The sequence below is a fragment of the Patagioenas fasciata genome, chromosome 7 (assembly GCF_037038585.1).
Source record: "Patagioenas fasciata isolate bPatFas1 chromosome 7, bPatFas1.hap1, whole genome shotgun sequence".
In the NCBI taxonomy this organism is placed as follows: Eukaryota; Metazoa; Chordata; class Aves; order Columbiformes; family Columbidae; genus Patagioenas; species Patagioenas fasciata.
In genome coordinates this window covers 21,424,220-21,922,902 of record NC_092526.1, presented here as the reverse complement: position 1 = coordinate 21,922,902, position 498,683 = coordinate 21,424,220, and the positions used below count along the sequence as shown (strand labels likewise).

The window sequence follows — 498,683 nt, the reverse complement described above, 5'->3', positions numbered from 1 at the left end:
TTCTTAAAAGTTGGAAGAGCTATAGTAACACTTATTATAATATTTATTAAATTCTTACTAATATAATCATAGGAATGGAAATTGGGTCCTTCTTTTTTGAAACACCTTGTATAACACTTCTTTTACATTCATAAATGCTGTAACATTTCTGCATTTACTGGAAGATCCTAAAATACTACATTGCTATCTAGTAAATGCTACGTGTGAAATAGAAGTGGCTGTTAGAGTAAGTTCTGTCCTTTTAATTATGATTTTGGTGCTACAGGTCATTGCAACCAGAGTTAATGCTGGGCTTTGTTGTTGCTGGAAAACAGCCATGTTTTAGCACAGTTCTATTTTGTTTATATTTGTACTGAAGTTTTTCAGATTTCACTATGGGAAGTTACTCACTCTTAACTTGGTCTGTACTGGTTGATAGATGCCATTTTCATGGGGGCTCATTGAGCAAACAGCTGCGTGGCTGGAGATGTTCAGGAGCCCACGGAGCCGCCAGCCCCTCGGTGCACGGGACCTACCGAGCCACAGCCGGGGCTGCTCTGCACCTGGGACCCTGCGCAGGAGCCGGGGCTGCTCGGGGGAGCCCAAACAGGTGACTGCATAAAGTGTGGTTTAAAATAAGCAAGCTTTGGAAAGGAAAACATGCCCTGGAATTTGAAGTATCCCAGGTGCTCCTGCTCCAGCTTTGTCTTCCCCAACATGAGGAGACCACAGGTGTGAGGCAGGACTGCCAGCCCAGCCAGGCATGTCTTCCCTGGCCTGCAGCAATCCCAGCTGGGCAGGACACCAAGCATCCAGTCTGGGGGTGCAGGTCCCCAGCAGTGCTGCTGCTGCAGTTTTGCTCTGGATTTCAGCTCTGTGGGGCCTGAAGCTTCTCCTGTGACAGCAGAGGAGCTGCAGCAGCAGTGGGGGGCCCTGCGCTGGGCCCCTTGGAATGGTGAGGGATGCTGCTGGGGGCGAGGGGTCTGCCAGGAAGGGTGAGAGGGGTATCTGGAATGTTTATTTCTCTTCAAGGAGCCCCCAGGGCTTGCTGGTCTTCTCTAAAGTGTTAGATTGGAGGGAGGGAGTCTGGCCCAGTGTGGAGGCCTGGGTGGGGTGTCAGGGCAAAATTTGAAGGCAGAGTGGTAAGAGATTCTCCTGATCTCAGTGTCAAAAACAATTGAGTCTTGCAATTGCTGTTGTATTTTTTTAACATATTTATATATCAACTGCTGTGAGAGGGAGGACCTTTGTTTCACTGGTGAGGGGTGCCTGACAGCACAGACTGAAGGTGTTTTGCTGTTGTGGCCTCTGTTGTGGCCTCTTTGTCCCTGCCAGCCTGCCATGGCCATCTTCTGCCACCTCACTGAGGCCAGAGCATGGCAATCCCACAGTCCCGGTGTGATCCTGCGTTGGGCTTTGGGTAGAAATACCTCTCCAGACGCCTGGATCGTACCCAGCCTCAGGAAGCCATGGATTGAAGAGTTGAGGACTGTATTGTGTTTGTAGGAAAGACTGCAAACCTATCTAGAAGGATGATGAATAATCCAGCAATTTCATGTGTCTATGACCACAGAGTCTAACGAAATAAAGAGGTTTCCCTGAGTGGCCAACCTGCAGGCCTGGCCTTACTTATCTGCCACCTGAGGCCAGTGTGTTTCCAGATGCTCTTTCCACAAACAAAACAGGTTTTACTTGGTCCTCAATGCTTATTAGGCAAGCACCCCTGAAAAATTCTCTAGTCTCTTCCAGTACCCAAATTTGGCTCAAGTTTGCTTTGTATCCTGACAGATTTGCCCATATTATTCTTAAAGATGCCTATCAGTGGAGGCTACATTATTTATCCAAGCAGTCCTCTCCAGTATTTCCTGGCATCCTGTCTTTCTTGCTGCTTATTAAGCCTCTTATTTCCAGTCCTATGCACTATGGCGTGAAGAACAGTGCCTTGTGTAGTGCACAAGCCTTGCTTTCTGTGCAGCCTCCATGTTACATTCTGAACTTCCTGCATGGTTCTTGAGTATCCTTTGGAGTTAACGTTATCCTCTGAACAAGTGAGGTTCTTGCATTATTTATTTCAGATATTCAACTCCTGACAGAATATTAGGAAAACTCTTGCTGTTAAAGAAATTATTTTTTTTCTTTTGCTCAAAGTAATTGAGTCACTTTGCAATCTTTTCACTGTGCTATGCTTCCCAAGCCAGTAAAATTCTGTGCATAAATCAAAGGAAAATGCTTTCCCTAGAAATCTCATTTTGTATCTAGTGTCTCTAGAGCTAATCAGGTATCATTAAGAAATTACATGATGTTTGAGTTTCAGAATCCCCTCGTGCAAATCTGTGGGTATCTTCTTCTGTGCGTTATTAAAACACGCACAGGGACTTTCTGTTTAAAAAGTGCTGGAGATCAAAACCACATTTGCTGTGTCTTCAGAGGATGTGCTACCATCAGACCAGCAGGCCTGCTAGCAAAGCAAAGTGTTTTCTTGCTTTGTTTGAAAGCTGTGCCATGGTATTTAGCAGAGCACAACCCTGCAGCCCAGCGAAACAAGTGTTTCCTGGGAAGAGAATGCCATGTCCTCAGCCCCGATCTCTGAGATCAGCGCTCTTTTCTGTAATGTGGCCATTGTGCTTTCAGTGTAAAAAAACATAAGCAGTCCCTTGTCGTTGCTGTTACTCTTGGGAAACCTGTTTACACATCCACAGGGTTTTAATCAGTTTTGCATGTGGCCTGGGGTTGTGGCTTCCTGTTATTTTTAGTATTGATGCACATGGGGGTTGTGTAATTGCTCCCTTCACCAAGACTGGAAGGACAGCAGTTTCCACTACAGGACTAGCAAGGACTTAAAGGATTCAAAGTAGTATTATAAAACGTGTTCCACCATGCTCCCAGATTTCTATTTCATCTGCCCTTGGGCTGAGCATAACAGAGGAACAAGACCTGCCAAATGGTCGCATACATGGAGCTGACTTAGCAAGTAGGTGCAGCTTCTTTCCTTCTCTTAGGTTTGTCCCTCTAAATAGCCATGTGAAGAGTTATTGCACAGCTTTGTACATTTGCATAATGGAAAACTTTCTTCATGATAAAAATAATCACCATAACTAGTGCAAAAATGGTTCTTTTCAGGCTTGCAGCTGTGGCTCAGTGGCAGCTGGCAGAGCTCTCATCACCAGTTCGAGTACTGCAATACCTTCTCTGCCTGTCCTTCTTTCACAAAGCCAGGTAAGTAACATATTAATTAGCAAACTACACATGAGCACTTGCCCATAGTGAAACAGGAGCATGCTATTCCATTGGCTAAATGTCTGTTCATGTGTATTTATATGATACCATGAAATCCTCATATTGCTTGTAAGGTTACATGAGGATGTATCAGATGCCGAGCCTGATCTCATAAATAGTCTTCTTAGAGCTATCAGATGTCAGGACAGTTTTATGACTGAGCCCAAACACATTCCAACCTAACAAATTAGCATAACATTAAGGTTATTGTCCTATTACCCCATTAACAAAACACATACAGATAAAATAGGAGAATTAGTCCTCTTTTATCATGCATTAGAATTCCTGTGTTTTTAATGAACGTCATCCTTTTCCACTTACATTAATGTCTTAATGTACTGGTAAAGTGTAGTAAACCTTGTAGGTTTAATAGGTAGGTAATATCTTAAACAAAACAAGGTCCTAATGGCGAAAACTGTAAAGATTGGGTGTTTTCCTCCTTATCTCAGACACCACTGAGAAGAATTCAGCGGAATTACATTGAGACAGCTTTTCTATTTTGGGGCATGCTTTGGTTTACTCTGCTAACATCAGGTGGTAATGGGAAGGCCTCTGTTTTTTATTCAGTGAGTCACGTCATGTTTTTCTCCTTCTGGGTTTTGCAAAGGATTTTGCTAGTTTTGTGCTAAGGAGCAATTCAGACAGGGCACAGAGATCATGGAGAAAAGCCAATATGAGCCAATCCTCTTTGAAATGGAGGAAAAGCAAGCAGGAGTCAGCTAGATGATGCTCCAGACGGATGGTGTGACTGAAATGACACTTCAACTGTGTGGCTGTAGGCAACTTGCTGTTTGTCCAGAACACTTTCAGACTCAGCCACCACACACTGTGGGTGGATACAAGGTGAATCACTGTAATAGCTTGTGGCAAAGTTTTACATTGTGTTTCATATTTGGATATACAGAAAGCAAGCCCAAGGCACAGGTAGACAAGTAGTGGTGCCTGAACCATCACAACTTTATAAGCAGCACTTTGCTGCTTATAAATTGGCCTCAGCCTAAAATCAGGGAGGCGCATTAAAACCCGGCTTGCCACTGGAGATCTGCGTCAGACACGCTTACGCACAGCCCAGGGGAGAAGGAAGCAGACGCTTTCCCAGAGCCCACTAGATGGCAAAGCACAGAGCTGTGTTCAGGCTGCTGAACATCTGTTTTACCTGTCTCCATCTCACACTGGCGTGACACAGAGCCTGGGTCTGGCAATGTCAGAGCAGCGGATACTTTGGCTGAGCCATCAGGGATATTGGGCCAGGGCTTCTCTGCCTCCTGCAGGCAGAGGATTTAAATACTAATGACATTAATTTTCCTAGAAATTGGGGTTGGGTGTCACTATTTGCTAGTGTTCAGCTCTATTTGGCTTTCTATGGATTCAACAAATACTAAGAGAAAACTCTTTTACAGCTAATGTAAAACAGGGAGGAATAGCTTGTACCAAAGGGTGGAAGAAAACTTCCTGGGTTATACAATCCATCTGACTTGGAACAAGGGTCATGAAATAAGAATCAAAGCTTCTGGAGTGAAGCTTGACTTCTGTTTGAGTTCAAGGCAGTGTTGACTAGTAATGTTTGGGAAAAGGATCTGTAAAAGAAGATAACTCTAACAATTCTGAACTTTGTCTCCTCAATTTTTGTGTTAAGTCCTAGCCTGTTATTAGGAAACTTTGGACCTCTAGGTGCTCAAATAGTATAATAATGAATCTATAAAATGCATTGATTGATATCTAATAGTTTGAAGCAAGATTCACAGAATGTATTTATAATTTAAAATGACTGGAAATACTGCGATTCAGCTCTTTCTCTGCTTTGGACTTTTTCTTATTACTGCCGTTCTTGCTATTTGAAATGATACAAACACAACTCAAAAGCCTTTTAAAGTATCATTTTATAATTTTTAAGTCATACATTTCTTTGTAATAGTCACTGCTTACGATTTCTATCATGTTATTCATAGGACGTTGTGCTGACAAAGGTGGATTAATGATAGGAGGTAGTTCTAAACTAACTTAAAATGTGGTGAAAGAAATAGTGATAGCTACTACAATATAGGATCTGTAAGAGAGTTTTTAACTTAAAAAAGTGTAATGTAGTAGTTACTAATCCTAATAGCATGGTGGTTGTGTTTTAAGGCAATTAAATATCCTTTTACCATGGAAGATTTAGTTATATTTTTGACCCAAGACAAATATTTAATGTGAAAATTGTCTGAGTGCTTCACAGAAGTTGATTCCATTAGGATATGATTGTACATTAGAATTTTCTATCTTAATACTTAAAAATACTGTTTTGCACTCATTTGTATGTCTGGGGGGAAAAATGCTGTGTTATGTCACGAAAGGTGTGAGAGCTATGTTGCTTTTAGTGTTGGTCCAGGGTTTAATACCACTCAGATTTACATTCCTAGCTGGAAACGTGTGTTTTGCCATTGATGTAAGCCAATGGGAGCCCTTTGCACCCAGGGACTCCCTTGCCTCCAGACCAATGACCATTCAGCTGTGTGCCAGGTCACATCAGCTGGCAGCCCTGGGTGAAAACATGGTGCTCTTTTTGGCTGGGCAAGACCTCAGACAGGACCAAGAGCTGACCCGAGGCCCCAGGCAGCTGCTGGGAGTGGCTGTGGGCATGGGGAGCAGAGGCAGAGACACTGCTGGAAATGGCAGCCTCTCAGCTTGGGGCAGGACAGGGCTTCAGTTTCATCTCAGGCTTCCTGGCTGTGCTCCCTGGAGGAAGAGGGGCTTCCCCAGAGGCAGGCTTACCCTCACAGCTCCTGCTTTTCCTCAGGAGGAGCACCTCTCTTAGAGGGGCAATCAGCTGGCTACGCTACCAGTATTCTCAAGTTTTCATTGTATGAACATCTTGCCAGAGATTTTCTCCTTCCCTCCATGGTTGCACAAATAACTTCCTTCTCCAGACATGATCCAACAGTGTGCTGTATCCAGCTGAAACGACAGGGGGAAATTCAGACACAATGCAATAAAGCAACTGGAATTTGTTTGTCATAAACCCCACGGGCATGTTCTCATTAAAGCCACGAGTTCTATCCAGCAGTTATGTTCTTTCATGTTTGCATTACACCCCTCTAAACTGCCAGAGATTAGAGGCTGCCTTCAGTGTTGTTTGTGGGTTTCTGCTCAGTTTGACAAAGAGGAAAGTTTCAGCCAGGGCTTGGAACAAAGAGCTCTCCTCCATACAACAGATATTAATCCTGCTCTCATGGGGGGCATACTAGCTTAATTCACTGACCAAAATTGGTCTTGTTAAGAGGAGGGCAAGGGAATGATGGACAGCAAACAGCAGAGATGTTCTGCAGCAGTTAGCAAAGTCACCACTAGATGTAGAAAACATCCCTCTGTGAGTCAACACCACCTTCTGCAGGGCCCTCAGGTAGCTGGTTAGTTCAGTGTTTCTTCAGTGCCAACACACAAATACTTGATGAAGCAAATGCTTTTATGGCATGTGAGAGAGACCTAGCACACAGCCCATGCTGGTCTGTGCTGTTTGCTGAGAGATTATGAAGAAACGAAATTTCCAAGAAACAACAACGATCACAGCAGCCACCACAGTGATCTGGGTGCTACCAGTATTTAAGCCCCCAGCACCATCTCTGCATAATAATCTCTAGAGAGCAGGAGCTACAAAAACTCACCATCTTTTTTAAGCATTCCCTGACTAAACTGCTGTGGGAAGAACATGGTGTTCTAATTATCTCATGGGTGCAAAACTGATTATTTCTGCATGAATTCAAGCATTTGAAGCTCATATCTAATACTATATCTACGTTCACTCTCCTTTGGACAATCAAAGCTGAGTCTACACTGAGCATCAGATGCCTTTGCACAACGTGACTAAGCAATTACATCTGTTCCTGACAGATACGTCCTAATCCAGGATGCAAATGTAAAATGTTTTCATAAGTGCAATAAACTTGCAATTTTGAGGGCAGTAAAATTCTCACCCAATCAATAGTAGATTAATTAATAGTATTTCTGAGTCAAACAAAACCACTGATAAAGGATTAGCAGAGACTGGTGAGTGTTTTCACTCACTCTGCTTTTAAAAATGCTGATGATGTTTTGGAAATCTTTGTCTTCTTGGACAGGTCATCTTAACACCGTGAATTTCGAACCAAGTTAGGAAGGGAAAAAGGATGTTTGCTTCTCTCATCCCTGCTGAACTGCCTAATTTCCTCCTTTTAGCATTGGCTGGTGTGGAAATGGTTGTTTAAATCCAGCCTTTTTGAAACCGGAGAGATTCCCTCAATGATGTTTTGAACAGATATGTTGTATATGATCTAAAGGTAGGCTTCCTCTTGGTGAGCAGAGAACTGGCTCTGGGGCATTTTCTCCAGGAAGTAAGGGAGTGGGTCCCCTCTCTTTCCCAGCTGAACCCCTTGATAGAAGACCCAGATGTAAGGGGGCTTTCTAGATTCCTCTAGAAATCTTAAGTGATCTGCTAGTAGCTGGACTGAGTCATGTAGTTAGAAATCATATTTGTTACCAGGTTTGTAGTGGTAAACTGGTAAAGAGGTTAAAATGAACCCCAAAGAGGGTCAAGTGCTTGACCAAGACTGAGGAGAAAAGATTCAAATTCCTGCAAACTGTGATGCTTTGCATTTAGATAGACAGATAGATAAATACATAGAGATATAGATAGACAAGCAGATAGAAAGACACATACATGCTTTAATACATGCACACATGCATATTGAAAATATTCTGCCTCTGCCTTGTTAAGAGTGTAGGACCCTGTAGCAGGGACTCTCTCCATGTGTTCACACAGACCCAGCACAGGAAGCTGAGAAATCAGCTGAGACCTCTGGACCCTCACAGCAATGCAAATATCAAACAACAGCCATTGCTTAACCAACATTTTTAATTTCTAAGGAGTGAAGTCTTGGCGTCTTTATTTATGACTCAAACAGACAAGTCCTTAAAACTGTTGATCTAATAGGAGAGAGAAGTATTAGATATGGAGAGGATTACAACAGTGGAAGCAAACACTCGCCCTTGTGAATTCTTATGAACTATATTTAGAATTTAAATCCAAGCATAATTAAACAGGGCTAATGAGACAGAGGGACTTATCTTCATTTGGCGTATAATTGGTATCACTGATTTCCTCATTCATTTTTTCCTAGTTTTAAAGCCTTCTTGTTCCAGTGAGATTTGATGCTGAAAGTTACCCTGCAGAGAGAAAGTATCTGGCCTGGAGCTTAAATTCAGCTGGAAGCCTTTTAAGGGATGCAGCTTTCTTGATAGCATCAATAACTGACAGCAAAGACACCTGTGAATGTGTAGCCAACAGTTAAGCAAGGCACTCTTTTTGCAGTGTACCCTTAAAAAAAAAGCCATTTCACACAATATTACAAAGACCATAAAGATGAAGAAATTCTTGCCCCTTACTGGCAATAAAGGAAACAAAACACAGTAGGAGTTTTAATAGTTGTAGGTATATGATCCACCACTATCAGCTGAGGTTTGACTTCCTTCTCAAAATATGCTTCAACCCATCCAGGAATGTGAACTTTAACATGAACTCTTGGTGGCATTTTGTGGTGGGCACACTGCAGCAGGTTGCATGGAAGATGGTGAGGATCTTGCCCAGCCTTAGTAGCTCTGAGCCCATAACTGGAGAAGTAGTTCTGCTACATCTCTGCTCCAATAGCTGATTTTACTGCTGAGCAAAGGACAGCAGCTACCTGCAGCAGCAGGGGACCAGATATTTTTTTTACGCAGTCAAAGCCGGTAGAGAAGTGGGTGCAGTAGGCAAAGCTGAGATTATCCAAGTCTCACTTGCTTTTCAGTGGTGTCTTTGGTTGAACTCAGGCTCCCTTTTAGTGTGTACTACTGACTCAAATGAATACGAATTTTTGGAGGCTTTAATCCACATCTGTTGCTGCAAACTGCAGTAAAGTCAGCTGTTTCCTAAGAGATGGCACAATAATGACTATGACTCTGTACATTTCAGTGCTGCTACGTGTGCCAGGGTGCTTGTGCTTATCTGCTGCCAAGGGTACTCAGAGGCATCATTCACTTAAGATTTCGTTGTGCGTCACATCCTAATGGGAGTGCTTGCAGCCAGCTGAAATCTGTTCTCAGTGACTGTCCTTAGACTAAAGATTCTACAAACCCCCCTCCCTCCAAAGTGACCACCGCTAACTAAATGCCCATCCACCCATTGAGCCAAACCAGTTCAAAGAGGAGCACTACAGTGTCTGTGAGCAGGCTCTGCTGGATACGAAGAGGGTAGAGCAAGATGAATCCCACAAAACAGCAAATGTTTTCCATCATGCTCCAGTATTTCAGCACAAGATTATTTTTTGGTTGCTGAACCCAAGACTTTGCTTTGTTCTCTTCTGGGAGGCAATTAGAACACTTCCCTGCTAAGACTGTTACGCAGATTATCCTGAGACACAGGAATAATTATTACAAGCATTTGGTCTAAAGTTGCCTTTGCTCAGTTCCACTGGGCCACTCTAACTATATCACCTGCAGTAAATACTCCTGCCTCTTTTTGAAGGTGCCTCTTTTGACCACTTAGGGCTCTGTTCTAGGAGGTGAGACTTGCAGCTGTCCTTCCTCTTCATCACTGTCTAGCTGAGCTATTCAGTCAGCCCACTGGCTACTCATTCATAGTCAATAATACTTGTTTTAACTTTACGGGGAAACAGGTGATCTTAGAAGTTGTTTTGCACCCCCAAAATTATCTTCATCTGTTTATATATTAAACAGAATGGCACGTCTGCTCATGCTGCATATTCACATTAATAGTCCCAGTTTTCAAGCACTTAACACTGCCTTATTGTCGAACACCAATGAGAAATACCATTGTCAACCAGAAGAACTCAGAGCAGCGGCAAGTACAGCTGCTCCGCTTGTGAGCAGTCCAGAGCCACAAGCACTTGTCCCTTGAGACCAGCTGAAAAGGCACCCTTTTTCACAAGCAAGCTTTCTCTCTGACTGAGCTGTGAAACAGAGATCCTGACTGGCTACAGCCACGAAAAATCCCATGGCTCTTCAAGTATCAGTGACTGAAGTATTACTAAATTTGAGAAGTCTATCACTGCCTGCTGCTGCCTTAAACATAATTTCCAATTATATTCCTTTTTAACCCATCTTAACCTAACTGCTAGAGAGTCCCACTGTCAGGATAAAACAGGTGTTTTATTTCCTGCCAAAGGTGGGTGAAATAATAATCACCAACTTTGCCTCATTGGCTGCCATGTGGTCTGGAAAGATGCCATATGACCAATGCTTGGAGACTGCTGCAGACAGGAGGCTGAGGGTATTATTTGTTATTTGCCTAATCAATTTAAACACTGTCTTTCTTTCAGAAAGCACATTACTGGCCTTTACAAGGAGATATGTACAAAACTGATCAAACACCCTCCTCTAGTGAAGTGCACTTGCTGTTTAAACAGCCAATATCCCCCTTGCACGACACCCAGGGCTGGAAGCAAAGCCCTTGCACTTGAAACTGCATTGTGCTCATGAGCTGGTCTCAGCATCACAGTCAATTGTAGAGGTTGTTCAAGTTCAGCCACATGTGACAACAACAGCTTTCTATCACTCTTCATCATTTTGAAGAGTTTTCCTTGAACAGGCAACAGCAGTGAATGCGAGCGAGCTGCTTGTTGCTAACCTGCCTCTTGGAAACTGCTGCTGTGCCTTCACAGTGATGGGCTGTGGTGTCTCAGGCCAATGTCTGCGGGCACTCTTTCCCACTGGCTGACTCGTGATCCTCCCTCAGACCAGCCTGCATCTTCCATTGAAACCACAGCACCACTAGGCAGTGAATGTGGGTGCCGACATCCACTCCTTTCTCGGGAGACCCAACAAGTATTTCAAAAAAGCACAGGCACTCCTTGTGGGAGGATGGCAAATGAGGAGTCATAGGTGAGAGGTGACAGCAGGATATCTCTGCTGTGCAGAATGCCAAAGGTAGTGATTAGCAAGGAGAAAGGCAGCTGATATATGTTGTTTAGCAGATCTCTTCCAGCATCTCTTCCTGTACACCACAAGAAATCTACCGGTGTTTTTAGCCACCCTTTCTAGCCATTCTGAATGATACTACAAGGCCCTATCTAAAAATGACATGGGGAGTAAGGCAAAAAAGAGAAAAAGGGGAGGAAGGTGACATAGTAGACAAGAATCTGAGATGCCTTCAGGCCTTATCCTGAAATATTGCCTCTGTAGCAGTAGATACGGCATCAGCCACAGAGGCAGCAAGTCCTTCAGAGAGGGGGTCAGTAATGCACTTACTGAGAGATGGCGTCACATTGTAGGAGGCAGAAGTTTGTAGGCTGACAGGTAGGCTTTGCAAGGACAGGAGTCGAGGCTGAAGCAAGTACTTTTGCAAGTTGATGCGAGACTCTGGAGCAGATTATGTGTACACTGAACTCCAGCAACATGAAGCTGCCAGGTAAGGATGCACGAGCATGTTTCTGTATGAGTGACGTATGACAGTTGCCAAGGAGCGTTTGAAAAATATTTTATTCAGTTCCTCGTAGTTCTCGATATTTCACCCAAATTCCTCAAAGTCTTGCTACTCCTTTACGATGTGTACTCTTAGGCTCAAAATATTCAGAAGCACAGAGCAATCCAGAAAATGTTATTTTTGTTACTTTTTTTGTAGTTAAGAATGAAAACAGTCAAGAAGTGGGTTGGGAACAGTAAGTTCCTTTTCATTGTTAAACAGTCAGTGCCCAGAGAGCAAGTGTGGAGGTTTTGTTTGTTTGTTGTTTTTGTTTGGTTTTGCGTTGTTGTTGTTTGCATTTTGTTGTTATTGTTGGTTGAGGGGGGCTTTTCTCTGAATAGGTGCTGCTGGTAAGATGTGTAAGAAATCTGTTTCAAATGTAACCTTGAAACAAAAGGTAATTGTTTTATAAATTCAACCATTTCCAGTACCCAGCATGTTATTTGGCAATACACAGACTTCCAGTTGGTTTCTATTTTCTTAGCAGTTGTTCTCTAAAAGGATTTTACCCACGTGCTGTTTATATGTACAAAACCATCTCCTATTGTCAGACTTCTGAGACTTACTAGTGTCACTGCCTGGGACCATGCTTGTCCTGTTCCCTTTTTCGTGTGAACACAAGCTCACCTGAGGGCATAAACAGTGTTGTGAAATAGCTTCTTATATATTTTCTTACAGTGTAATCTTTTAGTATCATAGTTGATAAAACTTGACTGATGCCTAGTAACCATTAATGCTGAGCTGCTGTTTATAAAAAAAATGCAACTTTTTTTTCTGAGTTCTAGTATTTCTTAAATAAGTTGCACTATTTTTCTGAGCTAGCTTCAGTTCCCAGGTTATTTCTTTAAATTCTTTAACCACTGTCTGATGGTATGTGCCAATCCAAGTACCTGATATGTGCACAACTGCAAACCCATACAATGGGTACTTAGAAATGCCAGGATGGGAGGTTTGAAATCCTCAGTTTGTCTTTAAAGATGACTGTTTTGAAGACTCAAAAATCAGAATTTCAGGAAAATCAGCTTGAAGGATAAGGGCAAGATAGCAACAGGATGGTCACTGCTAAGTCTTAGCAACTGAACTGTCTGTATCTTTGCTTAATCTCTCTCTCTCTCTCTCTCTCTCTCCCCCACCCAGTATGAAGAACTGGAAGCTATTTCTCTTACACCAGGTGAAAATGTAGTGGTGTTGGCTGAAGATTTGTTATTTGTGACTATCGTTCATTTAAGAGCAAGATCACTGAAATGACGCGTTTGTTCATGAAAGCTGCCAGCAGAGGATGTTGGCTGGTAAATTATGAGGGCTGGGAAGAGATGGCTTTAGGATGCGGGATCCGGGCAGTGCTATAATGTCCTTTCTGCACATCACAAGGTCCAGATGAGCTGACCCTCGGTGACCTCCATTACATCCAGCACTCCTTGTCAAATGTAAAGCTCATAGCTCTGCATTGCTTTTGCTAATATAATCTTCCATTGCAGGGTTTTCTTACATAACTAGCAAGCCTATGTCGCCCATAGGCTTTGCAACTTGAGTTCATCACTCATTTCCTTTTTTTTTAGCTTCTGTTGGGGTTTCATAGCTCACCTAAGCTGCAAGGACCATAAACAAGGTATGTGAATATGCAGCCACTTGCTGGCCGAGGAAACAGCTCTCAGACAAGGACTGTTATTAAAATCGATTGGTTGTTGGCAGAAGTGGCTTTCACTGTTGCCATGGGTTGCCCAAGGGGAGCCTGATCTCTGTGGTCTCTGAATATCTCTCTTTGTGGCGTGCTGAGCAATGTTGGAATGCAGTTTTTAAGACAGATTAACTGTGAACCTAACATGGGAAACTATTCAGAGAGTAAAAATACTACATTGCACAACTAAGGATGAAAGATACCTTTTGCTCACATAGGATAAAAGTTCAGAGGCTGAGAATGTGATTATTTGGTAGGCCATAGTCAACTTGTAATAATGTTTGCAGCCTTCTCTTAGGGCTAAGTTCTGCCTTTCCAGGTGTGAGGATGGGCAGTGGAGAGGCAGACATGCTGCTGATGGCTAGAGATGCTACTTTCCTGCTGTAAGGTAACAAAACTAGGCACCCCACCTAATCATTCTCAGCCAGAGCAGCTCTCCACATGGCAGATCTGTGGCCTTTGAACTCTTAAGTCTTGATGTCATTTCACATGCCAAGTATGTCATAGCACAAAACCAGCACTTTGGTACTAACTTGCAACTGAAATAATGTGCAAAGGCTGTTCCTAAGAAACAGCAGTCACCCACGTAAGTGACATTCTGATTTGCTAGCTTCACTCTGGCAACGTAATGTATTCAACAAGGCCTAAGGATAAACATGAATTGGGTTTCTGGAAAAGGACATGTTTGTTACTTGCTCAGCTTACAAGCTCTCTAACCACCGTCTGCAAATCTCTTAGATATTCTGTAGAAGGACAGGTTACTATGTTTTAATTCTTTGGCCACGGCTGCAGGAGCAGAACTGTTAAAGAGGCACCTGAGCTAAATTAAGTTTTCTGTTTGATCGGAGTTGTCGGTTGTTTGGTTTTCTATTTTGGAGATTGGTTCTTGCACCTTAAATATTTCACTTTAAAACTGTGCTATGGTAGGCCTTGCCTTCCCATTATACCATAGCTTTTAAAAAAGAAAAAAAACAGAAAGGAAAAAAAAAAAAACAGAAAAAGAAAGCCACACATTTCTACAGCCAAATCAATTTGAAGATTTTTTTGCTTTCTGAGCTAACATTACTACTAGAAGGTGCAGCACAGTGCAAGACACTGTGTGCTGGGCTGTGCAAATATATACTAAGCTACCAGCACTACCATGGAGAATGTACAGAGCAGGAGTACAAAGTGTGAGCTAGTAATGAACTACAAACACTTACAGATTAAAAAACACAGTCTGATTCTTGCCTACCGTTACAGGATTCAAATCTAAAATGAGACAGATTGTTGGTGTCCAAGTCCAAGTGATAAACCAAAGAATCTGAGCTCAGTGCCAGTGGGGCCTCCATCACAGGGAGTGATTGTGAACACATTTATTTGACTAGTACAGACAAAGCCTGTGTATAATTGAGGGAGACAGGGTGCTGTGATCAAACATCACTGATCCTTATCCTGCCCTCTTCAACTTAATTCCACAATCAGCACTTACATCTCTGAGAGGCTGGAAATATTACCCAGGCCTTTCCTTCAGCATTACAATTTCTCAAACGAGTCCCTGCCTGTAAGGCTGAGCTTTCTTCAAAACACATTTTCACCCTGCCCTGTGGTTAGCTTGGCTTAAGTCGGCAAACTGCCAGCAAAATTCTGGAATTTAGAACTAGCTTAAGCTCAGCCCATTTCTGCATTCACATGAGTTGGTTTTATAGTTATCCGTGATTCCTTTAAGTACTATCATTCAGCATCCAGCTGGCATCCATTTGACTCCAGTCGCTGCTGGGGGGGCGGGAACCAATCACCCAGTGCTGCGCCTGTTTCAGTGCATTCAACCAACAGAGACTGTCGCCCGCCATCTGGCGGCACAGTCAAGCCATTGCCCGGGAACAAGTGGCGCTCCGGTTGCGACAGGCGGGTTCATTGTTGGACAGGACTGATCTAACTGACGGCGGTGAGGGGCTCAGGGACAGCACGCTCTGTGACACCCTCCCCAGCTACGAAACGGTCGCCACTGACGCGTTGTCCACGTTCGTGCCTTGACCTTGCAGCCTGAGCAGCTGTTTCCCAGGGCAGCAGCAGAGCCTCAAGCTGCAAAAAATGCACCTCCTCAGCATGTGCTTGCGGTTTCTTGAGCAAAACTTTAGAGCCAGCCCAGCACTCACAACAAACACACGTACCACTGAACACCAGTGCCCCCAGCACAGCCTTTGGTGGAGCAGGAATACACCTTATTCCTTTTACAGTACGTCAGGCACATGTTAATCACTATTAAGTGTATGTAAGGCTGGGGATGTTCATGGTACATCTGTCTTCTTGTCTGCTGCCAGTACTTGTTAAAAAAATCTCAATGTGTCAATGTTTTAAATAAAGCTGATAGGCCTATTAATAACTGTTCATTAACAGTTGAATACATGAACTCATGCAAACAAGGTTACACTGGCTGGCAGGCCCTTGGTCTGTCTTCATTCCTTATCCCTCTTTACTCTCTTTTCGGGGAAAAGTAAGTCATTAAGAGATCCTTGCCAGAAGTGAGTATGATGCAATTTCATTACATCTAGTGAAGAGAAGCTACTAAATTAATGTATACTGTGATTAAGTTACAAAAGATGTACCCATCATTAACCAATTGACATAATAAATGCTTTCTAACCACCTGAAAAACCAGGGGACATTTTTTTGTTCTAGACCCTACTGCATGACAAGAGGGAGAAAGAAGATTAAGGCATTGTTTAAAAGCAGGGTACTTCGCTTATATTTGCCTAGTAATTAATAGATGTATCGTAAGTAAGAAACTAATCAATTTTAACTAACTTCATACTAATCTTATGATTATGCAGTTTTTTTCTTAGTATAGATGTATAGTATGTTAAAAATTTTAAAAAAACGTGAAGAATATGCAATAATTGTATGAATATAAGCAACACAAGAGCATCCAGTCGGGGCACTTATTGTGGATGATCCCAAGTGTTCCCCAGCACTTTCAATAAAGAATTACTTTGCTGTTAAGTTTATTTCTTCGTTTCAGTTGGTGGGCCAGGCAGAAGAACCAATCCTGTCTGGCTGCAGGACCTGTTAAGTCAGGGACTCTATCGGTGCACCCTGGAAATTTCTTTGGAGAGACTCCTCATCTCGGTCAGATGGCTGTGGGGACAGACAAGGACCTCTGGTAAGAAGGCATTCTTTTTTGAAATTTGAGACCAGTTGTTTTGGTTTGGGCTATCCATAAGTCATGATAGAGAATTCTTACACAGGATAGCGTACACTGGGTTGTTAGCACCTTGAAGGTATGCTTTGGCTACTTGGTTTTCTGGAATATGATGGCTTTGGTATTCTGTGGATTTTTTCGTGTGGCAACCTTCTGGTATTGATTATTTTATTATTTTGTTGTCATGTAAAGACAGCTTTGTATACAGCCATAAAGCATACTGTGATTTTGTTTAATTTTTGGATACACCTTGGTTTTGATTATGCACTTTAATGCCTAAAGCCACAGTAGAGGCTGCTGTGGTTTTAACTTGTGAGAAGTGCAGGTATTGCGAACCAATCTATGTTGTAAAATGTCCTAATTGTAGTGCTGAGCGTTATATAGATTTGAGCTTTTTGCCTGAATTGTTTTGTGTTAATTGTAAGTTTTGGAGAGGGTGGGATAAACTTGGAGTACAAATTGTGAGGATTGTATGAGGTGGGTAGTTTCTAGTATTATCTGTGAGGTATTGATATATGTAGTAATACTTATAGTTCGTATTTGTAATAAGATCAGCAGTGTTGTTCTGTATAAAGCATAATGGGAGGACAGCATAGTAGTGGTATTCTGAAAAGAGCCTGTTAGGGTGTATTGGGGAACCACCTGGTGATAATGTGAATAGAGAAACCTTGATGAAATATTATCATCAGTGGCTATTGTATGAATTAGATTATGATGAAAAGTGGCCTCTTAATGAAACTCTGAGTTATGGCACTTTGATGTTATTCTTGAAGAGAGAAGGAAAATGGAATCAAGATATATATGCTGATATATTTTTCACTTTGCGAAAACACCCAGAGTGGCAGAAAGAATGTGGTATTAACGTGCCACCACACGATCCATCTGTGTTTACATTAAAAAGGGAGCAGAATAAAGTGCAAGGGAGGCTGAAACCATGTTGTTCATTGTGTAGAAAAAGTAAGAAAACTCCCCTGATGAGAGAGGAGGATGAGACAGAAGAAGATGGGTCCCCATGACGGGACAGAATTGAAGATTATGTGCCTTTACCTTCCCAGGTGGCAGATGATGAAGCTTTGGAGAAAGAAGAGGAAAACAGGGAAAAGATGCTGAGCTGTTAGTTGATTCTGCAACATCTTCAGTTTTGAATCAGGATTTGACACCATTAGATAAAGATTTTGTAACTGTAGTGGGAGCTATTGGCCAACAAAAGAAGGATTTCTTTTATAGCCAATCAGATATAAATTGGGAAAACAAATTGGAATTCGTAAGTTCTTCTATATGCTTCGGTCTCCAAAATTCTTACTGAGAGAGATGAGACCTATTAAAACAATTGAAAGCAATAATAACATTCAAATGAGGTAGAGTGGAAAATGTAAGTCTTTCCTTTCAAGCCAAGAGATTAAATTTATGTTAAAGCTTTTTTCAGGTCAACCTTTAGAAGAGGAGTGGACTGTTCCAGGTGTCCTTTACTGCAATCAAGATTACGGGACAACCTGCCTGGATTTACTATTCGAGAGTGAAGAAAGTGCCAGATAAGAAACAGACACTGGAACTGGAACGGGTAGGACCTACTGCTTTACAGTTCTCCGAACATTGATCTTAGTGACTCTAAAAAGTATAACTGCAGTAACAAATGCTTTTACTCCCAGTAGCCTTTACACAAATCTTCAGTGAAAACTATTACAGCCTGAAATTAACTAAAAGGAATGTCTGGACAGGTTGAACCTGAAACTGCAAAATATCCCTTGTTGGCATTACTGGTGAGAACTGTAGTCTTGACAACAGTGAATTTTGGTTTTGTTACAAACTAAAGACTCTTACATGGTATTGAAATATGAGTGATTGCATATCATTTTGAGAATAAATTGAAGTATTACATAAAGTCACTAAAGATGATACTTCTTGAAGTAAGTAAGTTTTGACAAAATTTGTTATAACCTTACTTCATAGCTAACCCATTTGACCCAATTAAAGTAGTTGTTTATGTTTGTGACTCTAATTTTAATGCTAATAATTTTTACTTGCATTATGCTACAATGTTCTTTTTGGTACTGCTATTGGATAACAGATAGCTATGCTGTACTGCAACATGAGATTATGATATTTTGTAGATCTGTATTGCAAAAGAATTTGCAAGTATATTGAGAAGGGGGGAGTTGAAGAGAAGCTGCTAAATTAATGTATACTGCAATTAAGCTATAAAAGATGTACCTATCATTAACCAATTGATATGATAAATGCTTTCTAACCACCTGCGAAAACAGGGGATATTTTTTTAGATCCTACAAGAGGGAGACAGATTAACTAAGACATCGTTTAGAAGCAGAGTACTTAGCTTATATTCGACTAGTAATCAATAGATGTATTGCAAGTAAGAAACTAATCGATTTTAACTAACTTCATACTAACCTTACGATTATGTAATTTTTTGCTAGTATAGAAGTATGTAAACAATTTCCAAAAATTATAATGAATATGCAATAATTGTGTGAATATAAGCAACGCAAGAGCATCCAGTCATTGGAGCACTTATTGTGGATGATCCCCAGTGCTGTTAATAAATGCTTGCTTAACAGGATAATTGACTTTGTTGTTAAGTTTGTTTGTTTCACTAGTTAAGGGAATTAAAAAACAGGGATAGAGTGCAATAGTATGACTTGAAGGCTCTTGCTTTTAAGTGGTTTTTGACTTGTCCATGTTTATGACTTTATAGCTGTGAGATTAGAACTTAAATTCTGCACCACTGAATCATCTCCAAATTTGAAGTCACGTTATCTTTACCAGAACTGCTGATGGTTACAGTTAAACACTGCTTTACTTCTACTGCTTCTGTACCTATCAAAAGGCTGGATCTATAAAGTCAGCAACAGGGACCTAACAGAAGTGCATGGCTTCAGACTGCCTTATTTTTGTCTGCTCCTAGAGACAACTGACTGCACAACACCTACAAAAGTTTGCAGCTTGATGTTGGAAAGCACAAAAACCACACCAGCTAACTTCAGCTGTTACTCCAAGGGACACTGTGCTGTACTGTAAGAACCCAAAGAACTACCCAAGGATTCTAGTTCAAGGCACCGGATTACAGTCAGCAATTTCTCTACATTTGGTATGTGACAAAACTTCTCTTTCTGCTGCTCTTGGGTTAGAAAAGGAAAATAACAATGATGAGGACACTAGCTGTGAAAGCGTGTAAGGAAATTACAGGAAAGACTGTCAGACCTCTGAGGCTTTATGAGGCTCAATACTAACAGATTTTCTCTGTATACAGAGAAAAAGAAAGCAGGGAACATACTTCGTCTCATGGCAAGGTTTAATTCTGAGGTATGTGGCACTGGATTTACAAAGTTAAATCAAAAATACATTCTGAGAAACAGGGAGCCCCCTACTTAGCCATGCAGAGGGATTTCACACACCCAACAGCTGAAGAAAGAAACCACTCACAGTGTGAAAAAAAGTATTTGGTGTCTGTCTTTGACATGGGCTTTTGACACAAGCAGCAATGAGAAAATGTGCAGTAGTGGGGCAGAGGAAAGACAAACACTTAAGTGATAAATACGAGACAGGATGACAGGTATTAGCTAAGGCTTCCACCTGAACTAATTCTTTGAGACTTTATGATGAGCAGTTACATGCAATTACTGTTCCAAACACTAATCAGGCACACCGTATTTCCAAAAGGGATGATCTACCCATTTAGAGAGACTTTAGCTTCAGTCTGCTCATGACAGGGCTGAAGTTTGCATATGCTTGTAGAAAACGTGTATAACTGAAATCCCAGTAGCACAGAAGTACTGGAGTAGTACGGAAGCATTTTCCGCATGAGCTATACCTGAGAGCAGGAGTGAAGGCTATCACCTGGAGTACAGCACACACACCAGTTTATACAAGTGCATTGTCCACAATTAATCTATAATTTGAATCCTCAACATAAATTTTAAAAGCCAAGTATGACTCATACGCAGGCAGATTTTATGACTCATTGCTGCAACAGATTTAACTGCTAGTGCTGATCCTGCTTGCCATTCCAAAGTCTGGCATTCCCTCCTGGATCTGTTCCTCTGGAGGGGAGGCCCCTCATGGATCTGTGCTAGAGCAACCTAAGCTAAAAACAGTCAAATGAGGGTTCAAGCACTAAAAACAGAAATGTACTATTTTGTCACACACAGGATAAAATTCCAGGAATTTATTGCTGTATGTAATGCTTAATCATTAATTTGTCTTACAGTAGTCATGAAGTGCCACATTGTATGCTACATTTAACATTTCCTGTATTCCCTTCCAAATGCCATTTTACAGTGGGCATATGAAACAATGCAGCGGCAGTCACAAAACATGGCTTGAGCATCTCCCAAGAGCTTAAAAATAAAGATTTGTGTACAAGCTGAATAACAAGATGTCAGTTAACAGGTCACTCAGCAACTTCAATAGAAATATCTTTAGGTGGAAGTTTTGCAGTGTTAAAATTCACAACTTGGACTAAATATTCTCATCCCCACTGTAGTAACAAGATACTTGCAAAGAACAAGCACTATGATACGGAAATGTCACACCCAAGAACCGCTTCATTTCTATCAGAAGCAAAAATTGCTAATTATAAGCAAGGACAGGCCTAGCACACTAAGGCTGTCAGCCTATATTAAAAACATACACCTCCAAGTTTGGCAGTAGAGTTCTATTTACCACCTTGACATTTTGTTGTTTTTTGGTTTTTTTTGGTTACATACAAGTAGTCTTCCTCCCCTCCCACCACACTTTATAAACCCCCTTTTATTTTTATTATACCTCCATATTATTTACAGGATTCCTAAAGATTAAGTACAAACTAGTATGAAATTAACAATAGCTTGCTCTTCAAATACGTATCCCATGGCTAAATAAATACCAAGCCAACCCAACAGAGTGATCTGGAGTTATGATTCAGAAGCTTGTGTATCTGTGACTCCAGGTGTTTTCTCATTAACTGCAGAGGATTCACTTGACTGGTCAAAAATAGTTGCCTTAAAAGTTGGGGTAGCACTATCCAAGGTGAGTGTAGAGGTCTGTTCCGCATTTGCAGTAGTGCCAGGGTCAACAGAAAAGCTTCCAGCTTGAGTAATGGAGGGAAGCAAATCTGTAGGCACTGCAGATGCCTCTGTGACCAAAGGAAGCAGAGGAACACATTTGGGTGGCATTGACAAAGGTGTTATTCCCATTAGATTCAGAGGTGGCAAGGAGGGAAGGGGTGGCAGACCTAAGGAGACAAAAAAGATTAAAAGAGGCAGTGAGCTGCTGCACACCACAGACAGATCTGGAGAGACTCTCTACTTAACATGTCTACCTTCTCTAATCTCTTACTTACTCTTGAACTTAGTGTGAGTATGCTATACATACAGCACTGACTCAGCAGGCTAGTTTCAAGCCAGATTTCAGAACTGAAGAATCAGAACAAACTCAGGTTTGCTTTACCTCCCCTAGGTACAGTATTTAAGCATTAATACTGATCATTAGATTTTTCTGGCATTCACTCAAACTACCAGAAACAAGAAGCTAACATGAACCTTACTTCAAACCATAGATCTAGTATTAGTTCATACTTTCAGCATTCAATTGGGGTGCTTTGATCTCAACTAGCATACAAGGAAAGACCTCGTATTTTCTTCTACCAATAAAACTATTTACTTTCACTCTTGGCCCTACCTCTTTTGAGATCATAGATCAGATACTATAAGCTGAAACAACTAAATATAGACACAGGTTTAGAATTACCTTATCTGAAGATATATTCCTTTTCTACCTAATGTGGGCACTACCATCAACTCCCATGTCAGGCAAACACTCAATTTACCCTCTTCAGGATTCCACCAGATGGCTCTAAATGAGCGTGTTAAGGATTGTCACGGAGAGACCAGCTAGTACAGTGTTTCAGTTTGCAGAAGCACTTACCAGGCTGTGTGATTTCTGGAACAATGTGTGGTGCAGGTAAATTAAGTTTGGACAGATCAGGCAGGTTGGGAAGCCCTGCTGGTAATGGCATCAGACCTACAAAAAGAGTGAGAAAGTTACAGCTGCAAATTTAAAATTCTTGTTCGTTTTGTTGTCGGTTTGTTTGCTTTGGGGTTTGTTTGCTTGTTTTTCCTGTTTCTGAGATTTTACTGATCATATAAAGTTATTTTATATTGCTTTACATCTTCATTATCATTTTTACATATAAGAATGCAAATTCATCAGAGTTTCAGCTTTTAAGTTGCACAGTGAAAAAAGATACCTATTCACAGGAAGTCTGGACTAGCATATCCCAACCTCTCAGATTTTTCTGAGGAAAGTAGAATTTTATTTCAAGGAATTAGTAGGTTTGCATTCCAAGTTTAACAAAGGTAGTTATTTCACTGCAGCACTGTACCAGAAGCCCTCCTTTCCCCACTTGAATGGCAGAAGATAATAATAGGATGAAATACATCCTATTTCTGATCTCTGATAATGATTACTCTACTCTTTTTTACTTAGTTCATAACTAAACATAGAGATGTATAGAAAAGGCAAGACAAAATAACTTTCGAAGTCAGGAAGGACTTAAAATAGAAGAGAAAAGTATGATGAACACAACACGTGCTCTTTCATCATTGTTTGCTATGGAACATCTTTCCCCTCCCGAAATTTCTGTCTTAGAAGAGCTGCACTTCTGGGACAAGGATGCTATTCCTGCTTTGTGGTTAGCTTGGAGAAGGCTAATTCTGAAATAAACTGTTGATATTACAGTAATAAGATGGAGGGGATAAAAAGTCTTAAAGCAAAGCACAGGTTTTGATTCATAAATAGTCAACTTTACCTACCTGTGAATTCATTAGCCACAAAGGCTGGCATAATGAAAAAGTTGTCAGCTCAGCTACAAACCACTTTGGTTTGAATGTTTTTTTTTTAAATCTGAAAAATGCTGAACTTCACATAAATTCACTCAAATTTTAAACCTCTTGTATATTTAATACATTAGAATTTCACTAGTATGGCCAGGCAAATAGCAAGAAATATTCTAATGGCTTTCAAAAAAGCAATTATACTATTCAGAGAACAAGGTAAAGGGAAAATTAGTATTTGCAGATTTTGGGGAATGGGTGGATAGGGCGTTGGGGAAGAAGAGGACACTAACAGAAGTTGAACTTCTCAGTAGTTTGGTATTTTACCTAAGCAGTACAAAATTAAAGTTCTCTGCCCTGTATGCCCACAGTTAGCTCTACTACACATTTTTTCTATGTTAGAGAGCATACCTCCAAGCATTACCTAAAACTTTTGAACGCATCTTTACCTACTCGTTTCATAGCATACAAAACAAAATACAACTCCTTCAGTGTTTCGGAATGCACCATTGAGTCCTGTTCCAGAGCACCACTTACACAGTAAAACCCTACCCAATCCTGGTCTTGCCCACCACGAACAATTCTGGAATACTAGTGCTTGAAATGTTTGTTATTATCAGAAATAATGCACATCACTCTGTAGACAGACTCTTGTTATGCCAGTTTAAATTACTAAATAACTCAGTAACTGCAACATAGAGTTCTATATTCTTAGCCCTATATTTATACTGGGAAGACTGATCAAGCTGAGTATTAAAAAGGAGTTTCCTAAAATTGAGGTTTTATGGGTGAAAGGAATGCAGAAATAGGCAAATGTGCCTTCTCAGAAATTTCTTCTGTCATGAAGTCCCACTACAAAAGACAAACAAACTGAGAGGCTATTTGGAAAAGTATTTTGCAACATACAATTTATGAACTATGGAAAATAACAATATATCAACTCAAGAAATGTTGCAAATAACAAAGCTAATACCTTCCTGAGAAATGCTCAATGCTGCATCTATTGTGCAGGGGGCCCTAAGAGGTAAATGATTGTAAGCTTTGCTGCCAACTCAGTCCTCTGTGCTGCAGACATGCTGTGCAAATGCTCTAAAAAAAATTTCTGAACATTGTAGAAGTTGTACAGAGATCTTCAACATGAAATATATTAAGTTGTATGAAGTCATACCTTCCTGTGTCCCCCTCAAAAGCAGTAGAAAAGACAGCTTTCTTCCCTTGTTTCCTTATGGTTTCTGTCTCAGAAATGTTTTAATAAATTTTCCCTACTCACCTGGTAAGGCAGTTGCTGGGTTAACTGGTGGCACAGAGGTAAGGGACTGACTGACTTGAGGTGGTAATAATGGAACTGTTGGAACACCTGGTGGAGGATACAGGAAAACAATATTAATTTTAAGCATACAACACTTCAGCTCCCTTCCTCAAGAAGTACAAATAAATAGTTGGTTACATGAGAACTACTATTTGCCTTAACCATAAAATGCTGCTGAAGAAACAGTATTCTCAATAATACACATCATATTTCTGATAGAAGTTGTTTGCAATTATTTTGTGAGCAAGTAGGGCACAATTACAGTACTCTAGCTTTTGTTCTTGAGAAAAGTTTGGGGAATTGAAATTTTATTCTCTCTTCTGCCTTCTATTAAATTGATAGAAACACCTGTGAATGCAAAAGAGTTAGAAAACCCATGCATTTCAGAAGCCAGTTACTTCCACACTGACCTGTATTGAGAACGTTAGTGACAGTAGTTGAGGGTGAACTAATAGAAAGTCCTGAAAGACTCTGTTCAAGGCCTGCTGACCCCGGGGGTAACGTGGCTGAGGGATTAACTGATGACAACTGAACCTTATTGAAAGGGGAAAAAAAACAAGTTACATCATTAGGGTGTATTTCCACAAGAACCAACAGAAGCACAAAAAGCAATATAACATCCATTTTTACCAAGCCAAAGAAATGACTGTGACTTACCTCTGTGAAGCCATCTTTGAGAGGACTGAGTGATGCACTAGGCAACTGTCCTGGGAGAGAAATTTTCTTTCCCTCTTCAAATGGGCGTGTAGGTATCCTGTGCAAATATCCATAACCGATGCCACATCCTAGGCTTTTAAAATAAGATAATTTAAAAGTCAATGAAGCGACTTTACAACTACAGACTCCCATCCCACTGCAACATTTCATCTCCTTACCTGCCTTCTCCACCCCAGGCAGAATTTGGAGTAATCACCACTTCCCGACAGTTATCTGTGTCCGTGTTGTACACATAAAGTTTTAACGGTTTTGCTTCATGCGTTTCAATGAGGGAAAAGAGATCTTCAGACTGGAAAACAGTAAAAATTAATAAGGGCTTTATTGTATTGCTTTTATCATTTGACAATAGTATAATCATATTCCTAGCCCTAACTTTCTGTGACAGAACCTGGTAATTGCTCCGTGCTGCAGTTGTTGCAGTGCTGCTGTTTTACCACAAGGCCATCTGCAGTATATGTTTTGCTAGCACAACTCAGAAGACACATTGCACAAGCCAGACTTCAAATCTGCTATTTGAAATACTAATATTAGCATACAAAAAAGTTTCTATTTAAGAACAATTTTTACTTCCAGAATTGCATTTAAGCGCAAGGAAGCGCCCTGCCAGAGCTCCTCCCTCTTTGCATTAACTTCCATTAGCAGTGAACAAAGACAGGACTGGGGATGTTTCAAACTGCCCTGGTACAATTTTTTTAGTTAAAAAAACCTCAAAATCTTATTTTTATATACTTACCTCATTCATGACGGTATCTGCTCCAATGATATAGTCACTATGAGGTCTAAGTCCAGCTAATGCAGCAGGAGAATTTGGTTCCACTTCCTGGTTTTAAGAGGAAAAGTTACAAAACACTATGTAACTGTCAGGGTGTAACAGAACAGTTAGATGTGCCCTTCACGAAAGCTTTGAGTCAGACAGACAAACTGGTCAAGTTTTCAATGCAATTAGTAGAACGGTCACTGAACTAGTGAAACAATGGCTAGATGGGTCTTTTGATACTGTTCCAAGGAGCTCTAAGTATGGTACAAAACTATCAACTGAAATTTAAAATTTTATAATATACTCACAGACATACAGTTCTAGTTCAAAAGTCTTTCCAAACGCAAAATCAAGGGAAACAAATTCAATCTTACAACTTGTGTACCCCCTTGCAAGCTGCTTTTCAGTAAAAAGACAAAAGGTTTAAGAGTAAGAAAAATACTTGGAAGTCTGTACGCACCAAAACATGCCATACATTTTCATTGGCCCCATCAAAGCTGCAGAAACGAATGCTCACGCCCAGCAGCCCCTGTCCACCCCACATGTTGCTGGGGGTCACTGATGTTTCTCTCAGTTCCAGTGTTTTGCTGCTGTACACTAGCATTTTTACAGGTTTTTCCACATTTGCTTTCAACAGGTCCTTAAGAGTGTCATTGTCTTTATTCTGTGAATGTTCAAACAAGATTTTAGTGTTTAACACAGCAAGCATCCAGTTCTATAGCACAACTTGTGTATATCAAAGGCCCCATAAACACTGTGCATTATCAGAATATGTATCTACAGCTATTTTATAACAAGCTTCCCTTCACAATTCTACAATACAACTCTGGTGAAAACCTGGGGTATTACAATAACAGATCATGCTTTTCAAACCTGAAAGGACATGTCTTGTAGCTTTTCAGAGGCTTTTGTAAATCCAGCCGCACCAGTGGAAGAGCTTACCCATAGCTCTTCACCGCTAGGATGGTTTGCTGCCTCAATACAGCCCTGCTCAAAAACCTTCTCTGCAATTCCTGCCCAGCTGACAGCTTTGACAGCTCTTTCAACCAACCTCCAAGTTCTCACACAAGCAGTTTTACAAACAGACCACGGAGAGGGCACTAACACAACTACATGCTGGTACAGATGTCTGGAGGGAACACATCTGTCTGCATCCTTATTCTCCAGCTAAATTCTTGGTAGAATTATAACAACAGGGTGAAAGAAAGTAATATCTGATGCAGTTAGGTTCTCTCCTTTTAAACTAAGCAGAAATATTTTACATACATTTAAATTTAAAAAATGCATTCATTTGCCTATGAAAATAAGATTCTCAACATATTGTTTACATTCAAGATTCTAAGTAGCAACATACTTACCAATCTTGAACCATTAATGGACACAATGAAATCAAAGAATGGCTCCAATCCAGCTCTGTGCCCTGGTGAGTTTTCTTGTACCTAACAAAGTTAAACAAGAATTTAGCAACAGCGTACCAATGTAGATTCATAGATTACAACTCCATTTCTGTATTTCTACCATAGCTCTAGAAGCTACTGATATTTGTATATATGATCTTTAAATGTTCAAATGTCCCTTAAAAAAGAGAGAAACATTCTAAAATAATCAGGAATTTGTAAATTACTGAGGAATGACACAACAGTAGCCACCGCCTGGGACAAGCACTGCTTAACAGCTGCAGCAGCAGATAAATTTGAGATATTTACTTCAATAAAGGAGATTATGGTCAAAGGACAAGCTTACTGAATTCTGAAAAAGTTGGTTAAAAAGCAGTAATTTTCCACAGAAGTACCATCATTGAACCTTGCTTTTTATATCATGCTTATTAGCGGAAAAGGCGAATCACATCTGTGTAAGCATGTGTTGTTATCTCATGATTAAACATCACCTGTTGACAATCTTGAGACACAGAGGGTGTCTGTACGACCAAGGATTCATTAACTTATCAACAAGCTGCAGGAACAGGGACACATGCAATTTTGCAGCCATGGCAGATCAAATAATTCAACCACTCCACTCAGACAAGGTCTAAGTATTGGAAACACACTGCTACCAGACGGTTAAAGTATGATTTTCATTCAAAATGGAGTAACCGAGAGACATTTTGCCAGTGTTGGTTTTTCACTATTACATGAACTGCTGACAGACAAAAGTAATTCCAATACGGCTATCAGATTTTCCTACAGCCTTTGTAGCAAAGAATATCTTTCTTTATTTGTAAGCTGATTCATTTTACCCACTGGCTTTTTCTTTTATGTGCTACATTCATCTTCCAAAAATATCTGAAAAGCGTTACCCTTTACAGTGTGGTTTCTTACATTATGTGTTATTCCATCTGACAGCATTGGTACAAATCTGCCAGTTTGTTCAATACCGGTCTGATTCTGCAGGAATTGAGTTTTCTTAACATGACTCATCTAGAACAAAATATTCTAATATGGAAAAAAAAGCTTGATTACTACTGAAACTGTTCTCTTAGGGTCTATTTATCTCTGCCTGACAAATTCATGAAATCAGAGCTTGGAAAAAGACCTCAAATTACTTGTTGACAGCTTTCTGTACTGGACACCAGAAGCTTAGAACATTAACACATAACCTAAAGATTCATTAAAGAAAAAAATAATCTGGAATCAGTAGTTCCAGCGTCATATCACACACACTGATTGCTGTCCAAGACTTGTAAAACAAACAAAAAAAAAAGTATGAAACCAACATTATCCCAAAGTCATAAAAAACACTGAGGCAGCAATAACATCCTCAAACCCCACATTTATTATTTCTAACCAGAACTTGATGTGTATCTACAAAAGTGCCTCTTCAAGATGCCTGCATGTTCCTTGGAAATAATTTCCTACAGCAGGGGGTACAGATATTCTCCTCTGTATGGAACCACAGTTCTCAATCACCAAAGTAACTTGCAGTCCTGCTAACGAGATCCAAACCACTGCCTCTGTGTTACTTAATCTGTTTTCTCAAGATGCCTCTCAGCAAGGGTAACTAGAGATATGACAGCAAGCTGTGCACCAAGTAACACAGTAAAAGCCAATGCCAAGCTTCGTGTCTCAGGCCCTCTGACACCAACTGCACAGGAACTCCCAGGCACGTTGTGGATGTTGCTTTGACATTAGTGGTCTGTCCCTACAGCTCACTCTTAACTTCAGATATTAAAACTTGCAATAATGTAGAGCTACTTCAGAACAGTCTCCAGGAATAGCAGTTTTAGCTTATGAGAAAAGCCACAGAGAGGCTAAGATATACTGTATGAATTATTCTTCTCAAATGTAGCAAGTATTTACCTACTAAGCCGGGTACTCGAGGCCTTCCTGACAAAGAAAGGTTAAACGAACAGTTTCATGAAAGCAGAATTAGAGTACTCTGGTTTCCCACAGACATGCTCTATAACTGTATTCTCAGGCTTGAAGTTTCTCTAGTAATTAAGTCATTCAAAACACACTCTCCTCTGATGCGTTCTTTCCAGTAGCTAATGTAGGATGAGCTTCTACTGTTCACTGCTCTTCCCTCAGTTTAGGGAGTCGATATGAAAATACTTTGACAGCCTCTCTTTTTCATTCCACCGCCTATTGCATTTGACATATAAGAACTTAGATTTTGCGTTTTTAATGAGCCTGACATAAAGGCTTTATACCAAAATGAAATCAGCAGACGGTTTCAGAAGTTATTTTGAAAACCAGAATTCTAAAGACAGAATATATCTTTCTAAACCTCATCATTAAAAATCAGTAAACCCAGCAAACCAATATATTTATTCAGGTAACACATCAGATTGTTAGGACTGGATACATGTCATGGCCTTGATATTATGAAAAGCCAGACTTCTTTCAGGCAGTATTCAGATATTTCCCTCTATTTCCAAACCAAGGTCTTAAAAAAACCTAAACAACAAAACCTCTACATGCTGACACAAATCCCTCCCCCACAACCTCTGATAGATTACATTCTGAACACCACGAACCAGGGACCAGCACTCAATAAGCTAATCTTTTAAAATGAGAAGGAGCACCTACAATAAATGAGAATTACACGTGTTTAGCATCCATCAGCATCAAGCTTGCTGACACCTGTGAGGTATAGACTTGACATTCTAAGTACATTATTTATAGTCTGCCCCAATCTGGTGCACCAGGTCTGCCCCCAACTGGTGAAGACTGCAAGAGTTTCCAAGTTCTGAACAATTAGTTTGCACAAAGTATCTTCGGAAGTTGAACACCTTTCCCAAACCCATCACTAGCCTGAACATCTCTGCATGGTTTGTTTCTAAGTGGGCATGTAAAAATTGCCAGGAAGCTCTACCTAAAGAGATCAAGCTCTTATAGCTGCATCAATCATACACATACCTCAGAAGCATGTAGTGCATCCTTTCTGTCATCATACTTCCTCATGCTGCCATGCAGAGACTCAGTCACAAAAAGTCTCCTGTTTCCCTAGCTTGTTTGGGCCCACCACTGACAGAAAAGCATTTTTATGCCCGGCAGTCGCAGAAACACAAAACAGAAGTGCCGAGTTCATTCCATATGAAAAGTCTCCTCTTTAAAACAGCAACAATGACCCCATACAGTTTTTATGTCAAACCACCTTATTTTCAGCCAGTTACCCAATGCACAGCACGGCTCTCTGCTCAAAGCTCCATGGCCATGGTTCTCTTCCAGGAACTACAGCAGCAAAGGATAACTAGGGACCTTAGGATATAGATTCCATGTATACATACATAAACTCCAGGCATCCTGAACAATCTGGCTTTGTGCAGCTTTGCTGTATGCCCCAAGTAGGTATTCAGTAACTTGCCTTTGTAATCGAATAAGGACAGAAAAGTAATCAAGTAATACCATTTACAACAGATGCCAGTGCAGGCAAGACACAATCCTTGGCAGCTTTGGAAGCCTAATTCTCTCAAAGCCAGCTGTTATTTCAGACATGTCAGCTACAGACACTCATGGGTAAACACCGTGACTTTCTAAGAGTAGACAAAAACAGCGGAGCTGACTACCCAGAGAAGCTGTGGAACTGCCACCACCAGAGCTTTTTAAGAGTGAGCAAGGAAAACATCTGCCAAGAATACTGAGTGTCAGAAGGCAGGAAAGGGCTGTGTGACCCTTCCAGTCTCGCATGATGCTGCAGGACTGCAGCTCCTCACCGAGAGGACAGCACTCGGACAGCAGTGCTGCTGAGCACACAGATTACACACTAATTATTTCACTTTTAATTCACTGCCAAGAATTAAACAGGGAAAAGAATTCAAAGTCAAGACACTAATTTTAATCTGCATAACTAAAAAGACTTTTTTTATGGTAAACACAAAGTTCCCCTTTGCTGAACACTTTTCCCAACACTACCATTCTATGCCTACACAGTATGTTTTACATTACAGATCATAATAAGGCTGCTCAGCAACACAATGGTCACAAATTTAAGTCCTGAGCAAGTAGTACTACAGTAAATGGAATGTGGCACAGAAACCACAATTTCAGAGGCAGACGAAGGCACTAACCACTTTGGAAAGTCAGATAACTTATACTAGTATCCACTTAAACTTTCAGAAGCTTCAAGCATTAAACACACAACTTTCAAAGAGAAGCAGCTCTGAGGCTTTTTTTTTCTATACAAGAAATGCTTCCCGAGTAATATCTACTTTATTACCAACAAAATGCTGAAAGTAGTTTTTTTGTAGTTCTTCCACCCACTCAGTAATTGGTAATAAAATTTCATTATGTATCATTATATAAGTAATTCTGCTAGGTCTGATAAAATAGCTGACAGAAAAAAAAAAAAAGATTCTAACACATTATGTAGTATAACTGGATTGAATTTTCTTATTAAATATTCCATTTTCAAGAGAAAAAGCTTTATAAGCTTTTTTACAAGAAAAGAGATTCCCTATAGGTAGCATCAAATTTTATTTTTGCACAAAGAATTTAACTTGAGCTTTTAAAATGTGAGGCTCCTATTAAAAATAAGTCATCCCTTTATGGCAACATGTTTGTACCTCTACTACAACAGATTTTGGGCACTGCTGTTCAGTATCTTTTAGGGAGAACAGCACATAACACAGCAGCATCAAAATCCCCTGCAGATAAAAATTCTTACATCATCTATTACTTGAAGAAATTGTCAAGTCATTACAACAGCCTGAGCAAACTGTAGCAGTTTTGCATTGCTGAACAAGAAAGTTATTCAAAATCTTCCTTCACTCCATTTTGAAGAGCAGAAACAAATGCACATTGAGCAATAAACAGAGTCAGACAGTTGCTCTAATCAGCCACATAACATATGTTGGAAGAAATGTATGGAGGAGAAAAACAATTGATGGATAAAATTCCAAGAGGTAAATAGCATTGCACAGTACCAGTCTGGGAAGTACTACTTAAAAGGAAGATTTATGAGCACTTGACACAGATCAGTAAATGGAAGTCTAACAGCAAAAGCACATATGATTAATAAAAATCTATTCCAAAGAAATGCTTCCAACAAATGACTGATTATTAGGTCTAACTATAAAGAGAGTATGGCAACAAAACAGTGTGTAACTTTCTACCCTTCTTGGGGGGAAAAAAATAAAAAAAGCATTACATTTCAATATCTAGAAACCCCAACAGCGCAATGCACAGCAATGTTTCCTTTCAAGCATGCAGCTGATGAAATCACTTTCCTTCGACAGCTCTTCAGTTCTGGAGCATTCCTATTTCCTGTTACAAGTGCACAGATCATAAAGTTCACAATGAGAGCTGCCAAAAAGATTTAAGTAATCTGCAAAAATTACATCAGAAATTAACAATGGTGTTTGTTCACTTGCTGTATATATTTCTGCTCTTGTCTGAAGTGAGCAGGAAAAGAGACTTTGCTACCAGCTGTACAGGGAGGCAACGCGTGCAGGTTAAAAGCCTCACCGTAAGAAACCTGTAACTTGCAACTGTCTCACTTTGCTCATCCCCCTGGCAACTTCTACTTGGCTCCTGCGGTCATTCAGAACCACGTAACTAATTTGTTTCATGGCCTTTTAACAGGTATTTTTCATTTATCTGCCCTACCCAGACAAATTATTACAATAATTTAAAAGATTTTCCAATGTTTCTCTAGTTTTCCAACAACTTAATGAAATATATGTTATTTAAAGAAGTTTCGCATTATCAAATATATCTGATCTTATCTGAATCAGATCTGTAACAGAAAGAATACTGCCATTTTCTTTTTACCATTCTCATTTATCTGATTAAAATACTGAGCTCAGAAAGAAAGTCTACCTGAGAATAAATTAGAAGAAAATAGCAGTATTGCTCGACCCCAAGTTCCACCAAAGGTTCGTGCATGCAGATAGGCAGAGCATTTGTGTCGGGCTCCTCTAACACCAGGAGCAAAGACCATCATGACTTTCGCCTATATGCAGATTTTGACAGACAAATGTTTGGATTTGATCAAAGCATCAATGTTTGATTCTCAAAAGCATTATGCAGCATTTTTTAACACCTGAAAAATGATCTCTGTTCTTTTTTCATCATGGTATTGTCCATATAGTTGTAGCTCTCTACTAGCAAGGTGGACTGATGAAGTACTAATTCCTGTGAGTTGAGGTCTTGTGCTCTTTCACGTGCCCAAAGCGTGGGGCCAGCTCTAGACAGAGAGTTGACCTGCGAAGGTCCGATACCAGCAGCAAGGTAGCCCGGCAGGGTGCAGTCAGGGTACCCAGGCTGTAGCTACAGTGGCAAGAGGTTGTGCTGTGGGTATGGCTGTCAGTAGCTCCAGCAGAGTCACCGTATCACCCAGCGCGTCAGATCCAAGGACATAGCCCAGGTACCGCTGTGTTCAATCTCTAACATCTTGTGATTCTGTGCGAAACACACGCTAAAAAAAAGGACTTCCAAAAGGCTGCTCACAAGACCTTTAATGCAGCCTACCAAAATATTTTGTTGCACACAAACCCAAACTTTGAACAGAAACTATGTACCTATGAAAAACAGCAACACCACCTTCACTGTGAATGCAGTTCTGGCAGGTGTATCGCTTGTCATTTAAATGCCTCTGGAACTCCCGTCCAGGGCTGCAGCAGCTACCGTGCAAATCGCGATGCCACGATCAAGATAAAAGGCCCTACGTGTGACGGTAGCCAGACACCCAAAGGGCGCAGCTCTGAAACTGCAGTTTGAACGTGTACAAGCCAGCGTGCGAACAGCATTTGCTAGTGAGGAGAAGCAGCCCTGCCCTAAAAAGCTGTCCCAAAAGCAGCAGCACCTCCCACGCACCGCGCCTGCCCGCCGGTTCACCAGCCGAAGCACAGACGGCGTGACCCGACAGCACAGCCCGGCCACCAGGTCCCTCCAGCCGGGGAGAGGCGGCTCGGAGCTGCCGCGGCGGGCCGGGCCGGACGCAGGCCCCGGGCAGCTCCGCGCGGCTGAGGCGAAGCCCCGGGAGCGGCAGCGCGGAGCCGAGCCTGCTGGTGGGGTGCCGGGGAAGGGGCCATTCGCCTCCCCGGCCCGCCGCGAAGGGCAGCCGGCAGCGCGGGCCCGCCGCGCATTTACCCGCTGACGCGAGGCCCGGCCACTGGCGCAGGAAGTCCCGGCGCCTCCGCCCGGGAGCCTTCGGGCCGCTTGAGCGTGTACCCGCACCGGGAGAGGCCGCCGTACCAAGGGCCGCCGCCGGCCCAACAGTCACGCGACCGGCGCGCCCGCCTCCCCGCCGCCCTCACCCGCAGGACGTGGTAGCCCTCGGTGCCCCCGCCGGGTATCTCGACGCTCTGCGAGGCGCCCATGGCGGGCGGCGCTGCTCCGCACAAAGCCCCGGCGCAGGACGTGGCACTCGCCGCCCCGCCCCCTTCGCGGCTCGGCAGGGGCGCGCACAGGCGCGCGGGGCACGCCGGGAGGACGGGCCGCCGGCTCCGGCTGCAGCGCCGCCTGCCGAGAGGCGGTGGCGGCCGTACGGTGGCCGCGATGGACCACGCGACTCCCTCTCGTCTCTGGTGCGACGGCTCCACCTGGCGGCCAAGAACGGCGCTGCCAGGTGCGGGGCGGGAGAGCGTCCCTGGCGTCCGGGAGACGCCTGCGGTGCCAGGTAAGAATAGTTAATTAATGTACCTTAGCATTAATTGTATTAATAATGTACCGTAAATGGGTGCACAGAACATAGAGAGGGCAAGCTGGGACAGGCCGTACCTTCTGCTGGCGACTCTAGTCTCACCACTCCCTGTGCAGCCGATGAACGCCTGGAGCAGCAGCGAGCTCCGAGCGCTATTCCGGCCGCGGGACGGGGCCGACCGGGGCTTCAGAGTGACATGGAGGCACCGGGGCTGCCGGGTGCGCCTCGAACCTCCTGCGGGCATTTCGAATTAACCTGCTCCAGGGCGCACACCCCCTCGCAGACGTCAGCAAGATAACGACACAGATTCGTATCTCAGACGCACAGGATGTCCGGACACGCAGCAGACGGCGATCTCTCTCCAGCTTGTTTGTGCCGAGCGAGGTGGTGAGAGCTGCCAGGCAGCCAGCACTGAAATCCATCCCTGAGCCAACCTGATGCCGCAGCACAGCTGGAGGAGGCGGACGGTGGATTTTCGGGAGTATTGCGAATCTCAGAGTTGGACAGTCTCTTTTACTCTGAGAGTGTCTCTTGTGCCTGGAAGATCCCAGATGCAGCTTTTGCACAGCCCATGCAAACCAGGGCCTCCTGGGTCTGGTACTACAGATCTGGAGGTGACCTCTTCAAGGAGTCCTGCCCTCACCAGTCATTTGCAGTAACACAGAAACAGCATTTGATAGGCAACTGGAACACAGTATTGAAGATCCCCAACCAAGCACAGAAAGGAAATTTGGATAAGCATGATCAGAAACTTCTTTTGGACTCATTTCCCTCTGTATTATCATAGTGTTTTATGGGTTAGTAAGCCTCTCTGCACTGTGCTTTGATTTACCCCTGTGTTGCCTACAGAGATGACCCACCGCCTTCTCATCTTTGGCCACCTCGCTGTGCCCAGGTGTTTCCACCAGAGCAGCCAGCCTGTGTTTCTCCATGTGCTCTCATCAGGCATGGCCAGTTCTGGATTGTGTCGGCACGCTCGTTCAAGTATGCTTACATCCCTGCAGCATCTCACCTCATCATTACAAGAAGAAATCAACTCTAGTATGCCCAGAGGTGGCAGTACAAATCAAGAAGGCAAAGTGAATAATACATAAATAAACTATATCTTACAAGAATTTCTGTGTTCTTAATACAGTACAAGAAAACTGTTACAGTGAGCTGATAAAGTAGAAGTCACACAAACAAGGCTAAAAACTATACCAGCTTAAGCAAATCTTACACTTCCATGCACATACCATTTAGATTTGAGAGGAAAATCCCAGCTATATTCACTTCTTTCTTCCTACTAGAGGTTGACACTAGACAGCAGTATAACACAGTGTGATCCAGGGACAGCAGCTGTGGTCTACCGCTATTTATCCAAAGCTTCCTAAAGGATCCATAGTTGGTGACAACCTACCACCCACAGTGATTCTTTTAGTCCATTCTGGGTGAGTGGCTTCTGTATGGTGCCTTTCCTTATGCTGCTGGGTAGACACTGTTGACTATGTGGGTTGCTTGTAGATTTTCTGTGGCCATGACACAAATACTAGCCACATGTTGTTCTCCTTGGTGACTGGCTCTGTAATGCCAGCCCCTCCTTTGTTGAGAACAAACCCATGGGTGAAGACCTCCATCTGGCAAAGGCTTCTTCAGGGTATATTCAGTTTCATTACCTTGCCTTTGGACTGGAAGACCCTTGACTCACTTTTGCTGTGTCAAGAAAAAAACCAACAACTCAAGCAATGCTGCAATAGGTTGCTTCTCTCCCCAGGCAAAGCCCCATAAATTCCAGAGCATTTTTAGACCACATAGTAAATTTCAGTGACAATTCTGTTGCCCCAGAGAATGTGAAGAGGTCGGTGGCTCTGGAGCTGATAAACTTTTCATTAATGGCAGGCATTTCCTACTCAGAGTTTATGTTGGGTCGGATGTAATAATTGCTTGTGTGCTTCATTGAAGACACTAAATCTTCACTTCAGCATGTTGCATACCTCATCCTTAAAAAGTTCTCTCTCAGCAGAGGTTACTGTAACATGAGTACTACATCATAGTACTGTCGCATCAATAGTCAGTTTGTCTTACTCTCACAGAACCAAAGAAATTCTATTTCCCTCTTCCTCAGGAAATCTGTAAAAGTTTCATGCCTGCACGTGGTGAACCCAGAAATGGGCAGCCATATTCTGTTGTTCTTAATCACCCAAGTCATCCCCTTCAGATAAATATGAACCTGGCCCCTCTCTGGAAACATAAACTGCATGCATTGCTGCAAATCCCAAGAGCTTTTTCTTAGGAACTTCTGCCTTACCACAGCATCTCAGCTTTCCATCAAAATGTCAGCGCTCCTTTTGGGCTGGTTCTACTTCAATGAAGAAAGATGCTCTCTGCAGATGTCCATTGATTCCCATGAAGGGCTGAACTAAACCACCAGATTTATCTGAGGAAATATCTTTGAACTTGGTCCAGTGTTCTATTGCAAAAGGCTAGTCTGTAAAGAAAAATAAACATTTAGAACCCTCTTACGTGAAAAAGACACAAATCTTACCTGGGAAACAGGGAACAAAACTGCCTGAAAGTATCACTTAAGACCTAATGACAACACGTTCCATTTTCAGAAGTTAACTAATAAATGTAAGCTACCTGTTCCTTTCCATGTGTAACTCAGCAGCTGCATTTCAAAAGTAATTAAAGTTAATCAGCTATGCTTTGTGGTAGAATCATGAAAACTTAATTGGCATAATTAGTTGTGAGATAGCAAGTGCATCTTCCTTGATAACAACATGTCATCATTTGATAAGAATAATAATAAATTTAATAAATAAATCAGGGTCCTTCTAATAAGTTAGTAAAATAATGAAGTAGAAAGCACACATGTGCAAATGATGAATTATTAGTTTGGGGACTGCATACAATTGTCTGAGTAAGATGGATGGGGAAGTGGCTTCCTTGAAACTGTCAGCTTCGGCTGTTGGCTAAAATTCAGTTTGCAATAGATGGAACAGCCACGCTGCTCTTTGCAGAGCCCATGTTGCAAATGTTTTCAGCAGGGGCCAGAGTTCCTCTGCAGAGCAGGATGTGCAGCAGCTGAAGAAAAGCAGCTTTCCCACCCCACTCCTTAAACCCTCTGTGTTATCGGTGCTGGGCAAAAAGCAATAAAGATGGACAGAAATACGCAAGCATGTGTAGCAGGGAGGGAGCTACTGAAATACAGTGTACAAACCAGGCTGCTTGACCCAAATGATTTAGAGGCTAAGACAGGCAGAAAATTATGATTTATTGCAGAAATGACCTTAAGCTCAAACATAGACAAATACACCAGGACAAAAGCTTCTGAGGCATTATGAAGAATCAGTAAATAGAATAATTTTAATTTATAGGTGCCTTTAAAATTAAATTTAATGAATACTGCCAGAGTTATGGGAAGGCCTGCATCTCCAGTGGATAAAATAATAAAAGGGATTCTCCCAGTAAGCAAACACTGAGGGAGATAGTTTTAGGCAGAAATAGAGCGGCAGTGCCCAGCAACTGAGGATGGGTCATAAGATAGCTCTTGGTTGTAACGTCTTTTATCCCCTAACAATGTGTGACCCCATTTATTCCTGCTCTTAATGTATTGTACAAGATGAAGAGTTGCAGGTCAGAGTATGTACTTGTTGAGTCAGGTCCAGCAGCGCAGGACCGGGTTTGGAAGTAGCCATGATCTGATGTATGTCTAGGAACAAGTGATCTGTTAGCAGTGCCCAAGGAGATTTTTATCTCCTTTGCAAGCATATTGGGAACAAACCATGGCTCTTGGAAAGCATTCACCTGGCTGTGCACCCCCAATACTTAGACTTCATATCAGTAGAAGGTATAAAGCACAGATCCTTCAGCTCTACAAAAAAACCACACATGGCTCTAGCTTGCACAAATTGCTGGTAAAAGCCTGTGGACACAGAGAAGCCTTACACCCATCTGTTAAGCTGCAGAAATATTTACATACACTCCCCACAGTCTCCATTTAGGAGCAATAGATATTTTGGAACTGAGGTTATCTGATAAAAAAGTACAGTAGTGATGGTCAGCACATGTGTAAATGCGAGAGGTGCAAGCTGTTCTAGACCTGCTGCTGGGAACAGCTGTTAAAAGACCAAACTGTGTCTGAAATGTAAAGAGAAGTTAACAGTGAAGCACTTTGAATGTAAGCCACGCATTAGTGGGCCTCAGACCAAATAACCCCCTGAAACTAGGCAGGCTGTGATTAAATACTACAGTCTGATGCTCTAAAAGATAATTAATTACAGGAGTAAAGTGGGGCTTTTGTAAAGCTGTTTTCATGGCTATTAGTGTCTATGCAGCTGAAAAAGGAATAAAATGCAAGGCAGGAATGCACTAGCTGGACAGGTCGCTCTCAGACACAGTCTTCCCAGCGGAAAGCTGCAGGACTGGTTCTCCCCTTGTGCTCCACAAGGCACAGAAAGACCACTCTGACCTCAGAAATCCTAGTCTTGACTAAATGCTTTTTACCACTATAAAAATCCATTGATTTTCATTGCATTATCACTGATTCACACTAATGCACAGGGGAGGGGAAGCAGTTTCAGTAAGGTAATTCGGAGTGACTTGTGTCAAGCAAAGACCTGGAGCTAATAAAGCCTTCAGCCGAAAACTCTAATTCATGATATTGCAACATGCAGCAGTTTCCTTATATCAGTGGGAAGGGCCACAATGTCAGCAGGATCAGACCCAGCACATGGCACATCCATAAGGGGAACGCTCAAGCAGCAGACAGTTGGCAGAATTGCTCTCTGCTTTCCCCCCAGAGCTCCTGGCATGCACACGTATCAGAGATGTAGTCAGTGTTGTCATGCTCTGGTTATTATCAGGAACAGTTCCTCTGGCTCCTATAATTTGCATCAAGAACTGCAGATGCCATCAACAGACCAGAGGGAGAGGGATTGTGGAGGTAATCTACAGCCCTCTTCCCCAAGTGACCTGAGACCACAATCAAGGCTTTTATTACAGAAACCAGAAACTCAGCAAAACTAATTTGTGAAGGTGCTATTAATAGAACTCAGGAAATTAACTCAAGCTTTCATTACTTTACTTGTGGAAGTGATTGACTTGGCTGTAGGATGGGTTAACTCTGCCTGTCTTCCCAAAGCTGCTGACAATCCAGTTCTGTTTGAATTAGACACTGGTAAGTGGTTTTCAGACAAATCTGTAAGGGGCACAGGTTTGACAGTTAAAGGTATTACACTAGTGGGTTTCTGACAGAATGGCTTTTCATATGATCTTTACTTGCTTCCTATGGGCACAGTGGTTTCACCTGACACTCTTAAGACTGTAGATGGAACTCCAAAATAGACATCTTCTGCTCCTACAAAGCTTTGAAAACGTGTGCCTGAATATTGGAATGGGCTTAGGGAAATAAATGTTCTCACTCCTCTGCCTCCAGAAGTTGTTATTTTGAACTCACAATCCTTACTCTGGCTTGTTGTCTCATTTCAGATAGCCATCAGAACTTTGATTTCTGGGCTGAAGGATAGTGTTACGCATTTTTAAGCAGTGTATGACTAAAAACAGGCATAATAGAGGAGAATAACCTTTAAATACATGTATTCACAATAAAAGATGCATTGGTGAATGATTTAGCTAGTGCAGTTAATGAAAAATATCAGAATGTTTCGAAGATTCACTTGATTATTGACCAGGAAATAACACAATATACATGAAATCACAAACAATAGATTTGCTTCACTGTTAAAAATATAAAAGAAGCCCCTTTAAATTATACTAGGCTGAAAACAGGATTCATAATAGAAACACTGATAGAATCTTAATTATAGAAGCAATTGCACAGACTAAGGTTCTGGCCACCCAATTTAGGAATTAGAATGCAAGTATTTAAGAGGCTTAATAGGCCTGCTACTATTCAGCTGTAGATAGCAGCTGGCTTTGGGAGTACTGCAGCTAGGGATGCTGCAGAAAAAGGATTCATAATGGAACATAAATTAAGTAATTTTCAACCACTTCATTACATGATATTTGTTCGCATTGTCAGTCATTTTTGACCCAAGCAGTTAGCCTAAAATCTGTAGTTTTAGAAATTGCTTACAGTAAGAGATAATCAAGGTGATAATCAAGGATTCGCTACTGTAATCCTTTTTATTTACCAAGTACATATCAAATGTTGTTTTCTTAATAATAAATAATTATTTCATAATAAACCGAACAAGATAAATGTTTTGCTCACAGAATCCCTTTTGCAGTGTATCTTGAGTGTTCAGTACTTTGTACAGTGATACGTACTATCTCAGTTATAGTTCTGTAAGGTGCTTTAAATTCTCTTATTCTTTATCTTAAATTAAGAAGTCACCTACACTTTGCTTTACCTAGAGTTTTTCTAGAACCCCTTATCTAGAGTTCAGACCAAAACATATATGACATATGTCAGTATACATGAACAAAAAAAAAACCAAACCAAACCAAACCAAACCAATGGGCCTACTTCTGAGTTTCCCAAGTCAGATTTTATGCTTTAAGATAAAACAACAGTAAGACAGAAAAGCAAATACCTTGACTGGGTTATCAAACTGCCAGGTTCTGCTGAGGGATGTTTAGAACAGCTGTTGATGAAGACTATACTGGCAGAAAGCAATACTGGAAAAAAGGCTCATGCTAAAAAAGAGCTGTGTTTAAAAATGGATCGTATATTGAATTCTTCAGCATCCCATCCTGAATAATGCTCCATTTATTGTACCTGTACCTGCCACAAAGGTTGAAAACCTGGCCCTTTTTTGACAGAAAGTCTAGACCTTTTCTATAGACCTTACAGAGTTATTGCAAACACACCAAATATTAAGAAATTGCACTTGGCTTTACTGGCTTGACCAGGCCACAAATGCCAAATACAATTATTGAGTATCAGGGATAAAGGAAATGCCTGTTATGGTTTCATCCCCAATATTTAATTTTATAGCTTTGGCCTTTGTAGATCTGAATGTCAGAATACAGGAGCAGTTCTAAAATCCATAAGAAACTGGAACTGCACATGTACCAAGGCACAAATACCAGACAGCTGCCTCTCCTGGAAACCCTGATGTTTTCTTCTGTATTCCTAAATACGGAACAGTGACGTTCTGAAATTGGCCAGTCTCTAAATGCTGTTGTATGCTACAGATGTGCTATTACTGGGCTTCTACCAGTTTGTCTTGCCTGTGACAGGTGAACAGAGTGAGAGAAGAACATGTATAAAGGTCTTAGGTGGTCTCTCTTTACAGAAGGAAGGAACAAAATACATGTTATCGTGAGTAATTTGAGGTAAACAGGACAAATACTGCACTCAGATCCCAACACAGGGATGATTTGATCCCATAGGCTACACACTTTGTTCACAATACTTCTCTTCCCCACTCAAGGAGCTGCAGCTCTGACAGCTTTCCTATGTGTGCTCATTAGTCACAGAAGGGCATGTTCCTCCATCTTCTGGACAGCTACAAACTAAACACTATTAGCCTCTTTCCAGCCATGCTAGAAACAATACACCGCTAGCTGAGAGAAAGCAATCTGCTTTAGCCTCCAGAAAGGATCTTTTTAGTCTTTCTTATACTTTGAGTTGTTTTCATCCCTGACGTATTCTTTGAAGGCTTCACAACTGTGTATTTCTTAAGCTATTTTTAATCCCCCACTTCAGGAAAACAAACAAACAAACAAAACCTGCAAAACCCACAAAACCTAAACAAATGACACCACCACCACTCAACTCTCTGTCCTTCATCTTTTCCTTCCCTGAGAAGCCTTTTATGACTTATTTTTTCCTGCCCCAGTAGCTGATAACTTCTTTTCCCTCAGGGAAAAGGAAGTATTTTTTTTTTTGAGCAAGAGTAAGATCTAGGCTTTTGCTGTTACTTGTCACATCACTGAGATGGCAGGATGCCTCTGCTAGGGCCTTGTGATCGTACTTTATTTATTTTGAGATTAGATTTGGAAGTTTGAATGCAATCAAACAAACTGCTAACATAACATGATATATGCCCTGGGTGTGGCAATTCTCTATTCAGGCAGTCCTCAAATAACCACCTTGAAATCCTAGTAAGAAGCCACTGTGGTAAGTTGACCCTGGCTGGATGGCAGGTGCCCACCAAGGCCACTCTGTCATTCAGCTGTCTTCAGCTGGACAGAGAAAAATATAATGAAAGGCTTGTGGGTCAAGGTAAGGACAGAGAGATCACTCAGCAATTACCACCATGGGCAAAACAAACTCAGCTTGGAGAAAATTAATTTATTACCATGCAAATCAGAGCAGGATAGTAAGAAATAAAAAACTAAATCTTAAAACACCTCCCCCAAGCTGTCCCTTCTTCCTGGGCTTAACTTTACTCTCAAATTCTCTACCTCCTCTGCACCAAAGGTGCAGGGGGATGGGAATGGGGATTCTCGTCAGTTCATCATGCATTGTCTCTGCTGCTCCTTCCTCCTCATGGGGAGGACTCCTCACACTCTTCTCCTGCCCCAGCATGGGGTCCCTCCCACAGGAGACAGTCCTCCACAAACTTCTCCAATGTGGGTCCTTCCCATGGGCTGCAGTTTTTCATTAACTGCTCCAGCATGGGTCACTCCCATGGGGTGCAGTCGTTCAGGAACAGACTGCTCGAGTGTGGGTCCCCCACAGGGTCACAAGTCCTGCCAGCAAACCTGCTCCAGTGTGGGCTTCCCATGGGGTCACAGCCTCCTTCGGGCGTCCACCTGCCCCACCGTGGAGTCCTCCATGGGCTACAGGTGGGTATCTATCTGCTCCACTGTGGACCTCCATGGGCTGCAGGGGCACAGCCAGCCTCACCATGGGCTGCACCACGGGCTGCAGGGGAACCTCTGCTCTGGTGCATCTCCTCGCTCTCCTTCAATGACCCTGGTGTTTTCAGGGTTGTTTCCCTCACATATTCTCACTCCTCTCTCTCTGGCTGCAATTGCTGTTGCAAAGGGTTTTTTTCCCCACCTTCTTAATTATGTTATCACAGAGGCAATACCACCATTGCCAATGGGCTCAGTCTAGGCCAGTGGTGGGTGTCTCTTGGAGCCAGCTGGCATTGGCTCTATCAGGGGAAGCTTTCATCGGCTTTTCACTGAAGTCACCTCTGTAGCCCCCTGTTCCCAAAACCTGGCCAAGCAAGCCCAGAACAGCCACTTGGTAGCATTATGCTGTAGGTAGGGTTTGCTAAAGCCAGAGAACCTTTCTCTTAACCAGTTGTCACTGGAAGGAACAAACAAAATTTATTAAGAAGAGAGAGAAAGCCTGGGATATAATCAGATCCTATGAGCCTTAGCCATAAAGCAGAGCCATCCCAATGCAGTACCTCATCTTTCTCTCCAAAAACCTGACTTTGTGCCCTCTCACATGTACTAATGAGAACAGCTAGAGTCTGGAGCTGAAGGTAATCCTTCCTTTGCTGGCTGAGTGCTTTTGGCATCATTTCTAAAGAGGAGATGCTGCAGGACTTCCTGGGTAAATTAGCAAAACCAAAGAGTTTTAGAAAGAGAAAATATGTCAGAAATTACTTCCACAGCTACTGAGATATGTTAAACTGAATTAAAATGTATCTTATGATAAGGTGCAATGTCTATGGATAGGCATCTATTTCACATGGTTTTCCATTCCACTGCACCCAGATGGAACTCTCTCTACTTTCTGCAGTGTCTTGAAGGCAGTGGCAGAGGATGTCAACCATGTGTTGAGCTTAAGAATCAAATGAGCAGTTTGCCATCTGAAATCACTGCACTGAAAGCCAAATGACACAGAACAATAATGCTTTTCCATACTACTGACAAGAACGACTCAATAATCCTCGCTAATGCCACCTGCTTAAATGCTTTCCTCAGCAAGCACAAAGTTTGGGAGACAGGAGCTGGTGAGCCCAGCTGGGTCCCACTAGGATGTGCTGTAATACTTTTTATTTATTTTGAGATGAGATTTACAGATGTCAATGCAATCAACGGGACTGATGATTTAGTGTAATGTTTCTGTAGCTGCCCCTTTATTCCTGCTGTCACTGGCTGTCCTCTTTCTGTTCTGGGAATCAGAGTCAGGGGGCTTGAGTCCTTCAAGGACCAGAGTAGCTCTTTGAATGCAGCGACTGTCTTTTCTGTTATAACACACTGTGAAGAGTGTGGTGTTATTCATAATAATGATTCAGTCTTAACCATCAGAGACCTTCTGCTTTCCTACTTGTTGGGGTAGCATTTTACCATGTGTTAGAGAGAACTGATGAACAAAGTATTAATTAACTAGGACTTTCAAAGGTGTTTCTGGAAGATGTTTTATCTGTTTTCTGGAAGACAGACACCACCTACCAAGTGTATTTCTTTGAGTGTTTTGTCTTGATATGGCGTCATACCCAGTGAACTCTGGGATGTTCCACAGAGCTTTTGTCCTAAGCCAGGAACTGCTGGAACAAGAGTCTGGGCTGAGAGGCTGCTAAGATGTGGCAAAGCAACATCAATGATGGGAACAGTTAAATGGCTGAGAAAATTGAGTGCAGATGATAATTGGAGAAAATTTGAGACTTTTCCTACTTAAGTCAGCATGAAGGGGAAAAAGTGTGGTCACAATAAGAAACCGAAGAAACAGAAGCACAAAGGAAATTGCGGTGGCCAGGAAACGAGCAGGGGAAAGGCAGTTTACCCACTGGTTTTGATGGAAGCCACAGAACTGCTTAGAAAAGGAACAAAGAGTGCTGCAAGAGTCAGAAATTACAGGCACAGGTGTGCAGTCACAGGTCTACCTGGGAGCAATCCTCAGATCCAGGTCTCAATGTGAGCTCTGTCCTCCCCTGGACACCTCTGTGCACTATTTTCCTGCCCTGGCCTTCCCTCCAGCCACGTTCTCTCCATCTACTGCTTCTCTTCAGCGACTACTGAAAGCCCAGTAGGAAACACAAAGCCTACTGACTGGGGGCTGTAAGCAAACTTTGATATTGTATTTGGTTCATGTTAAAATATCAAAGGCAGTGGGACTATTTCTATTACAGATCTCCATTTTGTATAATTTTTAATCCTTGGAGATATTTAAAAGCAATGTGGACATTGTCCTGGGCAACCTGCCCTGGGCAGCCCTGTTTGAGCACGGGACATGGACAAGATGACCAGTTCATTTACAGAAGTACAGTGCCCATGGTTCTCATACCATTACATACAGCAGTACCACAGCAGCATAGTTGAACAAGTTAAAGTTGTTGGATGTTCAGCCATGAGGTATGAACCTAAAGCGTTAGCTGGAAACCCAGGTGCAGGCTGACATAAAGGATGTAGAGCATCTCCTGTGGTCACCCTGGCCCCATTCTCCCTCAAACCAAACTACTTCTTCTACTGTAGCCACATCCCTTGTACAATCAGAGCAGTGCACCTGGTTCTAGTCCATTAAATTTGGCCCTTATTTTCCTTCATGTAATTTCACTAAACTTCAATTTAATTCCACCAGGGTGAAGTCACCTTTTTTTTTTGTTTGTTTTAATGTTAGGTTCTAACTTCCTCATTTATGCTGTTACATCTTAATCTGTTAAAGAGAGCCACCAACAGATTATAACCTAACTGCATAAATTAGGAATGTAATTTGCTGATGGTTTCCTGTTCTGTTTGTTTTTTTTTTTTTTAACTAGCAATCCCACTAAATCGCAGGAATTACAGTCAACTGCAAAACAATTGCAATCATTACTGAACCAGCTAAAAGCAATTCAGCAGCTGCATCTTCTAAAATGTTACTAAGTCCAGAGACCTCCAAATAATACAGACTCATGATACTATCTGTTATACAATTATGATGTGGCTTACAGAGCGTGGATAACTATGAATTGCATGAGATATAACTTCAATTTATAAAGTCATTAAGAAGTTATTTGTAGTGTGTAGTGTGTAACAAAAGAAAGCAAAACCAAATGACTGCCAAAAATCTTTCTAACATTTTATATAATTTTATATGTATATGTTTTAGATCTATTATTTTATATTGTTTTCTTTGCTGCTTATAGAATAACTGATTAAGACACTGGGTATTATGCAGAGACATATATGTATACACACACAATCCCCCGTGGGAAGATTCTGCATAACTTGCTATATAAAAGGTATTCAAACAGTAATTGATATTGATATATTAAAAAAAAAAGTGGAATTGTGAGCATGACTTGGGTTTGGTGCACAAGAAGCTACCAGATCTCATCTCCCATTCACAACTAGGCATAAAAGCCCTATTACGTAATGTAATAGGGAAACAGCCCTCCATTTTTCTAAATTCTTGCTATTGTTTGGTTTAACTGCTGAACAGCTGCCCAGATTGTTGAATCTGAATTTCAGGGAGCACATTAGACTCAAAGCAAGTACAGACAGGATAATCATTGCTTGCTTCTACAAGTCACTCCAACAGTTTTCTACACAGTATATTTTCCACTGTTTTGCTTTGCCCTTTACCATTTCAAATCAGTTTAGTAATGAAACTTGTGTTATTTAGCCTAGGAAACCAACACACAGTTTGATAGACATCCACAGTATTAGAAAATTAACCTGATTTAAGATAGCTAAACATAAGAGAACAAAGTGGATTGAGGAAAGCTTTACCTCTATAAACAATTCCTCTTTGCACCCTTTGCTGAGTGATGTTGATGGTAAAAAGTGCTTCTAGTGCCTATGGATGTAATGAAAAAACATTACTGCTAGAAAAATCCTGTGCATTTAAAGTTACATAAGTAAGCAGTTAGGAACAGGTAGATATTCACATACATTTCAATGTCAAATCTATTTCTACGAAACAACATATTGTAAGCTAGTATCTATTTCAAACCATATGCAATGAGTGTCACTTAGTGTACATTCTGTTATCAAATTATTTCTTGGCTTCTTCTGGTTTTGCAGCTTTGTAAATTATTCACTCTGAAGTGTGTTGTATATTTGCTTTTTGCCTGCTGGGCAATTTTACTATTCTGAGATTGGACCCGTGTGACTCTTCTTCAGTATACCACCGCCCGTCATTTTATCTCTGTTTTCCCTTTCATTTATACCTAAAAGTCAGGGTGTCTGAATTGGTTTTGTTTTCTTGCATCAGGACAATAGCCCAATCTACTCTGGCATTCCAAGATAGGTGTAGAAGACAGATTTGGTAGCCTGGCAGAGCAGCTTCTCTTGTGTACTCTCTCTCCCTTACACACACATATTTGAAAGGATCTGTTGATCCATTCAGTGGAAGGATGAGCAAAATGCAATGCTGGGAAGAGGAATATACAAAGCATAACTTACTTCTAAAAATTTGTGAATGTCCTGTAAGTGAAGAACAATTTGATGTTGCAAGACTAGATATGTACAGCTGTATATTAATTATGCTCATTTAGAAATTATATAGGTAGGTAGACATGTTCACTATATAAACACCAAACTGAGGACATGGTCCCAAGTAGGGGCCATTTATTTGCTGAAGCTCTTTTAATTAATTGCTTTTGCTAAAAGGTGAGAGGGGAAGAGGCATTCCTATTGTAAATTCTGAGTATCCAACCAAGTGTCTATGGTGTAATCCAGCAATTTCAGTTCCTTCTTTTGATCACTTCACCAGCTTAATGGAAACAGCTCTGGACTAAGCTACAGAGGAAATGAGTCTCCAAATTCCCCTGAAACCCTCCATTCCACCTCTGGACTGATTCCAGTACACCAGTAATTATAGAATTATAGCAACATTATATACAGAAAATCTACATGAGTTCTGAAGTCATTCAACAACAGCTAAGCATAATTATTTACATTACAGTCACAGAATGTCTTGAGAAAAAAAAAAAAAAAAAACCAAAACCAAAAAAACCTAAACTCAAGAGTAAAATTAGACTTTTGGGGAAGGCAAATGGGAGCATTACTGGCCTGGTAGCTCTTTTCGAAGTACTGTTGACATATTCAAAAGGAAGACATTTTGCTGGGTTTTCTTTCAGCTGCAACACTGGCTCTGATGCTGCAATCAACATCTGTGTGTAGCCACCTAACAAAGCAGACGGAGCTGTCTGTTGGCACTTACAACTCTCACTGCTAGGGAGCCAGGTCACAAATTAACAATCTGTGCCTTCTCATCATGCCTTGCAAAAAGACAGGCCTTTTATCCTTGGGAAGACAAGAGAATACACATTGCATCACTCTGTAAGATGGAGCTTGTAGTTAATTTATACCTACAGAATAATTACATTTTGCCAAGTCCAACTAAATAAAAAAATACTGACTGATATGGGGTATTCACAGCAGGGAAACTAAACCTTGTTCTTTTGCAGTGGGGAAAATAAAACCTCTTCTTCAAAAATATGTAGAATAATCAAAGAGCTACGATGACGCAAAACAGTATAAAGAAATATAATAGCCCTGAAACATAACATAATCAGACACGAATAATAAACTTTTGAAAAGTGTGACTGAGATAAGTGAATGCACCAAATCATTGCAGCAGCATACGTATCGAGAAATTAAAACAATGGGCTATTAACAGTCATAGTTACAATGAATAAGTAAAAATCATATTTTCCACAAATAGGAAATTCTGCTGTAATCAAAAGAGTTCTTTGGTTCAGCGCTGTCAAACCCAGCATGTGGAGATCTTGCTCCCACTCGTGATATAGTTAAGGGCTATGCTCGTGTGTCCAGTGATTGCCAGGGCCTCATGTGTGGCCAAAGAGTGAGTTAGCTGAGTCAGCCAGCAATGGCTTTTCCTTCGAAGGATGCTCATAGCCAGACAAGGCAACAAGGAACCATAAAAAACTCAAAGCGATGGAAGTAAAGAGTTCATCACGTACAATCTAGTCGTCACTCTAGCCCTAGGCCCACAGGCACAAATGTCAGTCTTATCCTGCAGGCAGCCTTCCCCAAAGTAAAGAAAGAAGCTTAATTGAGTTTAATGGCAGTTGAACAGTGAACATAATTTATAATACGTGCAATCTTTAGAAGACATAAAACGTACTGACCAACATGACACTGCAGGAGAAATGTCTTATGCCTTTCTCACTTTGCTTTTTAGAGACACTATCACCTGTCCAGTTTAAAGTTAGCATTTAAGTTTTTATTTTTTTTGAAGGCAAATGTGCTTGCTTTATACATCAGTATTATCTGAACTCTCACTTAGGTCACACCAAGCCGATATGGCTTCAAATCAGCTTACACTGTGGTCACAGATGATAAGCTTCTGTAAATCTGAGCTAAAGTAATTGTACTTATATTTGTTGATTTTGCTTGTAGTGTCAGTTTTCTGGGCTTCCTTGAAATGTTAAATTTAGTTTTTCTCCATTTCCTATCACTTGTAATGATCTTACATACTTTTGCTCACACTGTTGTGGCACAACACTTTTCCATGTAAAACAAGGCCAAAAATTTTCACAGTTAATTCCTGCTTCAAACTGACTGTTATCAGATGAACTAGACTGGTATCCTGTTAAAAGGTATATGAATTCAAAAATTCAACATGATAAAGGTTTAATCATTCATATACATGCTGAACACACACACATGGCATGATACACTGGTTTGATGTTATACTTCAAGAATCTTTGCAGATGTCTTAAAGTCCTACAGAAAATGATCAACATCATGCAAGACTTCATTTTTTCTGGTACACTCTGAGTATGTACATGTGTGTGTCCTTGTGGTTTATATCAAGAAATGTAAATACACTCACAAATACACATATTAAGTATACTTAGGCTGTCTGAAATAATTACATTCAGATGCTGAATAGATTACCTAACAAATAGAAGAAATCAGTCAGGGTGTGTAATATTTTTATCTTCAGATTTTTCTGTTATCATTGCTAAACAATGCTCTACTTTTCCTCAGAAGACAGATCTATTAAAACAGAGAACCAGAATTTTTTTTCTTTCTTTACTAGGTCTACTGAAAAACTTCTGCTTGCATCTTATATTTTATTCTAACCATAGTTTTAATTCTGCTTTGTCCAGAGGTCTGATTCTTCCAAATACTCTAACAAACCCCAAATCCTCCCATCTTACACAGCCGTCCTTCCTTTTAACCTCTGCTTGCAGTCAATGCTTGTGTGTTCTCGTTTTCCTTGTTTCCTCTTCACTAGCTCAGTTCTTGAGTGAGCAGTGCTCTCGAGTCATGTATCATCACCCTAAACATAACTGTCACAATCTGCAAATTATAAAACAACTAAGGAAGAAAATCAGGCAGATGTAATTCTGTTGACCACAGTGAGCTGTACTAACTATAAACAGTCTCCGTGTGGTCCTAACATTTTATTGAACATTCTGTATGTAAGCTGAACATTCCTTAATACTCACACACGAGAAAATAATCTTCTGCCTTTGTTAGTGCTTTGCATTATGGTATTTACATGTTATACTTATGGACTTAATATGTTTCTTTGCAGCATATATTCTCCTCATGCCTAGTTTGCTGCATAAAATTCTCTAACCCAGAAAAAAAAATTAAGAAAACTCATCCTGTTTGAAGGATGCTCATCCTACCCCAAAGCAATCAAATTTATTACATACTGTTAAAATCAATGACACTTCTATGGATAATGCCTAAAGCAGTAATTAATCAGAATTTACCTATATAATGAAAGAAATAATTTACACTTTTATGAATTCAAAATGCACTCTTATTTTTCAATATATCTTGTATTAAAAAAAAATCCCATAATAGAATAGCAGGTTGCCTCAAAATACAGTCTAGAATCCAAAATTTCAATCACCTTTTTCATGTTATACACTGTATATATCTAATATATATCATGCATGGATAGCTAAAGACATATCGTGTGCCGAAAGTTTTGTCACAAAAGCTTTAATTCATACTATAATTACACAGGGAAAGACTTGTATGTTGTAATTGTTATGCTTCACTCAAGTCCAATTAGGAAGTAAAAAAAAATCTTTCCCTGAAATCATGGCATTCTTGTGAATTTTACATTGCGATTATTGCATGCTCAAACTCAGTTTCTGGTGTATTTTAAAATGTCTATGATTCTATATGAAATACATGGATTTTTTTTTTTTTTATGTTACTGCATTATGTATAGTCATTTTTTAGATAATTTAAGAATTTCAGTGTTTTTTGCCTACATCAGACTTAAGGTTTCATTCTGTTCTTTTATTAGGAAATAGTCTTTCATTTCTGAGAACGGGAAAGATTGGTTCACGCAATCAGCAACTATTCTCCCGTTGACTTGAGTGATGGCAACATTTAGACTTCCCTTGTACACCTTTACAAAATTATTCCCACAAAACATATTTACTCACAAAATAAAGTTGCCAATCTCGCTTATTTGTGTTTCAATGAAAACATTTTTAATATAAAAGACTCCGCATTATAATGCTTAATACAAAAGTGGCTGAACCCTCATTCAAAGAAACTCAGCTCTAACTGCAGTGTCTGACTGACTGTGATAAGAATACTCACAGATTTTCTGCTATGCAAACTTCAAATGGCTTCGCAATCAGGTATCCTGTGTCCTGTAGAACCAATTCCACAGTGCAATGTCATATGACTTCGAGGGCTCCTCTTGCCAGCTCTGTGTCATTTCTTGCCAGACAAGCACAGAAGTGCTGAAACATAACGCTATTCAAAATACCTTTAGGCCTGGTCCTGTCGTGCATTCTTCTACACGGAAAAGTACTTTTTTTTTCAGTCAAGTAGATTTTTGATTGCATAAAATATCCTAGTTTTGATGCTGTATAGATTTAATTGTGCTTAATAAACAAACACTGAGATTAACCAGCAGCATTGCAAAGTGTACAAAGTTAAGCATATATTAAAGTCTTCCTGACAGTAGGACCTACATTACAAGAAATAAGATTTATAAATAAATCCACTCATTAAATGGCAGGGCTTCTACCAGAAAGGCTTGATCTTACTCTTTTTACTCATTCCAGAGTTCCTGTTTATTTTCTTGGGTCCTCTGTGTAAGTTGCATGAGGATTTCAGAAATCACACAAAACACCACACAGAAAGATTTTTAGATTCTCTATTTTTTAGCATTTCTACACAGTACTAAAGTCCTGACAACTCTATTCAAACTGATCAAGGTTCAGAGCTTGGGGTTCTTCCTCAGACTGTGTTGGTACAAGCTCACTACCAATTCACAATTAAAACTAAACAGTAGCCTTAGCATTTCCCTTACTGTTTTTAATGTGAGGGATGACATTGTATGGCTTGTGTCTCATATTCTTAAGGAAACAAGAGAGCTCATAAAAATTATATGAGATGAATTAGACAGTTTTAAGACCGACTTTTATTGAAAAATTAAAACTGCATTGCATATCTTCTTTATAACTTCAACATTTCTTAAACCACAAAACAGAGATTCTGTTTAAAAAATCTCTTCATATTTGTAACCATTCAAAAACAGATTATGCACTTATTCAATGATTATTTTAAAATCCTAGGTTATTCCCAAGGCCCCTGGTTTCATCTGTCTGTCATGAATGGTATAATCTATCTTACCTAAAAAGTACCTTTAATAATACAATCAGAATTTTTATCATTCAAAATCAACGGCTGCTATTGATTTTTATCCAATGGTCAGTCTTTTCCGAATACATGACATCAGTTAATAAGCACTGCAGCTACATGTTCAGCTAATATCTTGCCTATTGTTAATTTGATCTGAATTCACCCACACAAAATTACAGCGATTGTCAGTGTGATTTTTAAAGTCAAAATTGCTACCTTAGAGTATATTTTAAACCTCAGAAAGACAAAGTTACTTACCTGGAATTGCAATGCTTTTAATTAGACAACACTTCTGTATATCCATACTTCCTGATCTCTCACGGTCAATAGCGTATGGATTAAAAAACAGGAAAATTCCAGGTAAGCTTTTGTCTGAGAAGTTGTAACATATTACTCAGATGAAAATTACCTACTGAGAAGAAAACACGGATGAGTTTTCTCACTGATGACTATAACTACTCTGTTAAAATCAGCTAACCAAGTAATAAACTAATGAACCCTGTGCCTGTGGAACCAGGTACATGTAACAGGGAAACATTGCAGAGCCTGATATTAGAATTAAAAGATTTGCAAAAATCCAATTGTGGTATCATCTGTGTCAAGACACAACACTGCAGAAAGGCAAAATAAAATGCAGAAGATAGGAAGATAAATTTAAAAGCCCTGTCTTTAGAGCAAACACCTCTGTGATAATTGCCTCACTTCTGAAATAGGCAGGAGGAGCTCCATTATTCCCATCTAGCTGCGAACCATCAATTGCGATAGAACCTCTGATGCTTCTGACCTCCAAAACACAGATAATCTATTAAATGAAGAAGCAGAAATTTTAGTGAGCAAAACACTGCATATGTGCTGAAGAGATCTAGATCTATTTCTGACTACATCACAAGACTGTCCAAGACTGGCTGTATGAAGGCCAGTAAGCTATATGATGGTCTTTCATATAGTTTCATGATCAGTCACATCAGGATGATTCTTTTTACCGAGTTTAGATGTTTCTAGGAGACATAATACTTCAAATACAATAAATTATTATTAGAGTATTGAATTATGATCTAGATATGAGATGCATGAGGTTAAAATATTAAGGTAGAGGATTACAGGTAAACTGGAATTTTTAGTAATACTGGTGTGCTGAAATATCTTGACTAGGGAAATGGAGGAAATCAAAGTCCCACCTAAGAACTGGTTGAAGAAGTGACAAGGAGCATGGTGCTGCTTGTGTGGAAGACATAAAATCGCCTTCTGAAGCTAGGTCAGCAGTTACACATCTTTGCATTGATTATAATAGTTCATATTATTTCTCATAAAGAACAAGGACTGAAGGAAATCCTTCGGTCTTCTGTAGCTGCCCTTTGAACAAAGTAAAACTGTGACAGAAACCAGATTTCAGGCAGAAGCATGTGAACCGAAATGTGACATGTATTTCCTCTTCAAGACAAACCTCTTTCTGTACTCCAAAACCAGCTTGCAATGAGAGGCCCTCTAGTCTCGATGAATGGCAGTTATCTATAAAGAATGGCATTTAATACTCTGGAAGTTGGTACTAAAGTCAATGTTCATGCTGACTACTACTGTATTTCAGGCCTCAGGTCACACAGTATGGATGTTTATATCAAGAAATGTTTAAGTATTGAAGACACGGTAAGATATCAGGGTTATAATTAAGGAAAACTGAGGTTCAAGATCAAGAAGGCAAGAAACCAACTACACCGTCTCGAGTAAAATAAGCTAAGGAAAGAAGTACTGTACTGGTTAGATCACCGAGGGGTTTCCTGACATAAAACTAACGATGTAGATAATATTTTGACAGTCATAGTCATTAATCTAAAGGACAGTGACAAATTTATAATAATTTTTAAGTTCAACTCAAATAAGTTCAAGAAAAAGTTTTACAGAAGTCTACAGAAGACAGATAAGCAATAGTCCTGTGAAAAGTTGTGCTATATGATATGGCATTTACCATGACAGCTTCTTCCTTCTGTCTGTCCTGACTCAGCCGAAGATGTGAGACAGCATCCTCAGAAGACAAAGAGTGGGACCTGCAGCATGGAAATCTTTCCTGGCTGTACCTGTCCTTCCACTGGACTGAAGGGGCCAGGGAGGCTGCAAAAACTGCATAACATTGCTGCATTTCACAGAATGTTTCTAAAATAATTTATTACTAATTTGGGGGAGGAAAAAAAAAATGAAAAAAACCCCAATTAATTACTGACTTTCATAGAAGACAGTCACAGAATCATGTATTAATAGATTTGAAATTAGCATGTTCCATTTATCACCATGACAGTAACTCAGCAGACACAGGATTATTGAATCTTCATTTTGTCCCACTACTCTGCTTCTAGTATGGAGTTTTCCACTCGGTGGTATTGATTATCTAATGATTAAAACTGAACAAGCTGCAGATGACTCCGGTGTCTATACTTGGAAAAGTCTAGCCAGTTTAAATTGTTGTGACAAGCCAGCTGCATTTAAAGATTCTGAGATTACTTTTGATTTTATTTTATAAGCTCCAAACACATTTCACTAAAAGAATTATGCTGGTTAAAACTCCCACAGAAATGCTATTGACCTCCAGAAATCTTCTCACAGAATTTAGTTATAATGGTCATAGAGATTAGTTCTGAAGTAAAACTCAAAAACAGGGGCCTCAGTTAGCAACCAATATTCACTAGAAAAGCATTCAGAACACTGAACAGACAGTCTGACACTACAATAAATACAACTGAAAATTCTAATAGACTAAAGGGATCTCATAATTTGACAGTTTATACACAATGTTAGAATTCCTTATATTCAGTAAAGTATTCTGTAAGTTATTATTTTAAGGGCACTGGGATTTAAATGAAAGTGTCAACTAATATTTTTTCTATTTTTTTCTTTGGCTCACAAAGACACTAAAATACCATTAACATTATATAGAACTTCAATAATATATAAATAGGATACATTACAAATGGAAGAAAATACAAGACAATTCTTCAGCATGGTAAATCTCTGCATATAAATAAGCAAATATTTCATAAACCTACAGTTCAACAGTTATCTTGCTGTAAAACTATTACATTTAAATCCTTTTACACAAAGTCATTTAACAATAATATACACAATCTACACAAATTAACCTCTAAAAATACAGCAATAATATACCTGTTACAATGACTTGGCTACTATTATCCCCTGATGTGACACTAAAGGGGAAATACAACTATTTTACTTGAAGGTGCTGTTAAGGGTTGCTGTTCTGTACGTGAGAGAAGCACCAACAATAAGATTTAATACTGTTATACATTTTCTTTAGCTCCTAAGAATCTACATATTAGAAATGTTTCTATATGTCTGTTTTTACCTGGCAGAAAAATCTGTAGCACATTATCCACATCATTAGTTGTTGAAGGAAAAGTTAATTCTCTTAAAGTGGAAAACATGCTGTGGCTTAGATCTAAGTTTATAACCACTTTTTATATATATATATATATATATGTATGTATATATATATATAATTATATATATTTATTTATACTGTACATATATACTGTGCAGAGTTCTTAATTTGCTATTTTAGTACTTATTAATTTCCTGCTGACTACAATAAACACGACCAATGTAAGGGTCAATAGTACTTCAACTTCAAGATAATACATTTTCCCTCGGTAATATGATCTACCAACACATATATGTTTCAGTAGCCTATAGCTGTTTTTTTTCAGGATGTCTTAGGAGACTGGAACTTACAGAAACAGAATTTCCTTAAAACACATTCTGCAGAACTGGGTTTAAAAAATAGCCAGTGCTGGGAAACAGTGAATTAGAGAAATAAATAATTCAACCACTGTACTACAGCTCCTGCCCCAACCTCTCTATCTCCTCAATGAGGAAGTCAATGTCAGACTTAGTTGCTGCTGGGTTTGAGATGACCATTCGGAAGAAGTTGACTTTATCGCCCTGAGGCTGATATCCAACCATGGTAGTACCTGACTCCATCATCAGTGCTTTGATTTTCGGTGCCACCTTTATCATTAAAAAAAAAAAAAAAAGACAGAGAGAAAAGTAATTAAAACATTTATCCTTTCTTTGTACGTCTCAACATTTCTTAATCTGGAAAAAATAAACGGACAGATCAGAAAGACACTATTTTTTATAAAAAAAGATCTGTAAGAAAAAAGGTTTGAAAAACTAAATACTTAGGATTGGATCCTTAAAGGAAAATTGACAATAATATATATCTTTTTTATTAAGAGACTGATAGCATCCTAGAGTATTCACTATGTAATAATTTTATATATTAAATGTACATGTCATTTCTCTGTGCTGAAGATTTTTGTCACAAATAAATGTTTTCTGTCTTTTTATGAAAACCTACTCCTGAACCACCTTTTTGAGGGTAATGGGTGTTTTCAAGGAGAATATTATGTATTGTCAAAGTAATTTTGGGGGGGGGAAGGGGAAATGATGGAAATTATTCAACAAGATCTATGTCATTAAGAATATTTTCTGTTAGCATAAGCCGTGGAAACTTTCCATTAGTTTTGCAGTACCGCGCATTTGCTTCTACCTCACTTCTCCGCTTTAATTTACAAGGAGTAGTGTCCTGACAAACTTAATATTTGGTATTGACTGAGCACAGTTTTGCAATTCAGAATTTTTTTTCCTGCTCTAGTCTCTGCTAGCCAAGGTCAGATATCTGGCTCTCTTACTGTTTTGTAGGATGCTTTATAATGTTCTCTGACATTTAATACGGTCAAATCAAACATTTCATCTTTCTTCCCAGTCTTATCTATCTTCCTCTTCTTCTTTTTTTTTTTTTTTTTTTGGCAATTTCTTTATCTAACACGCCACTGGGTCAGCCCAGGAATTTCTATTCTTTTCTTTTTCCTCAGTGATGCAGACAAAACCCTCTACAAAAACTCCAAATCTGCCCATTCTTCTCCCTTCCCAAACACAAAAAATTGTTATTCATTTTGACAACTACACAATCTTTTGTCTCCTGAATGTATTTCATTCTACTGCTGTCTGTCTAAAGTGCTACTACAAAATTAATGTATTTCACTTCCCTCAAGTCCTAAGTTGAGCAATACTTTTCCTGGTGGTGTCTCTATGATGTCTTCACTTCCCTCTGTCATTTCTTCAAATAAACATATCCTGAAGTCCTCCAAAAGGTATTCATTTTCACTGAAATGCATTAATGCATGGCTAACCAAGCACATTTAAAACCAAAATAAAGACCTGAGAAGTTACACGTTTTCATGTCCTATATCTCTCCCACCATTTTCAAATAACTACCCTTCTGTTTCTCTTGCTGATATGCTGTCCTGTTCAAACAGGACTGGGACATCTTTGTGCCTACCTGCTTTTTAAAGATTCATAACACTTTTTGGAGAATGAAAGTGGTACCAAACAAAGAATAACTGAATATTTTCTGCATCTGATTCCATGGGGGAAACATAACTTCAGCCTCAGTATAAATAGGAGACAAAGGTGAACAAATATTAATCTCAAGGTCATAATAAGAAACTGGAGAGCTGATGTCCTGGAATTTGCAACATGTGTCATCACACAGATATTTTTAATAAACAGAATACTTTGCGTTGAAAGAGTAGACTACGTTTTTGCATTTAACATAAGCCACGTACCCTGTGTAACTTTTCTCTTCTCTCATCACAGTCTGGCATACCCCTGAGACTTGGCGGAATATACCAAAAACAGACATTTGTATGCTCTGGCTGCAACAAGAACAAGACACGTACATCAATAAACAAAATAATATAGATCACTCACACACTAACGGCTAGTAAGTAGCATATTTTAGCACAGACATGGAAGACAAAATATAGTATCAACTTTTGTTGTTCTGCATGTTAAAACAAATGGATTACAGTATTGTTGGTTCAATCTGCTGTCTTAGATTCCCTACACACTGTCCCACTTGCAATGTTTTAGGGTGCTAATGAAGTGCAAATACTTTTCACCTCCATGCAGATGTACAAGGAACTGTTTCCCAGGATCACAGCAAGGGCAATTTTCTTCTTCTTAGTAAATGGAGAAACTAAGCATATTTGTTATCCTATCAACCAAGAGCTTATGCAGTGGCACTAGCAACAGAACATACAACAAAAATAGCATATTATTAGTTTTGTATGTTATAATGTGGAATCTCAGCATGAGTAGAGTGTATTAAGGTAGTCTTTATGCCCTAAACTGAGAAGTCCTCTGCAGAAGACAAGAAAAATCTGACACTTATGGCATAAAACCATGTGCGCTTGGCCAAAAAACTGCCCAGAAGCCAACAACCATGTAGTTCTTCAGAAAATAAGAGCAGTTTTGAATGGCTCGCTTGAAGAACTGGGTGAAGTGTGAAGACTGTCTTTGAAATTCCACACAGATTTGGTTCCTTCACACAGGTCAAATGAAAGAAAACTTACCTCGCCTTCAAAAACCATTTCGAATTCTTCTCTATTTTTTATTTTAGTGTAGAGGTATTCTGCCAGCTCCAGGCATTTGTTGATCTGATTTTCAAAACCTACTGTGCCCTGTTTTAAAAGAAAGTAAGTATTAATTATATGGTCATTTTTCTTCCTCTGATGCAATCATGTTTTCATATGGGCTTCACTCTTAAATGTTTTCAGTCAGAAAATATTTAGCAGTATTATTTCTTGTAATTTAAAAGTAAAGTAAATCAACACTACAAAGAGTGGTTAAATGTGGCCTAACTGTAATCATCACTTGGTTTTGGTCTTTTTTGAGACAATTTGTCATGATAATAACAAGGACTTTTGATATTTTTAATAGATAATTTTTAGTTCTTCTTTAAAATCAGTTTCCAAAAATATTATTAAGTCTAGGCTTCCCAGCTCTTGCTGAAAGGCTGGGAACATGGAATGTGAGCTCAGTTGAAAGGGTAAGAGTTGGGAAGTAATTTATTTTCTCTGAGCAGTTGGCTAGAAATTTGCATTTAAAAAAGTCAGCAAACAAAAGCTTGCAATATGTTATTGAAAAGTCATTTGCCTACCCACTGATCTTTTGTCATATCTGATTTGTTTTGAAAAATCATAATCCCAGAAAAATAGATGAATGTTAATCATAAATAAGAAAAAAAAAAAGTTGTGGGGTTTTGGTTAGTTGGTTGTTTTGTTTGTTTGGTTTTTGCTGTTTTTTGGTTGTTTGTTTTTTTTTTTTTAGGTACATTTTGTACATGGATGAAGAAGTAATAAAGACGAGTACATTCTTAAGTTATTGCATATTTGGGATACATTCTTTGTACTGAATAAAACAACTGAAGGTGAGGTCACAAGAATACTTCTGGATGTAGACCGTATACTTCTATTATGAGGACAAGAGTATGATGACTCACGGTGGCTAATGCTGAAGGAAATATTTCCACAGCTCCTAATATTTTCTTTTCTTAACATTTTTTGTAATATAATAGTGCAATTTGCTAGAATCAGGTTCTACTCAATACCTCAGATAACTCAGGTCCAAGAAATATGAATCTGTCTCAAGACCAAAGAAAAATCCAAACTAACTAATATCTGGATAAATTTAAATTCCAGATATACAGATCAACCTAGCAATTTTAGTCTATATTATTCTTAAGGAATTACCTCCAAAAATATCCTACTTTGGAATTTTAAATATGACCCATATCCATTTTGGTTCTCACTGCATTTTTTTTCTTTATTGCAAAATGCTCTACTTCTTCATTGAGTCAGTTTAACAGGTGAATACAACAGCAGAGGTAGAATCGGCATGCTAGTTTTAATAAAATGCATTTGGCTGGTGTTTAGAAAAACATTTGGTCCATAATTTAATGGTGTCTGCAGTCAGTATTTGGTAATTAAAATCAGAAAAAACACATTACAAAGTTCTTAGTCACAGTCCTATTCTAATGTGTCATAAGCAGTTTCATGTTACTGGGTTATGGTACCAAAATGATTTATTTTGGAGGAAGAACTGAATCTGAACTGAAATGTACTGGTAATCAAACCTATGATGGTTACTAAAGTAATTGTTATTAGTATCTTGTGTTGAAGTGTTGCATTTCTTTTCTGAAGTACTCTTTAAAACTAACAATGACAACTCTGCAGTCTGTTTAAAAGTAACTCTGCATCTGAAGTTCTGTTACTTTCTTCCCTCAAACCTCAATATTGAGGGAATCTGCAAGAAAACATCTTTTATCATTGCATGTTATTTACTATTGCTGTTTAACTCTCACCCAAACTGAACACTGTTTTATGATTTTACATTTTGCCATTAGACTTAATCTCAGTTTTATTAAAAAAATAGTAAACTGTGGACAGGTTACCCAACTGAATTGCCATTTTGTCAGCAGAGGAGCAAGAAGAATAGTAATAAGATGACTCCAGATAAAGAAATACAAATGAAATGTGTTTTCTTGACTACATGGATCCTCATCTTGTGAACACATAAGCCTGTACATAAACCCATGCTTAAATTCAGCCATCCAGGCATACCACAGTGGTGCCAGGGAATCGACTGTTAGATCATCAGTTGGGCAAAGCTTTTTAGGGAAAAGGCTTTATTTTCAAAGTTGCTTATATAACCTGTGCATTGAAACATGATGTTCAAAGGACCCTTGTAAATCATCAAGTCTATTCTGCTGCTACTGCAAGTAATCTGTCATAAAATACATATGTAAGTGCATAGAATCACAACAAAACACCATTTTGGTGTCTTGCCCTCACTGGACTCATCCTGTGACTTAAACCTTTCTTTTAATTTCCATTCAAATTTATTGATGCTAACACTGTTCTACAACTAAAATGGCTCTTTTCTGACTTAATACTCAGATACCTTTGTGTTTAGAGATTGTAATTACACAAACATTTATGTTTCAAAAAAGTGTTCCATTACATGAGACTTATAAATTAAATAAATACATTTCTGGTTTTTGAGGTGACCTTTCATTATTTACCTTTGCCTTCCACATCAACCAGAATTTGAAAATGTCCACATGTCGACCACACTGTATTGCCTTATCTCCGGTGTCGTAGGATACATCATACTGTTTGTCTTGTTGGAAGAGATAGCCTGCACACATTTGATTGCAGCCTTGAAGTATACCCTGTAATGAAAAAATGTACTTATTTGACTTATATGGCATATATGCATATGAAACTCTATGCATTAATAACATATAAAAAAAGTATTTCAAATATATATAGAAGAATTGTTCTTTAATGGGCCAAATTATAAAATATTGACCTTGTTTTATAAGCTAGGACCACAAGAATAATTTCATAACCTAAGGTGGTTCTCTTAAGAGTTTCTTGGTAGTCATATGGTCCTACAAACCCACATACCCATACCTGAAAAAACATTATCAGATTAATTTGGCTTCCTAGTTTTTGATACTAACTTTGTCCACCTCACCTGGTAAGGCTATGTTCTTAAGACTTAAATGTTTGATGTGTTAAATTACACATTAGAACTACACACTGTGGTCTCTCAGTGCAGCAGGTAAAAACAGAAAATGAAGAAAAAAAATGTAATTGAAGGTTTCAACTTTATGTATCATCCAGCTTTTTGACAGTTAACATGAGTGATAAGTGTAAGTACAAATGATCTAAACCAGACATTTTTGCTTACAGACCAACAGAAACCTACAGATCACTGGTAAACATCTTTGAGGAAAACACAGAGGAGCAAATTTCTGTATGTTACACAGAAGTCTTACACATGTGACATTTCTGAAGTTCTTTGCATCTCCTTTAGAGTTTATTAGTGGTTCTCTGAAGATGCTCAAAGACACTGAAATATCTGACAAATACAAAAACATTATCAAAGTTCTCATATAGAGAATAAAAAATGCTGCCAAAATCCTCCAATAGTTAGCATGATAAGTATGCATGCCACTAAATAACAGCTACTGCTTCCTTCCAATAGAAGTCAAAGTATTTTATAGAGGGAAATAAATGCTGCTGTCTTCAGTTTCGAGATGGGTCACCTGGAAGAGCAATGGCAGACCTAGGGCTGGCACCCACAACTCCTACATCCCAGTTCTATGTGCAGGGACCACTTCTTCAACCAACCTCTTCTAGTAGCAATTGACATGTCAGAAATTAGTAAACAATAGAATCAGTCCTATCCACAGATTACATGACATTTTTTTAAATCATGTAAGGAAAGTTCACTTGACTTAAAAGAATTAAGATGCTGGACTTGCTTTTATTGATAACAATGAAGACTCTAGAAGAAAGCCTAAAATACATAGGGAGTCATAATAAAAGCAGCATGGCTTCCTTTCAACAGAATTGAGAAACTTTTAAACCACTGTGTAAGGTAGAAACTTGCTTTATATTTAAGCAGTTCAGACTGCGACCAATTAATAAGACCAAGGGTGTACGTTCAGTATATCATAGAAACAAAGGGGCAGATGCTCAGTTGAAGTGAATTAGCATGACCCTAGTGTTGTTATTAGAATATGCAAAGATTCAACAGCTAAAGATCCAACCTGTAGTAAGTCTACAGCTTTCAAAAAAAAGACCCCAAAACAAACAAACAAAACCAGAAAACAACTTCCTTCTAGATCTACACAATTATTGCTTCCAAAAGAAGTTTTGAAATTGAATGGATTTTGCACTACCATCTTAAAAAGTAGGGCTTGATATTTATATATTTTTTTAACTGCTTGATTATTAAATATAAGGCAGACCTTCTCCCGGACAAGAATAGCAGAACATTGTAACAACACTCCCATCATCTTGTGTGGATTCCAGGTGACGGAGTTGGCTCTGAAAAAAAAATTACGCATTCACATAGATCTGCAAAATAGAAACTTAATCTGAAGCAGCCGCCTTTGTTTTCTGCTTTCGGCTGGAAATGTACGGAGTTTTGACCATGATGATTTCTCTGGAGATTAGTACTGTCTCAAAAGTTTCTTCTTTCCCACCTATATTGTCCAGGAAATTATCTTTTGTGCATTAACATTGCAGTATCAGACTTCTGATTAGTTTATATTATTACTAATACCAGCTCACTATTGTCAGATTATGCTGATTAGCTGATACAGTAACTTCATCCCCAGAAGACTCCACTTCTAGAAGTAGCACTAACAAAAACAGTTTGACAGGTTATATCAACTCAAGTTACTGACTGGGGGGAGGTGTCAGAGAATTAAAGGTATAATATGAATTCTGGGGCAATACAGTTCTTTATTGAGCAGCTGCTGGAAAAGACACTCCTTACGCTTACCTGCCTTTCCAGTTAGAGCCACAAGAGGCCTTTTCTGGACAAGCTTGCTAAGCCCATGGACTGTTAAGAGGCTATAAAACTACATCATAATCCTACTATTTTGTAAGTGAGCTTAAAACTTTTTATGTGTAAGCACAGGTAGCTGCATAAGATCACCTAATTTACTAGCTAAACAAATGAGATGTTCTGGGTTTTTAACATACTATCCTAGACAGGTTAATGACGATGTTAAAATAAATGTGCCAACCTTGCACATCCGTTGATCTCTTCACCCTAAGTAATTACTTACCAAGTGTCTCCTTGATTCACTGTGTGTTCCAGAGAAGGAAAGTGTATAATCATATTTCACAGACTATGCACATGTTCTTACAATGTGGCTGAAAGAAAATTCAAAGGTATTTCCTCCTCTTCTACACCCTGCTCTCAGAGGACAGACACACAATCACAGCTCCTCTGTTTTGAGCAACACAATGACTTCTCCACTCCAGTCTGAAGAACCACTAATTTAATAAAGATTCCATATATGATTCCAACCTCTGTCTGCACTAAGTAGACCATAGCACTGCTCAGCCAAAGGAACAGTGCAGCCTGTGCTGTTTCTGGGGAGCTCAGCATCCCTCTAAAATCTCCAGCTTAGGCAGTGCAAACCAGCAGGTATATAGCTCTGGCCTAGAAGGCAATTATGTTCTAAAAAAAAAATCACTGGTAGTTCAGATGGAGTAGTCAAGAAACAAGAATTATATAACAGCTCATTTCCTTTTGAGGGTGCTATAGTTTCAGTTTAGTACATTTATTTAACTTTCAGGGTTCCAAATAATGATAATTTCAAGTAGTTTCCACAAGGAGTATTTGGTTTATTTCAACATGAAGACATTGCTCTCCACCCTGCACAGCCAGCCAGAGCCTCTTCCACCCCAGGCGATGCCAGCTCAGCCCCACGGCAGCTGCCAGTCCCCACACACACCCACATCCCCGGGCAGGCCTGGCCCCAGCATTCACACCAGACCCCAGCTGGGGCCCGTGACAGGCAATCACGCAGCACACATGGGCTCCCTCCCATGTTTGAAGATCCATATAGCTGACTAGAAAATAAATAATATCATGCTTTGTGGCCTGCTGCTTTCTGTATTTGCTTAAGATTATGGTCTTAATTAGCACCTCTGGGTTGACCACAGGTCAAAAGACATGCGACAAACTACTGTGACCAAACCTCTGTAGCTTAAGGGAATTATTTTACAATGCTGACCTCAGATACGCTGCCATAACATGAGTGACTTGCAAATTGAATTGGGCGGAGGTTGCTGTGATTCTATCACTTCAGAGTACTCCTGCCACACCACACACTGCTGTCCCTGCAACAGAAGGGTCCACATGGTTTCCCTACCAGTCCTTCTGTACATTATTCTTTACCTTGTACATGTTCTTCATTTACTGTATGAGATGCCCACCACCAGGAAAGTTTGCATTCCCAAAGGAAGGGCATTGCTCACTGTTCTCATTTTATGCCTTTACACAATGCCCACTTTGAGCACAGTTGATTCAAGGAAGGAATTTGGTGCTAATTTGAGAGTTCATGGGTAGAGTTTGTTTCAAATCTTTTTTCCTTCCCTGTTGGCTGATATCTGCAGTGGTGGGAAAGATCCTGTGTTTCTGGGTCTTCATTGCTTTTCTGATTTCACTGACTTCACTCTGGCCTCCTCTAGAAGAGCTTCCTGCTTGTTTCATACAATCCCCCCATGGCACCAGCTCATATGCCCCTTTACCCTGAGAGGCGGTAACTGATTCTTTTCTGCCCTCCCTGTAAGTTCCCTCAGTCTCATCTGGCACCACAGAACTGTACCAGCCCTATGCTATCATAGTCCTTTCCAGTCTTATAGATACTGAAATTTGCCCCTAAAAATTGCTGGTAATTCAGTCTCTACCATGTGTTCCTCTCTTTGTTGTATACACATATGTATTTATGTGTGTGTGTACATATAAGCTATATAAAAGAAAAGATATATTTATAAACTTTCATTTACAGAACACTCATTTTCAGGCAGCACATATACTCCTCCTTTTCTGGAAATAACTGCACACGTCTTTCAGGAGGGAATCTCTACAAATTCCCACTATGTCATGGCTTCCCATCACAGGTATTCATGCTCAAACACCCTCTCTGGATTCCTTTTTTCTCTCACTGCTGTTCTCAAAGCCCTACATTTCAGAGACTGTCTAGCTCTCCTCAAATCCTCCTTTACCCATTCCCTGACTTATGGTCTCTTCGAATCTATACACAGAATAATTTCCCTTCCTTTTTACCAAGCAATATCCTTGTCTGCTTCAAATCTGCTGAAAACTTTTGTTTCACTCAGCTGTACATCACTGTTTTCTTCTTCTGTAATGCAGAAAATTCATCTTTTCATGAATTTGTGAAGTGTCGTGTGCCTTATGAAAGTACTTTAATAACAGTATTACAAATAAGCACTCTGTAGTACCTTTCTATTCCATTCAACTTATGACGATGCTTTCGGGACATTAAGAGCCCACCTCCCCAGGCAGCCTGGAAGAGACAGAAAAAGGAGAAGACTCATTGTTTTAGAAAACCTTAGCATGTTTTAATTTACTCAGGATCTAGTAATAAATCTTTTAATACAAGAAAAAATGTGTAAACAGAAATGTTCTTTTGCCTGAATAATTGCAATTAATTTAGTTACTCACATCTACATGGAGCCAGAGGTTGTATTTTTCACATATATCTGCAATCTCCTGTATTGGATCAAAGGCTCCATATACTGTTGTTCCTGCAGTTGCATTTACAAAGAGAGGAATGTACCCCTACAATAAAAATATAAATATTAAATACAAAATGTGAAAAACATTTTAGAAACATTGCTATCCCATTTTCCAGACTAAAAATGTTTTTCTTCTCATGTGAAAGGTACATACAAGCAACAACAGAAACTAACAAATCGTACATGTAATGTGAAATAACTCTGTTTCTACTGTACTCTAACTTCACAAGATCTACTAGTCAAAGGTAAAGAATATTATTTTGTCTAATCTCTTTCAGTGAGGAGATTCAAACATCCTCATATAAAACTGGCAATAGTCAAGTAACGTTGAGATGTTTACTTCAGTATAAAGGAAATTTAATTGAACGTGGTTTGTGATTTGAAGGCTTGAAGTTGTTCCTTTAGTCTTTATCTACTGATAAACAGAACAAAGCAATACCCAACAAAAGCAATAAATGTGGAACTATCAGACCAAAATGAGACATTTTTGAATTACATTAAATAAATGTGAAGCACAATTTCATAAAGTGGCCAAATGCAATGAAGTTACGAAATTTTTAAAATAATCTTCATTGCTCTAACTCTAGTGGTTTTATAAAAAATTAATGGATTTTTCATTGCATTGATTCAAGAAATAATAATGGATGACTCAAAAAATTACACTTACTGGCTGTATTTACTGACATTGAAGCCTTGAAATCTATGGGAATTTTTAGGACTAAACTTCAATGGAATTTTTGACGGTTTTGGCTAAACTTTGGTTGGGATAAAAGTATGTTTAGTTTCATGTTTTTCATATTTTTTCCACATATTTCCAAACAGAAAGTTATCTTTAAGTCTTAAAATACACATATGGTTCAAGAGTTTAAAATATTTTTTTTAAACAGTAAATGAAAAACTTAGCAAGGCATATAGATCATTCCCTAAACAACACACAAATGTATAATTAAGCAGCTAAAAATACTATTAAAAAATTTTATCATTATAATGTTATCTTTTAATGTTAACCTTCAGCTTTCGAAGGAAGAGCTAATTTTACTAAGCCAAGCATTTAAGCACTAATTTCTAAAAACACAAACCTTTTGTTTTGCTTCCAGAATTTTTGCCTCCAAATCAGCTGGTATTATTTTGCCTCTGCAATTATTGTAGAAATAGAAAGACAAAGAAAATTAAAGAGTGCACATGAAAATAGTAGCTACAGTTGAAATAATCTAATAGGATTTTCTCAACAGGCCATTAGCAACTTGACACACTGTACCGGACCAGTTCTTAAGCACAATACAACAAATTTAACAGCTGAACGCATTTAATATATCAAAACCTTAGCATTCATCCTACCTTTCATTGCATTTTATCAAAATCACATTGTCTGTTCCAAATCCAAGTGCAGCTCCAGCTTTCTTTATTGAGTAGTGACTCTGCAGCAAAACATATGCACATTTAATGGAGTGGTTGTTTAATGATGAAACATCTCCACAACTTACATCAATAAAATAAGAATTGGCAGCATATTAAGCTCACATGTTCCGAAGTAAAGAGAACCAGTTTAGGGACTGCAGCCATGCCTTTGGTTTTGACTTCAGGGAAGTACTTGTAGCGTGCAGCCATTATGCTGTACATGTTGGAGATAGCTCCTCCTGTAAATGAATAAATAAATGAATAATAAAATAGCAATATTGAGGAAAAAATGCTTATTAGACATACAAGTCTCATTTGTATTATGCCAGAGAAATTGGTAGTGAAAAAAATATATCTCTGAAATACATGGTCATCTGTCTAAACAGCATAGGGATAGGCCCTCTAGAAAGTCACACTGATGGTTAGAATTTCTATCCATCATCTCTTTCAATTGATAACATTTTGTAACACATTACTAAAAAGTTCAGCTTTTATCATGCTGCTTTTGGATGACAACTTTTTGTTAGAAAGAATAACAAGAACTTATCAAATTGTGAGACTGAAGAAAGGTCGCATACTGGATGGATTTATCCCATCTCATTGTAGATATAGAAGTAGATGCCTGAAAGGTAGATTTCTACTGCAGAGCTAGTTATTCTAAGCTTCCTTGTAGTCAGTTAATGGAAACAGGCACTTTTCAGGCTATGATTCAACTAATCTGTTTTGACACTTACTTTGGTAGAATGTGAGTTGAGGGAAAGCTCCTTTTTCACTTGGTTTACTGCTAAAAAGAGCCCAGGACAGTTAGCTCACTTCTACGATGCAGACCGCAAAATTTAGTAATTTGCATTTCATCTGCAAAGTCTAGGATAGCTTATTCCTCTACTATTTCTTCATCAACAACAACACTGAGAAAGATCTATATATTTCTAGATAGGCCTGGAGACCAAGAAAGTGTGCATTCCTGGATTGTATATGGGCTGCTCCAGAAGGAGGTGGAATTGTCCTTCACCCTCCAAAACTAGATGGTGTTCCCCACACCCCAAACCCAGAAATCTGGAGTTTTGCTGGACCCCCATGTTGTCTACACATGGGCCCAGGACTTCCACATGGTTTACCAGTCTTCTTTTTGTCACTGCTGACAGCCTTTATATCACCTTAGTGGGAAGACACTTCATCTTCAGAATCATACTTGTGAATCCAGTCAGATTACATCCCAAATAATAAATCCCAGAAAGTGACAGGCAACTGCCTTTTTGTGACTGTGAGCTCAAATCTTCACTGACCAAAAAAGTCAGTGTATGATTCTCAAGAGCTATCAGTCAACAGGAGTTGTGCTTGCTCAGCACTCCCAGAAATTAAGTGCAGAAATCGTCCCCAGCTATGTCCCGGAGCTCAGGTTTTAAACGTTAGTCATCCATGATACATAGCCATATTCAAAGATATTTTTTCGCCCAAATTCTTTGTGGGATGCTTAAACAAAGCACGTACTTCATGTGGGAAATTCCTCCTTCTAAATATCTGATGCATTGTGTTGCAGATATTGTGGAAATTCAGACGCAGTTTATGTTTATTATAACTTTTGAAGTTTCAGTCAAACCATCAAAACAGAGAAGACTGACTCACCAGGTGAGAATATTCCATCGCCATCTTTATTTGACCACCCAATAATCTCTCTCATCTTTCGAAGTGTTATTTGTTCCATGAGGACAAAAACAGGGGCAATTTCATAGGTAAACCTGCATGGATAAAGCAAACAAAACCAACCAAGATCAAATACAGATCCTAAAAACAAAATAAATTCCAAGTCTATGATTATTTGCAAAAATGCTTAATAATCCTAAAACTTTTTCTATAAACTGAGGTTCTGATATTGCAAACTTTACCCAAGCAACAATCCTCAGGAAGACAATATTGAAAATATTGGTCAATAAAAACTGCAGTATTAGCTCTTTTGCAAACACCATAAGACCCAATGCCCACCAGCATAATGCTGCTGACTGCTATACAAGATTGTACTGTAAAACATTTTTTTCCTGAAGTGCGAATTTCACACTTGTGAAATAACATATTGCCAAATCCTTATGAAAACAGTGAACTTCACTGCCCTAAACACAACCATAATTGGAAGTATTGAGCAAAGGCTTCAAAGTCTAAATGCAATTAATTATGTGGATTTATTCTGTTGATGATCTCCAAGGACAACTTATTCTACAATACCATGAGATCAATAACTGTCAAGAGTAATTATAAATGATGATTTTCTAATTACCAATTACAAAAAACAAGTCAGCAGTCAACTATTGTATCCAGTTAAAGAAAGCAAAACCATTGCATAGTCTGGAATGCCCTGATGTCACAGTCAAATATATGGATGAGAAGTGACAGCCATTCAACCATTTTTGGTGATCAAGGTACATGGATAAATTGCTACTGCTGTAAACAAACTGCTTGCTGTGTATGCAAAAAAAAAAAAAAAAAAAAAAAAAAAAGGCAGCAAGAAACTAAACAATCAACCTATGATTTCCAAAAGAATCTATAAGAATGACACCCTGACACTTTGGATCTGATGTCTTCCACTTGAATAATTTTGCCAAAATGTGTGTTGTCTCTCTAATACTAAAATGATATTTTGAGAATAGGTATGGCAAACTTTAAGGAGACGTGCACTATGAGAAAGGGAACATGTGTCTGAAAAGTTTGTCTTTTATTTACAGCTACACTGGTTAGTTAAAATATTAATTTTTTTATACAATCTTTATGTGTCCTTAGTCCATTGGAGAAACACCACAACTATTTTTGAAACATTCCTTTAAGATTAAACAGCATCTGTAATTTAACTGTTGTAATTGCTATTTCCAGAATCCAAAATACTGTTTATTTTGCTTTCCTTATCACTAGAACTGTCAGAGATAGACAGCTGACCATTGATCTGCAGTTTAGGTCCTGCCAATATCTACAGAGAGACAAAACTAACAAACCGCTTGGTGTCTGCTAACAGAGTTGAGGTGGGTTTTTTTTTCTAAGATATATTCCATTCTTTATTTAGGCAGAATGACAAACTGAATTCAACAGGAACTCAGCAGTGTATAAATCACTGTAGTCTACTACAGGGTATGTTTAAGTCAAAGTCATTTTCTTCCATCACTTTAAACACCTTTTGAATTTTGTCCTAAGACCTTGCACACTGATCTCTACATGGTACCCAGAAGACTTAAAGGCTTGTACAGAAAAAAACCAAAATATTAAGGAAGTTTTTTGTATATAAAATATCAAGTGTTCATGAAGTAAAACCAAAAGTAAAATAGCATTTATTTGTTTTATTATGTGTTTAATTTCTGAGTCTCCAAAGACTGACAAGTAAGACTGCAGATTATTATAAACTATAAGGCAAATGCAGATATATTAGATGATGATTATAATTTTCTTTTTTTTTTTTTTTAATCACATATTGCCAAAGTTCACTCCAACTTATTTGTTTTAAAGTTAAATGATTTTGAAAAATCCAGTTAAATGCAGGAAATGTGTATGGTTTGGAAGGAACTGTCTGACTTGAGAGTCAACCTGCTGATAAAAAAAAACCAATGCCAGTAAGATTTTTCATACAGTTACAACATTTACAGGTATTTTTTTGAACTAACTGAAACAGTCATGAGTCTCAACTCTTTACTAACAAAATAAATAAACAGGTTTTTTGGCAGTGACCAGTACTGGCTTAATTCTGCTCTCACTTAAATGCCAAATAATTTTATCAGGTCAAATCATTCTACCTACCTGTTCCCCTGCTTGCCAGTATGCAAAAAGCATTCCAAAAATAAACATAAAGCATGTTACATAATTTTTCCATGTTACATTTTCATACACATAAATGTGTAATACTGACAAGATCAATATAACTCTCTCATTTTGGCTAACAGCAGGCATAAAGAGAATTTCCAGATAATAAAACTGCTTTCTAACCTCAGCTGCCTGCTGCATGGTGAGCAAATGTCCCCCACTGCAGATCCCCAGAGCTGGACAAGTAATGGCAACTTCTGAAATTTCCATTCTGAAAGTCTTATGATTAGTGATTGAGCTATGAATAGCACGTGGAGACATTATTTCGTAGTCAATGTGGGAAGCTTATTAAGTTTAATTTAAGATATTATCTTCACAGTGACATTTAAGTAACATTCCCTGATGACAACTTAAAATTTTAAGAGTACAGATGTTTTGATCACTCAAAACTCATTTGTGAAAGAAAACATGTATTTTTAACTCTTCATAAAGCCTTTAAGTATTGTTTATAATTGGAAAAGAAAAAAATGGCGGAAGAAATAATTCCCTGCCACAATTCAGTGTTACTGTTGCTTGTGTGTTACATGTTTGTGTAGCTGAAATAGGTTAGAACAGTATCTGCTAAAGGTCAGAACCTGCTCTTCTGTGCTGGAACACCGCTCAAAACAAGTAATATGTTCTCCAGAGATGATTCGGTTATTTTTAATAACCTTTTCTGCCAGTTCTTTGAATCATATTTTACAAACATCTTGCTTTAACTTTACTTGCAATTACCGTGTTATTTGAAAGCATATCATATTGACCTTCGTTCTCTGAAAAAAAAAGGTAGCAATGTATTATTTTGCATTTGCTAAACCTCATACGAGCAAATAGATACTCAATTTACACGCTCGCAGAGAAATATTTTCAGGATATGTTGTTTAAAGCATAAATGGATCAGAAACTAGTTGTATAGAACTAGCTATTTAACAATTTACTTTAAAAACCAAAGGCAAAAGCAATCTCACTAAAAAAAAAGTTACTCTTTGGGAACTGAATGAGTGTGATGCTCTGAATAATGATACCAATATTTCATAATACTGCCACAGAGCTCAATTCTAGCATGTCCTGTCAGAGTTGTGCAATTTCACTGATTACAAAAGGATAACTAAGTCAAAAGAAAAGGTGCTTGCAAAAGTGACACTCTCTGAAATATCTTTTGTCACAGAAAAACAATATTTAAGCAAAGTTTCATTTTAGAAATGTAATCAGGTCTGTTTTCACTTTAAATTTTGGTGTGGGGGAAAAAAAATGAAGGCACTTCAAAGCGCTTTTCAATACCTGTTTTATGATTAAAATACATGTTGCTGGGTTTTCCTCCCAATCAGCTTTTAAATCTGAAAGTCTCGTACTATTTTAGCAAAGACAGAACTAATTGAGAAGAGAATGATTATGAAGAGCAGTCTGGTTTTGGCTGGAGCACCTTACGTATTTTTCTTTATTGCTAACGTCACAAAACAGGCACAGGTCATAATCTACGTAGAGCTACTAGTAATTAGCTATACTTAATGAACCATTTACTCATGGATAAGCCAGTGAAAATATTGTTCATTTCCAATCAGCAGATACATTTCCTGTGTTCTTCCAATTAGCAACAAACTACCCAAAACAGGTAACTTTAGAGTTAAAACACATCCAATTCAGGACTGAACCATATACATTTGTATATATGTATATGTGTGTGTATATATATATATATGTATGTATATATTTGGACTCCCTTCACATTTTTGAGCAAATACAGATCAATATATAAATAAAAACTAGCTAGAAGGGGTTTTTCTGTTCGGTGGGGCTTTTTTCATTAATTACACTCTGTTGCAAGAATTCAACATAGTACCTCACATTTACATCCAGTTTTCATTAAATGTAAGGTCAAGAAAAATCAGGAACAATGTCCTCATTAATACGTTCCAGATGTAAAGTTTTACTTTTTTATGCTTCCATTTGTTTATTTACACACAACTTTAATAAATCTAAGACTAATTTCTTCATTATCAAAATAATTTTCATTGTCACATTTTCAATCATTTTGAAGTCACTCAAAACCCACTTCTTTACCAGCACATGAAGAGGAGAAGGTGGTACCCCAAGCCTGCTACCTCTGAAGTCAACAGGAGAAAAGACAATGAAGCTTTACATATATTTTGTATTTTCTGTTAATATATAGGTAGCTGCACAATTATGCAATCTAGAGACAGAGCTTAAAAAAGAAAATTGGAAAAAATAAAGAAGATGGGTCCAAGAGAAGAAAAATCATTCCATGCTATTATATTAGAATCACCATGTTTTACTTACCATGTGCTCTGGGATATTTGCATTTCTATTAAACAGAAATGTAAAACTGTTCAGCTTTATGTAACTATTTTCATTGTATTACTGCCACGTTAGGAAAAATATGAGACACTGTTATTGAAGATGCAGCAATCGGTCTTTAAAGGAGAATATGATACACGTCTTTGACAACACGTCTACCATGATAGGTGGTAGCTCCTCTGAGCACCAGTCACAGATGCTGACAAGACACTGCTTACATGTTTGTGTTAGCAGTTGACGTCAGCCACTCCCCAGCCAAGCCAATGATGTCTAGTCCTGTAGACAGCTGATTGAAAAAGCGAGGGTGACCTGGAAAGAGAATTGAGAGCAACTTAGAACAACTCCATCGGTGTCTTTCAGGTTTCAGTTTTAAACTGTCCAACTATCCTGACAAAACCACAGTTTTACACTCAAAACACACTTGCAGCAAAGTTTCCAAAGCAAGTTCATGTGGAGACCGTCAACCAACATTCGCAGATGTCTTGTTAGAAACTGGGAAAATCGCTTTGGAGGCAGCTCCTCTGCGGAATCATTAAAGTTTATATTAAAAAAGAGAGCCTCAGAGCCGACCGAGCCTGTGCAACACCTCCGGAGCCTGTGCAAGGACTCGGAGCAGCCCATCACCCGAGGCGGTTCCCGCCGCTTCTCCCCGCTCCCTCCTTGACAGCACCGTGGAGGTCGGGGGGGGGGTGGGCAGGGGCGATACTTGGCAGCAACAACCTGCAGGTGCCGGGGTCATTTGTATTTGAATGGAGAAAGAGAGAAAGGCTCACCCGCTTGTCAGAAGGCTGCGGGCAGATGGGAGGGGTATGGGGGAGCCTGCGCGGCCACAGAGAGTCGCGTCGCGGGGTTTCGGCGGGAAACGTTCCCTCGCGGCTGAGAGCCCCCCAAGAGCCCGTCGGCACGGGCGTTTTCCCCATATGGTTTAAAAGCCAGGGTTCACCTCGCAAGCATAGGCTTTGCTATCAAACCGAAGTCGATCATAATCCTGTGTTTCAGCCCAACATTTATAAGCAATAAGCCCCGCTATTGGGGATCTACTTTTCCGGCATGAAGAGATTAAATTCCTAACAAACGATGACGGACTTTGAGGTCAAGGTGTCATGATTTAGCCCTTATCTCTGTTCTCTTGGGAAAGGACGCGCAGATAACAGGCTGGGCACAGCCCAGCCCGAGGTGGGGGGGCAGCGTTCGACGCCCGGAGGAACTCTGTCATGTCGCATTTAGCTCAACACAGGGAACATCAGCATCTTATGACATAAAGAAATAAATGTGATTCTGCTCCGAGCAATGTCAACGGGAACCTTTTGGAGTGGTGCACCCACGCCCTGAAGAGGAGGCTGCCGCGGAAATTGGGGGAATAGAGAGGCGAAGCGGCTCAGGGCTGTAGCCCAAAGCTATCACCATGGCTTAGCTATTTGCTTTGCAAATCGGCGTTTCTCTCCCTTGCCATACCACACAGTTTGGGAAGTTAATTTAAGAGACATTTCACTGGCCTCCTAAAGCTATTAGCAAGCCTTTGGACTTCTCAGGCTGAGCTCCAGATTCAGCCCCTCTGGCTTAAAAGGGAACGTCACCTGGAGAGAGAATGTGAGCCCTTGGAGCTCGGGAAGTCAGGGTGGGTGTCCTGGAGCGTCACACGGCCTGAGCAGCTCTTCTTTAAAGCTGCACCAAGTACTGCTTTGAACTGAGCTTGTGTCTGATCGGAGATCAGCATCTCAGCTCGCGGGGAAAGGTCCTGCCGGTCCCACAAAAGCTCCAACGGAGGTAGGGGTGAGCGGAAGAGAGTGCTCGAAATCCCGGAGTAATCAATAGCGGAATAACGGTATAAACACATCACCACAATGACTCCTGCTTTGCTGTTGACCACCTGTTCAACAGCCCACGGGTCTGGGCTTTAAATACGCTTCCCTTTGAATAAAGGCACAAAATCAAAATATTCTCCTGGCATTCTTGAACAAATCAAACCACCACGTAAATAGGAAAAGACAGGAAGCTAACCACCACATTTGCTGTCAAGATTTTGTTTCTTGAATGTGCTGCGCTGGGTTTTCACAGCTGCACAACTAAACAGTGGAGAAAGCAGCGCCCCGTCCTTCAGGAGCCACTGCCCGCAGTTGCCCAGCCAGGGGCTGTCGGATGAAGAGCCCAGCCGAAGCCGGCTGCTCGCTGGGCAGCGCTCTGCAGCGCTGGTACAGGACTGGGGAGAGCAGGCACGCTCCCTTATCGCTCCAGTTCCTGACCTGCTTGGGTACGGACAGCAATAACGGCTTATTGCCAGCCGAGCTTTCTGCTGATACAGATGCACAACACTTCAGGCCTAACAGTCCGAATGAGCACAGTGTCTCCTCTAGAGCCTGGGTACGGTTCACCCAATAAAAGTGATTATAAACGGGCGTTTCTATCTGATTCAGAAGGACCTGGACAGGAAGGGCTCCTGGGTAATGGGCTGAAATCCACAGGGTTCCTTTATTGATGATTCCTAGGATTTCAGTCTCTTTTTCATTAAACGTCTGGTGAACATAAAGAAGAAAAACTGCAAATTCAGTGTCATTTATGCCCTCATTTACCTAATGATATTGCTCCCTGGAGATACAGACAGCTCGCATTTCATCAAGTGAAAGAGATTACGTCTTAAAAACATGTTTCTGGGCTCCACAAACAGCACCGAACCTGCCCGCCAGGGACAGATGAAGCATCCATAACTGAAGTCTCTGAGCAGAGACATTTTCAGCGCCTGCAGACAGCCCTGGAGCGGAGCCTCCTGGGAGGCAGAGTCGAGGGTGTGGACTTACCTCTGTGGGCTCAAGCCTGCTCACTTCACCGTGGACCAGAAAAAAAGCCCCAGGAGGGACTCTTCAAGTAGTGTGTGAGTACCTTACCTGTCCTCACTCCGTATTTCAGCGTGTCCCGGCAGTCCACCAGGATCTGCTCCAGAGACTCGGGGTTGTCTGAGAGCTCCAGGTTAAAGCCCTCCATGCCCTCCAAGAGCTGGTGCGGGTGGTGGAAGTCCAGCACTTTAGTAGATCTGTCAAACGTTTTCCTCACGTAGTTGAGAAGGATGTCCACGACCTCCAGCAGGAACTGCATGGTCTGCTCCTCGCCATTCTTGGCAGGCAGCAAATCTGTGGGGCAAACCAGCCGTCAGCGCCTGCTTTGGGAGCGAGAGGCGGATATGAATCAACCCCGGCCACCTGCAGCAAGCCCCAGGACCCAGAAGCCGTGGTCCCGGCGCAGCCTGATTGTGGCGGGGCAGGCGCCCAGCCCCGGGCCACCCCGCTCGCTCCCCTCGCTCCCTGGCGAGTGATACTCGCCGCTACCCCCGGGGGTCCCGGCCCCTCTCGCCCGGTGAGGAAGGGCGAGCCCAGGTCGCCCACGGAAACAGAGAGGGCACCTCCGAGGCATCCCGGCCAAGAGCACCCACCTCTAACGCCGTGCGGGGCACCCACCTCCCGGGGACCAAGAGCACCCCAAACCCGCACCTGCCTCCCTGCAAATCTTCCGTGCCCCCACCCCGTGACGAGATTGATTTCCCTTTCCCAGTCTCATTGTCAATGGCCCTCTACCAGCAACCACGAACCGTTTCATTGCTATTTTACTGAGGAGGAAATTTTAAAAAAATTTGCTCTCCTCCCGGAGGCTGGATCTGGAGTCATCCCAGAAGTACCGCTGGACCTGAGCTGCAGAGGATCAACCCGAAGTACGCAAAATTGCATTTCGGGAAACTCGTACACATTACCAGTGCGGTTCTCAGCAAACACACACACAGAACTGCCTCCAAAAACAACCAAGCAAAAGCACGGTCTGAACGTGGCTGCACTTCCACGGGAGGCGAGGTCAGACTAGTAAAGGACGTGCCCGAGCTGGAGCAAGCAGAAGCTATAAAGAGCATTTACCTCTGGCATACAAATTGGAGAAGTCTGTCTCGGTGCGCCGGAACCTGGATTCCTTCTCGCTGTTCTCACATGCCAGCAGGTTCTTGGAGGACTGTCGTTCCTTCAGGGAGCTGACGATCCGGCCCTTGTCCTCCAAGCTGTTGGTCCTTTGCAGGAACCCTACATTGTTATTGCAAGGTGCACAGGTCAGAGTTTTCTCACTTGCCAACATGTTTAGAAATATCTAAAGCAGCTCTCTACACAACAGTTCAAAGTGGTGTTGGCTCTGGATCTGACTAATGGGGTCAGGAACAAGAGTATTTATGGGGATTATTTGCCTCCAGGAGGGAGAGCTCAAAACGCCATCAACTGCAAAAACCCAGTCATGCAAAAACTAAATTTTCGTCATTTAGTGCAGTGGTAAATTCTTATTAAGTCGATCAGACAGATTCCACTTCAGTAATCAGCCACTGGAAGAGAGTTCAGCATGAGTCAATGCTATTTCAGCCTGCAGGCGAAGTTTATGGACCCAGCAGACAGGGGCAATGATGTATGATTAAAATCAGGGCCACTTTTAGTTCTCCTCCTGGTGCTCTCACGCACAAAAGGCATGAGAACAAGCAGACATTCTGGAACAGCTGTCCTGAGAGCGCCAGAGCTCTAAAGACTCCGGTAGCACTCATCAACCCCACTTTCCTGTTATCAGTACGTACCGGCACGTGTCTAGGAGTCGCGGATTTTCCACCTGAAAAGATGCTTTGCTACTAACACTAATCAGCTCCGGGGTCTCCAGGAACACCGCTCTCACCAGAGACGCTGCCCTGGCGCCCAGGACCCGCTCACAACTGCTGTTGTTACCTGCAACGGCATTAATAAATTCCCTAACCCCAAGAATTAACGGCAGTGGGCGTCACGCGGGGCCCGTGGTGAGTAATGAGACCCATCTACTTTAACAAGGCTGGAGAAACAATTAATTTTCAGGATTTTATCCATTAAATTCATGCCCGCTAAAACAAGCGAAGTGTTGGGTTTGTCGTTATTAACCAAAGCAACGGATTTTGACCTCCCAGGCTGCAGCGAGGAGATGGTATGGCAGCGCCAACCTCCTTTTTCCTTTCTTTCTTTCCTTTTAAAACAAGTAACAATTGAAACCAAGGCTCGTCGCGGCTGGGGATATCCGCCAGAGAGGAGGACGTTGCAGGGAGGAAAACCAACGCTGTAACTTGCTCACCCACGTCCCTCGACGTCGCTTCCCTCCAGTGCCCTCAGCTTTCCGTCCATGCGTTCACGGTCTCTGGAGCCCCGCCGGCGAACCGGAACTGCGGGTTCCTCCTGCCGGGCCCCCCGCAGCATGGGCAGGACCAGGGGGCTGCAGTCCCCGTCCTGCAGCCCCTTCTGCATCAGTCGGGCACCCAAACGAGTCTCCAAGAAGTGCTGTTGGCAGACAGGTTTGTCAAGCCCATACTTCCGGTGAACACTTCGCGTTTTGTCTTTTAATACTGATCTTCTACTCATTATTTTCTTTCTATAATGCTTTTAGGAATACAAGTTATACGAGAAAAAAACAAAACAAAACAAAACAAACAACAACAAACCTACAAACTACTTAAGGGAAATCCTCTTTGTGCACAAGTCAAGAGTAGCTGTCCAGGATCGATGACTGATTTTTTTTTTCCCCCTGCTTTTAACGGTCCTTGCAGCCACCACTAGCTCCTCCAACAGCTAGGTGCTGTTTGCCTGTTCAGTAGGTGGAGCAGCGGATATCAAAGCAGGGACAGTCTAGACTGAACCCCGCAGCGGTCCTCTTTCCCCAGGTCCTGTGGCTTCGATTTGCTTTATTTTTCCACTCGTCTTTCTTCTAGGCTCTCGGTGGCGATGCTCAGTGGAAGAGCTACGTGAGAAGAAACGCCTGTAAGAACGGCAGCGCTTCGCCGGGAGCCATGCTCCCCGCCGCGTAACTGCTGCTCTTCTCGGTGAACAGACACAGGTTCCTCGGAAGCTCCGGTGGGAAAGAGGGGGCAGCGAATTAATAACCAAGAAAGGCTGCAATTGCCTCCGGTTCGGCCGGCATCGGGCTCAGAGAGGCCGAGGCTTCGCTGAAGTGTCTGTCCTAACCAGAGCCGCGCCAGGGGGGCGGCGGCAGTGACAGCACACCGGGGACACGAAGCTCAGTCCTTGCCCAAACGAGTTCGCGGCGGTTCTTCCCTGCGGAGGCTCCCTGGGCCCGTTATTATGTTCGGAAGCCGGCAGCGGGGAACAGCTGGGGCTCGAAGCGGCTTCGCCCGGGGTCTGTCAGCGAGGTGCCCGCAGGGCTGCGTGGCCGCGCGTCGGGCGGCTCGAGCGCGGAGATTCAAAAAACAAAACGGCAGGAACTTGCTGCCGCCCGGCATCAGGTCATCTGGCTGTACACAACGTGTCACTCGCCCAGGTCATGACAGCATCTCACGGACCTGGAGCATCTGGTGCGAGGGGGAGCCCCCTGCTTTGGAGTAGCCGAACCCTTTTGTCCTCCGAGCTCCCCTCCCGGGAGGGAGTGGAACAGTTCTCAGCGCCGACCCGCGTTCCGGGCTGCCGGGAAGCGCAGCACCCCGGCTTCGACGGCTCCTTCCACGCCTGGGGAAAGCGCATGATTACAGCAAACCTTTCATCTGTATCCTACTTTAAAAGTAAGGTCGGTGCACGAAAGATGCAGCAAGTAGCGGTGCATGAAATAGCGTCTGCGCTGCTTCTGTACCAGCGGAGAGCGCAGCCTTTCCCAGCAGCAGCAGCTCCTTCCTGCAGGTGCTCGACTGACAGGTGTTTTCGTTGATGCACTTTAAAAGACCGAGTTTTTAAAAGCCGAGTAAGACCAGACTGGCGAGGACTCTCTGTCCGCAACGTGACTACAAGTCCATCGTGATTTCACAGCAGGCCTCGCACCAGGCAGTCGTGTGAACGTACCTCGATCTCGCCGCCCTGCAGGGACCTCATCTTCCGAGGCAGGGACAGCCCGGCCGGCTCCCAGCCCACGCCGTGGCCGTCGGTCAGTGCCCGTCGCTGGCGGCTCCAGGAGATGCTGGTTCCCTCCATGGCCGGAGGATTCAGCACCGCCTGCGTGACTTGGCAACATAAATCCCTCTGACTCCGGAGGCCAGCTGAGTTTCTAACTTAAATGTCTGCTGTGGAAATCGCAGTCTCCCGCGTTGCTCGCTGGGCTGGGAATCCTCAGCTGGCTGGGGCCAGGACACACTTGAGCTATTTCACCATGTTGAGTATTTCCACTGGTGCCAAGGAAATGTTAGCAGGATCGTTCTGGGCAGCTATAATAAGTGCCGAGGTGGCAGTGAAAGGTGTAACATGCCACTCCAGACACAAGGGAAAATCTTCCCATACTTTGCCCGCCGTGACAGTTCGTTAAACAGATTTTTTTTTTAATTTTTTTTTTTTTTTTTTTAAGTGGATATGGGTAGAGAGGAAGAGCACGGGGGTGTGGCAGCGGCAGGGCTCTTTTCATGCGGTGGCTTTCAACCAGAAGGGAAAGAAACTAATCCTTAAATCGGTTAGTTGTTCGAGAAGAAATGATATACGTATTCGATACTTAATTACTGAAAATGTCAAACACATAATATACTGCACAGGTGGAAGAAACGACTCATTGTTCAAGATCTGCTTTCTCTCTGAGCTCCACCCTTATTTAAAGTTTTCATTCTAAATCAATCGGTATCTGTGGGAGACACGGAAAGAACAATTCCGAGGCGTCTGTTTTACTACACAGCGTAGTGACTGCGTAATATTTAGGGTCCAGAATGACGTCTTATGAAGGGTAAGGAGGAGCGGATATCATCTGTAATAGCCAAACGTCAGCTTGTTTAGCATGTTTAATTAGGATTCTTGGCAACCTTAATACTTCACATATTTACAAAGGCAGCCTTCCTTCTCTGTCTTCGTGAAAGTGTTAGATTCAAGTGGGCGGGCTTATACGAGCAAAAACAGTGGTCGCGATCGAATCCGATTATTGTGAATCACCGTCACTTTTCGGGGTATATTTTTCGTATAAAACAGAAAAAAAGCCAGAAAAGGAAAACCGAGCACCAAACCCCAGCCAAAAATACAACAGCCCTGCTTGTTTTGAACTTCCTTCACAAAACCTCTACTATACTCTTCTCAAACCCAAAATGGTGGGATATTGCATTTTCAGTGCATTTGATCGCATTGAGAAAAGCAGCGCTGTCCCTCTGTAACCCCGGTAGTCTAGCAACACGGAACAAGCCTAACGGTGCGTTACTTTATCAGTTCTGCTTGCCGGGCTAAATTAAAATGATGATGAAAAAGCCCATCGCTCCAGCCACTGAAGGGGCTGGTAGGGGAACGCTCCATTAAACCCAGATCAGGAGCTATTTATAGAACTAAGCGACTACTCGTTAATGTCGCCTGCGGGTACCAATGAAACCTCTAATAGACACAGGGCTAAACGTTCGTACCCTGATTCTTTTTCAGTCCAAAGTTCCAGGTAACAAAGTACTTAGCGAATGAGCTTTGACCAGGCAAGTAGGGCAAGAAGTTTAAATATATCCTTGTTTTGAAAAAAACGCCCGTTTCTCCCACGAAATAATTTCCCATCCCCTAAAAAAAAAAAAAAAAAAAGAAGAGAAAACCCAAACAGAAATAGCTGGAGAAAATGGGAAATAATTTTAATTCACAAGGGGCACGGGCTAGGCAGAACGACTCTCGCCATCGGAAAATTAAGATTTGATTGTTTGTCTCCGAAAGCGAAGGCCCTATTGAGAAACCTGGAGAAGGAAGACAGCTTGTTATCTGCAAATGAATCTCTTGCTATAACGTTGTGATCTGATTGTGCATTTGTTTCCCTTCTTGCATTCCATGTGCCTGCGTGCTGACTGGCTGCCAGCGCTATCTTACCAGCCCAGCAAGCTGACGAATTGCTCTTTAATAAAGCTCTCATTAATCTTTTTCCCCCAGGAGATCCGTATTTTCCAGTCAGATAAGGTTGAAAAATTTCAGACAGCGAGAGACGGCCAAACTCTCCGCTCGTTCCTCGCTGCCGGCCTTCCCGGCGGGCGCTGCGCTCCCTGCACCGGGGGCGGCCGGCGCCTGCACACCCCGGTTTATGTCAGGAGGGGCGGCGGGGACCGCAACCGTCCCTCCCGCGGCGGACAAGGCCCCGGCCAACGCAAATCGAAGGGAGGGCACCGGGGCCGATAGCAGCGGCGAGCCGGAGCGCGGAGCCGCCGTACGGCCGGCAGGGGGCGCCCAAGGCCGCGGTCCAGGGCTCGGGGCTCGGTCGGCGCTGCCCCGCAGCTGGTGGGACCCGCCGCGCGACTGCCCCGGACCCCGGCGGAGGTTGTGCGCGCCGCGAAGAGTGCGTGCGTTTGGGGTCGTACGGCGAGGGACGGGGGGACTTACCGCATATCTTCAGCCCGATCTTCCTGGTGCACCCGTGAGCCACGCCGCACCACGAGTCGTAAGCTAGAAGAGAGGGCAGAGTCGTTCCCTTGGGGCGGCGGGTCTCCCCGGCCGCTCTGCCGCCCCCTCGGTCCCCTGCACAGCCCCCCGCGGCCCCCTTGCCGGGAGAAACGGCTGCTTCCCGGTGGCGCCGCAGCGTGCCGGGTGCGGGGCAGCTGAGGCTCGGGTGACAGCGAGGTGACAGGCTGGCCCGTCGAGAGGAGAGGGAAAGGCACCTGGGACCCGAACATCTAATAATTTACTGGCAGGGCTCCAGGGAAGTGGCAGCTTAAAATAAAGTGGCATGAAATGGGGTCACATAAGAGATCAGGAATTAATTGGGTGAAAAATAGTATTTGACTAGATGATCGGACTTGCGTGACTAAGCCTCGGCCGGACTGGCGAGCCGCCAACGGTCGCACTAGGGACGCCCCCGGCCCGGTCACCCCCGCAACACCCCTGTGCGCCGCGGCCCCCTACATAGCGGTCCCTCATCCTCCGGCCTTGCACGCGTGAGGAAACATCTCCGAGAGACTCCTAAGCAGGGGCAGCGCCGGAGGCGCGACCGCACCGACGGAGGGGACAGGCTCCTTCCCAGTCCCGGTGAGCCGCGGTTCTGCCACGCCCCGGTCGGCTCCACTGAATTTGGGGGTGGCGGGGAATGAAGGCCGGGACTGAAGTGGAGGGGGAGTCGGCCTCTGCCCAGGGCACAGCCGAGCCTCTGAGGCCCCTCGTCCGTGGCCTCGGGGAAGGAGAAGCAGGGAAGGTGCCCCGGCGCTCCCGGCCGAGCGGAGGAGCCGTCTCGACGGGGGCGTTGCCTGTGTTTGCAGACGGGGAGCCCCGGGCGGGCAGGGCGGGTTGCTGCTGTCAGAGGTTATCTCAGTTTTAGCCGCGCTGCCAGTTAATTCGATTTCTGCGTGTGACACCTCAGGCGAAGGCAGCAGTGCCTGTCACCCCTGCCTAGAACAAGACCCGGTGCTACCTTTTTCCCCCTCCCCCGTTCCTTCCAGTTGCAGAATAATGACAATAATGACTCCGATGCTCGTGCCTCGTAGCCCTTTCAGGATAAAAGCGATTCCCCACTTTGCTGTGCCTGACAACCTTTCATTTCTTACTGTTGCCCGTTCTTTGTCTCTGGTGCTTTATAGCATCGAGACTCTTATTTATTTTCGGTAGGCGACCGTCTGAATTGCCTGGCAGGGCTATAAACTGATTCTCTATCCACCTGCAGCAGCCTCAGCTTCCCACTCACACCTCAATAACTCAAGGCGAATTTAGAGCAATTAGGACTACAAGGCTTTGAAAAGCTACAATTAGCATCCAAATTTCCCTTGATTACAGGCTTCAGCGTAGGCTGAAAGGAAGCTGCAGCATTAGCATTTATAAAATGTAAGCGGGGGGGAACACCCACTTTAAGCCACTGGTGTAACTTCGCCCTTTACCCGATTCATTTGCTCTACACCCGTTTCAACAACCCTTTTTTTTTTTTTGTTTTCCATCTGGGGTTTTAAGTTTATTGTCTAAATACCTCAAATGTGGCTGTAAGACAAAGGCAGCGCTGGCTGCTGAGGTGGGCTTTTCCTCCTAGCGTTTTATTCACCACAGACCCACCTCTCCCTCTCCCATTAGAATATGGTTTCTTTGTGTAGAGCACTTTCCGCACCTTGCTTAACGGCGCGGAACAGGGCTTCACGGATTTATGGTTTTGTTTCGAAATTGATCTTTCCAAGCCTAGGTGGAGAAAGCCTCCAAAATACTTTCAACGAGGAAAATATTAAAACCTACTTGTGGGTCGTAAATTAGTTGGGGTGGGGTCCGGAGCGTCGTTGGAGGACGAGGGAGCGGAGGCAGCCATCCCTTTAGTAAAGCCCCGGTCCTCAGAGCCTGGGTTTCTTCCAATATTCCTCTGGGGGGTAGGCAGGAAGGAATTTGCTGGAAGGAAGAAAAGGCGGCTTTAGTAGTCTGGTCTCCAGGAGAACCGCACGGGAGTCCCGTCAGGAGATCGGCAATGAGCCGCCCAGGTCCCGGGGCGGCGGCAGGACGGGCAGGGGCCGAGCGGGCAGGAGACGGCTGAGCCGGGGCCGCGGGGCTGGGCGCAAGCGGCGCGCCTGGAAAATGCCTCGACAGGCTGAAGAGCGAAATCGTCCCTTCGCTGGATGCCGAGGCGCTGCCCCCCGCGCCTGAATGACGGATTTAGCAGAGCATGAAGTCTATCGCAATTATATCGGTGGCCGCTGAGCAGGGCAATTATGTGGTTCGCGTTAAATGGAAACCATAGTGCAAAGGGGGCTTCGAAATTATCAGCCCAACTGACCTACAATCCCAAACAGAGCCCGTTTCTGTGTGTTATCATCCGATCCCCAAACACACGCCAGGCTACGCATTCAGGAAAGACTAACAGGCAAACCCCCACCATCACAAAGGTGCATTTTGCCCAGGTCGAATGACAGGCGCCACATACATGTGTATTTGCACACACATGTTTCAGCAAATCGGGACCAGTACGTGCTCCAGCACTCTCTCGTGCCTGCGCTCGCTTTAGCGGCACAAATGGCAGGAGAAGGGATGTCTGTCTGGGGGAAGGAAGGTGCTGGATCAGCCATCGCTCCTCGCCAGATGTTCAGCTCCTTCCTGGGTGACACGGCGCTCCGAAAACCAATACAAGGTTGCTGGTCGAGAATTGCCGGGTCAGTGCCCTGCTCGTCTCTTTGTCCCCACGGCCACCTGCGATTTCTTTTATTTCACTTGTAAAGAAAAAGAAGGTCACAGTAACGAACAACGTTTTCTTTGTTAGCGGCTTTTTTCAAGTCGGTAGCTACCGATTCATTTTCACTACTGGGCGGATTTACGCCCGCGTGTAAAAGCAACGGATCAATGATTTCATTCGAAAACAGGTATTTCACTGCTTTTAAGAGGAAAAAGAAAACAACCATAAAGCAGAAGAGATTCTTTAGACAATGCCTGGAAGTGAAGTAACAGGTTAACACAATGTCCAAGGCGCTGGCTGTGTCAAAATACCCGTTATCCCTCTATGGGTACGACAGCGATCAAAATCGATTTTAGGGTAAAAAAAAAAAAAAAAAGCAGCTTCAGATCCTGAAAGAGGTTCCCAAGGTTTCAAAAATAAAATACGGTTTAGGGCAGACTTACCGATGGGGTGAGAGGACCACTCTTCCTGCCGGAGTGCAGGCAGGCAGGGCGACTCCAGCCTGGGAGCGACCTGCCGCTTATAAACTCCGCCAGAAACGACGTCGGAATACCAATCGCGCCGCGGAATTTAATGCGAGATGACCTTTTTTTCCAGAAGTGCTCGGATTTGCTTTTTTAAAAGCGTGAATCGCCGGTTGATCTGCTTCGACGCAGGCATGAGTCACAGGACTGCCGCCACCCCCTCCGCGCAGCTCCGCACGGGGGCTGGGGACCGCCGGGCGGCCGGCTGGGGCGGGGAGGGCCGGCCCACCCAGCCCCGGTTGCCGCCACCGGTGCGCTTCGCCCCGGGGTGGCGGGGCTGGCTCCCGAGGCGGCTGGGGCTGCCCTGCAGCGGCGGGGCCGGCAACACAGACAGGGGTTTCTGCTTTGCGAGTTGAGTCCCTTGTGCGGGCAACGCTGGAGGCTTTCCCTAGATCACGCTGGCCTGACCCGAGGTGGCCGGCAGCGCTAACACGCGGCAGAGCACCGCACACAGCAGCGTGCGGGCAGAGCCGACCGGGCCGAACACCCGCTCGCACTGTCCCTGCGACCTCGGCAACTGCCCCGCGCAGGCTGCGGGCCACGAGTGGGTCCAGCGGGGTTGGTGTTAAAAGTAGCTTAGCAAAACCACGTCCGGTCGCTGTGCTGAGGTTCGGTGTGCCCGGCGGGCTTAGTTCGCCGTCCCCACCACCAGCAGGGACCAGCAGCGCCCTCCATCCTGCTCTCCGGCAGAGGGTGGCAGAGGCACAGGTACCACCGTGCTTTGTGCCTTCCCGGCCACAGGGAAACACCTGGATTTCTGTGACTTGCCCTCAGTGTTGCTGTTAGATTACGACTTCACATCAGACATCCTTTTGCTAAAACGAGAAATATTAAGACAACATTTTTTTTCTTTTGTACCACCACCAAACCCACATCCGTGTTTCTTCACCCCAAACATCGCAGACACTTTGCTGTGGTGAGCGTGGTGTTACATTTCGGCATGTCGTGGTAGCTACGCAGATGCCTAAACCAAACCCTTCTCACAAAGATAGCACGTAAGGCCCTGGGAGGAACCTGCAATGAGACGGGAGGAGGGGAAACCGATTGAGCCAGAGATTTTAACCGGCTGCAGGGGCTGCCGGCCAGCACAACGATAGGAGGGACATGTCCTTGGACTCGAGGGAAGAGCAAAAACTTACAAGCCCATTTTGGAAAGGAGATCGGCCGACTGACAGCATTAAGTACCCAAGACGATTGATTTGCCAAGCATGCCTACTATCTAGGAACCAGACACGTAACAAAAACATCGACAGCTCAAAAGCTAGCTTTTAAACAGATCTCCATAGGAATTAGCAGCCCTAGCTGACACGACCTTTCCCCATCTATTCCCCGCTATCGTTTTAAAGGTATTTTCAACCAATCGGACAAAATATTTGCCCAGTGCAGAGCATGAGAAATAATAATATAACTGTAGCTAATTGTATTTTTAAACGTAAACAAACATTCATATGAAATCGTAACAGGATTGAAGTGCAAAGAGACAGTGAAAGATCACGCAAAGATCTAAGCAATCAGCCGCTGCAGTGTGCCACCCGGTTGGGTCTGTGCCTGGCAGACACACTGAGTGTGCACTCATTCTTTCCCTTTTGACCTTCCAGAAATGCCTGTGTCTGGAGCAAATAGAAATGTTTTAACCTAAATATTTACGCATTCGGAGAAGTCGAGGCCCGGTACGGGAAGGAGCCAGACAATGAAGACCAGTGCGCTTCCCGCGGCACGCTGGAAATGAGTCGTTCCGGCACCCCGACGCCCCTGGTCCCGCTCAGCACCGCGGACAGTTCCCGCCTCGCACAGCCCCGCCCCGGCGGCCCGGCGAGCGCGCTGACCGGCAAGGTCAGCGGCAGGGCCAGGGAGGGGCGGAGGGGGCAGCAGCCCCGCACCAGCCCGGGCGGGTGTGCAACCCCGCTTTCTCCTGGACGGGCAGGAATATGTCGAAGCCGGACGCCACCGAGCCCGGCACCGCTCTCCCGGCCCTCCAGATGGCGCTGTATCTCAGCCCAGAGCCTCCGCAAGGCCGGCTTGCACAGAGCCCGGCTTGCACAGAGCCCACCCGGGAGCGGCTGCGGCTGCTCGGAGCCGCTGCTGACGGAGGTCTCCTTCTCCTGGCCCTGGCAGCGACAGAAGAAGCGGGAGGAAGCAAATTCTGAGGCTCCGCGGGTCCCCCCCTTCCTCCCCCTGCGCGGCTGTGCACCACTCAAGGACACACTTGATAACTCTTTTGCAACAGACACCCTTAAAACTCCGACCTAAACCCAAACCACTCCAGCTCTGGAGGCTTCATTCACTACCCGCCACACCAAGACCTTTGAAACAGCCTTGCCAGTTGTACGTGCACAGGCGAGGCCACCCGGAAAGGTACCGGTTTCATTGAGAGTTCCAAGCCTTCCCCTCCAGCTGTGCTGCCCGAGCTCTCTGCTCAGCCTCTTTGCTGTTCTCTTTGTCCGTGTGTCAGCCCGCTTTCTGTGGCTATTGCTCGAGTGCATTGTAAGCACAGGTTAGAGGATCTCTTTGCAGGCTGAAGCCCCATAAGATGTGGTTTTTGCTTTGAACCCAGACGTTTACCAATGTGAAACACGCAGGAAAAAACACTGACCCACAGTATCAGCAAGGCAGCAGGATGCAAATGTATAGTTCCCTTAGTTGAAGCTTGTAACAAGCACATCAGTTAGAACTCAAAGAAGCCAGACCATGGAGTATCTTAAGTTCACCTCCATCCACTAACTGGACATGCTAAAATATGAATCTTGAGTAACCCGGGTGGGCACAGAAACGAAAGTGACACAATAAACATCTTTGGCAACAAAGACCAGTCAATGATTATACAGTATTTGTAACTGCAGGCATATAAAAATGACTGTTGAGCAGAGGAAGATTGTGCTAGCTGCATACAACATTTTAAGAGACAGGAGCACCTTCTGCCTACACTGTAAGGAGTTCACAATGTAACTACAAGTAAATGGAAAAGCAAATAGGGGAAAGGCACTGTGCCATATTTTTCCTTGTTGCTTCATAGTCTGAACTATAGTCATGTTATACATGCAATTATCTGCAGGAGGGGAAGTAAATTTGCCTTCTGGTGATTATTATCATTGCCATTTTTACCTCCAGGAGAGTTATCTCTCTGTTGCCTTTTAATTTGCATTTTGTTCAGCTTCTGAATATTCTAGTTGGCTGGGCCCAGGCATGCTCTTTCCCTCAAAATGTATACGATAGTATGTATACTGTACATCTGTGATGTTCCTGAAATTGTGGTTTTGTATTTTTATCTTTGCAGCCTGTGATTCTTCTTATTTTTCTTTTTTTTTTTTTTCCCTTTAAATCACACAGTTATAATAATTTGTAATCCAGTATGCTATTACAAAATACATTATTTGTATCAGGTACCTGTTTCTTGTCCCACCATTCCTGGTACACAATTATGTCTCATTTACCTGTATCTTCGACAGAACGGCATAATTTAAATGGCAAATTTCCTTAACTCTTCACAAAGAAAAAATGGAAAACTGTTCAAAACTAAGTATATCAGAATTTTCCTGGCTATCATCTGCAGTGTTAAAAATATAGAAATAAACTACTATATATCTGGGGGAAAAAAAAAAAAAAAGAATGTGCCAAGAAAAAATAACATTTACTCTAATTATTTGGCCCTGTCCAGAAAATTCTACAAATGGAAATTCATTTAAGACTATGGATTTATACTCCTATTCTACAGATAACTTTTGCTGTTTTATGGGACTTGATAAAAATGTATGAAGGTAAGCGCTATGTTTGCTTTGGGTTTTATGATCAGTCACTGATGTACCCCACTGTCCCATATTTAAGGATCATGTCCATCACTCAGATTTCAAAGACAGCTCAAGATGAACTGCCAGCTAGAACATTTGGCACTGCTGTGATGAAGGGCATTTAGAAAAATCTAATCCAAAGCACATTGTTTTACATACTTTGTGACTTCTTGTTTCAGGGTGTCCCCTTCCTGATCCATGCTGACACATGTTGCTGTCCATTTTGATCTGGTTCATCTGAAAAATATCCCAAAGAACAGCCCACATCCTGAAACAACAGCAGCAGCAAATCCCAGCTCCCAATATTCCCAAGTAAACATGGAAGTAAGCAAAGAATCCCATTTACTTCCAAACTGTAACACAATAAAACCCAACAGAAAACCTTATTTATCTAAATGGATCAAATAAAACTACTTAAGTTGGAGAACTGTGATTTTAGCACCAAAAAATGATAACAATAGTGATAGTACACCCATCTAGTCTCTTCCAGTTTTAGAGAATTGCAATTGTTTACCTTGTGTTTGAAATAAATTTTATTTCCCACCTCCCCCAATAATCCTGTAGAGTCAAGACAGCTAATGCTTGGATTTTCCCCTTGTGATATGTTGTTACAATTGTTATGCCTCACTGAGTTATATCTTTTTATCCCATTGGAGGGCATCAGTTTGCAATGAGAATATTCAGTAATTTTAATAATTCTCAGGAGATAATGCAGTTTGGCTCTCCAGTCTCAGAATGAATTTGGAGAGCTGGACTCTGGGAATTTTTCATACATGATTTATTTAAATTAAGCATATTTCATAAAGAATCCTCGGAAACAAAGAAACATGGGCTTTTCTGCTACTTTTGAAAACACTTCTCAAATAATAACTCAGTCTCAGGTATAGGCTTTCCTAGGCCCCAGAAATTTTCAGGATCATTATAACTGTGAGCTTAACTCGGCTTTTAAAATTTTTTTCTTTTCCCTCTTTTCTCTGTGGTGGGTAAATCAGGTTTTGCCTTGATGAGTTCTACTATTTCACTAGTACTGATGACTAATCAGAGTGAAATGATGGTCTTCTGCAGCACCATACTGGAAATCCTTCACTCTTCTTATATGTTTTTAGCTACAATATTACAGATATCAAAATAAAAAAAACTTTCCCTGATTGAAATTAAAGTGGTTTAAGCAGAAAACCAATACCTAAATTTTGCAACAAGGTGCGAACATAGCACACAAACACAATCAGGATGATATGAACAGCTACAAAGACGGACAGTTGGCACACTGTACTCTCAGAATTCAGATACCAAGTTTGTCCACCAGAGAATACAGATGGGCAGGTAAGAAAAAACTGACTGATCTCTGGTTGACTGAGTAGTTTGTATTCCCTAATCTAAGCAGACTTCATTAGCACTCTCACAATAAACAGATTCCTGTTTTGAGGTAATGGACGAGTGCATGAGCTTTAAATTAAGTCATCAGCTGTTACACTTACATCTCTTTTCAGTATTAGCATGGAAGATTATGAAAGCATAGAGGGGCAATTTTAAGGAAAAAACACTTCTCCCAGATGAAGAGACTGATCAAGAGGTGATTCAAACTGAAGACATTGGCTCCCAAGCAGAAAAATCAGATTAGAATTTTCATGTTACAGATATATATTCAGATCTACTTATGTAATAAATTCCTGTTCTCCACTTTGGTCCTTCAAAAGTTCTCCGCAAGCCCACATTTACCTGACTTGTCTTGCTGGCATTTTGATAGCTGCACCAGAAGAAGATGATCACAGCGAAATGCAAAGCTGCTGTCATCTGGGGGGTTGTTAGCAACTCAGCGCTAGAAAAAGAGACACAATGTAGTCATGCTATCTTTAATGGGTCATATTCAGCCACGAAAAAGTTTTTTGAAGTTTATGCACATCAGATAAAGAGCAGCACTGCTCTGAACAATGAATCAAGCATAACCTCCCTCTACAGGACAGGTAACAAGGCTACCTGCACTCCTCTCTGACTACAATGAGAGAACATCAACCTGGGACTTCACTCCTCAGCATTCTTCTACCAGTCATCTTTTCAAAGATTAATAATAGCTTTAAACAGAAGTGTAAACTAAACTACACTGATGCTAAACTGAGCTAACAAAAATTCTGAAAGATTTGACAGATAGCCAGGTTCATGCTATTCGTGCCATACAGAAAAGTTTAAAGTCAGACATGTAGTTCCACTGGCCTCTTCCTTCAGAGAAAATTCTGTACAAAGGCTTTGGGGATATAAAGACTGCAAAAAGACCAACACATAGCTCTTCCAGGTTGTAAAAGAGTCTAGAATCTCCCCCTCTGGTATTTGAAATGTCAGACCTGGAATTTGGCTTATGTATTAGCATCAATCAGCCCTCAATGCCTTCAGAGATTAATGCATCCATTGCTTACTAGAGGCAGGCTACATAAAGAGCTGCAACAGATCGCAGTCTGCAATAAGAAAGACTGGCATAACTGCATTCTGATTACTGTTTTGTAACATGTTAAAGAAATTACTGTATTTATTTCCAAGCGAATAGTCTCTTCCTCAAGACGCATACAGCATGGAATCCAGGTTACTGAAGGACAACTGCCAAGAGGTATAAGAAATTCTTGTTCGAGTAAAGGCATTACAGATTGACCTGCTACTTTAAAAGGTTTGTTGGTAAACAACCAGTTTGAAAGTGCAAATTTTAAACCAAAAGGCCCGCAAAAGATGCAAAGTACGCAAAGAAACTATTCGACCAGTTTTAATCACTCAAAAGATCAAGAAACAAGTATTTAGTAACGGGGTTTAAAAAACCCACATTCAGCAGAGGGTGAAAACTAGTTTTATGTTTTACGGTTATAAATACAACTTCTGTTATTAGACATAAAAATGAGATTCAAGACATTTAATTAATACTTCAATTCCTTAAAAAGGTAGGTAAAGACAAACTAGATTTAGAAGAAGTCCACTTCCCAGACAGTCTTGAGAAGCCCTGAAAAGCATCATTAAAAGCCTTCAACACTTTCCGTTGAAGAGGTAAAAATCTCTTTACTATGCATTGCATATTCAGTTTTAGTTACTCAGAATAATATCTATCATTATCAGAGTCACTAGGCTGATCCTCTTTACAGGTTCCTAGTTTTGATTAACCAGATAGAATTAGTTTCAGTAAAACTTTGGAGCCCTTCAGAGACTCTCCATATTAGTCCCTCTGTCTTCACTCCTGCTTTTCTGTTCAATTCACCAGTAACAGTATATGAGCTTCTCCTAATCTCATTTATAGACACTGTATGAAGATAACAAAATAGCTACGGCACTCATTCAAACTTTACAGCACTTTGAGCACTCCCCATTGCCAGAGGGCCACTTTCTGAGTTCTGTGACATGTACATTGTTTTTTAAATAAGCATGGGACTGTGAAAGCAGATGACATGCCCATTTTGAAAATAATTTGAAAAAACCACCACCATTGTCCTTCTCTTTCACTTTGCAGTAATTCTCTACAAGAAACATGAAGAATAAGAACATGCTGGTAACGACAGAGACTCCAGGAACGATGACCTTTAGATGCCACTGAGATACAGAGGCATTGTACCTTGTAAAAAGATGAAGTACTGGAGAGCCGCAAAGGCACCTCTGCAACACAGGAAGATCTTTTCAAGTAAAATAAATTATCTCATCTCAAAGATCTGTGGTTTTATGTCCTTTGTGCTGTTCGAGTTTCATGTCCTTTAGGCTGTGGAGTTAAACAAAGAAACAGACATTGCAAAGCTAAGCCTTGTTAAGAGTCACAAGTATTTGATAAGCTTCTTCCCTGTCATATTTATCCCAACAGATCTGCATCAGGATTTACTGAAAGAAAAATAACACCGCACGAAGATACCACAGCAGATAAAGCCAAAAAGAAACCAATGGAAGTTTAAATATTTATATTAAAATTTCACATTTATATAAGCATGAGAATATTAACTGATTATCTCCCCAAGACTTATAAATAGTCTCATCACTACTTGAGCATTTATTTTTCCTATGAAAAAGAAAACACAAAGCATTTATTCAATATCATTTAGACACATCATTGGTACAGTTTTTTCTTACACTGAAGTAAAAGGAAAATATACCCTTAAATTTATAACAAATAGAAAAATATAACAAAAGGAAAATATAACCCTTAAATTATAACAAATATTAACAAAATGGTTAATATGTAGTCTTAAACATTAATATCAGTCCTTAGAATTTCTGTAGGAAAAAGCAACACTAAACTTCAATGTACTCATGTGTTTATTAAAATATGTTTATTGTATCTTTTCTTCTGTCTACCCCAGAACAGCATGTTCTAGCTATGTTTGGTTTTAATTAGTTACTTTACTGAATGTGATTACACTCAGGTTAATTCTCTATCCCCATACAACTATAGGTTTTGTACAATAAAATTCTTACTATTTAAAAAAAATAAACTGTAAGCACAGTTGGAGTTGGGTACAAGTCTTACTTGCAGTAGTATAGCTTAATCAAAGTATTTTTTCAGTATTTTAAGGCAAAAGAGTTGCACTACCCGTCAAGTTAGATACATACCTTTTTACAGGCATGCCAGCCAACTTACGTCCAAACTTTTAAGAACACTTATTATCTATTTCTTTCAGCATTGTAACATGGTTCACTTAGCTGTCACCATGTGGACACCAACTGATTTGAGGTAATACATATGGTAGACATCCCACATAGATGTCTCAATTTAAAATAGCAGAAGATATTAGCACAAAATGTAAACCATCTCGAGTTTATGTATATAATCTATTCTTGAGATGGTCTACTAAAAGGGGAATTTGACTTTCAAGAGCATATCTGAATAATTTTAAAGTTTTAATGCCAGTCCAGAAAAATCATCATATTTAAAAAGTAGGAAGAATGACTCCCAGTTTATGATTTTTCCCTGTTACTTTTAAGAGCATGAATATGAATTCATTTAGGTTTTGAGCAAGTTCTTGTCTCTTAGAAAAATCTCCAAATTAAAAAACAAGCAAGAGAAGCTGGATGATGTGGACACTAAAATTAATATTAGTAATTCAGGAATCACAGCCTCCCAGAAGTTGATAATTTTCATCCAATTTAAGTGAGAAAGGATGCGCTCCACGTCTCTCTGGAAAACAGTTGGCTTACTTATCTTTTATCCGTTTTGAGAAACTAGACTTTTGTTCTTTCTCCAGCCTAGCCGTGGCCAGAAAAACAGCTGAATAGCTGCAGAAAATTTATTGAAGATTCCAAATCCTATAATCTCTTCATGCAGACCAAACTCACAAGGAGTGTGAATTCAAACTTCTCCAGTTGAGTATGAATATTTTACACCACAGTGACACCTGCCATTGCTACCGTGATTCATGCCATCTCAGTCTATGACTTTTATAAATGATAACAATAAATGAATACCAAATTGGTACAAGTCACAGTCTTATCAGTTATGTAGATTTTTTTCTGAGCAATTTTGTAACTGGCACTTATTCAACATTGTTATGTGGTTTATCTCCAAATCTGGACAAGAGACTTTTGCTAAAGCTATACATTTTTATAGAGACCTCAGGTAAGGCTTTTTGGTTGAAATACTCTTAACAGCTATTTCGTTCATGTCAAGACTATAAAAATCACAACAACTTTCAGCAAGCAGGTTTTTTTTTTTTTGTTCTAAGGCAGTATTTCTGTCAATCAAAACTGCATTATTATTTTGCAGAATAGGGAGTTTCGCATAATCATGCTGGAAGATTCATTTTCCGCTGTTTAAGTGGTGCAAAGGAATACCACAAGACTAATAGTCTAAAATATTATGTTTTGCTCAGTTGACAATCTATATCACAGTTTCCATGTGACTTGCTGCTCCAGTGGGAAAATACTTCATCAATTATTTCTGTCTACATCAAGTTCGCAGGTGTCATCCAGTTACAGAACAACGTAATTTTTGCAGGTATATGTCTGAAAATACTAGAAGGACTACAAAAATTCTAAGATCCGATATTAATGTTAGTAAAGACTGCTAAAATTTGCAAGAAAAAATATGATTAATCAGTATACTTCAACATGTCTGTTGGAGAATCAAAATAATCAACTGAAATACTGTAGAATCTCCAAACTCATTTTCCTTGGAATGATCAGAACCTTTTCCATTTTCTTCATCATTGCTATTTGAACAGCTAGTACTCTTAGTGTCACTATCACTGCTTTTGTCACTTGTTTCTTCACCATCTTCCCTCTCCCCACTGGCAAGTTTCTGTGCTGCTTCTCCCATAAAAATGCGCCAGGTCATTCATTGCTGCACTGCATTTTATACTAAAAAGAAGCAAGCAGGGCAATTAGTTTTACATACTGATCAATCTTTTCTAGCAAGTGAAAAAAGCCTTGCAATACTTGTGTGGCAGACTGCAGAGTTGAAATTATGAAGCCAGTTCACATCCTGAAACGTGCTGTGACCACTTTGCTCTTGGAATTGGCTCAACATAGCTCTAAACCCAGCACAGCTGGTCACCAGAAACTCACTCATTTATGGGAGAATGCTCAGATGAATTAAGCCACTGTTTAATCTTCTTTGTTGCTCCTGTTTCCTGTAGCTTCACAGCAGCAAGAGAATGGAAGATACCCGCTCCCACTATACCCCCTGCCGTAGGTATTGGTATATCCCAACTGATACAAGACTAGTAAGTCTTTATCACAAATAAGTGATGTAAGCCAAAGTTAATATGCAAGAGAAGAAAATGTACATTGAAACCAGGCTAGGGAGTATCCAAAGATAAATTAAGCTCCCCTTCATAATTCTTTCCTCCTGATACTACAGAATTCAAGGGACTTCTTCTGGTTAACATCCTTCAACCTAATACCCATTTCATGACAAAGACAGCTTACATTTTGGTTCAGTTAAATTCTCTTGAAGAAGTAACGTCTCAGACTATCATCAGATGTCTTTTTGTGAATCTACCTGGGGTAGTTTAAAAATTGATTTCCTTTATTAATTTTTACATATTCTCTGCTGGAAGTTTCCCGCCCAAGTGCTACAAGAGTTTTCTGGAACGTTCCTCCTCCACTTCAGTGCAGGGTGAGCCAGATTAGTCTAAGGTCTTTATCAATGCTTTAGACTAAGCTAGTTGATATTATATTGAGACAGATGATGGGTGCTCACTTGATTCATTCTACGTGTTCTGAGTTTAGAAGACTGTTTCCGAATTTGTAAGATCTCTGACTCTTTTTTTCTCTCCTTTAATGTACTGCAAAATGAATACTTGCAGTTGAACATTAACGATTAGATGTTTACTCTGGCATTTTATAGACCAAGGCAGCCTATTTAAGATGTAGAAAATCCAGATGTAATAGAAGTATTTTCTCACTTACTGTTTTCTTTTAAACACAGATTCAGGTTCCTATTGGTACAATAATTCTCAGTGTTCATCTGTGAAAGGCAAGAATGCCTCTACAATAAATACTGTAGTTGTGATTTTCAAACTTACCCATCAACACTTTTTCTTCAAGAAGTGGAAAAAAATGCTTGGCCTTAGTATTTTCTGGTTCACAGATGAAAATTGCAATCTGATAACATATTATCTATGTGATGACAAAATAAACAGAAAAAAAATAGAAATAAATCTGCAATTTATGGTTCATGAAAGTGCAATTATACCAATGAAAAACTTTACATATACACATATCAAAAATAGATACTCATAACCTGAAGAATATCAAGTTTGCCACTACAACATGTGCTCTTGGGTAGTATCATCATTTTGAGTAAGTGTGATTCTAGAATCAGGATGGGAAGAAGATAAATGTCATTTAAGAGCAATAAGATCATAAACATCTTAAAATCTTAAAGATCATAATTGATATAATAATTGTATCATTGATAAGAATAACAAACACAGAAAATTCAGACACCAGGCTAAACTGGGAAGAAACCCAAAACCAGTAAGACATGAAAAAGCTTTAATATTATTTGTCATACCACATGCACACACACATACCATAAAGTGAGCAAATCCAATCAAATTCAAAAATGTCATGCAGAAGAATAATTTGGGGGTAAAAATTTCCCTAATTAAATCCCTCAAGATTCAGTTAGACAGTATTTGTGCAATCGTATTTTTTCAGAAGATAGTATAAAATTCACTGTTCTTGTTATAGCAAAGCGCCCAGTATTTTGGATTTTGCCATCCTGCCTCCCCTTATCAACCTTCCTTCTCTATTGCATTTTCTACAAAAAACAGTTAAATTAGTTGAAATGAAGGTTCCCTTCTCCATCCTCAAGAACAGCATGTGCTGGAGCTTATGACCAGCTAACGAACAGGGAGCCAGGAGAAATCAGCTGAGGTCACATGGAGACAACAATAGCAACAGAGATCCAAGAATAGAATAGTAAAGCCAACTACTTAATTAACTGAGGGCAAACAGGTAGGCAAGAGAAACAACTGTAACCCAACCAAGCATGTGTCTGGGACCTCCAAAGCCGCTCTGCTTGGCAAAGATAGATAAATATATAAATATATTTATCATCAGGAGCTGTTGCTGGGAAATCATGGTAATAACTGATACAATGTGTCATTTTCATCAATGAGTATTTTTCACTATAAGCTAAAATCACATGTAAATCTAAGTGTGGGAATGAAAGGCTGGCTAACTAGGTAATTAATACTGCTGACAAATCTTGACAAGAATTATGAAGTATTCACTGCAGATTGGTACCCCAGCTTACTCAAGTCCATAATACTTAGTCATGCTGTTAATTTGCTATTTTAATCAAGGAAAATTTACCTCTCACAACAATTCTTTTGGGGCAATAGGTTTTCTCCATTTTCACTTTGTTCATTGCTACTTTCTTCATCATCATCCAATATTTCTCATAGTTGCTCATCATTATTTTGATTTTTAACAGTATTTGGCTCAATTTCAACATGAAGTTCATTACTGGGGACTTTCTTAATGTTCCTAGATTCTTTTTCATCTGAATTTTAAAAGTAGAATAATCTATTAATGACAACAGTAGCAAACAACAGCACTTGCAGAGCAATTTATCTGTTCAGACTAACTCCTAAACTTTTATTCATTAATGCTAATCATTGATAAGGTATTTTTGTATATAGCTTAAAATATTTTCCATTTAATCATAATATCAAAAAGGTTCCTTTCAAGAATTTACTTAAAAGAGTTTGTGAACTTTAAATATATTAATATTATTCCTACAAAAAAAAGATAATAATTCTTACTGCGATAATGCAATGAGACTGAGATGGTATCTTCAACTAGTAAGAAGTCAACATGCTGGCTGTCTAAACCCCTCAGGTCTATACACCGATTCGATTTTAAATTCAGTCCTTCTGTTGACATTGAACAAAAGCCTGAATGAATGTGTTCATCAATGATAAAGTTCTATAGTTTAAAAGATCACCATTAGGCTACAAACAGAATCACATTACTGGGCTTGACTTCGTCTCAGCAATATTAATTTTAGCAACTTTGTCCCATAAGATTCAGTTGCAAAGAAGTTTTTGTAAAAGTAGATGTCAAATAATATAGTGGCATGGGAAAACAGAAGTAAAGAAAATTTTAAATTTTATACTATATAAAAAAAAGTCAGAGAACTGATGCAGACCAGAGCATCTTTATGGAAACATCAGGTGCAGTTCTAGTGTAACAAGTCACACAGATTAAAGGCGAGAACCGACATCTTTACTTTAGATGAAAAAAACCATACATTGTTCTCAAAAATTTTTTCTAATCATATAATTAATTTTCAGAACATGTAAAAATATATTGCCCACTTAAGATAACACTAAGTTGAAAACAGATCACAAGAAACCAACTATGCACTTCAGACTTTCTTAATTTCTAAAATATCAATGTATATTTTTTCAGATTGCTAGGATAGCTTGAATTCACTGCAATCTTATGGGAAAGTTAGTATTTCTTTTCAATAATTTATTTTGCTTGTTATTTTTCACAGTTAAGGCTTCTGTCTTTAGTAGAATGCATACAGTCAAATTTCTGCCTCTGAAATTGGTGCTTCTCTAGCCTGGCTCTCAATGGAAAGTCACAGGCTAAATACTGGCTTGTTTTCAAGAAAGTTTGTCCTCCATTGCTTGGAAACTATAGTGAGAAGGAGCATCTGCTTTCAATTTTTAAATAATGTCTCAGAAATTTCTCTGGATATTTTGCGGACCAACCCTTCACTCAAGATGATGTTTCAGGTAAGAAGAAACAAGCAAATTCAAGGCAAGGAGTCAGCACTATGTATGATAAATTTACCAAACTGGGAATGCAGTAGGAAAGAAATAACTAAAGGATGTGATTTTGTACAAGACTGTACATGTGTGTAGAGTACCATACAAGGAAAGGCATATAGGAATAAAGCAAATCAGAAGAGAGTGCATATCCTTAGAGAGGAGTATGCAAGAACAAGATTGGATGGAATTAGAATCTGATGTATTTTCCTTACGAGGTAACCATCTTCCTCCTCACATCCATGCCCTCAATTAATATCCTTTCTATTTGAAAAGTACCAACGATCTTTTCTCTTGCAGTCTAACCAATAATTTTCAATTTAAACTCAGACCACCTTAGTCTTAACTTACATTCAGCTTTCAAGTCTTCTGTTTCAATATTTGACCTGAAGAAGTGCTTCTGTGTCTAGTATTTATCAGCTTTTCCTCAGTTATGCAAACTGGTCCAACAAAAGACCTTACCTCTGTCCTCACACCTTGCCTATGTCTTTAGCTCATTACAAACATCAAAATGCTGTCACAGGAGTCACTCTCCTCACACTTCTTCTTTCCTTGCTGGCATGATGAATATTTAACTGTATCATGGAGAAAGGAATAATTTCAGCAAAAATGTATAACATAGCCCCTAAACGTAATGGCCTACAATTTGGTCATTTATTATTTGTTTTCCCTGAGGAGTGGGAATTGAGATTTAAACCTCTGCAAGCGAAAGGAACAGAGTTTCAAAAACTCTCAGAATGTACAACTACTCAGATTTTAAGGAAAGGGGAGAACAGCATTGTCATTCTATCTTTTTCTCTGTGCTAGGAGAAATGATGGGTACCTAACTCTTGGAAAAGGCCCAGGACGGTAATTCTCTGAGGAGACTTAAACTCCTTATTTACAATTTACTGGCTTAAGAGGCTTCTCAGCTCAGTATGTTGAATTACAGATGTCTCTCCTTGGGCATCTGACCCTTCTCCATAGTGGCTATTTATTTACCATTAATGCCAAAAAGGAAAACAAAAAAAAATTGAGAACAGAGGATTAAAAACAATTCAAAGTACACTTCATTTCAAACATTCCTGTCCTGCTTCCTTAATTTTTGATTTCTAGATATAAGTAACATAAATAAGATTTGAATAACCTCATTGCATTCCTTAAAAAAAAAAAAAAAAAAAAAAGTACTATATTCCTAGAGTCTGTTGAGATATAAAATTTTCACTGAATTCCTCTGTAGAATTTCCTTACAGTGGCCAAATCTTCTTGTCTGCCACACAAAGTTATTGATGCAATCAGAATTTCAGACTCCCCACCTTCCAAAAGTTCAAAGTTTATTTTGGAGCAACTATTCTGTAATTTGTCTGCCATCAGGTGTTAGTTCCATGTCAATCTAGCTAGAGGGCACCCACCATGTATTTGATGAACTCTGTAACACACGTTTTCTTTTTGTTACTACATAAAGGACTATTCTCTACAGAGCTATATTCAGGAGATAACAGAACTAGAAGACATAGTTCACATAGCCTGCAGTATGTTTACAGGCAAGTGCTTTACAGAGATACGCACTCATCTCACTGGTGAAAATTTGTTCATGAGGCCAGATAAAAACAGGTACCAAGACAGCACAGTCAGATGTGAAGGAAAAAAAATTCTTTCCCACAACTGAGCTGTGCAACTGCAAGTTGCTTATAACATCTACAATAAATCAACCCATCATAAGTGTCTTGGTTGAACAGTCACACCCAAAAACCACATGTAACTTCAAGTAAATACAAATTGCACCTGTATTTTCTTAAAATCTTGGGAAGAATGTGGGATGAATTCTTATTTTTTCATACTTTTGGATGAAACATCCCATATATATATGTATATTGCAATAAATTTTCCAGTACTGGGGAAAAATAAAGAGGGGGGGGGGAGGGAGGGAGGAAAAAAATAAAAAAAACCCCAGCATATAAATATGAAAAATACTAAATATTGTATCATTATTCACCCAACAGGTCTCCAACAAGGCTTTACAGCCACAGCAAAATAATATACCAATTTGTGATAACTCTATATTAAATATTAATTCTATATAGAAAAATGCATTGGTTGAAAAATGAATATATGTGAAAATGAAGCACAAAATAGTTCTAGACATAATATGATGTACTTTGGAACTCACTCCTGAAGCTGAAAATTCCTCACTTATAAAGTATCAGAAAGGACAAGTCATTTAGCTTGCTACCTTTCGCCTTTCCTGCTTTCCACAAAAAGAAATTTTATTTCACATTTTAACAAGCCTTCTATCCAAGTTTTTAAAGGAGTATGATGAATAATTAATTTTTTCTTTGGAATTCATTTCAAGGCAGCCCAGATCAAAGTTGGGTTCACTGACAAAAAATAAGGTTTTACAATAGCTCCAGATTTTAGATTATTTTTAAGTCATGTCCAGCAGAGAGACCCATGCAGCTCAAACCTTGTTTTCCCTAGCTGCCTGAGATGCTGTTTTTCTCCCCTCTGTGCTTGCCCTAGGCAATGGCTGATTGTGCTGACTGCAGCTGCCTCATCCGTGCCACTGGTTTATTTTGGACATCTACGGTGTATCAGAATGACAAGTTAGGACAGAAAATGTTCCTGGCACATGGTGCCAACCTGCAGCTCAAGACCATGGTGATGAACAGGTGAAGGGAGGAGCCACAGAGGTCAGTGTGGCAAGATTTCTTGCTGAGCAATTCCACCCAATGGCCACCAGCCACCTCCTGCTGACAGACCTCCCACTGACCAGCCATTAGAACTAGATACTACCTCAATTGTTCAGAGGATTTAACACGTATTTAAAAACCTTTCTGGTAATATTTACATAGCATTTAGTAATCAAAAGTACACAGATGGTTGAAATTAGATCTATTTTCAACAGATATTTTAGAGACTTGTTTTGCAGGGAAGACACCATGGCTTACCACTGTGGTCCAAATCCTAAACAGCCTTATACTAAGAATCAATTATTTTCCACACAGAGAAAATATGTCATCCTCTAGAATTATAATAATATTCTGATAAAAGTAGGGTATGACAAAGCTGACAAAGCTAGTGAGCTTCCAGTCTGTACCATGGCCAAAAAAGTTATGATCTGAACACAAGTCCCATGAAATGGTTCTTTTGCAAGTTTATTTTTCATTTAAATATAATTTGTGACACAGAAAGCTCCAACACAGTCAGTGCTCATCTGAGGTTGACAGCATAATTCTGTTATTTGATGCATATTAAATGATGACAATAGTGAAAATCATATTTATTGACTCTGCATCTCTCAGCAGTTCTGTTCACTTCTTCGAACTTTTTTGTTTACAACTCACAGATATTTGCCTCCTGTTTTTAATGGTTCTTAGAGAATGACAATAAAAACATTTAAACAACTGAAAGTGCTGCACACAATCAGTGTATGAACTATGTTATAGCATAAGAAAAGCTTATTTCTGCCTATGAACCTTCAAATCCCCTGAATTATTTGTCATTGGAGGTCTTATAAATAAATCACTATTTTCAGTAGTTTTCACAAATGCCACATCACCAACAACATGATCAAATCACACAGTGTTTATTTTGATGGTTACAAGGCTGGTGAAAACAGTACTCCAAGAAATAAAGCCAGAGACAGAAGATTAAAATGTGAAAGTTGACACTACAGCTACAAAATTCAGAGAGTATTTATCGAGTGTTCTACAAGGTTTCCCCTCATTTTCAAATCCAAACCAACAATTCTAGAAGTCCAATTCTAACAGTATAGGGACAAGACAGAAACAAGTTTCCTTGTAAACAGAGTTTAATAACCACCTTCAGAGTTTCTGCATAATGGTGCCCGCTCCAGACATGTACGCTGCTTCCAAATGCCACACACAAACAACTGGAACACCATTTATGTCCAGAAAACATGTTGCCTGAGTAGTTATCAGTCTCTTTCAGCACCATCTGCAGCCCCAAGCAGAGCTGGGAGCTGCTGCTACTTTTGCCTCCATATGGGAGAAAGCAGCAGCACTGGAGGTGTGCCTTCTCCTGGACATTGTCCTGGTGCTGCTTTGTTAGGTGTTTAATGACTTTCTTTAATGTGGTACTTAAGCTTGGGTACCCTTGAGCAGTGCAAGGCAACAGGGCTCATGAACCAAAAGGCAGCAGTCATAACGTGTCACAGCTTTAATAAACTGCACATCTTGTTTCATGTTACACTATAGGCAAAGTCTGTTTTTTTTTAGTCCAGAACAGGCATGTCTAGAGCAAGTATTCCTTTCAAGATAACTCACTTGGAAAGCCATGCAAATGTAAAAAGCAACACTAGGGAAATAGTCTTAAGAATGAATAACTTTAAACTTAGCAAAACCACAGAGGTAATGAAATAAACACTTAATGCTAGATTGTGTTAATTGAGTATACACATTCCAGTCAAGTAATCTTCCTGTACCTGAACTGAATTAAAAAGAAAACTTACTTTTATTTTACCTTTCTAGAGCTAATGTTCCTACTTTTTAATTAATTACGCCTGTACATACACAGAATTATGTGACTGTCTCTGCAGAAATAAAAGGCTTGCCTCCCTCTCCTTGCAGAAAGAAAAGGCTTCTCTGTAAGGTGTGGCAGAAAAGTCACATTTCTGTTTAGCCTTATAACACAATAAGTCTAGATGTACATGCCTGAAGTCCTTAGTGTTATCCGAAGTTTACATTAGCACAAACAAGTTGCCAGTCTGGCAACTCAAGATGAGTTTATAAATACAATCTATAAATGCAAAATGCAATTTTTTGGAGTCATAGACCAAGAAGGTGAAAAAATACCATTTGATTAGATATTTAGGTCAGATATCAGGTAAAAACCCACACAACTTCACTATGAGGGCAGTCAAACACAGTAATAGGCTGCTCAGTGAGGTTGTGAAATCTCCAACTTTGAGGATACTTGTTTCTTCACCGGATGAAGCCCTGAGCAACATAAGCTGGCCCTGCTCTGAGTAGGGCATTGGACCAGGTGACATCTAAAAGTCTCTTGCAACATATATTATTCCACAATTCATATACCTCTCTTCAAGAATGCAAAAATCTGAGTTAGCATTTGCTATGTGTACAAGTTCAGCAGAAATTAATTGTCATGAAGCATTATTCTGATGTACTGAAATAACAGGATATAATGACTTTAAGATTAGAAATATTAAAAAACCCACATAGGAACTGGCTTATTTTGGCATGCTCATAGCTTTCTTTTAGCCTTACAAGAACTTCAGCTGCAGTGATTAAGGTTTTCAAAGCTGTGAAGATATTATAGGGCAGAAGCCTGCATGCATTAATGCCCTTCATAAAGTTTCTGTTGATGTCTGGGCACAGAGTCGGCCCCAGAGAATCACGTTCACTTTTTTTTTTTCAGTTATTGTTTCTAATTGTAATGAACTTGCATATTCTATACAAAACAAAATCATGTAACATTTTTTTATCCATATGTTTACCTATAGTAATGATACAAATATTTTAAAAATTAAACTGCAAGTCACAGAACATGAAGATATTGAGTTCATATAATGGAGCTTACACAATACTAATTATATTTTTTAAATTTGATCTAGATATCAGTGGTGTCAAATGAACCACAGGTTAAAGAGTTCTTCCATGTATTTCCAGTCTTTCAAAATTAATTGGTTGACAAATGATTGCATTATCAAGCTCTAATTGCTTAAAAAAGCATGTAATAGATCAACTGCAAAACCAAAGACATCATCTCACCATGACACTGTTAGGACTGATTCAATAGCTGCTTCTGGAAAGCAACTACAAAACAGCTGTTACACATTTTGGTTCAACTGATGCAAATTTTGTTCCTCAGCTCTAAGACTTCTTTAACTTGAAGCTGTATGGTGATTTTTTAAAAGTTCTACTTCAAATATAAACTATCAAATTGCTCAGGCCCAGGCTTACTTAGATTTCACCGATAAAGTAACAAGTATTTTAAAGCAAGTATCTTTTTAAAATCAGTAATTGATAAATAACTTAGTTTTTGGCACCAAAATAATTTTTCATTTTATCTGTTTGCTCCCAAAATAGAAACAGGAACTTTAAAAAGCATTTATTTTCGGTTCATCACATGGTATTCCTAAATTCTTGAGGCAGTGAAAATTCTCAGCAATTTCAACACATTCACACAAAGATACAAACTGAAACTTTGGCATCATTTCATCTACTGCACGAATATTCACAGCAATGGAATTTAAAACATCATTTAACAGAATATCTAAATAAGAAATAAAACTAACCTATTGCCATGAAGAATGTGCATATTTAAGTTCTAGAGAAAGCTGACACCTTCTTGGTCTCTGTCCTTTTTAAACAATTGTACCTAGTAAGAATTTTTTGTAAAATAATTTTTTTAAAGTGTATTTTTTTTTAAAGTAGACTACCAGAATTTACCCAAATAGATATGCATGTCAAAACAAACATTTCTTTCATAATCTTGGGACAGCATGTTTTTACTTAGCTTCAGTTACCAAAGCAATTAATTCATATTGACTTAACATCTAACTCAAAATAAAGAAAACAACAAACAAAACAAAGAAAACCAAATGAGACTTTCCTATCGTTTTCTACAAGCTCTTGAGATGAGTTTCTCACCCAGGGTCTCCATCTCCATCAGAAATGGTTTACCAGCAAAGCACTGAGCCAGGTGCTCACACTCCACCCAATTATGTAAACAACTGCAGTTTGTTCTAATACCCTATTGAGATCACTGAAACCTAAATGTGTGCTCAGATGAATTTCTCTGTGGATTCCTTAGTAAGCAAACCACACAAATGCTGTCGTTATGATCTCTGGCATTTATGAAATGCTAGAATTTGTAATTATAATTTCTGATGCCCTTGATTTTTCACTGTTAGCAAACAATCAGTACAGATTGATTATGTAGTACTAGTGGATCATTACAATAAGCAATATATAACAAATGTATAAAGATGTAAAAAATGTGTCTCATGTAGACTCTTTGTCATTAGAGAAACAAAAAATTAAACTTCTATAGCTTTCACATATCTTATTCTAGAGCCATTTGAAGACCTTATTTACCACATCTTATGAAAATCATGTTGGAGCCTACACCAGTTATTTCACACCTCACATAAGACAGGTACCTTAGCCCCTCCCTTGGATAACAGCAATTTAAAACTTACCTTGGAGGGTACAGACAGGATGCAGCCCCCCCCCAATTCACTGAGCTACTGCTGGCATTCAAGGAGAGCAAGCAAGAACAAGGTGGCTCTAGAAACACTATAAAGCTGTGGGCCATGCAGTCTCTTTTCCTCTGTCTAGCAGAGCTCAAACCAGGTAACTGGGAAGGGTTGTTTGACATTTTATAACTGTAAAATGGTGAAATTCTTCAGCATGAGGAGCAACAGCACTATCTAAAGTAGTACAGCAAAGAGATACCCAGAAATTCCTGCAAATTCAAAATGAGAAAGATTTATTGCACTTTCACAAGTACCTAACCTAAAAAAGCCTCCAGTTGCTACAAAAAACCTGTATTTTTCCTCAAGTGTAGCTATGGAATCACTTACATAACTACATAATATCAAAATAAAAAATTTGAATGCAAAAGTTTAAGCAAACATTTATGAAAAAAAGCTTTAAATTTGATACATCACAAAAACAATGCCAAGCGAAGTAAGTACCATACTTAACCTACTTTGCCCTTCAGAATGTGCACTTTTTGTTATAATTCTAATTTGGTCCACTGGGTGGATTGCTCCTCTTTTATCCACTAGGCTTGATCAAATCAGTGCAATAGAAGAACTGCTGATGCATGAAATGATAGGTCAATGTAACCTTGTCATGCAGTAATATCCCTGCAAATCACAGTAAACAAATAAAACAATTCATTTTATATGCTCTAGGTATTAGGCATAAATTACCAAAGCCTAAAGTCGGAGCATTTTTACTTCAAATATAATACATTCCTGCATACTGATATAAATAAATAAATAAATATAAATAATTTAAATAACTTATTTACACACAAAAAAGGGGAAAAACATTTAGGTGGTTGTAGTGGCCATTACCAAATCCACCACCAGACTTTCCCAGATCAGTATAACTGATTTCTTCTTATGGACTTCATACAATTAAGCTTTCTAAAAACTTTTGGCATCAAGATGCACCTTTCTTTTTTTGCCTTGTCCATTACAGTTGTCTCTCAAGTTCATCTAAACCATAGGCACAGTACCTTTAGCACACTTTTTACATATAAAAGTTCTTTTATTGTTCCAATTTGTATTTTCTCATTTTTAATTAATTTACCACAAAGTTAGCATCATATTGTTAAAGTTTCCATGTACTTAAAAAGAGATTCGTCTTTGAGATAATTCATGATTATACAAGAAAATACTTTGTAAGATGTGTAAAGGTAATAAAAAAAAATGAATTACCACCCCAGATGCTAAGACATCATCCTTTAAAATACAGTGGAAATATGAATGTGTGATTTTAATCTTAACAGCATTAGATGCTCTCTAAAGATCTCTGTCGTGCATTGTTATTAATACAAAAATTTTTTTTTTAAGTTAGATTAAGCTACACGTTTGTTTGTGTGAGCATGTAAACACATTTCTACAGACTAGGGTGGGTAAACAGAACTTACAAAAGCTTACAAGGCTGGTGGTGTTTGATTCTGAGAGTATATGCTCACATTGCTTTTATGTAGCAACACTAAAATGTAATTTAAACAAAGTTTCAACTGTATTTCTAACTGGAGTCTCTAATCTTCAAAGGTTTGCTGTATGTGACAACTGTATAAAGGACAAATTATGTGGAGTAGTGAGGATCTGATGTATGATGAATTTCTGAGTTTGTTTGGGGTTTTTGTTTGTTTGGTGTTTTTTTTGTATGTGTGTTTTTTGTTTGTTGTTTTGTTTCGTTTGTTTTTCTTTCCTCAAATCTCCTTTGGTAGTTATAGAGATACTTTCTTAATTAAAAAATACTTAACTTTATAAACAAACACAGAGAAAATACAGGGTGCTTAAAAAAGATGGACCCAATTTCAAAGCAGTATATTTCACAATGGCAACATGTCACAATTACACAAAAAACTACAAACAGTTTAATGAGTTATCAAGTAACCTCTTCATAAATGCTCTATTTTCCTTCCACCTGCTGTGCAGACAACATCGAGAGAATAGCTGAATTCGTGGTTGCAGAGACAGTGATTTCAAATTCAGTCCATCTTTTTGAAACACCCCGTATTTTAAACTTTAGTGACCAGTGAATGGAAAAAACCTTACATGATTATTTTATGTTAGACAATAAATGTTTAAAATATACATGTTACACATAACTGCATGGTTTAACACGAAAAAATAGTGCAAAATAATTTTAAAGTCTGAAATATAGTGTTAATAGTTGTGCATTTAACATGGGAAAGAGATTTTGTAAACAGGTGTTGAAAAGATTTCTTTTCTAATTTGGGACATGAGAGGGAGCACACACGTGCTGTCATAATAGATATCTCAAGTCAGGTACTCTTGTCAGTGACTTTTCAGAAAGTGGACGTGTCAGCTACACAATAAATCCAAGAGACTATGCTACAATGCTACTATTAGTTTTAATCAGGGTCTGCCTGGCCACATGAAAGATACAAATACTAATAATATTTCTTAAAAAACTGAACAAAAAATTCAAAATATTAGATATTAAAATATGCTACTTATGTTCTCATAATTAGCTCAATAACAAACACACTTCCCAATCTTTTAAGAAAAGAATTGGAAATTAGATACTCTTCACTTTAAAAACCCTGTATGGTCTGTAGTCACAAATAGGTCACAGGAAGATACCTCTGGACTGATAACTTCTGGCATTCCAAAAACCTGAAAAATAAAATAAGACATAAAGAAATATTTTAAAAACAGGTTTGGTGACCATATCCACCATAAAATCTGTCAGAGCTATCTGAAGAGCTATAAACAGAAGCAGCTGTTTTTCCTTTAATCTTAGGCTAAAAGGGCCTACGACACAGTAGCCATATGCCAAAAATGTATTAAGAACATTCAACAAAATGATCTGCAACTTCTCTGGGTGAAAAATAAAGCTATCCACTTTGTGGACAGTCTTAACGATGCATACATTTACATATAGCATACAGATCAGAAGCTCAATAACATAAAGCAGAATTCTTTGACACACAGTAGTAGCGCATTCTTGAAAGCAACGTCTCTCTGCTCCCCTTGCCAGTCCTGGCATTTATAAACATTTTTCCCTTGCTGCTATCTCACTTTGAAGCAGCCAAAGCAAGCCGTATTTTGTTGCCGGGCTTTGGCCTCCCCTCACAGAAGGCACACAGCTGTGAGGGAAGCATGATGTTTTATGTTCAAATTCCATTGAAGGGCCAGACTGCTCCCTTAAAAATCAGATAAAGTTTTTCCTTTGACTTAATTAGGAGCAGAAAGAGGTCTTGAGGAACAAGTTTCTACAGTAACCTGTGTATTTCAATGGAATAAAGTGACAGGCAAAAAACAGTGCTACAACCTGAGGAGGTGGCCAGAATTCAGACATCTCATTGATACGTGAGATGTGATCCCACTTACTCTTCTAACAGTGGGTGGGAAAGGCGACTGAAGAAACCATGGCAGCACAGCACAGGTGATCAGCAGATTTCCCTGTGGGTGCCTGTAACTCTGCCCACACTTCTGAGTTGCTCCGCACACTGCAAGGCCTTTCTGCCTGCGATGACCACCCACAGCAGCGCAAGCACGTGCTGAACCTGGTGCCATAGAGTTGAATATTTCCCCCACATGCCAGCCCAGAGCCCCAGGAGCAGGCAGCACCACTGCACAGCTGCCACTCCTGCCCCTGCCTCATTCTCACCTGCTGTTAATGCCTTGTGCCCTGGGAACCATGAGACCCAATATTCCCTCCTGCTCTCCCAGGCAGGTTATTTTTCAGTTGACTCATACAAGCTGGATCTGGCTCAAAAACACTTTGCAGGGGCTGGTTCAAGAGTAGGAACAAACAGCTCAGGCAGAAAGAGGGAAGGGAAAAAAAAAAAAAAAGGAAAAAGAGACCAAGTAACTACCAAAACTGGCCAAAGCCATGCAGACTCCAAATGTTGAACCATGTCTCCTGCAACAAACATCTGTCACCTGAGGCAGACAGGAAACTCGCCAGATCTTGCACATTGTCTTGGGAATATATATATATAAGACCACAAAAATGTGTTAGGAAATTTATCCTGGGAGAAATAAAGTATCATAAGGCCTATCATCTTTCAGATGTCAATATAGCCATTTTCATATTTTTGTGTGATGCAATAAAAAGACAAGATAAAAGTCAGGGCTATCTGCTTGTGAGATCACATTTTACTCTCTAATTTAAATCAGCTTTCATGTCAGGTATATAAACAAGGCTCAGAGAGCAGTAAACCCATATCTTTTAACTCACTCCTTTAACTCCAAAGTTTTCCACCAAAGCTTCTCTGAACTTTGCTGATGGTGCTTTTTAGCCTGAGGTGGCATTGTCCAGTGAGGGACAAGTCCTGAGGAACACAGCTCTGAATGGAAATGCCAGTGCATGTCTGACCTTCAAAAACGCCAGCACCAGAGCTTACACCACGGCAGGGAAAGACGAACAGGCCACGGGACAGAAATAAAAGCTAGGAGTCTCGAGAACAAGTGACTTAAAGAAAAGAAAAAAAAAAATGGGGAGGGGAGGGACTTGAACCTACGTTTCTGCAGAATGAGCTTCGATTTGCCACCAAAAGGTCTGAAACACGCCTCACGCCCCCGCCACGCTCACTTACCCGGTTCCGGCCGCGAACCCCCTGCCCAGGGCAGCGGCCGCGCGCAGCACCGCTGAAGCCCACCTGAAGGAACGGCGCGCGCCAGCGCCTGCGCGAGCGCCACCCTCACACCGGCCGCGAGGCGCGCGCGTTGCGCCACCGCCAAACGCCGGGCGGGCGGTGCCTCCGGGTCCCGCCGCTCACCTGGGGCGGGCGCGGCCGCGACAGAGAGGCCCGGGCTGTGGCACCTGCCGCCGGCCCGCCGGGGCGGGGACCTCCCGCTGCGGGGGCAGATGGGTCGGGGGTCGGGGCGGTCCCGGAGCCATTGTAGCCCGCGGCCCGGCCTGGGCGCGGTACCGGTCTGTGCGGCCGGGAACGGGCTGGAGAGGGGAGAGGCACCGCTGTGTGCCTTTCTTCGGTGCTAAGGGACACCCAGGGGAAAAGGAAACAGGTATAAAGCCGTCGTGCTCTTTCTCTTCAGAGTGGATATAATCCAGACACACAAACAGCTATTGAAAGATATTGCAGACCCACAAAGCTTAAATCCAGTTGTAAAGGGATGAGACGAATCAGTGATGGATTGGCCTATCTGACTGTTAAACACAACAAACGAAATGTGATTCCAGCTCAGGAAGTTTCTGATGCACTGTTCCCCAGAAGCTGAGAGGCCATGCCAAGGGGAATATCTGTTTTATATATTCCTTGTTTTTAATCCACTTTCCTTAAGCATCTGTTACTGGAAAACAGGCTCCTAGGTTAAACAGACCTTTGGTCTGGCTCACGATACTTACGCATCTCCATTATGTTTACCATTTCCCCTGAGAAAACCATTCCAAGCTTCTCCATTCCTGCTTGCCAAAGGAAGCCATGCATAGCAGGGACTCTTTCTGCAGTCTGGGACTCTCTAGTGATTATTTGATTTGCTCCAAGGGCACATGCAGTTTTGCAGCTTCCTTAAGGTCTTAAACACACACAAAAGCACTGCAATTGTTTTAAACACATGTAGCTGGGATACTGTGAGGTCTTTCCTGAGAGCGTTGCAGTGGAGTGGGTAAAACACTCTGACCCTAGAGGCATCAATCAGAGTCTTCCTAAGAAGTTAGACAAAGCTGCATTTTGGTGGTAGAGGTATTATTATAATAAAACTCTAATCACTGAGGCCCAAGAGCTGAAGGCAGCAAGATCTGATCCTATTCACACAAAATTTACAGGCATTGGCTGTGTTAGCTCACATGTCACCTGTCCCTGGGCAGATCTTCAGGGCTGACCCAATCTTTTTGTGAACCTTTGCAGCTGAAGCATTGCTTATTGCAGTCCAGCTCAAAGTGACCTCCTAATGACTTATTTTAAATGAAAATAAGTTTGATGAATGTCAAAATGTGAGACAAATGTGAGTTTACACACACACACATTTCATTTGTAGAATTCAAATTGTAAAAATCCTTGGTATTAATGATCACTAATGTATCTCTAGATGCATCTCACACTAACAGGCATTAGTGATATATTCAGGTTACTTGGTTAGGATTAATAGAGGAATGACTTTCTGATCAGCAATTAAAAAAATGTCGAGCCTTTCTAAAAACAAGTATTCCTTTGTGTCAGCTGAGCTGCAGAAGACAAATATTTTCAAAAATTCTAATTTTGGTACCAGACTGTAATCTGTTCATAAGAAACTTCTATACATGGAAAAGAACAGAAAGTCAGGTCAGCCACTTGGTTTGACTGATGTAAGATTTCATGGCTTAACCAACAAGAAGGGCATCTCCTGCAGGCAGAAAATCAGATGAGACTATTTTATGCTTTTGATTTACCTTTTTGAATAAATGATGACAGATAAAAGTAATATCACTATAAAAAAGTCCTGTGGAATCAGCAGCAACTCAAGAGGTTTGGTTGCTTTGATTAAGGTTTTTCATGTGGCAGTGAGACGGTAGGAACTCAGTCATTTCTGCAGCAAGATTTCACGAGAGAGACTGCTCTTACTGCTTTTGAGGTGAAGAGCAAAACATTCAGGACATATTAAGGATAGTATATTATACAGTCTATTAGTTTTAAAGGGGTGAGGCATGCCTATAATTGGAGGTAATCTTGGTTGGATCATTTATCTTGATCTGTTTTATAATATGTGCTTTATTGTATACTGTGCTTTCCTCTTATATCTTTTAAATAGGAGGGATTGTTTTCTAAACTGAAGTAACAAATGATTAACACAAAATTCGCATATGCAACGGATAACTACAACAGCTCCCTTGAAGGGTAAAGCTGCTGTTGACAGAGTACCCAGCCAGCTCAGAGGAAACAGAGCCACGTCCCAGAGCATCCCACCTGCTCTGGGCTAGCTTATGTCCCTGTAGGGCACACAAGTACTGCAGCTCTTTCTGAACCTTGTGCAGGGAAGGTAAATTCTACATGCTCATACCCCACGCTGTCTGGCAGATTCGTACAAAAACCGTGGGGAATCTAAGCCTACATCATCCTTCTAATTGTTTTTACCAACATGTAAGTTTTACGTCTTTGATAGTGTGTGTATCTTAATTAGGAGCTGGTTCTCAAGTGTATTGAAAAGCAACCGAACAAACCAAATAATTGTATAATTCTAATACATCATTCTGAGCACTCAAAATATCTAATTGCTGTAGCTTATTAAAAACAGGCCTAAACTTACCCTCCTCCTTCCCCTTTCCTGAGCATGCTAAATAAATGGCAGAGGTTCTAACATCTAGATCAGAATCAAAATCTGAGTATTACAGCTGATACCTGACACCTATTTTAAATTAAGTCTAGGATGAATGAATGCATATTATAAAAAGACAAATGAGGTTCTAATGTAATTAGGCACTTTCTGAATAAGTATTTTAACGTACCATACTATTCTGCTTTACTGGCTGTTTAATATTTCTTAGCTGATTAAAACTCTGGTTCTAATGAGAAAAATAATTGAATGGTAAAACTAGAAGGTAATTCCCACATTTAAATCTTAGTGATTTCAGCACGCTGCAATCACTGTATCAGCCTAGAAAACTTTCTTCTTCATGTGTACTGAGGTATTTCAAAATAGCCTAATTGTGCACAATGATTTAATTTTTGAGGGCAGCAAGGGAGAAAGCAAACCCCATGAAGGCAACGCAACAGCTGCATACTGGAACATGCTACGGAGAACTTGGGGGCAGTACCACAAACCTGAGTTGTGTGGGGAAACTGCGGGGAGCGAAGCAGATAAAGGCTTCTAGAAATTCCTGGGTGTTGTCTCTCCCCTTTGCATTCAGGGGACAGAGAAGGGAACTAGGACTCTTTCTTCGTGTTGCTATTTGTGAACCTAAGCAAATGTGGCCCATGAAAAGGAAAGGTTCCCTGGCTGCTTTGTCTTCTGCCTCAACCTGCTGATTGATAGAAGAGTAATGATCTTCAGATCCATTAATCCCTTTTTTCCCTTGTAGGAAAACTTTTACAAGCCCTTCCTCCAATGAAGAAAAAACACTTCCCTGTAGACTGCCAGGATGCACTGAGTGTGTTCAGTGTTGTCATTCTTGGTATACTCAAGATCCCATCAGGGTAGCAGAGTTACAGTTCCAGTGTTTATGTGCACTAACTGAGCTGCTCTGGCCAATTCTAAATAGTGTTACAGAGAACCTGCCTCCCCTAACAAGTTTGCTCCCAGTTCTGGTGCCTCTAACTTAACTATTCAAGCACTGAACACAGCCTTGATCACAGTATTTTCCAAGTAGCTTCTCAGCGTCATTACAGAATTTATTCAAGCATTTTACTAAGAAGCTCAGACATAGCCTTAGGTCTCATGTAGGCACATAAGAAGATTTGGTTAATATTTTGGAAAATATAGAAGTGTAATCTTTGCCTGCTTAAAACTATTACTTTCAGTTCTTTCAGAGCAAATTAACAGAGAGAAGTCAGTGGAGCCACACTGCTGAGGGATCAGGTAATACTGAGAAGAATGGGCCTCCTATATTGGGCTCCTAAGGTGAATAAGCAACGTTTCAGAACGTGTAAAGTAAGCAGATGTCAAGTGTTTGGCTGTTCTTTGCAGGACTCAACAAAAGCAAAGCACTACAGCTATTCTTGGTCAGCAGGAAAGCACATTCTTTAGATGTGAAGGGAAGAAATGAAGCTGTTTCTGCGCTCCTTTGGGATTAACATACAGTAGCTGAGAACACCTGACATTCTCAGGCTGTGTTATCTTTCCCATCTAATCTTTAATGAGTGAATAGTGAACATTTTCCTTTTTCTTCTTCACATGTTCATCCTAGACTTGTGGAGAGCTGTCTAAAGTAAGGGGAAATGTGGTAGCATGACTGACATCTCCTTTCCATACAGATGGGAGATCTGCATGTGGAGATCACAGGCACGCCATCTGATCCTGAATAAAGCATGTGGGATATGACCTCAAGTGAAGACACAGGCTTTGGTCTAATAAAATGTCTTTTAACCTGCTGCGTAACTAAAGCCTACTTTGAAAGTGTGCTCTGTGATGGCTGGTTCATGGTAAAAAGGAAAATGAAAAAAAGTTTTTGAGTAGTATATGGGTTAATACTGAGAATTTGTTTAAACAGCTCAGTATTGCTACAATAACAGGGATTTATAGATAATAGGAATACATGGTTTTTGCAGACAACCCTACCTTTTCAAAATACAAAAACACAGGCAGAGACTGTTGTATAAGTATTTCCTAAAAAAAAAAAAAAGTGTTTTGCTTATTTTTCATTTCCCCCCTTGTGCTTCATCATTCCCCCATACTAAATACTATGGTGATGTAATACTCAGTTCAGGACACTTCAGTCATTGTCACGGTAAAAGTCCGAAAAGTCTGTGATTCAGTGGCAACAGGAAGTTACAAATGTAAAAAAGATTGCTTTTTATGATGTGACAGGTTGACATAAAGGGCAAGTTACAATGTTGCCTAAAGTGAGGTACTTGCTCAGTATTGGCATCAATGGACAGCAAAAGCCAGTGACTGATGGCTTAGAGAAGGGGGATTAAGATGAGTTAGATGGAGGTTCCTACCTTAAGGCAGAGGTTATATTATATTGTTAGGCTAGAGAAAACAAATCCGAAGCATAAAAAATGTGTGCTTGAGGACAAGGTAAACCAGGCTTTGACCATGTGCTGCTGCAGGCACAATTGTGCCAATCAAGGGGGAGAAAAAAATGTAACCCTTAACTGAGACATCTGCACCAGCAGAAGACTCTACTGTGGATGAGCAGGACAGAGAAGAAAGCACTTTTGCTGCTACAGTTTCTCTTTTACTCTGGAGGAGTGGAGCATGGGAGAGGAAGGGTCACTACAGTGATGCACACATTGAAATGGCTTCTAGTATACAATATTCCTACACCGGTAAACTGTTCCTTGCTTAGTCAGAACTAAAGGGGATCAGATGTCATAAACTGGATTGTTATTATTTCTTTGGTAGTTCAATTAGATGAAAGGAAATTCTAGCCTTACGACCACTAACAGAGAGATGTGAACCGATACAGCAGCTCTGTATAAGGCCTCTGCATCACTAAAGGCTTTGGGAGTAGCGGCTCAGTTCACACCTCAGTACTAACTCATCACTCCTTCAGGAGTTCTTGGCCACTGACTCCAGTACATCACAGCATGGGACTCACCGCACAGCCACCTGCAGATGAAATAGACTCCTGCTCTGTACCCAACCACACTTGAGTGGGACCTGTTCCCTTTCTCAGCACACAGGATTTGTACACAGCCTCAGGGTGGGCTCCTGCTAACAGAGCTCAGCAGTGGTGTAGTCACCAGAGCTGGGTCAGGGACTCGCTGGGGAGTTTTGTGTCCTTAAGTAAATGAGTAATGCAACAAAACTAAGAGATGATGAGGAGAAAAACAGGATTGATGGCCTTCAGGTTAAAGGCCAAATCTCACTGTCCAAGATCTCCCACTGACTTGTCACAGTCACAAGGTCAAAATACATGTTTTCTTTGCTTTTCATTATCCATAACAAAAGATCCATATGTCTTCAAGTCAGTTGGGAGTAAATATTGAGTTGGGAATAAAACCAGTAAACTTATTTAAAAGATCCTTTGAATTACACACACTTCTGCTGATTTTCCCTGATCAAGACTACTCATTCAGTCAGCCCCAGGCCTTGGATCCTTCTTCTCTGTGCCCCACCTTAACACTTACTTGACAATTGTGAGCCTTGCTGGTGGCCGAGCACTTCCAGATCCTGGGAGGCTTGGATGTTGTTTAAATGCAAAGTTATTGGAGATACCTGCTAGGCAATCCCTTTGGAAGAAAGCTTTGCTTTCAGGCACAGTAGTATTGAAGACTTAGGGAGCCTATCCGGTAAGTACTTAAAAAAAATTTGGCAGGAAAACCTAAGAGGTCTTTGAGTTGGCTCCATGTGCCAGAGCAGCAGACCCCACATATTTATCACAGAGTTCACAAGAATCTCATAAAAAATGTAAAATAATTGGAGAAACTTAAAAAAAAAAAATCTACAGCAAGCCATAGGATCTGACAATAAGCTAGGCTTTATACTTACATGGTGAATCCTGCAACCTTCTCCCACATTAAAGTCTTATTCAAGTCAATATGAAATCTTTGTTATAGTAAAGTCCCAAATTTGAATTACACAATTTGGCCCTTAACTAAAAACAATCTGATTAACAACATGTTAAATCACCAACGAACCTATCTAAGAACAATGCTGCTTGTGTTTTTTGTTTTGTTTTGTTTGTTTTGTTGTTTGTTTTTTTGTTTTTGTAATATGCTCTGCTTAAAAGTTTGTGCAAGTGTGGAAGTCACTTTTCAACACAGAAAACATGCCCAATCTCAAATTTTTTAACCATATCCTATTTTTTTGTAAAGATTAATTAATTTTAGTTAACTACAAAATGAATTAGTTTATATTATGTGTCTATTATACCAATGACATTTAAGATTTAAAATTCAGAAATGAATTGACCTTGAGCAGCATAGGTACTCAAAATGTATAATTAAAAAGAATATTAATCATTTAATTTCATAAAATGAACAGCTGTTCTAGTTGATTGGAAACAGCTAAAAGTGTAAAATGTATTTTGTGAATGCAAAATTAAAAGTTAATTTTATTATAGGGTGCAATTTGCCAACTAGAAATAAACTCTCGAGATGTAAGCAATATATTTTTGTAACACTCTACCCATACATCAGAAAGGTCACATGTATATTTAAATGCCATATTACTATAAAAGTTTAATTATTTCAGTTGAAAAGCTATCATATGATTTAGCTATTTAGAGATGCATATGAAGCAGCTATGATGGATATGCTCTCTTTTCCAATGAACTATTTAAAAGCTTTAGAGAGAAATAATGATTCATTAAATATTTTTATATTCTAAACTGTTAGTTTTACTTACCTTGTGTCATAAATTCCTCATTTTCTGTTTTTTTATTTTTTTTTTATTTTTTTTTTTTAAACTGTTCTCACAGATTAAGATTTTCATTAGCATTTGCTATCATGGGTTTTCACTTAAATACATCTCTTGATCATGGCAGGTATTTAACTAATTTTGATCGTACATATTTTAACTTGTGCACTTTCACGTTCTAAATGTAGTCATTGTGCAGATATTATACAAGGTGCACGGGATACAACATGCCACTGCCTTTTTTAATTTTTTTTTTTTTAATCAGAAATTGCCACCCCCTTATCATGGTGCTGGGACTGCCTGGGCTATGGTCTTTTACTTAAAACCTAGATTACTTGCAGGCTCACACTGAACTGAATGGTAGAACTTTCAGTATTTCAGTACAAGTTTTGTCTGAGGAAAGAGTTAGAACCCAAAACAGTGTGGCTAGACTAGACGATATACAGTCTGGGTAAATTCAGTTTGTCATCCAACTGCAGAAAAATCTTTCCAAAATGGTCCTGCTTAGAAATTATTATGTCTGTGACTGTGGGCTATTTTCTGCTAGTTACATCTTCTCTAATAGAACAGTGCTCTAGTTCTTAGGCTAAACTTGTGCCAGAAACCATCTAATACATTGCTTCAGCTCAGGTTAATACTTCATCTTGATCTTGGTACTTAGCAGTGAAAGGTGACATCCAAGTCCAGTATTCTATCCTGTAAGTGGATCTTTTGTACTCTGTGGTACTGTCGTTTCCCCTCTACTGCTACCAGCAAAAGCACTTTCCATTTCTGTCCATTTTAGGTATGTCTGATCCCAACATAGAATTGAAAGTCTATTTAGTGAAACAAACCCTCTTTTAAAATAGTCCCAAATTCTGTAACACTACATTCTTAATGCCACTTAATACCAAAGAAAGGAAGCAGGTTGCCACTGTATGCTATCAAACATTTTAAAAAGTAGAAACATTATGTTATTCCTGATGACATATTTAAATCCCTTCTCCGTGGTAAATGGGATGCGCTTTTGTCTCAAAGACCTTTTTGAGTAAGGACTTCTGGGTCAGGTCCATCAGTTATTTCCTTCATTGCTGTCGCTCATTCTGTAACAGTAAAGGCATCTTCTACTTAATATCCTTCAACAACATCCTTCTAGAGCCTAAGTCTTTGGCCAAAGAATGTAAACCAATAAAGCTAAATGGATTTCTCACAAGGCTTTCTGTAGTAAGACAGGTTATAGAAGATTCTTCAGTAGTAAAGATGATAACTGCTTGATTATTAATTTAATAAGTTGGCTCTAAGAATATGGTGTGGGAAATTAATTCAGAATCATAAACATTAAAATATTACTCAGGAACTGTACCATGGTAACTGTTCATTAACTTCTCATTATTTGAAATGTGAGGGTTTTGGTGGTGGTGTCTCATCTCATTATTTCCTGAGAGAATAGATTCTTCGCAGTATTTGTCTCACATACAAACACATCAGTTTTACATGTTCTGTCATTATAAACATTTATCAGGCTGCTGCTTTTCTTAATTCAGGAGCCCATGGCAAAGTGTATCTCTATCATTATGGTTGTGCCAAAGCGTGTTTGACAACTGCCACCAGAGGAACCCCTCTGAGGCTGAATGGTTCCAGATTAGTCCCAGAGAACTTCCGATGGCACTTTTTTATTTGGCTGTGTCATTAGATAACCAGAAAGCAAAGCTGACTTTGTAAAAAAATATAAGGAGCAAAGAACATATTATCTTCGTTAAAATGAAAAAGTTTGCAAATGACTAATGAGGTTCCTTGCTTGTTTGTTCTGTAAGAACTTCAGTTAAAAAAAAAAAAAAAGGAACTCGCTACAGTAAAAAAGTCATTATTTTAAAAGAAATTTGCCAAAATGAATGTATGCCTAAACCCATGTGACACCAAATGAGACACAAGAAACCCTAAAAGCTGTCACTGTCTACCAAGTACTTTTATACACAGTTTTGTGCCAAATATCTTTCCCTGTGCAGGAGCGCAACTGCCATTTCATCACACTGGGACGACAGCGACCGTCTCACCCTTGAATTCTGCAGTTTTACAGAAAGTTAACCCATGGAAAGTACATTTGGGCTGTGCCGTGCCACAGGCAACATCAGGCCAGGAATGGCTGGTTGTCGCAGGCCCTGTGGGCTGGACCCCTCTGGGAAGGGGCGTCATAGACTTTGACTGCTGCTCACCTCTGCCGAAATGCACATCCCGGCCTGGAGCGCTGGACCTGCACGTTCACCCCCGGTACCCGCACCGTGCGCTTCTCTTTCCTCTCGCGGCTTCGTGTGTAGGAAACAGAATAATAACGGCAATAACTTAAAAACCCCAACAAGCCAAAATCAGTCTGGAGAAGTTCAGGATTTTACAGGTGTTTACCATGAGCAGCTCCCCGGTCACCGTGCGCTGGGATCCGCTTGACCAGGGCGATGAGGCGGGACGCAGCCCGGCGCCCCAGCGCCCGCCGCCGCCTCGGCGGGAAATGGCGGGAAGGCGGCGGCCGTGCGCGGGCGGGCCCGGTCCTCGTGAGCGGGCGGGACGATGAAATGACACCGACGCGGCGGGACCTTTCGTGCGTGACCCCAGAGTTAACGGTTTATTTCACGCTGCAGCCGCGGGTCGCTTTACAGAAACATTCTCATGCTGGAGCCCCGCACGGGGCCGAGGACGAGGAGAGAAAACACTTGTATTCAAACAGAACTATTAAATAACCTGTACACAAAACTTCAGTCTCTTCCCCTGACAGCACCGAGGGCCGGGCCCCGGTGTGCCCGGACCGACGCTGCCGCCCCACCCCCGGCCTCTCGCAAGCCCCGATCCCCTGAGGCGGCGACTGGGGCGGCCCCTCTCCCGCCCTTTGTCGCGCCTCGGGACGGCAGGGACGGGGAGGGCGACTGTCCCGGGACGAGGGCAGACGGCGGCGGTCCCGGGGCCCCACGAGCGTCCAGTCCTGGGGCCCGAGGGTCCCCGCTCCTGCTGGTAACGCCCCCAACCGAGCCCCAGCTCGCCGGGCCCGACACGAGTCCGAGAACCGATCGCCTTCTCCCCCATCACCGCCCTGCCCCCGGCCGCGGGGCGCCCTAGGCCGGGTCACCGGCGCGGCACGGCTCGGCCCGCGGCGCGGGTGCGGCGACCGCCGCCGGGCTCGGGCCGGTCCTGCCCCGCCGCCCGGCGGTCACAGGTCGCGTCCGTCCTCCCGCTTGACGCCGTCCGCCGCCGCCTTCAGCTTCTTGTTCTGGTGGGTCTTGACGTGCTTGGCCAGGTGGTCGCTGCGCATGAAGCGCTTCCCGCATTCGGGGCAGACGAAGCGCTTCTCGCCCGTGTGAGTCCGCAGGTGCCGCTGCAGCTCGTCGGAGCGGGTGAAGCTCTTCCCGCAGAAAAGCCAGTTGCAGACGAAGGGCCGCTCGCCCGTGTGCCAGCGCAGGTGCGCCTTCAGGTGCGAGGTCTTGCCGTACACCTTGCCGCAGCCGGGGATGTGGCAGATGTGCTGCTTCTTTTTGCCCGGCTCCGCCTCTGGGGCGCTGCCCGCAGCCGACTGGCAGTTGGGGCAGCGGCAGCGGCGGCACCTCCTGGCCGTGGCCGCCAGGGGAGACTTGGTCTGCAGCAGGGCGGCGATTTGCGTCTGGTACTGGGCGAAGTCCGAGTGGCCCAGCACCAGGCTCCGCGGCAGCGCCGCGGCCGCGGGGAAGCGGTGGCCGCAGCCGCCCGGGGCGCCGGCCTGCTGGATGCTCCACCAGGGGATGTCCTCAGGCGGCGGGTTGGGCGAGAGCTGCCGGCAGGGCTGCGCGGGCGGCAGCAGGTTGGAGTAGCCGGGCGGTAGGGCGGCCTGGGCGGCGTAGGGGACGTAGGCGGGGGGGCAGCTGGACGGCAGGGTGGCCATGGAGGAGGGCAGCATCTTGACGGGAGAAAACTCGTAGGGGTAGGAGGGGTCCGCCGGGGGCGTGAGGGGCAGTTCGTGCGCCCCCCCGAAGGAGGGCTGCAGGTGGTTCTTCTGAGGGGTCAGCCCCAGGCTGGGGTGCGGCGGCGGTAGCCCCCCCGGGGAGTGTGCCGGCATCTCGCCGCTCCACGGGTGGAAGATCCTGGAGGGAGATCCCAGCGTCGGGTCGTAGGAAACCTGCAGGAAGTCCGAGGGCGCTGCGCCTGGCTGTCCGATGCGGCTACAGGTGGCGGCCAGAAGAGCCAGGGGCGAGTGCTTGGCCAAGTCTGGGGAAGCACTGGGGGTGCGGTCCTGCGCGGGAGCGGGAGGGAGGGAAGGAGGGAGGAGAGCGCGTTACTCGCCGCCCGCCGCCGCCGACCCGCGGGAAACTTTTGTGCGCCGCTGCCCGCGCCGCCTGGCCGTGAGCTGCCGGAGGCGTCTCCCGCTCCCCGCACGGCCGGCAAACTTTCCGAAAACAGTGCTCGCCAAGCGGGCAGAACGGGCCCGGCCCCCCGGTCCCGCCCGGAGATCGGTCCCGCCTCGCCTGCAGCCCTTGCCGTTGGCCCCGCCGCTTCTGCTGGTCCAGAGGCGCCGGGGAAGCGGCCGCTGCGAGCAGGGAGCAGCCCCCACCCCGGACTCCCCTGCCCCGGGACGTTGCCTGGAGTTACCGCCGGACTCCTGGCGGGAGAGGGCAGTTGCCGGCCCAAGGAGCTCGATCCCGACCCCTTCACCCCCGTGGGGGGACCCTACCTACCTCTCCCGGACCGCCGCGGGGCTGAAGCCCCGAGAGGAAGGCGGCAGGTCCCGGCTGCTCTGGCGCAACGCGGGTCACAACTGTGGGACGCGATGCCCTGCGAACATCCCCGGGCACAGGTACTGACCTGGAGGAAAGCCTGGAGGGAGTCGTTCCGGAGGACGGCCACTGCGGCCATGGCTACTGCGCCCGGGGCGAGGGGAAGGCGCCGGGGCACCGCCGAGGCATGGAGACGCCGAGGGGAAGACGAGGAGCTGCCCAGTTTCCCTCTCTCTCTCCTCTCTGATCTCTTCGCCTCTGTGCCTGTCCCACCCCCCCGCGCTGCGCGATCTCCGCGGACTGTCTGACTGCACCAGGATCACCTCCAAGAATTTGATAAGGACTTTGCTGGGCCGCCAGCCAGTCAGAGGGAAGATTTATGGCTTTGAAGTTTGCCGCTACCCAATCATCAAAGAATAGCGGCTCTTTCAGAAGCGAAAGCAAATCCTTTGAATCCACAAAGCTCCTATGGTGTGTTTGTTGGTCTGGATAAAAGAACTGATTATTAGGGGGGATGGGAAGGGAGGAGATAAAGGCGGGACAATTAATGAAGTAATCACTATGTGGGAAATGTATATACACAAATAATTGGATTTTCTTGATCAAAGGACCCCTTACCGCCTGGAGACCCTCGCACTAGATGTGCAAGACACTAGATTTCCCCCCCCCCCCCCTTTTTTTTTTCTTGCAATTAAGGATTTGTAGCAGAGCTCTAAAGTGACAATGTGTCTCTGTTATCTCCCGAGAAATCTGCCTCCAGATTCCGCTGATAGTGTTTGATGACTCGAAGTAACAGGAGCACAGCGAGTTCACCTGATCGGGGCTGGTCGATCCCAGTCGTAAAACTTCCTTGGAGTAATTGTCAGTGGTTCCTGCCCACTCCCTCCCTTCTCCCGCCCTTCCCCCGAGGCTGAGGGATATGCCCTCGATATGACTCCGCAAACAACCGCACATTTTCCCCTCTGGTAGCCGGGTTTGGTTTCGCTTCGCTCAGCCGGCGCTAAGCCCGTGTTATCTGCAGCCCCCGCCTGGCGCGGGGCCACGGCGAGCGCGCCCGGCCGGGCTCGGAGGAGGGGCGGCGGGTGCCACCGGCAGCGAGCGCTCCCGCAGACAGACACACCGACAAACCCTCCAGACAGAAACTGAAGGGGAAAGTTTCCTGTTCCCTAGCTGGAGCCGGGTGTAAAACACACAATTTCTTTAAATGGTGAAAGGAGTCTCCCTTGGTAGCGTCTCTGGAGGCGGGATGTGCTCCCGCGGCCGGCGAAATGCCCTCAGCGGCCTGGGCCGGGGGCGAGAACGGGTCCGGGGGGCTCCTCCGGAACACAGACGCTATTACCAGGCCTCTGCCGCCACCCTCTCGCCCACCTCCTGCCACAAAACCAAACTCGGCCCCGAGGGCTCTGCACCCTCAGCCCTCACCTTGCGGTCTGTGCACCTACATTATATATATACACACACGTGTGTGTCTATGAAGAACCTAAGCTGCTTTTCTTTCGACCATATGCGAGGCTATTTCGCCGGTAACCACTACCAGGCACATCTGGGTCACAGCTTAACGGCACCGCCCGCTGCTGCGCTCAGTGGTCGGCAGAGTTGGCGGGATCCCTCGCACTGCGTCGCCCAGCAAGCGGCAGGCAGGAACCCGCGCCCTTCCGCGCCCCTCCGCGGGCCCGCTCAGCACCGCGCTCCGCCGGGGGCCCTGGAAGCGCGCTCCTCTCTTCCCCGCTTTCCCATCTGCTCCGAGGTTATCGCAAACGTGTAAGCCGGCCTGTTTGGCCAAATACCAAACGAGGAGGTTCAGCTCTGTCTTGGGGAGGTGGGAGGGTGCCCTTTCGGGCAGATGCCGGCTGGCTCTGGTCCTCCGGTGTTGTTTGCGCAGGTAACTCGATCCTTCCCGCAGTCGCTGGGTTCAATTGTATTCACACAGCCACTGAAGTCTCTTTAAACGCCAGCACACAGAGATCTTTATCTGGCTTTCCTGTGGAAACACTCAGTGTCCGCTCAAAGACTTTCAAGAGTTGTAGGGCTTGAATTAGATCGGTTTCTTTGAAGGGATTAAAGTGCCAAGTCCTCTCCCACGGCTCCATATTGAGTCCTGGGGAGAAGTAAAAGCTCGACCTCGTGTAACACTGATACCCTACGCAGCAGCCACTTCAAGCTTTTCCCCTGTGCCAGGTAACCGCCTCACCAGGTCGGCAGCAGGGAGGTAAGAGCCTCGCACGCAGCGCTTTTACCACGTACCAACGCATCGAGGCAGGGCTGGCCGCTGCTGCAGGAGCCCTCGGCCCGGCAGCACCCCGGGCAAGGCGTGAGGCTGCTGGGCTCCCCATCAGCCTGCGAGGGTGCAGGGCTTGCGTGGTCCAACACCTCCGTCCACCTCACGCAAACACCCCTTCTCAGCATCGCCGGTGCGAGATCCAGCGGGGGCTGCGCCGCGTCCACACGGGACATGGCAGGAGACGGGGAAACGGCAGCTCTGCCGCAGGGCGCGCACACACTCGCGGACACTCGCCCTCAGCCGCCGGGTGCCCCGGGCTCACCTATCAAGCTCCAGTCGCGTCACTGGAGCCGCATTGGAGCAGGAGCGCACCCGCCTTCTCCTCCCGTCTGAGCTGCAGCCGGGGCAGTCGGAGCCGGGGGGTACCCCTGCGAGGGGACCCTGACCCGCACCTCTGGTCTCTGAGGGAGCAATAACCCGCCAGACAAGCGAAACAGTGGAGCTCGCACTTGCGTCGCCCCTAAACTTCCACATCCCCAAACCTGTGCCAACTCTGGACTCCTACCAGGTGCATGATTCAATTCCTACCTCGATTTCTGTTAATTCGTTTTATCAAACAATTGCCAGGCTAATAATCTGAACAATATTTATAAACGAAAGTCGATAGGTCGTTCAGGAGACACTGAACATCCCGAAGGCTTTCCCCAGCCTTTAAGGTACATTATTTCCTAAGGTATCTCGATGAACCAAAATGATTTATCACGTTACAAAAGAGTGGAAAGTTGGGCAACTTTCTATACAGATGTCACACTACAAATGCCTTGAATCTGCATGCAAGAAAGCACATTACTTAAAAGCTGAGAATAGTTTCTCATTTCTGGAAGAAACCAATGGGCTGAATAATGAAACGTTGCAGTCACAATTTTCTGCACAAATAATTAGTGTTCAAACTCAGAGCATTTCAGTCTCCTGAAATTTATTCTTAATGAAGTGCTGTCATTAAAAATGCAGGGCTGGAAGATCAAAGTACAATATTTATTTTAGAAATTTGTTTCAGTTATGAGTAGATACAGGTATCAAGGCCAAATGTCAATTCAGTTACACTAAAGCACTATTTCCCTGAGAAATGGGCTGCCGCTGCACCCTCCTGTAAAGCCAAGGGACACCGGAGATGGGGAGCAGCGCGGGAGGCGGCGCCCGGTGGACAGGGCTCCCGGCGGCACGGCCGGGGCCGAGGCCCGTTCGCGGAGCGGCGCTGACAAGCTCACCCCGGCGAGGAGCTCCCTGCCGCAGCCCCGCTTCGGCCCGCAGACGAAGGGGGACCGGCCCTGCCGGTGGGGCTGCAGGGCCGCAGCGGCCCTTGCGTCCCCAGGGGCCGCAGCGCCGTCGGGGCCGGGGCCAACGCGGTGCCGCGCCCCGGGGAGAGCCCAGCGGCCTGGATGCGAGAAGAGCTGGAGCCTGGAGACCTCCAGCCACAGGGCAGAGGCGCGACTGGGGCCCAGCTCCTCCAGCCCGGCTGCCTCCGGCCCCTGCCTGCTCCGGCGGGCAGGGAGACTGCTGCCTCATCCCCGGACACCTGCCCTGTACAGCCTCCGGGGCCAGAGTGGCTCAGGCTGCGCCAGGCTGGATGGTAACTGGTGATCTAAAGACAGTGGACATAAACATGATTCATCATCTTCATTGACAGGTGTCTTCAAAATGATGATTTTTCAGATTCAGGTATCTCAGAGTGACTGACCCACCAGGCAGGGTTCTTTTGGACCCTGGTATGAATGCAGGTAACAGAGAAAAAAATACCAGGGAGTAACAGCTGCCTGGGTGTCAGTGGTCCCCTGCACGGCCTCCACTATGCCTTTGCCTCTCAGGCCCCATGCACCCTGTCTCAGAGTCTGTCTCAGTGATGGCTCACACTGCCACAGCCTTCCACGAACTCCCCACCCATGTCCTCTCATGACACTCCCAGTCCCACCCAAGAACCTCATGGTTCTCTGCCATGAAACTCTTACTCCCTCCTATGACCTCCCAGTCCCTCAGCTTTTCCAGCACCACTATGAATGACGCTGGCAGCCTGGATAGGCTCTGGCCGGCTGCCTGCCCCCAGCTTGGGGACCTGGTATGCCTTAAACAAAATACTGTTCTAAAACAATTGTGACAAAGAATCAGAAACACGAGCATTTTCAAGTGAACAGCTGCACTAACATTCAGCCAAGCCTCGTAGTGAAGTTTTCGATGAGAGCGTGGCAGGCCTTAAACCTGAACAGGCTTTAAATAAGCTTACTCCATAAGGCAGTGTCTTCATATCATCTCATACTCAGACCGCAACTGTACTGTTTAAAGCCTTAGTAAAAGTAACTATCTATTCACAACAGCAAGAAGTTTCACCAGAAGTAAGGTAAATTAAGCTATGTATATAGCTACAAGCATGTGTGGATACATTGCCAACAGTTATGTGCCATTAATTATTATTATTTACTTCAGCATATTGACATTCGTATGCTAGGCAACATGATGGGCATAATAAGAGTAGTCATCAGTTCATATTTTTAACATGCTAGTGTATGTGGTTTGTTTATTTGCTTCAGATTACCAAAAACCAGTTGTAATACAATTTTATCTCCTAAGCTTTAAGAGAGTTTAATTTGAATATTTGTAGATGAAAAGAAAGATTAAAAACTGCTATGGCATCTTGTGCATTTTTCTGTGCATAAAAGAAAAATACAAAACAAGACAGCACATGTAAAGGCACCTTTCAGATTTAAAGGCTTGCCTTAACATTTCACAATCTAGGTGTGGATTTCATAAAGATTAATAGAGGATTTCCTAAACTTTTGAAAGCTGATCTGCCCTTTAAGGAAAGTAGAACAAATTTTATGCCTCACTACAGTTTTACTGCCTGTTGTTAAAGGCTTAAATATCTTACTGTGTTCATCTTCTGCTCCTTCCTTGGCTGGCCCTTTGTGACTCCTCCTCCTGGCTTAAGAAACATTGGTGAACATTTTTGGATATATTTAATCCCCTTGCATTTACCCTTTGAAAAGGAGTCAGACTCTTTAACTATCAATATTTAAAGTGTTATTCTTGGCTGCACTTGGAATGCCTGGGACACCTTTTGGTCCAAAACAATTGTTTCAAACTCTCTAGAAATGCCTTTCTGCCTCTGGCATACACAGCTGCATTTTCTTCCTCCCTCCAATAGCTAGAAACGGATTTCTAGAAAATGGAAAGCCAGCCAAGACTCTGGTAAGCAGCTGAAAAGGATCTGCCATGTGCACTCTGCTTGTCATCTTGTTTTGGGAAATATTAGGTAAAACAAGACTATGTATTTTTGGTGGAATGCATTTGCTTAGGGAAAACTGGATGGGAACCTATTATTTTATGAGCACAGATAGATATACCCACTCTTTTCTTGCTTTGAAATTATTCGGTTTGGAATGAAAAGGTAATTAAACTGTTATTTGCATCCTTCTAACTACAGAGAATATATTATCTAGAAACTGTGTCTCATGGTAATTAATTCTAGTTACTTACTATATTTATTGACAAATTAAACAGCTGTCTGTGTCTACATTGTGTTAAAACTGGAAACAGCACAAAGTTTAGACAGAAAGATCGTTGTTCAACCTACACATAAATATTGCATGATCATATGGCTGCCACATTGTTATCTATTTAGCTGAATGGATTAATCCAACACTGTAAAAATACACCTGTTACTTATTGACCTTGTGTTTTAATTTTAGAAAATTCTGGTACAGAAAAAAAAAGTATTTTCTAATGATAATATTTTTTCAATATTTCAATAATCACTTTTGAAATAACCCATTCTTCAAGGACTACTGAGACATGACTATGGGATTGAAGGCGGGTCAGGTAAGAGATCCTGTCTTCACACCAAAGGAAATAATCTAAAGGGCCTCTCTACAGACCCTCTATGTATAACACTTTTAAGGTAGCTTGTTCCAGGAATGCATACATATTAGTGAAAGGCAGTTGATGCTTCTTGTGCCTATCAACTACAACATAGTTAAGTGCATCTCAACATGGGGAGGGTTTTTGAGAGGGATCTAGAAAAGCCAAATTTCTAGATTAAGAGAGGATTTTTTTAAAAACATGCCAGTCTTCTTGGCTGCCACCACAGACCCAGGATCCCAAGGAAGATTAGGGAAAGTTTCAGTTACAGGTTTAAAATTGCTTATCTCTGCTTAGCTGAACACAAAGACTTAAAACAACTGCCCTTGTAGACTGACATAAAGGCCTCCTTAAGAATGCAGTGCATGGTATGTTTCCATGTCACTTCATACGTTGATGCCTTAAGTGATGCAGTATAATACATAAATAGGTATATGCATAAATTCTGTGATCCACTCAAAAATCAATTAGCCCTCCCCAATTCTGAAGATAAAAATATCATCTACAAAATTCTTTCAAATGTATGCAATACTTGTGTTATGGCTTCCATCCTTGTAGAGCTGTAGAGGTGTGAAGTCATTCTCACCACACTCTCATGCAGTAGAGTCAGCTTCCTTCCCCTTCCTTACAAAGGAAACAACCATGGCCATACAAACAACTGCTCCAGGCTTGGAAAGAGGAGCTCCTTGCCTCAGTCCTGCACAGAGATTACCAGACTGCTCCTCACTGAACAATTAAACAAATTACTCCAGCTCAGCTCAAACCTCAGAACCTCAAAGTGAAGCAGCAATGACCAGAGAGCCCCAGCTGAGGAAGGGATGTCCTGCTGGCTGGCTCGCCGTGCCAAACCAAAGCAAACAACCCTAATTTGGGAATAAAAGACATTTCACTTCACTTTTAAATCAGCCCTTATTGCTTAGGGACAAAGAGCTTGACCAGCTGCTTGAGAACCTAGGACAAGAAGAAGAGAAAGGATATTCCCCTCAAAGACAAGGATGTCAGCATGGCTGTGGCTCCTGCTCCAGTCTAATGAACGGCATCATTTTTCTCACACTTCTATAACCTCTGAGATAGAGGGCAAAAAGAAATGACCTTAAAATGGGTACACTTTTTGGCTTTCCTCTCTTTGTAAATCTCACATCCCTATTTTTCCCATTACATGCAGGGAGCCCCTGTATTCTACTAGAATTGAGCTGAGAGAGTCACACATTACATAGGGAAGAGAGAACAGTCCATGGTGAAGGACAGATAATGCAATAAAATGGAAATGTATTCTTAGTATAAATTACCTATTCCTTGTGCTGGGGAATGAGAGAGAGATTATAGTGCTGCAGTTGCTGTGACTCCAATGCCCAAATGATATCACATGAGCCACTTTTAAACCCAAGTAAGTGGATTCAGGAGAAATCTGATTGACAACCACTGACTGCTTCTCAGGAGGTCATACTAAACCACAAAGAACCATTTTCCAAATTTTTCATCTTAAAATAGGAAAGTCTGCAGAAAAAACAAGTGCAAAGCCATGCAATTTCTTCAGTGTTATCAGACTAACTTTATAAAATGCTGTAATCCCTATCAATACACTAGAGTATGGGGTTGAAAAAGAATATTATTTTTCTGACAAAATTCTTACAGAAGTCAACGGAATAGATGCTTATAAACACTGAACTGAGCTCATGATTTGCTACTTTTTTCACTTCCATCGCTACACATGGAGTGATTCAGAAAGAAGCTGCTCTGTAGTGCCAATGATTCTCTTTAATGCAATAGAGTTATCCGTTGATTTATGAATTTCTCCTGCCTGTTCTCATTTACTTAGCTCTAAATTAAGGATAAGATAATTTGCATTCTAGAAGTAAAGCAGTGTTTATAAGAGAACGGAGTAATAAAATCCCTCTTAAATCAAGTTTTAGAAATGTACAAGTGAGGTTAGAGGTAGTTCCAGCAATGTGCAAAGCCTTATTCATTAAACTCTACAGTAAAGACTCGAGAGAAAGTATTAAATTTCTAGTGTTATCTAGATTCCAGTATTAGTATAGCATTCTCTTATCTCAGGAATTTGGTGTAGGAAGAGACAAAAGGAACTTTCTGCCTCAGCTTTCTGATACCCTGATAACCTCCTCCTGGGAGATCCTATGCTCTCTCTTAATTTAGATACCATATGCCTCATTGGTCATCAATTCAGTGGCTGCTCTCCATTTTACAGCCCTCACAGGGATTTTGATCACACTATCTATAAAACTAATCACTTCCTCTGTTTACTGTTGTTCTACCAGTCAGACAGTATTTTCTTATAAGAATTTACAAATAGCACAATCTAGTCAGCTTTGTTCTTTCATTTGGTATATATTGCTCCACTATGTACATTATTTGCAGTGCTCAAAGTAAAATATCAGAAACTGGAAAGCAGCAGAGGAGGTATGCAGGAAAGAAGAAACAGAGCTACACAGCCTCTGAACTAACACTACTGGTCAGATGTCTGGAACCGAGTAGGAGTAGCCTGGAGATCAGGACTTCGGTTGGTTGGAGCAGAAATTTCTCTCTGCTGCCATGCCTGCAGTCCCTTGATTAACCAGGATCTGAGCTCCTATTTGTGTGTGTCATAGGCTGAATATTTTTTATTTCCTTTTCCTGTGCAAGCCAGCAGTTTGGGAGGGGTCAGAAGCAAAAGCTAACCCTCCAGGTGAAGAGGCTGAAAGGCAACCTCCAGGCAGGCACCACGTTAATGCTGAGACTGGCCAGAGAAACTAAGAATGAGTGTGGACTCACACACCTCAATGCTGGGGTCACTGGTAATGAGAATACCAAGATAAATTGAGCAGTTCACTTTGCTCTGAGTGATGGATTGAAGCTGTTTTCATCTCTGTGGGGTGTTCTTTTTTGGCTAAAATAACATTTTACTCCTAAGTTTCCTACATGGGCATATACAGCCTCCTCTGACACTCAACCCATATATGTATATATACAACTAGGTAAGAGGTGGAAACTTTGTGTCTCCACTTTCCTGATCTCTGCTGCCACCAGTCAGTAGTACAATTATTTTCCTCAGTTCATCTTTCTTCATCTTTTTGTAAACTTGCCAAGTTTACCAGTGACAGGGTATGTGAGGAAGGAGAATAGCATCCAGGTTTGTGGGGCATATTCAGGATATTTTTCTGAGTAACAGGAGTGCAGCTATGGAGCTGGGGGAATATATGGGAACTGGATCAACAAACAAAATCTTCTGACAGCCCTGAGTAAGGAGGTGGTCAAACCATACAGTGAGGGTATTAAGGGGAGCTTTAGCTAATACGAGCACATGGTGGTTACAGCATTTATCCTCATGACTCTTCTATAAAGAAGTAGTATGTTATTCCATTATTAGCAAAGGAAACACAGGGAAACCACATACCTTGTCCTATGTCACATATTAACCCTACTGAAGAGCAGGGAGCAGGACTGCGCAGCTCAACTGAAGAGCACAGGCACACGGCTTGGGACCATATCCTAAGATGTTCCACCTCATTCCCCTTAACAAAAACCAAACTATTTTCTAGATCCCTCCCACCCCCCTGATCTCATGTCAGTCTCTTCTGACTCTTGTACGCCGTCTTAGTAACTTTGAATTACGAGTAGATACTGATCTTTCCGTGGGAAAGACAGCTGAGGAGTAAAGCCCAGATGTCCTTGGGCAGGCAGAGAGGCAGCAATGGGACTGTGTGCAGGCAGGCAGGAGACAAACAGGCAGCCCATGCAAGTAGAGCAATAAGCCAACATGCTCACAACACATATATTTCTACTTGTTCTGGTGGTCAGTGATTAGAGCACATGATAAGTAATAAAACAGAGCCTAACACTTCTGTTTCATAAACACAAAATAGATACTAGGTGGGCTATGCTGAACACGCAAATGCGCCCCTGCAACTCATAATGAGTTGAGCAGAAATAATTAGATACTTGCTAACCTTTACAGCTCATCCTTTCTCTGCTTTAGCAAAGTCTTCACTACAGGATTCTGTCCAAGGCTCTAGTTTCACTTGCCAATCATCAAAACAACCACTCTCAGTGGTGACAACCTCCCCTGCAGAAAGACTTGCAAGCTTTGCTACTGCCGCCACAAATTCTGGAATTCAGTAACGCTACCGCCTATATTTCCTTGATCTCACACATGGGAGCAGTCAGAAGAGCTAATTTTCCTCCACCTCAAGTAGACCCTCTCTCTGTGCCATCTGCCTTCCCACCTTTGTCAGTGTTTCACAAGCCTTCTCCAGTAAATCCTTCTACCCCCACATGTAATGAAACACAGTGAATGTAAATAGACGGCACCTGGTTATCTCCAGCACCTACTGCTCGTTACAGAACAGCTGAGCTATGGTAGCATTGTAAGTAACACAAATCTCAGGTCCTGATTTAAAAAAATGGAATAGCTCTGTGCCTATCACTGTTTCCTGGCTACCAAGAATCTGATGGTCTGCAAATACATGAGGCACCAACACACAACCATACTGCTGTACCAGCCAAGCTTTGGGACACTGTTTTCTTCCTTACCACCTCCTTGTTGACCCATGTTTGGCTGGTTCCCCTTAAGTGTCTTACAGGCATTATTCATGAGGAAGCTAGCATGTTCACATCATAGAGGTCTGGAGAGTTTAAAAGAGGAACAGAAGTTTGGGGTACTTTTCATTCCTGGCCATTGAGAACAATTCAGAGAACACAGAAAATTGTTTATATCTAACCCTTCTTCTGTACCCTTCCTGCACGTCCCAGGTTTCAGTCCAGGTTTTGTTGTTGTTGTTGCGTACAGCTGTACATTGATATACAATGTACAGCTAAATGAAGATTCACAGAATATTGAGAACAAGCTTGTAATCCTGCCTCTCAGAGCATTATGTGAGCTATTGTTAAACACGATTTTCCAGCTACTGATTAATTATCTTGACAAAAACAAAACCAGTGTGATTTTAATGAAAATACCCAGATTTAGTCTGTCTGAGCAGATAGATTATGTATTTAATTGTAAATGGCCTGTAAACATCTGAGATCTCTAAGTATGGAGAAAATAATAGTATCTATATTTAGATATCTGAGGGAAACTTGGGCTTTTACAGGATTGAGCTGGAAAAATCAAAGTGATATATTTTGATCTCTTGGTATTTTTCTGATATCTCTTGATCAGCTTGATTTGAAAGTGAAAATGTAAACGGATGTTAGACATATCCAGAGATATCCATCTCTGTGCAATTTGTCTGAAAAAAACCAAATAATTTCTTGCAACACAATGAACCCCAGAAAAAATAAGGGGAAAGTAATTTTTTCTAGACCATGTCATTCATATAGAAGAAAACAATCCTGCTCAGGTGAAGGATTACAACTATTTTTGCTACAGTATGCTTATAAATATGAAGGATGAATCACAGCAAAACTATTTACATCAAACCATCTAACAGCATATTTATGGAGGTTTGTTTGGAGAAGTATTTGCTAATTAAATACACTATTTATCACTTACCTATGATTCTTGTCACCTACCCAGTAGGCTGTCTTTTCAGGATTCCAACTACTAAATTTCTTGCATATTGAACAATTAACATTTTTGAAAATTCATAGTTCCAGTATTTTTTTCCTATTCTTATGCTGGTATTTTCTGTAAACTTATGACAGGAAAGAGTATTTTCAAAACTTATAATAGATTTGTAAAAGATAATGGGTTTAATGGTTTAAAAACCTGAATCCTTGCAGTACTGCAGGCCTAGGAAAAAAATTCACTTTGAATCATAAAAAAGTGAAGATTTTTTGTGATTTTTGAAAGGGAACCAGCTCCTAAGATACCAATTTCAATATAATGGGTATTTCCTATTGTAGAAAAGCTAGGAATATTATACCTGATACATTTTATTTGTCTTTGGAATTCCAATTTTTAGTCCATTTATAATTTTATATGCTAAAAAATCTTAATTGGAGTCATGGTACCTATACCACTTGCCTTCTTGAGAAGCTTCCAAAGCATATCAAAGTGTTTTTCTACCACAGATGTTACATGCATCTTAAGATGCTCTGCAAGATGATTTAAGGCTTTGTTAAAGAACATGATCAGGATAATCTTCAAAATTTACTAAAGATTCCCTTTTCCACGAAGCCTAACGGTTCATGTCTTCTGTTTTTTTTTCTCTCTCAAGTAGCTTCTCTCTCTTCTTCTAAGTTTCTATCATCATAATTTTCTATTACATTGTCCCCAAGTCCATTAATTTTTCCCTTCATCAAACATCACACGGAGCCAGGCTCTTCTCGGTGACAACCAATGGTAAGACAAGGGGTAACGGGTGCAAACTGGAACACAGGAGGTTCCACTTAAATTTGAGAAGAAACTTCTTCTCATTGAGGGTGACAGAGCACTGGAACAGGCTGCCCAGGGGGGTTGTGGAGTCTCCTACTCTGCAGACATTCAAAACCCGCCTGGACACATTCCTGTGTAACCTCATCTGGGTGTTCCTGCTCTGGCAGGGGGATTGGACTAGATCATCTTTTGAGGTCCTTTCCAATCCCTAACATTCTGTGATTCTGTGAACAATAATACCTCTCTGTCTATGTCCATCTTACAAAATTCTTCTTCCAAGTGTCACCCAGAAGTTGGATACTGCAGGGTAAAACAATCAGGCTTTGCCCTCTCAGAAGTAAGAAATTATGTGCTCTCCATTTGGTTCTGCACAGCAGTTGGAAGAAGCAGTGAAGTTGGCACCTTGTCCCTGTAGCATGGCAGAGATGAGGAAGAATCCGCCTCTAACTCTTTTTGACACAACAGAAGTCAGTAGAGACAAAAACCCATGACCACCTTGATCTTCAGTTCCCCCTGCCTGTGAGGCAGGATGCCAGTGATGTTTCCTGCATGTTGTGGCTGAGCAGAAGAAAAGTTAGGGGTATCTGGAATACTGAACATTCCCAAGAAGATACCTAATAGTCCTCAGAGTATCACCCATAGCTCAACAATATCTTAAAAGAAAGAAAAGTAGCTTTTAACCCAGTCAAATCAATATCTGTCATAAACACTACATTTCCTTTGAAAGTTTATATCATTGTACTTGTAGTTTGTCAGCAACATTTCCAAGAGTACTTCTTTTATTATCAAAGCAAAGAAATATTTATATCCTCAGGACTTCCATCTGCAAATTAAAAAGAAAAAAGAATTTAAAAAATGTAAACTATAAATGAAAGAGTAACTGGAATTTATTTCTCAAAACACTGTATTGAGTTACTAACGACTTTCTAACAGAGATAGCTCTTTCAAATTACTTATACCTACTGGTTTAATGACAGGTACGCTCACCTTCTTGAATTCCACTGTTGCACAGGGAGTCCAGAGTGTTGCCTCGTTTGCACTTTACTTGCTATTTTCTTCATAATTTGCAGATGTTTTCTAAAAATCATTGGGAATTTCCAGCTTAACCGAAAAAAATGCAGATCTAAGTTCAACAAAGGTTTCTAACAATCTCTAGCAAACACAACACAGCTGACAGCTGAATGTTACAAATGGGGCCTCATAAATAGGGCTTAACAATTTTGTTTAAGATCAGAAGTTCCCAACCAACACTTGAGCCACAGAAGAATGTCCATTAGCTGCTATAAAAGCAAAATTGGTAGGGCTTTGTGATTCAGTGGAGGGCCTGAAAGGCACACACAAGCAGATATACACCAACACACTGGAGAGTAGTAGAAATTCTTCAATTTGAATAATTTCCACTCCTTTTTCTTTCTGTCATTAATACGAAGTAATGTTCTGTTTAAGTTAAAAACATTTTTTTCTGCTCTACATTTAGTCATGTTCACATTTCTTTCTGGTTTAGCTCTCACTAGTCTCTTCACATAGCATCCAGTATGACTTTATATTGTGAAGAAAAATTCTGTAGCGAGAGGAGTTTTGTCCCACTGTTGTTTTCTTTAATCTTTCGTTCGATGCATAGAAAGATGCGAACCTTTCTGTGTTATCTTAACCACAGTGATCTGGGAGCAAAGCAAATGAGATTTAGTAGATATGTTTCTGTTGTCATTATTATACTTCATATGCTTTGCTATGTAGGCAACGTGTTTTATTTCTCTTAACTTGAAAGAGGTTTCTGTCTTATTGTTGCAATTTATTAAGGGCAAACAATCTCAGGCTTATAATAGGCCTGTAGGCAGAACAAAGCCCTTGTCAAATGGAAGGGTTGGCTGCTCAGCTGGGTAGCATGTAAATGTGCAAAAAGAACTGTTCTGTTCAAAGACACTAGACATGCTTTTTAAATAAAACATCTCATATAATTGAGAGTTGCCATTTAAGTGTTGTGCTGGAAATGTTAATTTAAAAAAAATTAATTTAACTGAAGAAATAGAGTTATAGTGTATTTTTTGTAAACTCTCATAATAAGCAAAATCCCGCATATCACTAAGGTTTTCATTAGATCTTGAACATTAACTGTTTCTAAAATGGCAGTTTATTGTCATTTTATAACGCCGTGTTATGCAAGTCGGGATAAGTTCATCGCTGCTGTATTCACCTGGGCAGGCCATGTAAACCTAATCTTATCCGAGACATATTTTTGGGTTTGTTTTTAATATAAGAGGTCACTCTGCCTGTTACTTTGACATAGTATCATGTCTTAAAAAGTAAGGCGGTTTCTCATTCTGCAGCTCATTTAAAATTTCCCATTATATGCCTCCTTTGCAAGAGCTGAAATTAAAATGGCAGATAAAGATAACAACATAATAGGCATTTTTTTCATGCCCTGGTCCACTTGGGCACAGGCAGTTGTTTTTTTTTTCTCTTCTGTTGAAATGGATAATCAGGACAGTATCATCAATTAAATTTTTCACTTTAACTTTTCTAATGTTTCCAGACTTCACTATTTGGCAAAGACAATTGGGACAGATTTCTTTATTTTTTCCTCTGGCCTAAAACTCAAAACCCCCCACTTCCCAAACTGTTACCACCGAAGAGTTTATTAAATGGCTGAAAAAGACAGCTGGTCCCACCATCTGTTAAAAATTTTCAGGGGCCAAATGAAACAGGTTACACCTTTAGCCATGCCAAGTCTTCCAATACCCCCTCCCTCTCACAGCCTGTGGAGGGCTAATCTGAATTTCACGCTCTGATTTTGCTGTTGCTAATGTCTGAGCTTCTTATGTGTGCTTCTTGTAGTTGCTTATATTAGTTCTTTAGCAGTAACAAAAGCTCCCCTCTTCTTTCAACCTATCTCATTTACAATCAACGGAATCCTGGGTCTATAGCCTTCCTTTACAATAAGATACTGTACCTTGAAGGAAACCCACAGAGAACCTAATATCTGACTTTTTGGAGCAACAGAGAAAACCGGGAGTACGTTTCTGTTGTTTTGCAGCCACCTTTCTGTAAATGCTAATGGAAGTAATTCAGATGTGCCAACAAAGACAGAATCTGCAACACACTGCAGGTGTGAGGGGGCTGAAACAAAAGGGATGCTAACCCTAATGGTATCTCTTGTCATTAACAATTCTTTGATGTTCATACTCGAGGCTCTTTTATCTTGTAGTTTTTCAGCCATCTTTGTTAACATGCAGTGTAACTAAATCTTTTTTTCCCTAACCTTTAAAGACATCTGCAAAATGTTTATGCTAAGTTAGTTTCCATAGCATCTTTCTGCAACACACATTGAAGTAAAATGAGGTAAAGCTTGCAAGGTTATTATTAAAACATCAGTAAGTTTCTATCATTAAGGAGCAGATCAATAAAAAGAAGCTCTTAATGTTACTTTAATAAGGATGAGTTTCTTGTAACAAGACTGGGGATTAACTTCAGGGTAACAGAAGTGGTGTTTATAATATAGCAGTTCTGTTAATAAGAACCAGTTTGTTTTACTCATACTCATCTAAAAAAAATTACAAGTATCACTAAGTTCCAATATTAAAGAGACTTTCACAATATAATATATATAAGGGCATTCTAATTTTCCAGAAGGGATTTCTCTACCACTAAGTGGGCAATGGCATTCAGTCAAGGCACTGTAGGTGGAGTTTCTCCATATCCATCTGTCTTTCCACGACTTACAGATGGAAAAACGCTGTGTTTTTTAAAATACTCAGCCCAGTAGGATGACAGTAAAATGAAATGAACAATCAAAGCACAGGAGATGCCAATCTGAACTATTGCACAGCACTACCAGCAGACCCAGCGTTTTGCTCTCATCCCATCGGTCATGTCCTGTTAGATCACATCCCATTTTATCACAGTCTGTTGCATTATTGTTGTAGCATGTTGGAATGTTAAATGAGCAACATAATCAATCAATACCAATTTCCAATTGGAGTTCAGCTGTAAATCTGCACTGTGCTAAAAATGCTGAAGATTTTAATACAACTTATCAAAAGACACAGTTTTATGAAGCCTCCCATTTTGCTTTTCTTTCAAAACTTAATTTCTAACAGATCAGTTTAATCAAATAAATGAAGTCTGTGCCTGCATTAAGTACAGCACTTATCTTTGAATTTGGATGTAAACTAATTCTATGGAACAAGAACATAAAGAACAGTGGTTATTTTTTTTTCCTTTTACAGCTTACTTTCATCTTTAGGCATAAAGGCACACTAGGAACAGTGTAGTTAATATATTGCCTTGTCCCAAGTTTCAGCTGTATGGATTGATGGACTGAGCTGCTTCCCTTCTTTCATCTACAGTATTCAGCACTCTGAGAAATGTTTATGGGAACTGGGGATCTTAGATTATTGACAATTTTATCATATTAACAGGTTATTTTTAATCATTTTTCTTGTGACAGCACTGAGGAGTGCTCATTCCTGAGATGACAGAAAACTAGAAGTTTCTGTTTCAAAGATTTTTTTATTTCAGTAAGAGCCATTCTGGCATAGGAACCTTTACACAATCTCTCCCATTGCATTAAATGTGTTAATTTGTTGCTTATAGCAGGAAGCAGAAGCAAGCACAAAAAACAGTGAGTAATGCTCTCACACAACTTTGTGGAACTACCTCCTCTGCATTCCTCTCGCGCCGCTGACGGCTCCAGTGTCGCACTTCCACATGGTCACATCCTGGCTGCACAGCAATGCCACACGCCAGCCCTCACCTTGCACAGGACCCTTTCCACCAGAGCCACCAGACCCTGCCACCCCAGCCTGGCCTCACCTGTCCCCGCCAGCGCATCACACAGCATGGCACCCCAGTTCTGCTATTCCAGTTTTAGACAGGGCTTCATCAGAGACTTGTCACCATCAGGAGCATGACAATTTTTGGAAACCGCCCCGACAAGCCTCCCTCCCTCCCAGCGCTGTAGTCCTGCCCAATGGACGGCATCCAGTCTTTGTTGTGGCGATATAGCTTTCCCTGAGAGATCAAGACGACACTTTCAAGCCCACTTTTCACTGGTGATGGGTCAGAAATTCGGACCTGGGTCTTCTGCAGGAAAATGCAAACATGTTGATCTCCACTACCTGCCAACTATCTTATGAAATACTATTTAAATTATTGAAAAACAATATCTCTCTGCAATTCAGCTAAAAAAAATGGAACAAGGAATTTAATGTTACTGACCTGATATGTAATCTGGTTTCTGGAAACATTACTCCCAGATGTGTATTTCACTTAACTGCTCCTATGTCCTCTAGCATCACAACACATGAGTACTACAATAATACTCCCCTGATAACATAATTTATACATTTAGTGTTCTGACTGATACTGGATTTATACATGTAATAAAATAATTTCCAATAATTCTTGAGAAATCCATTAAGAGGAGCCACAACATCAGCCTGTGTTTAAAGACACAGTGCACTACTATTAGAATGATTTGTCAGCCTTCTCCCTGAGCAGCTCCAGTGCCAGCACGCAGGAGACATGAAGGCCCTCACAGAGTTCTGTAACCTTTAGCTCTGGCCCAGAGCTGCTCCCTGGCCTTTGGTATTCACAGCATCCTGGGCTACTTTTGTCACTCTGGGCGTCCTGCTTTGCTGTCAAACAGAAACATTTTCTGTTAAGTAAGCATTCTGCTACAACTCCTCCCAGGGTGAACAGCCTTAAAGAAAAGGCAGAGTAAATAAATGTAGTTCTAGTTTTAACAACAAAATTGGCATTATTTCTCATATTTCGTTGTCAGAATTAAAACCAGGATGGATAAGTTTATTACATGCCATGTCTTGTACATATATCGGTACTAAAACTACTTACCCGTTTCTTTTAGGATCATACTTTTGTGCCACACGGCTTTATTTTTAATTGTTTGTACTATGTGTATCTGGTTAACCAGAAGACATTTTTTAAAAGTCAGGGCTTTGTTGTATGTCAAAAATTCTCCTTTCATTTTGAGAAAAAAAAAAGGAATGAGAAATAAGAGTATGGTATACTTCAGTTACTTATCTCATTGATAACTATTTGACAATAAAAAAGCAATACCCCTATACAATTACAATTCTTACAAAAGGAGAGAACAAATTATTGAATTATAACTTCTTTTTTTTTTTTTTTAAGGTGAAATTTTTAGATTGGGACTTGAATCCCATTTTACACCAATTTAAATTTGTTGTAAAATGGCTAGTAGTATCACCTGGACATCTTGACCTCCAGCTGCCTGTTTCTTCCAACAAAACTGCCTTCTTAGTCCCTCTCCATGAATCATATAACTTTTTGCCAAATTATGTATTTCCTCATTCTCACTAAAGAAGAAACTTGTGAAGAAACTCTACGTACAGTGATGGACCTGAGTTCTAAACATGAGATTTGATAATTTGTCCTCATACACAAGAAATCAAGCAAAAATCAATGGATACTGAGATGAGACGATGTATATTAAAACTGCAGGCTTTAGGCATACGTGTATTGCACTACCAGAGACAATCACATGATGAAGTATATGAAATTCATCCTGTTTTCCTACTGTTTATAGAGGTCAACATAAAATACAGACCTAAACCCACTGCATATCTTCAGTTTTGTAATTATTTTTATTTTTCATATCTGCTATATTTTCAACCACACCTGCTTTTCATGATGATAGAAAATACAAATGAAAAAACATTCCTTCACAATAATGGATGTAGGTTATGACAACGAAGGTTAGAGTTTATCCAGTCAAGACTACCTTTAAATAAAGTATAGCAAAAATTGAAGGGATATAAATATAGAAAATAGTAACACTAGGAGATTCCTTACAAATCTTCATAGTGTGCAACCATTTATATTGAATGATAAGTTCATTGAGGGTACGTAAAAAGTATGCAGTTTGGTATAAAGAAAGTAAATTGGTAGCTCCCTTTTACCCTCTGACAGCACAAGTCAGAAGGTCTCCAACTCAACTAAAAAGGAATACGTTTAAATACATTTCTTTTGTTTAAAACTGAAACAAAAAAATCCACTTTGTGTTTGTGTGCATGTGTGTGCCCTGTGCAGCACTTAGAACCACAGTGTATCAAAAGTCAGGAACTTGGTGGAATTAAAACATGATGAGACAATTGCTTGGAAGTATAAACATACACAGTTAAATAAAATACAGAAAAATATCATATAAGTACATAATTATGAAAGCATTGTGTTTATATTGGCAACTATGCTAAATTACAGAAATAATCAGCAGTTGCCTACTATTAGGAAGAAATTTTCCTTCCAGGAAGGTGACTTTGTAATTGTCCAGCGTGGGTTACTTTCTGTACCTACCACTGAAAAATTTGGTTTTTATTATTACCACCAAAAGCAAAATCAGCTTTTGGCCTCATTGGACTTAGGACAGCCTTTAGCTTTACATTATTTATAGTCATATTTTGTAAGCTTCCAAGTAACAACAACTCCTTGGATGGCCTGATAGGAGCCATTTAAAAGACCTTCAGAGCACAAAAGCCCATTCCACCACTCTTACAGTGTATGGGAGAGGGAGGGAGGTCACAGTGGGGGCAAATTTAAGATGGCTGCAATTTACTTCTATTCTAAGGCCTCTTTATGTTACTAAAGTGATGTAAATGTTTAAGTGAGAAGCACGTTTAAAATTACCAAATGAAAGGGGCTAATCTCCAAAAGCTCCCTGTCCGATTTTTGTCGGCACAGAGAGAAGTTTTTAAGCTGCCATAACTGAAAGGCAGAAATTGTCCCCAGCAAGAACTGGTTTCTAGTGCCATCAAAGTCTATGGAAAAAATCTACTAAAATCCCTTGTTGAGCTTCACTCTTTTCTCTCTCATCTGCTGAAAACTGTGCAATACCTTACACACTAAGAATTTTTTCTTCGTCCTAACAGGATTTAAACTCTTTACTTTTATAAACTATTAAGAACAGGATGTTATTAAGTATTAAGCAAAATGCATTAATATTTTATAATAATAGATGTGAAAGGAAATAAATCAGAATAATGCTTCAATGGTACCAAAACCAAATGAGAAAATCTAAGTAATTCACACTGATGTGCTCCCACTGACCACAATCATCACACTGACATGTTTCCCTGACTCCTTTTCACACACAATTCAATCAGCCCACACAAACACATCTATCAATGTGGGAGCAGGAGTTTGGCTCTTTGGCCAGTTTTAATGCAAGTGCATGGCTCTACAGCAAGCTCAGGATATGGCCATTAATAATCCAAAGGCATGTATACGCTCTCAAATGAGGCTGAGAGAAGGCCACCTCACAGGAGTTATCTGCAAGGGTAAAGTGAATTATCAAAAACAAATGAGGAAAGGGGGATAAGTTATGAAATAATAAAACGCACAGACCGGCTTTGTGCTCAGTTTTAAGCCAAGAAGTAGCAAGAGTGAAAACACAATACTCAACTGTGGCTTTTAGATAGTAACTTTGGTATAAAAATATTAGTGACATTAAACTAATTTGACAAATTATAGCAGATGTAGATAGTGGCATTGCATAGAACAAGGAAAACACTGTATTTTACCCCTTCCATGCAATTAAAGACTGCTTAAAATCTCTTTGAAGTCTATTTCTGATGGTTGAGATTGATACAAGCTTAGCAAACGGGAAGAAGAAAAAAGAAGAAACTTAAGGAACGTACTCAGGGAGTGTTCAGATTTTGCTTGTGCTTTGCTATTTAATGTTCCAAAGCTGAACTTGTTAACTTGGGCCCCCATTCAGCAAAGCACTTAATCATGTGCTGAAATTTCATTGATTTCATTGGGATTTAGGCTTTGGCTTATGTGCTTCACGGAGTTATACGTTATTTTTTCACTTTCCCCTACTGCATGAAATTAATAGAACTAGTCAGAGTAATGTACTACTCAGTGTAAGGTAAATTGTTAGTTTTTAGACAGGTGACACAGTACCTAACTGAAAGCCTCACTACAATTTAACTGAAACAACTGATAAACTCTAACTATGCATAATAATTATGTGAAAATCACTAATAATGAAACTTTTCTCAAATAGTTTTCAAAAAGGAAGCATGGAACCAAAAAGCATCGCTATTGCTAGAACTCCATGTGATTGATGCCGATGTAAGAAGAGAGTTAAGCCATTTGACTAAAAAAAAAGTTTTCTGTCCAGATATGTTACAAATTAAAATGAGAATTTATACATTGCTTCAGAAAAGTTATATGTTGTATGTTATTTTTGATGAAGTATCATAACATATAGTCATTACTCATTACATTTTGACAAAATGTAAAGAAACTGATCTGCACACATGCATTCATATCAATTACCTTTCATATTTGCACTGCATTTTCTATAATCATATACATACAATTTTATATATTATATAATAATATCATTCATTCATTTGCAGCTACTCATCAACTCTCTGTTGTTAAAGGAGTCCCTAAATTTCAAAAGCTCTAAAGTCCACACCCAGATGTAGAGCAGAGGAGAACGAGGAGTGAACTGAAGGACTTCAATCTCTGGCAGGTTTTTAACATTTAGCTTCAACCATCTGTCACATTTTGGTGAAGAATGAGTGAAGGATTGCTCTTCCTGGAACAGCTGAACCCTTCTCTCATCCTCACTTGTCCTGCATGACTTAATTTCTGTGTTTATTAGGAGAGACAAAGCTTTTGCGGAACTACCTATTTGATCCTCTCAAACCCTATTCTGACTTATGGATGCCCTGACTGCACTTGGGTCTCATTTTCCATGCCATTTTTCCTTGTCCTGTGGTTAAAAAGATGGTGCCAGTGAACCCTGATAGTAAGAAATTCTGTAGCTCAAGGAACAGGTGTGAACTGCACCTGCTCAAGGAAGAAAGTTTGTTAGCACATATCAGGCTAAACCCATTGGAGGGGAGAGAAAAGCAAGCATCATAATTAGGTCTATATAATATATGGTCACATTTAATTAGCATGTTTTCTTTCTCAAAAAAAAAGCATCATTTAGAGCAAATTTATAAGGCAGTACAAATGTGAACATTTTATTTGCAAAAGTTTTTGACAAAAGCTTGTATGGAAAAGAAGCAAAGAATTGTCACAGATCAAAACTGTGGCTCAGAAACAGAAAGCAGAATAAGCTGAAATAGTCAGCTTCTGTCATGGAAATGGTTACCAGCAAAGCAGCTCAAGCTTACATAAAAAGTTATGTATTGTTCATTAAGAATTTGGAAAGTGAAAAGCAAAGAGAAAAATTTGCAGGTGACTTTTTTTTCCCTGCTACATACAAGCGGGCTGTGGAAATTTAGGAATCACTGGAGCCCAGAGATACAGGTTAGGAAAGAAATGAAACACTTGCTTGGATAACAAGAATAATGAGTCATAATGATGGTTTCAGTCGCAAGGACTATATGAAGCGGTGTGTGAAATGTTAACTTTTCTTTTGGAACCCTCATCATAAGAAATACATTGAGGTGCTGGAGAGAGTGCAGAGGAGGTGACGAAGCTGGTAAGGGGTTTGGAGCACAAGTCTGATGAGAAGTGGCTGAGGGAACTGGGGCTGTTTGGCCTGGAGAAAAGGAGGCTGAGGGGAGACCTTATCGCTGTCTACAACTACCTGAAAGAAGGCTGTAGCATGGAGGGGGTTGGTCTCCCAAGTAGCAAGTGACAGGACAAGGGGAAATGGCCTCAAGTTGTGCCAGGGGAGGTTTAGATTGGAAAAAATTCTTCACAGAAAGGGTTGTCAGGCATTGGAACAGGCTGCCCAGGGAAGTGGTGGTGTCACCATCCCTGCAAGTGTTTAAAAGGCGTTTAGATGAGGTTCTTCGGGACATGGTTTAGTACTAGAGTTAGGTCATGGTTGGACTCGATGATCCTGAGGGTTTCTTCCAACTTAAATGATTCTATGAAAACTGTTTTGCTTCTTATGTTTGAAATAATTCTTCAAGTTAAGCTTAAGGTAAACTAATACTTCATAAGAAAAATATTTACCAGTTAAATTGAGACACAATTATTTTAGATTATTTTACTCTGTACATTTCTGTAGAGTTAAAAGCCACACAGCATAGAAAGTTATGAAGGATGATGTTTAACACCAGTCTAATGAAATGCAAAACATTTTTACTATGACCCCAAATGAAGATTTCTAGTACAGAGTTCTTCTAATCCAGTTCAGTTCCTTGATCTTGTCTTTCACACAGCTCTACCAGCAGTTGTGCCAGCGCAACATAAGGGATGGCATGGGGCAGGAACAGCAGCCAGGGGGAGCAGGGAAGAAGGGGTCGGAACTGTATAAACTAACCTTGGTGCTAAAGAAATGTGTCTGTTGCCAACATCAACACACACAGGTAGTGCTGCTCCCCTTCACTGGAATTGCTTACATAAAATACAGTTAAACGGTACAATTTAAGTTGCAAAACCAGGTCTAAATTAATGAAAGAAAGACACTAGCTGAAATTATATTTTTAAATATATCATATAAACACAGACACACAAAGTTAATTTGAAGAGATTACCAGCAGGAAAATACTCTTACCAGTATTAGTCAACAGAGTAACGGAGGTTCAGCTTTGAGCAAAAGACACACCTCTTGAAGAGGGAGGAGATGGGGAACTGAGAAAGCTGTCATCTTCAGGGATAGATTCAGCCACTGACAATGATTGGTAATACTCATCCTCTCCGTCAAGCACTTTGATTTGGCTTGAAAGAAAACAAGCAACTCTTATTAAGTTAAAAAACGAATTCTGTCAATGTCTTCAGAAATAGAAACTTCTCTATGGATGTGAAAATGATAAATAAAACAAAAGGAATAAAAAAAGGATGGGATGATTTGATGAGACAGATATAGCTTTTATACATTTACTTTGCTATTACTTTTTTATTATTATGCTCTGAATGGTTCTGAGGGTTGGTGCAACACAATATAGTCTGTCAGTTTGGGTGTACAGGATGACAAAACAACTATTTGTACCAAATGGGCATTTCACTTGAACAACGTGGGGTTTTTGTCTGTATGTATTCCACAGGTAGGTATGATTTTGATCAAGTATTTCAGCTGATGTTTTGCTGTGAATAAGAACCAAAGACTATGTCACCAATTTTTGGGGAAAGCCCTATTAAGGGGCTTTCATTTTGCTGTGATGTATGATGAGTGTTGTAGTCGCGTACTGGTGTATTTATTCCCCGAACAGGAATATAGACTCTTTCCTAGGGGAGGGAGATAAAATAACTAAATCTTGTCCAGTTCTGCAAAATTTTGGGCTCTAACCTCGACTCAAAGACCTCCTATTCATACAATTATATTCAGAAGATTAATTAAAAACAGAGGAAATAATACAGAAAGTTATTGTATATTTTTGGAGTAGATGCATTTGCAAGACCAAACATCCATCAAGGTCTCTCTGGTTTATGTGACCAGTTAATGAAATATTTTGGCGATTGTATAGTAGCCAGCCTGCCTTTTGTAAATGGTTTTCAGTGGTTTCTACCTATCACCAGGTGAAAACTGCTCATGTGACAACGAGAACTGAATCAGTTCAACAGGGAAGGAGCAAATCCCTTTTGGGCAGAGGGGCCTCCCTGTCAGCTCTTAAAATGTGCTCCCCCAGGAGGGCTGAAGCCCATCATGAGTGTGTTGTTGCCGAGTTCGCAGGGCTTCTGTCCGTGTTCTCTGTCAGAGAACTTCAGTTTCAACACCCTTCATGTAGCACCTTTCACTAGTGCTAAACACACTTAAAAACAAGAAGAAAGCTAATTTTTTTGGTAGTAGTACTCAGGGAGAGCTGGGGAGCATATTTTGTAAGAATCAGTTCTAGTGTCTGCAGACAGCAGTACTCACAAGTTTTACATTTGCTTCTGCAGAAAATGTCCAATGTCAATGCACAGAATTATGTTAATTGTTTATTTTTAGAAACCTCTCTAGAAAGTTTTGCATATTCTGTAATATCACAAAGGACTTCTTCTGTTTACAGTTGCTTAGAACTAAGAAGACAGATATTTACCCAAGTTTTCTTGGCTTCCTCTTGCTCCCTTGATATTCTAGAGTTCCCTGTGGAGAGGGCCAAGAACACACAGTCAAAGCAAAGCAGCAAGTCGTTAATATTTAATTCAAAGTGATTTTGTGTTGAATGCAAGCAGATGCTGATAATATCAGAAGTCACAGCATAATTTTTTTGATCAAAGGGCTCAAGTGAGCCTGATGAAGCATGCATCTTGCTCGTCTTTGATAAACCACATCAATTATTCACCGTGAAGGCAGACATCCTGACATGAAAGCAACAGATAAAGAGCATAAGCACATGTTCAAGACGAGAGCAGAAGAACGTGGGGGTGGGGCTGGAGGGGCTGAAACAGGTATTAATAACAGAATTATTAACTGGAAACAAAGCCAGTAAAACAGCTTTATTGCCACTTTGAACTCACATTTAACTGGTTATAGTACATGTTGTCCTCAGGGCTATTCAGCATTTTGGGCTGCTGACATCGTCGACGAGGTGTTCTCAGCTTCTGTTCAAGACAGTTTTCTGAACCTACAATACGATAACACAATTTAGTTTTAAGCTGTGCCAGGTCCTGCAAATGTTTTTAGTGTATTTTAGTCTGTAAACAGTCTTTTTTCTGTCCTATTTGGTCTTGGATTTATTAGCAAGTCTGTCCTAACCAAAGTAAGAACAGAGAAACTTGCGGATCTTTGTTTTTCCTTTTGAAACTTAGTTCGAACACAGGTTTTTAAGCAGAAATTCATTTTTACTTTTATAACATTTTTTATTCTTCCATGTACCTATATCACACAGCTCCTTATTCCTTTCACACTTTATCTCAGTATCTTCTGTTATCTAAGCAGGAAATGAGGTATATTGTGACTAGCTAGGATGTATCGTTTAGCAGCAGCAAAACCATTTTTCTACAGTAGACGGTAATAAAGCTCTTTGACTGACAATACTTAGTCTATTATCATCATTTTTGCTATATGAAAAGCCTACCTTCTGACATGACTTTCTGTTTAATCAGAGTAATCGGACTGGTTTAGAATTATGGGTTCTTAATATAATTTGTAAAGTAACAGCTACTTAAAGTCATCTGGAAAGCAGAGTTTAAAGATGAAGGAAATATTTCAGAAGGGGTGGATTCTGAAAAGAACGAACAGCTTTTTTGTTCCTGTTTAATTTTTTTTTTTTTTCCATAGTAAGGAAAAAAGACATTATGGTGTGCTGTACTCTGTTTTACCAGGTGTTTTCTGTGGTATGTCCTCTAGATTACCAGAACAACTATTTTCAGCATAAATTAGAATCATTAGGTTACTAAAAGACACTGTGGGTGGTAAGGAAAGGTTATTTACTTTTCAAATAATTCTCTCAGTACCTTTGACTTTCCTGATGTATCCCTGTTTAAAATTTTTTCAGTCACAGTATGAATAAAAACAGGTTTTGGTGGCACTGAAGGAAAAGTATACATCTTATCACATTTGCATTCCATACTGCATGGGAAACTTGCTCCAATACAAAAGACTAGGACAAAGATCAAGTAGGACATGAGTTCCTTTAAACACTTTAAAACTGAAGTCAATACGGCTTGTGACGCTGCAGGGCTCTAATCTCACAAATCCATTTGTAAGATCTGGCCTTAAGGAGCAGATTATATTACAAAGGAGGTTTATTATACACCCAGGTTTACAGTCTGCAACTATTGTACTTTTCTACAACTCCTGGTGAGCTAGAGAAGGTGGTTGAACTTTGGCCTTTTCAGCCTGTTTCAGAACTGACTGTTCTGGGAGATTCTCTCTTTCAGTGTCTTTCTCCCTCTCAACAGTGAAATTTGAAAGACATTTGTTCCCTGTCCATGTGGGACAGCCCTGACTGTGTCGGAGGGGAACACTTGTGCCAACTGTCACGGTCCCTCACAACACCGGGGAGGGACAGCGGATGGAATGGCCACCAGGGAATGGACTACAGAACTGGGGCCGAAATTCAAAAACTATTTTATAGAGAAAGGTTACATTTGTCCGGTAATACAAAATAACAACTTCTAAATAATATGCTCATGCTGCTTGCAAATTTAATACCCAAAGCTTTAATGCTTTATACTTTAATGCTAAGCAAACCTTTATATCTTTCCTAAAGAGACTGTGACAGCTGAACCTGAACCATCGCTACTTACCTGTATTGTCTGCAACCAGACGAGGCAGAAGCTGTTCCATAAAATATTTCTGGACAAATTGGGTGCCCAAGTAATATCTGTGTCCTTGGGAAGTTTTTTCTCTGATATTTAGATCTGACATAGGTGGAATTTTGTTCTCTCTGAAGTCTCTGGAAGTTTTGCAGAAGATCTGCCATAATTACATTCTACTCTCTGCTCTGAAAGTTACTCAAATTTATCTTTGAGCTTTCTGTCTCAGGACAGCAAGGTCTGCAATTTTTGCAAGCAATGTTTTCAGTCCCAAGGCCGTATGAGTTCCTTTTTACAGCAATGTAGCTCTCGAATACTCTTCCACAACTATTTTTTTTTCGTCCTAGCAAGAGGCTGGTATGAATAAAGACTTATGTCCTCATAGTTCGGCATAATTTCATACACCTCTCTGCAGCTTGCCAGAAATAAAAACACAGCGCTCTAATGTTTAGAAATTTTCAAACAGTACAATAATATGATGAGGTACGGTCTTTGTTTAAAAAATACATTTTATTTATTAAGATTCTGAGACACCAATATTTTGCTCTAGTTTTTTATCCTGACACTTACTTATTTCTGTGTATTCTATGGGTGGTCTGCAGCTTGTGTCCTCCAGAGGAAATACCGTTTCAGTGGGCCCATTTGTCTTAGTGTTTAGTAGCATGCTACACAAACGCTACGAAATCTGGTAACATTTATAATAAACTACCATATCTGGAGAAAATGGTATTAACATGTGCTCAACACTCAGCAGTTGAATAGGCATTTTAAATGCTGTTCTAAAACATTTTGCTTTGATGACAAACTTAAAGCCACCAATAAGAAAAAAGCCACTTGTCATTTTAATAGCAGTAGCAGCAGCACTAGTATCAATAACAAGGTGTTGTCTACACTGCACTCAAATTGTACCAAGTTCCTCTGGCATGTCCAGGCTCCTGAGTTTGCTACAATTTTGGAGACCAGATGAGAGAGTAAGCACATGCACTTCCTTCAGATTGACCTTTAACACCATTTTTTAAGTAAGAGAGCTGTCCATTTTTTGTCTGGAAGAAAACTTCATAACTCTAAGAGCAGAAATTCCTTATGTTACAATTTCTTTATTGGTAAATTCCTTACTGCAGTGCAGAAATAACACAGAGCAGGCAAAATGCCATCTGCCAAGTGCACTATGTCAGCTGATGCAGCAGGCGCAGGGGAGCTGAGGTTCTGGGCATCCTCCTCCTTTCCTCACTCACACCCCAAGAGGCTGATACACATGGGCGAGCAGGCTCATGTGAATGCTTCCCTAAAGCTACCACAAAATTGGTGTTGCTTACAGTGAAGGGAATTAGAAACTGGCAAATGGGTAAATCTGTTGGAGTATAAAGTATTTATCAGTAAACAAACCAATGGGGTTTCTGCTCACTGCTCTGTTACCATTACTCGTTATCCTTTTTATTTCTTTGGCCCAAGCCAATAGGCCAGGACCTTGCAGAGCTCAGATTAAAAGGATGTGTGTTTTCAACTAAATGCAAAGTTAAACATTTGAGTTACGTTTTTCAGAACTGAGAATTGCATAGCTGGAAAGCAGTGTCTCCAAGAGAGATTTGGGAATCATCACGGGTATTCAGATGAATATGAAGCAGACTGGGTGCAAAGCAGAGGACTACTCAATAAAAACAGGAAAACAGTTTGATCATTGAGAGCAGAATTATTTTAAAGTGGGTGCTGTAAACTGCAGAGTGTTTTGAGAACAAGAACTACCTGAAATCTAAGAAATCCGTCATACTGTGAGAAGTTTTAAAAAACTGTTCTAGTTAATTTTGTTCAAAAGAAGGTTAAGAGGTGATATGAAACAAGTCTAAACCCCTGTATAGAAGGTGGAGGTTTTTTCACCTGTGGAAGCAGAAGTCTGAACTGTCTAACAGTCAGAAGTGGAAGAAAATTTCAGATCAGAAATACAGCATATAGTGAAAGTAAGCAGTCAGGAGAAAAACAATATTTAGCAGTATGATACAAACTCAGGTTGAGATTGGAAGCTTTTAGAAACAGTACATTTTAACTTAATCTAAAGTTAAAAACTATTCCAAGACATGACATAGGTTACTTCTAGCTTATATATGAATTAATTTCTCTAATGTGATTTTTATCCTGAGCCTCTCTCTGCAGAAGATTTTGCAGTGATCTTTGGATTTCTGGGATATACTTTCACCTCTGAATTTCCATGTGTTTCTTCTTCTTTGCTTTCTTATGGCTGAAATGGAAATATTTTTCTTCAATTAGCCATCACATCCATCATACTGACACTTTTTATGACATCTCTTGGCTTGGACATGATTAGCACATTTCTTATGCCATACCTTATTTAGACGATTTTTCCATTTAAAAATCCATCCTTTCTATAAACTGCAAAGGACTCTTTCAGAAATGCACAAACTGCCAAAAAATAAGATTTGTCTTTAAAATGCTCTTCCACACTGACACAAGGACTTTTGCATCTAGGATTTGGGCTTTGACCAATACTTTCAAATCAGGACCTGCAAAAATGTATTTTTCTAATGACTTCCCAGGAGGCAGATGACTTCACTTGATATGCAGTGAAGATCTCATATTAGATGTCCTGTTTGTCCTGCTTATCTTGGTATTGAAAACTTGTGGACAAGCACTGGGCACACTCATCAGAGGAACTGAGAATCATCAGATTTTGCTCTCTGAAATGAATGATTGAAGTCTTGCTTCAAAATCCCCTTGATGCTGATAACCTCGCCATACATTGCTAATTTTTGCTATATGGAGAATTCTGCAGAGCAAATGGTGATGAGGCAACTGCATTTGGAACTTGTAAAATCTACTGATGTGCATCAGATTGTTTAAAGATTGGTGCAGCACAGAGGGGGTTCTAAACTCTGATGACATCTTACTTAATGCACAGAAGGGATTTTTGCCACTGTGTCAGTGCCACAAAGCAGCCTGTGTCGCCGATTTGCTTGCTGAAGGGATTCTGTCCACTACAAGACATGTTGAAGGTGGAGCCAACTAATCTCAGTTTCCTTCTGAAGCCATTTTACCCCAAGCAGGTTTGTAAGGGATTAATCTTGTCTCTTTTTCTCTTACAGGTGAATACAAACCTAATACCACAGGAAGGGTAGTCTTTCTCTAGTTACTCATACGGGCAGATGCAGATTACAAGAGGGGCAGCCTACTAAAGGAAAGTTAATGGGGCCATTTAGGAGATCATATATATTATTAACAGAGCAAGCAAGTAATGTAGATAAATCAGTATGACCAAGAGAAATAGTAAGCATGTGGCTGATTTCCAATCTATAATATCAGATGAAACATGAAAGTGCAACCCTTAATTATAACCAAATATTAGCACAGACTCATGGGATCTCATCATAACATCTCAAGGTCTACATTCATGAAAATTTAAGCAATGTTTAAAATCATGTTAATTTGTTCTTTGTTTGTTTCTTTTCCTGCCAGTCTAATTTATTCCAAAAGACTTTGGTTCTCAAGCCTGGATATATTGATCATGCCTATGTAAAGCATTGTTATAGCCTGGGGAGAAGACTTTTGTGGAAAAACTTGTCTTTGTTCTCCTTTGATAATTTATATGTATTTTGATGTTTTCAGGCTTTCCCAGTTTTGAATCATTTTTCAAGGCAGCAAGTTAACTTCACTTTTCCTCTTGAAGTCTTGGGCAAATACAGAAATGATCTCGCAGACAATGATAATATACATCCTCCTCCTGGACTGGATGCTAAGTGGATAATTATGTGCAGCATGTTGATTTCAAGGAACAGCTACATTTCCTTCTGTGCCACACAAATCTGTTCAAGCAGGCGACTTCAGGGGTTAGTGATTCTGGTCCCACTCATATCACTGTCAAATGGGAGTAAATGAACGTCACTTATCCAGTAAAAAATGCTGTAAATGAACTCAGCTTTATGATTTTAATTATTTCAGCTTTATTCTAAAAAAGAGATATTTACAAAGGACACACAATGCTGTGAACCATGAGTGCTCAAACAAGCATGTTTTTCTCTCTTTCTCATTCCCATGATTTTCCACCATTTGCAGAAATTTGCATCACATCATAAGTGCAAAATGGGAGTGAAATGAAAAACTTGTCTGAGAAGCAGAGTGAATACTCAGGCAGCTCATCCCCACTGAGCTCCTGCTGCACCTGCCCACCATACTCAAGCCAGGTAACGCAGAACTACCTTGCACATCCCTGTACTAAACTGCAGTCAGTGTGACTTTAGTATGAGCACACATTAACAGGTACCAGGTCCACAGTATTGGTACACTGCCTGTTAAATGCTACCAATTATAAATGCATCAGAAAGAAGGAGAGGATAACAGCTGTAACAGGCTTCAGAGAACGAACCCTGTAGAATAATCCGTAGTTTCATTTGGGAGTAATGAAGTTATCAGGTCTATGCTGTATACTATAAATACAATTATATTATAGTAGTTCTGCAAAAATGCTGGAGGCTGATAGAAAATAAACACACTGCCTATGAAAGATTTTAATCTCAGTACAGGCAAAACCACACCAAGAGACAACAACCTAGTGTAGGAGAGAATAAAGAGCAAGACTAGTTGATGACTTAAGTAATGAGGTATGTCTCTAATATTTTCTTTTCCCTTCTGAGGTTAATGAGAGGGGAAAGAGCAAACTACAGGAAAGAGAAATGGACAGGAAAAAGACAAAAAATGAAAGAATCAAGTAAGATACTGAGAAATGAAGGAAGATAAGGGAATAAGCAACTATTAATGGTGCAGCAGTAGAACCTAAGTTCTGGCATCAGAAGATTTGATTAATCTAGTAACATCAGGAGCCCAGAGGCATACTGGCATATTTAATACTACTAACAGTTGTAATTCTCTCCAGGATGCTCCATGCTTACCTAGCAGTAGTTTCAGAGCTCTGCGAATGTTCAATAAGGCCAATCATTCTGTTGTTATAATGAGATGTAGTATGATGAGAACCATTCTTGCCACCAAATTCCCTCAGTCCCTTCCTCTAGACGAGAGCGTTCAGGAATATTTATAGGGGCTGGTGCTCTTCATGTTAGTGACAGGTAAGCATGGAAAGAACAATAAATCAGATGTTCTCTGAGGAGCTGCAAGGCCTCAGCCCTTGCTAACTCACAAAATATCTTACTGGAACTTCGCAGAAATGTTGCTAAGGGAAAAGATGTTAACTACTTTAAAAATATATATATTAGTGCTTAGGAAGAGTGACTAATCCTCTTACTTGGATTCAGCAGGCAAGAATAATAAGTTAGATCTAATTATTTTCAGTGTCAAGTACTTTCTAGTCTAAGTCTATAGCTCCAAATGTAGTTACCAGATTCACTGAAAACACAGAATCTGGAAGGGTAAAAAGTCCTATAATAGAAGGATTTAAGCCAAAACAAAATCAAGCCTCATGATCACCTCAGATCCCCCACACAACTGTGGTGAACTAGAATTCTGTTTATTCAGATGGAGTGTGCTCATAGTGCCAAGAGCCATATACTGCTAGGGAAATTAGTGTAGCCTCTTTGATGTCATGTGCATCCCAGAATCTGTAACACACTGCTAAAACTGTGAGCATAGCCTTTTGTTTATAACCCTAAACAGAACCATTTGAATACACACACTGAAAGAACTCATAACAGAAGCAATGCATTTTCTTCCACCCAGTGATTCATTACTTATGGCTTCATTTTGGATACTGCAGTTCTATGCAAAGCCATATGTTTCAGATTATAAAGCACACTAAGCAAATAATAAGTTTTTCAAGATGGTATGTAAAGGCTGTTTTTGCATCTGCTTGTTGCCAAAGACCCAGATGATACTGTAATTAGAACAACAAATATTTTATGTGAAATCAATCATTTAGCTGTCTCTGAACCCTGAGACAATGGCTTTTAGATACACTGTGTTGGGAAACGAGATCCATAAATGGTTAGAATCTTGGCTTTTGTTGTTTTTTTCCCTTCCAACACAATTCTGATTCTTCAGCGTTTGTCAATTCTTTTGGTTTCTATAGTGAGTGATTTAACTGTAGAAGGAAAAGGCAGAGATTAAACAAAGCGTACCGAAGAACTGAACTGTCAGTGATTAACACGGGTAAGATTCAAATCTGTCACCAAACAGAAAGCTTCTACAAGTACTGTCCTAAAGACACATCTTTCCCTACAAATTGAATACACACAACCCCTCATATGCCCTGCATGTAATAACATCTAATAGTGGGTTCCAGAGGTGTGTCAACTAGTCAACTACCAGTCAGAGCTCAAGAGGTTTACACAGTTACAACTTTAACTTCAAGAAAAAAAAAAAACAAAAATCTCCAAACCATCCTGAATGATAGAAACTACTTCTGGACAATAAAGAAAACTTAACTGATGATTATTTTTCTTCCCCTCCTTAAACTTCACCCAAGGCCATTGTGGAAGCTGCTCTTTGGTTAATTCTTGTGATCTTTTTAGAAGAGACAGTTACTGATAAAACCCAGGACATTTCAGGTATGCAGGAATTGCTACATATCACAGCATATTTCCTGGTTTTAGAAGGCCTACTTAATCCAATAGCCACCAGGTGATAAGAAATAGCTATCTTACATTATCATTTGAAGTAAGTGATGTCTCTCTTGCTGTTTGAGTGATGCTGTATAGTCAAGACAAGTGAATGAAAAATTTTGCAGGGGAAACACCTACTGAGAGCAATTAAATACAGAGAGATCACTTCCGGATCGGGAAATCCCTGAGCCACAAATCATGCTAGGCTGGAGACAGTTCTGGGGAAAAATCTCCACTTGCCCTACTTTTGTACTATACTCTGGGCTTTTGCTCTTGGTTACTGTCAGATAGAGGAAATGAGGCTAAGCAGACTTGGATTGGACTGGAAATGCGCTTGTTTGTTTTGTGTGGGTTTGCTTTCTTTTCTTTGTTTCAGTGAGGTTGTTTACATTCAAACGACCAGGAAAGATTCAAGCAGTCCAAATTCCCAGTAGACACCTGAACCAGAGCTTGAGGTAACTCCTCACAAGGTACCTATCAGTCTCTTCAATGCAAAGATCATTTCAAGGTCAACTTTAATACAGCCATCCTGTCACAAGCAGTTACACTTGTCTTTTTGTTAGCACTGCATTAGATCAGGCTGAGCTGCTGAAACGCAGAATTAGAAATGCCATGCAAAAAGGAATCCAAAGGAAAGTCATGCAATCTTCAGTTTTCTGGACGTGCCCCATCTTCCCTTCCCTGTAAGTGTTTAACGAAGGTACTAGTCTTGAAGTAGAAACTCTGGGACACCTACAGAGGCACTGTGCACCCAGAGGCTTGCCATGATGAACAAGCTTGTCCCATCAACCTTATGCCATGCTTGGGACTCAGTCTGTCGGTGCAGTTTATTTACTTGGTTAAGTTAAAGAAAATGGGATTAGAAAGAGCCTCAAGTAACTATTTTGTCCTTCCCTGTCTTCCAAAGCAAAACCACATCTCATGTTGGAGGTATGAAAAATTTTTAAAATTGCTCAGAAACAAAACATACCAAAAAAATCGTCACAAATATAGTATCGACAATAGAGCCACTCACAATTACTTCTGCACAATAAGACAACAGCTATTCCTTCAAAGAAGAATTTGGATGATGATGTAGCCAACTTGATTGATTAAATAGCTTTGGCAACTCAAAGTACGAATACTAAATATCATGACAATATCATCAATTTTAGAGAAATTCTCCAAAGTACATTTGGACCTGCTAATGCACAAGTTTTTAAACTGCAGATTGTGAATCTCGAGAGCTGCATATCATGTGCTAATATGCCTCAGAAAACTCACTGGACACTTGGCACTAGTTCATCTTGTGGATTCTATCTAAGAAAAGCAAAGCATATGGGGAAAAAGATGAAATAAACATAAAAAGTAAACACTGCGATTAACTTTTAAAAATAAAAAGTCAAAACATTCAGTGCATTAGAGAACAGTAACAAATCACAAATACCTTTCTAATACTGTGTCTCTACAGAGCCAAATACTGAAGCTGCCAAAAATGCATCACGCAAATGTGGGGAGTAAGTCTGTGCAATCAAAAGTAGGGCAGGAGCAATCTGTAAGTTCACACACAGTTAAGATGTGGTTCGTTACAGGCCTGTGTTTCAGAGTTGCTGTCCTAGCACGTAGTCTTGATGATTTAAAAGGTAATTTCTCACCTTCTTCCAAACTGTAATGATAGTGTTTTTATCCCATACCCTCAGAGATTAAGCCACTTGATTGACTTTGAATTCTGGACACACAGGAAATTTGTATTAATTTAGCATAATGATGAGGCGCAATAAAGGCTCTGTGGAACCACAACAGCATGGTCTCTAAGGTTTTGTTCGTTACAGAAACACAATTTGCATATCTAAAGGCTTGAAGCCATGGGTCCATATTGATACAACTAGTATCTCAAATTTGAGTGTAGCAGATTCAGCATATATTTCAAAGAATAAATGGTAGAAGCCCAAGATAAAACTCTCAGTAGATTTCTTCATTAAGAAAGAAGTTTTTTTCTGAATTCAAGGTAGTTGGCAGCAGTAACTTTTAAAGGAAGTATTAAAGAAAGCTTGACTGAAGCCCGCAAAAAGGTGACGAGTTAGATATTTGCTTCCCATTGTCGGTACAGTGATTTGGTCTGACAGTTGTAAATGCTGGAAGTAAAGAAGGTATCTTGGCTAGCTAAAGGCAACTAATGCTGCTGACCTACAGCTCCTTTAAGGGGCTGCTAATTGCTACTGGGACTCCTAACATTTGACCTACAATTACTGATGGTTCGCATGCGATCTACAAATCAAACTCAGGCCAGTGAGTTCTGAGGGAATATTTTGAAAGAGAAACTGAAGAAGCTTGAGCAAATACTCAGTCAATGGCAGAATTAGAAAAATAAGTAGGACTAGGAAAAAAACTCAGGATTTAAAGTTGTCTGTATCCTGTGAACAAGCACCCAGGTTTTTTTCCTCCTTCCAAATCACAAACCTTTTTCTGATACGCTATGAATCTCATGGTAGAATGCTAGACATGTATAAAAATAAGGCATCATTATTTCCAGACTTCAGAGCAGTGAGGTGTAGTTCATTAACTTCATCCTGTAAAGGCAGGTGGAAGCTTCCAGTAGTAGCACAGTGTATTCGGAAAATGTAGAAAATGTTTAAAGAAAACTGAGAGAGGTCTGCAAAGAATTTCAACACTGGTGTCTCAATTCTGATAAAGCAATTTTAGGCAATGTATTTCATGATACCTAGCCCTAGCCCCTGCAGTAAGAGTTTGGGGAGTACAAAGCACATAGAATATATGTACTTATAATCCAGTGCTTCCTAAAAGCATTTAAAGAAAAAATTGGCAAACCCTTCAGCTCACAGGAGCAGAGGAAGACATACTCTCATGTGCACATATATAGAGCTGACTTTCCAGTACTATAGTGACTTGCTTATGTGGAAATATGTTGCTTTGCTCTGAAACTCCCTTTCTTGACAGGGCACACTTGGCATTAGTACATCAGCTCACTCTATTATATTCTCCTCTGAACACAATCTTTGTACTTGAGTGTAACTTATTTTAAATTGGAAAATGCTATAGAATTAGTTGGGTTTTTTCTTTTTTCTCATAAATACGTGATGAATTCTAGTGACTTAGATGACATTTTATTCCTCAGAGCTCAATGAACACTATACCAAAGTGAGTGGTGATTTCAGGGCTCAAACTGAGGCACTAGGAGGGCTGATTTTTAAACCATTACATTCACCCCTCCTGGAAAATCAGGCTCCTTCATGGTATCTTATTGTAGGTACAAGGAATTTCTTGTTGCTTCAGAAAATACAGACTAAGTAATTTTAGACATTTTGGGGGGGAGTTGATTCGGACTTGTTTTCCACCTCTTAACTGCTACAGATCTTTGATTTTTTTTTTTTTTTCCCCAGCCCCTTTCTTACAGCTCTGTACTAGATTCTTGGCTGATAATTAAATAATATATCCCTATAGAATAGTTTGTGATACAGGAACACCAAGTTCTGTCTGTGCCCTGATTCTGTACTTAGGTCTGTGGCTATTGCAGAGCAGGCAAAATTGTGAATTAACACTTTATTAGCTACTGTGCCCTAATTCCTTGTGTGAATGACCTACAAAAGACCACACAGACTTACAACACGAATAAACCAGTGCATTGCAAGTGTACCTATTGCCGTGGAATGCCACTTCTGATTTATCTGTTTTGGACAGCCAAGAAGTATGGCCATATTAACATAACTCTCTTCTGTAACATATCCTGCTTCTCAGTAGGACTAATTAGCTTAGGCACGGCACTGCACTCACCCAGCTATACTGCCTCCGGGGTCTGATTCACATCTAGCCTGAGCAGCTTTGCAAAGCACTGGCGTGCGCTGAGGCACTATATCATAAATTTATATTATGGCTTATTCTATACTAACTTTCCCGTGGAGACAAAACCTAAAAATCAGCCTTACCGCTGTGAACAGATTCATCAAAGTCTTCTATTGAAGTAATGCCATAATAAGAATGACAATATCCTGTCTCCAGCAGAATGGCTCATATCATGAAAACGCTAACACTGATGCACACCTTCACCACTAGAATTAGTTCCTCTGAAGCCAACCCCAACACTATGAATGCAAGGGAAAAAAATGAACACAAGGGAAAAATGGAAAGTATCAGAAAACCATGTTGATATTAGCATGGGTCAGAGAAATATTATTAAAATGGAAATGTATAATAGAATTTTAAACTCCTTCCTTTGGAAAGTACTGTCTTAATTATTTTCATTATTAAAAGGCCCTATGAAGTAAAAGGCTAGGGGCAGAGAGAAATACACATTTCTTTTCATTTGCAGAAGACATAATAAATTTTAAAAAGCCCATCACTCACTCTGTCCACACAATACTTGAATTAACTCATGCAACAGTTTTAAGTCAGAGATAATTGAGAACCATACACTTTCTACGAACACACAATAACATATACGAGTACTTAAGCTAATCTTTGATGAAAAATCCTTATGTTAGGTTCTTCAATAAAATAAGCAGAAGAATAACTTTTGCTTTCATGGAAAGTATCAATTCCATATGTAGCTGCTCAGCATTGTCTAAATTAAATGAATATGAGACTGGTGGGTGGACAGAGGCAAACTGAAGATAATCAGCAAAATTTATGTTTTCAAATAATGTTCAAAACACATAAATTACTTCAAAGAGGCCCATAAAATTATAATTTTCAAAAAATATTAAATTATAACATAGTATAAAGCAAAGAAACGTGACTTGTGGACCATAAGTTACAGTTCATTGTTTGCTTTCACAAGCTAGAATGGCAGGAAATTATCTCCCTCTCGTCACGCATTTCATTTTTGATTAGGTGATTTTGCATTATTTGTAACTTCAAAAAGCAGCCACAGAAATATGAGGTGCTAAGGATATTTTTTCTTCTCTGAAGATGCAATTTTCTAGAAGAAAACTGTCTGTAACACCACATAGAGCAAAAGAAGATTTTCACTTTTTACTGCAAACACTCACTCATGCCAGCAATCTACCTGAAGTCAATGTGTTACGCTACTGCATAATGATACATCACGTAAGGCCTTGTAGGATGGGACCAATAGTCTTTAAAATATATGTAACTATTTAACGATTTATCCCTTTTGATGACTGTTAACCAATAGCATGTATTTATTCAAAACAAATTAGTTCTTTCATCATTATGTTGACATAACTTTGTTCAGAACAATCCATAGTACAAAAATGGCAACATTATTTACACAGAACCACAAATCGTTATTTTTACTTCTAAAACGCATAGTAGAAGTTAACTACAGTTATCAGACTTTTCTGCATTCTGCGTGAATCTCTGCCATTAGGAGTTGATCTGAAAAGTTTATGCAGAGATACAAAACATCTTTGGCAGCTGATTTGGCATATTAAGTCTTAGTTTTATCTGCTATGTGTACTTATTTTTTAGAGACGGAGGACCCTCGTTACCATGTTTCAACATAGACCCTTACAGGGGAGGATGTGAGCAGGCAGGCTACAGAGCTGCTGTGTGCCCTGTGACGAGGAGGTGCCTGTACCTCCAGGCAGTGCCAGCAAAGGACTGATGTCCTCATTACACTTGTCCTTCTCTCTCTTTCCCCTACAGCTGCAGACAGCCAGGAGTAGGATAACAGTCTAAACATACAGAGAATTTGCAACATTGGCCTTGTGAGGGATGAATCTCCCAGTCATCTCTGCTGAAGTGCTAAATTCAGATGTCTGATGATGACATTGTAAACATCAGCATTACTATTTCACTGGAGCTCAGCACACGCAAGGGAAGAGAGAGTCAATTATACTATGATGAGCTGCATGATTTATTTCTCCTCTTACACAAGAAACATCAGAAAATGTGCCACTATTCAAGAACAACCTCAGTCCGCAAACACTAGCTGTGAAGCTGGGCCCACATAAAGGAGGCTGAACCCATAAAGTTCATCCTCATAACGAAACACCGTGGTAAGATAGAATTCAAGGGGACCAAGGAACTGACAGAGCACAACTGATTACTTTTTCTAGTTTTATTTGTGGATTATGAACATAGAGGTAAATGTTTCATGTCCTGTCCTGTATTGCATCACTGAAGAGGATGCAAAGTTTGTACTTCATGTAGGACCAAGGAGACAAAACCATTAATGCTGCCTGCAACTGCACTTTTCTTATCCTTTTAAAGAACTTACAGTAAACCTGTGGATAAGAAGTGCCCTGCTGTTGCCAAGTGTAACTAACAAAGCATCCAGCCATATTTCTAACATCTAGTAAAACCAGAACTACAGCAATCTAACTTAGTATCCATCAGAAAAGTGTGCTTATTGTCCATACTCAATGGAAAATAAAAGAAGTCAATGACATCACAAGAAATGCCTCTGCTTTTTTCTTGATGGTATCAAAAAGTGTCCTCTAGATTGAACATGAGAAACTATTAAAGTAGTGCACAAAGTAAATAAAACATGTTAACTAGACTTGCCAACGTGCATAACAGGTTTTATCTTTAAAAATAGCCTAGTATTTAGTTGTATAAGCTCCAAATAACATTTAATGGGTGAAGGTGCTTAAGGACTTCTGAAAAGTGTTCCTACTTCTTGGCCATTAGCATGTCACACCAGGATAATATAAATATTTCGGTTCTGGGTACCTAAGATCACAGCCCTCCTTATTGCTAAAGGGGAGGGATTTCCACCTACGTGGAAGAGAAGCAGCCCAATAAAAACTATAAAGCACAGCCACTAATGGGCCCTCTTCAGCAAATACCATCACCAGACAACTGCAAGTGCACTTGAGTTAGAAGTTAGTCAGGTTTCTTTTTTATTCAATTTTTTTCTTCACTAATACTGCAATTCTAGGGCAACAGAAAGTTTTGGGGTTTTTTTTTTGTGAATTCAGGTCATATTAGCTAACAGTTTCAGCTGAAACAACATGAAAAAACTTCAGAGATGTTGAAACAATTCATTCTGGCATCTCAAAAACAAAACAGTTTGATTTTGTCACAAGGGGACTCCTTTCCCAAAACAGAGGAGGTAGTGCTGCCACCCCTGATATCCAAAAACTCAGTGATTAGACCATGTTCTGAGGTTGCAAAAGATGTAGCTTCAAACACATCCTTTAACTGATTTGGTACAGGGACTTGAACCCAAACATCATGCTTCTCAGGAGAGTAACCTAACTGCTGGGTTAGAAAATATTCTTAGGGAGGTTTCTCTCAGCCTCATTTGTTGAAAGTGTCCCACTTTGCATAAAGTAGTTAAATATTCATTGAAACAGAGATTGAAATCCAGGTGCTGGCCCCCTTTTCCTCTGACTGCTCAAATTACCAGGATCTCAAGTAATTCACACACTCTCTGTTTCTGTGGCCTACTTACTATTTAATGTACATTCCACTGATGGGAGAAAGGGGAGAAGGATAAAACGCCTTATTCTCTAAACTTCTGTATCTGCCTTGAGCACAACTCAGGCCAGTGAAAATGCGGGTCATTAAAAGTTTTGAGCCTTACCTTTGGAAGGACAGTAGTACGGAAGGTAAGAAATTACCACTTTCCAACATGTAGCGTAGTTAAAAATAAAGTAGTTTAATGACAAGAAATAGTATTATTTAAAGAAGAAAGAAGTGAGACATCTGCATCTATTTGTATCCAGCGTTTATCCCTATTGGCACAATTAATAAAAGCTATGCATAAATCACATGAAGTTCATTAAATCCACTGGCTCAGGCTGCTGACTAATTGGTAAATACACTCGGTAAAAATGTAAAATGTATGCCAACTCCACACTTTAAAACTGGTTTCTAGTTGAGATGTCTCTGCTTCCCAGTTGCTTTTCCAACACAGCTCTATTTTCATGGTTATTGGTCTTAGGGAAACAACAATGCTCAGAACAGTGCCAAAAAATCTTAGGACCTAGAGCAGGAAAACAAAAATCAGCTCTACCAAGCTTACAGAGTAAGGAGTTAGCTATCTTCTGTCTAGGGCAACTTTCTGATGTACCTGTGAATCTACAGTCTGCTGATGCCAGCTGTGTGCGTTTCCAGAGATTCTTTCATGCACTTCAACTTCATGAACACAGCCTTTAGAACTTCCTTCTGCAATGTTGCCATCAACTAGTCCAATGTGAAGGTACCATTGCTCAGCAAAACTTTGATCCAGTCAAATCTTGAAATTCTGATAAATTAAAGGTCCAGGAACTATGCAGACCTGTGCAAACAGTCTGACACTGCCAGAATTAGGAACAAATACAAGCTAACAATGAAAAGCATGATGAGTGTGACAGTGGCTGAGGCTGGAGCCATCTACCCCAGTACTTCTCTAGAGGTCACACAAGACCCATTTCCATCCATTCGGACAGGGTGAAACCTCTGTATTACCCAGCCCAACACACTCTCCTCTTCAGAGGAGGCCAGCACCAGGGCAGCCACAGATTTTTACAGATAGGGAGTTCTGCAAAAGTCTTCAATACTTCCAATGCTTTTTAACAAATCCATGGAAAGCCCATCTGAAGGGTCTGTCTTTGCCATCATCGCTGATGGCTCTAGTTGTGGAGGGCTATCCTGACATCAAACCATCCCAGATGCAGAGGTCTTGGGAGCTAGCCCAGTGCTTTGTCTGGGCCTGACCTCAAGTTTTCTGTATTTACATTTCTTCCAAAACATGATTTAGAACAGATGTTCCTGGACACCAGAGCTCTTCTCCAGGGATGGAGTAGAAAATCACAGCAAAAGAGGGAGATACAGAGCAGCTCGATTGACAGCACATGAGGATATTGATCTGCAGAGCAAGGAGAGGGCAGGATCCACTCATCTCCAATTTGAGTTCAATTAGACTTGTATGCAAACACCGGTGCTGGTTTCCTTCCTTAAGGCTCAAGTAAAATGCTTGGTTTGATTGTTAACGGCCTTATAACTAAGTGGAGCATTTTGGGTTAGGGATGGTTTAGGACCATCTCTGCTTGTATTCTCTATTTCTGCCATTGACAGTGCCTGAATAACACAATCAAAGCACTTGCCTCAAACCACACTTATGGTGTGCATGTTTGAAAGAAAGGATGAAATAATGTTGACAAACAGTATTACAAAATTGATATAGCTTTAATAGTGGCTTAATGAAAGAAATGGGAATATGAAACTCCCTTCTTCTCTAGACAATGTGTGGTGAAATGAGCTGTCCGCAATGGAGGGAAAAAGCTCAAAAAGAACATTTGGAAACAATACAATGACATATGGTCCCATATGTTTAATCTATAATGGTTCCTAATTCCTTCAGGGTAAAATTCACCCTTCTCCTGAACAAATTCCAAGTAGCTGGGATTTGCCTGTGAGGACTGAAGGAAGGAATGAAATCTGTCCTCCGTACACAGACAGGAGACATGGCTATGAAGCAGCTTCTCAGCAGTTGCCATTTTATCCCTGGACTGGAGCAGCACTGCTAACATATTTTGAACCTTTTCTGGGTATTTATAACTGCTGATCCACAGGCTCATCCTCATATCTTCTCCCTGGTCAAGTCTGCTCAGGGAATGCCTCTGTCATTGAAGTACAGCTCAATGGTCATTTTATAGGTATTTAACCTGTTTTGTAATTTGCTTATTTGTCACCATCTCTAGTTTGTTTCAGAAGCCAGTAATTAGTTTTATTCATTGATCTAATTTCTCTGTATATGAATAGTTTTGAAATTATGTGTTACTAAAAAGTTACTTACTTGAATTCTTGTTCATATTTTTTTTTAAAATTTGTGTTAAATACTATGCCCTCAGTAGCCTGTTTGTTAGGAAGAGGCACCTTTGTCTTTTGTAAATGGGTTATCTCTACAGCCCACTAGGAAAATCTTTACAGGTTCAGCCAAATTCAGCAGATTGTGTCCTCTGCTGCCGATTCTCTTCCTCCTGTTTTGACTAGATCATGCAAATGAGCTGGCTGATATATAACTCAGATTAAAAAAAAAACAAGGGTGATTTTATGCTTTACCCAGATGTGTTGGTAGAATGACCTGTGAACACCGGAGGGAGTAACACTGCAGTAACTGGTACCACCACTGAAAAATGACCTGTGAGATGATGTCTAGGTTCTTCAGCTCAGCTGAAGTCCATCAACAGGGACGTGGATTCAAAAGGTATGCTCACGACTGGTATCAGAGAAAGATAAAGTGTAGCAGATATGAAATAAGGTTAATCGACTCACTAAAAAAAAAAAAAAAATTAGCAGAAATCCTGCTGTGAAATGAGAATAAAGGCAGAAAAGTCTTTGTGCCCAGTTTAGTAAGTCAAGGGAACTAAGGCAATACATTGAAACCAAATCAAATTTTTAATTTTCCCTTCACTATGACTAAATAAAGCACAGGCTCATTATTTTCCTCATTCCTGAAAGATACCTTTGTTCTTCACTTTTTACATCAAAGTTTGCATCAAAAGAAGTTTCTGGGGAACTGGTGTTCTTAAGCATTTCATCCTCCGCAAACCAGTAAACCTAAACATACACAGTGGCATCTTGCAGTGCCCAGGCACAAGATGAGGAATCTGAAGAAGTTGCTGGTCTGGAAAGACCTCTCTCAGTATCAGAACACCAGCTACAACATCCTCTGCCTGTAGAATAGCACCTGAACATTAGGGGCCCTTCAAGACTTTGACATTCAAAAAACTCTTTTATGCTCACAGATTTGTGAAATGGCTTGCACACACTGACTTCTAAAAATGGTCAGTGATATCACACACATGCCTACCAGCTTGTTGTCACAGACTTCTGGAAGTTTGCTTTCTCAAAGGCAGAACATTTCAGATGTGCCTGTACTGAGTATCCTGGCTGCAGGAAAGGTGCAAAAATGGCCAATAAAAAGACAGCATGTGCTGCAAAAGATTTGGCTGAGTATAGACAAGACGGCTGTGTCAAGAACTGCTTTGAATGAGTTTTTGTTCTTGAATATTATCTGTCTTGACTCTCAGAGTCTGCTTTGCTACCTTAGCTGCCCAGCTGACTCAGCCCAACAGTGTTGTCCCAATTATGTTGATCTACAGCAAATACTGGAGCCCACCATGAAGACCTCTAAACACAAGGTGCTGCACAGCCCAGGCTTTCAGAAAGAACTTCTACTACACAGAGCTGCCTCTTTAGACAGAGTTGGAGCTGTGAGATAGATATGATGAGGATGAGGGCTTCAGATCTCCATTTCCTCAACTAAAAGTAGCAGAGATCTTTTAAGCCCACAGGTAGAAATTAAGAAGTACTTGATTTTGCTTCTCCAGCTGGAAGACAGGGACAAGTGCTATCCAGGCAAAAACTACAAAAGACAAGGAAGGATAAAAAAGAAAGCATTTAGGCCCAGAACCACAATAGACTCCCAGAATAAACTTCTGCCCAGCAAGTTTCTAGAAGGCGCTAAGCTAACCTTAATGCTGATCCAAGCTGAGTTTTATTATCATAGCCAGCAGTACAGCCTAAATATAGCCACACAGGTATTCTACATACTATGCTACAGGAACGAAATTCTTCCCTCTTTGGGAAATCATACTGTCTTGAAGGGAAAAGATAATAATACCCCTCTTCCAATCACCACCACTTGCTCTTCCCAGCTCTGAAAAGGGCAATGAAGGCTCTTCCATGGCTACCAGAAACCATTGCAAAAGCTAAACCAGGATGGGCTGAGGAAGCAATGGTATGGGGAGGGAAGGAATGATAACTCCTGTGTATTTATCTCCAAACCTACTATTTGTGTTAGCTATTTGCCTCTCTTTCATTCTTGTCTCTGTAGGTCAAAACATTTACTGACAGACACTATCTCTGTTTACTCGGTGTCTATGACACCTCTATCAGAACAAGAATCTGCATCAGCAGTGTGTCAGCCTGCGCTACTGATAAGGGTAATACCTGCCAGTCTCCCCCCCACTGTGGCATTTAACACTACTTTTTTGTTTTAAATAAATATGTGAACTTGACACTAGCTGCATTAGACCATCACCAATACTGGGAAAAATAATCTTTCTTCTCATTTAATATTTGGAAATACTTAAAGAGTTTGAGGAAAATATTTTCATGGAATGTTTGATGTAAAAAAGTGCTTAAGGCAGATTTTTTCAGTTAACATTTCAAAATTGTTTCAAGATTGGATGAAGGATCTGATGAAATACTTCTATGTTTTAATTTTCCAGCTGGAAAATGAAACCCTATTTAATATTTAAGAGGTCTTTTAGAAAATACACAGAACTATTTAAAACACTATCTGGGCTATTCTGCAATAAAGGGAACAGAAACAGGCTGGAATACAAAGCTCTGCAGCCACTCAGCAGTCCACAAAACAACTTTGGTGAGTGTAACCACATCCTTCCTTCCCAGGGAGGCTGTTCCCCACAGAAAGCACAGAATCAGTGCACTCTTGTCAGACATCTGAAATGACGACTGGGGAAAAAAAGCATCAGCTCACCCAGGACAAAGCTCAGCTTCTTCTAGATGGACTGGGGTTGGTACTTGTCTGAAATCATCCTTAGACTGACTGTAAAGAAGGACACAGTGTTCAATTACAGCATCTACCTAATATTTCCTGGAAGAGGACAAGAAGCAGATGGGTGTATATCCCCACTCGTCATCTGGCTGATCGACTAAATTGGCTTTACCTACATGCAGCTGGGAAAGTTTTATAGCACTCTCCTTCACATTCTTTCTCTGACTGCATTTTCCCTCTTACATCACATTTCCTCTTGCACTGATAGGGCAGCTCCTGGCTAACTTTGCTCTGTGTATGTGTAGAACAACTGGTACCTGTTTGATGTGTCTCTGCACTACTTGCTCTGGAATGGAGTAGCACTTTAAAAATGGATGGAAGGTCAAAGAAGAATTGTGATTTGTTGATCCCTTGTCAAAACAACTTTGTCCTGACCATTCTGATCTGGCAGAAGGGAATGCAGCAGCAACAGTGGAGGTTTATTCAATCTTCAGAGTGTTTTACTGCCTTCCTCAGTATAATCCCTTAACCTTAAGATGGAAGATGGTCCTCTGATCAGAGCTGTTTTCTTAACCCGCAGAGGGTAAGATTTGCTGTCTAGTGATGCCTACTTGCTGTAGTTACTACAGAAACACATACGAACCACAGACCTACAGAAAAGAATTAGAATTTGTGTAGTGCACAAGACTGAGCAACATACAACATTTTAGATTTTCCTCTCCACTATGGGGCCTCAGCTGTGTCTCAGACAGCTTTGGTGGATAAATACCCTTCAAGGCACAAATAAAGAAAAAACATTCTTTCTGTTATTCTCAGGTCTTTTTCAGCCTACTACATCAAATGGTGCAGTTTATTCTCTCACTTACAAGCCTCCGTGGTACCAGCAAAACTTGTTCTAAGCTCTCCCTGTTTATTTTTCTCATATTTCAAAGCTAATTCTTCCCTGCAAGCTCACTGCTCCTCTGCTAAAAGTGTGTCCTCTACCCTTTAATATTTATAACAAACTTAATGGAGAACCAAAGGTCTACAGTCTTAGAGATCATGATACTATAAATGCATCTCATATATCTTGTTAGGGCTAATTTGTCTGCATGGAGTGTTAGGTTGACACTGCACTAAAGCGTCTAGTTTCAGTGCATTTGGAGCCAGTTTTTCAAGTACTTGCTACCCTGCCAGAAGCACACATCCCAGAGTACTTTCACCTACCATTTCCATAACAGTGAAATACAGAGATCTAGTCTAGCCCAAAAACATAGCAAACTTGTAACTCCTCTTGACCACTCCTGTCTAAAGTTTTCTATGAAGCAGATGACAACATTTTCTTCACCAGCTGATCCAATCTGCATAATAGAAGAGTTGATCAAAATCCGACAGGGTTCCCATGAACTGATCTATTTTAGGGCCTAACACTGTTGCAGGCACGTATGCTTAGGCAAGTTGGAAACCATCTGTATTTCAGCTTATTAAATAATGAAAGGAAATTTCCATCTTAAGACCTGGTAGTAGAGTTGGTGGTAGTTTTCAGTTTTAGAGTAATCTGAGATACTTCAATAGAAAGGGATACTGCAGTGATATTGAAAAGTACCACAAAACCAGAATTTGGCCTAGCATATGAACTCAGTCTCACAGTTAGAATCTGTGGTTGAAAACTGTTAATTCTTAATTTCTTTAAGAATCAGATCTTAACTTTGCAATGACTTCTTTTTCATCTGCATGCAAGATTTTAAAAATAGGACTGGTGTTTCCTTTAATTAGTATTTGATACAGTATTAATATTCCTATTTATCTTCTACATGCCATATGGATTAAATTCTCATTACTTTTGATCTTAATACTTTTAAAATATGTAAATCAGCAGACAGACACCCTCTTTAAAGCAGTGTTTGCACACCACATCTATTATTGCCTTGGGCAATAGGAAAATATCTGCATTGCTAAAATTCCAGAATTGTGAGAAAATCTTGAAAAATCAGATATTAAACTGATCAATCTAGACAAATTATATAATGACCAACTAAAATGCAGTTCTTTAGATTCAGCTGTATGTACAAATGACATAAAAAGTGGCCAAAGACCATGTAGAAAACGTACCTGAAAGGGATCATCTAAGTTTTTGGAAGGAGAAGAACATTTTCACAGGTTGAGCTAATTTCAGATGCAATGTCTTAGAAGAATATAATACTTTTTGAAAAACCTACCTTTAATCTCAGACATTTAAAATATAATGATTTGGTTTTAAGTTTACAGAAGACACTGTTCATTAATCTCTTATTTTTCCAACACTATATCACACTGCTCACAAGTAGATTTGCATGGGCTTGTACTTCAGTTTATCTGAATGCTATGCTTAAGCAGAGAGAAGAAACTTATGGGACTCAGCAATACAAAGAACAGGCAAAGAGGATACATGGGACTGACCTTTACTGACCTTTCTGTTTACACTGTGAAGAATCTCCAGTGACATGGGTAGCATTTGGATTTGTTGTTGAAGGAAGACAGTTCATGAATGTGCTAGTCTAAAAAACAAAAGCCTATCCAATTGTTTTACATTTGATCTCTCATATGAAGACAAGCTGAGAGAGCTGGGATTGTTCAGCCTGAAGAAGGCTATGGGGAGATCTTCTAGCACCTTTCGGTACCTAAAGGAGACCTACAAGAAAGCTGGGGAAGGACTTTTTACATGGGTATGTAGTGCTAAGACAAGGAGTAATGGCTTTAAACTGAAAGAGGGTAGATTTAGATTAGATACAAGGAAGAAATTCTTCCCCTTGAGGATGGTGAGGCACTGGAACAGGCTGCCCAGAGAAGCTGTGGATGCCCCATCCCCAGAGTGTTCAAGGCCAGGCTGGATGGGGCTTTGAGCAACCTGGTCTAGTGGAAGGTGTCCCTGCCCATGGCAGAGGGGTTGGAACTAGATCATCTTTAAGGTCCCCTCCAACACAAACTGTTCTATGATTCTATAAATTATAAATATAATAACTTATTTGCAGGTAGGCCAGTTAGATCTTTTTGCTTACATTATACTGCTGGAGTGTATGCCTGAGAGTTTTCAGAAGAAATTAAGAAAATATAGCTGTGAAAAACACGGCTGATGCCTGCCATGCTCTGACTGAGAGGTGGAAAGAGGACACTGTGCAGCTGCAACCACATTACGTGCCCCAGAGTATGTGTGGCACCTGCATGGGGTATTCATTCCCTATCTCTCAGCCCTGGAAAATCTCTATCTGTTGAGAAATACCACATGAAAATTAATGTACTGGTTTAAAAAAAAACAATTTTAAAAATTGCTCTTCAGTATTAGAAAAGGCATTTTCAGGGAAATTGGGTACTGCTGAGTCCATTTAGTCCCTTTTATTTTAACTTTTTCTGATCTCATCCAAAATTGACTGAGTCCATGGGACCTTCTCTTCTGTCTTGACTAAGCTGAGTACAGGCCAGCTGCGTCAAAGCCTGATGTATTTATTTCTAGGACTTTGCTTTTATTTTGGTTATCTTAGGAACATACAGGACTAAAAATTGGTGTTTATTCAAATGTCATATAAGAGAAAAGAGCACTGCACATTCAATTTAATCACATAAGGCCACGTTTGGCAGAGTTCATACCAAATTAAAACCCAAGCCTGAGCTCTTTAATCCTATGGTACAATGGTCATGTATAGACCATGACTTCCTTGGGTGCACACCAAGCAGAAGGGCCACAGCTTGCTTCCTGAGAAGGCAAGGACTGTTTCCTAAGTAAAAGAAACAGAAATTTGGCCCTTGCTCTGAACAACAGTTTAGTTTAAGGCCTAGCCTACACCAGCAAAAGCTATAAATGCATTTATTCCTTACCATCATCTGGGTAGATAAAAGACCTTAGTTAGAAATACTGCTATTTTTTTGACCAGAACAATTCATTCCATCTGGCAAACTGCTTCAAGAGCTGCTTTACTGTGATGAGAAGCCTTTTCAGCAAGGAGATTCGCTGGCATACATCTTCAGTATAGTTACATTTTCAGTCTTCTAACTGCAGCTACAGTCTAACTGACCAGTTCTGTGTATTGTAGTTTCTCCAATAAGGAGACTGCTAACTCTGCTGAAGTAAAGCAGGCTTTTTTTCACATGCCCTCCTGCATAAGACTACACTAAAAATACAGCATTTCTTTCACAAAAATCTGCAGGCTGTAGTCAAACATGCGCATCAAAAAGAAGGCACATCAGTGTCCTTAAACTTCCAGGAAACTGATAAGCACCACAAATACTATTCTCAAATTTCTACGCAACTAAATTAAAATGTTTTCTCATAGTTATTTGCAAAGGCATCATTAGCAGGTTATTACATATCTAAACAGCAATTGTACATTCACAGTTGTGTTTAGAGTAAATACGTGGCAGAATGTCTCAGAGTAATTTAAATTTCCCCTTTAAGTGTCTTAATGACACTGTAGAAGACAATGAAGCACTTATTTATTGCAGTTTAAATGCTTTATGTACTTATATCACAATTATTGCTCATTACTGTTTCACAACACAGATATTATATATAATCTTCATCTTAAATGTGAAACATCAAATAGGAAAGTCTACTCACGGCCATGCAGTTGCCTATACTGTTCAACCCATTTACTTTTCAAGTTGTACTATAAACTTCTAATTCTAAGCAGTCATTTAGAATCACTGTTTCCTTTTTTTTTTTTTCTTTTTCACATTGAATGGTCTTACTTAAGCAATGATTGCTATGGACTTTAAACAAGATGTGTGGATAACCACTGCTACACCCTGAAGTATTGGGCCCTTTATCACCAACCTCTGCCTCCGACTGCTGCGTTTGTTGTATGCAGAAGGACGAGATGTTGCATACAAGTCTGTGAAACTATGTTAATAAATTAAGGATCTCTTGGCTACTGAACTCACAGCTCTGTTCTCTAGTTAGTTCACAAGTATTTCATATCAAAGGGATGCAAATGTGAAGGTTTAGAAATAAAGGAGTAGCTTTCAAATTTGAGGCTAAATAAAAAGCCCGACAAGCAATACCATTAATAGTTAGTATCACTTTTACCCAGTCTCCCTTCCTGAAACTTAAGCACACTACTCCACAGTGGGGCTCAACTTCACTTTCACCTCTGCTCCAAGTAGGAGATTTATTTTGTTCAATGATATAGCACCTACAGAAACTGCATTGCAGTATTTCATGAAAGTGATCTCATTAAAATAAATTCAAGCAGCTATTACAAGCCAAACTTTGCCTCACCTTCCGTTATTTCATCAGGAGGACGTGGAAACCTCCTGCCTCCTTCCCTGCAATCCCATGACACATGGCATATTCACATGAAAATAATCTTGGACTATCCCACTGAAAACAGCTTCGTAAGCACCTTTGCAAGTGCCAGCTGGAGGCTGCAGGCTTTGCGTGATGGTGGAGGCACGCTGAACAGCTGGGTGGGCCATAACTTATTCCAGACTCCCGTGGCTGGCCAGTTCTCCCAGTAGATGAGTGCTGCAGCCAACCACTTCCTCACCTCCCTCATAATGTTACAGACCCCCACTGAAGCAAACAGAGGGTACAGTGATGGAATATAGACCACTTTCATGGGCCATAAGAGAGAAAGGACAGTTCTCAAAAGCTCTCGTTCTCCTGACTCAGAAACACAAGTCACACATTCACATGAGAATAAGGCACAATCAGGATATTGCATTAAGAAAGTCTATTGTTCTCAAGCAGCTGAACTGTTTTAGATTAGTGATGACTGCTTGTCTTGTGCCTAGTGAAAAGGGGGACTGTGTTTCAGTTCTAGATCACTCCTGGCAAGTCAGCTGGGAACAAGCGGAACACGATGTACACCAGACCCCAGCACGCTGCTGCCTTCCTGCTCTGAGCTTTCTCATCAGCTTACATGAAAAGCAACACAGGCCCACCCCACCAAAACTTGTTTTGCTCAGTTTGTTTTTGTTTCAGAAGGTCCTTGAGAGGAAACAATCTGGTCAAAAATCCAGCCACAATTCAAATTGTTTATATAAAACACACTTGGGGCTCCAATCTCTGGGAGCAATATTTTTAAATGTTTTTGTTTTTCGTTTCTGATTTGTTGTTCTTACTCAATGTTCTGATGTTGGCACGAATAAAGCCAGACAAAAACCCAAGCACTAGTTTAACAAATGCAATCCAGATATAATGGGCTAAATTTACAGACCAGCAATGCTAACTCATGGCGTAGCATGAGGATGCATAACAAAGTCGAACTTAATAGGCCTGGTTTACAGTTGCCTGGAGGCCTCTTCAGGGAACACCCCTAGCATAGAAGGCCTGTTTGCTGCATGCAGAGCCAGCTCGGTGTCCTTTTTCCTACTTGTCCCAGGACAGGAATCATTCTAAGGCAGGGCAGCACAAACCTGAACAAAAGCCACCAGGCTTTTCCCTTCTCCCATATTCTCTCATTTTTCTCAGTTTCAGTTATTGATGTTGAACTGGAGAAACCTCTGCAGATAAGGGGACATCTTCTCCTGCTACACCTTTTCACAGGTTATGAGAGTCATTAGTTCTGCACCATTGCAGCACCTGCAACAGCTTACAAAGGAAATGGTGGACACAACCTCTTTTGTGGTTAGACTCGGCTCTCCTACAAACCATATATACTAGTGATAATTTTCAGAACTCAGCTACCTCTTGAGCATCAAACTTAGCAGCCAGGTTTCCAAGGCAAAATTCAAAACACTCACCAGGAAATTACAGTCTTTTAGGGAGTTACTGAATGCTTTGCAAACTGTAGTTCTATTTTTCCACCTGAAAATGACTTTTGGAACCTCTTATTAAGCTGATGCAAAGTTCTATTGAAAATGTACCCTGTATTGTTTGTTTATTACTTTGTTTGTAGTAATGTTCCTCAAATATACATGTCCTTACCTTAGAGTAAAAATTCAGTATTTCCATGTTGGAGAATCCCTCCAAATTTTCATTGGCTCAGTTTTATCCTTCTCATCACTTCTCTAAGCAAGTTTGCTGTTCTGAGTTTGGCCTTTTCTGACTACAGTAAACTGAACTGCAAATCCAAAGGCAGCCAATCATGTTCTTATTGCTGAGAATTCTTATTTGGAATATTTGACAATATTGAGGGAACACGCATGTCATCTGCCACTTGTTTAACAGAGCATAAGTAAGAACATGGTTTCTTTTGAAGTCTTCTAGTGTTATTTCTTCATTAGCTACAGGCTCTAACCAGAGATCAATCTGGGACACTTCCTCTTTCAGCAACAAAGGATAAAAGACCTGGATAACCTGCTGATAAAGGCTGGCCTTAAACAATGATCTTAAATAATTTCTCAACTCAAAGAATAAATCTGGACCTGGTTCTCAGAAGCACCTATCAATTCAGCTGATGGCTCTTCATTTTCAAAAATCATGTCCAGAAAGTAAGGCACCTCTTGCTCTGCTTCAGATGACCCTGCATAGTCATAGGGTTCAGGAAGAGATAACTAGTCACCACAAGAAGCTCTAGACACGTGTGAACTTGACTTAGAACTCCTGCCAATATTCCAGTACATTTGGAAAGGTAAACAGGATGCAGAAAGACATAGGTTAATGAACTCAGTCCTGACTCTAAACACCTCTGAATTAAAAAATGTTAAGTTCTTGCTTAGGTCCAACATTGAATAAGGAGGTGGACACAAACAGAGGAATACAAATAATATTAGGAAATAAAACTGAAAAATTCTTCAATCCTTTTCTGCAAAGACAAAAGCTGCCTGAGAGTGATTTATTTAAATCCTGATGAGATCAACATTTTTACAAATGTAACTTCCAAGAGGCAGAGGGCATTATAGTTGTACAGTTGCACTGGATGGGACAGTGAAGTACAGCATATAACACTGTAAGTGCCAGAAGTCCACTGGGGGTAATCTCAATTTCTCCTCAGTTAACTTCTGAAATGTTGTTCTAAAGCTGAGTGAATTGCTTAACTGACTGTGCTATTTAGAGTCTTCTGTTTTATCTTGTATCCTCCTGATGTGACATTATATATGGATGCACTTTAGTCCCCCCACCCCCTTTTTTTTTTGTTTTCAGTAGCCTCTAAAATTCATAAACAAGAAATAAAAAAAGGCCACTGAAGAAAAGGTTGTATTACACAAGAGGAAATTTTCCTTATTTCATTTGGTCTGTTCTTTATTTTCAAAGATTTTGGACCAATTAACACTCCACCCTTTTGGAAATACACACTTCTTAAGCATCATGAAAACCTATGTTGCGAATAATAATGTAAAGTGTTGTGAACTAACAATGCATTGATATGAGCACTACTGCAAAGGAAATAGTTTGGTAAGTATTGCTTACCCTTAAAAAAGATTTTGGTTTTCCAAACAGAGCATGAAGCATACCTCTCCTACAGCAATAAAGTGATGTAAACCTTGGAAATGCTCTAAAGCTAAAATTAACCTTTCCCCTGAAAAAATTCAGCACCTAGATAGGAGAAAAGCAATGTTACAGAAAGCAGCAGCACGTTTCACTGCTAAGGCTCCAAGCATCCTCTCATTGTTGAAACTAAACTTTTTTTTCATCACTTTTTCACCTCATCTTCTTCCTTTCTCTATCCTGCTTCTCTACATGGTTTTTCTTCTTTGATGGTATATTCCTTATCCACGCTACTTTTGGCTTCTTTTATATTCCATGTCATCTGTCCATGTCTCTCACCCATTTTCCCTATTTGTGAAGTTCTGCATGGTTTCATCTGTCACGGACAGTCTCCTCTGCCCTACTGATATGCTCCCTCTCCAAGGAACGGTTGGGTTGCTGCTTCTCTTCCTTTTTCCCCACATGCCTTTTTTGAAACAAGCAGTTAGAAGTAAGCTGAACAAGTCAATTGTCCATCTTTGCAAGTCACACCACAAGCCTCTACAATTCTACAAACAAGTTACAGAATTTAAGCTGCAAAGGGATTGACACTTCCTGCTTTTCTGACTGTGCATGTTTATTTTGTGGGTGGGAAGAGGGAGTTTTGCGATTTTACAGTTATTTTCTTCAATGTATGTATGTCAATGCTTAGATTGTGCCGTGTGGTATGACCAATGCAGGCAATCTTTGAATTGAAAGGTTTAAGGCTGCAAGTTGCTTATGATGATATGTGATAATGAAAATCCTACTTCATTTGCAATGCTCCAAGATGTCTCTGCCTATGGGTCTCTGTGATCATTATGTTCTTCCCAGGGAATGTTTTAAAATAGACTACTGTTTGCAAACAAAAATTTCCAGTCTACTCATGTAAAATTTCATTTTTTAAAGCAGTTAAGATCCTTTGGATATGAAGCTAAGGAATTCACCCTTCTTGGACCTTGAACTGATGATCAAAGGGCACAAAGCATGAACCTGGATACAACAGATAGAAAACTGATATATACTATAGACTCAACCTAACAGCTGTTCTGAATACCATTCCAAGGGACAAACCCTTACGAGATTAAGAGCAGTACCACTTAGAATTTATCACTTTCTTATGAATGAATAATCAATGGGAAGCATATGCACAACAACAGATGAAAGAAATTCGTATCACTTTGTCTCTAAGTCTGATGAGCAAAATATGAGGGGTGAGCCCAAACTGGAATCTGATACCTGTGCCCTTTAGGGACATTAGCAGAACTGAACTCCAGATACATATTTACCTGTTTCTGAAAGCAAATCAAAACTCAAAGATTTTTGTTACACAAATACCTCTTTTACTGATTTTTAACTATAGCAGCTGGTTATTCTGTATTTTTAAATTTATACCGATATATGCTGCTACTAAAATTAGCTCTTGAGTTTTTTCTAGAGATGCAGCAATTCCCACCCCCCCCTAAAAAAGCCTTTTAGAACCCACAAGCTTACTGGTATTCATTTGATAGTCATGCTCTTTATCGTAACTAAGAATATGCAGTAAAGAACAGCATTAAAAGAATGTAGAAAAAACAATTGCACCACTTTGCTAGAGGGCATTTTTGGTGTTTGCAAATCCTAGTACTACAAAAAGAGGCTGGGACAATGTAAGTTTTTTCCTTATTCTGAATGTGACTTTTGTGTGTGTGCATGAGGCAAACATTAACTCGTTAGTGAGAGGGAGTCCCAAGAACATCACAAAACTCACAAAGCCACAAAGAACCAAAGATGTACTCCTAGCCTATAGAGAAAACAACTCGCTGCAGCTGAAGGTAAAGAGCTGGTATAACTCTCCAGCCTAAACATCAGGCACTCACACATATTCTTTATATTTGATTCCTAACATAATGTAAGAGAGTCAAAGGAGGAAGGACATGGTAAAGGTGACTGAGTCTTCCATGGATATTCTTGATGCTGTTCAGCTTGTTAGCTCTCTCTGCATTCTCCTGGTTAGACTTAGCCCAGCTGTCAGGGCAGATCAACACAGCAACCAAGAGGTGACGCTTAGTAATTATATAGTTGTGTTTCCTGCTTTCTCACACTGTTGATTGCTTATGCTTCTACACAAAACACCAATTTGTACAAGGCAGGACAAACCTTAAAGATGAGTACTAAGATATTTTTAGGAAAACAAATATTAGAATTCATAAAACTGTTCTTCCATACACTTGGTGGTATGGCTAAGATACATTTGTTGCCTGCTTGAGAACACATGAAAAAGAAGTTTCTCTCTCCCATTGGCAGCAATAATGATACTTCCTGTGATTTTGGTACTATCTTCCCTTGGGGGAAAGGTGTTATACGAAGGGAAGGTGGGAGTGTGGCATTATTTTTCTGGTGCACTGCCAATGTTGGCCAACGCATGAGCACAACTGGCTCCCAGTAATTCTCTCCATATGCAGGGAAGATCCTCAACAAAGATTATTCCTGCCTGGGGACAGAAATGAGCTCTGCAAGCTCATAATTACTGCAACAAGCTAGTATTTGCTATTGCTGTATTCAACTTAACCATTTGAATCAACTGAGGTTATCCGTAAGAGAACTGAAATATGAAATACTTCTAGTGAGTAGAGAGAAGTAACGATGGAGAGCCAAGGAACACAATCATTGTCATGAGCAGAGCTAATGAATAACTGATATAAGGTAACTTCTTTCCACAGTCAGTTCATGTTGTACTGAATCGAATATCTATTTATCAAACTGCATCTATGAGTAACTTGTAGTATATAGATACAGTGTCTTCTAGAAAGAAAGAGATGAAATCCAGGTATTACCACTTAGCTGTGGGAAATTCAGCAGAGTGAACTCATGTTTTTTAATATCAGCAAAGAACCAGAAATTATATGGTAACATACAGCTAGCAGATGAAATCATAGCTCTATTAAAGCAAATGATTAACTGCCTTAGCCTTTTTCTTACAAAATAACCTAAAATAAAGAGACTATCTAAAGTTTCCTGATAGTGGTGAAAAATTTAAACATTCTGAATTGTCTCTTTCCTTGTAAAACACAAAATATAATTTATGAAAATATCATTACAGTTATTCTCTTAGAAGAGAACTTAGTATGCACCCTCAAAGTTCTGTACCTACTGTATTTATTCTAACAACATTTGCTTAGAATTGTGTGGCATTTTGGAAACAGAAGAGTAATGAATTAGGAACCACACTATTTGCCTGAGTAGATCAGTCATCTGAGATATGCTGCTGGTTCAGAGCACTAGTAACCGTGGCAAAATAATAAAAATACGTCTGCTAGAGAATACTTACAGAAATTTCAAGCAATTACAACATAATGGTGAAGTACTGTGTGATAAAAAGCTTAAATACCAACAAAGAAATGGCAAAAGAAGTGCTCAGAGAGACCCATATGTAATAGATAGAAAAGGAAGACAGAACAGGTGAACTGCATCTTGGATCAGAAAGACAGTGGTAGACATTACGTGTTAACAGGAGAAACTGAATCCCTATTAAAATTTGGGTTTTTTTTTGGTACAGCATTATAGTGTATATATTATTCAATTCTATTAAATTTCTCCTGTTTCTTACTATTATTTTTCTATATTTCAATGCAAGAGATCTGCAGTCTCTTTTTATGGCAATGCAGCCATTGTGAGCTAAATTTCAATCTGTTTTACATAGAACAAGTATCGAGCTGTCTCTGGAGAGCTTTACTGCAGTTTATCTGTGCAGTTTACTTGCATCTTATTTTATCTCTCACCTTTGATATTTATCAGTCATGGCTGCAGGTCAAATCTTCCTGCATTGGAAACAATCACAATAACCAATCCAGAAGTAAACCAGTCTATAATGAAATTCACTGCCTAGGGCTAAACATAGAGCTAACATGTGTTTAACAAATCAAAGCTTGTATTTATCACTTGTCACTGTTTGTGTCTTTGTCTGTTGAAGGGGAAAAACAATTAAGAAGCTGAGCAGTAAAGAAAAACTTAAGAACTGCCCAATTTATTTTCAGATTTGTTGGTCCGTTACTTTGGCAACATGCAATCTGCAAATCATGCCATCACAGAGTATCAAAAGGTTTAACAGAAAGCACGTAGGGGTGACCCAGTTCAGAATACAAATGTCACCAGTATAAGTCTTAGCTGAAAACTTCACGTAAGGCTGAGAGAAGTTCAACTGACTTCACTGATGTTTGCAGTCAGATTTGCTGAATCCACACTGGAACTATATGACGAAGAACTGAAATACTGAAACGGAGGTACTGTGTTTCTCACCCTACTTCTACTTATACAATTGTAATGCAAAATGAATGATTTGGAAACATGATTTCTGTTTACTAAGACCAGCATTTTTCCCAGGTGTGAAGAGATCAATAACCCAGTGATACTTTTGCAAGGAAAAAAATAAAAACAAGCTACTTCTTCTTGTACTCAGTCAAATTTTGGCTCAAAAGCCACAGAAAACTATGGCAGCAGTATTATTTCAATGGAAAGTCATTATACAACACAGCACATCAGCAACTTCCCTCCCTGAGGCTTCAGCTGCAACACAGCCAATAGTATTAATAATTTTTCCACTATAGTGTGGCATGTAGAATACACTGGAGATCCCACAGACCTTGCACATAGCTACAGCATGCTCAGTACATTCAGATGATGCTATGTAATACTACCTTGGCCTTCTCAGTGTTTCCTGAAACATTTAGACTGTCCCACGATCATGCTATTTTATTTGCATTTTACTTAAAAGAATGACCAACTCAAACCTCACCCACTCAAAAAGCCCTCACTTCAAATCCCCAAAAAACCCTAAACCCCAGATACATAGTGCATTTTTCATGTCAATTTTTTATAACCAAGAGACCCAGTTCTGCTCACTGTTACGATTTTACTGACTACAGTCAAGTTTTTCATGATTTACATTCCTTCAATGTAAAATTAGTCTCAGTGGGGGGCTTAAAAATGATGAAACGAAACTCCTGATTAAACAACCAAAAATAGTTCTAAATAGATTACAAATTCTTTCACTTAAAATCCTGAGTGACAGGATTCTGAAATTAATGGCATACATGTGTCAGTATCATCACGTCTGCCAATGACAACTAGTTGAAAGTCCACAGAGCATTTCACACTACATTATGTAGCAGCGGTTTTGTTTTCCATTTAGAAAGGAAGGTTTGTTATGATGGAATCAAACAGGAAGCTGAGTTACACAGAGAGAAACAGCTGAATGCCTTGGATTGATCTCTCTCACTTGCAGAAAGTGAAGTGGCGTCTTTGGTTACAAGACATCCAGATCTTGATACCACACCTTGTGTGAAATTCTGTTCGTTCTTTACCATAATATTTATTCCACTCATGCTGGAATATTGACTTTCGGTGAATGAAAAGATAAAAAGCGTCCCTATTTCCAAATTACCAATCATTATTGCTTTGCTGTAGCCATTATATATTTTTAAACAATATACAAATAGGAATTATATTAGATCAAAGTTAAAATTATGCTACGATGTGAAACCACCACGGAGAGTAAGATAGTTCCCTATATTTAAGCACCTTTCACTTGTAAGTGCAAGACATCGCATAGAGACTATACTCTAGGGCTGAGAGTGAGGCAGCTTAGAGTATTTTCAATAACCAAGTCTGACTCAAAGAAAACTCTACTCTGAAGCAAAGATCTAAGTATATTGTCTGCGGCTTAAGTGCTTTGACATGATTATGGTCCTGATAGCATTAAAGTTGGATCACTTCTTTAAAACTCCAGTTAAACCTTCACCATTAATAAAGTCACCATTAGTTCAGATTTCGTTTTTACGGTGATGAACCTCTAAGTATCATCTGTGTGACGACAACCACAGAGTAACTTTTTGGGAGTAATGTCTCCCATGCCCACAATGCCCCTTACTAAAACTTGTCGGCATTGCTGTCTGAGGTGGGCAGCAGCCTTCCTCTTCACCAAGAAGTAACTTAACACATTTCATTATCTACTTGCCCTCCATCAGCGCAAAAAAGTGATTACCTCTATGTGTTTCTCCAAACCCGACACAGCTACATTCACCAAATCACGTTTTTACGACTGGTTTACCAGAAAGAAAGAGAAAAATGAGTAACATAAAAATAAAACTACATATTACATGGAAAACATTCAACATGAGTCATTGACTAGTGAGAGTCCAGCTTGAAACAAACCAGGCCCTTATTTCCACCAGTTTTGGAAATATAAAAGATTAAGTAATCTAAAATCAAAGACTATATTGGAAATGGCCTATTGACTTTTACAATTATAGTACAAGTTCCATTACCTCAACCTCAGATTGTGGCTACAGACACTGCAGATTGTGTAATTCCAGATCTCTCAGAACCATGGCAAATTTCTCAGCCCCTCACAAAGTTTCAGGATTGCAGACAATCGTGTGAGGTGCAAGGCATAAATTGAACATAATCACGAGACATACACATTCTTCCACAAGAGAATGTTCATGGCCAGAGACTGTTTGAGCATTTTCTTACTTGTTCAAAATGTCTGTGTTAACTTAAAAATTATGTCATTCCCTGGTCAACGCAGAGATACTATTAGCTTTCCTTCCACAAACATATTTCCTTTGCACCTCCGAAAATCTGTCATATTTACTTCTGAGGCAAAGTTACACTGGTCAACTCCCTACGAGGCACTCACTTCTCATAATAATTTCAAACATTCTCACTATCTATCTCATCTAGGACATTACCAATACTTAGCCTCTGGAGATTGTATTATTATTTTAATTCTTCCCGTACTGCTTTATTCTGACTAGAGTAATTCATTTCTGGCTTAATTGTTACTATTGACTGGACTCTCCTCTCTGCCTCAACAATAAAGGACAATACCAGGCAGTGTGTCACAGCAGAGACACTGGAGAGAATCCTTGGCTTTGCTGCAAGCCGTGCCCCAGCAGGGTGCCAGAGCCCAGCGGAACACCTGGGCAGGCAGAGCCAGCCCTGCCAAGCTCTGCAACCAGAGCCCATGCACGCACTTCACCTGCACCGCACACAGTCTGCCCATGCTGCTCAGTCTTTCTGTGACACAGTGCAAAGGCTTACGAAGTGTAAAAGAGGGTTTTGTTTCTGCATTAATTACAGAGTAGAGTCTTCGCAGGATCTTTGTGGAAATTTCCTTCTCTATTTTTCCTTTGCCAATCTACTACTGAGAACAGGCAGCCTGTGCTTTGGACAGCTGGATAACATGATGTGAGTGAATAGTCTGCTTGATTAATACAAAAATATGTAAACCCATATCAAACAGTTTTTCCCTTTTGTGTTCTGTCCCACCTTGACTGCACTAGAGCCTCACCTGCCGAGGTCTCAAGACAAATAAGCAGCCTGTCCTTCCCTTTGGGCTCAAGCCGGGACACAGACTCCCTCCTCCAACAAATATCAACAGTGCTCTGTAACTGGGTCACAGACCAGTGCAGAAACCTGTCACATTCCCTTCCACAGTGGCGTCTGTGTTCCAGGTCCACAGCCCTACCACCAGGCTGATAGACTAGTTTTGCTTGTAATGTAACTTAAAGAGAATTCAACACCAATCTATAGCATCAGAGAATGATGTTTCACTATGAAAAATAAGTCTTCGTATTGTTTGGACCACCTGGTGGACAGCTTTTTTTGTGTGAATAACAGCTTATGTAGTATAGCCTCACATTATAAAATACGTGCATTTTATACATGAATTTTAAGTATCTATAGATATTATACAGATATTATATGGATATATATCTATAGATATTATAAAATACATGTATTTTATACATGCATTTTATCTGCATGTATTTTATACATGTGTTCCTATTGCAAAAATGTATTTGTTGTTTTACTTGGTTTTAACGATAGGTCTATACATACTCTCTTCTTAAAAGTATACTTCTCACAAGAAGACTGAGTACGGATTGAGCAGTGTGTGAAAGCATCTGAATTTCTGGATGCAAGCTATGTTTTTAAAAGCACCCAGGGAAGTTATTATTCTTAAGCAGGTTTACTTCCTCAATAGTTACTGATTGAAGCGTGATTTACATGATCATCTATCTGAACATTTTCAGGCTTAACTAGGAAATTCCTTACTTCTCTGTATTTGCATGCTTTTTCATTTACACGTACATGTTTCTTAAACGGTTCAGATCAATGTTGCCATTTATCTATTCTTCAAATTCCGTTCTATCACTTCACATTTTTTTGAAGTCTCTCTAAATTACTGGGTAATGGTTCTGAACCACATGCTTGCTAAGGGTGTAATTCTGACAGTTTTACTCGCTGTAATTGTTTTACCTCAGACACAATGTCTTTGATTTCAAGGAGACTAGCTGCAGGGTCATATACAATATCCAGTGAGAGTAAGGGTGACAGATTTGGGCCCTGACTGCTTTCCTCAAGAGGATTTGCTGCAATTAATATATTTCTGTTTGACAGGTTTATTGTTTAACATGTAATAATTTAAGATAGTAATGCACACATCCCCTGTAGTCCCATGCTATGGATTCAAAACCCATATGGACAGAAATATGTGAAGAGAGAATAATGGATTTCTCAACCTCCTGTGTTTACACACTATTCTGCTTTTAGCATGGAAAACACATTATGCCTGTGTAGAAGACTAAAAACATTGAATTTCATTATTTCCTGTAACACAAGGATCTCCATATAAATACCTCTCTTCTTACCTTTACATTGTAAATTGTTTAACTGAGCTCTGTAAAGTTTAAACACATAAATTGCAGGATTAAGGCTCAAGTATTCAGATAAATATTTGTAGACTTACAATAGGAAAGGTGTCTCATTAAATATATAAATAGAAATGTTAATGTATGGCACAAAATTATAAACAACTGATTTTCAGTAACAACCTGAAGATTAATGTAGTATCATTTATCATTCGGTTCTAGTTACAGATATCACACTATCAGCCTACCTGTGGAAGGTAATATATGATCCAGTATTAAAGTCTATTTTCATATATTTGTATCTGCAGGGACATGACTACAATAACAGAGAAAAGTATTCTGACAGGTAAGGATTTCCTAGAATATTCAGAGGTAAACCAGTTAAAACTCAAAAAAGTCATGATGTTCTACTTCAAGTTTTTAAACTGTTACTGACCGTGGCAAAAATAACATTTCAGCAAATAAAATAAACACCTTGCATAGATTATAGAATTATTGCAGAATTTCCCTGTGTTGCTGACTGAATTTTTGTGTGTGTGAACAAACGAGTTGTCTTTAATTCTGCCAAACATGAGAGATTTCAGTACTATCTTCTACTTTTCAGGCTGGAAGGCGAAGGAAAGCTGAAGCTCTTGAAAGCCAAGCTGATTTCATTAAAAGAGTGTTTTGAGATTATTAACCACATTTTTAGTAGGAATCATATTTTAAAAATATTTCTACTTCTGCCTATGTATTGAGGTACTTAAGGGCTTTTTTATATTTCCAGGTTGAAAATGTGTAGAAGAAAGTTAGTTCCTTTATGTTTCCTGCCTTCCAAGGGATTGTTAAAAGACTTCATCAATATATAAAGCAACTAAGACGCTGACAACATGTAGCTTATAAATAGTAAATGAAAGAGCTCTGTTACTTTACTATATTTCTTACCTCCTTTTTCATGGGATCTTGAGGGACTTGACAACTGATGGTCTGCAACTGACTGGGATTGGCTAATTGACGGTGAATCATTCACTTCGAACGAGTGTTTTAGAATAAATGGAGATGCAGAAATCTCATCCAAATCCTTCTGGAATAAAGAATGCTGGTTTAGGCACATATGAAATGTATTGATGCCACTCTGCAATTATAACTTATAGGTGTGATCTCACAGAGAGCAACTTCTGATTTTCTATGACTCTGTGAAACGATTAATGCAAGATTTAAGTTACACAAGATTCTTGTGGCTTTCAGCAACATCGACTTAGCACCCATGTCACAAACACTTGTTTACTTTTTCCATTTAACTTATTTATCCCCTTTCCTCATGCAGTTAAATCATAGCATGCACTGTATGCTGATTTCCTCTCATAGTTAATTTGTATCTTTGGAAAAAAGCTATAGGAAGGTATTAATCTGCTTAACATTTCTAAGTACATCATCCAAGGGATTTTGTTTTTTTAATCTTACATATGCTCAGCAGAGTTACTGGCAAAAACTGTACATTTTCTCCATTTCATCCTTTCAACATCAAATGGTAAGCAGCAAAAATTGGATCAGACTTCAAAGACTATGCTGTGCTCCAAGTCACAGAGCGACTCCTCCATTTCACATATTGAATTCGAGCAGGATATCAAAGTGCTACCAAAGAACCTCAGGTCCTTACTAAAAAAGAGGCTCTAACATCTGTAGAAAGTGAAGTGCACAGACAAATCACCTCAGGGAGCAGCTAGCATTTATTCTCAGCAGCAAATTTCCAGCCTTTTGATTCTCTTATTCACTGTACCTCCCTGTCTTTCTACAGAACTAAAGTTCTTAGCAAGCAGGCTTTTGTCTCAAAGACTTCAAAACATCACTAACGGTTTCATGTTCAGATGGATACGCCAAGCAGTCGTGAACACACTGCAGAACTGTGGACTCAGGAATTTGAAGTTATAATGGGGTGTTATTTTAGAATATAAACTTAGTATTACCTTTTTTGTTTGTTTGTCAAGGAATTCAGGCACCACCGGAGAATGCTGGCTACTGGTTTGCTGCCTAAAAGCAAAGACAAATAGAATATGTAGTTTAAATAGCGTAAACTCTTCATTCTTATAAAAGGTTTACTGGCATACACATTGTTTTGTTGGTTTTCCCTTTTCCCTCCTCCCCCAATTTCTAAATATGCACATACAATCAATTCAGAGAAAACACAGACCAGTCCCATTTCCTCTTATAAGGAAGTGCATGTTATTAAACACAGTAACAGGGTATGAGCAATGAATTTGTCATTAAAAATTTGTGGATATGTGCATATGTGTAAAATTAGTTTATGAGAATTCTATAAAACTGAAGTCATGTATTAAAATTAATTTGACAAGATTTTGCATGAAACTTTTTTTTTCAGAGCTGTGAAAAGCCATTTTCACAGAATTCAACCTTAGACACTTAAAATTTGACAGATGAGGAAGAAGTAAAACACATGGCTTTGTGTTCTCCTAAAGCCGTTTGGGTTAAGCACAGAGCAAGGAGTAAGAGTTCTTAGATTCTTTGTCTATATCTGTTATTATTTTAACATCACATTATGTCACCATACAAATATTAAAGGCCAACTCCTGCTCTCATTAATGCTAATTAAAGTATCATAAAAGCCTTCTGTGGGCCCTTATCCTTGTTGGCAGGCCTTTGAAGTCAATGGAACTCTTCAATAGTAAAGTCCACCCAGACAGAACTTGCTCAAGAATCTTTAGTTATAAAAAAAAAAAAAAAAGCTACCAATTTCATGTGATGGATAAAAAACCCTGATGTCCATAGATTTTATTTGATATGCTCATGGTCCTAAAACTGGGACTAAAAGCAAGATTTTTTGATTGTCAAAACACGTCTCAGCCATTGCATCATTACCCTCCAACTCCCTCACAATCTTTCTGAAAGTACAATTGAGGGTAGTTGTATACCTACTTACAGATGAAAACACACAAAATATAAATTTCTGTCATAGATTTTGGTTTAGACATATATATCATAGCTATTTTTCTCGCCCTGTCCTCTTGAGAAAGGGGAGTGACAGAGCAGCTTGGTGGGCACCTGGTGGTCAACCCACCCCACTGTCGAACTGGCAGGGAACGTGTCAGAAAACAGCATCAACTGGAGATGCTGGGCACCTTGAAATCAGTCTCTGAGCTATTCTGAAAATCTGGCTAGTATGCCATATGAAAAATGGAGTAGCAACGGGAGGGCGGCTCAGCAGTAGCGAGTTCATATGAACCTATCAGTGACGCTAGTGAATATTTTCATATGTGGCATCTGAGGCTGATTTTGACGTGTCCGGTATTTTCAGGTATCACTGAAAAAACTGCTGGTTCTCCAGTTTCTGAAAAATTTTATTTTCCACATTTGCAGGAAAGCAATGTTTGGGTCAGAGAGATGAGATCCAGTCAGTACACTTACCTGGGAAGGATGCAAATAATTGAGGTTCATGTGCCTGGTTTCAGGCAGGCAATGTAACAATTTGTTGCTGAATGTTCAGCTACTGAGCTATAACACACCTCAGCCTTCATACATGGACTGTCTATAAATCACTCAATTAACAGGAAACATTGACAAAAAGAGAAACATTGATTCTTAGGGTCTGTCTACACATCTGCATAGTGTACAGCCACAGTGTCCTTAGCACTGAAAACAGTCAAACCATAGCAGTGTAAAACTAGTAGTGCAGAATAACTCATGCTGGAGAAAAATAGCTAGTTTTAGAGTAATTCTGGCCATTGGGGGTGTAAGTCATGGAACTTAGACTTTCATCATTTAAATGCTTTTGAAAATGTTAGAAACACTCCTAGATATTCCACTAGCAAAAATACAGCTCATTTTGCAGAAATAATATATTCCTGAACAGGACAAATTTAATCCTTGCAGCATGGGTAGATGAAAAATTCCAAAGGGGCGGGGTGGAGGGGAAAAGAAGATGACACTGAAAAATTCTGCCCAAATTTCCATTTACAGCTTTATAAATAATGAGTAAGTATTTGAACTCATTAAATGTAAAGTAATTAGAAGCTCACATGACAGCAGAATCAGGCCCAATGGGTTCCACTGCATGCCACAGGAACTGCAGACTTCCTATTTCCATCATAACCAATAAACTTGATGTTTGCTATGATTCTAAATAGGAAAGTGAAGCAATTAAAGGAAAGCAGAATGTCTTTATATCAGCTTTTACTGTGGAAAGAAATGAAAATTCATAATCAAAAGATGACATACAAGAAATTACAGTGTGGTCTTGACAGAACTGACATTTTCCAAGGAGGAGATCATGGAGCAATGTGAGAAAGGTGTAAGCAATAAATCACCAGGACCTGATGGCATTCATCCAAAGGTTCTGAAAAAACTTAAGTTTAAAATATGGAGATGTGACCCTTTCAAGTAGCTATCCATGAAAAACGGAAGCACACTAACATAATGATGATTTTTTTCTTTTCCTTTTAATCAAAAGAATCCAAAGAAGGTTTTTATTTGACTGAGCGAACCTCACTTTAGCAAGAGACAAGCTGCAGATCAAGTCAAAGAAAGTATAGTAGAAGATAGAAGTGTTTTTATATGGAACAGTCCAATTCACATTAAGTCAGTTTCTGAACTGATCTGTGCTCATGTGACCGGAATAATATTTATTCTTCTCCCTCAGTGATACACAGATATTATGTTTACATGCTAACCCATCAGTATCCATGTAGGCGAATTGATACTGCATGCTATTTCAATGGGCCCTCAGTTGTTGCAGAACACTCAGAAATTCATATTGTTCATTTTTCAGGTTGCATGTAAAGCTGACCCAAGGAGAACTCCTCTAGAACAATTTTTATACTTACTCCCTACATTGATGCAGTAATGCCTGCCGGCACTAAGATGCTATAAAAGTGTCTGACTTGCAATGCCAAACTCACTGGCACAGAGATCCTACATTTCAAGAAGTCACTCTGTATTTATAAATCATAAAAACAACCTTGGCCAACCATCCAAGCCATCTCCATTTTCAGAGAAAAAAACAGCTACACATACTCAAATTGTTTTTGTCACGTTTGTCTAAGCTGATTTTTAAAATTTACAGTGACAGAGGTGTCAGAACTTCCCAAGGTAACCTACACAGGACTTAACTCAGTTGACCATCAGTGAGCTCTTCTTGCTATCTAACCTAGTTCTCCTGTGCTGCAATGCAAGCTCATTATCTCTCGCCTGATGCTCAATGGAGAACAGTTTGTTCCTTTCCTCTTTGCATCAGCCTTTCATGACTGGAGAAATGATACATGTACCCTCAGTTTTCTACATCCCTTAGAGATCTTCCCTTATCACGGTTTATAGAGAAGTGATAATCTTCATTGGTGAGGGACTCGCTCATTTTCTTGAGGTGCAGTGTCTAATATACTACACAAACTGAGGTCTTGACAGTGATGAGAAAATGTTATACTGCATGTATGAGGTAGTATACACGCTCATTGCAACTACCAAATGTAAACTTTGGAGCAGGGTGCGATTACTGACTGACAGTCATTTTGTGGTTCATTACAGTTTGTATATCTCTACTTCATAAGTCGTTAATAAGTAGAAATAGACCCATTTCTGGAACTTGACTTTCAGATACACACTTCCTGTAGAACTGAGAAACACTCATAGTTATTCTTTGTCTATAACTTTCCAACCACCTAAGATGGTATGCCTGAGTTGCTTTGTTCAGGCTTTGTTATCTGATCCTTTTTACCTAAGTCTTATGTGAATGTCAGGAGTTTTAATAAAATGGATGGGTTTTGACAGCCTATGCTGACCAAAGCATGAACATGATACTAACTAGCTAAAAAGAGAAAGATGTAAGGAGAAAAATCAAAATGAATTCATCTCAAGAGTGTAAACTGCTGTTCATGTCAGGAATTTTCTAACAAGCATCTTTAACACACAGAGCTCCATAAGGAAACAAAAGAGCAAGCGATACTGACACACAGTTATAGTTACAGACATAACTGATGTGTAACAAAATCACTATGTGGAAATGACACTTTCTGCTGTACTACATAGTGTAAGGCCACTCATCATGTACATATAGATAACTTATATTGTGATATTTAGCAGTCAGTGAGCTATGGTTTAGTGAGCTAGAGGAAAAAAAGAACAATACAGGAAGTATTTGCCAGGCTAAGTATCAGAGCAGTATTATTTATCACAATTTTCATTTTGGAGGGAAATGGATAAGAAGATGGTGGAACATGCAGGTTACAGATGCTTTGATGATATTCTAAAGGGATTTAAAGATACTTGAGGATGACAGCGCTGTCTGAACATGAACTATGTAGCGTAGATTAAGGTCCTTAGTCACTGAACTGTAGATTATCCTGCTAAGAACAAGAACATTTATCAAAAATATATTCACTAGAGATAAGTCAGTCTAATAAGTTAAAAATTACAGGATGTTTCAGAAAATCATTTCTCCCTTCTTCACAGATTATTCCTAATTAGCTCAAGAGATCTCTAATACTAACTTGACACTGTAGTTATACCATTTTAAGATACAGCATCTTGGATTTCATGCAATAATCAATTGTAAAATGGAGGCAGACAGGAGGTGAAGTTGATGTCCACACTGGCCTCGTGAGAGAAGGGACCCGGTCACACTTGTCCCTTCTCTGCTGCCTGTTGGGCTCTCTGCGGAAGGACAAATCTGCCATTCAGCAAGCTTATAAAAAGGGCTCTGAAGGTTTTTTGCTTTCCTCATTTGAATTTAGTCTTGATTATGTTTGGCTCTTTAAAGTCCTTCTAAAGTTTTGAACATGCTACTTTGGGAAAAGGTTTGATTGTGATCTGGTTCCTTCACGCCACACAGGCCTGCAGGCACCTCTCAGTGGCTGGTGATGTCGAAAAAAGGCCTGGCAAGTGTTGCATACACCGACTGGCTTTTGAGGGGGTAATCCAGCCCTAGCATCAGTCTCCCAGGTGCACATTAATCCCATGACCCTTTTATTTTTTTTGGTAAGATGAGTCACAGGCAACAACTCCACAGCCCCGTGGAACTGAACGGAAAAACATTTTTTCAGTGAGATAAAGCTATTTCGCTGGTAATTATTATGATATTTTCCTATACCTATTTCTATTCCTACCAGAGATATTTGCCAATTCTCAGCGTGTCTTTAGTTAGTTTAGTTAGTTTAGTTTAGTTTAGTTTGACCTGGAGTACCTTTAAGCTCAATGTTCATTTTCCAAATCTACCAGTTAAAAAAAGAAACAAAACAAAAATAAAATAAATTAAATGAAAAGAAATTAAACAAAAAAACCCATGCTATTATTCTATACTTCAGTCCCACAGTATGTGAAGCCACAGTGAGGCTGTCTTCTCTAGGGACAGATTACCAGCTACTGTGTTGAACATTTGCACTATTATCCAGCAGCTTTCCTGCTTCCTACAAGTTTCCTGTATGACTGAACAGCCATATGCTTAAAACACAACAGCCCAGTAACAGCTACATGTAGAAGTGAGGCTTGATTTACGGGAAGTTATCAGATTTAGTCCTAAGATTCTGAACCTCATCTGTGAAATGCTAAACATTTTCAAGTCTCACTGAAATCACTTGCCTCTGAGGCTACTGCTTATAAATTTATAGGACTGGGCAAATAATCTGCAATATTTGTTGGGGTTAAATTTGAGAACTGCCAGGAGTAAAGGCAGCTTCACAACTCCAGGCAAAAGAAGGTATGAATTAATTTATCTGTGCGATCGTGCATAGCAATCAGGACTGGGTGCAAGACCTGAATGGCCAATGTATTTTACATGGGCACCTTCAGGCCAGATACCTAAAGGCATTTAGACATTGATTTCAATAAAATTTCAGTGGCTGAATATCTTTAAAGGCCTGTATATTTGTGCTTCATAGAGCCCAAATTCACTGTTACTGAACCATGAAGTCTTTGTGAGCCTCAAGGGATGTACAATCAAGCAAGATGTACCTAATCCAGAAAAACACATTTGTTTGGAAGCTTATTTCCATTGTAAATAATTATAATTCGGGATGTCAAAGAAAACTGATGATAGTTTATTAACTCTTGATTTTAACCATCAGTGCAGACTGGAGAAAAAATGACCATGCAATCATCAACAGTTCTAAAGAGATCACAAGACACACACCCCTGAAGTACTTAACAAATAGAAGGAGCTGCATGCACATAAAGGGAATAATAAATTAAGAAACTCATTGCCCCAGTGAACAGTGAGTCAACCCAAAGGCAGAGCTATGATGGTAAACTGCAGTGGGCTCATTCTTTATCCTGAAAATCATTACAAAAAAACTAAAAAACTTTTTTATTATTTTTTTTTTATATTTAGTCCTTGTCCAATGGCCTGAACCCTTTCCTTGCTGAAAACAGAATACTGAAAGGGAGAGATTCTGATGCACTACTAACCTAGAGAATGCAGGTGGTTACACCTAGACAAAATCCTATAATCACAGAATCACAGAACGGTTGGGGTAGGAAGGGACCTCTGGAGGTCATCTAGTCCAACCCACCTGCTGAAGCAAGTACAGTAATACACCAGAGCACATAGCAGACCTTATTCAATCTCAATCAACCAAAGTTAGCATGGGAGTTAACATAACATCATGAGCATATACAGAGAAAGACATACCATTTTGGAGAAATTAACCATTAATGAAAAAAAACCACCAAAACCTTAATGGAATAACAGCATCTAGTTACATTCAAGCAAGTCGCTGATATTCTCAGAGAACTCTTAAGAGGTGTAACAGAACTTGCATTTACACTCTCTATAGGAAACTTATAAAATAACAGATATAAGAGCTAGAAGAAGCACTGAGATGTTCTTATGCCCATGCCACAGCAAGAGACCTCAAAACTCTTAGTCAATGGAACTTGCTAATCAAAGGGATTAATCCAGCAAATGCAGCCACCTCTCCTAGAACACTATTGGAGAGACAGACTTTGACAACAGCTAAAGACACGACAGATCCCTCCTGCCTCTCATACCCAAGGAAGTGTCAGGGGGACATTTGTCTGGAGTTACTCCATTGGTAAAAAGATTAAAACACCCTTCCTCTACAAAGAGGAGGGCACCACTATTGCGGTTTACGGTATTCCTAGGCTTTCTGCCAGTGACTTGTCCATCTGCTTTTTACAGCTCTTTTGTCTAGTTCATTGCTGGTCTGCATGGAGCTTTACAGACACAGAAGGATAACCCTCTACTCTTGAGATTGAATAACATGTGCCACAGTCAGTTCCAAAATGCTGAGCACCTGCAATGCTGTGCACAATCTATGGTATTCTGGGTACTTTTGAGAAGGGCATAGAAACAGGACAGCAACCCAGGACAAAAAGTACTGCACATAAATCTAATTCTACTAACTGGGAGAACACTGAGATGACTAAGTTGATGAGAGGACTAGTTAACCTACAGCTGCTCATCCCCAGAAAATGGCAGATTCCCTAAGAGCTGGTTGGATCATGATGCGCTTGCTCCTTTCAGATCTTATTGTGTGGAAAATGACTTCTGTTAGACAATAGACAGCAAAGGATTTGACTCACCAGTGCTCTTCACAGCCAAAATCAGAAGTAGAGCAGCTGCTTGTAAGCTGAGGATCTGCTACACAGCCAGTGCTGCTTTTCAATCTTCTGTAGTTTTTACGAACAATATATCCCCTGAAAGCTAAAAAACATAGTTGTGAATCAGAGAAAAATTCTGCAGAACCTGAAATGCAGACTGGTACCTGGCGCTGCAGTGCCCCAACTTCTACTGAGCCAGGGGACAGAAAGAACACTTAGCACCTCACAGGGGTGACTGCAATGTTCGCAATTTTTACAACAGCTGGAAATTATACAGTGCCTTACACTCTTACTGTTATAGTGACCACTTGGCATAGCCCAGGCAAGGAAAATTCCTCAAAATGAGGACACGCCTAATTTAAATAGAAATGTGTTAAAATACATATTAGAAATTCACTCCCAAAACATTTTCTTTAATAACAGCTCCGATGATTTGAATGAGTCAGAATTTTACAGAATCAGAAGTTTTACCTGCTTTTATTTTGGGGCATGGGAGTGAGGAGCCAGGGACAGATATATTCACTTAAAACTAGAAAAATTTCTAGTTTTCATAATAAAACATTTGAAATACTTCTCATAAAAATAATCAGGGAAAAAAAATCTACAGAGACTGCAACTTATGCCATTAATAGAAAAAAGAGTAGAACACAACAATCAATAGAAACACTAAATGAAGTAGCAAGCATGCAGTGAAACAAAATGGCAAAGAAAATGGCAATGAATAACATTTTGAAGGTATTTACACCCTTTATTTCCATGGATTGTCTCTCTGGATTTGAGCGCCTATAAGTAACTTAATTACTTCCATAATTTTATCTGATGTGAATTTGCTTGAATTCTTGACACCTGTGAAGAGGTCATAAGAAAACTCCAGCAAAAACCACAGAAAGCAATACATACTGCACTTGGACAAAAGACTAAAAAGTATCCTAATGTACACTTAAAACCCCAAATTTTCAAATTTTATTTCTTGTAGGGTTTATTTTGAGCATTATTATAAATAGAAATACCTTGATAAAAGGGGAGAAAGGGCTGAATAACGAAGCAAGTAAATACAGTATCAATGCCATAGTTGTGTACAACAAGCAGCTGCTGAATAACAATGGCTGAGGGTTCTGAGGGAAAGGAGCTGTTTATTAATCTAGCAGAACTGCAACTTAAACAGTAAGACAAAAAAGAAAATGGGAGCTAAGATCAGGAAATATTATGATTTTGAGGAAAAAAAATATCCCTGTCCAGGAAAAGCTTTCAAGCACACTAAACATGTGCAAAAGCAGAATCAGTCTGGGGACTGATTATCCAAAGGAGAAGAGGAGCCTTCTCCTTGGGGTTCCTAGAGTCCAGGGTTAAATATTACAGCAGGATGTTGGATTGGTGCAGAAATGGCATTTGGAGCAACCTTATATAGGATCAGGGTCAAGATAACATTGTAGATTACAAAGGGAAATCAGGAGGTAGAATAAATATAGAACATAGAATAAATTGACAACAGAAAATGATCCGAAGAATAACAAGTTTTCCCTGCATCTCGTGCCTCTGATTTTAGGAAAACACTAAAAGTAGGCACTACCTGCACAACAGAGCATAGAGACCCTGTAAAATTTGTAATCCCTCAATTATTACCAAGTTATGAGATAACTGATTGATTTCCCTTTTCTTCCATTTAATTACTCTTACAAATTTAGCTCCACATTCATGGTGTTTTTGCATAATGAAAAGATGGTGGAGGAAACAAAACAGAGCTACCTTGATTGCATCTGCTCTTTCCCTTAGGAAAGGGCTGTAACTAATCCCTTCATTTTTATTTTAATTCCTGTTTAGCATTAATGGTCTTCTTTTTAGTCACCTATCTCGACAAAAATACATAGAGTTGTACTTATTTGTCCTGTATAAGAAAATGAAAAACATTTGAACAGTTCAAGCTGTGGTATGCAATGCACCACAACAATCCAAGCATTTCAGTGCTACTGAGGTTTCCAGGGTACAAAGCAGCAAAAATTGCCTTTTAATGAGCAGTTACTAAAATAAATAACCATTCACTTCACAGAAAGCGCGACAGAAGTTGGGCCTGCTGAGGTGTTGTACTGAACACAGAGCTCAGGTATTGTGAGGCTGAGGAACTCTCCATCCTTAATAATCCCACTGGAAACGTCTGCCTGTCTGGCAGAGAAGAGGCGAACATTCACTTGCCCCATGCGATCAGGCTTCCAGTGCTTAACCATCCCCTACTGACCAGACAAGGAGCCTCCTCCACTGCCGGCAGCACAGCCAGCTGGCCAGCAGCCACCTCTCTGCAGCTGAAACATACTGACTATCAGTCAGCTGGTGGACTACTGTAAAGATAAAGAAGCACTGAAACAAATGAACTAATATGATAAACCTCAGTTTTATCCATAGTAGTTTCTCAACTTTTAGCAGTTCTTTGCATGTGTGTGTCCGTCTATAAAAATCAACCCTGAAACTTACTGTGATTTTATTTTTTAAAATTCTTTTTCCCAGAGACTCTTATTAATGTCAGTATAACCATTTTGGTATTTCCCTCATGCATGATACAGAACATGCTGTATCTGATATAATAAACAATGTTTTTTACCCTGTGTTTTAATTTCATACACATTTTCAAAATCAACTCCTCTTCAACTTAAGTTTTCCACAAACCAGTTGCTAACATTCTTCTAGAATATCTTGCATCTGACAGGTAAATGTGTGTATTTTTCCCACTTTCCCTTGGACTCCTGGGATAACTGAATTAGCAGGATAAACAAACTTGTGTCTCTCTCAAAAGCTTCATCAAGCATTAGTAGGACTGCACCTTTTCAACATTTATTAACTGGATCTATAATGTTTCAAAAGAAATGCATATGCAGAGAATTCTACTGGGGGAGCCTGAGAGGCTGGGAAGCTGCTCCATCACAGCAATTTGCATTACTGACTGGTGCTGGTTTTGACACTAAGCACTTGGCTCAAAGAGTGTGAAATTAGCAGACTCATGTTGCTACTGCTCCATGAACAATCACTGCATCATTGAAGAAGAATGATTACCAGCTGTCACCTCATTTTCACCTCATCCAGTCTATATTCCAAACTTTGCAGCAACAGTATCTTTAACCCTGATCTTTACATAGCCAAAGATGACATGATCTGAAGAGCAACATAGGAAGTGAACTTAATTTTAGCACTTCTGTTAGTAACTCAGTGTTAAATGTTTTATGTGCCACAATTTAGGGCATGAATTTTTACTTCTTGTACTGATCAATTCTCACACAAAGCAGGTTTTCTGTCACTGCAACACCTAGCAAACCAAGAATATATTTACCTCAGGGAGTCTGAAATTCGGTGTATTGCAGTCAAAACCCTTTATTTTAAGGTTTAAGTACCAAGGCATATACATTACACACAATGTTGCACAATTCCAGTTAGGAAAGGTCCAGGCATTTTTCCTCTGATTCCCATAGGAAATATATAGTTACAGAGCAAATTGTGAAGCACAATGTAGAAAGATCAAAGCTAAATAATCACAATTCTATATAAGCAGTATAAAGAAAGGAGACTATGTAGTATTTTAAAAAGCAGGATTCATTCTCAGTCATAAAAAATCACGTTAAGCAGATATTTTCTACACAGACACATTTTTAACCTACAATATAACCTAAAATAGCATATAATGGTAACTCAGAAATGAAAACTCACTCTTGCTGAAGAGAAGATACGGTAGTCTGTAATCAGAAGTTGATTTGCTACGAACGGGATATCACTTCCTTAGTTTGCCTAGTTAGAAGAGCATTTAGCAGTTTAACTAACAATATCTGAGAGGATTTGGAGCCCACAAATCTGATTTTTCACTCCATGCCAAGTTAATTCTCATGAACAGTAAAAGGGATGGAGAGTCACATCCTTTGCTGGGTCTCACGAATACCTCCCCTCTTTCACCTCTCACTCTGGATGAATACTGGGTGATGCCTGTTTAGCAGCAGAAAAAAACAATTCTTGTCTTCAGTTCTCCGGCAGAGGTATTAGGAGAAAGTAAGTCACAAGTTCTCACATACAAGCAGTAACTACCAGTAACAAGCAGTGATCATGAGTAAGATTCACCAAGGCTGTCATCAGGACTGGTGCCACTAATGCATATCGCCACTTGGACACAAAGTTTTTAATTACTACACATTATTACAGTCTCTGATCTTGAGACTTGGTCAAAGGGGAAAAAAAAAAAAAGTGAATATAACAGTGAAACTGTTTGTCAATACCAGCAAGTGAACGGAATAGATTTTCAAACATATTGTTGGACAATGCACATTGTTGTCCCTTCCTGATTTTAGCAAGGGCATGAAATCCAGTAAGTGTGGTCTCCTTTTCATCTGCTCAAATCCAGGGGGGAAAACGAAAAAGAAATGCAGACATATTCACATCAACAGAGCTTACCTAAGAGATGGGGATAGAATATAGGACCTCAAACTTGATAAGACCACCTCACTTTTTCTAACATGTTCCCTCCACATGAGCAGCAGGCTTTTAATAGTTACTAGAGACAGATGCTAAAAGTGAAGAATTACTGGACACCCTAAGCTAGTACAGAACACAAAGAGATGGAAGAATAAAGTTAACCAAAGCCGTGCAGCCTGTACAAACCAGTCTGGTTTACACTGAATGTGAAATCAAGGTCATATAATGAGTCAGTTCAGCTGCCGTTAAGAGAAACACATACATCTCTTCAATGGTTCTTGCACTGAAAATGTAGTTAAAAGGAAGAAAATTAACTATATAAAAAAGTAAAACAGGATCTGCTACCTAGTGGCTGTTATTTTCATGAAAATTTTAAAAATGTATATTTTTAGATATATTTATAGAGTACTTAGAAGGTTTTGGGACATTTTTGTCATCTAATGCTTAGATCTATACAACAGTATTAGCTGAATATGTGTACATAGGTATATAAATAGATGGATAAATATAGGGTTTTCAAGAAATACTTCCTTGTCTTCTATTGAAGCAACATCGTACCTTTGCTGTTGAAAATCGCCAAGGTAACACTTGTATTAAATGCTTACATTTATTATAAATGTAAAATAGTAAATTACAGCAGTTCTCAGGCCCTTTTTTATCAGAAGGGAGTGAGTTTTGCCAGAAGTAAGTTAGAGATATGTAAATAGTGAGCAACACTGCCTAGGCAGAAGTTGTAGATAGCAAGCAATTTACAAGAGGATGTTTCATCTGGTTTCCTTCTGTACATTTACCACTTTCTATTAAAAAAAAAAAAAAAAGAAAAAAAGAAAAAAAAGGCCTAAATTTTGAGTTCTTGATACAGAATTTTCCAATACAGTGTGACATATGGTGAGTGTGTGAGCACGTGTTGGAGGAGGAGATGGTGGCTCAATGGATTAGTCACTTGCCTTTCACCTCTGGAAGCATAGTTAAACTCAGTCCTGAGCAGAGCTGCACACTATATTCCAGATGGCTAAAGTGGGCCTAATTAAAATGAATTCAGTGATGTCACCTCGGATCTAAGTGAATCGCATGCACCACTCATTTGGCATTTTGGCAATGTCAGCTCACAAATGAAATAACCAGATTAAAATCCTCCCTTAAGTCTTTAGGGATAATGGTCACACTGCATGGAAATACATGCTATCATAACTAGAAAACACAACTGTATTATCTGTTTCTCTAAATTCTAATTAATGCATTATTCTAATACAAAGAAATATTAAATGAGACTTGCATGTGAAGTAAATCAGTGCACCAACATTTCAGTCAGATAATTCCTTGGATATACACACTGATTTAAACCAGCTGTGAATCTGGCAACATAATTTTAAAAAATTCTTTATTTTAGCAAAATATTTTTCCTTTTATGTAGATGTAAATCAAAACAACACAAATCACAACCACAAAGAAATACTCAGAAGTGTAAAGTATTGTTAACTCAAATACTTTACACAAAATCATTCTTTACAATTCATCTCTAAGCTAAAAATGAGGATTTTCTAACCTTCGCAGTTTGGGAAAGTGTGAATGGAAGAGTAGGAAAGACTGCCAGTACCCTGTGTACCATTTTAGCCATCAGTCTAATAACATTTATTTATTCTGAGAACCTGTGATGTAGATAGGCTGAAGTAGGGTAACTTCTTCTTCCTCGTCTAATTTAAATTCACAAATATTTTGTTTCCTAGCAAGGGTGTTTTCCTCCATTTGAAATAATGATTTTTGTGTGTGTGTGTGCGTGTAATATAATACACTCAGGAATTGTATCCTCATGTATATTGTGAGGGTTGTTTTTTTTCTAAGTTTGTTTTTTTCTTCCAACATTTCTTCAACGGATAGTGAACTGCTGGGCCCACAGAGATCTCCAGACCACCAGCTCATGTATTTGAAAGGCATCTGTTTATTTTTAAAATGCAAATGCAGCCTACCTCAAAGACTGACTTGCAAGAAATGAACAACCTGAACAAGTCAAGAGGTTTCCAATCAGGAGCTGTGTTCTTCCCTTATATCAGGCTATGATCACTTGCTGTCAAAACCACTTAAACAATATCCTGGAATCTGAATGAAGTCTCCCCACAATTAAAATGAGCAGGATAATCCTGCAAGAATTATTCAGGCAAATCATTTTTCACACAGTTTAAAGTAATGATAAGGTCATTTACAAAAGAAATCAGCGCCTTTGAAATGCTGACTTGTAGACAGAGGACTGCCTGGAGGAGGGCCATAGATAACAGTGAAGACTGGCCTCCTAACACTACCCTCGCAGTCTTTGGAACTGATTCTGATGAAGAGAAGGCCCAATAAGGTTAATACCCCTACTTTGATCTCTGTCAAAGCGTACCAGCAAGAATTAATTTACATTTCAGATGAAAAAGGTTGACAGCATGAAAAGGCATCTTGTTTCTGGTATGTGAATGTGCTGTAATAGATCGGGAATTCTGAAAGGAAGTTCTGAGGAAGCTAAAGGGATAAGCCGAGCGGCTGCTTTTATTGGGAAAGAGATGAAAGGAAAACAAATTTCAATATGCGCTGTTCTGTAGAAACATGTAAGCCAAATGCTTCCTAAATTTCAAGGCCTGCTTGAGTGGGGGGTGGAGGGGGAAAGGAAAGGGAAGTACATATATTTTAATTATATGGTTTTGCTAATGTCTGGATGACAAATGCAAACGATATATCCCATTGCCTGAAATGGCTCATTTTGAAAAATATACAAAGATGATCATACTCCATTTTACTGAAAAGCTGCCTTGAACTACATACTTGCATTATAAGATGTGCAGGGAAGGGAGAGATTTGGAGTTGCTTCTGTCTCCATGTCACCAGGCACTTGGACAGTGTAATGTAAACAACAGAAAGACTGTCAGTCAGTGTCCTTTAAAAGCTGGAAAATGGCCACCATTAGCAAGCATGAGCTTTGATTTGAGATACAGAATAATTAGCATATAGCGGAGAGAAAATGTGCACAAGAAGAATTTTCAAGTAAGAAGTCTTAGAAACAGGTTTCCAAAGGCAGACAGAAATGTGTTGCAGATTATTATTCTTATTCTTATTCTTATTCTTCTTCTTATTATTATTCTTCCGTTTTGAATGCAGTGCCAGGATAGGAGAAGCAGACAGCCTAATTAATACAAAGGTGCACTGTGTCACTCTTAACAGTATAGTCCTAATGCTTCTTTGCCCAGATTGATGGCTGAAATTGTTGATTGCCAGGTGACACAGGAAGAGGCTGTGTGTGCTGGTGGGAAAAGCACTACCAGCATTCCTCCAGCTTTAGGTCCAGAGGCTCAACAGACGTGTCCAAATTCAAGGGTACGTGTACACTCCCACCGCCCCTGCCCTACCATGTTCCACACGTCTCGGAGATGGCAGACAGCAGAATAGATCCGTTGCTTTCTCTAAAGAGCAAGTGATGAGCATGCATCTCCTACACAACTAAGAATTCTGGCTGGATAAAACTTTAAGGTAGAATGTCCCCTACAGTCTCCAAGTGATCCCGCTACACACCAGCTTCCTACCGAACCTGAGATAACTCTTGTCTTTAGGAATTCGCAACAGTGGGACAGTGACGGGTCAACTGTTTCACTTTCCTTTTTATGGCAAAAGGCTGTTGTAAAAGTCAGGAAATCAAAGTCCAAATATGGCCAAGTGTAAATGCAGCAAATACTTCAGGGTAGTTGGAGGGGTACTTTAAGATCTGCTCTCTGTGCTATCATGAAAACAATAGGAAATGACAACGCAAAGGAGAGGAAAAAGGGGAGAGAGTGCTTCTGCAGTATCCTAGTGCTTGTTGCATGGAGAGAAGAAAATTCCTCCTTAATAGTTCTCTATTTAATAGAATATTCTGCATTTGACCCCAGAACTATAGTTCATGATTCCACACAACAGTAGGCATACAAAGCTATCCATTTTATTATTTATCCTACTGATACTCCGTTCCTTTCTGTAACTAGATTGGTATTTGTTTTCTGATGAAAGTCACAAAGATGCTTAATTTCAGAGTAGCAAACTCAGACAAAAGAAAAACAAATTTATTTACTGGAAATGGTTTGAGAACAAACTAAAAGAATATTTAGAACACATCTTTTTCAGACTGACTTTACACTATATGATACAGAATAGAGAGGTGGTAAAACTCATGGAGTCATAGCACAGGAAGCTGGTAGAATAAAGATGGTACCTTGGTTTATCTGTAAATACATTTGCTACAACTCACTTTTGATCGGCTACAGCCTTTCAGCCTGGAGTTGGACAGGGAAGGTGCATTACACTGCATCACATGGAGGCTGCTTCACATTGGCAGCATCTGAAAACACCATCGAGTTCATGGCACTGGATCTTAGATTTCTGTGCCATATGGTACCCTGCTCTCTAGCAGAGACCTACACACCCCTATGGGCCTGTTCCTCCAATAATCTCTTTAAAGTTTATTCAAATTCATATTGATATGGCTGCATAGGAGTCTGGCAGAGAGTCAAAAGATCAGCCAAAGCTGGCAAACCCAGCAAGCAGTCAAAACAAAAACCTGGCAACCTGCCAAGATGAGGGCTGACACAAAGGCAGAGAAATCCATGTCCAGTGCCTCCCATCCACACTTCAGTCAAATCACTTCAGTGCTTCATACAGCTTTACATATAGTTGAATCATATCGACTGTGCTCAAAAGAATCTTAAAGAATTAACTCAACATCTTTTAAGCAGTATGTTTTGCTTCCAGAGAAGTACTTACAAAAAGCACAAAGTGCCTGATACCTGTCACTGGTGTAATTTGATACTGAAGCACAAACGATCAAAAGAAAAGTTTTCGATAGCTTTTGTTTGTACTGCGTGTATTTCTCTTAGCTACAAATACCGACACATGAAATCACCCACAGCAAAATAGGTGTTGGCAACTGAAATAATGTTTTAATTACCTGCTTGAATATGTATAGCGGCATCAGTTCTTCTGTTCTTTATTTCCTTGTACTTCCTGCGAGCTTCATATCCTCTCCAGGCTAAAAATACAAAACCATGTGCTGGAAATTACATTCATTTAAGGAAGTGTTACAGAGTCTACAGAGCCAGAGATGTGCTGAAACTTTCATCCCTCCTGCCATAACCACTCCAGCCCTCACCCCCAGTACCTCTCCCCCACCCACCCACATGTTGAACTCTGGGTTCACGACTGCAGGATTCACATCCCCACAACTTCAAACACTGCTTCACTCAGCCAAATTTTAATTGTCACCATGTGCTCACTGATGTCCTAATCCAAAAGGCAAAGGTACATGATCATGTCAGCACTAGAATTCCCCTCCTCACACAGCTCCCCAAATTCAATTTAAGGAAGCCTCCTACATTACTGACAATCAGCCACTCAGGCCCACCCCATGATGTATGTTAACTGGAATTCTGGTATGCATGGGGGTGGGGGGCACGTTACTGCATTTCATTTATGTGCTGCATGCTAGCACAGACATACCTAACAAAATTTTCATTTTGTGCACAGGCATCACATCCAAAATACTAAAATATTTAAATAAAGACATTATCAAATACTAAGGTGACACCTTAGAGTAAATCAATAATATTTGCATCAATTAGCTGGAGAGAAAAGCACCTCCAGTTATTTTGATTTCAAAATAAACTATTACGAATGAATAAATAATGTACATGCAATTTAACAGCTTGAAATGCAAAGACACTCAGTGAAATAGGGAATGTGAACATTTACCTGACTGTATGGTAACAGCACTATTTTCTCTTTTCTCTCTGACTTTCTTGTACCTCCTTGCTCCAAGCCATCCCTTGATATAGGCTTGCATGACCACCACTCTCCCTATAACTTCTCGCAGGAACAAATTTAACTGCTCTATATGGTAATACTTTAGAAAAACCTGAAATGGTACAACAAAAAAATCAGTATTACATGCAGGCAGTAACATAATCTCTTGTATTCTGCCTTTTCTTTAGTCTCCTATAAGCCTATTTTAGGGCACTGTTGCTGAGAAAACTAGTAAAGTACTGGTTGTTGATATCATAGCAATCTAGTGAATCAAATATTTGCTCTCAGTGTGCTTGTGGAACTTCATTATTCCACTGATTATAATCACCCCATCACAAAATAAACTACATATTTATCCCCTTCACAAAGTAAATTGGCCGGAGGATATTTCAGGTATCAACAATTTTGAAATATAACCTTTCTTGTCAGTGGGAAGATAAATCCTGAGTTAAATTTGGTTTTAGACATACTACTGTCTAACAGCATTCTGCTTCAGGAGGCAAATCCTACGGGTGCTTACACCTACTTTATCTAGGTCTTGAGCATGAAATTCTCCTTGTTTTTCCTTTGTGCACTGTAAAACAACCCAAGATATTCTATAACAACCTTTTTACACAAGTCATCCACTCCATTTGGAACCATGAACAAAGGCTCTTGACAGAGCCAGCAGGATCTCACCTGAAACTCCACAAACGGATAATGTACCAGCCAAACTCACAGGATGGGCCAGTGTGAAGTTTCAAGTCATGCCATGATTAAGAGAAGGAGGAACTTCTGGGAGGCACCACCACAGCAGGCACTGACAGATGTACAGCCTGTGCAAAGCATGCTTAGGAGGGGTACTCAGTGTACCCCTCCTCTTGCAGCACTAACTCAGCTGGCTTGGGAGGGCACCTCTGTCACCTGGGAGGCTAACTGGAGCAAATTTCTTGCTCTTTTGTTCATTTTTGCAGTGCTTTTCAAACCACTATTAGACACGTTTTGCTATTATAAAAGGATACTAAAGAAAATGTTAGCATCCTCTACCTTCGTTTTGCCCAGAATCCAGTTGTCTAGTTTAGATCTCTCCAAAATGGCAAGACAGTTTTCTCTGCTACCAAGGGGAGTCTCATGTGCCTTGAATGCTAGGTAGTAATACCTGCAAAACCAAATGACAGAAAAATAATTGACTTGACAATCAATATGCACTTTCATTGTTCTTCTCTAGCTCAGAGCTCCATCTCCAGAACTCACGGGTCAAATTTTCTGTTATCCTCAGTCCTCTTCATAAATCATGACACAGCTGTCATGAACAGATATTTGAGAATATATATATATATGACACAGGAAAATAAGAAGCATCATAGTGGTGACAAGAATCTGATGCATTCTAGAAATCCGCAGTTGGTGTAATAATCCATAAAGGTCTTTCAATAACCAGTGCAACTGAGAAAACACTTAAGGTTGCTCTGAATTTTTCAGACAAGTGAGTGAATGAATGACAGGGAGAAGAAGGAAAAGTGCTAGAAATCAGAGTAAAAGAAAGGAAGGCAAAAATAAAACTTTTTGCCTAACCTGTGTAAAATAATTATGCCATCTACAGAACTGCATAACATACTTCAGCACGGTTACATCTCACTGCAAGTCCGCAAATTCTGTTGAATAAGTGGGTGCTACCTGAGATGTTCAATGGACTTTTACAGATTTGAGAGGGAGAAAAGTCAAATACTAGCACCAAAGAAAGTGAAAAGCACCAAAAGTAAGCTATGCATGTTATTCCAGCAGAAAATGCAGAAGTCTGGAATATTTCAGTGCTCTTCTATGTTAAGCCACTACTTTTATTTCTATTTTTAAAAATAAAGTTTATAGTCCTTCATGTGTTGTCTCACAAACATGCACATATTCATGCAAATCCACGTTATTTTCTTAGGTTATCATTCTGCTTGAAAATGTCCTACACATAACACATATTAATCTACATGTTTCCTAAAAGGATTTGACCAATCACATTCTCAGTAGCAGTAAGGCTACATAAGAGAAAAGTGAGTTGCCCTAATTTCTCAGATGAAACTCTAGAATTGTATCTTTCTTAACCAGTGGTTCTTACACTGCACTATAACCTATCCTTCACAGAAACAAATTGTATTCCAGACAAAACAAACATTAAAATGGGATTAATTGTACTTAGTAGTCATTAGGCGCAAACCAACATATTTTAAAAGTTGAATTTATTCCCAGATCAACAATTGCAAAGCTAGGACATACAGTGTTAAAGTTGAACATTTAAATAAGTCCAGGTATGCTAACACATGGAAAACTTCAGAATGATGCTATGCATTAACTAGCTGATTATGGTGAAGGCATTTTAGTGTTGGTGGCTTTAGATTAGATTAACTGACTGTAAACAAATGGTTTAAGTTCTCTCCCCTCCTTAAACAGTGAACTGTGCAACTGGTCAATAAACAGCATTCAAACAGCACCATTAACTACTATGCCCATGCCTCTTTCTAAAATTCCCTTCACATTCCAGACTTAAAGGCAGCATCAGTTCTACACAATTTACTCAAAAAAGTAATGATTAACCCTTTTTTCTCTTCAAAACAAATCTTTGTACTAAAATATACTGGCCTGAGATGGAGAATAGACAATGATATGTGAAAAGCACGAGGTGCAAAAGGGCAAAATCCATTTCTTACCAGTCCCCCACCAATAGTAAGGAGATTCTCAACATTCCAAAAGATCTTTGCTCTTTCTCAGCCTTGGAGTTGAAAAGCATAAGACACTCATGTTTTTAGCACTGAAAGAGCTGTTAAATAACTTTCAAAAATTCCTAACTTGTATTCATTGCATCTCACCACTTTCCAAAACTTTCACATCTGAATTCATACAAATAATTACATTTGACTCTATGTCTGGAGTATGAATGAAGCAATGTAAATGAAAAATGAAAAAACATCTAAGATACTCTTGAAATGCAGTAGCAGATACCTAACATCTATGCTGTAAATCACCAGATGAACATAAAATCACAAAAATACTCTCTGAAAGACATCATTTGGTCCATTCTTCAGATATAATTCATAAGGGGTTATCAGACTTCTCATTTCTAGAGGTTTCATATCTTTTCCATTCTACAAACCTTTACCAGTATTCTGTGAATAACAAGAGTCTAGAAAGTACCCGTGGAAGGTACAGCAGTTTACCATTTTTTAAGTGTACAGGAACATTATGCAAAACTGAGGAAATCTTAAAGCCACTGAAACAAATAAACAGTTCCATGGATAACAGTAAAATCAAAATATGGGGGATGTTATAATTTTGTTTCCAGAAATCACTTCAGGACTTTGGTACAGTGCAGACTCAGTGTTAAAGTTTGCACTAAAAATACATCCTTTTAAAAGCAAGCATTTATTTTCTCTCTAGCAAACATGTTGACTTCTAATTTAGTTCTGTGCTTCCCTGATTCTGAATAATAAGTCTATCACCACTGTATTTTGGGGGTTAGAAGAAAGCATGCACTGAGGTAACGTGTTTTACAGGATTTTGCAATATTTGACCATTTTTTTCCTAGCTCCACTCAACGCAGAATGTGACTCATTAAGGTAATGAGAAGTTTAATACCGATGGTTTAGAGACTGTGTGTTCTAGGTGTACCAACAGTGATCTGATGCAAATTTGCACTGTCAGACTGAAAAAGCAGTACCAGCCTCACTGGGATCACTGTCACAGCAATAGCACTGGTATTGCCATGAACATATGATCTGAGTAACATCATCTGGCTGCTGTGGAGTGGGTAACGCTTATAGGAAAAGTGTATCCTGCATCCTAACGCAGTACAAAGAACCTTAATGCAGAACATAAATGGGCAGAGAAGAAAAAAGACAATCCTTAAATGAAACCTGTACAAAGCTTCTCAACGCATCCCTGTGTGTTTCTGAGGTGCTTCAAGCATGACAGTATTTGGCAGCATTAGACTCTCAAGACCCTTATTCTTCAACCCATGTACATTACATATCATATTCCACAAAAGGTGCCTACCGCTAGGGGGGTATGTGGCAAGGACATACCTGCATACCTCATCATGTCATGTGAAACTCCAAGGGCTTGGGCACTCAGACAAAGCACGAAGGGTCCCACCCAGTGTGACTTTCAGTGCAGGTCCCCATGAGAAGCACACACCTCCCACAGCTGCTGTGCAGCACATGGTGAAGACGCGGTGCCACAAGCTGGGCACACCTGCCTGCCTGGTCGGGTCAGTAACCTGTGCCTGAAACCCGGGACTCCAGCCTGAGAAATGGGCCACACTGCTTCACAGCAAACATGCAAGAGAGACACATGATGGCACACGGTGTGAGACAAGGCCAATGGAGACAAAGTGCCATGGACCTGATGGGTCTGCAGTGTTTATAGAGGCTGCAGATTACATTTTCCTACTTTAAGTAAAATAATATGTATATTTATTTACATAAACCAGATGCTTTTATTGTTGGTAAAAGAAACAATGTGTGAATGAGTGACAATTAAGTCCTCTCCTCACCATCTGTTTTTTAACCCAATAAACTATGTCCAGGTTTGCAACACTGAAATAATCTGTTCTACAAAAACCCAGAAGACAGTAAAGAGTAACATTAGACAGAGTTTTATCTTTTGTTTACCTCCCACCTGATAAACCCTGAATGGTTCTGTTCCCTGCCTTTGATTGTTTTGTCCTCATATTTCCTGCTAAGAGTTTACAAAACAGCATTATTGAACAGGCAGATAAGAAGCACACCTATTTGTTTAATAACATCAAGGGAGAAAAAGTGCTGGCTCATCCATTTTGTTGTTAAGTTGCTCGAAAGGATCAAAATACCAATTAACTTGCTGGCTTAGAAAATCTTTGATATCCTCACATTTACTGACATTCTGAAACTCTCGTTCATACTTGCCTAATGTCTTTTTGATTATGAACAAAGAAGTGCCAATCTGTTTAGCATTTGACCTGTTTTTTCAAACATTTTTATGTATTCAACTACTTAGTTCCTAAAAACACTTGACTAGTCATGGCTGTAAGTTGAAGAAAAATGTTTCTTGTTCCACTGATAGCTTTTTAAAGCGTTGTTCTTTTATTTCTTTGTTTTTGCTTTTTCCCAAGAGCAAAACAGGATAGAACTGATTTATAAATAAAGCATGAACTGAAAAAAAGAGCAAGAACATCCCCTCTCCCACCCCCCTGTTTATATTCTGAGCTCATGAAGTAGTCTATGCAGTTGGGCAAATTGCTAAATCTCCCCCCACTTCCCTTGTTGACTTGTTTTGACTTTCTTTCCTGAAAGAATTACATCAAGTTGGACTAAAAATTTGGGGAGTATCTGACAACATGTTTAACACAACTTGCCCTTATCTGTAGAAATGGAAAGCTACAGTCAGAACTGCTTTTTCTTACCATTACTTTTCAAAGTTGTACTCAAATTCAGTGCACTTCTGAATGAAAAGAATCTACTGATATGAGGTCTAATTTCTTCTCACTTTACACTTATTTTGGTGGAGTTGATCTTAGTTCACCTTTCTGTAAATTGGATAAAAGTTAAGGTTAATAATTCTGCCTTCAGCCTCTTCAGGATGTTGCACAGATGTGGTAGTGATCACAAAAATTAGTCTCTTTGTTAAACCTGCTTTTGAATGGTGACCTTACTAAAATCAGTCACGTAACTGTAACATGTGTAACACACAAAAAGGTCAGGGGTGAACCTATGTCTGAAAATTAAATTGCTGTGAAAGACAAATGAACATGTTGGTTATCATTTCTGGGATACACATACTTGAGTGTTTTCCTATTATGTATTCATTTGGTATATTAATATACTACAAACCAGAAAAAATTGTAATTACAGAATCACAGAATGTTAGGGATTGGAAGGGACCTCAAAAGATGATCTAGTTCGATCCCCCTGCCAGAGCAGGAGCACCCAAATGAGGCTACAAAGGAATGTGTCCAGGCGGGTTCTGAATGTCTCCAGAGACGGAGACTCCACAACCCCCCTGGGCAGCCTGTTCCAGTGCTCTGTCACCCTCACTGAGAAGTTGTTTCTTCTCAAATTCAAGTGGAACCTCCTGTGTTCCAGTTTCAACCCATTACCCCTTGTCTTATCATTGGTTGTCACCGAGAAGAGCCTGGCTCTGTCCTCATGACACTCACCCTTTATATATTTATAAACATTAATGAGGTCACCCCTCAGTCTCCTCCAAGCTAAAGAGCCCCAGCTCCCTCAGCCTTTCCTCACATGGGAGATGCTCCACTCCCTTAATCATCTTTGTTGCCCTGTGCTGGACTCTCTCCATCAGCTCCCTGTCCTTCTTGAACCGAGGGGCAATGAACTGATTAGGCTATGGTTTATCATTCAATATCTCTCAACGCAAGGACCACAGATTTCCAAGACCAAATGACTGATTTACAATCAAGTAAATTTACCCAGTCTCTGGGTTTTAGAAAGGCCTGTTAAACTGCTTATGTCTCTTCTTTCTCAGAAACATCAGCAGCTCCTTCCCTCTAGCATCATGTGAATGACTTGTGTTCAGTAGATTCATTAACTCCATATTCTCTGGCCGAGCAACATCCAGTTCAGAAAATAACGCTGAATGCTTGATACAGCCATTCACTACTTGTTCCTACAGCTGAGTAGTTGATTGCTTAATGGTAATGCTTCTGCTCCATTACTGAATGATCAATCCTACGATTGGAAAACAGTAAATACTACACAAAAACATAGAGGAAGCCATAATGATCATATAAACATACCATCATAAAGACAACAGCATATCCTGAATCAAATTTATAACTTTTTTCAGATTGAGAATTGTATTAAAGCTAGTAATAGTAGCCATGACAAGGGTTCAGGTGAACTGAGGTTATCACTCATGACACCTCAAATATAAAAGGCTACAAGGCTATGAAGCTATTATGATGATTATTTCTCAATCACATATCTTTCTTGCACATTAATGTTTTCTCCAGTTACACCAGTGCACTGCATGTCTTCATTTACTTGGCTTATGTCAATGTACAGGCACATGCTCTTGACCTTCTCCAGAGCACAAGTCGTTCTTTTCAGCTGATTTTGCATAATTTCTGAGGTAACAAAAAATGAGGCAAAGCTATGGGAAAGAGGTGAAAAGGGTGGAAGAAGAAGAAGTGTAATGGCAAAATAGGTCGGCAATGGCTTTTTTTTTTTTTTATGTGAAGATCCTCTACATGGAGAACTACACCAGTACAGCACCGCAGATATGAATTCACGTCTTAAATTTTTCCACTATGACTTCTCTACACACTAAAAGATGTAATAAGTCAAATTCGATACCTTATTCATAAAAATATTTTTAAACATTTTTTACATTGCATTATATCTGAAATTAATCAATGAAAATTTCCCTGGACTATTCCTAGTTTTCTGCCTAATCTAATTAAGGTTTTCAAGCTTGAAATTAACACTCTTCAGATATTTACTTCTTCTAAACAAACACAGCTTTATATTAGTTCACTCTTAAGCATGTACAAATTCTTCACACATTGGCTGAAGGTCACTGACCTTCCAAATCCTTGTATTAAGATGCAGAATTTCCACTTGTTGCTTCTAGTGAAGGAACCATGGGGACAGGCTAGCTACTGAATACAATGTGCTCACTGCTGGTCTCACATTGACATTTCTCCATTAGAGTTTAGCTATCCCTTTAGTCTTTATCTCTGATAGTCCCTGCTCTCAGTAAAGAATTAGATTATACAATGTTTGTAGAACTTTCTGTACTTAAACATAGAATATATTTTATTGAATGGAGTTTTAAAACAACAGCCATGTTAGAGAATTCTTACCTTTTCACAAACTCTTCAAAGAGGATGCGATGAGAATACCCTTTCTGACGTATTTTGACAGTTTCCAGAATGCCAGTGTATCGTAGCTGCAGTAGAACTCTCTCATGAGAAAACATCAGTGCTTCTCGATCATCATTAGGTTTAATGCAGCGGATGAAGTGAGGCTGTCCAACAACCATTTTGGATAAAAGATCCATGAGGGAATACTAGTAAGGAAAATTAAAAATTATGCACAGACTTGACAAAAACCAGTAATGTAACTACTTAAGCAGGAGATATGTAAACAGCATGTAATGCTTGAATACGTTTTAATCTGTAACGTTAATCTGCATTGACGTTTTATTTATTTTTTAAGCTTTAGGTTAAAAACCATAATATATTAAAAGTTTTCAATTGTAAAAAAAAATAAAATATACTATTTCTTATTCCTTACTTGTTACACCTTTCTCTTTATTTCTCCTCATACTACATTTCTGTAGTTGAAGAAGGTCCATATTAAAAAACCAAACAAATAAAAACCAACAACCCACATTGAAAAATATCCTAACTACAATTCTACTGTAGGCACATTTGACTAATCAAATATACCCAACAGAAGAACAAGCTCTTCTGTGAAACAAACAATCACAGAAAATCAGGGGGAAAGGGTTGCAAGAAGTCATCAGTTCAGTCCTCTGCCTATAGAGAACACTACATGTACCTGTACCACTTCAGGCACATCTCTGTTTAATGCATTTTTCAGGATCACTGAGGTTATAGAGTGCACAATCTCCCTGGACAAACTACTGAAGTGCTATGTTATCATGACTATTCATAACATTATCAACATTTAACCTAAATCTTCCTGCTGAAATATAGGACCATTACTTTTTCTTCTTTGTACCATAGACATGGAAAACAATTTATTCCATTGCATTTTACAATAAAATGAGAAAAGTGTGATCAGATCATGTAGATCTGCTTTTCCAATGACTCCTCTGGGTACTGATACTTCAGCTTCATCTTCACCTCATTATGCCACCGTATGATCAGTATTTGTTGCAAACACACTCAATCTCAAAATCATGTATAATTCCAAGCTGACTGTGGTCACTTTGCTGTAGGCTGCATCCATATTATGGTGTACTTTCACACTCATTCCCCCACTCCAGGTTTTGTTTTGGTTTGGGTATTTTTTACAGTTCCTGCACAGCTACATCTGTGTAGTTCTTTGCAAGACCTCTCTAAATCAATACTTGTATTAACAGACACAATGATGCCTCTAGGTTCCCAAGTTTGGATGTGTGCCCTTGTACCCTCCGCACTGGGGCAACATCTCAGTATTTATCAGCTTCCTCTATGCCTTTCCTTACACTATTTTGCACAGCACAGAAACAGGTATTCCTGCACAGCACGAAGCTTTGACCCACACTGGTGAGCATTCTGCATGGGACAAGTGCAGCTCAAAACTTTTTCACTCTGCAGTGACTGCAAGAGAAAGACATTAACCAACAGGCTTGGATTAGCATGTGGGTTTCCTGACTCCTAAAGCTTCCAGTTTCAATATTCTCAATGCCTTTTCCTTACCTGTTTGATTTAAACACACATGCAGAATATACATTACCTCCAGAGAGGATTACTACTGATAAAATGGCAATCCACATGATTTATAACAATACTTCCAAAAGACAGATTGTTTTTACTTACTATCACATATGACAAACCTTAAGCTTTAAAAATAGGTATGCCTAAGCTTGTGAAAAAATATGAAGGCTTTAGTAACAACAGCTATTTCATTTGCACAAAATCAGTTTTCTGTTCTAGACGTCTAGCATTTATAATGGAAATAAACTAGATTCTAAATCCTGTTATCAACATGCTCAGTGAACTTATGTACAGTAAATTAAGTACGAGGAAACAAGAAAAGGAGCAAAAGAAAATCTATAAGGCTACAAAGGTTGCACAACAGAATAAAAAAATTCTCTTATTATTCTCTTTGATCTCATAATCCCACAAATACTTTGGATATATCCATTGTTCTTATCACCAAAATGTTTGTGTACAGTTAACTTTTGTACCCTAAAATAGGAAGCCATAGTTTGCCGCTTCATGTTCGTTGTTTCCTCAGGGTGTCGCATAACCTCCATCGTATCAACCTGGAAGGCAAAACTCAGATGTTAGAGCTGTTCCAGGAACACTGCAGACTCATGCCACCTCACTCGTGAAAGCTGGGTTCAGGTTTTGGTACGGCCATTCCTTCAGGCATGAAGACTGCAGAGAACTTTATCAGAGATAGGAAGAGCAGCTTCTAACAGATGCAGGACACAAACTGATTTCAAAAAGATCTGCAAGTGTTCCAAAGGATTTCACACTTTTGTTATGAAAGTGTAACACCAGGCCAATGAAGCCGCTGTCAAGGCGCAATACCTTATGAACTGGTTTCTAAGAAGTGTTCTTCTTATCTCCACTACAATGAACTCCATTGGGTCTTACTTTCAATATAATAAGAGTTAAAATTTTTGTAATGTCCAGGAAGTAAATTAGCAAAGAGCTGCCTCATTTTGCTCATGTTTGGAAAAAACGTTGTTGTCGGATAACAAGTAGCCAAGTAGGTAATCTCAAATGCATAAGTCTTTTCCTTTCTGCTGTTGTGGTTACTATTAATTACTTTACACTGCCATTTTGATGCCAAGAATTTCAGCAATCTTACTCTGCTAAACTTCCATAGCTTCAAATATCACTTTTTCAGCATTTCAGAAGAGTTATTTTTAGAGGGTATACACGGACAGCAAACATATTGCTCCTTGTATATTTTAGTTATATTGTCAGTACAGCTGTTCTTATCAAAATGAAACCAGAATTTATGAACGAGTATAACCATGGCTACCAATCACAAGCAGATTGTGTTGCTGTATTTCAGCTCAACAAAATTAAAGAAAATCAACCAGCATCCTGTTTGCGTGGAGCATTAACAACATTTTAGCATTCACTTGCTTTGTGGCAGTTTACCATCTGCTCTGACCAGGTGGCATTTGTATAAACCAGATAATGCTGTTGTCAGCACCTGTGCGATACTTCCTGGACTTTGCTCCATACGATCATTTCCAGCACTCACTGACTTAAGACCACTCTTCTGAACACTAAAAGTAATTGCTGAAAGATTACAGTTCTCAATAAAGTAACTGTGTCTCTTACCTTCAGGAGATATTTTGGAGACTGCATGCAAAACAGAAAGGAAATGAAGCACTAAGTAGTAATAGATCAAGAAAATGGATTTTGTATTGAGGAAAAAATCGAAAAGAAACTTGTGAAGACAAGATTCAGAATACAGATGGTGCAAAGGGAGACAGATTTCCATAAGGGTGATCATAAAAACTTCAGTATGTTTTTGTAATCTCTGATGTTCTAGCCCAGAGTGGTGTTCATGCATTAGTATGCATCTCAAACTAACACAAGGTGGGGTGTGTGTCTGGAGAAAAGCAGTTTGATTTCTGTTTTAAGGATGTTAACAGAAAACTCTGTAATATATCGCAGGAAAAAAGCCTTATCAGCACAGATAACATCAAATATCTTAAGAGGTCACCTGACAAAGTAAACACCAATGACCCAACCAGCACAGCAGGCGTGGCCACGGGGAAGGATAGAAGGATATGGGAATATTTCAAAACTATCTTGGCAAGACAACTTCTTTTTGAGAATCAATATCTAAATCTCTAGTAAAGGTCAGGTGGAAGACAAAAGTCATATCAGTGAATACTGACAGGAAGGTCGAACACCAAGAGCAAAAGCAAATAGTTTGAGGACTGCACTGAAGCCCAAATGTCCATGAATTTAACTTTCTAAAGTGGATTCCTGTCTGTCTGGAAAAGCAGAGACTCTTAGTGATTTTGTTGGAGGTTCAGCACTCATAATCTCTCAGTCATATCTGGAATATCTGCTGGTCAATAAAGGGTGAGCTTATGCTCTACCTTTATGGCAGGAGGTTACTGTAAGCATCTCCTTTTCACAGCTGCTTATTTTCACCAAACCTGTAGAATCTTACGACCTTTGAGACGGCCACTCTGTCAAATACGGTTTGCTACAGCCTGCTGGGTTCAAAGGGTTTTGTTTTGGTTTGGGTTTTTTTAGGGGGAAGGGAACGAACACACAGAAAGACAGATGGTCAGGAACACAGAGGAGATGTAATACACTTTTCCTCAGAGAACCAGAGTAAAACCAGTATCGCGACATTCCTTTTTCTACGGATGGAGTTGTAAATTCAGATTTGTGCAATCTATAAGTACTAGGATCAATTTCCAAATCTTTTTGACAAGAAATATTTGAAGTTTCCATTTAAAAATTCTGTTAGATCCTGAAGTTAGGAAGATTTTCCTGTAAGAATTTTTAGAAGTTTGGCCTCTGGTTAATTTGTAACATTGTGTGTCTATGTAGCCATGCAGTTTTATGGTAGGGCAATAATCACATGTACAACAGGCAATAGGCTTTACCACAATTGGCTTGTCAAAAAACGACAGAACATAGTAAGAATGTCATGATATAGTCTTGCATTTTAAATCAGTAGCTACTCTTTTTAAACTAAAACAAAGAATATTTTAACTGTTAAGTCACATTTTTACATGACAGTAGTAGTTATGTACAACATACATTCATAGGATTACAACTAAAATGGAAAACAGCTTCACCTAGGGAAGACAAACTGTTCCATCACTAAAACAATTTCTTATGATAGTTTTGAAACAATATTAAAAGAAAGATTTAGGACATCATGTCACATTATGAAGTCACTGGAAATTATTACTTTCACAGATTGACCACATCTGCTGGTGGCATGGTATGCAATACTGTAAAACCAAAAAATATGTTAAGTAAAAAAGCTCATAAATCAAATAGTAAACGAAAATTTCCAAACAAAATTATTAAATCTGGATTTTTTTAACAATTTGTAAAATAGTAATTCAAAATTTTTTTTTACTGAAGTTGTTTAAATTAGAAGTTTGATGAAATTATAAGAAAAACATTTTTTTTTAGCTAAAAACTATTTCAAAGGGAACACTACCAACCTTGATACACCCAGCACTGAGCTGTGGAGGCAAAGACCTGGATGCTGCTGTCACTTTGGCTCTTGCCTGTGCCTGAATAGTGCTGCGCTTAGATGTGTCTTTTAGCTCCTTCTTTAAAAATTTGAAGGGTGACTAAATCCCACTTAAACACTACTTAGTATAACTGATTGTGTTTATTAAAGCTTTAAAAGAGCTCCTCCATTCCATTCCAGTTGTATCAATAAAATGCATGTTTAGAAAGCTCATGCTGAATATAGGTGGATGTGGAAGACAATGTATGTATAACACAAGAAAATTGGAAAGGCTGTTATCTGTCCTTCAGCACTGAATTTATACCAGAGAGGAAATAAATCTCTGAAATCCACATCTGTATTTGCAGGTACAGTGAAGGATATAGATGTCTGGGTGACATGAATTACTGTACCAACATTTGAGCACGAGTTCCTAATAACAAGAGAGAATAAAAAGAAATAGAAAAACCAGAACATAAAATTGCGTAGACTTTGGAACAGTTGCTGTTACCTCACTTGTTTTTTTAATATTATTTTTTGCTTTGGAAGCAAAAAAACCCACCCAAGCCCTTAACTAAGCTAACCCTTAACTAGTAGTACTCAGGAAGCAGGGAAGGGATGTACATTCTATCAGCTTGAGGCACTACAGTTTTCTTCACAAATAAAGTGTACTCAGTTGGCAACACATTCTATGAACCGCCATAAAATTATCCCATCCTTTTGCAATTATGCCGCATACTTTGTGGCAAAATCCAGCAGCGTTTAAATTCTACAGCTCTTCTTTTTAAATAATAGCGGCCTTGCTGGGTTGTTCTTTTCCAGTCATCTATCAGTCACAAATGTCCCCTGTTTTTTTACTTGCAAGTTGAATAAAAAAATGAATGGATAATTTTTTATTTTGCCTTTCATACTGTCAGACATACTATTCAAATTTTACCTAATTGAATCCCTTTCTAGGCCAAAATTGCCAGAGGAAAACCTCGAGCCCATTGAAATCAAAAGGCATGTGGCTATCAATATCAAGGTAACTGAGATTTCACTCCATTAAGATTAAAGATTAATCAGTAGTAAACTGATTCTTCACTGGTTCTACAATAGGGTCTTCACTAAAAATGGACACAGTGCTCCCAGCTGAGGTGCACACTTTCTGATATTAAGACAGACTCTCATTTGGGAAGAACCTCACTACACACCCACATCAGCTAAGCATCGTGTCCATATTCTTGCTGTAATTTTATAAGAACAATTGCCTGTCTTCAAAGGGAACACTACTAACCTTGATACGCCCAGCACTGAGCTGTGGAGGCAAAGACCTGGATGCTGCTGTCACTCTGGTTCTTGCCTGTGCCAAGTTACCTGTTCAAAAAGAAAGAAATATATACTGCAAAAACTGTTCAAGAAGCTTAGCAGGGAAAAAAATTATATGGTGGAAAATAAGCTTGTATAATGGTACTAAAAATAGCAGACACGACCACACTTCTTCCACACCCCACTCATTACCAATTGTGCCTGCAGTACATTCAGCACGGGCATGACAGAGTGCAGTGTTGATTTAAAAGGGAGGAAAAAGTCAGTGATAAGGTGGTATGTCACTGACCTTAGCTACTGAGCTGATGAAAACAAGGACAGCACAAAGGCATACAGCTCAATCACTACCAATGAATTTCTCTCTGACTCACTGAGAGATTTAAAAGAGAAGAAGACAGCAGAAACAATCTTGTTTCTATGAAATCATGCGGATCCTGAAGTGTTTGAACAACATCTTAAGCCCAAAACTAATGAAAGAGATGAGAAAATGATAAGACAGTATCTTTTTTTGACCTTTTGACATATAGGCCTGCTTAGTCCCCAATCTTATTGTCACTTCGCGTTTTTAAAGACTGACTCAATTCCTCAGGCAAAAACATATTGTGGTGTCTGAAAGACTGAAAGACAAGTGCCTTTTAAAAACGTACAGTATGACGTGTCCTAAACTTTTTCCTCTGTACTTGTAGAAAGCCAAAGTCATCACAAAATAGCTTTTAAAAAAAAAGGCTCGGAGAGGAAGTGATATGGGACCGTGCATATGCAAGACACTCTGTATATTTCAAAGTTTTAGCAAGTCTAGCACAAGATGTCCAAATGTTTTCTCTGGCTATATCTTCAGAGGCTAAACTGTGATTAATAGCATTGAAAGAACCCTTTGAAGCAGGATTGGTGACATCAAAGCCCTAATCCATGGGTGGCAGGATTTTTATAATGAGTGGGAAGCATTTTAACACATTTCAAAGGATTTACGGCATGAATAAACAATAGGCCTCTGCAGATGTACCACACACCTTTCAGAACCAGAACACATAAATAAGTGTCCATTTTAATTTAAATGTAAATAAAGTGTTAACACTTCTTTCAGATGCTAAGTGCCTTGTTTGCATCAATTCCAGTAAAGCTGTTTGCTTTACAGAAAGTCAGTAACTCTAAACAGTCTTCAGAGTTTTTCTAAACTATAGATTACATAACTAGTAAAGAGGCAGGATGGGAAAAACGAAAACCGAGAACACTAAATCGTTGGTAATTATTCTGTAAGGGAGCAGAGCAAACCCAGTGTCCACATAACACTGCAAGGAACTCTTGCTCTTACTTTTCTCCAAACGAGAAAAATATCAATCACCTGAAAACAGTCTGGGGGCCAGCACTCAAACACAGTCATGACTTTCTTTGGAGCAATTCAAACAGTCTGTATTAATTTTAAAAAGTATTTTTCTTTTAGGCTGCTGGCACTGGGATTGACACAATGCTGCAAAACTGGCATTTCACTTCCAGATGGAACAGCACGTGTTACCTGACAGTCTCAGTCACGGTGCAGAACACAAGGTATGTCCGCGTATCCAGAAACGGCTTTAGGCTGTAATGTGTACGTTAATGTGAACTTCAACTCTCTTTTCAAAATCTTGTGTCTCTATATACACACCTGGTACAAACAGTATATACATGTATATCTCTAAGGTTAAAAAGAGGATTTTAGTGAGCAAGTAGCTAGTGAATTTATTGTTTTCTTTGCTGCAATTTTGATATTTTTCTATGTTAGAAATTACTATTTTGTGCCTTTTTTGGATAAAGCAGACAACCTGGAAAGGTTGTTTTTAGCTAGGCTTCAAATCAGTAATTCTAAAGTGTGAAAGCCTTGTACAGGAGAACTGATGATAAAAGAGGAGAGTTGGGAGAAGGAAGAAATTTAAATCAGAATTTTAAAAATTACTAAAAATTTGTTGCATTTTATAAAAATTACAAAACTCTGATAACCAAATAAAAGTTAGAATGGTAAGATAGTTGCTCATGGTTCACCACACTCACTGCTGGCATTAGGTTTCTAGGATTCAAAATTAATATCCCTGACCTCTCCCTTAGTTCCTCATGCAAAACTGAAACTATAATTAACATCTCTGGTCTCGCAAACCAAGCAAATAAACAAACATTTTTATTAATCAAAAATCTTTATAAATACTTTGCAAACAAACAAACCAAAACAAAATAACCAGTGGTCAGATCCTACTTAAAAAAATTAAATACATACTGGGATGTTGTTCATTTGTTACTTCCTTCTAGAAATGAATTCTTATCAGTGCTTGTTTCATGTGTCAAGTGAATTCCTATGTAACTACTAGCTGCTGAATTGTAGCATCAGATGAAATCCATGCAAAATGTTGTTAAGATTTTCTTTTCCAGATCAAACACAAAATGATACTTCAATAAAAGTTCATGAATTGGTCATCTCAAGTAGTTCATGTTCAGGAGAATATCTACCTATCTTTAACATGTCTAAGCCATGAAAACTAATAAATAGAACAACCGTGGTCTAAAAACTAGTCTACATAATGTTTAATCCAGAGTTAGCATGGTGTTTATACTCAGTAAACATTTGGTACCTGTCCCTGCATTCAATTTTCATTTACAAGGTCATTTATTACTTTACACATGAAAAATAATTAAATGTTGTTCCACTTTGAGAAGAACATCAATATTTGAAGAACAAACGTTTTTAGATAATAACATAGCCAGTTAAAACTGCCATGGGTCCCTTGAAAGGTTAAACTGGTTAAAGGTTAAAAGATTGCACTGTGCCTTTCACAAGTCAAGCTTCATACCTATTATATGGTCAACACTTTAGAGAAAATGTAGACTTAAATAACACACTACCTATATTAAAATCCAACTCCATAGGAGATCTCGCATTTCTGCAAACATATTCTTCACTGATGTCTCATTTCAGCCAGGTGAGAAAGACCATACTGTCCAAGTACCTTATCTCTTCTACTATGCAAAGTCAAGCAGGAGACATTTTGAAACTATTTCAAGTATTTACACAGCTTAGAAAGAAGAACTGGGTTGTCTTTTTTTTCAGGCTGAAGTTTGGCAGTGGTCTCTAGATCTAAGAAAGGACTAGTCAGCATTCCTGCCTTCTCACTTGCATCCCTGACACTTACTCACTGCATTATCTGGTCACATTAATGACTTGTCCAGCCTTTGACTTCCCACACTCATTGGGAAAACTATACTCTGGCTGGATGTTCTGATGCTACTTATGGTTTGTCAGTCCTTCATTATTATTAGGTGATGGGTTCTATAAGTAGTATCAAGCAAATACTAGTAATATTAGCAATGTGTTTATAACCTCATTTTGGTTAAGACTGCAATAGATCACTCCTCCTAACGTAACAGCATGGCAGGCAAGAATGACATTAAGCTTTGATACAACGTTTAGTTTGTGAAGTGCAAATGACTTACAGGGAGTGAGCCTAATGACAATGTCACCTTACTGTACAAGCTGTACCAGGGATATTACTCTTATACAGAGGACAGAGTACAAGCTCTTATCCTCATATTTTTTATTAATTTCTTTCATGCTTCTGGTTCAGATAAAGATGGGTTACTTGAAACACCATGTAGATACAGTCTACACTGCATTCATAGTTCATTGACACCACTTCTAATCACAGCTAAGCACTCGCACCCCAGAAGAGGTACAGAATCAGACAATGTCTTTGACATACACAGATTCTTCTCCGTCTTGCCTTTCAGTACATTTTATCTAGCCTAAGGAAGTTGACTGCTTATCTCCATAATGCATTTTCATCTTTTGCTACTGTAAGACTAAGCTTTTCTTAGCTCAACTATAAATGAATAAATGTACTTTTTTTTTTATTGGGTACTAATTTGAATCTGGTCACTGAATATCAAAACTCTATTCTTTTGAGTCACTGAAGTCATTTAAGCTAATCTTGGGCACTAAAATCCTAAGAATCCAATTTTCTCATACACTACACATTTTACCCAAGAATACATTTACAAAAATACTGCCTGTAGAACACAACTATCAAAGCAGACACACTTCCACTGCTTCTTACTTTGAAAAGAGAATCACTTTACTTCCTATTCAGAATAAATAAATAAAAAATGAGAAATAGTATTTCCAAAAATCAGATCCATATTACAGAACAGAATCTGATAACCACGAAAACTTAGTAACAGTAATGCTCACCTGGGAATAACCTAATTACAAGCAATTGCCTCAGGAGCAAAAATTATGCACTTTCCGGCCCAGATTACTTGAAATGAAAAGTCTATGCCATAGTGAACTGAAAAATTCTGATCCTGATTCTCAATTAGAATAAAGGTTTCTTTAATCTTATTAGCATGAAGAAGACACATCGTATTTACAGATACTTGAAAGCTTTACATTGCTAGACTCGGATTGGAGAACCCAAGAGTAAATTCAGTGCTGCTAGGCCTTCTACTGCAGACATTGCAGATAACTTCAGTGGTCACTTCCCTCATTGGTAAGACACACTTGAAGTCAGTGCAAACACATAGGGTGAAGTTTACAGCAACAAATAAAACTTTGCTTACAAGCATCATCACTCCTATGTTTAAATATTGTTTTAACACAGTAGTTCAGTAGGTTTCTTGTAGAATGCAAGCATAGTAGAACACTGACAGTAGCATAGAGATGAAATGAAGGTCAACTTGCCTACTACATTCCAAAATGTATAAATGTATGATCTCAGTAAGAAAGGTCTTAACTTTTACCCTTATCTAGTAAAGAAGAGATTATAGTATATAATTAGTCAGTGGCAGTGCCCAAGATATTTTTAAAACACAACCTTGAGTATTAATGGCTACTTTAAGCAACGTGCCCAATTTTCTAGCTGAATTGAATCAGACGTGCAGCCATTTACTCAACTGGGACTGTGTTCATAGAAATTAAGACATTTTCTGAAACATTACAGGCAATTACAAGTTATAGTGTTAACAATGCTGGGGTTTTCTACTGCTTGAAGTTCATCGTTTTCTTCAGTCAAGTCTGCAGCCTGGCTAGCTGGAGATGTGACCGACTGGCTGGCAGCTGACTGACAGGCTGGCCACAGCCCGATCTGGTCAGTCTCCCAGCTGCTGCATTACGGAACAAAGTGGCTCAGCTTTTTATGATTTATGTGTTGTCAGAAGACATAAGTAATTTCTTTCAGATATGGTCCCTAGCAACTTCTATCCGCATCTTTGTTTTTGTACAATTTGATGCTGTTGTACGTAATCTGCTCAGGGCAACAAATCTTGGAATGTCTGGGCAACAGCAGATAGTACAGAACGCTGCAGTCTGTGTCGTTAGCAACGCACCTCACCGTCAGCCCAAAGTTTTCTGTTGCCCCAGCAGATGGCCCTGGTTCCCGTACCACATCTGTAACTGACATTAGAAGAAAACTAGAGAGGTGAATTTTCTGTGAAGATTTCATTGTTGAGGAATTCTCCATTAATTTTCAGCATTAACAAAAACTGCCTTATTCTGATTACCTCTGTTCAAGACAGACAACAAATTTATTTCTTCTTCCAGAGGTATGTGGAAGAATACTTCTAAAAACATACACAGGTTGAAAATACTGTTACCACGCACGCTGATTCAGTCCTGGCCTCCCTCATCGTTTTATGTAATTAACATCCTTTCTCTTGAATGTTATGTAAGATTCTGTCCCCTGCCCTCCCCGCCTCCCTGCCCCCCCACCCCCAGCCTTCATATATGCTTTATCTAGAAAAGAAAAAGTTTGATTATGAAGAACATGGTAGTTATCTTAGCATTTTATCTATGCACCCTCACCAACATGAACCAGGAGCAAGCGTTCTGGTAGCTCACACATCAGCATCTTGTTTCTGATGATCACAGGACTGTCCTCAACCACTAATTAAGCTTCACAGTACTCAGTTTAACCTGAGGCCAAAACAATTTTCTACAAGAACAGTGAATAAGCAGGAAACCCAGAACAAGTCAAGAACCATGATTTCCAGCCTACTGTTGGTATTTTCAAAGTATGTACCTCCTCCATACAATGTATAAAACATGCTCTGGTATATATTCCATCATTTAATACCTGGTGCTGAAGCTGTTCCCCACGTAAACAGTCTGACCAAAATCCTACTAAAGCTAGTGAAGATTCCCAATTAATTCCGTGGTAAAAATTCAGGTATAAAGATATCACTGGATATCACTGAAAGTACATAGAACAAAATGGAGGAACACTTTCTCTGACCTCACTATGACTATCAGTCTTATCAGTGTTTTCAGACCCTAAGCTAGACAGGATAAAAACAGTATCAAACCCAGGTTTTGACTCTTCAGGAGAAGACCTGTCTTTTTAAAGTCTTAATTTAGTATGAACCATCATTACAAAACTTCATGAAAGTCCAAGGCCTCTCCATGTTTGAAATCTAGGCATTAATGATGTTGACTACTAACTTAATCAAGTCTCAAAAGCTTCTTAGCTAAATGTTTGCTCCTCTGGATCTCAGCACTTCCATATGCTATCACAGACAGCACAAAAACTGTTACTTTTGTGCTAATTTAAAACATTATTCTTGTTTATATTTGTATCTCCACACTTACTGAAACAAATACCCATTCATACAAACATCCACAAATGCATTTTCTGTCTTTGACACACACTGTCACCTGCTGCCCAGGCAGTTCAGTTATAAGCTCTCCCATGACAATGCAAATCCAGTTGGCATAAGTAAGGCAAAGTCAAATAAAAAGAGAAAAGATAATGCTGGTTTACTAAAGTACTGACCTTTACAGTTCATGGTAGGGTGAAGGAATTTATAAAATGGATAAAACAAAGTACAAAATCATACTAAGACAGCACACACAGAGTACTAAATACTCTGAAACAAATACAGAGACTCCGAGGTTTGTTTTCCACCAACCACACTCATTTCTTAGATATGTTAACCCATAATGCAATTATTTTGCAAGAGCAGGAAATACAAGCATGTTCTTTGTAAAGGACACATCAAAAAACATTATAGATATTCAAATCAGCAAGGTTATCTGAATACTCAACAAATGAATCTGCTCTACAAACTTATTAGCAAATTTAAAAATAATTACTCTTCTAGGATTTGATCTTGAGAGCTGCTGAATGCTTCCAGTGATGCACCAAGCATCTTTGACACAATTTGACCTTACAGCACATGGTGCCTTTAGAAATTGTCTAGTAAACTACTCATTAAAACAACTACTGTATAATGTTCTCTAAATATTGCTCTACGTAAATTCTCTATATGCTGCACGGTGAGATCCCACAGTCTACTAGTTAATATTAAAACCAGTAACATATTCCGTGTAATACATCTTTTGCTTCTTCAATATCAACACATTTTGCATTTAATTAGTATACAATCAAGGGTGAAGATTAATTTTTGTTCTCTACTGTGAGATAATGTTCATTATAGAGTTGAGAAGTTAGGCTAGAAACATGAACATTGAAAAGGTATCTCAACTCTACTGAGAGAAAGGTCAAGAAAAATAAAACTCCAGATATGTTCTGTAGAGAATGGCCTATTATGAATCAAATCAGTAAGCTCATCAAGATCTGTTCCTAAGCCTGCCCACTTGTACTTCTTTTAGGATTCAATTTGCAAGCACTTGGAGACAAAAAAACCCCAAAACCTACGCCCTTTGTCCAGTTTCAGTACAATGTAGTCTGTGAAGTCACATATTAAAAACAGTGGACTTCTGCTTGGGCAACACCCCTCACCAAACACAAACATGATAAATCTAATGTGACCCTTCTCAGCTGTTGTGCTTACTGCCACGTGCAATTTCAGAGATTCACTGGCACTCTTTATTTATAGGGAGTTATTCTCAACTGTAAATAATTGTTATGTCTCATACAAAGCTTTAGCAGGACTGTGACCTTAACTTTGATCTGATAGATGGTTCTGTTTCTGGATGAGTTCCATTTCTAGGGCTATTTTAGGGCATGGTTTGTATCCTACTGCTAGCAAGCCTAGTGAGTATCTGTGTACTGCGTTTGTCCTATCATGCAAAATCTTACGATGTGAAGAAAAAGAAACACTGAACTGTAAAATGTTCAACTGAAAAACTAAATAAAAAGTAATCCAACATTCTACCTTTCAAACTCATTTAAGCTACATTTAATTTAGTTTACTGATGTCCCACATCTGCAACCCAGCAAAGTTCACAATTTTTACGCAGCACAGCTGTGGTTTAAAGCTGCTCTTTGCACACAACACACTGGCAGCAAAGCAAAAACTATTAACTTTTACATGCTTTTAACATATGGACCAGTTAGAAGTAGGAAAGCCTTGTGCCCTGAGTGAAAATATATAGCTTCCATTAAGTTGACCCAAATTCTTATAAAATATAAATTCTGATTCATCTTTAAGTAGAGAGATTATAATTATGCTCTTAGAGGTGAAAATACTAACACAAAAGTACCATTATAAAAATATTTTGTTGTAGGATAAATTAGTAAAATTAAGATGTATTTTGAGTCTTCTGCACTGTTGTGATGCGTGGAATTAAGAGAAAAAATCCACTAAGCCCGAATGGAAATATGTTACATTTCAGTGCATGACACACAGGAAGCCAAGAGACCCACCAGTGGTTGTTGCTTGAGGAAGGGCTTTTGCTCAGTATGAGTGTGCAGCAACAAACATGACAGGTCAAAACATGGTCCCACTGAAAACAATGTCAAAACACCTATGATTTCAACTCATCAAGATTTCATGCTGTGCCCAGTAGTATCTGTTCATGGGACTGAAATGCAAGAAAATCCATTTGTTTCCTTCAGTTTCTGAATGTTCCTGAGGAATCAGCTGCTATCAAAGTTAAAGACAAATTAATATTGAGATAGTACTCCGGTCACCAAGGAGTGGTGAAAAGCAGTTCTTTAAAGTGATTTTGCAAAAGGCCCTAGTTCTTCCGTTATTTAGTGGGCATAAAGAAGCCCTGAAGCATTTTTTCATATTCTCTTTCAGCACACGGTCCATCAGTTGTTTGTATTTTTTTCACATGAGGCATACATTCTTTAAAATGACTTTTTGTCTTATGGTTGTAAGTAGGGCTGAAGACTCAAAGCCACAAAGAGCACAGACTAAAAATCAATACTGAGGAGGGTAAATGATCTTTAAGCAGGCTAATTGTAATTAAAGTGGATTTGAACAAATTTTCCTCCTATTTTGAACAACAACAACAAAAGCCTTGTTCAAACATCACTATCTGAACTCTTCAGTGAAGGCACCATGAACAAGGAGTGTTTACTAGCAATGGATCATATACTACTATACACACACTGAATGTGTGAGCAATACGCAGTGCTACCAAAATTATTAGACAAGATGTTGCTGTAGCAGCAATGGTACCCAGCCCTGTGTTGATTCTATGCAGCCACGCCCAGCCCCTACAGACCTTCGGAGCTAGGACAGTGATGTTTCCACAGCCTCTCTGCTCTGGTGGTGGGAAGGCTGAAGGATTTCCCCTTCTTCTTCCCTTCAGGTGGCAACTCTCCCCTCTCTCTGCAGCAAGGACCTCAGGCAGAGCAGAGCAACCCTGACAAAAGCTCTAAAGGTCTGTGAGCTGTGGAAGGGGAAAAAAAGTCTGCAGAAGTTGTGTTTCAAGAGTAGAGAATCGTGCAGCTTTTCCGAGAAGATGAAGTCCCTCTGGCACACCTCTCTGTCCCACCAGCATGATCTGGTCAGCTAGGGAACATAAGGTGAGAGAGAGAAAAAGTGGAATAGGGAGCTGTGGTCTCAGCCCCAGTGGTGCTTTGCCCAAGCAACTTAAAGGTGATGCTGCAAAAATTCTTGAATATCAGGACAGTAAGTCAAATGGTCTGACTCCTCACTGAGGCCACTGGTGAATGTACCAAGACTCTCAATTTTTCCGATTAGAGCCATCTTCTCTTACAAGGGAGATCACATGATTCTTTTTCTCTCTGATGCTTTAGCTGTAACAGTGATAAACCAAAACTGGAGCCAATCAGGAATGTATTAGATCTGAATGTGCTACTTCTGTCTTGTATCCGGAGTAAGTTTAATCTTTAATTTGAGAATATACAAAATTCTCATCACAAGATGCTGTATCTATAGAAAACAAAATGTGACAAATACGGAAGTAATTGGGAGAACTGGTAGGCTAAACCAGTTTTGAGGTTAAAGGTCCCTAGAAAGTGCAGATTCCAAAATGTGCCAAACATGACAAGTTTCCACTAAAAGATGACAAAATGTGCTGTACACTCTACAAAATTAATGCCAGAACATTTAAGTTCTGGTGTCTCATATCAGTAATTGTGCACTCTCTTAACCGTAAATTACTATTACAAATGTATATTTAACGTCCTGCTCTTAATTTCTGGCCCTTTAAACTACACAGTCTGCTACTGTGAAATGGAAGCAATTGTTAAGAGCGGATAAGTATATTTGATAAATTACAGGGATTAGCATGTTCTTAAATTAGTAAAAGAATTTAGTCTTTTTAATATTTATTTTCTTGCTGCTGCTAAGTTTTTGACAGTGGAAGACATGACGGTTATATAAATATACTTCAAACAGAGGATCGTCTCAGGGTGGGAAAGGCAACTTTTTGTTCTTACTGGTATTTAAGAACTATGCTTTCAGCAACTGTCAGGCCCATGTTACAAGGCTCAAATTCCGTCTTGCTTCTGGGATAGCACCACCTAGCGACTGTTACACATATTGGAGATTGCTGCTTGGCAAAAACCTACGCTGCAAATTCCACAGCTAGTTGCAAGCAGATGTGAGAATGTGCTGTCACTCATCTTCAAACAAAACACCAGAGATACTGGCAGAAGGCTCATTTCAAGTCAGGGTTACCTGGAGAGATGCAATATGGCTTCCATGTAAATTATTAACTTTCACATCAGTCAGTAATCTACAAAAAACTGGAGAAAATTGTATCAAGATTATGAATCTTAATCTGTATTTTTTTATTTTGCTTTAGGAATGAAGCACATGTTGGATGGAAGGAAGAGGACTAAGAGGCAAGGACAGAGTATGATGGGACATTTACATAGTCACTATTCTTTTGTTTACAAAAGCCTCTTTGTAGAAAGTTAAAGAGAACAGCATTATCTTTCTTCACAGAGCAGAGCCAGCGATACCTTCTGTTCTCAGCCAAACCTTTCATTTATCTTGCAAGCTGCCAAAACTAAACCTGGCAACAATCTGATTTTAGAATACAGAGGCCTCAACACAGGATGTGAGTGCCAATTATATTAGACAGCTGGAAAAAATAGAGCAAAATCACAAAGACTTTTAAAAAATAAAAATGACATAAGAGTTTTAAGCCATTCTTGTAATACCATGCAGAGGAGCGTATGCATAACAAATTTTTTAACAGGATGTCCTGTACTGGCTCAACAGAAATGTAGACAACACTCAACTTGCTGTGTGCTCCTCATGGAATGATAAAAGTTCTACAATGGGAGGCGGAAAGCAGAAATTCATGTAAATACGAAACAAGGAAGGAGTGGAAGAGATAAAACTGAAAAGTGAAAATACAGCAACATGGTAACTATAAATTACTGCAATGAGTTGTATCTTCTTACTGAACCTTTTATGCATCTTGGGCAAAATACCCAAGTTCAGTGCTGCTGCCACTAAGTATATCTCTAAAAAGCCAGAAGAAGATGAGTTCACATGATTACATCAGCATGCTGTTTTTAAAATAGCAATAAAATCCAAAGTATAATATTTACGATAATTTGGACTAATAACTGTGACAATGTTTCACTTTGACAATAGCTCCAAATTATTAAACGGCCAGTAAAGAGGGGTGTGGAGGCACATTTGATCAGATGGGAGCTTTCTTTTTGGTTTTGCTTGATCCATCCAGCATGAGTAAAAGAGTCATTCTTACCACTTTAACACAGACTCAAATGTCAGAAGTAGATACAAAGATTCTTTGTTCCCCACTTGGGCACAAACCAACCCCACTCCATCTTAAAGTATATCCCCCTCCATCTAGGCCTGTCACAGCTGAAAGGAGAAGCAGATTCCTGATCGGGTCCTCACCTCTCAGGGACCTCTAAAATCATAGTTTGAAGAGGGGTAGTCCAGTAATAGGTAGCTGAAGGGGTTGCAAAGTTAGCAGAGCTCTGCAGAAAATACCTGTTTTTGTTAACGGGCTAGAAAACAGCTGCTGAAGAAGTTTGTTCTCTGAAGTTCGCAACACCACCACTATGTCAGCAGGAAGAGTGTCTCTGTTCTTCTCAAGAAATGCGCAGGCATCATATAATACCTAGCATGGGAAACAGCACAAGGAAAGTTGCCAAAAAGGGTTACTCAAAAACTGCTGTGTTCTTTAAAATGTCAATCGTCAAGATGACCAAGCAGGCCGTAAGTTTGGCTCTGATAAGCCAATGAATTATTTGCAAAGTACTTAAAAGTGTGCAGTTACAGCAGTGTCCTCAGAATGTGAACTGGCTATAAATAGCACTCATATTCACAGCATGTCACTGCACATCAAATTGGGTTAAATGGCTTAAATCATGCTGTATTATGCTTTGTCATGTCAAAATATGGTATGCATGATGCAATATAATAGAGATACCTCATTGAAGCTTAAGATGACAGTTTACATGTAAAATAAGAAATGGTTCTCCGGTGCTCATAATCTATTTGTTGTCTGCACTGAAATTATGATCTATAACTAGACTGTTGGAGGAACAGGAGTAAGTTGCACATCTGGGTACATTAAATGGGCTTCTCACTGCTTTGAAAATGATAGTAGGAAAACAAAACATTCACCTATTTCTATTATTCGAATTGTCTTTATTATAAATTAATGCCTGGCTATTTGTATTCATATAAGAATCAGTTAATTTTGCTTAACTTTTAATTTATTTTTAAATTGCAGTAATTTTTTAGACCTGCAATATTCTTCTCTAGTCTAATTCCACTGGAGTCCATTAGTTTACACAGAAACTGATTGTCTGCAACAGAGAACTGGCCAGTAGTGTTTTTATGACTTGGTAATTTGGGTACCAAGAATTTACAAAACCTGTGTGAAATTTTACAGTTATTCTTAACAAGCCAGAAAGCTGGACAAAGTTGGCTAGAATATATAATAAAATTCTGGAGTCTAATGATGAGCCAGAGATGAGACTTCATTGATAACTATATAAAACATGGCTATCTCATTTTGATTTTCTTTATAAACAAATATTTGGACTTGAAATCACAAGCAAAGCTCATGTTACGTGAAACAACTGGACTGTTATTCTCCATATAAAATAATATGTGAACTGCTGAGAACAGAAGAACTTAGGTGCCGGAGAGCACAAGAAAACATCTGTGCTCGCTAGCTCCAGACTTTCCAAGGCTCTCTATAGCATTTTAAGTTTAATGACAGATGTTAGTTTACATTGCATTTTATCTGTATACTTATATACAGCCACACACAGAACTACTGTGCCATTCACACAATGTTAACCATTGTGTAGCCTGCTCTGGATCCAGAGAGTTGCTCCTTTGAAATGATTGTAGAAAACGGTGTTTCTGGAGCCAGATTTCTCTCAGAATAAAATGTGGTTACTGTCTACACAATTTGTGAAAGAGCCCTAAGGATAGGTTCTAAAAAATGGACTACTACACATGAAAATTTTATTGTGGATTCAAGTGTCCATAAACTTTATAGTTTTTTTTTCTTAAAATGAAAAAAAAACACACCACTATACAGCAGAAGATTTGGATGAAATAAATAATGACCATATCGTTGTTATTTGACCTAACTAAAAATCACATGACTTTACCTTTCCAGCATAGTGTTGAATACCAAATGACAGTTCTACTCCTTTCGGTCTCCAGAAGTATTTGCATCGTAAGTTATCTTCAAATTTATCTAGACATTGAGAAGAGATATAGATATAAGCGACTTAAGAGTGACTAAGTAAAATCTTTATTCCATTTAGGGACAGTTTGCTGCTCAAGAAGGCAGAACTACTATAAACACATTTATTATCAGATTGCCCACAGAGTTGTGTGCCAGCGTCTCTGTGCTTTCTTCCAAGCTGCAGCTTCTGAATGGAACAGCTCATTCTAAACTAGCCCAGTACAACTTTCCAATCCCACTGTTTTCAGATAGCTTTGTGCACGGAAAACCATAAAATAACAGAGGCCAATGAGGAGGTATGACAAGTTCTCATATTTTGCTATGAACTTGCTTATATGTGTATGTAGGGTTTGGCATGGGTTTATTTCAACTGCATACATTCAAAGCTGTGCATATATCTCACTTGCTTAAATGCCTATTATTTGTATTTTCCCTGTTTTCCTTTCCCCATTCATTTAGCTTTGTGCATACTTTAAGTATATGCTAATGCCTTCAGGCTGGGACTATCTCTCATTTAACTTTGGACTTCTACAGAAAACAAGGTTTCTATCTAAAACATTTTCTAAAGAGGCTCTACCTCTAAAGAGCCAACAGAAAAAGAAACACCACTTTCTAAGAAAAATGTATTTTATGCCCTTTAATATCTCGTAATGAAATTAGTCCTGATACTGTAAAACTTACTATTATATTCCTTTATCTGAACAAGCACTGGAGACATAAGGCCAGAATCAATTGATTAAATTCTCTGCCATGTTTCTGGGTCAGAAAATATTATAAATTTTTGTTTTTCCAAAGTTAGAATCAACTAATATTTTTTATAAAGTTTTTCTTTCTATTAACATTTAATCAAGCTTGTATTTAAAGCAAAAAGAACAAAGTCTGGAATTTTGGTGGGGGGACGACAGGGGAGAAGGGTTGTGGAATTAATGATTGTCTGGCACACCTGTAGAGGACAAAATATCCCACTTTGCTGTCTCCTTGAGGGGTCCTGCTGTACTGTGTACAGATCAGTGGTAAGGCTGATCAGCACTGGACCAAGGAAAGTGCCTCTGTGAAAGTGTAAGTTCAATATTCAGTAATAACAGATTTATAGGACCCACAGGGAAGCACACAGCTTTTGTACACAAATGAAGACTGGAATGAAACCACAGCATTCATTCTATCTGTGAACTAAATTCAAGTTTCAACTTAGCAGAAGTGAAAAATCTTGTACATATATCACACAATTTAACAGGCAGCTGTTATTTCTCTCTGACTATCAGTTTGGGTCTCTGCTACACATTCCACTGAAAGAACTGGAACTCTCTGTCTCTTATTATGGGGGAAAATGTAGTAACTAACAGCAAGACAACACTTTTAAACATGGCATGCAATGCATGTTCTAAAGTTGGCACCAAGATTTGTTAAAATATACATAAAATATGCATGAAGTAAGGGAAATATTCAGCCAGATGGCACACCAGAAATAACATGCACTTTCTATTTATGATGAGATAATCTGGAGTGAAGCACTATTTTCTAATTGGATAAACATGGGCCTAGAAGCCTGGGAGATCTAAATTTTACTCTCAGCACTAATGTTGCTCACAAGGTGGTCCTAGACAGAAGATTCTACTATGTCTCCGTCTTTCCTTCAGTAAATGGGAATAAATGCTGCTTGACGTACCTCACATATAGAGACAAGCCACAGGCTATTTCCTTGTAACACTGGAAAGACAAAAAGCCCTTGACACCTGATATCTAAGATAATTTTTGCAATACAAAAGGAACAGGAAACAGAAAGCAGAGAAAAATTATGAAGCACAATGAAAAACATACTTAAAATGTCAAATGAAATGGCACTGCTTCAGCAGAACAACTAGGCTAGTAAAGATGTCATTCTGCTCTCTCAAAATCTATTTGTTATTTCCCAGAAATTTTGTTCACACATACCAACTAAAGTCAGACTTGTTGCCTGAGGAAATCGACTTTCTTCATCTAGCAGAGAAAGGAGACCCATGGGTTTCTGGAGGAACATATCTAGAAGTGGACGATTGTCCTCGTACTCCACTGTAATAGCATCAATTCCCTCACTTTGATATTCCATCTACAAAGTCAACACAGCACAATGTTAATACTGAATCAGTAAAAGCAACATCGCCATTAGGACTTTGAAGATGCACAGCAATACTCCATAGGCCGCAAGAACATTATTCATAAAACTTCAACTGAAAGATGTCATTATCTTGCATTTAAATTACATATTCATTTTATAGTTTATAAGATACTCCTGAATATGATCTATGGTTCAGGACGTCTGATTCAACTAGACCTCATCTGAGTTGAATTTACCTGCTCAAGTGCAAAGATATGTTGACTGAAATAAAACTGGATCTGTTCATTAGCAATATTTATGCACAGCTGTTCAAAGGAATTTCTTGCAAAGTTCTCAAATCCAAATATGTCTAGTATCCCAACATTCATCCCATTTTCAGCATTGCTGCATGTGAAAACAGAAACAAAATTCATCATGGGCAACACCAAGTTAAAAACAAAACGGTAACTAAGATTGCATAATTTATTCAATCTGCTGCAAAAACAGAGGAGAAAGTGTATTTGAATGTAAGGCAACTTGTGCATTTGTTCAGCACTATCAATGCTCTTGTTTTCGACTTGCTTCTTCCAAATTTCCATGAAGATGGCAGGAGAATCACAGGTACATAGTAACAGACACTTAGCAGCCACATTAAAACAAGAAGTTTCAATAGGCAGATGCCAAATATTGTCTGCTCCTCCTGACAGACAAATGGTGTCAAGGTTTTACAGTATGTTTTTGCTACAGTTAGTCAGAAGGGCAATTACCACAGCTGCTGCTGCTACAGGCTGGACTGTTAAGAGCCCATTTGCTGGCTACTCATGCCACAGTCACGACTAAAACTGCACATGTGGATGAGGACATATCTATATGATACAGTGAAAGGTCAAGTAGAGATCTCAGGTCAGAGGTGTTTTCATGTCACCTAAGGCAGGGATGTCAAACTCCGTTTCACCAGGGGGCCCCATCAGTCTCGCGGTTGCCTTCAAAGGGCCAAATGTAATTTTAGGACCGAATAAATGTAACTACTCCTACATTTATACAGTCCTGAAATTACATCTGGCCCTTTGAAGGCAACTGTGAGGCTGATGGGCCCCCCTGATGAAAATGTGTTTGACACCCCTGACCTAAGGTGTTCTCCTTTTTCTAAAAATCTCTACAGCTGCTTGAAAAGAGCAAAGCAGCCAGATCAGTACCTGACAATGAAATAATACTAATTCACACTGTGAATGCTTCTGTAATCATGAAAAATTAAAAAATCTTCACTTACATCTCAAGTAGAAGTACAATAATAATCCAAGATCTGTATTTATTACTAGCTTACAAAAGCAGAAGGACTGTAAAGACTGTGAATACATACTACAGTTTTTCAGTGTAGCCCAATTATTTATCAGCTTTTGGTATGATTTTAATGTTCACTGCATAAGAGGCACCTTTTTTAAGAATTGTACAGCACTTTAACTCCTCAATTTCCATTGACTTCAGTACCTAATTCCACTCGGCTCTTTGAAAATGTTGGGGTTAATGTCCTGGAAACAGAATTCAGTATCACAGCATGAAAGCCATTTTGAAGCCTTAGCCAAAATAAACACAGCACCCTTTCTGCAAATTCAAAAATATACAAATGGATAAACCCATCAAAGACATATGTACGGTAAATACACATGATTCAGTGATGTGTAACTTGCCATATATTTTTATCTGGCTGAAGCAGCGTATTAATACGATTTACGATCCAGCTGAAGAGCCGGCCATAAAGTGCTTTAGACATGGCATCTCGCACGTCAGCTGCTTTGTCCACAGTGTTTGTTCGGATAATAGTCTCCCCTCGTGTTACAACACAGTGGGAGGTTAGGGCCTCTTGAAGTTCTTCTGACCCAATACTTAGTAGTGCTGCAGCTAAAAGACAGTGGAAAAAAGATACAGGACTGTGATTATGCAGTGGAAAACACCAGCATTGCCCGACTGTTACCACACATTAGAGATTCTCACAAACCCAGTCAAATTGCATTTGGAGAACTGACAATGTTAAAATGTATTTACCATTATCTAAGGCTTCAGGATTGGGAATCTCACTTTTATCTGTTTGGTGTTGTGAAGAAATGGCAGCAAACTCAATATTTCCAGTATTTAAGATTCCAGTCAGAATTCTGTACACTGAGTACACTTCCTGTAAAAGACAACAAGAAGCAATTTTAAGGAATTCAATTAGATATACAGATCATATTTAAGCTATGAAACAAAAAGGTGGGCACTGGAGTGGCTATTAAAGATTGTAGCTTGCTCTGAGGCCAAGTTCTACAAATTGAAGTAAGCTCCCACTGACACAGAAAACAGTGTGATACAGAATTGTGAACAGACTTGCCTGAGCATCAATTGAAACCTCAGGCTGGTCTTGGCTTCTGAGTGTCTGGTTTTGCTTTCACAGTTCACTTCTGTCATAAGAGAGATTCTGTGGCACAGGTGTGTGTTCACAAAACCAAACAGCAACCTGTGCACAGGCAGCACTGGAGGTGATTTTTATAAAGAGGGTCAATAATGGTTTAGCAGCTGGATTTCTTACCTCGTCAGTGAATCCTATAATTCTAAAGCAATGCTGAATAGCTTCAAATTGTCTTCCGTAGGAATCTTTAGTAACAATATCATGCATTACTCTTCCAGTTTCATTATCAATATATCTAAATAGAGTGGGAAAAAGAAAGCACCACACTAGCAGATACGTCAGTACAACCTCCAGTGATTTCAATGCAAGTACCTCAGTAACCGGAAAGAACATTTATTTCAATATCTTCTAATTATATACTTTGGTGCCAATTCATAAGAAGTTTTTGTTTCTGTTGCACTAACTTTTCCTTACTCTGTGCTAAAATCTATTATAACATTACCAATATTTTACACACAGCCCCTCACTCAATAAAGATCAGATGCATCCAAAGTACAAACATCAACTAAAAAACAATTCCAAAGCATATTCCAGGTTCTTACTGAAGTATTACAGTAGGAAATCATAAGTTGATTGTCTTGATTTGGAAGTAAAACAGAATATCTACGTAACAAGAAGGTTGATTCTTACTCTTCCTCTTTAAATAGTTCAAATTTTCAAACAAATACAGTAATACCTTATTGTCCATCTCCTTCTTTCCTTGGGAGGATTAAAAAAGATCCTTAAGGGATGGAGAAGGATTAAGAGAGATTTGAAGGCATCATACTGAAAGCAAGAACTGATCAATAGCTAATTACAACGAGCAGTTAAAACAAGTGAGTGATAGTTACCTAGGAGGCTTTTTATCAGGAAGTCTATATTCAGAAAGTTTCTTCTGATGATAAAGGCCAGCATAAATGTAATAAAATATGTGGAAATTTTTCTCTCCCCTGGAAAAAAAAATAGTATCCTTTTAACGCACACGTGTTTATTCTTGTGGCATCTTGTACAATATAAAAGTAGAAATTCTTATCATGAGCTCAAGCAAGTAGGTAGCAAATCTCCCACTTGTTTTAATGGTGTAGGATCAGCAACAATGGAACACAGAAAACCATAATATTGATCCCAAGAATGGAGCAGCTCAGGTTTCTACTCCAAAAGAACCTAACTGACTATTCTTGTTGTCATAGCACTGTACAAAGGATCACTGCTTTAGCAGAAGACACAAAAGCACTTAAAATAAAGAATTTCTGGGAATTAAATAGAATATTAACATTATATAAATGTCAAAGGACAAATAATTAATATACCTACACAGCTTGTTTTATGACCCTTGATTTTTCAAGTAGATATTCGGAAATCTTTGCCCCCATTACAGCTCCTGTGGGTGTAAACATCATTTCCAGATATTTTCCAAAGCGACTTGAGTTGTCATTGATGGCAGTGCAGGCATTTCCAAATGCTTCAACCAGAGGATTTACCTGAAGAATTTTCTCACGCAAAGCCCGGTTATTGGCCTTGACAGAACAGATACAGATCAGAAGGATCATTAAAAAATGTATTGTTTACCCACAATCCAATTCTTGCTTTTAGAAGCATAGCATCCCTTTCTCATGCTTGTATAGACTTAGATACTGCATTAACTTCTTTACTTATACAACAACAGAGCCAACAAACCGATGACGAAGTCTCCCACAGGCAGGACAAAATACATTCTTCTTTCTCTGCAATTGTTCTGCCTCTGAGGTGTCACACAATTAGTTAGAGTATCAAAACAATTAAAAACTAAACGTGTCTACTTAAGGTTAACCTTACATCTGATTTTCCCATCATTTTGTATAATAACATTACTCATAACATGTAAATGTGTAAGACCTTCTAGGATTAGAGCCATAGAAAGATCTGTCATTCCTCATTGTATAAATGAACAACAGTATATGTGATAAACACTGTAAATAAACTACAGGGAGTGGGATCTAACACCTTCTCTTTAAAAAAATATTTAATGGTTTGGTGTGGGTCATACTCTAGTATCTTACTTCAATACACTCACGTGCATGATTACTTCATCCCTAACTCAACTGGGACAATTCACATGAACAGCATTAAGTATTAAAGATTAAATAAAGTGGAAATTGAGAGCGGGGTCGGGAGGATTTGTTCATAGTTTTACATGATTGGCTGAGAAATACCTTTCCTAAGAAGGTCAAATGTTGGACAATCAGATGGGCACTTTCTGTCTTTCCAGCACCACTTTCTCCACTGATGACAATGCACTGAACAAACAAAACAAAACAGTTAAGGGCACAGCTCTCCACACAGCCAATTGCAGCTATTACTGCTCCTATCTGTTATTTAATGTTTAGTACCAAAACAACAATATACTTTAAGATGTAACTCCTGCAACTTACTTCTGAAAGTAAAGATCAGCAAAGGCTCTGTATAATATTTTTTCCCTAGATTACTAAAATGCATTTCACAATGCCTGACAGCAATATGCACATGTGTGAAGGGCTAAGAGATATTAACAAGTGACCACGTCTAAAGGCGAACACATGCTATGCACATATGTGGCTTGTTTCAAATGCTTAAAACTCAGAAAATTGCCACAGCTCAGCTGAAGTGACATAACAGTAGATTTGAGAGCTCACTGCACTGACTTCATATGAATTAACATGAAACACAAGGTACAGCTGACCAAAAGTCTGCTCCTGGCTTTAAAAATCATCTTTAATAGTTGCTGCTGTGTAGAGAGGCTATTCTGTAGGTGATGATGATATTCAAGCTAGAACAGCAAACTGGTATCTAAACATTTGAGAATAATATGCATCTGTTCGTTGGATGATTCTGGGAGAACATATCCATCTTCTTTCTGAGTCAGCAGTACTTAACACGCGGTATTTTATAGGCTCTCCAAATGGCTTCAGACTTGAGGGTCAGCTAGAAAGGTCTAAATTACTTGGTGTCCTCGTCTCTGCTCCTATGTTTCATGGATGAGATGGAAGTAGAAGACCAGTACACCTTGACGGCCAGTTCACAGTTGAACATGGAAGCATGAACGCTTCGGGTCATAGCAAGTAAAAATTCTAACAGCATTTATTGTTTTCCTATTTTTTCATGTGTTCTATGGAGCACCAGTACAAATGTTAGTCTACTGAAGGTACAGTGTCAAATGACATATAATTAAACCATAGAGTCATGTGTTTTTTATGCAAACACTTGAATATTATTTGCATCATACTGTGAACATACAACATTTTTGGCTTGGAGAAGATACAAGTTCCTAAAATATTATACAAAGGAAGGCTCAATGGATAAAACAAACAGAATCAATACATTTTTGATCTGGCTGCAGTGTTTAGCTAATGCACCTTTACCTGAAGAACCAATATAACATTAGCCAGGTAATGGAGAGAAACATGCTCCTGTAACCCTTTGCAAACAGAAATCAAGCAACTGATTTAGATCTAAATGCAAATTACTTCTTAAAAGGCTATGAAATACATAATACTAAAGATGTACAAAGGTAGCCTGACGGGCTGATGTCAAAACCGATTTTCTTCCCCATATAACAAGTTCTCACATAACTTATTCTACGTGAGTACCATCAAAGTGCGTATAAGCCATTACAGAAGTACTCCCCATCTCTCAGGCCAGTGTACTTCCACATACTCAACAGAACTCCCTTTTTCATCTTCAATGGCCCTTTTATTTGTCATCTTTGCTTGGTATTTTCTGATTGCAGGTTTTTATTATTTTATTCTGTTTTTCTGATTTTAAAAAAGCATTTTACATGAATTATTGCGTGATGTGCAGGGTAAAATCAGGAGGATTTTAGAAATAAAAATAATTATTAGCCCTCAATATTAATGTACCTACAGTACATCAAATTAGAAAGTACAAAGTTACCATTTTAAGAATGTAATGAAAAGAAATTTAGCTTCTACAATATGTCATTTCTTTCTCATTAAAATGATTGCTACATAATTCGATTTGTGTCCTTATTACATTTATATTAGACCTACCCTTAATATATTTTACTAAATTAGTTAATAGTTCCTATGTTTTGTGATTTCTGTTTAAAGGAATTGATTATCCATTGCTTGACAGTGTCTTTAGGTAATTGAATAGCGGTTCAAACTCTGTTAATCAACTATGGCATTGACACCATCCTATATTACACAGGTGTAAATTATTACAATACCTAGTGCAAGACAGGCTGGAATCAGAACATGCAGCAACACTATACAGCTGGTGTGAACTACCAGGACTTCATGGGTGTCCAGGAAACGATATTGGCTGGGTAACCCTACTATCTTATTTGACCACTTTATATCACTGTGTCCTCTTCAGAACTCAGAAAACTATTATAGATTTCTGCTGAGCTTTTCCCGATGTAGGAATAAAAGGCTTAAAGAACAAAAACTCCCAAAATACAAAATAAGAGAATATTAGCCATAGCCACATAGAATAGTGGCAGTAAAATTAATATGAAATCTAAACCAACATGAACAGATTCTTACCTGATCTTTGCTGAACGTAACCATACTTTGGTAGGCAGCATCCGCAGAGGCAAATATGTGGGGGGGATTTGATGAACGCTTCACACCATGGTAAAGCTTGGAAAACTAGATTTAAAAAAAGAATGCACAATAGTCAAAATATGCAACTTAGCTACATAATTAAGAACCGAAAAGAGGGTAGTGACTGTCTTCTGCTTGTTCAAGAGAAGATAGTTGCCTGATTTACCAGCGAATTTCCTCTGAATCACGTGGAAGAAGAGTGGTAATTCTTTGCACTGCCCAACTTCCAGAATGCAAATTACAACCCCTAAAATGCCCTCTGATGTTTCCCATACAAGACAGTGAAGAAAACTGTACCAAAAGGAAAAGAATTTTAAACACAAGTATTCAATCAAGGAAATACCCGGCCTATACAAAAGAAACTTCAAAGATAACAGTTATTCTGAAATCTGGCCCCTCTACCTGTAACCCTAATTTAGGTACCTATGAAGACTAAGATTTATGGCTTTCCCTCCCTTCATATTTGTAAGGAATTAAGCTGCCTTTATCTTTACAGCATTTGAATCAGTTGTTTCTTTTAAGCAGCAACTGATGGCACAGGATGTGTAATAACCCAGTAGTCAGGGCAATTCATCAGGAAGCAACAGCCTCAGCATAAGGAGGTTCATATGACCATCTTCTGTTTCTCAGAAAAAAAGCCCTAAATGCCAGACAAGAGGCACAGCTGTGGCTGGGGCAAACTTCATTCCACCTGTGGACTTTGTGCTATCAGGCAGAAAGGAATGAAGTCAAATGAGACCATATTCACAGCTACACTTTTCTGGAAGAAGAAATGGCTGGGGTTTAGCCTGTGCTTCTAGCTTCCAACTTCACTTAGGTATTTTAGCCAGTGGTGTTAATATAAAATGTAAAGTGAGAACTGTCCACAGCTTGGAATCTCTCTTACCTGGGGAGAATAAATGCTGAGATTCTGGAAGGGGTTTAAGGCTATTAAAATGTCTCCAACGTAAGTATAAATTTGTAAGTCGGCATAGCGTTTCTGAAGCTGATGAATAATTGTATCCTGAGAAGATTACAAAAAGTTTGACAGTTAAACAGTATTTTACCAGTTAGGAAGATTTTTGTAAATATACTGAGAACACTGACTAAGAAATACTTATTGTAAGGTTTCATAATTATTTTTCAAATGCCAATACCACAAAACAAAACATATATTTTCAGAATTCTTGCTAATGCCATAAAAGAAAGTTAAATTGCAACTCTTATTCCCATATTAGTACGTATTTTGTTATACCAGCCTGAGAAGCAAACTTTCTGAAGAGAAAACGGCTGTGCACACTATTGCTGCACTTCATACTACATTTACATTTAATTTTTTATTTGACCATGAAACAAAGATAATAATTTTTCAAGGACTAAATTTGAAGTAGTAGTAAGAGACTGTTTTAAACAGGACACTAGCACAATTTAGTCTTGTCTTTTTTTCACTGGTATGCCATTTAAGGATCAACAAACCAAAATTTTACAGATACTCTGCATATAGGTGATACAGTGAAATATGCAACTCATATTATTTTATGACTTTTTATACAGGAGATGGAGAGACTGTATTACTCTATATAAAATCATCAATTTCAGGAAAAATCACTTGAATCCAGATCTTCATGACTAAATTTCACATTTTTGGAAATTCACAAAATAATTTAAACTAGCATCACTCATAATTAAATTCTTCCATGTAACAGGATTCACTGCTACTGCATTTATGTCACTATATAGGATATTAACAAGGTGATGACAGTAGGTCAGTCATGTGACAATTCCTTTGCAAGAAGGAACTCTTCTCATTCTGTTAAAAGAAGCCTAAAAAGCAGAAACAGACAAAATGTGAGGCACAATTTGTCAGAAATTGCTACTCAGACAGTACAGTACCTCATCTAGAACTTCTAGGTTTACCAGATCGTCATCTAGAGAGTACTTGTCAGCTGCATCCACATGGTAAGGTCTTCTAGTATGTATTCGTTCATGCCTAGAAGTTTGTTAGTAGAGCACCGGTATTATAAACTATATTGAAGACAGCAAACATTACAAGGCAATGCGAAGTCATGGGTGAGTTTTTTTGTCATGTGGAAAACATGGACATGCTCTCTGATATAAATATTTTTGCTTGAAATATCATTTTATAAAAGTAATAGGTCAGCTCACTGTTCTGTAAGCACTTACCTTTCACAATATATAACCCTATCTTTTTATCAGCACTCAGAGATGAAGGCTGATTTCAAGGTTTACTACTCCCTACTCACACAGTAAAGTGTTCAAAAATTCCCCCTCTTTTCTCTTCATTTCTTAATCTAAGTTAATAAACTACCACTCTGTTTAATTAAGTCTTCCCCCCCATGTACCCAGCCTATAGTATTGTCATCTAATGAAATTAAAAGGAGCAATAACTAGTATAAAATACTTCTGTTACCTTGGTGTATGCCAAAGCGCCTCCTCAGATGACCCTAGGTCTGGCCCAAAACAGCATTTTTGAAGCACAGTTGCCATTGGACTCTAACTTGTATAGATATTCAGTTAGATTGTCCTCAGAGATTTAAGCCTCACAGTAAGCAGCAGAGACAAACTGTCACATAACCCCTTTATAATCAGATTACACTGAAGGAATCTCTGAAAATGCTGTGTATATGTTTTTAAACAACACATCTTTTGAAATAAGGAAAAATCAAGGGGCTGTAGTATGTCTTCCACAGAGGGGGTGAAATATGAATGCTGTAAGCACAACTAGGCTTTTCTTTACAACAAACATAATCAAAGCATAGTAGGAGGACACCCACCGAGATACAGTCTGCATCCTGCTGAGTAACATTTAGCATTGATCCTCAATGACAGTCCCTGACAGATTGTTTCTGCATTGGTTGCCATGTACAAAGTAGGAATCACATGATCACACAACCCGAAACAACGCTCAATATTACGTCAAGCAGGAACAGAATGGTATTGTGACTTGGTAGGAAACACTGTTCATCTATAATGTCAGAGGTTAATCTGAAGATGTAGAAGGTCTATTTTTCTTTAATCGTATCTTCATATACCCATGGAATCCTGTTTAAAAAATAAGCATTGAGGATTTTGCTTTTTTCCCCTTTTATACACACCTCTCACTTGAATCTAGTCAGCTTTCACTCAGTAACAAGAATGTTTTCACATGTAAGAGCTATTATATCATCAGAAGAATTATTGCAAGGAAAGTCTCTAACGAAAAGGAAAGAGGAAAAGTGTTAGCTATGAATATAGCTTCACTGATAATCACAAATCACATTTAAAGATCCTAATTTTTTAATGTCTGTTTTTATTCATTTTCCTTATTTACTTTTGGCTACTTGATGAGTTCTGGAAACTATTCTGTAATGGTTTCTTTGAATTGTATCTAAGTAAAACTGTACAAACTTTTTTGTCAGCTAGGAAACAAAATTGCAGGAATGAGCAGGTTTTGCCAACAGTCCCACTTATGTTTTACATCCTACATTCCCAGAAATGATCATTTTCTTGATGCTGTACATATGAAGAAATGAAAGAAGGACAACACAAATAAGAAGCTATGACAGAAAAATTCTTACAGTGGATATTACTTCCAGTGGACAGCATGGGGATCATATGAATTTGTTCTAAGTTTCATTCAATTACATTTTTCATTTTCGGATCTTTGAATAAGTGGTGGCTTGTGGGTTCTTTTTGGCTTTTTTTAAGCAGTCACTACATTCAATAACATTACACTTTGCTGACAAGCCAGATTCTCAAAGGAGCAGGAATGCATGTAAGTGAGCCAATGTTTTTTCTAATTGTTTTTTCTATTTCAAACCAGAATTCAACCTCTTACTTCACAGCAAAGAAAAATGCTGTTTTAAATAATGTAAATCATTTCGAGATGGGAGCACCCCTCAGTCTACAAACGACGTAAATACGTTCACAATTGCTTTACTTCATCAAGATGTAACTAAAAAAGCGATAGCTAAACATTATAGCTAACTTAACTCATCTGTGAAGCTTTTTCTTTCTGGATCAAACCATCATAACCACAACATTAAACTGCAGCAAGCTGCAAGTATGAATGTATCTACCAGAGGTGCAGGGAGGAGGGGGAAGAGGGTACATTTAAACCTAAGCATCTCTAATTGCAGAATGGCTTTGTAAACTAATCTGTTATCTGATTGTGTATTAAACTCCTGCTGTTTGTTCTTCTTAAGTGATCAATTAATCAATCTTTTTACTGGAAAGTGTGGGGTTTTTTTAATACTATGAAAATAAATAACTAAGGAAATTGGTCTTAGTCAAATATAAGTAAAACATATATACCTTTGCACATAAGTTTTCTTGTGCTTAACTCATTTTCTTAAGTACATGATTAGGAAGAGGATATTAGGAGCATAACATCACATTAGCTTCAAATCTCCTGCTGGCCTCATCAGTTTTCTACTGACCCTATGTCCTCCAGGTACATTGACAGAGTGGGAAGGAAGAATACAGACAACAGCCTATAATTATTTCCACAATTTAAAATCAGAAATTCAATCTGCTTTAAAAAAATTGTTAAAACGCAGAAGGAAACACTCTTAATTGGGGAAATAATTCTTGTTGTATTTTTTGCATTAAAAGTCATTATCAACCATTTTTTCCATTACCCTTCCTTTCTGATAGCATATAAATGTACAAATTCTAAGCAAAAGGAAACCCAAGTGTGTTAGGTTATTTGCCTTAAGGTTCCAGCAATGTTCTGAATCATCCCCTGGAGTCTCTTCACTGACAAAAGAAGTGGTGTAAAGGACCAGTCACTCAAGGTACCCAACCTTATCAAACCTGAAAAGCAGCATTAGATTTATTCCAGAACTCCAGTAACCAGCACTGCCTGCTGAAAAAGGCTCTGTCCTCCCAAGCACCTTCCCTTTGTCTTTTTATCAGGCAGGATTAGCTGGAAGGGACAGAGGTTTCTTTGATTTTGGAGGAGGAGCAAAAGGCGAGGAGCATTTCTCGCTTAGGAGAACAGTTTCACAAAGAGAACGGGAAGCATTCATTTGTTCTACTTGTGGGGAAAAGATAGTTCGAAAGAAAATCACCTCTTTTTGTACGGGACACCAGTCACAGAAACAGAAGTACATTTCACGTAACTGTAAGCTCATATGACCTCGCTATCCAGCTGATGATGGGAAAGGACAAGCTAGATGGACAACATAGACCTCTAGATAGAAAAGTCATCTTGTTGGCAGGTTCAGCCTGAGGAAGAAAGCAGCATAGACCAAAAATTTTTATGTTCATTGGGAAGCTTCCTCTCTCCCCTCCAGCCCAACCATTTTTGAGTGCCTTTACCTTGGCCTCTTTGTGCAGTTAAGCATTTACATTTGACTATTTTTTTTCTAGGACTCACATAGAAAAACTGTTTCTGTACTTGTTATTCTTTACATTATTGTCAATTTCAAAATGGATTGAACCTAAACTGACATTTACAAGAAAAATACTCAACACAATGAGAAAGAAAAAAGAGTGGAGAGTGTCCTACTGCCACACAGAGAAACAGCCTATTCCCTGTGCATTACAAAGGGTGAATTTTGCTCCTGTATCTCCAGTTTCAGCCTGGAGTAATTTGTTGGAACAAGGTCATAACAGAAACACTGACAAAACCTTAATTACAATATAAACACTGCAGCTATAACAGAAATCTGCACAACCTCCAGTAAAAACACATACACTATAAGAAGACCAAGGATCACTTTTGGGGACTACAGTAGCTTTGTGATTTAAAAAAAAAGGTTTTAACCACTTGCGTAATATTCATATAGTTGAAGGCTAGAAGAATTGCATTAAATTACATTGTGTTTAGCATCAGAAGACTATTTCTGGCTCTGTTTCTCATATTATCTCAGAGTCCAAAGGAAATTACTGGCTGGATGCAATCAAGTTCCTTGCAGTTAATTGCTTTCAAAACTAAATGAGAGCTGGCAGAGAAGCTAGATATCTGGTTGTAAGAATTACTTCCTTGGATGGACTGCTGCTGTAAATCCAGCTGGCTAATAAGAAGCGGGAAGCTGCCAAGCCACCTTAGTCTCGTCCTAATATCTGACAAGGTAGCCTGAATACACCTGCCCTTCTCAAACTAGTAAACTCCTGGCTTTTATCTATTTTTTTTCCCCCCCAGGCTTCTTCAAGTTTGATTCCTCCTGATGTACAGATTTGCATTTTATTCTTCAAAATGCAAGGTTTCATAACTGTCTGTTCCCCATTACAGAAACAAACTTCTGAATGGTGACCAGCAGTAGCACACTGACCCAGCACGACCCAAAACAGTAAACCCTGAACTCTTCACTGTCTACGGTAAACTTGTTTAAAACCTTATCTATACAAATGCTGAAGTTCTTTCACTCTTTTAAAAACTGAAACGGGAGGTTAGTAAAAGAACTTCTCTGGCTGATTCCTATGAAGAAACCTATTCACAGATAGGAACATGAGCTACCCAGACTGTAGGAAAACACCCAAGAGAAGAATGAGTCACGTTTGCAGTTGGCCTCTTCGAAGCTGCTGGTAACTGGGAAACTGCCACTTTGAACCATATAACTAAAAACATTTGATACTTGATCAACATTAACTCTCAAACATCAAATCAACTATAGAATTTTCAGGCCTGGAGTTAATTAATCACTTGAGGGAATATAGAAAACCATGGTTTTGCTCAATGTCAGCTACTGTGACATTTGAAGAAAGGGCTAACAAAATAAATGTAGATGGCAATGGGTGATTATTAAATATTTTTGTTATCTTAAAATTATTATAGACTTACCTACTGTATTTCATATAGCTGTTCCACATTAACTCCCCCTAAAGAACAGTCAAATGCCACACATAGACCCACAGTATCTAAAATTTTGAAAGACAGCTTATAAGAATATTACCAAGGGTAGAATTTTTAGAATGCATTTGATGAAGACTCTTCTTCCCCATTTCCAATTCTTAGCTTTTAATCACATACTTTCCTCCTTGATGTTCTGCTCCTCCACCACAGCCAAAAGGCAGCTGACAGATCTGCTGCTACATTTGAATTTCTCCATCTCACATGCTGTTGTGACTTTGCTTTTTTAGATTTTCTCCTGCACGCTATGCTGGATAGAGAAACCCGTTATTTTAAGATTGTTCATAACTAGAAAATCTCTTGATTGTTGAACCTTCAAAGAGAGAAAAAACCCAGACCATTTTCATTTCATTCACTTTGATGATATTCAATACTTTCCAAACTTTCAGTTAAACATTAAAAATCCTCCAGTTTTCCATTACTTCTACTGACAAGCCACAAAAATATTTTATATTGGGGATTTTTTATGGAACAAAAACCAAGGACAAAAAAACCAGTTATAATATTTGATGCTTATAAACAAACTCCAGGGAACATGTCCACTTTTTGCAGTACATGTAGCCAATGAAGACGGTGTAAAGAGTCATTTAACATTTAGGAGTACTAGGATACAGACTAAATGTGGTCTGACTTCTTCCTTCAGCAGGCTGGCAGTCAGCCTGGATGTTGGAATCTCTTGTGCTATGAATCAAAAAAGCAACTGACCACACCAACGGGTTCAAGAAATCAAAAGGCATATTTGGACAGCAAGCAGCTCTCTCTTGTAATCTTGTAATCACTTTCAAACACTATTTAACAATTGGACTCAACGATCTTACAGGTCTTTTCCAACCAAAAGATTCTGTGAAGAATATAATCTACACAAACAGAGCAAATGTTTACTGTTAAGTGAGAATCAACAATATCCATAATATGTAATGTATCTTTACTTAGAGTCTTCTCAGACTCTAGGGCAGAAAGAATGGAAGAAAAAATGGGTAGGGATTCAGGCATTATGCACGTTTCTCTTTGTTAACAGGTTTATAGTGACCAAAGGTATAGTACTGTTTTATAGAACAAGTGAAAAACAAAGTTCTTGCCTCAGACAAACTGCTATTTATTTTTCATAGGTATAATGTATTAAGTAAAGCTATTAATAGCCATTTCATAAATGGAGGAACAGAGAAATACTGAGTGTGGTATAACAGAGCCTATACAGTAACTCAGAGAGAGAATGAGAAACAAAAGACAAACCTCTACCATGTTTTTGTATTATAATTCAGAGGGTGCCTAAACATTCTTGGTACTTTACTGACATGCAATTGCATGACTGTCTTGAAGAACTTATGCCTGAAATACAGCAAGACAACTATCTCTAAACCAGTAGTCCTGACTTTCTAATCTGCAGGCTTGCTCTTAGGAAGTATCACCTTAAGTGATCTCCCAAAACAGGCAAAACTGGCATGGCTCAATTGGAAAGAAAAACCTATCAAGAAAAACACAGGTGCCGAGTCAGTAAAGACTGAAAAGATGCAAATGCAAAGCATTGATGCTAGAAGACTTTCAAATGAGACAAAACCCAGATGCCTCCTGATCAGCTTTCATCACCAGTGACTCCCTGGGCTCCCTTACAGTAGAAGTGCTGGTAACACCAACATCCTGATGATTTGCCAGTTTCAGCCTCTGCTCTGAGAGTTCTATGGCAATATAAATGGGAGAACATTTTCTTTCACTCATCTTTTAAATGATGGATCTGTAGTGTTCCTGTACTCCTAAAACATGTTATCTACTTTTCTTTATCTCTGAACACCAGGGAATTAGTGCACATTTCATTGTACCTGTCATGGACACATCAATAAACAGAAAATGCATGCACATATGTACAATGATATAACAGAAAGGTTTTACTCAGCATGGGCTTTAATTGGCCTATTTACTTTGAAGCGGTGACTACACATTCAGGTGACTTCTACAGATCACCACAAATGAATGCCAGTAATTTTTTTACAGTATCATCTGTTCATATATTCTTTTGCATGTCAGATTCTGTATTGAAAATCATTTTATAAATGCATTACAGAGTTTTTAAAGGCTTTTAAGTGGTACCAATCTTCCTAGGGTTACTATCCCCTATTTCAGAGCCAAGCTCTTTACTATTATGAGACTATGTTTATGCCTCTGGGGAAAACTATAATTAGATGCTCCTGGTTGTTGGTTCTCTTATAATAATCTTACGTTTGTAGTCCAATACTAACTGTCTGGCCCACAGACTTGATATTTTGCAGGGATATGCTTTTGCAATCTCATTGAAGTTTATACCAATTTGATCAAGTTTCAAACCTTTGGAACAATATGTTGTAGATTTCAATGGTAAAAGATGACTAAATTTTTGACCTCGCTGTGCAAGCTCTCAGACCCGATCAAAGCGGGCTGGTGCTCCAAAACCAAATAAGGATACTATGGTATAAGCCTACAACCACCAGAAAGGTATTATTGAATAGCAGTTAGGTCCATTGGCTTCAAAGTGAAGGTAAAGATGACTATTTCTACAGCAGCCTAATCATGTCTCCCTTATTACTGTTCACCAGCAGAGGAAGAAGCCATCTAATTCAGAGGTATGGCTAAAGGCAAATCGAGAGTCCAGGGAAGAAAAAGATGGATGGAAAGGGTCTGGTGAGGAGAGTAGAGTAGAGGAGAAAGTATAACAGAGCTGAGGAGGTGAATTCAGTGATAAGAAAGAACAAGAGAGCCGCAAGCTACATTGTCAGGTGAAGAGGAACACCAAGAACAGAGAAATGGCTGTAAAAATAGAAGAACCTGGACTAGGATTTGCTGGAGAAGGTGGAGATTAGAAACAGAAGCTATTGGAGTAGAGGAAGAAGACACAAAAAGCTGACTAACAGGAGAATGAAGCCTTAAGGATAAAAAGAATGAACAGTGAATGGAGATTAATGGGAAAGATGGGTCAGATAATGACCTAGGATAGGGAACCTGAGACTAGTTGGCCAAGTAAATTTGGGGGCATCAAGGACAATAACAGAACTTAGACTGGTAGGGAGAATAAGATTAGGACAAAATCCACTGCTATAGAGTCCTCTTCACCACTGCAATCTGCAGGTGCTACTGTACACAAGCTGAAAATAACCACCCTTGGGTTATATGGTGACAGCGCAAAGGGTTAAATTCCATTAGGTAAGCACTGACTCATGCTAGGGGTGATGGAAAGTAAAATCATTCCTACATTCCAGTCACACGTAAGCAGAAGGTGCAGAAGCTTTTCTATCACAGCACTCCCAGTTGATACATGCAAAAGCTCAAGGAAAGAAATGCTGTCTTGGTCTTGATTCCTTCTCGCTTCACATTATGGAGATAGATCCCAGAAGAATGTACTGGAATACCATAAGGAATCCATTTCAGAGCTCTTCTTAGCACAAGGATCATTTCACTCTATCTTCTATTTGGCCAAAAGCTGGGAAAACTCAGGTACCTTTTGGGCCAGCCAACCCACAGCTGCAGGCAATCTAATCTGGGAGGTGTTACATAGGGAGGTCTCCTTAGGAGCACAGATAAAGCAGAAACTTCTACTGTAACACTGGCATAGCTTCCTCACCCACAGCAAACAGTTCCTCGTATATTTTTCCAGAAAATAATAATAAATAAAGAGCCTCAACAGAAGTCAGTTTCACCTTGAAACTGTATTACAGCTATTCCTGTATTTTAATGTGTACATTTTTGTTTGGCCTTCAGCATTTAAGCTAGGGAGTCTTACAGCATGCAACTATATACACGTTTATGACTTATGAATCATGACATTTAATTTTCTTCATCAACATTAGTAGGCGTTTGTTTATAATAATGGGCCAGAGCTTATCTCACTCTAGACAAATTTCACATTACAAAATCATTGCTGAGGTTGGGAAGGTGTGTTCATTTGCATTTAATTCTCTTCTGAAACAGTGAAATTCTGCCACCCTCTGGACAACAACTAAGCTAAGGCATATTTACAAGCAGCCTCGAAAGTAAAAAAATCCCACTGCCACTGATAAACATTCATTGCTCTTTAAGCACATTTTCAAATTAATTACTAGGCTGAATGAAAAATAGAAGTTACTATTAACCTACAGAAAAACAATTACTTTAAGTATTGAATAGCCTTCTAAGTATCTAACCAAACGGCAAACTTTAAAGGGTTCTGTTCTTAACCTTTTCAAGTACTCACTTTGTTCATAGTTGTATTTTTAAAGGTAGACTACCAAAATATGATATAATTTTTAATTACGCCAATATGTATTTCCACAAACTGGAACATTCTGGAATTCTTAGCATCTCCTTAACTGAGCCAAAAGTGAATACCTATGGAACAGAGTTCAGTGCGAGAAAGCAGGCTAAGGAGAAAGTCACATTATGGCAGATCAAATTAGCTTTAAAAAGTATCAATGAGAAAATATGTCCCTTGCATTCACATGGCATGCAGTACTTATTCCTAATAATATTGCTAGTCAATGTGTGCATCTGAAGTCTCAAACCGTGCTTCTAGGATTAGTGTGGGGAAGGAGGGCTGCAGCATCTCTGTTGTACAGTACCTGGTTTTGGCTATGGAGCCCAACTGCTGCTGTTCTCGGATGAGCTCAGCAAGCTGTTTTTGCAGAGCCATATCTTTACCATGTACTTGTTTAATAAACGGATGCTCCAAAAGGTGGGTGACTGAAGGACGCTCCTCAAAATCCTTGATAAGACACCTGTGACAGAGAAATAGTGATCTCAGGCAATGGTTTCAGCATGATTTGAGTTCGATTACTGTGCGGCTGTTATTGTACAGTAGTTTCTTTTTCCACAAATTTGAGTTCCTCAGTATACAAGACTTTTCCTCTACATTGGAATACACCTAGCATAAAATATTTAACTAAAAGAATACACTCTACAAGTATACTAGTATAAGGGCTATGAATTTGAGCTTATTTAATATCTCTTTTTAACTGTAACTAGCTTACTATGAAAAAACAGCATCATATCTTTTAAGTGTTGTACAGTTAAATTTACATTAAATATAACCCAAGATGAACAGACAATACTTAATTCACTTTAATTTTCTACCTATTCTCCAATGAGAGTTTTGATTAAGAACTGCAGGATATAGCCTAATAAAAAACACAAGCGAAACTTATGATACAACACTATTCAGAACAAATTGACACAGAGATTCTTTGATTCGCTTTTAAAATGAGTGTTTCAGGTAGATCTTCTATACTGCAATGATAAGCGTTAGCATAAGAATCACAGAAAATTCTGCAAGCCTACATAATTCAGACTGGAAGAGAAATGAATGAATCAGAATTAAATGCTGGCCATGGTATCAAAGTTCTGTCTGTGACAGGAACAGGTGATCTAGTAATGAGTAAAGAGATACATCCTATTAAATTAGTATAAAATAAAGTATCAGGCTGATTTATATAATCAAGATTCACAACTGAAGAAGCCATGATTAAAGTTGATTTCTTTTCTGTACACTAAGGCTGAAATAATGCAGTCCAAATAGAATAATGGTCTAATAGGACTAGACTGCTTTAAAGTACCCTGTAATTCTTTATATTACTCTGTTGACCTTGCTCAAAAATATTGAAATAATATCTCCCTTCTAGCACCCTTTTGGCAAATTATAGCCCGAGATGAGTTTATTTGATGAGATTCATTCATATTACATATTTCACAATTACATCTTGTATTTGCTGATATTAAGTGGTAACACCTAAAGTACTTCCTTAACAGGGTCAAATATCACAAATAAAGATTTTGGTTTTAGCCAGAAGTTCAATGACATTTTAACACCTTTTACAATAATTTATATTCTCGCAGTATCAATAACAATCTGCAAAATTTAAACTACATCTAAAAAAAAAAAGTCATACACGTTAATGAATTTAAAATACTACCAAACAGATCAGCAAATGATTAAAGTTTAGCCTCACCTCAAATACTTTACTGAAGCCTGGACTTAAAATGATCCTGAAATATTTTTCAACATAACTTTAATACTTTACGTTCCTGAAAACCATTTTCCCAACCTCTTCTTCATACATCTAGTCCAGAAAAGACAGTCTGTAAAATGTGCTATCAGCTTTATAACTATTTTGCTGAATTTTGGTATAGGCTAGAACTGCAGCCTCCTGATAGAAAGACTGAAGTGACAGAACCTGCTTTATCTCCATCCCTCTGAGTGCAAGGCTATAAATACCAGTCGTTCCCCCCCATGAAGAGATCCATCATTAGCCTTCAACAGGTTCTGACAACTCACTCCCCCTACATATCTCCTTTTGTGATCCATGTTTTTTAAAAGTCAATACACCCACACAGACAATATGGTCCATGTCAATCCTGGGTAAATTTATATGTTTCCTGAGAAAAAGGAAAAAAGCATTTGAAAAGAAAGATAACATTAATCAGGAAGGCAGAGGGAAAAACAAAATACAAACCCACCACAAACCAACAAGAACTATGCATTGTACAAAATCACAGATTGATGCAAAGTATCCCAAGTGGAGATTTCAGTCTGAAAAGCTCATACACTCATGTTATTTTTACCATTCTAACAATAATTACAGATTTATAATATTTGTATTTTATAATATGTTAATATATACATTTTCTTGCTAAATTTGATTACATGAGGATATTTTCAGTAATATAACTGAATCCAAGTGAAGCTATGTCATAGAATGATAGAATAGTTTGGATTGGAAGGGACCTTCAAAGTTCATCTAGTCCAGCCCCCCTGCAATGAGCAGGGACATTATCAACTGGATCAGGTTGCTCAGAGCCCTGTCCAGCTTGATCATGAGTGTCTCCAGGGATGAGGCATCTACTGCACATGTGGGCAATCTGTGCCAGTGTTTCACTGTCCTCATTGTAAAAATTTCTTCCTTATATCTAGTCTGAGTCTACTGTCTTCTAGTTTAAAACCATTACCCCTTGTCCTATTGCAACAGGCCCTAATGTCACAGCAGTTACTTTTTAGATAATAACAACATTAGAGTTTAAATGGATTATCTTCAAGAAATTGCACAGTTCCAAACAGAATATATTGTATTTATCAGAAGTGTGAAGAACAGACAAATATTTTACCTGGTGCTATGCAATTATAAATATGAATTCTACTCTGAGCTCTGGAACAATGCATCTCCAAAGACACTCTATGGACAAGATCCAGAAGATGCAAGAGAAATTTTTCTGTATGGATGACCCCTAGGTGAAACATCCAAATGTCCAGGATGCTGCAGTCATTAAGGAAGCCCAACAAGAAGAGACAGGAGGAAAACATTTTATGGAAAAAAGTTCTTAGTTTCTCTATTATGTGCCTGAAATGCCAGCCCTTCAGGTCCAGCAGGTATTTTGAGCCCAGGTAAGTTCTGTCAGGGAGGCAGTCTTGAAGACCACATTAGGATTACCTTTGTTTCTGTTGTGTACTCCTGCCAGTTTCCCAGTGACTATTCACTCTGCATGCATGCTACTCTTCTGCTTTGCAGCTATCAAAGTTTACGTATTGTTTCATCTATATGCAGCCTTCATTCTCTGGTAGTAGGATATTTTTGCAATCTGTGGCCACTTAGGATTTCACTTGAAACACAAGTAGAACTTCATGAATTCATAAGATGACCAAGCTAACAACACATGACACATCCACATGATTCTGTGATCAAAGTCTCTGTCCCAAGCTCAGGCAGAGCACACCTCCCGTTGTGCCAAGCTCCTGCCTACATAGAAGAACAGAGTCCTTTCAGAGCTTCAGAGGGTTAGTGAGACGCCACAACAAAGCAGAGGACTAGGAACCAACAGCTGTTTCAGGGCGGGGGACAACTGCTTATTCATGTCTGTAACTTCTTGTGTAAGGACTTCTACTCCAGTTCAGGGAAGAAACTGACAGGATAACGTACATCGCCACTGAAAGTGGTTTAGTCCATCAAGTTAAATGACAAGTTCCCACCACATTAGGAATGCAGTAGCAGAAAAACCAGGCAGGCCATAGGAAATCAAAGCGTGTACAGCATATACATTCTCCCTTTGCTCTGGAACAGCACAGAAGAAATTACTAGAAATGACTGCTTATTAAAGATCAAGTGCCAGTAGCTGGCTTGCAGCCTAGTCCCAGCAGGTACTGTGGGCACAGTTTGTACTCAGACACTCAGTGCCAATTTGGTGTCACCAGGCCTGCTGAGATGGTGCAGGATAGAGAGCTGTCACGGGACTCTGAAAGAATAGTCCTTATGTTTCTCTTCTTGGGGCATATCCCTTTGTCCTCATTCATCTCTATGTAGACAAGACCTGTTAATATTCTGAGGGATATTTACATGCTCTGCTTCTACACACTGTGATTTCAACTGTGTTGCCTTTAATGCCACACTGAATGGGTGATGCTGCTGTTCTTAGTCAACATTACCTGTAAAACAACAATTACCAGGCCACCACCTCTGTGCTAGTGAAAAAGGATGTATCGGACTGACAGTGTCACCGCACTACTGTTTCCTACACTGGAAGCAGTATTGATGCTATACTGCTGTTCAGAAAAAAAATCATTTCATATAGAATATCAGCTCTTACAGTGCTAAAGCCTGCATAAAGGTGAGCATTATCACAGTTTTCTACTGAGCTGCACCCTGAAATAGAAGTATAATGTGTGAAAAAAGTTAAATCATATGGGTGCCTGCATCCAAAGTTGTCAGTACATTCAGTCAGGAGACGTATTCCATGTAAAGGCCAGGAAAAAAAGAAATCAAGAAGTAATACACAAAAATCCAGTAATATTAACATTTGAAAGAAGAAGAGCACGGTAACAAAACAGCTTTTATAATGTCACTTATCAGAAAATATTCTTATTCAATGCAGCCAACAGTAATGAATGTGTACATTGTGCAAGTAAAAAACAATATTAAGAAGTAATTTCACTGAAGGATTTGCTTCTGAGAAAAGGAGAAAACTAAAATACATTCAGGTGCTCACCTGAGCATTCATTTAAGACCAATTTGGGCAGTTGGCTTAGGCACTGTCAAACATCAACCATGCTGCATTACATAAAAAAACAACAAATGTGCTGTGTCTGCAAATTAAGACAATTTGTTTGACCCATGGAAATTATATATTTAAAAAAAAAAAAGTGGTGAGACTTCCTTGCATTGTGCAAATTGACTAGCAAATCTACAAGTTTGGTTTCATATAAGCTATGATGAAAATATGATCATATCTGGACTGCTGTTTTATGGACTTAAAATAATATGAAGGCTAGGAAGAAACTGAAAAGGAAACAAACATTGTACATGTTCGCCTTGATAAAAGTCAATCCATCACCTACTTTGAAATTCTAGTATCTTCCATCATGCTTTCTTAGCTGAAAATTAATTCTCAGAATTCATTAGTGTCACTACATTAAAAATAGGTTGCAGCCATTTGCTGCAATCTCTCCGCCAGGCTGCTAAGCACCATTTCCATTCTGCCACAATTACAGGCAAAGATGAAGCATTTATTAGCAGGGGATCAGAGCAGACTCCCATACACACAGGACTGTCTGAGGGAGCCTCTAAAAATTCACTGGCTGCTTGCACTTGGGCGATAACATTGTTGGAATTGCTACACCTCAATAATGTAAACTGCCTTTTTGCACTCAGCAAATCAGATGATTGAAAAGGGGAGCTATTTATCAGCATTCATGAGCTAATATTTACTAGTGAATAAATGGAAAGAAATAGCTGTCTAAGTCTCCTATGTGTTCAGAAATAGAATACAATTACTAACATCATTCATTATCGCAGCTGATTCTAAGTAGGGCAGCAGCAGTTATTTCTTTCAAAAATTCTCTTTCATCAGATCTATTATGATCTCTTTGGTCACAAGTACTTTCTTTAAAAATTAAGAAACTAAGCAGTTCCGTCCCTTATAGCTTAGTTACATTATGATTTAGCTCCAGTATTTTCTTTTGTTCTATTATTACATTTTGTGAAGGCTGCGTTGTCTGATGATTTCTCATCTGCTGGCAGTGGATTGCTGGAACTTATTTTGTCTCATAAACCAAAGATCCAGCCAGACAACTAGTCACTGTTTATCATCTACCTGCACAAAAGATGCACAGATTATTATTTGGAAGAAATTATGATGGTATATCAGACTCTTAGAGCTGGGGAATCCTCACCACAGCCTCTGGGCAAGAGAGATATAAAGTCTCTGATCTGTTCAACAAATGGTTCGATAAAGTCCTCTCATTGATACTCCACTGGTCCCTATCTCTTGGTCACTCCCTGGCCCATCAGAGTGCTCTTCCCATCACTTGCTCCTCGCACAGCTCTACACCACCCTCCCTTGCCCTCCAAATACTTCACTGCTTGCACAAGTACCTGCTGCCTAGCAGTGAGGAATCTTTCTAGGACTCTTCTATTGGGATAGAGGAGATTTCCAGGGTCTTGAACAGGATTTCAGGTGCTGAGATCCTCTCCTCCCAATCCCAGAAAAAAAGGTAGAACTGGCTCAGCTGGGGATCTAGAATGGAGATTTCCCAGAGGGAGAGGAGAAGGAGTAAGGCCATATTCTCTTGATTGTCTCCCTAAGCAGGTAGAAGGAGGTCACTAGGTTCTGAGATTTTTATTTTTTATTCCCCATACCTTCCCAGCTATTTCTAACAGCAGGTTATTTCACCATGGAAGGTTAATGAAATCAAGAGCATGACCCCAACCATGCTGACCTCCCTGCTTAGAGAAATAGAAGGACAGACACTGACAAGCAAGATCATCTAAGACCAGGTACATCAGGTTGGAAACCTTCCAGTCAAGGAAAATAAGAGTCTCTGAGATTAGTTAACTATTAGTTAATACTTTCATTACATTAAAATGCCTTGTTCCTATCTGTCACTCTGACTACTCCTCCTAGCTCTGTACCACACATAGCTGTGGCAGATACTGGTCAGTGACAGGCAGCATGGAGGTGGAGAAGAAAAGGCATTTCATTAATTATGTTTGTAATAATGATGCTGGGATGTGCCTGCTTCCCTGAAGCCTCCCTGCTTCCCATTCCCAGGCCTGCCCATCCCTCGCTGCTGCAGGTCACTCGTTTGCAAAAATGGACTAAAAAACTGTGACAGCTTTGTCAACAGCATTTCTGTTTTCAGTCCTAATTCAATAGGACATATAGGACACAAATAACCTTATCTTCAATACTATATATAGCTGCCCCTTTGGAAAAAGCAAACACTGAGCACAAAGGGTATGTATATAGGTTAAATAGGCCTCCTGTCTTGAACCAGCATCCCATGATAAATAACAAGGATTTGACTGTTCCTTCTGCTACAATCAGATATCAGGATGAAAGACCGAATTTATGACAAAGTAGTCAATCATCACGTGCATAATATAAATTCTGATGGTCAGAACACATTTATATCTTTATTGATCTGCCTTTTGGTAGCAAATGCTCTAAATTACTAATATTCTCTAACAATGAGAGAAATACTCTAATACTGAAATGTCACCAGCACTTGTTTTATCAACAAATCTTCTTGCAGTTTAACATTTAACATCAAGCACCATATAGTGCAATTTAGAGCACAGATCTGAAGCCTACCAAAGGTTCACTCACATAGAAATTGTAAAATTATGTGTAGTAAGTAGCTTTACCTCTCCTAAAGCTTCAACAACTACAACAGGTTTCCCAGCCTCCTTTGGGCTTAGCAGACAGATCAATTTATTCTGGTTCATACACACGGTTTAGAGAACAAACAATGGAAACCCTATGGAGTGGCACCTCTTGCAGCTCTTAGAATGGGTCAGATTTGCTCATGTTGAAACCCTTACAATTTTAGCAGAGACAACAGAAATACAGTCAGAGCAATTCTAGGGAGCATCTCAGAAACCAAATACATTTATTTATTGTATTATTAAATTTGAGTACTTCTAGACTCTTACCAGGAATGGGTCTGCTCTGTTTCTTTGGCCTGTCCCTGAAGAACCAGGAACTCAAAGAGCCTTCAGAACCTTTTACAGCCGAAACTTTTCATTAGAAACCATATATTTCACATTTGTACCAAACATTCTCCCTTGAATATTGTCCTGGTTTCAGCTGGGATAAAGTTAATTTTCTTCCTAGTAACAGGTATGATGCTGTCTTTTGGATTTAGTGTAGGAAACAATCATCTTGTCAATATAATAGGCCCAGGCAGGATCTCTCAGCAAAGCACATTTTGATAATGATTTTGCAAGATCGGGTGTTCTACCTAGAGGTAGGCACACATAATAGAGAAAAAGTCCCTGCTTATATCCCCCCAAATCCCAGCTGCAATTTCCCTCCCCTGTTGCCCACTGGTTGGGTACTTCAGGCTACTTGGGTACTACCCAACACCTGCCTCAGTTTACATATTTCATTCATCTAATCCAAACAATGCCCTTCCCCTTATCAATCTATTTAAAATACGGGTTCCTGGCTGTTTGGCTACCATTCCCCCTAGATTTACTTGTAAATACAGGTATCAGTATGCATTCTGGGATTAGTTCGAAGAGACTTTGTTTTACATTAAGGATTCGTAGTCTCATGTCTCTTGGTCCTTCTTCCCCCTCTGCTGGGGTACTAGGCACCAGCTCCTTAGTTTTGTAAAAACAACATTCCTTCGTTAAGTGTTCCTTACATTAGTATGAGAATTAACATTGATTACACACTGATATTTTACTTGTTGCTAAGTAGTCAAGGTCTTTTCAACTTCTCATACTGGCCCGCCAACGAGAAGGTGGAGAGTGCACAAAAGTCTGGGAGGAGACACAACCAGGACAGCTGACCTGAAGTGACCCCAAGTGACCAAAGGGATATTCCTGTGAGAGGAAGAAGGTGGGGGGACATTTGGAGTGATGACATTTGTCTTCCTAAGTAATTGTTCCACATGATGGAGCCTGCCTTTCTTAAAGGTGGCTGAGCACCTGCCTGCCCATGGGAAGTAGTGAATGAATTCCTTGTTCTTCTTTGCTTGCATGCATGGCTTTTGCTTCATTTCTTAGACTGCCTTTATCTCAACAAGCTATGAGTTTTCTCACTTTTACTCTTCTGATTCTCTCCCCCATTCCACTAGGCGGAATGGGCAAGAGGTTGTGTGGGGCTTAAGTGCCGACTGGGCTGAAACCTCAACAGATATCCATCCCCCTTTGACACCAGAGCATGCAGCTGATCTGAGGCATCTGAAGCATAGAGAAGGTAGGAGATAAGGAAAGTATAGTCTGATGCTGACAGTTATTTCTTTTCCATCTTAAGTCATAGCTGGACAGGCAGTTACAGACAGAGAAATTTTTCTCTCCTCTGTTGTTTAGTGCATTCTTTCCTATCATTCAGTAAATAAGGATAGGCACTAAACTGGCAATTGTACATCCACTATGCCATAATCACAAAGCAGCTGGTAAAAGTGTCTCACTTATACATGATTAAGTTGACTATCTGATGCCATTTGCTGTGAAACCCCAAATCTAGCCACACTATGACATCTTCATTTGAAGTAATTCACAAACACCTGGGCGGATGAGATCAGGTTAGTCCTACTCATTAGGAGTCCACAGGCAATAACAACATTCTTCCCATTACTTTCATAGCATCAAAGATGCATTACAAACAAACCAAGATCATCTAGAACACATAATTTCTTTGAGAACTAGAATAATTTAACCACAAGTAATAAGTCCAGCCCTAAAAAGAAACTGCTACAAGATCAGCACAGATGTATTTAATTTCTCTTTGCTCCTGCCATCTTCTTTCCTTTCCATCCTGCACCTTAATGTTCAGGTCTACCTCATCTGTCTTGCTGTTCTCAGTCTTCCACCATGCTCACTCTTTACTTTTACCAAATATTATGGAAGTGAAAACCATGTACTAACAGATGGTAACATCCTGCTTTTACCTATCCTTTCAAGTAAAGCAGAGAGATGGCAAACATTAGCTTTTACAAAAGGCTTCCCTTCCAAATAATGGCAGTAACGTTAGAGCTCCAGAAGCACCTAAGCTTCAATTAAGCTTAAAAAGCATCTCAGTGAAAGTGTAGTAGGCGAAGAAACTGCAATACTGGCACTTACTAGGAGCGTAAGGAAACTTTGTACCATCAGACAGTTATTTCACATGCTCTCTCTGATACTATACTCTCTATGCAGCATACTATTCCTAGAATTGCTGTTTCCCAAACAGACTTGTCACTCCACCATGGGTACATATCTTTCTTAGGAACTCAGCAGTATACTTCACTGAATGAAAGATCTTGATAACTATGGCATTTGTGAGATCTAGCACAATTCTTTACAGGGTCAAGACTTCAAGCCTGCATGGAAGTTTCTCATGTCTACATAAAGGTGCAGTTTTTTACTACAACTGCTCACCAGAAAGCTAAATATAATAGTATCCATTATATATGCCCATTCATCTGTATAAAAATGTCTCCTGCAATACTAAAATGTGGTGGAGATCTTTTGTTAGGTATGACAATTTAGTATTTCAAATTCATCTGTGGACAGATTCTCAGAGTCTACATCAATGAATAAAATGCAAAAATGTACAGATTTGGCAGTAACCTTACACATCGCAATCTCTATCTTTCTGACATTTGCAATCCTGTTTGTCTTCTTAAACACTGAAATTAATGAGTTATATCAAGTACATATCATGTTCTCAGTGACAGACGTATAATGTGTAATATGAACAGAATGTCACCAAACAATTGCTTAAATTGTGAAAAAATTTGATCTGCATTCAGAGAAGTTAAATCTAAATGGAGCACTTAAAGCTTATATAATCTAGATGGACTACTAATTAAATAACTCTGGATGTAGACTCATCAATATGAAATCCAGCTTGAGAGTTTGTATTTAAATTGAGGCAAAAAAATAGTTTATCAAGACTAAAAATGATATTTGTATCACATTTGCAATGTCATTTCTAAAGCAGAAGTTACGTTCTGATGATAAATGGGATTATAAATCCTGTAATTTCACATTTTGACTTTAGTACTTCCCGAATTTCTTAATTCTTTAATTCCCCCAGCTCAAGAATGACTAATTAATTCAAAGAATCATAATAGCTAATCATTGGTTAAATAAATTTAAAAGGGGAATGTCTGTCCCTGGAGATACCATTGCTCATTTTAATTAAAATTACCATTTTGTGATGTAATGTAAATAAAGGTTATTATATCTTTCTGCTCCAAGAACATACTAACTTTTCTGTCTACCCCTAGAGATCAGTCAAGGTTTAAACTGCCAAGAAAATTATTTGTGGCATGTGAGATAATTCTAGTCAACAGAGTTCTTTTGTTTAACATATAGCCTGTATTATTTTATTAACGAATTCTGAAGCACTTCATGTCTAAAATGGTGGTGGACACAAATTGTTATCTTAAGACAGTGATGTAATTGATGCTGCAGCTATCAAAAAAAAGCTTCATGAACATTCATGGACAATGAATGGAGTGAACTCTTCAAAACTGATATATTATTTCAACACTGAAACAAACATAGGTTAAAAGTATATTATTTTTATGAGACAGTCCTCCAAGAAGTGATGCGGTTGTTTACATGGCCTATTAACATGTAGATAAAATAAACAGATAACCAATCCTTTCTCACTTTATGAGTGGAGCAGCCAAGTTCTCCATGGACAAGTACAGTAGTACAGATAAACAGACATAACTAGAATTGTATTGACCTTTTAAAAGTAGATAGGTGCTGCATGTATCTCAGTGCATACCAAGTATAAAATTGGGCGGCTGCCAGAGAAGACTTGGCTGAAATTATGTCATCTGTATATTTTCAAAATGAAATATCTAACTCAGATTGTAAAATTACTTATGTGGACAACACATTACAGTCTTCATCTTAAGTCAAGGTCAACAATGCTGGGAACAGAAACATAAATTAACCAAACTAAGAATGATCTTGACCTTCTCTCCATTCAGATTTTGTAAATAATGCATCTGACTTCAAAATGCTGCTGCAAAATCACATCTCTTGCGGCAGCGGAATCATAGCTAAAAATACATACTCCACTTCTGAAAAATATGTGCTTACTATTTTAACAGGGAAGAGACTTAGCAACAGAAGTCCATTGAAACTCCCAGCTCAGGCACGTTGTAAATCACTATAATATATGAGAGAACACATATAACAAAAATGCCTCTTGAGACAGTGGCATTTCAAGGGATAAAAATGGGAAGTGAAAAAAGCGACACTACAACTGACCAGGTTTGGCAATCTCGGCATAAATAAAATTGTGTAAACAGAACTGAAGTAAAAAGTATGCTTAGCCAAAGCTGCGTGCTTGTTTTTGACAGTACACAGGTCTGGCCCACAACTTGAACCAGATAAGCTTGTTATGCAAATGATGTTAGCCATCAGGAAGGAGGTAGATAATGAAATTATTCGAAAGCTAACCACTCATCACAAGGGTGACAGAAACATCAGGCAAGGTCCTAACATATGGATAAAAGGCAGTATGGAATTTATACAATCACTGCTCTTCATTTATCATAACTAAGCTGTCAGAAGGTGGGCAGCAACAAATGCATAACTAATGCATATAAATGACCCAATTATCAGTAATGGCTAAAAGGTTTGCAGCTGTATGATCCAATGTTTGATTATTTAATTTTTTTCTAGAAAAAACACTAATGTAAATCCAAGCCTCCACAAAAGCATCTTGTAAACTCTGCATCGTAACAACTTTACTAACACATCTCAGAATGAAGCAATGTCACAGAGAATTCAATTTCAGTGTTTTCTTAAAGGTAGCTATAATACCAGCGTATTTATTACAATCATCGTATTTCTCTATGTTAAGAGACTGCATTTGAACATACTTCCTTATTTCATTGTGTGTATTACTGCAAAAATAAAAACCAAAATTTGATAACCTGCAGATGTTGCTGGTGAGAAGCAGTAACTAAGCAAAAGTAATTTTTAAAAAATCAATGTAATTTTAAATATACAATTTGAAGGTATCAAAACCCCAAAGGACAAGATTAAAAACAAGTACAGCTATAAAGTACTAATGTCTGATTTCTTTTATGAACAGTGCATGCTGGCCTAAAGGACTGAACAAATGTTAAGAAATGTTAAGCTTATTTTTTTGTACTGTTCTCAAGCTCAGCAGGGACTTCTAAAAAGGAATGTACCAAGAAAAAAAAAACAAACAGTATAACAGTGCTGAAGGTTAATACACAATGTTTCTGAGAAAGGAATGCAATCTTAGCAGGTCGACTAACTCTCTAACGTGCAAGTGGAATATAACCCATCAGTGCTAGAGTCCCCTAGAATACAGGCTACAGTCCATAAATACTGTAAAAACAATGTTTGCCTGTAATAGAATGGAATTAATCCACTATCCTGTGACTTTTGTAACTGAACACTGGTTCCACCATAGATCGCATGTACACCGCTGTGTAAACAAGGACATGCATTATGGAGAAAAAGAATTTAGGTCAATCTGCTCTACAGGAATGTACTTCTACTGGAAGAGATTCTGAGTTACGTTGCAGTAATGCAGTGTTCAAAGCATTTGCTTATTTGAACAGTGCAAACTTCCCAAAGCTTTGATAATATCATTTTCCATGTGACATAGTTTAGGCTGTAATAGGTCACAATGAAATCCTAAAGAACCCTAAAAGTTGCTCTAAGATTTTTTTAATACAATGCTGGCAACTATTAAATTGTGGTTTCTTAGTTTCACTGTAAAAAGAAAAAAGTAAACCAAAAGCATATTTTAGCTCAGTGACAGCAGCATCCAGAAAGTTGGTACCATCTAGGTCACAGGTTACACTCTTGATACATCCGGTGTGCAATTACATATCTCAAGTACACAACCTACGGAGTATTAGTAAAGTGGAAAAAGTCAACTATTTTCTGTCTTGTTTTCCAAATTCTTATTTTAAATTGACCAGCAGTCATTTTCACTGACTCATTTTTCACCTTGACGCAAAATTTCACTGCAAAACCATTAAGGAAATCAGGTATATTTATAAACCTGTCCCAGGCTCATCAAAGTCAAGAAGCAAAGCAACTAACGCAGTTGCCTTCAAAAGGCTGAATGTAATTTTAGTGCAGTATAAAAATTACATTCGGCCCTTTGAAGGCAACCATGAAACTGATGTGGCCCCTGGTGAAAATGAGTTTGACACTCCTGAACTAAGGAGTTCAGAGAAGCTGTGAAGTAAATCACATGAGAAGATCAAATTGTCCTGTACAACTTTCAAAAAGTGAAGCATGATCTAGAGTCTATGAAATGATACTGAAGTTAAAAACCTGCAAAAGCAACTCCATAAAACAAATCCTGTTTTCAGACTGACACATACAAGCCTTGCTGAATTATCTGTTTTAGCAAGAAAATAAAACTCACTGTGAAATGAAATGGTTGAATCCTCTGCACCATTTTTCAGGGTGTAGCAAAGTAGGAGGAGGATTTCTGAAAAAAAAAATACAAAGTTTTGGGGTTTAAAATGTTAATGTTTACTGGAATTATCTGACAGTCAACAAGATGGTACTCATTCCACTAGGTAGAAAATGATCATCAAGAAAGTGATGCTCAAATGGTGTACGTGTCCCCTTCAGATGCCTGTTGGGTTTTTCTTGCTGCTGCTTATTCACTGAGAGTTGTTCTCTTTCAATGTCCTTCTCCTTTTCTGTCAATGCCTTTGAAGATATTAGTCAGTATAGCTCTCAGTGTTCACCCCAACGTTTCCCTTTCAATTCAGTCTAACTCAGGAAGTACCAACTGAAACTGGAATATTAACCTAGCCACCACACCACTTTAGTCCTTCACCCCAGATCACCGACTCTGACCAAAACTTTTTTAAGAACTACCAAACCGTCAACAATCTGTAGGATTTTCAGACTGGATTTCAATCTGTATACAGTTTGGATGACACTATGAACTCTAAAACTATTAAAAATAGATGCTATTTTGAAAGTTAGATTTAGCAGACAGTATTTTTACATTACATAGTAAGATGGTCTTCCATAAGAATAATCATTTAAACTCTAATGGGTTCCATATTAGTTGGCATATAATTACTTTCCTTTCCTGATTGTTGCTGTTACAGTCAAATTAGACAAACATGCAGCGCAAGGCCTGTAGGCCATATTAAGTGGACCAAACTTTAAGTGGCTCAACCTATTTCATGAAGCATTCATGAATCACATAGTATATTACACTATGTTACCTTCCAGAGGTTTCTTCTGCAACCTAAGATTGCTAAGTCCTGAAGTCTCTAACTTTTTAAGACTAAAGTTATGTTTTATTACATGAAACCTTAATTATTTGTCTCGCTGCATTTGAGAGTTCAATGCAAAAAATCACATAATAGTAAACTGGAAGAAAAAAAAATCACAATAAGACTTACTCTACAACAGAAATAATATTCTGGATGGTATCATGAATCACTTCATTTATACCAGGGTCACATTCCACAGCATGACACTGCTTGGAAAGATCTCACAAAGCAAAAAGGCAAACAGCATAACCAATGTAAACTAGTGCTGATTTGCTCAGTAGTCTTGAATTTTTAATGCATATTCGTTAAAAGTGTAGTTCCATTTAACAAAAATCCAAACAAAATGGGTAAAACAAACCAAAACAAACAATGAGTATGTGGCTTTGTAGTAGATGGACCATTTTTATTCATCTGTATCTATTCAAAACAAATGCAATCATCTAACTTCACTGCAGCCTGACATGCTTTCCGAGATGAATATGTTATTACTTTTCTCTTTTGCTACAGAAGTCTCAGGAAATAAAATTTTCTTCATGAAGTGAAGAATCCAGAATGTTTGAGATGTGCAACACTTATCAAATTTATCATCAGGAAAAACACATGCTAGGTTATTTTCAATGACAATAATGTTTCAGGGTTGTCTTCCATTCACCAGGCTCAGGTGTTTATGCACATCACAGAATCTGGTTTTTTACAAGCTTAAAAAACCCATAAAAAGTATTTCTAGAGTTACTCCCAGGAAAACAAAACAAATAAAACCCAAACCAAAAACAAAATAATGACACTCTCCCTCACCCCTCTCCCCTGCCCTCCCCCCCCCCCCAAAGAAAGCCCACCTCTGTCAAAGAAAGGTCAGCTTTAAAAATCTTTCTCTATAATTAAAACAGTTATCAGTCCACACACGCCACAGGCATGAACCGACAGCTGGGGTTGCTATATGTTTTTAGTCTTTACTTTGCAGGAATAGTAGTCTATCTGATAATTTGAATTTGGATAAGACCAGCTTTTATTGTACTGTGAAATACAGTGTATTTCATTTTAGAATGATACCAGCACTGTTTACTGAATATTTGCTGTGAAATACTGAATTTCACTGCAAAGTAATTAACTTTTTAAAAGCTCAGTTACTCTTCATGAAATATGTAGTTTCATGTTTTCTGTTCGCACTGGTCTTAAAATCTTTCCATGGTGGTAACCAAGCTGCTTACAAAGAGCATTTGGTTTGAAGGCTCTAATAATAATGTCACAATAAACTTTTTGAAAAGAGACACAGAGATATTTACATTAGTTACAGATGTTATGATGGAAACAGGTGGAATTTAATGGAAGAACAGACCAGCAGGGCAGATATCATTCAGGAAATACATTTAGTCATGTGCGGGTTAATGACCACTGAAGTCAGTCATGTTTTTAACCACACGGAACATGTTTTGTCCAGCAAATTATGAAACTACTATGCCCTCAGTGATAGCTACTCTCTTCGAGGTGGCTAAACATGCCATGTCTCAAAGCAACACAAACATGCGATCTGTAACCCTACAAGAGATTTTCTTGAGCTTGGTACTTTTGTATTTGTTGACAAGATACTATGTTATTCTTAGTGCCTTTGTAGTAAAAACACAGAACTAGGCTTCTCTGTACTTGAGTCACTAAATCGATGCTTCAGATACCCCACTATAAAATTGAGCTGATAGACACGACCAGATCCTTAATTAACTAGTATCTATAAAGTACATTGGTTCCCCTTGATGAAAGACATTACTTAACTACAAAGTACAACATCCGCTCACCCTCTTTTAACATCATGTCCATAAAGGATTCCAGAAAGATGCATGAGGGCCAGCTTCCCACCTCCACTTTGCCTAAGACACCACAAACTGTTTCACGGTGACAGCAGAAAACATCATTGCTTCCATGGCACCTCGAGAGGTGGATTTCTGCAGTACAGACTCAAACTCAAGCTCTAAGGTAACACAATAATCCAGATATGCAAGGGTAACTCACTTTAAGCTTTTTTGTGAGCACACCAAGTCTTCTGCAGTTTGAGGTTAAAAATCCAGTAAGATATCTGCAATTCATACCACATTAAAGAGAAGAGGTAAAAAAACTCGCATACGTTATCAGATACTAAACCACAGAGAAGCAATACTTGCCTTATCCCTTCAGCTCGAAGACCAAACCAGGGCCATTTGGGATTCCAGACTATATTAAACCCAGCATGCTCAGTACACTCGCATCAGCCAAGATCACTGCATTTCAACAACATCTGGTTCTTTCTGCAGCACTCAGAACACATTCATAGAAAAACTAAAAAGCTACCTCGTTAACAGAACATTCTACTCTTCTCCTATAGAATTAGAATGCTCTGCATGCAACCCTTCAATTACTCTTGCCACGTATAAAGAAGCTGAAGGACAATATAGCCTTATTTTCTACTATAAGTGGTGGAAATTGTGAGTAGATATGAATATTATTGCAAAAAGTGGGTATAATCTGGCTTGTCTTTTCAAAATGTCTTATTTTGATACAGATGACTAATCAACTATTTATTTCCCACTTACTTGTGTCTTTTTTCCTTTCGTTCTTACTATAACCCATAATCAGTCACAGAGGTACATGGTCTATTTCCTTAGGCAGATGCATTATTTGTTAGGCATTTTTCTACCCCTGTATTCAGTGCTTTCCATAGTCATACTGATGCTGTTTTTCACTGGAAGTTTTGCTTCAGTGAGGACTGCAGGACTGAGCCTGTACAAGACACCTCACACAGAAGCACAGCGTTCCTTAGAACATGAAGACATTAGCAGGCTTATCAAGCAAGAACTGCTGCTGAATTTTGAATCACACACACACACGGCTGTGTGCTGGAAATATTTTAATCTGTCGAGCTTTATGTGTTCCTTGTCATTCAGCCTGTCTCCAAAGTCACAGCTGGTAAAACAAAATCGGTCATTTTACCACAATCAGGCCTATGATGCAGCTCAGCGAGCACCATTTGTCCTTTATGTTAAGCTGTGAGCCTAATTACAGATCACAGATAATAGATACTTGTTGGCAATGAGAAAACAAATATTTAATATCTTAAAATAATTCTATGACAAATTTTTAAAAACTGAAAAGATATCTACTATTTTTAAAACTATTTCGGTAAACATAACCATATATGTTATAAACAGATCAAGACAGGGCCTCCGATGACCAAACTGCATCCTCAGCTTACCTCATTGTTTCTAATGAGAAATTAGCAGATGAACATCCAACACCTGTCACCATGAATAGGCTCAGGCAATCACAGCCCCATACACACATGTTGTGAATTATTTTTCTAGCAGACTGAGAAGACAATTGTCTGTTGACAGTTGCCTGGGTTTATACATAGACAGTTTCTACATGACATTAAACCACTCATGAATATTTCAAAAAATTAAGTGAAACAGTCGTAGAAAAAACATTCAACCATGCATAATAATGAGATTTCCCTACAAAAGTTTATGTAAAATAAATGGTTTCTATTGAAATGTGAATACTCATACAAGTTTAAGTTCTGTCACTCCAGAGCATGCCCACCTTGGGTAATCCTCCAAAAATAACCATGCAATTCTAGGCAGGGCTCAGAGGATTTCCTAATGCACAAGGCTTGTGGCCCATTCAAATCAGTAAGAGGTCACCGATCTGAATGAAACACTCTCCCATTCTTTTGTCTCCTAATAAAGGCTACTCAAGTTTGACTGACTTCCAGTAATATATTTCACCAAAATCCATTCAGCAGGAAGCAGGGTACTGTATTCAGCTCTGCAAGTTTAAGATAGAAACTGCTGAGGTGAGGTGCCTGTAGGAGTGGAGAATCAGCACAAAATCCTCCATGTATGGAGAGGAAGGCCTTTGAAGTTGCTTTTTAGGTCAATGGAAAGCTGTCATCCATCTGAATGCTGCTGCATGAAGCCTCCATGGTTGGGAACCACAGCAGCACATTGCCTCAAGAGACCAGAAGATGAGAAAGAATACAGGTTCTTCAACAAAACTGGAAGCAATATCAGAAGCACAGAATTGAGGCAAAATGGCTCCAGGTCTAAAGCAATTGTCTGCCCACTGAGTTCATCTAGGGGGCTCCAAAGGCAACTGAACATCCTTTTCTTAAAACACCTAGAATTGTGCAAGTCCTGGTCATACTGGATACCAATGTCCCTTAAGTCATCTTAACCAGATCTGTAAGCAAGACATTCCCTTGCCTATCCAGCCTCCAAGGCATAAACCATATGTGGGGACCCTGTCATGTACTGGTAAAGATAATGGCTGAAACATTGTGGCAAAACCAGTTTATCCAGCCAGAGGAGAAGACACATTCAGTATAGGGTGAATTGTGATTTACATATCAATGACAAGCTAACGAGCCACAGACCAGGCTGGCTGGCTGGCTGATACAGGAGGTGTGGTATGTGCTGAAGGGGACATAGCTCCACCTTCTGATACACTCAGCATAGCGCAAAGGGAAAAGCTGAGACCCTTCAACATGGCCCAAGACTTGTTGATCTTTTGCAATCACCCCTTCCCCCCAGACTTTCACAATGAGACCTCCACGAAAGACCAAAAGTTACGCAAGCAGACCACCCAGAGGGCTATAAAGGCCCGCTTTGTGCAAGCACTGGCGGTGCCCACCCACCATCCTGAGGACCACTCTGCCCACCAGTCTTGCCACATGAACTGAACAAGACACCAGAGGATGTTGCACATTGCTGGGTCCGAGACTGCAATCTCCATCACACATAAAACGGAGCCACAAGGATGGTGAAATCTTTCTCTTTCTTTTCGTTCTTTCCCATACTTCTACCTTTTTGCTTTCCCTTTTATAAGTAACATAGTAATATAAGATTTACAGCCCTGCATATGCCGCAAACTTTTCACGTCCACCAACTGAACTTACAATAATGTAAATCCTTCTGTCACCAAATCATATCCCATTTGGGCCAAGCTGCAAAAATAAAAGCTTTTTGTTTGCGATACTGTGTGTACTGTTTCCCAACCAAAGGGGACTCACGAACCTGAGTCACTTCTCTCCCCTACTCATTCCTGAGGGCGGGATGTGACAGATCGTATGTAACAAACCACAGCATGTGAGACAGCTGGAAAAGGCGGTAGCTCCTCACACCATCTTTAGCTTCTTAGGGCTCAGCACAGTTGCATAGATCTTTCTTGGGCAAAGGAACAGACTAATGCCAGGTCACAGCAGTCAAACTATACTATTGGGGGGATCAGCCATATTGCCTTATTCTGTGAGAACTAAGGGTACAGTACATCCCAGGAAAAGATTGAAGGGGAAATGGGAATATACTCCTGCCAAATTCATTCTTCAGACACCTTCTCACTGGCAACTGATTCATCTCTAGTTTCTCCTTTTTTACTCCCGCTCCCTTTTATCTGAAAGGACGGTTTTCCTTGTGTAAATCCCTAGTTCAAAACTGTTCACATACGACTTCAATATCTTCTTAAAGGCACATACCTATTCAAATAATGTATAAGTGTCTTAATTCTAACAAGTACATGCCACTTTAAACCAAGATAAAAACCTTCCAAGAGAAAATAATTGGTTGAAGAAGCAGAACACAAGACATTACTGCCTCATTGCTTAAACAAAAATATTCTCCTTGTTTAAGTATTTTACTACCTTTTAATTACAGAGTTATCTGATATTTTCCTCTCTACTCAAATGGATGCTCTTTATTTTCTATAGGCCGTATACAGTCACAGAAGTCTGGACTGAATCAAAAAGCATATGATAAATTTATGCTGAGTTGAAAGTTAAATGGAAAAATATAACTACAAGGCTGTAGGATCCCAATTTCTTGAAAGGGTAGAGGGTACCAATCTACTTTTTAAGCTTTTTTTTTTTTTTTTTCCCTGTAATACAGGGTCTTGATCTCAGAACAGAATGGTGGCTATATGTCTCCTAACAGATAGGTACAGATTTGTTTCATTTTTTTTGTAATTTTATGTGACTATTTGTTTTTCTGCCACTGAGTATGTGGCTTAGCAGATTAACAATGAGATATGGGCTCAGCTACAAAATATATGTAAAACCACAAAGGAATGAAATGTCAGCTATCTCTTTAAAAACACACTGAAATCGATATTTATTTGCAAGTCTCCAGCTTAGAATATTTCATTAGCCAGCATAATGATGAGAAAAAATAAATGGTAAAAGGTGGTCACTTTCAGAATTTCAACATCCACTTTATGCATCGCCAAAAGCAAAACACTTCACGAAGAATATAAAGAGGCTGTCGAAAGAAGCCTTCTAAGAAACCTCCTTCATATGAACAATCCTGTGTTTCAAAATGGTATGCATTTGAGGAACTAAAAGTCACCTTTAAAGTAATGAGTACGGACAGAAATAACGTGCTAAGCACTGAATTATTTTGAAGGTCAAATAATAACCTTCAAAAAATGTATTAAAACAAATCTCAATTATATAATTTTTTAGTTCATACAGACAGAAAGAAAATGAATGAAAAAGTATTGCAAAGTGTTCTGCTTGGGAACATCTGGATTATCTTTGACTTTTTCCCTTGAACACTGTAATTCACAGGCCACTGGTTTCAGTCAGATTTGGCAGCTGCAAGGTTTCATTAGCCTTTTTCAGGACTTGACAAGGCATCATTTATTTCTGTCATTTACCCTTCAGTTTCCAGTTTCAGTTGCTGGCTTCACTGAGACAGAAACAAGTATTTTATTTCAGAAATGTTTTTGGATGGGGGTGAAAATGTACAGCTTTGCATTCCCATGGTCAAGCTTCAACACAAAAATTTAGCATAACTGAATTATAGTTATGCTTTGTTGTCTCATTTATTCACAAAAGTTTCAGAGACCTAAAGAGACATTAGTAAATTAACAGTAATTGAAACAGAGGAAGAAATAATAGAGATTTTTATTTATAACCAGTTCACATCTTGACTGCTATGTAGCATTTTGCTTTTCTAATAAAACCATTGCTCTGTGAATTTGCAAAGCTGGAGAATGTCAGTTGCCAAGGAAATAAAAATGGGAGAGTAATACTTCCATGCCTGACTGAAATACATATGGTGTTGTCTAGACACTACACTTCTGTATCTGGAATATTAAAATGCTGCAATTACACCACATATTTGTAGAGTTGTACGGGAAAGTAAAATATATGTTAAAATTAGAAAGTGAAAATCCCACAGATAAATTTCTAAGGGCAAGTCCTGAATTATACGTGTTTCAAATTGTTACTGTACATCAGCCAGTTCAAGGGCCCCAAGGAGGACACCTGCCCCAGGGCCTGCCCAGTGGAGCAGATCCACTCTGGGAAAGCTAAAAGTTGGCTCAACAAGAGGAAGACTTAGAGAGATGCCACAAACTGCTTATTTTAATAAGCAGATGAAGATTGCCAAGGGAAGAACTAGAGAATTTGGAGTCTGACACAGAACTTGGTCCTACAGTTCTGTGCTCCTGCTGAGATCTGCCTCTGCCCAGCACATATCATGGTCAATCTGCCAACAGGCTGCATATTGTCCTGAACATACAAGATAATACAGGCCTACCTGTGGCTTTCCAACCGGTCGAGACAAGCTTTTTGGGGCACTTCTTTCCACCAAGAGTAAAATGTTTTCACTACATTACTCCCATGAAAAGGGTGACTTACTTAGAGAACCACAGAAGTGGTTTTAGCACTTGTGCTGCTTCTTTACCTCCATTTCTTTGTCTAATTTAGTTTTTATTTGCAAAGAGGAAGACATCTTCTAATCCTTCAATTTCATGGAAGCCTCTTCTTAGTTGAGGCTCTACAGACATACAAATAAACCTAACAGTAAACCCATAAAACAAGTCTATTACCATATGCTTGATATGGCTGGTACTGAACGTGGAATTCACTCATTACATTTGAGAAAAGCAAGCACTCAAACTCTGCATTTTCAACAGAAAACAAGGACTACTCCTTATTTGTATTTTTTATGACTCAAAACTTACTGCTTTCAGTATATTTTGGTTCATTGCATTGTAAGAACTGATATTATTCTGATAGCCTTACCAGTCTGGTTCAGAAATGAATACTTAAGAGAGGGAATATGTTAGCTAATGGTGGCATATTTCCAATGGATCATTAGGAGGATCATTATAAAAATTCAGAAGTAATAGACTGAATAAATGCTGAAATGTAAAGAGAAGTACAAGACGTGTAAGAGTACCATTTTTTAAAAAAAGAAATTATCATTTAAGGTAATATGCCTTCTGAACGTGAGCACTGCATGTGGAATGGAATTTGTGTCTTCTCCTATTCCATCCAATAAGCTTTATTTTAAAACACTTGAATTTTTGTCTGCTGTTTTTTAAAAAATGTATGATTTAGGAATCCTTGTAGGTAAGACTAATAAACACACTACGATAAACATGAATAATTTATTCATTATAAAAAGTCTCATGGCAGCAATTCAAATAAATCCTCTCTTATGTAGAACTAAATGACAATAATATTGATAATAATATTGGTAAAACAGTATCTCAATAAGCCTGCACGACACTAACTTAAATCTCATGCATTTCTTGAAACAACTGGGTAGGCTGGGTAGGGAATCCGGGAAAGGATGAAGGTAGTTAAAATAAATGTAATGGAAGAAATGCTAATGGTGCGAGTAATGTGTAACAAAGCAATTATTGATGCAAAGAGAGACAAAAACCAAAACATACACACACAAAAAGCAAACAAAACAAAAAAAAAAATCAACAACAACAACAAAACCACACAACCAAGAAGCTGGAATATTAAAACATGAAGAAATGTGAAAGTCAAGAAGGTTTAATTTCTTTTTTTAATGCAAGATTTAACCAACACCTCACGGTGAATATTCTAGGGTAAGCTTTGTAAAGAACCATCTCCTGGATAAGATAACAGGTCCAGTAAGAAAGAAGAGTTGAAAAGAGCCAGGGTAAATGACAGACATAGGACAAAGGAGTGTTCTGAATGTAAGAGACAACATTCTGGCAAAAGGAAAGGAAAGACAAGACAATGCCACGATTGGGAAAAATCTCAAAGAAGCACCGCAGTGAGAAGAACAAACAAGTAAAAATGAGAGACAAAAAGGAAGATTAAGACAAACAAACCAAAATCCCCAAAGGCCAAAATAGGGTATTCTATCAAAAAAACTCAAAACCCAAACTCACAAGCACCATTCACTAAACACTCAGAGAGGACCAAAGAGGAAAGAAGTGAGAAAGCAAGGTTAGTGGAGAGATAAAATATTTGACATAGAATAATAAGGAAACGTGGAAGAAAGAAAAAACCTGACATAAATAATTTTGGGTAAGAGCCTTGATATTTGGCATGGGGAGATGAAACAAGGAAATAATCAAGGATATCATCTAAGAAACTGAAATACAGTACAGACCTTTAAAAAAGGTATGTTTTGAAGACAGACTCTGTCTGCCACAGAAGACAGACTACCATGTGATAGTCTGCTTATCCAAGAATGGGTAAAAACTCATAAGTAGCTTGTGGTGGAGGAGTGAACAGAAGGAATACATTAAAATAAAGCAGCAGCTATGGGTAAAGCATGTTGTTAAACCAAAAGCAAAACTTCAGGTGAAAACTGAGTGCCCTGAAAATTATTAGATTCTTGCCAATGGGAAAATATTTCATCTTTTGTGGGCATAAATCAGAATCATGGCATAAATAATGTATAATATGCAATGGCAGTAAGTGTTGAGGATACACACATTTTTTTTTTCTGTAACAAATACTAACACACTGAATGAGAATCTGAATCATATAACTGTTTTACCTTTAAAACATAAATAACTGTCAGGTTAAAAATCAGATGCTATCAACAAGCAAGCACCCTATTTCCCCAAGAAATCTGGGGGAAAATGCATTTGTGTCTTTTTGGAAAGACTGAAATTTTCTGGCACCTAACAATAATAAAACTACATAGTCATGTCTTCTCTGCTTTTTCTAGAGTGCAGAGTTCTGACACAGCTCTACGAAGATCCTCTCAACTGAATAGACCAAGAAGTTACATGCTCATCAAAGGGAGCTCTCACAAAGAGGATTTGCTGTATGTTTGAGTTGGGTGGCCACTACCTGCATCTGAGTCTTTAAAACGTCATAAGAGATACTGCAAGACTTAAATATACAGTACACAAAGCAATTAAGTTAAACCAAACCAACCAAACAAAACCCACAAACCCAAAACCCAACCAAAACTTTAAAATAAACCAGCTTAGAAATAAAATTTATTTACATCAATAAAAATACCAGGTACTATATGGAACACAAGTCTTCCTTTCTGAATTTCCTCTCAGTAACTAATAATGAGGAACTAAGAGGTGATTATATTCGTGTTGACATGACAGACGCACTCAATTTTAAATCACACATAGAATGGCTAAACAGATTACACTTTCATCAAGTCAGATCTCTGAATTTGTGCCAACGTATTTTGTGTTATCTTTGTGTCCCCAGACAGTTGAAGCAGATGCTGCCAGTAAAAGTCTGATGTGTTTGCATGCTGGCAATAGATCATCAACTTGCCCAATAAAGCCATCTTATTGTAATCTGGAACATCCTTACCCAGCACTTACTCTAATACGTTAAGTCTGACAAGAGGGAATCTGATATAATCTATACTGTGAATTAAGAAACTTACAAGTTACATTTTGGCTACTTTAACCAAACTAAACTGTATGAAATCAAATCACTTTAGTCAGTCAGGTAGAAAGACAAAAGCTGTTACTACTATTTTTTTCCTAATGTTCTTGAAGACTGTGGTGCTGGATGCCAAAGCACAGACACCAACTCTCTCAAGAGGAGACACTTCCCTTTCCCCTGCCCCCACAAGCTACTGAAGCAGGGTTTGCAGAGAAGAAAAAACATAAGCACTCCCTTTCCAAAAGCACAAGAGTAGTTTTTGATGTCTTGCCTGGGAGTTTCTTCTTGGCCTCACAACAATGGTGAAAACTTGGAGAAACTCTTGAGAGAAGATGTAACACAACTGTAATCTAAATGGCTTTTCTTTATCATAAAATAAACCCACTGAAATTATTGTTAACTCCCTGAATACTGTATTTATAAAGATTTCTAACCAATGTCCACTCCAATAAGTAAAAATTTCTTTTAAATTTTTGCATGAGTTCTAACTCATGATTACACCTGTGATAGGAAAGACACTAATTGTTAATAGTAAATGTATGCCTAGTGCATTATTACTGCACTAATAATGAGTAATGATTAAATATACCACATAGAATTTTAAAATTATTCAAACTCGTAACTGTAACAAGCAAATCAATACCTTTCAAAGCACAGTTCCTTTTCACCAAATATGTTTGCAAATAGTGTGATTACTTGTTATGGAAATAGTCTTGCTAAAATGTGACTAGTATCTAAAAAGTTCGTATTTCTTTTTCTTCTGCTTCTATCAGTCACTGAATTAATTCATTTACAAATATGAACATTAATATTCCACTTCTGAGAAAGGCATCTATTTTTCAATTACATCCCATGAAAGTCTCTGAAATGTATGGTACCATGAAATGTATGAGATGCCTTATTCTCTCTGCAATACCAAACTATGCGAAGGGATTATCTTTTTAATGCAAAAATCTAATTTAATTTACTTGGTTCGATTCACTATCAGTGATGTGGGCTACTGAACCATAGGCTACAAAGGAGATTTTGGAAACCCACATGGCTAATGGCTTGAAATGCAGATACACTTCTTCAGGACTGCACTCCAAACAGGAAAAGAATTTTATTATTTATTTTTATTATTTTATTATTTATTTTTATTTTATTATTATCATGGCTCCAATCCCACCTAACTATCCTCTCACAGAGCAATTATGAAGGGGACTACAGATTCTCCCAGTGTGTAAGATGGCTTTAATTCAAACATTACCTTCTGCAAGACACGAGGGAGAGGAGAGAGAGAGAAGGGAGAGAGAGAAGGGAGAGAGAGAAGGGAGAGAGAGAAGGGAGAGAGAGAAGGGAGAGAGAGAAGGGAGAGAGAGAAGGGAGAGAGAGAAGGGAGAGAGAGAAGGGAGAGAGAGAAGGGAGAGAGAGAAGGGAGGAAAACTAAACCAAACCTCTCTGGATTGTGAAGATGATATCATGCTAGGCCATTCTTGACTGGCACAACCACAATGTGAGGCAGGCTGACTACCGATGTGTCACAGTCAGGAAGCCTCAGGGAATCACTCATCCAGTACACTCCTCAGGCAGCACTGACAGCAAGTCCCTTGTGGACATAGACTTCAATGCAAAGCTTCCCTCAAGGAAGTTAGATGTGGGACCATCATGTGTCCTCAACTGTGGTTGAGTCCCATCCCCAAAATCAATGCAGTGCAATTTGCAGTCTCTGTGTTCAGCTGCAATACCTGGTATTTGGGGCCAGCAAAAGGAATTAAATGAGAAATTAATTTTTCCTTCTTTCCAGTATTCAGCAAATTTAACACAGTAATTGAGGCTACATTTACCTGCAGCTATTTCAGAGAGAGAAAGGAAAAAGGAAATAAGAAAAACCACCCACGAGCTTAGACAATTTAAATCCTGAAGGACCATTTTAAAAAGGAAGCAGAATGCAATTTTAACAGATCCTAAATAGTCTGCTTCCTACATGCTCACTTAGTATCGAACCAAGATATTCTTAAAATTTCAAGCAGGGAAACCTGCTCTGGTTACCTTGGTGACAAGCTAAACACAAAAATTGCACATAATTGTTGCTGATGTCACTGCTCCCAATTGTTTCCAAGGTTACAGAGTACCTCAAATAATTGTGATGTTTCATTTCTAGACTGCATTGGAAGCCCAATTTCTGTTCTCTGTAAATTGTTTAGTGCTGCAGGTAATCTGTCTAAACCTTACGTAATAAGGCATCAGCAGCCTCTCAGCAACCTTTGGTAATGATATAGATTTATGTGTTGAAAACGCAGCTACCTAGTTCTTTACTGAGCAATTTGACTCCTAGATGATCTCAATTTTTTTATGCTAAGAATCTATTTCTATAACAAAGTATATTAATCAATCATACAAAAAATATCTGAACACTAAATATTTTACTGCAAAGCAATATTACATGTGAATTATCTACCTGGAAGGAAGCTTTTCTCTTGGCTGAACGGTGGAAAATTGGCTGTTAACTATTTATAAATGGTTGATTTTCCCACCATCTTCAAACTCATTTTAAATGCAGAACAAGTATTTTGCCGCACTACAAAACTTTATCCACGCTACATCTTCTCCACTGCAACCTCCAGTCTCCTGTGCACCATAGCATGAATCTCCTTATAAGTCAGTAACTACTATATGTAAGGAATACTCTGCTACCCTCACAGTATTAATGCCCCAGAACCACTTCAAACAATGCTGTTAACTACTGTAGCTCTGTGAAGAAGTGGGGAGCAGTTCTGAAAACATACTAAAATCAATGTGGTTTTAGTCCACAATAACAAAAGCACGACTCTGTAGCTCAGCTCTGTCTTCTAAATCTGTCTCAGCCACATTTCAAATCCTCACTTCTGAAGGAGACAACAGTTCATAGCTGTCCATCTACCACTTCTCCTCCTGCTAGATGTGCCTTTCATCACTTGACTGCTCTCAGACTGCAGGGCTTGACCTTGTCAGCAGGAAATTTTCCACTAGAGCAAAACAAAATGACACTTACTGTATCGTAGCAGTCTGTTACTACTTATGCAATGGATTTTGAAAAGTAATAATTTACTTTAGAAACTGGTTGACTAAAACAGTTTATGTGTGTTTAATGCATGAAATGAACTGAGTCAGTAAAAACATCTGTCAGGCATCTCAGCTTCTACCTAGATTTCAGAGAAAGCAGAGTTTGGCACAGAGAATAAAAGAGAATATCAGATGCAATTCTTTTTTCTTTGCTCAGAATATGGCTGAGAGCTGCACATGTTTATTGTCATGATTATTCATTTGAGTTTCCCAATGAATTAATTTCAGCTGCATACATTTTAGCTCTTCTGTGTGTAATTCGCATGAATGTTCTGGCAACAAACATACTGGCAGGAATGTTTGCTCAAATAGTCTGTTTAAATAAGCACTGAAGAATATACATATAAAACAATACTCTTTTACATGTAATTGCATGTCTTCATGAAGAAGCTAGTTGGAGGAGAAAAACTTAACAAATCAAAAACCAGCAACATACCATGCAGGCAAAGTCTTCCCTAATAGCCAAAACAGTAAATGCTTACAACAGACTATTCAACAAGAAGCCACAGAGAATGAACTACTGGCTGAAATTAGGCTATGAATACATCTGCACAAAGAATGCATCTGCAAAATCAAATTCTATCTGTAGGCAACTTCCAAAAAGGAACAGAAAGACAAGGTCAACAAGAAACAGTTCCGTAGTTGTATATAAGCTATGTGATAGGAAATAGAGAAAGGAAATTGCACCAAGATAATTTCAGGGCTGATTCTCTACTGTCTTATGTAGTATATAAAAATATGTATAATATTTTACCACTTTATCAAATATATTAAAATATTTTAAGGTAATGGGGAACAGACGCCATTTTGCTATGATATGTCTGCTAACTGCATACACTTGAGTTTTTTTATCTACTGCCACACTTAAAAGACTAGTTATCTATACGGATTTGGTACGGTCTTAGACACAAACAGCTCTCTGCTTTTCAGACACAGGTAATGTAACGAAGCTAACACTATCACTAGCCACTCACTACTCAGTTCAACCCTGGCACAAATCTGTTTAAGTCTGATATTTAAACCCTAGGATGCATTTGACTTTTACCAGTTCATATATCTGTTAGAAATGAATTAGCAATGAATAACTACTATACATCTATATAAGGGCAGAGTCACTACCCCAGTATGTTCTGACACTGTCACAAATCATGAGACAGTGTGATAGGAATAACATTAAAATATCTTGTCCTCATAGCACAACATACTTTCCCCATGGAATTAATACGTTTTATCGGATGATACAAACAAAATGCCAGGACATTAACCTTTTACTAGCAGTGTAGCCCAGGGGTCAGTACTGAGTCCTGTCCCATTCAGCATCTTTAATAACCTGGATGATGTAGTAGAGTGCACGCACAGCAAGTTTGCTCGTGTTCCAACGTGGGAAGAGCGGCTGCTGCACCAGAGGGTTGTGCTGCTGTCCAGAGGGATGGAAGCTCAGGAGGCTGGAGAAATGGGCTGGCAGGAACCTCATGAAGTTCAGCAAAGGGAAGTGCAAAGATCTGTACCAGTAGATGCTGGGGGCTGACCAGCTGGAAAGCAGTTTTGCACAGAAGAACCTGAGGATCCTGGTGGGCACCAAGGTGAACATGAGCCAGCAACATGGCCTTGCAGTAAAGAAGGCCTATGGTATCCTGGGCTGCAATAGGAGAGGTGTTGCCAGCAGGCTGAGGAAAGGGATCCTTAACCCTGCTCAGCACTCCACATGTGGAGTACCGTGTCCAGTTCTGGGCTCCCCAGTACCAGAGAGACGCAAAGCTGCTGGAAAGAGTCCAGTAAAGGGTCACTAAGGTTGATGAGGGGACTGAAGCACGTCTCACATGAGGAAAGGATGACTCAGGTGGGACTGTTTAGCATAAAGAAGAGAAAGCTCAGGACAGATATTATCAATATATATAAATATATTAAAGGAGAGCAGAAAGAAGACTGACCCAGGCTCTTTTCAGTAGTGCCTGATGACAAGATTAGAGGCAATGAGCACAAACTGAAACACAGGAGGTTCCATCTGAACATCAGGAAACACTTTTTCACTGTGAGGGTGACCAAGCTCTGGTACAGGCTGTGGAATCTCCATCCTTGGAGATACTCAGGAGCCATTTGGGCATGGTTCTGGGTAGCTTTCTACAGGTGACCCAGGATGAGCAGAGCAGTTGGACAGGATGACCTCCAGATTTCTCTTCCAACCTCAGCCATTCTGTGATTCCGTGGAAGAAGAGAGAGCCAAGCACACACACTTACTGACATTTCAAAAACACATCAGTGGTTCACTTTCTGGGAAATCAGTGATCCTGAACTCTTTGGAAAAATCAAACACAGAATGGAGATTAAAAGAATTTTAACAGAAATGAAACACAGAAGTGCTTCTTGGAAATTCACTAGCTATCTAACAACATATTTAGGGACCTAAATAATTTTGAAAGTCTAGTCATATTTGACTTGTTCAAGATTATATGAAAAGTCTGTAACCTGCTGAAGTGGTCTTGCCAATCCTCAGTCACAGATCTGTATGCTTTTCCACCTACAGATAGGCTCTATCCTTGAAGTGCTTTGACATGTTTATACCAACCAAGGAGGATCCCGAGGAGCTTAAATTTCTGCTCATCAGATATTTCCACAGTACTCTTAAATGTAACGTGTCACCTTACATTTTCAATATTTGGGATTTTCTATAAAAATACAATCACAAAGTAATGAAAGTCCAATGTATCAGACAATAAAATAACATGTAAAAATCAAATTATTCCTCAGACAAGCATACATAGCTTTTACAGAACTCATGATGCCGTACCTATAACCATAGGCAGAATCTGGTCTTTTGAAGTAGTTTAGTCAGTAAAACTGTATGCTACATGGTATATCAGTATCATGTCAGTATCAGTGCAGATGGCAAAATTACAAAAAAAAGGTGGTAAAGCCAGCTGCAGTATGAAAGGCCACATTACAAAATGTTAATATTTAAATGTTACTTCTAAAAAATAGCATCCCTGCAATGGCTCTTATCTGTTCAGATGGATGAAGCTACCTGTAGTACCCCAGGTGCTGCACACTGTATACACCAAGCAAAGTGTAACCAGCATTAAAGATGAAGTGCACAGAAAGTATAAAGATAATTATACTGCCTACTTGCAAACTACTAGGAAGCTGAAGTTGTAACAGAGTAGGAGGCGGAAACACCAGGTTTGATTCTACTAGGGCCAGGTCAGCTCCTGAAGCAGTCAAGCGTCACTAAACTCAAACTAATAAGCACTCCCAAGAGCTTCAGGTCTCAACACAGTACAACACAGGTGAAGAACTACACCATTTGATGAGAACTCACAGGCACAACTCCGTCCCACTCCTGGCTATTTAACAGGAATTAATGAAGCATAAAAATTTTTAATGAAATTTCTTTTAATACTCAGTTTTCATGGGTTAGAAAATGAAATAACCATTTCTTATCACCGATCAATTTTAATACAGGTGCCTTCTACTGCTTTCAGAAGAGCAACACTCGACTGATACGGACATGAGAGAAGAATTTGGTTCAGTTTCTGCTAGTGTCAGCTGTCAGCGTAACCTAGAAAATTGATTTTAATTTACCACCTTCCTGAAACACAGTATCTTTGCAAGATGACCCAAAGTCCTCATTTTACACTGGTATATACACCCACCCTTTCCAGACGATAATGTACAATCTTTATCTCTTCCACACTACTTTTCATAACCATTACTTTTCAAAATTTCAAATCACTGCTACTTTAAGAGATCGTACTGATCTGATGTAACACTTCTCACAAGGTAACATCATTTGAAGAATTTATGGACCTATTTCCCTTTACAAAGCTTGAGTGTAGTGGTATTTGAGAATCTTTTACTTTGTAATATTTTGCCCAAACAGACACTCCTAAGTAGTGGCAGCAGATGGAAGAGGTTAAAAGTATCAACTCCCAAATTACCAACTTTGCTAGACCACCTTCCCTTCTTAATTTAGACCCTTCTGTTGGAGATTTGAAAATATATTCTAGACAGATGACAAGTTAACAGAATCATTTCATGGTTCAGTGTCTTCGCAGTATGATTTATCTCTATCTCTAGGCATTGGAGGTCCCTTTTCAGAAGATTTATGAGTTAGATCCAAGAATTCATTTTGATGAGGAAGAATGTGTGCATCACTGCAAAACAGGACATAAACGTTTGGTTCCTTCTCATTGGCAGTTTTAAGAATATGGTCTCACATGTGTGGTATCACAACTGTTTCCAAGACACTGCACATTCGGATAATAAAATGTTCATGAATTACAGAGGTTTTTTAAAATTTGCAGTGGTCCATGAACATGTATCACTGCACATTCATTCAATAAAATGCTAATGAATGAAAAGAGGTTTTAAAAATTTGCGATCGTCCATGAACTTGCGGTCCCTTCCAAATCTACATAATACATACAGAAATAAGACCCAGAAGCCTAGTGCCTAATGAAACATTGACTCAAAATTTAATTGCCATTTTCTTCGTCACTTTTGCTATCAGATATTTGCTGCAGACACTACATTTTCTCTAGGACTAGAAAACCGGTTAACCACTGGAAGACGCTTAAGCATGTGGCCCATGGCTCAGGCTATATTATCAAAAGTTTGAAGTTAATACTTACACACCCTTTCCTAAATTGCTTGGCATCCATGATCCTGCTGTGGAACACTTGTCAGCTTCTCAGGGGAGTGCAGCACAGTGGGATCACCTATTTTTCATGCCCAACTTGAGACGTGTTGAATTCTGACAGTTCACTTGCCCTCTGGAAATCAGCTATTTTGTTGAGATAAATTCAAGCCTTAATCACATTTTATGTTGTTTGACTCAATGAAAGGAAACCTTTTTACTGTTCTGTTCAAACAGAGAATTCTGGTAGCTGCAAGACAGAATTCTAGATATGAGAAACAGTGTGTCTGATTCAGGATAAGGACCAACAATGTCAGATCACCACAGCACGTATGTAACCTACTTCACACCTCAGGCAGTTTGTAGTTACAGTTTAAAATACAATAAAAATGGAGGACGGGGAGCAACACACATGCTTGCAGTTTTTCAACTAATGCTTTTTATCTAACAGAAGCATTTATGGGCCTTTCACTAGAACCTTCATATTAAAATCCTTATGCTGAACAACATGGGGGAAGAGAATTGCTAAGAAGAAAGGATAGGTCATGTTCTTTATTTAGAAAGGCACAGAAATCAGACAAGACAGGTGCTGCTCATGTTAAGGAGGTGAAGGAGACAAAGAAAGAGACAAGATTAAGGCTTTGTTATCTAAAATGTCCTGTTAAGAACTATCTTCAAACAGAACACACACAGGATTCTGATTAAAGACAAAATTATTCGAATCTTCTTCCAGCAATGCTGAAAGGACAGAGATGTGAAAATCATGAAATAAAACCAGAAAAATACAGAGATAGGAACCTCAGAGCACTAATGGAGAATGCAAAAATCAAACATCTTAGCACAATCAGAACTTTCCCTATTATGACCTTCTGCCTTACAGACAAGGCTCTGATCTTTTTTGACAGTTCACAGGGCTATCACTACAAGTTAAGTCATTTCTATCTAAATTCTAGCTTGCACAGAGCAGTATGACTGGGAAAATCCTAATTTCAACAGTCTTCCAATGACATCTATGGCTAGGACGGGATAGAGAGAATGTTCATGGCAACTGGAATGTTTTATTGTGAGGTGTGTTGTTTTCTGTTTATGTCCTCCCAAGAGCGGAATGTAAAATATCTCAAATAGAAATTATGAAGATAGACCTGGATTTAAATGGGCTTCCTCTTCCAGAAATGTCACAGGATCCAAACATCGTGAGGTCCTATGATACATCCACAGACAGACTTCCTTTGAGACTGAGCTATTCAACCAGGAGCTTAGTCCATTTCTGGTTCAAGTTAAATAATTCAGATGTGGACCTGTATTAGTTGGAGGTGGCAAATTCAACAGAAGTCTTCAGTTTAGGAATGAAATTTTCATCCACCCAGAGAGTTTCCTGGGGACTGAAATCTTGACTATGCTTTGCTGAATATTTAATATTTTTAAGCAGTGTCACTCTAACCTTCCCTTCCATTGTTATAACTGCTGTACAGAAAGTATAGAGAAGCATAATTTCTTACCTACTGTAAGAATATTTAGACTCTGTAACTAGTATCATCTGAATTTAATACCTAATTTCCTTCTTGTTTAGAGAACCCAGTGTATGATGTTTGGCTACTCTTAGCTTTCCCCATTTTCCTGCTTACATTAGTACATAAAAGCAGTAAAAGTCTGTTCTTTGACTTGAGTTCTACACAAAACAACATCTCCAAAGATCTTGGGGGTATGTAACTGCTATGACTGTTAGTACAAAATCATTCCTTCAACGGTTGATTCAAACTCTATAAAGTCAAAGTAAACACTCACTGACTTCAATTACATTAATTTAAGACTAAGGCCTAGCTCCACAGCTCACTAAGTTGAAACTCAATGCCAAGGCTAACGGCACAATTACTGGCTGTCTCCAGAAAAAAGCCAATTACTAAACTGCCATAGAATCTTAACTACCTTGTTCCCTACTTGAGAATGGAAGAATTCTATGGAAAGACACAGAGATTTCTCTATCTAGCTTTGGCAATTTCCACATTACTAACATTTTTAAGTACAGTCATGAGAACAGATTATTCAGTGCTTGATAACAAAACTTGGAAACTACCGCAAAGTTTTCTGCTAATGTAAAGAAATCAGCAGCACACAGAACAGACTGGTCGAGCACACAGAAGGCAATAGAAATAGAAAGATATGGATCAACTTTACTAAAGAATGTAAGGGAACAAAGAAATAATTCCTGATGACTCTCTGCCTGAGTTACGTCCAAGTGCCAGTTACTGTGAATAGCAGTTTTACGTCTTCTTCAAATTAAAGCAAAACCAGCCCAGTCAACAAAAATTATCCTTGGAGAATACATACAGAAATCAGATATATGCATTAAATCAAGAGCCCGTTGCATTTATTGCTCATTATTTGCATTAGGCTTTTACACTTCCAGATAACTTGATTGTAGGGTACCACAAGCACACCATAATTATGCAACATGCTTTGGTGTCATTTGGTAGCAGTGCATTTAGTACATTTAAAAATAGCTGGAAGCTGATTTGTCAGTTTCACATCAAACCACAAGAAACTGCAGCTGAAAGAGCTGTTATCAATAAATTAAACTATGTATGTCTGTCAGAAATTAGAGTACAGGTACCTACACAAGGCTATCGTGGTTCCCAACCCAGGTCTTGAAACTCCAGAATCGGGAGTGAATAACTTAGCATTCATAGCTCCACTGTAGTCCAATATTAATGTGGCTTGAATGGCAAATTACAGTTGTGAGATAATTTCAGAAACTGTCAACCTCCTGCTAGTTTCCAGGTGAAAGCAAAACCTAGCTGAACAAGTTCTGTCTCGCTATACCCCTCTCAGTAGCAGAAAGCTGCAGACTTCACTTGAGAGCAGTGCTGTCACCATCCATGAACTGAGGGCAGTTAGCTGAGTGAGCCCTTCCTCCATCTCACCAGATGAACTGAATTACATCTTAATTTAAACGATGGGTGGAGCAGAGCCTGCTTGCAGGGAAAGCTCAGGCAGGTGGCCTCCTACAGAAAGCAGCAGGTGCTACTGGTTACCAACCCTCAGCTGAAACAAGAATTTGAGCTGCATGAATATGCTGCCTCTCATTCACTCCACCTTAACCTAAGCTGTTTGACTGCAGGTATCAGCAGAGCTATTTTAAGATGTGAAGATCCCTGTGCACAGCATGAATGAGAATGACCCTGGAGATGTGACAACGGCAGTCTCAGTTAAAAAACTTTTTGAGTCTAATTGTAGTCTTACTGAGCCAAAAACGAGGGCTGAGAACTTCGGCTCAACTGCATGGTGGATGCAGAGAAAGTCCTGGGCAAGAAACTGAGAAGAAATAGTGAAAAAGAAAGAAAAAGGCGGAAAAAAATCAGCAGCAGGGTTACTTTTCTTTTGATTGGACTTAAAATGACATTAAGTCATGTGGCGAAGTAAACCAGGTATTTACTGTACCTTTCCTCTTCTCATAAGGCAGCCAAGGATTACTGAAGAAGGCTAGCAAGTGGCACACAAAAGGAGAGAGTTCTTCCAACAAAATACAGCTACCCTGTAGGCTTGCTTGCTTCTAGATGTTATAGTAGCTGAGAATTTGTATTGGATAAATTCAGAGACGATAACCATGGATACTAACTACCCGAAAATGGCTTAACATTTGCATTTATAACTTCAAACACAGATATTATCATGAAAGCAGAAATTGTAAAGTTGCTAGATCCCTGAGCCCAGAGGATTTTGAAAATCAGAAGGTGAGGTGCAATGCTTCTCCACATCACCGCTTGAGCACTCAATAGCCAGTGCTTGGAAGAACCACTTTCAACCTTAAAAGAGCCCAGCCTCAACACTCACGTTGAAAGTGCTGTTTAAAATGTGTAAATTGCAGCACCAATATCAGTAACTGCACTAAGATTACTTCTAAACTGTTAAACTACTACAAGAGGGGAAGGCACTTTTTGGTCATATTTTCTACTCCTCTGAGTTGTCTTCAAACTAGTACCAGGAGAGAATCTCCGTCTCCTATATGCCAGGTCCTTGTGTCATCCAGCACTAATCATAGTCCATTTTATCTAATACGAATGTGCAATGACAAGCAGCAGAGTTATAGCTCAGAAAATGCAAAGGAGAGGGAAATCTCTTCACTTAAAAATTGCTACCGTTCTATTTAGCAAATGTGCCCATTATTTAATTAATCAGATAGATACTTCACTTTTGTTTTCCTACGTCATACAAAGACACAACAGCAAATAGGGAAAGACGTAAACTATAGATAGAAATCAAAGCCTCTACATGCTCTATTCTATGCATCTTCCTATACCTTGCTGTTACTTTTGGTATGATTTCTGTTCTTTTAAACTGTTTTGAGCGTTGATCAAATTTATTGATACTGCTTCAGTAGTCTGAAGCCTACCTTGATGCCTTAATTGTCAGGACCTGTTTTACACTTGTGCAAAGGCAACAAGACTAACCACTGTTTCGGTATGAATCATACTGGAAAGAGTGGTGGCAGCTCATGTCTGAGCTGGGTAGAAGGAGATAACTATATGACACAGAACTCAGGACAACTGTATCTGCATATAAATAGACTTCATCAGAAATGCAAATTGCAATCAGAGGAAATTTTAAAAGCCTATGATAACTGTGCAGATAACAAAAGGTCAAACATTTGTATTGCTGAAGGTTTTAAATTGTCATCAGTCAGTGGCAATTCTTTCCTTATGAGCAAAATGTGGAAAAGACAAGTATATGCCAGTCTAATCAATGACAGACAAATTCTTTCTGTATTTTTTCTACTATTACAACTGTTCTGTTGTTAAACTCTGTTTTATACTGTCAATCTCAACTTACTCGGGAAGACTCAACAAAATGAAACCAAAATGAAACTAAAAACCAACAGTAGGAAATAATACAGCTAATTTACATGACTATACATAGAGGGGATTTCTATCTCTTTTTCATATCCATGTATGACAATTCAAATATCTTAACATTTTAACATCCTCGAGTAAATGAAAAAATAAATTATTACTACAGATTGCTGAAATTGCCAGACTGCTTCATAGCATTGGCAAAATTGTGTTGTTTTCTTCCACAGTAAAACAAGCCTAAAACTGTAGAGGAATAACATTCAAAAATGTTATTCAGCAGTGACAAATGATGGCTTCTTCCTCTTTTGCAACAAATGTTTTCATCAATAGTACCTAAGAAAAGTACTTTTGAAGAGAGGTACCTTGATACTATATGATTTTATATTTTAAGACAAGAATAAAATAAATATATAAATCTTCATCGTTTCAAGGCACTCTAAATATAAATTACTGTAGAAGTCAAGCTGAAAAATAAAATTCTTTAACATTGCAGCTTTTTAATATATTTCCCTAAGAGAGATTCTTAGGATTTGAAGCACAAATGTTTACCAAATATTTCTTTCTCCTTTGACCAGTTTGTCTTTGAAGAAACCAGTGAGTGAAGAGAGCCATCTAGTGCCATACCTTGGAATTTTAAAAAGTGTTTTCACTGGATGCATGTCAAATAAAGGAGGGTCTCCATCCCCCAGTTCAATAGCTGTTATTCCCAAGGACCATACGTCACATCGAGCATCATACGAGTAGTCATACTGCTGTTCACAAGCAATGACCTATCAGAAAAAAGCAGAGAAAACAATGCTTTAGCCTAATGTACAATTCACACCATCCTAGCATGACATGCAAGTACTTTTTGAGTCGTGTCTAAAATCCTACATAGCTTTCAAATCCATATCTTTGCCTGTATATCCCAGTTAGGAAAAGGCCGACAAAAATGTAACAGCAAATTAGAACTTCTCACAGGTTTGTTTTTTTAAAAAAATTCTCCCTCTTTTTCTAAAATACATTAAGCTCCATGAAATGCTTCATATATCTATACAAAGGACATCACTCTGCTAAATTATTTTTTTAGAAATCACTTCTTACACAAACCTATTACCATAGCAGAGAACCCTGTTGATGTTATTCTTATTAACTGCTATGACTATTCATGAGGACAGACTGATTTGCACAGCTGTTTTTTAGATAAGAATATCCCATCAGTCATTTCTGCCCCCTTTTTTTTTTTCAGTTTGTCTCTACTAGATTTGAGTAGTTTTAAAAAAAATCTTAATTAACATTCCATGTACCTTGTCTAAGAAAAACTGAAGTTGGCAGGAATCTCTGCTGAGACATCAGCAGCGTTTTACATCACGAACTTGATGCACACTTCTGGCTAACCCACTGTTTGCATTCTAATCATAAGGTAACTATTCATCTAAGCTGGAAGCAATTCTGTACCTAAATGTGAGATGCAGACTAAAGTTTAAATTTAGCCATCACCTTTGCAAAGGGATGAGCAAAAAGTCACAGCTTAACTGTCTTTTACTCTATCATGATTTGGAATCCTGTTTCAATTTTGCCTTCCCGAATCTTATCGATTAGACCAACTGCTTTGAAAATTTGACAGATCTCGACATATTGCTAGTATCAGCTTCCATGATTTTTCTCCTAGTTTTAAGTATTGTTACTAATTCATAATTAAGATAAAGAGAACTTCTGACAGCATGTCCTAGGGTGGTTGTATTTATGTTCTAGACGATATTATTTTTTTTTTTTTTTTTACTTCTGTATTAGTTCTGAGTACTTGTGTTAGGGCTTCAGTTTGGGACAAGGCTTTGCAGAGGTACCCATGTGCAAGTCAGCATCCCAGGTATTTGCTGGCAGAGAGCCACTGGCAGCCTGCTGTAAGAAAAGCTTTCCCAGACAAGTTGCAGATTCCAGCTTAACCTCTTGGTTACTTTCTCCATAAGCTGCACCTAACAGAGGGGGTTCCTGTCTCTGGTAGAGATTCTGTCCAACACAGGCCTGTAGGACCTGTCCATCTCTTACTCTGGGACTCATGACTCCATCATACAGCACTCATCATTTACTTTGTCAGAAATCAGGGGTGTTGAACATACTAGTTAAAATAATACTGAAATGTTTGTTGGTTTGTTTTTTTTGGTTTGTTGGGGTTTTTTTTTTGGCAGTACAGTTGGACATCAGTTAATTACTTTGCTATATAGTAATAGTTCTTTTCCTAGAGCAAATCAGTTTAACAAGCTACACTAAAATTATACGAGCATCAAAGGGGTTTGCACTCAGAATGGATAGGGAAAAAAAGTATACTGCAACTGCTGTTTCAAAAAAGAGAAAAGTCTTTGAGATTTTCTCGGCTTCACAATGTATTACCTACCAAACAAAGAGAAAGGAATCTACAACGCATCTTAGTATGTCTTTGCTCCACAGCTAACAGCTACACCTCCAGTAAATACTGTACTATGGCAAAATACTTGTACTCTAATCAAGGGGAATTAAATACCATCAGATTCTCCTCGATTCTAATATCAAAGCCTGCAGCTATTCTTTTACAAAAAATACTCCCCTTAATCTGCATTCTCTTTGTTTACAAAAATTCAGCCAGTGGACCATGCAACCCAGTATATTTTGGACAGCTTGACTATAGTGAGATCAGCCTCATAGAAAACGTATTAATACAAAATGAACCGCTTTTCTGACACTGAGTATACAGCCATGTATATGAACTTATCTACCACTTAGAGAAACACATATGCCACTAATTTTATTTTTTAAAGCAAGAATCAGATATTCAGTGTCTTCTTCAAAGAAAGGTGCTCTTTGGCACTTTGCTTTTATATATTGGCTAGCAGACAACACTCTACCTTGAAATCTGAAGAATTCTCTGAAGTTCTCTCAGTCACAGTTTACAAACTGAGTCCTTAGGAGTGCCCTAGTCCTGCTTTGTATTGCAACTCCATGCAGAGCAAAAGTGTCTAAAAGCCAAATACAAAAAGGAAAGATGCCATTGACTTCTCTTTTATTATGCTCCTGTCTCTATCAGGAACTCAGAGACACTCATTTTTTGGAAACAGCTGTCTTTTTTGGTTGCACTTCTGGAGCTGACAGTGCCTCTCAGCACTGCTGATGCTTGCTCTGCCCAGCAGGGCATGAAGACAGAGAGCCCAGAAGAAATGATCTGAAACTGCAGAAAATGCTACTTCCTTTCTCTACCTTTTGCAACAACATCACCACATCTGTACTTATTTTATATTCAGCAAAATCTTTCCCTGCTTGTGCAAGCAAAAGAGAAGACACAGTTTGCTTTGCTGAAAACAGTATATTAATGCTAAAGCTTCAGGGGTGATGTAGTTAATCTTGAAATTTGCCAGCCAACACCAAGGGAATAAGTACCAAGTCTCTCACTTCAGCATAGACTGGTTACGTGCACACAGTGGCCCAGGTTGCTAAGGAGACAGGCTGTCACCTTCTGTATTAGTTGTAATTTCATCACAATTTCAAGCCCAGCCATACTGCCATGGGATGGAAAGCAACTAAACATCACACAGAAACAGACAACGTGATGCTAGTTGTCAACATTAACTGTGCTGAGGGTGACACTGGGACAGGGTGAGGATGGGGGGAATTCACTGGTCTAGCAAAGCCTGCACACAAACATATCAGTCACACTAACTGGAGGGAATTTAGAAAAGTCAGTCATCAGGCTCTCTGTGTGATTTATCACATCTACAGAAACACAAAACTTCACAGAGATACACAAGATGATTCACACCATGACAAGAAGACTTTATATTCAGGGATATAGTTCTACTTGTTCTGAAATCAATGCAAAGATTTCTTTGAACTTCAGCAAGACTGTAAGTAGAACACAGGTGGACTTACAAGAGGAAAAACAGGCAATATGGAGAAGTAGCTGCTACATGTACAGTGGTCGTACTGACTCGTGCGCAGAAAGGAAGGTATACATGTTTAGCTGAAGCAAAATACATCAAACCCTTTTAAGTCTACCCAAAATTATTGAAAGTGAAATTACTGTCATTTTGCCTGAGTATCTACAGTGCACGTACAAAGTATAGCTGCAAGCATAGGCAATACCGATAACAGCAGTACAGATGTGCTACCTGGAGACGACTGCTGCACAATTAGCGCTGGTGACCTGCCCGCAGAAAGGAGTCCGGAGGTAAAAAGGCTGATGCTCTTGAAGCCAGGCAGTGCTGTACTCGGCTGACGTAGCTAAGCAGCTTATGAGGTGTGCGAGCACAATGCTGAAAAGCACTACGTATGTGAAATGAATGTGGCACAGAATTGTTACCCTTGCTCCAAGGAGAACAAAATTGCTAGCTATGCAAGTCAAATGAAACAAACCAACTGAACTTCTGTGCTCCACCTGACACTATGTAATCCAACTTAATTTATCTACATAGGAAATATAAGATTAAATATTGTTCTAAGTCCTATGCACTGAAAAAAAAAATCATGATAGCATTTAGCAGCACTGGGGATACTGAATTATCGAGCCCAAAGTGATACCTTTCTATCTCTATCCCTCCCTCGCTTCCTCTTTCCCTCTCTGGCTCCCCTCAAGCACATTCACATAATTCTAAAAAGGGCAAATTTGTGATTGAAATTGGTTCCATATTCCCCCATTTTCTTATTTGGATTTCAGTTCCTTATTTATTATCATCATAGAAATTTTTCCACAGTGTATCAGAAAATAATTATATTGTTAGAAATGTTTCCAAAATACAAAGTAATGAATATTTTAAATAATTCTTATGAGTAATTATCACAATTAATGCTGATTGATTGAAAATTAATTATCTATCAAGTTGTCAATTGTGTTCTAACAGCTGTGAGTAATCAATTTTTATTTTTATTTTTTAACTCACACAAGTGAAATATTCCTGAGACCATTAGACTGCTACGGCAGCAGGCTACACTTTTAGGGAAACAGAATACCTTTTATTACACCAAATGATACAGTGAGGAAAAACAGATAAGCTTTTGAGTACACAAATGTATTTTGCTTTATACCACGAGATCATCACAGCTTCAACATTTCTAATACTAATGTCATTGACACATTTTGTTTCTGACCCACAGATTTACTCCTCAGCAGTAAGGATATACACTACACACCTCACATAGATTTGTAAATGGTGTTTCACAAATAAACTGAAAACTCAGAAGCAACTCCAGCTTCATTAGTAAACACACTTCATGTAGGGATCTCTACTGTTTTTTGTTGTTGTTGGCTTGTTTGGAGGCTTTTGGTTGGTTGTTGTTTTGTTTGTTCATTCATTCATTCGTTTATTTTGTCACCCTACATGGAAGTTTTACAACCCTTCCATAGCTACTGTTCAGGTTAGAACAAAACAGAAGCATCTGCAGCCCCTTCACATCCCTTCACAAGATTCTGGCCATGTTATCAAGGCACTGAGGTTCCCTCCAGCTGCAACCTCCTTTCCAGCCCCTCCTGCCATGCCAGCCCCTCCTGCCATGCCAGCCCATGCGGAGGGCAGGTCTCCTGCAGGCCAGGGAGGAGGTGGTGTGTTCTGCCAGAGCCAGCTCTGCAGGGAGAGCTCACTGCTGCTGTCCTGCTGTGCTCTCTGCCTCTCTTGTGTGCCTGCTGTTTCCTTCACAGAAACCCCTGTATTCCAATTCAGCTTTCTGAATTCCACTGGACTTTAAACAACTTCAGTGTAACTCCTTACTACTGCAGCTGCTTAAAGCTTGGGTGTGAGAACCATAGAAAATTAAGAAAGGGGGGAGGGAAAAAAAAAAAAAACAGGACAGAAAGTGCCATTGCTTTTATTTCTTTATTCAATTCCTAAAGATCTGTGTTCCCAAAAAAGATAACGTTGTTTAAATCATGCCATTGAACTCTCAGAAGGTGGCATCTCAGAGTCACAGGCATTTTAGTCATTCGTGTTTATTTAGAGACCTAATTCTATCCCACATTCTGCCCCTGACCTGGTTGTTTGTCTTTAAGCACGTCATTTCACCTCTGTCTCCCTCAGTTTTTCCACACAGTCTTGCCCTATCTCTTTAGAGCAACGGTTCCCACTCTCCTTCCTCCACCTTCCCATCCTTACTTTGGTAATTCCTCTCCAGCAACTCTGTACCTATTTCCCATCTGTACCACAGGACTGCACCAAACCCAGTGCTGTTTTTCGAAAGGACAGCTAATATTAAAAAAAAATAACTTCCAACCCACCATGGTGTCCCACTGCTTTAACCTCCTGAAAGCAGGGATGTCATTTCAAAATGTATGCCAAACAGACAATACCTTCGCAGACTAGGGGGCTAATATACTGTCATAAATATAGTAACGTTAAATGACAAGCAAATGTTCAAATCACAACATAACAAAAATCCGCGTTACGGATTATTTATTCCTATCATTCTTTATCTTTACCATTTATTGCATTTATTCTATTTACCCAATCAATGTGTGGGATTTTCAAGTATTTCACTATTAATTAATCATGATGCCAGACTCACACAAATTCTGTAAAAGCAGCAGAAGTTTTCTCGATTCCCATCTGTGAAGTTTCTTCCTAAGAACAATCAGTTATTTTTTGTAAATTCTGTTTTCAATATTATCTCATTTACTGTAATTCACATGGTAATAAAAAAAACCTGTAGTAAGAGCTAATTCAGTGGTCTATTTTATCATTAGCTGTAAGAGAATAGTTACTACACCTTAATAGAAGATGTTAGAAGGAAATATTTTCAAAATTTTCCTTATTAGAAAAGGTATGTAGTTCATTATGTTTCTTTATCACAAAATATGGACATTGTTTCACTGTACAACTGTTTTTAAATGGCTTTCAGGCAGAAAAATAAGTGTATATACATTCTTGAAATCTACATCCTGTTTATACTAAGTGGTGGATTCATAGTTCATTATAAAACAGCATTTACAAAATTCCATTCTTAGCTGGCATTTAAAAGCATAGTGAAAACGTGCATAGCAGAAGAGCTAATTTTAGCTAATAAGGAATTAAAGTGAGGAGACCTAGAGCTATTAACAGGATGCTGATGTCGAGTCCCATGATGTAAGCAAGGGGCTGGCAAATAAGCAAATGTGACAAAATGGGAATATATTCAATTGTTTCAAGGGAATGTATCACTGTACATGTTTAGAGTTACCTGAAAACATAAGCCCAGATTAGTGATGGGGTTATCTTTTCTATGCTTTTTCCAACTCAGTATTTAACTGTACATGAAATGTATTTACTGTTTAATGGATTTTTTGTACATTTTTCATGTCTTCTACAACAGAGAGTTAAATAAGAGAAATCAGCTCAATCTAACAAAAGGAGGATGTTTTTTTGACGAAATTCTAAGACCTGAATGCAGTCCTTACTGTAGTGAATATTGACTTCAGTGGAAAACCTGCTGTGAGTCTTTGCAAAATTAGATTTTTCCTTTTATATATTTTTAAACTATATTAATGCAAATGACTTTTTGGGGCGCCTTTTTTACCAGTTCAGTTGATTTTTCTTTACATTGTGCAGAGACACGCCTTTGTACTGAAACAATGCAAATATTATTCATTGTTTCAAGATCAGACTTATTGCACACACGTATGATCAAAGTTTAAAAAAATACAAAGAAATATTGGAAAAATAAAGACAATTTAAACTAGTCAACTATTTATTCTGATGCTCAGACGTGCTGAATTTTATCCCAGGAAGTACACCTGGATTCAGCAGTGGGAAGGAAAAAAATCTATTACCACTGGGGCAGTCTTACTGATCATTAATTACTTCGTCTTGGCAGGATGGTAACAAATATCTGAAATACAGAGTTCACACAGTTTTAAATATATTGTGACATATAAAATCCCTCTGAAATCAAGAACAAAGCAGAGACAAGATTCTACCTCTGGTTAACTCATTATTACAGAACTCATATGACACCTTTACCAATGCCTCAGCCTTTCCTACTGTCATGTGTCATACTTCAACATACGATTCTTCAAAGAATCAGCTATTTTTGAATTATGTTCCTTTTAAAACATAAATATCCATGCAGCATTGGTTTTTTTTAGCAGTTATCAGTAAAATATAACAGCATATTCCACGTGGTTTTAAATTACCTTCAGCATCTTTCCAGTTCTGACTTCAAGTATCTTTTTCTATTTCTGTTCTTTAAAACTAGATTTGGGCCAAAGAAAACATGTACCGATTCTAACTGAGCTTGTTTCAAGAGTCAAGTTTCCAGCTAGCTCATGATAATATAATTACATTTGGGAAAAAAAAAAACAAACTGCAATTCTATGTAAACTAGATTTTGTTCATTTCTGCACTGGAGGTTGAAAACAAGACATGTTAATTTTTAGAACTAGAGATATAAATGCAGTTCGGTTCAAAAGTTACAAATCTGATTCCTCCTGCTAACCTTCAACACAATTTGTTTCAGCATAGTAGAAGTGGATTTTCGGTAATGTAAGTGTTTGGCAGAAGGCAGCTTTAAACATCCACTATACTTAAACTATCCTGCCTTATTTCTCTTTTTTTGGTAGGACTGTATTCAGTGTTCCAGTTTCTGCATGTCTATATTTTTAAGTGTGAGACAATGCTAATTAGGTTAAATAGCAATGATTGACTTTCAGTGAGTTTGCTTTAAAGCTGCTCTCAAACTGACTCATCCTTACCAAGTTCCTCTGTTCCTTCCACATAGCCTAGTTTTTCCCTGTATTTTCATTTTTCAGCAAAATTTTTGTTAATCACATGCTCTGTTCAAAGCAAATACTCAAGGACAAATCTTGTTGATTTGTTCTGCTGCTGCTAAACAAGCCTCACAGTCATCACAAAAAAAAGAGCCCTCTAAGATATCTGAGTCACTCAAAAACTGTTAACCTACCGCTTTTCACGCTGCCAGTAAGAACACTGCGCTGAACAGAACACCTTACACCACTCTCAGTCACTGTTATTTTCCTATGAATTTTTGCTATCGCAAATACCAGGCCATATAAGCCCTTTGATACATTTTGCAAACTTCATCTTGGAATACGATGGATTTCCTCATTATACAGACTCATCCTGATGCAGGCTGATGTAGTGATTCTAGTTTACAGCATATTTGTCTCCCGCTTATATTCAGTTATTCCTGTCTGTCAGCTTGCATAATCTTACACCATTCTTCTCCAGGCTTTATTTTCCTGGGGTTTACCCTGGAAGGTATTCCCTGTCATCTTTATTTCATAAGGTTCATTTCTCCGAAACACTCCAGTTGTCTCTTCCTCCAAGGCAAGCTTTTTCATTCCCCCTCTCCACTTCCCCTTCAGATTAAATCCATCTTTCTCACCCTTAGATACGATGAGGTCCCATGATTGCCTTATGCATTGATTGAGGGTCCTATGTTTCACACATAGATAGTAAAAGTCCAATTAAAAATAAATAAATAAATTCATAGTCTTCATGACTTCTGTTTCTCTGATTAGCAACACTTCTGTCCAGTTACTTTATGGTATTTTGGGGTTTGACATAGATTCTACTCTATGACAAAACCTTTAGGCAGCAAGATTTTTGCAAGCTTTAGGTGCTTTTCTAGTTTTTACTGATCTCACCACAGTCTCACCTAGAAAACACTGTTCCTAATAAGCTGTTACCCAAGCAGAGTTTTTTGTCTTATTGAAGTCCTAATCTTCCATCTTTCACATAAAAAATTGTCTGCACATTTTAAAAATACCAGAAAGATCTTCCCAGAAGTGAGGTACATTGCACTTCACACATCAGTGGAAATATGTCATTTATATGAACACAAAGAAAGCAATTGCAGTGACTTGAGCACAAGTGTTATGCAACTTGTCATTGAAAAGCCATTTCAGCAACAGCATAACAGGTATGTGAACATCTTACAGCTGCTTTGCAGATTGGTGCAGCTATGAAGCCTGATCAGTGTGGCTCACACAGGCATGCAAATGTGATATGACTTATTATGCTTATGGTACTGGCTTTGACAAATCTTTTCAAAACAGGAAGCATTCAAAGCTACTTTTGTTCCTGTTTTGATGTGCTATGCACATAACATACCTTGGTTACATGTGTGTTGTACTGTCAGGTCAAAATCTTTCAGATCAAAATCTCTCCTTATTTCTTTGGCTTTTTACCTCAAGAATTAATATTTTCAAGCAGGATGAGAACACAAATTGGGTATGATTACTGCCTTTGATGGCAATTATTCAAGCAAAACGGTACCATAAAAATCACTCCTAATAATTTGAGTTCAAGAAAATACTTCACAATATATCCATTATGTCTAGAGGAATATTTTATAAAGGTTTCAGAATGTCTCCAACCAAGGTGATTCCATAAATAATGCTTGCACAATGGTTTCTAAGCTATCTTGTGTCTCCTTTGTGACGTAAACTGGTTGTTATGGAGATGGTAAAATATCAACTATTCTTTGTGAGACTGTGCAAGATCAATTTTGGATCCGTTACAGCAGCTTCTTTTCTCTGCTTAGCTATAATCAGCCTTCCTTAGCAACAGAAATAACATATTAAAAAAAAAAAGTATAAAATCTTTTAAACCACATTTACATAATTTTAACTGTTTGGCATACAGAAATAGACCTGTGTGCATTTGTAACAAATGCAAATTCCATCCTGAATTTCCCAAAATTCAAATAAGTCTAATGGCCTTCAACAAAAATGAGGCTACTACTGTTATGAAGGTTTAACAATTTACAAATAAACAGATCACTCCCTTTTCATTCTCTATTTTTTAACTTCATGATCTATACATTACAAAATTGGGTTTTGTTTCTTAAAGCAGAGAGGGCAAAGATTAACTTCTTTCACCCTAAATTTAGAGCAAGTACATAATGGACTTTTGTTCCAACAGTGTGTTAAAACTTTCTAGAGCTTCATGATATAGAAGGAAAAGGGTTATGTCTGCAGAATAGTATGTAAAAGTATGGTCTAAGATACTTGGCTAGGCTGCCTGTAGATTATTTTCCCCCATTTTTAATCCATGCAAATCCTTGTGTCTAAGTGCCCAGGTCCCCAGTCTATGATTAAGGCTAAAGAACACATAGCTGAGTCAGGGTTTTGCAAAGTCCTGTAGCAAGACTTTCTGTGGGAATTCCTCTTTCTCCTCCCAGTCTGTATTTAGAGGCACAGACAAACACATCAAAACATACAGTATTTGATTGGAAAGTCATAAAACTTTCAAGGATGCTCTCATTATATGCAGATTATCTGTACTTTTCTGGAAACACTACAGAAAATAAAGAAGATTGTTAGAAATAAATTTTGTATATTCTAATAGTACATTCATTTTTCTCAACAGGGACCTTGATGCAAAGTAGAACAACAGCCATAGGGCAGGGAAGAAAATACATCTTTTCTCCTGCTATGTGGAAGTGGCAACAAAGTGTGCTTGGCAATGAATGGAGACAACCCAGATAGGAATGTTTGCCTACCTCAGGTGCCATCCAAAAGGGCGTTCCCACTGAGGTGTTTCTACGCAGCCGTGTGCTGGTGAGCTGGGCTGAAACACCTGCAATGAAATAGATTCAAAAAACTTGGCTTCAAATTCATTCTGTCATTTCAGTCAGTTTATTTCAAGTATCTGGAAAACAAACCCCGAGCCTGCGAGTACAGCTGCAGAATGCCTGGCCAAAGTAGGTGCAGCATTTGTATTGAATTCTTTGTTTGATTAATTTCAGCTTGCTGTTTTCCTTCAGAATTGCTGAGAATTTTTTGTGTGTGTGTGAATGACTCTCAGTTTGAAGCACTTTCATTCAAAATAAAAAATTCAATTGGCACCTAAATATCACAGACGTCTTCCTGCTGTTTTCATGAGTATAAAAAGGAACTATTCAAATTACAACTTGACTTTAAAACTTCTCTTTCAGTAGTTTACTTCCTGAACACTGCTGACAGGAAGCTTCTTCGCTAGAGATTTTGCAGAGACTCCTGCTTAAATCTTTCCCTAATGAAAAAAGCACAGAAGCTCAAGCTCACACTGCAGCTTGTACTTAAGGAGTTAAGCACATGCTTAAAACAAAGCCTGTGCTTCAGTGCGTTCTGACTGGGGCTGGAATACTGACGCACAGCTGAAAAGAGGAAGAACTAGAAAGGTATCAAACAACATTAACAAATCAGAATGAACTTCTAACAACAAATCTTATTCTGTGCTTTGGTCAACAAATAATTGAACTGTAGAGTTCAGAAGCATTGCAGTAATTTGACACAAAACCAATATTGACTTAAAAACATATTTCACCTTAACATTGCTTAAAAACAAAAACCATAGTGGTCTGCTCCTATGGCATTACCCAGAGACAAAACCGAGCAGAAACATAATACACATTGCCTGATGCCAATAAATAAGACATTGGACTCATAATTCCTAAGTTAAATAATTTGATTGCTCCAAAACTCAATTCCATATTTATTTTTCAGTGTGATTGCAAGCCTTCAATGATTTCCTGAGTACCACTGTGAAACAGTTAATGGCAAGGAGCTACAGCAAGCCACTGTGCATTTAACCCTGATCTCTCTCCAGCTAGTTTAATTTGTAGCTGCTGTCTACGGATATTCCAAAACAGGGCAGAATACCAAAGAGCCGAGAGGGAGACAGCGGGAGAGCATGTGCATGAATGAATGATAAGTTGCAGACATTTTGGGTCAACTTACACTGTGACCAACATTTATTCAAATATATCATGCTGTCAAGAGCAGCTGAAGAAAGAAATGTGTGTTACATTGAAAAAGCAAGTTGTAAAATCATGTAATAAAGGCAAAAAAAAAGGCGCCTCAATTAAGGATATCTGTATAATCCTATCTGTGATCCAATATCCATATGTAGAGCCTTGAATATAAAGTTTTTGTTTTTTTTTTCTTCAAGATTCTGTCTCATTTTGTGGATATTTAATATATTTATTTATTTTATATTTAATATATTTATTTATTTTAAAATATTTAATATTTTTTTTTATCCCCATCAATCTGATTTCTAATTACTTATTTAGTATATCCAACCCTATGCTAAATTTAAAATTATTATTTTCTTTTTCTTTTGTCATGTTTCCTTCCCTCCTCATCAAGCAATAAATCTCCTTAACATTCCTGCAAAATGGGAGAGGATTATTAGTTCCAGGGATTAGCCTAAAAATATCCAAAGCCTCCACTCTTTTGGGGTGCTTAATTGGAGATCTTTCAGCTTTCAGGCACTTCACATGCCTCAAGTAGAGCTGTAATAGACCTCAGCTGCAGTTCAAGAACACACAGCTCTTCTGCAAAGGAGGACAAGATCATTCAGACTGGCTGTCAGGAAAATGAGGAAAAGAGTGGCCACTTCTAAAATGTTTGACGCAAATGACCTGCCAAGATCACAGAGAAACACTGACAAGAGTCATCTCAAATTTGATGTCATTTAACTGTCTCAACTGTGAGTTCTTTCTCTTCCTAAGCTCCTTGTGTTTTTCACTATATATCTTCCACTTTCTGCAACAAATAAGACAAATAGTTGTACGAACAATATGACCTGTGACTCAGTCCTAATTCGTTCCAAGGGTCCCTTCTGTGACTATGGTAGTGGGTTAGACGGGAAAAATAGCAACTTAATGAAAGCTGGGTGCTTGATGCTTCTTTAGTCAGGAAATCCATGCATATGTGGGCACTTCTTGGCATTTCCTAACTGTTAAGTGGTAGGAAACAGTCAAGATTTAACTCATTTCTATTTTGGAGATAGTAATATTTGTCATAAAATCCTAGTGTTACTCTTGTAACTGAAAAAGTACGAAAAAATCCCTAAAACCTAAATGTGGAATCACGGAGTCCCATGGGACACCAGATTCTCAGTTACTTTGCATTGGAGTTGCAGCACACAGATCTGCCTTTGGAAGCTCCAAGCTGAGCTCCTGCTGCAGCACAGGCCTTTGATACATCTGAGAAACATTTTCCTATGGGGAGAAATGCCAACTTTTCTCAGAATGGAGTAGTTACAAACAAAGATCATACTGCCAAAATTACCCCAAATAAGAAGGCAAATAAGAAGGGATCTTTCTCCTCTGTACTAGGTCAGGGACTCACTCCAAGTTTTCCTTCAGGCCATATGTTTCTCCCAGCACTATTTTAATCATTGGCTTTGCCATTCAACATAATGAATTTCTGTCCCTAGAAGACACTAAAGAGTTTCCCACCTTAGTTTAGCATCTTCAATAGATTTTTATGCTAATTTTATAATACCACAACAACATCACTATTACATTTTTTCCACTGCATACATTTAATGGTTTTAAGTTTTTTAAAAAATATTACTATTTTCAGATTTTTTTGGCACATCACGTTACACTACTCTCATTTTGTGAACATTTTTCTTTACCTTCATGCACTGCTAAACAAACATCTGTTATTCACACAACACTACTCTCTGTGGTGATTACCACAGGCATCATATAGTTTCATTAATAAATCACATTACTAATAATCTGTTTCTGTTACCTTTATTAAAATTGTCCATTCCATTGTATACAAATCTGAGGGACTAAGGCATTTCTCTATTTTTCTAAGTGCATGTTTAAAGGGGAAGAAAAAGTCCTGAAATTAGTTTAATTCTTTTGCCAAGTCCCCTTCTATCTACCTAGCAACCTATCAATCTATCTGTCTCTCTATCTCCCCTGTTTCTTATGATGTTTCCAGAGCAGTAATGCTCAAATCTAAAAGCAATAATCACAAATTAAATGGATGCTGGGTTTTGGACCCATGGGACCATTTAACCTTCTGCTCTAAGGGAAAAATTCGCTTAAGGCTAGCAAAAACGATTTCAGAGAGAAGAATGTTTCCTTTTCATATGCAAAAGTTCTCTAAATTTAAATGAGGAGAACAACTGCCTTGAAACTGACGTTGCTTGTGAAATGCAAAAGAGCTTTGTAAATAAAATGGTACCTTCAGAATTATTTTAAATTATTAAATTACTATGTTTAAGTTTCTAAGTCAAAAGTCTACTACTGATTTTTGTTAGAATTTTTATTCTTGCTCTATAAGGTTCCTCTTCCATTTTTTCTTGTTAAAATAATGAAATATCCTTCTGCAAAACTCTTTCACTATGGCACTCTGCATTCCCAGGGGAAAGCAAACAGATGCCTTTGGCTAAACTGCACACAATAAGAAAACAAATGGGAAGGGGTCATTACCAAAGTCAACGAGCTTGACTCCACCTTCTGTTGTCAGGAGAATGTTGTTCCCTTTCACATCACGATGAATGATCCGGTTATTGTGTAAATGCTGAAGGCCCTACATACCAGTAACAAAAATAAGTTTATTCCCTTAGTTAAAGACAATTACCCTATTATTAGGGAATGTAATGAAGACAATCTGCCCGTACTCTATAGAAACATCTGTCCACCGGATTACATGCTTGATACAAGCCCTGCTGCTAGAATAGCCCACATAATATTGTCAACATTACCATACTTCATAAATGGAAAATGTATGTATGAGATGAGTAAATTGCACCCTCTGCTGTCATTACAAGCCCAATGAATATCCTTACCAAGAGAGCACCATATAAGATGTATGAGATTATAGCTTCATCCAAGCGTTGGCCACACTTCAGCAGGCTTTTGACAAGCTCTGTGACAGAACCTCCATTGCACAGCTGGGAAGGGGGGAGTTGCAAGGGGGGAAAAAAAGCAAGACAAGTCCTCAGTTACTCAATATACTCGTTTATGCTGTAAACACCTACTGTGCAAAACTGCACTACAACACAAGACTGGGAACAACTAGATTTTTACCCTGCAATTACTTATGTTGTCATCCCACCTTAGAATATATTTTATTAGCAATGTTAATAATAAATCACAGCAGCTTGGGTGGGGGGGAAGGAAATGAAAACTGAAGATTAAGAATTATAATTTGTAAAATGTAGCTAAAAATAAAAATGTTATGAACAGGACTGTATTTTGTTGTTAAAAGAGGATTTATACATATAATTTACATTATTTGAGTATTTTCATGATAATACCTGCATTGTCTTTTTGGAAAACTGCTTTTGTGCAAAGAAAAGGCAAGACTGAAAAGATTGATGGTCTTGATAACTGGGAGGCAACAAATTATAGTCATTTTAAACTTTCACTCCATCAATGCTCCTGCTGGCAGGCAATATAAAGTAGACAGAAGCCATATCTCTATACTCAGATTTGATGGCATGTGCTGCCAACAACTGAGATGAAACATCCTGATCCAGAAAAGCAGCTTCTTGCAAGCATTTCCCATTAAGTTTTACAACTCTCAAATAGTTTTTACAAACTGTGTGTCAGTTCAATCACTAATTTCTGTGATATGTTGGTATTTTCCTACCCCTTGCATCAAAAAATTTTACTTGACTAAAAGTTTTAGTTCATGGAAAGGACAAGTCACATGATAAACAAGAAATCCTTTATGTAAATAAGTCTTTGAAGCAAAATTTCATAACTTAAAACATTTAAGTTCTGCAGGCATTTGACTTAACTTTTCCATTCCTTAGTAGGGATTTTTATATATATAAAAATATATATAAATATATAATTTTATATTTTTATATATATATTTATATATTTTTTTTTAAAAATCAGTTAGGTGGGAGCATTCAGCTCAATATCAGTCATCGAATGTACTTACAGGAGAACTTAATCATCTAGCAAGTGCATATTTTTCTTCCTATGTTTAACCATTTGCTGACAAGCCATTAAGTCAAAGATTTTTGTTTATTGCTTTAATTTCACAAAATGTTACCTTGAGACAGGCTGTACTAAACTTATCTCTAGCCTGCAAATAAAATATAGAAATGTATACCCTCACTTAAAAAAAAATCCCAAGATGGCTGTGACTGAAAAATTATACAGACTGAGAGCTGTTGGGTAGCATATGTTAAATGAATGACTGACTGAAAATAAAAATATCCCACAAAGACTATTGAAGTGCAGAAGTGAACTGAAGCACATTCAAATGGAAAAGGAGGGAAGCTTGCTTTACAATTGTCTATGTTACACCTATCCCAGAACTGCATCTTCCTAAAAATATTTACAGTGGCAACTTTTGCTACCCTTCTTTTTCCTAGGCATTTATCAAAGTAAGATCCTGCTTATAGGGAGTAAAATGGCAAAATTGGGCCTAAAGTAAAGAAAAAAATTCCACCTTTTTATTATAAATTTTGAAAGTCACCCATCCAATGAATATAATATTTCATCAAAGACTCAGGGATCAAAGTCTGAGTACTTTGTACATTCCCTTTTACTGAAAAAAATGTCATTCATTTATAATATAAAAAGTAACTGCAAAGCACACATAAATTGGCATGTAAATTCCAAGGGAAAAATAGTTTGCCTTGTCTGGTAAATTTATTCGTATAAGGAAAACACAATTTTTTAACATCAAATTTCTGCAAAACTTTGGCTAATGTGCACCAAAAAATACGCAAAAGAAACATACTTGATTGATAAGGTCTGTACAAACACCTAACTCTCTCTAATTCCATATTCTATTTTGCTACATAGAACATGTCACAATTTTGCTTCACAAAATTTTGTTACATGGCATACCACATGTGGTGCATCTGTTGGATATACATTTGTACTGAAAAAGAAACTACATGGGAAACCAAGCCCAAACTCAACACAAAGCCAACAGGCATACAATAAAGAACAATAGTAAACCAAAAATACTAAAGATCCTTTTTTTAATAGTTACTGAAATTTAAGATGAAACACATCCAAAAGTTTTCATTCAAGCTACATAATTCTGCAGCACACAGAACTCAGATTATTGTGGGGATTCCACAACTTAAAGCGGAAATAAAGACTCCCTATTCTGATTCCAGTTACCATTCAAGAACAGGGAGTGGAATTTCTAAAACAATCAGTAATTAAAAAGTGAATGCTAAGTTTTACCAGTCTAGTTAGAGAGAAAAGTTTGAATGGTCTGTTATTTCTTGGCCTATGCAAAGCTCTGTAACAATTAAGCCTAGAACACATCCAGAAGAAATCATCGTGCAACAATCCTTGGCAGCCACTTAACTGGAAACAAGACCACCATAATACAATTTTCATTGCAAGAATGCTGATTGCCACTGAACAAGAAGAGTTAATAGAAGGCATTTCTGTTGCTAGATTTTCAAAACAACCAGCCTCTAGTTTTAAATTACCACAAAATAGATTTTCCCATTACATTTTCTCTGTTCATTTTTGCAATAGGCAGCACATTCATTAACTGTCCTTCATGTTACTACTTCATCATCTTCTGCATTCCCCTCAAGTGCTTGAGCTCTCCAAAAGCTAAAAGAAATGTCTTGTCTAATGCTTCCTCCAACATGAAAAAAAATCAAGCTCGTTTTAGACAAACCATTCTCAACAAAAAGATTTGCTTGCTTTGGAGGTAGAATGGAGCAACTTGAACAGAAATAAAATGCAAGGACATTCCCTATTAATCAAAGTTTAAGTTTGGATGTGACTTTAAACAGTAGGCTACCATACATCATCTATCACTGGTCCTTTGATTAATGGCCCCAACCAGAGAATCATGAAAGCCTGTGACTCTTCTAGCAATAAAAAACAGCAACCTGACAACATTTTCTAGTTAAGATGTAAAGTTATTAAAACGTTTTTACCTCAAGAACTAGCCAGAGTTGTCCTCCCACATATTGATCTGCTTTGTAAAACATCCCATAAAATCTAACAACATTAGGATGATTGGGAAGAAACTGCAAAATATTATATTCTGCTTCAATTTCTTCATCTACATCCTAAATGAAAAACACAAAGACACAGAACATATAAACACAGGAAGTCCACACAAATCAAGAACAAACTCTCATGGATAAAAAGAACAATATTTTCAACTAGTTTGTACTTTTATATGGTTTTACTTTAATGCATGTGAAAGTACTCACCCGATACTGTAAATTTAATCCACACCAAATCATTCCACTTTTGCTTTTTTTTACATACAAAAATATGAACACTGTGTAAAGCAAGCAGTTGTCCTTCAAGGATTCTTTTGGTACATAATATACTTAATCAGGAAAGTAAAAATTATACTTAACTTTGCTCAGCTGTCTAAATAAGAAATCTGTTATTTCCTAACCTGTTTTTAAACCTGTATATTTTTTAATGTGTAGACAGAGGTAAATACATGAACCTTTGATTCATTCTTTTTTCTATAGTCATTAGATGTGTCCAAACAGAGAAAAATTTCATAAAATCTCAAAACAGACATCACTAAAAACATAGACATTCCTGTGAGGAAAAGACATACACCAGAAACAATTAAAGAGAGACAAAACAAAACCCATGAAACAAGCAAATGTTAGTATATATTTGTTAATGACAGAATTCTGTGACAATTACAAAATATTGTTTAATATCAGCACACAGGCCACAACTCAGAACAGTACTTAAGCACTGAAACTTTCATTGTTTCTGCATAGACTGTGGCTATTAAAAAATTTAAGCTCTTACATGAATTTGCCTTTTTTTTTTTTCATTTTGCTGAAAAGGGAATAATCTTATTTATTACCTTCCTCAGATTTATACAAAAGAAAACCAAGATGGACTTAAGTAGTAGTAGATGACAGAAATGTAACTTTTCCTAGTAAATATTTTAGCCCAAGTGTTGTGATCGAACTCCAGCTTGATCCAGCCTGAGCAGCTGCCCATTAAATCTTCCATTGAAAACTATGGCTTTAGTTCTTGAGGGAAGATAGACTTTTAATACCCGCTAAAACTTCAACTGGCACAGAACTACCTCTGAGAATTTGGGCTGTGCTCTTTGACCATTTTTATCTTAACTATTGCCTCACAGTATTATCCACTTATAAAATATAACTATAAAATAGCCTAAAGATCACAGTACTTCAGGGATGGAAAAAGAAATTATTTTACGGAGTACACAGAATAAAATAAGAACATTAAGATTAACAGCATCTTGTATTTTTCCTACTATAGCAAGCCCCCAAGAGGAATGCCTCTGTGCCTTCTTATCATTTGCACGCTCCAAGCACAGATGTCTAAATTTGTACCAGAAGAATTACATAGACCTAAAAAAGGAACTAGGCAAATGCTGCCTTCAAATAACATACAAGATGATGACACTGTAAGTTGCAGCTTTCAGATGCTGGTACCAAACTCCTTCTGCCAATGCATTCTGCCAAATTCTTCCTTTTGGGACACTTTCAATATCTTACACATTTGATTTACCTTTCAACCCTGTTTGAGATTTCTTTTAAATTAACAATGAAGTTACAGTTCAATATTTTTTACTTACACTGATAGGATCCAGAATCTTTACTGCTGCCAGACTCCCATCTTTCTTATTGGCAACCTTATAGACTTTACCATAAGTGCCTTTCCCAATAGTCTCTATAATTTCCCAGGTATCTGAGGGATCGGCTAATGATTCTAGTCCAATCATACTGGAATTACACTGAAATAAACCATACAACGGCTTCCTGGAAAACAAAGCAGATACATATACAGTGAGAAGTACCAAGTAACTGTACTAAAGAATTCGTCTTATGATAAAGAAACCAGAGTTTGCTGACAACACAAAGTTGTGTGGTGTGGTCAACATGCTGGAGGCATGGGATGCCATCCAGAGAGACCCTGACAGGCTAGAGAGGTGGGCCTGTGAACCTCATGAAGTTCAACAAGGCCAAGTCCTGCACATAGGTCAGGGCAATCCCAAGCACATATACAGGCTGGGCAGAGAATGGATTGAGAGCAGCCCTGAGGAGGACTTGGAGGTGTTGGTTCATAAGGAGCTCAACATGAGCCAGCAATATGTGCTTGCAATCTCAAAAGCCAACCATACCCTGGGCTCCATCAAATGAGGCATGAGCAGTAGGCTGAGTGAAACAACACCATATGTGACTGCAAAAACTTTTGATTTCTAGACATGGATCAACTAGCACCTCAAATGTACACTTGAATTTTAAGGTTTGAGCCCTTTTTTTCTAGGCATGTCTGATATCTGCAAACCTGTTTGAAACAATTTTTAAAACGTTTTGTCTTATTTATCTCTTCCCTATTTCAAGCATCAGTGACAACTACCTGGCATGAGAAATTTAGTCAGAAAGAAATGTAAGCTGGCTGGGGAAACTCATAAGTTAATAAGGAATTAAGTAGCAGCTCTTCAATCTGATTAAAGAAATAATGATGCTTTCTGTCAATGATAGAGAAAAAAATAGCCTGTGTGCAGATTCACATACAGCGCAGATTCAAAACGGAAGCAAAAACTCATTTACATGCTTCGTTCCTTTCTAAAAGAAATTTTAAAATTCCTTTAGACTCTAAGACAAAATGTTTACATGTTGTTAAAGCAATTTACCATATAGCATGCACAAAACATGGCTGCTACCAATGTCAGGTCAGAAGATGCATCATCTTTTTTTAAACAATGGCAGACCCATTTAGAGAAAACCTCTATTTCCCTCCTTGGTTAAAACTGTATTAGCACAAATGGTGCCAAATAATACACCAAATTGTTTTGGTGTCTTGACCAAAAAAGGCAAAGAAAATAAAGTAAAAGAAGAAGGGAAGGCAAAAAAAAAATCTAGTGTCAATGTCATGTATCTGTTATGGGTCAATAATGTAAGTTATTAGGACAGCTTCTTACTGCTTGGATCCAATACAGCACGCCACAAGAAGAGAACAGTATTCTGAACTCATACAGTTAGCACCTCAACAGAGAAGCAGGTCAGGTGAAAGACTTCCCTGAAATCAGCGAACAGATTGTACTACAACCACTGAGACAGCAGCCACAGACATGTAGCTCCTGATAAGCCAGACAGAAGAGCAAGGTTTACTTGTAAGAGGGAGGGGTGGTAGTGAATACAAACAAAAATTGGAACAGTTCCATTTCAGGTTAAAAAAAAAAAAAAAAAAAAAAAGGCACCAAATAACACAAACATATTGAACATGCGTGATTTTAATGTTTTAGGAGAAACGCTACATTCACATACAAAGCAGCAAAGAACAGATGGCAAACATCTCTGATGCAACCTTACCCCCTCAAAAAAAAAAGTGAGAGACTGATATTTATTTTGTGGTCACTATAACAACTGCCCTCAGACAGATTGCCCAAAAAATGATGCATAGCACTCTTTGTACTGATGTAATATTTATTATTCTGCCTTTCTGCAAGCAGCTGTTGTGGATAAATGTTTTTTCTTAAAATCAAACAAACAAAAACCCCCAAACAAACAAACAAAAATAACCAAAGCCACTTAGTGTCATTGCCCGCTTTTGTTCTGATTAATAAGTAACCATTGAAATGGTATCTTCAAATTTTTGAAATACATTAACATTTCTTCATACCAGAAGACAATGTTGACAAAATAAAATCTAATGCAAAATTGTTGCAGATGGAGTCCTGGTGGAGGAGTGAAGAAAAATTTTAGTCTGTGAGTACTTCTATGCATTGTGATAATAAGGCAGCATTTAGAGGTGGCATGTTTATGTATTGCATGGAATCAGATTTTCCAAATATGCACCATAAACCTCTTCTGCTTAAACTAAAACAGCATCTTCTTAAACAATACATATTTAAATGAGGTTCCGTATCTGCCAGAGGTGAAAGTGCCCATTGAATACAACATAGTAACCCTTACGACATTCCTATGAGAGATGTGAATGCATTACAATACAAAAAAACGAAAAGAACAGTATCTGCTATTATCTTCAATACTGTAAAATCTGGTGTTTGCAGGTGTTTGTGGGTTTTGTTTGTTTGTGGGTTTTTTGTTTTATTTTTAACATAAAATGTAAATGTTAAAGGAAAAAGCCAAAGTTGTAAAGTTAATTTGTGCTTTTCCTGATTTACTGAGCCTCAGAAAATGAGACACCCTTGTTTTAACAAGGACTGCCATTACTTTTTATTTCTACAGTGAAAAGTTACAGACGAATGCAGCCACTTTTACAACAACCCCACATTCAGAAGACCTCAACACTAAAATGCTGAAGCTGAAATTTCTCCTTTCATGCCCCACACCTCTCTGGGCTTTGAAATGATGCACAGAAAGTGGCTTCTAGCTGTGAAAAACTTAGCAATGCCCTCCCTGGAGGGAACCTCAACCTATTAGAGACCTACTGATTACCAGAATTTCATTATTTCTACCACCAGCTGGAGAAAATTTCTCCCTGGTTAAATCTGTTCCATGCAGGCAAGCAAAATAGCCCACACCAGATGCTGAAAAATTACACTTTGGCAATTAACTCTACTGGATGGAGAATATCTTACACAAAGCTATTTGGGACTGCACATACTTATGCTATTTGAGGAGTGACTATCTGCTATCAACAAGCCCACAGCACTCTACCAAACCCTGTTTTGCATAACTGGGAAGAGACAGAATGCAAAGCAAAAGTAAGGACAACTTGATAGAGTCTAGTCAAATGGCTCTCAAGCTGAAATAGGGGCAAATAGCATGATTCTTTTTAAAGCTGAGATAATATACTAACCTAAAATAAATCTTGTAAAAGTTGATGAACCAAGACAAACAATATGGTAAGGCCAAAAATTATTAACACACTTCAGCCATTGACAGGGTTTCTTTCATTTATCCATGAAAAGGGATACTCTTCATCAATAAAGTAAATTTAATGGTTTTCTTTGTAACACCTGGATTTTTCTATTTTGAGAATTTGTAACAGTCAGAACAAATTAAGTCAGACCAGGCATGACAGACTAACTTAGATGAAAGCCAGGCAAATGTGCAAATAACATTTATCTACATATAAAGAAAATATTTCTCTAAGATCAACATGAGAGTCAATGATTGCATATTATCACCACTTAACAGTATCCCTAAGACAAAGAGACTGCATGTCATGTTTGATATAAAAGATAACGTAAAAGAAATTATAGCAAATAACAAATAGCAATAACATACAATACTAGTGAAATAAAATCTAACATACTGTTTCCATAACATGAAATCATGCACAGGGCTAATTTTTGCAATGTTCTTATTAGTCTAACCCTTCTTCTCTCTCTTGTGAAACAGGTGTCATATTCAAACTGGAGGTATTTCACTATTCATAGGGAGCTCAATATTGCTTCCATACTAAATTAAAATCTCATAAATAGAAGAATTCAGAAGGCAAAGCTGACATTTTAAGCTACTGTTTCACCCAGCCATGACAGCCCCTATTCTCCTGCCTAGTAATGGTCACAACCCAGCTAGCTCTCTAAGAAACAACTGTTAGAGGAATTAATGAACCACCAAAAGGCACAAGAAAATCAATAGTGAGAACAGCTTCCTCTGCTAGTCTTCTCCTGCTGTTTCTCACTGGCTAGGTTAAAACAAAGCGGATGTCAATATCTTGAAATAAAGCATGCAAAAGAATCCATCAACACACCATGCTATAAATGTTCTCAGTTGGTCTCAGAAAGAGACTGCGGAACATGATGTGCGTAGTCCTTCCCGAGATAAAGGCTGGTGATGGAAGGAGATGAAGGAGAAGGATAAATGTTCAAAAGCTTTTACTGATCCTATACAACTTGTAAACAATTAGAAACATACTTTACTGATCACATTGTTTCACTAGGCCAACATAAGGGAAAAATAGGACAATCAGGATAGAACTGCTATTATTTATAGATGAAAGGTAGATCCCTGAAAACACTCCCGCTAAATTCAGTTCACAGAACAAGTTTCTGCTGAATATACAAACCATGAAATTGACACTGTGGGTGTTCAAATCGGAGGCAGAGAGGATGTAATTGGGAAACACGCTCCCCCTTTCCACATATTCCAACTTAAACTTTATTAACTTACATACACTCTCTTTCTCTATGTAAAGTCCTTTAAATTCAGGAATATCTTTGTTACTTCCTTCTGCTTCCTTTATATGGATGGACTGAGTAATCTAAGCTTTTAGATTTGTAAGAGCTGCCAGAGGGCCGAAACAGAGTGATAACCAGTGGCAATGGATTGTGTTCAAAAGCTACTTTTGAGCAAAGCATTGTGAATGTTTGCCCTCTTGTCTACGCTTCCAGTTCATCAAAGCATGAAACACAACCTCATTCCTAGGATCAGCCATAATAAACTGCCCACAGAACAGCTACTGACATCATGGCAGAGAAATCTAAGTGTCACCTCCTTCTCTAGAAATAAAATGAAAAAAACAACTTGATTTTTGAGCACTTTAATCAATTGGTGAAAATTTCACAACCCCACTCCTAAACCAGTTCTGAACCACTAGCATTTGTAAGATTATAATCTTAATTCAAATTCTTGGATCAAATGTTTAAGTCTAAACCAGAAAACTCTACACTAATATCCTGGGAAATACATGGTAGGAAAGATATATGTGCCTAGTCCAGACAATCCAGTTGCATGTTTTCATTTAGATTCATTGCATCATAATCTGTTGCATTACAAATGTTTATAAGTAAGCTCTTACTGCACTCTTGTATTCAAGAGTAAAGCACTGACCTTTGTCCAATAGTGATTGATCATTTCTGTTTTGTTCATATCAATCAAACAGAAGACTGCTCTGGATGGGCAAATACATCCTCACACTCAGTTTCACAGAGATCTGGGATGCACAGCTTGGTCCTGACCAGCTCCCCTGCAAATCTAAAGCTCTTCCTACTGGGTATGCATTTTCAATCTTTCCTGATGGCCTGTCAGATCAGGAGGCACTCCTGACTCTGTTGCTGGGTCACGAAGAAGTTATTCTACTTCAAAACTATTTAGCACCTCATCCTGGGACTCCCAGGCAAGTACCACAACACCCTTGATAAACTTCCGTCTTCCACAGAGTTCAGGCAACACGACTGGCATCTTGGGTCCTTCATCACTGCATCTGCCTCAAAAATCAGGTTTCTTCTGGTTCCCAGGAATTCATTCTGAAGTTGCTTCTCTCTTTCCACAGACCCATGGTTTAGTGTCATCTGCTGTCTACAACAGTCATAGCAGCTTGTGTCACCTCAAACCATTTTCTAGTTGAATGGGACTTGCAAACAGTGTAATATTTGCCTTAAAGAGATCTGCTTAGCATGCATAGAATGTGGCTATGCACTTTAAGTTTTTAATTAAACACTGCCTCAGTCTACTGCAGAATCAGAAACAGAACAAGCAAACACTGAGGTTTTCTAGAGCAGGAAGGTCTTGAAGATGATGGTGAACTCAAGCCACTCCATCTTTTTTAATAAAAATTATCACTAGTACTTCAGAAAGTTTCTTGGTGCTCTGATTGTTCTATCTGATCTTCACTGATAGCAATGGTATTATATTAGCAATCAAATTTATTTCAGTTAGAATCATTCAATCCCACTCATTTTCATTGGATTTCACAGATTCAATATGCTTTATTCTGGTTTACCATAGCTCAACTTCTCTAAATACACACAAAAGCTGAAATGTCACTAGAGTGGAAAGATTTGTAAACAGTAATTCACAAAACTAAGAAAGCCACTAAGAAGTTTGTTTCCTGAGCAATGAGCTAATTAACTGATAAATCTGCATCTTTTTAATTTCCGACCATATTGTCATTCTTTCTTTCTTTCCTGTGATACCCCCAAAAGACAACATCTGCTGTAGCTAAGCTGGAATTGTTAGCACATGGGTGGAACAACCAAAGCAGAATGTATCAAGGACAAAATTCAACCTGTATCCCCTCCTCAAAGGGGACACTGCTTACAGTTTATTCCTCTAGCCTGGCACAGATTTTTGTGAAAACAGTAGGATTTGGGGGATTTCTGCTTTTCTGTCAAATCTGGTTGCAGTCTTCATGAGGAAGGATTTTCTCACAAAGCTTCAAAAGACAGTTTCACTGAAGTTCGACATAAATAAACTAAGATCAGTGTTGACATTGGAAATTAAACAAAAATATGGTCAAGTCAAGGCATATAAAGATCACATATTTCTCAGAGGTGACTAGTCAAGCAAATCTGCACTTCCTCATTGATGTGCAAAAAATACATTTTTCTTTTGTTTTCACAAAATTAGCAAAATGTATTACTAATGGGGAAAAAAAGACACTTTCAAGGTTTCCGGGAGGTATTGTGCGTTTAAGAAAACCTATAATGGAAGCTGGGACCCACAGAGAAAATTGTATTCAGTAGTGAAAGACTGAATGCTTTGCTGAGATTCAAATTATTGAAAAAAATCACTTCCTGCACATGATAAACGAAGTATTTTTGCAGCATAGTCTTGTCCCATGAGGTAAAGGGTATCCTGCTACTAACATAGAAATCAATAGAAATGTCTAGTGAAGTTTTAAGTACCACTGAAAATAAAGCCCTTGATCATTCATGAGGAACTACAACACATTTTATTTGTTTGACTGCTAATTAATCAGTTCTATATCTACAATTCTGAGGACAAAATGTTGAATAAAATTATGCATCTAGTCAATTACCATTATACAGTTTGTAATTTTTACATTATAGATGTAACAATGAAAACCAGAAAGACCCAAAAAATATTAAGCAGAAATTATCATTCAAGAGCAGATCCAAATATCTGAAAGCCAGTTAAAATCAAGAACTTAAACAGGAAGTTCTGAGCAGTGGCATTTCTATTGCCAAAAATCCCATTTACATTAGCCTTCTAAATAGAATTCCAACAAGCAAAATACATTAAAGTGGTTACAAATGACTAACAGCTAACACATCATTTTCACCTCAGGCTGGGAACTCCATGCTAAAATGAAGTTTATACTCCCCTGAGCCAATTCAGTTATGAACTGCAGGTGGCAAATCAAGTGACTAAGAGCTACAGTCCCCATGTGTGAAAAATCAATACCTGAGAAGGTTTTCTCCACCTCCTTTGGCAGCAATTTAACAGGGCAAATAAAATGCATGTAAGGATGAAGTGCTGTAACAGAATGATGACCCTTAGACCAAAACCAGGCTCTTTGCTGCAGTCTAATCAAGAAAAGCCTGATACGCTTTTTGTACAAACGAAGAAAAATAAATTTTAGACAGATGTAGGATAAACTTGGGAAGAAAACCGCAAACTTACATTAGTGACCTGTTTTCTGAAACCAGCTTATCTTATATTGGATTTTTGTCCCACTAAGGATATTGGAATTCTTCAGGACTAAGACAGCTTCCTCACAGGGAGCACTTGTATCGGCCAGTGCTGCACAGAGCTGTGTGTTCTACCTACTGGATCCCGTGCCCAGGACTAGATGACAATGCAGTGCGTGTTAGCTTAAGATGTTGTCATGAGGGGCACAGATAAACTGGTTGAATCGTAGCAGCTTTGCTTCATTAATACTAAAGATCATTGTGACACTAATTGATCCTGAGCCTGATCTATTTACCAAGTCTTTTACATGCAGCAGCTAAAGAATTAAAGCCATTTAGTCATTCACAGAGAGTGAGCAACAACTGCTTAATTTTTTGAAGGGATCTTCCTATTGTTTCACAATATACCTTAATTATATAAAGTAATCAATCATAATACATCACTATAGTTCTCCAGTATTACTTTTACAGCAGTTTTATTCTAATGAGAATTTTTGATAAGAACACTCTCCTTTATCCATAAGAAAAAAAATAATTAACTGTTAACCATGATACAAAGAACATCTCTTAGTGCTGACAATGACTCTTGCTTAAGATGAAGTATTTTCATCAGTGAGCTAGTTGTTATGCATTACCAGCATGTGTGCAGTAGCCTAGCGTGACACCAATTTGCATAATTTCTCTTCTCTAACAGGCTTCAAAAATAATAATAGGCATACAAGATAGAATCCATTAATTTCAAACTTCCTTCAGCAGCTATCTTCATGGAGCAGTTATCAAAAGAACCTTTAAATTATAAATGTATTATTTGGGTTATGCTATCTGGGCATATAACCATCTGAGTTGAGTTCAGTAACAAAGACCAAGGCAAATCCACAAGCATTTGGCTTGGATATCTTCCCAGCTGAAAAGACTGACAAGAAGTGGCAGGACAATGCCAGTGCCCACTGCTGCTCACAGTTAATTATTAAACTTGAAAACCAGTTTGGGATTTTGAGGTACAGATAGCTAAGAGAAAAGGATAGATAGTGACACACACAGAAGCTGCTCAGAGCTGTTATACATGTATACACTATTGAATAATGCCTTAATCCACAGAGAGGAACAAAAACAACTTTATTTTCTGCTGATCTGAACCCCAAAAAGACCTTACAATTTGTTAATACATAAGGCAAGCAGAAAGATTAATGAGTTAGCAAGTCAGCAAACTCTGATGGGAAGCTAGTTTCAGGGGGCGGTGGGTGGGAGTGGGAGGGGCAGGGGGAAAAGCTTTCCACAATGTAATACAATAACTTATGGACATTTTCTTATCTTCATGACTTATACACTTGTATATTCTGACTTGCATAGCAAACAACATTGCTGCAGTAACCTGATTCTCAAGGGTATCCTTCCAGTAAAAAGTCTGGCTTTGTAATTTCAAAGAGTAATTTGGACCTTGGTACACTTCATTATAATTTCTGATACCTGGCCATCACTGAGAAAGATCTGACTTGTCTCTGCTACATAAGGGAAGATGTCTGAAGTCTACACAATTTGCATATAGACCTAATATCCACTAATAGAAAAACACATTCCCAAAGTACGCAGCTAACCCATTGAGGAAAAAGATCCAAGTACCCTCAGAGAAATAACAGATGCCACAGGCAAAAATTCTGAGAGTTTGCTCCTGCCAGGTATTTCACACTGAGAAGCACTAATCTATTTCAATCCCTACTGATTCAGGGGATTAGAGGGAGATTACCACCTCCAAGAGCTGAGATCTTGAAGAGAGAACAATAACAATAGCAAAAAAAATTGTCCATGAACTTTCAGAACAGAATTTAAACACAGAATAAAGTAACAAACTGGCCTCTTTTCCCAGACTAACTCTTGGGCTACTGTGGATGCCCCTGAAGAAAGTTAAGAGAATGCCTGGACTTAATTTACAAAGAGAAAACATGACGGGTAGGGATGTTGTACTATACAACAGGTATAGTAATGACCACCTGGAATAAGGAGCCTTTAGCAGTTCATTAGCAGCTATTCAGTTTTGGGGTTTTTTTACATATTGTTCAGTTTATGGAACATCTTTGTGTTCAATACTGTGGACTTCCAGAACATGAAAAAGGAAAACATTTTGGGTTAGGGGTTAAGGTTAAGAGTTAGGGTTTAGGGATACAGTTAGGGTTAGGGTTGGGTTAGGGTATAGGGTTAGGGTTAGGTTAGGGTTACGGGCTAAGTTTAGGGTTGGGTTAGGGTTATAGCTGGGTTTGGGTTAGGGCTAGGGTAAGGGCTAGGGTAAAGGTAGGGTTAGGGTAACAATTGGGTTATGGTTAAGGTTGGGTTTAGGTCTAGGGATAGTGTTGGGTTAAGGTTAGGGTTAGAGTTTTGGTTAGGGTAATGGTAGGGTTAGGGATACAGTTGGGTTACAGTTAGGGTCATTAGGGTTAGGCTTAGGGTTGGGTTAAGGTTACAGTTTGGGTTAAAGTTAGTGTAGGGTTAAGGTTACGGTTGAGTTACAGTTAGAGTTTGGGTTAGGGTTAGGGTTTTGATTAGGGATAGGTTAGGGATAGGGTTACGGTTAGGGTTTGTTTAAGGTTATGGTTAGGATTAGGGTTAGGGTTTTGGTTAGGTTTAGGGATAGAGTTAGGGTTAAGGTTACGGTAGGTTTACGGTTAGGTTTAGGGCTAGGGTTGGGTTAAGGTTAGGGTTAGTGTTGGTAAAGGTTAGGGTTAGGAGAAAGGTAGAGGTAGGGTTACGGTTGGGTTAGGGTTAAGGTAGGTTAAGGTTTAGGGTTACGGTTGGGTTAGGGTAAGGGTTAGGGTTTTGTTTAGGTTTAGGGTTAGAGTTAGGTTAGGGTTAGGGGTAGAGTTAGGGTTAAGGTTAGTTTTAGGGTTAGGATAAGGATAGGTGTTGGGTTAAGGTTAAGGTTAGGGTTTAGAGTTTTGGGTTAGGGTTAAGGATAGGACATGTCAGCACAAGCAACACTGAAGGGTTAAGCCTTTCACCATAAAAGTAAGTAAATTAGGTTATACACACAAGATGAAGCAGGATCTACAGCACTGTTTGCATCAAATTTTAAAAAATTTTTTAACCTACAGACATTATGTTCTATCACATTATACAGAAATGGGTCTGTTTTCTGCAGTGAAGACACCCTCTGCAAACAACCCCAGTTCCTACCTCTCTGTTTAAGCAGAGTACCTACTAAAAGAGCAAAGCCTGAAGCAAAACAAAAGCATGATCCAAACAGCAAGTGTCATCATCAATTGAGGAATGATATCTTTATATGGTATGAATGATGTGGTGTAAGGATTTTACTGTCTTATTTTAGGATGCTCCTTTTACTAGACAGCATTATAAAGAGACTTCACGTTTCAAATACAATCCTAGGAGTGAGGAGAACTCAGGAGATACTCTTGACTGTGACTCACTTCCTGTATACCACAGAAATCATATTTTATACATGATTCAGGTTTTCCATTTACAAACTGGACAAACTAGTACCTTTCAATAGTAATACCTTGTACTGAAAAGTTTTTCCTACACAGGCATCCTCAGCTATATCTCTCTAAACACTACAGCAATATTACTGCAATAGCCCTCACAGAAGCCTCATCAGGGGTCCCCAGGTGACAAGAGGCACCCCACAGATTGGTATGTTTGAAAGTGCCCTGGTGAGGCTCAGAGCATGTGCATTTTGGCTTCTCTTGTGGGACATGTGACTTTGTGGACCAGCTCAGCTAGCCACAGAGGTACACTGGCAGCTCGTTCTCCAATGCCTTGAAATCTTTTCTCAGAGATCCACAAAAAGAGTATTTCTAAAGATATGTGTGAGGTGAAACAGATATATGCAGAGACTTAACAGGGGTTCTAAAACCCCCTTTACTTTAGCTATTACAAGGAACATAAATAGTCAAAACAAAAAACATCTTAACACTTCACTGTCTCAGCTTCCTGACATCTCCAACACTTTCAGCATCTAACTCACTATGACCAGGAGTTGCTCTTCTTTTCTAAGTCATTCCTCCTGATCTCCGCAGCAAGCACCCTTTTTGTGGAAAGGGACACCGATTTTCCTTTCAAATGGCCGTTAAGAATCCCTTTCCTTTAATCTCTCTGCTTTCCTTGTTAGGTGGTTCCTCTTCAAACCCACTATGTGACCAAAACCTTCCACTGAAGTCTAGCCTCCCAGTTTAAGTTTAAAGATTGATAACTGACCTGACATAGAAAGTACTCAATCTTTTGTTTAATGCCATTCGCTCATCAAAATTTAATTTTTCCTCTTCGTTAGCTTTCAGCAGGTGCAAAGTTTATTTCAATGAACCTGCAGAAGCAGAAGTACAACAGACAAGGCAAAGACACTCCCATTCAAAATTATGCTTGTAGTCTGATAGACTTACACACAGAAACTTCCCAATATCAAACAGAAATCATAGATTGTATATAGATTCCCTAAATTGTCCCAACTGTCAACATACTTATATTACATGCACATTTCTGTAAATAGACTTTCTCACATCACTACTATTCACACAATGGAAGGTTTGCTACCCAGCTTTGAATGGCAATGGTTACAGCAAAAGATACTCACTTGAGGGTGTCCCAGCAAAAACAATATATTGTGCTGCTTTTTGGAAATTGCTTTAACTGATTTATATCTTTGTGGTATCAACTGTACAAAGGTAATTTTCTATAATGAATTATTTATTTCCTGTTGTAATCAGACATCTGAGATAGTCATAAATATTTATATGACCAGTTAATTCACTAATGAAAACTGAACTAATTCTATAAATGGGATGTTATCTCAGAGGCATGCTGACCTACCAGTCTGCTCAGCCTTTACGTTAGTCAAGGCAACCATCATATGGGAAGCAACCAACAGGAGCTGAAAGAAACCTGATCTTGGTATAGGAATGGGCCAAGGTATCAGGACAGAAGAATTTTGTGCATAGCCTGGAAATACTATATTGCTTTTCTCTATCTCTAATTTCCCAATTTATAAAATTTGTGATAACGTCCTCTACCCTTACACTCCTTCGCAATCCTTGGGCTTCTCACTAGCATTGCACAGAGATTTCCTCTTAAGCAATGGAAATACTTCTACTTCTCAGGCACTGAGTTACCAGCTTGTGCATTGTCCTGTGCAACTCCACTATACTTTATAGCCTCTAAGAAGGGCTGCTGGCTCCCTGAGAGTAGTTCAGTATGGATTGCAAGAGCCTATGGGCACAAATTCGTTGAAGTTACCTGGTTATATTGACACCATGTCTCACTTGAACCAGGTCGATGTAAACAGCTAATAAAAGCATTTACTTACTATGTCCACAAGAGACAATGTAGTTTACCAAAGTTTATAAAGTCACAGGAGAAAAGAAATTAAAATAAAGAAGTTTAAATCCATCTAGACTCAGATGGGCCTTCAAGGGTCTTCCTGTCTAATATATTCACAGCTCTTTTTTAGCTCATATCCCCTCACAGATAGGAATGCTGCTTTGGCAACAATTTTTGCTTCATAATCTATTCCCATCTCTGGGGCAATTCACCTTTGTCCATGCTGCTAAAGCACAAACTACTAGTCATTTCTCTAAGAATGGAGTAATCTGTTTCTCCATCAAACTGTCACTTGCTGCCTTCTGGAGAGGCTGATGGCTTTAGGCCTGATGTGAAGAGCCTCACCTGGTATGTAACACACTTTAGTGATTACACACATTTGGCTCAACTTTTCACAACCTGTTAGTCCATTGTGAAGCAAAACATTAGCTGGAAAATGGTAAAACCTCAGAGACAAAGTCTCTCTATATGTTAACATTTAGATTTTTATATATTTGTTATGTTGTAAATTAACAACTATACTTTAAGGAGACACATAAATGGGATCCAGGTGTGTCTCATTTAACTAAGTCTTTTAATAGAGGTTGCATGTGATAATAATGAATGTTGCTGGAGTAAGATCCTGGTTTAGCATGCAACCATATTTTTGAGGGATGCTGTAACAAAGCATTTCGAAGGTAAGACTACAGAGCCTTTGTTTAGTGTAGTTCAGAACCCATAGGGAACATGGCTCTCGTGAGTCTGGAAGCAGAGGTACCATTGCAAACACTAGGAAATAACATTACAGACTATGAACACTGCTCTTCTCTCATCACTATTGAGAAAGGTCAGCCAGAAAAAGGCCACAAAGTACAAAGACCAGTGATTTTAAAACGGTAAATATCTTAGCTTCAAGGGGAGAAACAAACAAACAAAACAAACAAACAAAAATCTCACAAGGACAGGTCAGAGAAAGCCATGTTCTACTGGACTTGTTCTCTGAACAATAACTCTCTTTCAAGGACCTCAGACCCATTGTTATTTCAGAAATGATTCACTGGCCTCCTGGGCTCCAGGAACAAAAGAGGAGGACAAAAAATAAGGAGTTGTAAACGACAGTTCATTCTGTACCTTCAGCTACTGGATGCCAGTGAAAAAGGAAGAAAAACTTTCAGATGTCAGTCAGATTCTGAAGCAGTTGCTGTATTTGCTAATTCAGATGTAGAAAGGAAGTACAATTCAATGCCACAAAACCAGAAGGAATATGGTACGCCATGTAAAAGTGACATCCATTAGAGGTTTGTTTTTCCTGTGTGCACAAAGAAAGCACTTAAAAATGTGGCTGTCAAAAGCTGAAGAGAGAATCATGCAAGTTTGTGAGCTAAATAAGTCCCTGATAAAAGATCTTATCATGATCACTTAAAAAGAAACTACTGCAAAATCCAGAATGAATCCTTGACAAGGAAATAAGATTGTGTCAATAACTGAAGTCATCAATGCCAGAATTACTCTTGAATGGGCTGTATTCTGACATAACAAAGGTGTTCAGGAATCCGAAACATTAGAAGAAAACAAACCTGCAGCAGACAGTCACCTGAGCTCTAATTCAAGCAAGATTAGCATGTAAAACTGATTTATCAAGTGAAACAAGCAGCAAAGAATAATGCCAAGCATATGTCAAGAGACATAAGCACAATGGATCACATAATTTTGCAAAAGTTTACAATGTCATGGAATCTGCTTCTCTTGGGAGCTGCATTTAACCTGATGCCATCATCACTGGTCCATGCCCCAGCTATGCTACAGCCATGCCTCCACTGGAGCATGTACCCCATTCAGCCAGACCCAAACTCCAGCACATGGACTTGATCTCCTGGCCAGACCTTGAGTCTGCCTTGTTGCTCCAGACTCGTCTGGCAATCACTGGACTGTCACCGACCCAAGCTGCCATCCCTGGGCCTTTCCCCTCTCCTGGCTGGAGTCCTGCCAGACTGTCCCTTGCTCCGTGCAGCCACTGCCCCTGCGGCCTCGCTGGTCCCTATGGCTCCTGGCTCACTGGCCCTCGCAGGGCAGCCCAGCCCTTGCTGCAGAGTGCTTACTGGCACTTTAGCCAAGGCTTTTTTCAGGCTAGCCTCCCTCAGAACCCTAACCCTAACCCTATCCTAACCCTAACCCTAACTCTATCCTAACCCTAACCCTATCCTAACCCTCTCCAGCCCTTGCTGCAGAGTGCTTACTGGCACTTTAGCCAAGGCTTTTTTCAGGCTAGCCTCCCTCAGAACATGCAAAAACTTGCTCATTTTTCAAACCAAAGCATAGTGAGGCCCACAGATCTACTGTTCCTTGAGTGGGCACCAAGAGGCAAAACCAGAGAGACCCAACAGCCATATTTTTCTCATGGTCACTATTTTCACCTTGTTTCACTTGTTTTCTTTCTTCTATTAGATATCAACAGCTCTTGCAAAATTATGGCAATGTAGTATGTATTATTTAACAAAATTAGTCCTTGCCACAGATTATAATATGATTTTGATTCATAAGTCTCTGGAGTTCAAGAAAGCATGAGACTAAGTTCAAATTGTAACAAAGTATTCTTCTAGCTGATGAAATATTCATACTCATTTGTCATCAAGACTTTAATAAGGAGGAATATAGCCTTTTCACTTTTGTTCAGTAAAGAACTGGCAAAGATCTTTCCTTCATTTAATTTAGAATGTGAAGAGTAAGATGCTTCCTGAAACATTCATAATAATTGCCCTTTCCTGTACAACACAGTAAAGGAGATATTTTAAATTTACTTAGAAAGATGAGTCCGTATTCCAGGCAGACAAATAAAGTTTCTATATTCACGTCATTCAAAGTTAACAGAAGTTTTCATCATTACAGCATCACAGAACTACTGTGTTTTCTGCATCTCTCCATTGTTAAGACTCAGAAAAGTCAAATTAAATAAAGTTAGAAAGCTACACCACAGGAGACCTTACAACTACTAAGAATAGACTATAATAAATTTATCTTGGTGTTAGTACAGTGTTTGTGACATTCCTTACAAGAAATAATTGCAGCAGCAGCAATTCTTGCAACTTCTTTTTAAAAAATGTTGGTGTAACTTTGTGACAGCATTCCATGCACTTTTTACTGATCCACAGACAGAAGCATAACTGAATGTAGTTTTCCCATTAATTTTCTGACCTTTACTTACTTATTTGGTTTAGATGAAGCAGACTATGTTTCTGTAACTGACTGCATTCAGAACAGACAGGAAAGTATAACTAAAAAGATGAATTCTCAGAAAAAAAACCAAAACTTGCTCTCGAACCCACCTCAAAAGTACAATGAGCATGTGGTTAATAGGGAGAGACACATGACAACAAACCAACTAAAATGGTCCCTGTTATGAAACGTCATGAGCATGGAGACAGTAACCAACTGGATGATGAAAAGAAAGAGAAATGGGAAAGCCTCAGGAATGGCATGTTACTGTAAAATCTTGCAACCGAATGGGGAGGAGTCAATGGGAAAGACAGCAATAAATCTGCTTTGAAGAAAAGTGTAACATGACTTTTTACAGATCTAGAAATACACCTGTGTGCAATTAATTCTTCCGCTCTGTGCTTTTGAGGGACTACGGTAACTAAGGCAAACACCTCCTTCAGAGCCTCATCAAATAAAAAACATCGTCTATTGAGCCCTCGCAGCACTGTCATGATGATTGCTGGGTCCCTCTTCAGTTCCTTCAGCAGGCCCCATTCTACTGCCAGCTTCCTGACTTCCAAACACCCCATTCGCAGCCCTTGTGTTGCTTTACTGTGCAGTGCTGACTGCTGGCTCTCCATCCCAGGGGGTTTCCAGTTTCACTTCAGTTTAAGATTAAACTACCAGTTTCCAGCCTCATATGCTTGTTATCAGAGCTTCTGTCATTGCTCCCTGAGGAGCTGTTTGTAGTCCCTCCTTCCCAAGTGGTTAATATTCCTTTTATTTTCTTTCAGTCAACTCAACATAAAATGCAAAGAAGAGTTGAACAGAAACTCTGCTGCAATACCAGAGTTTGTGCAATACCTGAGTTTGTGCACACATGTTTTATCAGCAGTAGGTACAGGTTAATCAGATGTCAGAGCAAGTTGATACTGTCAATCAAAAGAGAAACTCAAGTTAACTATCTCCATAGAGCTCTCTGAAAACTGGAATCTACTAGAATCTACTGGCAGATACAGCCACTCCATGTCTTCCCACTTCAGAAACATCTTGTCAGGAGGAATGACTGCAGCACGTTAAGGCAAATAAGAGCAAACCCTAAGGTAGCTGTACCAAGAACCATATCTTGAGGAAGTGGCAGCATTGCAGCCTCCTTGTCCACAGTGTAGCCCTGAAGGCTAAAATGCCATTTTCCCCATTTTGTTTCTCATTGAGCTAATCAGTTTGCAGAAGATGTGTCCCTGGATACATAGACTTTCACATGTGGAAAGATCACCCTAATTTATGAAGGAGGGAGCAGGGTGTGGACTCTTCATCACAAATGTTTACAGCTGAAAGGCCATTATCTGATTTAACAAGTATACAAGTACAGCTGTTCCTTGTGCAAGTTGCATCCTCAGTCTTTCAGCCTGTCACAAACAACAGAGAGTGGATGAATTTTCTTTTCCAAATGCCTTTTCACAGACTGGTAAAAAGAAGGTATTCATTTCACAGCAGCCAGTTCACTGCTATGAGGGAGTCTGACACCTGTGCTGCTGAACTCTGTGAAGCTCTCAACTGAGCAACCTTTTGCCATCACAAATCACCATACCCCACCTTTTGTCCAGCTATCAAACCAGCTAGTTTCTCTGTGTTACAACGGATATATTATTATAGTCAGTTGTGATAGTTCTTCACTCTTTAAACTGGAAAGAGCTCAAACTACCACTAGTGAGAAGCAACTTACCCTACTTACATGAGTCACTGACATACTCCTTTAGTTTACTGTTAGCTGACTTCTGAAGACCTTCCAAATCTTCTGCCAGCTTATAAATGCTTCTGTTCCCTGGACCTATGAAAGAAACACCAGCAAGGGAGCTGCACTGTCACCCTCCTATTGATTATCAGTTGCTAAATTCAAGTCACTTTCTCTAACACCTGTACTTCCTCTACATTTGATGAGTATATATGGTTTTCAATACAGCAACCGGTTTTGTTTTATAATCATTTTTTACTGAATGATCCTGCCACAAAACATGAGGCACCACAAGATATACATTTTATAAGCAAATTCCCCACCTTTCAGCTTATTCAAAACATTTGTTACAAAATAATATAACACTCACAGCTGAAAAATAACCTTCTAATTCCATAAGTAGGGGATTTTCCCTATAAACATAATTGCAAATGTAAAACAGATAGGTTATTTTTAAATACTCTGTAACTTTTTGAATATATACTCATTTTTAATCACAGGAAATCTTTTTGAAGCATGTACCTTATCTACCGCATTTATCTCATTCCATAATCTCTCCTGGCTTGCCTCTCAGAGCTATTAATTCAATGCTCCATCTGCTACAGTTGTTCATACTGCAGGTGACATTTATGTTAGGTTTGTTTCCTCAGAAGAAAACGTATTAGAAAAGGTAGTCTGACAGGTCTTTATATCCTCTTCACAGGCTACACACAAAGTATAAAGATCATCCGTGTAACCATTGACAGAAATCACGAGAGAACGAGTGAAGACAACAAGATGTGCACCAAACATACCCTCTTCTTACGAGGGATATGGAATTAATCACATCTATCACTCGGTAAAGCAAAGCACTTTCTAGCAGCCTCAGTCTTGGTGTGTTCAGTGGAATGACCTCCAGGACTCGATCTACAGGGCAACTCGTTCTCTACAAATCCTTGCACTACACTAAACTATTTCTCCATTTCCATCTTCTCTCCATTTATGGTAATTCCTACTTTGTGTTAAAATTTACTGCCAATTAGATACTTTTGGATACATTTTGCCAGGGAAAAAACAAAATGAAACAAAAACCCCAAAGAAAGAAAAACCAAAACCAATCAAATAACACAACCAAACAGAGATCCTGAGGAAAGAAGTGTTTCTGAAACCACTAATCCAGTCTGTTTTCCAGGCCCAAATTAACTGCAATTTCCTTCTACCCTTCAGTTCATGCTAGGCCATATAACAGAAAAGAGTAGAAGTAGGGAGACCATGGAAGAGATGAGAGGTGGTGACAGTACTGGTCACCAAAGAACAGTAGAACAAATTATTCTTATAGCTGAACTATCATAAGCCATTTCTCTCTTTCCCTGACATTCGCTCAATACCTAAGCTGAGGGTAGAAGCAGCAGAGAACTCTAAATCAGGAAGCTCTCCACTTGGCAGACTGAAGTACAATTCTGCTTGCACAGGGAAATATTTATGAAACAATGGATGAGATTTTTCTTTTTCCAAGTAGTAGTCAAACATGAAGACAAGATCCCCCTTGGGATGAGCATTACTCTTCTATTCCTATGTCTATCCAGGAAATTAAAAAGAGCAGAGACAGCACTCTTTCAAACTGTTTTAAGCAGCATTTTCTGTTGTTTCAGATTTCAATGACAGGAAGAAATTTTTCCTTAAATATTCCTATCTTTTCCTTTATTATCCACACACACACAAACAAATGCTTTACCCAAGCATTTACAGGATTCTGCTTATTAGTGACACAGAGTCCTCCTAAAGAACTGTCCTGCAAAAACTTCTACCTCCTGAAAGCCATAAGTAGGAAACAGCACGCCTGGCACAAGGAGACACCAGACTGCAGTTAGCAAGCTCTATTTGAGACTAGCACACCTGTGTCCAAACGCAAGAAAGAGAAAAGGCTGGGGAAGGCAGCAAAGATGAGGCACAGCAGCATACCTACAAGTTCAGTACAGCCTCCACGGTAGAGCTGGAACTGTGTCAAGGACAGAGTGGAGGGTTTACTTGGTACTACAGCGATCTGATACACTTGGGCCTCAGGGCAGTCTTACCAGAGTAGGTATCATTGCATCACTCCACTTTGCATCACCACCTAGCCCCCAAAATGTTTATATATTTGCAAGTCACAAAGCATTTTGTATAGGAAACTGTGGCATACAGTACAGATCACTGTTCATTCTATAGATACATGCATCCTGCAAAGACAGCTTTGTCAAGGACACAGGCATCTGCTGGCTAATAGTAGTCAAATATTTTACACACATGGATAACTGTGTATCTCTGCAAAGATGCACTAATCTAACTATATTTTGTCTTGCAAGAGTGAAGATCACATTAGTGCGACAGTGCCAACTGTTTTGTCATTAGCTCCATTATGACAATGACTTAAAAAGAGCTGCTCATGTTACTATACCCATACATAAGAACCCCATGCAAGAACTCTTTTTTTAAAGAGCTAACAGATATGTAAATCCTTAGTTGGAAACTGTGTTATCTATAGCATTAATGTTTTCAGTGAACTCATCTTTCTCTTTTAAATTTTTGGTAATGAAATCCCTGGATTTCATTTCACTATAGATTGATGCTGATGTGGCCATAAATCCTGATTCTGGCATAGAACCTAAGCAAGGAAAAGTATACCACGGGACAGTTCTTTGGACAGGAGTTAAAATGAAAGCAGTACAGGCTGCACTCTTCACAATCCATTCTTTCTTACAGTATCAAGGTTGTAAAAGCTTATTCCTCCTCCAATACTGTATGCACTGCCCATCATCAAAACCAGCGACATTACAAACTCGTAACTCAAGACTAGCAGTTTTTAAGGTACGATCTATAACAATCGATCTTTTGAAGGAAGCTAATGTGTAAGGCCTGTATTTTCTTTCAGAGATGAGGCTGAAGAGTTCCCTAATAAATATAACAAAGAATTTCGCTAGTCACAGAGATCTGTATTTCATCATGTCATGCACCACTCAGTTCAAAAGACTCTCTAGTAGTTTCTGAACATCAACAGAAAGAGAAGTGGTTGAACAAGTCCACAATCACAAGGGCAGTTCTACCCTCAGGGAATGTTCATGAACAGAATTAACACTTCTGGTGCAACCTGAGTCAAATACGGCTGTGCTGCTACAAACATATGAAGGCTGCATTGAGAAGCAACAACAGTCAGTAACTATAATTTTTAATTATATCTTCTCAGTAACTTTCACAACATTCTTGGTGCTATGATGAAATCAGGAGTCAGCTATTTGTCTAGCTTGATAGCTTTAGTTTCATTACTTGAGAAAGAAAAAAAGGAAAAATAAAAAGGTTAAGAAATAAAGCTGCAAGCAGAGCAATACTTCACAGCTACTAGCTGCCCATCTGTAACATAATTATGATGTGTGAGCCGAATGAGACAAGGACTTAGCTATTTTGTGGGGAGTCAGAACAACGTAACACATATGGGTTTTCTCCAGGATGCCATAGAAGATGATGTTTAAAAATTCTTTCTTACCTAATCCAGTTTGCTTCAGGACTTGCTGTGTTCTCAGCTGCTGCAACAACAAACATAAAAAGCAAAGCTTGACAGCCTTCAAGACACTTGAGAACTTTGGCATTTCTCCAGTTGCTACCAAAGCTAACAGCTGTTGACATACACAAACCTGACTTCATGCATCACAGTTCTATTCCAAAGCTGATTACCAACAAAACAGGATAAGGTGAAAAATTAAAGGTTGTATTCCTTACCTGACATAGTTCCTGTTGGCCATATGCTGGACTCGGCCAAAGGTACTGTCTCCCTGAGCAATAAACCCAGAATAGGGGAAGGCTGAATTATTAACAAGAACATGAGGAGGTCTCAAAAGCACATGATGAATGAAAAAGAAATTCAAAACTTACATTCTGATTTAGTTTGTAAAGGGAAATTAGAGAGTTTCTTGAATTCTTGCTCAATTGATCTATTTCAAACACTAAATGGCATATGGAAAGAAGCAGGACGATGCTTTATTGCAATGAAGGGGAATAATGAACACAGTGCCTTCTGCCTTCATACCAATCTGTTACAAAGTAGAATTTGACTAAAATGGAAATATCTGACTTTCATCATATAGTAGTTGTATACATTCCCATTCCACTGGTCACCTCTCTTTTTAGTCAGTAACTGTTAAAAGTTCTTCCTACACCGTGTTTTGGCCTCCAGCTTTTTCTACCTAAAACCATAGATGTGCTTTTCAAGCAACTTATAATTGCACTCAGTCTCTAAGTTCATACAGTATCTCAGGTTTAAAATTGGGTCATCCAATTATTTTTGAATATGACACAGCACAGCAGGAATGAAATCTATGGATTTCTGGGCAAAGGCTGGAACTTCTTTTACATAACTTTGTGTCTTTTGATACTGCTGATAGCAATTAGAAAGTACCAACCAAGATAAGAAACCTTGCCAGGATGAAAGGAAAAATTGACATCAATTTCTCCTCTCAAGAGAGAATTTTATAGCTCCTCTGTATTCTGTTCTGCAGAATTCTTATTATTACTTGCAATACCGTGCAGCAGACACTAATGATTAGGACAGCATTCAGAAAAGGACATTATCTATTCAGACACTGCACACTGCACCTAAATGCTAGGTTCCCAGTTCTAGGGGAGAGAGATACAGGACTCAGGTTAAGCATTCAAATGTGAATATCCACATGGAAGTTTGACATTTAAACTGACATCCACAACACGGAGAAAGCAGGAGCAGCACATGAAGCTGGGATGGGGGCATCACTCAGGTAAAGGACATATCTGAAATCCTCTTTGTCTGCATGCTGCCTCTGTGAAACCAGGACCGAGAGCCTTACCTTGCTTTCTCCAATTAAGTAGCCATGCCACTTGGAATTCACATTTTTTTCTTATACCTTGCTCTGAACTCCCTCCAGCTTTGAATCTCAGTGAAAAGTCAAGCAACTGCCGCTCACATTTCAACACAATGGAAGATGGACAATTACCTCTTGTCTTCTATGACTAAACCCCAGCTAAATACAAGGCAGGATGTATATATTTATTAACAGGGGTCCTATCTGTTTTACAGAATTAACCTTGCTATTGAATACATAATTTTCAGTAATTACACACAATGTGGGAATAATAATTCAACACAGATTAAATAAAAACAGGGTTTTTTTTTCCATCAAAATGCCTAGTTTAATCTATTGTTAAGCTTTCAGCCATCAACACTGAACCCCTGGAAATTACATCCCTTTCAAGTGTTTCAGGTTGCTTACCACAGAAATCTCTGGGGGTTAGGGCAGGCATTGCCCTGTGAATTGGAGGGGTAAATTGTTCCCTATTGTTTCTGCTGCAGTAGTGATGTGACCTGAAGACTGAAGGAGATGAAATTTTCTTGTGAATGATAGAAACTGTGTGAAAGGTGAGAAAGGTCCATGCAAAGCCAAAAAGTGTAGTGTCCATGCAGAATGTTCAATAAACAGCTACATGAATAGAGTGATAGTAGTAATTATGCCATTATCTCAGGTGGGCTGAACACATTCACCACTCCACCGAACGCGCCTCTCTCCACAGTCAATATACTACCATCAGCACAGAGAGAATGAAAACAAAATAGACTCCAGTTACTTTAATTGTCATCAACCATAATGCCCTCAGAATAAGCACAAAAAGAAGATCCATTTTCCACAGCTTTACACTTTCTCTTGGTATTTTGACCAAGAAAATAGTAGCTACAAGAGCAGAGGAACAGTGGAAGATGCAAAAGGACATGTGCTAGTTCTTCCCTTATTCTGACATATTTGTATCTCATACATGCTCTACTACTAAATGCTACTTTTATTAATTTGTATTGCACTATGTCAAGGGACGCATTCATTTTCCTGAATTTTCATCTATTTTATAAAAAGCATTGTAAAATTAACTCAGTCCAGTATTTTCAAATGTTCTGCAAACATCTCCTTTTTCCACATAGAATATCAGTATTCCCCCTCCAGACAGTGGGGCACTGTCAGTGTCTGAAGAAGCCACAACTGGATGAGGGATGGAGAAAAAGAGGACCAGCGAGAGGCTCCTGGCATGCCTTGTTCCTTACAAAGCAGCAGCAAAGAATGAAAAATCTCATAAAATCTCATACTTCCTCGCCACTCCTCATGTGCCATTATCACAGGCCAATTCTCAGCCATGTTCAGCAGAGTCTCTTGCCTGTTGTGAAGCATTCAGATAGGAAAGCTCAGCCTTACACTGTCAGACCTTTATTCCAGAGTAGTGACACCCTAGCCACAGCTATCAGCTCTCTGGCTTTGACATAGGGAAAGCATGTATGGCCTTACACAATTCATTATTCAGAGAACTTCTCCTCATCAGAGAGGGGAAAATTCCTTGCAGACATTTTGCACAATTAGACAACGGCAGTTTCTCAAGCTATTTTCCAGGTTTCTGATGTGGTGCATCAATCCCAAGGCCTTGCTTTGTTAATGCTGCATCAGGTTCATTGTAGGGTTCCCTTTCTTTGAAGTACCACACAAATCAGTCACATCTCATCACTCCAGACAAAACACCCTTTCCCCACTATTTACTCGAGCAACTCCCAAAACAAGAGCTGCGCAAAGACGCGAAAGATGCACAAAAAGCAGGACAAGCTAGGAGACAACTAGTAGGAGACTAATTTAATGCACTGGATTGTTTCTCCTTCTCCATTTCTACCTGCAAAGCAGCCCTCCCATTTTTCACAAATAGCAAAATAGGTGCTTTCCTCAGCTGTGCACTGTAATTTCTTGGGTGACCACCACCCTCATCGTGCACTCTTCTGTCCTTGCTGCAGCTCTCTTACCTTCTTCCTATCTTCTCTCCCCATTTTAGGATCTCCATGGCTTTATCAAAGAGCACAATGATAATCCATCACAGTAAACAAGACCACATGTTTGATTCCTCCTGTTAGCACTATGAGGAATGTGACTCCATATTTTAGAGTTTAATGCAGGAGTCTTTACTAAAAATGCCCACTCCGAACTTGTATCCTGGGTGATTGCCGGATACATTGCAGCTTGCTTATTCTGCTGCAGTACAGCTCAGTTCAATTTCATGAAAAGGAATTAAAGAGCAACAACAACAAAATTCCTACTGAATGAAGTACTGATTGTTCCTGCAGGTGCAGAGCATTGCCAGCTTCCCTGAAACAATCAAACCAAAGACGCATTTCTGTTCTCTGGCTCTACATTACTGAAGTTCAGCTATAGAATAGGGTGGTAAAAAGCGCTCACCTGGCCAGTTATGCTTAGGCTTTGTACAAAGATTTTTTCCCACTTCTCCTTTTCCTTTGCTGATCCATAGGGAGTGGAAGTTTGAAACAAAAGAGAAGTTACAGACACAAAATGTATCTCGCTATGTTCCAATGGCAGCTTAAAACTAGGGTTATGAACCAAGCGACTTTTAAAGCAGAACAAAAGCAAACTATTTCCATAATTTTTAGTACTTTAAACCCCTTTCCTGAACACAAATGTTGTTTGATTATCCTCACAGCACTGCACAGTGTATCAGCACTTTTTCATCATTCCGTTCTCCTCTACTTCCGCAGTGGCAGAAGGCTGGTAAAGACAATAACTTCTGGTTTTGCAACACAAAATGTTTCTCTTCCTCAGACAAGCCTGCACTCAGGAGCCCCTTGTTGTTGAGCCTCGTCAGGCATTAGCACAGCAAGAATCATTGTCTTTGTCCAATGAACTTTTTATTCTGAATGCATTTGGCACAAACACTGCAAAACTGGTCCGGGCAGCTCTTAAAGCAACCAAACAGCTACCGTGCTGCTCAGTAAATCTCTTTCCCCTGTAGTTAGAAAGTCAATAATACAAGTACAGTATTTCTTCTAATTGAGGATTTTGGATGGTATTAGATAAATCACTTATTCCACCCATACACCAACAGGGCAGCACATAATTCTGAGGAAGAAAACACACAGCAGCTCTCACTGTCCAATGCACACCCATCTATTGCTGCAGATAATGGTCCTACGGGTTCTTAAGGGTGGAACACCATGGAGCAGCAAGTACCAGCACAAGAGAGCAAACAAGTTCATGCTTGTTTCCAAACCAATCCATTTGCACTTAAATTGACCTTCCATTTTAGAAGGGTCTAAAATGGCTTTTAGAAATCTATACCCACCTTGTTTTCTAGGCAGACTACCATATGAAAATGTTAGCCCAGAAGAAAAATAGTTCGGCTTGGTTCTAGTCACATTTTTATTTTTTGAAAGAAACTCGGGTAGACTCTCTTACTTTATTTGCTACCATATCAGTAATTTACACCAGCTTGGATAAACAATAGAGGATTAAAGGATATATGTTAGAAAAATAAATGCTATACAGTTTGAAATTGCACATTAAGAACCAAGCTGGACTTAAATCTGGGAGTACAAAATGGATCCAAAACAGGGATTCAGCGTATTTTCAGGATACATTCTGCAAGACTCCACAGTAGATTAAGATATAACCAATTCACTGTTTTTGCCAGAAAAACGTCAGTAACATCTGATTTGCTGACACTGAAACAGTATTATTATACATCTTCGTACTAACAGAAATGTCTGTACAAAAACATAATTTCCCACTTAATAATTTCAGAACACCTCAAAACCAAACACTGATCCGTGGTTTTCACAGTGTGATGAAATTAGAATTCCAGACTACAGATTTTGAAGGGGAGAATGAAATGAAAAAAACCCTATCTTTTAAATAAAAAATTTTAAAAAAGCAAACAAACAAGAAACCCCCTGCATTTTGTATTTACACAGAACTGAATGCACTGCTTCAGAGAAACAACTAGAAAGATGTCTGTGTCCCAGTGTGCGTCATTTCTAATCGCCGCAGAAAGACGTTTTAAGTTAGCCACCTCTTCTCAATTTGGGTGCCGTATTGTCTATGGATAATAGTACCTTTTCCTTTCCTTTGTTAACAATTGCATATCTGTATGTACTGGGGAGGGAGAAAAGAGCACGTACATTTACTGAAAGGAATTTATCAAATATTATCACATTTGCAATGTATATTATGGTTCACTAACTACTAGTAGGTGACTTAAAAAGTATTACATGCTAGAGACAGGTCTATTTTGGTATTTAGGGAACTTACGGATATCTTGCTCCAGTTACCCATGGCTTTGTCCTGATGTATCTCAATCCTGTGTCACACCTACTTGCTTCTTGCCTTATAGTATCTTCTGTCACTTCTGCTCATTTAACCACAAAGATTTTTTTTCTGAGTATTGCTTACCAATAGGTTCGGGGAAAATGGGCACAGCTGGTGTGCCCCTGCAGAGGCAGGGCCCCGGCTCAGCCCCAGCAGGCGCACCTGTGCGGCGCTGCACCCGCAGGCCCCGGAAGCCCCGGCCCCCTCAGCGCAGGGGTCCCGCGGCCTGTCAGCAGGGCACAGGTCGCCGTCCGTTCCCGCTCCCACACAGCGGCGGGGCGACCCCGCATGGCTGGACACCTGGCGGCCGCGGAGCCTCCGCCGGCGGGGCAGGGGAGGCGCTGCGCCGGGAGGCACTGCCGAGGGCCCGCAGCCGCGTCGCCCTGCGCCGCCCGGGCCGCGTCCCGCGCTGAGCCGGGGCCGCGCGGCTGTGGCGGCGCGCGCCGTTACCTCAGCGCTGCCGGGCCCTCTCAGGACAGGCCGGGTAAACGCAGTGAGGTAAAGGGACGGTTTAGTGAGCTTTTAAAGAAATAGTTAGGAGCAAGAAATAAAACTAATTAGTATATATGCGTAACTAGTATTAAATAGGTCTCACTTAGAAACTGCAAACTTTAAAGACTAAGGAACATGGGCATTTCTCCACAAAATTCTTCCAGCCACCTTTATCCATTGCTGTGCACGTTTTGTTTTTAACAAGGCAATAGTTTCTATCAGAGAATTGTCAATCTGACCAAAGTACAGTATTTTTTTTTTTACCTTTTTCTTGATGAGTGAACTCTGCTTTGTAATCCTATAGACACACATCTTTTTCTAGCATCCACATTCCAATAAATTATGTCAAGATACTCCTTTATCAAAACGGAAAGGAACAGAAGGTAAACCTTGATTAAGGTGGTCAGTAGGAAACATAAATCCTAAGCATTTGCTCTGAATTTAGCCTATGACATTAGAAAAACCTGTGGTGATATGAGAATCTCCAGAAGTTTTGCTGAGCAGTGCTCCATTTCATACTATTATGGTTTTGTTGCATTTTTGTACACTGGAGTATACAAAGTCTTCATCACAACCCATTATTTTCTTTCCTTGTCTGCAGTTGTAAAATCCTGTGGTATACAGGATTATCTAAACGCTATAATAACAAATTGTAATATAGACAGCAAAGAGTAACATAGACATATACCTGGATAAGCTGACCCTGTTGGACAATCAATGGGCTTGTCCAAGGGGGATCTAAATGTTAAGTCCTACATACCTTCAGTTTACAGAAGTTACACTTTAAAACATGCCTATCAGTTGTGCATAATTTTCTAAAATTGTCATTGTTCTTCATCAAGTTGTGTAAGAAGCACTTAGATTCAAGCAAAAAAATAACATCTACATGCACTATTCTGCATGTTTTCCCCTCAGTATCCTCAAGAATTCTTCGATATGAATCTAGAAGCCCTGGTTATTCCCAGATTTATATGTTGGGTTGGGTTGGGTTTTGAACCATAGAAATTTCCTCCATTATCACTAAAGAATTTTTGGCTCATACAATCTAGACCTTCATGAGCTCTGTCACAAAAGCTCATTTGCATCTTAATCTTCTTTATTTCATTCTCTCAAGTTTATATTCCCCTGTACCTTCTTGCTTTGTTCTGATGCTGATGTTTTTTCCCTCCCTTTTCGCAAGGTCCTTGCAACCAGCTAGAATCACCTTTCCAAAAACTGCCAGCCCATTCAACATTCGTTTCCAGTCAGGGTATGGTCACGAGGGGTAACTACACTGTATTGGAGCTACATGATGGCGTGCTGATGGCTACATGATGGTGGATTTCCAGACAATAGTCTTTTGTGGTTCAATTTTTATTGCAGTGGCTTTGTAAGTACAACTGGAATTCACAACTTGCCAAGAGAGTCATCTAGGAATTACGGAAATACCTTAACAGGGATTTTGAAAAGGCCACTAAGAATTTAAAATTACAAGAAAAGAAACAACCCTCAAGCCCCTTTATCTTAATTATAACTTGCCCATTTCAGCAGGAATAAATTTCAGATCACATAATCCTTCAATTTTTGTAATGGTTAAAGGAATAGGTTTATTTTTGGTCATGTTCCTGCACTTCAAAGGTTTGCCTTTGTTAGCTGTCAGACTGTTAAGGTCATTGTTTGCAGTAATAGGAAGTGTTGTCCATCTTAAACTATGATTTACATGAACCTTGCTTATCCTGAAGCCAAACTGAAACAAGCCATATTTACATGCAGTTATTTTTTGTTGTTGCTTGCAAATTTCCAGTAGAAAATAACAACTCTTAATTGTTGTCATGTGCAGTGATGATTGACCAATTATACAATGGCTCCACTAATGCAAGCTCAGTGAGAGATCAAGCCATTCCTAGCCTTTCTTTAGGCTGTATTTGAAAATAAAATCTGTCATTTGTATGGCCATGGCTAGATGCCAAAAGGTGAACAGCTATTAGTAAATGAAATGCTATAAAATGCTACAGCCTCAAGAATTGCACGGGAATAAAGTATCTCTTAGACCATAAATAGTCTACAATATATAACTGATGAGATTTTCCAAAGTGTATTCTATGGAGGCATTTAGTTGCTGCACACGAAGTAGTTTTTGTGAATCAGTTACATTTTAAATCAACATACAGTACTGATGTAGTGAAACATGTAGCCAACAAATTGTAAATGGAAGTATTTTAATCATAAACCACATCATTATAATGGAACCTACTCTTTCTGTAATAAAAAGTTGAGATGCACTGTTTTACCCTCATTTATAAGTTTAAAATCTCCTTTTTCAAATGGCTATACAGAAACATTATTCACTACAGTAAATCTCCTTAAAAGTCAGGAGGACTTCATGCTTTTTAAATACCTCTTCATCTCTGTGTGCATTTTTCTTTGCCCAGAGATGGACTCGTGATTCTGAACAGAATGCATGATTGCATTAACCTACACACATCATAAACACTGGTGATTCAGAAGTCAACGTAGAAACATTTAACGGCTTTGCGGGGAAGGGTCAAAAAAACCACCAGTTGCTGAAGAGTTTAAGGACACGGTGGAAATGCATAGTACTTCTCTGAAAATCTTGAGGCAGTTTTAAATTCCCACTATGCAAATGTGGATACAGCATGCTGAACTGTAAGTACCCGAGTTCACACGTATTGTGTTCTATTGTCTTGGGTGCTGCTTTGTTTTTTCCCTTCTTAGCTTTTAAATAAATGCAAATGCACCTTGTTCAAGGGTTGCCACCATCTTGAAGAAAACAAACGTTAAAACCCCTCTGTGGTTCAACCAGTTCTTCACATGTCTCTTTCCTTACCTCAAGAGTTCAGCAGTCTTCTGCTGTATTAACAGGGAGAACTCACATTAAGACTTCCATCCAAGACTTGCCTCTTCCAAATCGTATTGTATTTTGCTCACATGGAAACATCCCCCACCCTGCCTGCTACTTTCCTCCTCTACATCTCTACCTAAGAGTACGGTTGCTGCATTTCTGAGAGCAAAAGAATAAGGTAAAGGGAAGGATAAGGAGTACAAAGACCACAGTGTACTGTGATTTCTCATAGCTCCCTGGGAGAGTCCCAGATGCCATCTCTTAGTCCCAAATCAGGGCTCAGGCTGCAGGAGTGTAGGTCAGGGCTCCTGAAAGAAAAAAAGCTGCTGGTTCTCAGCCGGCTGAGCCAAATCCCAGACTCTCTCTGTCTGCTGTGTCCTGGAGCAAGCAAAATGCTTCAGATAAGAGTTCTCATCTCTGTATCATAATTTCGTCCCAAAGCCCTTGCCATCCTAGAGTGCCCACCATCCCATCCGCTGCCTGAGAGCAAAAGCAGGACATGTGCAGGTACAGATACAGAAAGCTCTGTCTGAGGGCTCTGGTAGTCAAGCTCTTAAGGCAGTTAGGCTTTCATTTAGACAGGCGTCTGAAACGACAGCTCCTAGCTGTAATGACTCTGTCCATACTCGCATACAAAGATGGTTGCTGACAGCTCCTAGCTGTAATGACTCTGTCCATACTCGCATACAAAGATGGTTGCTCTAGCTGAGGCTTCCAGTTTCGTTCTCATTTGCACTGGTAGAAAAAAAATCCTGGATCCAAATCTACGACATTACCTGAACACAGAGGACAGCAAGGACAAAGCAACTGAGGAGTTTTTACAGCACAGATTTGAAGAAAAAAAATAACAAAACAGCAAAGGGGACTGAAAAGGAGAGAAAACCTCCATTAAAAATTATTCAGCAATGAAGGAAATAAAATAACAGCAATGTTAATGTAAGAGTGGATTTCACTGCCTCTGAAATCAATGGAAGTAGTGAGAAGAATATTGGAGCTTTACAAATATATTCAAAAATGATTTAAACTACCAATAGAAGCCAGCAGCAGCAGAGCAGTCAGATAAGGACTATAGAAGTGCAGCAAAACCACGTAGGTAGCAGCACAGCATTAAAGAGTAATTATGCTTGCATGGGGAAAAAGCAGGAGAAGCAGTTCAACAGTGTAACAGTTCTAGCCAAGACTCAGGTGCCATAGCCCAGACCTTAAAAATCGTAAGCACAAAGTGCAGACCTCAGGGAGCCTGGAAACAGAAGGGGGGAGATGGAAAGCTGATGTATAGACAGCACTGAAATGTAAATAGCATCACTGAACTATAATGAGTTAGAATTATACTGGATTCATTCCCAGCAGTAAACTCCAGAGGAAAGGTGACTCAGAGGACTTGAAAGCCAACAACAAACAATACACATAGAAGAACCTACACACTATGTCTTCTAGATAGCAATCACCAAGAGGAGGAGTCACAGAGATTCTGGCAACAATGTGTACCACAGTTTGTGGTTCCTAGTGTGTAGCTCTTCCGAAACATGTCAGGTTACCCAAATACTATAAACTTTCCTTTTATTACTTTTGCAGAGTTGGAACGTGATGCTCCCAAGAGTAACCCTTAGTCTTGTTTTGTACAGCTTTCTTCACAGAGGCAGTAGTAATAGGACTGAGAGCACGGTTACAACCTCTCATGGCTTCATTAGGAATTGCTGCTGGGCACACTTGGCATAATCATTATGCTTAAATATCTGAATTTACCCTTAGTGGATGAACATCTGAAGCACTGAGTGGCCTATGTCACACTAGGCCTGAGTACATATGCAGGACTTAATTACTAAGTTTGGAAGGTGAATCTATCCAAAGATTCATGTCCATTTCTCGGATTTTTTCCTTCTTTCCTCTTTCCACATAAAGCATTCTTTTTTTCCCCACTAGTAGAGAAAATTAAAAGCCGCAGAAAGAAAAAATAAAATGGTATTTCACTTTAAGAATATCCTATGCAAATTCCCAATAATTACATGGTATACAATTCTAATAAATAGCAATGCTGAGTAAGAGAGATCTACAGTTTTTTATTTGCTGCTTTTCTTCTTACAACTAATGGGCTCCCGTAGTGTTCAAAATCAATCTTTGCTGCCACACACAAACTAAATCACTTGAATGGGCTGAGCTTTCTTGTGTTTATTGTTGCTAGGGAAACCACCTTGTTGGTATTCACCAGTGTAACATGTCTTTTGACCTGTGTTTCTGAGGATCAGATCCAATGCAGCTGTGCAGCATTCAGTTAAAAACTGTATTGCATCATCCTTGGAAATGCACTCACACAGAAGAGCAGCGTTACTGTAGTACCTTAGTTTGAGATTGTTTGGGATTTTTTTAGGTGTTTCTTTAGGTAGATAAAAATTGTAAAATTATATTTAATAATATAGTAAGATGCCCTAATTCTGCCCACAACTTAAACACAAAGAATCCCAGTCTTTGAAATAGGTGTCACTAAAATAGCACCCATCTATTTTTTTTTTAATACTCTTCTCCTTGTAGAAGGAAAGTTTTCCATATGAAAACTTGCGATTATGAGTTATATGACTAAAAAATAACAATCCAAGTAGGAATAAAGTGAAAGTATGAGCCATTTCTGAATAGCCAGGTGTCTAGAGGTTATTTGAATGACATCAGTCACATGCTGGTAAGTATTAATTGTACAAATACAGCACTAGACTTACAAAAGGCAATAAGCATCTTTGAATCTCAGATTATATTTGTTTCTTGACATAGCAGCTTCTGGTAGGGAAAAAAAAAAAAAGAGAGATATTGAAAAGGTATCATGTCCAGGGTCACTGTTGACTATGGGAAACAAACCAATTCTAATTTAGTGGTGATTTTTATTACTGCCAAAATATTTGTGCAGGAAGTAGAGCCATTTGAGGAGGCAGCAAAGCATGAAAATATGCAAAAAGTTAAGTAAGGGATGAAAGAGCCGTATCTCACTTAAATCCTGTGTGCATTTGTATTTCATAGTTGATGGCAGATCTTGCTACCTGGATTGCTGAAACACCAGTTGGTCTACCATTACGGAGCAGCACTTCATTTACTTACTGAACCAAACAGGAGGTGTTCCTTGTCGTAAAAGAGCTTACAAGTTACGTGGGAGACAAAACCAACAGTTAAAAAGGACAGCTAGAGAACCTAAATGAAACAATAATTAACAGTCCCATCAGCTGCCCCGAAAATCTTAGTTTAATAAAACCTGCATGTCCATAGTTTATACGATGCTTAACTTTACACCAGCAGTTCTAAGTACCTTGTTACAGAGCCCTCTGAGGTTAAAACAGCAGCTCTGTACTAAACTCTTGAGGGTAATGGAAGTTGTCCTACAACACAGGCAGCATCTTTTTGGGCACCTGGAAATACCTTGGAAAAAATGCAAAATGAGTTTTAGGTTTTCAAAGCTGATGTATAACAAAACTAAAATGACTAGCACCATAGAGCTACAAAGCAGCCACAGCCTCTACAACCTAGTTTTCAAGCTGTACCTACCCCTGGCTACTTGTGCATAAAGCACTCTGAGAGAATGCAATCTTATTCACAAAGTATTGTTATACAGTTGCAGGGGGCTTTAGAGCTGTTTTAGGTTTCTTTTGTTGTGGAATCCTACACAAACAAGGTAGTTGTGTATGCAATGTGGAGACAACAAAGGCATGAAAAAAGTGGCTGCATTACGTGGAGAGAGCCCCAGCTTTTCAAAGAAACAGAAGGAAAACTCTTCTCAAAGTAAACTGTATAAAGTAGCTTCAAGAGCCAAGTGCAAAGGATATTCCTTGACATCTGCAAAACAAAGGCTCATTATCTGCTTTGGGTATTTGCCAGTACTTACATGTAATCCCCGAGAACATGTTGTTCTGATTTGGTAACTGCTTCAGCCCGCAGTTCCAGCCTACTTTGTGACCCATACACATTTGGTCACCATATTTAAAGGCCAAAGCACAGAGACAGTAGATATGCTCAACACTTAGAAAAACTGTTTTTAAAATCACAGAAGCAATACATTTCTTTTGTTTTCCCAGTTTTAATCTCTGAAAGGTTATCTTTTGTTGTTGTTGAAACATTAAAAAAAACTTTAAAATTCAACCATGAGGAATAAGCCCAGCATAATTGTTTTAAATCAAAATTATTAAAAAGTTTGGGAGTTATGAATTGAAAGTAGTCCTTAAATGGGAAACATACCAGAGGGTAGATGATGTATATGTAATTCCAAGAGCTAAAATAGCACAGACATTACTGGCAGCATGAGAAATCAACTGAGGGAGTTTTGATTTTACAGGAAAACAATTTTCTCCCAGAAAATTCCCACTCCATGACAGCAGATGAGAGAAGAAAAAAAAACAGGAACGAATTAGCACAAGTCCTTAAGACATTTGTTGCCATAATCAGGGGAAATGGAAAGGTTTACCATCCGTGTGGTACATACAAAGGATACAGACTAAAGGAATAGTAAGTTGTTTACTGGGTAGTAAATCATTCTATGATGTGAGGGGTTTCCATGGAACCAGCTCCCATTATCACAAATTAAGAGACCAGCCTGCTCTACATCAAGTGACAGAATTACAGGAAATGGCTTTTCAAATAACAGGCTTTTCATTTTGAGACATTTTAACTGGGACTTGAGAGCTAAATTTAAAATGCTTTTCAAGAGTGGAGTTTTTTTCCACATTTTCCTGTACCATGCAAAAGCGTACGTTGCAAAAATCATGTTTTAGGGTATTAAGATTAGCTTTTTGAAACTGTCATTTATTTAACAAGATTCAATCTTGTTTTGTCAGTAGTATTTGAAAGAAACACAGTATTTGGAGCATGTAGCATTAAATCTCAATAGCACTAGTGGTAAGAAAGTACAAATGATACAGTGAATAAAAGAACCTAAAAACCCATTAAAAAGGATTTTTTAGTTTATTAAAACACCCTAGCCATTTATACAGCTAAGAATTCATGAAGCATTTGATGCCACTGAGAATATGCTTTTCCTACTTAGGGACATCCATTTCCAGGAATTAATAGCTAGTACAGCCTAGCAAAATTACAACTGCAGTGGCAGGACATTAGAGTGGCCAAAGAGGCAAGTAAAGCCAGGAAGCTGAACCTGCAGCCGCTGGGGCTCTTCTCAGTGTAAAAGCACTTGCAGGCAAACAACTGCTCATTTGAGGGAACATGAGAGTAGGTGCTGGAGGCCCCGAGCCCTACCAAAAAGAGACATTCCTATAGCATGGCCTTCAGCCCAGCAGCACGGATCTCACTTGTCATGCAGAGCCCCCTCCTCAGATTACATGCACTCCCTCAGACCCCACAGTTCATAATGGAGAGCTGTGAACTTCCATACACTGGGTCAGATCATGCCTGTGGTTTTCTTACTTTGCAAACAGCCTAATTTCGTTCTTATCTGGGCTAATGCTCAGACAGGCTCCGTTCATCATTACCTCCACCTCTGAGAAACGGAAGTGAAAAGCAGGACTGCAGAATCAGGGTTACATTAAAACTAGATCTAAACCACATCAAGATCAGCACAAAACTCACTGTCTCCTCTGGCGGCTATACAGACAGCACAAACTTATCTCACCTGACTCTAAAGTAAAGAAAATAATTTGTTGGATACTGTAGCAGAACCCCACTTTTTAAAGGAAAAGATGTCGTTTGCTTGTGAAATGCTGTGAGTCGCACAAGATTCCTATTGCAGAGGTGATGAAAATATTAATTGAAAGCTGCAGGCCACCACTAAAAAAAAGATGCTATTATCCAAAGATCAAGGTCAAACAAGAGTGTTTCACCAAATTTCTCAAAGGTCAAAAGAAAAATTTAATACATAAATATATATATATCTCTCTATATTCATCAAACTGAAGTTATTCCAGAAACAGATTTGACAGGAGAGATGAAGCACAGTTTTCCCAGAAGTACAGTTTCTCAACTTAGCATTTTAATCTCAGCATTTTGCAGCAGGAACATGGTAATAGCTGGCATAAAATTAAGCCCAACTTTAAGTGGTATAGTTATGAGTAAAATAAAATAATCCAAATTAGTAATACAAAACATATGACTGTGTTTAAGTAACAAAATGAAAAAAACATCTCACATTTACTCTCTCTGAAAAGAGCTTCGCATGCATAAATTTTTGCCATTTAAATAACTGCCTGGCTATTGGGTAGAATTCAATAATAACTGCATTTTAGATGAGTGGGGTAGAGAGAAAAAAATCACAAACACACAGATTGACAGTAGACTTTTATTAACATATCTTACAATGTTGATTACTGTATTCCTAGTTTTATACTCTTCTGATGTGTTATAAAGATTTAGATTCTACAGTAATGTACTGTACTTAAATGATCATTCATACAGGATTTCACACCAGAACGTTTGAGTAATACACGCACACATCACTCTAGTTGGGACCTGTTATTTTTCAAGGTTAGCTTAATAAAGTAGGATTAAAAAAGTTACGGGGGAAATCAAAATTCTTGTTTAGCAGCATGCAAGGATATTCAAGTACAATTTTTCAACCAAGTGATTTTTTTGTTGTTGTTTTTAAATTGACTGGTGACTAGTTCACCAGTACTAAAATAACCACTCTCAAATACCCAAATGTTGAAGTTAAGGCTAATAGTTTTACTTCACATCCATATGCACAACCAGAGAACATTCCATTTTAAATAAAACACAGTACTCAAATTCTGGATACGTTATCTCTTGTAAATATAGCATTGGAGCTTCAAACTATGGATTAGTCAAGTTCATGAGCCCTGTAATAATGTTATGCTGGAGATGTAAAGAATCCTTTTGCTCTTTATCCACATTTACAAAATGGCCTGATATTCATAATGAGCAATGCAAAAATATTACAGGCAGAACTTATAATACAGTATCAAAAAAGTAGTATTTTGGAAAAAACACAGCCATTCAGTTGGTGAAACAGAGTAATTCTAATCTTACAGGAAGTACTGTAACACTTTTGAAATATATATATATTTATATGTTTGTATAAAAACCAGCATCTTTTATTGTGGGTTTTTTTGATTGCAGGTATCCAGAAAAGCTCATTGTATTCACTTACTTTTCCTTCTGTCTGTTCTCCTTGATTGCTATACAGTCATTTTATTTCCCCTATACACTTTTCACTAGATAATGACTTCCACTGGGGAACTGCTTTCATTGTATACGTGGTTTTATCATAAGATGTTTTTATTTTACACATATAAATTTTATTTTACACACAAGCTATGAAAGTCAAAACTACCAGGAACTGCTTGGTAGTACTGTATGAAAGAGCCAACAAATATCCAACACTTGTGAAAAAACATTAGTAGCAATATATTACATACCAGTATTTTACCTATAATCTTTCCTATCTACTTACATTGTGGGGTTTAGCCCAGTCATGCCTGTTCTCATCAATTTTTTACCCCTCTATGCTCAAACTGTTTTGGCATTCATCCAATGAAGCTGCACATGCATTGGCTGATCATCCAGGCTATCTCGGATTTTTTTTTTTCCTTTTTAGGAAACCAAGCAGAAAGAACAGTGATTACTCTAAACAAATACAATATGGAGGAACCTCCTGAAATGACAGGAAAGATACAAAATTATGTTTCATTTGTAGAATAGCCTGCACACTTCCAACCCAATCATTCTGAAATATCTGGTTTGAAACAACAGGCAGGCTTATGGTTGTTACGCTTCTAACTGGGATCTGCTTTGCTGGGCACCATACAAATTCTCTATATACAGCAATTTCTGTATGTGTTATCACTAACAGTTTATTCAATTGATGTGGAAAAAAAATCTCCTTTCTGGGGAAAAGAAAAGAAAGAAAACAATGTGTGTTCTGGAATACATTAGGAGTTATAAGATATCTAATTTACAGCTATTTCACTTATTTATGGAGAAAAGAAATAAGAAATTCCTGAGAATGCAAAAGTTTTCAGTAATGCCTGAAATATTTCAATAGACCTCTCATGATAAGTGAAATACTCACCAAAATTCAAATTTCAGACCAATTGTTACCGTGCAGTCTCACAGCCATTTTACAAATCCTGTCTAATTACAAACGCATATCAAGCAAAAACCTCAAACCAACACAAAAAAGGCAAAGAAATTTTATGCAACATATTTAGTAGATGTAGTAGACATATACACTGTTTCAGCAAAAACTGCTAAAAACCCAACTCCATGCAGAGAAAAAAAAACCTGACAGCTATCCCTGGAGCCTCTAAACAACTGTAAGTAAAATTGTGCTTCTTAACAATAATGAGCTTTACAAAACAAAAGAAAAATTGACTACTGAGTGCAATCAGATTGCTCACATGATTTTGAGGATTTAATTTCAAATTATTGTATCATTATTCAGTAGCAACAGCAGCTAATCTTGCAAAAATTTCACATGTTGTCAAAGTTCCATTTCCCTTTTATGCCCACCCCAAGCCTAAGAGCTAAACTCCCATTCAGTTAAAGCTATTGTCAGTCAAGATGCGTTCATTCACCGTAACACCAATGATATGGTGTGTAGATAATGATGATGATTTACAAGCCGTTATAATGGGGCCCCCATCTTTTATTGATATGATCAAAAGTATGAGATACCCACTGCTGCTCAAGTACTTTGTATCTTTCCTTGCAAATGTAGAGAGGTTTACCACGCCTGTAGAAACAAAAAAAAAAAAAAAAGAAGAGAAAAACTAATGATTAATTATTATATAATGAACATACAATACTTTTTTTGCCCAGGGGAAGCATGCATTTTTATTGGTGAGGGGCTTTTGGTTTTGTTTTTAATAACTGTTGGAACTTCCCTTCCTCCCCTTGGATAGCAGAATCCAGAAAACACCTCTTGTTCGCTCAGGCACGTGTAGCTTGTAAGCTACGCTCCTTCCCTGCACTGGAATCCAATTGCATCACTTGATTAAAGGCCAAAGAACAACTTTGGGAGAGAAGTGTTTCCCAATGCAACACTTAGAACTGACTGTCATTGCAAATGGCAACATAGGAATGTGTCTGTTGGGTGCCTGCTGTGTACAGCTCAGTGATCATGACAACATCACCTCTAAAGTAGACATGAAAAAAAAGTCAGTGCAGTTTGCAGTAAACGTGGACTTTCCACTCAGTGAAGGTAGATTATTGCATAACATTAAGTTGAACTACATACAGGAGTAATAATGAAACACACTTGTGATGAAAACATTACCTAAGATCTCTGTCTTCTTCACCATGTGCGTCTAGATAAACAGAACCCCAAAGGCAGAAACGATGGCCTCGTATGATAATGATTACAGATGCATTAATCAAAAGAAATATTCCTGTTCCAGCTCCACAGTTTTGAGAATGCTGTAATATTACGGATGTAGAAAGGAAAGAAGGTAAAGATTCTGTCAGCGTCTGTCAACTTCATAACAAAAGTATTTTTAAAATAGTAATTAGTTTTGTCTGAAATACCAGACGACCTGTTATTTACTAAGAAACAGTTTGTCAAAGTTCTCCAAGCAAACTATTACTCAAGTCCACGTTATGCTGCCATAATAACACTTGCATACAAAAGTGGCTCCCTGCTCAAAAAGTGAGGATATTTGTTATCATGTAAAAAACACAATTACCTAACAAAAACGAGCAAAAATATTCTCTACAATCTTTTAAATTTGTTGTTGCATAGCAAAGTGTATAGCATGACAAAATATTTTTCACAGATGGAAAGAATAAGAGAAAATGTTCAGCAAAACTTAACACTATCTCTTTTACAGTAGTCTTTATTGTTAAACATTTGCTTGCTCTGTCCATTCTCACGGATCTAATCTATGGCTATACAAATTTAGTAAAAAATATTTTTTAATAATTCTTGCTTGTCATTCATCTCTGTGAATGGCATGATCTGTATTCATCAATTAATCTTAGCAATTAAAAAACTTGCTCTTCCTATATAGTTTTATTACAATTACAGGCTATAATCCAATCAACTATAGTTCAATATAGTTAATTATATAGATTTTTTAAAAAAATATAACTTCCTGTTTTCATGAAGCTTGACACCTTAAATCTAACTTAATTCTATTTAAGTTTTGCCTACCCCTCCTTCTCCTACCCTATTAGCAGTATGAGAGAGAAAGGTGAGTCAACCAATTTCAAAAAGATCCATCGATCCCTCTGAAATTTCTTTGGGTTTGATTTTATGCTCCATTTGTAAATATCTCCCCAACAAATTCCACTCCTAGTTTTGTAAAGCCCCTGTCATTCCAGCCTTTATCACAGGCAGGAAAATAATAGTAGATGCTGTCCAACTCAGGCTCCTGAAAGTAACTACATATTTGCAGACCTGAAAATTTTGCTTCTGAATTGAAGTCAAAGGCCTTAAAATGATGCTTATCTAGCTACAGTCTGCAGACCACTAGTAGATGGTCAGGTGTATCAGAATTACAAAAGGAGAAAAAAACAAGCCTATACATTGATATTCTTATGTATGCAGAAATCAAGGAAACAAAACAGAGGAAAAATAGAATAACAGACGAAAAATCAGAATGTAGATTAATTTCAATTGGCTACAGTGGCTTTGTACACATTTTTCAGACAGGTGAAATAGGCCATGGGCTTAAAATTGTGAATAAAACTGTTCTCTAGAATCCAGTCCAGATCCATCTATCAGAAATAAGCACTAAACATTATACAAAAACGTTTTGGAAAGAAAACCATTGAAACTGAGCAATGGAGTTAAAAATTATCCATGAGTGTGAGACTCAATTAGAGAATCTGAATTAACTCTCTCTTACCAGCACACATTCACAGTAACTCTGTTGTTTGCAGCATAGTCCTTTCAAGCATACGAAAGTACCACAAACTAGACAAACAGCAGGATCTTTAGGAACCTTGGTACAAACAGTACAAGTCTTTCTGTGATAATACTGAAAAATGGTATTATAATTCTCAGGCAACTGAAGGAGGCGCGGCAAGTCCCACTTAGGCTCTTGCATAAGCAACATCTACAAATAAGAGAAAAACAATGTATCAGTTCTACACATGCATTTATCTTTTCTAAGAGAACACAATACCAAAGAAAGGAAGCATGCAGTTCAACAATCTCTCATTTCATCTGCATTTCACAAATTTAGAAGTCCAAAGTCACCTTGCAATAGTCACCTGCCTCTGCCTGAATGCCCTTCCCAACTGTGGTCACGTTTCATCTTTTGTAACAGGTATGAAATGGGCACTAGCCTTTTCCCAAGGACGCTTTCTATATCTTACACTTTTTAAGCGCAAAAAATCTTCATAGCTAAAACAAGAGGATTAAGAGTAATCTACAGGGAAAACTCCCACTCCCTACACTAAGGTAGCTTGGTAACATCAACACAGTATTGCCTAACCCTGGCACTAACTAAAAGCTGTCTCCTAGCTAAAACTTACACTAAAACTTTCAAAAACAGAAGTGAAGTTGGGCTCTGTACAAGATATTTAAAGAGATCTGCCTGATTTTCAAAACTCTCTTGCACACACAAATTTTAAGGCCATTAAGAACTTGCCAGTACTCACAAATTTTGGCAAGGCAGACCACTACCTAAACACTGGTTTCCAAGCCTAAGTCGTCTCTTTTCTCTTAAAAACAGTCCTTTTTTTTTAAAGACAGTAATGTGTTTTCCTTCAACCTACTCATTTTTACTGTGTTTACAATTGAGGAGCATACGAGTCAGATGGGATCTTTCTTGCAAGGTATGAAATGAAAAAAAAAGGAAAATATGCATTTGTACCCAGTTCCTTTTCAATCATGAAAAGAACGTTATCCGTTTCACTGCAGTCTCTCTCACATGCCTATCAAGTTGGTAGCAGCTGTGGAGTATTCAAATTTTCATCCACAATTGCATGTTTGTAGGCATGAATTAGGCTAAGACACGTGCAGATCGCGTTGCAGACCACAGAACACATCTGGTTTGCCTCTTTGACACCATCAACTTAGGAGAGGGCGACCTGAATTGTTGAGATGCAGCTTCTTCATAAAAACAATGCAATGATGTTGAAACATTTCACAACTGATATTCCAATTGCACTGATTCAAGCCTTGGTATTCTATCTTTAACCTTCTGAGAAGATGTACTGTCTTTTATCAGTTAACTATTAAACATTTTTTATCCTTTTGATCTTTTTCAGTATTGCAACTAAAGGTGCTCAAAAATATCAGTAATGTCTAATAACCAAGCAAAACTGCTAGTATTTTCTTAAAAGCCAAAATTTCTACTACACGTCCTTGATATGCTTCGGGTACAGAAGACATGGGTACACTTAATATCATCTATGGATAACGGTTCTATTTTCTGTCTCCAGTAATCATATATAAAACAAAAAAACAAAACAGGTTTTCTTATTTTTGTTTTTAACCCATCCAACCCATATCCACTAACTAATATTTACAATTACAATTTCTCTCTCATTTACAAGTCAGTTTCTCAGATCCTTATCCAAAACAACAGTGTGTGCGCATAGTGAATCAGACAAAGAAGAGCTGTCTCCACATCAGTACTATTTTGAATGAAGTAATTTTGCTACATACCTTTACTTGATCTGGATGCGTATCTGAAAATGAAACCAATTCTGAGCACCACTGTGATATCATGTCAAATGCTGGCACTGGCCAATCGAGACAAGAGGCACTGGTGAACTGATGAGCCGACTGAAAAGATGGTAAAAGACCCAGGCAGCTTGCAAGAACTGTGAATTCTTCATCTTCCTTTTACATATGAAACCAGAGAAGTTTAGATTAATACCTACACTCTGAATTTTTAAATAGTTTATTAAAAATGCATCTATTCCAATGAAAACAGTAAAGACATTCTAGTATAATAATGCTAATAGTAATGTTCAGAGACATAGAGAAGCTTTCATTTTTCCCAGATTACCTCAAACTGGATGCTCAAATTACAAGAAAAATGGTCAGAATTAAAAACAAACAAACAAACCAACCAACCAACCAACCCAACCCAAACACCAGACAAACCCACAAATCTAACACAAACACAAACAAAAGAAAGAAAACCCCAAACTTCCCAATAATTTTCTTCCTGTTCAGCACCCATATTGGTTTGTAGCTGTTTTAGAGATGAAACGGTTTGGAGGCAAGGAAATGAGGGAGCTGACCTGCAACAAACTCAGATCAGTCAGGAAACTGAAACATAATTGTCCACTAATGCAACGCCTCCAAGTCCTCGTGTTAACAGGCATTAAAAAAAATCAAGACTGAATGCCAGTCTGTGTGGCAATTATGACATCTCTGCAAATGCTGGACAAGTTTAAAAAATATGTTGGTATTTTGTAAGAGAGGCATCTGTGATCTAATAAAATAAGCATGTATTTGCTGGATTTTAAGCATATAGTACCATTTTTCAGGGAAGCTGAGCTGCCTTGAAAACAAATTTATGGAAGAGAAATACTGCTGCAGAGCAATGTTGTGAAATATAATAAAAAAAAAATCTTAGGATGGGAAATATATGCCATGAAAAAGACACCTGAAAAGGCTAATTTTTCATTCCTAGCTTTTAAATGGAAACACTTGAGTATGCTCCTCTCTAATCTGTACCTGGCAACTAGGTAAATCCCCTCCAAAAAGATGGTGTTGAAGAAGGCTTGTGATCCTGAGGAACGGCAGGCAGAACTGCTGCAGATCGCACTCTACAGAATCAGGATTTACCTGCGGGGGAAAGAAGCAATTACTGAATTCCGCCCCAGAAAAACTGTCTCCTATGTTAGAAACTCCAATATGAACCAAACAGTTTTTAAGCATACTATATAAACCACTGCATCAAACATACATTCTGTAGGCCAGCATTTCACTAATAATCTGAAAGAACTCTGGGTTTTCTTTCTCCCTTGACAAATGTTTTTCTACTTAATTATTCAGTTTGCCAAGTTTCTGAAAGGTCTTTCATACATATGATTAAAACCCACAATTAGTAGTAGTATTTGTCAATAACTTTTTCAACAAAGCACTGGCCACATATGATGTTAGTAAAAGAAAGATTTGCACAGGCAAACTGTCTCAAAGGGATGTCCTTTGATCTAGAAAATAAAGAGTTGTATTGCAGTCTTTAGCAAGATCAGAGAAAAATTATTGCAACAACAAGGCTGAAAAACTTAAATAACAGACAGAAAGGGGACATGCTAGATACGTTCTCAAGAGATTTGCCAATACCACTGTTAATTCTTCAGTCTCTTGTTCTTCATATATCTTCCCTTTAGACAGCTCACTAATCACGTGGCCCAGCAATACTTCCCAAGATTTTTCCCCACTGGATGTACTCTGCAAATAAGAAGGAAAGAAATCCAAAGTGCACTGGTCATGAAAAGGACAAAACGTTCCTGTAAAAGTAGCAGTGATGATGTAGTTTCCTTTTCATCAACACATGCATTTTGTCCTACAAAGATACACATTGTATTAAAAAAACAATTCTACAGAAAGCTCACAGAGTGAAATGTGAATTGCTACTTCAGTTACATATGTTCTAAACTGAGTGTTATATGAGAGAACTTTTATAATGTTCCATTTCTCACATTTTTTCTGTTTACTTTAAAACTGAGAAGGATCACATTTTGGATTCTTTGTGTTTTGACAGAATCTGAATTCCAATACAACTAATTAAAAAAATACAGTAATTTTAAAAAATGTACCAACCAGAACAAATTACAAAAACACTTGCTATGTATCTTTGATTGCAACAAGTCTATCAGAAAATGGAAAGTTGTGTTTGGAATGAGCAATATCTACTACAGATAAGAAAAAGTATTTAGTGGAAAGAATAAATAGCCATTTAACTTTGTGCAATAGTATTTACATTTAAAGGCAATTATAGCAAGCCATCAGAAATAGAAAGCAGTATTCCCATAAAGATTTTTCTTCTAATTCATAATTATACCCAGGAAAAACATGATTGGATGTGAATTTTGATCTCTGTTAGTATATAATCAACACAACAAACAATGAGGGAGTGGAATGCTACTGGGATACTTTAAAAAAACCCAAAGCAAGGAGGTGAGATTAAACATACAAAGGCTTCAGTATATAACAACGTATATAATTAATCGGTTCGTTTCTTTAGTGCATTTAGACATTGATTACAGTTGTTATTTTAGATGGGGCCTTCACCTTTCAGCATCGGGAAGGCAGACTTGTCGCTTGTGCTAATAGTCTAAGAACCAGAAGGCCACACATTCAAACTGGCAGTTAGGACAAACCTTTCACCCACTTTATTCCACAGGCATTTACAGTGTGCTTCATATGACTATGAACTAGAGTAAAGTTGGGAATCAAAAGTAGAATAACCACCTCCCAGCCTTGCTGAGAAATTAAACTCTTAATATTGTTTAATCATTCAACATGGAGACCAAGGAAAGACTTCTGTTTATGTTTAATGTCTGGAACACCAAACTGTAAAAGTTACTTCACTTGGCAGTATCCACAGACAAAAGGTAAGTAAGGTGTCATCTAAGTAGTCATCCTGGGATCAAAACATCAATATTATAGCACAGAAGAAAAAGCCAGCTTGAACCATAATTTTAAACCATTTGGGCCTCAAGAAATTTCAAAGGAAGAACTTGGATTCCTAAACTAAAACCCAGCTTTCCTCATGATGTGCAAAGAGCAAGAATTAATCTGAGGACTATGGCTAGACTCAAGAAGAGAAGGGCTGGGAGAAAGGAGCAGGGAACTGTGTGACTGCCACTGGCCAGTCCTCAGTGTTCAGAAGTCTCTTGCACACACATGGGGTCCAGGCAGCAATGCCATGCAGGAGGAGGAGCAGGAAACTGGAAAGACATCTGGGGAAGCACAAACTTGCATGTTAGACTTTTGCAAAGCCTCTGCACTTGGAGTGGAATGCTAGCTAAGAATGAAGTGTACAGGAGTCCCTGAATGCCTGAGTGCCACACAGAGATCACCCTAAGCACGTACTGCCAAGGTGCTGTTAGAACTTGGACCTTTGTACACATGATCTACATGAGATGGACAAGAAGAAGGAGGAAGATGTTTTCAAGAGGGTGAGATGCTGTAAGTATAGCACTTATCAGCAGGGAGCAGTGTTCTTATCTACCTCTTTTGCTCTCCCAGTTGGGAAACTCAGCCTTGAATGGGCTTCTCACAGAAAAAAAAGTAAAAATCCTCAAACTGACAGAAGTTGATCTGTTGTGTTATTTGAGTTACACTAAATCACAACATCCATTCACAGTAACATACTGTTTAATGTGCTGCTGTTTCCCACTCAGCCTTATCATCCAGCTAAGACCAGCACATTAGTGAAAATTCCACTAAAACGGAATGTCTTTAACATCAAGAGAGATGGCTACTTCATAAATCCATCACCTAAGCCATTACCATAATTTGCAAGCCTCATGTACATAGTGCTTTGTGTGAAGCAAATAATTTCACATGCTTGTATAAAAAACATCTTAGTATTAACAGGTAGCAAGCCCACCTACTGCATGCCCTGTCTATTTTCATACAATAAAACCTCTCACTGTAGACAGAAAATGAAGCATTGTAAATACATGCTCAGCTGAATTCCAACCTCTGCTACCAAGAAAAATGCAGTCCTTGTTTATCATATGGACTACAAAAGCATATAAGCTGGTAACACTTTATTCATATGCATTCTACCACAAACTTCAAACTGCAAAATTATCTATCACTTGGGAATCACCCAAGTGAACAGAAAAATGGAAAAAACTCTCACCAGCAACAATCTCAAGCAAATGTTCTCGAAATTCTAAGAAAAGAAGGGGGTAGAGAAGGAGCTAACAAAATCCAGTACTGCCCAGTGATCTCAAATGCTCAAGTCCAGAAGAAAAACATCCCACACAGTAGCAGCTTAGCCAGCAGATAGTTTGTCTCCACTGCCTTGGAGCTGTGACTGATCAGTATGACAAATCCAACTTACATGTGAAAAGCAGGCCATGCTTCTCAGTGTGCGTTTTGTTTAACTGCCAACACAATCTAAAGCGCAGCTGCTGTATAAAGGTGTTTTTCTCCTCCCATTTCCTCTCCTGGCCCCACACTTCCATCCTTCCCCTTGGTCTGGCACTGGCTCTCTTCTGACCTTCTGGGGAACCAATCCATGAAGCAGAAAACCAACTGAGGGATTAAACGAATGTTGGTGCCAGTGCAGGGAACTGTATCTTTTGGTGGGAATGGGCATTCAATCAGCTGAACTGAAATAGCAAGATGCGCCTTCACTTCACTTGTAAATATTATCAAAAGGCAAGGAAATGATAGTGAAATATCTACCTGTCTAGTCTACAAATTTCCTTCTTTGCCTCTTTATCACATGGGCCCTCTAGACCACATATTGAGAGAAATTTATATGGTAAGCCACAAATAGCATGAAAAATAAGACTACAGCAGAGGTTTTTTTCACCACCAACAAGTTTGCCGGCTTTTCCCATGAAGCAGTACATTAGATCAACCCAGGGTTTACCTAGAGAGGCTCCAATTACACAGGAACAAAAGCTGTATTTACCCAATACCATTGCAACAAACTCAAGACAGGAACTTTAGAGATACAGTCTCAAATATGAAATTCAATTCTGGAACTAGATCTTCATTGTAAATCTCGAGTCTCATCACATACCAAAACCTGCAAAAATTGCATATGCAGAAACAAAACACTGGGTTTTCACAAGGCAAAAGCAAATTATTATATGCAAAGCACAAGTACCTGTTACACTCCTATCAGAAATACATAAGCAAAATTTCATAAATGTTTTAATAAATTAACCAACCTTTTTGAGAGCTCCTGACTCTTTCCATGCCATCCTTTCTTCAGCACTGCATTTAACAGAAAATGCTGCCAAGGCTTGAGTATACAGTAAAGTGAACAGCACTTTTATAATGCAGGTGAAGTGTTCTGTAACACAAAGAAAGCCACTTTTAAACACTTGATATTTTTAGCAAATAAACTGATTACAGAGTCTCTAGTTATGGAAATGATGCTTCTCAAATGAAAAGCAAGTGCTACACAAAAAGTACAAATCCCCAAAACACACAGAACAACATAAATATGTTTATTTGCTTTCAAAAATGACTTGGCAGCTGTAGTGATTGGAACAAGTACAGGGCAAGTAATTTTCCACTGCTCCATATGTTCATCTTAATCCTGATCGGCAGTGACTTCCTCCTAGGGACCTGGTGATATTACAAAATTCTGTTTTGTCCAAACATTACATCAAGTTAAGCTACTGATTACTGATAGCTATGACTAACTGGGTGCTGCAGATGTAAGCAAATGCATATCCTACCATCTCTTCTGGCAATGATTAAACCATCTGGGGCAAGTTACATTCATACAAATACCAGAAAAGTTAAGTTCCCAAAGAAAGACACTGAGCATACTTGAGTCTGTATCTCTGCTTCCAGATACAGGTCTGGCCATACAAGGCTTGCTGCAAACCACTCTTTGGCAAGTACCTATTACTGGACCTCACGTGAATACAGAAGGAGGACGAAAGACTGCCTGCCATTTTAGAACTTACCTTTATTTGTTTACAATTTTTCACAATATTTAAAGGATTATTACCTCCTACTCATAAGCTGCAGGAGAAAGGTTTTGAAATCTTTTTTGGGGTAGCTAGCAACGCAGGCAAAATAAGACTTCCTAAAATTGGAACAGGAAAAAAGGCTGAAATGAAGATACACTAGCGGTCCTTTTTTCTCTCTTTTTACTTTAGGTTGTATTTCCCATCTCAAATTATCTAATCTTTTAAAATCTTGGTAGATCAAAGAAGTTTCTCTCATCAGTTACACCGTTCCTTAAGCACAAACATAACTATATCTAAAACAATGTATGCAAAAATGAGTGTTTTAAAAAGTCCTTTCAGGCTTTGAAGTCAAGCAAAACAATTTTATTTACATAAGCACCTCATAGAAATTGGGTTAAATTCATTCTTTCTTCCCAAAGGGTTTAAACAAGCTTTGTATATGAAAATGAAAAGCAGGTAAGGGAGAAACTCATTCCTTCTCTTTCCTTAGCCAGGATTTGAGTACACAATTAAATTTGTAAAATAACAATTGCTTTTGTACGTAACAAATCTTTACAAATCAAACCAGACACATTTTAAAACTTTATATGCTACTGAATATATACAATAAGCACAATTTAAGCACCTAAATGATAATTTGTAACTATGTAATTAAAAGCGTACTTTCTTCTGTACTATCTTCCTACGGAGCTTCTGTTACACATGACAAGGAATGCTGCTATGCTTCATCTGCCCCATTCTAGAGCAGGTAGCATTATAATGTTTTTTCCTGTCAGTTTCCACAGAAATAGAATTCACCAATGCCATTAGATCTCCAGGCCCTACTTCCTTCCTCTGCAGAAACCTCAATGTTCTTAGCAATCCTCCTCCTAAGGAATAACAGCAGGCAAGCTTTGAGCAAATTTTCTAGGACTGGTATCTACCAGAATAAACCACACGCTGTCACAGAACTGTAAGAATTGCCTCTTTGGCCTGAGCTACAGTCTATAGTCGTAGCTAGACCTGAACTGAAGCACTGAGTCAGTGACAGGTGAAAGCCACCGAGCCCGACGGCACCCTGTGCCAGCAGAAATGGAAACGGCTGCACCCGCAGCAGCCCCAGAGCACGGGGGGCATTCCCGGACCTGCCCCAGCGCCCCCGCCCCGGCCAGCTCCCGTTCTGCCGAGGGGATGGCGCAGCGCTCAACACTGGCTGGCTCGGCACTCTCTGAAACTATCACATTTTTTTAAATCTGTTTTTTGTTAAATATTATTACTTCTTGTTTCTATCCCCACCTTGATACTTATTGTTCAATTCGCTGAAAGTATTATACCTAGTGTATATTATGTTTTTTAAAATAAATTTATGTTCTTGTATTTACTTACATGTACGTGACTCGTTAATTACTACAAAGTACATTTTTGGAGAAGCCAGAATTAGACAAGAAAACACTATCTCCTACATTTGGGTCACCATGTGGGTCACCCTTAAGAAGTCTTGACTTCTGCACACTTTTTTTTTTAGGAAAATATCACAGGAGCAGCTCAGAGGCAGCACACTGTGTCTGGAACACCAGGCTTTGAAAACAAGCATTGAAGAGTCACAAACACATCCCATGGGAGACATAAAACACCAGTCAGAGGATCAATGATTATTTCATGACTATGTAATATCTCTCACTTGCAGAATGCAAAATATTTGACAGCTGTAGGTATCCATAAACCTGGAGCTGTTGCACTTGTCTTCTGCAAAGAGCAATCTTATTTACCTTTTCACAACACGTGTGGGGGCTGCGTGGTGTTTTCCTGTGGACATCTTGGTGGAGGCCGTGGTTTTGCTACATCTTCCCTTCGATGTAATAATTCTAAAGATTGTTATTATCTTTGTATGCTGTGGAGTAATCTATGTAAACACTGCCAGTCCCTTCTGTTGCAGATGAGATACTCTGCAACATTCTGCACTAAAATGCAGTCACACCTAATCTGATATTCTGACAGTCTAAAAGGTATATTGTTATGGCTAGGCCATTATAATCAAAACAGAGGTTAATGCAGAACTTTTGTTCTTATTTTTGAATAATATTGAGAAATGCTTTTATGTTCTTATTTTTAGAACTTTCGGAACCAAATTACTTCAAGGCATCCCAACCATTATATGCATTAAACTAACTCCCTTAAAAATAAAGTTTACACAAGGAACACTTCTAGAACTCTAATTTTAACATTAGTAAAATAAATGTGCAGTTGAATAAACGTATTACTAACAATATGCATCTTTCAATTTCAGTATAAAATTAGATTATATTTGTTGGCAGGCAATGACTGCAGAAAGAATCCACAAAATGAACCAAATGCAAAATTAAGGACCTAGGACCTTTTCTAGTGAATTCAGAAGGGCATCTTTATATAAATAACCTTTGAAAATATTCTTCTTGATCTAAAGCTTGAACAGTTACTTGAAAAAATAACTTCAGAACAAAGGGAGACAGCACTGAACTTCAGATAATCCATGAAAGGTAAATTGAAAGTTCCAGGATACAGATAAATATTTCAACTTCCACATTGAAACTGGATACCATTCAAGCTGATTACATTCATTCTATATTTAGTCAAGATCCTTATCCAGTCATTAAAGAAAAGTGCTAGCGTTCGCCTGAGTGCTGCTCGCTGCATTTAGTTGCACGTCATTGAAACTTTACAGAAAAAGAACGTGTCAGAACATCCAGGTCAGGTTCTTCAGCACCGGGGCTTACCAGAATTGCAAAAGAAAGGGAGCGAATTGAGGTGTTACATACCAGAGAAGAAAACCTCTCCCACAGTCCACAGAGGTTGGGCTAAACTCTCAAAACCAAGTTGGAGCATATCCACCACTCCCAAATCACGGATCTCCTCAAAGCAGCCCTGTGGCCTGTCAGGGCAAGGCCCGGCTGTGCCCAGGCTGCTGAGGGATAGTCTGAGCACCGCACCAGGCCACTGCTGGCCAGCTGGCCACCTACTGCAGCCTCAGGCTCACACCTGCTCACCCAGAGCCCAGGTTTTACATACTTTGCCACAGTACGATATTTTTCCCATTCAAAGCAAAGCAGAAAATAAAGCCACTGGAAGCTACGAGACTCTGCACTTCTAGAAATCTGACCACAGGGCTCCCAAGTCAGGCACTGGGAAAATAAAATTCTTTGCAATTGATGGTAACAAAGAAGAAAGTCTAATTTGTATTAAATGACTTGTTCAGTATATAGAAACTGTGCTGCAGGAAACGGTGGTGGGGGGTGTTGAATTCAATTTACAAGGACAGATTTAAGTTTGTTAACCACCAAGCCACTGTCTCCATTTCCATACTACCTTTCTTCACACGCAACACCATTTTCTGTAAGAAAGGACCTAGAAATTCTAAGAATAAAATACTCATTTTCTGCAGAGTCCCAATTCACACCACCATGAATGATGCCCATCATCTGCACAACTGTCACAGAATTAAACCAGACACTCCTATGGGGATTATTATGTATGTAGTCTTGCACAATTTCAAAATGCTGAGCTTATGAAGCCTTTAAGAGCTTTGCCCATATTCTAGTGACAAATAAAAATCTAACAAGTTGTTCTAGTATCTTGAACGTAGTTTTTATTTTGCTGGTTACACTACACAGGAGGCATCCATTACCTTCCTCATTCCCTATTTTGTAAATTGTTAAGTGCTTGCAAATGCTATGACCTCCACTACAATGCTTCCCTCATTAAAAAAAAAAAGAAAAAAAGAAAAAAAGAGTAGTGCTCTTTTTTTGTGATGTGTTCAGATCAGTTTTCCTCTCTGAATGAAGAGGCTGAACAGTGATGACATTTTTATTGCTTGAATCAATGTCGGATTGAAAAAGATACCAACACTCATCCGAAAGAGAACAGGGTAGTTAATGTGATTCCTAACGCTATATCTGAAAGACAAGAGAAGTAGTTTGGGTCCTCCTTACAGAACAGTCAGTGTTTGTAGGAAACACAGTAAACAAAAGGGATTTTGATTACAAACATGAAGATTTAACACCTGATGAACTGGTTTAGTTTCCTGTAAGGACACAAACACGGTTTCTCTGAATACATCCACATACCTAATAAATGACACTGCAAAACCAGTCCCACTACAGGAGAGTGTCCATGCTAAAAGAGGAAGAAAATCTTCAATGGATTCTAAATCCTACAGATACTTCTTTATTATTAGTGAAGCGTTCAGCACCAGACTGTACCACGGCCTCTTCTGCACTGTAGTTAAGTGTATTGCTAACCACTGGAAATACCTGTCACAGGCATCCATCTCCTGCCTGCATACTGGAGTCCAGCCAAGCCCATGATAATGCCATAGCAGCACAGAAAGTTCAGGAAGCAGTTGGGTGAAATGTAGATTTTTTTTCTTCACCCATCACTGACCTGCTGTGTGACACTGCACAAGGCGTTTTACCTTTTCATGCCTCAGCTCTCTACCAAGAACTAATGACATGAAGTTCAACTCTGTGACTTACACACCCATTACAAAAGTCCTAAACAAATTGGTTATGTCCCATTTTTCTGAACTGCATCCTATACCCCAAGACAAAGAAATCATGAAAGACTTTCTTTTTATTCTGCCTAACCATTCTGATGAAACAAAAATTAGAAAGATAAATGGCAATTTATTTCCAATTTAATGCTCAGCAGATTTGAAGTGGTTACACATTCATCTTCCTCCTGCCACTTTTCCCTTTCAACTGCAACACACACTAAACCTCAGAGCAATGGCAAAACATGCTGCTGATCAGTCGTATTTTACAGAATTCTCCACAGGATGCATATTAATCGCATATTTTCTTTCCTATGATAAGCTATACTTGTTTATAAACAGTGTTTTTCAATGCTTGAATACAAACTGCAAAAAGATCATTGCCTGTACTTCGGCTTCACCACTCCTGTGTATTTCAGATGATGTTAGTCTTGTTAAACTTTTGTTTACTGCTTTTGTTAAGTCCTTCCAAGAAAAGCTAAGTTAAACTGTAGTTAAAAAAAAAAAGTACATTTTTGACCATAGACTGCCTATTCAAGAATGTTTTATTTTCCTAGTATTTTCATATTCTAATAATTTATTGCACATACTTAATCCATAAAAATGTACATAGAAAAACCTCCACCCATGATGTCAAGAAATACACACAGAATCAACTGAGCTGAATTTGAGCATTCAATAGTGAGGACTGAACAGCTCTTAAGTGGAAACAGAGTTTCTACTGTACTTTGTAAACTAGGTGTATGACTCAAGAGGAGAATAGTCCCTGTATTTACCTATTTACACATTAACAAAACTCAGTAGGTGTCAGAATTGCCACACAGACACTAAAGCAGATGCTCTGTTCACTCTCAGTGTAGTAAAAAAGACGTTTGTTAGTTCTCACTTTAAAATAAAGGTATAGTCAGAGACCAGAGGGTCTGACCTACCCATCTTCTGGAGTATATACTATTAGCAAGATGGACCAGGTTCAGCAGTTCCTTTTACACAGAGAAATAAATTTAGGTTTAAAACCACCTTTGATTTTAGTAATGAAAAAAATTTAGATCTTAAATATCTATTTAATATTTATCCCAAATTATAATATATGCTGTCTATTGAAGTTGCTGCATTACAGCAATTATCATCTTCATATATGATCTGCTGTTATGTAAGACTGCTGCAGTGTAACCTCTGAAATTCAAACCAAATGACAATCTTTTGCCCCATGGCACTCAGTTCAAGTATTGAGCTGCCTCTCTAAGCAAAGAGATGAAGGTCAAACAAAGGACACTGTTCCTTCAGTAAAAGTGCTTAATAGTTTTTGCTCAGCTCTTGTATCTTTACCGACTAGGCTGACTGATAAGGTGAGAAGACAGGGGACACAGATAAGCTTGTCGATCCACAACAAAAATTCTGTTCAATGCCACCTCCTGTAGATAAGGCAGAAACCTTATTTTAGAATACACAGTAGACAAGCTACAATTTACCATTCTGGAAATCACCATGAATGCAGCTTCATGTACATAATGATCTAAATATATGTATTTTTGTAACATACCTTTGTGCAATGGTTGAGGCATGGTTAAAATCTGGATAAGCAAAAGGGATGAGACATCTCTGTAAAGCACAGGAACTTCTGGCAGCTCCTCACTTACCAGCCTGGAAAGAAAACCCAAAGAAAATAACTTCTGATACTATAAGCCCATTTTTAATTTTCAGATTTTATTTTGCATTTTAAATATTATTACACTTTATATTAAGCCTACAGAAGCCAAATACCTGTCAATTTGCTAACTGGTCTTGATTTTAAAACAATTTAATGTTACTACTGGATTGTAATAACTCAAGACGAAATCACCATTTGAGTACCTGATTGTTGTTACAGTACTTTGAAACTTTCCAAAACTGACTGAAGTAGTTATTTATATGTACAGAATCGGGGAACATCCAGTATTTCACTTTTAGAACTTGTATTCTAAAATGAGAAAATACACTGCAGAGTAACATCATAACTTAATGGATTTTCAAAGCACGGCATTTCACAAGTATACAGATCTCCATGATGTAACACCAACAAATCCTCAGGTTACATTTATGTTACAGGAATTGCTCCTATTGGAGAATGCCAAGGCCTTAGAAAAGATTTTGTTTTCCTTTATGTACGGAAATGAAGATTCAAGCAGCCATCGCAGGTGGGATTATGCAATCTTACACATAGTCTTTATTTTAAACCTGTATGGCTAGAAGGACAGCAAATAAGCACACATGAGATACTGAAAACTTTTGAACTCTTTGGAATCACTGAATGACATAAAATCCACTTGTAGTCTTATACTAAAATGAAGAAAATGCTTGCAGGTAGGAGGTAGTATTTTTCTAGCTTGGTGCAGCAATATTCAACAATACTCCAACCAACAGTATTCTACCGGTTCAATAGCCGAGTCAAAATGGTGAAAAATCAAAGTGGCAAAAAAAAAAATTATCATTCTTCCCTCTGGAAGTGACAGGGAGTGTGAAGGAGATCTCACACAGGAGCAGGGGGTACAATGCGACATGGATCCTCCAAACGCCAGACACGAAGGTGCTCTTTGGGTTCTTATTCCCAGTCCCAAACAGTGGCGGTGGGAGCTGGATGGCTGCTGAATGCAGTAACCAAGGAGCAGACGTCTGTTTGCAACATTTATCTGTACTACTGCCACAGGAGCTGTATTGTGAGGCCTCGGTTTAACTGTCCCTGACTCTCCCACGGAAAAAAGTCCTCAACAGCTTCTTACAAACAAACCCGAATGTTGTATAGGAAAAGCGCCACATGCTACTGTGTTCCTTTTGATTACCATGTGATTGAAATGCTGTTCTGAAAGGGCATGTTCTTTCTATCACTCCTTAGGCTTTTTCATCTTTTTTTTCTCCTCTTTTGTCATCCTTTTCACTGGTCAGAAATTGCAGAAAAAATGGTTCTCCCTCTCCTGGTAGGAGCTTCCCTTACTTCGGGCAGCTATAGGCCTCTACGCCATGTGGCACCTTTGGAAGTCAGGAAATCAAAACCCCTCTGGCCTGCTCCAGTTTCAAGGTTATCTTCATGCTTTCTTGCAGCAATTTTTCCTGTCCTGCAGGTAAACTACCGCTGATACAGCACTAGGGAGTTGTACTGGAAATAGATGTATATCCTTATTAAGATCTACGCCCCAAAGCACAGCCTCACGCTCCTCCTTTTGGTTGATCTGCAGGACACTGTGGACCGCAGAGTTTCCCAACAAGGCTCTGAAGCCCTCCAGCAAGTACCCAAGTACAAACAGGCTGAGGAAAAAAACACACAGGCAAGACATTTAAGCTCTCTTCTGTCTCAGCTCTGCACTTTCAGAGCATGACTGCTGGATTGTTGTTGGGTCCAATTATTGCCTCTTCCAAGAGCACCAAACTCTTCCTCTGACCCAACCCAGTTGCTGCTGGTGACTCCATGAGCACAGCTGATGCCTCTCTTCACGAAGGTACCAGGGGCCCTTGGTGCCGTCCATCACACACAGGTACAAACTGAGCTCTTGCAGAGCTGTATGGGAAAAGGTTGTCCACGTGTGGTGGGATGCAGAGGCACGTGTAACATCCCTAGCGCCTTCCAATAGCTCTGGGCATCCAGCCAGCCCAGCATTTCAAAATTTTCAGGCAATGAAGGTGCTAATCTCACTAAGTCTCTCTAATTCTGCTTTTACCTACAGCTAGTTCTATTTTATTATCTATGACACTGAATTTTAAAACAACCCTCGTTATGTAAGGACTTAAAAATCAAGGACTATCTCTTAAATTACTTCTCACCTTTAATTTTTAATTTATATATACATTTGGGAAGAAAATTAATTTGGAATAACATGAAGACAAAAAAAAATTAACTCTCTCTGGTCACATTTAGTTGAACACCTCTTTCTGAAAGGGCTATCAATATAATTTAACAGTCATGTAACAATTAGGTCAAATATCAGCTCTGACAAAATTAGGAAATATTCTGATATATACAGAATACTGCAACTGACTAGCAACATCACAACTAAATGAACTCATTTTCACATGCAGGACCAAGTGAATTCTTTGTCTAATTTATTCATTTCATATATATCGGAAAAGTAAAGCTACATTAAATGTCAGGGTTTTAGATAAGCTGCTTCTGTTTACATCAAGCGCTGCAGCATACGAAGTGCTTAAAAACTGCTCTGTCATTTGTTAAGAGCCTAAGCAACTTCTTCATTATGACAATGAAACTGAATTTATAAAATGTGTTTAGAAATGCGTTTTATGGAAATTGCCCATCCTGTTAATCCCCAATGCATATGTGAAAGCTTGATAAATCTGACTTCACAAAAAACTGTGCCACAGAAGCACTGAATAAAACGAAAGCATGTCCAATTTCAGATAGGACCAATGTAATGTAAAGTGATTCAAATGTAGTATAGTTGCATGCTGTATCCAGTAAAAACGTGGGGCAATATGGAAATAAAACAGCACCGTTCAATATAAATATGTACCAACAAGAAAAATTTAAAATGCATTGCTTGACTTTCTCTGTGGAACTGACCTCTCCTCCAGTCCAAGGTAACCGGACTGCCCCTCTCCCTGTGCCAATGCCTGCGCTGTGGATCAGCTGAGGACTGAGCCGCTCTGCCTCTGTGTTCTGCATCCTCCTCCTGACGGAGGTTCATCGGGAATCACTTCTGTTCTACTTTGAAACAAGCAGCGTTTGCTTATGGTCTTTCCTTACGTATATGCTCCCCTTCCCTCTTCTCTCAGCTAGAGACACTTTCCGTTTTGTTTGATGCAAACTCCAGCTGATTATAAAGTTAAAAAGCCAATAAATAAAATGCAACTTTTGAGCCTCACACCTCTTCGAACTGTCAGATAACAGAAAACCTGAGACACAGGGCTCAGGATACAGCTAAACAAAGGCTTAATCAAGTACTGCAAATTTATTTTCTCTTCAGCATTTGCAGGATGAGAAGCACAGCCCACAAATCCCAGCCTGCAGAAAGGTCAGAGTAATACACAGCTTCTGATGTTCATGATAAGAAAGTAGAATTCTACTATTTGTTCTGGCTACACTCTAGGATTTAATCACAATTTCATATTTACTTTTCATTGTGTCACCGCAGATTTTACAGCAAGTCAGTTTTTCTAATTATACAACACAGGATTGCACAGACAGTACTAACATCAGCCATCTCCCACTCTCTCTTTCACCACTGTGACCCCAGTGCTCCGTTGTCACCTGCTCCCAAACTGACTCAAATTAACCTTTATAAAACCATGGATTAGCTTCTTGACTTTGTTCATGATGCAGGCTGCTCAGGTTCCATCAGCAGAGCTGAGGAAGATGGTGAAATACAGTACAGAGGAAAGAAGAAACAGCCAAGAGCAAGCCCTCCTGAAGCTGCGTTACTGCCGAAACCTCCATATCACAACAGATGTCCCGAGACGTGGGGGTTTCAGGCAGGATTTGTGGGTTTATTGAACAGATCATGTAAGTCTTGTTGCAGCACATGTATGTATGTACCAGCTCTTGCACAAACCTTAACTAAACACCCTGTTGGCCCATTATCCTACTCTCTGCCTTGCGCTAGCTTCATAAAAACTGCTTTATTTTTTCCATTTCACAACATTTTCTGTGATGAAGATGTAACTTAAGAGGTTGCCATGCACAGTTTCTCATTCCCATCCCTGTGCTGCAGTTTTTTGCTCCAGTGTGACACTATGAACAACCACCAAAGCGTTCTAGCTTAGAACAAAACATCAGCAATACACTTTAGTAAAAATAACCCAGTATTTCAGTTTATCTTGCGGTTCCCCCCTGCAAGTGCTTCTACTGCAAAGATGTTTTACCAAATCGTTCTTTGCCGACACATTTTGTCTGTCAAAACAGACACAAACATTTTAGCCTCTGTAAAGATGTACATTTAAAAGTAGTATATCCTTTTATTTCAGGTTTGCTCTTCCTAAAACTCTGGCTATTTGGACTAGTCCATTAAATTCACATCTGGGTTTGGTAATTATTGCCTCCAGCTGCTCCTTCTCTGCCCCCTCCCAGGAGCTATTATTCCCCACTCACACCACAATAATTGTTTATTTGATCACCCTTGAAACCAGATCTGCCCCTAGTAGAACAATGTGCTTAAGCACAGCCTGTGGGACCAAGTATACATCAAATCTGACAACATGAACTGCACAGGAGAAAGAATCCACTGTACCATTCATAGTACACCAGACTTTTATCTTTTTTCCTCCCTCTTCCTTCAAACAGTTCCTTTTTGACAGAGTATGTTCTTGCTCAGAATTTCCCTATTTCTGCTCTACCTTGGTGTGACTGCACAAGCTCCTTCCCACCCTTCCTCTCAGCTGCCATTTTCAACTACAGACTTGTAGGAGGTGACACCAGGCAAACCAAGTGCTTTGGGAAGTAGAGCAATTCTGTGAGAGTCTCTAAAACTACTTTGATCAGTTCTCCCAGACACATGGAACTAAGGCATGATTTATGAATTATGATACCTGGGATGTGGAAAACAAAGTGAAAAACAGAGCACTCTATACCTGGGCGGTTAAAATTTGGTAAATATTTATACATTTAAATAAAGTAATCACAATTAAATAAGGGTGAAAAAATAATGCAATGGCACTTGTATCCTATAGATTATTGTCATTTTTAGTTTTGAAAATTACCTTTTAAAATAAATAAACATGCAACTAACTTCTCTGGAAAATTGCTTTCAACTGAAATAATGAAGTTAAAATTAAACAGAAAAATATACCATGTTGGTTTGAAGATATTTTGCTCCTGTGACTTTACTGATGCTAAATGGTTTGGACTCACAGTAATATAGTCAGATAATACAGATCTTTTCCTCTCACTGACATTATTTTTCTACAAGTCTTTACTTGAAGTCTCATGTACCGGTCAGGCTGATGATTCAGGTTACTTGGTTACCATCAAAATGGCAGAGTACTATCCACATATTAAATCTGCACTGGTATTTCTCCATCACTCTTCATCTTCTTCAGTTTACAGCAGTGTATTACTTTCTAATTGCTCTGAGCACTCTTTCCTGTACCTGAAAATATCTCCTATTCTGGATTTATTTCTCAAAAGGCGCAGTAAGATCATACACACCAATCATATGAATGCCATCTTCAAGTCAAACTACTTCTTCAAACGTCTAAAATATAATTACAGATATACACCTTCTACTTTAATTTATACATTAAAAACATGTCCTCAAGGTGCCTCCTCTGCAGCTTCTGGGGCCTGCAGACTCAGGTAGGAAAAACATTCCAAGAAGTGAGCAATAATATTCCAGCTTGGGAAAAACATTCCAAAGAGTGAGCAAAAATATTCCAGCTTGATTGCATCTATACATCTCAGCAGTAAACTAGGTCATAGCAAAATGAATGACCTCTGAGTTACTGCTTCCTAAACCATTTGGGACTTAGTGCCAAACCAACATCAGCAAATCTACCAAGAAGGCTTGAAAACCAGCGCAGAAAATACAAGAACTGCTCAAATGCACTCCCAACATGCAACACCTCCTGCAAAGCAAGACCTTATGGTCTACAGGACCGTTCCTTTCAAAGTGATTCAAAATTACCTAATGAAATCTAACTGACAGCAATCTAACCTTGTTACAACCAATGCACGGTGAATTCCATCTAGTCTCCATGGTCAAAAAGAAGTTGCATGTGCAGAAAAAGCAGCCCCTCTGTTAACAGCTGCTTCCAAAGCCAGCAAGCTCTTCAAAGCTCAAAATGAGAAGTTCATGGTCAGTCCCACAGCCACTCCAACTCCCAACAGCCCACCAACATGGTCTGAATTTCGCTTGGTATAACTCACTCAACCATAGACCACATTTATTAACCTTGTTCCACTGCTGAGTCTCGGTTAGGGCAGAATCACACGAACACCTACTCTCAAAGGGGTCTGAACATATGCTGAATAACATAGGTTTTCAGGTTATAAAATTCCTGATGCTTTGGTCTGTTTTTAGTTTATAAACTAAGCTGTTTGTCTAGTCTAATTACTACAATAACATAATGCTGATTGCAAAAAAAGACCTGTGTGTCCAAGAGGGCAAACAGTAAAATCGCAAATGAGAAGCAAGCACAAATCTCTTAATATTATTATTTTTCCTGATTTACAGATTAGGATTGTGGCATCACTACCCTAGATGAATTTTTGAAAACGCATGATGCTTTGCACCTCATGCTCCAAGAAACACACTGACAAATACATACAGCTGGATGGGCACTAAAAAAACAGGATTTTCAACACTCCTGCAACCTACAAAGTGGAGAACCGAGCTATGAAGATGTTCAATGTGCAAAGAGAAGAAATTACTGCTTTCCTCGTCTGAAGAAAAATAATCATCTAGTTTTAGGCAAGAAACTTTTCTTTTGACCATTAAGGTAAAGTCTGAAAAATGATGGGTCTTCAGTCAAGTAGGGAGATGAGTCCTTGCGGAACACAGACGCATGACTGTTTATTATATTGTTAATACTTGTACAGCTGTGCATATAAGGTTAATGTTTTCAAAGCAAACTCAGGTAAATAACTTGTTTGAAGTAAGAAGCATGATGAAAATTTTTAGCTTCAAATAGTATTATTTGAGTCTCCTTCTCTGGAGACATTAAAAAACTGCCTGGACACATTCCTGTGCAACCTGCTGCAGGTGAACCTGCTTTTAGCAGGTGGGTTGGACTAGGTGATCTCCAAAAGTCCCTTCCAACCCCAGCAATTCTGTGATATATCAGACCTACTTATGTTATTTCTGTAACAGCTTTTAGCCACTGCCTAACTTTCAAGAACCTATTTATGCACTTCATCTCAATGTAAATTTTGTCTAGCATCTGTACCAAGAACAGAAGTGTACTTATCCACTTACCCAATCCTATTAGATTTGCATGTGCTTAAGCTTACAAGGGACATATTTAAGCTTCAACGCAAAACTGGAATGTGTCAGACTTTATGTAAAAGAAATTTGAAAATTTATTTTTACAAATACATACAATTTTTAGATTTTAGGTTCACCAGCCTACCTCACAGAGAATTTAAATTAAGACAAAGTTACTCAAAGTCCCAATGTTAGGATGTTTCTTTCACAAGGTAAAAGTGATATTGGGTAAATTAAAATACTTGCTCTGAATTTTTATCCTGCATCAGCTGGGTGAGTTTTCTCCAAGGATTGTACGCAGAGTCTATACTGTAGAGGCGCATGTGCATGGCCAACACGTGAAACAGCTGATCTGAAAGGTAAAGAAGACAGATTGATGATGATTAAGTACAATAAATATTGAATATTTTACATTAAGTTGCCACCCTTTGCTTTACAAGATCCTGAAAAGTCTGCCATCTCATTCCAAATAAGCTGAAAGCCTAACAAGCATATTTTTAAATTTATTTTTTAAAGGTTTTGAAGATCAGTAAAATTTCAATAGAAGCCTGTGAACACATGCATGTTTACAAAAAAGCATTGTTTTATCTCCTGAAATTCTGAAACAGAAAGGCTGTCTAGAAAGCTTCGAACAGAACTCGGTTGTTTTTGTGCTTGTTAAGACAACAGTTCCACACGCTTAATTACAGGTATTTTTAAAAATCCTGTTTCATATGCTGTCATGTTTCTATGGTTCCACGCCCCCTTCACTTCCCTCTCCAGTTTATGCCAGAAGCTGTGATTTCCTCAACATCTCTTCTAAACAGAGACTGATACACTTCTAACACAGCTTTTATTCCTCTCTCTCACAGCTGAGTTCTGTGCACAATGTATTTGAGATTAACCTAAAGTTGCCAGAAGTTCTGGCCTATAGCAGGATCCCTTTGGTTCGTCATCCTTAAAAGGTTCTTATTCCATCTGCCTTCATAAGGTTCTTTTGTAGGTAAATATTCTGAGAGAAAAAGAGGGAAATGTTTGACCACACCACAATGACACTAAAGTACCAATAGTCTTTATAACGGCAGAGATTTATCTACACAAGCTGCAGGCAGAGTTTGTGGATACTCAATTTAAAATGTTCTGTATATCTACTGTATCAAAAATATCATTTACAAAATACTTCTAGAACCATTTGAACCAAGGATGCTTGGTTTATTATTTATGTACATTATTCTAGTATCCGATATTAAAATGCACAGTTTTCATTTCTCTATGAATCATATGATCAATACAAATAAAGGTAACATCTAATCCTTTCTTCCCTTAAGCAATCTAAGGCAGTAGGCACCATCTCTGTTGACAGCGTTTTCAGAGGTATTTGCAGTAAGAATCTCCGATTTCATTTCTTTTTCTGTGTCTATAATACAGTTACAGATTAGAAAAAACACCTCTGTCTTCATAGGTTTATACTACAATCATATTTTAAAATACTATTTCCCATGATTTTTCTCACTTTTTTCCTCTTCTCACACTATATCTTGCTATTTGCTGCCATGTTTCTTCCTCCTGTTCAATTTTCTGTGACACTGCTGCCTTTCTCCCTTTCATTTTAAATTCCTCTTCCCCCCATCCCGCCTTTTATTCTTTCAATTGACCCCTTTGCTTCCTACTCTTGTAATCTCTCTCCCTTCTCTCTACAACCCACTTGCTCAACCTACAGACTCACTCAAAGGTCCTCTCTTTTAAGTAGAAATAGCAGCTATTAATTTATTTTCCATAAATAGACAATTACTCAGAGGTATGCAATGGCCAAAAACGTCGCATGATGAAGTCAGCTGACTGCCAGAGCCTGAGGGCTGTAATTAGCTCCTGGGGTTTGTAAAATAATTGGAGATGTAGATGGCATTGGAAATGATTGCTGTCACCTGCTTGCTGAATAAAAACAGTCAATGAGGACAAAATAAGTCATTTTTTCTCCTGGCAAGAGATTCTAGTAAAATACTGCTTTGCTGACCAGCTTCAAAACCCTGAAAATATACTGATATCTCATCAAAATAAAAATTAAAAAAAAACCCAAAAACACTATGGTTTTATTTTTAATGAAACCCATTAAAGTATTCATGTTTCTTCCCTCTTGCCTCTCTGCCACTAAAAGAATGGAATTTTTTTTCTGAACTGCTCCTTGCCTGAAACAGAAATGGGCAACTATTAAAAAAAAAATAAAGAAAAAGAAAAGCTTTACATAATTAATTATCACTCTGTTCCTTCAATGGTTATTTTCCTGAGTTTTTACTAATACGAAATTAGGCAGGCAAGCATCGAATTCTTGCACTGGAGAGTTTATTTCTAATCTCTAAGTGTGTAACATTTATGGAATCAAGATACACTCTAACATTCACTGAATCTGAACAAAAAATATTGAGCTTAGCAATCTTGTAAGACAGTATTTTTTGTCTGTGAAGGCAGTTATCACGCCTTCACAAGAAAATGTGTTTAGCATGCAAACGTAAAGCTAGGAAGTAGGTAATAAGATATGATAATGATTTTTTATGAAATATTTTTTATTAATTGACTCTCAGCCAACGCAGTGTAGCCAGGCTTGGTTCTAGAGCCAGGGCAAGCAAGGAGCAGCACTGGTGCCCCAGGAACACGGGTCTGGCAGCTGCTGCCTCCCACGGCAGCCACGCTGAGCTCTGATCCGTCCTCGCCTTTCTGACAAGTTTGGCAACAATCAGCAAAAACTAAGGATGAATCAGAGGAAGAAACAAAGGTTTAATTTCTTCACATTCTTCTGTTCCACACCACAGTGACTCCAATTGCTTTACTGCAAATTTACTATGATTATGGAGTATTAGAGAAAGCCAAGGAAGACCCCAGAGCACCAAAAACCTGGAACTGGCAACTTCTTAGTGTTTGGTGCTTGACCACATTCTTATGTTTGAGGGACTGGCAGAAATCTGCCTTGGGACAAATGAATACCAGGGGGTTTTTTCCTGTGTGTTTATGTGAACGCATCTTTCCAAAACACAAACATGCAGAATATCCTCCCATTTCCTTATACCCTTCTTTGAAGCTTTAAAATACACTTTAAAACAACACAAACCCCACAAGAAACAAGTAGCAGCAAGACATTAACACGACAAGGGTCCACAACCAACTATCTTGCCTAGTCTGGTGAAGAATGGAAACAAAGGTCACCAGGCATCCCAAACCCCTGCACTGGTCACAGCGTAACTGATGGCAAACTGTCTCCAGGACAACCCATCTTTGTGAGGTGTGGACAGGATCTGGCTGTAGCTCAGAGTCTCCAAAATAACATTCTCAACAAAACTTGGCAGAAGAATATTAATTTTAGAAAGCACAGCAGCGGCAAAACTTGAGAATGCTAATTATGAAGTCACAACAAAACGAGAATTAGAGGTTTATTCGTAACAAATTATGAGAAGTAAACTTAAAATAATCTAAATATGGCCCTCCTCTCCTAATAACTTCATAGTATTTGAGACAGGCTGGACCTAGTGAAATTGAATAAATATTAAAAAAATCAGAACATTTGAATGCACAATATAACCTATGGCTGCAAGTCATCAGGGGCCTGGCAGGATGCAAGATTTAGGCATTTAAGTGGGCAAGATTATTACTGGCTTCAAAACATGTTCCCATGACTCAGATGTTGCCTACATTGAATCAGCACTGCCTCAATTCTCCCAGCTTATTTAGATGGCCTTTGTTTTCCACAGAACATACGTACAGCTTATATAAAACACTTTCTCCAGTTAGACATTAGCTTTAACTTTACTTCGTATTAGCCTTCCTAATTGTATTTCTAAAAATTAAGAAAATAAATCTATTTTTTTCCATACACTGTTGATCTTGGTACACATTCTTTTCAACTCTTCCTACACCAGCTCTACTCCTCAGGGTTATCCTGTTTTGAGAGAGGAGCAATGAACTCAGTTGGAATTGGCCCTTTGAAAAGAGCAGCTCAAAGGAGAAGAGCCTGTCTTTGCACTGGGACTGAAGCTTTTAGAGAAAGTGTTCTAATGCTGTTCCTCTCATAAAAAACCAAAGAAAACTGGTATTTTGTCTACAGATCCACACTGCCTGCACTAGCACCTGCAGATGCCTTCTTTACTATTTCTAGTATTAAAGCACACTGATTTTACAGATCTTGACAAAGCTCTTAAAAATCTTCCGCTATGCCAAAGTGCATAGAACAGGAGTAGATAAAGGAGATTTCACAGCTCTTTTCATGTCTAGCATAGTATGCACAGCACAAAAGATGACTAGATTCAGAGACACAACCAGACAGGGATTTGACAGATGAACAGCAGAACTTACAGAAAATGCTGTACTGAACTGACAAAAATGAGTGACCCAGGAAGTTACATGCACATTTAAGTTTCGGTTTCACTAGTAATCCTGGTTTAGTCTTTGCCAAAGTGATCTCAAATTTCTACTTGAGTTTTGATGCCTTTTTTTTTTTCCTATCTTTTTTCCAGTCTCTGAACTGTAAACTCTCAATTTAAAGTTGAAATCAGAGTTGAATTTTTTTTCTGCTATTATTTCCGCTTCTGCAATGTATAGCAATGTGCTGCGATAATGATGACAAAGAAAACTAAGGAACTAGCTGACTTTATTTTGATTGCAAAAGTCTAGATGATGTGTTTATTGCCCAGTATCTCTGATATTTATGTTTTAGAAGGACATAAATAACCTACCCCGGTCATGAGAATCTCTACTTTGCTCTTTCGAACCAGTCTTTTTTCTTTCAAGCAATTAGTATTCATATTTACAATGTCAAAAGATCACAAAACACAGTGACACAGCAGCTCACTGCAAGTGGGATGGAAAACATCCTTGTCTCAACTGCTGTGTGAAGATTTTACCAGACTAGTGACCTCATGCCCTCCTTCTCCCAGAGCTTGCTGGGACTATCAGGAAGGATGTAGATTATAACAAAAAGCACTTGATGCAACCAGATGGGACGTGATGGTTAATAAGGAGACTGAGGATTCATTTTTCTCCTTGTAGAGCTTTATATAGTCCACTTAGCAACAGCAGCTGCAAAAACCTGCTGACAGCATCTTCTCATTCATCACTGATCCAGTAGCTTGGAATCAATGAAGAAAAAAAAATGTGAAGATCAGGAAAAGCCCATTAAGGCATTAAGACATGAACAGTCTTTACAAAATCTTAAGCCTTAATTGTTGATGAAGCAGCTAATTATACTCAACATCAAATGTAGCGGTGTATAAAATCAACTTTAGCAATAGAATTCTAACTATCTATCTTTTTCACTCCCAGGCTAGGAATGAACAGCGTACCAAGCTTTCTAGGAAATAGTTATGATCATCTGTTGGTGAAAAAAACTGCCTTTTCGAAGTTAGCATGAATGGATGGGCACCAAAGATCTGCAGATTGCCAGCTCCTAATTAAAAAATTAAACAAAAAAACTCCACAAAACCAAACCAAACCAATCAACCATGGAAACCCATTGTTCCAAGGCAAACAGCATTCCTGAAAACTACTTCTATTTTTCTGATTTTCAGTGTCTACAGTGAGCTTGGTAGGAATCTTTGCAACCATATTCACATTATTAGATTACAAGAGCGAAACAGTTGCAACTGAGCAATTATTAATTCTTCCTACGGGAACAAACCATACTTAGTGGTTCTGAGTATCACTGGCAATACTGATAAAATGGAGACAGCCATGACTATCAATGTGACTGAAAAAATTATATGGAAAGGGCAGCAAGAGCTCAGAAAACACTTCATGTCAAGGTGACTTGCTGTGCTGACATGAACACTAAAAGCACAGATTAAATTGATACTAACATTATAATCAAGACAGATGACACTGCTGAGCCATCTACAAATGCAAAACACAGACTTCAAATGAAGAAGAAGAGAAAAAAGGAGAAGAGAGAAAAGAAGAGAAGGGAGAAAAAAAAGAAACAGTGGAACAATACCATTTCTCAATGGTTAGAACCATCACAGAAGTTATGAAAGTGCTGAAAATATTTTTAAGGTGAGTCTACACAAGTCTTAAATACTTCTTTGATGTCCACTTGTAAATTAACAGCCTTTCCAATTAATGTAGCTCATGCTGAAATGCCAGACTCTGCTATCTGTGGGAAGCGTATGGCTAAGAGGTTGCTATACAGGGAAACTGAAGCCAGAGGACAAGGTGACAGAATATTTAAAACTTCCCAAACAAACCCTAATCCTATCCTTATTACAAAGGGAAAAACAAAAAAAAAAAAAAAAAAAAGCAGCCAGAAAGAAAGAACAACTATTTAAAAGTTTAAAGGAAGAAAGGACTAGATTATAACATTTACATACTCAAGTTAAAGATACAAAGGTCATTCAGAGAAGTCTTAATTATTCAACCTTAATATTATGTTCTGAAGCTGTTCTACGAATACAATAACATTGAAAACAAAAAGCTAAACATCAGACCTCTTACACTTTATAAAACAGAGAAGTAAGACCTGTACAATTGTTATATGTCATCATTATCCCCTAAACCCAAGAAGATTTTCAAGGCCATAGATTCTAAAAGTGTAATAAGGTCCTTAAAATAGGACTTGATTTCTAAGAAGGCTCTATTTCCATTTTTGGTTGGATACTCTTCAGTAACACACACTCATGCAAACACACATACAAAACTTTAAACCTTGAAATGGCAATTTTACAGCCAAATTTTCTTCATCAGTCTTCTCACACAGACTCAATCACCAACACTAACAGCTACATTAATCATTCTTAATTTTACTTCCCAAGAGCAGCTGCCCTGCTGGTGCAAGCTACTGAAACAGCTCTTGACCTGTTTGTTCCCACCATCCTCCCTGACGCTTCTGGCTGTAGCAGCTCACCTGGGACAACACATTCTGTTTTCTGCAATATCTAATCACCCAACTTCACAGTTGTTACAAGACTAATACAGAGCGGTGCGCTTAATCACAAGAGAGACACCTCATTACCTTGCACATAAGAAAACCAGATAAATTTTAGAATACTTCTGCTGGACCTGATATAAATTCAAAAAACAAAAGCCATTTCAATCCTGTGCAAGCAAGACTTTAACAAAATAGTCTTCGAGTTCTAGATAGGGTATGGATTTTTAAAATCATTCTTTCCTCACTGCACAGGACAATGAAGAAGCTGAAGGTACGTTTTAAGTGAAACTTTAAAAACAGGATTACCTCTTGGAAAAAGAAATCAGTATGGAAAGAAAATAAAACCTATTCTAGAATATGTATCTAATGAAGTACAATTTTTTTATCTCTAAATGCATCAATATGGGAGGGGCAGTGAAGAAAACTCATATAATTATGGAATGGTTTAGTTAAAACAAACCCTGCTATATATGGAAAAGTAATGCTGCTCATACTATTCATATTTAGCCTAACGTCCAATACTAAATACCATAATACTGAATGGCAGTACTATACAGGTCTGTTCCACAAGAATGCCATTACCTTATATTGAGTCCATTTTAATGCAAGATTAAATATGACTAGTTTGCTATATAAAAACTTTACAAAACCAATACAGAACACAACCAGCATGTGAACATTTTAACAATTAATATACGACATTTATGTCTCCATGCTGTTTAAAGCAACAACACATTCACAGACGTAGTGTCTTTCACCTGAAAGCTTTCATGGCCTTCTTCAATTTTTCTGAAGTGCAAAACAGATACTACAATCAGCAACATGGCTGATTTAGACCTAAATAAGAAAATGTACCATTTTACCCAGAAGTCTGGACGAAAGCAGGTGCATTGCAGTTAAATCCTGTCCCTACCCCTTCATCAGAAATATGCACTAGAATTCTTAAAGTAATGCAACTGCTAAATGAAAAAGCACTATTGCCATGTGCGACACACTCAATAAAGCAAAATTACATAACAGTTTAAGAAAGAAAAATAGTAAATAATATGCAATGTATTATAAGTAGAAACAACAAGAAATCTTATGTTAAAAAAAAAAATCATCAACACGATTTTCTATTATAAGAAATGCTCTACCAATTCCAGAGTAAGCTCTTGTGTGCAAGTACATGAAAACAGCCGAATCACATAATGGGGAAAATAATGTATTCTGTGTAAATACATACACTAGTCTGAAGACAAAGATTTAAAATGAAGTTTTTGTTACTGGATTATTTTACTCTTTGTATAGACAACTAATGCACAGATGATTTGCTGTTACCAAAATGTATTTCATAAATATTTTAAATTTTGTAAACTGAGATGTATTTTAAAAAGAACAGTCGATGTAATCCTACTTAAAGCTTCTTATTAAGAAGATGTTTTCCCTACTTCTTGAGTGTGATACCTATCCTCAACTTTCTCTAAATTTAGTTTGTTCCAGTAATCTATTGTTTTGAACAGAGAACACTGGTTCATTTTCTGAGACATACAGAACAGTAAAAGTGCTGGAAAAACAGGTAAGAATGTGATATGAATTTAAACAGAACTTCAGTTTGTTTGTTTTGTTGACGTAACAATCCAGCATAAAACAATTGTCTAGTGGAGATATTCTTCATGTATAATTTCTAATTTTGTCGTTCTCCAAAACCAAATTCCTCCTACGATTACAGTGTTCTTCATGCATTTCAAGATTTGAGGAATAGTTATTAAAAATCCAGACTGATCTTTTCACTGGCTGTCAACAAAAGGTATAGCTGTCTTTTAAAACCAGGTCCTAAGTATATAACAGCCCTTCCTTATGTAAGATGAGGTTGAAGGGATGGTGTGGTAAGTATAAGAAAAAAATTAAACCATGTATTATACAAAGCACTTTGTGTCTTTCTTGCTCTTTTTTTTTCTCCTTAAAAACCCCCAATCAAACAAAAACTACTTCGAGGTAGTTCCTCCCTTGGTGTCAACTGATACAGTTAAATAGAAATAATGAAGCTCTATAGATGAACACCAAGGAAGATTCCCAGCACTCTCTGATTTAACCATTCTCTGCAAAGTCACAATCTTCCACCACTTACTGACATTAGTTGCTGATAAAGCACCATGAGAAAAAAACATTACATATATATATATATATATTTATACACACACATATATAGGTTCTAAATAGGTACATGCAACACAAATTTGACACTGATATGACATCAAAAATTCCACAGGGTTTTAAGATGTAATTAATGTACTTGATGCCACCTTTATCTTGAAAAAAAATATCATACCAAGAAGCTGAAATCTCTTGACTTTGAAAAACTAGCAGTAAGATAAAAATATGACCTTAGAGATTACAGGCTACTTCCCTGCACACATTCTTCTAAACTTCAAAATATCAAACCTTATTATGGCTAGTAAAGCCATGTGAAAACAGGGGTACACTCTCATTACGTGTAAAGTCATTATAAATTTTTCCCCTTTAACTGTTTCAAAGACTTTAGAATTTTAAGCTGAAATCTCCACCCTAAGCTGCTCATCACAGTCTTCCAAATAAGGTGCCTGTGAAACAGGCAACACATCGACTACGTTGCTAAAATTCAGATAGAAAGTGTGCATCTTACTAGGTGAACATACAATTAATATATTGTAATCCAAGTAGAAGTTATCTGTAGAGCCTTGATTTTAATAAAAGCTTCAAATTTGCAAACAGCGATCTAGCAATGTTCTTTTAACGCACACAGTTTTCAGGTATCTTGCTCTGCTGTAAAAGGGAGATAATGATGGCAGGGGAAGACAACATGCAGCGGGATTTAAAACTACTCGCAAATCTCAACACATGAACGAAATCAATTGAACTGCAACTCCTGGCAGGAATGGAAGGCTCTTATCCTAGCGGACGTGGACAGCATAGCACGTGCTGGGACTTCTTTGGCAGCTCATCACTGCAAATGATGAGGAAAGCATCACCCACAAATCACGTATCAAAAGGCAGAGGTGTTCCCAAGTTTTTTGACATTTTTACTACTGAATCTGTCCCGATGATGTATGAACTTGATTTAAACAAACATTATTATTAGTAGTAGTAGTAGTATTCTGGCAGGCTTTCCAATTTTTCCAGACAAAAGAAAATGTCCATTCCTAATGTTTATATTCCAGTAAAAGACTAGATTTCATGTTACAAAAAACAGCACTTCTGTCAACCAGAAGTGTTTTATTTGCCAAATATTAAAGGTTTCAGAACAATGAAGATTTAAGAGCTTTTACCAAAGAAAATTTGCAAAATTCTCATGTCAAAGAAAGAACTAGGGAAATTAAAGACACAGGACATGGTAGCTGCAGATTTCTAAGTATGAGACCAAGTCATGAGCTACATGAGCACTAGGAAAAACAAATTTCTTTCCTATTATTACCAACAGCAAAGGTGAAACAACACTTTGCTGAGTTACCCTTAAAATACTTCTAGTTTTACTAATAAAAATGGGAAATTTTAAAACGATATTACACGGATACTCCCACAATTGATTTCTAAATAGATTATACCCACAACACACAAACAGCTCTAATGAATATTTTGTGCAAATTACATTTCAGATCTTTTGCAACAAAAGATAAAGACTCGTTATGGCAGTAAAAAGGCTCATAAAAGAAAATCTTGACATAATTTAGAAAATGTTGGGAAAAATCTAGACAATTTTATTCAATATTCTAATAATTTATATTGTACTTCATAACAGAAAACTTACTTAAACATGATCTTTTCCCAGCTGTGCTTGCACCTCCTGAACATAAATTGCCTCCTCGATGGACCAGCTCAAGTTCCAAGTTTGTTCTGCAAGAAGAACATAACACTGTTGAATGGAACAGCATTGTTCAAGCTTCTACAGACACAAGAATCACCACAAAATCCCAGCCTACACTAAATGAAAGAATGCTGTGAGCTAACCTTTAATGGGAGATATTGCTAAAATATGACTCAGAATAAAACAAACTTTATCAATTTATTGCCATATGAGATTTAAAGTGGTTTGATTAGCAAGTACTATATTAAGAGAGCTGCTGTAGTTGTGATTGAAGTATAAAAAAATGTTAGTTCTGAGGCTTTATTTCTGTATGCACACAAAACTCATTGATAATAAGTCAATTTATGTGCAAATTTGAAAAGACAATATACAGATTGGCTAAATTTCAATCAATCAGATATGTCTGAAAAGTGTTCTCTTCATTGGCAGGGCTTTTGTTTTGCTCTAAACAAACAGTACAATGGATAAGCCATCAAGTAACTAAGTATGAAAACAGTCTAAATTATAATGGAAGCACTGACCTTTATAGATAAGTTAGTTAATAAAAGCCTTGGAGGTTAATTCTGAATGAAACGCTGGTATTCACTGCAGCTCATTAGTATGAAACAGGAGTTGTGTCACTGAATCTCTGTGACACACTGATGCTTGCTTTCTTAGTATTATTGGAACCTGATACTTAGGCACCAATTGTTTAGGCCAAATTCGATAGCTTTGTTTACTTTTGGAATTGGATGTTTCAGTATTGCATTATCTTTTACCCTCAAGTCTTTGAGCAAACAATTTACATTATGTTCTCTGAGAGTTTGTTTTAGTAAGTCAACATATATTCCATGAATTAAAATAAAGGAATATAATTATACAATTATACTCTAAAATGTTATTTTCCTAATATAATCCAAACTACAAAGCTCAGTCTAAACCTATTTGTCCTTTAACTAAATACCAAACAATTTCAGGTTCAACATAATGTGACTTAGTATGTATGAAAATCTAGAATTTTAGGCACATAATAGATCTAAGCTAAGACACCCCCCCATATATTTAAGAAGAAACTACAGGATGACTATTTTATGCAAAACAAATTATATTTTAAGAATTTTAGTTCTATCGGTTTGAAAGAATAATACATTTTAAATGCAGTGTTTGTTAAGATACTTTCATATGCTTTTAAAATAGTAACATTTCAGAATATTGCTATCCCTGAATTTGCAGCCTATGCCACCCATTTCTGAAGGAACGCTTTAATCCTCTCTACTCAGAAAAGGCAATTTAACATTGATAATGTGCCTGCTCAGAGCTCCATCTGGTAGCTGCTGATAAGGGCATCTGTGTGACAGGGGAATTTTCCACTCTTCAGGCGATTTACAGTGCTCACTGAACTTCTAAAAATCTACCAGCAAGGAAGCAGGGACAGGAATTTCATATTAATGGACAAAATAGCAACTGTAGATCAGCATGTGCTAGTTCATTGCAAGAATAAAGGAAAACTGTGTTTTCTTTCTACAAACCTCCTGATAACTAATTTGTAGAACAAAATTAATGGCAGTCTTCCCTTAAAACCAAGATAATTAAGATTTAAATCAAAAACACTACCTGAATGTCTAAGAACAACTTTCTAGATCTAGAATTTTACATTTCCTTTCACCAAAAAATATGTACAATTTTTAAAAAATAACCTCAGGGACAATTCTGAAAAATCTCTTCTTGATATGTACGAGGTGTTATTTAGTACTTTTTGCTATAATCAATGTAAAGAGAGAGATTTCTGGAAACATACATTCCATCACATGTATCATACCAACTCTCACCTCTCACACTGCTTTGTTGACTGGCCCAGCTCATCAAAAACAGCAGGTTATAGTTCAGCTTTCTTGGAAATGTAAATATTAGCCTTTTCCTCTGAGGTATCTCTTTCAAAACATACCTAAACTTTGGCATAAAAATGCACAGTAGGGAAGGCATCTTCTGTGAAACTGAACAGTTCTTCTTTACAAAACATTCTACATCAGGTACAGCCCTGACTCATTTTCGAGGGAGACTACTGAAGCTCCTCAATTCAAGCTCCCTTCTACTTTGAGGATCTGAGCAGCATCTGCCCTCTACTGAAGAAAAGCAGAGCTCTCAGTGTCTATGCTCTCATCAATGAAGAAAAACCCTGGGGCATGTCATAGAAGACTGGAACACAGAGTGGCCTCCAAAAGCATCCTTAGCTCTCTCAGCCCCCTCAACATGAAGGAAAGAGAAGGAGAAAGAAAAATCTACATGAGCGACTGTTTTCTCTATCTAGAAATCTTTGTGTCATTCATTGGAGCAATAGATTCTGTAGAACACTGGCTTTATCTTCCTCACTCACAGAAAAAAAACTAAGAAGATGATTTTGCTCAGCTGTACAGACTTCTGACAAAAAAAATCGGCCTTATTTCATCCCTTCTTGTAGGTTTCCAATAAAGGAACACAGTGCGAGTGGCAACGGCAACTGTATATTCCTTGCCATTCATGTCAGGACAGAGTAGGGGGAAATGACAATGCAATGCCCTTTCCAGAAAGAGAACATTTTTGGATGGACCTCCTCTTTCTACTGGGACAGAATAATCAAGTAAAGCACTACCATTTTTTCCATTTCACTTTACAAAGACAACATATACATGAAAAAAAATTAGACACTGAGACACAAACTGGAAGGAAAGAACACATGGTTCTTATATTAGTCTGTACACAGCTGACAGCAAAAACAAAAGCTTTGTTTACAGAGACAATGAGACCTATTACCATGCAACACAGGAACAGTCCTCCAAGATGCTGCCACAAATGACAGTCATCAATGTTAGCAATGTGGAGCTATTAAAATTAAAGCTAGGCACACGTGATTTGTGAATGGCACACTATACTAATCTCATAAATGTCAGCAAAGACAAGGAGGGCTGCATACAAGAAGGGCATACGCTTAACAAGGTAAGACTGGCAGGATAGAGGAGGTAGCCAAGGAGCTGTTCTTCCTCCAGCTGTGCATGAAAATCCGGATGCCAAGACCCTGAGTGCCTCATTGGTCAGGAAAGCAGACAGGGGCCAGCATGTGCTTGTAATTTATTTTCTCTGCTACCAGTGACATCTGGCTGGGTAAGCAAAAGCGAGGAAAAGTAACTTCCCATTTTCCTGAAGCAGAAAGGATAAGCTGCAGCAAGTGGCTACATCTTGTTTAACCAGTAGTATTCCCATTCCACCATGTGGAAATCCAGTTCAAAACTGGCCTCCGGCTGTACACTAGCAGCTTTTCAGAAGACTGCAGGTGATCTCACTTTCTGATTGAAAATGGAACATGACTTATAAGAAGATTAAGAGTGTCTAATTCTCTTACAAAGATATAGAGTCAATAAAAATATCATTGCGTTCACATGCTTTATTTAAACAGTGGCTACTTATCATCTTGACCACCTTATCTGCATGTTAGATTAAATACCAGTAAGACATGAATAACAGCTGAAGACAGTCTGACCAAAAACAATGAAATGTTTCAGAATACATGAAACTAGAAATGCCTAAAGGTAACTGGTTGGTAAGGAACACAAGGATATCATTACCTCAAAAATAATTGGATGGAAATAAGGAAGAAAGAGGTTGAATGACAGGAATAACTTCCAGAAAGCAATTAAATCATTCTGTAATTTAACTGTGGATAGTCCATAGCTTGGTTACTTAGACAAGACGTACTAAAACCATACAAAGAAAACTCACTCTGGGAGATGACCAGCTCAGTTACACATTTATTTCCACAAATACAAACTTTAAGGTTACTTTAAAAGATTTTTTTTTAACCTGTAGTTTCTATGTAATTATCAAGTAATAGAAGCCTGTAAATGTGGATTGCTGAACTGAAAGGTAAGAGAAATTAACCATTTTGTAGCGGATCTGCCAGGCACACTCACAAGTGGCCTTATGAGTTATGGTAATAACATAGAGGGCTGGATCCAACACCTAAAATCTTTCAGCCATGGTTAAACGGAAAATTACTGACACCAGTCTCAATCTAACAAGAAGAGGTCACAACAATGCAGGTGGCAATCAAATGCTGTTCTGGTTGGAGCTATTTTTTACTCTTGGAATTAAAACAAAGATCTTGGGCTTATGGTGTTAATAAAAAATAATATAATATAGATATATTTAACATGTGTTTAGATAGCATTTTTAAAATTCTATAGCATTACACCCAGAATTATATTATAACATCACTTTTGTACCTTAAATGACATGTCAAGTTATGGTTACAAGTAATCATACTTCTATATGGGAAATACCAATTTTGTGTCATTTGTATTTTTGGAAGGATATTAAATTGTATCGATCAACTACATCGTGCTAAAAATCTCAACATTATTTATCCTTGTATAGCATATACCACTTAAAATAATGTAGAATAATATTTTGATGTGCTACGTATAAAATTTAATTGCTCTTCTCAATGAAGGCACAGTTAAGATACTTCTGAAGAAGATAGCTATATATTGCTACTAATAGAATTATACAATAACACACATTGGAAGAGAATTCTGGAGATCAGATTGTCTACCCTTCTATCAAAAGCTGAGCTTTAGATTTGATATCCAGCAAGTGCTGAGCCAAGTCTTGAATATTTTCAACTGCATATATACTAAAGACACTCAGCAACTGGAGTTTACAAAACTGTAGTAAAAAATGCTACTAGATGACATAACTTGTGTGCTTGTACTTTCTCTGCAGTCAGCACCTGCCCTGCAGGCCTCAGTAAGTCAGAGTTTAGAAAATTATTTGCTTCATGAGTATTTCAACATCTTCATATAGGAAAACCCTGTGTTACAGTAAATCTGAACAGATAAACCATTCAGAGCATCTTAACATCAATGGCATAGATGGGAGGAGGGACTGTTTGATTTTCTTGGAAACAGTGTCTGTGGCACTGACAGCTGTAAAACTGGAATCAAACATCACAGAGAAAATGCTGACAGCTTTGACACTTTTTTACAAGCCTTATTCACATGATGAGAGATTCCTGGTTGCTGATGTAGAAAAGGCTCTTTCTGTGATCCTCCTTTAAGTAGATAAAACTAATGTATGATGCAGAGATTAAAAATACTTTGTGACTTAAAAACCAGCAATACGGCAGTGACACATAAATAATCGCATTCTGGTAAATAGCAGTAGAGGAGATCGGACAGTTTGGGAAAGGAAGGCGGAAAAACAAATTCAAGGTAAATTTTTGATATATGAAAATCAAAACCTCGAATGAAGAAGAAAACTAAATAAGCATGAGACAAAATCTTCTCCATCTTTTGTGCCACTGCTGCATATAAGAAAAATGAACTGAGAGGTACATTTTTCCATCTTGCATATGTCTCCAATTGAAACCAGAAAAATGTAACCTTGATGTACTAAGTACTCAAAAAGTACTTTTAGGAGAGGATGATTTTTTTTAAGAAGAAGACTATCTGGTGAGTAATACCATTAGTGAGAAACACAACAGAAAAACATACCTACCTGGCTACCGAATACATAAATAGAAAATCATTGTCGGGTGATCCGGGACTCTTACTATAATCTGTATATTTCTTCTGTGTGGTACTTTTTATATCTTTCATTACAGATTCCATTTCTTTACTGAGATTGGTTTCAGACTATGAACAAAGACACAAAAGAAGATTAGCTAATTTGACCTGAAGAAACGCAATAGCTGATTGCAAAGCATAGCACTTTCAGGTCTACAAAAACACATTTGCAGGTTATGAAAAAAGACACATTAAAAGCCAGTATTCTGTCTCACAGAAGGGTTACAATATTCTGAGTTATTCTGATTTTTTCTGAATATGAAAACATTACTGCTTTGTCAAGTTCAGGAATCTCACTGCTTGTGTTATTTTGAAATATATTTGCATTGTACAAATACACAAAAATAACACAAAGTATCTCTGTCAAGACTGGAAGGTTAGCAAAATTTCATGGAATATATTTCAGAAAGACCTCAAGAAGCTTTGTAATACATGAGCATCTGAAAACTGCTCTTTCTGTAAAACAAATAATCCATACCTTAATATGTTCTTAATAGACATTCTTTACACAGATTCCAGTTACAAGGATATCAGTGTTTTTACATTGTAAAGACATGATAAACAGAATTTATATTACATGGTTCAATTCTATAATATATAAGCGACTATGGAGAGAAGTGAGTATGTATCCCGTAAAAAATTCTATTAATCACATTTTGTCATAGCTTTTAAATGGCTTATTTTTAGTAGGTAATGCAAAAAGTTCTGTAAATGTTTAAAATTTCTTGATATTAAAAAAAAAAGTATTATCCTGTCTTCCATGTCAGAAGAAAATGAAGTTTACCAGGTTGTCAAGTTTCTATGAGGTCACATACGCAACAAAACGTAAAACATGAAAGGTAGAGGCAAATTAACAAGGATCTTTCTGCCTTACACTGATGCTTACTGGGAAAGTTCCCAGCTGTTCTTGAAGATCTTCCACCTCTTGTACAAGATCTTGCATACACTTGTTGCTATGACTTTGCCACAGGCTTCTTTCCGTGTTGTTTCCAGGATAACAAGGAAGAACACTGTTAGCAAACTGCCTACAGAGGGGACAGGTAAATTCTCCTTTGTCCACTGAAAAACCCTGGAGGACCTGGTCATTCTAGAAGAAAATGAAGAAGATGTAGCTGAAATTTGCAAAACATTATAATTTTTACTTTGGTATTTTATGTGTATAGCCAAAGAACCAAGTCTAAAACCAAAAATTGTAAAGAAAGAATAATTAGAATAGTTCCTCCTTTTAGCGAAAAAGGTCTTAACTATTACAGACTCTCTTACAATCCTCCAACTCAAATAATTTTCCTAATTTGAATTACTCCTCATTGTCAACAATATCCCCATAATGAAACAGAAATATTTCAATGGGATATTCCGAACATTTCACGTGTTATTTTTTTTTACCAATTCCCATAAAGTTTGAGACTCCCTTGATAAGATCTTTTAATTTATCAAGAGGCAATTTTATTTTCAGAAGCCTGAAAAACCTTATCAAGTTTCAAGGGTAGCATAACAAAAACCCTGATTATTTGTTCCTTATCATGAAGGTTAGAAAAATGGACACAGAAGCAGGTGTTTGGGAAGCAGGGACATCTCCCGAGTGCTCCTGTTACCAACAAGCAGCCTTGCTTCAGCTTTATGAATTGCCTCAACAGTTTCCCCCTCCTGGGAGAAGAGAACAGCTACATTAACAGTGACTAGAATTCCAACTTCAAGCAAGCAGCCCCAAATGGTGAGGCATTCTGGTGAACTTCCTTTTACATACCTTTCTGGATGTTGATATCTGATTGCATTATGTAAAAAGAATTGGTTTATCCAGATGAACACAAGTCTACATAAATTATTTTGGTACTAAGAATGGTAAAATTATGATGCACTCATCTAGGTAGTAGTAATACAAGCAAATACACACAAAATTTCACTTAACAATCTAGAAATCCCACAAATACTATGAGATAGAATAAGAGTTTCTTTTGAGTTTAGGTGAGAATCCGCCAGAAAAGGGACTTCAGTGTCTAAATGATGCAAAAGATTACTTCTCAAAATTCTGCAAAATAAGATTCTACCACGACGAAAGCCCAGATTCTGCTTAATTATCTTGATGGTACAATTACCCCTGAAAGCACCTTTACAGTCGTATGGAAAAGAACAATTAATCATGGGATCAAATAAAGGTGGAACAGCTGCCACTTTCTCTAGAGGTAAATTTCACAGAATGACCAATGCTGATACTAAAAACACCAAAGAATTGCTCATAGTTTTTTCTCAAAATGGAAACAAATCAACAAAGCTTACGAAAAACTAAAAGTAAAAAAATTAAAAAGCAGCTTCATATGCAACAAGAAGTCACCATTTAGTCTTTGTTTTACTACACTAAATATTATAACACAGAAAGAAATGATTGCTTAAAACCTGATGACTTCTACCACTGAGCTTGTGATAATGTTTTCTGGTGCCATTCAGGGATCTGCAACTGGGCTGCAGAAGGCTGAGGCGGGTCAAGCAACATCCATCCTACCCTGTTTACTGAGAGCATGTGAAAATAAATGCATGTCATTTCTAGCCAACAATTATTGAGGTTTAACTAACAAAATGTAGTTTTAAACCATATATAGCAGTAATTTCCCAACAGTATTTTCCAAGGAGAACAAAAAAAAAAAAAGCATAATTCACAAGAGTTAAACTATTTTAACTCGTTTCTCCAAACTGCATGTATATAACATATTTACCATACAGAACTAGAGAGAAAAATCTAACTTTTTGTACCAGAATTTTCATATTAAGAATTAACCAAGAGTAGCTCATATTTGTAAAATTCCTCATTTTTTCTTCAGTTTCCCTGTAATTTATAACACACATTAAACATCAAAATAAGAATCTATGAAACAGAAATGCTTTACCTGAAGATGCATACCAGAAAAAAACAAAACCCAGTGATTTAATTTTTAAGAACAGGATTAGTTTAGTCCAGTGTTTCTTCTGAAAACAAAGTACTTTTGTTAATAATGTCAAGATGTAATAAGAGATTTAGTGTCTACTGTCCTTGAAACATAACATCTTGTCCATTAATGAAAAGCCAATCTATCTTTCTCTGAACAGCATAAATCCAATTGATTTCACTAAGAACAGTTCAGATTAAAATTAAAAAATATTATCTTTACTTGTACTTACTCGTAAAGATTCCATGTAAGATTTGTGACAATCTATGTGTAAAGTGTGACCACAAGTTTGTACATAAACACCTCCTTCCCAGCCTATTGACACTGCTTGCAGGCAGGAACTCTAAAACAGTAAGAAAAAACAACAATATATATAAAGTTATAAAGGTATTCAACACAATTTAAGATCTTATATATATATATATATTTATTTATTTGCATGCTATATAATTAGAGACATGTATTGTAGAAATAAAGAAAAAAAATTATAAGTGTTTATTTACACTAATTACATGGCTGTCATTATGCTATTCTTTCCAAAAAACAGCCAAACACTTAAGTCAAACTTCGGCAGTTATTATGTCTTAGTAAAATGACCTCTTTAAAGAATCTCTTGCATCAGCATGAAGATGGCTCTGCCTCCACCATGTGTTTCAATAGTACAAGTTAGCCCATGTACATGGGCAACATACTGCTCCAATACATTTCATTCAGTTTTGTATGTAACCAAAATAGCGAGATTGCAGCTTTCTGAATCTTGTCGAAACCATCACATCTGAGATGTCTGCTCAGCAAATTGATGAGATGCACCAAAAACTGCAACACCTGCAGCTGGCACTGGGCAACAGAAATGGCCCGATTCTCCTCCATGACAACACCCGATGCTTCAGAAGTTGAAGGGATTGTGCTACAAAATTTTGCCTCACTCGCCGTGTTCACCTGACCTCTCACCAGCTGACTACCATTTCTTCAAGCATCTTGACAACTTTTTGCAGGGAAAATGCTTTCACAACCAGCAGGATGCAAAAAATGCTTTCACATCCAGCAGGATGCAAAAAATGCTTTCCAAGAGTTCGTCAAATCCCGAAGCACAGATTTTTATGCTACAGGAGTAAAAAAACCTTATTTCTCATTGTCAAACTGTGTTGATTGTAATGGTTCCTATTTTGATCAATAAAGCTGTGTTTGAGCCCAGTCACGATGATTTAAAATTCAAGGTCCAAAACCACAATCACTTTTGCACCAACCTAATTCAAATTCTAGCTACAGGACACGCTCCTGTTCAGCTTGCCTCAACCTGACATTCATAATGTCCTATGACCTTCTCAGGCCACAGACAAGGAAAACTTTATGTTTCTCCTGCTGGTTCCCGCATGATTGAGTAGGTTACAGTATTAGTAAGGCACGGTTGTACGACGCACATGGATAAGCACCCCCAGGACGAAAGTTTAATTCAGGAAAAGCATTATTTATTGCATGTATTTTTCTTTTGCAAAAGAAGAAAGACACAACCCCAAAGTCCTTCCAGAAAGGCTTTACTCTATTACTCTTTAGTTCAGAAATAAGTGTTCAAAGCCAGCCACAGGCTTGGGATGGAACACACCTGTATCGAGTTATGGGTTACAGAGTACTATGTGATTCTGAAAATAGTCCTATCAATCCAGGATATGAAGTTTTAGCTCCTAATCCCTAGTTATACCTCTCCATACTAAAAATAACCACTTTCAACGATTTTTCCTTTAATGGGCAAGAACTCTACTCCCTGACTGACAGCAAGCATCAAATTTCAGCCTAGAAAGTCCAAAAGGAATCTCTAGGGAAATAATTAGCCTGTTTTGCCCAATCTGTATGTAGCATGTAGCTTTTGAATATTATTTTGTTCTTCTAGTAGAATAAGCTAAATCATGTTCCGTAACTTAGAATTTTCACATCTAAGTGAAATTATTCTCTTGCTTCATGCAATCTGTTGTTAGAGGAAGGACACAGTTGGTAAACAAAAGGACTTCCTATTGCTTAGCTCAGCTGAACAAGACACTCAGGACACTAACAGATGTTTCCGTTTTTATCCCAGAAGAAATTTAAGGATTAGTTCTTTCATGCAGAGACATTTTTTAACACAGTAGCGACCTGGAAACTTGAAAGCAAAGATAGCTAAATTCCACTCATGTTTGAACCAGGACTAGAATTTTTGAAGGCAGGATACATTTGCTCATTGCATCACAGTGTATTTTAGACCAATCCGTTGGTAGTGTTACTGCACAAAAAAGGGAAATACACAGTACAGTAAGTTGAAGTTTTTGAGAAACATTTTGCTTGGAACTCCTTCCATACGTAGTATGCAAACATGTAAAAATAAAGCTACAGTACTGGTTCAATGTTTTTAATCACTTCAGTATGAAAAAATACTAAGTAGTTGAAACAATAAACATCATCAATATCAAAAGAAGAAAAGCTTGTTCACAAATTCTTTCTGAACTTTCGTTCAGAAATAATTCAGAAATCATTTCCTGCTTACATGTTCAAAAGTTTTACTTTCTAGCAAGGAAATGTACAATACTTGCCTCAGGAGAAGATGTTTTTCTGAAAACATTGCCCACTTTCTAAAACTGTATCAGTTATGAAATTCATTCTAAATTAATCTACTCTACATAAGCAAGCTTGGTTGCAGTTGGCAAATTTCAATTACCTGTGGATGACAGATATGAGAAAGCTAGCCATCATGTCAGAGTAAAAACAGCCAGTTTCTCCTCTTTAAAGCTTCTAAAGGTTGATTATTTAGTTAGATCTGCCTAAGAACTGGTATTTTGCCCAAGACTAGTCTACAGGAGCTAATTCAGTGTCGCACGTTACATACTGTTCTCCCCTAGAATGATTTCTCAGAAGAGTTATATATTATTTTACATGGCTGTTTTAGATACTAGCAAGGAAAGTCACAGGCAAGACTTCCACAAAGGTCTAAAGCAGAACAGGTCCTGTTAAGCTACAAGAATTGGATCTCAAATTTAAATACGAAAAGCTGTAATGTGGCTTTGTGAAGAAATGCAAAAATCTGTTTGGAACAGCTAACAGAACTGCAAACCAGAAAATAACCAATTAAGGTAAAATTGAACTTCAGTAATGTTGTGCAGAGCTGAGGATTCGGCAGAAGGGGGTGAAGTCGTCTGCTGGTCCCTCCTTCCCATCCACTCATCCTCGCCTTCTCTGTAGTGGCTCAGAAAACTCTTACAGGTTAAAAGAAATCTTTCCACTTACTCTGTGCTGCCAAAAATACTTTGATTAAGAATAACTCCTTGATCAGATTTGCTGAATGGCCCCAAGAAAACTGGTGTTTTGAAAGCAATACCTAAGATAGCAAAACCACATCTCAATTGTGTGGTGACACTGAATTATGAGATACCATCTTCTAGAGAACATCTGCATGGGTATTTAATGACCATGCAGCCTGTAGATATACTAGATGTCTACGTGAAAAATGTAACTAGTGAAAAGCCAGACACTATTTAAAAATAAGGACCCTATCACACTTCGTAACTACTGCAACATGACTAAGTGTTCACTGAATGCAGAAAGGAAACTAGAAGGACTAAGTTGTAGTTTCATTTACCTTTTTACACAATTTTTTCAGAAGCAGTAGTATCGTCCACATGAAATACTTACATCTTTAAAGTATCGCTGTAAAGTTGAAAGCCTCGCATCATGCAGTGTTGCACAGGTATCCCAAGAGTATATTTGCTCCTCTTCAGTAGTTGGTAGTTTCTTTGGCTCAGTGCTACTGCGGCATTGTCCCAACACTGTATGAAGAAAAGAAGGAATAAAGAATGCAATGGATAACAATATCCTAAACAATTAAGAAAACAATCAGGAAATTTTGGCTCGTAACTACACTAATGCGCACAGCATAAGGAACAAGAAAAATTAACTAGAAGCCTTGGCCCAGTCCCAGGGATATGATATAATTGGCATTTGTGAAACCTGGTGGGATGAATCCTGTGACTGGAGTGCCATGATGGATGGCTACAGGCTATTCAGAATAGGATAGGCAGGCGGTTGCACTGTGTGTAGAAGAGAGGCTGGAGTGCATGGAGCTGGCAGTTGGTGACAGCAAAGTTGAGAGCCTCTGGGTAAGGATTAAGGGTCAGACAAATAAAACAGACGCTGTTGTGGGTGCCTACTACAGGCCACCCAGCCAGGATGATGACACTGATGAGTTATTCTTTAAGGAACTAAGTGAAACCTCCAAATCATCTGCGCTTGTCTTTATGGGGGATTTCAACTTGTCAGATGTCAACTGGGAATATCACACAGCTGGCACCAACAGGTCCAGAAGATTCCTGAAGCATCTGGATGATAACTTCTTGGTGCAGGTACTAAGGGAACTGACCAGGAAAGGTGTCTTCCTAGATTTGACACTCACTAACAGAAAGGGTCTTGTAGGAGATGTGGCAACCGGTGGCTCCCTTGGCCACAGTGACCATGAAGCAGTCAGGATTAAAATCTTTGCTAAGAGGAGGAAAACCTCCAGCAAGACCTTAACACTAGATATAAGGAGACCAGATTTCGGGCTGCTCAGAGAAATACTTAGTAAGATTCCCTGGGAAGAAGCTTTTGAAGGTGTTGGGGTCCATCAGTGTTGGCCATTTTTTAAGCATCACCTACTAAAAGCACAGGACCAAGCCATTCCAAAATGCCAAAAATCTAGCAGCCGAGGTAAAAAGCCAGCTTGGTTGAGCAGGGGTCGTCTTCTTGAAATACAGCAAAAAAAGAAACTAGGTGGTCAGTGGAAGCAAGGTTAGGTAACATGGGAGGTAGGGAGGAAATTCATGCTGCCAAAGCTCAATTAGAATTGAAGCTGGTCAATACTGTGAAGGAAAAGAGAAAAGGCTTTTAACAGATATCAATGGCAAAAGGCAAATGCAAAAAATCATTGGCCCATTAACTGATGAGCACGGTCACCTTATTAACAGGGACAATGGACAAAGCTGAGACATTTAATGCTTTCTTCACTTCAGTCCTCAACACCAATGATAGACTTGGGGGCCCCCATAACCCTGGGCTAGAAAATCACAGCTGTGAGAACAATAAACTCCCAATCAATCTGGAACTTGTATGGGATCTGCTACTCCAGCTAGATCCCTACAAGTAGATGGGTTCTGATAGGATTCATCTAAGGGTGCTTAAAGAGTTGGCTGACATCATAGCAAGACTACTCTCCGCGATTTTTCAGTGGTCCTAGGAATGCGGAGAGGTCCCAGAGGACTGGAAGCTGGCAAATGTCCCAATCTACAAGAAGGGCAACAGGGATGACACTGGAAACTACAGACCTGTCAGCCTCACTTCTGTTCCTGGCAAAATCACGGAGAAGATTGTTCTGGGAGTTAATGAAAAACATCTGAACAACAACTCAGTCATTGGTCCCAGCCAGCATGGGTTCATGAGGGGAAAGTCTTGCCTGACCAACTTAAATTTCGTTCTACAACAAGGTTACCCACCTAGTTGACCAAAGGAGGCCTATCAACGTGATCATTTTGGATTTCAGTAAAGCTTTTGATGCTGTCTCTCACAGTATCCTCCTGGACAAGATGGTCAGCATACAGCTGGGTAAACACACAATGCAGTGGGGGAGCAATTGGCTGATAGGCTGGGCTCAAAGGGTTCTAGTAAACAGGGTAACGTTGGTCTGGTGACCAGTCACTAGTGGGGTTCCGCAGGGATCCATCTTAGGGACAGCGCCCTTCCATGTCTTTATAAATAATTTAGACTCAGGACTTGAGGGAATGCATAGTAAGTTTGCTGATGACACAAAATTTGGGGGAGCCGTTGACATTCTTAAGGGCAGAGAGGCCCTTCAGACGCCTCTGGACAAACTGGAGAACTGGGCAATCATCAACCGCATGAAGTTCTACAAGAGCAAGTGCTGGATTTTGCACCTGGGACACAGCAACCCTGGTTGTACATACAGACTGGGGAATGAGATGCTGCAAAGCAGCTCTGCAGAGACGGATCTGGGGATTCTGGTTGACAGCAAGCTGAACATGAACCAACAGTGTGCCCTGGCAGCCAAGAGGGCAAACCATGTCCTGGGTGCTTCAAACACAGCATTGCCAGGTGGGCAAGGGAGGTGACTGTTCCACTCTGCTCTGCACTGGTGCAGCCTCACCTGGCGCACTGTGTGCAGTTCTGGGCACCACAGGATAAAAAAGATATTAAGCTACTAGAGAGTGGCCAGAAGAGGGACACGAAGTTGGTGAAGGGTTTGGAGAGGAAGCCGTATGAGGAGTGGCTAAAGTCACTTGGTTTGTTCAGCCTGGAGAAGAGAAGACCTCATCATGGCTACAGCTTCCTCACAAGGGGAGGAGGAAAAGTGGGTGCCAAACTCTTTTCTTTAGGGGCCAATGACAGAATCCGAGGGAATGACAGGAAGATGTGCCAGGGAAGGTGTAGGTTGGACATTAGGAAAGGGTTCTTCCCCCAGAGGGTGGTGGAGCACTGGAACAGGCTCCCCAGGGGGGTGTCATGGCCCCAAACCTGACAAGTGTTCAAGAAGAGACTAGACAACACCTTCAGACATACGGTGCAAACTGTGGGGTTGTCATGTGCAGGGACAGGAGTTGGACTCGATCCTTGTGGGTCCCTTCCAACTGAGGACATTCTATGATTCTACAATGTGCTTTCTTGATGTTAAACGGTTAAAAAAATATTAAACAAACAATATTAAAAGCTGTACTTCTGCTCTTGTGCATAATACAGCATACATACATACACAAACACACATACATACATAGAGATACATGGATGGCTGTTTCATTTTCTTTTTCTTTCAATACCTGTTTTCTTGCAGGTCTATTATATACTGCTGTGTTTGCAAAAGCTGACAGGAATGAGGAGACAATTAAACTATCCACTCTTTTCCCAACCATTTAAAAATTTTCTCAGTACCCTTAGACCTACATGTGTGCCTCATGGAGGACCATCGACAAAAAAAAGAGAGGACTCTGTCTTTCCAGGCTCCATCAGACACACAAGTATTTATGCACACATACTAAAAGCTGCAGAAACACTGCTTGTCTGAGAAGTCACACGATCATACCTGAGGATGCTTGTAATAGTACAACCAGCCCTGTAGGTCTGTCTTCAGTAGAAGGACCACTCTGTCCACAAATAACACAATCATATATTGCCTCAGAAACATGCTGTTCTGATGTAGCTACCTCCATGGCAATATCAGCATCTGGCGATTCTAAAAATGGATAAGAAAATTGATATTAAACAGAGAGAAATTCATCTACATCTGCATTGAGGCAGTGACAAAAAAATCACCAAAATAATCTCTCTGATTTATCTACAACTAAAATATTGACCATTACTTGAAACCTACCTTGCTGTTTCAAAAAGAAAGACACCTACACAATGAAGTAAAATTTTTGCCATATTCAAAATTATTCACAGTGGAATTAAATGTTTAGTTCAAGTTTTGGATTTAACTTGATCTCTTTAAAATTTCTATAAAACAGAGATCTAATTTCTGTTTCATTAGACACTACGCTGAGAAGTTTGAACAGAGAGAGATGAAGGGTAATGAAAAGGAAACCCTACTGAACACAGACTTGCTCATAACTGACTCTAACAACAATTAGAAAGAAAAAGTTAATGTGGAGACCTTACAAATAATGTAAGGATGCTTAAACAAGGTGAGTTAAACATGCAACTAAAAAGGAATTTATTTTTTTTTTTAATATGAAACTTTGAGAAACTTTGAAAATTTGGGGTGCATAAACAAAGTAATCTGCTGCTATGCAGCAGATGTTTAGTTTAACAATTACTGTATACAAGACGTATCAGAGACCTGGTTTTCTAATGGTCCACATTATTATTTCCTAGGTGCACAGACAAATGTTCAAGGCTAAGGACCAGCTCCAAAGTACTGAAGTAATTGCATTTGCTGTAGCTTTGTTCACATGACAGTGGTGGTGGTTTCAAGGCAGGGGGCTAACCAAAATAGAACCAGTTTTATATTATGTTACAATCAAAAGTAAGAACTATTTATTGACTTGAAAGAAAAGCACCTTAGGACTAGATGATCCTCTCCTGAGTGCTCAGGAACACATAGAGTTAGCCTCTCAACCTAGAATATAAGGGTGCTTTGTTTCTTTCCTAGAAGATAATTTTTACAAAGCAAAACACTTCATCCCTACCTTCAACCATGCCTTTTATCTCACTGATTAAGGAGGCCAAGGTGCTGGATAGAGAACCCAAAACCCTTGAGAGCAGCAGGAGTCTCCCTCCAGAACTGCTTTCAGGGGAGCTGCTCTCTTCTGGAAGTTGCCTACACTCTCAGCATGGGAGGCTGCGGCCGTAAGGAGAGGTGTGCTGCATGCCAGGCAGTGGTTTTTTGCTATGAAAAGATCCAAGCAATGCTCTCCCTCACAGGGCAGAATCAAAATTACATTGTTTTAGGAGCTATTGATTTCCCAGTCAGTTATTGAGGGTCATATGAAAATGAACTTGAATCTTCATTGACATGCTTAATATTGTACACACGTCTATCACCATCTAGTGGCAGTCAGATATACAATGAAAGAAAAAGCAGAATGCATCAACTGCAAATGTTTTAAGGCCAAACATCCAGAAAAACGAGGAGTAACTGCAGTACAGAAGGAAGTAAATACTAAAGCTATTTTTTATATTTAACATCATCTCATAATTTTGTAACACACACCCACGTACACCTATACATCAGAAGTACATGGCACCAGAATAACGAGAGTTCCAGCCTTCTTATTTACACTTTTCTAAGATATTGTCTATATAACATAACATATGCATCCATTCAGTATTTTGAAGTAGTGCGGGAAGAGTACACAGCATGTCAATCTGATTTTGAACAAGTCAGTGGAAGTCCTCAAAATCAGTCAACATTCAATTTACAATACACCATTCATTCACCCTAAATTGCTTATTTTAAGCAGTAAGGAAAAAATACAGATCTTAGTATTTAAAGGTGTTTTGAACCAATTCAGTATATGCAATCTATACTTCTATTGCCTATGTGCAGCAGGCATATAAAAAATCAGGCTAATTGAATTTCAGAACGCAATAATTAAATGCACGTTTCCTTCACAACTACTTTGTGTCAGGCTACTTTGGCAAACAATAAAATTTCAGGGCAACTAAATTTCTAGCATCAAGGAAGACTTCCTAATAAAATAATTTCCCCTAGAGCTAGTGACAGAAGGCAAAGTCAACTTACACAAAATCCATGGTTAAGGGCAATAGGCAAGAGTTTCAAATCTCAAATAATAAGCAGATAAAAACCACCCAATCAAAACCCCTCAATTATTTTTGAATGGGCTATGATAAACCTTGATTACTGGCTTAAACTAGATGTTAGCTTCTTTGGAAGATAAGACTTGGGCTACAATTTGAGAGGATACACTTAGGCAGCATAATTGCTGGAGTGAAATATGTATCACTGGCAGTCTGGAAAAAAGCAAGCAAGCTATGGTTATAGTAAGGATCTTAATCTTGTCTTTCTTGCCTCCCTGAGCTCTGCCTCAGTGGAGCTCCTGTGGCAGTCACAGACCCTGCCTCGCCACCTCCACTGTCATGGACCAGGACAAACATGTTTCAACTCAAAATTATGTGGAAAATGAGAGAATAATTTTTTATTAATGCATATAAAGTAACTGGCATGTCTCCAATTCTACATCACTTTCAGTTATATATTTCCTATTTCACATTTAAAAAAACAAAACCAAACTGTATTTTATTGCGATAGGACTCACATGGAAGCTTAAAATGTCCAGAAACTTGTAGCTCCACAGATTCTTTTTTTTTCATGTCATATAAACAAAAGTACATAACTGTTTTGTGTTTTCCATGGCAACTTGTGAAGTATTTATTTAAAATTACTAGAGTTATAATGCTATTTTATTAACTTGATTTAGAAAATACAGGTTCTTACCAATTTTTAAAGCATGAGCTAACATCTCCTAGCTCCTAGAATTCAATTGTAAAAAGACAGCTTATTAAAAATGGTTATTTTATTAAATGTCTTTTTATATTAATGAAAAGTTAAAATGTTGATTGTAATATAATGCAAAACTCCCTTCTGTTCTGGCTAAAAACTCCACCCAAATCACCACCAAGAACTGTCATGTGAACAAAGCTACATCAGTTCCAACTAAAAGGTGACGAATAATCTATATCTTCTTATTTTGCTTCTACTGGTACACAAATTCCCAGCGTTTTTTGGCAACACTAGGAAGATATTTCCTTGAAAACCGCACTTGTGTGCGATGCCCCTGAACAACGGTGCCTTATGGAGTGCCCAAGAATCATTTGCCAGCCATTTGCCAAGATACGATCTCAAGGCATATTACTCCTCCAACCTTTCAAACAGGTTTTGTAGGAGCCTGCAGTTTCGTAGTGGCAACAGAAGAGCAAGGAAGACCAAGGTGGGTTTAGTTGCGAGGCTGAAGCATGGTTTTACCAGGCCAGGCAGCAGTCACATGAGAGAGCAACAGTATTTTTACGCCAAGCATTCTTCGTAATACAACCAGAACTGCTTACAATTTAAAACTCTGATTCTCCAAAGACTTAACCTAATTGATTCCACATGACTTCTCATGATGTCAATGTGTGTGAAAAATGAGTAAATGAGAAATACACACAGTATTGGTATCAATTCACTAAGTTTCTCTTACGAGGTTTGTTTAATGTTGTAACACAGCCCACACCCTTACAGCAGGTTCTGGGACCTTTCTTTGTCCTTGTGAATCATTTTGGAAATCTGGATAAATATGAATCTCATTAAAAACAAAGATAAGAATACTGAGGAGGATGAAAACATTTAAACTGTAACAGAAATCAGGGGTAGTGCCAAACACTATCACTCCCTCTGTTTTCTACAAAAGTTAGTTTCATACCAACAGGAGTAAGAGACCGAAAGTCACAAAATCCTAACATTTCCTACCTCCTAGCAAATTCTGATCAGTCTGCTAAAATCTAGCACACTGTTTTGTTGCAGAATGCATTGCCGCCTGAATTACTTCATTTCTACTCTCCAGAGTCACAGATTCACTCCTGTTCTTTCCCCATCCAGCAAAACCCCAGAACTCAAAGGGCCTTGTAAACACAGAAAATATAGTTTACAATCTCTGTTGACTGTAGTCAACATTTTCCTGCTGTACACATTGTGTGTCAAAGTAGCCCCCTGGCATCAAAGCAACCATTAGTATGCTAATATTCTTTGCCCTGACCCAGCATAAATATTCTCAAGAGATCGGTACCTAATTTATTCTTCTATCTGGGTTCAGAAGATTGAGCGTTAGCAAATGTATGTCACCTTGCACCAAAACACTGCACTTCCCTCTACCTCTAGCTAAGGAACATTGGCTTGAAGGACAAAATGATGTCCTGCCAAGACTCCCATCATAAGAAAGAAATGCAAAGATCATATTGCACACTCATCATGAGGCAGTAAAAAAAACATCAGACAACATAGGGCACTTCAGAGAGAGCAAAACTATCAAAGGAATCCAAGATATCTTAATAATTATAATGCACAAATTAACCAATTTACCAATTTCTACTAAGATACATTTGATTAAGTAGTTCAGCAGCTTGCCTCCTGGAATGGACCATAATACTTAATGTGTATAAAGCTTATATAGACAGATGTTTACAAATATCACTATAATTTGTTAAAGGCTACTGTTAACCTGGAACATAGGGATTTATTTTTGTTCTTCTCAAGTCCTTCCTGAAAGGCAGTGAAGCTTCAAAAATCTTCTGCATAGAGTTCTGCATCATAACAGATAAACTGTAGCCTCACACTGAGATTAGTGCCCTCAAAACAAAGATGTAAAAGCAGCAATCACTGGAAGGAGACTAGGCAGTCTCTGGAGGTGACACTGTACGTGACAACACGTTTTTGACTCACTAGACATTCTCCTCAGTTCAAAAGCTCTTATCTGCTGCTCTTGGAATGACGTTTCTTGGTTTATTTTTCTACTTTTTACATTAGTCCTTCAGTCAAACAGCTATAGACAGCACAGTGGATTCTGTTCCATTCTAGTTCATTAACATAAGTGTTTCTAAATTCCACTTAATTACTTCCAGGCAAGCTTGAATAGCAATGCAGTTCTGCAGATGTCACAGAATATAAATAGAAGGTAACAGGGGGCACAAATGGAAAGTGCTAGATAATTGGAATTTTTTTTTACAGTTATTATATGCAAGACAACACCGAACTTTAAGAACCTCAGAAGAATTTGTGAAATCCAGTTCAAATAAACTATTTTTGCTAGTAAAATGAGACACATCTAATGTTGAAAAATGAACATGTAATTGGGTAGCTTCCTTTTCGGCCATGTTTCATCGCAGCATCCCAACAATCAAAGAAGAGGAATGACTCAGGGGATTAACGGTGGTTCTGTGCACTTCAATAAATGCATAAGTTTATGGGGGTTTTAATAAAATAGTCTTTAAGCTTTGGCTACTCTTCATTATTCCTGTCATCTTCTAGACACATTTATTTTCAGAGTATTTTCAGTCCTCTATACATTTCATAGACAGAGAAGTTATGAAAGCTGATGATGATAATTTGCCCAAATGACACCAACCGAATCAGTGCCAGGGAGCTGAGGTCTCACCGACCCTGCATTCTGACAGTGTTATTACTATTATAACAATCAAACAAAATTAATAAAACTACTGCTGAATTTCAACTTATAATAAAAGTAACAGATAACAGAGTTTGAATGTGTCAGAGGGGTATGCATTATAACCGATTAATTTTAGTATGAAAGGATTATTTTGTTTTTAAACGTACTATTTCTGCACAGCTATGATACGATTCAGGGACAGACTACTAAATACTTACAGTAGTTTTACATTTAATCAGTCCAGAAAGACCAGATTTGGAATTATTACCATGTTTTGCGTTTTAAAATCTGAGTAACAATAGTTCGTGCTTTGTCATTAATTGGCTGTAACATATACAAACTACATTCACAGCTGAACAAATTCCTTCAGTTAAAAGAAAACAAAACAAAAAACCAATAACAGAGCAAACTTAAGAAAATATTCCTGGCAAAAAATCTGGGGTTTAAAATAAATCCTATGTATTCTAATGGAATACATACTTCCCTTCTGTGAGCTATTTTAATGCTAGTCAGAACATAAAAGCTAATTAATACTGGACTACAGTACAAATTCAGTGAATTTTCACCTCAAACTCAGAAAACAGTATGGTAACCTACAAGACACTGAAAAAAGTTAGTGAAAAAGCAAAGCAATTATTCAGCTAACACAATGACTGGAATTCTATTAAGTTGTTGTTGCCAAGAAATGCCTTCATGCAGAACGACTATGAAAATGTGGTCCATTAAGCTGATTCTATCTACTGCTGTGCATGACCCGATATAATTGACAAACACTGTATTTTATGTTGAGATATTTGAAGCTATTAATTGTTTAAATACTAAGAAACAAACAATTTAAGTGCTGCATGCCCCAAAACTCTTTCATGCACAATCATAAGCAACAAGGCCCAGGTCTGCCTGTTACAGAAATTAAGAGGGTTTTTTTAACATTTGACATAAATAGTTAAGTAAAAGCTAAATGTTCCCAGTCCTCCACACAAATAAACGTGGTGTAATTTACTGATTTAACTAGTACGTTTGATCCGCAAAGCAAAGCAGTTACCTTAAACACAGCTTATAAAACCCAAGTATGGAAGTACTTATGCATACATATGTATATATGCAAACACAAGTATGAGAGGTAAATATATAGAGAGATACATGGGATTTTATATATGAAAACACCAACTTGAAAGTTGCAATATCAAAAAATCAAAATATAGGTGACTGCAGAATAAAAGTTTCCCAGTCACTTTCAATTAGCCATGACGGTAAGAATACTCAACTTTTACTAAGTAGAACTGCGTGTTTCTTCTTCCCTTCTTTCTTACTTCAAGAAATAGATTAAAAAGAAATAGCTACTAATTTAATAAGCATAAGTAAAACTCCTTTTCTTCTGTGAATTTTGTGTTGTATTGTACACCTTCTAAATATAACACCATAATACCATTAATTTGCTAAAGAAATTTCAATGACTGCTGTGTCTAAGACCTTCATAAGTATAAAGGAATAAATCTTCACAGCAACTGTTGGGAATTTAACAATTTCTAAAAATGGACTTTTTCAGCAAAAGCAGTTGTCAAAATACTTCTAATCATTCCGCAAACTCAAAACTACATAGCAGATGCTATTGCATTGAAAGAAAAAAAAAGAAAAAAAATATTACTTTCAAAATTACCGGTTTTCAGTGACATGATCTAGATGATGAAAATATTTTCCATTCCTCAGTTAAACACAAGCAAGTTAATCGAGATTGTTTTTCTACACAGCAGAACCTGAGAGAATTTACCCTTAGGAAAAACAAGATCCTGCTGTAAAGCCTGTATTTTCAACATAATAGAAGGTTACAGCAACTGAGATGATGTAAAACCTATGCTTTGCTTAATTCTATACAGAAATTTAAGATGCAAATTTCTACCATATTAAAATTTGAGGCTCTATGAAGAAATAATATTAAATGTTATTACTTCAGATTAAAGAAAATGGAGTCTTTAAAAGGCAGAGTAACTTCAGGACATTTTATATTAAAAGGCAAATACTTTAAAACACATCACACACATTTAATAATTTCATCCACCGTGTATTAAGAAAAAATAAGAATAAAACAATGTCCCACAGATTTTCTTGAAAGTATTTAAAAGAGAACACATTATTTAATCTATTCCTTAGCAATTACGTATTCAGTATTATCTGTCCTAGAAAACACAGCTTTAAGCCTCTTAAGAAGTATTTAGTGAACAAGTGGATACAGCAGAGGTATCTGAGGGGAGGTTTTGTTTAACTGTTTGATTAAAATCTTACTAACATGGAAATAAATAAAAATATAAAAAAGCAAGCAGTCAACCACACAAAAACTTACCAACATCCATGGCAGTTTCCATGAAGCTTTTCTGCCTTGAGGCAAATTCAGCCAACAATTTTTGTTGTCTTTCTCTGGCTTTCTGTCGTCTGAATAAAAGAAGAAGGGAAAAAAAGAAAAAAACCCAGTATATATAATGGAGGATTAAAAAAGTTTATAGGGTCAGGCTGATTACAGCTGCCACCTTCAACAATATCACTCAAAATTCAAGTTTTCTCTAAATAAAGGATTATTTTCAAGCCTAATCCAGGAATCTCTTGCTTTAAAAGCACAGTTTAAGACTTTCTTTTTCCCAGTCTGGAAAAAAAGGAATGAAATCCTGTCCTTAAAAACCTTTCAGAAAAGCAAAGGATCTTTTAAGAGATTAGGACGTGGCATCATAAGGAAAAGAACCCAAAACCTTATTCTTGAAAGTTATTTTTCTGTTACATAAGGGAAGAATAACAGAGTGAAATGTCAACTGTTGTACAAAAACAAATACTCTTGTGAGCAACCAGCGTTCACAAGTTAATAATAATAATCGTCTGCCTCACTTCTGATATCAAGGTTGATGCCAAGGTAAACAACTACAAATAATTTATTTTCCAGCTAAGGCTCCTCATACTGGTTCTTTCTCCCCCACCTCCACCTAAGATACTGGTGACCAACAGCTTTTACATCTGGACTTACAGAAGTCTGTGACTGCTTACAGACTGAAGGACCGTATCTCCCTGGAGCCAAGCTGACCTCACTAACTTTTTCCTCATCACTTAACGCAGCTCTGTATTTACAAATGGAAGGCATTAGAAACTCTTTCTTCTCTGTCTTTCTGTTTAAACTGCATTAGTGATCTGTACAAGGCTATATGACCAGCTATTCTCTAACTCCCTATATATACATACTGCAACAAATAGCAGAATAATGATGGATGTAAAAAGATATAGAAAACAGACGTTGATTTTCTGAAGTATAAATAAAGGATCTTTATGTTGACAAGAGTTTACAAATACAGGAAATGGGAGAGTACAGGTTGAAAAACCCAACAGAACTCATACCACAACTGCGTACCACCCACGTGCCCCATGGCTGGGGCTTCAGTGTAGCTCCTCTCCAGTGTAGCTCAGGATGGTCGGTCACAGCTACAAACTCCAGGCATCAGCATTTACAGTGATTTTTTTTTCCCTCTGCCCAGAGGTCACTCAGATAACTAACAAGGGATTTCAAAACATCAATTGGCACCTGATGTGCTGATGGGCGAGTCCTCTTTAGTCTCCAACACTGTCTGCTTATCACTGTCCTGGCCCAGGACCAGGCACACACAGGCCCCAAGCAGCCAATTTACTGCAACCTCTCATCCTGAGGTGGGCTGTTCATAACTCAAAGCTGCTAACTTGTTTTCTTAAAGGCACCTTAAAAACCCAAATATCTCTACCCATTTATCTGTCACATTGTTCAGCCACCGTTTCTCAAAATAACTTCTATTTACGACAATCCTAAGATTCATTATCCAGAGGATCATACCAGGGCATTCATTAAACCTGTTTTTATTTACTTCCCCCTGGGAATTTCTCAATATATGCCCTGACTAAAAGCAGAGTGACTGTAAATAGAGGCCTTTAATAAGAAGACATAAACAAACTCTGACAGATTCAGTACAGCTCAGTAATTTTCCATGATGGCCCATGGGAGTTTGACACTGCAATCGAAAAAATACTGCAAGCAGTTCAAGCTCTCTTACAGTTCTGTATTTCGGTTTCTATAGTGACAGCCCATTGCCTGAGCGATGACAAGTTTCTTATTACGTTGAAGTAACCAAAAAGCGTGATCACCAAACACTCACAGGCTGCTTGATCTTCACCAATACAAAACTGGACTTGAGTGTAAAAGAAAAACAAAACAAAACAGTAAAGATTGCAGCCTGAATATACGAGCACTGCTAGTCTATGAGATTAGTAGTTTCAATTATCACACTGTCATGAGTCCCCAATGACATTACAGATCTGAGGAGAAGAAAAGAGTCACTCAGAACAAAGAACTAGAAACATTTATTTTCATTATTATGTTAGCCTCAGAACTTAACTGAAAACTTAAGGTCCTTGAAAATATAACATCCTTTATAGGGGGAAAGGAATGACCTTACCCTTTTCTATCTGAAAAGTTACTCAATTCATTGATTCCCTTGCTTCTCCTGTACATAAATCTAGCACTACTGAGCACAATAATGAGCAGGTGTCCGAGATGTAGCTGTGTTCTATCTAAAGCAGCCATTCAGTCTGTCTTTTCCTGAAAGACAATTTTACAAATTTGACATGCTAAACCTTGACTATTTATCTTGTTTACTGAACTATTTCAAGTGATGTTGAAGTTAAACTACTAACAGAACACCTGCAAGAAAAAAAATAATTTTACTTCATAAAGTATGTAACTTATAAAATATATTTTTAAAAATGTTTAATTTTTCAAGTATAGATCTTGGATGTATTGGAGAGAAGTTAGTGAAAAAATTATTTTCAAACAAATAATATCAGCATAATTAAAGGTAATCCAGACACCAACTAAGTCAGACGGCTGCATGTTTCTATCCAAATTTCTAGAACCATCGTTATATAGTTATATACAGCCAAATACTGCAGAGACAAGCACTTCAGTATTCTTGTCCACTCCAGCCTGTGTCCTGTCTCTGCTGCAGTGAACATGGTAAGTTCTCTGTCCCAGCCACCCCACTCACTAAACCCCAACCTTCTAACCCTCCCTTCAGATGCCGTGTTTCAGTGTTTTGCACTAAACAGCTGCCAATCTCTGCCACAGCCCCATCCAGGCAACCTTTCTTTCCAACTGGTGCCATTCAATTCCCTAAATGCCAATCTTTGTCTTAAACGTGCTCTCCAGGCACTTGCATTCTTGTTCTGCATTCTCGTTCTCCTATCAGGTCTCAAGACCCCATTCCCTCTCATCAATATTTTCACTACAAATAGGTTCTTTCATTTGTTTCTCTTGTCTGAGTACTCTGTCCTGACAAACCAGTTCTTCCCTAACAAACCCAGGCAATACAAATACTAATACTAATACTAATCTTAATCTTTTAACTCATCTTGAGGTTGTGCGGTTGAGCCTCAAAAATTATACAGTCTTAATTCTGCACCTTTGTATGTATGAGTGGCATACCCAGCAACATGAAGGGTGAGTGTGTATATCACATAAAGTCATCATGAAAGTTTTCTATTTTAAAGACCTAAGTTAGCATGTAATACCCAGGTATACCATGTATATGCAACATGGATAAAGAAGAAAACTGCAGAGTTAAGACTTTTAACAAGCAATTCATGCAAAGACCTAGAGACAGGTGGATCAATAGATCCACAACACACACTGCCCTTCCACCACTCCTTTATTATTGTTACCTTTCTTCTTTATCCAAAGCTTTCTTCTCTGCAGAACTAATCTTTTTTGGTGGTACAGGAGGTGTCACCTTTCTGCATATCTCTTCAATTATACGTTTATTCAACCTGCTCTGTAAAGCAGCTTTCAATAAAATTCTTTCTACTGCCGTCATTCCATCACCATGACAGTATCTTGAACTTTCTGGATGGATTAAAACATCCACGTCATCCAACCATGGAGGATAGTAAGAGTTTTGTTTTCCTGAGAGTTTGTGATGCAGTTTAATCAGCAAGGACAATATGCTTTCCTTGACTTCTAGAATGGCTGTGGTTAGCTGTGGAGTTGCACCAGGTGCTGACCATTTCATTGATGTTTTGGGCCGAACCACTTGATTTGCCTCGCTGGTGTTCCGATTGATGATCTCCTGAAATTTCTTTCTACGTTCTGCGACCAAACTGAACACTTGAGCTGTCCCCGAATTCTTGGGGAAAAAAACAAACAAACACAATATTTAATTTTTGAGAATACAAGCATAAACAACATATATTTATATAGCTACAGAAAATACTTTAGATAAGGAGAAAAGCACAGAACATTTAAAGTTTTCTTTCCCCTTCCAAAAATCTATCGAAATTTGGTATAGCAAAATACTAAGTCTGCATGTCATGCTTCTATACATGTCTGTCATGCATAGCTGCACAACAGACAAGCATAAAATGAAAATATAATCCATACTGAAACAGTTAATAACCTGTTTTGCCCTAGTCAAACTTGGAATTCAGTTCTTCAAGTAATATTTCGTTACTTTGTCTTGAATATTCATAATTTTATACCATTTAAATGCCTTTATTAAAGTCTACTGAGTGCTTACACACAATGTCACTCTTAATCCCACACAGCAGAACACAGGTGAGCCTACACATCCCCATGGGCACTGCCCACTTTTTGTGGATTTATTAGCGGAGATCCAGAAGCCACATACCCATATTCGCAAGCAGTGTTTGCTATTCAGAGCACATGAGCATATGAGTGCATATTAACGACAGAGCCTGTTCAAACGTATCTAGGCTATGCTACCCTTGCCTACAGTCCCAAATAAGGATACATGGAAGCAACTCACATATACCAAATACATAGCAAACAGATGTTTATTGAGTATTTTGAAAGTGAAATTCAGAATGCTTGAAAATCTTACCCTCCCCTTCTCAGAAGGCTGGACAGCCAAAAGGCATCAAATACTTCAAAATCAGATATAAAAAAGGTATTCTGACAATCATCTTCCCTACCTTCTTTATGTTTTAGTCTATTTCATCTTGCCTACTGACTTTAAATTTTCATCTATTTTGCTAACATTAACATGCAATAGGAATATCCATTGTATTTCACTACATCTGGCATGTAATACTCCCAAGTGCTATATACAAAAGCAATCCTGACACAGAGATTATATTATCTACCAGCTATAAATCTTTCAGGATCCCACCATTTGCATATTGATTTTGTTTTCACAAAAAAACCCCACACCCAAAAAAACAAAGAACAAAACAAGAAACCCAACCCCAAAAAAGAAAAACAAAAACACCCACCAACCCATCCCCCAAAAATTTGCCATTAATAATTTCAAATGCATTTTCAATGTAAGGTTAAACTTACCTAATTCAAGAAAGCTAGGACTACTTTATATTATTAAATGTTAGTAATATCTTGACAAAACAAAACAGGCCTAAACACAAAGCCTCAAGCAGTAAGCTATCAATGACACTTTATATTTGACAGAAAGCTTTTATTTCAAAATACGTATTAAAAATATAAGGGCATGTCTTTGCTTAAAAGCCTACTACCTAAGGAAAAGAAAAAGCACAAGTCCTTGCAATATGAATTAAAAGAAAATTCAAGAAAATTAGAAGATTTCACTGAGTGTTAAGGTAAGCACAATTAAAGCCATGTTGCTAGTTAATCGCTTAGGAGGACAGACTGCACACAGATCTACCTCTCTCTGGAGGCTCTTCCGCCTTGAACTCTGGTAGATTGAGGATAAAAAAAGTCATTAAATATGTCATTTGGAAGGAGGTATCATTTGAAATAACTTCTATTTCTGTTATCAGTACACTTAGGAAAGAAAAATATCCTAAGAAATTCATAAAAACAGTAAAAAAACAATCCTAACAACAATAAAGCCAAATGGGCAATAACTTAAACTAATCTATAAAAAGGACTGGCATTTGTATGTACATACTTGTGATGCAGCTAAACCATCAGAACTCGTACTTGCAGGTGGTTCCCTCTTCACCTCTGGAGCAGTTTCCGGTACTCTCACTCGGACATAGTTAATGAAGTGACGCATGTTAGAAACCAAGTTACTACCAGGAAACCAACTGTCATGGCAACGCTCTTGTCCACCTGCAGATTCCTAAAATAATAATTTTTTAAAAGTATACTTTCTCCTACGTGTTACAATAATTAATGTTGCTTTTATAAGTGTATTACAGAGACCATCATCTCTCCATGAGACAGGAACAACATGTACCTCACTAAAGCTGATATTATGATATGACTGATGCCTAGCATGACAACTACACATCTGATAAATACATAAATGTACACATTTGATTTGAATATGATCAAGTACATGCAATCAGTGCTATCCAGCAGAAGTGAAAGGAACTACTCAGTAATCCAAAGCTGTACAATCTAAGATTAATACAAAAAATCCCAACTATACAGAAGTCAATCTCTGAAAAAAGTGTGGCAGATCCTTAGTCATGTAAGCAATGTTAAACAGTATGAAAATCATGAAAGTCAAATAACATAAGGGAACCTGAAATCATGAAAATAATGTCTCTTTATGTTTGAATTCTCATCAAAAGCACACCTAAAACTTTGGCTAATTCACATATTTTAGAAAATACAGACCTTTAGCAATAAAACGCTCAGTGACAAAAGTTTCAGTTGAAAATCTAGAAATCTAAGCAAGTTTTAGATTCAATCACTGTAATTTTTTTACATTCAATTTCAAGTACTAATTTACAGAGTAGTAAAGATGCAACCAATCTGTGTTGTCAGGTTACATATACAGAAACTGTTGAAAAAAATAACAAGATACCATACTCCTTGTCACAACAGTATATGAATTTCTTTTTTTTTTTTTCTTAATCGATCCCTGCATAAGTAAATAAACACATTTTATTTTCATTCCTATGCTAAAATTATCATTTTAATGAATATCTATTTTTAAAGAACACTGAATAATTAGCAAATACTTTACATTTTAATGAAAAAGATGGTCTTTGTTCTTACCTCTTCATCTGACTCTTGTTCTGGAGAATTTTCCAACCCCAGCTCAATTAAATACAAAACCATGCAAAGCACGTGTTCTGATAAATTCTGATGATCCATTAAAATCTAGGCAGAAAAACAAGACATTCGCATCTTAAAAGGTTTATCTTTGATACTCTCACTATCCCTATTACAAAACCAAACAGAACAAAAAAAACCCAAACAAACAAACCCCCACAACTGCCAAAAAGTGTGCTCACAAGACCTGTATCATGAGATACGAAAAGCCTAATCAGGCAGAACACCATAACAACACTTGCTACCCTAATGAATTTTTGTAGACACTGAGCATCGATTTTAGCATTTTAATTACTTTTGATTGTTGCATAGTAGCACTTTCAAACTCCTGTCACAAGCATAAAAATACAGTTAAGAAGAAAATATTTTCAAGAGCAGTAAATTTTCTGCTCAGGTTCCTGGAATATCTACTCTTAAACATCAGCAAGATATTTTAAATTTCACTCATGTTAATGATTGAATGGTCCAACAAAATACCTGGTTAGTGATTATGCTATAGGATAAAAAAAAATGTTCCAAGTAGGTCAAGAATAGTAAGAGTAATAACGTTAATATAGCTCTCCAGTAACAGTAACTGTATACTAGTACAAAATAAGACATACGATTTTGGATGTGATGGATCAACAGGAGTGTTGTATTTAGAGGACAGGAAATCATTATTCCATTCAGCCTATTAAGACTTCAGTATATCTAAACATACAGAGTGTTCTGGGTAATACACTCTGGACTCTTCAGTTTTTATATATATTTTTTTTTAAAGAGGATTAAAATTTATTTTTGATGTTTAGAAAAAACTAACTTTTGAGCATCAGCACAAGAGTAAAATTTCATTGTACACTTCTTTCCAGTCAAACAAACCTGTCCCTTACAATTGTTCCTAGTTCAAGCTGTGATCTACCTTAAGAGCACTTTAAGTGCCAGGTAAAGCTGCACAGGTGGCACTCCTGTCAGCTCCAAGCAGAGCTGCACCCGGCCAGCACCAGCACCCTCCCTTCTCACAGGACCAGGCACTGTAAGGCCTCAGGAGTTGCTAGTCCTATAAGTGACACCTGGATAACTGGGAACACCAGAAGGGTTAATGTGAATTCAGTTCACAACCAGCTTCACATAATCTTTTTTAATTACAAATAACAAATAACCTTATCTTTAAATTAATAAATGCCCCTATTTTGCTTCTAAAACAGCTTTCAATGCTTTGAGAGGAAGAACCAGTGCTGCTGAAATTAAAAAACAGGACAACTTTCCTCTTGAGAATATTCTGAATTAAAGGGCAGAAAATAGCAAGAAATTACAAGTTACCAAAAAAATTGATGAGAAAATATGTTTAAAATTTCATTGTAGGCAGGTTACTTTAGAAATGAATAGTTTTAGAGTGTAGCCTAGTAAAGTTTTAAATACGATTTGAACAGGCCAAATTTCCTATGTAGATAACACCGATTAGAAACAGAGGGATAAAAGTTGTTAAAACAGATACTGTTTTACAATAGCTTTTCTAAATTATGTTTGAGCAGCCAATTCAGACATTAATTACATTAACATGAAAAACACGTGCAGATACTCCAGTTAGGATCAAATGCCATGTCGACTAACAATTCTGAAAAGTCAAACTGTCAAATGTAGTTTACTGTTCTTCTGTAGGCAGTCCCACAAATCAAGAGGTATAAAAGCTGTCATATATTCGCAAAATTTCCCAAATAGACAAAATATAATTTGAGCCAACCCATGGAAATCACTAAATGATTTCTACCATCCATAAATCTCGTAGAAATGTATTCAGCATTCCAGCTAAAACAGCAACCCAGAAATTTTAAGATTCTCAAGATGTAAGTCCTTGAAGCTTCTTAAAGGAATAAGAGAAAGAATGGCCAAAAAAAAAAAAAAAAAACAAATAGAAAAAAAAAAAACAAACAAACAAAGAAAAAACCAAACAGAGCAAGATGGTAAAAGAAGATGCATTCCTTCTCCATTTTTCTTTCATGTTGACATATTATTTCATCTTATACATAATGTCAAGGTCCATTTTCCTTCAGCAGCCTTCCTGTAAGCCTCCTGTCCAGAACTTTCTCCGGATATGCTCCTTCCCCAGCCTCTGCTACATATCATACTGCCGCACCTCAGCCTTGTTTTTCACCCTGCAGCGCTCGGGCATCACAGCCCCTGCAGCAGGCCGGGGGTGAGCAGGGTTAAACACACTGCACACAGCAGCTTCTCTGGCCAAGACCACGGAAATCCCTGAGAAACAAGGTACTGCTGCTCTGGGCAAAGTTCTATTGGCCCTGGTGTGGGGCTGACTTGCTTTGGACTTCACCAGTTAACAGAATAAAATAAACAGTCACTGAACACGCAAGTAATGTGACTACGCAATGTCTACAGTTTGGCTAAATTCAGGTCCAGAATCTTGATAAAAGAACCTTTAAAACATGGGGAAAAGGCACGTATTTTGTCCTTCTGTCTTGGAAACTCATGCCAGAACAGGCATTCAGCATGATAAATGTCAGCCATTGGTTATGTTTTGGCAAGATAAGGAACTAGATGTCTGACAACAGAAAACCTTGACCAACCATTAGATGTTGTACTACTGAGCTTCCAAAAGTTTCATTTAATAGTTTCCGCACATTAAACTCAGTCTTCACCACAACATGTCTCATTCTATTACAGGTAAGGAAGAATTAGTAGTAAAACAGAAAAAAATTGTATTTTATATTGTTTAAGTAGATTTTTTTAAATTGCACTGATTACATAGCAAAACCTATAGTTTACTGAAGTCATTAATTTGTAAGCAATATGAAGCTTTTGAGAAAGAGTCCTTCTCTGTCATAAAGATGACATCTATTGAATGAATTCAGGTAAAATCTTCACTCATCTTAATGATACACTGACAACTTATATGATACTTCATTAGAGAAAGAAATCAGCTGATACAACTCCATGGGAATAAGCCTGGCTCTTTGTGAATATCACAGTTATTACGATACTTAACGACAGGTGTTTCACAGTGAAACGAAACTTTAGGGGAGCTGGGAGCACTTTAAAAAGTAGAAAAGGAGAGCATGCCCAGGAAAAGCACTACTCAAACCACTTTTTATAGTCCCTCATCTGCCTCTGCAGCACGTTGGTTTGAAAGCACTTTTCCAAGAACAAAGACAGATTCAAAGTCCCATTTTCTGATGAATGTACTCTTCAAAAAAGATGAAAGTGGTAGAAAAACCTCATACTATACTTAGGAAAGAAATCAAACAAAAAACTATATAAATTAGAACCTGACTACTGTAAATAACCTATTCAAAAATCATGCTTATAAGAACTCCTGTTCTAAAAAAAAGGAAGTAAAATACTGAACTTAATGAGAATTATGACTGTACCTTGTAAAGAAGTGTGAACAGCACAATGTGCAGGGTTTTACAGTGCAAAAGCTTTATGAGACCTTTGTAACTTGGATGTAGTGGTGTTCTCTTCTTATAAGGAGGCCATGGGTTCCCAGGGAATTTACCACTTTGCTTTAAACTGTTGAAACAGATGAGACTTCTGTTAAACACTGCAGTAACATAAACACCTGCCACTGCTATATATACCTATCCCACATTCTTTTTATTTAGATCAACTTCAAAATTGATGAGCATTTCTATGCCATTTAATATATTTAAGCAGCATTCCAAAAATGCATACACAAGCTGAATCCAGTCTTATTTTTCTGTGGATTACCGCTGATTTAAATGACCTTCACTTGTAAAGTGAAATGGATTTTTAATTACTGTTATGAACTTAAGCTATGAATTTAAGAATTCAATTTCATTTTAAGAGTCACATAGAGATGAAAAACTTTTCACTCCACCCAAATCCACATTAGTCAGATATCCAACACAGAAATGCCACATCTGTAGGAATGGATTACAGGCAACAGTAGGAAACACTAGACATGGATGAAATGTTAAGGGACAGTATTAAGACCAAATCATCTTGTTTCTTAGAACTTAAGAGGATGCCAAAGTGTTTTCCCTGTATTTAAATCAGAAATTTAATTCACCCGTGTTTTCTGTCATGAGTGAATACATAGGAAAAAACCCACATTGTCTTCAAAATAATTTCAAAACACAGAACATGGTAATACTGTGCTTCATGTACCTAAGTGTAAAATAAAAACAGATACGGCTGCTTTCTTCTAGTAATTTTGAACTGACTTCTAAACATTAATTTTTGGTCAAGTATTTTAGCTGTGATGACATCCACTACTTTGTCTGTGGCACTCCAGATTTATTTTTAAACATTTATGGAATAGTAACAGACTAAGCTAACCAAAACCCCGATTCTGCCTGTAAACTTGTAATCTATATCCTCAATGAAAATATAGGGCCTGAAAACACAAATAACACTACTAGCATTACCAGACAGTGAAAACAAAAAATGTATTGTGCAATGAGCAACAATACTATATTACATTTCCAAAAATGATCCAACTTACAATGCTGTATATCTATCCATTGCAGACTGCACATCTCTACGATAAACCGTGCGAAGTATTACCATGACAGGGTCGAATTCCTTATCCCAGACTTCAGCTGTTGTTTTAAAGAAGTCACATGTTAAAATTCTCTTTATAGACCTTACAACTTGTTCTGGATTATCCTTAACTATGCTTAATTACATAATTTTCTATTAGATATTTTTTCTTTTCGGAAAAGTACAGTAATTTTTGCTAATTCTTACTAATAATACTTACTACAATAATAATTATGACTACTTATCAAGATATAAAAATTTAATCAAAAATATTTTTCTTAGCTCCAAAACAAAAATCAAAAATCAATCAAGGCAATAGATGTTTTCTATCAACAAGCTTTATTTAAGCATCTTCTACCTTTCTTTTCTATTGCATAATAGTTCACAATGTGGGATAAAAAAGAAAAATCACATATTTCTGATAAAATAACACTTGTAACACATGATGAATTAAAAAAAAAAAATTAAATGTAAGTTAATGTATTCATCCAATTATAAGTATATGAAGGCAGTCCTAAAAAACACCTTCTCTGTACACATCTTGGTTTGCTCTTTTTAATATACAAGTACATGGAAAGAAAAGGTTTTAGCTGTTTTTCACTCAGTGCAAGCCCTCTGAAAAATAGGAAGTAAAGTCTGCAGAGCTGTTAGCAGGTAGGTGATATTTAACTATTAAATGACAACACCACCATTTTTTGTTCAGTCACAAATGGCCAAGTTTCTTACCAAGTAATGTCTGTGATAAATCCTTTACAAACGTGCCTTTGTTTAATAATGATTATCTATCTATGCATTATTTTGGCATTAAAATGTTAAGTTATCCTCCTTTAATTTAGTAGCTCTAAAGTAACATCCAGAGTGTCTCTCCAGAGCAATCACAAACAGAAAAGCCCAAACTGTAAAGATATCCCACTTCTACTTTTTTTTTTCCTATTTACAAGTCATTAAAAAAAAAAAAACACTCTAGGTTTCCAATCTAAAGCCAAAGGAAGCTCTTAATTCTATTAATTGTTTGGAAGTGTTTAGCTCCTGCAACACAGCAACATGATGGCCAGATTCACTTATCCCATCAAAGGAAGAAGAAAACCAACAAATACAGAATTTTAGCTCCACCAGCAGGTGTAACACAACACAAGTGCTTACAACATGCTTCAGAAAGTTTTCACAGGCAAAAGTAGGCAGCTTTATCAGGCTTTTGAGATTACCTTCCCCCAGGCAGGAACACAAGTGGTCTATAAACCTATTAACCCCTGCTAATGTCAACAGTTCTACAGATACCCTCCTGCGCTGCTGAGAGAACGCTTGGCATAGTTTCTATTATGTTTGAAAGAGGATCAAACTTAGCTCATGAAAAATTCATGTTTTCTGGACAGAGTTTACTACTGCAGTCTGAAACACAGACCAAGCTTGTTTGGGCTGCTAATGCAAAATAAGGAAAAATTACTGAGGGAGCCACTCAAGGAGTATCAGAAATACACACAGCTCATCTTCAGCACACAAATCCACAGACAAGAACCACGTCCCCATTTTGGAAGCTGGTCTGGTTTTCTTTTAACTGATGTTTAATGGAAGCAAAATCTGGGGCTTCTGCAATCGTAGAGAACGTTTTTTTCCCCTAAATTTAGGGAAATAAGGGATTAGGGGGAATAGATCTCTATGTGATTTACTTAAACTGTGAAAGGTCACAAACTACAATTCTTAAGAGCAACTGGAATATCACCATCCCTTTTGAGAACCTATATAGATTATAGACACTTAAAAGCCTATAGTACACAAGAAAACCATGCTGTCTTTTATTCCTGCAGAAGCTCTTTCAGGTTTTTATTACTTTAAGAAAAAGGAATTCTGCATGGTCTTACAAATTGCTTCAGTATTCATTGCTATAGATTAGATACTTTAAAAAAGTTAAGATAAATAATCTATTCCAGAGGTAAACTATGTAAAAAATCTCAAACAACCAAACACTAAAAAACCTGAAAAATCCTAGAATCTAGCATCAGGTTCCCTAAATATAAAATGTTATAATTAAAAATTACCTTCACACTCTGTTATAAAAAAAGACCAGAGTGTCACAAGCTCCAGAAACCAGACATGACTTAAGAAAATGCAGTTTAGAAAACATTAAAATAAAGTTATTGAAATACGCAGGTGTTAAGCTGCCTAATTACACATCAAGGAACCAGAACAGATCAATTCCCAAAACTCTGGTTTCACAAAATTACTTCACTGGTTGTTCATTTGTATAAAAGTATGAGCTTCACTGACTCATCAACCTCCCAGTACAAAAACTGGCAAACAAGTCAGTACAGTATTAGTTCCTACATTAACAACAACAGAGAAAACCATGATAGAACACAGCCTACAAACCAAATGGTTTCAAAGTTGTCAGACCCCAACTCCGCCAGTTCTCAAGGGAGGTACGCAGAGGAGGCAGGACTTAATCCCTCTACAGCTTTGCCATGAGCTGAAGAACAACCAGAGCACATGGAGCATTTCAGATTCCTACAGGCTTATCTGCTCAGTGAGAGGAAACAGCAATGGAACACTGAGTTCTCAAATTCCACCTCTCCTTTGATATACCAACACCATGCTGAGCCAAATTTAGATGACAAGCTGGTCAGAGGAAGAAATCTATCATTTTTGCTCTGTATGAATTGCAGAATTTTAGAACAATATTTTGTAACCTGTCTAGTCTGAACCTTTGTTCTAGACCCTCACTATTGACTGGGAAAAATGTTACAGGCTACTAAGACAGTTAATCAACATAAAAGAAAATTAAACACCATGATATCTTTAAGAATCAAAATGTGGAAAACTTCAAAGAAAATGTCTTCACAACTGACACCTCACTAATGCAAACAGTTCTAAACTCCACTGAAAGTACATTGGACTTTTTTAAAAAATCACACGAATAATTAAGCGTGCAGATCAGTGATGTATTTTTTCAGTTCTCCATTTTTCCCTTGCTTTCTAAGTATAACTGATTAACAGAGAAGCTCATTTTCACTCCAGATCAAAATGAATTTATTAAAGACTAGTAACAGTGTTTGGTAATGTTCTCAAATATAAGCAATAGGCAATAATGAACAAGTCAAACAAGCTTTGCAGAGTTTTCATGGAGATGATTTTGTTTGTTTGTTTTGTGGGATGGATTTATCAGTTTGGTGGGTTGGTTTTTGGTGTGTGTTCAGCTTTTGTTTGGTTGATCTTTTTAAAAAGAAAAAAAACCGAACAAATAAACAACCTTAAGTTAAGCATCTTACCACTGAGTATAACATGACATCAATTACTGTACCTTTAGGTGTATACATTCCTTGTTGCATGGAACCTCCAGGTTCAAAAACAGGAGCTTTAAAATCAGCAACTGCTGACAAGACTGATTCAAAGCTTAAGCTTCCTGGAATAATACCACTTTTAGGGTTGGGGTTTTCTGGAATGTAAAGTTTGTGTTAAGGAAAACAAAGTTAACTTAGTTGGAGGACAGCATTCTACTTCCCACCTATTTCAGAGGCTACATTTCAGCAGTGCTCTGTGTTTACCACCAGAGGTCTGTATGCTCCAGCTGCTTTGGAACAATAACTATTAACTGAAGTGAATCAAAACCTTCTAGCCAGGACATCAAACATTTTAAAGCAAGCCAATGTCTATATGCTTGGCTCAAGAGTTAAGTATTAAATGAGAAATAAAATCTACTATCTGTAGTGTATATAAAGTTTTTGTACTTGCCTTTATTGAGTAACACTTTGGCTCTGTTCATAGCAAGAGTATTTTGCATTTACAGCTAAGCGCAGAAAAAGCAAGTAAATAGCTTGGGATCCATAAACACAGTAAGTAATTCTCCATCTTGGATTGGCTATTTCTCATTTTTGGTAGCAATACTTAATTGATCTACTGACATTATCCCAAATCACAAGCAGCAAATACAAATGAGGAGATTTCTGCTTACTAATAGGTAATTTCTTGTACAAATTATTCACTTATTTTACATAGTTAAGTGATTCACTTAAGTGAAGCGCTTTGAGTGATTTGCTAATTTTACATACTTAAGTGACTGAATTATTATGTCATATCGTAATTAATAATTCTTATTAAGTATTTGTAACTCTCAATCTACTCCTTTCGTATCTTTATAAATTCTAACATTTTTGCTCAATGCCTACCATCCTTTGGTCAATCACCACAAGCTATTTCATTTGCCTACACAGCCCAATACACCGAGAGCAGTAAAACCTGCGTATTTGTATTCAGCTGTCAGGTACCAGACACGAATTGCATCACTGCGCAGAATGACTTCCTAGAGTTTGCTCTTCTTCAGGTAAGACACTTTACCCCATAACACATGCATTTCACTCTAATTTCAAAGCAGCATTCAGAATTGCTATTATTTGCATCTTCAACTATTGATACAATAAGCCAATATAGTATAGAATGGCTTCTTTTTAATACTGCCATAAAATTGGCAATAATCAAAGGCTCAAATCCAGATGAAGGTGAAGCTTGGTTAAACTTTCTACAATGTCATTTGAAAACAGACTTTTCACCTCACATCTCAAAGACTTTTGTAGTGTTAAAAAAAATAACTTAAAAAAGGGCAAACTTCAAACTATTACAAATTATCGTGTATTTTGTAAGAATAACCAAAGCTGGAGCAAATGCCTTTGCTGGTAAGTATATACAAATACATCTTGACACAATTTGTTATAATTATGTACGCTGAAAATATGTTCAAGCTCCAAAATCCCACTACCATCTAGGTACCTGTCACTCTCATTCATGCACATTAGTTAATATATTCCAAGGATATGAGATCCAGTAATGAACTGTGTGTCCTGTCATTCATACAGAGTTGGGCTACCATCTCTGCTCTGAGGATCTCATCATCTGTCATTCCTAGAACAATAAAATTTTAAAAGCCATTAAAATATAATTATTTTAAAACACGCATTCAGCATACATTTGGCATTAAATGCAAGTTAAACTTGATACAAACATAAAGTAATGATACAGTGCTATAAAAATACAGCAAAAAAGAGGGGTGGGGACACAAATGTTTTAAGAGACACAACCTCAGCCAGAAAATACAGGTACAAACTAAAACTGCTGTCTTTCTGAAAAAGTATCTTCATGTGATCACACACACAAATCACTCATTTCTATTAAATCTATTTTTCTCCATTTTTATGTATTATGTCTATTTCTAATTCGTAAGGGATTAAAATTCAGTAACTGGCAAAAATGAAGCCAAGTATTGAATGCTTTAAGTTACTATATAGCTAATCATTTTAATGGTAGCTACTAAATGTTGAATATAAATGAACAGGCGTGTTATTTACATACAAGTATTTCTAAAGCAGTGATTCTTACCTAAATGTAAACGAAGACTTAGTAGAAGGACCAAAAATGTTAAGGCTCCTTCCAGCATGGACCTTTCATGCTCTGAATCAAGAACTGTATTTTGATGCTGCGATGCCATTGTTAATAGATCTACCACCTTAAATCTACATAGCAAAGAGTAAAGTCAGAAACATCATTGTCCAACGTGAAAACACCAATGTGAAATGTACTGATAAACTCAGAATACAATTCACAACAACCCAAAATGAATACAAAGTGAAATGTATATAATGCAATAATATGCAAACCCTCTTGTTTTTAAATTTGGATTTTTATTTAACTATCTGTGGATGTCCTATATGAAAACACTTTATGTTTATAAACATAATCTGTTTTCAAAGCCTGATTTTATTCTATTCTGAAAAGCAGAAGCATCCTTTCTGTTTCAGCTCTATTGATCTACTTGTTTAGGCTAGCATATACTGAAAGCTTGTATACAAACATATGTAAAACTTAAAAAGCCCTAAAGATGCTCAGAAAACAAATGTCTGAAGCTTCACCACTGAACTGTAAATCAAAAGCCAATTGTGTATTAAATGAAGATTATACCTTGAGATACCTCCTTCAGTAGAGCCCTTAGGTAAGTGTTAGTTTTGGCAAGGCAGAGTTGAACAACTGAAGATGTGTATCAGATACGCATCTTTTCTCTCACATAGCATAAAATAGTCAACAGCTAGCACAACACTGAACAAGAGCATTCATCTTTTAACCTTACCTTTCAAAAACAGACGAAATAAAATAATCTGGGTCCAGCCTGGAGGCACAGACCTGCAGAAAGAGAATAAATTTATTTTATTCAGTAGTCTGTTTGTAAACAAGCATTGGCTTGGCTTCTCAGAAAACATAACTTACTTGCAGCAGATAAATGTCAGGATCTATCATTGAATTGCAGAAATGAGACTGCACGTAAGTCATGGCCTGTCCTTTAATTTGTAGACCATTTCTAACCCACATGTTGCTGTGAATTTCAGAAAGACTTGCCTGTTCAGGGAAAGTAAAATGAAATAAAAATTTACAAACATTTTGGGGATATTCAGCTATTCAGCTCAGTGTTAGCAGATCTACATCTTTATATAAAAGCATACCTTTTTATACTTATTTTCTTCTGGGGAGTGAAGAACGAAAAGGAAACACTGCAAGTTTATTAAACAGATACCATACTTTCATATGAGAACACATTTCAGACAACAAAAGTGATCAAAGTCAATGAAGTGATTAATTTACTTGTTAAAATCCAAAGATGAAGGCATCATGGTTAAAAAGAAGTTAGATATAAAAGCAGTGATTACAAATATTGCTCACTACCACCTACATACAAATAAATATAAATTTGTAAATTTTAAAAAGATGTTGCAGAATGCATCCGTTCTTGAAGTCATTCTCCATTTAAAATATGAAATTTCAAGATTCAAGTTGATTCTCAACTTGTGCTCCATTGGTAGCAATTCCATGAACATGCAATTCCATGTCTTCAAAAGGTTTGTTCTTCCTACCCTTTTGAAAGTGCTACATTGAATATTTTTATACTTCGCAGAGTATGATAACTAATCCCTCATATTTAATTTTGGAAATAGGAAGGAAAAAAAAAAAAGCGCTAATTTATCCTACCTACTAAATATATTCTGGTTATTATTGTCACATATTGCTGATTTTGATATTCCACAATTAAGACACATGTCACTTTGTTAAATACTTTGAAACAGATTTAAATAACTGGGATTAAATGAACTGGAGAACAACTACTTTTTGTTGTATATCTTTATATCTGCATCGAAGTCAGAAGTCTGCCCGTACCTGAATCTGAAGTGGGTGAATCATTAGTTTCATCAGCATCTCCTGATCTGGCAAGATAGTGTCCAGATCTAGCTCTTGGCACTTGACAGCCTAGAAACAAAAGCAAGCACATGCTGTACTGAACAATCACACTCAACGGTGAATTTCCATCTTCTGTGTGACTAAAACATATGCTTACCTTACTTAAAAACATGGCAAAGTAACGGTGCAGTGGCAAATGAAAAGTAACTTGGTTAGGAGCTGGCTGAAAGTGAAAGAAAGATATTTTAATATCATATATTAAAAAAACCAAACCTACACATGTCTTCATCACAACCACCAGGAACAGTATCTTGCATGTCTTCATTTGGTGGACTTCCCACTAACCTACTATTACTTAATTCCCCTGGACTTTTCGAGGATTCAGAAATTTCCCATATTCAGACAGCTGTTGTGAATCTCTTAATAAGCCCCCAGTAGATAATGACACTCTGGATTGGGAGTACTGCTTGCTAAGGTGGCAAAGCAGGCTCCACTACCGTATCAGAGGAGGACTTCTGTTTTGCCATTGCTTCAGCTCTTCATACAACAGAGCACTAGCACTGTTTTTAACACTCACACAGCTTAAGCTTGTACAAGCAAATCTAAACCACCAAGACTCTACAAATAAAGGATCCTAGGACATAACATTGCAACTATTAACTAGAAACTGTAATATCAGCAAGGCAATCCTTCTTTTTCAATTAAGGGTGGGTGAGGGAGAAATAGTGTTATCACCTTTTAAGTTTTATCAGATTTTCACAATACTTTGCCTAAGTTCACTAAGGATATTTACCTCATCTACAAAGTTGATAGCATCAAACCAGTCCTGCAGCGCTTCAAGGCAATATCTGACAACATTTCGTGTGTATTCCTGTGTTTCCTGCAATAAGAGAAACCAGTGTACTACACGAGACAAAGCAGTTTTAAGTAAGTGGCACTGTTTTCCTACTAGAAATAAATATTTCAATAATATTTTTACAGTACATTATTTATGTCCTCATCACATGGAAATTAGTGAGTATTAAGAATGGCTTCATTGTTACTCTAAAAGGTGATAATTTCAATGGTGAGAATTAAGGCAACTTCAGAACGGACAGGTGCTCCTAGACCCCACAGTATAATGTATCCATTTATTTTTGCAAAAAATTTATAGACGTAATCATACAAACAAAGTATTTCCATGCAACCAAAGGGAATGGCTAATGTCCTCTAAGTTTTATCTACTGAAAGGTCCTTACAGTTGACTTAGACAATGCATCTGAAATGCAACAATAACACAATACTGCACAGATTTTACCCATAAGCAAACCTTGTTCTGTTTGTATAACTCTACAACAATGCCCTAAAACTATAATATATTTTAGATTAAATCACGTATTTCAAGACTAGAGCTGTACATTGCCCTCCAGGAGCAAAGCAGTGATGTGCAAGAAGGGAAAGCAGGAGGGAAGCTAAACAAAATTGCTCTATGATCAGTGGAAGTCACAAAGCCTTGTTTTATCATGAACTTTTCCTTTAATCTTCCCTTCCAAACACAGACTCCAGTCCTGCCTCACAGGATAACTCTGACACACTTCTGGTGTGAAAGCCAGCAGGGCTTAGGCCAGCCAGAGGCTGAGCAAGTGCTGACAGGCTCCGTCCAACACCTTTTCTCCTCAGGAAACACAACAGCCACGTTCCCATCCTGCTGCTCCACCCACACAGGCTCCAGCAGCTCTCCCTCTCCTGTGGGATGCGAGCTGGAATCTCTGCCCACCCTTCACCTTCATTAAACAACTACAACAGTTACGCTATGAAATTCAAACATGGGGGTGAAAACGTGACTGACAAGCTGACAGGCAGAGCTAGGAGTCATACAGGCATTAAACAAAAGGCAGACCTTCCCATGCCCAAGATAAAAAGGAATACTTCAAAAAGACAAGCTGCAATTCAGTTTTCAAAAGATAATTTAGACTTATAAACTGATATATTCATAATGTATCAGTATAACTTACAACATGGAAAGGCTTTTGCAACTGCCTGATTGAAACTGTTCTAAAATTGCATGGTATGCTCACACACATTTTTTAACTGCACAGTTCAATCCAAGTAATACTGTCCCATGGATGCTACTACATAACTTAACAAGCTAATTTCAAAGTTAAGTATTTATTTCATGAAAATAACAAGTCAGTTTTTCCACATGTTCAGTATTTTGATAAGCTGATTGATTCAATTTTCACTGTAACTTGATATAACTTACAGTCTAACAAATAGGAACAACTCTTTGCTCTAGTTAGGAGATCATGAGATGTCAGAACTTCAGAGACTTTCACCTCAGGTTGTCAGCAGAACAACACAAACCCATAAATTACTCCATCCCCCATCATAATGAAGCATCTGTTTGCAGACACAATCAACATTATAGCCCCTAACTTATGCATCTCCCTTCCCACCAGACAAAGGCAGAATGACTCAAAGACATTTATCAAGTTTGTCATCAGATTGGAAGTTTTTCCATACGTACAGTCTTATGGATGACTGTACACATCGTGAACTTGTAATCCCAGTTCTAGAGACAGTAAGTTAGATAAAAGCTTGAGTTCTATACTCACTCTACACAGAATATGAGTTGATCACAGTTTTATGTGTTTGGTAGACAAAGACAGCAAAACCCAAGTCTTTTCAAACACAAAAATGATAGACCTTTCAGATTTGGGATTCCAGAATAATGACAGAGAAACGTCAGTCTTACCCTAACTTTGCAGTGTGACAGAAGACCCCACATTGGCTGGGCACAGGCTTCCAGCTCAGCAGCAAAGGCAGCATAGTACGTCTGTGATTCAAATTCCACATGCTCATTTAATTCGCGTTTATTTAAATTCATACCTTGAAAGATTTAAGCAGAGTTATAAAACCAAATATTTAACCAGGACTAAGTAGAATGCAGAATTTTTAGTGTTAAACATTCACACACCTGTTAAGACAAAAAACCGCAAAGCATAACAACCTATCTTATCCATTATTGTGCTGCTAGATATGAGAACAAGAATCAAAGTTTGAACATAAGTAGAGCAGAAAAGAACAATAGCTCTAGATTGTCTCGTAACTGCATTCTTTGCTGTTCAGGCAACCTTAACATGGACAGCAGTCCTTCTACTTTGAACCTCGCTTAGTCAATAAGAACATCTGGATAGAAAACATCTGGTCCTCTTTCTAGGTAGAACATTTATCAGTACTGAAAAGTTGGTTGTTTTTTTTTTTTTTAATAATAAAAAAGTTTATTCACAGCAGCACTTAGAAAAAGATCCAGATTTATCAGATTAATTTACCCAGTATTTAAATGTAGAATGTCACCAGTAGAACACTTGAGCACAAGGTATGATTTGTACTTTAAGCACATCCTGAGAATTCAGGCACGATGAATCTCAGTCAAGTGTGATGCAATTGCTCTTTAACTAGTCCACACAAGACCAAGATCCATTAGATCATTTGCAAATCTGTTTTCTAGAATATACTGTTCCCTTCCAGGAATACAGACTTATGAAAATGTTAATGAATTAAATATAGCAATGTAAGGATTTTGCTACTGCGAACTTTAAGCTGTCTTAACATCCTTCTATTAATACCGGTTATAAAAGCCACATACCTTGAAAGAATGATACAAAATTCATCCACGTTACCAAAAGACCATGATCTTCCAAAAATTTCTTTGCCACACTTTGGTGGGAAAGTATGTTTATAAAATCACTAACGAGGGGCCAGTAAGTATTATTCTTCAGTAGTGCTTCCCCACAATTCACTACAACATGTAAACTATTTTCTTCATCTAGATTTAAAAAAGAAAAAAACAAGGGGAAGGAAAAAAAAAAAGTAATACTTTTTTTCCCTTACTGTTGTCGCTTTTAAATAATGTTACAAGATAATGCAAAAATAACAATTAGGTATTACTGTAATGTTGCAATCAGACACACCCAGAGAAAACTGCAGAAATGAAGAATGGTTGTTCTGTGGCACCTGAGACTGTTTTCTCATCATGGACTGATCAACATAGATCCCACTCAGAAAGAGACACATACTTTGAACAACTGCAACCTTTGAAAAGCAGCGCATCAGTAAAACCATCACAGCAATACCTTTTTTGAATACTCTCAGGTATAAAAAGACCAAACAAAATAATTACTGTTATGAACATCTGAAATCTATTTTGAATTTGACACACTTCCAGAAAGTAAGCTACCTTACAGCATTCAAACAGGAATCTGGTAATCAAAATCTAAACTGGCATGTCGAGTCTGAGAAGGAGAGCAAATAATTTCCACGCAGAATCTGGGACAGAGATGGGGTTTATGCAGCCTTCCTGAGACTAGGGTGGGAGAAGGTTCCCAAAAAAAGGGAAAGAAAAAAAATGGGGCGGGGGGGCAGGGAGTAGACGTCTCCCTCCCTGAATCATGTCCTCTACAGCTGTCAAATATATCTCTTTATTTGATTTTCATAAGAGGGATTCTTGGAAAGACCAGAAAGGAAACAGGATTGGTCCTGGATTCACAGTCCAAGGGAAGTAACTTCCAGCACCCATCTGTCAGTCACCATTCTATTTCAAACAAACAGAGAAAGAAAATTTGCATCTGATGACCATCTGCCTTGGCTTTTGTCCAGTTCAAATGCACTGAGGAGCCCTTGTAGTTAGCCTTTACACAGTGCAAAGGTCTTAGGCAGTACAGCACAGCCACAGCTAAAAAGACACTGTTATTAAGAAACTCTAGACTGGCTGATAAGGCACACCTGTACCTGGAATGGTTCCTTTGGTATATATGTAAGCTTTTCTCCTCCCCTTTGTTGTAACTACTGAAGAGAATACTTTTCTTTTTGTTCCACTCTGAGGCTGTTTATTTTGTTGGTTTGTTTGTATTAGGAAAAAAAAAAAATACTCTCTTGCCTGTTATGTCAACAAGTTTTATAACGCAAAATCATACAACTTTTTGATCTTGACAAGTTTTACTACCCAAGAACACAGCAGTCAGAAAAATATAACAGATTTCAGCCTGATACATATGCTGCTTAAATTGCACACAACTATGAACAGGTATCTTCTTGTCACCATAAGGTAATATAGACCTCCATTTCTTAAGACTGACTCCAATCTATTACATGGAAGCACTGGAAGGAACAGGGAGCCAGAAGCACTCCGCATGGCTTCTCAACCTCCTGTGCCACAGCTGCCCAAATACTCTTTAATCTCTCTCTTGTTATGTGGCACACCTGTAAAGAAAGGAAACTAGGTCTGGTTGCTCAGCTCCTTGGTTTCCATGTGCTCACACAGCCTACGCAAGAACAGGAGAACATCTCAGCTGGCCCTGCCTGAACCCGCTGAAGGACTTTGCAAAAAGCCAACAGTTACATGTTGCTGATTCTCTGCCCCAGCTTAGATTAGACAAATCCAGAGTCACTTCGAATCGGCAGTGGCATTGCCTCTTATTCAGAAGGTGGGTCAAAGGAAAAGAGGTTTGGTGTGGTGTTTGTTGTTTTTGTTTGGGGTTTGATGTTGTTGGTTGGTTTTGTTTTGTTTGTGTTTTGGTTTTGTTTGTTTTAAAGGAGAAACCATTACCAAAACTCTTTCTTTGAGGTGTAAATTCTTCTCCTATGAAAAGTTCAGCAGGAGGAAGGTGCTGATAGAGAGGAAAAAAAAAAAAAAGTCTAAGAGCATAGGGACATAGATATTCCTAGGCAGCAAGTTTTATCATCTGCACGCGTACTTCATCTCCTCATCCATTCACATGTGAGTGGTGAGGTGAGCTAGTAACACTTTCAAAGTTGGTATCAACACAGCTCCTAGGTCAACTCTGTTTCAGGCACACAGTTTGTCACTCGGCAGCCACAAATAGCCTTAATGAACTCTATACTTTTAAGAGGTCAGCTGTGTAAAACACAATCAGGACCCATAAGCAAGGCAAACTAAACGTGCCTTAGCAGATACAATTCCTGCTCAGTGTTCTCCTTTCTCTTCTCCAGTGTGTTTTCTCCATCTACCCACTTGCTGGATTTGTACACTTTGTCTCATTCAGATACTGAACAACCTACTTGTTTGCATTAGTTGCATAAACAGAATTTTTCTCAATTTATCTCACCAGCACAGACTTCGAACTACTTCCAGCATCCTAAGAGATACCTTGAACTATGCACAAGATACAAGCCCAAAGAAATGCAAAAGAAGACTAGTGAGAATATGAGAGAGAAAAAACCCTAAAAGAGTGTTTTATTAAATCTGTATTAAATAACTATGCTCAACACCTAGTATATATAAAGCAGTGAGGCAGAAATGTTGTGAAAACATTGAAAAGCACTGGACATATTCCATGATAGAGTATTAGCCAAGACAAATCACTGGTGCTGGGAAAAGGAAACAGGCCACTTCACATATTGGGATAGCTGCTCCAGGGATAAATCTTTTCTCATTAATCTATCACAAATATGTCTGTTGTTATTAACTTAGCAGCTCCAGCTTACCTAATGAATTACCAGGAAGTCTCTTCAGAGAATGTCGAATCAGAGTCATAGCCCTTTTCTATTTGGCTGCAAATTCTGATCCATGACAGAACCGTACCACCATGCTACCAACATCCAACATTAACCAACAAGTAAAAACAATTACTTGAAAGTAGTTTTATGTGACGTTCCATCAATATGGCATTATTTTACAAACGTCACTTGATATACAAACTGTTAAAGAGAAAGATGCAACATATTTCTTTGACTACTGTAAAGCAATCTGCGTAGGACAACAGAAATATTTCTTATGTTGAAGTGCAGCTGACGGAGGGCACTCTTTATGCCAGGTGACTGAGGATTTCCCATTTCTATAGTCATTCCGTACTAGGCTACACAAGAGTGGACTCAGAGAGAAAAGATACTTTACACAAGAAAAATGACAATTTCATGCAGAAGTTGATGGTACTTATTTGGCAGCAGCAATCAGCCTATTTAGAGAGCATTTTCAGATTCAAAGTAGGATAAAGACAGATGAGAGGTCTGCAGTTTATTGGGTACATGAAAGTGTGAAAAACAGAAGTCAGCAAGATTCGTTGTGCCACCATGTTCAGATGAGGACAGGTGAAACGAGTATAGGACAGCTGTTTTCACTAGAAAAGTTATACAGTGTACACCAGTTCAAATTAAAATTGCCACTGTCACCCAAAAGCGTGATCAAATGATTATATTCACAAAGTATTAAATAATGCTCCTCCTCAAGTTTTACTAAGGCAACCACAGATGAGAAAAATTAAAACCATTTAAAATACTTCAAACAGCTTGTGAAATACTTTGAAAATATTTTTAAATCAATAAAGGTCTTCATTTGCATATATAATTTTTCATTCAAATGAGCTGCACAAATACTGTTTATGCACTTTACCCAACAAATGAAGCACCTGCAAGATAATTCTTTGTATTATTGACTATATAGCATTATTACAAAAGAAAACCCTACAAACAAAAGGATAAAACATCAGTATCATTCTTGATACCTATCTTTACATTTCTAAGAAATTTTGAGACTTGGTCTCCACCATGTATTGCTAGATCCTGTGCATTGTTTGGAAGGGTTTGAGGGGTGGATTTACTAACAAAAAGAGAGATTTAAGTTTCTTCGATAATCAACTATCCAAGCAAACAAACAAATTAACTTACCTTGCAATTCACTCTTAATAAGGCAACTTTCCATCATATATAACAGAACAGTGACCATAATGTCCAGCAGCTGACATTCTTCTGTTACCTGACGCGCTAGCTCTTCATTGCTGAACAACTGAACGCTGATATGCACAATTCTATTAGACATTGTGTCTGATTCATGGCTTTTCTTCAGTGTTTTCATAATAAAAGCATAATGCTGAACAAAAGTTTTGGTAAAAGCAATCTGCAAATTATAAAGAAATTCCGTAGTTAACAAGCATGATACAAAAATCATAGCTTTCTTTCATTTTAAAATATTCCTTTACAAAAGTAGATTCAACATATTCTAGGAAACACCACTGGTTGCCATGACAAACCAAAACTGATTGTCTAACTATCCCATATCTAGTGTCTAGAAACAGTTCACATGAAAAGGCCTATCTATAGAGAAGGGTAAACTTATGCCTTCAATTTCATTACCTTATACCAAAATCTAATCTTCTCATCCTACTTCTTTTACACTAAAACACCCAGAAATGTTAAACAAGGAATGTAAGATCTCAGCATACTTGTGAAAGCAGTGAAGTTCTAATAATGAATTTATCCTACATTGTTTGCATCCTAAAACAGGGACTAATGTCCAAAAATGATGCACTATGAATGATAACATTAATGGTGCCTAATAAAGCTGCCTTATCACTTACACTTGTCTACCCACGGAATAAGGTTTTCATTCATCTGTCAAGGATGACATTTCAACACTGAATTTCATTTGCTATCATAACATCCTATACTTTTAAAATAAATCTTTAGCATGTTCTCCAAAATAGAGTCATTAGCAAGATTTGCTATTCTTTACGCAATTGTTTGTTATTTTTTTGAAACCAGATCAGTGTTTAAATTTATTGACACATAATAAATCTTAGTACAATTTCTTGTCCCACTTCATTAGCCTCAAATTGCATTGTAAACCAACCTCCTGCAGTGCATATAGATGTGTGCATATCTGCCAGTTTTGAAATCACTTCTCACTTAGTACTTCAAGTTCTGAATTAACACCATCTGGACTTCCTTGGCTTAATAAGAAGAGATAATACAGGCTGTGTAGTGATAAAAAATTTCAGCTCAAAGTATAAAATCCCCTGTCTATTCCTTATGTAAGTATTAGTCTTTCATAAGCATAAAATTAGAAATTTTGAAGCCACCCTCAGGTAGCTGTGTTTTCACCAGACTGTATACAAATCACTACTTCATTTTATCTGCCTCAGACTCAGTGCTCTCATATTTTTTATTATAGCACTATAATGTTATTTTCCTTTAGAATACACTTCCAAAAAACTATCATGATGCCATAATGCTGATGTTGGGCACAAAGATTGCTTCTTCCAGCAAACGTCCTCAAAGATAAAGTTGTTCATGTAAAAAAAATGGACTGGGGTGGGGATGGTGACATCACTGCAGGAGCATCTCCCTCACAAGATAAGGCTGAGGGAGCTGGGGCTCTTTAGTTTGGAGGAGACTGAGGGGTGACCTTATTAATGTTTATAAATATGTAAAGGGTGAGTGTCATGAGGACAGAGCCAGGCTCTTCTTGGTGACAACCAAGGATATGGGGCAATGGGTACAAATTGGAACACAGGAGGTTCCACTTAAATTTGAGAAGAAACAACTTCTCTGTAAGGGTGACAGAGCACTGGAACAGGCTGCCCAGGGAGGTTGTGGAGTCTCCTTCTCTGGAGACATTCCAATCCCGCCTGGACACATTCTTGTGTAGCCTCATCTGGGTGTTCCTGCTCCAGCAGGGGGATTGGACTAGATAAGCTTTCGAGGTCCCTTCCAATCCCTAACATTCTGTGACTCTGTGAAACACTACCAAACGGCTTAACTTGCCTTTCTTTAGCTGGTCCACACTGATGGAAACCTGTATAATAACTGAAAGTGTCTTTTATGTACAGCATTCCGTACCATGGTAATTGTTTCCAGCTAAAGCCTATTTGGAACAATGTATTCTCAATACTTGTGCAGAGTTAATACAATATCATTCTGGTATTCTAAGGCAAAACAACATACTACATAATTTCCTATAAATTAAAGCTTGATACAACTTTAATCACTGGTAACAAACACTTTTTTTTTTTGACACTTGTAACAAACATCAAGATATTTACACAATTAAAGTTAAGCCCCAAACACAAATGATGCACCTGATATTTTAAGAAGTTAGTATATTAATGTTGCTAGTAAAAAAGTATATCTAAATATTTTTTCTTCACATTGTATTATGTTTAAGTAGAATTCTCAGGTTCTGTGGTGCAGGAACTACATTTTACTTGTTTTACACAGCATTCTCAATTCGATTGCAAAAATATGATCCCTCTCTAAAATAAAAAAATAAAAAATTCTATTTATTTTAAATGAGCACACATCAAAAGTTCTTCTGCCTCACTCATATATGGCAGTGAAATTTCTGAAAGTGCTGTAATTCATTATCGATATAGTGTAATGACAGATTCTGTAATACACTTAAAGACAGAAAAGACATAACCTTGATTCCTACATTCACTTGGAAGTTAAACAAATACAATCCTTTCCAATTTTGAGAGGAAGAAACTAAACTCATTTGCAGAAGTTAAAATGCTGAAATACTGTGGTAAACTGCAGTCTGTATATAAAAACAGCTATAGTAGGTCAAATCAATCCGTCCAGGTCAGTATCCTGTCTTGGAGTGGCCAGAGCTGCAAATAAAACTAAGGAAAAATACAGAATGGAGTAATAATGCAGATATTGATATAAAACATCTTTCCAAATACTTACTCATCTTCTAGCTATTTGCAAGAAGTGGCTTCCTAAGAGAGACATGTTTTCTGTGTATTTAATTACCTTCACTAACTTACTGTCTATGATCTTGTGCAGCTTCTAAATTTCTAACCTATGCAAAAACAGAGCTAATTTTTTTCATCTGGCCTTTTCTCTTGGTGGCCATTCAACAATCCCAGAACTTACAGCAGCCTAACATCAACCCCATGTTTCAGTTAGAACTTGCATCTCCCATGTTTATGTTCTCAGTACAAAGAAAACAATAATTCTAGCACAGCTTTCACCTGGCAAAACTAAGTTTCCTGTAGAAAAACCATTCTACAGAATTTGCAGAAGAACATGTTCAGGGATTAGTGAAGCCCTATTGCTGTAATAACTGCTCAACATTCACTGTGGGAGGTGCTTGATGATGCACAGCACTTTTGATAATGATGTTCGTTGATTCATTATTTCTAACAGATGCTTTTGCATTTCTCTGCTTCCAATATTCCAGCTTTCAGCAAGGCTCTGCTCTTGGATGATTTACACTCTTCCATCAGCTTCTGCTTTATTGCCAACCCTTCCTTTGCTTTCTCCTTGGTCACAAGAAGGTCAGTCTTATTTCTCTGGCCTTCTGTTTCTTCTCTTGCAGAAACCTTGTCCATACCATAACATCTCTAATTTCTTGAAAATTCCAGCAAATTTCTCTTCCATTTTCTTTTTCTTCACTTGTAAGTCTTCCAAGTTTCAAATGTCAGAATGCTGGAAGGGATGCTTCAGGCACAAACCCTGTAAGGCAAAGACCACACTGTTTGTTGTGCTCTCTCTCTCGTGCAGAAGGAGGGAGAGGGGCAAAAGCTATTATAATTAACCCAGGGTTTTAGCCCGCCCTTTTCAACACCTCTTTTCCACACTGAGATCCTAAAAGAGAAGTTTGTATTCCTGTTTAAAAATAAATCTGTGCAACAGAGATTACTGGTGGCTCACTGACTGCTGCATAGGGCATGGTGAATTCAGTCAGCTCTACCACATTTACGCTGGAGGTCAGAGATCACAACAATTTCAGGGTCATGCACACATAGCCAGCTCTTTGCCTGGCTAGCTCGCTCAGTTTAGCAGAAAGCCAGCCCAGCAGAATGATGCTGATTTAATGAGCTAAATCAGGTCATGAAGAATCAAACAAACTGCGCAACAGTAGAGTCAGGAAAAAATTAAGACCATACATGTGGTGTAGATGGGGTGGGATAAAGTAGCAAAAGGCTGAGATATCAGTTGCAACAGTTTAAATCCCTACCAGTGTTCCTACTGTTTGAGGATGTGACGTAATCAAACAGCAAACAAGCTTTTCCTTCATAAAAGTTAAATGGAAGCTTGAAAGATAAAACATTCTTCCGAAAATGGTATATTCTCTATGTACACATGTACAATGCAGAGCCATTCCTTGTAAATTAAGCACACCTCTCAAAGACATGTTTAAAATCCATGCATCACGGTTTTGCAACAAAGCACAGGTACCTTGGGAAAAAATAGTATTACTGCCTCCCTAGTATTGCTGTATGATACATTTCCTTCTGAGTTTCTTTAATACTGAAAAACACCTTTTAGATAATCACAGCAATTGAAATAAATGCAGATTCTAAAAGACTGCAAACACTTGGGATTTGTGCTAGTTATAAAGTTTGTACATAAGTATTTACTGCTTAATCAAACATAATATTAAATTGGCAACAAAACAAAACAGAAAAAGCATGTTTAAACAATCCTTTTGTCTGAACATACAATACTGATGGGTGGAAGATGGACTATTTCCAGATAAAGGTGGCAGCCAGCAGAGAAACCAAATATACCATGGCCTCCATTCAGAGTACATAGTGCAGAAAGATGATGATCACAATGAAGAAAACCACTGAAGACTGTGGCTTGTTGTCAAAGGCAAAAAAGATCCCATGATCACTAAAGGCTGTTGTTATTACACGGTATAGTAAAAAGGTAATTAGAACAACACTTACCACATTCGTCTGCATGCTGCTAGCAGTTGGGTGTTTTCACATGCATGAGTTCAGCCCGCAATGGATCAGGAGAACAAGATGTCCACATGGGTCTCAAAGTAGCAAGAAGAACTCAGGCTTCACGGCAACGGATCATAAGTTAAGAAGTCCTCATGTCTCCTGATGTACTAGCTGAATCTGAGACCAAGATGGATCTATGCTGGTATCCCAAACCACAATGCTGTCTTGATGTGGACAGATATTGCTTAAGGCTCATATCTTTTTCTTCCTTGCAAGTTATCTTCATATCCTTTGCTTTGATACATCAAGGTTTTAAGGGGGCATGAATACAGGGTTGTCCCATTATAAACAGACATTTTTGAAGAAATCTGCATGCCTGGACTTCAGGATTTCTTGATCTTTACCTCCCAGCAGCGATTGAGAAAGTTCAAAATATTTGCATGGCTCAAAGGTATGACATGATCAGAGCAAAATGTTAAGCTCGATTGCTATGTATACTAGGTCTTGGAAACATGTAGAACAAACAACCAAACCTGGCTGCACACCAGGATTTAAAACAGGAAGGTGACATCCAGTCTCTGTGACTCCAGGCCAGGAGACACTTGGTACGGACAACTGCAAAACTCTGTAAGGAAGCAGTTGGAAGGCTGCCCAAATCACCTAGGGCATGGCTGCAGCAAGAACACACACACTGTCATGGCCTATATGGAGAAACCACTGCTGACTACAACAGTTGCAACAGGAATGAAGTCACCACAATTATTTACCAGTCATAGCGCACAACAGAGGCATTTAGTGGTGATCCACATCTTTAACTGACAAAAATCCAGCTTACAAAGTAAAATAGAACAAAACCCAGATGCGAATATGCACCAAGAGCCAAAAAGGAAAACAAACAAACAAACAAAAAAATCAAAAACAAACAAACGAAAAACCACCAAACCAAAAAAACCACCCATGAAAACAAAATTAATACTGCTGCTCCAAAAGTATCCATCTTGTTTTGTCCACATCTCTCTTCAAATACTACACACTTTAGACCTTCTACCAAAATACTCAAAAAAAGGTTACCTATCTGCATTATTTTACTGCTTATTATTGAAATATAAACACATATGGTCTCAGGAAGGCATAATACACATTAAGTATGTCAACAGGAAAAAGACATTGAAGTCTGAACAAAGGCAAGTACCTTATAATCTTGATCTGGCAGCATGTTGAGTAAGAAAGTCACCATCTTCTGTGGAAACTCATATTTTATTGTCCAAAATAATAATTCTTCTAGAAAACATTTATGCTTCAAAACATCCATGATAGATTGATCTGCATAAAAGGTCGGAGGAGGGGATGTGTAATTTAACAATTATCAAAACTAAAACCCATGATAGTGCAGTTGCACTGCCTTCTATAAAATTCAGTGTGTTCTGTACAAATTTTTGTTCAAAAACACTGGGAAAATGACCATGGCCAACACTGCACAGTGTCAGAGTCTGTAACAATAAAAAGGACCTCCTAGAGAAGTCAATGAAAGTTTTCAGTATGATTCTAACACACATAGTCCAGTATTCAATGATTGCATTGAATCATATCACTTTACTGTAATAGCTCCCTGATTATAACGAATCACAGCAACTCGCACAGTATTTACACAGCCATTTAATCAAGGGAAACTGCTAACACAAACTACTACTTAGCTTAAGTTAAAACAGCAAAATAACAAAAATACAATTTATGATTACGTGATGAGTTCTATCACCTAATAACACTTATGTTCTGTTTACAAAGCTCTAAACAAGCTAAATAGGATCAATAATGTATCAGTTATTCTGATTTTTAAAACAATATATGTACTGATTGACCAACCACAAAGTTTTGGGTGAGTTGGTTGGGTTTTCTTAATATAAAAATTACCATAATCAGATAATCAGGCAGTGGCTCCTGATGGTACCAGAAGAGATAGTGCCATCTTTCCCCATTCAACTCCCGGCCATTCATTCTGTCCCCTTTACTCATGCTGAGAGTACATCCCTGTGGGGTACCCACATAGGAATCATGTCACCTTTCCATTCTGTCAGATGCATTTTCAAGCAGATCAGTTTCCCAATTGCAAAGTTGCGTAAATTGACCTCTCCTAGAATAAACTGTTCATGAAGCTACAGCTTGGCAGAGCATCAATCATATTAATTCAATTTTTTTTAAATACTAAAATATAAAGACTCCTTATCATCATTCTTCAAGAGACTATTTACGATTTAAAACCATAAAAGGCATTGTTCACTCCCATAACATAGAATGACTAAAGAAAATAATAATAAGGCTGCTCCTTTATACCTAGAAATCAACTGGACCTGAGGATATACTCCCCCAAACAAAATCCCATATTTCAATGAGACTGTATGAAGTGCTCTCACCAGTACAGATTCAAAAACACTTACACTGAACATTATCTGGCCTTGAAAACTCATCTCTTTGCTGAAGTATGACAGCTTTAGGGACTGCACTGGATAGCTTTGTGCCTATCTTAAGCAGCAATTCTCTCCATTTACCACCATTACCAAAGGTCAGAGTTCCCCAGTCAAGTGACCAATCAGCCCAAAACAACTCAGGAATTGCAAAAGATCATGAGAAATAAGTTAAATTTTAGGGATCTCCTCAAGACTCTAGCAAGCCATACAAAGAAAAGAATATGTTCTATTCAAAATATCCTATAAGCATTGAAATAAAAAGTTACCTTCACAGTCATAAAACATATCTTAATAGTAAAATCTCTTGTAAAGCACTACACATCACCTACTGAAGCAAACATATGATTAACACTTATGTTCTCTCCTTCATCTCTTGTTAATAAATTATGTATACGATTTTACTGCCCACAAAACCTTAGTAGCCATGCAGAGAAATCCTCTGTCCACAGGACAGAGAGCACAGCTTTAGGTGAGCGCCAAATGCTCCTGAGTGAGAACACCAGGCATGAAGACAAGTGACACAGCACCTTATCTGTCACTGATGTGCGACTTTTTCTGACACATATCACAGTTGAACAGTGTGTATCGACTTCTTGATACAGCAGTTTCAGGCAGGGATGGAAGAATATATATCCACTTTTACCTGCTACAGAATTTAAGTAGGCAGAATGCTCTTACTCAACTTGGAAAATTTGTCAAGAACACTGGGACAATGTTCCCACTTTTCTGAAAAGCATCACATGATTTTCAATTTCTTTGAACAAATTAAAAAAAAAATACACAGTGACTGTGGGTTTAAAATAGTCTTAAACATCAGGTATTTCAGATGGATGCAGTATGCAGGTTTTGAAACAGAGTAAAAATTAAAATTCTCTCAATACTCAGTGCCATGCCTGTATCAGCAAACCTCAACATAAAGCCACCAGATGGCTGGAAACATATCCTATGCCACACACCACCATTTGGAACATTATCCTGGGCCTTGAAAAGCAAATCTCAGGGCAATATGGCATCCCAGAAATAACTGAGTCAGACAATGGGACTCATTTTCAAAACAACCTCATGGACACCTGGGCCAAAGAGCATGGTATTGAGTGGGTATATCACATCCCTTACAATGCATCATCCTTCAGGAAAATCAACCACCACAATGGACTATTAAAGACTACACTGAGAGCATTGGGCAATGGGACATTCAAACATTGGGATACACACTTAGCACAGGCCACCTGGCTAGTCAACCCTAGGGGATCTGCCAAAAGAGCTGGTCCTGCCCAATCAAAACTTTTATGTGCTGTAGAAGGGGATAAAGTCACTGGAGAAGATAGTCTGTGTTGCTCTTGCCTCAGGCAAAGCCAAACCCATCTGTAGGATTCCTTTTGTTCAGGGACCTGAGTGCACCTGGTGGGTGATGTGAAAGGACAGGGAAGTTCAATGTATACCTCAAAGGGACTTGATTTTGGATGAGAACAGCCAATGACTTGAACTGTATGAAGTTAATTGCTAAGTGATACTGTATGTCATCACTACTATGGTTGCTATATGCCATATCAATGGAACTACAGTAAGAATGACCTAGATTAACAAAGAATGAACTTTGACAAAATTGAACCAAGTGCAGTGATGACAGAACGAGAAAAGTGCAACAGTGATGGAACCATAACTGGCTTCTGCATACAACAATCCAACACCACACACCACCTTTCCTTCCCTGAAGGACAGTTACAACAGAGCCCAAAGTCACAGACTAAATGAACTCAACACAAATTTTACAGCGATAGCCCATAGACCAAGGGAATTTTATCTGTTTATAAGTGTCAAAAGACAGGAAAAGTGGCAGTGATTAAATGGAATGGATTGGAAAGCATAGGGCCTGGACATGATGTAAACTGTATAGAATAAGGGGTGGATTCTGTCCTGATTTTGGCTGGGACAGAGTGAATTTTCTTCCCAGTACCTGGTACAGTGTTGTGTTTTGGATTTAGTATGAGAATCATGTTGATAACACACTGATGTTTTAGTTGTTGCTAAGTAGTTGTTTTCCCTTTCTGTCCTATTAAACTGGCTCTATCTTAACCCATGAGTTTCACTTTTTTTTCTTGTTCTCTCCCCTATCCCACTGCAGGGGGTTAGTGAGTGAGTGGCTGTGTGGCATTTGGTTACCTGCTGGGTTAAAACACATCATCTCTCTGGAATATGAGTCTTGGTATTCCAAGATATCCCCAGTATATAAATAACTCTCTATGAAGATAGTACCACTAAAAACCTAGGATGGGCCCAGGGAGTCTGCTTATACGGAAAAGGTAAATCTGTTTTTATTCAATACTCAGTTTTCTAAAATTTTCTTTTCATACTCTTATTTTATACCCTATTGGACATAAAATATGAATACTGAAAACTTCAGAAAACTATTCAATATTTCATAAAAACAGATACTTACCCTTCCCCCATTGGCAGACTCCCTCCTCTGGGGCTGATATTAGGAGCTATCAACATCATGAGCACAGTCCATGCTGGGATGCCTCAGAGGGGGAAGACTGCAATCCTGGGGGGAAATGAAATGTTGAATTAAAGTATCACTTTTCCTGAAATGCCACTGCTGATATTGGTTTTCAGATCTGACAGCTTCTCAACCTGAGTTTCTTACCTGCGTACTTCTCATAATCAGTTATTATGCATCTGAAAACCAGACTTTTTTCTTGCATTGCCTGGCTCTAACTTATCTTTTAGACAAGCTAATAGCCTCTAAAATTCAAGAGAGCTTTCCTCAGATGTCTGTAAGTTTCCTGCACTTCTCCAAAACCACCACTTCTTCCACATTATTATTCTCTGCCACTATCTTTCACACACCGTTTCTAAGATCACCTCTTAACACCACCACTGCCAAAACATTCAGCTCTCTGCTTTTGCAGCTTCCCAATCTTTCCTTCAATCTGAAACCACTACAATCTCACGTTTCCATACGCCTCACTACACCTTCATACCTTTTTAATGACTTCATGAACCCTTGCATCTCAAATTCAAGTTCCAAACCTTCACTCCAAAGCATTTCCAGAAATTTTATTCCAAATTTCACCACATTTTTTTCACCCAAATGTTTTTTTCTCAGGGCTTGCAATTTCTTTGTGCTTCCTATGTCAGTATCTCATACTCACAAAAAAAAAAAAAAAAAAAAGAGTGTTCTTTAATAGTAAGAGTTTAAAAAAATCATTATTTAAACAATTTTTAGCACAAAAACACATCAAGGACAAGCACAGGACAGGGCTACCTTGTCTCTAGTCTATGGTCAGTTCCGAGATCAGTGCAAGTTTTAATTCAATGTGAGTGCTGCTCATGCTGGACTAGAAATCGCACAGAGGACTGATGAAAAAATAATTGTTAAGAACAAATACATCAAAACCTTGTTTGCCAAGCTGTATTGTAACCTTGCCAGTCACAGAGTGGAAACTGAATGAATTTTTAGAGGTCAGCTTATGATATGAAGGTGACAAAATGTCTGGTCAGAATCCCAGACAGCGGTACTCAAGGGAAATCAAAGTTGCCAATTACCATAGCTTCACTTGCTATCCTTTTTTAGACTTTGCTATGTTTATTACCCATCACACGCAGCACTACAGTGCTTGGGAAGTGAATTAATATCCCTACATAATTTTTAAGAGAGACATAAAGCAAATATGATAAACTGAGATCAGTACTTTATAAATACCTTTGGTGGTGCTGCTTAGTTTCACCCTCTTGCGCTTGCCCACACCTTGGCTACCATCCTGGTCCTCCTGGGGTAGGAGAAGAGTTCAAAAAAATTGATAATCGCATATTTAGAATTTTATTGCCAAGAAACTGTATGCTCTCAAAATTCTGGTTTAACTATCAAACCCCGAGTATACTCTCTTACCAGAAAAATACTTTTGCTGTGTACAAGAACCATGGACTCTGTGCAACTCATTAGAAAAAACACAAGTTTTTTAAATTGCCTTTTTTCCCCTACAGGCAAGTTCAGACATCTCCATCAATTTCATTAATTCTGTTGGGTTATCTGCTTTGAGTTCTGAAATCGACTGCTACAAAAACGTTTACTGCTACAAAATTTCTAAGTCTTGCAGATCCAAGTTTTTACGGTGTTCATCTACAGGGTTCAAGGTTTTTTTGTTTCCTAAAAAAATATCAGCCAACATTGGTTATTAAATTTGGGAACTCAGAGAACTAGCTAGACATTTTCTAATCAGTATAAGGTTTGGATCCAAGTATAAAGTATTTCTGACACCTTTAATGGGCCAGTTCTAATTGCTGAACTCTAATTGCTTGTTCCCTACACAATGGACGCACTTTATGCAGGCACTTGTTATCTGAAGCTTTCAAGGCATTCTGCAAACAAAACGGCAAAGGTTCCAAAACACAATCCTAGTTAAAAACATCATCACCACCACTACCCAAAATGTAACACTAGGTGTTAAAAAAAGAAAGTGACATTACTAACAATGGCAGTTCTAATTAAAGAGATGAATTCCTACTGGACCTAATAAAATGAGAGATGATCAATGCAGATATTTACTGTTAAAAGTAAGTAATCAATATCCTGCTTCTCTAAATAAATGCCATATTTTACTTCCAAGCTTCAGTGGTACTCAAGAAGTGACTCTCCTTCCTTGAGGAGAAAGATTATCCATATTTTATATCTAAAGACTGACCAAAAGTATCATATTAATGAAAGGTCTGAATTTGCCTAACCTTTCAGTGCCTCCACCTGAAAATTCATTTTTAGATAGACACACATTTAAATTCTTAGGTGTCGTGTGGTCTTTGTGAATGCAAGTTACTTTTGTACTTTAACCAGGAGCCAGTCAGTTCTCAGGACATTGCTGCTGCCCACTCACCTTTCAGAGGGGCCAAGTACTTTAAAGCAAAAATCAGACCTACTGAGATATTACTATGAACTGCAAAACTCTGCAATGTAAGTCTCCTGCCCTGAAGAACAGGAATCTCAATTCCTATAGCTAGTAAGTTGATAGATGGAGGTCTCAAGACCTCTTCAGCAGTCTCGGTTAATCCAGAGAATTGCTAGAGGGGTCTTAAACACAAAATAATGCATTTGGATATGTAAATTGTGATTAACATGTTGGATTCTAGCTTCCAACACCACTGCTCTGGCAATGAAAACGCATCTCCCTTTTTACAGTATGAGAAAAAATTTAAACGTGACAGTCTTCATCGCAACTTTTGAAGTGAAGAAAAATTGCGTAACTTATGAGAAACACTTCCTTGAGAACTCTTTTTTCCTCAGTAATGTTGGATAGTTGGCTTCCATTGCTTCAGAAAGGTAGGATTAAATTTTAATGTCAAGTGCAGGAGTTTTAACAGCCTTAAGATAGCAAGTGTTAGGTCACATGCTGTCTGCCAGGCCCAGAGACAGAGTAAGAGAACGAGTGAGCAAATGTAGAATATCTTATTTTTACCCATTGGATAATGCTGTGTAAATACACCCGGATAACAGTAAAGATCTATGCAGTTACTTCACATAATGGAATATTTAACAATATTAGCCTAAGGTGTGCCACATCCATTATAAATTCAGATAATATACTTTATGTAATATTAGATAGTATATGTGGATTTTTGTATGATCACATTAAATAGCAATCAGAGTCAATAACTATATAAATGAGTAATAAGGCATTCAGTGCTCAATAAACCAAGGGCAGCCACAAAGAGAAACCCATTACAAACAGGTTTATTTGTCACTGTAGCAAAAGTGTTCATGGACTAGATTTTATTTGATTTCTTGGAACACAGAAACTTCTTAAACAAGAGGACGGGTTTAGAGAGGGCCTTTTTTTCCTCCTTTTCCACATAGGCAAACATCATGAAGAAAAGCTAATAAAGGAAACTAATGGCGAGTTCTCTCCAAAATACCATAGGACAGGACGCAAACCATGTGAGAAGTAAAGGACAAGTGAGCCTATACTGTTTTGCGGCAGGAGGGGGGAATGAAACAGAACAAAACAACCCACAACACGTATCTCGGGATACATCCATCCTTCAGATTCATTTTTAGCTTAGATCCGTCTACTATTGTAGGAATGAAACTAAATACTGAGCTATGGAAAACCTTATAAGATATTTAGTTCCCTGCAGAAGCGTTGCTCTAATTTGTAGCCTACATAAATTTTGTAATCTAGCCTTTTATCTCTGAAGCAATGCTACCGTTAAGACTTATTGGATAAGAAAGAACATCAAGCTTTCTACATTCATCTTAAATACCAGAGGAAGAAAATCTAGTTAAAAGTGTACCCTTGCTACATTTCTTAATTAGAACACCATTTTACTCTGCTATAAGAGAGTAGAATAAGGCATTAAAAAAAAAATGTAAATCCCTTGTAGCCTATAGGGGAGGACAGGGAGAGGAAGAGAAATGATAAAAAAAAAATAACTTTTTCCTCATTTCTCTAGGAGGGATTTTTCTAATAACATCATTTTTCTAATAAGCATTTCAGCCTTCCACCTGCACTGTTCTGTTTTGGCTTTTGGGTTAAAGGACTGGACTTTCTTTTCAGCAATTCATATTTGTCAAGCAGACCATTATTAAGAGAAATACTGTAAAATTAAAAATTAACTTTTTTTGAGATGCCACTAATTGAGGCCTTTTTTTATTAAAAAGACAAGAAAAATCAAGTAACTTTTAAAATAATTTTTAACTGCATCCCATACTGTATCAATGTGATTTTATTAAAGATATGAAAGGAAAATTCAGAAGTGAAAATATATACTAAAAATTAAAACTTTTAGTGCTTATTGTTTTTTTCCACATTATTTCCTCATTCTTTTTAAAAAATTCCTAAATACATATTTCAAAACAGGGTCTTGTGCTTTTCTACAATGTATCTTAATAATGTAATTAACATCTTAAAATTGATTTTGGGTATGTAAGTATATGCAGAATTTTAATTTAGAAAAATCACATCTGCAGCAACATAATAAAATACCTACATGTGTACTTATATCCTGGAAATCAGAAAGAAAAATCTCTCTAGAAAACAGATATCTTCAACTAGCAAGTTATAATACAGTTGCTGTAATTCCTCATTTTTTTATTCACAAAATATATTTTCATTGGAAAAAAAAAAAATCTCTTTTCCTGGTAAAAAAAATTCATTCTCCTTAAAACACTTCTCTGTCTCTACCTCCCTCTTGGACTTCGGAGTTCTTTCCTCAAGGAAATATCAGCAATATCCAATCTCTCTTCACACTCGTAGCAACTTCAGTAAAATCCCCCCTTCTTATCACTTGTTGGTAAAACAGAAAGCAGCATGCTGAACCACCACTTGAGGTTCCTAGCATTAACTTGAATTGTCTCCTCCTTTCATGGGCCTTAAAGGTGATACTGTCAGCAGTCTTTCACAGTTGTTTGGGTTTTGTCTGTTTGTTTGTCAAGTGATGGCAAAAAAACAAGCGATACTTTGAAAGATGCCAAATTATAAATAGCCCTGCTGAAAGCCTAACAGATGCTGTTGTGCTCGTGACAGAGGCAAACATACAACTGTTTTGGCCCGACACAAACAATAGTTTTTACTTTAATACTTGTTTGCAAAGAATCCAATGTAAGCAAAACTCCTATTAAAATCACACTTCACATTAAAGTTTGTTACACTACTCTACCAGAATGGCTGCTAAGGCTTACTAGTTGAAAGTAGGTTTTAAATAGTAGGGGACAAAAAATGATAATAAATTGGTAAAGTAACTCTACCAGAATTTAACTTTCCTCATTAAATTCCACTTATGTATTAAAACTTAATCTAAAAGGAGATTCCCTCCTTTTTACTCCCACTCAATGTGTTTGGTAAGTAAGGTCAAGTCTACACATGGGAATTTATCTACAGAGAAATTCTCACTGCTGCTATCACCAGTTCAGCTGGATTCTCAAGTGCCAAAACCTGCTAACACCATTCACAGCATCACATGCTTTAACTTTGTTTTAATCAAGTCAAGTATTTGACAGTAACTTTTGAACTAGAAGGTCCTTCTACATTACATACCTAAATTAAACTGAAATAGAATTAGCAAAAATAAGGATTTTTCAAGAGGTCCTTCATAAATCAAAGGCATAAGATCTATTCCTTTGTATCTGCATTGTTTCTAACTATTAAGATGGAGATAATATGTGGTAGATAGAAGAGCTAAGGTTTATGGGATTTGTCTGCAAGCATTTTCTCCATTTCATATTCCATTGCAGTTCATGATAGTCTTTCAAAAGTCTCACCTCATCTGAAGAATCCCCTTGTCCTGATGTTGCCGTAGCACCTGCTAAACCTTTTGAAATAAAAAATTCAGAGATTCCTTTCATAAGTCTTATACTGAAAAGACAGTATTTTATGATATTTAATGAGCCAGTATGAAATGAAACACTATATTAATTTTACGAGATACACAGCAGTGGACTGAGAATTTGAAGACAGATTTCCAAGCAATACAAAATTAGGGATTTGCAAGTATGTTCCATTGCAGAAATTCAATATACTGATTTAACAGAGACATGTTCTTTCAGAAATTGAAAAAAAACCACTCTGACAGCCTTCAGTGGCACAAAAAATCCACAGTACATTTGTAAAAATAGGTGGCTTAACTTAGGTGCAGTGACAAAATTCCACTATGAGCAATTTCATCTTGCCTACTCAAATTCCACTAATGCTATGACTGGAAAATGATGCTTAGTCTATTAGCAACAAAAAGTTAATATGTTTAGCTTTGTTGATAGGATTAAAATGAGTCCTGTAACTTCGTGGTGCCCTAATGAAAGATAAGGGATTACCTGTATTTAAGATTTCTTTTATTTTCAAAAAATAATCTAAAATAATTGCTTATTCTACACAAACCTTGAACTGCTAATGTGCTAGTTCCAGCTCCTTCTTCCTGCACACCACATGCAATTTTATCCTCAGGAAATGCCAGTCCAGAGCCTTTCAAAGCAATGAGGTACTTTTCATGACTTTTCTTTGCACACGCATTCTCTCCAACACCTTGAATACATACATAAAACATCATTAAAGTGCAACAACAGCTATTTGGTTCATAGACCTCACATTCTTTACAAGCAATCTAAAAAATGGCCCACAATGTTTTAATAAGCTGTACAATTACAACATGTAGAAGCTAAAGAGTTTTTCCAGCTGATTAAATGAAATTCAAAAGACATGAAACAGTCTCAGTTTTTCCCCTCCACTGCTCTGTTTTAATCTAAAAGATGTACTTATTTTATATTTTGTCAGTGCTACCACCATTAACACTACAGAAAAAAAAAGTATTTGTTTTGATATTTCAAAGCAGCTGGTTTTAGACAGAAAGGACAGGGACCCACAATTTCCAAAGGGAAAAAAATTAACCAATAATAAAAAAAAAAAACAGTAGTGGTAATACACCACATATAAATTCTAATATTTGGAATTTTTCTTTCAAAGTTCAAGTTTTGACAGCTGCAATTAATGGAGGCTATTCATAAATACACCATCATTTCAACTGTTTGATGAAGCAAAGTCACACTGCATGCACAGGACATAAAATTACCCACAAAGAAATGGACTAACGGAAATCAAACACACTTGCTATATACGAAAAAATACACTTTAGAGGAGCAAATTTTGTTAAGTATTTAAGGAAAAGAAAACATGAAAAAAAGATGATGGCATCTTTTCAGCTGCACACCTTTTGCATTCAAAGTCAGAATGGCAGGTTTTGCTCTAAAATCTTTCTTTGCTTTACCTACCCAGAAACTCTACCTACTCAGACACGCATATACTTTATTACAAGAGTCCAAATAAGAAAGCCTCACTTCCCATTCCTAACTCAGGAAATCCATCACATATAGGGAGAAATCATTAAATTTCTCCTGCTCAAATATTATTAGAGAGAAAAAGAGGAAGGAAACAGAATGAAGACAACTGTCCCCAAGGCAGCTTTGCTTTCCCAAGCGTTTCTCCTTTCAAATAAAGATTTGAAGATTTTCTGTTCTTCAACTAGTTGCTGCCCCAGCAAGTTACATCAACTTAAATCCACAGTAATTAATATTTGTTCCATGCCTATGCAAAGGAAGTATGCAGAGGCCTCAAAAAAAAAAAAGACACCTTCTAATCACAAGAAAATGAGATGGAATTAATTTATGCTAGGTGGCTTGCAGTTAATAGTGACTGTTCAGCATTTTCAGATTCACTATGCTTTGGTACAGGATGGAAGAAATAACCGGGGGACATTGTTTTTAAGAAAAAAAAAAAAAAGGTTTTGCACAGAAGTGCAGGACAGGCAATGGCCTTTTGCCATTCAGGTCATCTCCAGTAACCTCTGTGAGAGCAGATCCCAAAATAAGTTAGACATATTCCACTTTTAATAAGCTTGATATGCCTCATTTGGAAGTATTAAGCTGCTGTGTTCACTTTAAAGAGAACGGATTTATTATTAAAAAACTCTCCTGAAATTATATATCTTTATATGGTTATCTGAGACAGAGAAGACAAGAGGTCTGCTCTTACAGGTCTTAATAACAAAGGTTTCGGGTCACTCTGAAGCCCACACCCTTTCTCTCAACAAGAAAAAGTTTTTACATGCATTTTTCTGGGTTTTGAGAAGTCAAATAAAAACATGGAGAAACAGAAGTGATAAACATAACTTATGCCCTTAAATTGTTTATAATTTGAAAATTTAACTATTAGAAATAACACAAACATACCAGAGCTAAGATCTTTGTAGAACTGTTGGCTAGTCAAAACCTGGGTCAGAACTGATCGCATTGCTCCTCCCATTTTGGTCAAGTCCTCTAGAAAGGAAACATGAGGTTCCAAAACCTGGAGAATTTTATGAAGGTCTTTCTCTGATGGCAGATCAAGAGCTGAAAACCACATAAGAAGAACTTCAATGTAAATGTAATGTAATTTGGCCAAGAGTCTCACAATTACTACCACAAAATAAATTTATTTCTATATATTCATAATGCGCTAAAATTCACATGTACAAGTTTCAAATTAATCCTGATTTCATTTTCTGGAAGAGCTAAACACAATGCTGGGTAGTCCTTAACCCTTAAAACATATTTAAGCAGCTCTTCAGCAGAAAACAAAATCAAATTGCCTAGCCAGACAGTAACATGCTTTAGGAAAAGGCGCACAAAATTAAATTATATAAACTATGGATAGCATTGATATATTCATATACTGTGTCTTCACAGACTGCAAAGCAAGAGATAGCAGCATGGTAAGATATGCTAGACACATGCAAATTTAAAACCTACCAGGCTCATTATATCCCTCTCTTAAGTGCTGAATAAGACTAAAGATGAACTGTGGAAGAACTAATTCTGACATCATCAACAAGTCTTTCGGGACACATGGAACATTTGAATTTGATTTAATCCGATGTCTTTTACAAAACCTATAAAAGAGATGAGAAAAATGTTAGCCAAGCACAGCTCAGCAGAGTTAACACACACTAACAAAACCATTACTTTTTCCATTTTTCAGGGACTTACATACTTTTAAAGGTGGTAAGAAAACGCTACTCTGAATTTCCAATATGTTCAAACCCATTTTGTCCAGCAAATTTTGCAGTTCCCAATTATTTTTCCCTTCTCAAAGTTCACATGTCTAACATCCCAGTTTCTTCCCATACAGGTTAGAATCATCTTCCATTGAACAACTAGAAGAACACTGAGTTTCTCTTTATTAAGATGTACCTCCCAGTTTCTAAACAGCCTAATTGAAAATATCTCACTAAAACAGTTCCTCTTCTTTCTGTGAAATAGGGGCTGACCTGATTCTTCAAGTTCTCATCCAGACAGTGAGTTTTAAAATGTTTTTTGACATTAACAAAAACAACTTCCAAAAGCGTAAGAGTCTGCAGGATCAGTATTTAGTTCAGACATATAGCAACTAAGATTTATTTATCAAAGCATGGCAGAAACACCCTGCAAAAATTCTGCAAATTGTTTCAATTTAAAAGAAAACATTTCTTCTTTGGAGAAGTCCTGTATGGTAGTAGTTGAGGCTTGGCTAAGACACAATGACACAAAGTTGAGCCAAACCCCAATAGAGCAAACAGAATTATTTCCCACTGATTTAACAAGAGTCTGACTCAAGAGACACAGAACACTTTTCTGCTCCAAATCTATTTTTAGAAAGGACATCTACCAACATCAAAGAGTTATTTACCCACATCAAAAAAGAAGCTAACAAGGAAGAAAGAGTCTAAAAACACATCATACACGAGCAAACTACTGGAAAGATTCATTAGATTTTACCAGTAATCCTTCAACATAAATATTCAGAATTGGATTCAGCTTTGTTTGAATAAAAAAATTGTTTTCTAAATTTATTCATGTCTTCACTATACTTGCAATGCCATGTTTTCCAGAAGAAGCCTACTACTTTCTACAACATAACCTTTTCTTCTTTGAGGACCATTAAAGTACCAACTTTAAGAGAAGAAGGAAATAAAAGAAAGCCACAAAGCAAGCAGCTGAATTTGGGACAAAAAAAATACAAAAAAGGAGGACAAAAGTGCAGCAATGAGGATGGCATCTTCACAAGACTGGTTAGCATCTTCACAAGACTGAAGAGTCTTTTGCTCTTACGCAGAGATGACACTTTTTTTATTAAGAAAAGGTAAGCAAGGACAGTAATAGCCAGATGATCTGCATTTTGTATATACAGCCTGTCCACCTCCGGGACAAAACAAGTGCCTGACAGAAGGACCTCAGTGATGACCAACAACTTCCTGTTAATCGATGTACAAACAGATGGTTTTCACTTTCGTCATTCACTCTTGCAAATGACACTCATAGAAGTTATGAAATCATTCACTTCTGTCTCATCCACATATAGAAGCCTAAATTGCCATAAATCACAAATCTAAACTGATCCAGGCTGCAATATGGTACCTCACTTATTATCTTAAAGGTATTTGGTTTCCCTTTCACCACTACCCTTATAAGAAGAGATCAAAAGCAAATAAAGACTTTAAAGACACACAAGGAAAGAATTACCATGCAATGTGTTTTAATATCTTGTACTGGTCCCCTCCATATATTTTGCATTCAGCCAGAAGACATTTTGACTCGTTACGATCACAAGCTAAGGGAGCCACAGTAACAAAACTCACACATAAAGTCATTTTAAATCCCAGCTTATGCTAAGTCCAAGGCTTCCTTCTACAGAAAATAAAAAGCTCTGCTCCCCAAGAAGACTATGCCAGCATTCCACTTGTGAAACAGCCTATGGACTAGTTATCCCAAATGCAACACATCCTGTAGCTGAAGGTTATGAATCATGCCTTCTCTTGAGATTCCCACAAAAGCACTACCGACTTACAAAGACTGCTATTATTGGTATATTAATATAGGTTCTAGAAGATCAAGGGAGAACCCAAATTCAATTCACTGTAAGGAAACATCCTTTCACTGTCAAATGCACAGAAGTTCCAAACAGGGAACAATTTCTAGATACCAGCCCCTAATCCTTATATTAGGAATGCCAGTATAGTTTTACAAGATGAGCCATATTCTGCATTTATGGTTCAAAGGCTGCAGTATTGAAGTATTTCCCAAAATCAATATACTATCGTAGCTGTTCTTAACTAACATGGTAATGTACATGGTAAGGATCCCAGAATATGTTCTTACTGACATGACTTACCAATGGACAAGCTATTGGCCATACTGAATTTCAAAGGCAAGTATTAATCTAAGCCACAACAATCCAGAATGCCAATGCTCAGATTGTATTATTGATAAATCAGGCTGAAGAAATCTTACTGAACCCAATTTTGTAATCTTCACTCACGAGACCCTGTTTTATGCTGAACCACAGCAAACCAGGCCTGCAACTGTGTGCTCATTCCAAAACTGTGAAACACCAATATCCTGTTCTACTCAAAGCTCTATTGCTGTTCAAGAGTACTATACAGTTCTTCTACAAATACTGACCCAAATACTTGACAATGACTTGAAGACCTCCAGAATTAAAATCACAGCTGTTTTAACTAAACAAGAGCCAGAACTCCAAGCTGTGACAAGGAAGAAACCAGTTGAAACTTCTTATACAGGCAGAGAGACACATGTGACAAACTTCTTCAACAGGTTACACAGTCACTGGACAAACAGCAAACAAAGTTATTCCATGAACAGTTCCTTGTACTTCTGAAAGAGCTTCCTCACCATAGCACCAGTTAAAGAATTGTCTGTCTACATAAACGTACATTTCAAAATGCTTCTGAGACTATTAAAACAGGCAACATTAATGAGCAACAAAAAGGAGTATTTTCCAAATCTCTCCTGGTAACATCAAGCCACAGAAATCCACCACTTGGAGAAGGCAGAAGTCTCTAACAGTGCCTTGTGAAAGGTGGATGGAATCTAGATAAGAAATTTTTTTTTTTTCTGAACAAGCTCAGAAATAAAAATAACTACAGAGAGGAAGACTGACTAGATAAAGCTTAGATCAAGGCGATGTGTCAGTTATTACACTACTTCAATATTGCAAAATACTTTTTTCCAACAAACCTGTAGTTCCTATTTAATCTTTAGTACTTCATATTTCTTGTGCTATACAATCTTCTTGTAAATATTTTCACTATTATCCAATGAGTTTTAATAATAGGAGTGTTTCAGTGAGAGTGTCAATTCACTAGTCAGAGATATTCAAGTACTGTCGCACTGAAGGTCTAACACGCATGTGCTAAAATACAGGTCTACAAGGAGACAAAAAATCATAACTTTTTTTTCCTTATTCTTTTCTCCTATTCAAAAGTATATTCTGAATTTTGTTTTCTATGCAGTTTACTACCTTTCAAATTACTTTTTCACAAAAAGACAAAGCTAATTTTAGCAAAAGGAGAAAATAACACAGTACCTTGCAATTAAATAAAAACAGAGCTTTAACAAGCAATCTTGTTCACATGACTTAAAATATAATTCCTGAAATTTCTTATGCTGCATTGATATCCTGTTTGTAAAAGGTAGAACAACATTGTTGACATCTACATGAATAGGCACACCACAAGCAGCATTAACATCTGAGCAACCTTCACTTTAGACTTTGAAGATTCATTCCATTCTCTTCTACTACTTCTGTCTTTAATAATTCTAACGTGAATTGATTTCCAAAATGGATTTTAGAAGTGGCTTCAGGTAATATAACTAACTCCTTTCCTTTAGGCTACAGTTTCACAACTGCGTGAGTTGAATTAGGTCACTCCTGCCACAATTCTGTCTTCAGCCCTCTTATTTATTCCAGCACTGGCACTTGATTGATCCTGTGTTAAACCAGCTCAGAAGCTAAGCCAGCATAAGTTATTTACTTTAAGAAAATAAAAAAAGATAATTTCATTGGGCCAGCTTAAATCCATCAGAACTCACAGGCCTGCCTCCTTGGAAATCACACTGAAATCCCTAAATCATCCTGCCATCATCCCTTTCCTTGTTCACCTGACAAGGAGCGAGACACAAAGAAAGAAAACCAAAAACCCAACAATGAAGGAGAACGCTGTCCTGGCCATCCAGCACACCAAGAGGATACAAGGCTCACCAGGAAGCCAACTCCTCCGCTTCAAATAATTTTTAAACTTCCCCAGTTATTATAGCAGCTGATAAATGCCTCCAGTACCAGCCAGACCACACCTTTACAGCTTTTGAACATCTGTTCAGCCCTCCTTCCACTACATCCCACAGCATCTCAAGTTTCAGTTGCATTCCAGAAACTTAACATAAGTTCATGTATAAACAGAGGGACTATTTTTACCTTCACTTTTCTCGTGTTATTTTGTCCCCTGCCTCTCCATGTTTAAAAGTAATTTGATTTAAAACTGATCATAAAGCTGTCAAAAGGAGGCATCCCATTTTCACAAGTCTTACAGTACTACAAGTACCTGACTCCAAAGGCAGCTTTTAGGGACAAGAACCTGGGACACAACTGACAGGATCCAAATGAAAAATACAATCAATTCCTAAGCAAAGAAAGGAAACCTCTACTTGACTCTTCAATTCAGTAACAATAAGTCACATCTAAACTGAGCTTTTATTTAAGACATGTTTCCCACACACACTCTAGTAATTAAATTTCAATAGTTAAATTCCTTTTGTCTGCTAAACAGGCTTTCAAAAGTGAATCAATGTGGTACTGACTTCAAGGTCTGAGGAACAACAGCTCTTCTGCTATGTAAGAAAGCTGCAAGCTACAGAGAAGCTCAGAGACAATACCTGCATTTCTGCTATTAGGGACTGCAACAAGACGCAAGGCTAACTGGAAGGATGTCAGTCTAACCCTTCTAGCCAGGAAAGCTCCAAAGTAGAGACACTAGAGTCAATAAAGGAAAACAGTGAAACATGGAAGAAGAATTAACAGCTTCTCAAGAAGAAAAACCCCAAAAGACCTCCAAAGGACATCTGTCCAGCCTCTAAGCTTTCATGACAAAGTTTTTTGGCCAGGGTAGGAGGCTAGAAATCAGAGATTTGACTCCTATAAGTTATTTCGATCCTTGCAGAACAGCAGGAAGAAAGGCAGTGAGTCACCAGACACTCCACTGGTGCTCAGTGCTACACTGAGCATTCTCCAGTGAAGCCAGCTCTCCAGTTCAAAGCAAAGCAGACAAAGAAGCTCTGCAGAAGAGCGTTTCTATCATTTCCTGTTAGTCCTCAGACATAAACATCTTGTACAGTAGATAAAACTACAATGAGCTTCATTAGTATACAAGTGCCTACTATCGATCAAAAACAGTAGATTGGGCAGTTTTAACTCTAAGACCTTAGAAATACAGTGCGAATGAGAAGGAATGGACTTCTGAGGAGAGCTGAAGCTGAGTCTATGTTTGAATTGACCTAGAGAGTTTTTGAATTTGAGCATTTTGATAGACAATAGAGCAATTCAAAGGAGTAACACAATCTTCTGCTGCAAAAATATTGCCTTTATAAAAAGGGTGGATGCTCTGGGATGTAATTAATGCACTGTAATTGCATCTAAGTACAGTTTCCATTAGCCTAGCTTGATCAAAAAGCATCACTTTACACACAATTTAAAATATATTTGTATGATAACACACACAGAGCTAGCTAACTTACAAATATAATACCCATTCTCTTTGGTGCATCTTTGTCAAACATAAGTGACTGTGAAGTGAAGCCCTTATAAGTGGCCTCAGTTATGCTGTTAAGGGCAATATTAAGATTATTAAAATTATCTTAATTCTGCATTTGCATGTGTGAATACAGTCTCAAACTATTCTGTGCAACAGGAACTGCAGCCTTTTGAGTTGAGGAAAGGAACAGTACTTTTTAAAAGAGCAGCTAATTTGGTACTTCACTGTACTGAACTGTACTGAAAAAGCATTGGTGAGAATACTCTTCAAACTCACCTCTAAAAAGCAATCTTCATGAAGGTTATCATTAAAAAGCCCACAAGAAAAATATTTACATTCAAAATTATTTCACAGTATTGAGTCACCTTTCAAAGGTATAATCTATTTTATTTTTCTCAAATATGAACCTAAAGATAGAGAAATTAATAGAGACAATGCATAGTTCTAGATGCTTAATTTCATCATTTTTAGAATCTGATTTTTCAGAGCTCTTAGCCTTACATAGCATTCACAAAGCAGAATTCCCAGCTGACTTCAAAAGTAGGTCTGAGAGACAAGCAAATCAGCAAACAGAATATCTGGTCCTGAGCCCTCATCAGAACCATCTTTGCTTGGCCCTCACTCATCCCAAACCATCCATTCACTTACAGTCTCCCTGTCCAGTTGCTTTCAGAATCCCATCAATTATCTCCATTAAAGCATACAGACAGCACATCTTCAATTTAAAGAAGAAAAAAAAAAAAAAAAACAAGTTTCTAAAATAGAGTTAACAAAAATATTTTGTGGCTAGGAAAATTTTTCCAAGAAAATTTAAACAGGGTAAACATATAGCATGTAACATTTTGGCTCAAATGTTTCATCTGACAAAGTTCCAAGCAACTGCGCAATGCTAGACAACTGTAAAAACCATCTTCATTTCCTCAGGATTTAAGTAAGATCTGCGGATTTTAATAAAAGCCGTCAGTTTAAGCTGAAGATAACCACTTTGGTCAGGCCTTCAACAGACAAGGTGCATATATATATATGTAATGTCCAGTTTTCTTGGAAAGGTCCATGTGTTTCATGCCAGAGCTATTATCACTGCAGGAGCTGTGCAGAAACTGAAATGCATCCTGATGAAGGCAGGGTTCATTATGTAGTCCTTGTTATTGTAATACTTATGCAGCTACCCACATTACTTCAATGTAAAAAAATTCATCACATTATTTTCAAAGCTTACCACTAGAACCCTACAGAGGAGGGCACCTAAAATAATACTATTTAAAAACACCTGCAGTTGTCAGATACCATTCACAGATTTTTTTAAAATATAAAACTCCTGATATTCTGTAAGTGATAAGGAAGAATGGCCTGAACTCTGAATCAGCCTTTGTTAACTGTCTTTAAGAAAGACCTGAGAGACAAAAGTTCTTTAAGAATTTGTTCCCCAAACATACACCCAAAATCACGTTTATTCTGTTTCCAACAGATCCATGTAGATCAGATACGTACCAGACAAATAACACTTCACTCTGACATAGCAAACTTAGAATCCTGGACCACTGATTGTTTCACAAGAGAGATAAAAAGAGGTTTAGAAGTTGGCGGGATCAAAGCAAAGGAACTGAAAATCAACACTGGTTAGCCCAAATATAAATGTTTCCAGAGACGTCCAAAACACCAGTTCTTGTTAAACTGAATAGATGCTAAGGTACATCACAAAGTGATAAACAAGTCATAAAATAAATAAGGCAGTTTCAGGCAAGGCAAAATATACAGCTGTTGTATCTCCCAAGCTCAGAGTATTGTTCTGTTCTTCAAATCAGACTGGTTCGAAAAAGTAAAAGCTTTGGGGTAGAACCATCATTTATTATAAATATGTTCAATGACTAACACAGCAAGACTTCAGGTCTCTAAATGTCTAAAGTTATGTATAGTGATACATTTGAGTATCTTATTGATGCCTTTGAAACAACCCCACATTATTCCTGAGGCACATATAAAATACATGGCGCCTAGTCAGGTCACAGCTCTAAAAGTAGTAATTCAAAATTATCACTTGGCTGGTAACAATTTGGAAAACATTGCAGCAACTAATTTAGAGGCTGATGTAGTCCTAATTGGAGACATTCTTAAGGGAAATCAAGACAGACAGGTTTGTGAGCTGACCGCATGTCACGATGGATGTAATCAACACAGGGATCTGAAATCTTTCGCTTTCCAGGGATAAGACCTAACACGAAGCACTGTGAAAACTACCGAATGTTACTGTGATATCCTAAGCAGCAAAACAAAATACTGAGCTTTATGTCTGGGTGGAGGTGGGGAGGATGTCAGAGAGAATCAATTATTCATAAATGCACAGTAACTAGTTCTTTCAAATGCTGCGGTAAGTGTGAATCCCAGCACGAATTCGTGTACCTTGTATGTGGAAGATCAGATAGTAGAGTTTTTGTTCTGAAGAGTCACACTCACAAAAGTACATGACCATGGGTTTATTCAGACTCTCATGTCAAGTTAACAGGCAGTACAGTTCAGAATTCTCAGTCCCTTCAGCCAGAAGGCCTTGGCAGTCCAAAGGACTTCAAAAGCAGGGAAGCTGCACGGAATTGACAGAAGTCCTACAGAATGCCATTGGTACCAGCCCAACAATCCTGAACACAAAGATGTTTTTATGCAGTTTCATAATGCTCAGAGGCTAAACTTCCTGACAAAGTATAGGGTCTCAGCCTGCTGATGAAGCATCGGTTTCAGCAGCTTCTTGAAGAAAGGTCCAAAAGAACATCCTTCCATCCTCAACGCTACATTACCAAAACTAGCCAAGATCCTCGAGAACTGAAACCTTCTCATCTTCTGTTAAAGAACACAGTTGATAGAGTCACACTGGAAAAGACAACTTTCAAAGCAGTAACATGCTATGTGTATGCTAAACAGGCGATTCACTGTTGCAAGACACTCCATGAAATAGCCACATACTCTACTTAACACCAGTAAAATAGTTATTACCTGTATATCCCAAAACCCAGGCACAGGCAAATCTGACTTTTTCGTAGGGGAAAGGGACCTGGGGGTCCTGGTGGACAGCAGGATGACCATGAGCCAGCACTGTGCCCTGGTGGCCAAGAAGGCAAATGGCATCCTGGGGTGTATTAGAAGGGGGGTGGTTAGCAGATCAAGAGAGGTTCTTCTCCCCCTCTACTCTGCCCTGGTGAGACCTCACCTGGAACATTGTGTCCAGTTCTGGGCCCCTCAGTTGAAGGACAGGGAACTGCTGGAGAGAGTCCAGCCCAGGGCAACAAAGATGATTAAGGGAGTGGAGCATCTCCCTTATGAGGAAGGGCTGAGAGAGCTGGGGCTCTTTAGCTTGGAGGAGACTCAGGGGTGACCTCACTAACGTTTATAAATATATAAACGGTTAGTGTCACGAGGATGAAGCCAGGCTCTTCTCAGTGACAACCAACGGTAAGACAAGGGGTAATGGGTTCAAACTGGAACACGAAAGGTTCCACTTAAATTTGAGAAGAAACAACTTCTCAGTGAAGGTGACAGAGCACTGAACAGGCTGCCCAGGGGGGTTATGGAGTCTCCTACTCTGACGACATTCAAAACCCGCCTGGACACATTCCTGTGTAGCCTCATCTGGGTGTTCCTGCTCCAGCAGGGGGATTGGACTGGATGATCTTTTGAGGTCCCTTCCAATCCCTAACATTCTGTGATTCTGGTCTTAAGTGGATCACAGCTGCTACAACCAAAGATGACACAAGAGACCTTGCCTGATGAATATGCACAGAACATATCCAAAAGTAACTACTACTAACAGCTTTCTCAACAGCAACCTTGCTTTTTATTGTCACTGTAATTCTTAAAATTTTCTCAAATATAGAATAGGAAATAGGTCCTTTACTCTTACTCAGCAACAGAAAGTAAAAGAAATAGAATATGTTCTTCTGCAGCTCACAAACAGCACAGTAAGGCCATTTTTATTGAAATTAGTTCCCGTAAGAAAGTGGGCCTGAAAAGGGATAAAAATAAGGAATGGAATCAGGAGGAGGGAAAGAAGGATATGGGGACAGAGCAGCAAAGATCATCAATACTAGGTATCTACTGTCCAAATTCAAAATTGAACTATTCAATAATATATATGGGGTTTGAACATTTTAATGCACTGAAAAAAACAGACAACTCTAAATAAATTAAAGCAGCAGAAAATTAGCAGTCTAGAAACTAAGAATATACTTCTCATACTTGTTGGCAGTGAAAGGAGGCAAAGAGAATTTTCCAGCCGTTTCATAAGGGATCATGCTAGATTTTACAGCTACATCAATCCCCAAAAGAGACACAATGGGGAAGAGGAGAAAAAAAAAAAAAGTCTCATCTAGTGTGCACCTCAGACCAGATCTCCATGCAACCACATTGATAGACACTCTAAGACAGAGCTAAATGGAAAGTTGAGTATGAATTGTTAGAGACAGGACTGCAGAAAGCTTGAAGGTAGGTACCTGAAGGTGCTTCTCGACACATGGCATACATCGTCAATCTGTGACAGTTATATTTCTTATAATGCTTTTTTAACTTCACACATGCCTACTGACAAAAAAAATGGCCCACAGTCACAAGTGGAAATGGATAATTTCTTAGACCCTTAGATACATCATAAGAGAAGGCAAAGCTCTATGTCAGTGGAGCCATTGGTTGCCATAACTACCATCAAATACACAGCAAACATCAATATAAAAGCCTGTTTAATGAAATTCTTAACCTGGCTTTTTGCCTTTCAGGATATATAGCCCTTGATGGAGATATTATTCTCTTTGTGCTGTAATGCAGCACTAAAACATCTGTTTCCCACATGATTAATTTAACAAATAAGTCAACACACAGTGAGGCACACTCAGAAACAGGACACGGGGGAATGAAATAGCCGAAGTGTAGAGGCTCTAGTATGTCAGGTTATTGTCTACAGACTTAAAGGGGAATCAGAACAAGTGAGCCACAGAAACAAGACGGTACTCATCAGTAACAGATTACTGACTAGTTATACTGTTATTATAACCACATGGCATATTGCTTTCTTCAAGGTTATATTTTATAAACTATCAACTTGCATTATAACACAAGATCATCTACCAAGCAAAAAATATCCCGGTCTGAATTTTACCCTGTCCAACTGCATGGTTTATTTTTTTCCTCCAACAGATGAACTTGCCTGCTGAACTATGAGCATACGTCTACCATAAATACTTTAGAACTGAAGATTTTGCCTTCTTCAAAACATTATTAATTATTTCTGATGGAGTTGCAAAATTTCATTTGCCCATGGCTAGATACCATATGGGAGACGACTACAAACTGTTTTCAACTACTGACGTATTGCTGGATCTTAAAATCTCTTAAACCTTGCCACAGCTAGAGTTTGTAATGCTTTGACAAGCAGCTACATTTACAAACTTAGATATTTTTTAAAGTCTAAGTCACATTCTAGTAGATCAGACCAACTGCAATTAACTTCATAATCAAAAACACTGAAATATGCATGGGAATCAAAAGGTTCAAGAGTGTGACAACCTGATTTTTCTAAAACAAATGAGAATTACACAAAGTACCTAAAGCAAATCAGCATCCATCTATTACACTATATGCCAACTTCCTTATAAAAAGGCATTAGAAATAAAAAATTAACACTCAAGTATCTCTAAAAAGTAAATTATAGATTTTTATTAGTAATAAAAGTTTTACACACACATGCTTATGTCCCAGATCAAACCATCTCTAGATTCACATTAGCACTCCTAAAGAAAATGAAAATATATTCCACATAGCAAACTGGAGAGATTTCCTTTACAGATGATCAGTTAAATGATGCTTCATCAGAAGTATTTTTTGAGATACACTGAATCAAAAAAACTCTGAACATGGCAACCAGATAACAAGAACCAACAGAAACAAACTACTCTACTATACTACTTGTATACAGTATCTACACAAAATTTTATCTGAGCAGGCAGATGGCAGATAAAGTTCCTAAGTAGGCTCCGCATTTGATTCCTTTGCTATTAATAGAAGCCTAGGCTGTGGTGGCCAAGGTTATATCGGGCTAGACACACTCCAGTTTCCTCAACCTACCATGAAGATCTCCTGACTTCACCATGTAAAACACTACCTCTGTAATTGTGCAACTGATTTGTACACACGAAGTTAAATCAGTTTATCTAAACATGCCGCACTGAAGCAATTCAACAGGCAAAACTGTGTGTTTGCACGCATTAATTCCTTTTTAAAGCTTTGAGCTTAGCTTACTTTGTCTTGCACAGCAAACAAAGTTTCTAGTTCACTTAATTGCACTGACTTAGCATCAATTCTTTAGATAAGCAGGAGCGACCTTATGTTGGGTGTAGACACCCCATATACCGTGATGCACTGTCCTGTATGTCCAGGAGGACTGGAAAATCTACTGCTCAACTCAAGAGTCTTGTTTCTGAAAGAATGCTATGGAATTCTTATCCTAGAATGATCAAACCTCCTGAAGGGACCTATCACACACCCGAGACAACTTACTCTCAAATCCTACTATTAGAAGTAATAAGTAGGGTAAATATAACAGAGAAATTAGGAGAATATTCTTACGCCCTCAGGGTTTGCATCTGCCTACCTTGCAAAGGTAACAGCATACCTTATTCCTTCTTTATTAATTCAAGAATAAAACTGTTTAAAATAGGAAAAGACAATTGTGAAAACTATAAACTCTTGGATGAGAGCAGTATGAGAAGCAATTTTAATATTTACCTACAGTAGATCAATTTGTCTGCGCTCTAATAAAATCCTGCCACTAAGAGGAGCCCTTAATCTATCCCACACTGAGCACTGGAGATCAAGGGGCACTGTTACTTTCGTGATACTGAGGAAAGCAGAATCACCAGAAGTTGAACAAGAACTGATAAATAAAGAATCACTTAAGGACCAGCCCCCTGAAACCACTAAAGATCAATGAAAACAAAAAGAGGAATTTTTTTTTTCCATTAGAGGGAGTCTACCTATAAGGAGAGGTTCTACCAAAAAGGAAGAATGACAAAATAGTGAAGGCTAACAGTACAAGAAACAAAGGAGGAAACATTACAAGAAACAAAGAACGAAGCCACCTCAAGGCCTAGAGCAGGAGAATGGTGAATACAGGCACTAAGAGTCTGAGCCAAGATGACAACCTTCAAGCAACAGAAAACAGCAGAATTAGTGAAATCTCTATGCAGAAATGCAAAAGATGCAGCGTTATGCAGAACTACATATTGCACATGGTAAAAACATGAAAAGAACCAAGCAAAACGTTTTGATATTTCTATATGTTCCTAGCATTTTCTGCTAGATACACTCAAGATTTATTAGGAAGAGATGAGACGGCTCTTATGAGAGCATGCAATCTCACCAAGGCTAAGGTGATCCAGATAGACACTATTCTAGAAAGCTAGTCAGAAGAGAAGGCTCACTCTAGCACTCCAAACTGTCTTCTGACAGTCTTTAGCTCTCTGTTGAATAAAGAGGTACACAGGGACCTTCAAAAAGACACTCAGTTGTGATATGTGAAGTTTAACTGGCTAGGTATCATCTACACACAGCAACTGGTTGACTGATCTTTCCTTTTACAATTTGATACAAAGGGAACAAAGGAGGGTACAGTGAGGTACCACATTCCTCTTCTTCTGACCAGGTACTTGTCTCCAGTAGGTCTGCACACTTGCAGACTACGAAGGATGTCTGACTTCCTCAAAACCCTACCCTGTTGTGCTCAACCAAGAGTTACCAAATTCCTTGATTTAAAGCTGAGAATAGAAAAAACAGAAGGCAAGATGAACTGCAGGCCGAGAAAACACACAAACATGGCTCCCTCTTACCCAATCTGTTCATTTTATCATATTTGCTCACGTAAAGGCCAAAAGTATCTGGACACACCTCAGGGTTACCTGTGCTAGGCCGAGGCTGCTAGCTGGGACCTGAGAGATAGGACCCCACAGCACCTTCCCTCTAGACAGGCACTCGGTGCAAGGGCAGTGAGGTTCGCGTAAGCGCCCGAATAAAAGGCACACACACATCCACAAAGAAGGAAGCCCTCTGACTGGACCCCAGCCGGGGCTGGCGGCCGGGAAGGCATGGTTGATCCCTCCTCAGGCCGCCGTTCCACAGAGCCTCGCCCGACCCACGGCCAGCGAGAGAGGCGACCCCGGCGGGAAGCAGGTGTCCCCAGTCACTGCCCTCCCCCGGCGCGCAGGGAGGCACCGGGCAAACGCCGCGCTCCGGTCACACCTCTACCGCCCGGTGGGGCCGCCCCCGCCGGCAGGTGCCCGCCCGCCCCGCCGAGGCCGCCCGGCGCTCACCCGGCCTCCCGCATGACGTTGCTGTCGCCGCAGTCGCAGGCGCCCCCCGCCTGGCTCCGGAACATGTTGTAGTCGTGCCCGGCGTGCTCGCCCTGGTGGAAGCACTCGGCGCACAGGCTCATGCAAGGCGAGATCCCGCACGTCCGGCACCGGTAGGCCACGAAGTTGGCCGTCCACACCAGGCCGCACAGCGTGGCCGGGTCGTAGGCCCGCACGGCTTGCACGAAGCTGTCCCACGGCTCCCCGCCCGACAGCAGGCAGCGGCACCACTCCAGCGCCTCGGCCGCCGCCTTGCCGCCGCCCGGGCCCGCCGCCGGGGCCAGCACCCCCTCCAGCAGCGCCCGCAGCTCGCCCGCCGCCGCCCCGCTGCTCTCGCCGCCCAGCGCCGTCTTCAGCCGCGCCGCCGTCGCCCGCTTATCCCGGCCGCTGGCGCCGGCCCCCGCCATGATGGGAAACTGAGGAGCCCTTACGGCTGCGCCGGGCTCCCAGCTCTGGGGCTCCCCCCCGCCGCCCTCTCTCTCCCCTCCCAGCGGCGCCACCCTCTCGCGATAGCCACGGAACCGGCGCCCTCCCCGCCGCCCGCTCCCTCCTCCTGGCGCTGCCTCGCCTCTCCCCTCCCCTGACATTACCCCTCCTCTTCCTCTGCCCTCCCCGCCGGCTCGCACCGCCCTGTCAGCGCGCAGGTGCGCGGCCCGCGCCACCGCCCCACAAAATGTCGCCGCCCGCCGGCTTGAAACTTCTTGTCGGGACGGGGGAAGCGACAGCCATGGGGTGCGCGCCGCCTGCCATCGTGGCCTCAACTGCCGTGCGGGCCCACCTGGGGTGGCCGGCACCCCCGGCGGTAGCGGAGTCCTCTTTGTTACCGGACGGCTGCCGTGAAGCCCGGGCCGCCGGGTCCCGCCGGGTTAGGCGGTGGCAGCTCTGAGGGCGGGAGTGCGACGGGAAACGCAGGCGGCTCCTCTGAGGCTTCAGAGCCGGTGTTGGGCGCTCGCTGGCACCGGCAGCCCCGCCGGAGGTGCCGCAGCACCGACGGGCTCGGCAGCGGCACCGCGCCTCGCGGACGGCTCCCGCCTCTGGGCGGCCGCGGGTGTCCCCGCAGCCCCGCGCCGTGAGGTGCCGGAGCGCGACTGCTCCCTCCCACCTGGAGAAAATGTACTTGGATGCGAGCTGCCATAGCTTACATACTGTTAACCGCTTTAAAGATCGATAAGTAGGTTTTGAACTATGTAATGGAAAAAATTAAAAGAACAAAAATCTGCCCCTAAACGAAAGTAACCTTTTATGTGACAGCAGCGAACCCCGGGTTCCCCGGGCGGGCTTCCCTCTGCTGGCTTCGCCACCGGATCTCCTGTGGCTGCTCCGTCGGCGCAGGGAACATCGGCCCGCGGTGCAGCGTATCCCCGCCAGGATTGCAGGAAGGAAAACGTGAGAACAGTTAAACCCGCTGCTTTTCTCTGCAGACGCGTCCCTCCCGCCGGCCAGGCGGAGCTCAGTGGTTTGAGCCCTGTGGAGAGCGCTGGAGGACAGACCTGGCTCTCACGAGCACGTAACGGTTGTAACACGTAAGGCTGTAATTAAATGTATCGCGTTTATAACACGCGATAGGCAAAGCGAACACTCCTTAATTAAAGCCGGGAGAGCTCAGCTGCGTTGCACGCCTGCGGGTACCAGTTACCCCGCCGAGGGGCGGCGCCCGGCAGCTCGTGCGGCACTCGCCGTCCCGCGTCACTGGGCGGCGCGGCGCGGCGCGGCGCGGCGCGGGGCCGGCTCTCTGCGAGGGGCCGGGCGGCGCGGCGGAAGTGCGGGGTCCCTGGGCCCGGCCCGCCGGGGCTGCGGTGAGTGGAGGCGGCGCCACCGGTGTGGGGGTGTGCGGGCCGCGGAGAGGGTCCCCGGCGGGCGAGCGACTAGCGGAGGTCTCCGGGACTCGGTTCCTGCTTTGCGGGGTCCGTCGGTAGGAGCGGAACCCTTGGCCGAGGCGGGTGCGGGGCCTCGTCGGCGCCTGGCCTGGGAGTCGGTTACCGGCGGTGGGTGGGGAAACATCCGTGCGGCGTCAGCTGGGCCCGAAAGCCCGAGGGTGCTGAATGCGGTGGGATTTAAAGTGTAAAATAATTAAATATTATCTGTGGCTTATTTATATTATTGGAGCTGATTACACATTATTTTCCTTAGTTAAGCGATAAACATGAAGAAAATAAAGCTTAAAGAACTGGAAAGCTGTCTTCAGCAAGTTGATACTTTTGAGAGTCCCAAACTGCTCCTTGAGCAGTATCCAACGAGCCCGCACATCGCAGGTACAGGTTCCCTGCAGCACTGCTGTCTCTTCTACTGCTTCTTCATTAGCACTTAACAAAAAAAATATTTCTATTGTATTATCTTCTGTGAAGGCTTTACACTAAAAGTAGTAGAGAAATTGTATCCAGCAGGAATGTAATTACTTATTTTTAAATGACCTGTTAACTTATTTTCATTAGAAGTATGCTGTTAATGTATAATCTAAAAATAAGGTAATCTGATTTAAATGTCTTAATCTGTAAATCAGAAAGCTGAAATGGACTTATTGAACAGCATACAAAAACCAGTAAAAAGTGTACATACAGACACTCATCATACCTTAATTATTTTTTTTTCAATATTTTACATCTGGTTTTCTCCCACATACATTTTTCCTCAGATACTCACAGCTCTATGTGTAATCTCTCCACCAAAGATCTGCAGTTCTAGTACTTGCCAAAATGTTTTTAACTTCTTCTCACATATACATGAAAAAGAAGAACAGACAGTGAGAACATCAGCTTAATTTTGCTTGACAAGAAACCTTTAGCTCAGAGCTTTCTGAAGACAGAAGTAGGTTTCGTCATTAATCAGATGCATAATTGATATTATTGACCTGTGGCATTTTTGGTTTGTTTGTTTGTTTGTTTTTTCTCAGCATGTATGCTTTATACAATTCACAATACTTTTGATGACATTGAAAACAAAACAGTTGCAGATTTAGGATGTGGTTGTGGCATGCTCAGCATTGGAAGTGCAATGTTAGGAGCAGGGTAAGTATTTAATACTAAGTTCTGGTTGTTTTTTTTTCTGGTATAGAAGAGTAGAAAATAAGATTAGGACATAGTAATGCTGAACTAATCTTATTAAATATCTAATCTGGTACATAATAAGGTTATTTCATATGGTTAGACAGTCAATAACCATTCAAATAGTGGAAGGAGATGGACAGTTGCCATGAATTTGGAGGTGACAATGTTTGCTTTCCCCTGAAGTACTAAATGAACGTGTAAAACTTCCTTCACAAACTTTGAGAAAGGGCATTTTTATTAGCACTGAAGTAATAGCATATGCCTGTTACAAGTTGTGTACACAGATCTCTTTCAAAACTTTACTACAGAATTTAAACACCATTTTATTTTGCAACAGCCTAATGTGCGGCACTTTTTTTTTTTAATAGATTTTGTGTGGGGTTTGACATAGATGCAGATGCGCTGGAAATATTTAATAGCAATATTGAAGACTTTGAGCTCACCAACATCAACATGGTTCTGTGCGATGTCTGCTCTATATCTAACAGCATGTCAGAGACTTTTGACACTGTTATTATGAACCCACCATTTGGTACAAAGCACAATAAAGGTTGGTAATTCTGGAAGTCAGAAATAAATAGGAATGAAACAGCAAGGGAAACACTTTTAATGAAACATCTCCCTTTTTAATTACAATTACCTACTGTAATTACCTAGAATTTTGTGGATCTGGAATCAGTTTGTCAAGTACAGATTATCAACTTCAACATTGTAAATAACAATTGCTGGGTTTGAAATAACCATTACTAGCTATTTCATATCCCTATCATTTTTCTCTTTTACTAAAAGCAATTGGATAAGTTTTAGAAGTACTTTATGTACCTTCATGTGTTCAGTGCTGTTTCTCAAATATCTTACTCCAGAAAAATTGAAGTATGAAGCAGATCTTTAAATCCTCTAGTTCAAGCTTGCATTTAACAATTCTAAGAATTTCAACATTCTTTTAGGAATGGATATGATTTTTCTGAAAACTGCTTTACAAATGGCAAAAACAGCTGTATATTCCCTTCACAAAACTTCAACACGTCAGGTAAGTCCTTCATTTTAGTAGGGTGAGCATTAATGAGGCAATTAAATAGATGGCATTTAATTACGTTGTCTAGATATCTTCACTGATTTGTTCACACCTTTATGGGAATGAAACTCATTTCAACTAACTACTAATCCTGTCAAATAACTGATCTCACATACATCAAGATAAATGATCAGATGCTTCACCTTGAAAAACAAAAGCACAGGAGACTTCTTAAATACAGGAGCGGAGATGTTTATGCGACAGCGTAAGAAAGAGCTTTTAAATTTACCTGTATCTGTTTAATATTGTAGCACATTCAAAAGAAAGCAGATGAATGGGAAGTGAAGATGGAAGTCATAGCAGGTAAGATTAATTTGTTGTTAAAGGCAAAAAAAAAAAAGCCACCCAACATTTTGTTGGGGGGCTAATACCTGTAACACTACTAGCCAGTCTTAACAGCATGAGGTACATTTAAGTGTGATTTAACACTGAAAATAACATAGGTCTTCTTGTAAGCAGCATTTTTTTTATTACCTTGCTACCTGGCTAGAACACAAGCAGGCACTTACTAAGGCTCTGGGGAATACATATTCTGTCCAGAATTAGAACTTTATTTCTTCCTGGACTATATTCTGTCTTCAAGCAGAAGTTGGCTGTCATCTTGTTTCAAAAGGAGATTGTTGCTGTTTAATGAAACCAAAGTGCAGGTCAGTTCTCACACACAAAAAAAGCACCCTGTCCTTACAGTCACCTTAATATTTTTCTGAGAGTTGTTCAAGCGTCTTCCCAGTTCTTCCGTGTCACCAGCTGGATGCTTTATAGAGTCATACAACTTGAGGCACGGAACTGCATTTCTGCTATCCACTTACTGTGTTACGCGGTTGGCTTAAATGTTCAGTAATAATCTAGTCCAGAGGTCCAAACAGTTTATCCAGTCAGGGGCAGCAGAGCGGGGCAACAGGAGAACATGGGTGTAGGGTGTAAGTCAATTGACCAATCATAACTCTAGCGTAACAAGTGTTCTTTGTACTGTTCACAGAACTTAGATATGACCTACCAGCATCATACAAGTTCCATAAGAAGAAATCAGTAAGTATAAGACCTAACATTAATGGAGAAAATGCTCTGTCTTGTACTGGGCAGGTAAATAAATTGTACTTAAGAAAATTTAAGTTTGATGGCCATATGTACTGGATGAGGAATGCTCACAGCACCTGATAGAATTTCACTATGATGGCATCAAGTTCCATTGCTGTTACTACATTTTGTAATTGAACAGGGAAAAGAATAATTGTAATGTAAGTCAAAGTTGTACACAAAGACTAAAGCCAGCACTGCAACTAGGCGTGAAAATCCAAGGCAGGGGTATCAAACTCATTTCCACCGGGGGCCACATCAGCCTCAAAGGGCTGAATGTAATTTTAGGACTGTACATACAGTCTGTTAGGCTGATGTGGCCCCTGGTGAAAATGAGTTTGATACCTCTGATCTAAGGGCAGTATCCTTGACACAACTTTTAATAGTTATTTGCTTGATCCTATCTGCAAATGGAACTTAAACGGAATGAAGTGATGAAGGCAAGAGGAACTAGGATTTCATGGCTGTAGCATTATTTCAGTGTTACATGCTCTGTCCTATAACTAGCTACAGCCATTGAAATCCCTCACAGAACCATGTTGCAGGGGGTAGGAGGAAGTTGTGCACTTCATCTCACAATAGAAAATCTAGTCAGGATGCTGGAGTATTGAAGCTTAAGCCCATGGGCAAGTTTCCTGGGTGCTAAATGCTGGCCTAGAAGATATTTATCCCATTACCATAGGGGAAGTAGACTGAGCAAGATTTGAAGATGGTTAGGAATGCTGAGTAGCAAAGACTAGAAGTTTTATTCAGCTGTACCTGTTTTCTTGGTGACTTGAACTTAAATGATGGAAATATGTCCTTCAGATTTGCTGCTTCACAGTTACAGCTTTATACCATATTAACATCCAGGCTTCAGTAGTAAGCATTTTATGTTCTGAATTTATTGGCAGCTGCTATTTAACATAACTGCAAGATTACAGTAATGTCCAAAACCTTTTACATTTGAATGAGGTGCCAGAAAAGTTGAGAGATCTGACAGTATAAACAGAACTATAAATATAAAAGAGTTTCGCAGGGTGGTATGTTAAGAGTAAGCATGCTGCTTGAACACCAACAACAAAAAGCTGTAACCTAAAAGAAATGAAGCTTTCCTCTCATTGTAGGTTGACATTGAAGTGGATTTCATTAGATTTTCTGCCAAGAAACTCCTGAACTGAGGCATGTCTTTAAAACCTATTGTAAATGGAACAATAAAAAGAATTATTTTATTTTTTAATATTTTAGTATTACTGATTTCCATCTCCGTTTTCTGTTTTCAGTTGTTTTGGTGCAGGTTCTTCTTTTTCCATCTCCTCTAGTGGTCTCTTCTTGGGACTTGCTGGTTCTGCAAGATTGAATATGTAGTCATTTATGGTAAAGGAGAGCATTGCAGTATTACCTGCAATTTTCTGAAAAAAAACCTTCCTACCATGTAAGTTCAAGGATCAGTCCTAGTTTATCCACAGCCACTGCTATGCTAGAGCGTTTACTTATTACGGTGACTTAAAAGCTTTTATATGTTCTAAAACACCAACTTTGAAGAGCTTCCTCCCTGTATAACTTCACAGCAGGAAAGCAGGTAAGAAGATGAAGGGATACAATTTAAGAGGAGTAGGTTTTACTGGGTTTTGTTTAAGCAGGTGCCATAACTAATGAACAGAAGCTTAGTTCCTCATCTTCTCCAAGCTAAATACACAGAATAAGCAAAATATATACATGTGTATGTGTATATATATATATATATATATACACACATGTGTATGTGTATATATATATATATATATATACACACATGTGTATGTGTATATATATATATATATATGTGTGTATATATATATATATATATATATATATATATATAAAAACCACTATGTCTTCTCAGATCCTTGAGGAAAAAAAAAATTGACCACACCAGAGACTAAGTCTGTACTGTTCTGTAATGTTGCCAACAACTACCATCTTTCAACGCAGAATGCTTTGACCAGCCCTGCAGGACGGTCTCACCTATCTAGTAATTATTTTAATATGCTTTTTGGAGATTTCTGGAAGGAATCAAGCACAAGACCCTTAAAAAGTTACTTTACTGATACTGACAAAGAGGACAGAAATACTACAATGTAGGGGCAAATCTGAAACACTTCTAGGAAACACGGGTACTTTTCCAGAAAGCAGCTCCGTGTACTAAAGAAGCTGCATCCAGTGCACAGAATGACATACCTGTTTTAGTATCATCTTCACCACCTTCTTCTTCTTCAAACTTTATTTTCTTGCCCTGAAACTCTACTTTTCCTTTGTGTGCACCTTGAGGTATCTTTCCCCCTCTTCCTTTTCCTTTAATTTTGCGTCCTGTGGGGATATAAGATGTCAGGAACTTTGTATCATCTATCTTTTGACTGTCAAGCTCAAAAGAATGCTTTACAGTTAGTGTTTATCATGTCTTCATTCTTTATAGTTACTTTCACACAGTGCCACTTCTAGGACATTATAAAGGCTTAAACCAATAAAAGAAGGACCTTTTGTTTTCTGTTTCAGCAGTTCTTGCTGATCTTCCAGTATTTTTTTCAGAGCTTCTTTCTCTGCATCTCCTTCTAGCACTTCCCATGTAACATCCTTGTTTCGAAGCTGTAAATTTCCGTTATGCGCTTCTTTGGCTTTTTCCAGAGCTTCTTTTGCAGTACTCTTAAATAGGATAATTCCCTTAAAAAGAAGAGCGGCATTTGCATTTGAATCTTACTGCACAAACATTCAGCTAGAATGATGAACAACATATCCTGCTAGGTACCTCAGCAAGTTCATTAATTTTGCATGATGTAGAATATGTCTAGACTGAAACAAAGCCCTCAGACTGTCCTAATAAACAGTCTCTGTTGAACTTATCAACTGAGAAGGCTGGAACCTTTATCCATTCTTTTGAAAGAATTTAAGAGAATAATTTAATTATCTAAATATTCTGTGATTCCACAAGTCAAATAATTTATTACTTGATTATAAAGAGAACAAGCATTTAATAATTCAGTTTCAGACTTTACTACAGAGATCTTAACTCAATGTTTAAGATCCTACTGACCTCCTTTGCACCTCTAACAAAGTGTATCCATTTGATTTCTCCGTGACCAGAAAATACTTCATGGAGATCTTCTCTGCATGTTTGATCATCTAGGTCACCAGAAAACTTCAGAAGACATCCCATCTTTTCTTCCAGAGACTTCTAAACAAAATTTAAAAACCCCACATTTTTGTCAAAGAGTCAAGCTTGAATATTCTTTTTTTTTCCCCCTGATCCTGAGACTATTAAAACATGACAGTGATAAATAAGCAGTTGAAGTCACCCCCCCACTTTGCACCATCAGTAACCCAAGCATTCTTTCTACATAGCTTATTGATGCTGATGTCTAAGTCTTGCCTAGTGTGTCCCCCCTCCTTTATTCTTTTTTTTTCTTCTAATTTTCTTTGCTTACTGTGATGTATTTATGTGCAACTTAGTACTCCTTTCCTGTAAGAGACTTACAGTCTTTAAATTCTACAAATCAATTTTCTGAAGGCTGACATCTCAGGTCAAAAATCTATGTAATACTGATTAAATCCTTTCTGGAACAAGGATCATCTCAGTGGCGCATTTAGGATCAGTTCTGCACAGGCAAACATGCCTAATAATTTAAATTCAGGATATGATCCTTTAAACAAAATTAGTCCCTTTAAAATAAGAATGAATACCATGACATAACAAAGCCTTACTGTAGTTTAGTTGGAAAAGCTGAACTGGCTTTCTAGAATGTGCTCTATATTACAGAATTTCAAACTTCAAATATCCCATGTTAGCTTTACAAAATGTAGGTGCAGGAGCACGTTTGTTATGTGTGGGCTGAAAATCTATACAAAAGCAAACATTGCATACTTTTCAGTGTAGAGATTTAAGAAACCCATACCATTTCAGCATCTGCTGCTTGTTTCTGTTTTTCTTCTTTTTCCCTGTAGAAAATTTAAATTAATTAACAGTTGGTTCAAGTGCAGTCAGGTGAGCCAAACCAGGTACTTCAGTTGATGACTTACTGTTTAGCTCTTGCTTTAGCTTCTACTTTGTTTTGTCTTCTTTCTTCATTTTTCTTTGTACAGTACTCCTCCCTTCAATAGATAACAAGCTCAGTTAATACCACTTAAAGTATTCCATTACAATTACTTCATATGACAGCAGTAGCCAAGAAACAGTTGAGATTATCACTGGGAGTTGAGCTGCTAGCCTCCAAAAGGTACAGCAACCAATACCTGTACAACAGTGTAGAAACGCACGCTTCTCCAGTCAAGCTAGATTCTCGTCTGAATCCACCCTTGACCATTATGAGTTCATACCTCAGTTAAGTGCACTTACTTGAAAAGTACTATCAGCTCTGTGTCTTTGTACTTTTGGTTTGGGATCTCTGTGAACTTCTTAGCAGATTCAACACTGTCAAAAACTGCAAATATTGAGCCCTGTTAAATGGTAAGAGACATTCAGTGCTGGAGTAATTGAACAGAATGTTGTTTGTAGGGATCCCTGCCCCAGGTCTAACTGTTCACTGCAAGAGCTACTACCTTAAACGTTCTCTGCAATGTTCTTCTCATTTGAATGTTTTCAACTGGACCTTTATCTTCAAGCCATTCTTTGATGTCATCGAGAGTTGCATCTAGTGGAAAACCTTTCTGCAAAATATCAACAAGCTTCAATTATATGCAACAAACTGACACCTAGTCAGAAATTATAACCTTGTCAGAAATTGAAAGCCATCTAGTACAAGTTAATTTGAGCTTCATTTAGATGGTTTTCAGTCGAAGTCATGCAGGACAGCACAGAGCAAAGGAAGAGGTTTACTTACAACATACACAGATCTGTTTTTAATTGCAGCCTTATACTGGTCATTTAATTCAGGAAGGGGTTTGTTTGGAGATCTTCTGATTTTAGTTTTGTCTTCATTTATTTCCATTAAACCAGTCTTGGATTTTCTTAATGCTTCTACAATAACACTAAAATCTTTTGAAAGGCGACTTAACCTATTGAGTAAGCAGACACAGGTTATTACAAATATACAGGAAAAGCTGAACCCAAATGTTAAAACAGCAGTAGGAGCTGCACATACAGACCAGGGACATTTGGACCCAAATAAGCAGCTAAAAATCACCCTTCCATCCAGATTAGTTGTACTTTGTTTTTACCTGTTGAATTTGATCATTACTTCCAAAGGCACCCAGCCATCATCTAATTTGATCTGTTCCTTTAGGAACTTGTCTCTTGGTAGATTGTGATTGCCAAAATAGTACTGCAAAAAAAAAAAAAAGGGGGGGGGGGAGAGATTTGTCTTCAAATGTTTGGTCTTAAAAACTAATTTTCATCTGACAACTTACTGCAGTGCATTGAGACATATCAAATTAACGAATCTGAACAATTAGAAATTCTGAAATTATTATTGCCTGCTTTAATGTGGTATTTTTGGAAAAGCTAGCTGCCACACGTAAGCTCTATAAAAAGAGTGCTTCTTGCAATGGGACTAATGAGGCAAAGGACTGCAGTTTTGTTCAGGAAAAGCAGGAAGCTTGTTCTGTTAACATAAATTACTCATCAACCTGATCAAGCTCTGCAGAGTCAAATTTGTCACCAACACATTCAGGTTTTAGTCCTTATTTGAGGGATGTATAAGCAATAATATTGTATCTTCCACATTGAGAAATCCTACACATAGACTAGAGTTTCTAGGTCTCATTCAAGAAAATACTGTAACATTAAAATATTTTTTTTTTTTTAATTTACTGTGTTCTTATTTTGATCCTGTCCAGAGTGGGAAGAGCAGAGTGTCACGTAGCTGACAAATTGTCCAGTTCAGTCAGTCAGTACAAGATAGACAAGTTAATCAGATTCTTTTGCTTACTAGCAATAATCTAACCAGGGTCAAATACTTGAAGGCATAGGGTAAGTTGAACCCTTTCCACCGACATAATTGTGCTTTAAAAAGCCAATGCAGGTTTTATAACAATATCTCTGCCTCTAGTATACCTCAAAATCACATTACCACAAGTCTAGCTTTGTAGACTCTTTTTCCTCAATCTCTGTTCTTTTTTCTCCCTACAAATAATGACTACAGTGCCATATGTTAATGGGTATTCACACACAGCTGTATTTGTGTCCTTCAGGAAAACTATTTTTCCAGATGTCATTTTAAGTGATGTGCTCAGTTTTCCATTGTAGGGTTACCTTTCAAGCCTCTAGACTGAGAAACAGTTAATCTAAAGTAGGCATGTAAGTTTAGTTGTAATTTGTAGCAATAAATTACAGAGCGGTAAATTGTAATAGCAAGTTATGCAATCTGTCAATGTTTTGATCAGCACAGATTCCCCAGTAGGAGGATTCCCCCCCTCTCCAATTAAGTCATATAGAATTTAAATGCATTTTCCTATTTGCATTGATAGAATAACCCCAGTGAACACAGAATAAATTGTTCAATGATACATTTACTTGCCCTAGCACCTAAAACACTACCAAGTTAAACCTTTTGTGTTTTTAAATGGTGGTCTTAACAGGCAACTCCAGAGAAGTATAACTTCCAACTTAGACTACAATTATGAATTAACTTAAAGTACTAAATACCTGTCATAGACCTGTGACAGACATTTTTTGAAGACTCAGGTCTAATTCCCAATTAAGTTAACTTCTATTAGCCAAGTCCTTAACAATGAATGCCTCCAAAACTACATCCCAGTCCAGATCCCAAACTATAAATCGAACTTACCTCAATTTGCTGACAGATTTTGTTTTCCAAAATAGACATGTTTTCACTCTCTCCATTTGCAGCCATTTTAACCAGCTCTGTTCAAAAGAATATAGAGCAAATGCATTAAGTATTGAATAGTACTTTCCACAGACTTACATTTATGTAGTGTTGCATTTTACAGCACCCTCATCTAAACAAGATAACAGCCGAGGTTTTAGCCATATATTTATGCTTGTGAGCCATTTTAAACATGACTGCAGAACTCCAAGAGGAAACCATGAAACAAGGGGGAGGGGAATAAAAGCAAAATACTTTGGTTGGTAAGGCAGCATTTGACATTCTGCATTCAAGATAAGTGAAAAAAAAAATGCTGGCACTTTACAGCATTATTTATTATTTACCTTTTCTAGGCATAGATTCTCAGTTGGTACCTAACAGCAGTAAACCTGAGAGCCAACGTTTGCTCTTTAAGTCAAATCCAACCACTCATCAAAGCATCAATAACAAAACTTGTTTAATATTCTTACATAGGTATTATTAGAAACTATTCCTGAAACTTCTGCCTCCTAATAATCTTGGAAAGTTCAAGGAACTTCCTGGAGGATGGAATGAAAATATCTGCATTTACTAATGCATCCTAAACTTTACAAACTTGTCTTCAACGCATTTCTGCCTGAATACTGAATCAAGCATCTTTGATAAGAGGTATTAACTTGAAAGTAACTTGTTTTAACTTGAAAGTAACTTGTTACCTTAACTGCCATTAAGCATATAATCCTCATACATCAGATACAACCACTGCATGCACTAGAAGGTTGATAAGAAAGTAGCTACTGGCCAGAAAGTTAATTCACATCAGAAAACATCTCTCTAGTTGCTCTTAAGATAAGGATAGAGTGTGAAGAGTAATCCCTGAGGAAAAATGCAGCTTTATAAAACTGTCAGAATCAGTTTGAATTCAGTTTTGAACTATGAAGTACAGATTTCTCCCTTTGGCCACTATCACACTTGTTAAATCCAGCTGCAGAAGATGAAGCAGTTTCATAGCCCTCAGTTACCCCAGGTCACAAAGCAGTGATGACTAAGACTACTCAAAATGGGTTTGCACTCATGTCTTGCATGGTTTATTGGGAGGTTTAAGCACACACATTCTGCTCTTCTGCTGCTGACAGGACAGGAACATCTTTCAGAGCATCAAGATGACTGACAAGGTCGAAGTATGGAGAAATCCCGAGTCTCCCTTATCACAGGAAATTATGTTCATCAGCACAGCCACACAGCAGCCCCACCTTCTTATTTTAGTAGTTTAGTTCACCATTCCTCTTTCAGCCTGCAGTCTGCAGTACTCTTATTGCCTCCTCTTCCTGATGTCAATGCCAGGGTGCATTCTCTGACTCGCTTGTAGTTCTTTTTAATCTAGGCACTAGCAGCCTTAACATTTGCATCCTGGTCTCCACTACTGGACTGCCACCTGTACGTAACACTGTAACACTCCTTAAAGCTTGATTTCAGTGAGTGTTAGTCGACAGCTATGCTCAGGGGTGATATCCATTTGTCTGCAAAGCACTTCACAAAAATCCAGGCCATTGCACACCAGCTCACAGTTGCAGTTGCTTTAGTGATGTCTCACATGAGGCACTCTGACTGCAGGAGGCTGCCTCAGTTCACCACCCCATTCAGGTGCTGGCACTATCATAACGCTCCCCTGTGATGTTGTCCCCAACCTGACTTGTGAGAAGCCAGTGTTCCATTTCACATTATACCTAATTTGGTGTATTTTAATGGCAGTCTATGGAGTAGTCTCAGCTTTTTCTACTGCATGAACTAACTGACCACACTCTTTGGGTGTCACATCTGATCAAACAAAGTTAATCCCTACTGCAGGAATGAAAAAATAGTTCTGCTAGATAAATTCATCACTGACTTGAATCAGCTTGTAGAAGACACTAGTGATAGAACTGTTAGGGCAGGGAAGAGAATAAAAAAGAAAATCAGAAAAACCTTTCTGTGGGAGCAAGCAGTTGTAGTGGGTTGGGTTTGACATCAAACAATATCCTCAGAGTCAAACAACAATACTGAATGGCAGCTGGGTGAATCTTCGTATTCTCGAACCTTAGTTTGGCAATTTAAATCACATTGTAAAGTCTTCTCCAGGTGCAGATTTTTTTAAGCAGTATGCCACATATTTAAATGAAGCATTTTCTTAGGAGTGCTTTTCACAGTACAGCTCAATTAACATTTAAGACTACATATTAATTTACTAATATGGTGGTGCTACTGAAAGTGAGTTAATTTTCTTCATGCAGTTAGAAACTTTTCTTTGTTGTAGCCAGCACAGTTGTTGTTTGTATTTAGTTTGAGAATAACACCCCAGGACAGAATTAATGTTTTTCTCCAAGTAACTTTCTGGAGGTTTCGAGCTGAAACAAAGAGAATGTAAGAACTTACTGTTATCTTAGTTATTGTCAGGGAGACCAAGGCCTTTCAAGGCTCTCTGTCTGCAGGTGTGAGGCAGCTGGGAAGGGGGAAGAGATGGGACAGACCTTGACTGACATCCAGGCTCATCAATGAGAACATTCCACACCATTAGCATCATGCTTCATGTTTAAGGAGAGACAGGTTTTCCAGCTAGAGAGAGGGACATTTCAGTTCTGCTCCGTTTCAGTTGAGTTTCATTCAGGAGTTTATTTCAGTTCATCCTTTTCCCATCCTGCCATTCTGCAGTGGCCTCTGGGCCTTTCTGCCTTTTTCCCTCTTCCCCCAGGACTGGCTGTTCAGGACCAGGATGCTCTCTCTCTCTCTTCCAGGGAGTGGCTGCATAGTGTGGATGGAGTTAATGAGCAATTGCATTGAGTATCTTTTATTTTATATTCTATTTCCATTATATATATATATATATAGCTAGTAGTAGTCTATTATATTATTTTGTTATTTTATTAAACTGTTTTTATCTCAATCCATGAGTTTCTCCCTTCCCTTTTGATTCTGTCTCCTATTTGGAGGCAAGGGGAAATGAGCAAGTGACTTATCACAGTTTTGAATTGCTAGCTGGGGTTAAACCACAACAACTAAGAGGTATGAAAAATTCTGCCCTCTTGCATGTTGTGAGGAAAAAAAATAATTTGGCTTTAAGTTATGTATTTTGAGAAATGCATTAACAATGTGTTCTGGAGCTCTAGAACACAGACAGTGTGTTGGTACACACTGAAATACAGATTGAGCTGGACAGAGACCCCAATACACTGTCAAAGAGCCAGGTGGGGGCAAGTGCTCTGTGCTCCTCTGTAGCGTGAAACACAGACCAGCTTCCCTGCTTGCTCCTTCAGCAGTCTTTGCTCTTTTAACCTGTCTTACTGAACAGCACATGGATCTCCTGGAGCACGTTTTCCCTTAAATTCAAGGGTTTTTTTTAACAACTTGGGGCAGGGGGATTGGACTAGATGATCTTTTGAGGTCCCTTCCAATCCCTACATTCTGTGATTCTGTGAAATCACCAGCAGTTCTACCCCAGTTAACGAGGTGAGGATTAGGCAGAGGCTGCATGTCTGAGATGGTGTAGTTACAAGAAAAGCCATTCATAAAGCTGTTGACTTTGCTTTGGTGTTGTCATTTAGAGAGATCCACCCCTCAATCTGTCCAGGGTGGCCTGGCTTTTCTAGCCTCACCAAAAAAGAAAATCACACCAGTCTGAAACATGCAGGACAGCCTTCGTTTTAGTGTTGCACATCCAAGAAGCCTTAAGAAATGCCAAGATAAGTTACTAGTGCTGTGAAGCATAATGAAAGAACATATGCTTTTGTCTTGACCCAGCCTCTGCCACCTGAACTCCTTCAGCCTTGTTAGATCCTTGAATACTCTTTCTTGCACATCCCCAGTTCTCAGTGCACCAGTCTCCCACCCTGGGTACCAGAATACCCAGAACCAGTAACTCGCTTTCCACATAATAAGGCTCAGCTCCACTGCTAAGAAGAGATGAAAAACAAAGCCTATTTCTGTAGCAGTATTTTCAAGATAAAAACCAAACTGTACAAAAGTGCAAAACAACACAAGACTTGGGACAAGTCCTTCAGATTAAGTCTTACACCTGGAAAAGTTTTTCTAAAAAGCACCCGTTCAGCTGCAAGTAACAACTTACTGAAGGCAAGGCTAAGAAAGAGTCAAGCTTGCCACACGTGGAATTCAGTTCAGACACTGATCACGCTCTAACCTATTTAGAATAAAGCAGAAGCAGCCTTCTAATTTAAGAGAAATTCTGGTCTTGCTGCACATGCTCACTTCAGGCCCTTTAGCTCAGTCATTTGGCACAAGCCTGGCTTCTGGATCCAACTTCCAGATCAATAGTTTTCAGCCGCTGTGCAGCAATGAAGACTAATAAAAAGCTGGCAACGCTGAAGAACAGCCACAGTCTGAAGTCTGCAAAATCCTACCTAAGAGTTTATTCTAAGTGCTTTCTTACTAAACCACACTGAGCTGTTCCTTCTGTGTGCGAACAGCCTGTATCAGTACTACTCAAAATGAAAACAAAATAATGTAAGTAGACATGAGATTTAAACTACAAATGGAAAATGATAGTCAAGCCCTTTACCTACAGCAATATCATCCCACACCATGCTAGTGAGATCCCAGAAGAACCCTCAGGTGGATTTTAATGTTACCAGTAATCTATAGATTTATGGTCTGGATAAAATCTAGTTGCAGGCTGACTGCTTTTACCATTACTGTAATAGAGAGAGGGAACGAGTTTTAAAAAAAAACAATTCCCCAATAAAGTAAGATGGAACTGTTATTGATGGAACTCAGGAACCCGTGTGTGAGAGACCTGAGCCTTCTGACCAGGTTCTTGTATCAAAATACAGCTCTTTGTTTCAGGTAAGTTTTAACAGCCACCACTCACCATCACAATGGTATTGGCACAGTCAGTTTTGGGGTAGAATCGGTGCAATATAAGCAGGAATTTCTTACAAGCAGCACGTAAATGACAGCGATGTCGGCTCCTGAACCCCACGCCCGTGCTCGGAGCCCATCGGTTCGTTCCCAGACACTTCTACACCCGCACAGCGGCAGCACGCGCCGCCGCATACCCCGCAGTTCCCGCGCCGCCCGCGGCCCCAGCACCGCCCTCAGCCCGCCCGGGTCCCGCTGCGGGGCCGCGCTGCCGCCACCCGTGCTGCCGCCGAGCCCCCGGCGCTCCCAACCCCACAGGAAGCGCTGCCGGCGGGAACCGCGGCGGCTCCGCCCGCCCCGCAGCGCTGCGGGCCGAGCACGGGCCAACACGAGCTCCGCCGGGCACGGCCGGGCCCCGCGCCGCAACACGTGCTACCCCGCCCCAGGGGCTCCTCCCAACCGGCCCGCCAGCAGCCCCGGCACGGCCTGGCGGAACGCGCCCGAGCGGCGCCAACCCCCAGCGCAGCCACCCGGACACCAACCTGCAGCAGCACCGGCTCCCCCTCGCACGCGGCCCCGCTCCGCCGCTTTAAAGGCCGCAGTCGGCGGCGCGCGGTCCAGCAGCCCCTGCGGCCCCCGCCCGCCCCGTCACGTGGGCGCCGCTTCCGGGGCGGGAACCGCAGCGTTCCCAGGGCCTGCCGTGTGCTGCTGCGGCCGCGCTCCAGCCCTGCCCCACGGGTGCTGCGCTCCCCTCGCCGCCCGGCTGCTCCCCCCGCCGCCCCGCCACCGCTCCTCGGCGTGGCCAGGAGTGCCCCTGCGCCCGGAACGTTTCGGGGAACGGACACCGGCGAACGGGAAACGCGCAGCACCTGGCCGGGGCGGGGGGTCTGGCCACACGTGTCTGCAGTTAACAGAAGTAACAAACGGCTGTATTGGTACAGTGATGCTATTTGTACATTTATTAAATATTACAAACATTCACCGAGGTACTATAGATGTGCTGTAGACATCCATAGCGCTACAAACAAGGGGATCACACAAGTAAAAATAAATAGTCCTGACTTAACAATTGATTCAACTTCTGTATGTTCATTTTCTAGCTTACAAGTGAAACAGCAGAACAGTGTTTAACATAATACAAATCCGATAGCACAATAATTTAGTGCTCAACTGGTGTTATTAAAAATGTCTCACGCAGATGGCTGGCAGGTCCCCAGCTCTGAGCTTTCCACCTCCATGGGACACACGAGTCACTGACCTGGAGCCAGAGCCCTGCTCCTCCACTGAACTCAGACCCCTGCGGTTCTCAACACCCCATCGCTACACACCTTCTTGGGATGCACTACAGACACGAGCGAATTTAAAAGGGCATTACCGGTTACTGTAAAAAATAGCACCAGTTAAAATTTAACAAGTCTGAACTGCTACACTCCACTCAAGGCATTCAAAAATCTCTAACAAATCAGGATTTATCTGAAGCCCCAGTCAGCAATGTTACTGACTTCTGCTTGTGCCAGATCAGCAAGTCCTCTCTAAGCATGTGAGAACTAAAGGCTTTTTTTTACTTTGCAACGGGGCCAAGCAGCAACAACTTCCTCACCTGCAGGCTGCCCAGAGGGAAAAGGGGGCTCTGGGTTTCAGTGCTCCAGCCCTGGTGCAGCGCTGACCTTCACCCAAGTGAAGCAGCTGGTTTAGAAGCAACAGACAGGGGGACGCTTCGTTAGTCCCTACCTCATTCTGACGTATTTTCACTGACTTACAGTTGTGACAGAACACAGGCCAGAAGGAACCTTAGGGCCAGACAGAAGCTGCTGTTCTATGCTCATGTGTTTCAACAAACATGAAGCTCCACAGGCACATATTTTGCACTGAATAATTACATATATGTGTTGACTTCACCACAGTTTCGTTCAATACAAAGATCACCTTCATGCTTTTGCAATACTGTCCTTTAAATCTCCACCTGCCTCTGAACAGTTCTCCGCTGTGGAGATTTTCAGTAGAAACAAATTCACTTTTTTTCCTTTGCCCGCTTGCCCAGCCTGCACCTTTCAAACAGCATCAGAGTTCAACTCCCCACACCTCTTCACAGTTTAGTCTTTAAACAAATTACACTGGATCCTTAAATAGCTCTCAGTGGGATGGATAACAAAGCAAAACACTGAACCTACGCACACATGGGCCTCTGCCATAGTAAGGTGACACACAAAGACATCAAAACAAGAACTATATATACAGCACACAACTTCACATCAAAGCTCAGAGTTGACGGCCACCTGCTACCAGCAGTCAAATGCAGGTGAGAAATAACATAAAAATATGAAAGGAAAAAAAATGTTGAAAATGCTTATGAACAAGAACAATCATAAACTCAGGGCTTACCTGCTTGGTGTGATATCAGGTGTGATAAATCCAATAAAGCCCAAATTTCATTTTAGGCAGTGGTGCTGGTGTAGGCAGTTTCCACCACATGCTGCAGCAGCCCTGTTGTCCCTCCCTCCCATGCCCATGTGTGACAGCTGTTTCTGCTGTCATTTTATGAGCTGGATTGGGGAACTGATCTGGGCTAAAAGAGCCTCTCCGCTCCTCAAGGCATTTATTTATTTGGATCATCACTATCAGAGCCGGCAGCCCCACAGCAGCTGAAGCAGGACCAGCCGAGGGGCAGCAAAGGCAGGAGCAGAAACGCTCTTCACAGCCACCTCCTCAGCACTGGGGAGGCTTTGCCACCACGTACCTTCCACACAACTCACGCGCTTCCTTCAGTCCCTCTTTTTTCCCCCTCTACCCTCTTACTGATTTTCATTAAACCTGAAAAAAAGTATCCATTTTAAAGGCCTATACCTCTCTGTAGAACATAACTGAACCCAGAGAAGTGAGTCCAGCATTACAGGGGAGCTGACACATGCACAGAAAAACAATAGTTTTCCCCTTGCTCCCTCAGGGAACCCAGCTCACGAGAAGCCCCATGTTACACTGTCTATACAAGCTACAAGGAGAAAACAAATCCTAAGAAGTCACTGCAGTACTGATCCAATCAAATGCATTTCTATTGCTACCTACGTGGCAGGATGCAGAACTAGGGCTGGTGATGAGAAGGCTGGGGATGGCAGGCTCAAAACATCCGCTATTTCAATACCGCATATGGGTTCTGCTCTGCCAGCGCTGGCACTGCCACGCTGCGCTGGGAGCCGCCTGCTGCAGTCTCCCAGTGAAGAGGTGACAAACTTACTCCCTTCCTGCCCATCTCAAGCTGCTTTATTGACAGAATTTGAAGATCTCATATTACATTATGAGAGAAATAATAAATAAATCCAGTGGACCAGTCAGCATTCAATTTCTCCATGCATAACATATTCTGGTAAGTTTCTCCAGTTGTCACCTTTGCTCAAGTCACAGTTTAGCACTTTTAGAAAAGACAAAATGGTGTTAAACAAAATAGAGATGTTTGTATATTGGAGGGATGTTAGCAACTTCCCAGTCTCTCTCATTCCATTCCACAAAGACACACTTCTTAAATTTTATTTCAAAAAACAGTTACCATGTTAAGGCTCTCCTCTGAAAAAAAATCACCAATACCTGTGCATCGGCCAAAGAGCCCATTGTAAAGCCAGGCAGAGTCATTTTTGTTTCTCGTGGGCCCTGGCTTGTGCTGCAGAGCACTGTTCTCCTTCTGGCAAACTAGCGCTCACTTCCGGCTTGTGCTCTGGGGCTGCTGTGTGGCACTTTTTCCCTCAGAGCCTGTGCTCTCCTCCGCTCTGGCACCTGAAGGCAGAATTAGAGGCATCGTAGAACCGCCCATGATTTCTGGGTGTGATGGCCTAGTTATCCAAGTGAAATTGCTCTAAAGGTACAACAAGCTTAGCTTGTGGCAATGCACCATCTCTATAGCTAACTTCAGAGCATCAAAGATTTCATCTTAAATCCAGCAGACCATAGAAATGCAGAGGATTTTGATTGGCTTTACTCACCTTAGCACCAGATCATGGTTCCACCCAGTGATTAATGAAAACAGATCTGTTTTTCACAGTGGTTCCTATATAGCTGCACAAAGTATTATAAGACAGTCATTTTAAATCTTGTTACCACATTCATATTCCTGAATTGTTCAAAATAAAGACAAATTATACCTAGTTTTTAATGATGTGTGCTAAGAGATTGTATTAGACATCTCATTCATGAGGTAATCAGTACTATTATGAATACTGCATCTGCTGTTCTCTGTAACAGCAAAATGAAAATTAAATGTTTACACATTATACACACAGACACAGCCATGTGACCGCATAGCGCTTGGAAGATTACCTACTGCTTCCCATTTATTCTGTTCAGGGTTGTATTTCTCAATACTCTGCAGATACGTTCCTTTTGAATAGGAATACCCTCCCGTTACATAGATGCAGCCGTTCATAACCACCGCGCCACATTCCATCCTTCTCTCCATCATGTGAGCCATCTGCTTCCACTCATTTTGCTCGGGGTCATAGCAGTCCGTGATCGTGGTCTGTCCACCCACAAAATAGATCTTGTTTTGTAACGTAATTGAACACAATCCGTATTCTTCAGGAAGAAAGGAACACAGTTCAACTCAGCATGATAACATCAACGTAAGCTGCAACTATGTGACAAACATTTGGCACCACTGAGGGTGGCCGAGTTTCTCCACTGAGCTTAGGAGACATCTCCGGATTTTCTGCTACACTTGGTGAAACAAAGCTCAAGGCATTACAGAAGACACAAGCATCACAGAATCACAGAATGTTAGGGATTGGAAGGGACCTCAAAAGATCATCCAGTCCAATCCCCCTGCCGGAGCAGGAACACCCAGATGAGGCCACACAGGAATGTGTCCAGGCGGGTTTTGAATGTCTCCAGAGAAGGAGACTCCACAACCCCCATGGGCAGCCTATTCCAGTGTTCTGTCACCCTCACCCTGAAGAAGCTTCTTCTCAAATTTAAGTGGAACCTTTCGTGTTCCAGTTTGAACCCATTACCCCTTGTCCTATCATTGGTTGTCACCGAGAAGAGCCTGGCTCCATCCTTGTGACACTCACCCTTCATATATTTGTAAACATTAATAAGGTCACTGCTCAGTCTCCTCCAAGCTAAAGAGCCCCAGCTCCCTCAGCCTTTCCTCATAAGGGAGATGCTCCACTCCCTTAATCATCTTTGTTGCCCTACGCTGGACTCTCTCCAGCAGTTCCCTGTCCTTCCAGAACTGAGGGGCCCAGAACTGGACACAATATTCCAGATGTGGTCTCACGAGGGCAGAGTAGATGGGGAGGAGAACCTCTCTTGACCTACTAACCACCCGCCTTCTAATACACCCCAGGATGCCATTGGCCTTCCTGGCCACAAGGGCACAGTGCTGGCTCATGGTCATCAGTACTTAGTGAGAATTGCTTTAAAGACTTACTGTTAACAAGTGTAGAACATAGAGAAAACTCTCTTAAAAATAATATAAATTATTTTTGTGAAATGCCTATGGATAGATTTTATTAAAAGTTAGTTTACTATATTATTAAACAGAATGTAGCCATTCCTTAGTTCAACATTTGTATAGTGATTTGTATAGAACAGATGCTTGAAGAGGGTCTCCCCTTGCCCTCTCAGAGTGTGGAACTGGGAGATGACCCCACTCTGGCCCTTGCTGCCCTAAAGGAATTGCTCTTTTTATTAGGAACATACCAGAAACTCTGAACTGGGCTTAAAGACTCCCACATACGAATAATCAAATCAAGCTCTACGCTCATTACAGAAATTATTGTTTACCTGGATGCGGACTTGTGGTGACTATACTCCACTCATTGCTACCCGAATGGTATCTCTGGATTTTATCGTAGGTGCAGCTTCCCCTGTACCCATAGTGACCTCCGGTTACATAGATGACTTCGTGCAGGACACAGGCGGTGGCATTTCCAACACCTGTACACAGTGTGAAAGTCACAACACACCTTTAGACTACACACAATAACCACAGTCACTTGCATCCATAATCACATGTCAAATGACTTGTTAATTAATATTTTAGGGTGAAATTACGCTTGCAAGTATTTAACTGACCGTGAAATTAAATAAACTTGTCAAGACACCTTATTTTATGAGGGTGAGTCAACAGCAATAAATAAAACCACAGTAACTGATACATATTGCATCTAATACAGCCATGCAATATTTCACAATTTTTTTATGTAGTAATTGAAGACATATTGTCACATTGGTTTTGGAACAGGGAATTACTTTCTTATAAAGGTCTTTTAAAGTCACTTATATGGCAAGGGCAAAGATGATGAGAATTGAGATCATTCAGTGTCTCGGGGTATCTTTTCTGAAACTTTAGTCTTTCTCACACTATTGCTAATTATGCTATTGTATAACCAAGGACACAAACAGAACAGAGTCATGTTAATTTTGCTTGAGGAGAACAAAACAAAATAAAACAAGGGATCTGGCAAGATAAACTGAACCAAAATTAGGAAATTAGTGTGGGTTTTTTAAGCATCTAACAAGTTTCACACAGAAAACGGGACAAAACAACTGCACAGAACGTTGAATTGCTCACAGTATTAGCATAGGATTTCTATTTTTAAAAAAGGAAATAAAAAGAAATAAAAATACAATAGTAGCAATGTTTGTGGAAAATATACGAACGATGAAGAAAGCTGTAGGAGTATGAGAAGTGTTTGTTCCTGTTACAGATACCTCCAAAGCCTCTCATGTATGTAGAAAAACACAACACTGCATCAACTTACAGTAAAATTTTATAATTGTGAATAATTGCATTGATTTATAAAAATGTATAATAAAATGTATAATTGTGTATTAACTTTATAACAAAATAATACCCTTTAGTTAGGCTGTGATACGAATCCATACATTTTTTACAGATCATTATTTTGGCTGCTAGAAACAGGTATTAGTGCTTTTCATTATCCTCACACTAAATATTAAACATATGATATGCTGAAATATGAGGAAACTGCATGCAAGAAGTTTTAAATTAAGATGACACCTTTACAAATTAATGCATAGACAATCTTAGTAATCTGGTCTTATATTAAAATAATACAATCCTTTCATTGGAACTTGCTCTTTGACCATCCACTGAAAGGACTCTAATCCCAGGTATTTTTCCAATTTCTTTCTAATTTGAACAGAAATTTTACTCCTGAAAGAAGGCAAAATTAAACTGAAACTACCACTTCTTTTCCACTCTAGTGTTCTGTGGCACAGCCCAGCACAGCGTTTGGATGTTTGCAACTGTTTGGCTGGTAAAGACGTGAACCAAAGCCCACCAGCACTAACAGGAGACCCCCATGGCCATCGCTAGAGCTTGGATCAAACCCCAAACATGTCCATGGCACTAAAAAGTGGCAAATGTGAAAGGACGGACACCTGAGGAGAACGCCATACAAAAGCTTACCTACCTTTGATCATGTTTGCAATAGGAAGCCATTTCTTTTTTAAAGGATCATAGAACTCAGCTTCTTGCACTGGAGCTCCCTTTCGGTAACCACCCAACGCATAGATGCAGCCATTCAAGGTCACCACGCAGTGGTAATACCTCGCATCGAGCATGGGGCAGCCTTCTGTCCATTCATCTCTCTCACTGTTATATATCCACACGGTGTCAAGGGCTTCGATGCTCTCTGTTCTATAACCTCCTGTCACGTATATGTCTGGTCCCAAGCTAGTGACCCCATAGCTCTCTCTGGTGTGATCCGGCATCTCTGTTCCCTGGACCCATGTGTTGGTTAAAGGATCCCAAACATGCACTTCTGATAAGGGGTGCCAATAATATCCTCCAATCACATACATGGCTGCTGTGGGTCTTCTGGAAAGACCTTTGGGACTGGGGTTCAGAGCGCTGTATATGAGTGATCTTATCTTATTGTCATTAAGTCGGGTTTTTTTTTGTAGGCTTAAAGCTGACCTCAAATACATGTTATCCAAGTCCACTTTAATGCAGCTGAGCAGTTCATAGATGTCTTCAATTCTTTCCTCTGTGTTGTGTGCAACCCACTTAACAACAGCTTCGATGGCTGCCTCTTCTTTCCAAACATTGAGATTCTCTCTGGCGAGAATAAAAGAGAGCTTCTCCTTGCCAATGTCCAGAAACTCTTCCTGCTTCCACACTTCTTCAAACTGCCATAACAATATCCTCCTGGACTCTTTTTCTAGCTCTGAACAATCATGATATTCAGCAAAGGAGTGCATCCCTATGCAGTTGTCAGTATCTAGGTGCCTCACCAGGAACTGCTCACAGGCTTTCTTCACTGACACAAACTGGAGAAGGTCTGCCGCCTGGAGCAGGCTTTGGACATTCCTCTTTGTTATCTGGATCTGTGATGTGTATGCGTAATTCACGAGGGCTTCCAGCACAGCATGGCTGAGCCCGGGAAGTCTGATCTGGCTTTTCGATTTCTCTTTCATATCCGCTGTGAACATGGCTTTAAAATAATTGCTGCACGCCGCTAAGGCGGCTCTGTGGCAGTGGAAGATGACCCCCGAGGCGCACTGCAGGGTGATATCGGTGAACAGCCCGTCCAGGTAAAACTCCCGGAACGCCTCTAGGAACCCGGCGGGGTGAGCGGAGTCCCGGTAGAGGAACGCGTACTCCTCCTGCGCGGCCGCTGCCATGGCCGGACCCGCGGGCACACCGGCAGCCTGGCCGCTCCGGCCGCCCCGCGCCTTTGTCCGCGCCGCGCCCGCCGGCTCCCGGCCCGCCCCGCGCCCCTCGGCCTCCCCGGCGCGGTACTTACGCCCGGGCGGAGCGCGGCCGCGGCAGGGAGCGCTCCCAGGCCCGCGGCGGCCCCGTGACCATCTTTGGAAGAGCCGCAGCCCGCGGGAGGCGGCGAGGCCGGAGCGGCGGCTCCTATTTTGGTGCCCGGCCGCCTGCCCTGCCCGCCCCCGCGGAGCCCTCCGCGAGGTCAGCGGGTCCCGGCGCCCAGCCCGGCCTCCGCCCGCCGGCTCAGCCCGGGGACGCTCCAACCTGAACCGCCGCTGCTGCCCCGGGACTCCCCCCTCCTGGGGGCAGGGGTTAAAAGGCTCAGTACGAGGATGACATAAGGCCCGGCTGTATTAGGGACAGAAGCAGATGTCTGGGGAGCGTCACCAGCTTGGTGGCTCCCAGCACACAACAAAGCAAGGGGGCCTCTGACTGCCGCTAACAGCGACCTGAAGCCGCCTCTTACAGGGGCACCCGGCTCTTCAGGCACCAGGAGGAGCGATGCTGGGAAGGGCAGCAAGCTCGAGGGGCTACCCCTCACAGAAAGGCAGGATTCAAGAAGTGGCCAGAATTCTCAGACACCTGAACCAGGCAGGGGGCAAAGGACAGTCACAGACACTCCAACTACAAGCAAATTATTCAGGAAGGTTATATTGGCTTTTACCACTTCTGAAAACATGGTTCACAATTTAAGTCCTTTTTTTCTTCTCTGCTAGCAAAACATTTTTTGCAGTGGAGACCTTTAAAAGTATTTGAAGCACAGCATCCTCTGTGTCTAAGCAGATGTGCTCCCTCCTTCATCTGCAGCAGGGTTTGGATCCTCGGGACTGGGCAATCAGCTCCCCCTGCGCTGCCAGACCTCTCCTGGATTGAAAGGACTGGCAGCAGTTTCTCCTACCAAAAGGAGGTGGGTATTTGTTATTATTAGCTAAGTGCCAGCAATACCCAAAAGGAGACATTAGGAGAGCTCCAGCTCTTCACAGATTAAAAAGCATCAATTTTTTCTTTTAATTACTGGTGGTACTTCCTCCATTACACCTATCGGAAGCACGAACTAGAGAAGGAATCAGAACTGTAAAGTGTATACGGACATGCCCTTTTGCCCCCTCCTCACATGCTGACCATGCAATGGGACTCAACCTTGCCCTTGGCCTTTACATAGTAACATGAGACATAAATAAGCTGATGCAAACAAAAAACAACAAACCCTTCACACATCTTTCCCATCAGTTTTTCAGCTGCTCTTGCTGCATGGTTAGCCCAGGAAATCTGAGTTCTGTGCTGTAACCCAGGACCTGGCAGTAGCCCTGTGTCTCTGGCCCTCAGCTGTGTTCCCCACTCCCTTTCTTTGGAGCCTTCCCGTGTGCAGCCCTGAGTCTGTCTATACATCCCCATGCCAACAGCTTTGTTTTGCTGTGGATTTGCACTTCCCATTTCATCAGCTTCCTATGGAATAGCAGGAACTTCTCCCAGGTCTTGGCCATCCTACTGGCACATGATACTAAGACTAAGTACTCTTTATAGTAGCTGGTGTACAATAACAGTCCTGTTACCGTATAGACAATTTCCCATACACACATATACCTTCCATTACACATTTATTTTCATAACATCTTTATCCAAGACATCTCCTCCCAGAGAGCATGTTAACGTACGCTGTCAGCAAGCATGGTGGTCAGCAATACTTAAGTACTGAACAAACATCCCTTCAAGGAGCTTCTCCCATTCTCTTTTGGCTGGGTTACCAGCTTAAACAACTTTGCCCTTTGGGAATACTCATCTCCTCTCATATCCAAATGTGGAAAAATCTGGTAATCGTGGTGCTTCAGAAAAGTTCTCTCTTTCCTTTTATTAAAAACACCCCCCCCCCCTCCCAATTCATATTAATAGTTTAATGTTCTACCTACTAGAAATGAAAAAATTTCTTTTGTCTCCAACACACACTTTGCCTAGCAAATAGCATCTATCACCTCTACCCCCTACTTGCAGTGATTAGATCATAACTGCTAATACTTCAAGTAGTCTACTTTGCTTAATCTA

At 39.0% G+C, this 498,683-nt stretch overlaps 8 protein-coding genes and 2 long non-coding RNA genes across 38 annotated transcripts; 1 reads left to right on the top strand and 9 right to left on the bottom strand.

Annotated features, from left to right (window-relative positions):
- Positions 1–20,752: 20,752 nt before the first annotated feature.
- GORASP2 (golgi reassembly stacking protein 2) lies at positions 20,753–34,994 on the bottom strand. Its single transcript, XM_065841248.2, has 10 exons — positions 34,893–34,994; positions 27,556–27,636; positions 26,658–26,861; positions 26,174–26,260; positions 25,599–25,729; positions 25,381–25,513; positions 25,134–25,257; positions 24,685–24,771; positions 22,507–22,602; positions 20,753–21,814 (listed from the first exon to the last, which is right to left on the bottom strand). Exons 1-10 carry the CDS (start codon positions 34,953–34,955, stop codon positions 21,495–21,497), a joined length of 1,326 nt encoding a protein of 441 aa, XP_065697320.1. The 5' UTR covers positions 34,956–34,994; the 3' UTR covers positions 20,753–21,494.
- A 1,048-nt stretch (positions 34,995–36,042) lies between these two features.
- On the bottom strand, positions 36,043–49,029 carry LOC139828427 (uncharacterized). The gene is made up of 3 exons (XR_011739994.1): positions 47,846–49,029; positions 37,566–37,745; positions 36,043–36,970 (listed from the first exon to the last, which is right to left on the bottom strand). It is a non-coding gene; the product is annotated as an uncharacterized lncRNA (long non-coding RNA).
- A 4,443-nt stretch (positions 49,030–53,472) lies between these two features.
- On the bottom strand, positions 53,473–91,746 carry GAD1 (glutamate decarboxylase 1). 6 transcript variants are annotated; one of them, XM_071811059.1, is made up of 17 exons: positions 91,727–91,746; positions 86,337–86,483; positions 84,513–84,575; positions 79,131–79,289; positions 78,117–78,359; positions 75,453–75,543; positions 70,729–70,841; positions 69,226–69,341; positions 69,043–69,122; positions 68,784–68,838; positions 67,631–67,747; positions 67,408–67,472; positions 64,392–64,470; positions 62,652–62,801; positions 60,142–60,249; positions 59,353–59,442; positions 53,473–57,730 (listed from the first exon to the last, which is right to left on the bottom strand). In XM_071811059.1, the coding sequence occupies exons 2-17, from the start codon at positions 86,404–86,406 to the stop codon at positions 57,557–57,559; spliced, it is 1,773 nt and encodes a 590-aa protein (XP_071667160.1). In that variant the 5' UTR covers positions 86,407–86,483; positions 91,727–91,746; the 3' UTR covers positions 53,473–57,556. The 6 variants fall into 6 exon arrangements, with proteins under 6 accessions (XP_071667160.1, XP_065697051.1, XP_071667159.1 ...); XM_065840979.2 differs by lacking the exon at positions 91,727–91,746 and adding an exon at positions 87,702–88,732; XM_071811058.1 differs by lacking the exon at positions 91,727–91,746 and adding an exon at positions 86,866–86,886.
- A 1,546-nt stretch (positions 91,747–93,292) lies between these two features.
- Positions 93,293–100,510, bottom strand: LOC139828357 (uncharacterized). Its single transcript, XR_011739870.1, has 4 exons — positions 100,343–100,510; positions 99,046–99,139; positions 95,151–95,291; positions 93,293–93,386 (listed from the first exon to the last, which is right to left on the bottom strand). It is a non-coding gene; the product is annotated as an uncharacterized lncRNA (long non-coding RNA).
- Positions 100,511–105,262: 4,752 nt separating this feature from the next.
- On the bottom strand, positions 105,263–343,160 carry MYO3B (myosin IIIB). 10 transcript variants are annotated; one of them, XM_071811050.1, is made up of 37 exons: positions 342,770–343,158; positions 337,398–337,450; positions 337,165–337,204; positions 315,722–315,905; positions 314,067–314,201; positions 310,977–311,081; positions 310,618–310,717; positions 306,898–306,974; positions 296,086–296,231; positions 271,364–271,429; positions 257,569–257,724; positions 248,044–248,140; positions 247,058–247,174; positions 246,112–246,216; positions 243,781–243,864; positions 242,903–243,105; positions 242,440–242,538; positions 241,730–241,844; positions 241,210–241,336; positions 240,855–241,065; positions 239,424–239,571; positions 239,025–239,178; positions 237,013–237,101; positions 235,370–235,499; positions 223,188–223,267; positions 218,919–218,996; positions 216,862–217,067; positions 210,063–210,174; positions 208,986–209,148; positions 208,186–208,266; positions 198,777–198,897; positions 191,198–191,261; positions 190,176–190,314; positions 151,500–151,606; positions 151,079–151,125; positions 149,614–149,777; positions 105,263–111,658 (listed from the first exon to the last, which is right to left on the bottom strand). In XM_071811050.1, the coding sequence occupies exons 2-36, from the start codon at positions 337,402–337,404 to the stop codon at positions 149,642–149,644; spliced, it is 4,029 nt and encodes a 1,342-aa protein (XP_071667151.1). In that variant the 5' UTR covers positions 337,405–337,450; positions 342,770–343,158; the 3' UTR covers positions 105,263–111,658; positions 149,614–149,641. The 10 variants fall into 10 exon arrangements, with proteins under 10 accessions (XP_071667151.1, XP_071667152.1, XP_065697068.2 ...); XM_071811051.1 differs by lacking the exon at positions 105,263–111,658 and adding an exon at positions 142,463–143,183; XM_065840996.2 differs by lacking the exon at positions 105,263–111,658 and having other exon boundaries at positions 149,526–149,777.
- On the bottom strand, positions 123,515–126,293 carry SP5 (Sp5 transcription factor). Its single transcript, XM_065841189.2, has 2 exons — positions 125,747–126,293; positions 123,515–125,177 (listed from the first exon to the last, which is right to left on the bottom strand). The coding sequence occupies exons 1-2, from the start codon at positions 125,795–125,797 to the stop codon at positions 124,125–124,127; spliced, it is 1,104 nt and encodes a 367-aa protein (XP_065697261.1). The 5' UTR covers positions 125,798–126,293; the 3' UTR covers positions 123,515–124,124.
- A 9,248-nt stretch (positions 343,161–352,408) lies between the features above and the next one.
- UBR3 (ubiquitin protein ligase E3 component n-recognin 3) lies at positions 352,409–472,461 on the bottom strand. Of its 5 annotated transcripts, none has more exons than XM_071811043.1 (39): positions 472,354–472,461; positions 456,902–457,041; positions 456,344–456,502; positions 454,500–454,643; positions 453,887–453,936; positions 449,342–449,408; positions 444,363–444,493; positions 438,381–438,609; positions 434,344–434,523; positions 433,450–433,583; positions 431,509–431,595; positions 430,873–430,938; positions 430,695–430,784; positions 429,753–429,881; positions 429,616–429,668; positions 428,871–429,004; positions 428,312–428,396; positions 426,802–426,944; positions 423,469–423,565; positions 422,372–422,513; positions 418,953–419,057; positions 417,892–418,065; positions 415,676–416,136; positions 412,296–412,384; positions 404,380–404,529; positions 400,950–401,083; positions 397,525–397,635; positions 395,246–395,458; positions 394,304–394,440; positions 388,739–388,824; positions 378,336–378,441; positions 370,730–370,830; positions 363,930–364,054; positions 360,352–360,459; positions 359,740–359,850; positions 358,717–358,893; positions 356,948–357,157; positions 355,378–355,517; positions 352,409–354,834 (listed from the first exon to the last, which is right to left on the bottom strand). In XM_071811043.1, the coding sequence occupies exons 2-39, from the start codon at positions 456,975–456,977 to the stop codon at positions 354,717–354,719; spliced, it is 5,052 nt and encodes a 1,683-aa protein (XP_071667144.1). In that variant the 5' UTR covers positions 456,978–457,041; positions 472,354–472,461; the 3' UTR covers positions 352,409–354,716. The 5 variants fall into 5 exon arrangements, with proteins under 5 accessions (XP_071667144.1, XP_065697032.1, XP_071667142.1 ...); XM_065840960.2 differs by lacking the exon at positions 472,354–472,461 and adding an exon at positions 471,078–471,591; XM_071811041.1 differs by lacking the exon at positions 472,354–472,461 and adding an exon at positions 471,078–471,591 and having other exon boundaries at positions 360,355–360,459.
- A 92-nt stretch (positions 472,462–472,553) lies between these two features.
- Positions 472,554–477,531, top strand: METTL5 (methyltransferase 5, N6-adenosine). 8 transcript variants are annotated; one of them, XM_065840972.2, is made up of 8 exons: positions 472,554–472,639; positions 473,247–473,368; positions 474,007–474,121; positions 474,529–474,710; positions 475,108–475,190; positions 475,487–475,538; positions 476,215–476,264; positions 477,419–477,531. In XM_065840972.2, exons 2-8 carry the CDS (start codon positions 473,260–473,262, stop codon positions 477,470–477,472), a joined length of 645 nt encoding a protein of 214 aa, XP_065697044.1. In that variant the 5' UTR covers positions 472,554–472,639; positions 473,247–473,259; the 3' UTR covers positions 477,473–477,531. The 8 variants fall into 8 exon arrangements, with proteins under 8 accessions (XP_065697044.1, XP_065697042.1, XP_065697043.1 ...); XM_065840970.2 differs by lacking the exon at positions 472,554–472,639 and adding an exon at positions 472,842–472,912; XM_065840971.2 differs by lacking the exon at positions 472,554–472,639 and adding an exon at positions 472,913–473,020.
- SSB (small RNA binding exonuclease protection factor La) lies at positions 477,175–488,589 on the bottom strand. 3 transcript variants are annotated; one of them, XM_071811046.1, is made up of 13 exons: positions 488,458–488,557; positions 485,480–485,845; positions 483,050–483,126; positions 481,482–481,585; positions 481,145–481,319; positions 480,864–480,971; positions 480,661–480,761; positions 480,345–480,416; positions 480,221–480,263; positions 479,362–479,502; positions 478,808–478,991; positions 478,512–478,640; positions 477,175–477,639 (listed from the first exon to the last, which is right to left on the bottom strand). In XM_071811046.1, the coding sequence occupies exons 3-13, from the start codon at positions 483,113–483,115 to the stop codon at positions 477,542–477,544; spliced, it is 1,221 nt and encodes a 406-aa protein (XP_071667147.1). In that variant the 5' UTR covers positions 483,116–483,126; positions 485,480–485,845; positions 488,458–488,557; the 3' UTR covers positions 477,175–477,541. The 3 variants fall into 3 exon arrangements, with proteins under 3 accessions (XP_071667147.1, XP_071667146.1, XP_065697035.1); XM_071811045.1 differs by having other exon boundaries at positions 485,575–485,845; XM_065840963.2 differs by lacking the exon at positions 485,480–485,845 and having other exon boundaries at positions 488,458–488,589.
- Positions 488,590–491,494: 2,905 nt separating this feature from the next.
- Positions 491,495–496,700, bottom strand: KLHL23 (kelch like family member 23). 2 transcript variants are annotated; one of them, XM_071811044.1, is made up of 4 exons: positions 495,343–496,700; positions 493,688–493,840; positions 492,221–492,475; positions 491,495–491,959 (listed from the first exon to the last, which is right to left on the bottom strand). In XM_071811044.1, the coding sequence occupies exons 1-4, from the start codon at positions 496,553–496,555 to the stop codon at positions 491,952–491,954; spliced, it is 1,629 nt and encodes a 542-aa protein (XP_071667145.1). In that variant the 5' UTR covers positions 496,556–496,700; the 3' UTR covers positions 491,495–491,951. The 2 variants fall into 2 exon arrangements, with proteins under 2 accessions (XP_071667145.1, XP_065697534.1); XM_065841462.2 differs by having other exon boundaries at positions 491,495–492,475.
- Positions 496,701–498,683: the final 1,983 nt, after the last annotated feature.

Bases quoted from the DNA above. Each gene is read 5' to 3' on its own strand.
- GAD1 (XM_071811059.1), bottom strand. From the start codon at position 86,406: ATGGCTGCCTCCGCTCCCTCGTCCTCCAACGACGCTCCGGACCCCACC. The intron at 78,360-79,130 runs GTAAATGCTCTT...TTTGCCCCACAG, and splicing joins CTCCAATTTGTATGCCAGAG to ATTTGCTGCCTGCCAAGAAT. The intron at 75,544-78,116 runs GTAAGGTACTCA...TTCTCTTTCCAG, and splicing joins GAAATACGGAGTGAGGACAG to GTCACCCTCGCTTTTTCAAT.
- GORASP2 (XM_065841248.2), bottom strand. From the start codon at position 34,955: ATGGGCGCCTCGCAGAGCGTCGAGATACCCGGCGGGGGCACCGAGGGC. The intron at 27,637-34,892 runs GTGAGGGCGGCG...TAACTTTGTTAG, and splicing joins AGGGCTACCACGTCCTGCGG to GTACAAGAAAACTCACCAGG. The intron at 24,772-25,133 runs GTCAGTGTGGAA...ATCCTCCACCAG, and splicing joins CACTAACGTTCTCAATACAG to GTGTTCCAACAGTTCCATTA.
- UBR3 (XM_065840960.2), bottom strand. From the start codon at position 471,523: ATGGCGGGGGCCGGCGCCAGCGGCCGGGATAAGCGGGCGACGGCGGCG. The intron at 370,831-378,335 runs GCAAGTATTTTA...TTTTCTTTCCAG, and splicing joins ATGCAGGATAAAAATTCAGA to GCTGGTAAGTGAGGAGCTGC. The intron at 357,158-358,716 runs GTATGTAGCAAA...TCTTATTTGTAG, and splicing joins CGCATCCAGATCAAGTAAAG to ATGTTGCTTATGCAAGAGCC.
- MYO3B (XM_071811050.1), bottom strand. The intron at 241,845-242,439 runs GTAACTATCACT...CACTCTATTTAG, and splicing joins CCTGATAAAAAGCCTCCTAG to ATATATTGATAATGAAACTG. The intron at 217,068-218,918 runs GTACAAAAGTTA...TTTCCTTACTAG, and splicing joins CTATGGCTTCCTATTTTAGG to TATTCCCTCATGGATCTTTT.
- SP5 (XM_065841189.2), bottom strand. From the start codon at position 125,797: ATGGCCGCAGTGGCCGTCCTCCGGAACGACTCCCTCCAGGCTTTCCTC. The intron at 125,178-125,746 runs GTCAGTACCTGT...GCTCCCGCGCAG, and splicing joins CCCTCCAGGCTTTCCTCCAG to GACCGCACCCCCAGTGCTTC.
- METTL5 (XM_065840972.2), top strand. From the start codon at position 473,260: ATGAAGAAAATAAAGCTTAAAGAACTGGAAAGCTGTCTTCAGCAAGTT. The intron at 473,369-474,006 runs GTACAGGTTCCC...GTTTTTTCTCAG, and splicing joins AACGAGCCCGCACATCGCAG to CATGTATGCTTTATACAATT. The intron at 476,265-477,418 runs GTAAGTATAAGA...CTCTCATTGTAG, and splicing joins AGTTCCATAAGAAGAAATCA to GTTGACATTGAAGTGGATTT.
- SSB (XM_071811045.1), bottom strand. From the start codon at position 485,608: ATGTTCTCATTGATGAGCCTGGATGTCAGTCAAG. The intron at 481,586-483,049 runs GTAAGTTCGATT...TTTTTTTTGCAG, and splicing joins AAATCTGTCAGCAAATTGAG to TACTATTTTGGCAATCACAA. The intron at 477,640-478,511 runs GTATGTCATTCT...TCAATCTTGCAG, and splicing joins TGAAGATGATACTAAAACAG to AACCAGCAAGTCCCAAGAAG.
- KLHL23 (XM_065841462.2), bottom strand. From the start codon at position 496,555: ATGGCAGCGGCCGCGCAGGAGGAGTACGCGTTCCTCTACCGGGACTCC. The intron at 493,841-495,342 runs GTAGGTAAGCTT...CACTGTGTACAG, and splicing joins TATTGCAAACATGATCAAAG to GTGTTGGAAATGCCACCGCC. The intron at 492,476-493,687 runs GTAAACAATAAT...TTCTTCCTGAAG, and splicing joins CACCACAAGTCCGCATCCAG to AATACGGATTGTGTTCAATT.